This window comes from Salvelinus alpinus, chromosome 23 (genome assembly GCF_045679555.1).
Source record: "Salvelinus alpinus chromosome 23, SLU_Salpinus.1, whole genome shotgun sequence".
In the NCBI taxonomy this organism is placed as follows: domain Eukaryota; kingdom Metazoa; phylum Chordata; class Actinopteri; order Salmoniformes; family Salmonidae; genus Salvelinus; species Salvelinus alpinus.
The window spans coordinates 26,865,050-27,354,994 of NC_092108.1; the positions used below are offsets into that span (position 1 = coordinate 26,865,050).

The 489,945-nt window shown below is 43.4% G+C and overlaps 6 protein-coding genes across 24 annotated transcripts in view; 2 read left to right on the top strand and 4 right to left on the bottom strand.

Annotated features, from left to right (window-relative positions):
- LOC139550686 (5'-AMP-activated protein kinase subunit gamma-2-like) overlaps positions 1-1,160 on the bottom strand; it is a 47,700-nt gene extending 46,540 nt beyond the window's left edge. For 2 of the 3 annotated variants that reach the window (XR_011670110.1, XM_071361744.1), the window contains exon 1: positions 861-1,142. Coding sequence is in view for 2 of the 3 variants with exons in the window: in XM_071361744.1 (XP_071217845.1) it covers positions 861-941 (81 nt within the window). In the remaining variant the exon portion in view is untranslated. Of the gene's footprint in view, positions 1-860 lie in introns of all 3 variants that reach the window. The other variant, XM_071361745.1, reaches the window with a different exon arrangement.
- Positions 1,161-2,063: 903 nt separating this feature from the next.
- Positions 2,064-123,807, bottom strand: LOC139550687 (histone-lysine N-methyltransferase 2C-like). 6 transcript variants are annotated; one of them, XM_071361752.1, is made up of 60 exons: positions 123,074-123,807; positions 116,494-116,685; positions 109,008-109,105; positions 81,140-81,299; positions 77,514-77,753; positions 74,628-74,856; positions 64,795-64,957; positions 64,401-64,572; positions 63,876-63,990; positions 62,777-62,952; positions 62,234-62,646; positions 44,982-45,068; positions 43,956-44,707; positions 42,038-42,172; positions 40,330-40,446; positions 39,747-39,851; positions 39,506-39,610; positions 38,888-39,069; positions 38,426-38,590; positions 37,448-37,554; positions 37,261-37,335; positions 36,642-36,854; positions 35,976-36,098; positions 35,405-35,530; positions 35,053-35,183; positions 33,445-33,658; positions 33,217-33,309; positions 32,893-32,940; positions 31,664-31,810; positions 31,484-31,516; positions 31,227-31,343; positions 30,835-30,985; positions 28,651-28,898; positions 28,420-28,493; positions 27,883-28,017; positions 25,552-27,528; positions 24,995-25,305; positions 23,209-24,821; positions 22,861-23,039; positions 22,684-22,747; positions 22,234-22,466; positions 20,148-21,941; positions 19,402-19,605; positions 16,397-16,561; positions 15,927-16,056; positions 15,493-15,640; positions 13,871-14,046; positions 10,519-10,658; positions 9,882-10,215; positions 8,352-8,491; positions 7,387-7,518; positions 6,631-7,173; positions 5,893-6,496; positions 5,489-5,625; positions 5,152-5,294; positions 4,820-4,994; positions 4,552-4,668; positions 4,344-4,417; positions 3,868-3,976; positions 2,064-3,775 (listed from the first exon to the last, which is right to left on the bottom strand). In XM_071361752.1, exons 2-60 carry the CDS (start codon positions 116,682-116,684, stop codon positions 3,683-3,685), a joined length of 15,375 nt encoding a protein of 5,124 aa, XP_071217853.1. In that variant the 5' UTR covers position 116,685; positions 123,074-123,807; the 3' UTR covers positions 2,064-3,682. The 6 variants fall into 6 exon arrangements, with proteins under 6 accessions (XP_071217853.1, XP_071217851.1, XP_071217850.1 ...); XM_071361750.1 differs by having other exon boundaries at positions 15,927-16,053; positions 27,784-28,017; XM_071361749.1 differs by having other exon boundaries at positions 27,784-28,017.
- Positions 123,808-172,412: 48,605 nt separating this feature from the next.
- LOC139550688 (putative nuclease HARBI1) lies at positions 172,413-176,144 on the top strand. Of its 5 annotated transcripts, XM_071361759.1 has the most exons (9): positions 172,413-172,794; positions 173,088-173,158; positions 173,246-173,422; positions 173,513-173,574; positions 173,657-173,743; positions 174,608-174,882; positions 174,952-175,067; positions 175,164-175,275; positions 175,370-176,144. In XM_071361759.1, exons 4-9 carry the CDS (start codon positions 173,564-173,566, stop codon positions 175,738-175,740), a joined length of 972 nt encoding a protein of 323 aa, XP_071217860.1. In that variant the 5' UTR covers positions 172,413-172,794; positions 173,088-173,158; positions 173,246-173,422; positions 173,513-173,563; the 3' UTR covers positions 175,741-176,144. The 5 variants fall into 5 exon arrangements, with proteins under 5 accessions (XP_071217860.1, XP_071217859.1, XP_071217858.1 ...); XM_071361757.1 differs by lacking the exons at positions 172,413-172,794; positions 173,088-173,158; positions 173,246-173,422; positions 173,513-173,574; positions 173,657-173,743 and adding exons at positions 173,961-174,114; positions 174,194-174,229 and having other exon boundaries at positions 174,328-174,882; XM_071361758.1 differs by lacking the exons at positions 172,413-172,794; positions 173,088-173,158; positions 173,246-173,422; positions 173,513-173,574 and having other exon boundaries at positions 173,588-173,743.
- Positions 176,145-197,043: 20,899 nt separating this feature from the next.
- LOC139550693 (A-type potassium channel modulatory protein DPP6-like) lies at positions 197,044-374,083 on the top strand. 4 transcript variants are annotated; one of them, XM_071361768.1, is made up of 26 exons: positions 197,044-197,226; positions 324,405-324,519; positions 326,132-326,230; positions 331,420-331,514; positions 331,630-331,704; positions 331,808-331,860; positions 334,678-334,759; positions 340,410-340,530; positions 354,725-354,879; positions 355,156-355,253; positions 356,366-356,492; positions 356,728-356,766; positions 356,955-357,062; positions 360,589-360,680; positions 360,864-360,911; positions 362,668-362,780; positions 366,192-366,239; positions 366,433-366,531; positions 368,982-369,051; positions 369,249-369,443; positions 369,679-369,733; positions 371,704-371,803; positions 371,927-371,985; positions 372,083-372,155; positions 372,354-372,427; positions 372,542-374,083. In XM_071361768.1, the coding sequence occupies exons 1-26, from the start codon at positions 197,170-197,172 to the stop codon at positions 372,689-372,691; spliced, it is 2,400 nt and encodes a 799-aa protein (XP_071217869.1). In that variant the 5' UTR covers positions 197,044-197,169; the 3' UTR covers positions 372,692-374,083. The 4 variants fall into 4 exon arrangements, with proteins under 4 accessions (XP_071217869.1, XP_071217868.1, XP_071217867.1 ...); XM_071361767.1 differs by lacking the exon at positions 197,044-197,226 and adding an exon at positions 221,144-221,276; XM_071361766.1 differs by lacking the exon at positions 197,044-197,226 and adding an exon at positions 245,049-245,854.
- A 199-nt stretch (positions 374,084-374,282) lies between these two features.
- Positions 374,283-446,225, bottom strand: LOC139550691 (rho GTPase-activating protein 21-like). Of its 4 annotated transcripts, none has more exons than XM_071361763.1 (24): positions 445,767-446,225; positions 444,704-444,926; positions 432,278-432,472; positions 431,041-431,062; positions 412,991-413,083; positions 412,288-412,366; positions 412,130-412,184; positions 404,504-406,196; positions 394,093-394,236; positions 392,031-392,133; positions 391,883-391,928; positions 391,291-391,416; positions 390,760-391,065; positions 389,685-389,749; positions 389,422-389,546; positions 388,967-389,109; positions 388,601-388,762; positions 385,325-385,403; positions 385,117-385,190; positions 384,891-384,980; positions 384,613-384,780; positions 384,237-384,348; positions 380,411-380,442; positions 374,283-377,404 (listed from the first exon to the last, which is right to left on the bottom strand). In XM_071361763.1, the coding sequence occupies exons 2-24, from the start codon at positions 444,773-444,775 to the stop codon at positions 375,758-375,760; spliced, it is 5,631 nt and encodes a 1,876-aa protein (XP_071217864.1). In that variant the 5' UTR covers positions 444,776-444,926; positions 445,767-446,225; the 3' UTR covers positions 374,283-375,757. The 4 variants fall into 4 exon arrangements, with proteins under 4 accessions (XP_071217864.1, XP_071217863.1, XP_071217866.1 ...); XM_071361762.1 differs by having other exon boundaries at positions 374,283-377,407; XM_071361765.1 differs by lacking the exons at positions 412,130-412,184; positions 412,288-412,366; positions 412,991-413,083; ... (2 more) ...; positions 444,704-444,926; positions 445,767-446,225 and adding an exon at positions 408,784-409,746 and having other exon boundaries at positions 374,283-377,407.
- A 2,418-nt stretch (positions 446,226-448,643) lies between these two features.
- On the bottom strand, positions 448,644-484,389 carry LOC139550690 (hypoxanthine-guanine phosphoribosyltransferase-like). 2 transcript variants are annotated; one of them, XM_071361760.1, is made up of 9 exons: positions 484,135-484,384; positions 483,829-483,935; positions 481,377-481,560; positions 481,022-481,087; positions 456,141-456,158; positions 450,310-450,392; positions 450,085-450,131; positions 449,792-449,868; positions 448,644-449,404 (listed from the first exon to the last, which is right to left on the bottom strand). In XM_071361760.1, the coding sequence occupies exons 1-9, from the start codon at positions 484,183-484,185 to the stop codon at positions 449,357-449,359; spliced, it is 681 nt and encodes a 226-aa protein (XP_071217861.1). In that variant the 5' UTR covers positions 484,186-484,384; the 3' UTR covers positions 448,644-449,356. The 2 variants fall into 2 exon arrangements, with proteins under 2 accessions (XP_071217861.1, XP_071217862.1); XM_071361761.1 differs by lacking the exon at positions 456,141-456,158 and having other exon boundaries at positions 484,135-484,389.
- Positions 484,390-489,945: the final 5,556 nt, after the last annotated feature.

The window sequence follows — 489,945 nt, forward strand, 5'->3', positions numbered from 1 at the left end:
GTTCTAAACAGTGACGATAACAATAACTGAATAACAGTAACGGAATAACAATGCTGGTGCATTTAGGAATGAATAAAGGCCCCATTAGACCTCAGTGGTATTTGGATTGTGTAAATAGACCAGTACAGGGTGAGTTTTAAGTCTGAGTATGGGATGGGCTTCAGGTCTTTGACATGATTTCAATGCATCATATGTTGATTGTGGTAGTGATGATGAAAATGATGGCATATTGCATTGAAATTTAGATGTGCATAGACATGAACATTTCACCCCCAAAATCAAGTGAATAACTGATGTTGAGTCCATGTTTTGAAGACTTGATGCTGGGGCGGCAGGTAGCCTAGTGGTTAGCGCGTTCGGACTAGTAACCGCAAGATCGAATCTCCGAGCTGACAAGTTAAAAATCTGTCGTTCTGCCCCTGTACAAGGCAGTTAACCCACTGTTCCTAGGCCGTCATTGTAAGTAAGAATTTGTTCTTAACTGACTTGTCTAGTTAAATAAAGGTTTAAACAAATGGGGGGGAAACTAGCATCATCTCATGCCTGTGCAAAGAACCTGTCAAAAAAGGCAACAATGTTGTTTTTGATGTAATTACAAAATTAATATATATACACAAAACACATATATAAAAACATGACCTCAACTGTGAGAACTAGACGCTGTGAATTGGAAAAGATGCCCGGGTGATTGATGTAACAATGCGGACACCCGAACATACTAGAAAGTTACATATTTTGCAACATTATATCATTATATCACTGCGATAATCACACACACACACAAGTTCTACTCTTTCCACAATGCCACATCAACAAACACCTGTAGGTGTCAAACAACAGACTATCATTTACGAACTTACTGGCATATTTAGGCGTAGTGTTCTCTTTTTCTTCGAGGTTTTCATATCCTTCTTGTTGGACTCCATCACGGTGCTTCCCATTTTCAGACTAATTAGCCTGTTTTCTTTGTTTTTAACGAGCTTGAGTAAATTGCGTGATATTATACCATACGTCTTTATCTGAAAACGAAGTTGCAAGTCAACGTTCTTTAGAAGAAACTAGTTAATTTACCAGGAAGTATAGCCTACCGCACTACCGACGCATTACAGACAAGGGGTGTGTTCACATCACGAAGACTGAGCGCGCTGCTTTTCACTAACTAACAGATGTCAGTAAAGCATGGCTTCATTATTGGTTCCTATTTCCTTGACTCCTTCCTTAGGTCCTAACTCCTACCCTTTCCATTTCCTCCACAAATATAAACATTGATTGGTAAAGCAGAGCACAGCATCACATTTTATTCAAAGGGATAAGGGATGTTAGGGGTGGGGGGGACTTTCACTGGCTGACCATTTCAGATCTCCAAACTCAGAAAGGAATAGGCATCGGGACAATGATTGAAATGGAGCACATACACACGTTCTTTCTTTCTCACATGCAGTGTGTGGGTTAACGTGAGCAAAACAAGTAGCCTCCAGTTGGATATTTTGCTGCTATCCTTTGAACAGCAAGGCAGATCTCAGCCATTCTTTCTCTATATGTTGCATGTACGTAGAATAGATGATGCATGAGCCATCCGTTCCCATTCCACTCTGCACCGCTCCCCCCCTCATTGATAGAATGCCTTGTTTGCCCTCAATTACGTTTTTGCTCTCTCCAACAGCTCTCGTTTCAGTTCGTTTATACATTTAAACATGGACCTAATTAATGGCAGGCCATACTTTTATAGATTTTATTTTTTATACGAGGTCTTCAGTTGCTAAATAATATATTATGAATGTAATATTAACAAAATGTGTATAGTGATGAAAGTGGTGGAGCTGTAGTTGCCATATTTGGCCAGTGGGTGTCTTACCCCCAAGGGGGTTCTTCCTATGGGTCAGGCAGATGTGTGCGATTTCTGAAGGCACAAACAAAATAATTAAGATGTAAAATAGTTTATTTTGTAAATGCTTCTAAATTCAATTCCAAACTCCAACCCTCATTTTTCTGTACACTTCTAAATGCATTTTAAAAAACATTTTGAGACTACAGGACCAAGAAAAATTTAGCACAAACACTGGTAGGATGATGTCATTTTATACAAGAGAAGAAAAATATCCAAGAAACAATTTTGTTACAACCATTCATTGAGAAAATATATACAATTGAGTCTTCAGAAAGTTAAAAAAATACATGCCATATACATTACAAGTTCTAAGACTGTCTCCAATATTTTACAGTCGAGTTGAAATTGTGCTCGCAAAACATCTTCTAACTACTGTATGTGACTTGTGATGTGTCAATATCACATACATTTCTGATTAAGTAGAATGTCATCTCTTTTCAAAATGTAGCACCACCAAATGTCCAGACCTTTTCCTCTGCAACAAACATTATTTTATTTTTTCAGTACACTTTAATTTCAAACGCCTGAAGCAGTAAGCAATGTCATACGACGTCTGTACACAATTTCTATGTAAAAAAACAAACAGAAAAAACAAGGTTATATTCCTACACATATTTGGGTTAAAAAGAAGTTAAAATTGTGTTTGGGTGGTTTAAAACCTTTTTCACAGCTCTATAAAATCAAACCTGATTAACAGTAAAGATGTCAGAATGATGTCTTTACCATTTTTTATTCTTTAACCAATAACTAATTTCCACACTCAGTCACCAAAAATATTTCTTTTTGAGTGGTCAAAGTACGTGTAAATCACAAAAACACTAAGCTACAATACCATACTTTTAATACAACAAAAATACTTTGTGAATTATTGTGGTTATTTTACAAATTCTGTACAGAATAATCATAATATATACTCTGAAACTGATATTATGACAGCCTTCTTAAATAAACTGCAATGACAAAAAATAAAATAATAATTAAAAAACACCCAAACATCAAGAAGGTTAAGGTAGTATTTGGTCAGTTATTCCTATATTTTTCTTTATATACATTTGTACACAAGTAACAGAATTTCTTCAATCTTCAGAAAACAATATCAGTTTAACCTTCTTTTTACTGTCTCATCATTTTGAGAAAAAAATTCATTCATTCAATAATAAATACAAAACGTCCTCTCGAATTTCACTCAAATCACATGACAGAAACCTATGATAAAACTGACTCATGGAATCAAGTATCTTAAAGTTTGTGTGTACGTGTCTTTTTTTTTTTAGTGCAAGTTAATATTCCCTTCGCGGTAGTCATTGCTGTACATTCCCCATTCAGTGATGTCTACATTTAGTCAAATGGTTTTACATTTAAAGTTTTTAACAAAAGGGCCTGCCCTTAACAACCAATAGGGTCCACGCCCTGCACAGTGCGCTCTCCTCATTCGCTGGTGGATTCTCATCTGTGCCCTACTGTATATCATCTCAATAATACACAGATGCTGCACTCATTGACAGAGTCCTTCCATCAAAACCCATCCTCTCGCGTAATATGGCACGAATCACATGTCTATCTGCTGTTGTTTCTTCCTGCTCTCCTCTTTCCACACCCTTTCCTTCTGTCCATCTTCAGTCTATGCTTCCAAACATGGGAATCCATTCACACGTCACTCTTAGGGTTTACTCAGGCCTTCTGCTCGTTCTAACAAAGTCTGAAGCACCTCACTCTTTCTACACAGAGATCAGGGCATCTGCATAATATGGCAAGGAATGCATTTGTGTTTGTTGTTGTCATTTAATTTTTTTCTCAGTTGATCCATTTCCTGCAGTCTGCTGTTCCACAGTGACAGGCGATCTTGTGTTGGCCGTCCACACAGTCATACTGGTAGTCGAAACAAAGCTGGAAAATAATGAAAAGAAAACAGTGATGACAATGAAAACGCCATTCATAGCATATGTAGAGATTTTCAATTGGAAGGAAAAAGAACCCACCTCCTCTCCTTTCTCGATTCTGCGGTTGGAGGTGATGATGATTTTATAACCTCTTTCGAAGGTTACCACCTCAGCGACACAGTTTGGGGTACAAGAGTGGTTGATGTACCTGTATAAGAAAACAAACACATAGCATTGCACATTATGACGGAATGTTTTATGACATTTTTGAATGCGAGGTTCATTGTGCATACTGTGTATGCAGACGCAAGGCTACATACGGAGCCCTGTAAATGAAGTACTGCACCACCATCCTGACATTGAGCGACAATTAAATCAGTTAAGATTAGAATGTGAATCAGATGGAATGTGACTACGTAAACAATACAACAAGGCCCTATGATAGACTAGCGTCCTGTCCAGGGGGTGTACTTCAAGCTGCCTCCTGCTCCTATTAGCTGTTCCGGCCTGCACAAGCCAAGGTTCACACACACAGTAAGGCTACTTACTTTTACTTATGTAAAGAATATGCTTACCTTGCTAGACCCCCTGTCTGACTGGAATCAACGACATGTTCACTGTCGATGCGGAACATGAACACACCACGATTCTGTAGGGGGAGAAGTAACCACTTAGACCAACTGGAATCCTCACATGAGATAATATAGCAAACATGTATTCAGCCTTCGCTCTCCACAACACAGTAATTAGTACAGCCTTGAGTAAAAAAATAAGTTTTTCTACCTGAGACTTGTAAGTCCTTTGCTTCCTGATGGCCACCTCGTTGCGGAGGACAGTTCCGTTGTACTCGATCACCATGGTGTGTTTCTCTATGTCCCGGGATGCATATAGACCCAGGCCCTGTGGACACAGCAACCAGAAAGTTTGTCCACGTCCAACAGTAAGTCACCTTACTCTCGTGCTGTCATACTTCAGTGTCATATTCACTCTGATACTTTAGAAGGGGAATGCTACAGAGCTGAACATAGAAGATCATGTCCAGTAGACCCACCTGGATCTTGGAGGCAGCGAGGTAGACGTTGGCCCTCCACTCACTTTTCATCCAGCGGTACTGCGACGACCTGTGGTGCACCATGGGTGGCTTGGTATGGGGTACACCACCCTCCCCCTGGGCTGTGTTCTGACACCTGGAGGAGGTATTGGTGGTGCTGGATACCGGCTGGGGCCTAAGAGTGTGTGTGTGTGTGTGTGTGGAGGAGGGTATAGTACAATTAACAAAACAAGTACAAAACAAAGCCTACATATTGTTATAGCAAGATAACTTGTGCTAAACCAAAGTACATTAAATCTACAGATTAAATTGTGGTGGAAATTCCACAATACCTAATGACAACGGCGGTGGATGGGGAGCTGGTTTTGGGCATGGCCCGGGCACTGCCGGAGGGGTTAAAGATCAGGGGCAGCTCCATCAGAGGGTTACGGCCGTAACGGAAGGTATACCTGTCACAGGCCTCTATCCCTGGGAGCTGGAACACAACCAACAGCACATGGAAATGAGACTGGAACACTCCTCACTTCAGTGTCTACAATACAGTATGGTGTGGGTATTTTAAGAGTTGTTTACCTGAATAGGCAGCTAAAGACACCTACAGCGTCATTTGAACATTGATCATTTAATCTAAATCGTTTTAATATAATATAACTAAAAACAGATACAAACCGATTCAGTGATCTTGGTAACTGCAGAGACGGTGAGCCCAAACAGGTCCTCTCCTTTCAGATAGACAGGGAAGAGTTTCAAAGTTCCTATTTCAGTTCTCCTGTCAGCCACCGGACCCAGGACCTTATCCCACACTCCTGATGGACAGACAGGAAACAGCAGGGTCATAGATTATATATACTATAGGGACTCCTACAGAACACATTTATTGTAGTAAAAGAGAATCTGAAAGGCAAAATGAACTAGAAACAAGCCTAGTCTAAGCTAACCCAGATACATAAACGGCAGAGGCTACAGCCCAAACAAGGCTAACTAAGCATGTAATAAAACCAATCTAGCTAGCCCACCTTTACTAGACAAGCGTAATCTAAAGCCTAGCCTAAGACAAATCCATCCCAGCCCACCTTTGGGGGTGGAGTCAGTAAGGACCAGGTCCTTGTATCCCTGCTCGATGACGCGGATGCTGAACTCCGGCTGCTCTTCCCTCTCCTCTACGGAGCACAGGTAGCGGCAGCGACGGTTGCCATGGCGCATGCTCCAGTAGATGCGGCAGGCCTCGTAGCCCACGGGGAAGATGGCTGTGGCCGAGTGGAAGGCGGCCATCTGGGACGGGTTGATCTGACCCACGGCATAGAGCACCAGGCTGCCCACTCTGAAGGTGTAGCCCAGCTCGGGCTGCTGTACGGCGCTGGCCATCTGCCTTACCTCGTCCCTCTGGATGTAGACGCGGCGGAACACAGCGAAGCAGCGCAGCTCGTGCTCCAGGACGTGGCCAGAGCCACCGTGGGCGGAGCCTCTGGGTCGGTGGGCGTGGCACAGCATGGTCTTGTCCTTGAAGAAGATGCAGTGTGCCTGCAGCGCGCAGGTGAAGTGGTAGACGTTGGTGCAGCGCAGGCGGTGGCAGCCGCTGGTGGCGCCCATCTGCTGGCAGAAGGCACAGCGGACCGCCGAACCCCGCCTCAGCGCCAGCTCTACATTGATCAGAGCGCCTGACTGCGTCTCATACACCTATACAACAATACAACATTAATAATAGATATACAACACAACAGAACTTTAATAAAAGAAGGGGCATGATTGTAGTGGATGGTAGTAATGATCTGAAACCAGCAGCCCACCTCTCTATCCTCTGGGCTACCTACCTCGGTGGACCACAGGGCACAGTTGAGGTGCACCCACACGTCCAGGTCCAGGCTGAGGAGTCGGGCAGGGCCGTCGGTGACCCCGTCCCCCAGCTGGTGACAGAAGCAGCAGCGGCGCTGGTCCCTGAGACTGGCCCCGGGGCGGAGAGACGCTCCCAGCTTCCTCAGCAGCTCGTCTATCTGGTCCTCGTCAGGGAGCTGGGAGCTTCCTCTGGGCACCACCACCTGCACTGTCCACTTCCTCCAGTGGAGACCCTTGTGTCTCTTCCCCTGGTGCCAGCCCTCCTGTTGAGCCCTGGGGCCCCGCGCCTTCAGCTTCACCGTCACTTTGATGGTGTCTGACTTGGCCTCTGTCTTAGGGGTCTTAGGGGTGTCACTGGCTGGGGGGAAGGGGATGGGTGAGGTGGAGGGAGGGGACTGCTTGAGCTGGAGCTGGGCCAGACAGTGGACATCCAGAGAGGACATGTTGTTGCTGTATTGGTGTTGTGTTTTCGACAGGCTCTCTTTCTGGTCCGAGTCTGGAGACAGGAGGGCTACCGTGTCCTGCAGAAGACAATAATGTAATGATGACCTACCTGCACATTTCAATTCATTCATTAATTCTAGGCACAGCTTTGAAGAGGCACGAAGAGGATTCAACACAGCTTTGACTTGACATATTATGCAATCTTCAACACCTTTACATGCCTTTGATTCTTGTGCACACCAAAGTGCCTCATGTATTTGAATTGGTAGGACATTCTTAGTAGGACAAACCTTGGAGTCTGTAGTGGTTCTGGCCTGCGAGGAGGAGGAAGAGGAGGACGAGGAGGAAGCAGAGTAGAGGAGGAAGCAGCTGTGGCTGCAGAAGACCAAGTTCCCCTCGGAACGCAACAATCCTTCTTGTTCCTGAAGAAGAGGAGGGAAGCCAGGCATGTTAGGAGATGTAGCGAGGGAGCTCAATGAGATATCAAAGGCCAAATCGATGCCCATACAGAAACCTTCATCAATGCTAAAAGGGTTTATTCAATAATCAAACAGCTCCAATATTCAAATGAATCAGGGTTTAACCATTTGTGAACTTCCCAGACTTCAGTCGGAGGGCATGCTACCGCTTAACCCACTAATTGCACCGATATGGATTTCACTCCAATGGGGGGGATTAGCATAATTAGAGGCTCTATAGTACGTGTGTGTACGGACATGTACGGATGTGTGTGTGTGTCTGTGTGCATGCATGCTCTTGTGTGTGTGTGTGTGTGTGTGTGTGTGTGTGTGTGTGTGTGTGTGTGTGTGTGTGTGTGTGTGTGTGTGTGTGTGTGTGCACCCCCAAAGGCATAATGTGGATTAATCCATCATCTGAAGTGAGGTCTGAGCCTCTGGTCATGACCCGTCTGTACTCTCCTGCCCCCTGGAGAAACAGACTAAAAACAGTAATCCACGGCTGACTGGAGAGAAGGGCTTTTACTGGGTTGGTTGGTTGGCCAAGAAGATAGTAAATCAACCCATTCAGATCATGGCTTGGTTGGGCAACATCACAACAAAGTAATTGATCAATCTGTATTGACAGAACATGTGGACTATTTGATAGATATAGACACGACTATCTAACATGGGCTGCAAGATCAAAATATCAACGTATCGCTAAGTGTTGACCTATAGATAACAATCTTTGTAATGTATGAGTTCAGCCTGATAAACATGTAGTAATTGACTACATGAAAGCTCTGGCGGTACGTTACCTGTTTGTGTACTGGAAGGTCTTTGATGGACTTGCGGACTCCATTTCCCAGCACCACCACCTTACAGTGGCAGCACCACTGGGGCTTGGAGCCTGGGCTGCCGGGGGTCTTCTGATGAGGGCCTCTGAGTGCAGCTGGACCTAAAACACACAGACAGCTCTCTGTGACACAGCTCCTCCAACTATGGTAGATGCATAACAGGCCAGTGCAGTACTGCTGCTAGGTTTATTACTTCAAATAAATGAGTGGAGCTCTGCTGCAGTCTTGTTTTGGACCAAATAACCATTTCAAACGCCTGATTTTTACAACATTTTAAAGGCAGTTCTTGTCCCACTCTGGAACTTCAATATGTCCGTAGAGTATATTATGTTCAACAATATATTGACAAATTAGCTAAATCAAAAATGGTATATTTTCAAAATGAATGTTTATATTTTTCAATATTCATAAATGTATGTAAGAAATGTGCTATTGGCATCAAAATACTACTCATGTCACAGAGAAAGCGGTAAAGCTTCATATGACACCAACTTTTGTTTTGTAGCACGTACAGATTAACTAAACATTGTGTCACAAATATTCTAACTTCAATTCACTATTTCTCAATTATGCTTTAAGATCCAAATGTCAAATATATGTCAACAATCCTTCCTCCTAAGGACCCTTCTATGGTTTAGATTTAGTGAAAATCATAGTCTTTTTTTGGTTCTAGTTTTGCGAGGACCATAGCTGGCCATGATGCAATTGTCTTAGAACAACAGGAAATCGGTTTAAAGATAAAAACCTCCTTGTTATCAGACCCCATGACAATTAACACTAGATGATTGAGAGGAATATCCTATATCTTTACCCCACTGATGAGGTGTTCACTTAATCATTTATCTGGCTGTTTGTGGTATATGGGTCCAGGCTAACTGACCACATTCATTAGGCCTGTGGTCTTACACTTTGACAGCAGCGATAAGCAGGTGTGTGTGTGTGTACGAGTGAGGTCGGGCACAGGAAGGAGGAATACTCAGGTTCATTAGTTGTGTGTATCGCTGTGTGATCAATACGTATCCCCATCATTACCTGGTGGGCCAGACACACACAGCCTTTAGACCCCTGACAGAAGGGGGTCTAACAGACCATTTGTAAACATTGTTAAAAGGGGCTAATTATGAAAATGGACAACGAGGGGGGAAACAATGACGAGGATTGTAAATGTTTCTTGTAGGCCGGATTATATTGTTGTGCATGTTTTAAATCTGATGTCGTATTGATTGCAAAATCAACTGTCTTAATGGGCAATTATATATATTCTGTTGCCATGCACATTTCTAAAAGGTACTGTGGTGTCATGCTTGAAGACAGACATGATTAATTTCAGAAAAGTAAGTTGGAAAACTAACAAACAGGTTTGGATGGACATGAATTTCAGCAGTGTCTCATTTCAAGACAAGCACACAAGAGCAGCAACATATCCCCTGTTATGTCTGTATTTCGACATAAGGGGGCGATAAGGTGCAGGGATGTAGCCCAGTCTCTCACCTGGTCCATCAGGATGGAAGCGGATGTGCTGCTGTGGATGTCCCTGCTGCTGTTGCATCATCATCCTCTGTTGTGGTCCTTCTCCCCCAGGCCTGATGAGCTGGCCTGGGGCTCCGTGAGGGTGAGGGCCCCCCATGTCCCCAGCACCAGCACGGCCCGGATACATCATGGGGGCCCCCGGCCGGTGCACCAGGCCTCCTTGGGGGCCCACCCTCAGGCCGCTGAGCATGGCCAGGGGCCCCCTGTCTGGGCCCGGGGTGCTGCTCACCTCATAGCTGCTGGGGATCTTCACACACAGCAGTTCTGAGATGGCAGCTACCACACCTGTGATGTTCTGAGAACAAAAACACAACATTAAAATGTATGTTGTAGATATTGCCAATCAAGCCACCGGCACATGCACAGTACAGAGAGAGCAAAGAATTGGCTTCAGCTCCTAAAATTAAGCCTGGTGATGTTTTAATCCTCACATATTCGACCAGTAGTGAAATGACTGAGGTGAATTGTTTTTGTGAAAAAGGGTAATAAGCTACCAACAATAACCAACAAACATTAACAAAGGACCTAGACCATTTCCTCCCTGCTGATTTTCTATGAAAGCAGGGGAAAGTGAAGCCAAAAGAACAGAAATACTCACCTCAGCAGCCGCTGGTCTCAGGGTGATGGCTACAGACACCAGGCCTGGTTTAATGTCGTTAGACGGCGGGCCAAAATGCGAGCCAAAGAACATCCCATAGGGCTCAGTCTTGAGCTCAGTCTTCAGCCTAACCTCTGATCCTACAGGAAGAGCAATAGAGACATTAGGAATAATATTTTAAAGGAGGATTCATTAATACTTACTGCTTTCATTGATAGTGTAAAGCAGTTTGTGACAGTGTTGATATAAAAGGGCTTTATAAATATCATTTGATTGATGTTGATGTGCCGATATTAGTGAGAAAGGCACATCTCTGTTTACAGTTGATCATTTATTACCAGTTTAAACATATTACCAAGGCTGTGTATATTCATATTAATTCATGGTAACACCTTATTTTAACGGTCCGTAGTAAACCATTTATTAATCATTACTCCCACATTTATAACCCATTTACAGTTCGCCATACTGGCACGGAGGGGATGGCTGCCGTTTTACGGGCTCTGAATCAACTGTGCTATTTTGTGGGTTTATTGGCTAACGAGCAATCACTGGAGAATAAACTGGACGATCTCCGTTCAAGACTATCCTACCAACTGGACATTTACAAACTGTCATATCTTATGTTTCACCGAGTCGTGGCTGAACGACGACACGGACAATATACAGTTGGCTAGGTATTCCGTGCATCGACAGGACAGAACAGCAACATCTGGTAAGACGAGGGGTGGGTGTGTGTGTGTCTATCTGTCAATAACAGCTGGTGCGCAATGTCTAATATTAAGGAAGTCTTGAGGTATTGCTAGCCTGCGTTAGAGTACCTAATGATAAGCTGTAGACCACACTTTCTACCAAGAGAAAGTTGTGATCTATATTTTTCCGTAGCCGTCTATTTACCATCACAAACCGACGCTGGCACTAAGACCGCACTCAATGAGCTGTATATGTATAAGCAAACAAGAAAACGCAAATTCAGAAGCAGCGCCACTAGTGGCCGGGGACTTTAATGTACGCAAACTTAAATCCGTGTTACCTCATTTCTACCAGCATGTCACATGTGCAACCAGAGGAAAAAAACTCTGGACCACCTTTACTCCACACAGAGTACAAAGCTCTCCCTCACCCTCCATTTGGCAAATCTGACCATAATTCTATCCTCCTGATTCCTGCTTACAAGCAAAAACTAAAGTAGGAAGTATCAGTGACTTGCTCAATACGGAAGTGGTCAGATGACGTGGATGCTGCGCTACAGGACAGTTTTGCTTGCACAGACTGGAATGTGTTCCGGGATTCATCCAATGGCATTGAGGAGTATACCACCTCAGTCACCGGCATCAATCCAAAAGTGCATCGACGACATCATCCCCACAGTGACCATACGTACATATTCCAACCAGAAGCCAAGGATTACAGGCAACATCCGCACCGAGCCAAAGGCTAGAGCTGCCGCTTTCAAGGAGCGGGACACTAATCCGTACACTTATAAGAAATCCCGGTATCAAACAAGCAAAGCGTCAACACCTACTACACCGGCTCTGATGCTCGTCGGATGTGGCAGGGCTTGCAAACTATTATGGACTACAAAGAGAAACACAGCCGTGAGCTGCCCAGTGACACGAGCCTACCGGACGAGCTAAATGCCTTTTATCCTCGCTTCGAGGCAAGCAACAAGCACCAGCTGTTCCGGACGACAGTGTGATCACGCATGCGCGGACCAACTGGCAAGTGTCTTCACTGACATTTTCAACCTCTCCTTGACCGAGTCTGTAATACCTACATGTTTCAAGCAGACCACCATAGTCCCTGTGCCCAAGAAAGCGATGGTAACCTGCCTAAATGACTGCCGCCCCATAGCACTCACGTCGGTAGCCATGAAGTGCTTTGAAAGTCTGGTCATGGCTCACATCAACACCATCACCCCGGAAACCCTAGACCCACTCCAATTCGCATACCACCCCAAAAGATCCACAGATGACATAATCTCAATCGCACTCCACACTGCCGTTTCCAACCTGGACAAAATGAACACCTATGTGAGAATGCTGTTCATTGACTACAGCTCAGCGTTCAACACCATAGTGCCCACAAAGCTCATCACTAAGCTAAGGACCCTGGGACTAAACACCTCCCTCTGCAACTGGATCCTGAACTTCCTGACAGGCCACCCCCAGGTGGTAAGGGTAGGCAACAATACATCTGCCACGCTGATCCTCAACACGGGGGCCCCTCAGGGGTATGTGCTTAGTCCCCTCCTGCTCGCCTAAGACTGCGTGGCCAAGCACGACTCATTAAGTTTGCTGACAACACAATAGTGGTAGGCCTGATCACAGACAACGATGAGACAGCCTATAGGTTGGAGGTCAGAGACCTGTCAGTGTGGTCCCCAGGACAACAACCTCTCCTTCAACGTGAGGAAGACAAAGGAGCTGATCGTGGACTACAGGAAAAGGAGGGCCGAACACGCCCCCATTCACATCGACGGGGTGGTAGTGGAGCGGGTCGAGAGTGTCAAGTTTCTTGGTGTCCACATCACCAACAAACTATCATGGAGAAAAACACACCAAGACAGTCGTGAAGAGGGCACGACAACACCTTTTCCCCCTCAGGAGACTGAAAAGATTCGGCATGGGTCCCCAGATCCTCAAAGGTCTACAGCTGCACCATCGAGAGCATCCTGACCGAAAGGCGCTACAGAAGGTAGTGCTTACGGCCCAGTACATCACTGGGGCCAAGCTTCCTGCCATCAGAGGAAGGCCCAAAAAATTGTCAGAGACTCCAGTCACCCAAGTCATAGACTGTTCTCTCTGCTACCACACGGCAAGCGGTACCGGAGCGCCAAGTCTAGGTCCAAAAGGTTCCTTAACAGCTTCTACCCCCAAAGCATAAGACTGCTGAACAATTAATGAAATGGCCACTCGGACTATGTACATTGACAATCCCCCCCCTTTGTTTTTACACTGCTGCTACTCGCTGTTTATTATCTATGCATAGTCACTTTAGCTCTAAATTACCTCGACTAACCTGTACCCCCACACATTGACTTGGTACCCACTGTATATAGCATCGTTATTGTTATTTTTTACTTTAGATTGTTTAGTATATATTTTCTTAACTCTATTTCTTGAACTTCATTGTTGGTTAAGGGCTTGTAAGTAAGCATTTCACGGTAAGGTCGACACCTGTTGTATTCGTGCATGTGACAAATAAAATGTGATTTGATCATAAAGTAATTTCGCAGTCCCTAATCTAATGAGCAGTATTGAACCCTAATCCTAAATGGTGTGCAATCTTTTTGTAAATGGCTTATAAACGGTTTATTATGTTAAAATAAAGTGTAAACTTATTTATTTACCTTTCCCCCAGGGTGTGGGGAGCATGGGAAGGACGGGGGAAAGGGGCTCCTCCTTCACCAATGACAGGTCTGGGTAACGGCTTATCTCCATGCCAACCACACTTTCTGGGGACGAGGAGGGGACAAAACTATCTGGTGTGTCCCGGTCCTTACAATGCTCCTGTCCAAGCCTGTTACTGTGACAGAGAGGGAGGGGGTTGAGAGAAACATTAGTTAACATTAGTATGTATCAAAACAACAATGTTGGTCAACCTATTTTTCACAAAAAATAACATTGCATATCGCAGGCTTCCCTAAACTGAGTACATTGTGTTGAGATTGTTTTGGAGTCTGTGAAAGACTGTATGGTATATCTACAGCCTAGTCTGAGTACATACAGGAAAATAACTGTTTTTAGACAAATAGGCTATTTTCACACAAATATAATTGCCTTCACAACTGTAAATTGTCTAGATCAGGCTTCCCTAAGCTAAGAACATTGTGTAGAAATTGTTGTTGAGTCTGAAAGCTTGAATCATATACAGTGAGCCCCAAAAGTATTGGGACAGTGGATGCTACCATGATTATGGATAATCCTGAAATAATCGCGAATAATGAGTGATAAATTAGTCTTAAATATCATACCCCCCCAAAAATGTTAACCTCCCATGTTATTGTAATGGTGAGAGGTTAGCATGTCTTGTGGGTATGATATTTGTGCGTCTAACTTTCTCACTCATCATTATTCAAGATTCATTCAGGACTATCTGTAATCATGATAGCATCCACATTCATGTAAGTGTTTAAAAACATATTGAGTGGCGCAGTGGTCCAAGGCACTGCATGTCAGTGCTACAGGCATCACTACAGGCTCTGGTTTGATTCCAGGCTGTATCACAACAGGCCGTGATTGGGAGTCCCATAGGGCGGCACACAATTGGCCCAGCATCGTCCGGGTTAGGGTTTAGCCAGGGTAGGCTGTCATTGTAAATAAGAATTTGTTCTTAACTGACTTGCCTAGTTAAATAAAGGTTAAAAACATAAATAAAATTACAAGGTAATCATTGCGTGCTAGGAATATGGGACTGCTAGGAATATGCACTTTAACCTCATTTCAAATCCAAAGTGCTGGAGTAGAGAGCCAAAACAACAACAAAAATGTCACTGTCCCAATACTTGGAGCTCACTACATGTATCTACAGCCTAGTCCGAATACCCAGATCAAGGAGAATGCATGTTTTTAGACAAATATTAGTATACAAAGTGTCCACTGCACTGTCTATGAAGTGCAATTCAAATGAATCTTTGTCCCAGTAGGGAAAATGATTGTGCGGCCAAGTATTTACAGAATACACTGTAATCACAATGACAGGTTTAGAAAGTAATACGGCATCTTTAAGATGTAAAGCATAACCAAAGACATCACTCCTAATTAGGATTGCAAAATTCTGGTAATTTTGCTGAAATTACCAGATTTGACAGAAACCCTGGTAGGAGGATTCCGGATTTTCTGCTAATTCCCTATTGATTCCGGGAATCTTGAGAGAGTGATTTCTGGAAAACCTGGGAATTTGGGGGAAATTACTTTAATTTGCAACCATACTCCTAATTGCCCTGTTATGGGGAGCAGAGGCCTTACTTACCTGAGTTCCTCCTGGTTGTTGTGAGGGGGCGTGGGGAGGGAGGCTGGCACGTCCACAGTTTTAGGTCCCTGAGCGATGGCTCGGGCCAGCAGGTTCTCCTCTGTCCTGAATGGGACGTGGAGCGGCTTGGAGACCAGATTTTTGGACCCTACATAGAAGAGGAACATATGAATGAGACATTAAGATTGGTCCTAACAGCATGACACTACAGTTGGAAATTGTTGCAAAAACTTTCATGGCCATTTTCTCAATAGGGGTTGGGGAAAGGTTATGAACTTTCAAAACAGCATAACCTTCTCAACACATTTCAGAATGCTGTGTATGATACATTATTTTGAGGTTAAAAAAAACTGCTTCAGATATTCAGCAAGCTGGAACTAATCTACCAATAACCCCTGGTCACCCGTGACCTCTGAACCCTCCCCAGTGCTCACCCATGGCAGCAGCTTTGCTGGCTAGCTCCTCTGTTGTGGCAAAGCCGTTGATCATCTTCTGTCGGTTTACAGGTGGAGGAGTCGGAGGGAGTGAAGCCGGCGGGGTGGGGGGGTTGCTCAGATTGTTCTGCTTTGAAGAAACAAGCCAAGGAATACATGTCACCATACTACAACAGGGGATATATAATATTGTATCATAGTAGTCTCTTGCTACCACAAATCACTGCTTCAAAGGCACCAAAGGCATCATTCAACTTCATCTTAATTAAAGTGTCTTGTGCCTGGGGCTGGTCTAGTGGGTAGTGCCAGCACCTTCTGCGCATACAGTATGCAGTACATGTTTGCGTGGGATCCCTCCATCTCTCCCTAGCTCATTCAAAGTCTGTCTCTTTTTAAATAAAAAATACAAGATGAGTAGGATTTTTTTTTTTTAAGAACAAAATAAACTCCGGTTGGAGGTGAGGCCTCACCTTGTAGGTGAGCTGGGAGTAGTAGTCAGAGACTCCGTCCAGAGAGCCGCTGCCAAATGTCCCAGACAGGAGGTTCTCACCGTTCAGCTGGCCGCTGCCGTAAGGGGCAAAGTGGGAAAAGTTCACCCCTATCAGGGGCTCCATGAGGGGCAGGAGGGACAGCTGCTGTAGAACGAGAGAGAGGAAGGGAGATGGAGAGAAACAGAGAGGAGGTTACGCATATTTATTTATCTATTTAACCCTTTAATATTTGACCAGAGAATGTGACAACATTCTTATTTCCAGTAATGACCTAGGGAAGAGTTACAGCCAGGGGAGAAGAAAGGCCAGAGGTTTAATGCGCTAATGATGATAGAACTATATGTGAAGTGAGAGGAATGTTCTTTGGTGGTGTAAACTGCCTGCCAACTTCCATAATTACCTCAGATATAGAGTGAGCTCCAAAAGTATTGGGACAGTGAATCTTTTTGTTGTAGTTTTGACCCTGTACTCCAGTACTTTGGATTTGAAATGATACAATGATTATGAGGTTAAAGTGCAGACTGTCAACTTAAATTTTAGGGTATTTTAATCCATATCGTGTGAACCATTTCGAAATTAGAGTACTTTTTGTACAAGTCTCCCATTTTGGGGACCAAAAGTGGGACAAATTCACATTAAAGTTCAGTATTTGGTCTCATATTCCTACAGTAGCACGCAATAGATTACATCAAGCTTTTGACTTAACAAACTTGGGTTCATTTGTTGTTTGTTTTGGTTGTGTTTCAGATTATTTTGTGCCCAATAGAAATGAATGGTAAATAATGTATTGTGTCATTTTGGAGTTATATTGTAAATATGAATTGAATATTTTTCTAAACACATCTATATTAATGTGGATGCCACCACGATTATGGATAGTCCTGAATGAATCAATCGTGAATAATGATGAGTAAGAAAGTTAGACGCGCAAATATCACACCCCCAAGGCATGCTAACCTTTTACCATTACGATAACAAATGAGGTTAGCATTTGGGAGGGGGTACGATATTATTGCGTCTGTAACTTTCTCACTCCTCATTATTCACAATTAATTAAGGAATACAGTACCAGTCAATAGTTTGGACTCATTCCAGGGTTTTTCTTGAATTTTCACTATTTTCTACATTGTAGAATAATAGTGAAGATATCAACACTATGAAATAACACATATGGAATCATGTATTAACCAAAAAAAGTGTTCATAAAATCAAAATATATTTTATATTTGAGATTCTTCAAAGTTGCCACCCTTTGCTTTGATACAGTTTTGCACACTCTTGGCATTCTCTTAACCAGCTTCATGAGGTAGTCACCTGGAATTCTTATTTACAATAAAATTGGGCACAAAATAATCTAAAACACAACCAAAACAAATAGCAAATGCATCCAACAAGTGTGTAGAGTCCCAAGATTGATGTAATCATTGTGTGCTAGGAATATGGGACCAAATACTAAACTTTTGACTACTTTAATACACAAGTGAATTTGTCCCAATAATTTTGGTCACCTGAAATGGGGGGACAATGTACAAAAAGTGCTGTAATATCTAAACGGTTCACAAGATATGGATGAAAATACCCTCAACTTATACCTGACAGTTTGCACGTTAACCTCAGTCATTGCATCATTTCAAATCCAATGCTGGAGTACAGAGCCAAAACAACAAAACATTTGTCACTGTCCCAATTTGGAGCTCACTGTATGAACACAAATAGCACCAAGTCAATTAACATGCCTGGGGTATTATTCACATCTTTAACTCCACTGTGGCGGCTATGTGTTTAGTGGAAGTCTGTGGGTAACTTATCCTTGTTTATTGATTACAGCGATTACTGGGTATTTCAAATTGAAGCGTGTTTGGAAAGTCTAGATTTCCCTTCCCAAATAGGAAGGAAACGAAGACAGCAATTACTTATCAAAATTACAGTAATTTAAACTTCAACAAAACAGCACGTAAATTGTAATAAAAGAGCTGGTTGACTGTTTCATAATAACCTTTGGTGAGAAAAACAATATTATTTATGTCTCATTTATCAATGATATGCAGACAGTATGGTGTAGCAGCACCCAGTGGGCTAGGATACCATTTGTTTCAATTTACATCATTTTTATATGGTCCCCCTGCCCTCCAGGAGACCATATCGTGGCTCCATGCCATCAAACTGAATACTGGTATGCAATCAAACTGTGTAGTTTCTATCGCAATTAACTAAAGCCATTTATGAAGTGATGCGGCTGCATACAGATTTAATCAATGAAGAGCACCATGGGGGGGGTTATAATATGTCCCATTCTTCTCCATAATAACCACCAGTAATGGCTGGGTGTATAACTGTCAAACCTAGCAGCTTCATTTGCTAGTCCATTAACACAGCAGTAATGTGGCTATGATGCATGTAATGGTATCAGCATACACACACCCGGGGCACCGTCCTAGGATAATCCTATCTGTAATTAGCTAGCTCTGTGGTCGATGCATCACAGCGCTGTTAAAGACAGAGCTGTGGAAGGAAACATCTCTGAAGGGATCATTTAGCTCCCCTTAATGTGAGATGAGTAAATGTAACATGCTGAATGTGGCCTATTGGTGTAAGAAGAAGTCTAGTCTCTGACGTGTGTGTAGAGTATCAACAGCTTTCAGTTTATTTGTCACGTGCGCCGAATACAACAGGTGTAGACCTTACAGTGAAATTCTTACTTATAGGCCCTAACCAACAGCGTCATTTTTAAGTAAAACAAAGGTATTAAGTGAACAATAGATAAATAAGGAAATAAAAAACAACAGTAAAAAGACAATGAATATTAACAGTAGCGAGGCTATATACAGTAGCGAGGCTATATACAGGCACCGGTTAGTCGGGCTAATCGAGGTAGTATGTATATGTAGGTATGGTTAAAGTGACTATGCCTATATCATTGGCTTCTTGTCTGTGGTGGACTGCACAGTCCCTAGTGTTATGTGATGTTTAAGTCTACTCCCTACCTGTTTGAGCTGGGTCATTAGTGTATCAGTGCTGGAGTGCACCAGTTGCTTCTCCTCCCCTTCTTTCTTCCTCTTCTTGTAACGAGAGGCGGGCCTCTCTCCTCCTTTGGGGTTCCTCTTGTTCCTGCCTTTCCTTTTCTCCTGTCCTGTGAGCAGTGGTCCTGGGAACTCTGGGAGGCCAGAGAGCTGTCCGTCTGAGTACGCCTGGGAGAAGGTAGATGAGTACTTTGTCAATTGTCATAGACACTGGTAAGAAAGCAGTGTCTCGTTTATCGGTAATCACAAAAATAGAAAATTATCTATATAAAAAAAACATGACACCACGCTGTTCATAAATAACTTTTACAATTCACAACTCTTAAGCCTTTTGGGTATTTCTGCCAACACCACCATTATTTTTAGCAGGAGAAGATCTGAGAGACCATTTCATGAATCATGACTCAGCCTAAAATACTGCCTCCTACTATGACTCACAGCAGTTTGTCACAGGCAGCAACCCATTGGACTGATTCACTGAACCAGACTCAGAGCCTACTTGGCTTGGCTGTGACTCACACTGACTGCTCACCTACCTACATAGCAAGCTAGCGGTCGCTGTGACTCAATGGAGGCTGGTGGAGGGAGAAATCGGAGGATAGACTCATTGTAATGAATGGAACTGGATCGTTCCATTTATTCCATCCCAACTGTTACAATGAGCCTTCACCAACCTCCACTGCCATGCCTCATCTACCAGACCGACTCACCCCGTTGCTGTCCATGGAGCTCTGCCTTAGCAGCAGGGCCTTGCAGTCTGCATCCGCCTCCTCTTCCTCAGACCTCAGGCTCTTGTCTGACCGTTGGTGGGGAAGCCCTGGTCCATTAAGAGGCGTCTGCCTGTTCTTCAACAGGTGTTTGAGGAGCTCGTTGTTACCCCCAGATTCCCCTTTTGCTCCCCCGCCGTGGGAGGGGCTCTGTACTGCAGCTCCACCTTCCTCCTTCACCGTGCCCATCCCTGAGCCCATGTGCGAGGAGGTGCCATCTCTGGGTCCATGGCACTCGGTGCTCTCAGTCTGCTCCAGCTTGATGTTGCTGAGGATGCGCTCCTGCTCCAGAGCTTGGGCCCTGGCTAGGGAGATGTCTGATGGGAGGCTACCCATCCCTACAGGCTGCCCAGCACCACCCAGCCTTCCAGAGAGCTGCCTCTCCAGCTCTGAGTAGCTATGGCTGGGGGTAGAGGTGGAGGAGCCAAGTAAGGGGGACCTGGAAAGGTCTTGGTCCCCGAAGAGGTGAGCGTTGTTCCTGGTGGGTGTGGAGGATGTGTCTGACCGGCAGGGCGTCAGAGGGGCAGTCAGGTCAGAGCACGGCGTGGACGGCGTTTTCACAGAATCTGCATCGTCATTGTCTTTCTTCTTCTTCCTGTTTCTTTTCTTCTTGCCATTCTCATCCGGGATGATGTTGGAGTAGAGCTGGATCAGAGACTGACCCGAGCCGGGGAAGTTGGAAGGCAGGGGCGTGGTGGAGTTGCCGACCCCAAATGGAGGGCCTTCTCCGGGCATCTGTGGCATCACGCCTGGGCCGCTGAACCTCCGGGGTCTGGGTGGACCCTGGGTGAAGTTACCCTGTAGTACCATGTTATCAGGCCCAAAACCAGGTCCCGTGTCCTGAGGAATCATCCCGTTACCCATTATGGCCCTCCGGTCTCCGCCTTGTATGAAGGTCCCGGGAGGAGAGCCCATCCCTGGCTGCATGGGCTGCTGCAGGGGGAACATCGGTCCTAACTGCTGCATGAAGTCCTGTGGCAGCTCAACATTGAAGAACGGCATCTGAGAGAGGGGCACCATGTTCCCCCCGTCAGGCCCCAGCATGCCTTGCTGTTCCATCTCCATGCGTTGTTTTATGGCGCGCTGACGTTCTACTTCCTGCATTAGTTGGACCCTCTGCCTCTCCTGCTGCTCTCTCAGCCTCTCCCGACGCTCTCTCTCCTGGAAGCCCTCACTGAACGGGTTGTTGTCGTCAAACTTCAAACCAGAGCCCTGTGGGGGTTTGACCCCGCTAGGTTGAGGCTGAGGCTGGTTTTCCATGGGCATCTGCTGGGGCATTTGGGGAGGCATCTGCTGGGGCATTTGGGGAGGCATCTGCTGGGGCATTTGGGGAGGCATCTGCTGGGGCATCTGTGGGGGCTGCTGAGGCAGGTTGCCCATGGGCAGTTGAGGCTGCTGAGCTGGGTTTCCCATGGGAACCTGAGGGGGCATATTGGGTCCGCCCATGGGCATGGGAGCTCCAGGATGCCAGCCTGCTGGTGCGTTGGGCATGGGCATTCGTCTTGGGGGGGCGTTTGGCTGGCCTGAATGGATTGGCACCTGCTGCACCATGTGGTTCATAGATGGGTGGTTCATTGGAGGCCCACTTGGTACAATGCCGGCAGGGCCGCCTTGTATTGGTGGCATCCCTGGCACTGCTGCTGGCATCACAGTGGGAGGCATGACACTGCCACCCTGCTGCTGCTTCACACCATACTCCTCGATCAGGTCAGCATGCTCTTTCTGCTGCTTCCGGATCTGAAAGGACAAGAACCAAAAATATATATTACATAAGAACTTGGACAAACAGCTGGCAAGACAGACAATAACAATTCAACATTTGTATTAACATAATTCAATACATAATTATGACAATTACAAGGAGCCTTGAAAGGATGTTTGGTCAACTGAAGGAAAAAAAGTCTACATTTTGGTCTGGTCTCAAAACTTAGTTCCAAGCAAGGGCAGTTTGAGGGTTGAATTGAGGGCATAGCCTAGTGTTAGGGTAAGACAGTGGTATAGTACTGATGAAGAAAGTGACATTACGTACCTGCTCCAGCTGTTTCTGCACTACACCCTGCTGCTCCGTCACGTGTTTGAGCTGCTCTGCGTCCTCCTCAGGGAACTCCCTTCCAGCCTTCTTAGCCGTCCTCTGCTTGGCACACAGGGCCTTCTTGGACTTTCTGTGGGCGCCGATCTTCTCCTCCAGAAACTTCTGCTGCATCTGGAGCAGCTGCTGGGTCTCCTGGAGCCATTCCTCGTACTGAGCCCTCTGAGCATTGTCTGAGGGAAGCGACAGAGTGAGTTTTCATAGTACTTATGTACATTAACAATATTTATTACAAAAGCATTTTGGGCTAAGCCTGATAAAGCCAAAAATATCTGAGGGGGAGACAGATTTTTTTGTTGTTGACAGATTTATACCATTATTGAACTATGGCTCATAAATCAAAAGGAGACATTTACTGACCACTGTGAATGTTAACAGAGGTGAACTTACTGACAAAACCTGGTCCAAAATTGGGAGGATTGGGCCTTGTCACTGAGGGTGTCAGCTTGCCATCCTGGTTTTGAAATTGACAAACAATAAATTGATGTTATAATTTGTGTTTTCCTAGTATGCTTTGTGTATGAAAGACGACTTAAGAGAGCTGACTTGGTTAAGTGTTTCAGTTACCTGTCCAGCGGCCTGTGGAGGAACAGGGGTGCTTTCAGGACATGGTGCCGCAGGACCAGCTTGAAACCTGTTTATGACAATTGGTGTCATCCCCATGTTGTTTTGAACCATGACTTTGTTGATGCCTTTCAGAGCGACCATCTTTGCTTTCATTATAGGGTCAGTGATGGCGTCAAAATCTGCAGACAAAAAAGAGTGCGGTCAGCAACTTGCCCATTACAAAAGACACAAATTCCTCTATGCATATCACTGACATTTATACTGTTTACTACTCATATCAATGTGAAAGTGAATAACTCGTTTGAACTGGCATAAAGCATTTAGCCTAAACAAAAAATGTCTAGTTACCGATGTTGGGGAAAAAAGAGTCACTAGAGGAGCGTTGTCTGATCATGGCCTGCATCTGCCTCTGCTGCTGCTGCTCCTGCCTCTCCTGGTCCAGCAGGTCCTGTAGGAGGAGGGGCTGCTCCTCCAGCAGCAGGGGTCTGTGCCCCCCTGGCCCCGCCTGGCCCAATGTCTGGGCCAACAGGGCCTGCTGAGCCGGGGTCAACCCACTCTGGTCCATCTCAAAGGTAGACATGGATGCTTCTCCTTCTTCTTCTCCCCTGTTAGTTGGATCCATGGTTTGAGATCCCATACTAAGTCCAGAGTTGTTCTGAGTGTCTTGGTTTGGCTGTGTCATAGAGTTACCACTGCCTTGATTGTCACAGGTGGAGTCCTCTGGTTGCTGCTTGATTAGTAAGCTAGAGAGTACTGGCGTGGAGGCAGAGAGCACTCCTGATTGTTTGTTAGTGTTTCCGTCTGCTTGTTGATCTGTCCTCTCATTGGACGTCTGAGACAGGTTGTCTTTGTCCTCCATTTTGATCTTATACTCCGAAGGCAGGGAGGAGGCGGAGCTCTGGCGGCAGTTCACTTCCTGTTTCACATCAGCTGTCTTCTCGGCCATTCCCTCTGACTTCCCCATTCCAGACGTCAAATTGGAGAAGGAAGATGCAGCTCCGCCACAGCTAGAACTCCTCTTCTCAGACAAGGCCTTCTGGAAGTCACAGGCGTCGCTGTGGTCTTCCATGGGGTCATTAAGGTCCAGTTCCTCATTGAACAAGTCCTTCTTGACGTCGTCCAGGTCGGGGTCCGTGTACGCAATGATGTCGAACTTCCCCGACGTCAGGAAGTCGTCCAGGTGCAGGTCATTGGTCTCTAGGTCTAGGTCTTTGCCGTCTTCTTCCGGATCCAGATTTAGGTTGTCCAGATCGGCATCGACTAGGTCTTTCACCTCAACATCTTCCAGGTCTTTGACGGCCGATTCGACTGTGTCCAGTTTGTCGTCCACTCCGTCATTGTTGTTAGCCATGGAGACTCCTCCCTGACCATCACTCTTCCCAGCAGAAGGCCCAGGTATCATCATGGAAGGAGCTGACATACCCTGGGTCTTGTTCGAAGCAGGCTGGCTCATGGACCTCATTAGCTGGGCTTGCCTTGGTATGGCTCCCCCTTGCATCTGGGCCTGCTGATGCTGGTGGAGGTTCTCAATGTTGGAGGACAGCTGGCCTTGGCTCATCTGCTGGTCCCCCATTGACTCCATCATCATCCTGGGGCCTTGGTTTGGAGGCAACCGGAATTCAGGCCCTCCCATGAAACCAGGAGGCCTCTGGGGCTGGAGGTCGGGATCCATGTTGTTCCCTTGCATGCCAGAGGACCCGAAAGGGAGACGAAGCCTGCTGTCAGGGGCTCTGTGTCTCAGCTCGATGAAAGGCTGGCCCATAATGTTGTGCTGTTGCATTGGCACACCGCTAGGAGGGAAATTCTGGGGGAGCCCCATAGGGTTGCCCCCCATGGACTTGGCCATATCTACAGACATGGAGCGTCTCATCCCCGGGTGAATGTCCTGCATGGGGTGAGGGCCTCTGGGGAAGAACTCCTGGCTACCATGAGGTCCCGGCCCACCAGGTGGAAATGCAAACCTGAGCAATCGAAAGAAAAAATACATTTCAACACATATTCCAGTGCCGAGTTTCCTCCAACACATTCAATCTAGAATGACTCTGTTTTTTCGTAGACTAAGAAATTCATGAGTCATACAAAAAATAAAGTCTTATTTATTAAATCTGTAAGGACAGTAGTTCCAGTTACAAACCTTGGCCCCTGATGTCTGATATTAGGATCACCCAAGTATTGTCCTATGGGGAACTGGCTCTCATTAGGGAAAGGGCTTCGCTGGTCCCCTGGGAAGGGTCCAGATCCAGGGAACCTCATTGGTCCGCTCATGGGGCCCGGCCCAGGGTAAGGTGGAGGGGGCCGGCTGAACATCTCGCCCTGTTGTCCGTGGCCCTCGTGCGGCCAGGGTCGAGGTGTCCCAGGGCCAGGGGCCATGATACCAGCGTTCTCCTGGCGGATGGCACTCCTCTGCTGCTGCTGCTTCAGGATCAGCTCTCGGATGCGTTGACGCTAAATAAAACAACACGAGCTGTCAGACCTCCAACTAGATAATTCATGTTTCATGCCAGAACACTACTGAATATTTGATTGGAAAAAAAAGTGATAGAAATGTATTAGCTATTAATCACTGTGGCTTCAAGCTTGCCAAGGGATACAAATGTTTATTTAAGTGAATACTGAAACGGGTGAAATTTATCTGGAAGATAATACTTTAAATGAAGATAAGAGCAGTTTAAATAGTGTCAGTCCTCCTACCTGTTTGAGTCTCTCCTCACTGTCGGCCAGAGAAACACTCTGAACCTCAGAAGGGGTTCCAGGCATCTGGGAGGGGTTTTGCAGCTGTCCTCCAGGGTCCTGGCCTTGCTGCTCCTTCATATCTGGTCTGTCTGCTGGCTGTGGACGTGGGGTCATGGGTGCCTGCTCGTAAGGATCATGGATAGGCGTCTGGTTGGGCCGTCTGGACGGCGGCGGAGAAAATCCCTCATCGGCTATCCCACCGTGATGCTTTGGTGTCTGTGACCCAGGGTGTGGAAAGGGAGCATCTTGTAGCCTAACGCTTTGAGGAGGGGAGAAGGGATCCTGGTTCCCCATGGGACCAGGCCTCTGCCCCTGCAGTCTGCTCAGCCTGTCAGAACCCATCCCTGGCTGTGGGGTGCTTGGAGCCTGGGCGTACGGGTCATTCAGCATAGGCCTGGGGGTCTGGGAGAACATGTCACTGCTCAAAGGCCTGGGTGTTCCAGGTTGACTAGCGTAGGGATCCATGGGGGCTAGTCGCTGGCTGCCTGGGGACTTTGAGAACCTGGGGGGCCGAGGGGTTCCAGGTTGCTGTGTGTAAGGATCCATGGAGTGCCCGGGGGACATCCTCTGACCGGGGGGCTGGGGGTGTGGGTGAGGGTGGTGGAAATGGTTCATACCAGGGCGAGGGGTGTTGGGTTGCTGGGAATAAGGGTCAGAGGATTGGCTGTAGTTGTCGTTTGGACGAGGAGTGCCTGGAGGTCGAGCATAGCCGGACTCAAAGAATGGTCTGTTTCCAGGAAGTTGGCTGATAAGGTCATTCATAGGTCTAGGGGTACCTGGCATCTGAGCATAGGGGTCTGATGAGGGTCCTGGGGGTTGGGCAAAGGGGTCATATGTGAAGTGGTCGGGCCTTGGAGTAGAGGGAGCATGGGCGTAAGGGTTTCGGTTGGGTAACTGTGCCATTGGGCCGGGCTGGGGGAAGGGGTGGCCCTGGGTATGGTGCTGGGCCATCCTCGGTGGACTGGTGAAGCTATCATGAGGTCGAGGGGTCAGAGGGGCCTGAGCGTAGGGGTCTCCCTGCTGAGAGAACCGGTCTGGGGGATGAGGCATTGGTCTGTTGAAGGGGTCCTGGGCCTGGGGTGGAGGCATGGGGGTCTTGAACAAAGACTGAGGGACTGAGCCCTGCTCGTTGCTCCCCGGGATGGGAGCTAACAGAGGTCTGGAGTAAGGGTCTGACAGGATCATCCTGTTCTGAGCCATCCGTTGGTAGGCCTCTTGGCGGATCATGGGTCTAGAGTAAGGGTCTCCACGCACTGGAGAGCCTATCAGGGGCCTTCCCTGGGGACCCTGATTGACTCTGGGTGGGCACATAGGCTTTAGGAAGGGGTCAATGTCCCCAGCAACAGGCCTGGGGGTGTCAGGGGGCTTGGCATAGGGATCCATCTCCCTACTCATAGACGTGGGGGAGCCGAAAGCCTCATGAGCCGGAGACGTGAGCCTCCCTCTGTCCTGTTGCTCCATCAAAGAGGTGGGAGACTTGCCAGACTCCATGGACATCCTGCGACACGCGCTGGGCCCCAGAGTTGGAGGTCTGGGGGTCCCTACCATCTTGGCATAGGGGTCCCAGGGAGAGGAGGGTCTGGAGCTGGATGAGCCAGGGGAGAACACCTGGGGGGACTGGGGCTGAGAGGAACCCCCTGAAGGAGGGGGAGGAGGGGGCCGCAGGAACACATCTTCAGGGGGCCCCGAGGTGGGCGTAACTGGGAGTTGACGTTGGATGAAGCCCTCTTTCCCCCCAGTGCTGTGCTGCATGGGGGACATGCTGCCGTTGCTGCCGTGCTGGGAGGAAGGACTCTGGTTGCCGCTGTTGTTACCGTCTCCCTCCGACTGGCTGCCTGACTGCTGTTGCTGCTGCTGCAGCTGCTCATTCTTCACCTGCTCCAGCTTCTGGGTGGCTTCGATCTTGGCTTGCTGCCTGCTTTTCTGTCTCATTTGCTGTTGTAGGAACAGGATGAAAGGGCAAAACATGTTTAGTCTTTCAAATAGTAACCTGAACAAGCAATGCATGTTTGCTTAGCACCCTAAATCCCAAAAGACCAAAAAGGAGACTATTTAACTACTGTGTTTAGTTTTTTTTGGAGGGGGGAGAAGACTTCCTAAACTGCATCTGAACTGGTTGCTTCTCACACACACTAGCATACTAACCTGCCTGCACACACTATTACCTCACCTCTCTGAATACAACCTTACCTGTCTAAACTTCCACTCTTGCTCATGCTCTGACTCTTTGGGTTTCAAAGGGTCCTTAAAGAGCAAGTCTGTGTCTAGCGGTATGTTGGGGTCAAACACCTCGTCGGGAGGCTGCAGTGAGGCCGGGGGCAGCTGGGACAGCGGCAGCTGCTGCGACTGCTGCCTCTTCAGACTCTCGTTGGACATCTGAACCTTGTTGATGCGCAGAGCAGCCCGGTTGTCCCTCGCTTTTTGCTGCAGAGCAAAATCAGTCGCAGACACACACGCGTGCAGACACAAACAGAATAAATAATTTCAGTTGGTGCCATGGAAACCAACTAGTTTGTTTTTTTCAGTAGATTTTTTATCAAGTGCATGTCCTTAAAACATGGCCTCTGCCAGATAAAATTACTTCTCCTGAACGTAATTACAGGTTCTGTGTGAGGTTAACCCTGAGAACTGTGGTTCTTCTGTTAAAAAGGTCATCTGTGAATGGCTGGATTTGAAATAGCACTGGCTATTTCAAAAAATTATTTAACACTTTTAGTCTGACTCATAAAAAAATACCAGATCAGACTCAATTATTTGGGATTCTCACATTTCCAATGGATGTCTACTGGGGACAATGTAATCTAAGCAGAAACAAAGGCATCTTACCACATACGGGGCCCTGTCTTGCGAACTTGCTTTCCTCCACAGCTTTGCAATCTGTTTGACTCTTGTAGACCAGTCTAAAGTGACAATATATTTTTTTTATATTAGACAAACAACATGCTTGAAGCTCAAGAAGGACATCTGATATCATCTTCAATTCTGATACCATCTTCAATTGTAAATGAAGTCATGGTAATGGCTGGATATGCACAAAGATGTGACTGGGACACACACCTGGGAACTCATCCTTTAGGCTGGGGAAGTTGACATTGGTGTAGAGGACAGGGGCCACAGTGGCTAGTTCCCCCAGCGTCTCCTCCTTCTCCCACTTCAGTGTGCTCCTCTGGGCATTGGACATGGCCTCCGCCTCGCCCCCCTCAGCTCCAGGAAGAGGGGTGGGGCCTGGGCCACCGTGGACAGGACCTGGACCCCCCTGCCACGAACCCACTGCCTCTCTGGCCATCTGATTAAACTTCCTGTCCCTGTAGGAAGGACACAAGAACACGGATTTGAGAAATATACAGGACCAGTCAAAAGTTTGGACACACCAAATCATTCAAGGGTTTTTCTTTCTTCTTTACATTGTAGAATAATAGTGAAGACATCAAAACTATTAAATAATACATATGGAATCATGTAGTAACCAAAAAAGTGTAACACTAAATATATTTTATATTTGAGATTCTTCAAAGTAGCCACCCTTTGCCTAGACGACAGCTTTGCACACTCTTGGCATTCTCTCAACCAGCTTCATGAGGTAGTCACCTGGAATGCATTTCAATTAACAGGTGTACCTTGATAAAAGTTAACTTGTGGAATATCTTTCTTCTTAATGTGTTTGAGCCAATCAGTTGTGTTGTGACAAGGTGGGGTGGTATACAGAAGATAGCCCTATTTGGTAAAAGTCCATATTACAGCAAGAACAGCTAAAATAAGCAAAGAGAAAAGACAGTCCATAATAACTTTAAGACATGAAGGTCAGTCAATGCGGAAAATTTCAAGAACTTCGAAAGTTTATTCAAGTGCAGTCGCAAAAACCATCAAGTGCTATGATGAATCTGGCTCTCATGAGGACCGCCACAGGAAAGGAAGACCCAGAGTTACCTCTGCTGCAGAGGATACGTTCATTAGAGTTAACTGCACCTCAGATTGCAGGCCAAATAAATGCATCACAGAGTTCAAGTAACAGACACATCTCAACATCAACTGTTCAGAGGAGATTGAATGAATCAGTCCTTCATGGTCGATTGCTGCAAAGAAACCACTACTAAAGGACACCAATTAGAAGAAGAGACTTTCTTGGGCTAAGAAACACGAGCAATGGACATTAGACCAGTGGAAATCTGTCCTATGGTCTGAAGAGTCCAAATTTGAGATTTTTGATTCCATCCGGCGTGTCTTTGTGAGACGCGGTGTGGGTGGTGAACGGATGATCTCTGCATGTGTATTTCCCACTGTAAAGCATGGAGGAACTGAAACTGTCTGTGATTTATTTAGAATTCAAGGCACACTTAACCAGCATGACTACCACAGCATTCTGCAGCGATACGCCATCCCATCAGGTTGGCTCTTGTTGGGACCATAATTTTTTTTCAACAGGCCAATGACCGAAAACACACCTCCAGGCTGTGTAAGGGCTATTTGACCAATAAGGAGAGTGATGGGGTGCTTCATCAGATGACCTGGCCTCCACAATCACCCGACCTCCACCCAATTGAGATGGTTTGGGATGAATTGGACCGCAGAGTGAAGGAAAAGCAGCCAACAAGTGCTCAGCATATGTGGGAACTCCTTCAAGACTGTTGGAAAAGCATTCCTCATGAAGCTGGTTGAGAGAATGCCAAGAGTGTGCATACAGTAGCTGTCATCAAGGCAAAGGGTGGCTACTTTGAAGAATATAAAATATATTTTGATTTGTTTAACACTTTTTTGTTTACTACATGAGTCCATGTGTGTTATTTCATGGTTATGGTTCATGGTTATTTCATGGTTATTTCATGGTATAGAAAATAGTAGAAATAATGAAAAACCCTTGAATGAGTAGGTGTGTCCAAACTTTTGACTGGTACTGTACAAAAAAACATGTAGTTATCATTTTCATTGTTTGGTAGACCACAAGCTTCCTCCAGTAACTGAGTCACTGGCAATGCTTGCAATGTGATGTGTTTGAATCGTGTAGTTATGCTAATTACTATGACTGAGATATGTGGTTGTCCCACCTAGCTATCTAAAGATGAATGCACTAACTGTAAGTTGCTCTGGATAAGAGCGTCTGCTAAATGACTAAAATGTAAATGTTAGGCAGATACATTCAAATACTATCAGACATGTATGACATAGCATTCATTACAGTTTGTCAGATCATTATGTGGATAGAGAGAGTGCTTTCCAGAGCAAGGTATGTTTTGCAGTTAGTACCTTGGATTATCAGAGAAAGGCATGCGGTGGAGGGGGGAGAAGTTATCTGGGATACATGGATCTGCTCCGGGATGGGACGGATTCAGAGGGAATCGTTGGTTAGGTCCCATCAGCCCGTTTATCATTGGCATCCGTGGAAACATGGCATTCCCTGTATGGAACAACAAATTATTATATCAACGCATTACTTTGGACAAACACATTAGTGACAAGCAACCTCACCTGAGACCTGAATACTTGCATTGGCTCCCAGAGCTAATGCCTAGGCTTTATCTCAGTGGGCTGTCTTGTGGTACACTGAAGACCCAGCTGGTCACATAGGTCTGATAAAATATTCAGATAAGAGCGAAAGACTGCCAGTAACTGCTACAGGATCAATATAGGTATCATACCTGCATGAGGGTGTGTCAGGCTGGCTCCAGGTGGGCAGTGGGGGTGAGGCAGCTGTGGTGGATGGCTGGGGCTCAGAACGGCAGTGAACAGGTCCTCCACGTCCTTCCCCTCCAGCTCTATGGGGGGCACCAACAGAGAACACAGTTAAAACTGATAGAGACAGATAATACTAATGTTCGGTTATGTTTAACCCTGGTTCTCTGAAGGGGGGGAACGGACAGAGTGATTACAAAAATAGTGATTACTAATAACCAACCTGGTATTTTGTAGAGTTTGCTGAGAATCGATTCTAAAACCAGAAGAAAAATAGATTATTTACCTCAGTAAATGGATACTCCGTGATCAGAGCTATACCAAGAAGTGAAGTGTCTATGTAGGTTCTGAAAAACAGATGTCAGCATAAGACCTGGTGTTGACCACCAGGCCCCTTACTGACCGTCAGCCATCTCCAGACCGTCAACCATCTCCAGCTCTGGACTGAGGATCCCGTCCAGATGTTCATCTGGGAGCGTACGGAGTGGCCTCCGGCCGGACTGAGACTGTGCTGGGGAGCTGTCTGTCAGGGGTCCAATGTCCAGACCAGCTGAGGAAACACACACATTTGTACACACACAGACACATGCAAAACACACATTGAATAACACACGTGTTAGCAAAGATACACACTAACAACTATGCAAGGTAGACGGACTTCAAAGCTTAGTGCAATCAATCTGTGATTCGGTGTTTATTCTCTATATAATGTAGATTAAAACATGTATCCTTCAGCAATTTTAATTAGAACTTTATCTAGCTAATAAACTTTTAATCTCATTTGAATAAAATAAGGGGAATATCTGCATTGTGTGGAAATTAAATAAAGATGATAACGGTGCTAGCTTAGCAGGATTACTCATGAAGGCTATCCTTTGAGATGAATCTCTGAATCTCAACACAATCTCTACTATCCTCTCAAAACACATTCCATCCATCCATCTATCAACATCAGGACGACTGCTGCAAACTGAGCTACCAATACTTTTTATTTCATCAAATAAATACTGAGTGAATCTTAAGTATTTACTGAGAAAGAACAAAGGAAGCATATTGGCCTCAGTGGAGTTGCTAAGCCATTCTCCACCAATCACAGAGCAGGGACGAGAGAGACTGAGACCTTCGGTGTCATCACTATATTGAAGGCCACTCACCAAGGCCTCTCATTCTCTCTAAATAGTTTGCCTCTAAATTGTTCATTTTCTGAGTTTGAATAGAGAGCCCGTCCTTGACCGATTGTTTCAGTGAGAATCTGAATCACTCTCACGTTTCTAAAGTCGGTTTGCCTTGAATGTCACAAACTGAACCAAAAAACAAACAAAGGACGGGGACACCTTTTATATGTGAGAGGCTATTGTTGACCACATGAGAGCATGCATGTAAAGATGAGCACATAGAAGCACTCTCACACCCCAATGTGCGGACGCACACACACACACACACACACACACACACACACACACACACACACACACACACACACACACACACACACACACACACACACACACACACACACACACACACACACACACACACACACACACACACGAATGCGAATGTACTATTGTATGTAAATGAATGTAAATGAATGCGAATGTACTATTGCTACTAATGCCATGGAGCCCTTACCAAAAGGAGGAGGTGAGGTGTCAACCTGGAAATGGAAAAAATCAAGACCTACAGAAACAGAACCCAAATCAAGACACAAGATGAGTGAATAAAACAGAGTGGAGACAGAGCAAGGAAACCAAACTGGAAAGAAATTAACAAAAAACACACAAAACACACCTGAAACAACGTCAAATAAAGATCAAACAAAACACAAGATGTCCAAAATAATTATGAAAAGTATGTGACAAGAGAAAGTGACATTTTGAAAAGACAGACAGCAAGACATCCCAGGCTGGCAGTAAACTCCTCACACTATGACAGCCTCAGAGATCAGTGACATACCAGAGTCACCTGTCTGTTTCCCCAGCATTCCCAGGAGATCTGCATCCGTGTTGAGAACCTCAGACAGATCCACTAGAGGTTCTTCAGAGGGCTCTGTGGATGAGAAGACAGACAGTCAGGAACCACAGCATGGATCAATGGACAAGAGTGCGTGTGTGTGTGAGCGTGCGAGCATGTGTGTGTGTGTGTGAGTGTCTGTGTCTCTATGTGTATCTGTGTAATACATACGAGGTCCTGGTGGTCTGGTGGGTCTGGACGTGCCCGAGGTCACACTGAGGAGGGGGTCCGAGGAGGGGTCCAGGAAGCTGGTGGTGGATTGCTTCCTGTCCCTCTGGGGCGCGGCTCCGGCCCTTGCTTGGCCCTCCTCCATTAGGCCAGACTCCACCGCCTGCTGCCTGCTCTGCTTGCTCTTATCCAGCAGGTCCTTACCGAAGAACGCCTCCTAGACAACACAACATGGGTCAATTCTCCATAGACCCACCATACTTCAGGATAACTGTCAACCTTTGATATCTCCCACCTTTTATCAAGAGACACAGAAACATGATCCATCCCTTCTGTTCTCATTTCTTCTTTTTTTAATATGCTATGCAAAACAAAGTTGACAAGGAGACGCATTGAGGCAAACACTTCTGCTGCTTTTGCCACTAGTCGTGTCAGTGGACTCTCTCTCTCTACCAGTGTAGATGGATCCACGTCGCTATCTCCCCATCAGCAATGTCTTATCTCTCCAGCGGATGGACACATGACTGCTGCAGCCAAACCACTGTGCTGGGACATTAAAAGCCTAGCTTACCATTTAAATAATTAATCCAATGTGCTCCTCTGTGTTGGGTGTCGGGACCCTTTAGGTTTTACTTGGTCTCTGGGCCTGGCCCTCCTGCTGTGGAGTACAGACCAGCAGTGACAGATGCCCATGGCTTAATGCACCTCCTCACATCTCATCTGTTTCGGGCCAACACAAGGTGACATAGAGCTCAGGGTTTGAGACGAGAGACGAAGGGAGGGAGAGAGATAAATAGAGAGTGAGGGAGAGAGAGAGGAACTCACGGCGCCCCCAACGCCTTCCCTCCCCAACCACCCCCACTCCCCAACAAATGGCACTTACCTTTCCTACTAGCACTGACTTTGCTGATTAATACTTTGAGGGAAAATGTTCTTGATACGTTTGTGATATGTTGTCTCACCTAGCTATCTTAAAACGAATGCACTTATTGTAAGTCGCTCGGAAGAAGACTGTCTGCTAAATAACAAAACATTTATGTAAACGTAATGCATCGATTCCCAACCCAAACCGAGGTCATTTGGAGAGGAAGAGTAGTAGAGGATGTAAAGCTATCCACTCAGGGCCTGTAGGCATTCTCTCCTACTTTAAGAAAGCACAAAGACGGGGCTGCCGTCTCCAATGGTTCATCTTTAAGTTGTTGCCAGGCAGTATGCCGAGTATTATCTGTATTCTCAGGCCTCCCATTGGGTGAGATAACTACTTTTTATGTAAATGCAACATGACGTTCCAGGCTGTCAGGGTGCTACTGCATCTATGAATGGTTGCCTCGATTTTTAAATACAGAAAATGGTGGACATTTGGATTGGCAGCTTATTCAGACAATTATTTATCTGCATATGGAGGATCCTTAGATGTTTTTTGCAGCAAGACAGCCTCTACTCCAAACACTTTGCCTACCAAATTTCCGTGTTGCCTGATTGTAACGTTATAATTATGCCAGGAAATCATGGATGCACATATTCCCTCAGTTCTAAAAACAACAAGACATCTTCCAAATCACATAAACCCTGAGACAAATGTCGGAGTCATAATGTAGATGTGGGACTGACTTGCAGGTAGGTGGGAAAGGCCTCCTCTAGCTTGGTTTTCTTCTTCCTGTAGCGTTTCTTGATCTTCTCTGGGGCCTCCAGCCCAGGGGGAGTCTGTTCCAAAGGGGTGTCAGGCAGCACCTCTCCCCAGCCTGCAGTAGGGGCAGAACATTTGGATCAGAATCTTGTCCTTAAAAATATAGTATCTGTTTATTAGGTTTATGTATTCTACAAGAAAACAAAAATCACTAGCACCAATGATTAAAACAGGAGTCATTTTTCTCTTTGTACAACAGAGGTAGAAATAGGATGTTCAGGCAAAAGCAATCGAAGATGCATTGGACTTGGGTAGATGAGTTGTGTGAAAACTGACCCTCCTCCTTTCCTGTGGGGGGTTCAGAAACAGAGCCAGAGGAATCCTTCCTGCTCAGGGATTGTTTGGCCTTGCCTGGGCCCTGACCTGGACGGCTCCGCTGGCGCACCATGAAGCCACCGATGCCTGAGAAAGAGATATTCAACAATGAACCAACACAACTAACAATCACTCCATACTCTCCAACTGCTCAGTGAAAATCTTATAAACAAATTGGGGGAGATAAGATTGCTGGTTCCTAGCAAGTAAAATATCCAAATTGTCATAGGGAACTTTTATTAGAATGCTACTGATCTCGGTTTAATTTGGAAATTGGTGTTGGGAGGACAACGAACACGTGGGTCTTCTTCTTGGTGGTTTAATAAAGCACGGCTCAATGCTTTTCACTAGATAGGGAAACATCTTTAATCCAGACTACAGAAAACACCATTTATAACCCCCGGAATGAGCCCTCTTTCTTTCTTTGCTTCCAAGGCCTTGTCTTGTCATCCCTGAGCTTGGCTAGCTGTGCGGCACGTACTGCACCATTTCACGCTCCAGAGGAGCTGTCTCCTCCAATCAGGTGCCCTACCCGGCCGGTACGGCTTCCTCTTCCTCTTCTTGCTGTCGTCGGCCCCCTTGGACTTGTCTTCTGCTGGCTCTCGCTCCGGGCTCGAGTCAGACTTCCCCTCGCAGTCCAGAGAGAGGTCCGTCTCTGCGAGTGAGTGAATGAGTGAGAGGTGATGAGCAGACAGACAAGGGGCAGTACCCAGCAGTCTGCAGACTGGACCAACAGACACCCCCTGCCCCCAAGCAACAGCACCCAGGGTCAATTCAATTTCAACTCCAGTCATCTTCAAGAGATTAACCTAATTGAACTTCTGGATTTTTCCATTTTGGGAATTTACCTCATAATTAAGTGCACCCCCAACTCTACCCCACCACCTATTCGTCTGCTGTCAAGAGTCATGTGAATTTGAGAATGTGAAGGACTATTGCCATTTCAGAGGAAAGGTGCTTCTTAATCCAGGACTAGTGTTAATTTGTGTACAGGAAACTGGTCCATAGTGTTTTCTGACAAGCTTGTTGTATTTAAAGTCAGGCCCCTCTGGTTACATTCTCAAGACAATCAATGACAATGTCTAAACTGCATATGTTTTGTAAAAGTGCCTTATTTATTGTTTTGTTTTTGCTGTATACTGAGCTGGGGGTAAGATCCATTAAACTATTGTGAAAAAAAATCAATAAAGTCAAGCACCTCTGTGGTCCTCCATGTCCTCGTCCCGGGAGTGTTCTGACAGCAGGTCCAGGGGGGCCTGAAGCACTGCTACACTATTCTGGTTGATGATCTTCAGCTTCAGCTTGGGCTTGGGTTTCCTACGCCGCGACGCAGGGGCCGACAGGCTCTGGAGCTGACACCGGCCCGACTCCGTCAGACACACACCGTCCTGAGTGTACGTTCTCGCCAAGTCTGAAAGGCACAAGCACACACATCTCACACGGTTATGGTAATGTATGATGGCCCTAGATGAACTGGAATGAATGAATGTACTGGATTGTCCAAGTTGATTGAAAGTCGTTTTCAAGATATGTAACCTTTGCATCATATGATGCTGTGTTTGCATCATACAGTGATGATTTCTGTATTTTGAAAGTTACATATCTTGAAAACTTGATTGCTGACAAGCAAAATATGTTGGGTCTATGTCAACAATGGACCAATAAAACAAATACCAAAAGATAGTTTTTGGGTGGAGTTTTCCTTTAAGTTGAAGAGTTAAAAGGCCACTCTGAGATGAAGATCTCTCAATCGACAAGAAATGTCTAGAAGAAATATCTAAAAATACAAAAGGCAGACAGACGTATGTTCTTCTTACCCATTTCTTTAGCCTTTGTGACAACTTGCGTCATAACTGCCGGCTCAATGGAGTCTCTGGCCTTGGACACTAGTGCTGTTGATGCAGTGGAGGGACACAAAAGCCAATGATTAATTGGCTGCAGCCTGCAAGGCTCAGATACAGTAGCAAGGTTTCAGAAGGCTATACTCTAGGTAGTAGTCCTTACCCTTGGAGGTCTTGTGGACACGGCACATGGTGCAGTCAAAGCTGCTGTCTGCTGCTTTCTCCACGTCCTCTTCCGCATGGAGACCCTGGCAGGAACCATGGATCCATCTATGGGAGAGGAAGAAGAGGGAGAAGAGGTTGGGGTTACGACAGAGGGACAACGGGGTTGGGGTTAAGGGTACCATAAAGGGGCAGGGGGAGAAGGGAGTTGGGGTTAAGGGTACCATAAAGTGGCATGGGGAGAAGGGAGTTGGGGTTAAGGGTACCATAAAGGGTTGGGGCAGAAGGGAGTTGGGGTTAAGGGTACCATAAAGGGGCAGGAGGAGAAGGGGGTTGGGGTTAAGGGTACCATAAAGGGGCTGGAGTAGAAGGGGTTTGGGGTTAAGGGTACCATAAAGGGGCAAGAGGAGAAGGGGGTTGGGGTTAAGGGTACCATAAAGGGGCAGGAGGAGAAGGGTGTTGGGGTTAAGGGTACCATAAAGGGTTGGGGTAAAAGGGAGTTGGGGTTAAGGGTACCATAAAGGGGCAGGGTAAGAAGGGGGTTGGGGTTAAGGGTACCATAAAGGGGCAAGAGGAGAAGGGGGTTGGGGTTAAGGGTACCATAAAGGGGCAGGGGAGGAAGGGGGTTTGGGTTAAGGGTACCATAAAGTGGCAGGGGAGGAAGGGGGTTTGGGTTAAGGGTACCATAAAGGGGCAGGGGAGGAAGGGGGTTTGGGTTAAGGGTACCATAAAGTGGCAGGGGAGGAAGGGGGTTTGGGTTAAGGGTACCATAAAGGGGCAGGGGAGGAAGGGGGCTGGGGTTAAGGGTACCATAAAGGGGCAGGGCTAGAAGGGTTGGGGTTAAGGGTACCATGAAGGGGCTGTAAGTCTCTGATGTGACAGACTGCACTTCACATGAAATGGTGGTTAACATGTCAATAATAATATAATAATAAGATAATAATAATAAAGACATTTGGCTGGTTGGAGAGGAGCCCACCTGTCGCATTGGCGGCACTGCACCACAATCTCGCCCTCGCTGTAGTCCTGGAGACAGAAGGGGCACGTTGCCAGGCTGGCACAGGGGGCGCACTGGGTGTAATTATTCTGCCACTCACACCTCCGGCCTGGCGAGGTGGCACCACACTGAGTACAGGACACACACCTGCAGGAGGGCACAGGAGAGGGAGTGAGGACAGGTGTCAATGAAGAGCTGAGTAGTACATTCAGGTGGTTGTACACTAAGTACAGGGCATTGAGAAATAACAACTCAATCAGTCATGGAGAAAAAGGAAAGGTTTTTCTGTGTGAGGGGACGGCAAATAATCAAGTTTTGTTACTGGTACTTTGACTTTTCACTTACATCTACAAATATTGATGTTATACTATATAGGCAATAGGGGGCCATTTGGGACACAGCCATGTTATAATAATAGGAAGAGGTTGAAGGCAAGCTACACACCATTTGCACTTCCAGCTGTCCTTGGGAACATTCTGCAGCGGAGGGTCCAGGCAGTAGGTGTGGTAGCTGATGTCACAGTCGTCACACAGCAGCAGACGGCCCGGGTCGGTGGCCTGGCCGCACGCTTCACACACCGTACACTCCAGACAGCGCCAGCCTTTATTCAACAACACCTTGGTAATCTGGGATGAGGAGAGGACAGGATCAGATGGGTTGTGTGAGGATATTGGCAAAAGTCCACATTGCGTGCGCTTGTCTCAGTAAAACAGTCCTATAGTAATGGACATTGATATATCGCTGTCCAGCTGAGCTACACTAAAGAGTTTTGTTTGCAGTAATTGGCAGCATTAAGATAGAAGGATAGAAGCAACTTGAGCCGAGCGTCATCTGATTACAGAGTTAACATGGCCCGTTTAATCCAGCTGACACTCACACACACTGAATCAGTCATATCCAGGTTAAAATCTAGGCTACACAATTCAAAGGATTTGAAATCAGTAGACAATTAACCCTGAGCCCAATCATAACTGGAGTTCCCATGTTTCCTGTTCTTATGTAGTATCAATCTTCAGGAAGACCTCAGAGTGGCTCTGCCACTGTAAGGGATGGGGGCCTTACCTTGATGCCAACACAGAATGGGTGGTAGCACTGCCCACACTGGGCACAGGCCAGGAGACGACCCTCAGCACCCAGACCAAAACTCCCACACACCACACACATGTCCTGAGAGGGAAACAAATGGAGTTTACATACAATAATAGAGATTCAAAGTTCCACTGTACTAGGGTAAGAGGGAATAATTGAATGATTGTTAAAGGTACAGTGAATGTATAAATTGTGTACGAATACACATGCCCACCTGTTTCAATGTGAAACTGTCGTTGCTGGAGAATATGACCACAGTGTTATGCATGGCATTCTCCTCTTCTTCCTTTACCTGGTATGGTGATTCCATGGAGGTCACCTGCATGTTATGAAGCATGATGCACACATTCACAGTCAGTATGGATTGAGGAGGATTGTGTCCCGGTATGAGAAAAATGATCCTCTGATTTCTTACCAATAATACAGGGGTATAGCCTACATCTCCATAGGGCTTAATTATAGGGTATGTCCTAACATTTGATTGTCTCACAGCACGTGAAGACGACAGCATCACAAGACAACGCCAAGATATAACTATTGATTAGCATTAGACTGCGACACTAATGCTCTGTCAATACCCTTTGCTATTGAGTAACATGCCCACTGGGAGGACTGTGTTTTTATGTTGCAGTCTTTACAGCTAGAAAATAATCTGGTCTGTTTACAATACACACCAGGGAACCTAGGACACTAATGGATAAGGGGTAAATAAAACAGTGCTTTGCCTACCAATTCATTGTAATGAATTAGTGTCAACTAAAGTGATCAGGTTGGTTGGTGTTGGTGACATAGCCTACCCCCGGGTTGACTGTGGGACTGGCTCCGTTCTTCCCCCTGGCTCGGCCCCGCCCTCCTCTGCCCGACAGCCCCGCCCCTCTGGGCCGCCTCCTCCCAGGGAAGCCTGACCCTCGACCCTGCAGACAGAGAGAAACACACACACACACCTTAGTACTCCTTCTTAACTAACACACACACAAAGAGAAAACACACACACACATACTCACACACAGCACACGGAGAGAAACGCACACAATTGCACAGATCGCGCTCAGTCTCACACAGAAACACACGCGCGCGTCCTGGCTTGCTAGACCTGAGCGATGAAGTCAGCTTAATTAAAAAGTCTGCCATAGAGAACCTTTCCTACAGCCCACTGTGTAGCTGTGAGGCTGCTGGCATCTAGTGAGATAAGACTGTAAAACAGGAAGAACAGCTCGGTCTACTTCCACAGAGGTAATGACATTTCCCCTCCAGTGTTGTTTGCTTGGATGGTAGGTAGTAGAAGGTTGCTAGTGCAAGCAAAGCCTACGCACAGACAAGAAATTGTTTGTTTGGCAAAAGTCCAAACCTAAAAAAATATTAGAATCGCCTTTCATTCAAGGTACAAATCATAAATTGATGCAGGGGGAAAAGCAGTAATTTCTGATTCAGGAGAGAAGAAAATGTATTCAACTAGGACTACTCTACATTCTAGAACTGTTCAGAGCATAGGCTGTCCAGTGGTGACAACACAAAACCCATTTAATCAAATAAGCCCTGTTGACGTTTTGATCTTTCTCAGGCCTCTCTCTCTCCTGCAACATTCTGTGAGGCAGCCTTTCTAACACAAAAGAGTCCAGGCTCTCTGTCGAGGCTCTCTGTCGAGGCTGTCGACGGAGGGCCTCTAATGTTATTCTGGCCATTTGAGCTCCATTATGCTGTCAACACATTTCCGGTGCTGGTGGCTGGTTGGGCCTAATCACGACTGTCAAACTGGGGTCTACTTTCCATGAATCTCCCCCCACCATCCAAATCTCTCCTCCGATCACCCCATTTAGCTCCAGACCAGTCCCTCCCAGCCCCCCAGCCATCTGACGTCCTGATTGACACACAGTATGGTGCCATTTAACCTGCCCTGGACCCCTGCTAAGACCCAGCAATTACCACCTCACTTAGAGCCAGAGCTTGTGACGCTAATGTCACCATGGCGACAGATTGCAGTATCCACTTGGGCAGGCCCACACAGCCCACTTAATAAAATCCCCATCTCCACCCTGTCCCAAACTTACCCACAAATGTATGAATCAAACAAAACAACAAACAAACTAAGAAACAAACACAGATTAAACCTTCCGCCTTAGGCTTCAAACGTAGGCCAAGCTATAGCACCATGCTTTGGGTTAATGTTACATGTGCAAAGCTTAGCAAGGGATTGTCTCTGGCGGATAAAAGTTAGGTATTTTGCCATTAAGGGGGAGTTGTATTAAGCTACTATAGGTTCACATCCACCATTCCCCTATTAGCCTCTCACTGTGAATTCACCAGTCTCTTCTCCTCTGGTGAAGCATTGATAGGTGAATGATGGATGATTAATGATTAATGACGAAAGTTCATCATTAAGATAGTGACATCAATCATCACTCCGCCAGTGCACTTCACAAAGCCTAAGCGGTAAACAGGGGGCTGCCGTGGCATGGCCCTGTGGTGGTTCTGGTGGTCTCCAGAGAGAGAGCCATGGTTCTTTACCACTCGGATGCTCCACCCGGGGCTACCGCAGCCGGAGGAGAGCTGCCTGGTATTTGAGACGTCCCACCCCTCTGGCTGGTCTGGGGACCAGGAGGGAGAGCTCACACTGCTATGGGGGCTCCCATGCCATGCGCCCTAAGGTAAAGGTAGGGGGGGTCGGGTTGGGGGTGAGAGAGTGGGAGAGGGAAGGAAGGAGGGAAGGAAGAGGGCGACAAAATGCAGCAACTTAAAAACCAAGCCAGCGATGGTGTAAACATAAGAGACAGTGATGTTAAAGATGCAGTGAGTTTAAAAAAAGGCTAGTGGCTGAAGAAGCGTGCTGGGACAATTCAACACACCCCAAGTAAAAGCAGAGTTAATGATTCGGGGTGTAAAACCAGGATGATATGATGCACATGATGCTTTATATATTGAAGCCAATCCTAGAGATCTCATGCATATAAGTTGAGGCATGATTGGAGGGAGACATTCAGACAGCATTTGCATGGGTTAAGCAGAATTGTGTTAGTCGGCACAGCAACCTTGAGTTCACACAGCACAGCAGCATTCGCCAAGGTAACAGCACCGTGTAACAGCAGCAGGAGGAGGAGCAAGAGACCTCAGCATCCTCTCGCCATGGCAACTCCGTGTCACTGCCTCACTCATACCACTGGCTTTTTGACAAAACAACGCCTGGTTACGTCAGGCAGCACGACTGACAGAGCATGCCTCCTCGAGACAGAAGCATGCTAGACTTGAAGACACTAAATCTGACTGTACACAAGATTGTACTGTATTAAAATTTCCACATTAGATATCCTCCAGGCCTGAACTAACAAATTAGTCTAAGTCTACACCCACCGTTTATTTAAGAAATAGGATATATCTGGAGAGAAAAACACAATGTTTCAAAGCTTAACTCTCCTCAGTCTCAGAATCATCCATAATATATCATAGCCATGGGTGTGATTAATATCCCAGTTCTAAACACATAAGATTTGTCCCAACCTGCATACAGTGTCTCTGACTAGTGGCTTGATGAAAGTGGAATGTGCTTAACAGAACCCTAATGAAAGGCATTCAAGGGAGAATGCACAAGACATGTACTAGGATTTCCATGGAGAGGGCACACTAGTCTAGGACAGGTGCAATTGAATTCTTGATGTTATACTGTAGGCTTGTATATAGGCTATATGGATCTATAAAAAGTAGTGTGCTATTACTGTTTATGTATGTTGGCAGTGTGTTCCTATAGGGCTGTGGGGCAGTGCGTGTGTCTGGGTGTGTACGCGCAGTGTGGGTCAGAATGAGCAGACAAAGTGAGAGAAAGTATGGTAGATTATGTAGAGGGGGGGGGGGTAAAGTGTGTGAAGGTTCTTGATGAGGGTGTTTGCATATGGCCTAAGGAATACAACTCTATAAGCATTCTCATTCTGCACAGTGTGACTTTTAGAGTCCAACAGACCAAGTGAAAACTGAGGGGAAAGGGTGAGAACGGCCTTGATCTCTGCTGATGATACAGTTATACGTCAAACGCAACAGACACAATGGTTCTCAACTGCCACCACTGGCAAGTTCTCCGGGTTAAGTGTTCTCTGCAGCTGCAACACTGAGTCAAGTTACCACTCTGGGGCAGAGCATTCAGAATGCTTCTCCACCTCTCATCATCAGATACGTACACTCACCCACACAATGACCAAACAGAGGATCAAAGGCATAAAACAATTACTCTAGGGTTTTCAACCCGGGATTATACATGCTTTTTGACAATATAATAAATACAGACCTATGTAATACATAAATAAGTAATACATAATTAAATAAATAAGCAAATAAGAGATTCTAAAAGAGATGCTGTAGCTCTGGGATACCGCATGATTACCCTTGAAATACTAAGAATAACACACCCACCACCCACCCAGCACCACCAATGTCTTACCTGCTTCACCCTGGGTCTGCCTGGGGAGAACTTCCTCTTGGAGATGGCTGGCTTGCCCATGCCAATCTTAGGGGTGAGTGGTATGAGGGTGGTGGAGGAGAAGCTGCTGCCGTTTTCCCCCAGGGTAGGGTGGGGTTGGTGGGGCTGGGGAGGCTGCCTGGGAGAGGGACCCCTGTTCCTAGGGGAGGAGTGGGTAGGGGAGGCAGCCATCTCTGCCAGTCTTTCCATAGATGTCTTGTAGGGCTTATCATTGATGGGGGGGCTGAGGCGGGAAAGGTTAGGCTTGCTCTCAGTCTCAGGGGTGGTGTCCATCTCTTCCAAGGCACAGGCCACCGTCGAAACCCCATCAGTCAGAATCCCAGACATTTGTTTCTCCCTCCAAGCCTCCTTCGCTGCAGTCTCCAGACCTGAAGGACCTTCAACCTGTTCCACTTCTGAAGGCTCAGAGGCTGAGGCCTCCATGGGTTCTTCCTTGATGGTTACGGATGCAGTACTAGGTTCTTTGGTGGTGGTGGTGGTGGGTGGGGTCAAGGCCTTGATGTTCTCTGTGCTGGGTCTGGGTTTGACCACCCTCTTTTCAGAAGAGGGGTCTGTGTTTGCTGACTTGGTCATTCCTGTTGTCATATCCTGTGGCTGCTCTGGCTCTGCTAGAGTCTGGGTTGGCAGATGTATGGGCTGCTCAGGCTCCTGCTTGTTCAACCTGGGAGACTCAGGTTTTGAAGTGATCAGGGTCTCTGCTGCTGGTTGCATTTCTGAGAAAGTAAACAGAGATCACAACACAGGTCAATATAATGTAATCATGGAAACCAATCAATGATAAACCAGAATGGATGCACAATACAGGCTAATGTAACACTAATATGTCAAGCAACAGAAGTTGCCTAAACTAAGCTGGTGTAGGGCCTATTCAAAAATGACTACCAATTATTGTGAGCAAGTGGAAATAGAAGTACAGGAAGAACTATACATTGAAAGTAAAGCTAATATTTGGCTATAGTAATGGATTACGGTGGTGGTGAGACCTACCTGTATGTAATTGGCCCCGGTCCTTGTTGACAGACACCTCAGTCTCTTGCTCCACCCCCTCAACAGCAGCAGCTTCCACTGACACACCTAGGAGAGAAGAAGGGAATGAGAAAAACCAAGCTGCCATCATCGACTGTTCATATGGCCAGACTCAGCCTGTTACATAACTACAGATTATCTGGGAAAGATTAGAGTCATAATTTTCATCTCAGGATATGGACATAATTAAACATTAATGGAATTAAAATGAAAAAGTGGGTGACAGAGCGAGAAAGAGCAAAGTGAGAGCGAGAGAGAGGCGCGAGTGAGAGGTGAGAGTGAGGTGAGAGTGAAATAAATAAATAAATATTAGAGGGGGCCAATACAGGTGGAAATATTATGATGCCCAGCAGGCTTATTGGCAGTGAAATTAGTCAGTTTATTAAACATTTTGTATTAAACTCTCTTTTCCTGCCAACTTCGTGATATCCAATTTCAATCCAATTACTATCTTGTCTCATTGCTGCAACTCCCCAACGTGTTCGGGAGAGGCGAAGGTTGAGTCATGCGTCCTCCGAAACATTACCCGCCAAACCGCGATTCTTAACACCCACCAGCTTAACCCGGAAGCCAGCAGCACAAATGTGACAGAGGAAAAACTGTTTAATTGACGACTGAAGTCAGCCTGTAGGTGCTCAGCTTGCCACAAAGAGTCGCTAGAGCGCGATGAGCCAAGTGTAGTCCCCCCCGGCCAAACCCGGGCCGCCCTATGGGACTCCCGGTAGCGGCCGGTTGTAACACAGCCTGGGATCGAATCTGGGTCCGAAGTGGCGCCTCAAGCACTGCGATGAAGTGTCTTAGACCGCTGCACCACCCGGGAGGCATGGAATGAGTCAGTTTTAACGGTGCATTATTTCAAATCACACCCTAAGTCCCAACAGCCAAAGTGGCATAGCTTTTGATTTGTAAATCCAAACCTAGCTAGCAGCCTTTGATTACGGTGGCTGTCCCACGCTCACACACTAAACCGAACCACTGAGACTGGCATATTTCCAGCCAAGTGCCCCACAAGCAGTGGAGGCTACTGAGGGGAGGACGGCACATAATGATGGCTGGAATGGAGTCAATGGAATGGTATTAAACACATCAAATGTGGTATCCATGTAGTTGATACCATTCCATTGACTCCATTCCAGCCATTAATATGAGCCGTCCTCCCATCAGCAGCCTCCATCGCCACAAAGTAATCCATTACCAAATAATCCATTACTAAATAATGAATCTGTCACATAAAAATACCAAATTTTCTCATGGCAAAGACATCAATCTAGGCCAACACTGGGTAGGAAGACTTTATTAACTCAATATTAGCGGAGGTTAACGGTCCTGAGCTGCAGGCTATTAAACACTTCAGGTGAGCTACCGCACACTTCAAGTCAACTGTGGAGAACAGACCTTGTGGTGCACACACACAAGGCAAGCAATTTTGGCCCAATCAAGCAACGTAGTATTCTATGGACTGTGTTGCAAAAAAAAAATTTGTCATTGCATTCTTGAACATTCTCCGGTAGCTCCTCACATCTATCTTGAGAATTCATGATGGCAACTTGGCACAATGAACTACAAACACTTTTCCCAACTTCCCATGTTGTTACTATTATCCAAACGTAGGCCATGTGAGCATTTCTGCTGGCTGGGGAAGGGCTAGGAATAACCATGACAAACGGCTACATATCAGGGCTCTGACCTAGAGTTGTCGTCAGGCCAGAAAATTCGAGCCCGGTCTTATCCAACCCCGGTGAGCTTAAGCCTGAGCCCAAGCCTGGTCCGACACAGAAATGTAATGAGCCCGAACCCGAAAAAAATCCTGATTACTAGAAAACAACGTATTGATTTAAACTGGTGTTGAGAACAAGGTTTCAGAGGCTGGCAGCAGAGGCAGGCAGCAGCGTAGACGAGGAAACAGCCCTAGTCTTAGAAAAGCAAGGAGAGAGGAAAACTCACATTAGGCCTAGTTATGATCAACTGAACAAAGAACATATTGGAATAAATTAGGCTAATGCAATTGAAGGCATGTATCAAATTGTTGTTTACTAAAACTCCCAAAGTCATATCCAAGCTTAATAATCAATTTAAAGCAATAGCCATGTGTTGTAAACTTGATCATTTCGGGCACCATTTTGATTGGGACAACGCCATCACGCTGTTCTGAGTATAAGATAAGCATGGGGACTCACTTCATTAATCAATCAATGTCAGATTTTATTTTCACTGAATCTCCATTTGGCAACAATTTTTCTTAGGCTGGGAAAATGTTAGCTAAGTTGAGGTGAGTGCTCATGATCATATTTAGTCTAGTTTGAGCAGTACTGATTAGCACATTTTGATAGCATGTTATGTAGCTTATAGGAAAATGTCAGCCAAAACTATCTTTTGGTATTTGTTAAATTAATCCATTGTTGATATAGTCCCAAAATGTTTTGCATTTTGGCATTAAAAGCCTGTGACTTGTCTGATAATCAATTCATGTGATTTTGTTTCACTGAATCTCCATCTATATTTGGTTAATTGATCTCTGGCTGGGAAAGTGACGGTGGTAGTCCCTCCACATTGTAAAACTGTTGCTCTGCTAGCCGCCACTCACCGCCTGACCCACGAGCACTGCACAATGCAGAGGACAGTAACACAGTGAACAAAATCAAACTCCTGTTGCAAATATTAGTTTAGTTTAATTCACTAATAATAAGGCTTGTGTCGATGAGCCCGGACATGCATGCAATAAGTTAGCTAGCTAGCTAGCCAAGTAGATAGCTATGTGACCTGTTAGCAAAGATTACAATAACTAACCTATTCATCTGTGGTGTTGCTAGCTAACTGTATTAGCTACATCGTGGGGTATTGGCTGTAGATTTGTGAGATTTGTTTTCTTCTTTATTTCATTTTCAATAAATTAGCTAAAATGTAGCTACTTAAGAACCTTCCTGCAAGTTTATGGACCAAGAAAGCTGTAGATCAGTACGTGTTAGTGGTGCGCGGGTCAGCTGTTTGTTCCCCCACACCAGCCACAATTGCTAAATAACCAATCCGCAACCACCCGACAAAGGGAAAATCGTCATCTCTGCTTCTTTTGCAGAGCAAAGACGTTTAGGGACCGGAGAGAAAATGCAATAACAAAAAAATTATAAACTGGAAACATTTTTTGGTGTAAAATTTCCTCCGGTTGAAAGGAAATAGAAAGCTGTGAAAATGAACCAACATGTTTCTGATAAAATGTCATGTCGGGTTGGATGCATATTTTATGTGCTTGAAATCAGTGGCGGTCAGTGTAGGTGCACACAGGTCGAGAGACAAATTTGAGGTGACAGACAGCGACACATGGACGTAGGATGTAATAAATGGACGTTTAATAAATATTTTTCAACAGAATCAGAGGAATGAATACACCTCTGATAACGCGTAAACACACAGCCACGATGTATTCCTTCTCACATCCATGCGCTCTCCTCCGCTCACTTCTTCCCTTCGCTTGTGGACTTCAATGCTATACTAGATACAATCTCTGATCCTTTGATTAGGTGGACAATGTCAGTTAATGCTGCAAAGAAAAAGCCAAATCTCAGACTGGCCAATAAAAAATAAAATATTAAAAAGGGCAAAATAACACAGACACTGGACAGAGGAACACTACCTAGAAGGCCAGCATCCCGAAATTGCCTCTTCACTCTTGATGTTGAGACTGGTGTTTTGCGGGTACTATTTAATGAAGCTGCCAGTTGAGGACTTGTGAGGTGTCTGTTTCTCAAACTAGACACTAATGTACTTGTCCTCTTGCTCAGTTGTGCACCGGGGCCTCCCACTCCTCTTTCTACTCTGGTTAGAGACAGTTTGAGCTGTTCTGTGAAGGGAGTAGTACACAGCGTTTTATGAGATCTTCAGTTTCTTGGCAATTTCTCGCATGGAATAGCCTTCATTTCTCATAACAAGAATAGACTGACAAGTTTCAGAAGAAGGTACTTTGTTTCTGGCCCTTTTGAGCCTGTAATTGAACCCACAAATGCTGATGCTCAAGATACTCAACTAGTCTAAAGGCCCGTTTTATTGCTTCTTTAATCACCACAACAGTTTTCAGCTGTGCTAACATAATTGCAAAAGGGTTTTCTAATAATCAATTAGCCTTTTAAAATGATAAACTTGAATTAGCTAACACAACGTGCCATTGGAACACAGGAGTGATGGTTGCTGATAATGGGCCTCTGTACGCCTATGTAGATATTCAATTTTTTTTAATTTTCCAGCTACAATAGTAATTTACAACATTAACAATGTCTACACCGTATTTCTGATCAATTTGATGTTATTTTAATGGACAAAAAAAATAGCTTTTCTTTCAAAAACAAGAACATTTCTAAGTGACCCCAAACTTTTGAACGGTAGTGTATTTCTCCACTCCTGTTCCCGAGTCAAAATGTACATCTGGTGTAGAATTTTAGTGCAGGAAATTCTTAATACTGTATGAGTTAATATTAAACGGAGAGGTTCACCAGTTTTGAATGTTATATGGCTTTTGTAAATCTCTGAGTGATGTTCTATCGATTCCCTGGATCATTTCATGTGTTCACGTGAAAGTTATTGGCGTTCAAGCAGGCAGAAATCCTTCCGGTGTGACGTATTTGTATTTATTAGGCAGCAGCTACTCTTCCTAGCACTGTGATAAAGTTGCTCTCGCTACATTGAAGTTAATAGGAATACGACTTTTAGATCACGAAAACGTCTATAATATATGTCAGATTTCAATACTAGCCGATGTCATAACTCGGGAGGATGTCTTCTCTCAAATGAGCCATTTATCATATTTTTGCAATTCATCCCAAAGGTGTTCGATGGGGTTGAGGCAAGGGCTCTGTGCAAGCCAGTCGAGTTCCTCCACACCGATGTCGACAAAACCATTTCTGTATGGACCTCGCTTTGCGCACGGGGGCATTCTCAAGCTAAAACAGCAAAGAGCCATCCACCAAACTGTTGCCACAAAGTTGAAAGCACAGAATGGTAATTGTATGTTGTAGAATTAAGATTTCCCTTCAATGGAACGAATGGTTCTAGCCTGAACTATGAAAAACAGCTCCAGACCATTATTCCTCCTCCAGCAAACTTTACAGTTGGCACTATGCATTGGGGCAGGTAGCGTTCTCCTGGCATCCACCAAACACAGATTTGTCCGTCGGACTGCCAGATGGTGAAGCGTGATTCATCACTCCAGAGAATGCATTTACACTACTCCAGAGTCCAATTGCGGTGAGCTTTACACAACTCCAGCCGACGCTTGGCATTGCGCATAGTGATATTAGACTTGTGTGCGGTTGCTCGGCCATAGAAACCCATTTCATGAAGCTCCTGACGAACAATTTTTGAGCTGACGTTGCTTCCAGAGGCAGTTTGGAACCCGTTCTGTGAGCTTGTGTGGCCTACAACTTCGATGCCTGAGTCTTTGTTGCTCCTAGACGTTTCCACATCACAATAACAGCACTTACAGTTGACTGGGGCAGATTTAGCAGGGCAGAAATCTTACGAACTGACTTGTTGGAAAGGTGGAATCCAATGACCGTGCCACGTTGAAAGTCACTGAGCCTCTTTAGTAAGGCCATTCTACTGCCAATGTCTATGGAGATTACATGGCACTGTGCTTGATTTTATACACCTGTCAGCAATGGGTGTGGCTGAAATAGCCAAATTCACTCATTTGAAGGGGTGTCCACATACCTTTGTACATATAGAGTATGTATAGGGGTAAGGTGACTAGGCAACAGGATATAAGATAAACAGAGTAGCAGCAGCTTGTATGTGAGTGGGTTTACGTGTGTAGTCAGTGTGAATGTATGTGCAAATTATGTGTAACTGAGCAGATGATGGAGGGAGTGTGTGTGTGAAGGGCCCTGTGAGAGAAAGCGCAAAACAAAAATAAAAGGTCAATAAAGATACAAGGTAAACTCAGTCCGTGTAGCTATTTTGTTAGCTATTTATCCGTTTTTTATTTAACCTTTATTTAACTAGGCAAGTCAGTTGAGAACAAAGGCTCTCCAGAGGGTAGTGAGGTCTGCACAACGCATCACCGGGGGCAAACTACCTGCTCTCCAGGACACCTACACCACCCGATGTCACAGGAAGGCCATAAAGATCATCAAGGACAACAACCACCCGAGACACTGCCTGTCCACCCCACTATCATACAGAAGGCGAGGTCAGTACAGGTGCATCAAAGCTGGGACCGAGAGACTGAAAAACAGCTTCTATCTCAAGGCCATCAGACTGTTAAACAGCCATCACTAACATTGACTGGCTGCTGCCAACATACTGACTCAAATCTCTAGCCACTTTAATAATAAAAAATGTGATGTAATAAATGTATCACTAGTCACTTTAAACAATGCCACTTTATATAATGTTTACATACCCTACATTACTCATCTCATATGTATATACTGTACTCTATACCATCTACTGCATCTTGCCTATGCCGTTCTTTACCATCACTCATCCATATATTTGTATGTACATATTCTTTATTCCTTTACACTTGTGTGTATAAGGTAGTAGTTGTGAAATTGTCAGGTTAGATTACTTGTTAGATTTTACTGCATAGTCGGAACTAGAAGCACAAGCATTTCGCTACACTCACATTAACATCTGCTAACCATGTGTATGTGACAAATAACATTTGATTTGATTTGAAATTATTATTTACAATGACGGCCTACCAAAAGGCAAAAGGCCTCCTGCGGGGACGAGGGCTGTGATTAAAAATCTTAATAAAAATATAGGACAACACACACATCACGACAAGAGAGACAACACTACATAAAGAGAGACCTATTGCTTGGGGATAGAAGCTGTTCAAGAGGCTGTTGGTGCCAGACTTGATGCACCGGTACCACTTGCTTTTTCGGAAGCAAAGAGAATAGTCTATGGCTTGGGTGGTTGGAGTTTATAACAATTGTACTGTTCTTCCTACCACACCACACCTGATATAGATGTTCTGGATGGTAGGGAGCTCGGCCCCAGTGATGTACTGGGCTGTCCGCACCACCTACTGTAGAGCCTTGCGATCGAGGGAGGTGCTATTGCAATAACAGGCAGTGATGCAGCCAGCCAAACTGCTCTCAACGGTAGAGCTGTAGAACTTTGAGGATTTGAGGGCCGATGCCAAACCTTTTCAACCTCCTGGGGGTGAGGAGGAGCTGTCGCGGCTTCTTCACGTCTGTGCATGTGTGTTTGGACCATTTTAAGTCTTTAGTGATTTGTACACCGAGGAACTTGAAGCTCTCGACCTGCTCCACTGCAGCCCAGTCGATGTGGATGAGGGCGTGTTCGCCCCCCCCGTTTCCTGTAGACCACCATCAGCTGCTTGGTCTTATTGACGTTGAGGGAGAGGTTGTTGTTTTGGCACCACACTACCAGGTCACTGAACTCCTCCCTGAAAGCTGACTCATCGTTGCCAGTGATCAGGCATACCACTTTCGTGTCGTCAGCAAACTTGATGGTGTTGGAGTCGTATGAGCCTACGCAGTCATGGGTGAACAAGGAGTACAGGAGGGGACTAAGCAAACACCCCTGTGGGGCCCCTGTGTTGCGGGTCAGTGTGGCCGAGGTGATTGAGATTGCGTCATCTATGGATCTGTTGGGGTGGTATGCAAATTGGAGTGGGTCTAGGGTGGCTTGGATGGTGGAGTTAATATGTGCCATAACCAGCTTCTCAAAGCGCTTCATGATTACAGAAGTGAGTGCTACTGGGCAGTAGTCATTGTGGCATGAAGCCTTAGAGTTCTTGGGAACAGGAATCATGGTGGTCATCTTAAAACATGTGGGTATTACAGGCTGGGACAAGGAGAGGTTGAACATTACCATATATATGTCTGCCAGCTGTTCTGTGCATGCTATGAGAATGTGCCAAGCTGCTTACCTATTGCAGATTCAGTCTTCCCAGCCTGGTGCAGGTCTACAATTTTGTTTCTGGTGTCCTTTGACAGCTCTTTGGTCTTGGCCATAGTGGAGTTTGGAGTGTGACTGTTTGAGGTTGTGGACAGGTGTCTTTTATATTGATAACAAGTTCAAACAGGTGCCATTAATACAGGTAACGAGTGGAGGACAGAGGAGCCTCTTAAAGAAGAAGTTACAGGTCTGTGAGAGCCAGAAATCTTGCTTGTTTGTAGGTGACCAAATACTTATTTTCCACCATAATTTGCAAATCAATTCATAAAAAATCCTACAATGTGATTTTCTGGATTTTTTTCTTCTCATTTTGTCTGTCATAGTTGAAGTGTACCTATGATGAAAATTACAGGCTTCTCTCATCTTTTTCAGTGGGAGAACTTGCACAATTGGTGGCTGACTAAATACTTTTTTGCCCCACTGTAGGACTTGCAAATTCATATTCTCTCCCTCCGTGTAAAGAAATTAGACTGCAACCACAGCCCACACAACACACACACCGGGTACCAAGAGGCAGAACAGAAAGAAGAATGCCAAACCAGCAGTGTTTCCCTGTCATCGCTCACTTTGTGATTGACAGGCGCCTGTGCTATCAATAGATCTCTAGAAAATGCACATCGTTCATTCTAGTGGGAGAGAGCTCGGCAGACTTTTCTGACTAGCGAATTGAAAAGTAGCCTACTTAATTTAAGTGGGAAAAGTACCCTGCTGAAAATGAGCAATCGGCTATATAGCCGACAGCCGGCGCTTGTGGAAAACTCTGCTGTCTATCATTAGAGTCATGATAAGCCTGCTGTTAGGTCTGGAATTAAAATGGATTTTGGGGGAGTTTGTATCATTTGATTTACACAACATGCCTACCACTTTATTATTGTGAAACAAATAAGTCAATACTTTGTAGAGCCACCTTTTGGAGCAATTACAGCTTCAAGTCTCTTGGGGTATGTCTCTATAAGCTTGGCACATCTAGACACTGGGATTTTTCCCATTCTTCAAGGCAAAACTGCTCCAGCTCCTTCAAGTTGGATGGGTTACGCTGGTGTAAAGAAATCTTTAAGTCATACCACAGATTCTCAATTGGATTGAGGTCTGGGCTTTGACTAGGCCATTCCAAGACATTTAAATGTTTCCCCTTAAATCACTCAAGTGTTGCTTTAGCAGTATGCTTAGGGTCATTGTCCTGCTGGAAGTTGAACCTCCGTCCCAGTCTCAAATCTCTGGAAGACTGAAACAGGTTTCCCTCAAGAATTTCCCTGTATTTAGCTCAATCCATCATTCCTTCAATTCTGACCAGTATCCCAGTCCCTGCCGATGAAAAACATCCCCACAGCAGGATGCTGCCACCACCATGCTTCACTATGGGGATGGTGAGACGTGTTGGGTTTGCGCCAGACATAGCGTTTTCCTTGATGGCCAAAAAGCTCCATTTTAGTCTCATCTGACCAGAGTACCTTCTTCATATATTTGGGGAGTCTCCCACATGCCTTTTGGTGAACACCAAACGTGTTTGCTTATTTTTTTCTTAAGCAATGTCTTTTTTCTGGCCACTCTTCCATAAAGTCCATCTCTGTGGAGTGTATGGCTTAAAGTGGTCCTATGGACTCCAATCTCTGCTGTAAAGCTTTGCTGCTCCTTCAGGGTTATCTTTGGTCTCTTTGTTGCCTCTCTGATTAATGCCCTCCTTGACTGGTCCGTGAGGTTTGGTTGGCGGCCCTCTCTTGGCAGGTTTGTTGTTGTGCCATACTCTTTCAATTTTTTTAAATAATGGATTTAATGGTGCTCCGCGGGATGTTCAAAGTTTCAGATATTTTTTTATAACCCAACCCTGATATGTACCTCACAACTTTGCCCCTGACCTGTTTGGAGAGCTCCTTGGTGTTCATGGTGCCGCTTGCTTGGTGGTACAGACTCTGGGGCCTTTCAGAACAGGTGTATATATACTGAGATCATGTGACACTTAGATTGCACACAGGTGGACTTTATTTAACTAATTATGTGACTTCTGAAGGTAATTGGTTGCACCAGATCTTATTTAGGGGCTTCATTACAAAGGGGGTAAATACATACGAACCACTTTTCTGTTTTTATCATTTAGAATTTTTTGAAACAAGTTCTTTTTTTAATTTCACTTCACCAATTTGGACTATTTTGTGTATGTCCAGTACATGTAATCCAAATAAAAATCTATTTAAATTACAGGTTGTAATGCAACAAAATAGGAAAAGCACCAAGGGGGAGGAACACTTTTGCAAGGCACTGTACACCTACATTCTGAATATATAAGACCTCCCTGAATTCCCTCATCAACTGCCAACAAGAGCCCCAAGGTATCAATAAGACATTTGAATGGATGGTGCATACAGACAGAGTTCAGACTTGATGCAGTTTTATGGAATGAATATCGTGCCAAATGTATTGTGAACTTACAGCATGCATTTTGTATTTGTGTATCATGATCTGTACAAATAAGTACCAATCCACAAATGTAAATCACTTCCCACAAATGTAAATCATTTTCCACAAATGCAATTCACTATCCACAAACAAACACCCTTTGATTTGTATTTGTAAATCGATTTATTGCATTAGAATTTAGATATGAATTTTGGTATCGTCAAATCAGTGCCAAAAGTCAGGTGACCTAAGCACTTCCAAATATGGAGTTGCAGGTTTGCCATATCTGTCATGTTTGCGCATATCTCTCCTATATGAAAATCTAGGAGGCCCTTGGAAATGACCTGCAAATCAAAGGGTGTTTGTTTGTGGATAGTGAATTGCATTTGTGGATAGTGCATAGCTAAATTCTAATGCAATAAATCAGTTTACAAATACAAATCAAAAGGTGTTTCTTTGTGGATAGTGAATTAACTATAAATTAATGTACATACTACCTCAATGGGCCGACCAACCAGTGCTCCCACACATTGGCTAACCGGGCTATCTGCATTGTGTCCCACCCACCACCCGCCAACCCCTCTTTTACGCTACTGCTACTCTCTGTTCATCATATATGCATAGTATATAGTATAGTCACTTTAACCATATCTACATGTACATACTACCTCTATCAGCCTGACTAACCGGTGTCTGTATATAGCCTCGCTACTGTATATAGCCTAGCTACTGCTATTTTTCACTGTCTTTTTACTGTTGTTTTATTTCTTTACCTACCTATTGTTCACCTAATACCTTTTTTGCACTATTGGTTAGAGCCTGTAAGTAAGCCTTTCACTGTAAGGTGATTCTATACCTGTTGTATTCAGCGCACGTGACAAATAAACTTGATTTGATTTGGAATTGCATTTGTGGATTGGTGATTTACATTTGTGGACTGGTGATTTACATTTGTGGACTGGTGATTTACATTTGTGGACTGGTGATTTACATTTGTGGACTGGTGATTTACATTTGTGGACTGGTGATTTACATTTGTGGACTGGCGATTTACATTTGTGGACTGGCGATTTACATTTGTGGACTGGTAATTTACATTTGTGGACTGGCGATTTACATTTGTGGACTGGTAATTTACATTTGTAGACTGGCGATTTACATTTGTGGATTGGCGATTTACATTTGTAGACTGGCGATTTACATTTGTGGATTGGCGATTTACATTTGTAGACTGGCGATTTACATTTGTAGACTGGCGATTTACATTTGTGGATTGGCGATTTACATTTGTGGATTGGCGATTTACATTTGTGGATTGGCGATTTACATTTGTGGATTGGCGATTTACATTTGTGGATTGGCGATTTACATTTGTGGATTGGCGATTTACATTTGTGGATTGGTGATTTACATTTTTGGAAAGTGATTTAAATTTGTGGAAAGTGATTTAAATTTGTGGAGTGGTACTTATTTGTACAGATCATGATACACAAATTCAAAATGCATGTTGTGTTCACAATACATTTGGCATGATATTGATCCCATCCAGTTTCTCTCTGCATGTGTGAAACTGGAAGGGGCAGTGAGTGGAGTAGAGGATGTAGGGGCCAGATCGAGGACGCCTGACTTCAGAGCTAAAGCATCAAGTATAGCTTAGGGATATAACCCTTGGTGTTCAGCCTCAGGCCTCGAGGGAGGCCCCTCCACTCCAATCAATAGAGAGATGAAAGGCTGGTAGACCAAGTGCCCTAGAAGTTCTTTACCATCACACAGGCCTAATCCCCAGCCTCCCATCACACAGGCCTAACCACCAGCCTCCCATCACACAGGCCTAATCACCAGTCTCCCATCACACAGGCCTAATCACCAGTCTCCCATCACACAGGCCTAATCACCAGTCTCCCATCACACAGGCCTAATCACCAGTCTCCCATCACACAGGCCTAATCACCAGCCTCCCATCACACAGGCCTAACCACCAGCCTCCCATCACACAGGCCTAACCACCAGCCTCCCATCACACAGGCCTAATCACCAGCTTCCCATCACACAGGCCTAATCACCAGCCTCCCATCACACAGGCCTAATCACCAGCTTCCCATCACACAGGCCTAATCACCAGTCTCCCATCACACAGGCCTAATCACCAGCCTCCCATCACACAGGCCTAATCACCAGCCTCCCATCACACAGGCCTAATCACCAGCCTCCCATCACCAGCCTCCCATCACACAGGCCTAATCACCAGCCTCCCATCACACAGGCCTAATCACCAGCATCCCATCACACAGGCCTAATCACCAGCCTCCCATCACACAGGCCTAATCACCAGTCTCCCATCACATAGGCCTAATCACCAGCTTCCCATCACACAGGCCTAATCACCAGCCTCCCATCACACAGGCCTAATCACCAGCCTCCCATCACACAGGCCTAATCACCAGCCTCCCATCACACAGGCCTAATCACCAGCCTCCCATCACACAGGCCTAATCACCAGTCTCCCATCACATAGGCCTAATCACCAGCCTCCCATCACACAGGCCTAATCACCAGCCTCCCATCACACAGGCCTAATCACCAGTCTCCCATCACATAGGCCTAATCACCAGCCTCCCATCACAGCCAGCAGCTCACACAGCAGCATCACAAGAAAACAACACCACTGCTGCTTAGGACAGGAGCCCCCACACATACAAATAGGATTTCAAAGTTGTTCGCTCCCTTTCCTGTCTGTGTTTCAGTGTGTCTGTGAACGCGAGAGTGTGTGGTAAAGAAAGTAGCAGGGGTGTTTTAAACAGCCACGAATGTCGAGGCACAGACCCGTCGCTGTATTACTGCCTGGATATCCGTAGGGCTGGGCAATATATACAATTCATTCAATTAATTACAATTTATGTTTTTATGAGCGTTTATGTCCGCTTCTCATTTACATTTACATTTACATTTAAGTCATTTAGCAGACGCTCTTATCCAGAGCGACTTACAAATTGGTGCATTCACCTTATGACATCCATTTGTCTTTTTGGTCTCATGTTGTCTTTTTGGTATCGTTCGCTCCTTCTGTGCTGTGCACCTTCCCATTTACACCAGAGGTCTGTATATAATGACGAGATGCTCCACCCTTACAATGGGAGTTGTCCCAAAGGCAGGCCACAAGCTTAGTTTCAAAATAAGCGCATATGGCTTATTTTGGACAGATTTTGGCGAGCGTGAAACCTCCCGCTTCTCCTCTTTCTCCCAAGCCCCTCCCCTACCAATCACAACAACAAAGATGAGAGATCACTTCTTCCTCTCTGACAAACGGTTTCAACTCGCTATTTGCATTTGAGGTTTGGTCCAACAGAAGTCATATGGACACCACAACACATGGAGACATTCTTTATTGTAATAGAGAAGTTAACCATTCCAACCGTTTCAACTCCTCACATTTCCAGAAGAGCAGATACTACTAAAACGGATGAACCAATGAACATTCATTCTGGAAAATGAATGCTCAGTTTGTCGCACAATACGATACCACGTATGGCTACCAGCATTTTAGACAAATAAAGATTGCTATACTAGCTGTTTAGTGTGTGTTTTATAAACCTGCAAGAACCATATAACAATTATATAAGGAATTGGCAACTCATTCTGAGAAATAAGGTAGACCACTAGATTTCAACATCTGAACAAAGTGGACAGGCTATCATGACGTTGGAGACAGACAGAAGGGTCTATTCATAACAATTCAACTGTTTTGCCATGTTAGCAGAATTCAGAGATAGTGAAATTAAACCTAGATCTAAATTAACTAAACTTTAAATATAAATATTAGCTGGTTACTCACTAGCACGTGGGCTTGTGCTTGAGAGATGGTTTATGAGACCCGTGTTCATTTTCTATAATGCCTGCTACATATGCATTATGCATGGTTCTGGTTAAATCTGTAACAAAAAAGCACATTTTTATAGACGGACCTGAAAGCCAGATCAGTGATTAAAAAAAGCTATTTTGATCATGATTAAAACAATGTAATTATTAGTGGGTCTTATGGTTGTGGATGGAATATATTCAGCATTGGTATAATTACACAAACTCTGAATTCATTCCATTATTGCTGACTGTTTTAAATGCAGTGGATTTGACCTTTAACTGTATAACAAAGCTTATTTAGAGAAAACATATTTTCTTTAAATCAAGATATGTATTGTGAATCGCCCATAAGTTTGAAAAATAATATCAAGATATGAGTTTTAGGCCATATTGCCCAGCCCTAGTTATCTGTCATCATCAGCACTGCTCCCCTCCCTCCACCACATATTCCTGATCTGTCTGTCTGTGTCAGGTCTAGTCTAGACAGAGGGTGGACATCCAGGTTAGGTCCCATAGTAATTCCCTGCAGCTCATTCACCTGCTACAGCACTCTACCTCAGGCAGCCAAGCCACACAGGCCTGAGTGGATATGTACTGCCCCTCCTAGGGTCTGTATAGCAGGGTCACTCCAATCAGGGTCACTCCTTTCATGCTAGAGACGTAGCTTGCATAGCTACTACTATGTATGTGAGCAATAGGTTCTGTTGCCCATGGAAACTATTGAGAAGAGAAGCCTTGCTAAGGTATAATAACAGGGGAGGAATTTAGGAGAGGGGGGTGTTCAATAGAGACATTTTTTAAAAGGGAGTGAAATAGGGAGGTTCTAACTAGAGGTCGACCAATTAATCGGCATGGCCGATTAATTAGGGCCGATTTCAAGTTCATAACAATCGGTAATCGGCCTTTTTGGACGCTGATTATGGCTGATTACATTGCAATCCATGAGGAAACTGCGTGGCAGGCTGACCACCTGTTACGCGAATGCAGCATCAAAAGGACCTGTGGCTGCAAGGAGCCAAGGTAAGTTGCTAGCTAGCATTAAACTTATCTTATAGAAAACAATCAATCTTAACATAATCACTAGTTAACTACACATGGTTGATGATATTACTAGGTTACCTAGCTTGTCCTGCGCTGCAAATAATCAATGCGGTGCCTGTTAATTTATCATTGAATCACAGCCTAATTCAACTTTGCCAAACGGGTGATTATTTAACAAAAGCGCATTCTCGAGAGAAAAAAACACATTCGCTGCACAAAATGTACCTCACCATAAACATCAATGCCTTTCTTAAAATCAATACACAGAAGTATATTTTTTTTAACCTGCATATTTAGTTAAAATAAATACATGTTAGCAGGCAATATTAACTAGGGAAATTGTGTCACTTCTCTTGCGTTCAGTGCACGCAGAGTCAGGGTATATGTAACAGTTTGGGCCGCCTGGCTCGTTGCGAACTGTGTTTCTTCCTAACAAAGACCGTAATGAATTTGCCAGAATTGTACATAATTATGACATAACATTGAAGGTTCTGCAATGTAACAGCAATATTTAGACTTAGGGTTGCCACCCGTTCGACAAAATACGGAATGGTTCCGTATTTCACTCAAAGCATAAACGTTTTGTTTTCGAAATGATAGTTTCCGGATTTGACCATATTAATGACTTAAGGCTCGTATTTCTGTGCGTTTATTATAATTAAGTCTATGATTTGATATTTGACAGAGCAGTCTGACTGAGCGGTGATAGGCAGCAGCAGGCTCGTAAGCATTCATTCAAAAAGCACTTTACTGCGTTAGCGAGCAGCTCTTAGCAATGCTTGACCCAAAGCGCTGTTTATGACTTCAAGACTATCAACTCCCGAGATTAGGCTGGCAATACTAAAGTGTTTATAAGAAAATCCAATAGTCAAAGGTATATGAAATACAAATGGTATAGAGAGAAATAGTTGACGTGTCATAATTCCTATAATAACTACAACCTAAAACTTCTTAACTGGGAATATTGAAGAACTGGGAATATTGAACCACCAGCTTTCATATGTTCTCATGTTCTGAGCAAGGAACTTAAACGTTAGCTTTTTTACATGGCACATATTGCACTGTTACTTTCTTCTCCAACAATGTGTTTTTGCATTATTTAAACCAAATTGAACATGTTTCATTATATATTTGAGACTAAATAGATTTTATTTATGTATTATATTAAGTTAAAATAAAAGGGTTCATTGTTCATTCAGTATTGTTGTAACTGTCATTATTACACAAAATCGTCCGATTAATCGGTATGGGCGTTTTTTGGTCCTCCAATAATAGGTATAGGTATCGGCAGGGAAAAATACTAATCGGTCGACCTCTATTTCTAACCTGTACTTCTAATTAACAGCACAGATTTTTGTTTTCCATTGCAAAACATTTTGCTACAGTGTGGTGTACTGTACCCTACTGAACACGAACCAGTAGGCAGGTGTTCTGTTCACCCAGGTCATGCTATGAAAAAAGGACAGAGAGCAACAAGAAACTCCATCTCCTCAGGAGAACCAACGGAAGAATAGGCTACAAAGTGCTGCTTTTTCACAGCAAAATAATTACAAAGACAATGCTTTCATGGCTTTAATCTTGTGATAATGGAAGCCCATCTGGTTATTGAAGCCTTTAGAAACCAAGCCCCTGATAATGAATGGCTGTCAGTCTGATGTGAGCCATGGCAGAGAATAAGAGAGAGAGCAGACAGAGCAACGCTTCCCTCTGGTCTTCATCCAGACCAAACTGCCTTCATCTACACACAACAAGGCTGCTCGACGTGGATGCTCAAAAAACCACACCTCTCTCCTTTCATACCGCCTCTCAACAATCCTAAAGTAATAATCCAAGCCATGCGACAAACAAATCCCTCACGCTCTAGTGAGTCCACCTGCCAAACCGCTCTTAAGGGGGATACAGGAAAACAAACACATGGCTAACCTTGGCAACCATAATACACAGTTTGCCTCTGTGAGTAGACAAAAATAACCCAGTTAGACAAAAGAGAGACTTACCAGGCTGCTGGTCTGATGTAGCCTGCTGTGGCTGCCTATCCTCAAGGGCGTTCTCACAGGCAGTGTTGGTGGCTTGGATAGGCTCTGGTTCTGCATTTGTGGGCATTGGAACGGGTTGTAATTGCGTTTCTGGGTCGTTGTGCATTGGAGAAGGAGACCTCAGTTGCTTAGCGCCAGGTTCTAGATCCGTGTGCGTTGGAACAACCGGTTCTGATTCTGTGTGCATCTGAATAGCAGCCTGTGGGCTCAGTTCTAGGCCTCCTGTGTCCATCTCCTCTGCCTCCTCCTCTGCCTGCAGTGGGGCCTGTTGTGGTGGTGATCCAGTAGGCCTGCAGCTTGAACACACATAGCCCTGGCTGGGCTGGATGTCTGCTTGGCCTGACGACTGGCGCTCACACTCCAGGTGGAGCCATCTGGAAGCAGGAGCAGAGGACAGATGAAGATGTAGGACTCCATCAATGGAAAAAGACAAGGCTAAAACAACTCCATGAGTGAGGAGATTTACAACAGAATGAACAATGGACATGCTCTCGGTGTGTCTACCTTTTACAGCTGTGGCAGGAGAGCAGGTCTTTTTGGTGCTCAGGGTCCAGGATACAGGCACATAGTGGACAGGTAAGGGCGGGGTCCTGATGTTGGACACAGCTCTCACACAGCAGGCTTGTGTGGTGCCACTGACCGCTCGTCCTTGTACCACACTGGATACACACTCTGCAGTTCTGGAGTAGGGAAGAGATAGAAACACAACGGAAACTGGAGCAATGATACTTAATCACATGGTTTTCATTCATCTCCAAGACGTTCAGATGAGGCTTCAGTCAGAACTAAAGTGCCTGGGCGTGAAGCAGCAGCCTCAAGAGTGGGGGAGAGAGGAGAGATGGAGGGTTGGCTGCTGCTTGTGTTGTGTGGACTGTGTTCCTGCCGTGCTGCTGACTCAGACAGAGAGGGAGAAACTGAGTGAGGGTGAGGATGTTCCACCACCTGGCAGGTGCCTGGTTGCTGCTGCGGTCTGCGCTCTGATCCCCACCCGCCACCACCGCTGAAGCAGATAGGATGTTAACCCACCACAACAGCAGCTGATTGGCAGCCGAGACAGGCACTGTGCGCCACCTACCCCAACAGAGGAAGAGGGTAGAGGCCACAGGCAGGGGATGACGACGCATACGGTTTGATTCTCCCACCGCACCCACCCACCAGGACACACAAACACCCACCAATACACACACAGACACACCCACCAGTACACACACACCCACCAGTACACAAACACCCACCAGTACACACACACACCCACATGGGCTGCCGCATTATCTGAAATGCTACAAGGTCTGAGGCTAAAACGTACCCTTTAAAAGAGCTGCATGTGTGAGTCATTTCCTTACCACAGGAAGCACAGATACAACCACCAAAAAGGTCACATTCTCAACACGGGTAGCCTAGACGACAGCTAAATGTCTCAATAGGAACTGTGAGAGTTTAAACCAACGTTCTTACAATTTGACACAGAAAATGAAGGCAAACCTTTAGTCCACTTCACATACCATAGAAGAAAAAACATGTCTATATAATGTAGTCATACCATAGACCTATAACACAGCACACACAAAACAGCTGCCGTTATATCCCCCACTTGATGTCCTACCTGACACCTCCATCCGTTGGTAGGGATGTCATCTATGGCCGGCTGCAGGCAGAAGGTGTGGTAGCCTTTGTCACACATGTCACACACCAACATCTTATCGTCCTCACCCGGGTTCCTACGCACAGGGAAAAGGAGAGGAAGTATGAATGAGATGTGTTCTTTGACATAACAGATGGACCGCATCAACATGGCATTTCTTGGCTCTGTAGTCTATAGGCTCCTGTTGAGTTAAAAATGCGTGTGTCCTTATCTACAAGACTAATGTATATTGAGAAATGACACGGCAAAAGGGTCTTTGTGTTAGCCTAATCTGTATTTCGGAGCAGATTTCAATTTATCGCAGACTCAGTTGCTACCAGTGACTGGCCTGGTTGAGGTCAAAGGCTAGAGAACAGTGCCACACTCACAAACCAGAGGTAGCACAAACAAAACCAGCAACACACACGACGGCAACACACACGCACACAACTCAATACAGGGTCAGGTATGTGGGTGGACGGTTGGGGCAGTGGAAAGCTGACTCACTTGCACGTCTGGCAGACCTTGCACTCGGGGCACTGCCAGCCGGCCCTCCTCAGCGGAGTCACAGCCATGTCCAGGCAGGCCCCGTGGTAGTGCTGCCCACAGCTGGTACAGAAGAGCTGGTCAGGGAGCTCCCCGGGGCTGTCACACAGTGCACAGATAGAGTCGTCTGGAACTAGAGGGAGGGGGGAGAGCAGGAGAGGGGAAGAAAAAAAGAGAAATTGAGAAAAGCGACACATTTCAGATGGCATGTTATTGGTTAAAGAATGGAGATTGTGAGTAGCTAATGTCTGGGCCCAGAGTTTATCCTGGTCCAGAAAAACTCAGGGTCCTACTTATGACAGTATTACTTTAAATATTTCAAGTGAAGTTTTAGATCTAATGCTGCTGGACTCACATCTGCTGATGGCCAGTTCTATGTGATCTGAACAGAGGAGGGAGAGACTCCTGATATCCTGAAAAGTCCCAGCCGCCCCCGCGCAGGGGTAATGGTACAGTCGAGCACATCCTTCAGCACAGCACTTGATGGAGGCTCCAAGGCGTTTACAGTATGCACAGTGCTAGAGAGAGGGGGGACAGAGAGGAGTCAGACTAACAGTATGCACAGTGCTAGAGAGAGGGGGGACAGAGAGGGGAGTCAGACTAACAGTATGCACAGTGCTAGAGAGAGGGGGGACAGAGAGGAGTCAGATTAACAGTATGCACAGTGCTAGAGAGAGGGGGGACACAGTATGCACAGTGCTAGAGAGAGGGGGGACACAGTATGCACAGTGCTAGAGAGAGGGGGGACACAGTATGCACAGTGCTAGAGAGAGGGGGGACACAGTATGCACAGTGCTAGAGAGAGGGGGGACACAGTATGCACAGTGCTAGAGAGAGGGGGGACACAGTATGCACAGTGCTAGAGAGAGGGGGGACACAGTATGCACAGTGCTAGAGAGAGGGGGGACAGAGAGGGGAGTCAGACTAACAGTATGCACAGTGCTAGAGAGAGGGGGGACAGAGAGGGGAGTCAGACTAACAGTATGCACAGTGCTAGAGAGAGGGGGGACAGAGAGGGGAGTCAGACTAACAGTATGCACAGTGCTAGAGAGAGGGGGGACAGAGAGGAGTCAGATTAACAGTATGCACAGTGCTAGAGAGAGGGGGGACAGAGAGGAGTCAGACTAACAGTATGCACAGTCCTAGAGAGAGGGGGGACAGAGAGGAGTCAGACTAACAGTATGCACAGTCCTAGAGAGAGGGGGGAGAGAGGGGAGTCAGACTAACAGTATGCGGGGGGACAGAGAGGGGAGTCAGACTAACAGTATGCACAGTGCTAGAGAGAGGGGGGACAGAGAGGAGTCAGACTAACAGTATGCACAGTCCTAGAGAGAGGGGGGACAGAGAGGGGAGTCAGACTAACAGTATGCACAGTGCTAGAGAGAGGGGGGACAGAGAGGAGTCAGACTAACAGTATGCACAGTGCTAGAGAGAGGGGGGACAGAGAGGGGAGTCAGACTAACAGTATGCGGGGGGACAGAGAGGAGTCAGATTAACAGTATGCACAGTGCTAGAGAGAGGGGGGACAGAGAGGAGTCAGACTAACAGTATGCACAGTCCTAGAGAGAGGGGGGACAGAGAGGAGTCAGACTAACAGTATGCACAGTCCTAGAGAGAGGGGGGAGAGAGGGGAGTCAGACTAACAGTATGCGGGGGGACAGAGAGGGGAGTCAGACTAACAGTATGCACAGTGCTAGAGAGAGGGGGGACAGAGAGGAGTCAGACTAACAGTATGCACAGTGCTAGAGAGAGGGGGGACAGAGAGGGGAGTCAGACTAACAGTATGCACAGTGCTAGAGAGAGGGGGGACAGAGAGGGGAGTCAGACTAACAGTATGCACAGTGCTAGAGAGAGGGGGGACAGAGAGGGGAGTCAGTCAGCCAGTCAATTAATCAATCAATCACATGCATTTATTTTACATCAGCACAAAGCCCTTTAAGTAACCTGGTCTAAACTGGGAGTCAGATTACAATTGATATAATACAATAATCCAGACCCTTACCATACCTACAGACACAATATAAAAACCCTACAACAATGGGAAACATAAAAGGACAAAGAGTTTTAAAGTAAGACCTCTAAAGTATTTTCTGTAGCAGAAAACATTGCTCATGCAAGTCTATGGTTCCCCTATCTGTACACGTTTCCTTTGAAACGACCCATCCATTTTCTCAGTTCTTCTTGATCAAAAACTCCCATTTAAATTCTGCTCCATTTGTCACACCATGATTAGCCCATTGATGTTCACACTTCTCTCCCAAAGTGTCATATCACATGTATTGGTCTCTTCAGACTTTCCCAGGAGTTCTTCCCCAAACACAGTCCTGCCTCCTCTCCTTCATCTGCACTAACCTGAACCAACTGACCAGGTAAAAGACAGCCTAATGATGAGCTTCCACCATATTGTTATCACTCGTCAAGTCTTTTCTAACCAGAGCAGATGAAGGAAACAAGGAGGGCTGATGTTTTTATTCAGTTGAGGAGGGAGCTGGTGATTTGCTGATGGGGGTGGCAAGGGGGGGTGCCAGACATATGGAATCACAAATGGCACCCTATTCCCCTTTTAATGCACTACTTTTGATCAGTCCTCTGGTCAAAAGTAGTGTACAATATAGGGAAAGGGTGCAATTTGGGATGCACACACCCATTCAGAGGTCTGCAACTACCCATTCAGAGGTCTGCAACCACCCATTCAGGGGTCTGCAACCACCCATTCAGGGGTCTGCAACCACCCATTCAGAGGTCTGCAACCACCCATTCAGGGGTCTGCAACCACCCATTCAGAGGTCTGCAACCACCCATTCAGAGGTCTGCAACCACCCATTCAGAGGTCTGCAACCACCCATTCAGGGGTCTGCAACCACCCATTCAGGGGTCTGCAACCACCCATTCTGAGGTCTGTTACCACCCATTCAGGGGTCTGTAACCACCCATTTAGGGGTCTGCAACCACCCATTCAGGGGTCTGCAACCACCCATTCTGAGGTCTGTTACCACCCATTCAGGGGTCTGTTACCACCCATTCAGGGGTCTGCAACCACCCATTCTGAGGTCTGTTACCACCCATTCAGGGGTCTGTAACCACCCATTCAGGGGTCTGTAACCACCCATTCAGGGGTCTGTAACCACCCATTCAGGGGTCTGTGAGCTGTGTTGGTGCTAATGCTACAGTAGACACTGTGGTAAGCCACCATGAATGTATACAGCCTTCACTGTTGAGTGGCGTGGCCTTTTCCTTTACACAGCTGAGAGAGGAGAGAGCAGCACTGACAGAGACGATCTTTACCAGCCTTCCTGATCATCTCTCTCATCTCGCTCCCCCTCTCGTGTCTCTCTCTCTCCTCGCCCTCGCGTTTTGCCTCTCCTCTCCCTCTCGTGTCTCACCTTTCCCTCACGCGTCTCTCCTCTACCTCTCGTGTTTCTCTAGCCCTCTCCCCCTTCTCCATTCACTCTCCCCTTCCCTCTCACTCCCCTCTCTCTCTGTCCCCTCTTCTCTCCATCTCCCCTCTCTCCCCCTCCACTTACTCTCTCTCGTGCCTCTCTTCTCTCGCCTTCTCTCACTCCCCTCCTCTCTCTCTCTCTCCCGTCCCCTCCCCCCTCTCACTCTGTCCCCTCCCCCCACTCACTCTGTCCCCTCCCCCCACTCACTCTGTCCCCTCCCCCCTCTCACTCTGTCCCCTCCCCCCTCTCACTCTGTCCCCTCCCCCCACTCACTCTGTCCCCTCCCCCCTCTCTCTCTGTCCCCTCCCCCTCTCTCTCTCTGTCCCCTCCCCCCTCTCTCTCTGTCCCCTCCCCCCTCTCTCTCTGTCCCCTCCCCCCTCTCTCTCTGTCCCCTCCCCCCTCTCTCTCTGTCCCCTCCCTCTTCTCTCTCTGTCCCCTCCCTCTTCTCTCTCTGTCCCCTCCCTCTTCTCTCTCTGTCCCCTCCCTCTTCTCTCTCTGTCCCCTCCCTCTTCTCTCTCTGTCCCCTCCCTCTTCTCTCTCTGTCCCCTCCCTCTTCTCTCTCTGTCCCCTCCCTCTTCTCTCTCTCTGGGTCGGGAGAGAGAGAAGAGTGGGTCTCTGTCCTCTCTCTCTCTCACGCCCCTCTTCTCTCTCTCTCTCTCTCTCTCTCTCGCCCCTTCTCTCTCTCTCTCTCTCTCTCTCACGCCCCTTGTCTCTCTCTCTCTCTCACGCCCCTCTTCTCTCTCACGCCCCTCTTCTCTCTCGCTCTCTCACGCCCCTCTTCTCTCTCTCTCTCACGCCCCTCTTCTCTCTCTCACGCCCCTCTTCTCTCTCTCACGCCCCTCTTCTCTCTCTCACGCCCCTCTTCTCTCTCACCCTTCTCCTGCTCTATCTTCTTACTCCTCTCCCCTCCCCCCTCTTCTCTCCCGCCACTCCCTTCTTTCTCCCTCACCCTCTTGCCCCATCTCTCTCCCGCTTCTCTCCCCTTCCCCCTCTCGTGCACCTCCTCTCTCACATGCCCCTCTTCCCTCTCTTTTCACTCTCCCCCTTTGCGCTCTCCCCTTCTCTCGCTCCCTCTTCTTGCTCCTCTTCCCATCCCCGTCCCTCTCGCCCCGTCCCTCTCGCCCCGTCCCTCTCGCCCCGTCCCTCCCGCCCCGTCTCTCTCGCTCCGTCTCTCTCGCTCTCCACCCTTCTCTCTCTCTCGCTCCCTCTCCTCTCCCCCCTCCTTGCTCCTCTCCCCATACCCCTCTCTTCTCCCTTCACTCCCTCTTCCCCTCCTCTACTCTCCCTCCCTCTTCAAGTGTTTTGTCCGAATACTGGTGGAGTCACCGAATAAAATAATGGACGACCTGACCAAAGAGGACCATGACCTGAAGAACAGTTTGCAGTTCTCCCAGGGTCAGCACGATGAATTTAAACAGGATAATGGAAAGATGACAACAATCTGTAAGTCATTGAGAGAGGACATCGGTTCTGTGTGTGAATCCATGATAACAATGACAGAGAAATCCGTTTATATCGAGGGACAATCGAGGTGAACAAGGTTGTGGACAGGATTGCAGAATCTCCATGATACCTGGACTGAGTATGAGGAGAAACTGAGGGAAATGATCTTGGAGAAATTGAAGATACACCACAGGAAGATTGAGGTGGAGTGTGCCTACAGATCTGGAAAACCACCACCAGCCCAGGTGTGGTCAAGTTACTGAGGTTCAAGTACAAGGTCACTGTTCTGGAACGAGCCAAGAATTTGAAACAAATGTATAGTTGAAGTCAGAAGTTAACCTACACTTAGGTTGGAGTCATTAAAACTCGTTTTTCAACCACTCCACAAATTTCTTGTTAACAAACTGTAGTTTTGGCAAGTCAGTTAGGACATCTACTTTGTGCATGACACAAGTAATTTTCCAACAATTGTTTAAAGAAAGATTATTTAACTTATTACTCACTGTATCACAATTCCAGTGGGTCAGAAGTTAGCATACACTAAGTTGACTGTGCCTTTAAACAGCTTGGAAAATTCCAGAAAATGAGGTCATGGCTTTAGAAGCTCCCGATAGGCTAATTGACATCATTTGAGTCCATTGGAGGTGTACCTGTGGATGTATTTCAAGGTCTACCTTCGAACTCAGTGCCCCTTTACTTGACATCATGGGAAAATCAAAAGAAATCTGCCAAAACCTTACAACCTAAATTGTAGACCTACAAAAGTCTGGTTCATCCTTGGGAGCAATTTTCAAACGGCTGAAGGTACTACGTTCATCTGTACAAACAATAGTACACAGTATAAACACCATGGGACCACGCAGCCGTCATACCGCTCAGGAAGGAGACGCGTTCTGTCTCCTAGAGATGAACGTACTTTGGTGCGAAAAATGCAAATCAATCCCAGAACAACAGATGCTGGAGGAAACAGGTACAAAAGCATCTATATCCACAGTAAAACGAGTCCTATATCGACATAACCTGAAAGGCCGCTCAGCAAGGAAGAAGCCACTGCTCCAAAACCGTCATAAAAAGCCAGACTACGGTTTGCAACTGCACATGGGGACAAAGATCGTAATTTTTTGAAAAATGTCCTCTGGTCTGATGAAACAAAATAGAACTGTTTGGCCATAATGACCATTGTTATGTTTGGAGGAAAAAGGGGGAGCCTTGCAAGCCGAAGAACACCATCCCAACCGTGAAGCACGGGGGTGGCAGCATCATGTTGTGGGGGTGCTTTGCTGCAGGAGGGCTCGTGCCATTCACAAAATAGATGGCATCATGAGGCAGGAAATTTATGTGGATATATTTAAGCGACATCTCAAGACATCAGTCAGGAAGTTAAAGCTTGGTCGCAAATTAGTCTTCCAAATGGACAATGACCCTAAGCATACTTCCAAAGTTGCTAGTATCAGATAACATTCATATATTAGCAATTTTTGAGACTCACTTAGATAATTCATTTGATAATACATCAGTAGCAATACAAGGATATAACATCTATGGAAGAGACAGAAATGCTTATGGGGGAGGTGTTGCTGTATATATATATATATATATATATATATATATATATTCAGAGCCATATCCCTGTAATACTGAGAGAAGAGCTTATGTCAAGTGTTATTGAAGTGTTGTTGTTGCAGGTTCACTTGGCACATCTAAAAACCTTTTCTTTTCGGATGTTGATATATATATATACATATATATATACATATATATATATATATATATATATATATACAAGTCAAAAGTTTGGACACACCTACTCATTCAAGGGTTTTTCTTTCTTTTTACTATATTCTACATTGCACAATAATAGTGAAGACATCAAAACTATGAAATAACACATATGGAATAATGTAGTAGCCAAAATAAGTGGTCAACAAATCAAAATAGAATTTATGTAAGATTCTTCAAATAGCCACCCTTTGCCTTGACGACAGCTTTGCACACTGTTGGCATTCTCTCAACGAGCTTCATGAGGTAGTTACCTGGAATGCATTTCAATTAACAAGTGTGCCTTCTTAAAAGTTCATTTGTGGAGTTTATTTATTTCTTAATGTGTTTGAGCCAATCAGTTGTGTTGTGACAAGGTGGGGAGGGGGGGTATACAGAAGATAGCCCTATTGTGGGAACTGCTTCATATGTAGCCATATGTGTTCCATATGTGGGAACTGCTTCAAGACTGTTGGAAAATCATTCCAGGTGAAGCTGGTTGAGAGAATACCAAGAGTGTGCAAAACTGTCATCAAGGCAAAGGGTGGCTATTTGAAGAATCTCAAGTATAAAATATATTTAGATTTGTTGAACACTTTTTTGGTTACTACAAGATTCCATATGTGTTATTTCATAGTTTTGATGTCTTCACTATTATTCTACAAAGTAGAAAATAGTCAAAATAAAGAAATCTGTTCTAAAACTTTTGACCGGTAGTGTAGGCCACCAAGTAATAACAATCAATATCTAAATAATATGTGTGAAATGCTTGACAGTGTATGTGATGTAAACAGAGAGGTCTACTTTCATGGGGACCTGAATCTTGACTGTTTTTCATCGAGCTGTCCGCTCAAGAGAAAGCTTCTTACTGTAACCAGTGCCTGTAATCTGGTCCAGGTTATTAATCAACCTGTCAGGGTGTTTACAAACACTACAGGAACAAGATCATCCATATGAATCGATCACATTTTTACTAATACTGTAGAACTTTGTTCTAAAGCTGTATCTGTACCCATTGGATGCATTGATCACAATATAGTGGCTATATATATCCCGGAAAGCCAACGTTCCAACAGCTGGGCCTAAAATAGTGTATAAGAGATCATACAAAAGATTTTGCTGTGACTCTTATGTGGATGATGTTAAAAATATTTGTTGGTCTGATGTGATTAATGAGGAGCATCCAGATGCTGCACTTGATGAATTTAAGAAATTGCTTCTTCCAATTATTGATAAACATGCACCTGTTAAGAAACTGACAGTTAAGGCGCTATGGATTGATGAGGAATTGAAAAACTGAATGGTTGAAAGAGATGGGGCAAAAGGATTGGCTCCACATCTGACTGGCTGACTTACTGCAAATTGAAAAATGATGTGACTAAACTCAACAAAAAGAAGAAGAAACTGTATTATGAAGCCAAGATCAATGATATAAAGAATGATGGAACAAAAACTTGAATACTTTAAATGAAATTATGGGCAGAAAGATAAATTCCATCGAATCAGATGGCTTATTTATCATAAAACAATATGATGTTGCCAATTATTTTAAGGATTACTTTATTGGCAAAGTGGGCAAACTTCGGCAGGAAATGCCAACAACGAACAGAGAGTAATCGTACTCATGCATAAAAAAACAAATAATGAAAGAAAAGCAGAGTTAGTGTGGGAGAGATGGAAAAATGATTGTTATCGATCAATATTGACAAACCTCCTGGCATTGACAACTTAGATGGAAAGCTACTGAGGATGGTAGCTGACAATAGCCACTCCTATCTGTCATACCTTTAATCTGAGCCTAGAGGAAAGTATTTTTCCTCAGGCCTGGAGAGAAGCCAAAGTCATTCCACTCTCCTGGAGTGGTAAAGCGGCCTTTACTGGTTCTAATAGCAGACCTATAAGCTTGCTGCCAGCTCTTAGCAAACTGTTGGGAAAAATTGTGTTTGACCAAATACAATGCTATTTCTCTGTAAACAAATGAACAACAGACTTTCAGCATGCTAATAGAGAAGGGCACTCAACATGTACAGCACTGACACAAATGACTGATGATTGGTTGAAAGATATCGATAATAAGAAGATTGTGGCAGCTGTACTGTTAGATTTCAGTGCAACGTATGTGTTCCAGCTTTTCAACCTCTGCCATATCGTGGATTCAGAGCTATCTAATAGAACTCAAAGGGTTTTCTCTAATGGAAAACATGTAAAGTGTGGTGTACTGCAGGGCAGATCTCGAGGCCCTCTACTCTTTTCTAGTTTTACCAATGACCTGCCACTGGCATTAGACAAAGCATGTGTGTCCATGTATGCTGATGATTCAACCATATACGCATCAGCAACCACTGTTAATGAAGTCACTGAAACCCTTAAAGACTTGCTTTTTGCAGTGACACCACACTGCAAAAAGCAAGTCCTGCAGGCTATAGTTTTGTCTAATCTTGATTCTTGTCCAGTCGTGTGGTCGAGTGCTGTAAAGAAAGTCTTAGTTAAGCTGCAGCTGGCCCAGAACAGAGCGGCATGTCTTGCTCTTCATTGTAATCAGAGGGCTGATATAAATACTATGCATGCCAGTCTCGCTTGGCTAAGAGTTGAGGAGAGACTGACCGCATCACTTCTTAATTCTATAAGAAACAATGTGTTGACAATCCAAAATTGTTTGCATAGTCAACTTACACACAGCTCTGAGACACACACTTATCCCACCAGACATGCCACCAGGGGTCTTTTCACAGTCTCCAAATCAAGAACATTTTCAAAAAAGCATACAGTATTATATAGAGAAATTATTGCATGGAACTCCGTTCCATCTCATATTGCTCAAATGAACAGCAAACCTGAAAAGCAAACCTAAAAAAACAGATAAAGCAACACCAATCGGCACAACACCTCTCCACTATTTGACCTAGATAGTTTGTGTGTATGTATTGATATGTAGGCACGTATGCCTTGTTTTCAATTGATGTAGTTCTGTCCTTGAGATGTCTATTAATGTTCTGTATTATGTCATGTTTTGTGTGGACCCCAGGAAGAGTCGCTGCTGCTTTTGCAACAGCTAAATGGGATCCTTCAAAAATACCAAATACCAACTGTCCCAGAGTCTGTTTGGAATAGGCCATTTCTTTCTCACATAGAACGACAAGCTGACCAACAGAATAGGTACACTTTTCTACTATGCGGGATAGTAGATTGACATAGACTAGTGATTTTGCTGTTCATTACTCATCTTGTAAATGTGGACAGTTATTCTAGCATCTTCAAATTCACATCGATTTCGGTAAGAAGGACACACACCGTTGCAATCTTGATTTCTGACATTCTGAGCAAGTGGGTGGACGCCCTAACTAGGTTACACAGCCAATGCATTACATATGGGTCTGGTAAATTTCTCAAATGACCGGTAAATTAAAATGCTGATGGTCAAATGTCCGCGGCCACATTTTGCTAACGGAAACCCTTATATATAGACACAGTTAAATCATATTCTCTATAGAGTGTATAATCCCCTTTACTTTGACATTTTATCATGAGAGGACTGTGGGCTGCTCACCTCTGTGCTCCCTGAGTCGATGGCTATGTCCACGTTGAGCAGTGATTGTCCCTCGCCTTCGCACACACCCTGTGACCACAACGCACAAGAGTGATGCGCCAAGCACTGCCCCGACTCCTCAAAGAAAGACTGGACGTCCACATCTCCTGGGAGGCCCACGTGAGCCAGCTCATCCCACAACCTGCTGGCCTTCTCTGGGTCTGGTAACTCCCCATGGCTCTCAGCTCCACTGGAAGAGAGATGAAGAGGGAGAGATGAGTTAAAATAACTGGAGATGAGGCGGAGGTAGAAAGAGTTGAAAAAGCAAAGTGAGGCAAGCTGGGCAGGAAAGAAGAAGGATAGAAAACAAAATATTAAAAGTGATGCAAAGCATAAATGAGAAGAAATAAGGCAGAGAAGAGAGGAGGAGAGATAGGATGAGTGGAAAAATGTTAGAGAGCAGAGAAGGGAGAGAGCAGTAGAGGAGGAGGAGGGGGTGAAAGGTGGTCGTGACACAAGAGGCTGGCTGTTCTGTCTCATAAAATCTGCTGAAAGGGAAACGGTTCACAGAGTCCCTGCTCTAGTGAGTTGCCGAGCATGCGGAAAATATGGCAAGAGGGAATTAGCATTTAAAAGAACTAGTTGGTTTCAGTAAACAGTAAACACACAAACAGCCAAAACTGAGAGACTGAGGGCTAGGATGAGGATGAAGAAGTTATAATGATATTCACTGTATAATGCCTTGTCATTGTTATGGCCCTCCTGACCGGAGCTTACATATTGTGCGAAATAGACTAGTATTCAATTCCATCCTCTATCCTTTTTGTTGAAATTTCCTTCTCCTCCTCTTCACCCTCCGTCCTCTTCCCACCCTCTCGCTCTCTGTGGCACAGTCTAGCCTAGAGACCCAACCAATCACACTGCTCCAACAATAATGCCTGGCTTCCGTTGGATCGCTGCCAGGGGTGTTGCGGTGGGTGGGTGGGTGTGTGTGTATATGTACGCTGTGCTCTCTGTGCACATTACGTCACAGGGACCCCAGGGAGACACACTATTGGCTCCAAAGATCCCAAACAAATTAGACAGCTGTCCAAAACACGTCCAGGGAGGGTCCTTTGTTGGCACAGTGCACAGTACGCGCACACACACTTACGTGTTAGTCTTACTCTACATGGCATAGTAGGACCATTGGGGACCCCAGCAGGCAGAAAAGGCTTGCCAAGAGGGAGCAGAGCGGCGCTAATTTAGCTTTCAAGAGCAGAGTGCTAATATGACCTGCTAAGTCAGAGTATGGTCATCCATTAAGGCCTGTGAGGAGAGTGAATGCGCAGGCCTCTCTGCCCTGCGTGTGGACTGTTGATTTCATTTGCGAGGGAAAGGGTGCTAATTTAGCCCTGGAAAGTTCAGAGTTAATGTCTGGAACCCTCTCAGATAATTGATCACATTAGCACAATGTGAGGCGAGAGGTGAGGTGGGGTTCACGAACATTCATATACGCACTCAGACCCTTCCTCTGACACAGGAGAGAGGATGAAATAGTACACAAAGCACTTACTCCACACATATGCAATACATTAGCAGACACTCAAGACATCAACTCTGAGATTACAGAGTTCAGCTGCCAGCTGAAATCATCCACTATGATGACATGTTGCACACACATCTTTGTTTGCTGCTGTTTTTGTGTCCCTTTGTTTTGATGTTTCTGTGTCATGTTGCTCACTCCCTGTCCAGGCGTCTGTATCGGACAGGAGTCTGTATCGGACAGGAGTCTGTATCGGACAGGAGTCTGTATCGGACAGGAGTCTGTATCGGACAGGAGTCTGTATCGGACAGGAGTCTGTATCGGACAGGCGTCTGTATCGGACAGGAGTCTGTATCGGACAGGAGTCTGTATCGGACAGGCGTCTGTATCGGACAGGCGTCTGTATCGGACAGGCGTCTGTATCGGACAGGAGTCTGTATCGGACAGGAGTCTGTATCGGACAGGAGTCTGTATCGGACAGGAGTCTGTATCGGACAGGAGTCTGTATCGGACAGGAGTCTGTATCGGACAGGCGTCTGTATCGGACAGGAGTCTGTATCGGACAGGAGTCTGTATCGGACAGGAGTCTGTATCGGACAGGCGTCTGTATCGGACAGGCGTCTGTATCGGACAGGCGTCTGTATCGGACAGGCGTCTGTATCGGACAGGCGTCTGTATCGGACAGGAGTCTGTATCGGACAGGCGTCTGTATCGGACAGGAGTCTGTATCGGACAGGCGTCTGTATCGGACAGGCGTCTGTATCGGACAGGAGTCTGTATCGGACAGGAGTCTGTATCGGACAGGCGTCTGTATCGGACAGGCGTCTGTATCGGACAGGCGTCTGTATCGAACAGGCGTCTGTATCGGACAGGCGTCTGTATCGGACAGGCGTCTGTATCGGACAGGAGTCTGTATCGGACAGGTGTCTGTATCGGACAGGCGTCTGTATCGGACAGGAGTCTGTATCGGACAGGCGTCTGTATCGGACAGGCGTCTGTATCGGACAGGCGTCTGTATCGGACAGGAGTCATGTTCGGACAGGCGTCTGTATCGGACAGGCGTCTGTATCGGACAGGCGTCTGTATCGGACAGGCGTCTGTATCGGACAGGCGTCTGTATCGGACAGGCGTCTGTATCGGACAGGCGTCTGTATCGGACAGGAGTCTGTATCGGACAGGAGTCTCTGTATGGACAGGCCAAATAAACAGCCTGTGACATCAAAGCAGCAGAGAGCCCAGCTCTCGTTCCATACTGCTCATTAACCAGTTACAGAGGCCATCACAGATTTCACCGTCCCTGCTCGCCCAGACCGGACCAGGCTAGCTCTACCAGCCAAACCATTTCAGACAGCTGTGTCATCCAGCCAGCCAGGCCTACTTACTTCTGTGTGCCCCTCTGTCCTGAGCTGGCATCTCCGGCTGCATCGCTGGGCTGAGTGGTTCTGTCAACACCGCTGTCATCTCTGCCGTATCCTTTGCTGGCCTTGCTGTGGTCGTTGGCCTGGCCTCCTCCTCCTCCTGTCGCATTGCGCTCGTGTCCAGGCGAGGAGTCGAACACTCGGAGATCCCCCTGACCCAGCAGACTGCGGCCGCCACAGTAACAGAAGGCACAGAGCTGCTCACTGAGAGAGGGAGAGAGGGACTGTCAGTTAATTATATATACCCAGTGGGACATTCAGCCATGCATCATGGTCAGTGGCTGGCCGTGAATTACTTCTCTTCGGTTTGGTATGGCATGGTCATGCGCGAGCAAAGCAAGGGTGCACACACACGTCTATATTTGTGTTGCAATTCCCAACAGTATTCCTTTCTTACAACAAACATCTGTGGGAATTGAAAGTTACACATAGTACGGGCCTTTGATACACATCTACTCAAATCAATAGATTAAGCAACATCCATTCATCCGAGGATCCAAAACAGAGGACCTCGAGCCGCCATAGAGAGAGCGGCAGACAGGCTGGGAGTGAAGGAAAGTAAACCAAGCCAGGCAGATCAGACCAGAGCAGGTTGTACATATTTATCAGGTTGGTTTCTGAGGGAGGAGATGGGTTTGTTAATAAGATCCCTGGAGAGATGCTGCCTGCCTAACTGGTCGGTGCGCCCGCCCCTCTATCCTCCATCACCAGCATCGACAATGCAGTCAGTCTGAAAGATTGATTACAACCTTTAACAGAGTGGCACCTATGACGGGGGGGTAATGTTCCTGTTCCCACTCCCGGCTGATAACTCAATGTTCTGACACACCGGAGATGCCCCCGTACATGTGTGTATTTGTCCATAAATGAGAATATGCATGCAAGCTGTGGTGTCTACATACTGAATGTGTACTGATGAAGACAGATGGATACATACACCATATATACACAAAAGTATGTGGACACCCCTTCGGCTATCTCAGCCACAGCTGTTGATGACAGGTGTATAACATCGAGCACACAGCCATGCAATCTCCAAAGACAAACATTGGCAGTAGAATGGCCTTACTGAAGAGCTCAGTGACTTTCAACGTGGCACCGTCATAGTATGCCACCCTTCCAACCAGTCAGTTGATCAAATTTCTGCCCTGCTAGAGCTTCCCCGGCACACTATAAGTGAAGTGGAAACGTCTAGGGGCAACAACGGCTCAGCCCCAAAGTAGTAGGTCACACAAGCTCACAGAATGAGACTGCCGAGTGCTGAAGTGCGTAAAAATTGTCTGTCCTTGGTTGCAACACTCACTACAGTGATCCAAACTGCCTCTGGAAGCAAGGTCAGCACAAGAACTGATCGTCGGGAGCTTCATGAAATGGGTTTCCATGGCCGAGCAGCCGCACACAAGCCTAAGATCAGGATGTGCAATGTTAAGCTCGCCGCCATTGGACTGGAGCAGTGAAACACGTTCTCTGGGTTGATGAATCACGCTGCACCACCCATCTGGAAGTTCGACGGACTAATCTGGGTTTGGTGGGTGCCAGGAGAACGTTACCAGCCCCAATGCATAGTGACAACTGTAAAGTTTGGTGGAGGAGAAATAATGGTCTGGGGCTGGTGTTCATGGTTAGGCCCCTTAGTTACAGTGAAGGGTATTCTTAACGCTACAGCATACAATGACATTCTAGACAATTCTGTGCTTCCAACTTTATCGCAACAGTTTGGGGAAGGCTCTTTCCTGTTTCACTATGTCAACGCCCCTTGTGCACAAAGCAAGGTCCATACAGAAATGGTTTGTCGAGATCGGTGTGGAAGAACTTGACTGGCCTGAACAGAACCCTGACCTCAACTACCTCAAACCTTTGGACTTAATTGGAACACTGACTGCGAGCCAGGTCTAATTGCCCAACATCACTGCCCGACCTCACTAATGCTCTTGTGGCTGAATGGAAGCAAGTCCCCGCAGCAATGTTCCAACATCTAGTGGAAAGTCTTCCCAAAAGAGTGGTGGCTGTAATAACAGCAAAGGGGGCGACCAACTCCATATACAGTGCATTCGGTAAGTATTCTGACCCCTTGACTTTTTCCACATTTTGTTACGTTACAGTCTTATTCTAAAATTGATTTTTTTTTTTTATATCTACACACAACACCCCATAATTATTTTACTTTTAGATGTGTGTATGGTTGTGAATTGTTAGATACTACTGCACTGTTGGAGCTAGGAACACAAGCATTTCACTACACCAGCAATAATATCTGCTAAATATGTATGTGACCAATACAATTAGATTTGATTTCCTAATGACAACGCAAAAACTGCTTTCTTTACATTTTTGAAAATGTATCAAAAAAGAAAAACTGAAAAATCAAGTTCAGTGCTCTGGAGCAGGTTTTCATCAAGGATCTCTTTGTACTTTGCATTGTTTATCTCTCCCTCGATCCTGACTAGTCTCCCAGTTCCTGCCACTAAAAAATATTCCCACAGCATGATGCTGCCACTACCGTGCTTCACTGTAGGGATGGTGCCAGGTTTCCTCCAGACTTGACGCTTGGCATTCAGGCCAAAGAGTTCAATCTTGGTTTGATCAGACCAGAGAATTTTGTTTCTCATGGTCTTAAAGTCCTTTAGGTGCCTTTTGGCAAACTCCAAGCGGGCTGTCATGTGCCTTTTACTGAGGAGTGTCTTCCGTCTGGCAACTCTACCATAAAGGCCTGATTGGTGGAGTGCTGCAGAGATGGTTGTCCTTCTGGAAGGTTCTCCCATCTCTACATCTCTCTGATGCTCCATTATCGGGTTCTTGGTCCCCTCCCTGACCAAGGCCATTCTCCCCTGATGAATCAGTTTGGCCGGGCGGCAAGCTCTAGGAAGAGTCTTGGTGGTTCCAAACTTCTTTTGTTTGAGAATGATAGAGGCCACTGTGTTCTTGGTTGACCTTCAATGCTGCAGAATTTTTTTGGTACTCTTCCCCAGTTCTGTGCCTCGACACAATCCTCTCGTCCCGGAGCTCTGCGGACAATTCCTTCAACCTCCTGGCTTGGTTTTTGCTCTGACATGCACTGTCAACTGTGGGACCTTATATAGACAGGTGTGTGCCTTTCCAAATCCTGTCCAATCAATTGAATTTACCACAGGTGGACTCCAACCAAGTTGTAGAAACATCTCAAGGATGATTAATGGAAACAGGATGCACTTGAGCTCAATTCCGAGTCTCATAGCAAAGGGTCTGAATACTTATGTAAATACGGTATTTCTGTTTTTTATTTGTAATAAAACTTGCAAAAATGTCTAAAAACCTGTTTTCGCTTTGTCATTAAGGCTTTTTGTGTGTAGATTGATGAGGGGGAAAAAATATTTTATACATTTAAGAACAAGGCTGTAATGTAACAAAATGTGGAAAAAGTGAAGGGGTCTGAATACTTTCCGAATGCACTATTTGCCCATGATTTTGGAATGAGATGGAACAGATGGAACAAGCAGCTGTCCACATACACTACATGACCAAAGGTATCACATGAATCAACATACACAGTACATAAACACAGATCCACCCCCCATAGCCATGACTTGCTGTGATGGAACTATCAGACTGACCTGCTTTTAACTCCTTTGTTGGTGATAGAACCAGAAAGCTCCGCTGCTTCCCCAGTCTGAGGGCTCTGGACCTGGGGAGAAGAGGGCTTCTCTTCCCCCTCCCCTGGTCCTTCAGTGGCCCCCACCTCCACACTCTCCACTGGCTGCTGGGTTGGTGTATCTGATGGTGGATGGAGACACAGGGGACAGGGGACAGGGGCAGAGAAACATGAATATCTACCCTTAGAATCTCACCAGTATGTTTCCATATAATCCTACCAGTCAAGTATATTTGTGTCAATGGTTGACATGACATTTCAAACCATGCCCTGAAGTAATCACCCATCCAACAAAAGTGATTGAGAATAGGGCCATGAACCCTCTGACTGAAAAAGTTGACTGGTCTTGACTTTTCTTCCATGCAGTTTACTCCAGGTCAGAAACATAAACACACCCTTTGTTAGAGAAAGAGATGGATGGTGGGAATTTGGAGACCATATGCTAGAGCACTGATTGCTGTAAACCCAAGGGGAGCCCAGAGGCAGGCTGCCTGTCACATATGACAACAACAACGTCGACAGAACCACCAATGACACACATCAGACAAACAGAGCAGGTTCTTTCTTTGTTTTTACTATTTGACAAACAAAAAAGTGTTAAACAAATCAAAATATGTTTTATATTTGAGATTCTTCAAAATAGCCACCCTTTGGCTTGATGACAGCTTTGCACACTCTTGGCATTCTCTCAACCAGCTTCATGAGGTAGTCACCTGGAATGCATTTGAATTAACAGGTGTGCCTTGTTAAAAGGTAATTTGTTGAATATCTTTCCTTCTTAAAGCATTTGAGCCAATCTGTTGTTGGGACAACGTAGGGGGGTATACAGAAGATAGCCCTTTTTGGTAAAAGACCAAGTCCATATTATGGAAAGAACAGCTCAAAGAAGCAAAGAGAAACAACTGTCGATCCTTACTTTAAGACATGAAGGTCAGTCAGAGGAAGTTTTCAAGAACTTAGAAAGTTTCTTCAAGTGCAGTCGCAAAAACCAACAATCGCTATGATGAATCTGGCTCTCATGAGGACCGCCACAGGAAAGGAAGACCCAGAGTTATCTCTGCTGCAGAGGATAAGTTCATTAGAGTTACCAGCCTCAGAAGTTGCAGCCCAAATAAATGCTTCACAGAGTTCAAGTAATAGACAAATCTCAACATCAACTGTTCAGAAGAGACTGTGTGAATCAGGCCTACATGGTCAAATTGCTGCAAAGAAACCAGTACTAAAGGACACCAATAATAAGAAGAGACTTGCTTGGGCCAAGAAACATGAGCAATGGACATTAGACCAGAGGAAATTTGTCCTTTGGTCTGGAGCAACCGCTCGTGTTTTTGTGAGACGACGGTGTGGGAGAAGGGATGATCTCCACGTGTTGTTCCCACCATAAAGCATGGAGTGGTGATGTTATGATGTGGGGGTGCTTTGCTGGTGACACTGTTGGTGATTTATTTAGAATTCAAGGCACACTTAACCAGCATGGCTACCACAGCATTCTGCAGCGATATGCCATCCCATCTGGTTTGGGCTTAGAGGAACTATCATTTGTTTTTCAACAGGACAATGACCCAACACACCTCCAGACTGTGTAATGGCTATAGATACAGGTGCATCAAAGCAGGGACCGAGAGACTGAAAAACAGCTTCTATCTCAAGGCCATCAGACTGTTAAACAGCCACCACTAACATTTAGCGGCCGCTGCCAACATACTGACTCAACTCCAGCCACTTTAAAAATGGGAATTGATGGAAATTATGTAAAAATGTACCACTAGCCACTTTAAACAATGCCACTTAATATAATGTTTACATACCCTACATTACCCATCTCATATGTATATACTGTACTCTATATCATCTACTGCATCTTGCCATCTTTATGTAATACATGTACCACTAGCCACTTTAAACTATGCCACTTTATGTTTACATACCCTACAGTACTCATCTCATATGTATATACCGTACTCTATACCATCTACTGCATCTTGCCATGCCGTTCTGTACCACCACTCATTCATATATCTTTATGTACATATTCTTCATCCCTTTACACTTGTGTGTGTGTATAAGGTAGTTGTTGTGAAATTGTTAGGTTAGATTACTTGTTGGTTATTACTGCATTGTCGGAACTAGAAGCACAAGCATTTCGCTACACTCGCATTAACATCTGCTAACCATGTGTATGTGACTAATAAAATTTGATTTGATTTGATTTGAGATGACCTGGCCTCCACAATCCCCTGACCTCAACCAAATTGAGATGGTTTGGGATGAGTTGGGCCGCAGAGTGAAGGAAAAGCAGGCTTGAAAGAAATGGTAACGTTACAAGAAAGGAGAGTCAGACAGACACAGGAAGGATAGGTAATAATGTTATGTCATGACCTCGGTGTAGACCCATTTATTCATAGATTGTATGTTCTTGACCTCAGTTGTGCACACCGCACGAAAGGCCAAGACTATTTTAAAGACACATTGTGAGTTAAGTTCCATTTTGATCCAACTAACTGGTGAGAAAGCAGCAAGTATGCTACTGCAGAGTCAGCTTTGCAAGAACAGCCATATTGGAACTTTAGAGGCCAGTCATTAAATGCAATAACAGAATAGAGTGATTGTGTAACTTGTTATTCAGAATTGGGAACTTCGAACAAAAAAAATCCATACCCATTGTTAAAGCAAGGTAAAATAACAACTCTCACCCCCAGCACGAACGCGCACACACAGCTGAGAACAAACGGCCATTGGCAAAAATGAACAGAATCCCTCCAACTATAGAGAGATCGAGGGAGAGGCAGCGAAAGAGAGCAGGAGGGAGGCAGAGAGAGCGGCAGAGAGAGAGGCAGAGTGCGAGAGAGAGAGAAAGAGAGAGCGGCATGACATCACTGACATGGACCCCTCCTCCATTAGTGTCACTGTCAGACCACAGACACCATTGTCAGATCAAAGTGTTTCTGATTTGTTTTTACCAGCAATACTCACTCAAAATAACAGCCCAACAAAATGTACAAATCGTACAGATAGGATTCAAACAGTGCAGAGAAATTAAATGAAACAAACTCAAATGAAATCAACTCTATACAGGTCGTCAATAACTCAACAATAAATAAGATGTCAATTCGGCTCCTAGAAACATCCATTGAATGTTAAAAAAAGAGGATCAAAAGCAAACCTGAGAAACCCAAAGAAATACAACATCAGAAAGAAAACTCAAAACCTTTTTAAAATGTTTTTTTTTGATAACGAATGTAAAACAATTAGAAAACATCTAAGACAAATGTCAAATGAAAAACATAAGCAGCAAAATAACCCAGAGATACGCTATGAATACTTTGAAACTCTGCCTCAGTGTCTTTAGATATTTTTGTCAGATGTTACTATGGAATACTGAAGTATAATTACAAGCATTTCATAAGTGTCAAAGGCTTTTATTGACAATTACATGAAGTTGATGCAAAGAGTCAATATTTGCAGTGTTGACCCTTCTTTTTCAAGACCTCTGCAATCCGCCCTGGCATGCTGTCAATTAACTTCTGGGCCACATCCTGACTGATGGCAGCCCATTCTTGCATAATCAATGCTTGTCAGTTTGTCAGAATTTGTGGGGTTTTGTTTGTCCACCCGCCTTGAGGATTGACCACAAGTTCTCAATGGGATTAAGGTCTGGGGAGTTTCCTGGCATTGGACCCAAAATATAGATATTTTGTTCCTCGAGCCACTTAGTTATCACTTTTGCCTTATGGCAAGGTGCTCCATCATGCTGGAAAAGGCATTGTTCGCCACCAAACTGTTCCTGGATGGTTGGAAGAAGTTGCTCTCGGAGGATGTGTTGGTACCATTCTTTATTCATGTTTGTGTTCTTAGGCAAAATTGTGAGTGAGCCCACTCCCTTGGCTGAGAAGCAACCCCACACATGAATGTTCTCAGGATGCTTTACTGTTGGCATGACACAGAACTGATGGTAGCGCTCACCTTGTCTTCACCGGACAAGCTTTTTTCCGGATACCCCAAACAATCGGTAAGGGGATTCATCAGAGAAAATGACTTTACCCAAGTCCTCAGCAGATTCAAAAAAAAGAATAAAAACACATATAGAGTGGGGAGAACAAGTATTTGATACTTGCAGGTATTCCTACTTACAAAGCATGTAAAGCATGACATAAGTATTTGATCACCTACCAACCAGTAAGAATTCTGGCTCTCACAGACCTGTTAGTTTTTCTTTAAGAACCCCTCCTGTTCTCCACTCATTACCTGTATTAACTGCACCTGTTTGAACTCGTTACCTGTATAAAATACACCTGTCCACACACTCAATCAATAAGACTCAAACCTCTCCACAATGGCCAAGACCAGAGAGCTGTGTAAGGACATCAGGGATAAAAATTGTAGACCTGCACAAGGCTGGGATGGGCTACAGGACAATAGGCAAGCAGCTTGGTGAGAAGGCAACAACTGTTGGCGCAATTATTAGAAAATGGAAGAAGTTGAAGATGACGGTCAATCACCCTCGGTCTGGGGCTCCATGCAAGATCTCACCTCGTGGGGCATCAATGATCATGAGGAAGGTGGGATGAGGGATCATGAGGTGGGATGAGGGATCAGCCCAGAACTACACGGCAGGACCTGGTCAATGACCTAAAGAGAGCAGGACCACAGTCTCAAAGAAAACCATTAGTAACACACTACGCTGTCATGGATTAAAATCCTGCAGCGCACGCAAGGTCCCCCTGCTCAAGCCAGCGCATGTCCAGGCCCATCTGAAGTTTGCCAATGACCATCTGGATGATCCAGGGGAGGAATGGGAGAAGGTCATGTGGTCTGATGAGACAAAAATAGAGCTTTTTGGTCTAAACTCCACTCGCCGTGTTTGGAGGAAGAAGAAGGATGAGTACAACCCCAAGAACACCATCCCAACCGTGAAGCATGGAGGTGGAAACATCATTCTTTGGGGATACTTTTCTGCAAAGGGGACAGGATGACTGCACCGTATTGAGGGGAGGATGGATGGGGCCATGTATCGCGAGATCTTGGCCAACAACCTCCTTCCCTCAGTAAGAGCATTGAAGATGGGTCGTGGCTGGGTCTTCCAGCATGACAACGACCCGAAACACACAGCCAGGGCAACTAAGGAGTGGCTCCATAAGAAGCATCTCAAGGTCCTGGAGTGGCCTAGCCAGTCTCCAGACCCAATAGAAAATCTTTGGAGGGAGCTGAAAGTCTGTATTGCCCAGCGACAGCCCCGAAACCTGAAGGATCTGGAGAAGGTCTGTATGGAGGAGTGGGCCAAAAACCCTGCTGCAGTGTGTGCAAACCTGGTCAAGAAGGAAACGTATGATCTCTGTAATTGCAAACAAAGGTTTCTGTACCAAATATTAAGTTCTGCTTTTCTGATGTATCAAATACTTATGTCATGCAATAAAATGCTAAATAATTACTTAAAAATCATACAATGTGATTTTCTGGACTTTTGTTTTAGATTCCGTCTCTCACAGTTGAAGTGTACCTATGATAAAAATTACAGACCTCTACATGCTTTGTAAGTAGGAAAACCTGCAAAATCGGCAGTGTATCAAATACCTGTTCTCCCCACTGTATATACACCCCCTTTGCAATGAAGCCCATAAATAAGATCTGGTGCAACCAATTACCTTCAGAAGTCACATAATTAGTTAAAAAAGTCCACCTGTGTGCAATCTAAGTGTCACATGGTCTGTCACATGATCTCAGTATATATATATATATACAGTGGGGAGAACAAGTATTTGATACACTGCCGATTTTGCAGGTTTTCCTACTTACAAAGCATGTAGAGGTCTGTAATTTCTATCATGGGTACACTTCAACTATGAGAGACGGAATCTAAAACAAAAATCCAGAAAATCACATTGTATGATTTTTAAGTAATTAATTTGCATTTTATTGCATGACATAAGTATTTGATACATCAGAAAAACAGATCTTAATATTTGGTACAGAAACCTTTGTTTGCAATTACAGAGATCATACGTTTCCTGTAGTTCTTGACCAGGTTTGCACACACTGCAGCAGGGATTTTGGCCCACTCCTCCATACAGATCTTCTCCAGATCCTTCAGGTTTCGGGGCTGTCGCGGGGCTATACGGACTTTCAGCTCCCTCCAAAGATTTTCTATTGGGTTCAGGTCTGGAGACTGGCTAGGCCACTCCAGGACCTTGAGATGCTTCTTACGGCGCCACTCCTTAGTTGCCCTGGCTGTGTGTTTCGGGTCGTTGTCATGCTGGAAGACCCAGCCACGACCCATCTTCAATGCTCTTACTGAGGGAAGGAGGTTGTTGGCCAAGATCTCGCGATACATGGCCCCATCCATCCTCCCCTCAATACGGTGCAGTCATCCTGTACCCTTTGCAGAAAAGCATCCCCAAAGAATGATGTTTCCACCTCCATGCTTCACGGTTGGGATGGTGTTCTTGGGGTTGTACTCATCCTTCTTCTTCCTCCAAACACGGCGAGTGGAGTTTAGACCAAAAAGCTCTATTTTTGTCTCATCAGACCACATGACCTGCTCCCATTCCTCCTCTGGATCATCCAGATGGTCATTGGCAAACTTCAGACGGGCCTGGACATGCGCTGGCTTGAGCAGGTGGACCTTGCGTGCGCTGCAGGATTTTAATCCATGACGGTGTAGTGTGTTACTAATGGTTTTCTTTGAGACTGTGGTCCCAGCTCTCTTCAGGTCATTGACCAGGTCCTGCCGTGTAGTTCTGGGCTGATAACTCACCTTCCTCATGATCATTGATGCCCCACGAGGTGAGATCTTGCATGGAGCCCCAGACCGAGGGTGATTGACCGTCATCTTGAACTTCTTCCATTTTCTAATAATTGCGCCAACAGTTGTTGCCTTCTCACCAAGCTGCTTGCCTATTGTCCTGTAGCCCATCCCAGCCTGTTGCATGTCTACAATTTTATCCCTGATGTCCTTATACAGCTCTCTGGTCTTGGCCATTGTGGAGAGGTTGGAGTCTGTTTGATTGAGTGTGTGGACAGGTGTTTTTTATACAGGTAACGAGTTCAAACAGGTGCAGTTAATACAGGTAATGAGTGGAGAACAGGAGGGCTTCTTAAAGAAAAACTAACAGGTCTGTGAGAGCCGGAATTCTTACTGGTTGGTAGGTGATCAAATACTTATGTCATGCAATAAAATGCAAATTAATTACTTAAAAATCATACAATGTGATTTTCTGGATTTTTGTTATATATACACACACACACACACCTGTTCTGAAAGACCCCAGAGTCTGTACCACCAAGCAAGCTGCACCATGAACACCAAGGAGCTCTCCAAACAGGTCAGGTACAAAGTTGTGGAGAAGAACAGATCAGGGTTGGGTTATAAAAAAATATCTGAAACTTTGAAAATTCCACGGAGCACCATTAAATCCATTATAAAAAAAATAGAAAGAATATGGCACCACAACAAACCTGCCAAGAGAGAGCCGCCCACCAAAACTCACAGACCAGGCAAGGAGGGCATTAATCAGAGAGGCAACAAAGAGACCAAAGATAACCCTGAAGCGGCAATTGGGGTATCTGTCCATAGGACAACTTTAAGCCGGACACTCCACAGAGCTGGGCTTTACGGAAAAGTGGCCAGAAGAAAATAACAAAGGCGTTTGGTGTTCGCAAAAAGGCATGTAGGGGACTCCCGAAACATATGGAAGAGGTACTCTGGTCAGATGAAACTAAAATTGAGATTTTTGGCCATCAATAAAACGCTATGTCTGGCGCAAATACCTCTCATCACCCCGAGAACACCATCCCAACAGTGAAGCATGGTGGCGGCAGCATTATGCTGTGGGGATGTTAATCATCGGCAGGGACTGGAAAACTGGTCAGAATTGAAGGAATGATGAATGGCGCTAAATACAGGGAAATTCTTGAGGGAAACCTGTTTCAGTCTTCCAGAGATTTGAGACTGGGACAGAGGTTCACCTTCCAGCAGGACAATGACCCTAAGCATACTGCTAAAGCAACACTCGAGTGATTTAAGGGGAAACATTTAAATGTCTTGGAATGGCCTAGTCAAAGCCCAGACCTCAACCAAATTGAGAATCTGTGGTATGACTTAACAAGAAGTTTGATGTATAACACATATATTTTCAAAAATGTTAAATATTTTAGTTTAGTATTTTAGAATTTCGCACTCTGCAATCTCACCGGATGTTGGCCAGGTAGGACGCTACCGTCCCACCTGCCCGTAAGAAGTTAAAGATTGCTGTACACCAGCGGAACCCATCCAACTTGAAGGAGCAGGAGCAGTTTTGCCTTGAAGAATGAGCAAAAATCCCAGTGGCTAGATGTGCCAAGCTTAATGATATACCCCAAGAGACTTGCAGCTGTAATTGCTGCAAAAGGTCGCTCTACAAAGTATTGACTTTGGGAGGGTGAATAGTTATGCACGCAAGTTCTGTTTTTTTGTGTCATTTCTTGTTTGTTCACAATAAAAAATATTTTGCATCTTCAAAGTGGTAGGCATATTGTGTATATCAAATGATACAAATCCCCCAAAAATATATTTTTAATTCCAAGTTGTAAGGCAACAAAATAGGGAAAATGCCAAGGGGGTGAATACTTTCGCAAGCCGCTGTAGCTGAAAATGGCAACATCGGTGACACCCCGATGTGCAAAACCGATGTACATACCTATATAACGTAGGTACATGGCGTAATGACGCCACGTAAAATGTTGCATCACAGCATTCCTAAACTAGCCCACAATGTCTGCTGTGTGGATCGAGCAGTCAACAAGTCGAGCAGTCATTTGAAAGAGTAACAAATTTCAGCGAGACAACTCAAAGGCAAAATCCATTAAAGCCAAGATAATGGAATTCATTGCCCTTGACAATCAACCGTTCTCTGTCGTGGGTGATGTTGGCTTTCGCCAACTGGTCGAGCACCGGTACACACTACCAAGTGCGCTATTTTTCAGATGTTGCCCTACCGAGGTAACACAGTATTAGCATCACTGCTATTAGCTTCACGACATACATACTATGGAATGCCGTTTGGGTCTTTGCGTGTCATAAAAGATACAATAGCACTGTCAAAGCTGAACAAAAAAGTCTGCAAACAAGCAAACACCGGCCACGAACGATGTGTTTACAATAATAAAGCATAATTTGTTCGACCGCAACTTCTGGGGTAGCTAGTTTTAGCTTGGCACCTAGCTAGCACCAATACAACTAGCCTGAAAACAATGACCAGTAGAACCTGCAGTCATTTTCATTATTCTTAGCGATGATTTAGGAATTCTTGTGAGTAAGTATTAGCTAGGTTGCCACTTGTTGTTCGCCTATTGAAATTGAACTTCAGTTCATGAAAATAAATAGCTAGCCAGCTACTTAACCCTGTTGCCCAAAGCTAACGTTATAAACAGCCAGCTAGCTTCATCTGGCGAGTGAGGCTCAACCGCATCGAGTTATGTGTTGTGAAGCTAGACACAATAAGGATCAGGCACAATAGCGGAATTTGAGGTTTGCCTTCAAAATAAAAGGTTTGTCATTGACAGTAATGCAAATGAATACAAATAGTAGAATTATGCCATACTTTTATTTTGAAGGCTAACCGCGAAGTCCACTATTGTGGCTAATCCTTATTGTGGCAAGCTTCACATAGATGGTCAGAAACATCAAATTGCATATTCCAAAAAGCAGCATCGAAAGCAAATTTGAGAAAACCAAAGAAATGCAACATCAGAAACAAAAGGTTTCTGAAAAATGGTTTGATAACGAATGTAAAACAATTATAAAACACCTAAGACATATGTCAAATGAAAAGCATAAGCAGCAAAACAACCCAGAACTACGCTATGAATACTTTGAAACTCAAACAGTATAAACAAACACTGAAACACAAGAAATGGAATTATACCAACAAGACACTTGATGAAATTGAAAACGCAATTGACCAAAATCAGTTCTGGGACATGTGGAACAAGCACGACAAAGCCACAAGAATTAGCCATACAATATGTAGGAATTTGGAAAACTTATTTTGATAATCTATATAAAAACATCCCACAAAAAGACTTACAACTAAACCAATTAGAAATTCAAGAAAAAATGAACATCCTAGAACTAAATGAAAAGCTCAAATCTATAAAATCAAAGAAGGCTTGTGGTCTAGATAACATCAGAAATTAAATGCTGAAAAACAGCACACCTGAGTTGCAAAATGCTGTGCTAAAATTGTTCAACATGGTTTAATTTCTGGCTGCTTCCCTGATGTCTGGAACCAGGGGCTCATCTCCAAAATCCACAAAAGTGGAGACAAATCAGACCCCAATAATTACAGGGGAATTTGCGTAAACAGCAACTTGGGAAAGGTTTTCTGTGGCATTTTGAATTAAAGAAATTAAATTCTTCAAGAAAAAAAATGTGATGAGTAAATGTCAAATTGGCTTTCTCCCCAACCATCGCACTACTGACCATATATACACACCTTAGACACACTAATAAACACATCCACCAAAAAAAAGAGGGCAAAATCTTTGCTTGCTTTATTGACTTTTTAAAAAGCATTCGATTCTATTTGGCACGAAGGGCTATTCTACAAAATTCTCCAAAGTGGGCTTGGTGGTAAGGTGTATGACTTAATAAAATGTATGTACACAAAAAACAAGTGTGCAAAAAAAAATTCAACAAAAACCAAAGAACACAATTCCTTTCACAATGTCGAGGTGTGAGACAAGGCTGCAGTTTGAGTCCAAATCTTTTCAACATTTATATCAATGAATTAGCAGACATGTTGGACCATTCTCCAGCCCCAGGACTCACACAGAGGTAAAATACCTGCTATATGCTGATGATTTGGTACTTCTATCACCAACCAAAGAAGGTCTTCAACAGAACCTTAATATTCTAGAGCAATATTGCCATAATTGGGCCCTGGCAGTAAATAAAATTTAAAAAACAAAAATCATGATTTCCCCCCCAAAAAACAGATGTCAGAAACACAAATATAAATTCACCCTGAACACCACCAAAATTGAACACAGAAAAAATTACGCATACCTTGGTCTGACCATATCTGCATAGGGAAACTTTAATATGGCAGTGAATGCACTCAAAGAAAAAGCCTGAAGAGCATTATATGCAATAAAAATGAAATTTTTCAATATCAACATCCCAATTAGAATTTGGACCAAAATATTTGACAGTGTAATCCTACCAATTGCTCTTTACGGAAGTGAGGTTTGGGGGCCACTCAAACTGGACTTTAATATGTGGGACAAACATCCAATTGAAGCCCTACATGCAGAATTCTGTCGGAAAAGTCCAGAGAAATACACCAACTAATGCATGTAGGGCAGAATTGGGCCGTTTTCCAGTGGTAATAAAAATACAGAAAAGATCATTAAAATTTTGCCTACATCTCAATTCATGTCCAAATTCAAGTCTGCAATTTAAAGCACTTCAAACCCAAGAGCTGAGCCCAGAAGCGAGCCCTCTCAGTCAGCTGGTGTTGGACCTAACCAACCAAGCTGACACCAGCACTGCTTCAAAAGAATTCCAATAAACAAAATCATGAACCAATCAAAGGACTCATATTTACAACATTGGAAAAACTAAACAAAATCCCATAGCCGACTAAAATGCTATCTGACCCTAAACAGAGAATATGAACTGGCTGATTATCTCTACTCTGTCAGAGATACGAAGCAGAGACAGATCCTTACCAAGTACAGGCTGAGTGACCACCAATTGGCAATAGAAACTTGCAGACATAAAAAAACATGGCTACCCAAAGAGGAGTGTGTACGTGGTCACTGCACGACAGGGGAGGTAGAAACAGAGATGCACTTTCTCCTTTACTGTGAGAAATATTCCTCACCAAGAGATTCATTATTCACAGAAATGACTACATTTATTCAAAATTTTTACTTACTAAACCCAGAGGAAAAACTAAAAATACTCATGGGCGAAGGAGCAATGGCTCCTCTTGCAGCCAAATATGTATTTGCCTGTCATAGCCTGAGGGATACTGGATAATAACATCTGCATAGTTAATAGTAACTTAACTTGGTGGTGGTAGTAGTAGTAGTAGTAGTAATGATGATGGTAGTTGTAGTACTGATGTAATGGTGAAAACGACAGTTATTTAGTTATAAGTTAGTTATAGTTTCATTTTCCATGTTTAGCTTTCATATCTATTACATTTATTCTATATTGTTGTTATTTTTTGTATTTAATTTTGTATTATTATTTACTACCATTTTATATTATTATTTGTTATTGTTTATAATTTTATTACAATGTATATTGTATACATTGTTGCTTTGGCAATATTGACACAATGTTTTTCATGCCAATAAAGCAGCTTGAATTTGAATTTGAGAGAGTGTGCGAGAGAGAGTGTGCGAGAGAGAGAGAGAGTGTGCGAGAGAGAGAGAGAGAGTGTGCGAGAGAGAGAGAGAGTGTGCGAGAGAGAGAGAGTGTGAGAGAGAGAGAGAGAGTGTGTGCGAGAGAGAGAGTGTGTGCGAGAGAGAGAGAGTGTGTGCGAGAGAGAGAGAGTGTGTGCGAGAGAGAGAGAGAGAGTGTGTGCGAGAGAGAGAGAGAGCGTGAGACAGACAGAGAGAGAGAGAGAGGTCACGATCAGATGAGCTCCTGCATTTTTCAGCATTTTCTTTAAAAAAGATACATTTAGAGTTAGATAAACTTGGATTTTTTGTCAGGAACCCATACAGGATGCTACCCTCTACAACATAACCCTCACTTCAAATCAAAACTCAAAACCTACAACCTGATTTTGGACGGATTTACGGAATCACCTGGAAGGTTCACATCTACCAAGGATTAATTATTCTATACAGCAAATCCTCTGGAAAACAACAGAAACCTGAGAACACCACCCAACCTGGAACTGAGTGAGTAATGTTTAGTCTGAAACTATATTTGATTTCCAAAAGCCAAGAAGAAAAATACATGACACTACTTTATAAGGACTGAATAGTAACATATTTCTGCCAAGCTTGATACAGCTTCAACTAGCACTTAAGTGTCAAGTGAGAGGTGTCAAAGCCCATTAGCCCAACAATGGCAGGAGAGTCGAATAGTCTACCCCAACCAAATGGAGAGGCCTTAGAAGCTGCCTCCCGCTGCTCAGAAGTAATTAAAATACAGTACCCTGTGCATGTAAAAAATGACAAGACAAGAAAAGATCACAAAATGAAGCTCCTTATGGAAAATCAAGAGACACTTTTTGCTGACTATTACAAAAATGGGAACATCAGCAACCTTATCTTCCACACAAACCATCCCCAGGCATGGCACAGTGCTATATTAGCACACTACCCCTCTGTTAAGAGAGGGGGGGTTAACGAGGGGTGGAAACTCAGGATTCTTGACAACGAGGACGAGGAGTCAGCTAATATAAACCTATATAAGTCTGGAACAGTATTGGTACAGGGCAACCACAAACAGTTTCAGCTGGACTTTCACCTAATCAAAGAATTAGCCCAGCAGGAGAAGCTCTCCCTTGATAAAGATACCCCCACCCCAAGTGGGTCAGACCAAACCTCTTCACCATATAACCCCACAGACGAGCAACCCTCAGCAGACAGTCAACCTCCCAGTACAGAGTACTTCTCCCTCATTGAAATGAAGGATAAATTCACCCAGCTGGAGGTAAGGCAGGTGGAGCTGGAACAGCAGGTGATCACACTCCAGTCAGCACAGACCCAGACAACAGTCCAGCACAACAACACCCCCTTAACCAGACCTGGAGAGCTGGAGGTGGAGAAAGACATATCTGCACTATGGACAGTGGTGAGACAACATCAACAGGAGAAAGAGCAGGAGCAGGAGAAGAACAGAGCACTAGAGGAGAGGATCAGACTGCTGGAGGAGAGGTTGAGGGGGATGGCATATGACAGAGAACAACCCACTAGGGAGGTGGCCATCCCCACAGAGACGCCAGCAGAACAGCCCACCTCAGCACCCGACAAAAGTCTCGACACCACAGCAGAACAGTCCACACCAGACCCTGACCATAGAAACGACATCACAACAGAACAGACAAAAGAAAAACCCCAAGCCCAGCAGCTCTCACCCCCTCTGAGCACCCCCCCTGTCAGCCACCCTGATAGCCCTCCTGACAACCCCCCCACACCCACTGAGGACAAACACAAGACACAGATTGTCCTTCTTATGGACTCAAATGGGAAATATATAGAAGAAAAAAAACTTTTTCCCAAACACAGTGTGTCTAAACTCTGGTGTCCAAACACCCAGCGCGCCCTAGACCTTCTGTCTGAGGACAAACTAGGCTCACCTAGCCACATAATAATACACACAGGCACAAACGACCTGAGAGCACAGCAGGAAAGGGTGGCCACAGCACTGAAGGGAGTGATTGAAAAAGCTTCTTCTACTTTCCCCAACGCACAAGTGGTTATCTCCACCCTGCTACCACGAAAAGACTTCCACCCTGCTACAATACAGCGGGTAAACGCAAGCATTTCCCGTGACTGTGCCTCAAAACCAAATGTTTTTCTGGCCCACCACTCCACCCTGGACTTGAACAGCCTCTATGACCAGGTCCACCTCTACAAGGCAGCAGTGCCCACCTTTGCCCGGACTCTAAAGGACATCGCTCTCAAACGAAGCCCCAACACTTCACACAGGAGCAAGAGATCAATAGACACCCCACCCAGACCAGCGAGACACCCTCCAAGACCTCCAGGACCCCCCCCTGGACCTACACACCCCCCCCACATCAACCATGCCCACACCCAATTTAGGCCCCCTCAGATCAGACCCATGCCACTCCTGCCCACCCCATGCACCCCACCCCCGCAAAGAGGGCATCAACATGGAAGTCACACATACGCCCAGGTAGTGAGCGGGCAAACAGGCCCAACCCCCACTCTTACACTCGCCCAAGCCAACGGCATGTACCAGATGCTCAGCAGGCTCTGCTCACACTTACTGGCCTGAGGCCAAACCCCGACCAACAACATTGGACACTTTATGGAACAAAAAGCCTTCACTATATCATCCTGGAATATCCCAGGCCTGAGGTCATCTGCCTTTGGCCTAAAGAGCAGGAACCCGGACTTCACCAAAGAAATCGGTAATGCAGACATTGTCATCCTGCAAGAAACATGGTATAGAGGAGACGGACCCACTGGTTGCCCTCTAGGTTACAGAGAGCTGGTAGTCCCATCCACCAAACTACCAGGTGTGAAACAGGGAAGGGACTCAGGGGGAATGCTAATTTGGTATAGAGCAGACCTAACTCACTCCATTAAATTAATCAAAACAGGAACATTTTACATTTGGCTAGAAATTCAAAAGGAAATTATCTTAACAGAGAAAAATGTCCTCCTGTGTGCTACCTATATCCCCCCACTAGAATCCCCATACTTTAATGAAGACAGCTTCTCCATCCTGGAGGGGGAAATCAATCATTTCCAGGCCCAGGGACATGTATTAGTCTGTGGCGACCTAAATGCCAGAACTGGACAGGAACCTGACACCCTCAGCACACAGGGGGACAAACACCTACCTGGAGGTGACAGCATTCCCTCCCCCATATGCCCACCTAGGCACAACTACGACAACATAACCAACAAAAACGGGTCACAACTCCTGCAGCTCTGTCGCACGCTGGGTATGTACATAGTCAATGGTAGGCTTCGAGGGGACTCCTATGGTAGGTACACCTATAGCTCATCTCTTGGCAGTAGCACTGTAGACTACTTTATCACTGACCTCAACCCAGAGTCTCTCAGAGCGTTCACAGTCAGCCCACTGACACCCCTATCAGACCACAGCAAAATCACAGTCTACTTGAACAGAGCAATACTCAATCATGAGGCATCAAAGCCAAAGGAACTGAGTAACATTAAGAAATGCTATAGATGGAAGGAATGCAGTTTGGAAACCTACCAAAAAACAATTAGGCAACAGCAAATTCAATCCCTTTTAGACAACTTCCTGGGTAAAACGTTCCACTGCAATAGTGAAGGTGTAAACTTGGCAGTAGAAAATCTTAACAGTATATTTGACCTCTCAGCTTCCCTATCAAATCTAAAAATCTCAAATAGAAAACCGAAGAAAATGAACAACAATGACAAATGGTTTGATAAAGAATGCAAAAATCTAAGAAATAAATTGAGGAACCTGTCCAACCAAAAACATAGAGACCCGGAAAACCTGAGTCTACGCCTTCACTATGGTGAATCACTAAAACAATACAGAAATACACTACGGAAAAAGAAGGAACAGCACGTCAGAAATCAGCTCAATGTAATTGAAGAATCCATAGACTCTAACCAATTCTGGGAAAATTGGAAAACACTAAACAAACAACAACACGAAGAATTATCTATCCAAAATGGAGATGTATGGGTAAACCACTTCTCCAATCTTTTTGGCTCTATAACAAAGAATAAAGAGCAAAAACATATACATGATCAAATAGAAATCCTAGAATCAACTATTAAAGACTACCAGAACCCACTGGATTCTCCAATTACCTTGAATGAGTTACAGGACAAAATAAAAACCCTCCAACCCAAAAAGGCCTGTGGTGTTGATGGTATCCTTAATGAAATGATCAAATATACAGACAACTAATTCCAATTGGCTATATTAAAACTCTTTAACATCGTCCTTAGCTCTGGCATCTTCCCCAATATTTGGAACCAAGGACTGATCACCCCAATCCACAAAAGTGGAGACAAATTTGACCCCAATAACTACCGTGGAATATGCGTCAACAGTAACCTTGGGAAAATACTCTGCATTATCATTAACAGCAGACTCGTACATTTCCTCAATGAAAACAATGTACTGAGCAAATGTCAAATTGGCTTTTTACCAAATTACCGTACAACAGACCATGTATTCACCCTACACACCCTAATTGACAACCAAACAAACCAAAACAAAGGCAAAGTCTTCTCATGCTTTGTTGATTTCAAAAAAGCCTTCGACTCAATTTGGCATGAGGGTCTGCTATACAAATTGATGGAAAGTGGTGTTGGGGGTAAAACATACGACATCATAAAATCCATGTACACAAACAACAAGTGTGCGGTTAAAATTGGCAAAAAACACACACATTTCTTCACACAGGGTCGTGGGGTGAGACAGGGATGCAGCTTAAGCCCCACCCTCTTCAACATATATATCAACGAATTGGCGCGGGCACTAGAACAGTCTGCAGCACCCGGTCTCACCCTACTAGAATCCGAAGTCAAATGTCTACTGTTTGCTGATGATCTGGTGCTTCTGTCACCAACCAAGGAGGGCCTACAGCAGCACCTAGATCTTCTGCACAGATTCTGTCAGACCTGGGCCCTGACAGTAAATCTCAGTAAGACCAAAATAATGGTGTTCCAAAAAAGGTCCAGTCGCCAGGACCACAAATTCCATCTAGACACCGTTGCCCTAGAGCACACAAAAAACTATACATACCTCGGCCTAAACATCAGCACCACAGGTAACTTCCACAAAGCTGTGAACGATCTGAGAGACAAGGCAAGAAGGGCCTTCTATGCCATCAAAAGGAACATAAATTTCAACATACCAATTAGGATCTGGCTAAAAATACTTGAATCAGTCATAGAGCCCATTGCCCTTTATGGTTGTGAGGTCTGGGGTCCGCTCACCAACCAAGATTTCACAAAATGGGACAAACACCAAATTGAGACTCTGCATGCAGAATTCTGCAAAAATATCCTCCGTGTACAACGTAGAACACCAAATAATGCATGCAGAGCAGAATTAGGCCGATACCCACTAATTATCAAAATCCAGAAAAGAGCCGTTAAATTCTACAACCACCTAAAAGGAAGCGATTCCCAAACCTTCCATAACAAAGCCATCACCTACAGAGAGATGAACCTGGAGAAGAGTCCCCTAAGCAAGCTGGTCCTAGGGCTCTGTTCACAAACACAAACACACCCCACAGAGCCCCAGGACAACAGCACAATTAGACCCAACCAAATCATGAGAAAACAAAAAGATAATTACTTGACACATTGGAAAGAATTAACAAAAAAACAGAGCAAACTAGAATGCTATTTGGCCCTAAACAGAGAGTATACAGTGGCAGAATACCTGACCACTGTGACTGACCCAAACCTAAGGAAAGCTTTGACTATGTACAGACTCAGTGAGCATAGCCTTGCTATTGAGAAAGGCCGCCGTAGGCAGACATGGCTCTCAAGAGAAGACAGGCTATGTGCTCACTGCCCACAAAATGAGGTGGAAACTGAGCTGCACTTCCTAACCTCCTGCCCAATGTATGACCATATTAGAGAGACATATTTCCCTCAGATTACACAGATCCACAAAGAATTCGAAAACAAATCCAATTTTGATAAACTCCCATATCTACTGGGTGAAATTCCACAGTGTGCCATCACAGCAGCAAGATTTGTGACCTGTTGCCACAAGAAAAGGGCAACCAGTGAAGAACAAACACCATTGTAAATACAACCCATATTTATGTTTATTTATTTTAACTTGTGTGCTTTAACCATTTGTACATTGTTACAACACTGCATATATATAATATGACATTTGTAATGTCTTTATTGTTTTGAAACTTCTGTATGTGTAATGTTTACTGTTCATTTTTATTGTTTATTTGACTTTTGTATATTATCTACCTCACTTGCTTTGGCAATGTTAACACATGTTTCCCATGCCAATAAAGCCCCTTGAATTGAATTGAATTGAATTGAGAGAGAGCGTAAGACAGACAGAGAGAGCGTAAGACAGACAGAGAGAGTGTAAGACAGACAGAGAGAGTGTAAGACAGACAGAGAGAGTGTAAGACAGAGAGAGAGAGAGAGAGAGAGAGAGAGAGTGAGACAGACGGAGAGAGAGAGAGACAGACAGACAGACAGACAGACAGACAGACAGACAGACAGACAGACATGTCTCTGTTTACTGTTAATTTTTATTGTTTATTTAACTTTTGTATATTATCTACCTCACTTGCTTTGGCAATGTTAACACATGTTTCCCATGCCAATAAAGCCCCTTGAATTGAATTGAATTGACAGACAGACAGACAGACAGAGAGAGTAAGACAGAGAGAGAGAGAAAGACAGACAGACACAGAGAGAGAGAGAGAGAGAGAGAGAGAGAGAGAGAGAGACAGACAGAGAGAGAGAGAGTAAGACAGAGAGAGCGTAAGACAGACATAGAGAGCGTAAGACAGACAGAAAGAGCGTAAGACAGACAGAAAGAGTGTAAGACAGAGAGAGAGAGTGAGACAGACAGAGAGAGAGACAGACAGACAGACAGACAGACAGACAGACAGACAGACAGACAGACAGACAGACAGACAGACAGAGAGAGTGAGTGAGACAGAGAGAGAGAGAGTAAGACAGAGAGAGAGAGAGAGAGAGAGAGAGAGAGAGAGAGAGAGAGAGAGAGAGAGAGAGAGACAGAGAGAGAGAGAGTAAGACAGACAGAGAGAGTAAGAGACAGAGAGAGAGAGAGAGTAAGACAGACAGACAGAGAGAGAGAGAGTGAGACAGAGAGTAAGACAGACAGAGAGAGAGAGAGAGAGAGAGTAAGACAGAGAGAGAGTAAGACAGAGAGAGAGAGAGTAAGACAGACAGACAGAGAGAGAGAGAGAGAGAGAGAGAGTGAGACAGAGAGAGAGACAGAGAGAGAGAGAGTAAGACAGACAGACAGAGAGAGAGTGAGACAGAGAGAGAGAGAGTAAGACAGACAGAGAGAGAGAGTTAGACAGAGAGAGTAAGACAGACAGAGAGAGAGAGAGTGAGACAGAGAGAGAGAGAGTAAGACAGACAGAGAGAGAGAGAGAGTGTGTGTGACAAAGCCATCACCTTCTGAGATATTAACCTAGAAGAGTCCCCTTAGCAAGCTGGTCCTAGGGCTCTGTACACAAACAAACCCCACAGAGCCACAGGACAGCAACAAAACTAAACCATGAGACCCAACTAATTCATGAGAAAACAAAAAGATAATTACTTGACACATTGGAAAGAATTAACAAAAAACAGAGCAAACTAGAATGCTATTTGGCCCTAAACAGAGAGTACACAGTGGCAGAATACCTGACCACTGTGACTGACCCAAACTTAAGGAAAGCTTTGACTATGTACAGACTCAGTTATTGAGAAAGGCCGCCGTAGGCAGACCTGGCTCTCAAGAGAAGACAGGCTATGTGCACACTGCCCACAAAATGTGGAAACTTAGCTTGACTTCCTAACCTCCTGCCAAATGTATGACCATATTAGAGACACATATTTCCCTCAGATTACACAGACCCACAAAGAATTTGAAAACAATTCCAATTTTGATAAACTCCAATATCTATTTGGTGAAATACCACAGTGTGCTATCACAGCAGCAAGATGTGTGACCTGTTGACACGAGAAAAGGGCAACCAGTGAAGAACAAACCAGTGAAGAACAAACCAGTGAAGAACAAACCAGGGAAAAGCAAACCAGGGAAAAGCAAACCAGGGAAAAGCAAACCAGGGAAAAGCAAACCAGGGAAAAACAAACCAGGGAAAAACAAACCAGGGAAAAGCAAACCAGGGAAAAGCAAACCAGGGAAAAACAAACCAGGGAAAAACAACCCAGTGAAGAACAACCCAGTGAAGAACAACCCAGTGAAGAACAAACCAGTGAAGAACAAACCAGGGAAAAACAAACCAGGGAAAAACAAACCAGGGAAAAACAAACCAGTGAAGAACAAACCAGTGAAGAACAAATCAGTGAAGAACAAACCAGTGAAGAACAAACCAGGGAAAAACAAACCAGGGAAAAACAAACCAGTGAAGAACAAACCAGTGAAGAACAAACCAGTGAAGAACAAACCAGTGAAGAACAAACCAGTGAAGAACAAACCAGGGAAAAACAAACCAGGGAAAAACAAACCAGTGAAGAACAAACCAGTGAAGAACAAACCAGTGAAGAACAAACCAGGGAAGAACAAACCAGTGAAGAACAAACCAGTGAAGAACAAACCAGGGAAAAACAAACCAGGGAAAAACAAACCAGGGAAAAACAAACCAGTGAAGAACAAACCAGTGAAGAACAAACCAGTGAAGAACAAACCAGTTTAAATATTTATTTTCCCTTTTGTACTTGAACTATTTGCACATCATTACAACACTGTATACAGCCATAATATGACATTTGAAATGTCTCTATTCCTTTGAAACTTTTGCAAGTGTAATGTTTACTGTTCATTTTGTATTGTTTATTTCACTTTTGTTAATTATCTACTTCACTTGCTTTGGCAATGTAAACATATGTTTCCCATGTCAATAACACCCTTTGATTTGAAATTGAGTCAGAAAGAGAGAGAGAGAGAGAGGGACCGACCGACTGACCAACCGAGGAGAGAGACCGACCGAGGAGAGAGACCGACCGAGGAGAGAGACCGACCGTGGAGAGGGAGCACAGAGAGGAAGCAAGAGAGAGAGCAAAGACAGACCGAAAAACAGACCAAGACCGAGAGATCGACAGAGACAGACAGACAGACAAACCGAGACAGAGAGACAGACCGAGACCGACCGAACGACCGAGACCGACTGACAGATAGATAGACAGATAGATAGACAGAGACCAAGAGACAGAGACCGACAGAGAGACCGACAGAGAGAGAGACCGAGAGAGACAGACCGAGAGAGACAGAGTGACAGATAGATAGACAGATAGATAGACAGAGACCAAGAGACAGAGACCGACAGAGAGAGACCGACAGAGAGAGAGACCGAGAGAGACAGACCGAGAGAGACAGAGTGACAGACAGACCGAGACAGACAGACAGACAGAGACAGAGACAGACACAGACCGACAGAGACAGACACAGACCGACAGAGACAGACCGACAGAGACAGACCGACAGAGACAGACCGACAGAGACAGACCGACAGAGACAGACAGACCAAGACAGAGACAGACACAGACTGACAGAGACAGACCGACAGAGACAGACACAGACCGACAGAGACAGACCGACAGAGACAGACCGACAGAGACAGACCGACAGAGACAGACCGACAGAGACAGACCGACAGAGACAGACCGACAGAGACAGACAGACCGAGACAGAGACAGAGACAGACAGAGACAGACACAGACTGACAGAGACAGACCGACAGAGACAGACACAGACCGACAGAGACAGACCGACAGAGACAGACCGACAGAGACAGACCGACAGAGACAGACCGACAGAGACAGACCGACAGAGACAGACCGACAGAGACAGACAGACCGAGACAGACAGACCGAGAGAGACAGAGTGACAGACAGACCGAGACAGACAGACAGACAGAGACAGAGACAGAGACAGACACAGACCGACAGAGACAGACACAGACCGACAGAGACAGACCGACAGAGACAGACCGACAGAGACAGACCGACAGAGACAGACCGACAGAGACAGACCGACAGAGACAGACAGACCGAGACAGAGACAGAGACAGACCGAGACAGAGACAGACACAGACTGACAGAGACAGACCGACAGAGACAGACACAGACCGACAGAGACAGACCGACAGAGACAGACCGACAGAGACAGACCGACAGAGACAGACAGACCGAGACAGACAGACCGAGACAGAGACAGACACAGACTGACAGAGACAGACCGACAGAGACAGACAGACAGAGACAGACCGACAGAGACAGACACAGACCGACAGAGACAGACCGACAGAGACAGACCGACAGAGACAGACCGAGACAGACAGACAGACAGACCGAGACAGAGACAGACACAGACTGACAGAGACAGACCGACAGAGACAGACAGACAGAGACAGACCGACAGAGACAGACACAGACCAACAGAGACAGACAGACAGAGACAGACCGACAGAGACAGACCGAGACAGACAGACAGACAGACTGAGACAGACAGACTGAGACAGACAGACCGAGACAGACAGACAGACAGACAGACAGACAGACAGAGGCTGACAGAGACCAAGAGACAAACAGAAACAAACAGAAACAGACAGAAAGAGAGAGACCGAGAGACAGACAGAGACCGAGAGACAGACAGAGACCGAGAGATAGACAGAGACAGATAGACAGAGACCGAGACAGATAGACAGAGACAGACAGAGACCGAACGACCGAGACAAACAGACAGACCGAGACAGACAGAGACCGACAAAGACAGACCGACAAAGACAGACAGACAGACACAGACAGACAGACACAGACAGAGACCGAGACAGATAGACAGAGACCGAGACAGATAGACAGAGACCGACAGAGACCGAGTGACCGACAGAGTGACAGAGACAGACAGAGAGAGACAGAGAGAGACCGAGAGAGAGACAGAGTGACAGAGAAAGACCGACAGAGGCTGATGAGAGACCAAGAGACAAACAGAAACAGAAAAAAAGAGAGAGACTGAGAGACAGACAGAGACCGAGAGACAGACAGACAAACCGAGACCGAACGACCGAGACAGACCGAGACAGACAGACCGAGACAGACCGAGACAGAGACAGACAGACAGACCGACAGAGGCTGACAGAGACCAAGAGACAAACAGAAACAAACAGAAACAGACAGAAAGAGAGAGACCGAGAGACAGACAGAAACCGAGAGACAGACAGAGACCGAGAGATAGACAGAGACAGATAGACAGAGACCGAGACAGATAGACAGAGACAGACAGAGACCGAGTGACCGACAGAGAGACAGAGAGACCGAGACAGAGAGACCGAGACAGAGAGACCGAGACAGAGAGACCGAGACAGAGAGACCGAGACAGACAGACCGAGACAGACAGACAGAGACAGACAGACAGAGACAGACAGAGACCGAGTGACCGACAGAGAGACCGAGACAGAGAGACCGAGACAGAGAGACCGAGACAGAGAGACCGAGACAGAGACCGAGACAGAGAGACCGAGACAGAGAGACCGAGACAGAGACCGAGACAGAGAGACCGAGACAGACCGACAGAGACAGACCGACAGAGCCCCAGATACAGACCGACAGACAGAGACCAACAGAGACTGAGAGACAGACCGACAGAGATAGACAGAGACCGGGAGACATATAGACAGAGACCGAGAAACAGATAGACAGAGACTGAGTGACCGACAGAGAGAGACAGACCGAGAGAGACAGAGTGACAGAGACAGAGAGAGACCGACAGAGAGACAGACAGACAGACCGAGAGAGACAGACCGAGAGAGACAAACCGAGAGAGACAGACCGAGAGAGACAGACCGAGAGAGACAGACCGAGAGAGACAGACCGAGAGAGACAGACCGAGAGAGACAAACCGAGAGAGACAGAGAGAGACTGACAGAGGCTGACAGAGACCAAGAGACAAACAGAAACAGACAGAGAGAGACAGAGACCGAGAGAGAGACCGAGAGAGAGACCGAGAAACAGACAGAAACAGACAAAAAGAGAGAGACTGAGAGACAGACAGAGACCGAGAGACAGACAGACAAACCGAGACCGAACGACCGAGACAGACAGACCGAGACAGACAGACCGAGACAGACCGACCGAGACAGACAGACCGAGACAGACAGACCGAGACAGACAGACCGAGACAGACAGACCGAGACAGACAGACAGACCGGCAAAGGCTGACAGAGACCAAGAGACAAACAGAAACAGACAGAAAGAGAGAGACCGAGAGACAGACAGAGACCGAGAGACAGACAGAGACCGAGAGATAGACAGAGACAGATAGACAGAGACCGAGACAGATAGACAGAGACAGACAGAGACCGAGTGACAGACAGAGAGACAGAGAGACCGAGACAGAGAGACCGAGACAGAGAGACCGAGACAGAGAGACCGAGACAGAGAGACCGACAGAGACAGAGAGACCGAGACAGACCGACAGACAGACCGACAGAGCCCCAGAGACAGACCGACAGACAGAGACCAACAGAGACTGAGAGACAGACCGACAGAGATAGACAGAGACCGGGAGACATATAGACAGAGACCGGGAGACATATAGACAGAGACCGAGAAACAGATAGACAGAGACCGAGTGACCGACAGAGAGAGACAGACCGAGAGAGACAGAGTGACAGAGACAGAGAGAGACCGACAGAGAGACAGACAGACAGACCGAGAGAGACAGACCGAGAGAGACAAACCGAGAGAGACAAACCGACAGAGAGACTGACAGAGAGACCGACAGAGGCTGACAGAGACCAAGAGACAAACAGAAACAGACAGAGAGAGACAGAGACCGAGAGACAGACAGAGACCGAGAGACAGACAGAGACCGAGAGACAGACAGAGACCGAGAGAGAGACCGAGAGAGAGACCGAGAAACAGACAGAGACCAAAAGACAGACAAACAGACAGAGACAGACTGACTGACAGAGAGAGAGACTGACAGAGAGACCGACAGAGGCCGAGAGACAGACAGAGGCCGACGAGAGAGAAACCGACGAGAGAGAAACCGACGAGAGAGAGAGAGAGGAGAGCGAGCATAGAGGAAAGATAGAAAAAAAGCCAGCTAGCTGCAGCTTCACAGCTGAAGTTAAACCCATTCAATTACAGCTGGATTGCGGGTAACCTCTCCACTGCCTCCTGAGAGCTCCTATAAGACACTCTGGGCGTTTCTCAATATGCATAGTACCGTGCTCCACACTCTCATGCTCCGAGTGCATTCTCCGACCACGTCCTCTTGAGTACATTCTTGTGAGGACGAGAGTGTGGAGAACGCATAAACAATACATTTGAGAAGCAGTCGCACTCCCCCTACTGTATTACCTCACGCTTCACCTTCCCATTCACTGAACCTTCTTCCAGCCAGGACAATGGCAACAATAGACAAAACAAGATAAACACCAAGCAAACGTTTTACTTCATAATTATCAGCTAGATGTGTGAATCGGAATAATCTAGCAAGCCAGCTAGTTAATTGAGAATACAGGGGGTGCTATTTTCGCATTAGCATAATTTGCTCTACAGATTAAACTGCCTCTTATTCAATTATTGCTCTTACTATATGCATATAAATAATACCATTGGAAAGAAAACAATCCCTAGTTTCTAAAACCGTTTCAATTTTGTCTCTGAGTGATACAGAAGTCATTCCACAGCACTTTCCATGACCAAGAACATAAAATCAAGATGTGTTATGCTGGCTTCAAAGCTCTGCCTATATATGGTCGTGCCCCCTATGACCAGAAACACACTTCATTCGCCTTCCTCTGGTTGTCAAGAGGACGTCAGAGGAGAAATTCTTTGTTTATCTGGGACTGACGTGAAATAGGACCCATTTCTTTGGCGTGACCGACAACTTCCGGTTTGCTGAATCGCTCGAATTTGAGCTGCGTTTGTGTACTGTTTTGCTGGCGTTATGTATGCAAACTATCTCCGTGTCGAATTTTGTTTGATACATGTGACCATATCATCGTAATGTATGTTTTTTCAATATAGTTTAATCAGATTATTTGAATTTTTCCGGGAGTTTTGCGGTGTTCCGTTGTCGGATTGTATTTACGTTTGAGAAATCCGTGCCACTCGACCGGTACCTGTGCTAAATGGAGTGGGCAAGGAAGAATTCTGAACGGAACCAACGACTCATCTTGACAAAGGACACTTTGATCAACATTCTGATGAAAGATCAGCCATAGTAAGACCCAATTTACGATGTTATATCATATCTGTTGTGCATGTGAACTGGCCGTGGGCGCCTAGCCGAATCTGCCTGGTAAAAATATCGTGTCCTTCGCTAACGTGGTTAGCTAATAGATTTACATATTGTGTCTTCCCTGTAAAACATTTTAAAAATCTGAAATGGTGGCTTTATTCACAAGACCTGTATCTTTCATCTGGTGTCTTAGACTTGTGATTTAATGATATTTAGATGCTACAAGTTACTTGTGACGCTATGCTAACTATGCTACTCAGTGGGGTGGGTTGGGGGGTGCTACCGGATCAGGGTTGGTGACTCGTGAGAAGTTAAACAGGCAAAAATGACCTAAAACTAATGTTATGCAAGGTAGATCTGTACATGTTTCATGGGTAGCTACAAATTCTTCATGGCTAGCCAGTTAGCCCTACTGCCTTACAGTACTCATTCACTGAACCGTCTTCCAGCCAGGACAACAATGGCAATATAGACAAAACAAGATACACACGAAGCAACTGTTTCACTTCATAACTATCAGCTAGCTGTATGTGAATCCTAATAATGTAGCTAACCAGATTGTTTAACAGGCAAAAATGACCTAAAACTAATATTATGCAAGATTTTTCGTGGGTAGCTAGCTAACAATTCTTCGCGGCTATCTGGCAAGCTAACAGTACTAGTTGTTAGCCCTATTGACTTATTATGGGCTTGCTATCTATGGTACGTAGGCAGGTAAAAATGGCAAGATTAACACAGCATGTATTTACTAACGTATCAAGATAAAATATTGTAGGCAACATTTCATTCCAAAGTCATTGTATTTTCTCTCGCTTCAGCTCAAATAATGTCTGCCATTGATTTCAATAAACGTTTGTCATTTTTTATGTGGTTGCATATTTCTTTGCATACTTACCGTTGAAGCTTGCATCAAAGCATGCTTCAAAATATATATTTGAGAAGCGCCCGCCGTGCTCCATTTCGCATACTTTGATTGGGACTCTCCCCGTGCTCCAATTTGCATGCTCAGAGCACGGTAGTATGCATTTTGAGAAACACTCTGTATATGTGTATACTCTCGTCAGCCAGGATGTGTACGCTCTGAGTTCAGCTGGAGTTCCATACCACTCACCAGTGCAGTCAAGACCAAAATAGACGGGACTTAAGGTGACCACCTAGGTCTCACATGGGGGGGTGACTGACTCACCTGTTGTGTCCTGAGGGGGGCTCTCTGAGGCGGCTGCCTCCGTCCCGTCCATGCTGCTGTCCTCCTCCTCCACAACCACTCTACCTCTGGTACGCCCCCTGAGAGAGAAAGAGAGAAAGAAAGAGAGAAAGAAAGAGAGAAAGACAGAGAGAGAGAGAGAAAGAGAAAGAGAGAGAGAAAGAAAGAAAGAAAGAAAGAGAAAGAGAGAGAAAAAGAGAGAGAGAAAAAGAGAGAGAGAAAAAGAGAGAGAGAAAAAGAAAGAGAAAGAAAGAGAAAGAGAGAGAGAGAGAGAGAGAGAGAGAGAGAATGCTTGAGACCCACCCTCTTCAACATATATATATATATATCAATGAATTAGTGAGGGCACTAGAACAGTCTGCAGCAACCAGCCTCACCCTACTGGACTCAAATGTCTACTGTTTACAGATGATCTGGTGCTAATGTCCCCAACCAAGGAGGGCCGACAGCAGCAGATAGATCTTCTGCACAGATTCTGTCAGACCTGGGCCCTGACAGTGAATCTCAATAAGACAAAAATAACGGTGTTCCAAAAAAGGTCCAGTAACCAAGACAACAAATATAATATTTATCTAGACACTGTTGCCCTAGAACCTACAAAGAATGACACCTACCTCGGCCTAAACATCAACACCATAGGTAACTTCCACAAGGCTGGGAATGATCTGAGATACAAGGCAAGGGTACAAGGGTCTTCTACGCCATCAAAAGGAACATAAAACTCAACATCCCAATTAGGATCTGGCTAGAAATACTTCAATCAGTTATCGAACCCATTGCCCTCTTTGGTTGTGAGGTCTGGGGTCCACTCACCAACCAAGGATTCAGAAAATGGGACAAACACCCAATTGAGACTGCATGCAGAATTCTGCCAAAATATACTTAATGTACAACGCAAAACCCCAAAACAACGCATGCAGAGCAGAACGAGGACTATACCCACTAGTTATCAACATCCAGAAAAGAGCTATTATAATTCTAAAACCACCTAAAAGGAAGTAATGCTCACACATTCCACCACAAAGCCCTCACCTACAGAGAGGTTAATGTAGAGAAGAGTCCCCTCAGACAGCTGGTTCTGAGGCTCTGTTCATAAACACAAACAGACCTCCAGGACAACCAAATTATGAGAACGTGAATCAACAAAAAAAATTAGCAAATTGGAATGCCATTTTTAAAATCTTTTACCCCTTTTTCTCCCCAATTTCGTGGTATCCAATTGGTAGTTACAGTCTTGTCTCATTGCTGCAACTCCCGTACGGACTCGGGAGAGGCAAAGGTCGAGAGCCAAGCTTCCCCCGAAACACAACCCAACCAAGCCGCACGGCTTCTTAACACAATGCCCGCTTAACCCGGAAGCCAGCCACACCAATGTGTTGGAGGAAACACCGTACACCTGGCTGACACAGGAGTCGCTAGAGCGTGATGGGACAAGGACATCCCTGCCGGCCAAATCCTCCCCTAAAACGGACAACGCTGGGCCAATTGTGCGCCGCCCCATGGGTCTTCTGGTCGCGGCCGGCTGCGCCAGAGCCTGGACTCGAACCAGGATCTCCAGCGACACAGATAGCACTGATGCCTTAGACCACTGCACCACTCAGGAGGCCAGTTACACTTCTTAACATCCTGCCAAATGTATGACCACATTAAAGACACATATTTCCCACAGATCACACAGACCACAAAGAATTTGAAAACATATCAAACATTGTTAAACTCCCATATCTGTCAGGCAAAATACCACAGTGTGCAATCACAGCAGAAAGATGTGTGGCCCGTTGCCATGAGAAAAGGGCAACCAGAGGAGCACAAACAACATGGTAAACATTGTAAACGTTGTTTATTTTTCCTTTCATACTTAAACTACTTGCACATTGTTACAACACTGTACATAGCCAATAATATAACATTTGAAATGTCTATATTCTTTTTAAAAACCTTTGTGAGTGTAATGTTTACTAATGTTTCCCTTGTTTCTTTCCCTTTTGTTTATTGTCTATTCCATTTGCTTTGGCAATGTAAACATATGTTTCCCATGGCAATAAAGCACTTTGAATTGAGAAAGAGAAAAAAATGAGCGAGAGAGAAATTATGAGCGAGAGAACGAGAAGGGGAGAGCAAGAAAAAGAGAGAGGGAGAAAAAGGGAGAAAAAGAGAGAAAGAAAAATAGAAAAGTTATTGTGTTTGCTTCCCTTAGGAGGCTGGTGGGAGTTGATCATGAATTAGTTAAATATAGTCACAGCTGTCACTGGTTCTTAATGGAGGCACTCAGGCCGCTGGGCAAGGCAAGGCAGAGTGGTATGTGGTGGTGCAAGCTGCTGGTACCATGGAGGGCATGGGGGTGTGGGGAGGGGGCAAGAGATAATGGGGAGGGGTCAAGCAGGAGGAGCACGATTCTCCCCCCCGACTTTCAATGATCTTCATTATACACTGAACAAAAATGTTAAAAGCACCACTTAAAGTGTTGGTCCCATGTCCCATGAGCTGAAATAAAAAGAGCCCAGAAAATGTTCATATGCACAAAAAAGCTTTAAAAAAGCTTATTTCTCTAAAATGTTGTGCACACATTTGTTTACATCCTGTTAGTGAGCGTTTCTCCTTTGCCAAGATAATCCATCCACCTGACAGGTGTGGCATATCAAGAAGCTGATTAAACAGCATGATAATTAGACAGGTGCAACTTGTGCTGGGGACATTAAAAGGCCACTCTAAAATTCACAGTTTTGTCACACAACACAATACCACAGATGTCTCAAGTTGAGGGAGCGCCCAATTGGCATGCTAACTGCAGGAATGTCCACCAGAGAAGTTAATGTTAATTTCTGTACCATAAGCCGCCTCCAACGTCGTTTTAGAGTATTTGGCAGTACGTCCAACCGGCCTCACACCCACAGACCACGTGTATGGCGTTGTGTGAGCGAGCGGTTTGCTGATGTCAACGAACGTTGTGAACAGAGTGCCCCTGGTGGAGGTGGCGTTATGTTATGGACAAGCATAAGCTACAGACTACGAACACTTTTGTAACTGCTGAACATATGCAAGCCACATTTTAACTCAATGGGAGAACACATCAGGTAAAAACAAGCCAGTGATTTATAACACAACTTAACACAAACATCATATGATCAATCTGGATGATGAGAGGTGTAATATGGACAGAGGTTGTGCTACACACAGCGACAAGCTGTAAATGAGCAGAAATGCCATATGGCTGCAGATGCAGTAGTTCAAACAGAAGGGGGACAATAAACTTTGAACCAGTCAAGTTGTATTATTATTGTCCATAGCAGTATTTGGGGGTCTATGGATGGGCCTACAGATATAGGCTAGAAAGTCACCAAATTATTTGGATCATACACACCCATGTAGTCAGGCTAAAATCATTAGGTTGCCTGGCAGAGGGAAGAAATGTCAGAATTGTATGATCTTCTCGCTATAAATGGAATTTGGCCTGACTCAGATATGACTTGATCTCCTGTTGATCAGCCCTGAAATCCACACGGCTCCCTTTACTACATGTCTCACATCATCTAGCTTTTCCCACTCCTCACCTCTCACTTGTTTTCTAGGCTACGTCACCTTTGATGATAATGATGGCATCCTAGCTGTCAGTGACACTAGGGCAGAGTTGAAGACACACAGACAGTTGCTACACTTGCAACCCAGGTGACGTCACCTTTTCCTCTTTTTATTTAAACCAACTGTCTGCAAAGCAAAGTTAACACATCAATGAAGAGTGCAGAGTGCATAAAGCACACCCCACACACACAGCAGAGGAGAGATCTGTCAGTGTCAGCGTCCTCCAGTAGGAGTTGTTTTAACCCAATCTGAGAGCCACCATGTCGAGTCGATGTGATAATTGTCATGGATTAAATTAAACAGCGCCACGCACAGTGGGCCTGTTAAATTGAAGAGCAAACAGTCCAAATGAGAGCAGCCAGCGTTTCTCTGGGGTAGTGGGGAGGATGCAGTGGGAGGGGGGTAATTTTCGATGCCACTGGAGAGAGAAATCACAATGGGCCAGATGCCAAGTCAACTCCTCCCTCCAGATGACTTCCCACTCCAGATAAGAAGCAACAAGATGGAAGCCTAAAAGACACAGTTCAAGCTTCTGCACGGGCAGGGAAAAAATTTAAGAGAAAAAAAAACAACCACACTAACTGAAAGTACCAAATCAATACATGATTAATGAAGAAGACACTAGAGAGCCCTGATCTTTTTTCCAGAAACGAGGCCTAGTCATGGCCACAAATATTTAAGCAAGGGTCCATTAAGGCCCAATATAGGCCCAGGTCTAATAAAGCACAGTGATGAGAGCTCCATCCATAATGTTCTAATCTACAGTTAAAGGGGAAAACCTCCAAGCCAAGGGGCAGGAGCATCCCTGTGATGACGGCATGGGGTGTAGAGTAGCCAACACCAGGATTAAAAATGCATCACTGTTCCAAGACATCTCAAGCTCCTCTCTGTCTGGGAGGCAGTAAGGGGCTTCTCTGGTACCCAACAACGTCTGCAGCAGAGAGATACATCTGTTTGAGGACAGTCCAGCTGTCTGATATCAGCCATATTCAGATCATAGGTAGTACACACAAACCATAAAGTTACCCTGTATTAAGTGGCTGATACATCTGATCTGACATCACTACACTGGCATGAATACACCTTCTCCACAATTACCAGGGCTACCTAATTATTAACCATGGTATTTTTATATGATGAGCAGCAGATACATAACAGTATCTGACATATAGACTAAGCAGACGCAACTGCATAGCATCATAAGCCTGTCTGTGACCATTCCCAGCGTGGTGTGCCTACAGTGGTGGCCATATGCTCTCATGTAGCCTTTTCTTTTGACTTTTCTTTAAAAAGGTGCAATACACAGAAATCACTCCACCATTTTCTGGTTGTTAAAATGTCTATTTCAGTTTGTGACAAAACAAGCAATGTATAGTGTAGAGAGTCATTGTACCATCTAAATGCTGTGAAATATCTTTTCAATAAACAAAATCTAGTATTTTCAGCTGGTGTACAGAACCAAAAGTAGAAAACGCAAAAAGGAAACGTAAAGCTGCATTATGCAACTTTTTTGCCGACCCAACCAAATTCAAATAGAAATGTGAGTTATACATCTGAAACCAAGTCTAAGAAGCAATAGATAAGTTGTGCGCTATTTCCATGGTTCCCATTGTTTAGTTTAGTTTATGCATCTTTTACTTTCTGTTTTGTACACCAGCTTCAAACAGCTGTAAATACAAAATGTTTGGTTATTTAAAAGATATTTCACAGCGGTTTAGATGGTACAATGATTCCCTACACAACGCGCTGCTTGTTTTGTTGCAAACTGAAATTAGGCAAACAATACAGATTTTTGAAAGCTGCATATTGCACCTTTAAGAACGGGAAGCATAGAAAAGCGCACATAGAACATGTGCACCGCTTTTTAGACTTGCTTTCAATAAGAATGACAGACCTATAACTCACATTTCTATGTGAATTTGGTCAGGTGGACCATAAAGTTACATATTGCAGCGTTAAATGTCAAAACACCCTAAAGGACTATAACATCCAGCTCCCCAACCCCTCTGCAACTTCTCTCCATGATCCCCAACAAGAGAGAGAGAGAAAAAAGAAGAGAGTGAAAATAATGCTGTAAGTAGTTCCAGCTATCAGGGAGCTGACAACAAAACCTGGCACGGATTCCCTGTTCGGGACTGGAATGGTGGATGACAACCAACCCAGTCTCGAAATCAAACAATTTCTAACTTCTAAAGGCCCTCAAACTCAACTCCAATTCCACTGCATTTTTTCATGTTCCCTCTAATCAGGGACTGATTTTTTTACTCAAAAGTACTTGTTAAATTTTTTCTGGAAAATTTTCAAATTCACACACTTGGAGGACTCACTAAACACAAATGCTTCATTTGTAAATTAAAGTCAGAGTGTTGGAGTGTTCCCCTGGCTATCCATAAATAAATAATCCAAGAAAAATTGTGTTGCCTGGAATTGTAAATTATTAATACGTTTACTTTTGCTTTTGATATTTCATTTACTTTTGATACTTAAGTATATTTAAAACCAAATACTTAAGACTTTTACTGAAGTAGTATTTTACTGGGTGATTTTCACTTTTACTTGAGTCATTTTCTATTAAGGTATCTTTACTTTTACTAAAGTAGGGCAATTTAGTACTTCTTCCACCACTGCAAAATAGTGCCCGGTTGATATATGTTGCAAAGACAATACAGTATCAATAGCTCTAGACTAAAAATGTTAATTCTCCTGATATGAACACTTCACATCTTACTCTTCTTGCAAAAACAACATGGTAATAAATAACTTGGGGTATAAACCGAAAGCATCCCCTCCCCCTCGTTTAAGGATGCTGCCCGAGATGCAAAATTTGTTAATAATTAAAAATATTTAGTGTGATTAATTGCATTATCTGATAGCGTTCAAAATACACTGAAAACTTTAAATACATAATCTATGCAGCTAAAAACAATGCAATGTCAAAACAGGTTGACATTGCAATTTAAAAAGTGTGCTTTATCAATTTACTTTTGGATAAAATCAAGACTTAGATTCTTGTAATGGTTTTTGTGTAAAGAATCTTAAATTACAGTTCAATTTGAGCAAATTGAGAATTTGAGATGAATCACAGCAAATCCTGCTATTAACTCGATTACACATTTTATAATAGTTTGACAGCCCTAGTAATAAAACATACTTCCCTCCACCGTCCCAGGGGTCAGCTCATTCTGGGAAATACAACCAAACCATAGATAGCAGGCCTAGGCTATGTATTCCTTGGATCCATTGCATGCTGTAAAACAATGGGACCTATGACATGCTATGCCACTCCCACCAACCAACCTATCAGCTAATGTGACCTAGACCGGAATGGTCTCAGCTGTCCTTATAGCCATACAATAAACATATAATTTTAATTATTGATTGATTGACTAATTTCATCTGGGGTCAACATATTAGGATATTGAGGATATGGAGTGTGTGAGCAGAGAGTTAGGTACCTTGTAGGCATCATAATAGACAGAAGGGCTCCCTGAGCTGCATTATGTGTTGCCATGGAAATGACGAAGGAGGCCGGTTGGTACTGCTGCATACAATAAAACCTGGGAAAGCTTGTGTGCTCAAGTTTCCTGGATTTATACCATTGTTCAGTATGCAGAATAGCTCTAGATAACAGCATCTGCTAAATGAGATCTTTGCCTGATGCTTTGGATAGTATCTGTGTAATGTTTTAAGAGCTTTTGGGGCAGCGGAATAGCCACTAGCTCATAGTTCCAACCAGATAAGCAAAATGCAGGCTAACTGCACACAAGACTGACTATTGTTCGTGATGACTCGGGCAAGTCTATGTCTACTGTACATGAGAGAAAGTCTACTTTCACAGGCGTCTTATGATCAATAGCAATTGTTAAGAAATGGAGGGTAAACAACATACTTCTTCCTGGTCTTGGATGTAGTTGTGGGTGGCGCCTGGGGTACGATGGTGGTGGCAGCATCCTTGCGAGGTCTGCCCCTGGGGCGCTTGTCTGTCTGGGCAGGGCTTCCTGTGGATGTGGCCCCTGCACTAACAGAGGGCAGCGAGGGTCCCTGGTCAGAGGGCTCCACAGTCTTATCCTCTGATGACATTCTTCTCAAAGGAAGGAAGAGATGGGGAGAGTGGCATCAGTAGACAATCATGCCTGGTTAGAAACATAGGTTACTTGATGTACTTTGCAATCAGTGTGTGAATAAGACGTGCTGCTCTTCAGGACAATTTATCACATTGCCTGAAATGTTGAACACAATCAATTCCTAAAGATCCCATTTTTCCAGATATGCTACTCTTGAGGAAATGCCTAAAATGGACCTCTGACCTTTCTAGGTGTCCTTAAAAAAAGGTATTCTCATCTGAGGAAATGTTCAACCTATTCTTGAGTGTTATCGATGTTACTACTATGTCCTTTCCTGAGCTACCTACCACCACGCTGTGATCTGTCTCTGTCTGGATGACCATTCGTCCTTCCATGCCTTGCTTGTGTTCTTGTCTTCCTCTCCTTTCAGCCTCTGAAGTTGCCTCTACTTACCACTGAAATAAGCTTGCTCTATATGTTTACTTCCCTGTGGATTAGTTAGTGTTCTCCACTGTGGTTCTGTTCTGTATTGATAGGACACTGTAAACCAGTAGGCCTATTTGTTTTATTGTGACAAACACTGAGAACAAAAAAAAAGTCATTTGTATTGACTTTTCAGCTCAGCTTTAGTCTTACTGTGTCTGTTAAAGATGTAATTCCTGTCTTTCGAAGGGCACGTCTGACGACCTTTTCCCTCAGACAGTTGAGGAGTCATTCAACCTCAAAAAGCACAGACGATTGACACCCACCATCTGGATTGTTCTGAAATGGTTTCTGTTAGTAACATAAGCATTCCTGCAATATTGTTTTGTTGAGAGAAATGAAGCTAATTGGTTTGACCCAAATTGGCAATTTTTATTTATAGTATTCATATAATACTCAGGAAATGGTTTTGTTGGACACTGTTTCAAATGCTAACTTTTTTGCATTTGTGGCACAAATCCAAAGCAAGTCAATGGTATTAGCATTTTCATGCTTAATGTCCAAATCTAAAGTATCAAAACATATATTGTGTAACTAACTCAATGACGTTACTTATAGATGATTTGGATATTAAGCGCCAAAATGCTAATATAGCTACAATTGCATTGCATTGGATTTGTGCCACAAATTCTAAAAAGGTAGCATTTGAAATAGTGGCCAGTTAAACAAAACCAAAGCATGGGTTGCTGTCATACCTGGTCTATAAACAAACCAATGTCATTTTGTAATTTAGGTGAAGTCTCTCTGGTGGGGGGGGGGGGGGGGGTCTATACAAAAGTATGTGGACACCCCTACAAATTAGTGGATTTGGCCATTTCAGCCACAAATGTTGCTGACAGGACGATAAATCGAACACACAGCCATGCAATGTCCATAGACAAACATTGGCAGTAGAATAGTCTTACTGAAGAGCTCAGTGACTTTCAACATGGCACCGTCATAAGATGCCAACAACCCAACAAGTCAGTTCGTCAAATTTGTGCCCTGCTATAGCTGCCCCGTTCAACTGTAAGTGCTGTTATTGTGAAGTGGAAACTTCTAGGAGCAACAACGGCTCAGCCGCGAAGTGGTAGGCCACACAAGCTCACAGAACGGGACCATGAGTGAGTAAATAGCGCGTACAAATAATCTGTCCTCGGTTGCGACACTCACTACCGAGTTGCAAACTGCCTCTGGAAGCAACATCAGCACAATAACTATTTGTCGGGAGCTTCATTAAATGGGTTTCCATGGCCGAGCAGCTGCACACAAGCCTAAGAACACCATGCGCAATGCCAAGCGTTGGCTGGAGTGGTGTAAAGCTCACCGCCATTGGACTCTGAAGCAGTGGAAATGTGTTCTCTGGAGTGATGAATCACTCTTCACCATCTGGCAGTCCGACAGACGAATCTGGGTTTGGAGGACGCCCGGAGAACGCTACCTGCCCCAATGCATAGTGCCAAATGTAAAGTTTGGTGGAGGAGGAATAATGGTCTGGGGCTGTTTCTTAAGGTTCAGGCTAGGCCCCTTAGTTCCAGCGAAGAGATATCTTAACGCTACAGCATACAATGACATCCTAGACGATTCTGTGCTTCCAACTTTGGGGCAACAGTTTGGGGAAGGCCCTTTCCTGTACAAGCATGACAATGTCCCTGTGCACAAAGCAAGGTCCATACAGAAATGGTTTGTCGATATAGGTGTGGAAGAACTTGACTGGCCTGCACAGAGCCCTGACCTCAACCGCATCGAACACCTTTGGGATGAATTGGAACGCCGACTACGAGACAGGCCTAATTGCCCAACATTAGTGCCTGACCTCACTAATGCTTGTGGCTGAATGGAAGCAAGTCCCCGCAGCAATGTTCCAACATCCAGTGGAAAGCCTTCTCAGATGAGTGGAGGCTGTTATAGCAGCAAAGGGGGGGACCAACTCCATATTAATGCCCATGATTTTGGAATGAGATATTCGACCAGCAGGTGTCCACATAATTTTGTTCATGTAGTGTGTATGAATATACAGTACCAGTCAAAAGTTTGGACACACCTACTCATTCAAGGGTTTTTTATTTTTACTATTTTATACAAACATTATTCATAAAAACTATGAAATAACCCATATGGAATCATGTTGTAACCAAAAAAGTTGTTAACCAAATACAAATATATTTTAGATTTTTCAAAGTAGCCACCCTTTGCCTTGATGACAGCATTGCACACTCTTGGCATTCTCTCAACCAGCTTCACCTGGAATGCTTTTCCAACAGTCTTGAAGGAGTTCCCACATATGCTGAGCACTTGTTGGCTGCTTTTCCGTCACTCTACGGTCCAACACATCCCAAACCATCTCAATTGGGTTGAGGTCGGGTAATTGTGGAGGCCAGGTCATCCGATGCAGCACTCCATCACTCTCCTTCTTGGTCAAATAGCCTGTGGAGGTGTGTTGGGTCATTGTCCTGTTGAAAAACAAATGAAAGTCTCTCGAAGCACAAACTAGATGGGATGGTGTATCGCTGCAGAATGGTGTGGTAGCCATGCTGGATAAGTGTACCTTGAATTCTAATTAAATCACTGACAGTGTCACCAGCAAAGCACCCCCACACCTCCTCCTCCAGATTTCACTTGTCTAATGTCCATTGCTCATGTTTCTTGGCCCAAGCAAGTCTCTTCTTATTATTGGTGTCCTTCACGTGTCTGATACTTGAACTCTGTGAAGCATTTATTTGGGCTGCAATCTGAGGTGCAGTTAACTCCAATGAACTTATCCTCTGCAGCAGAGGTAACTCTGGGTCTTCCTTTCCTGTGGCAGTCCTCATGAGAGCCAGTTTCATCATAGCACTTGGTTTTTGCTGCGACTGCACTTGAAGAAACTTTCAAAGTTCTTGAAATTTTCCTGATTGACTGACCTTCATGTCTTAAAGTAATGATGGACTGTTGTTTCGCTTCACTTATGAGCTGATAACAAGGCACACCTGTTAATTGAAATGCATTACAGGTGACTACCTCATGAAGCTTGCTGAAAATGCCAAGAGTGTACGAAGCTGTCATCAATGCAAAGGGTGGCTACTTTGAAGAATCTCAAATAGAAAATATATTTTGATTTGTTTAACACTTTTTTGGTTTCTACCTGATTCTATATGTGTTATTTCATAGATTGTATGTCTTCACTATTAAATCTATAAATGTAGAAAATAGTCAAAATAAAGAAAAACCCTGGAATGAGTAGGTGTGTCCAAACTTTTGACTGGCACTGTATATACAACAATGTTATCACCAAATACTAATTTCACTGAACATGTGGAAAAAAACATCACCAAATCCACTGAGAATACATGATTAGAGGATGAAAAAACAATACTCTGAACTGCAGCTCTATACTAGTAGTCTGAAATAAACTGATATTATATACTCGTTGTTGGTATGGGATGTGGGGTTTCCATGGGTAGTTTGACAAATTCTTTGGATTCCTCATGTCTTGCTCATGTTAGAAAAAGGTATGGTCAAAATTGGATGTTAGGATTAATATATTAAATAATTAATTTAAACGAAATTGTCCATTTTAATTCATAGGTACTAATTATCCTCATTTTTCAGAGATAAAATTATATTTCAACAAAATATTATTGCTTATCTTATGTTTCTACCTACAGAAACGATTTCAGAACAATCTGAGATGGTGGGTATCATGGCTTGCTGAAATAACATCGAACGACCTGGAAGCAAGCTGCCAATGGGACACGGCCTCTTCCTGGAACTTGCCTACCTTACCGGATCCATCCCTCCACTGCATTGTATCTTGCTCTGCATCATCAGGGGGACCTCACACTGAATTTAAGATTTTGATCAACTACCTGTGCGAGATGAGCCTTTTCCAAGACTGTGAGCCTATATTTGCCCTCTGTTGTTGTCCAACACAGTCTTTATTGTGTGAGAAGTTCACGCTAGGACTAGATGTAGTGTAGCCAATGGGAGAGAGAAAGCATCAGGTGAATATCACAGCAGCAATTCAGTGAGCTTGGAGTTGTCCGAAATCGTTTAGGCTGCTGCACAATGTGAACCCGACTGGATGGTTTTTGGTAAGCTAATTGCCTACCGTCTAGCTACCATTCTTACCCAAAATGTGGTCTTTGTGTTACACAATCAAGTAGGCTGATACATTCTGTGCCCCTGCCTGGCTACAGAGCAATAGGCTTGACAGCCAGCTTGAACATGTAAACATTGAGAACACATCAATGACATATATGAATTCTGGAAATACAAATGTTCACTATAGCCTGGAAACATTCCTCTAAGGTTCTCTACATGCCAGAATGTTGAATAAAAGTACACATTTCTATCACCTGAAGCATCCACACAACCATATAACCACTTGCACAAGCTTGGCCAGTATGCTTGTGTCGCATGCATGTATTTACATTGTGTGCGCATGCTGCATATGACAGATCTGAACACACTACCAGCTTTTGAAATATTGTTTTAATAATACTTTCCTGTGGGTATATTGTCTAAAATGTCAACCCGAAAAAGGACCAACCACACAGACAACCGGCAGTGTAAGTTCAGATGTCATTTTATTCAACATTCTGACTTGTAGAGTCCCTAAGAAGAGAGGACCATCTTCAGACAAACTATAATGTCCCAGAGGTTGGTGGATTTATAAATTCACCCATCTGGTCCCCATGCAAACTATAGCCCTACTTAGCCAACAACCACAATTAGGAGAGGCACAAGTGAATGGCCAAAAGGTGGGTAGTGAAGTGGATCCACGACAGGCTAAAAAGTGGAATCAAAAGTGTGGTGACCAATTATAGTAAACAGACTAAACATATGTAATTGAAAGTTAATCAATGTTTCATTCATTTCAACACAAATACTACATTAGTATTAAAGTACTTTTGTTTCATAAGGCAGCAGGCACAGTTGGGACCCCAAAGACAAGTGGGCTACCTTTGTTACACTAGAGCACAAAGCAACTGCATGCTCAAGTCAGCCAAATCTAGCTAGCAATACTAGCTAGGTGCTTTGTAGTCTTTGTTTGGCTATTACATGACATTGCAAATGAGGAGAAAGATGTGCCTACTAGCAAGACTGGTGATATCCCAATTGGTGGGATACAATGTGACACACGGGGACATTAGATGATAAATGTATTTGATATATGACAAATGGGATGCCACTCACCAGATAGCTAAACGACTAGCGTAGCTAACTAGCTAACTAAACGCACATTTCAATGATCCAGTTAACGTTGGTAAACATCAACATATTGTTTAGTTGACATATAGGCTGGCTGGCTTGGGTTTTTATAATATGCTTAACTTCAAAGTCAAATCACTCACGATTCCACAGCTGCCTACTAAGTTAGCTAGCTAACTACAGTACCAAGATAGCATGTGCATCAAAGGTTTTGGCTAGCAAATCAACTACCCTGCTTGTTAGCTACTCAAAGTTAGCTAGTTAGGTAGCTAAATTTCGATAACTAACGTTCGCAATTTCTTTGGTATGAGACCACTTATAAAATAAATGTATACCGAGATCATAACTGTTTCTAGCCAACGTTAACTAGCTGGACAACTATAGCTAGCTAACGTTAACTTAGCTAGTAGTTCACAGGTACGAGGTTAGCTAACGTTACCTAGTTAGATAACTACATAACATTACACTATGTTCAGAAGCAACAGCATAGGTGGTTCAAAGGACACGTTGGCCTTGTATTTTAGCCACAGCTCAAGTATTCACGTGTTTAATAATTTATTTTCAATCAGAAAATATGGATATTTTGGCTGATTCGCTACTGTAATGTCGAACGTTGTGTTGGACGTTCGGACCAAACAAGGCGGCGACAAAAACCCTCGAGCTCTACACAGACCGCTGCAAAGCCGAAAAAAATAAGGTTGCTAGCTACCGAGTACATGATGAAATACCAAGGTAGATATGACAACTTACCTTTCAACCCTATGAATAGTAGGTTATTTTCTTCATGTCCAAAATTGTAAGCGATATTGCTATAGTTATATCACTTTGTAGTTAGTGTATTTATGACGCTGAATGAATGATATAGCCAGCTAACTAGCTGTCTTCTGTCCAACGATAAGTATAAGTAGCAAGCTAGGTGGCCACACTAGTTACTAAGGCAATACCACCGCAGTTCTCAAATATTGAACGTTAACGTCGCCCATTTGAAGGATGCTAAAATGTAAATCCAGTAGAGATCAGCTTCATTGCACACGCATGACGGATCACTTTTCCTTCTCCAAATGACAGCTGTCGTCGCACAAATAAAATGTTTAGCTAGCTAGCACAGTTAATGTTTAATACAGGGAAAATGTGTAATATCCGTAATCCAAGGCAGACAAACTCAAAACAGTCTTTAGGATAAAACGACACAATCTTCACAAGTAAGCCAACGCTTACGACAAAAATAAACGATGAAATGGCTAGTTTGCTACTGGCTCCGAGCGTTCGCTTCGCTTGCCAACTGGTTCTTTTTTTCTTCAGCCGCCACAGAGTAGAGCGAGCTGACAAGCCGGAAAGACTAACCTAAGAGTTTAGCAAAACATAGAAACATTTTTTTGTTTACACTATAATAAAAATACGGACGGTGGCTAAATGACGACGTCTATCTTTAATGTAAAAAAATATATAAGTTATATCCTGGTGACTCTTTACAGTGGCCACGTTTAAAGCGACACCGAATAACCTCCTATTGGACTCCGAAAAATATAGGTCCAACATATAGCTGCATAAATCGAAGAGATACACTTGGAGATGTAATGGTTACCAATATGATTTTACTATTTTCAGTTGTATTATGAATCTTAAAACGCCCTCAATTAAATGCAATATCCATATTTAAAAAAATGTAAAATCCTAAATACTCCCTGACCCCGCGGAGGAATATGGCATTTTTAATAAATACGGAAAGTGTATCGGATACTTCTAAAAGGTGGCACTCTGATGATTCCCGATGGAACGGACTGCAGTGGGCATTGTTTTTATACCATAGTACCACAGAGTTTCTAAACCGCCTTTGATAGTTCTAGTAGCCTATACCACAGAGTATGCATTAAATTGACAAGCTACTCTAGTCAAGTGTCTGCTCTAACAATGAAAATACATTTCTTTAAAAAATAGAAGGCAGTTGGGAGGAGGCAAAATCAGGTGGGACCATTCTAGCCAATGAGGGAAGATACCAATGACTCCTGAGTGGCGCAGCGGTCTAAGGCACTGCATCTCAGTGCTAGAGGTGTCACTACAGACACCCTGGTTCAAAGCCGGCCATTATTGGGAGTCCCATAGGGCGGCACACAATTGGCCAAGTGTCGGTGTAGGCCGTCATTGTAAATAAGAATTTGTTCTTAACTGACTTGCATAGTTAAATAAGATACTCGGCCTTGTTGGCGGTTGAAGATATCCCTCTAGTGGTGTGGGGGCTGTGCTTTGTCAAAGTGGGTGGGGTTATATCCTTCCTGTTTGGTCCTGTCCGGGGGTATCCTCGGATGGGGCCACAGTGTCTCCTGACCCCTCCTGTCTCAGCCTCCAGTATTTATGCTGCAGTAGTTTGTGTTGGGGGGCTAGGGTCAGTTTGTTATATCTGGAGTACTTCTCTTGTCTTATCCGGTGTCCTGTGTGAATTTAAGTATGCTCTCTCTAATTCTCTCTTTCTCTCTTTCTCTCTCTCGGAGGACCTGAGCCCTAGGACCATGCCTCAGAACTACCTGGCATGATGACTCCTTGCTGTCTCCAGTCCACCTGGCCGTGCTGCTGCTCCAGTTTCAACTGTTCTGCCTGCGGCTATGGAACCCTGACCTGTTCACCGGACGTGCTACCTGTCCCAGACCTGCTGTTTTCAACTCTCTAGAGACCGCAGGAATGGGGAGGGGTTGTATTTTCCCTCTGTGCAGGTGTCTAGGTGCCTTGCACTGGGCGAACACCGAGCAGGAGGAAACATACACCCTCACGTCCTTAGCTAAAGTGGGCCACCAGTACTTCCCACTAAGACAGCGCACTGTCCGACCGATGCCAGGATGACCAGAGGAGGGTGACGTGTGAGCCCAACAGATCAATCGATCACGAACATCAGACGGAACGTACTTACGTCCAACTGGACACTTGGTGAGAGTGGGCTCCGCACATAATGCCCGCTCGATGTCCGCATCAACCTCCCATACCACCGGTGCCACCAGGCAAGAAGCCGGAAGTATGGGAGTGGGATCCGTGGACCGCTCCTCTGTGTCATACATCCGGGACAGTGCGTCTGCCTTAGCGTTCTGGGAACCTGGTCTGTAGGATAGAGTGAACACAAAACGGGTGAAAAACATGGCCCACCTTGCCTGGCGAGGGAGGATTTATTCTCCTCGCCGTCCAGATGTACTCCAGATTGCGGTGGTCAGTCCAAATGAGAAAAGGGTGTTTAGCCCCCTCAAGCCAATGCCTCCACCTTTTCACAGCCAACAGCTCCCGCTCCCCACATCATAGTTTCGCTCCGCCGGGCTGAGCTTCTTCGAAAATAACGCACAGGGGCGGAGCTTTGGTGGCGTACCCGGGCGCTGAGACTGCACAGCTCCTATCCCAGCCTCGGACGCGTCCACCTCTACTATGAACACTAAGGGGGGATCAGGATGAGCCAACACCGGAGCCGAGGTAAACAGAGCCTTCAGGTGAACAAAAGCCCTGTCCGCCCCAGCTGACCACTGCAGTCGCACCGGTCCCCCCTTCAGCAAAGAGGTAATGGGAGCCGCTACCTGACCAAAGCCGCGGATAAACCTCCGGTAGTGGTTAGCAAACCCTAAGAACCGCTGCACCTCCTTTACGGTGTTTGGAGTTAGCCAATTACGCACGGCTGAAATGCGGTCATTCTCCATCTCCACCCCTGACTCGGACAGGCGGTACCCTAGGAAGGAGACGCACTGTTAGAAGAACAGACATTTCTCAGCCTTAACGTACAGGTCATGCTCCAACAGTCGACCAAGCACCTTGCACACCAGAGACACATGCTCGGTGCGTGTAGCGGAGTATTTTAGATTGTCGTCTATATACACCACTACACCCTGCCCGTGCAGATCGCTGAAAATCTCGTCTACAAAGGATTGGAAGACGGATGGAGCATTCATCAACCCGTACGGCATGACGAGATACTCATAGTGCCCAGAGGTGGTACTAAATGCCGTCTTCCACTCATCCCCCTCCCGGATACACACCAGGTTGTAAGCCCTCCTGAGATCCAATTTGGTGAAGAAGCGCGCCCCATGCAATGACTGGGCAGCGGGTAACTATACTTCACCGTGATCTGATTTAGACCTCGATAGTCAATGCACGGGCGTAAACCTCCATCCTTCTTCTTCACAAAAAAGAAACTCGAGGAGGCAGGTGAAGTGGAAGGCCGAATGTATCCCTGTCCCAGAGATTCGGTGACATATGTTTCCATAGCCGCCGTCTCCTCCTGTGACAGAGGATACACGTGACTACTGGGAAGTGCTGCATCTACCAGGAGATCTATCGCACAATCCCCCCGTCGATGGGGTGGTAGTTGAGTCGCCTTCCTTTTACAGAAGGCGAGAGCCAAATCGGCATATTCAGGGGGGATGTGCATGGTGGAGACCTGGTTTGGACTCTCCACCGTAGTTGCACCTATGGAAACACCTATTCACCTCCCTGAACACTGACGTGACCATCCCTTGAGAGCCCTCTGTTGCCACGAAATAGTGGGGTCATGATAGGCCAACCAGGGAAGTCCCAACACCACAGGAAACGCAGGAGAATCGATCAGGAAGAGACGAATTCTCTCCTCATGACCCTCCTGCGTTATCATACATAGTGGAGCTGTGACCTCCCTAATCAGGCCCGACACTAAACGACGACTATCTAAGGAATGTACGGGGAAGGGCACATCAACAGGAACAATAGGTTTCCCTAATCTAAGAGCAAACGAACGGTCAATAAAATTCCCAGCTGCGCCTGAATCTACTAGCACCTTCTGCTAGGAATGTGGGGAAAACTCAGGAAATTCTATAAAAATACACATGTGCGCAACAGGAAGCTCTTGGCGAGTTGGGTGCCTACTCACCTGGGATGATCCACCAGTGCCCTGCCTGCTGCCTCGACTTCCTGGGGAACGTGCTTCTACACCTGCATTACTAGCTGTTTGGGGTTTTAGGCTGGGTGTCTGTACAGCACTTCGAGATATTAGCTGATGTACGAAGGGCTATATAAAATAAAATTGATTGATTGATTGATTGAACCTCTCCAGCACCGACCAGCAGTGTGTCCTTTGCAGCCACAGGTAGTGCAGGAAACGGCCCCCCCTCCGGTCACCCTTAGAGCAGCACCTCCGAGCTCCATAGGTGTAGGATCGGAGGTGCTGGGGGATGGAATGGACAGACCCCGATCCGGACGTCCGCAGGTGGCCAACAGGTTATCCACCCGGATGGATAAATCCACCAGCTGGTGGAGGGTAAGGGTGGTGTCCCTGCAGGCCAGCTCCCGACGAACGTCCTCACGTAGACTACACCGGTAATGGTCGATCAGGGCCATCTCATTCCATCCCGTGCTGGCAGCCAGGGTCCTGAAGTCCAGTGCGAATTCCTGTGTGCTCCTCATCCCCTGTCTGAGATGGAACAAGTGTTCCCCCGCCGCTCTCCCCTCAGGTGGTTGATCAAAGACTGCCCAGAAGCGGTGGGTGAAATCCTCATAGCGGACCAACGCTGCGTCTATACTTCCCCTTTCAGCATTGGCCCACTCAAGCGCTTTCCCCGACACACAGGAGATGAGGGCGGACACGCTCTCGTATCCCGAGGGAGCCGGGTGGACGGTCGCCAGGTAAAGCTCGAGAGCCGAATCCCACTGGGTCCAGGTGACGGAGGGGTGGACAGCGGTGTGGGTTGTGGTGTTGGTTGGGGTGAAGTTGATGGGGTTGTGGGAAAAACCCCTCTCCCAACGTTCCATGGTGAGCAGCACGCGATCCATGGCTGTGCCAAGATGTTGGAGCATCGTCGCGTGCTGCTGGACACGTTCCTCTACTGGTACCGGAGGACTGGGTGCACCTGCTGACTCCATATTTTGGGTGCGTGATTCTGTCAGGTGTCAGTGTGCAGAGGTGAGGAGTCAGGCGCAGGACACAGAACTGAGTAAAATAACATACTTTACTCGAAAAATAAACAACCATAAATTCCACGCAGGGAAAACACACCATAACACAGAAGACTAACACTAAACAAGAAACAATCACGCACAAAACATCATGGGAACCAGAGGGTTAAATAGGGAAAATAATTATAACTTAATGGGAACCAGGTGTGTACAATCAAGACAAAACAAATGGAAAAAGAAACGTAGATCGGTGGCAGCTAGAAAGCCGGTGACGACGACCGCCGAACGCCGCCCGAACAAGGAGAGCCACCAACTTCGGCGGAAGTCGTGACAATATGACTCAAAGATGGATGGCAAATCAAATCAAATCAAATTTTATTAGTCACATACACATGGTTAGCAGATGTTAATGCGAGTGTAGCGAAATGCTTGTGCTTCTAGTTCCGACAATGCAGTAATAACCAACAAGTAATCTAACCTACAATTCCACAACTACTACCTTATACACACACAAGTGTAAAGGGATAAAGAATATGTACATAAAGATATATGAATGAGTGGTGGTACAGAACGGCATAGGCAAGATGCAGTAGATGGTATAGAGTACGGTATATACATATGAGATGAGTACTGTAGGGTATGTAAACATAAAGTGGCATAGTTTAAAGTGGCTAGTGGTACATGTATTACATAAAGATGGCAAGATGCAGTAGATGATATAGAGTACAGTATATACATATGAGATGGGTAATGTAGGGTATGTAAACATTATATTAAGTGGCATTGTTTAAAGTGGCTAGTGGTACATTTTTACATAATTTCCATCAATTCCCATTTTTAAAGTGGCTGGAGTTGAGTCAGTATGTTGGCAGCGGCCGCTAAATGTTAGTGGTGGCTGTTTAACAGTCTGATGGCCTTGAGATAGAAGCTGTTTTTCAGTCTCTCGGTCCCTGCTTTGATGCACCTGTACTGACCTCGCCTTCTGGATGATAGCGGGGTGAACAGGCAGTGGCTTGGGTGGTTGTTGTCCTTGATGATCTTTATGGCCTTCCTGTGACATCGGGTGGTGTAGGTGTCCTGGAGGGCAGGTAGTTTGCCCCCGGTGATGCGTTCTGCAGACCTCACTACCCTCTGGAGAGCCTTACGGTTGTGGGCGGAGCAGTTGCCGTACCAGGCGGTGATACAGCCCGACAGGATGCTCTCGATTGTGCATCTGTAGAAGTTTGTGAGTGCTTTTGGTGACAAGCCGAATTTCTTCAGCCTCCTGAGGTTGAAGAGGCGCTGCTGCGCCTTCTTCACGACGCTGTCTGTGTGGGTGGACCAATTCAGTTTGTCCGTGATGTGTACACCGAGGAACTTAAAACGTTCCACCTTCTCCACTACTGACCCGTCGATGTGGATAGGGGGGTGCTCCCTCTGCTGTTTCCTGAAGTCCACAATCATCTCCTTTGTTTTGTTGACGTTGAGTGTGAGGTTATTTTCCTGACACCACACTCCGAGGGCCCTCACCTCCTCCCTGTAGGCCGTCTCGTCGTTGTTGGTAATCAAGCCTACCACTGTAGTGTCATCCGCAAACTTGATGATTGAGTTGGAGGCGTGCATGGCCACGCAGTCGTGGGTGAACAGGGAGTACAGGAGAGGGCTCAGAACGCACCCTTGTGGGGCCCCAGTGTTGAGGATCAGCGGGGTGGAGATGTTGTTACCTACCCTCACCACCTGGGGGCGGCCCGTCAGGAAGTCCAGGACCCAGTTGCACAGGGCGGGGTCGAGACCCAGGGTCTCGAGCTTGATGACGAGTTTGGAGGGTACTATGGTGTTAAATGCTGAGCTGTAATCGATGAACAGCATTCTCACATGGGTATTCCTCTTGTCCAGATGGGTTAGGGCAGTGTGCAGTGTGGTTGCGATTGCGTCGTCTGTGGACCTATTGGGTCGGTAAGCAAATTGGAGTGGGTCTAGGGTGTCCGGTAGGGTGGAGGTGATATGGTCCTTGACTAGTCTCTCAAAGCACTTCATGATGACGGAAGTGAGTGCTACGGGGCGGTAGTCGTTTAGCTCAGTTACCTTAGCTTTCTTGGGAACAGGAACAATGGTGGCCCTCTTGAAGCATGTGGGAACAGCAGACTGGGATAAGGATTGATTGAATATGTCCGTAAACACACCAGCCAGCTGGTCTGCGCATGCTCTGAGGACGCGGCTGGGAATGCCGTCTGGGCCTGCAGCCTTGCGAGGGTTAACACGTTTAAATGTTTTACTCACCTCGGCTGCAGTGAAGGAGAGCCCGCAGGTTTTGGTAGGGGGCCGTGTCAGTGGCACTGTATTGTCCTCAAAGCGGGCAAAAAAGTTGTTTAGCCTGTCTGGGAGCAAGACATCCTGGTCCGCGACGGGGCTGGTTTTCTTTTTGTAATCCGTGATTGACTGTAGACCCTGCCACATACCTCTTGTGTCTGAGCTGTTGAATTGCGACTCGATTTTGTCTCTGTACTGGGACTTAGCCTGTTTGATTGCCTTGCGGAGAGAATAGCTACACTGTTTGTATTCGGTCATGCTTCCGGTCACCTTGCCCTGGTTAAAAGCAGTGGTTCGCGCTTTCAGTTTCACGCGAATGCTGCCGTCAATCCACGGTTTCTGGTTTGGGAATGTTTTAATCGTTGCTGTGGGTACGACATCGTCAATGCACTTCCTAATGAACTCGCTCACCGAATCAGCATATTCGTCAATATTGTTGTTGGACGCAATGCGGAACATATTCCAATCCGCGTGATCGAAGCAGTCTTGAAGCGTGGAATCAGATTGGTCGGACCAGCGTTGAACAGACCTGAGCGCGGGAGCTTGTTGTTTTAGTTTCTGTTTGTAGGCCGGAATCAACAAAATGGAGTCGTGGTCAGCTTTTCCGAAAGGGGGGCGGGGGAGGGCCTTATATGCGTCGCGGAAATTAGTATAACAATGATCTAGGGTTTTTCCAGCCCTGGTAGCACAATCGATATGCTGATAGAATTTAGGGAGTTTTGTTTTTAGATTAGCCTTGTTAAAATCCCCAGCTACGATGAATGCAGCCTCAGGGTGTGTGGTTTCCAGTTTACAAAGAGTCAGATAAAGTTCGTTCAGGGCCATCGATGTGTCTGCTTGGGGGGGAATATATACGGCTGTGATTATGATTGAAGAGAATTCCCTTGGTAGATAATGCGGTCGACATTTTATTGTGAGGAGTTCTAGATCAGGTGAACAGAATGACTTGAGTTCCTGTGTGTTGTTATGATGATCACACCACGTCTCGTTAATCATAAGGCATACCCCCCCGCCCCTCTTCTTACCAGAAAGATGTTTGTTTCTGTCGGCGCGATGCATGAAGAAACCAGCTGGCTGCACCGACTCCGTTAGCGTCTCGTGAGTTAGCCATGTTTCCGTGAAGCAGAGCACGTTGCAATCCCTGATGTCTCTCTGGAATGCTACCCGTGCTCGGATTTCATCAACCTTATTGTCAAGAGACTGGACATTGGCGAGTAGTATGCTAGGGAGTGGAGCGCGATGTGCCCGTCTCCGAAGCCTGGCCAGGAGACCGCCTCGTTTGCCCCTTTTACGGCGTCGCACAGGGTCATTGGGTGGAAGGCAAAACACTGGATCCGTTTCGGGAAAGTCATATTCCTGGTAGGAACGATGATGAGTTGACGTTAATCGTATATTCAGTAGTTCCTCCCGACTGTATGTAATGAAACCTAAGATTACCTGGGGTACCGATGTAAGAAATAACACGTAAAAAAACAAAATACTGCATATTTTCCAAGGAACGCGAAGCGAGGCGGCCATCTCGTTTCGGCGCCGGATGCAGATGGGGGTTATAACAATTTTGCTTATTATAATCTGATTTGAAATCTAACCTTAACCCTAACCAAATGGCGAACCTTATGCCTAACCCTAAATGAAGACCAAAAAGCACATTTTTGTTTTCATAAATGTTTATGATAGAGCCAATTTTGACTTTGTGACTGTGGTAACCAGTGGAATCCACAGGTGGGAGGAGTCTAAATCAGGTGGGATCATTCTAGCCAATGAAAGGTCAGATATGCGTGTGAACAACAGGCCATAGAGATAGATAGAGGACTCATCTTTGTATCTGTGCATTGTAGCATCTGTGACAGCATGGTTTATTTATTTATTTTCATCCCCATTAGCTTTGGCAGAAGCAGAAGCTACTCTTCCTGGGTCCACCAAAAAACAGAAAACATGACAAGTAACAAAACTCTGATACACTGAGAGACAATGACAGTCACACACATTTAAAATACAACAATATACAAACAATACAACTACAAAATAATACAAACAACACAACAACAACAATAATGTGTGTGCTAGGGTGTTTGTGTGTGTGTCTCACAGTCCGCGCTGTTCCATGAGTTGTTTTTTAAATGTAGTTTTGCTGTTTGCTTGAGTAATTGGAGATGGAAGTTCCATGCGATCATGGCTCTGTATAAACTGTGCGTAGCCGTGAATTCGTTTTGGATTTGGAGACTGTGAAGAGACCCCTGGTGGCATGTATTGTATGTATGGGTGTTTGAGCTTAATGATATTTGATTGTACAGACTATCTGGAATTTTCGTCACAGTAAAATTTCTCATAAAAACTAGAAGAGAAGCAGAACCCTCAACCAGGAAAGAATAGCATGTATGTTTTTGGTGTTAGTTCTGTATGTGCAGTTAAGTGCAAAGCGTGCTGCTCTGCTTTGAGCCAGCTGCAGCTTTGGTAGGTCTTTCTTTGCTGCACTTGACCATATTACCAGACAGTAATCAAGACCAGAGCCTGAAAAACAAATTTTTGTGTCAAAAACGCAGAACATCTTTTTAAAACAGACATACAGTGCCTTCAGAAAGTATTCACGTCCCTTGACTTTTTCCACAATATGTTGTGTTACAGCTTGAATTTAAAATGGATTAAATTGAGATTTTGTGTCACTGATCTACACAAAACACCCCATAGTGTCAAAGTGGAATTATGTTTTTAGAAATGTTTACAAATTAATTAAAAATGAAAAGATGAAATGTCTTGAGTCAATAAGTATTCAAATCTTTTGTTATAGCCAGCCTAAATAAGGTATTTTGTTATGGCCAGCCTAAATAAGTTTAGGAGTGGAAATGTGCTTAAAAAGTAACATAATAAGTTGTAATAATAGTCTTTAACCAACTTGCTCTCACGTTAGAATTAGACATTCATCCGTGTTTCTCAAATGTAAAATTTCAAAGTTCTTGTAAACGTCTAATTTCAAAGTGTTTCAGGTTAAGTTTAAGCATTAACTCTACATTTTTTATGTTAGGATTACGTTTAGGCATTAACTCTGAAATGTTTGGGTTAGGCATTAACTCCAAATGGTTAGGGTAAGGGTTAAGTTTGGGATAGGCTTAAAACAAAGATCACAAAACATCTTACTATCGCTTGATTCAAACTTGCAACTTTTGGAATCAGAGGCAGATGCTTACGCCCATCCACCATCCCTGTCCACAATGACCTAGCAAAACCGAAACCTATTTCAAGGTAACAGCGCTCACTGTTGCCCCTAGTGGCCGGACATCTCTCAATGTCCTCAGAATACTGACTTGTATCACGGATGACCTGGTTGGTTTAACATGATTTTTAAACGACTACCTCATTTCTGTACTCCACACATACATTTGTCTGTAAGGTCCTTAAGTCGAGCTGTACATTACAAGCACAGATTCAACCACAAAGTCCAGTGAGGTCTTCCAATGGTTCACAAAGAATGGCACATATTGGTACAGTTGAAGTCGGAAGTTTACATGCACTTAGGTTGGAGTCATTAAAAGTCATTTTTCAACCACTCCACAAATTTATTGTTAACAAACTATAGTTTTGGCAAGTTGGTTAGGACATCTACTTTTTGCATGACACAAGTATTTTTTCCAACAAATGTTTACAGACAGATTATTTCACTTCACTTCATAATTCACTCCATCACAATTCCAGTGGGTCAGATGTTAACATACACTAAGTTGACTGTGCCTTTAAACAGCTTGGAAAATTCCAGAAAATTATGTCATGGCTTTAGAAGCTTCTCATAGGCTAATTGACATAATTTTAGTGAATTGGAGGTGTACCTGTGGAGGCCTACTTTCAAACTCAGTGCCTCTTTGCTTGACATCAACCAAGACCTCAGAAAAGAAAAATTGGAGACCTCCACAAGTCTAGTTCATCCTTGGGAGCAATTTCCAAACGCCTCAAGGTACCACGTTAATCTGTACAAACAATGGTACGCAAGAATAAACACCATGGGATCACGCAGCCGTCATACCACTCAGGAAGGAGACTCATTCTGTCTCCTAGAGATGAACGTACTTTGGTGCGAAAAGTGCAAATCAATCCCAGAACAACAGCAAAGGACCCTGTGAAGATGCTGGAGGAAACAGGTACAAACGTATCTATATCCACAGTAAAACGAGTCATATATCGACATAACCTGGAAGGCCGCTCAGCAAGGAAGAAGCCACTGCTCCAAAACCGCCATAAAAAAGTCAGACTACGGTTTGCAACTGCACATGGGGACAAAGATTGTACTTTTTTAAGAAATGTCCTCTGGTCTGATGAAACAAAAATAGAACTGTTTGGCCATAATGACCATTGTTATGTTTGGAGGAAAAAGGGGGAGGCTTGCAAGCCGAAGAACACTATCCCAACCGTGAAGCACGGGGGTGGCAGCATCATGTTGTGGGGGTGCTTTGCTGCAGGAGGGACTGCTGCACTTCACAAAATAGATGGCATCATGAGGTAGGAAAATTATGTGGATATATTGAAGCGACATCTCAAGACATCAGTCAGGAAGTTAAAGCTTGGTCGCAAATGGGTCTTCCAAATGGACAATGGCCCCAAGCATACTTCCAAAGTTGTGGCAAAATAGCATAAGGACAACACAGTCAAGGTATTGGAGTGACCATCACAAAGCCCTGACCTCAATCCCATAGAAAATGTGTGGGCAGAACTGACAAGCGTGTGCGAGCAAGGAGGCCTACAAACCTGACTCAGTTACACCAGCTCTGTCAGGAGGAATGGGCCAAAATTCACCCAACTTATTAGTGGAAGCTTGTGGAAGGCTACCGGAAACATTTGACCGAAGTTAAACAATTTAACGGCAATGCTACCAAATACTAATTGAGTGTATGTAAACTTCTGACCCACTGGGAATGTGATGAAAGAAATAAAAGCTGAAATAAATAATTCTCTCTACTATTATTCTGAAATTTCACATTCTTAAAATAAAGTGGTGATCCTAACTGACCTAAGACAGGGAATTCTTACTAGGATTAAATGTCAGGAATTGTGAAAAACTGACTTTAAATGTATTTGGCTAAGGTGTATGTAAACTTCCGACTTCAACTGTTTATAGACATTGAATATCCCTTTGAGCATGGTGCAGTTATTAATGTCACATTGGATGGTCAATACACCCAGTCACTACAAAGATACAGGTGCCCTTCCTAACTCAGATTTCACCATGAGGCCAATGGTGATTTTAAATCAGTTACAGAGTTTACTGGCTGTGATAGGAGATAACTGAGGATGGATCAACAACATTGAAGTTACTCCACAAATAGGAAGTGGGAATTCTGAGGTTGGTTGATTTTCAACACAGCCCCTACAGAACACACAGTGGGATATGGATTAGTTTGCACTTCCTACGGCTTCCACTAGATGTCAACAGTCTGTAGAACCTTGTCTGATGCCTCTACTGTGTAGTGGGGCCGAAGGAGGCAAGAAATAGTCAGGTCTACCATGACCTGGCCATGCTCTGCCCATGCGCGTTCACATGAGAGGGAGCTCTGTTCCATCACACATCTGAAGTCAATGTAATTCTCCGGTTGGAACGTTACTGAAGATTTATGTTAAAAACATTCTAAAGATTGATTCAATACATCGTTTGACATGTTTCTACGGACTGTTATGGAACTTTTTGACATTTCGTCAGCTTTTAGTGAACGCGCTTTCTTACTTTGGATTTGTTTACCAAACACGCTAACAAAAATAGCTATTTGGACATAAATGATGGACATTACCGAACAAAACAAACATTTCTTGTGGGAGTCCTGGGAGTGCATTCCGACGAAGATCAGCAAAGGTAAGTGAAGATTTATAATGCTTTTTATGAGTTTTGTTGACTGCACAATTTGGCGGGTAACTGTATGGCTTCCTTTTGTGGCTGAACGCTGTTCTCAGATTATTGTGCTTTTGCCGTAAAGCTTTTTGAAATCTGACACAGCGGTTGCATTAAGAACAAGTGTATCTTTAATTCTGTGTAAAACATGTATCTTTCATCAAAGTTTATGATGAGTATTTATGTTATTTGACGTGGCTCTCTGCAATTTCTCCTGATATTTTGGAGGCATTTCTGAACATGGTGCCAATGTAAACTGAGGTTTTTGGATATAAATATGAGCTTTATCGAAGAAAACATATATGTATTGTGTAACATGAAGTCCTATGAGTGTCATCTGAAGAAGATCATCAAAGGTTAGTGATTAATTTTATCTCTATTTCTGCTTTTTGTGACTCCTGTCTTTGGCTGGAAAAATGACTGTTTTTCTGTGATTTTTCGGTGACCTAACATAATCGTTTGTGGTGCTTTCGCTGTAAAGCCTATTTGAAATCGGACACTTTGGTGAGATTAACAACAAGATTACCTTTAAAATGGTATAAGATACATGTATGTTTGAGGAATTTTAATTATGAGATTTCTGTTGTTTGAATTTGGCGCCCTGCACTTTCACTGGTTGTTGTCATACCATCCCATTAACGGGATTGCAGCCAGGGGAAGTATAGACGCCTTAACAAACTTGTATGCCATCTGTAAATACAAATACAATTGTTAAATTACAAGCCTAGTTGGTTTAGCCATGGAAAAAGGGAGCAAACTTCCAGCTAGCCTTCCCGCTGGCCATGATTGGCTGAGATAATGAGTGGGCTGGACATGCCGAGTGATGAGTTCGGATTGGTCTGCCATGTAGCTCGCTTCTGTCTATAATATGAGCTGGTCAGTATGTGAAGGTAATCCTTTCTAACACAGCTTGTTTTAAAATATATCACTTAGTAGAACTGCATAAGTGTTGCTCTCCACTTTCTGGAGGACCAAGTTCTGAAATCAGTGGAGAATGATAGCTCAGGAGATGGAGAGAATTCTGGCGTTTGATTGCAAATATGCAGATGGAGTCGAAAAGAGAACACAGAAGGCTGTTGTATAAAACACATCTGGATTACATCTTCAAACTAAGGGCAACCATGGCATCCGTGTCAGAGAGGGAGAAGCGTCCATCCATGTGTACGGGTAAGAGAGTCTAGCTAGCTCCATTTTCAGAAATCACGTTTCTAATTTTGTCAAAGTTTTAATTTCAAGTTAATGTGTACTGTTACTTAGCAAGCTAACGTTAGCTGGCTAGCTAGCTAACGTTATGTGTATGATCTGTGTAATATTATTTGTATTTCAGAGCCATTTGCATTGCTAGTTATTGCCTAATGTTAGCTATCTAACATTGAACCTGGTTGGTTAGCTACCTGCAGATTCATGCAGGGTAGTAACGTTATGAGTTGGGATAATGGTTAATTGTTGAGGTAGCTAGCTACATGTCTAAACAAAAGACTCCACTATGCAAGTAACTATTTCAATAGAATGTTTATGATGTCACTGCGATATAGACGTAGTTGGTAAATTCGCTCTGGTTATCTACTCTCGTCTGAGTGTGCCAGAGCGCAGAATAACTGACACATTGTTCAACACCCGTTGAATATGGCCGGTGTCAGTAAATGTTGGCAAAAAAGCGTAACAAAATGATTGGCAGCAGCACAGTTGCAGTCACCAATGCTCTGGAAAACATAAAAACAGTCTGACCAGCTCTGCTATGGCAAGTAAAATGGTCAGTGAGCTGTTCTCTCATTTGTGTCTGGAAGTAGCTAGCAAGCTAGCCAACGTTATCCAGTTAGCTTGGGTGCTTGACTGCGGTTAGGGTCAGAACACTCAGATCAACCCTACCTCTCCGAGAACGAAACGCTCTGAATTTATGAATGGACAATCTGACAACTCTGAGTTTACAAACGCCAAGAGCACACTCTGGCACTCCAGATAAAATTTATGAACTTACCCATAGTTTTTTTGCTCTGAGTCTCTACTTTTATCCAATGTAAAAAACATAATTTCAAAAATTGCTACATGAGATCGAGCCGGTCGGTCACATTTGTTTATCAAAACCAAAATCTAGCTAGCTAGCTTTCATAATATGCTGGCTAGAGATTCCAAAGCCAGTCAATGTATTTTGCCAGCTGCTATCTGGCGAAGTGATTTGTAACTTTGCAAGCTAACTTTAGTGTCGGTAAGTTATGTTAGCTACAGCTTACTGGAACGTATCTAACCATTAGCCAGCTAACTAACTACTGCAGAGGCTAACATGACTATGTGTTCTATTTAGAGTCTGATCCCATCAACTTCTGCTGTGGCATTGGGCACCAATTTCAGCAATACACTCTTGAGAAAACAAAATCACTAATACAATAAATACAATAAATGGTCTACAAGCCATGTGCTATTCAAACTTGTCACACCCTTGCAATCAATTCTTTGGCATGGGTTAGTATACTCTTCTAGCCTATTCACTCTGTTGGCAGTGCTTGTCTACTCAACATCAAAACTATAGTTCTACTTCATACGTTTTAGACCGTCAGTACAGTTGAAAGTATGGATTACATCCCTTGCACTCCTCGCAGGTCGAGTAATAATAACAACAAAGTCACGACGGTGACGTGACAGCGTGGGAGGACGTGCCCCAGCGGTTCATATAAAACCGTACGTCAGACCACACACTGTCTCTTATTTCTTCGCGCAAAGTTGGCTTAGCCGTATTGCGGAAGTTGACTGCAAATACTGGTATTCCCTCTCCCCTGGTATTACTAGCATGCTACAAGCTAGTTAGCTAGTTTACTAACTCAACCTAGCTACCACTGTGTGTCAGTGTGTTTACCAACTCCACCTAGCTGCCACTGTATGTTGTCAGCTTGGCTTACCAAACAACAGCCATTTGTGTGTGTTTCGCATAAATAAGACTGTTTAAACATGATATCTCTCCTGCTCCAGCCCTGTGGTCATAGCTAGGCTCAACCAAAATTATTTTGCGGTTGCTGTACAGCTCCTGCAAGATTATTGCAGCACTCTACCCTTACTGTGTATTTTGGTAGTATTTTCTTCACATTCTGAGCTGAGAGAACACCGCATCACCATGATGCTGGGCATGCATGGCTGTTCCTCTTGTGGAGCTGAATTACAAATAGAAGATGGTCATGACCTGTGCCCCGCCTGCCTAGGCATTGGCCACCTGCGTGAGGCCCTTTCTGACCCCTGCATTAACTGCGCCATCCTGCCTGTGTAGGTGATGGAAGTGCGGATAGCCACAGTTGGGGACCTGGTTGTCACAGATAATTTACAAGCGTCCAGCGTTGTTCACCAGAACCCACCCAGGGCCACCAAAAGAGGGAAAGCCCAAGAAACCGATTTCCACCCCCCCCCCCCCCCCCCCGGTAAAAAAGTTTAAAAATTAAGAGCATCACTCGGAAGGTCGGTTCCTTTATCCTCTGATTTAGAGCAGCTAAAAACACTTTTGCGTTCCTTCAAGCCCCCTGAGTCGGACCCCTCTAGCACATCCACCAGCATGGGGGACGTAACAGAGGACTCAGATAGCCGGGATGATGACCTGATTTCTACTCAGGCATCCAACCGGAACTTTAGTGACCAGGAGGATGACACGCCCAACATGGTGAAGGAGGTGCCAACCAGTGTTGTGGACCCATTCAGTCTCAATGCTAAAGATGGGTCAGAGGTGTCATTCCGAGGCTCTGATCACACGGAGTCAGAAGAACGCTCTGCCTCGCTATGCGCTGTCCTGCGTGCGGCCATAGCTAGGCTAGAGCTTGATGACCCTCAAGCCACAGCCCCTGCAGCTAACACATTCTTTAAGAACGCCCCGGCAGCTATTCCGCTCAGTGTGCCACCTTCACCAACTTTTCTTACGGAGCATCAGAGATACTGGGTTGACCCGTGAGATCTTTTTTTATTTTTTTAATAAAAAATATAAAAAAATTATCCCCTTTTCTCCCCAATTTTCGTGGTATCCAATCGCTAGTAATTACTATCTTGTCTCATCGCTACAACTCCCGTACGGGCTCGGGAGAGACGAAGGTCGAAAGCCACGCGTCCTCCGAAGCACAACCCAACCAAGCCGCACTGCTTCTTAACACAGCGCGCCTCCAACCCGGAAGCCAGCCGCACCAATGTGTCGGAGGAAACACCGTGCACCTGGCTCCCTTGGCTAGCGCGCACTGCGCCCGGCCCGCCACAGGAGTCGCTGGAGCGCGATGAGACAAGGATATCCCTACCGGCCAAACCCTCCCTAATCGGGACAACGCTAGCCCAATTATGCGTCGCCCCACGGACCTCCCGGTCGCGGCCGGCTGCAACAGAGCCTGGGCGCGAACCCAGAGACTCTGGTGGCGCAGCTAGCACTGCGATGCAGTGCCCTAGACCACTGCGCCACCCGGGAGGCCCGACCCGTGAGATCTTGCCCACCACGGCAAGGACAGTAGGACGCTATCTGCCATGCGCGACGCGAAACAAAATGGTCTGGACCATATGCCTAAGGTGGATGAATGTATAGGAGAGCTAATGCTCTTCCCAGATGAAGCACTGAAGGATGATGCCTGCTGCCCCAGACCTCAGTGTAGGGCCACAGATTAGCTACTGTCACGGGCCTACAACACAGTGGCCCACATGGCCCGCATTGGAAACTCCCTCTCATGCAAGCACAGAACAGGATACTCCAGCCGGAGCACGCAGACCAGTACCTCTGCAACCTGAATGACGCATCTCTTCAGGCGTTTGCATTCACGACCAGAGAGCTAGGCAGACTGATGTCCACCCTTGTTGTGACCTGTGACTCTAATGTCCGATTACTCCAGACGGATACTGAGAAAGCTCCCAGTGGTCTCCTGACTGCACTTCAGCCCTGCGGCTAAGTGGTTCATCAAACATAGGAAACAGCTCAGGCTACACCGCTTTGGAACCCTCAGCCCAAAAACCAGGCATCATAGAGTCGTGGCAGAGGGAGGCCTGACGCGTGAACCTCGCCGCTCTCACTCGGCCCAGCCCTCCACACGCCCTTGGTCCTACCACCAGCCTGACACAGGTGCTTGCCAGCCACAGACGGCGATGCAGCCACCCCTCCAACCCCCAACAGGCCGTGGCAGAAACTGAATGGCGGGATTCTGCCATCGGCCGATTTACCCAGCAGCACCTGACCTACTGGACATCCCACTCTTCAGACCCATGGGTGGTGATGACCTTCTCACAAGGGTACAGGCTGCAGTTCCAAGATTACATCTCTCGATCACAAGAGTAAAAGCATCAGAACAGCAAAATGTCTTTTACTCTACCTATTTCCTGGTTCTGAAGAAAGACGGAGGCTTCCGTCCTGTTCTGGATTTAAAACGGTTCAAAGTTTTCCTAAAAGTTCTCCCCTGTCACATGTTGCGGACGGTCAACGTTCTCCAGACCATAGCCGCAGGGGAATGTTTCACGTCCCTGGACTTGAAAGATGCTTACTTCCCGTTCCTGTGTTACCGGAACACAGGCGTTTTCTGAGGTTCACCTTCCAGGGCCAGGCATACCAGTTTGCGGTATTACCCTTTGGTCTCTCCCTGCCTCCTTGCTCTTCACAAGATGCGTGAGCACAGCCCTGAGCTCCCTTCACCTTCAGGAGATCAAGATCCTTCCTTACTTCAATGACTGGCTCATCTGCTCCCCCTCTCGCGAGTGTGCGGCCGAGGATACAGCGCTGACACTGACCCACGTCACGGCACTGGGACTTACCGTGAACAACGAAAAGAGCAACTTCACACCAAGCCAAAAGGTCACCTTTATTGGCATGGCTCTGAACTCCTGCGCTATGAGGGCATGTATAACACCTCAGTGAGTGGACAGCATTCTTCTTCTTCTGCAACAATTCCTGTTGAATGCATTGGTGAAGGAACAAACGTTTCAACAACTGATGGGCATGCTCACGGCGGCATCCGTGGTGGCACCAATAACCTGCTTTCTTTAAGGCCATTACAAGTGTGGTTCAACAACCTCCTCTTGGACCCCAAAATACAGGTGACAAGTGCGTGCTAATCTACTCTACGACCGTAGAGGAAGAGCAACTACCTGACTACAGGTGTCCCTCTCTAATCAATTCCCGCGAGGCGAGAACTAGTGATGACCGACGCTTCTCTAACAGAGCAGTGTAGCAACACAGGTCTGTACGGGGAGAGTGGTGCCCCCGCTGAGAGGAAAGAGCACATCAACGCGCTAGAACTTCAGACAGTTTAACTAGCCCTGAATCACTTTCTGCCGGACAATACACCAGACAATACATCGACAGTGTTCCACATCAACCATCAAATCGAAACGAGGTCTGTACGGTACCTACACGTGGCCCAACAGCTCTTGATATGGGCCCTACCACATCTGGCCTCTCTACGAGCCATTAATCTCCCAGGCAAGGTGAATGCAACAGATACCACCCCCGGGGGAATGGAGACTTCACCCACAACTAGTGAAGATGATATGGCAGCGGTTCGGAACAGCACACATGAACATGTTCGCGTCAGAGCAAACATCCAACTGCTCCCTCTGGTTCTCTCTGGCAGAGTCCAATAGCCCCCTGGGCATGAACGCCTTGACTCACACATGGCCAGAGGGCCTACTGTATACTTTCCCTCCAACCCCTCTGTACTTAGCAACGCTGCACAGGGTCTCTCAGGCTCAGCACAAGCTACTGCTTGTAGCCCCCAGACGGCCAGCGAGACCCTGGTTTCCAACCCTCTTCTGGAGCCATGGCAACTCCCTCGCAGACAGGACCTGCTCTCACAGTTGGACGGCAGGATATGGCATCCCAGCCCAGACCAACTATAGCTATGGGTGTGGCCTCTGAAGAGCCGACCCTCTACTGATCGGCTGCGATCCTGCTATTATCGAGACGTTACAGAATGCCAGAGCCCCGTCGACCAGGATGATGTATGCTGGTCGCTGGAAGCTGTTTACCGAATGGTGCTTTACCAGGGTGGAGGAACCAGTGTTCTGCTCTGTACCTGTTACACTGAGCTTCCTTCAGAAACTACTGGACTCAGGTCGCTCTGCCTCTACCTTGAAGGTGTATGCCTCAGCCATATAGGCTAACCATTTACGCATCGATGGAAAATCGGCAGGGGCCCACTACCAATTCTTACAAGGTGTCCGCCGGCTGCATCCCCCCAGGACCATCGGCGCAGCATCCTGGGACCTCCTTTCGAGCATACGGAGAAGTCGGACAACGAAATGTGTGAGTGAGCTCCACACGCTCTCTATGTGCCCGGTCTACCTACGATAGAAGGCGGACAACATAGGTGTGACCTTATGGCCCTATCCAGCCTTTTTTCTAAGATTTTATCACCCCTTCACATCATTTTACATTTACATTTAATCAAGCCATCGAGCTGGCGGCCTATTGCCCCCCTCCTTTCCAGAATGAGTAGGAGCGAGCAAATCTCCTGTGTCCAGTCCATTCCCTAAAACACTATATGCAAGCCTCGAAGTACTACAGGAAGTCAGACCAGCTGTTTCTTTGCTTTGGTGGGAAGTCAAAAGGTCTTGCTTTCACACTGGGTTGTGGATGTCTTCACTCAGGCCTACTAGGGTGTAGGGCTCTTTGTCCCAGAAGGTGTGATATGTCACTCAACCAGAAGTGTCGCCACATCCTGGGCTGTGCTGAGAGGCGTCCCCCTGAATGAGATATGTGCAGCTGCTACTTGGTCGTCGCCCTGCACGTTCTCAAGATTTTACAAGGTTAACATCGCATCCTGCCACACCATGGGCTCTTCCATTTTTACAGGGGCACTGGTGCATTTATCAGCGGTTAGTAGTGCTATTCCTTGTGACCTTGTTGGTATGAGTCATCCATACTTTCAACCGTACTGACGGCCTAAAAGGTATCAAGTAGAACGGAAGGTACGAATGTAACTAAGGTTACATTCCCACTCTGTCCGTCACCGGCAAGACTTAGTTGTTATTATTACTCAACCTGCGCGGAGCGCGAGGGATATAATCCATACTTTTAATGTACTGACGGTCTTCCAGGTATTCGTAGAACCATAGTTACATTCGTAACTGCCGGTGCTAATACACGACAAAACTGTATCAAAACACATACCAGTCTACTGTATCCTTTTTTGTTTACAGATTACCATGGTTTCTTGTATGGCTACACATCCTCATGATCAGTCTTCATGTCTTTCCTGAAAACTTGCTGTACAAACAAATCTTCTGCAAGAGGTTGATGCAGTGGGTGGTAAAGAAAGGGTACAAGCCCAGAACCCACCACTTCAGGGAGAGGCTTGTCCGCCTGGCTGTGGAGTGCAGAAAGGACCAGACGGTGTCTACAAGGAACCAGAGTCACAGCTCCCCAAACCTAACATCCCTGCCAACATCGCCACAGTGCCAACATCTTCTAAACCAGCTGCCATTACCCAACACAAGAATAAGTTAACCAGCTAAAGAACATTCGGGAACCTGCCTGGAACATTCACCCAACACAATATACAACATCCATATTCAGTTAGACTGATGTTTTAGTATAATGTAGAATACATAGTTTGCTCACAACTGCATTGTGGTATAGATATTGCTAACTCTTGTACAGTTGAAGTCGGAAGTTTACATACACTTAGGTTGGAGTCATTAAATCTCATTTTTCAACCACTCCACAAATTTCTTGTTAACAAACTATAGTTTTGGCAAGTCGGTTAGGACATCTACTGTGTGCATGACACAAGTAATCTTTCCAACAATTGTCTACAGACAGATAATTTCACTGTATCACAATTCCAGTGGGTCAGAAGTTTACATACAGTCAACTTAGTGTGCCTTTAAACAGCTTGGAAAATTCCTGAAAATTATGTCATGGCTTTAGAAGCTTCTGATAGGCTAATTTATATCATTTGAGTCAATTGGAGGTGTACCTGTGGATGTATTTCAAGGCCTACCTTCAAACTCAGTGCCTCTTTACTTGACATCATGGGAAAATCTAAAGAAATCAGCTAAAAGTGTAAATCAATCCCAGAACAACAGCAAAGGACCTTGTAAAGATGCTGGAGGAAACCGGTACAAAAGTATCTATATCCACAGTAAAACTAGTCATATATCAACATAACCTGAAAGGCCGCTCAGCAAGGAAGAAGCCACTGCTCCAGAACCGCCATAAATAAGCCAGACTACTGTTTGCAACTGCACGTGGGGATAAAGATCGTACTTTTTGGAGAAATGTCCTCTGGTCTGATGAAACAGAAATATAACTTTTTTGCCATAATGACCATCGTTATGTTTGGAGGAAAAAGGGGGAGGCTTGCAAGCCGAAAGAACACCATCCCAACCATGAAGCACGGGGGTGGCAGCATCATGTTGTGGGGGTGCTTTGCTGCAGGAGGGACTGGTGCACTTCACAAAATAGATGGCATCACGAGGGAGGAGAATTATGTGTATTATGTGTAGATGCGGCTTGTATTCAAGACAAAGTTTTTTTGCTCTGGAGACCGACATGAGTTTGCACAGCAGTATGCAGGAGCAGTTATGGCAATATATGACATTTATACTGTACAATAAAAATATACTACTCATGCCTATAATAAATACTACAGTTCCATAAAGGGAATACTTGCATATGGTGTGTTTGGGTGGTGAATTGAGATGTTCGTTGTCACTTTGATACGAGGGGAGATTGTTGTTATGGGACCTTTCACATCTCCTCTTGAGAGTCATCAACTTCTTTGTATTAGACATTAATAGGCAATATTTGTGTACTGTCTCTATTCCTACTGTAGCAGCATGATGTAGAATATGAGAAATCTCACAGACACACATTAGCTAGACAGCTCCAACACACAGGTATAGTTACTGTAAGACTAATGAGTCATAAAGCCAAAGTCAATCCTTTACTCTTTGTCATCATCATCAAAGAATCTATCCAGTTTTGCTCCTAATGAGATGCACTGAAGCTAGATAGGCTAGTTAGCTATCTAGCTATAACGTTGGACTGAAAAACATTTTAGGTATAGCAAACAAAGCTCGCTAGCTAAACTTGGCTATCTTGGCTTGCAGTGGTACTAGCAAGTCTCGTTAAGGCCGAATCAATCACTAAATTGTACTTTACTGAACAACATTGCCTCGTGTAAAAAGAGAGCTTATATTGCTAGCTAGCTACCGACAGCAAAAAAACGTGTTGGTTTGTCTTTTGCCCTCCTATGTCCTAGTCCTCCTGGTCTAGGCTGCCGATGCTAATTACTGGTCTTTTTCTTGCGGTCTCAACACCTCTTCAGTGAATTCCAGCTGAAATAAATAGGGCTGTATGTTCCTATGTACAAGAACATTAAACAAATGTTTAGTCGTCCAGCTTTTCTTGGAAAGACGAATCATCAGAAGCAGCCATTGTAGCTAATTATTTCGCAATCTCGGATAGACAGTGCATGGTAACATAGCTCCCGTGAACCAGTAAACTAGTAATGCCCCCGTTTTGAAAAGCCTGCCTTCGGTGGTGGGAACAAGGAAATAGGGCTCAAGGCAGGCTGTAGTCTCTACAAAACCAGGGAAAATGAGTCAACCTAGATATCCTACAATGTCCTGGCAGATAGGAACATCGTTGAGACAAGTCCAATGGCTCTATTGAATAAAAACAACCATATCTACAACCATATCTACTCGCTCATTTTTAGACAATTTATTTAGATCAGACAATGTTTTGAACTCTTCAGGCTCTAAAGAAAAATCTAAAATACAGCTATAGTGTATAATTATGTGTGAAACACCCCCGCATCAATCAGAAATATGTAGGGAGCTTGGGAAAACACCCAAAATAATGTCTAGCGGTGAAGTTTTCTATTAACATTATGTCTATTAGCTAGCTGGAACAGTAATTAATGGTCAGATTAGGAGATGCACTACGACCATAAAGTATGTGGACACCTGCTTGTCTAACATCTTATTCCAAAATCATGGGCATTAATATGGAGTTGGTCACCCCTTTGCTGCTATAACAGCCTCTGCTTTTCTGGGAAAGATTTCCACTAGATGTTGGAACATTGCTGGGGGGACTTACTTCTATTCAGCCACAAGAGCATTAGTGAGGTCGGGCACTGATGTTGGGCGATTAGGCCTCGCACGCAGTCGGTGTTCAAATTCATCCCAAAGGTGTTCACTGGGGTTGAGTTCAGGGCTCTGTGAAGGCCAGTCAAGTTCTTCCACACCGATCTCGACAAATAATTTCTGTATGGACCTCGCTTTGTGCACGGGGGCATTGTCATGCTGAAAAAGCAAAGGGCCTTCCCCAAACTGTTTCCCCAAAGTTGGAAGCACAGAATCGTCTAGAATGTCATTGTATGCTGTAGCGTTAAGAATACCCTTCACTGGAACGAAGGGGCCTAGCCCGAACCATGAACATCAGCCCCAGACCATGATTCCTCCTCCACCAACCTTTACAGTTGGCACTATGCATTGGGGCAGAACGCGTTCTCCTGGCATCCGCCAAAACCCAGATTCGTACGTTGGACTGCCAGATAGATGGTGAAGCGTGATTCACAAACTGGAAACCGCATTTATTGTAGCTGGGGATTTTAACAAAGCTAATTTGAGGAAAATGCTACCGAAGTTCTATCAACAATTGCCTGTAGTACTTGCGCTACAAAAACTCTTGAACATTGTTACTCTCCCTTATGGATGGCTACAAGGCCCTCCCCTGCCCTCCCCCTCGGCAAATCGGATCACGACTCCATTCTGCTCATCCCTTCATATAGGCAGAAACTCAAACAGGAAGCACCGGTGCTAAGGTTTATTCAACGCTGGTCTGACCAATCAGAATCCATGCTTCAAGATTGTTTTGATCACGCGGACTGGGATATGTTCCGGATTGCCACTGAGAATAACATTGACGTATACACAGACACAGTGACTGAGTTCATCAGGAAGTGTATAGGGGATGTTGTTCCCAATGTGAATATTGAAACCTACCCAAACCAAAAAACGTGGATAGATGGCAGCATTCGTGCAAAACTGAAAGAGCGAACCACCGCATTTAACCATGGCAAGGTGACTGAGAATATGGTTGAATACAAACAGTGTAATTACTCCCTCTGTAAGGCAATCAAACATGCAAAACGTCAGTAAAATCAGAGACAAAGTGGAGTTGCAATTCAACGGCTCAGACACGAGACATATGTGGCAGGGTATACAGACAATCACGGATTACAAAGGGAATACCAGCCACGTCTTGCTCCCAGACAAGCTAAACACTTTCTTTCTGTCATCATGAAGTGCTTTGAGAGGCTAGTTAAGGAATATATAATCTCCACTTTACCTGACACCCTTGACCCACTTCAATCTGTATACCTCCCCAATAGATCGACAGATGATGCAATCGCCATTGCAATGCACAATCCCATCTGGACAAGAGGAATACCTATGTAAGAATGCTGTTCATTGACTATAGCTCAGCCTTCAACACCATAGTGCCCTCCAAGCTCATCATAAAGCTCAGGGCCCAAGGTCTGAACCCCGCCCTGTGCAACTGGGTCCTGTACTTCCTGACGGGCCAGTGAAGGTAGGAAACAACACCTCCACTACACTGATCCTCAACACAAGGGTGCGTGGTCAGCCCCCACCGATGCTCCCTATTCACCAATGACTGCGTGGGCACGCACACCTCCAACTCAATCATCACGTTTGCAGACAACACAACAGTAGTAGGCCTGATTACCAACGTTGACAAGACAGCCTACAGGGAGGAGGTGAGGGCCCTGGCAGAGTGGTGCCAGGAAAATAACCTCTCCCTCAACGTCAACAAAACAAAGGAGCTGATCGGGGACTTCAGGAGACAACAGAGAGAGCACTCCCCTATCCACATCAATGGGACCGCAGTGGAGAAGGTGAAAAGCTTCAAGTTCCTTGGCGTACACTTCAATGACAATCTGAAATGGTCCACCCACACAGATAGTGTGGTGAAGAAGGCGCAAAAACGACTCTTCAACCTCAGGAGGCGTAAGAAATGTGGCTCCTAAGACCCTCACAAACTTTTACAGATGTACAGTTGAGAGCATCCTGTTGGGCTGTATCACTGCCTGGTACGGCAACTGCACCATCCGCAACCGCGGTTTCCTTAGCTGCGTCCTCAGACGGCAGAGGGTGATGCCGTCTGCCCAATGCATCACCGGGGGCACACTGCCTGCCCTCCAGGAAACCTACAACACTGAATGTCACAGGAAGGCCAAAAAGATTATCAAGGACATCTACCACCCGAGCCACGGCCTGTTCACCCCACTATCATCCAGAAGGCGTGGGACAGAGAGACTGAAAAACAGCTATTATCTCAAGGCCATCAGACTGTTAAATAGCCATCACTAGCCGGCTACCACCCGGTTACTCAACTCTGCACCTTAGAGGCTGCTGCTCTATGTACATAGACATGGAATCACTGGTCACTTTAAATGGAATACTAGTCCCTTTAATAATGTTTACATACTGTTTTACTCATTTCATATGTATATACTGTACTCTACTGTATTTTAGTCAATGCCACTCAGACATTGCTCATCCTATTCTCTTACTTTTAGATTTGTGTGCATTGTTGTGAATTGTTAGATACTACTGCACTGTTGGAGATAGGAACACAAGCATTTCACTACACCCACAATAACATCTGCTAAATATGTGTATGTGACCAATACAATTTGATTTGATAAGATTGAGAATCAGTTAAGCCAGGAATCATGTATTGGTTCATTTTGATAATGCTGTTAATCCTTCAATGCCAGAAGTTTGATGGCTAATGGGGAAAAGTTCAAACAGTTTATTGAGGAATTACCAGCCAAACCTGATGTGATACGTCTCCAGGAGACATGGCGTAAACCTACTCTAGATTTTGTACTACAAGGTTATGTTGCAGTCCGTAGAGATTGGGTGGCAGGGGAGGAGGATGGTGTGCTAGTTTTATAAAGCGGGGGATCCCATACAGGTGGGTGGGAGAGGGAGTTGAACAGGAGAATGTAGTGGTAGAGGTGTTGTTGGGAGGGGGAATATGGTATTAGTGATCTTTTACAACCCGTGTAAGAGACTAGAGTTGCTGGCCCTTGGGAATGTAGAAGGTCAAGATAGGAGACAGATAATGATGTGGTGTGGGGATTTTACTGCTCATAGTACGCTCTGGGTAGGGTTACAGACTGATGAAAATGGACAAGTGTTGGAGGAAGTACTTCATGAGAAATGGCTTGTGAGTCTTAATAACGGCCGGGGAACCAGGATTTGACCCAGTAACTGGAAATTAATCTGCTCTGGAGCTTACTCTGATCTCAAGTTCAATGGCAGGCAGATGCAGTTGGGAGGTTTTGGAGGAATCTACAGAGGATAGTCACTATCCTATCATGTATACTGTAGGAACGAGGGTGGAAGATTCAGTAGGAAATGGATTGAGGAGATGGATATTTGTGGAGAGGGGTCAGTTTCAGGAGTTGAGTGAACAGGAGCTGTCTTAGGTTGATCTCAATTCAGATATAGAAACAGTGAATAATGGAGTAAGAAGAGCAATAGAAGGGGCTGCAAGGCAGGAGATTCCTATGGGTACAGGGGGGGAAAGAGTAACACAGTTCCCTGGTGGACTGAAGAGTGTAGAGAAGCTGTGAAGAGTAGCAACAGGGCCTCCAGAATGTTGAAAAGGTTCCATAATTACCAGCACCTGATTCAGTAAACAAGCACAAGGCATAGTAAGGAGGATTGTTAGGACAGCTAAGAGGGAGTGTTGGCGCCGGTTCTGTGGGAGAGGTATGGGGGATGATTAAGAGGATGAGTAGGGTCAGACAAGATTAGGATCTCCCTATGCTGAAAAGTGGGGAGATTGTTGCAGTGAGAGATATGGAGAAGGCAGAGATGTTAGCCCATGCATTTGTGAAGTTGCACAGCTCAAATAATCTGACAGAAGAGGGGCAGCGTGGGAGAGAGAGGGTCAGAGGAGAACATCCAGGGGTCCTGGATCAGAGAGAGAGGGTGGAGGATGCATTGAATGCCACTTTTATGTTGGCTGAGATGAAGAGAGCTTTAGCTAAAGCTGGGGTAACATCTCCTGGGAAGGATGATATGTGTTATATCATGATGGCTCATCTCAGTGACACTGCAATGGGAAAGTATTGGGCCTTTACAATAAAGTGTGGCAGGAAGGGAAAATGCCTGAAAGTTGGAAGCAGGCTGTAGTGGTGCTGATACGGAAACCAAGGAAAGACCCTACTAGTTGACATCTCATGTATGTAAACTTATGGAAAGGATGATAACGGAAAGGCTGACTTACTTTCTGGAGAATATAGGACTAATGTCACCAGATCAAAGTGGATTCAGGAAAGGCAGGGCAATGATGAATCCTGTACTGTGCCTTGAGTCAGTCATACAGAAGGCATAGGCAAATAAGTAGGTGGTGGTAGCTGTTTTCTTCGATGTAGAGAATGCCTATGATATGATGTGGAAGGAAGGCCTGTTTATCAAGCTGGATATCATGGGGGTTGAAGGAAGTGTTATTAATTGGATAAAATATTTTATTTTTGGGTGATCAATAGAAGTGAGGGTGGGGAGCTCTGTCAGAAAGCTATGAGCTAGATAATGGTACTCCCCGGGGAAGTGTCATTAGTCCTTTGTTGTTCTCCATTATGATTGAAGATGTATTCTCCCGGGTGGGAGGTAATTGTTTGCGGATGACATCATCTGTGACATCATGGTTCCATGTTTGTTGCTATATTAAACATTTCACCTGCACCTGTTTCTCGACTCTCAGCATTTCCGTTACAATTGTTATACTTAAGTAAAAGTAAAGATACCTTAATAGAAAATTATTAAAGTAAAAGTGTAAGTCACCCAGTAAAATACTACTTGAGTAAAAGTCTAAAGATATTTGGTTTTATGTATACTTAAGTATCGAAAGTAAAAGTATAAATCATTTCAGAATCCTTATATTATTTATTTATTTACAGATAGCCAGGGGCACACTCCAACACTCATACATAATTTACAAACAAAGCATGTTTGTTTAGAGAGTCTGCCAGATCAGAGGCAGTTGGGCTGACCAGGGATGTTCTCTTGATAAGTGCGTGGATTTTACAATTTTTCTGTCCTGCTAAGCATTCAAAATGTAACGAGTACTTTTGGGTGTCAGGGAAAATGTATGGAGTAAAAAGTACATAATTTTCTTTAGGAATGTAGTAAAGTAAAAGTTGTCAAATATAAATAGTAAAGTAAAGTACAGATACCTCCAAAAACTACTTAAGCAGTACTTTAAAGTATTTTTACTTAAGTACTTTACACCACTGGTAGAGACAGAGGGATACTGTTTTGCTCGCTCGGATGCTTTCTCCTGTGAGATACATTCAGCCTCTTGCGAAATGAAGGAACATTGACAAACAGAGACAAAAGATTTTTTAATTTAAAAAAATCTTGGTCATTTTTTGGGGGAGGCTTCCCTTGGTGTCCATGAATACAACGCAACTGCCCATATTGCCAGGAGAGTTCAAGAAGTGATCAGTGAAGTTGAGCAGTGGTCCCTCAGGTGGGCTTCAAGTTTTCAGTTGAGAAAACACAGACTGTGTTTTTTTCTAGAAGGAAGATTGGGGAAGAAATATACTTGAAGTTGTATGGAAGGAATCTGGGGAGGGTGGGAGTGTTTAAGTTCCTGGGGGTCTGGTTTGACACTCGAATAACATTGGCGGAGCATATTAACAGTATTTGTCAAAGGAAATAAAATATTGAATGTGATGCGCTGCCTGTCAGGAATGGAGTGGGGGGGCAGATAGAATGGCGTTGAAAATGCTATATATAGCGCCGTCAAGGTCATCACTGATTATGGAAGTGTATCACATGGATCAGCAGCTCAGACATCTTTGAGAAAGCTAGATGTAATCCAGGCCCAAGCCCTAAGAATATGTTGTGGAGCACTCAGGACCTCCCCGGTGGCAGCGATGCAGGTAGAGTTGGGAGAGATGCCGTTAAAGTTAAGTAGACAACAGCTAGCCATGTCATATTGGGTAAATCTACAAGGACGTAAGGTTACAAATCCTACAAAAAAGGTACTCCACCTGAGTGCAAAATCTGAATATAGTTTTGGGTGGATAGGCAATGGCAGGGCGAGAGAGATGGGGTTCTTTGGGAGAGAGTTTAGCCCCTCTGTGGTTCTTCCTGCTATACCACCTTGGTTGCTCCCTCTGCCAGTGATAGATCTATGTTGCTTGAGAGGGTAAGAGCTGTTGAGGAAGGAGTAGATTCAGTTATAAGTGAAGATTTAAGAACACAATAGCTAACCATGCTTTCTTGAATATATTCACAGATGGATCTAAGGACCAGGGAGGAGAGGTGCAGCTTTTAATGTTCCTGAGTTGAAGGTGGCAGTGACAAAAAGAGCAATGGATAATTTATCTGTTTACACAATGAAGTTGCTGGCCATACTCTTGGCCCTAGAGTGGGTGGAGGAGGTGAGGCCTGGCAGGGTAGTCATCTGCTCTGACTCCTGTGCAGCACTGAGGAGCTTAAATTATTTTGTGTCTCTGAGCAGACAGGATGTATTGTATGAGGTTTTGCAGTGCTTGTATAGGGTGAGACAGATAGGCATATTTGTGATGTGGGAGTAGAGGGGAATGAGGAGGTGGATGTTATCACCAAGCAGAATCTTAAACATCCTAATGTTGAAATGGAATTGTCAATCGGTAATCAGCAGCCAAGGGGTTGATAAAAACAGGGGATTTAGTATTTAATTATGTATTTTGTTTCCTTAGGGAGATGAGAATATTGGGTAGGATTTAGACCTTCCCTGTCTCTGGTCCACAATCCAGGCCAGTCGGTGGTGGTAATACACCTTAAAGTTGGTTGCCAACCACCATATAAAATCCACAGAAGACGAAGAAGAATATCCCGTGTTCGTCACCGCGGTGCAAACATTACGGGTGAGAAGCGCTTCGACCTGAAGGGATTCAGATGTATTTACTGCTGAACCTCAGGTTGAAACATAATGGCTATACAGAACAGGGCTTGATAAATTGATCCATATTGCCACCATGTGGTTGTACAAGTGTAGCCTACTCTGTTAGTCTCAGTCCTATAGAGCAGTGGTGTTTCCCAACCTTTTTTGGTTACTGTACCACCAACTAAATTTTGCTCTGCCTGGAGATCCCAAGAAGTACTGCCACATTTTACTAGTAGGCCTATGGTCTCATGAGTCTTCTCAAGTACCCCCTATGAATAAACCAAGTACCCCCAGGGGTCCTTACCCTGTTTGGGAACCACTGCTATAGAGTATATACAGAAAGGTTACATCTAAAACTTCTATGATTCATAAATATAACTAGCTATCAGGATGTATCAGTTTGACAAGAGGTCTGCAGTCATGAACAACTGCTGTCTTAGATGTTGTATTTTATTTTTGTGTGCAGTAGATTGCACAAAACAGAGATCATATCTTTAAAACAGATGACGGCTGTGTCTGATTTTGCAACACCTTAGAGGTGTATGGTAGATAATGACATTGTAATAATACTCATTTGAACAGAACGGACAGTTCAGATCAGTGATATATCAGTACTGTGCCCCCTATGTTATTCTCTTCTGTACATACACATTTTTTCCTGCGTGTATGACCTCTGTTTGAGGTAGGGGGCAGTATGACACCATGTACAAAATTGAGTGAGCTCCATCCCTGATTATTTCTATCAGTCTGAAGACCATGCAGGGTAAAACCATTGATAGTGGACTTTATCCCTCTCTGTAGGGAGACCAGGTCACTGGTTTTGTGGTTCAGAACCATGTCCCCCTGTTACTGTATACACACAAGGTCCTGTCTATTGTCAAAACCATCACAGCATTATCACCTGATGCAGCATGTCCTGTAGGATTATCATCCAACAACAGGAGGCATTTCAGGTTACTGATGCCATAAAGCTCTGGCTGTTTTTCAGTGTAAACTTAATGTCCAGTGTAACTATCTAATTTCACAAAGCTGACAATACTATTTAAAGGTTAATCACTTTAACAGGATTACTTGTCCTTTTGCACAAGAGAGGACACTCAGCCCACTTCCGTGTTAATTTGGCAGCAAAGGGCCAGTGTAAAGGATCAGTTAATGCCAGGAATCACTAAACACTGACACAAACATGTTCAAAATCAGTCTTCCTATGGGAATGTTCAATATTCTGCCTTATCTCAGCTCACTGGTCACGATAACAACACCCACCCGTAGCACGCGCTCCAGCAGGTATATCTCACTGGTCATCCCCAAAGCCAACACCTCCTTTGGCCGCCTTTCCTTCCAGTTCTCTGCTGCCAATGACTGGAACAAATTGCAGAAATCGCTGAAGCTGGAGACTTATATTTCCCTCACTAACTTTAAACATCAGCTATCTGAGCAGCTAACTGATCGCTGCAGCTGTACATAGCCCATCTGTAAATAGCCCACCCAATCTACCTAACTCATCCCCATATTGTTTTTATTTACTTTTCTGCTCTTTTGCCCACCAGTATTTCTACTTGCACATCACCATCTGCTCATCATCATCTGCTCATCTATAAATCCAGTGTTAATCTGCTAAATTGTAATTACCTCGCTACTATGGCCTATTTATTGCCTTACCTCCTCACGGCATTTGCAGACACTGTATACAGACTCTTTTTTTCTATTGTGTTATTGACTGTACGCTTGTTTATTCCATGTGTAACTCTGTGTTGTTGTTTGTGTCGCACTGCTTTGCTTTATCTTTGTCAGGTCGCAGTTGTAAATGAGAACTTGTTCTCAACTAGCTTACCTGGTTAAATAAAGGTGAAATAAATTAAAAAAATACAAGTTTCCTGCACTTCACTGCTTTAAACGCCATTGGGATGTACAAACATTGTGTGCCACTCCATAGAAAACAGATACTTAGTAGTATATGATTGTTTATTCAGTGTAAGTATATGTGACAGCTCCTGGGAATGATGCTCACTGCTCACCCTGTGGCAATAGCAAGAGCAGGATGTTTATTCACTGTTCACAGTCTGTTAATAGCTCCAAAATAATCTTCCCTGCGTCTCTCTTTCCATATCACAGTGCTGAATATCCCTCATGACTTCTTATCTGTTTCTGCTTCAGCTTTAGTCATGCAGTGATTAGCAAGGCAGCCCAGAGAGGGCCAGGAGGGAGTGGTGGTGATGGTCCTGCGAGGTGTTGGGAATCAATACCTTGTTATGATGAAATCTGAGGGCTATACTTTTCAAAGGCATTAAAAACCTCAGAAAGGACAGACACACAAAAGGGATTTGAAATCCATCTATTGAGCAGACTTGACCGCTCTGGCAAACACTGACAGGCAGGCAATCTGTCCAATTGTTTGGTGTCCCATTGAGTTTAGTGCCTTTCTGTTGACGTGACTTATTTGCAGGACAGGAAATACAACTACTGGCGAGGCATTGTGAAGCCATATCATCACCATAGGAGGGAGGAGGAGAAATAGAAACAATTCAACATCATGTACAGTAGGCATATGTAGGAATAAGGTAAATATTTCTTACTACAGAAGGTGTGTGTTGATTGATTTATGAATTGATTGTTATTGGTTAATTTGTCAATAAATGGGTTCCTAATCAATCAAGCCTTTTTCATAAAATGTTTTATGGTTAAGGTATTGAAATCCATGTATATTGTGGCATAACTCCATATATATTGTGGCAGAACACCAATGAGAAAGAGAGACATTTAGTTTTTGATGAGGTAATGGTCGCGTTGCCCTGCTCAGACGTTGAATGCATCAACCAATGGTTGCATGCCACGTCATCAACTGTCATCGACTGACAGATTGCTATAACATATGATGTGGTTAGCTGTTACTTAAAATACCTATCCAGGAGTTGTAAGATCTGGCATGCGTCAGCAACGCCTGGGCAGCGGATCGCGCCCAATTACTACTGGAGCTACTGTCTTGCCAGGTAAACAAAGTAGTCATCATGCATAGAGTTGTATGGTTTGTTAAGCTTTGAAATGAATGGTTTTTTTTTGGCATACATTATAAAGTGAAAAATCTGAATCTCAGTATGATTCTGTTACCATGGAATTGGCCAGAGCCTATGGTGGGGGTGAACAGACTGAAAGAGGAAGATGTGTTCATATGTTGGGAATCCAGATGCAGAATCTAAAACATATACAGTTACTTGCCAAAATAAAGGAAACCCCAACATAAAGTGTTGTTCTGGTGGCCACCGAGCCAATGTGCCTTGGCATAGATTCTACAAGTGTCTGGAACTCTATTGAAGGAATGCATCACCATTATTTCATGAGAACTTCCATCATTTGGTGTTTTGTTGATGGTGGTGGAAAACGTTGTCTCAGGCGCCGCTCCACAATTTCCCATAAGTGTTCAATTGGGTTTAGATCTGGTGATTGACACACACACACACACACACACACACACACACACACACACACACACACACACACACACACACACACACACACACACACACACCCTTTGAGACCCCTCTTTCAAAGTCACAGATCTCTTCTTCTAGCCATGGTAGCCAAAATAATGGGCAACTGAGCATTTTTATACATGACCCTAAGCATGATGGGATGTTAATTGCTTAATTAACTCAGGAACCACCCCTGTATGGAAACACCTGCTGTAAGGACTGGGTGTCGGAGTGCGAAGTCAAGCGCAGGAAACAGAGGGTGCAATAACAAATGTTCTTTTAATGAACACTGTGAAAACTTAGGCCACCCTTCTAAACACTGGGTGCTCTCATAAAACTACACCAGACACGGGGGGAACGAAAACAGTCCAGTACCAACGTACACACGTAGTTTGACACAAACACCACGTTTACCAACTAACAATCCCGCACAAAGAAACGGGCGGGCCGGCTGACTGATAAGCCCAACTAATTACAAACAAAAACAAAACAGGTGTAACCAATAAACACATGAGGAGGGGGAGAAAAGGATCAGTGGCAGCTAATAGGCCGGTGACGCCGAGCGCCACCCGAACGGGAAGGAGAGCCTGCCTCGGTCGGAGTCATGACACCTGCATTCAATATACTTGGTATCCCTCATTTACTCTCAAGTATTTTCTTTATTTTGGCAGTTACCTGTATATTCCAAATGCATTAATTTAAGAACAAGGTTTTGACTTGGCCTGTATCATGCAGGCCCTCACCACTCATTGCGATAATTCCATTTTGAAAAGTAAATATCTTTAAAAACTCTTTCAAGCTGTTGATTGAGAGCTCTCCCTGGCAGTGTAGGCGTTTTTATCATTAGAAAATGATAGATGCAACATGTCTTTGAGGAGTGTATGAGGGTGTTTGTTCATGTTTTTGATGTGAGTGAAGTATAAACTGTTTGTCCCTGTTAAGAATCCTCTGTTGCTTCAACTGTAAATCAATGGGATGTTGAGCAAGCAAATATGTTTACAAATAAATGTTGCAATAGTAAAGCCAGTGTGGTATACAAAACCATCTAAATACTGACAAAACATTATTTACCTCCCTCAAATGATAGGATTGTTTTGTAATTAAGAGGCTATGTATTATTAGTTCTGTTGTTGGAGCCCTTGGGCTCTATTATATCCTGTCAGATGTGTGAGAACAGATTGACCTGGCTTGCCATAAAATACACCAATGCCAACCTACAGTATATGCACCTGTACTTACTATACAGTCTCTCGTTGGCATTTAAGCATCACAATGATCTAGAATGAGTCTCTCTCTCTATCTCTCTGTCTGCCTGTCTATCTGTGTCTCCCTCCCCCTTTCACCTCATTCTTTCTCGAATGTGAAATTGAATGAGCATTTACCCGAAGAAATGCTTGGAGACAAGTCTTCCTCTGGGAGAAGGAAGACATTACCAACCGCGTGGCTTTTTGTAGGTCACAGGGAAATCAGACATGAGACGTGCTCATGCATGGTGGACAGATATGAAAGCGCTTCATTAAGCTATTGATAGACCATGTAATTAGGTAGTAGTTCTCTTTTATGTTACTGACCAATAGGTGTTGTGTAAAATGGAGGAACCAATCAATCTGGCCCATGTACAGATAATGAGTGTAGATTGAGGGATCTGATTCAGCCAACCAGAGGAAGGTTATACATTTTATAGCTTTACTATTCAAACGTGTTACGTCCATTTAGAAATGGTTACACCGAGTTGGAAATGTACCGAAAGTAGCTGTTGTTCATAGATTTTATTTACCAACTGTTACCACAGTTATGTAACGGAACTTGAAAAGTGAGGTGAGGATAAATACTGAAGTTATTCTTTTTATAGTTCACAGAATCCACAAAGGAAATTGATTCCACCATAGCAGAATTATTTCAGAACTGATAAAAAATGGGAAAATTAATTCCCTCGTTTAAAAAAGAAAGCAATTTTTAAATTGAGTCCTCCTGACTTCTCCATAAATCTGCAGTGTAAAAAGGGCTTCAGAGCACCATGGTCCCTGTTTGATGAACAACTCTGTTGCCCATGGCTGGAGCTAATTAGAAGCTATTTATAATCATGGGGAAATGTATCTTAAGAGCTGTGTAACCGAGAGGTGTGTGATGAAACCAATCAGACATCCATGATACTGTAGCTAAAATCAAGAATATTGATATATGTATAGTAAATGTCCAAGGAAGCAGGGTAATCAGGATGACATGTGGTGCTGATTGAATGAGGGATAAGGCAAGGGTCTAATGATCAAGTTCATGCAGAAAGAATCAGAAATATGTTTTTTTTTGCTTGGGGTAATGTTAATATGGAGGACAGGTCAGATTGATATGTGAATAGAAATGGTGGTTTGGTGATGAGACATTTAGTGATGCATTGTTTTCTCTTCTCCAGACAACCTGTCAGTACCTTATGATTTGGGAAAACACAGTAGTGCTCTCTGTAAAGTCCCGTCTGCCTTTCTGCATCACCTGTGCTCCACAATGCCATGCCTCTAAGTGGAGATGACTATATTCCTAACACCATTATCACAGCTTGCTTTGATAGAAAACACCAGACTTTGGATCCACTTCCATCCAAACTGCATGAGAAACATTGAAACTTTGCCAGGTTAGTGATTCTATGGGCGTCTTTCATGTAGTGTCTGGGCCAAAAAGGCACTTTGTACGCGACCAGACAGTGACGATTCCAGGTGAATGATTGACTGATTAGCCATCGGCACATGTCTCCGTAATTATGTAACACTGCTAGGCACACTCAAATGAGCTCATCATAGCAGAGCCAGCCACCATTCATTCACAGATAAGCACAACATGGACCTGCTGTCGCAAATCACTAAAACACTTAATCGTATGCACACTCATACAGCAACAGGACATGAACACAACCTTGGGGTCGATACTCAGTAGTTAAATTGTTCCACTAACACAGCCCACGCTCTCCCTACCGCTACGCTAAGTGACATATTCATTTGAGTGTTGTGAAACAACATAATTTTGAAAGCAGCAATAAGATTAAATGGTCAATGATACTGTAGACATAAAAAAAAAAAAAATGTTTTATTCGCAGTCACATAAACAGAGCAGCAGTGGGGGTAGAGTTTTTCGGTAACGAGACAGGGTAAACACAATCTGTTGCCTGAATGTGAAAAACATTATTTTGTCAGTCTAAACAGACATGTTGATGATACGAGGTGAGTGCACTTCTCCAGACCTCTCCATCTCCCCTTTGACATCTCAATTTAATTGGGATGACTCTTGATGTGATTGCTTCTTGGCTCTGTTCAAGCCAAAGCTGCCCTTCTTCTTCTCCCGTCTGCTAGTACTCCCACTCCTCCACCTGGTGTTACTTCACACTCTTCCACAGCCAGAGGATATGAGAGATAAGTCCAGTAGACTCCCCTGGCCCTGATGCCTCACCCTGGAGGACTCAATAAAACCTAGGTTATCTATGTCTCTCTTGCTCACTCACTATGCCAAGAGCTCTCAGATGTCCATGAAGTACTCCTACAGATCAGTTGTACCCCTCCAGGACAACTACAGTGCTGCTGAACAGCTTGAGTCATCTAAAATTAAATCAATTGTGGAGTTCTATCAAGCCAAGACCAGGTGCCTGTGTGGGTTTTGCATATGCCCAAGGGCTGGGTGAATATTAAGACATATCAAACTAGTCCAAGTGGGGTTAGAGGTTATTCTACATGATTATGTTCAATGTTATGTTTTTGTTATACTATCCACTGTAGTGCCTCAAACCACCAGTGTCCTTGCAGTAGCAATGGGCCCTATTATGTTATGTTGGTCCTTTATTGATGGCAGAGAAGGACTCACAAATCCTACATACAGCACAACCTTGTTACAACATTATTGGTTAAAAAAAAATAAAAAAATAAAACATGTTTCAAGTACCCAGTTTTATTTATTGTAAGTAATGTTCTGTTCCATATGAGTGTTCACTGAAATGTGCAGCACCAAATGGTGGTTGGTTCACTGCTGTTTCAATCAGTTTCCTGACTCTTATCATGCGTGCTGGAGGCTCAAGTTCTCATCAACCCTGTAGTGTGGGGCCACTAGGGTGAGAGACAGCACAGAAGGTGATACTCTGTCACTTGCAGGTTTGTGGCTTCAAATGAAGCCGACAGCCGAGGGTGTGACAGCCAGGCAGCTTTGGCGGAGGTCCCTCTTCTGTGTTTGACATGACATGGCTTTCAAGCATTTTAGATGGTATCGGGGTGACATGGGATCCTGTTGGAAGCTACTGTAGCATAGTTAACTGGAGCTTAAATATGGCGCTACAGAATTAGATAGAACATACAGTATGTATCTTCCTCGGTGTGGCTCACCTGATGTCCCAGAACTCATTATCCACAACATGTTTTAACTGTCTCTGGATAATGGGAGTAGTCGATATGAAAGTCAGTGGTAAATAGGCAATTAGATAGCAATAAATAACATGGCACAGGGGTCTTTCATTTCATCCCACTAAGCAGAGCAGGAGGTCCAATAACAACAAAGCAAATTACAAGCCCTTGAAAATTAACATTCAGAGTATATGGATTAGATTTCACATTGTATCTTTGATGCTTTGATCACTTTGTATTTGACGTCAAGATGCATTTGCAGGGATACTGTATATCCACATGGAAGTGTTTGAGTTCACAGCACCAGTTACCAATTATTATGAATACATATTTTTTGTTTTTGTTTACTTGTCTCCTTTCATCAATCATTAATGTTGTCATGTTTTCAAAGATTTGCATATCCCTCAGTCAACTAAAGTTATGTCATAACACAGGTAGGGTAGATGAAAGAATCTTTGACCTTTTGGAAGTCTGTGGGCTAATTATTCAGAAACATTTTGTGTTAGAAAACCAACAATAAGACTCAGATCTTTGCCTGTTTTGTTTCAGAATTTTGTATGCCCCCCAAAATGAACAGCTTGACCTTTTGAGTAATGTAGAGAATGGTTGGAGTATGGCTGAGGGTTATTGTTTCAACTATGGGTAGCTGCAACCGCGGTATCGGCAAGTGGGTGTGTCGAAAGGAGGGGGTGTATAGAAAGCGAATCAGCTAATTGGACAGATGTATTGCAATTTAAGACTGTTTTGCATGGCTGATTGGGCTGCACAACGAGCCGATAAGCCGGCGGCTAGTGCACTGGTCTTGTATGAACATGCATGCTGACCTGAGACCTACAGGGTATCATAGTCGTGTCGCTGGCGATAGCTAACGTGGCAATTTTTTCCCCTCCCATGATTTTATTTCAAGTAGGATAGCAGCCTACACAAGAAATAACTAACATTGATATACCATCTAGATGTCACCTTGATGCATACATACAGTCTACTCAATGGGGATGGCATGAACAGCAACAACACTGGGACACAGTGCCCTTTGCTCCCACTTGACAAGCACTACTGTCCAGCAACAGCGTGGGAAGTAGCTACCTAGTATCAGGATGACGGTCACAGTAAGCACACGCATTCAATGTGTGAAGCAACAGTACTCCCATTGTTACGTACCCCAGGAAGAAACCAGATAATGTTGCTCGAACAGAAGGCGGAACTAACAGAGTCATTGACAACAACCAAAACGAAAGAGGAGGGGTTCTGAAAGACACTCATGGGGGTGTCCACTGAAAGTTGACTAGCAACAACAACTGGAACCTTAAAGACACTCACCATGAGCGCACACAACATTTGCCCAAGAAGAGGCAAATAAAAGATAAACACACGCAAACCAAAAAGGTGAAAAAAAATTTATTCAGGGAAGACTAGATAAAGGACTGGTTGCCTACAAATCAAATAGAGAGCGCCAACTAAAGGGGGTAACCCTCCGTCTCTCAATACAACTGGAGCACAGGTGAAACACCTTGCCACTAACGCGATGGCAACCATCACAGTTGTAACACATAGTGACTAATGAGGTGACACCAATCGGTGCAGCCTACATGCTATATGTCCAAACTCAAAACATAAATGGAAAAACGAAAACATGAAACACCTTCCCCCTTAAGACAGCAAATATATCTTATTTTTTTGTTGGACAGGTTTGCTCACCACCAACAGAAAACAGCTTCCATTGCGCAACATAATCAACATAAATGGGTTGCCCCATTTAAGTTTATATTTGAGATTCTTTGACGTAGCCACCCTTTGCCTTGATGACAGCTTTGCACACTCTTGGCATTCTCTCAACCAGCTTCATGAAGTAATCACCTGGAATGCATTTCAATTAACAGGTGTGCCTTGTTAAAAGTGAATTTGTGGAATTTCTTTCATAATGCGTTTGAGCCAATCAGTTGTGTTGTGACAAGGTAGAAGTGGTATACAGAAGAAAGCCCTATTTGGTGAAAGAACAAGTCCATATTACGGCAAGAACAGCTCAAATAAGTAAAGAGAAATGACAGTCCATCATTACTTTAAGACACGAAGGTCAGTAAATCTGAAAAATGTCAAGAACTTTGAAAGTTTCTTTAATTGCAGTCGTAAAAATCATCAAACGCTATGATGAAACTGGTTCTCATGAGGACCGCCACAGGAAAGCAAGACTCAGAGTTACCTCTGCTGCAGAGGATAAGGTCATTAGAGATACCAGCCTCAGAAATTGCATCCCTAATAAATGCTTCACAGAGTTCAAGTAACAGACGCATCTCAACGTCAACTTTTCAGAAGAGACTGCGTGAATCAGGCCTTCATGGTCAAAGTGGTGTAAAGTAACCACTACTAAAGGACACCAACAAGAATAAGAGACTTGCTTGGGCCAAGAAACACGAGCAATGGACATTAGACCGGTGGAAATCTGTCTTGGTCTGATGAGTTCAAATTTGCGATTTATGGTTCCAACCGCTATGTCTTTGTGAGACGCAGAGTAGGTGAACGGATGATCTCTGCATATGTGGTTCCCACCGTGAAGCATGGAGGAGGAGGTGTGATGGTGTGGGGGTGCTTTGCTGGCAACACTGTCAATCATTTATTTAGAATTCAAGCATATGTGGGAACTCCTTCAACACTGTTGGAAAAGCATTCCAGGTGAAGATGGTTGAGAGAATGCCAAGAGTGTGCAAAAATGTCATCAAGGCGAAGGGTGGCTACTTTGAAGAATCTAAAATATATGATTTGTTTAAGACTTTTTTGGTTTCTACATGGTTCCATATGTGATATTTCATAGTGTTGATGTCTTCACTATTACTCTACAATGTAGAAAATAGTACAAATAAAGCTTTGAATGAGTAGGGGTATCCAGATTTTTGACTGGTACTGTATATATATATACACACACACACACACACACACACACACACACACACACACACACACACACACACACACACACACACACACACACACACACACACACACACACACACACACACACAAAAGTATCCGGACACCCCTTCAAATTAGTGGATTCTGCTATTTCAGCCACACCCGTTGCTGACAGATGTATAAAATTGAGCACACAGCCATGCAATCTCCATAGACAAGCATTGGCAGTGGAATGGCCTTACTGAAGAGCTCAGTGACTTTTAATGTGGAGCCATCAAATTTCTGCTCATCTAGAGCTGCCCCGGTCAACTGTAAGTGCTGTTATTGTGAAGTGGAAATGTCTAGGAGCAACAATGGCTCAGCTGCGAAGTGGTAGGCCACAGAAGCTCACAGAACGGGACTGCCGAGTGCTGAAGCGCGTAAAAATTGTTTATCCTCGGTTGCAACACTCACTACCGATTACCAAACTGCCTCTGGATTTGGCAGATGCCAGGAGAACGCTACCTGCCCCAATGAATAGTGCCAACTGTCACAGTTCCAGCGGTGATGAGGATGGAGACAGGTGATAACCTCCCGCAGGTCTTGGTATACCTCTGGGATGTTGGGCTGAAGGGCAACCACAGGACTCTCAAACAACATGGAACCACAACGGAAGGGAAAGCAGGTCCTCCGGCATTCGGGTGCCTAGTCCGTGATTGTCATCCTCGACCATGAGATGGTGGGGTTATGGCGTTGGAGCCATGGGAGGCCGAGGATGATCTTGTGTATGGGTGCACTGATGATGAGGAAAGGAAGGCTTTCTTGATGGTTGGACTCCACGGTGAGGGTGAGTGGTGCTGTGATGTGTGTGATAGTCCCGGATCCCATTGGTCGATTCGGAAACGAAGAGGAGCGTGGGTATGAGGGAGGAGGCAATGACCTGGTCAATAAAATTTCCAGCATCACCGGAGTCCACTAGAGCTGTAGAAACAAAACATAAGGGACAGCCAGCTAGTTAAATCGATACTAAAAAGGGTTTGGGGGAAAATTATGATGATGGAATACTCACACCTAACCCAGGAGATGGATGATCACAGGGCCGTCCCTCTGCTCTCGTGGACCCCGGGTTGGAGCGTACCAGACACCGTTGAAGCTGGTGCCCCTCCTGACCGCAATAGGGACAGAGCCCCAGCTGTCTCCGACGGCGTCGCTCAACCGCGGGGAGGCGTGCGGCCCTTACCTCCATGAGTTCAGGCTCTGACTCAGAACGGTTAACGAAGAAGGGTGAGAGGCGATGGGGGTGCCAACGCTCCCCAAGAAGGTTTTCCAGACGGATGGCCATCGCGATGAGTGCGTCCAAAGAGAGGGTGTCGTCTCTGCATGCCAACTCCGTCTAGACCTCTTCGTCCTCTTCTGAATAGGGTGCGGAGCGCCGGCGCATTCCATCCGCTGGGTGCTGCTACTGTCCGGAAGGTCAGGGCGTACTCCGCAGGAGGGAATTTCTATGAAATGATTTTCAACATAAATGGACATTCCTCCTCCCACTCTTGATGTTCTACAGTGGTGAATAGCATTATAAGGAGACATGTCATAAAGCATGGTAGTCTCTTCAGTTAACCATGTTTCTGTAAGGGCAGCAATGGAAAAATGAATGATTGAGAGAAGACAGATAATGAACAAGGTGGTTTTTAGGAAGACTGCGAATGTTCAAATGAAAGGTAGAAAATAAGCTTGTCTTGGAATTATAATAATCACAAGTGATTGACTCATCTCTGGTAAATTTCAGGAAATTTGAATCTGGATCAACACAATCCTTATATTTATTGTTTGCTTCATTAATATCTTATGGGTTAAATACCATGTTATCAGGATTGATATGCTGCCATACTAAGGTAGATACACAGTCTCATTCATCCAGATTGTAGAACGGAAACAAGTGTTGCCTCACATGTCCAATACAACCATACATTTGTTTTAGTTTTATCAATGGGGTACACTTCCGATAGAATGCACATTGACACAGTCCACATAACACTGAAGACTTCAGAAGGTTATGACATTTAGAGCAATGTGTGTTTTTGGTCATGAGGTTAGGTGAAACACATGAACAAAGTAGAATACATTTGTGTTTGTATCACATTTTAAGGTATGATCCAGGTGCAGACATTGTTGAAGAAACAAAAGTTTATTCCTTAAACAGGGGCAGGCAAATGACAGGTCTAGGCAGGCAGGGGTCAATAATCCAGAGAGGGTGTAAGGTACAGGACAGCAGGCGGGCGCAGGGTCAGGTCAGGCAGAGGTCGGTAATCCAGAGTAGTTGGGCAAAAGTACAGGACGACAGGCAGGCTCAGGGCAAGCAGAAACGGTCAGAACCGGGAAACTTGAAAATAGGCGCAAGGAACAGGGAAACAAAAGGTTCTACAAACAAAACGAACTGGTAACAGACAAACAGAACACAGGTATAAATACACAGGGGATAATGGGGAAGATGGGCGACACCTGGAGGGGGGTGGAGACAAGCACAAAGACAGGTGAAACCGATCAGGGCGTGACAGTGTGGGTCAACTCAGTTGACTATAGCGGAGTCACTTGCCATAGGCCTACGAGAGAGGGGTGAACGACCAGATGATCACACTTCAGGTATGCGATGTTGCCTTTCTTTCATTCTTCAATTAGTCGTGGCAGCAGTTCCTTTCTTCTGAGGTGTACCTTTTCATGGGAAGTCTTCATTGATGACGATTTTGGTTCCCTTCAGGCACTTGGCTCTCCTGAGAATCTCCCCCTTGTCTTTGAACCTGAGCAGTTTCACCACTATAGATCTGGGCCATCCATCGGGGAAGAAAGTACCATTCCTATGCACTCCTCCTTTCGATGAGTTTAGGGTCCAGTTTGAGTTGATCTGCCAGGAGTTTATTGGCCTTGACTTCTGTGTCATGCCAAGTTTCACATCCTTTACGTCCTCAATTCCATCGATTACAATGTTATTGCGCCTTGATTGGTTTTGAGGTAGTCTCTTTTGAAAGAGCGCCAAATCCTCAGACATGGTCTTGAATGCGGTTTGCCTGGTGACATTCGCGCCCTTTAGCTCCTCCTCCTCTGACTGCGTAAATTCCAAACTGTGCTTAAATTCCATTACATCCTTAAACAGATCATCAACTCTTTTGTTGGTAGAATCCATAAAGAGTTGCAGGAAGGACTTAGTTATTTTCCTGCAGATCTATTAGATCTTTATAGAACTGTTTTTGTTGATTGAGCAGTTCATGGAGTGTAGTGCTTGAAATGTATTCCTCTTCCACATTGAGCTTTGCTGTGTTTTTCTGTCTAGTATTAGCTGTGCTACAAGCTTGTGAGCTAAAATGAGTTCACAAACACAACCCACACCCCTCCTCTCGAAAACAAGCTCTGCCAGTGAAATGGCAAGCACACACAAGCAATACAGGCTTGATCACACGTGCACCAGTACGATAAACAGAGAGGCGGAGAACTTGTCTGCACTTTACTAAAAGGATGGGAGATCACCAACCTCCAAGTTAGAACTGTGGATGCAAGCAGTATGAGGGGCAGTAAGCCAAAACACCGGTCAAAGATGCTTGGGATAGACAGTGGTAGGAGTATTCGTTTACCCACGGAACAGGCAGCGTGAACTGAATGTCCAAATGATCACTGAAGAAAGATCTGCTTAGGAACAAAGTTCCTCGTTAGTTGTCCCATCCAACAGTCTATCCACGAGAGATTATAGTATGGACAAACACTGAGCACCACAATAAACCAGAAACACTGATTTGAAGCCATTTGACATGTGTGAGAATGTGTGACATTGTGTCTAACCCTGCAAACTATGTGGAATGAAAACAAATCGAATCTATGATATATAAATCCACCCAGTTCCCCCTTAGTATTTGTCCATAAATGTTTTATTCAGTCAGCTGACAGAGGGATGTACATCCGATATAGTCAACAGCAGTCATCACTCATTCTAAGGAAAAAAATAGGAAGGCTAATTCAAACTATTGACAAATTAATAAATTAGAATGTCCATTTATAAATGTACAGTATGTCTCCGTACAGTTTGGTGCTGAAAATTATACTCATGAGTTTGTGAGTGTTTTATGAGGGACATTTCATCAAACTTTGTACCGTGCCATTTCTTTCTTTTCATGGCCAAGGCCACTCCAAGGATCATCTCAAGTCCATCAACCATCCCCCTGCTCTATAGCACTCAGACAAAAAGCCCAACACGATATTTCTGAGTCCCCCACTGGTTCCTCAAGCTGACTTCATCAGTAATGAGGATAGGGGTTCCCTGCTGATTGAGACCATTGACCCAGTACCTCAAATTGGATCCATAGTGGATGCCATTTCTGGGTAACAATTAAGTACCTTACTGTGATTGTTGTCTGGGAGTGGCCTGAGTGGAGAGGGGGAAACTGAAAACGATCTGTTATTTGCAGAGAGGTTTGGAACTCTTTATTATTGATCTATTAACTGATGTCACCAGGCAGGTCAAAACTCCATCCCACCAAAACAGGCTGAAATTTCAGGCAGTCTTTTCCAACAGCTCTTACACTAAAAGGTCCTTATCATAATTTGCACAATATTATTCTAACCTCAGTGTAGAAATATTTAAAAAAATAATGGAAAAATCACATTTTTTTTGTTTAAGGCATTGGGCCTTAAACAAAGGTTTGCCATGTATTATCAAAAAATGTATGTCCAAATCAAGAAAACTTACCAGCAGCCTCTTGCCGCACTGGTAGCCTATTCGCAAGTGCGTGAGTGTAATTGGCTCCAATGAGTGTAATTTGCTGTAACGATGTGCGCTGAGAGTCGGTAAGCAAGTTCAGGGAGTGAGTGTTTTAATAAATAAATAAATGCAACACAAAACAAGAACCATTCTGTATACATCTGGCCCTTCTTTGTACGCTGTGTTAACAAACCTCCAAACGAGCTTCAACGCCATACAACACTCCTTCCGTGGCCTCCAACTGCTCTTAAATGCAAGTAAAACTAAATGCATTTTACTGGTCATCCCCATAGCCAACACTTCCTTTGGCTGCCTTTCCTTCCAGTTCTCTGCTGCCAATGACTGGAACGATTTGCAAAAATCACTGAAGTTGGAGACATATCTCCCTTACTAACTTTAAGCGTCAGCTGTCAGAGCAGCTTACCAATCGCTGCAGCTGTACACAGCCCATCCAACCAACTACCTACCTCATCCCCATATTTGTTTTCGTTTTTCTGCTCTTTTGCACACCAGTATTTCTACTTGCATCTCCTCATCTGCACATATATCACTCCAGTGTAAATTGCTAAATTGTAATTACTTCGCCACTATTGTCCTATTTATAACCTTACCTCCTTACTTCATTTGCACACACTGTATACATATTTTTCTATTGTGTTATTGACTGTATGTTTGTTTATCCCATGTGTAACTCTGTGTTGTTTGTGTCACACTGCTTTGCTTTATCTTAGCCAGGTCGCAGTTGTAAATGAGAACTTGTTCTCAACTGGCCTACCTGGTTAAATAAAGGTGAAATACATTTTTTTAAAGAAAAAAGAAACACGAACAACACACAGACTGAACATTGGAACAGAAACAATAACGCCTGGGGAAGGAACCAAAGGGAGTGACATATATAGGGAAGGTAATCAGGAAGGTGATGGAGTCCAGGTGAGTCTGATGACGCGCAGGTGCGCGTAACGATGGTGACAGTTGTGCGCCATAATGAGCAGCCTGGTGACTTAGAGGCCGGAGAGGGAGCACACGTGACATTTGCTCAATATTAGGAGTTAAGAAATAAAGTTGACATCATTAGCAATAAAATATTTTCCTATTTTGTACTGTAGGTATATAATTCCTAAATGTGTTTATTTTGTGTGTTTGCTAGCGATATTAATACAAATAATCAAGGGGCTGCAGACCCCTGGTTGAATACCTCTGTTATTGACCTATTTGTCCTCTAGGTCTATTTCATTACTTTTCACAAAAGTGTCATGGTGAATTGGACTTTATATATGACTTTGTATAGATATCAGTACAGTATGCAATGCACAATACACAGGTTTCTTTTACCTGAAGTTGGAACAAAGTTTTGTAGTGTGTCCCCTAATTCCAATTCAAAGTTACTTGACATATAATGCAAAGGCCAACAAAGTCAAATATAAAGTGTGTTTGTCTAATTTGTTGTGCTGTTATAATTGGTTGAAACTTTGTCTGTTGTCTCTCATGTGTTAATGGCTTAGGATAGCATTTGTCAATAAAGCTTTTGAAGATTAATTGCTAATAGATTTGACATTATCTGGGTTAAAGAGATAATACAATGCTGTCTGAACACTTTCATTATGGATTGATGATAAGAGTCCTCAGTCTCCCAGACAGTTGGCTGCTTGATATGGAGTTCATTATTATTGTTCAGATATTACAACAACACTGTCTAGACATCTTCATTGCCATTCAAAGCCAATGAAGTTCATTTTGCTGCATCAAACCAATGAAAAAAATAATATTTTAAGCCTATAAAGAATTGTAAATTACCTCCATACCCACCAGCCAACCATAGATAGTATTCGAAATGTCCCAATATTTGAGAGAGACTTAGAGACTTGGGCGGCTGAAGTATGGCTGGAGTATTTCCTAACATTGAGCAGTTGTCAGAGAATACCTGGAAATGGACTCCCAAGATACTTGTAACTAAAAGAGTGTCAGCCAAACCAACACCCAGAGCAGGTGAAAACTAGAGCAGAAACATTAAATATTTGTACATTCTCTAAAATAAAAAACACATCAGCATGTCGTTGCAGTGGGATTAGCCTCGACTGATGGTTGTCAACCTGTGAAGACAGTAGCTGTTAGATTAAAAAACACATCAGCATGTCGTTGCAGTGGGATTAGCCTCGACTGATGGTTGTCAACCTGTGAAGACAGTAGCTGTAAGATTAAAAAACACATCAGCATGTCGTTGCAGTGGGATTAGCCTCGACTGATGGTTGTCAACCTGTGAAGACAGTAGCTGTAAGATTAAAAAACACATCAGCGTTGACTGTTTTAAATTTGTCTAAATGTCAACACTTCCTTTAAATTGTCTGCGGGGTTCAGGGGCATTTCATGTCCATATGGAAATGAACTAATCATAGTAATTTTAAGGGTGCGTGCTGGTGGCAGGGAAGTCAGGCACAGGAGATCGAACTTGGTATTAACGGAGCAGTTTAATAAGTGCTCAAAAACTCAGAAAACCAAAATATACAAAATAATACAGGTGGGTACAAAACCCATCACACACCAGAACATATCTTGCACAATGCTTACAAACAAACAATCACCGACAAGGACAATGAGGGGGAACAGAGGATTAAATACACAACATGTAATGAATGGGATTGGAACCAGGGGCCTGTTGCACAAAAGTAGAATTAAGACATCCGGGATAAATGACTCAGCTGAGCTCAATGAAGCCAAAACATGTGCGTCCAGGCTTAATTGGTTGCACAAAGACCAAGCCAGGATGAGCAGACACGGATTCATTAAGCCAGGTGAAACCAATCCTGGATAGGTGCGCGCTCACGGCTCACTCAAATAGACCCCGCCACAGATCACAGATTAACTGATTTACCATGGCAACTAGAGCCGCGTACTTTTCCCCGTCGGAAGCACAAATCCTCATGGAGGCATACGAGGAGGTAAAAGATATAATTAAGAAGAAAGGCAACACCGCCACAGTGATAAAGCAAAGAGAAAAAGCGTGGCAAAGTATTGCAGACCGCCTGAATGCGTAAGTAGTGCACAATTACACACTCACCGCTCCGCTGAAACATCACAATTACAATTCAAATATTTAATTCACATCTCCAAAAATGCAGTTGTACTGTAATTATGAAACGGTTAAATTTTTTATTGAAATGCACTGCAGATATGAGTGAAATTGTGTAAAGTAACTCCATCACACTGTATAAAGCTATGATAAATTTTTTGATATTTTTACTGAAAACAAGACAAAAATACCAAGTAATTTTTTGCAGTGTGACTCCATTAAATGTGTGTGTGTGTGTGTGTGTGTGTGTGTAGATTAAACATGAACGGGCCAAAACGGACATGGCAGCAGGTCAAAATCAAATACAAGAACATTCTGCAGAATGGTATGGTCCCTGACTAATATTTAACAAAGCACAAGCATATATTGTACCCAGAAGGTGCCTGCTCACACATTGTCTGTACTGTTTTAGCAGTGAAAAAGAATACCCACAGACAAGGCACGGGTGGTGGGTCACCAAAGGCTGACCTTACCCCAGCAGAGGACATGGCCTTGGAGCTAAATAAAGGCAGGCCCGTCTTAGAGGGGATCCCTGGGGGGAAAGAGACGAGCATAGGTTCCTCCCAAGATGCCACCCGCTTCATTCAAGGTATGTCCTTCCATCTCTACATGGGATACAACCACATTCATATTGAATCAATTTGGACTGTCTGACTTTGGTTTACCTATTGCCTTGCAGTGTCTGGCAGCACTGTGTTCCTGTTAGAGCCACCAGCACAAGCACCAGACGATGCTGATCCAGTGAGTACTCCATCAAAGGCATACTGTAGGCCTGGCATGTCTTGTCTACTAGCTTCAATATGAATCCGATTAAATGTGATAGGGTGAAGGCCCCAGTGCAGCAGCAACAGCACATGATGGAGACGATGATGAGGAGGAGACCATCTCTCTGGATTCCAGAAGGCATGAGGTATCATGTTAAGACTGTGAAAGTACTATTTACTCTACAATGGTGAGGAGTCCTCATCAAAATCAAAAAATCTAATTTCTTTTACAGGACCCAGATGCTATACAGTGGGAAAACCAGCCTGGCAACATAGTGCGTATTAATAAAAGGACACCACATCCTGCCAAATTCCAGCTGCGCTAATTAGCTTGTGAGCTCTGTGAACACAATACATCAGAAAGTTGTATGGCAACCACCTCCGGCGCCAAATAGAACTGGCAGACATAGACATTCAGTACAAGAAGAAAAAGATGGAAAATCTTGCACTGGAGTCCGAAATAAAAAAGAGGACAATTAGGAAACTGGACCTTGAAATAAAAAAACTTGAGAGGGAGGTGAGATATGCCTTCAATGTACACTGTATGCTAACTGTAACACAAATGTATTAATCATTATTTTTCTTTCCTCCCCCAGCTCCAAGAAGATGACACAGCTCAAAATAAAAATTAGGTATATTCTCGTAAAGTCAAGTGAGCCATGACATATGAGCTCTTATTGTGAGCACACAGGACGGTGGCATCTTTCTAAGGTTTTTTTTATTTTCCCAGCAATCAGTACAACCAAGTCATCGTTATAAGGCATCGCCCTCTTTTGCCCACCCCCCCAGCACCAGGTGTGGCCACTAGCCTATATGAAGGCCCAAAATTGTGTGTTCCTTTCTGCTCTGACAATGGCATGCCCATTCGTGCGAGATGTGGTGGATGAAGAAGCACTTGTGCTGAGGAGAGCCTTCAGGCGAGAAAGGGTCTTCAGGGACCGGTTGGACCCACTGGCCTTCCCTGATGACCATCTATATGAAAGATACAGGTTTTCTGCAGATGGCATCAGGTATCTATGCAGACTACTGGGTCCCAGGATTAAGCACCGCACTGCACGGAGCCATGCACTGAGTGTGGAGCAAATGGTTTGTGTGGCCTTGCGCTTTTTTGCTAGTGGAGCCTTCCTGTACTCAGTGGGGGATGCAGAACAGCTGAACAAGGCCACAATTTGCCGCACAATAAGGAGTGTGTGTCTGGCTATCAAAGCATTAGCAGATGTCTTCATCTCCTTCCCTGGCCACAGAAGACTCTGTGACATCAAAGAGGAGTTCTATAGGATTGCAGGTAAGAGGATCTACAAATTACAGGACAACTGTTAACACATAGTAGGATACTCATTACTTTGTGTGACAGGTTTCCCCAATGTCATTGGTGCAGTGGACTGCACACACATAAGGATAAAAGCCCCCTCAGGTGCCCATGAGGCCGATTTTGTGAATAGGAAATCCTTTCACAGCATTAATGTTCAGGTGAACATAACTTTTTGATATTGTCCATTGACGAACACTCTGCATTGCCAGTGATGTGCATTGATTGGTGTAATATTCCTCATCTTATGATTTCAGATGGTCTGCAATGCTGACTGTGTGATCAGCAATGTTGTGGCAAAATGGCCTGGCTCAGTCCATGACTCCAGAATCTTTCGGGCCTCTGAAATCTATCAGTGCCTATCACAAGGTAAGCCACACAACCCCTATTTATAACCATCATGGCTGTGTCAAGAATATCACTGTGTTTATGAGGTAGTAATGATGAGATTTTGTGTTGACAGGTGAATTCTCTGGTGTGTTGCTGGGAGACAGGGGGTATGGCTGCCAGCCTTTTCTCCTGACACCTTTCACAGACCCCCAGGAAGCACAGCAGGCATACAACCATGCCCATGCCAGGACCAGGGCCAGAGTTGAAATGACCTTTGGCCTCCTGAAGGCACGCTTTCACTGCCTTCACAAATTAAGGGTCAGCCCTGTTAGGGCATGTGATATTACTGTGGCTTGTGCTGTCCTCCACAATGTGGCCTGCCTGAGGAAGGAGAGGGCCCCCAGAGTGCCACCAGCCATGGACTGGGACAATCCGGCAATCTTCCCTGATGACGACAGTGGTCGGCTGCTGAGGGACCAATATGTGTTGAATTATTTTAGTTAGTATGTGTGCTTTCAATTTTGGTTAAATATGTCCTGCGGTGGCAGAGGAATTGGGGTTTTTTTGGGTTCGTTTTTTGACGAATTTGGCCTCTTATGATGTTTGTGCGGTATACTGTGTGTAATACAAGGCTGCAGGGAGGCTACTGCATCCATTCATTTGTCTGTTCAGTTGATGTGTATGGATTTGTCCTGCATTTATTTTAGTGTGCAGACATGCAGGGTGTGTTATATACAGACCTTTGAATGTGTATGTATCATTTTGTATAATATGCTTGGATTCTGTGCTTTCCATCTTGTAGAGTCACTGTGACTTCAGTTTCGAAAGGAGCTGATGGTTTACCTGCTTTGTTTTGTCCTTATTCAATAAAGGAACATAATGTTACACATTGTGTTTTTATATTCATATGGAATGTGTATTTGTTTATATGACAGAGTACTAGGGCCACACTGAAGAAAAAGGATAAAGTCATAAATTTATGAGGCTGGTTCTTTCTGCAGAAAAGCTACATATTGTTTTTACAGTTTTGATACTTATGACAATGTGATACTTAATATTCTGGCACATCAGCATGTCTTTGTTTATGAAACCATACTGAAGTACAATTTCACGAAATGCCCCACATCTGTCATTTTAACAACTGTCCTCCTTTAAAACAACTGGTAACAATATTATGACTTGTGTTTTTTTCCCCTCTGTGGCCCTAATATTCTATCATTTTATATATAGCCTTATAGTCTATGGGAAACTGTAAATTATCTAATGATAGCAACATCATCTAAAAATCATTTTTTATCCAAAATCATTGAAATTAATGATCACAAACGTTTAAATAATAACAGTGGGTCTAGTTATATGTGATAACAATGTATAGTGAGCAGTGAAATAACTATTGGTTTCCATTTGTGGTGACTGCTGACTGACATTAGGGATGAGATTAAATAGATCCTGGAATTTAGCCTGGTCTGGAGCAGGCTAGCTCCACAGAATAAATCTCCATGGTAATTTATACCATAACATATCCTCCTGCCCCCTATCCATCTTTAGTGCAACCGGATTACGGATCATTTGAGCCAGGATCACCAAGATATCCTGGCTTAATCCCTTATCCTAGTTTTGTGCAACAGGCCCCAGGTGTGATACAGGACAAAACCAAAGGAAAATGAAAAGCGATGGCTAGAAGGTCGGTGACTACGACCGTCGAACGCCGCCCGAACAAGGAGAGGGACCAACTTCGGCGGAAGTCGTGACAGTAATACAACCCAGTGCAGAAACATCTATGACAGTTTGTTTATAACTATGATACAGAGGACAGGTCATGGAAAAGGCTCTCATGCTTTATTCATGTTATCATTTCTGTGTGGAATGGAATTGTTTGAATTGTTTTGGATGTGATTATTTGTAAGGCTGTGTGTTACACTCAAGACTTTCCTCTGTTATTGCACAGCTACCATGTCACCAGCCATAGAGAATGTGGTGAATGTTTGTTCATATGGAGGTAAGTTTGGGAAGTACAAATAGCACACATGGCTCTTAGTGGAGAGCTATGAACTAACACAAATTCTCCCATCTACTTCACCAATATACAGTTCATTTGGAAAGTATTCGGACCCCTTGACTTTTTCCACATGTTACTTTACTGCCTTATTCTTTAATGGATTAAATTGTTTCCCCCCCCTCATCAATCTACACACAATACCCCATAATGACAAAGCAAAAACTTTTTTTTTTAAATTGTTGCAAATTTTTACAAATAAAAAAAATTAAATCACATTTACTTAAGTATTCTGACACTTTACTCTGTACTTTGTTGAGGCACCTTAGGCAGCGATTACAGCCTCGAGTCTTCTTGGGTATGACGCTACAAGCTTGGCACACCTGTATTTGGGGAGTTTCTCCCATTCTTCTCTGCAGATCCTCTGAAGCTCTGTCAGCTTGGAAGGGGAGCATCACTACATAGCTATTTTCAGTTCTCTCCGGAGATGTTAGATTGGGTTCAAGTCCGGGGCTCTGGCTGGGCCACTCAAGGACATTCAGAGACTTGTCACGAAGCCACTCCTGCATTGTCTTGCCTGTGTGCTTAGGGTCGTTGTCCTGTTGGAAGGTGAACCTTTGCCCCAGTCTGAGGTCCTGAGCACTCTGGAGCAGGTTTTTTTTAAATCAAGGATCTTTCTGTACTTTGCTCCGTTCATCTTTCCCTCAATCCTGACTAGTCTCCCAGTCCCTGCCGCTGAAAAACATCCCCACAGCATGATGCTGCCACCACCATGCTTCACTGTAGGGATGGTGCCAGGTTTCCTCCACATGTGACACTTTGCATTCAGGTCAAAGAGTTCATTCTTGGTTTCATCAGACCATAGAATCTTGTTTATCATTGTCTGACAGTCCTTTAGGTGCGTTTTGACAAACTACAAGGCTGCTGTCATGTGCCTTTTACTGAGTAATGGCTTCCGTCTGGCCACTACCATAAAGGCCTGATTGGTGGAGTGCTGCAGAGATGGTTGTCCTCCTGGAAGGTTCTTCCATCTCCACAGAGGAACTCTGGAGCTCTGTCAGTGACCATCGGGTTCTTGGTCACCTCCCTGACCAAAGCCCTTCTCCCCCGATTGCTCAGTGTGGCCGGGCGACAAGCTCTAGGAAGAGGTTTGGTGGTTCCAAACTTCTTCAATTTAAGAATAATGGAGGCCACTGTGTTCTTGGGGACCTTCAATGCTGCAGAAATGTTTTGGTACCCTTCCCCAGATCTGTGCTTCAACACAATCCTGTCTCGGAGCTCTACGGACAATTCCTTCGAGCTCATGGCTTGGTATTTGCTCTGACATGCACTGTCAACTATGGGACCTTTATACAGACAGGTGTGTGCCTTTTCCAAATCATGTCCAATCAATTGAATTTAACACCGGTGGACTCCAATGAAGTTGTTGAAACATCTCAAGGATGATCAATGGAAACAGGATGCACCTGAGCTCAATTTCCAGTCTCATAGCAAAGGGCCTGAACACCTACAGTGAGGGAAAAAAGTATTTGATCCCCTGCTGATTTTGTACGTTTGCCCACTGACAAAGAAATGATCAGTCTATAATTTTAATGGTAGGTTTATTTGAACAGTGAGAGACAGAATATCAACAAAAAAATCCAAAAAAACGCATGTCAAAAATGTTATGAATTGATTTGCATTTTAATGAGGGAAATAAGTATTTGACCCCTCTGCAAAACATGACTTAGTACTTGGTGGCAAAACCCTTGTTGGCAATCACAGAGGTCAGACGTTTCTTGTAGTTGGCCACCAGGTTTGCACACATCTCAGGAGGGTTTTTGTCCCACTCCTCTTTGCAGATCTTCTTCAAGTCATTAAGGTTTCGAGGCTGACGTTTGGCAACTCGAACCTTCAGCTCCCTCCACAGATTTTCTATGGGATTAAGGTCTGGAGACTGGCTAGGCCACTCCAGGACCTTAATGTGCTTCTTCTTGAGCCACTCCTTTGTTGCCTTGGCCATGTGTTTTGGGTCATTGTCATGCTGGAATACCCATCCACGACCCATTTTCAATACCCTGGCTGAGGGAAGGAGGTTTTCACCCAAGATTTGACGGTACATGGCCCCGTCCATCGTCCCTTTGATGCGGTGAAGTTGTCCTGTCCCTTTAGCAGAAAAACACCCCCAAAGCATAATGTTTCCACCTCCATGTTTGACGGTGGGGATGGTTTCTTGGGGTCATAGGCAGCATTCCTCCTCCTCCAAACACGGCAAGTTGGGTTGATGCCAAAGAACTCCATTTTGGTCTCATCTGACCACAACACGTTCACCCAGTTGTCCTCTGAATCATTCAGATGTTCATTGGCAAACTTCAGACGGGCATGTATATGTGCTTTCTTGAGCAGGGGGACCTTGCGGGCGCTGCAGGATTTCAGTCCTTCACGGCATAGTGTGTTACCAATTGTTTTCTTGATGACTATGGTCCCAGCTGCCTTGAGATCATTGACAAGATCCTCCTGTGTAGTTCTGGGCTGATTCCTCACCGTTCTCATGATCATTGCAACTCCACGAGGTGAGATCTTGCATGGAGCCCCAGGCTGAGGGAGATTGACAGTTCTTTTGTGTTTCTTCCATTTGCGAATAATCACAGAAACTGTTGTCACCTTCTCACCAAGCTGCTTGGCGATGGTCTTGTAGCCCATTCCAGCCTTGTGTAGGTCTACAATCTTGTCCCTGACATCCTTGGAGAGCTCTTTGGTCTTGGCCATGGTGGAGAGTTTGGAATCTGATTGATTGATTGCTTCTGTGGACAGGTATCTTTTATACAGGTAAGAAACTGAGATTAGGAGCACTCCCTTTAAGAGTGTGCTCCTAATCTCCGTTCGTTACCTGTATAAAAGACACCTGGGAGCCAGAAATCTTTTTTGATTGAGAAGGGGTCAAATACTTATTTCCCTCATTAAAATACAAATCAATTTATAACATTTTTGACATGCATTTTTCTGGATATTTTTGTTGTTATTCTGTCTCTCACTGTTCAAATAAACCTACCATTAAAATTATAGACTGATAATTTCTTTGTCAGTGGGCAAACGTACAAAATCAGCAGGGGATCAAATACTTTTTTCCCTCACTGTATGTAAATAAGGTATTTCTGTTTTTTACTTTTAATACATTTGCAAACATTTCTAAAAACCTGGTTTCGCTTTGTCATTATGGGTTGTGTAGATTGAGATGTTTTATTTATTTAATCCATTTTAGAATAAGGCTATAATTTGGGGGTCTGAATACTTTCAGAATTCACTGTACATTCAGTTTGAATGATACTGTGTAATAATTTGTATTTCTTGTGCTGAACAGAACCGGTGCAGCAGAAGCAGAATGGTTACCACAGTAGCCAACACGGCCACACTTTGAAGCACAGCCAAAAAAGGTTGAGTGTTCAGTCACTTTGCCTATGTAACGGCAGTGCTCTGCTTTCTCCAAATCATGCTCTGTAAAATATGGCCAGGGTTTTGTGGTGGTTGTGGGTTCATAGGACCCCTGATTTTAACTATCAGTCAAACAAGAGGGTCTCAGGGGAGCCCTAATGTAATTAAACACTAAAGTGTTTTATGGTTGGCCAGTCAAGAAACATGCCCTGCAAGGCGTCCTCTGAGAGTTGTAACAGCAGCTTTAAAAAGATTAGGCTTTGCATTTGAGCACTCTAATTGGTCACACAGCATTAGTTTCACTAAGTTATTTTAAGATGTGCAGTCAGGGTAAGTGGTTTTACTTTAAGAGATTGTTACAAGAGAACATTTTATGGTTACATAAAGTCAGACATGCCTGGGCTTTTTGTAGCTCGAAGCCCAGCTTTTTGTGACTTGTGCAACGAAGAGTATGTGGGTATGTCATGTAACATACATAACAAAGGGATTATCCTGAGGTAAAATGAGTGTCCTGGTTTGGTATCACAGAAATTCTGATTTGAACCACCCACATCAGTTATATTCAAAATGCCTGCATATTGTGTATTGAACTCCTTTATCGTGTCCATATCCAGACCCCCAGTTGCAAATAACTTGTCATTCTTCATTATGAACGGGGCATTGGGGCCAATCTGGGATTAGATATGGTTCTAAGGTTACAATCTGTGATGCAGGATCAGAGGGGATGACAACCTCCCACCTCAGGCAATCTGCTGCTACACACACAGATCACAGCATCTTAGGTCCAGATCTCTATCAACTCTCCCCAAGGAGGCCAGATGAAGTGTGTTTGGAGATATCAAAGACTGTACACCGACAGCCACCACAGCACACACACAAACATATGAAATCCTGCACCCTGGGTTCACATGGACATAGAGAATTAGCATGAGTTGTTATCTCAACCGAAACAACACTGTCAGAGCGTATAGGACTGGTCAGACACATCCAGTTGGACTTTGAATGTAGCCAACCTGACCAACCTGAATGTACAGACATATAAGGGAAGTGTTCATGACTGGTGATTTATAGGAGCAAGAACACCTTCTTTTAATGTACTGTAATTACTGTACTGTAAAAGTTTAAAGTTGACAGACCGCCGATGTTGAGAGCATTAGCTAATATATAAATCTCCACCTATTTAACTTTGCCTTTCACTGTTAATCATTAAAAGCTTTTATTTGAAACGACCAAAACCCTTTGGAAATGTAGGCCAGTGTACAGAGCCCAATGCAATGAATCCTTTTCTAAATCTCTATGCTGGGGTAGAGGGAGTGTGAAGAGACGAGCTGTTGAATAATTCATTATGTGAGCAGAGGAAGTGAAACACACCACTAGGGTGACAGTCACAGGGAAGCAGAATGTAGGTTGTCTGTGTGCCAACTTTACTGTAAGTTGGTCCCTTTCAGTAAGATGGAAGTTAGAAAACTCCTTAATATGCATGCAACCATTGAATTACATTTACGATATCTGATTCTGTGTACAGTTGCTCATTTATCTGTTACGGGATAAAAATTGGGTCCTCCAGAGCTGCCTGTCTTCCATTGTAGATGCAATATCCTCCTCCAGTCCGATACCACTCCTGAGCTGGTCCACTTTCGTGATCTCTGATCCCCCCCTTAGGTTCACACATTAGGTAAGGCATAGACCTCACCAGGCAACTACTCATCACAGATGGAGGTGATGATATCACTACTGTTGTTACGGCCGTCGTCTAGGTGGAAATGACCGGACCAAGGTGCAGCGTAGCGAGCGTACATTTTCTTTTATTAGAATGTCGCCAACAAAACAAGAAACAAAGAAACGACCGTGAAGCTTACTAGGGCTATAGTGCCACTAACAAAGTCAACTACCCACAAACACCAAAGGAAAAAAGGCTGCCTAAGTATGATTCCCAATCAGAGACAACGATAGACAGCTGTCCCTGATTGAGAACCATCCGGACTGGGGACCCTCGCCGCGGGCCCCGGACTGGGAGCCCTCGCCGCGGGCCCCGGACTGGGGACCCTCGCCGCGGGCCCCGGACTGGGGACCCTCGTTGCATGCTCCGGACTGGAGACCCTCGCTGGAGGCTCCGGACTGGGGACCGTCTCTGGAGGCTCCGGACTGGAGACCGTCTCTGGAGGCTCCGGACTGGAGGCCGTCGCTGCAGGCTCCGGACTGGAGGCCGTCGCTGGAGGCTCCAGTCTGGAGGCCGTCGTTGGAGGCTCCGAACTGGAGACCGTCGTTTGAGGCTCCAGACTGGAGACCGTCGCTGCAGGCTTCGTGCCATAAATCATCACTGGAGGCTTCGTGCCATGGATCATCACTGGAGGCTTCGTGCCATGGATCACCACTGGAGGCTTCGTGCCATGGATCATCACTGGAGGCTTCGTGTCATAAATCATCACTGGAGGCTTCGTGCCATGGATCATCACTGGAGGCTTCGTGCCATGGATCATCACTGGAGGCTTCGTGCCATGGATCATCACTGGAGGCTTCGTGCCATGGATCATCACTGGAGGCTTCGTGCCATGGATCATCACTGGAGGCTTCGTGCCATGGATCATCACTGGAGGCTCCGGGCTGATGACACGCACCTCAGGGCCAGTGCGGAGAGGAGGCACAGGACGTACTGGACTGTGGAGGTGTACAGGAAGCCTGTTGCGTGGAATCGGAACAGGTGACTGGGGAGATGCACTGGAAGCCTGGTGCGTGGAGCAGGAACCGGATACACTGGGCCGTGGAGGCGCACTGGAGGTCTCAAGCGTAGAGCTGGCACAACCCGTCCTGGCTGGATGGTTACTTTCGCCCGGCAAATGAGGGGCGCTAGCACAGGACGGACCGGGCCGTGCAGGCGCACCGAAGACACAGTGCGCAGAGCCGGCGCAGGATATCCTGGCCCATAGAGACGCACTGTAGGCCAGATGCGCTGTGCTGGCACCATCCGTCCTGGCTGGATGCCCACTCTAGCCCGGCCGATGCGGCGAGCTGGAATGTAGCGCACCGGGCTGTGAACGCGCACTGGAGACACCGTGCGCTCCACCACATAACACGGTGCCTGACCAGTACCACGCTCCCTACGGTAAGCACGAGGAGTTGGCTCATGTCTCCAACCTGACTCAGCCAATCTCCTCGTGTGCCCAAAATGTTTTGGGGAGTCGTCTCCCGGTCTTTAGTGCCAGCCGTGACCCTGTGTAATACTGGGCCCTTTTGCTAGCTGCCTCCGCTTTCCTCGCTGCTTCCACCTGCTCCCAGGGCAGGCGATCCTTTCCCGCCAGGATCTCCTCCCACGTCCAGGATCCTTTCCCATTCAAAATGTCCTCCCACGTCCATTCCTCCTGACCACACTGCTTGGTCTTTTTGTGGTGGGTAGTTCTGTCACGGCCGTCGTCTAGGTGGAAATGACCGGACCAAGGTGCAGCGTCGTGAGCGTACATTTTATTTTATTAGAATGTCACCAACAAAACAAGAAACAAAGAAACGACCGTGATGCTTACTAGGGCTATAGTACCACTAACAAAGTCAACTACCCACAAACACCAAAGGAAAAAAGGATGCCTAAGTATGATTCCCAATCAGAGACAACGATAGACAGCTGTCCCTGATTGAGAACCATACCCAGCCAAAACATAGAAATACAAAACATAGAAATAAAGAAACTAGAATGCCCACCCTAGTCACACCCTGGCCTAACCAAAATAGAGAATAAAAGCCTCTCTATGGCCAGGGCGTGAAAACTGTTGTTCTGCTTACCCATAGTTTGGCCCATGTATAAAACTGATTCCATCCTAGATCTGTCCCTTTTTTATTGAGAGAACTCCTATAATCTCTTCTAAAGGGATTTACTAGAAAGTCAACTTGCTTCACTTGCAGTGTAAACATTCAAATAAATACCTCTGGCAAGCTTACTGAAATAGATTGCCAAGTTGGGGCATCCCTTTCCATCCATCTGAAGTCACCGACCACCTTTAATCACACCCCACTGAGAAAAAACTGGTTGAATTAACATTGCTTCCCCATAATTTCAACAAACAAAAAAATGTATGTGATGATGTTGAATCAATGTGTAAAACTGATTGGATTGTCAGAAAGTCATCAATGTAATGGAATTTCATATTTTCTTCACCCAACTATAACCTAAATCTAATGACATGGTGAAATATTTTGTTGATTTCATGTTGAATTCATGTTAGTTGATAACAACCAAATGTAAATCAAAAGTAGACATTGAAATGATGTCTGTGCCCAGTGGGACCTTTATGCGCTCATTTATTTTTTAAAGGGATCTTTGACAGGAGAGGGTGGAGCCTGTGAACCAACAGTGGTTGGATGAAAACTATCCCCAAACCAGGAGTGTGAACCTGATAAATAAGTCATGCCACCCAGGTCCATTAAAGCCTACATTTCTAATTTCACCTTAAAGATCTTTTCAAAATGTGATGAGGCAGGTGAGGAGATAGACACAATACTGCCGTGCCATAGATGTCTGAAGGTCTTGAGGATTGATAGAGATGTCAAAAGTGAGTGTCAGTTGTCTTGTTTCTTTTGTCCCAAGTCCCAACCCATGTGCAGCTGAAAAGATTAGAGAGAGCGAGAGAGAGAGAGGGAGAGAGAGAGAGAAAAATGGTGGAAACAGTTTTCCTTTTACCTGCAGGGCCTTTTGAAATGGTAAAATTGCTCACCCTCCTTTGTCTCAATGCCGTGATGAATGCCAAATACAACCAACCAATCAAGACACACACACACACACACACACACACACACACACACACACACACACACACACACACACACACACACACACACACACACACACACACACACACACACACACACACACACCTGTTCCCACCCCACTGGACACTTACCTAACCACTGTTAATATAATTGTTTTTTATGTAATTGTACAGAAGGCAATTTCCATAGCTCAGCCACATCAGCTGTCTACCCCAGAATAGAATGGTAAACAAGCAGTAAAGCAGAGCACCTGACAACTACAACAGCCAGGTGAAGTTTTTCTGCTTTCCAGTTCATTTCCAACTGAATTTGAACCATTGATAAAAAATATTTACCAAAATGTACAATACTGTAACATCATGCAGAATTCTGTTCTGCTGACGACTCAAAACAGTCTATACAGAAAATGTGCTACTACCTGAGTACATATATTGCTGTCGCCACATAAATATAAACACTTAAGTGGGATAAATGACTGCACCCAAAATACTGAAGCTTTTGTTTAATAAATCACCGTTGTCCCAAACTGAAAGACTACACAATGGTTACTGTAATTAAATGTAGTATCCAACTGTACAATGAAATACAAGGAGTCTCCCTATTCTTAGTGATAAATGAACTGTCAGACAAAACACAGAGACAAAGGGCTTTGATGAGTAATATTTAAGGGTCCATTTTAAATGTGTATATGTGCGTGCATACTGTAATCCACAAACATCTGTGTACTGTATTTCTGCCAACATGAGCAATGTGAATCGCTTTTCACAATTCAACCCTACCATACAAAAGCACATGACTTACTGTGCTGTCATGGTGATGAATGAAAGTTGAGGTCCAGGGACTGATCTGGTGAGGCTGTCAGTGGAGTATCCTTACAAGAGCTCAGATTTGATCTTAGAGAGTGGCAATGTATCCCATATTCCCAGTAGTTTAGCGAGCAAATCACGGACAGTGCTTTAAGTACTGTAATATATGGTGGCGCTTTAGTATCTGTGCAACACACATCTAACATGAAAACCTCTTCACCAAGCCCTGACATTTATTCCCAACATGTTATGTATTCATTCATACTAGTCATAATTATTTGTTGCTTGTCTAGCTCATCAGAACAAAAAATTGCAATTTGAGACGATTCAAATCTTTCGTGTTCTAATGTCCAAATTAAATCTTCCTCTGGGCTTATTCTTCAATTCATTTTTCATTTTGAGAGAGAAGATTACAATAAAAACATAACAGAGAGGACACAAAGACAGCAGCAGTTATTGAATTGTGGGCTCATTTGAGGCTTAATATGGAGCAACACATTCCTACTGGCATTGTGCAACTGCATTAACTGTCCCCCTCTGATGGCAAAACACATAGGCCTTTTCTCAATTGCATCCTTCTCAAAACCCATTGGAGGAGGTTAGAGGGGGGGGGGGGGGGGGCTCTAGGCTTTCACATCCAATGGGTTTTGAGAAGGAGATGAGGAGAGAGGACGCGAGGAGTATGGAATTGAGAAAAGGCCATATTCCTTGTGGCATTGTGCAATGGCATCAACTGTCCCCCTTAATGGGGTGATTTATCACTCTAATACAGCAATGACAATGGGACTCTGGATGTTACTGACATATTACACAACATGTGTAATAGGGCAACAGACAGTAACTGTACTGAATATCATGATACATGTAAGCAAGTTATGATGTGTCACAAAACAGATGGTCATGCTGGATGCATGCAATTGGGCATCTCTAATATCCCCTAATGGCATTATAACGTGATAGTCAAATCAAATCACATTTTTATTTGTCACATGCGCCGAATACAACAGGTGTAGACCTTACAGTGAAATGCTTACTTACAAGCCCTTAACCAACAATGTAGTTATAAGAAAATAAAAAATAATTAAGGAGCAACAATAAAATAACAGTAGCGAGGCTATATACAGGGGGTTCCGGTAAAGAGTCAATTTGCGGGGGCAGTTGAGTAATTGAGGTAATATGTACATGTAGGTAGAGGTAAAGTAACTATGCAAGGATAATAAACAGAGAGTAGCAGCAGTGTAAAAATGGGGGGTGGGGTGGGGACAATGCAAATTGTGTGTGTGTGTGTGTGTGTGTGTGTGTGTGTGTGTGTGTGTGTGTGTGTGTGTGTGTGTGTGTGTGTGTGTGTGTGTGTGTGTGTGTGTGTGTGTGTGTGTGTGTGTGTGTGTGTGTGTGTGTGTGTGTGTTTGTGTGTGTTCAAGCACAAACAAACTTTTTCTCATGGAGGACAGAATTGATGGTTGATTATACAATCAGATTACACAAACTGTCCCCAAGTTGTCCGTCCCTCAGGAGCAGCAAGCAAGTTATATGCAGAACAGATGTGTATAGTCACTGTTGTAAGTAACATTGATTTACTTTATACAGTATATCAGCGGTACTCAAAAAATATTTCAGAAGGTCCAGTCACACACATTTCCTAGGTGGTCCGGATGGATATTGTAATTTATTGCGTAGTAACAAACCCCCACCCCGCGACCTATGCCACCCCAAACTGTTTAAAAGGTTCACACCACTCTTGTTGGCGGACAGAAAATGTTCCTGTTTTAAAACAAAATTCCTGCAATTCTACACATTTTGCCATGGGGCGGAGAGAACATTTAGCAGTTTTAATGCAAATTTCCTGCAATTCTGCACATTTCTCCATGTCTTATGTGTGTCCATATGAAGCTTGAACGACTCAACGAGGTTTTGATTTTGTCACCAAAGCCCCATATACTACCCACCACTGCGACCTGTATGCTCTCGTTGGCTGGTCCTCGCTACATATTCGTCGCCAAACTCACTGGCTCCAGGTCATCTATAAGTCTTTGCTAGGTAAAGCTCTGCCTTATCTCAGCTCACTGGTCACCATAGCAACACCCACCCGTAGCACGCGCTCCAGCAGGTATAATTCACTGGTCATCCCCAAAGCCAACACCTGCTTTGGCCGCCTTTCCTTCCAGTTCTCTGCTGCTAATGACTGGAACGAATTGCAAAAATCACTGAAGTTGGAGACTTATATCTCCCTCACTAACTTTAAGCATCAGCTGTCAGAGCGGCTTACCGGTCGCTGCAGCTGTACACAGCCCATCTGTAAATATTTGTGTTATTGACTGTACGTTTGTTTATGTGTAACTGTGTGTTGTTGTTTTTGTCGCACTGCTTTGCTTTATCTTGGCCAGGTCGCAGTTGTAAATGAGAACTTGTTCTCAACTGGCCTACCTGGTTAAATAAAGGTGAAATATATATACAGTATATTTTTATTAATCTATGGGGGCTTGATTTTTGGGGTTGCGGCCCCTGGGTACGTAATCTACCATATTTAAATAGCTGGTTAGCCTAACTTACCTACCTACTGATATGGGATAGTTGGTCAACTGGACAATTCTGACAGGTTATAAGTAGCTCTCTCAGGTCTGTCAGTGAAAGACATAACAAGATGAAACTGCCCATACACTACCAAATTTAGAAATTGCACCTTGTGCTTTCTACTATTACAACTCCCAACAGCAGGTCGTTCAAACCCTACTGAGAATTGTTTGTTTTAGTTTTTTTCGGGACCGTATTGATCAGGTTCTGGGTCTGGATCCAAACCGAGGTCCGCTTATCGAGTATGACATTGGCTGGTATATCTTGTAGCTAATGTTCTTTCACAAAATCTACTTATGACAGGGGTGTCTGCAGGTTTTAGTTTTTTCCTTTCAATTAAGACCTAGACAACCAGGTGAGGGGTATTTGACTAATTAGTGCCCTTATTTCATCAATCAAGTACAATGGAGGAGCGAAAACCCGCAGACACTCGGCCCTCCGTGGAATGGGTTTGACACGTGACCTATGACATTCCCAGACCATACAGTGCAGAGGCTTGTCACCCAAAACCCTGACAAACTTTTACAGATACACAATTGAGAGCATCCTGTTGGGCTGTATCACAGCCTGGTACGGCAACTGCACCGCCCTCAACCGCAAGGCTCTCCAGAGGGTGGTGCGGTCTGCACAACGCATCACTGGGTGCAAACTACCTGCCCTACATGACACCTACAGCACCCGATGTCACAGGAAGGCCAAAAAGATCATCATGGACATCAACCACCCGAGCCACTGCCTGTTCACACCGCTACCATCCAGAAGGCGAGGTCAGCACAGGTGCATCAAAGCTGGGACCGAGAGACTGAAAAACAGCTTCTATCTCAAGGCCATCAGACTGCTAAACAGCAATTCCTAACTCAGAGAAGCTGCTGCCTACATTGAGACCCAGTCACTGGCCACTTGAATAAATGGATCACTAGTCACTTTATACAATGCACTCTAAATAATGCCACATCAATGTTTACATATCTTATACATATCTTATATTACTCATATCACATGTACAGTATATACTGTATTTTATACCGTCTATTGCACCTTGCCTATGCCGCTCGTCCATCGCTCATCCATTTACTTACATGTACATATTCTCATTCACTCCTTTCAATTTGTGTGTGTATTAGGTAGTTGTTGGGGAATTGTTAGATTACTTGTTAGATATTTTAATGCGAGTGTAGCATTTCGCTACACATCTGCTACATCTGCTAACCATGTGTATGTGACCAATACAATTTGATTTGAAAAAAAGGAGTTTTAACATTTTGGGTACTGTACTCTGCAGTAAGTAGTAGACAGTGCATTGCCATGTCAATCCCACCTCTCAGCTATCTATGTTGACATGTGGGTTCAATTGTAATTACTGCAAAGACTTCAGAGGAGTGGTTAACATGAGCTGTGTGCCTGGCTGCATAGAAGGAAGATGATATTGCAGGAAGTCACTGTGGCGGTTCTGTACTTAATCAGAGCTGTCGGACACTCACTACGAAACCTGCCCCTGTAAACTGATGCAGGTGTGCGTGTCGTTGATTCTCCACTGAGGAACATGCAGTACTTGAATATAATTACTGTTCTCTCTCTCTGTCTCCGCTTTGTATAAGGATGACCCAACAGGAAATTACACTTCCATCAATTTAATTCTCTTGAGTATCAATATGATAGTATGGGATTATGCATTAATTGTTGAGATAGGCTTTCAGTGAGTCAACATGTTACATTTAATACACTACTTCCTCCTTCCTCTCTACTCTTCACCACGAGGCACACTGAACTGTACATATGCTTGAACCAAAGGAAGGACAGAAAGAGAAACTGAGAGCAGTAGCAATGTTGTTCATTTTTTGCTTTTATATAATATCACTCATTCCTTAGATCACCTCTTCAGGCGCACAGTCGAGGTTAGATAGAGGTATTGGTTAGAGGAAACCATAGCCTTTGAAGTTGATTGTAGAGTTAGATTTCACTGTCATTTGGGTCATTACTACTCATGGGCTTGGAGCTTGGTGTTTGAATTCTTATATCAGTCCCCAAAGCGCACATTTCTTAGAACCAGAAGTCTTTTAGATTAGTTGTGGCCCCCTGAGCGATTCAAATCTGTAGCCCCTGTGCTCAGCTTTATTCATATTCTAATGAAGAAAAGGAGACTCTGAGAGACCTCACTGAGAATGGAATTGGATTTCTCTACCAGACAACAAAAAAGGTAACAAACAACAGGTAACAAAAAAATAAGACTAATTGTATGCACGGTCATGAAAGAAATGTTCTCGTAAATCAAAGTGTTGCAAGACCTGAAAATGTCAACCATCATCAGTTTTATCCAAACTCCATATCCATTTCAATGTCTTTCTATAAACTAAACTACATCTTTTGAAACACACAGTCAGCATTATTATATACAGAATATACTGATCATAGAGGAAACAACATCTGAGAATATGCTTCCGAGCTTGTAGAACTCGTCTGCTTTCTTCCCGACAGGAAAAAACTTTGACAACAGAAACCTTGAAACACTGATACTTTCTAATACTGGTCAATCGATACATATGGAAACTACAAAAACACTGTATACATGATCAGTCAGTAGGCAGGGAGAAGTGCATCAGTAGTGGAGACACATTAATATCACATGAAGTACACCTCTGGGTTAACGCTATAATTGTCACAGTTCCCCCTAATGGAAACAGTGGCGTAATAAGATACTTGACTGTTAAACACAACTAAATTAGAACACTGATCCCACTCTTGTTCTGCCTCGTTCTAGCACAGCTAAACACTATGTGGTGAGGAACAGTCAATCACTGTATCTTTAAAAAACAAAACGGACACTTTGCCATATTCTATTATTTTCAAGAGCTGTTCACAGGTGTAGAAGTTCCATTTGCTCTCCTCAAACCCACTCAAACACTTCACTGTATAAACGGCAAAGCATTTTACTGATGAGTTACTTAAGTAACACAGACATAAAGACAAGTTACTTAAGTAACACAGACATAAAGATAAGTTACTTAAGTAACATATTCACACAGCGGGACAGGGAGCAGTAACACTCACTGTGTGGGTTGCAATGAGATCCAAGAATATTTGTATATACTGCGTACATGACCTCTTTTCCTTTATCTTGCCCATCTAAAATGTAGCCTGGTTTTAAGTCTTAGTTATGGTGTCCCTAAAATTAGTCTTCCAACTGTTACTGAACAGCAGTGTAAGACACCTGAAGTTGAACCTCCTATGGCTTTCAATCTGTTTCCTCTATTATCACCACCACAGTGTACTGTTTCTACTGTAGCTCCCGCCTGGCTGGTTGCTGTCCAAGGTGCTGATCTGTAATTGGTAGCTTGGTGGAGTCACTGGCTGCACAGCCTAGTGTCGTACCTGATTTAACTTATTTCTTATATGAGACAGAGGAAGACAATTGTGTATTTTTTGTAACTACTTAGTAACTATATTGGTACAACAATGGTGTTCAGTTTCCTTTTATTACAAATGTAGTCTACTTTATCTCCTGTAATCCAATAGCATATTAATTTACAAGGGGCGCAGAGTGAGCCGTGCTCCGCCATGTCCTCCTCATTACTTGGTCTATGCACACTGGTCTCTAGCTTTTCCGTGCGACCTCCTTAATATTTTTCCTACCACAGCAGCATTGGGGAATTGTCATGGATAAACTGTGTCTTTGGGTAGGCCAATTGCGTACAATTTTTTTCTACTAAATTAAGCAACAGTAGCCTATGGAAGTTTAGAAGTCTGCTTGTCTCACCACTTAACCCCCTGCTGTGACACTCCTATGTCACACTTTACCTTCTTATAACAGGAAAAGTTATACTTACTGATAACAGGAAAAGTTACACTTTAATCTCCCCTGCTCTCATGCTAATTGCCTTCATCCTGTAAATTGTTTCTCGACGTGAACCCTTTGTAGGCTAGATTTCCAAACTCTAACGTATCCAAAACAGTCAGATATGCAAACAGAGGTGGTACTTACACTGTATAAAAATATAAACGCAACAGTAAAGTGTTGGTCCCATGTTTCATGAGCTGAAATAAAAGATCCCAGAAACGTTTCTCCTCTACCATGATAATCCATCCACCTGACAGGTGTGGCATATCAAGAAGCTGATTAAACAGCATGATCAATACACAGGTGCACTCTGTGCTGGGGACAATAAAAGGCCACTCTAAAATGTGCAGTTTTTTCACACAACACAATGCCACAGATGTCCCAAGTTTTGAGGGAGTGTGTAAATTGGCATGCTGACTGCAGGAATGTCCACCAGAACTGTTGCCAGAGAATGAAATGTTTATTTCTATACCATAAGCCACCTCCAATTTGGCAGTATGTCCAACCGGCCTCACAACCGCAGAACACATGTAAACACGCCAGCCGAGGACCTCCACATCCGGCTTCTTCACCTGCGGGATCGTCTGAGAACAGCCACCCGGACAGCTGATGAAACTGTGGGTTTGCACAACCGAAGAATTTCTGCACAAATTGTCAGAAACTGTCTCAGGGAAGCTCAGCTGCATGCTCGTCGTCCTCACCAGGCTCTTGACCTGACTGCAGTTCGGCGTCGTAACGGACTTCAGTGTGCAAATGCTCACCTTCTATGGCCACTGGCGTTCTGGAGAAGTGTCCTTTTCACAGATGAATCCTGGTTTCAACTGTACTAGGCAGATCTTAGATCTTAGATCTTAGTATGGCATCATGTGGGCGAACGGTTTTCTCATGTCAACGTTGTGAACAGAGTGCCCCATGGTGGCGATGGGGTTATGGTATGGGCAGGCATAAGCTACGGACAACAAGAACAATTGCACAGACACAGTGACGAGATCTTGAGGCCCATTGTCGTGCCGTTCATCCGCCGCCATCACCTCATGTTTCAGCATGATAATGCACTGTCCAATGTCTCAAGGATCTGTACTGTGGAGGAAATTGATATTCATTACATACTATACTGTTTAATTAGTCATACTATGCTGTTTTGTACTTAAAGAATTGTCCATTTGTCACGCCCTGACTTTAGTTATACACTGCTCAAAAAAATAAAGGGAACACTAAAATAACACATCCTAGATCTGAATGAATGAAATATTCTTATTAAATACTTTTTTCTTTACATAGTTGAATGTGCTGACAACAAAATCACACAAAAATTATCAATGGAAATCAAATGTATCAACCCATGGAGGTCTGGATTTGGAGTCACACTCAAAATTAAAGTGGAAAACCACACTACAGGCTGATCCAACTTTGATGTAATGTCCTTAAAACAAGTCAAAATGAGGCTCAGTAGTGTGTGTGGCCTCCACGTGCCTGTATGACCTCCCTACAACGCCTGGGCATGCTCCTGATGAGGTGGCGGATGGTCTCCTGAGGGATCTCCTCCCAGACCTGGACTAAAGCATCCGCCAACTCCTGGACAGTCTGTGGTGCAACGTGGCGTTGGTGGATGGAGCGAGACATGATGTCCCAGATGTGCTCAATTGGATTCAGGTCTGGGGAACGGGCGGGCCAGTCCATAGCATCAATGCCTTCCTCTTGCAGGAACTGCTGACACACTGCAGCCACATGAGGTCTAGCATTGTCTTGCATTAGGAGGAACCCAGGGCCAATCGCACCAGCATATGGTCTCACAAGGGGTCTGAGGATCTCATCTCGGTACCTAATGGCAGTCAGGCTACCTCTGGCGAGCACATGGAGGGCTGTGCTGCCCCCCAAAGAAATGCCACCCCACACCATGACTGACCCACCGCCAAACCGGTCATGCTAGAGGATGTTGCAGGCAGCAGAACGTTCTCCACGGCGTCTCCAGACTCTGTCACGTCTGTCACATGTGCTCATGTGCTCAGTGTGAACGTGCTTTCATCTGTGAAGAGCACAGGGCGCCAGTGGCGAATTTGCCAATCTTGGTGTTCTCTGGCAAATGCCAAACGTCCTGCACGGTGTTGGGCTGTAAGCACAACCCCCCACCTGTGGACGTCGGGCCCTCATACCACCCTCATGGAGTCTGTTTCTGACCGTTTGAGCAGACACATGCACATTTGTGGCCTGCTGGAGGTCATTTTGCAGGGCTCTGGCAGTGCTCCTCCTTGCACAAAGGCGGAGGTAGCGGTCCTGCTGCTGGGTTGTTGCCCTCCTACGGCCTCCTCCACGTCTCCTGATGTACTGGCCTGTCTCCTGGTAGCGCCTCCATGCTCTGGACACTACGCTGACAGACACAGCAAACCTTCTTGCCACAGCTCGCATTGACGTGCCATCCTGGATGAGCTGCACTACCTGAGCCACTTGTGTGGGTTGTAGACTCCGTCTCATGCTACCACTAGAGTGAAAGCACCGCCAGCATTCAAAAGTGATCAAAACATCAGCCAGGAAGCATAGGAACTGAGAAGTGGTCTGTGGTCACCACCTGCAGAACCACTCCTCTATTGGGGGTGTCTTGCTAATTGCCTATAATTTCCACCTGTTGTCTATTCCATTTGCACAACAGCATGTGAAATTTATTGTCAATCAGTGTTGCTTCCTAAGTGGACAGTTTGATTTCACAGAAGTGTGATTGACTTGGAGTTACATTGTGTTGTTTAAGTGTTCCCTTTATTTTTTTGAGCAGTGTATTTGGTTTCTTTATTATTTGGTTAGGTCAGGGTGTGACAGGGGTGGTTTGTTTAGTTTTTGTATTGTCTATGGGTTTTTGTCTTGTGTAGGGTTTTTGTTATCTATGGGGATTTTGTATTGTCTAGGGGTAAATAGGTTGATGGTGGCCTGGATGGGTTCCCAATCAGAGACAGCTGTTTATCGTTGTCTCTGATTGGGGAGCCTATTTAGGTTGCCATTTTCCAAGTTGGTTTTGTGGGTAGTTGTCCTTGTTTAGTTGCCTGTGAGCACTACGTTGGTGTCACGGTTTGTTAAAGTGTTCTTTGTGTAAATAAATAGAGGAATGGATTCCAATCATGCTGCGCCTTGATCCACTCCTTTAAACGGCCGTGACACCATTATTATATGCTAGTATTTTTACTGATACAAACTTGTCGTGTGACTTAGTCATAAATCTGAGCGTACAGATTCATAAGCCACTTGGGTGCGACCGCAGTATGTGAGCTCCTGGGTTCACGATCGGCAAGAATTTAGCTGTGGGAAGTGCAGGGAGGAACAGAGAATGGTGGCGATATCAGCTATCTTGATCTACACAGACGAGCTAAATTACTTTTTACAACTCTGTTCCCAGGGCCTGTTTCTGCACGTCTGCTAACTGTCAAAAAGATAAAAGGATGTACTTTCTATAAAAGGAGAGGGACAGCTCTGTTCGTTGAGCTTTTCAACTATGAACCATTTGAGGGGTTGTTGATTGCTTAATTTTTGCTAATCTTATCATAAAGTTGTTTGAAAGAATCTGCAGTCTCTCATCCTATAGAATTTCCACCATGGTACACAATTCCTGGAAGCTGAAAATGGCCCAGTTCTTCCATGGCCTGCAAACTCAGACATGCATGACAGCGTGTTCCAGGTCCCACCAATATCCAGAAACTTCGCACAGCCATTGAAGAGGAGTGGGACAACATTCAACAATAAACAGCCTGATCAACTCTATGTAAGACGTGTGGTGCTGCATGAGGCAAATGGTGAACACACCAGATACTGACTGGTTTTCTGATCCACACCTCTACCTTTTTTTAAGGTATCTGTGACCAACAGATGCATATCTATATTCCCAGTCATGTGAAATCCATTGATTTGGCCCTAATTTATTTATTTCAATTGACTGATTTCCTTATATGAACTGTAACTCAGTAAAATTGTTGAAATTGTTGCATGTCGTGTTTATAGTTTTGCTCAGTCTAGATAGACATAAGTATTTTGCAGTATGTATTGCCCCAATCCACGAGTGTGCTTGAGGCTACACTAAACAAACTCTTTGACATGTTTACATGTGTAGCTTTCTGAGAGTGCAGTGGCGGAGCAACATTTTATTTTAAAGCTGCAATAACCATTCTGGAAAAACAAACACACTTTGCAAGTGATTCACATGCAGCCTTTGGAGACATGTGCGCTTTGTTTTTCGGAAATCACTGCTTTCCAAGGCTCGAGCGTTTGTGAAACGTGGACTACAAAGTTAAGAATATTTTTTATTTACTCTAACATAATAATTAGGCCTACTACACGTTTGATTAACATCACGAAATGATACCACACTGAAGAGGAAATTCGAGGGAACGATTGATTCTGCTAAGTTTGACGCGACAACTGATTCTGGTTAGTTTGCCTCGTGTGCACTTTTCTACGCGCGCTGTGTGTTTTCATTTTCGAGTGGCCATGTTGAGATGAACGTAGTTTATGAACGAAACAGCTGTATAGCTCTGCATATAGCTCTGTTTTTCAGATAGCCTACCAATCGAGAGAACATGAACTCCTCAGCAGGTGCAGGCAACTACCGAAGGGGCTCCACCAAGGGAGAGAAGGTAGGCAATGCTATAAAACCTTTGCGTAAAATGAGTGCGTGAAATTCATCCACCTCAAAGGTCTTCTCCTTTTCGTATACAAAAGGTACAGAGTAGCCTTACCAGGTGCCACTGTTTTGTATTTGATTAAAACATACCATCTATTTAGACAGCAAGGAGCAGTGTTCATATCAATTATATGTGGCCAATTCTTTTTAGTTGTGCTGAATAGTCTACTTTCCACACTATGTGCGCCCAAGAAAGATTCGCTGTTGCTGCTGTAAATTAAAATCCGGGTTTCGCCCCATTGGGCGCAGTACTAGGCAACACCGTGGCAGTCTGGCAGCTCGCCCACACCGAAAAACATGATTCGAGACAAGGAGACCCGTGTTAGTCTGTTCAGGTGTTGTTTTCATTCACAGTTTTTCAATTCAACAATTTAAGCCCGCGCAGCCGTGCCCATTATGGCTGTTTTGTTTTATCCTATTGTGCCAGAAAGTGGTGACTGCAACCCCGCCCCCTAAAACAGTAGCGAGCCTTGTGTTATATTCCAGCGCTAAAGAGATGCCAACTGGAACAAACCGTGCACAACTAAGTCCATTAGTGGTATTGGCAGTCCTTTGATGTCAAGTGATGCCCATTATGCTACCCAGGGGATGGCATTGTTCTTGTTAGACTTTCCCTGCTGAACTTCAAACACTGTGTTTTCAGCCGGGGTACAACTTAGGTTTTAGAATTGGGGGGAACATAATTATTGTTTTTATACAGTTGGATAAACACTCCAAACAGTCTACCGACAGCTCAGTGGCATCCCCATGGTCATAAAGCACACCATGGCCTCGTTTTGTATCACATTCCAATGATACAGCTGGGGGGGACTTAAAAATGCAGTCCGTGAGGTGGACAATTATTATTTTAGGAAAGTAGCATAAAAAAGATAGGCTATAAAACTTTGCATATGCTACACATCGAAACACAAGGGATAGTGGTTTTGTAATTTTTGGTTTTAAGGACACGTAAATGTGGCTCATTTGGCTAACATCCATTGTTTATTGATGGGACAGGCTGGCCAAGGTCGGATCTGAATGCATATGGATGTGCGTAAAATTTCTCAAATGTCCAGTAAATTAAAATCTTCCCTGTCATGTTGTCCGATGCCAAATTTTCCTAAAGGAAACTCTGAAATGCCATATTCTTTTTATGAAGATTTTAGAAAATTCACATGAAAATCTGTCGTTAATTGGATGGAAACCTAGCTATTCCCTCTAAAGACTCTGTCAAGTGCACTAGTCCAGTGTCACTTTGATTATGCCTGCACATCATGGTTCACCAGCAGCCAAAACATCTAAAGAATAAGATACCAGCCAAACAAGCTTGTAAGAGTTGTACTTAAACTCCCTCCTCATACTCATCTGTAGGTTAAGCATTTTTCTGTCTCTATATCTGTGATGTGTCTATGTAATTGTATTTATGTAGAAAATAGGGGACCAAAATGGAACTAAGTCCCCGACTTTATTGTGTGTATATATATTTTTTTTAACTGACAAATAAAATCAATCAATCCAAACTGTGCAGCGGCCAATTCATGAACGGAAAGAGTAATTGGTTACAAAACACTAAAAAGTTTGACATTCTGAGATTGTCAAGCCAAGCCTTCGATACTGGGTAAGCCAGCCTACAAGGTAGGGAGGGATGTATTTTCTGTTTGTCGAGATTGACAGTCTATTTATTGTGGTGTTGAAAATGCAAACCATGGTAGTGCCCGAGGTCGGTATGCTTTTTTTATTGGTTGTGTGGTGCAGTGACACAAACATTTGGTGGGAAATTAATTGCATATATTTTATACAATTATAAATATGGCATCAAAATGTTGAAGATCTGATTTCCCCTTAGTTGATCATTGTCTGCAGCCGACTGATTGTGGTGTAATGAAACAGGCAGAGAGAGTGAGCTCATCTGTGGTGGTCGGTGAACCCTCAACCTTCTGGACCGTAGCAGCGCGTAGCATCATCTGTGGTGGTCGGTGAACCCTCAACCTTCTGGACCGTAGCAGAGCGTAGCATCATCTGTGGTGGTCGGTGAACCCTCAACCTTCTGGACCGTAGCAGCGCGTTGCATCATCTGTGGTGGTCGGTGAACCCTCAACCTTCTGGACCGTAGCAGCGCGTAGCATCATCTGTGGTGGTCGGTGAACCCTCAACCTTCTGGACCGTAGCAGCGCGTTGCATCATCTGTGGTGGTCGGTGAACCCTCAACCTTCTGGACCGTAGCAGCGCGTAGCATCATCTGTGGTGGTCGGTGAACCCTCAACCTTCTGGACCGTAGCAGCGCGTAGCATCATCTGTGGTGGTCGGTGAACCCTCAACCTTCTGGACCGTAGCAGCGCGTAGCATCATCTGTGGTGGTCGGTGAACCCTCAACCTTCTGGACCGTAGCAGCGCGTTGCATCATCTGTGGTGGTCGGTGAACCCTCAACCTTCTGGGCCGTAGCAGCGCGTAGCATCATCTGTGGTGGTCGGTGAACCCTCAACCTTCTGGGCCGTAGCAGCGCGTAGCATCATCTGTGGTGGTCGGTGAACCCTCAACCTTCTGGGCCGTAGCAGCCCGTAGCATCAACTGTGGTGGTCGGTGAACCCTCAACCTTCTGGACCGTAGCAGCGCGTTGCATCATCTGTGGTGGTCGGTGAACCCTCAACCTTCTGGACCGTAGCAGCGCGTAGCATCATCTGTGGTGGTCGGTGAACCCTCAACCTTCTGGACCGTAGCAGCGCGTTGCATCATCTGTGGTGGTCGGTGAACCCTCAACCTTCTGGGCCGTAGCAGCCCGTAGCATCAACTGTGGTGGTCGGTGAACCCTCAACCTTCTGGACCGTAGCAGCGCGTTGCATCATCTGTGGTGGTCGGTGAACCCTCAACCTTCTGGACCGTAGCAGCGCGTAGCATCATCTGTGGTGGTCGGTGAACCCTCAACCTTCTGGACCGTAGCAGCGCGTAGCATCATCTGTGGTGGTCGGTGAACCCTCAACCTTCTGGACCGTAGCAGCGCGTTGCATCATCTGTGGTGGTCGGTGAACCCTCAACCTTCTGGACCGTAGCAGCGCGTAGCATCATCTGTGGTGGTCGGTGAACCCTCAACTTTCTGGGCCGTAGCAGCGCGTAGCATCATCTGTGGTGGTCGGTGAACCCTCAACCTTCTGGACCGTAGCAACGCGTTGCATCAACTGTGCCACAACAGCATGCTGAAGTCGATATCCATGTTTTATAAACACAGGGTTGCTACAGTTATTTTTGGTTGAAAACATTATTTTGAGTTAATTCGATGAGAGGGGAGGATATTACATTTATTTTACAGTACAAGGAGGAGGAGTACAAGGTCATGTGAAAATATTTGTAATGTTGGTAAGGGGAGTGCATTTTTTTTATGACACCTTGAGTTGGACCAGCCAGTACATTTCGATCTGTCCCTTAGCGAGTGCAGCTTTCCCCTGATTCGGCTCATACCAAGGCTCGAACCCAAACTCTGCCTCACAAACACACGTGACCGCCCTCCTAAAGTGTCTTACCCGCTCGCGCCAACATGGCAGCGCAGGTGGAGACACTTCAGGCTGAGGAGTGAGTTCCACAGATCCCCATCTGCTACATTACTCAAATTTTAGAAACACTAAAGCTAATCTCACTGAACAGCTGACTGGTAGCTGTCCAAGGTGCTGGTGTGTAATTGCTGGATCGTGAGGTGTCTGAACTGCCTAGTGTTGGGATAGTTAACCCAAATTACCACTAAATGACATCTTGCTTTACTTACCCTGTAAGCAATATATGGACAACGTAAGACAGAAATCCATGCTTTGCTTTTGTTTACCTGGCACTGTCTCCAAATGCTAACTTTTTTTTCAATATCCTCAATATTATATCCCCAATATCCAAATCATCATAAAGTATTGAGCTACGCAATACATTTTAGACACTTTAGGATGATTTGAACATTAAGTTTATGGGGGAAAATGTATCTGTATCTATGAGAAACATACAAATATTGCCGTTTAATCCCCACTTAAAACGATTTGAAGGGGTAATATCGGTTTCCATAATACAGGTATCATGTGTTTTGTGGCATGGCATCGCTTGTGCAGATCTGTACTGCACCTGAACTGTAGACTTCTATCTCTGGTTGTTTTGATTTACTATGGTTGCGTCTCAATAATCTGTTCCTCCTCCTTTGTGTGTACTTGTTCACTTCCCTTCATGGATTTGAAAGGAAATTCCCTCTAGCTCATTCCTACACCAATCCAATTCAGTAGTGCACAATATGGATCAATTAAGGTCATTTTCTGAAGATATCCCCAGAGGACCATATCCTCTTGCTGAAAACAGAGGTGAAAGCTTTGCTTTGTTTCCCAAGAGATAATGCTACTGTCCACATTTATTTGGGAAACTGTTGGGCAGTTCATTTCCTGGGAGAAATATCCATAATACACATTAATTGAGATTGGAGTACATCATTTTGATTAATCTCATAGTCTGGACAAACTGTGCAAAATGAAATATTCAACCTACAATATATGTTACTTTGTATGCATTACTTCCGGGATGCATACAAAGGCCTCCCCCGCCCTCCCTTCGGCATATCTGACGACGCCATCTTGCTCCTACCGTCTTCTAGGCAGAAACTCAAACAGGATGTACCAGTGACTAGAACCATTCAACGCTGGTCTGACCAATTGGAATCCACGCTTTAAGATTGTTTTGATCACGTGCACTGAGATATGTTCCGGTCAGCCTCAGAGAACAACATCGATCTATCTACTGACTCGGTGAGTGAGTTTATATGGAAGTGCATTGGAGATGTTGTACCCACTGTGACTATTAAAACCTACCCTAACCAGAAATCGTGGATGGGTGGCGGCATTCACGCAAAACTGAAAGCGCATTCTACCATGCAAAGAGGTCTGGGAATATGGCTGAATATAAACAGTGTAGTTATTCCTTCCGCAAGGCAATTAAACAAGCGAAATGCCGGTACAGGGAAAAAGTGGAGTCGCAATTCAATGGCTCAGACACAAGACGTATGTGGCAGGGTCTACAGGAAATCACGGGACTACAAAAAGAACCAGCCACATCACGGACACCGACGTCACGCTTCCAGACAAACTAAACACAATATTTGCCCGCTTTGAGGATAATACAGTGACACCGTCGCGGTCCGCTAACAAGGACTGCACCCCCCCCCCCCAGACGGCATCCCTAGCCGCATCCTCAGAGCATGCGCAGACCAGCTGGCTGGTGTGTTTATGGACATATTCAATCGCTCCCTATCCCAGTCTGCTCTCCCCACATGCTTCAAGATGGCCACCATTGTTCCTGTACCCAAGAAGGCAACGATAACTGAACTAAATGACTACCGCCTGTAGCACTCACTTCTGTCATCATGAAGTGCTTTGAGAGACTAGTCAAGGATCATATCACCTCCACCTTACCGGCCATCCTAGACCCACTTCAGTGGGTGCACTGAAGTGCCATCACACTGGACAATGCCCTATCCCATCTGGACAAGAGGAATACCTATGTAAGAATGCTGTTCATTGACTACAGCTCAGCATTCAACACCATAGTACCCTTCAAGCTCATCATCAAGCTGGAGGCCCTGGGTCTCAACCCCGCCTTGTGCAATTGGGTACTGGACTTTCTGACGGGCCCCCCCCCCCCCAAAGTAGGAAACATCTCCACTTCGCTAACCCTCAACACTGGGTCCCCACAAGAGTGCGTGCTCAGCCCCCTCCTGTACTCCCTGTTCACCCACAACTGCGTGGCCATGCACTCCTCCAACTCAATCATCAAGTTTGCAGATGGCACAACAGTAGTGGGCTTGATTACCAACAACGACGAGACGGCCTACAGGGAGGAGGTGAGGGCACTCGGCGTGTGGTGTCAGGAAAAACAACCTCTCACTCAACGTCAACAAAACGAAGGAGATGATCGTAGACTTCAGGAAACAGTAGAGGAAGCATCTCCCCATCCACATCAAAGGGACAGCAGTGGAGAAGGTGGAAAGTTAAGTTCTGCGGCGTACACATCACAGGCAAACTGAAATGGTCCATCCACACAGACAGTGTTGTGAAGAAGGCGCAACAGTGCCTCTTCAACCTCAGGAGACTGAAGAAATTTGGCTTGTCACCCAAAACCCTGACAAATTTTTACAGATGCACAATCGAGGGCATCCTGTCGGGCTGTATCACCGCCTGGAACGGCAACTGCACCGCACTCAACAGCAAGGCTCTCCAGAGGCCTGTTTACACCGCTACCATCCAGAAGGCGAGGTCAGTACAGGTGCATCAAAACTGGGACCGGGAGACTGAAAAACAGCTTCTATCTCTATGCCATCAGACTGCTAAACAGCAATCACTAACTCAGAAAGGCTGCTTCCTACATTGAGACCAAAGTCACTGGCCAATTTAATAAATGGATCACTAGTCACTTTAAATAATGACACTTTAAAAATGTTTACATATCTTACATTACTCATATCATATGTGTATATACTGTATTTTAGACCATCTATGCCGCTCATCCATATATTTATATGTACATATTCTCATTCACCCCTTTAGATTTGTGTGTATTAGGTAGTTGTTGGGGAATTGTTAGATATTACTGCACTGCCAGTACTAGAAGCACAAGCATTTCGCTACACTCGCATTAACATCTGCTAACCATGTGTATGTGACCAATAAAATTTGATTTGACTACCTCTAGAGGGCATTACAATCTGGACCCTCTCATTCTAAAATTATCTGCCGCAATTGTTGCAACCCCTATTACTAGCCTGTTCAACCTCTCTTTCGTATTGGCTGATATCCCCAAAGATTGGAAAGCTGCGTGGTATAAGGGATTTGCGTCAATTCAAATCTGGTATCAGGACAAAATGTGATTCAGAGTCACCGAATATACTTTAAGTATTTTTATTAAACTCAAGCGATAAATGGTAAATGCAATTTTCATATATACGGGTTCACTGTACCACCCCGCAGGGTAGAACAGGGAACTGGCAGTAAAGTAAACAGCTGTTCTTATACGGTGACAGACGTAGTTCCAACCCGTCTGTTGGCCTGTCACAGTAGAGGCTGAGCGTGGTTTAAACTTTGCTCAGCCTATCGCCGGCGCTCAGGCTAGTCCCAGCCTCTTGGCGCTTTTTGGTGTCCCGGCGCTGTTGCTGTGTAGATTACGCTCCCTCACCCCAGAGGCTGAGGTCAGACAGCTCTGCAACATTGTCTGAGGTATTTGCACCTGCATACAAAGCACACTGTTCTCGCTCAAGGTTAACCACAGCTTCTCAGCACACTATCTGGGGCACAATGTTACTTTCAGTACACACACACAGACACCCAGGCGCCCAGGCTAACAGTTGCTAATATTATATCACATGTGATATAGCATTGGGTTATAGTGCAATAAACACAAATCCTAACAGTGGTCATCCCCCTCTTCAAAGGAGGAGACACTCTAGACTCAAACTGTTACAGACCTATATCTATCCTACCCTGCCTTTCTAAGGTCTTCGAAAGCCAAGTTAACGAACAGATCACTGACCATTTCGAATCCCACCGTACCTTCTCCGCTATGCAATCTGGTTTCCGAGCTGGTCATGGGTGCACCTCAGCCACGCTCAAGGTCCTAAATGATATCATAACCACCATCGATAAAAGACAATACTGTGCAGCTGTATATCTTATCGGCAGACTCAATAGCCTTGGCTTCTCAAATGACTGCCTCGCCTGGTTCACCAACTACTTCTCAGACAGAGTTCAGTGTGTCAAATCGGAGGGCCTGTTGTCCGGAACTCTGGCAGTCTCTATTGGGATGCAACAGGGTTCAATTCTCAGGCCGACTCTTTTCTCTGTGAACATCAATGATGTCGCTCTTGCTGCTGGGGATTCTCTGATCCACCTCTACGCAGACGACACCATTCTGTATACTTCTGGCCCTTCTTTGGAGACTGTGTTAACTAACCTCCGGACGAGCTTCAATGCCATACAACTCTTCTTCGTGGCCTCCAACTGCTCTTAAATGCAAGTAAAACTAAATGCATGCTCTTCAACCGATCGCTGCCCACACCTGCCCGCCCGTCCAGCATCACTACTCTGGACGGTTCTGACTTTTAGAATATGTGGACAATTACAAATACCTATGTGTCTGGTTAGACTGTAAACTCTCCTTCCAGACTCACGTTAAGCATCTCCAATCCCCAAATAAATCTAGAATTGGCTTCCTATTTCGCATCAAAGCGCCCTGCACTCACGCTGTCAAACATACCCTCGTAAAACTGACTATCCTACCGATCCTTGACTTCAGCGATGTCATTTACAAAATAGCCTCCAACACTCTACTCAGCAAATTGGATGTAATCTATCACAGTGCCATACGGTTTGTCACCAAAGCCCCATATGCTACCCACCACTGTGACCTGTATGCTCTCGTTGGCTGGCCCTCGCTTCATATTAGTTTCCAAACACACTGGCTCCAGGTCATCTATAAGTCTTTGCTAGGTAAAGCCCCGTCTTATCTCAGCTCACTGGTCACCATAGCAGCACCCACCCGTAGCACGCGCTCCAGCAGGTATATCTCACTGGTCATCCCCAACACCTACTTTGGCCGCCTTTCCTTCCAGTTCTCTGCTGCCAATGACTGGAACGAATTGCAAAAATCACTGAAGCTGGAGACTCATATCTCCCTCACTAGCTTTAAGCATCAGCTGTCAGAGCAGCTCACAGATCACTGCACCTGTACATAGCCCATCTGTAAATAGCCCATCCAACTACCTCATCCCCATACTGTTATTTATTTGACTTATTTTGCTCCTTTGCACCCCAGTATCTCTACTTGCACATTCATCTTCTGCACATCTATCACTCCAGTGTTTAATTGCTAAATTGTAATTACTTCGCCACTACGGCCACTATTTATTGCCTTACCTCCCTAATCTTACCTCATTTGCAAACACTGTATATCAAATTTGTTTTCTATTGTGTTATTGACTGTACGTTTGTTTATTCCATGTGTAACTCTGTGTTGTTTGTGTCACACTGCTTTGCTTTATCTTGGCCAGGTCGCAGTTGTAAATGAGAACTTGTTCTCAACTGGCCTACCTGGTTAAGTAAAGGTGAAATTAATATAAAAATAAAAAATAAATAAAAATGACCTCCCAACAAATGTCTTCAGATTATGTTTTGACAGTTTTATGACAGAAACATACCGTACATGCATGCAGCCAGATTAGGAAGATCACTATGCATGCAGCCTTGTCAGTTCAACTAATGAAAGAAGTATTACTGTGAAAAGTACTATTACTTCCACTGATATCTTTACATTGGTCATTACCTTGGTTTGGCACATTTGTGTTGTGATTGATCAACCACTAATGGTGATACACTGGCAATAATGCTAGTATTCTTTCTGTTCTGTGGTGTCTTCATTCATGATTTCAATTAATTCACTAATGCATCAGTATCACAACAAACATAATGAGTCAAAGTGACGTGATGACAATTATCATTCAAATGGTTTATCATTCAAATGGTATAGCAGCAATGGCATGGCATAGGTTCCAATAATGCTAGTGAGATTGCCCTCTGCTGGAGGGATATGGTACTGACCTCATGTTAACTGTCACCTCTAACCCGTTCTGGTTGTTGACAGGTGTTTTCACTACATGCTCATTGTTATCTTTTTCATTTTCAGCCTTTAGACTACTTTCCCACGTTGTATAATTTTTTAATTGAGAAGCACCGGTAGATTACATCTATATAGTAACTTGTTTTTCTGTAGGATGGCAAACATGATACACAGAGTAGCACATTTTTAGTTTAGAGAAACGTAACTCTTTCTTAACTTTATAAAACACCCAGTGTATTATTCTACATAGTCACAGATAGAAGTTAGGATAAATAATTCTAGCATAATCTCAAGACTAATTTGGATAGAAAATAAATTATTAAGTGTGGTTGTGGGTATCCAACACAGTCTGTCTCCTCTGAGAATAGTCTTTATAATTTCGGAGTTATTGCCGATTTTTTTTTTTTTTTTTTTCTTCTTTCTTCAATAAGGTTCATTAAGTCCCTGCTGTTATAAGCCAGCTGTGAGCGCTCACTTTCACCATTTAATGAACATTGCCTGGGATGTATAATGAAAGGATACAGCTTTACTAATGGCAGTCAAAGTAAAATGGAGTTTATACATTGATTTGTAGAGGTGAAAAAAGGTAATTGGATGGCCCTGTATCTAGTGACATAAAGACAAGCTTCTGTTGGTTGGTCCTCTCTCGCGTTCTTCCTCTCTCGCGTTCTTCCTCTCTGTCTCCCCCCCACCTTCCTTTCTCTCTCTCCCTCTTTGATGTGAGTCATTGCAGCCATGACAGTAAATCATATGGATTGTAAAGTGAAGAGGAACTATCTGAAGTAAATCGTTCTCTGTCCTATGAGACTGGTACAAAAAAGCAAGGCCATTTGTCAGTACTGCTATTTTAGTAATTTTACTCATTTCCCTACCCTTCTTCCTCAGCCAATCACCTATTAAAGTTGGATGGATGTATGGATGAATAGGCATTTAGTGTGTGTACTTACTTTATGACCCAAGCAAATTGTTCATGGAAAATTGCTCCTTGTATTTCAGTATGACAGTTGACATTGACTGTTGACATTTTAGAAACGCTTGCAAAATCTGAAGTTGCATCAGGATTTTTGAACTTCCATTAGGATTGTTAATGGAAGGCTCCTGGCATTACTTGTTGGAACTGTAGCTCTTCTCTGACCTTTCTTCAGGGAGCACATTGCTCATGTTACTTGTGGCACTTTTTAAGTGTTTCTTAACTCCCAGAGCACACTCTCAGGTCCGCTTGTTTTTATGTCAGACAAACTGCAGTTTTCTTCTGTACTTTGTCTTTCAATTGGCCCATGCCTCAAACTGGCAGTAACTCTCACACAAAGGACCTGCTGAATCGTCAGCATTTTTTATATTAATGCCTGATGGGCCCCTCCCTTAACAGGCCTACCTCATCAAATGAATCTCGGATACGTCGCTTTTTGAGGAAATTTACATCTGCTGGAAAGGTTAGACGGCATCATTTAAGTCTATTCAGGCACAGGCTGCCTCGATAGAATAACTGAAATTAATTTGCCCCTTTGCCAATGGAGCAGGGAATATTTCATAGCCTCCCTCAGAGTGGATCCCTGTCAGATTTATATTGTAGGTTTAGCTCTTCCTCCAGTGTTGCTTGCTCTGTCTGACACGTTGGAGGCAAGTAGTTGGCTCTGGACTGGGTCTAAACTTTGATTTGCATTGCCAGAGTGCTGCTGTCTGAAAGTAGCAGGGAGCAAGGCAGGAGTTCTAAAACTTTATTGTTGTATTATTCTGGTAGAAAACTGTTGTATAAGTCTTAGCGTAATATTCAGGATTATAGAGATCTGTTAAATTAAATACAATTGTGTAATTGCTCAAGTGTGTAAACAGTATGTAATGTAAGTAATTCAAGCACATTGACTAGGTCATAAATAAATGTACCAAATTATGGCACATCCCTTTCCAAACAGATGATACAGTTAGTTTCACCCGCAAGGCCCTTTTATGCCAAAGTTTTAGTTAACCTTTCTCACAGCTTTTTGACTGTTGTTTGGTGTAAATGAGAGATTCCATTGTGATTTTTATGAGTTCAATTTGGAGCCACACACTCATTCATTTGTATGCAGACAGAATATGTGGTCCTCTGAGAGTTAGCTGGTCAAAAACCTTTGTAATAGGTTTCTGTATTCATCAACTGAACTTGAATGACTTTGAACAGCCAGACTGAAAACATCTTACTGCTTATCCACAGCTATGTAATAGCCCATATAAACTGTGTACAATATACACACACACACACACACACACAGTGTGAACCTGCTTTCATCTGTGAAGAGCACAGGGCGCCAGTGGCGAATTTGCCAATCTTGGTGTTCTCTGGCAAATGCCAAACGTCCTGGACGGTGCTGGGCTGTAAGCACAACCCCCACCTGTGGACGTCGGGCCCTCATACCACCCTCATGGAGTCTGTTTCTGACCGTTTGAGCAGACACATGCACATTTGTGGCCTGCTGGAGGTCATTTTGCAGGGCTCTGGCAGTGCACCTCCTTGCACAAAGGCGGAAGTAGCGGTCCTGCTGCTGGGTTGTTGCCCTCCTACGGCCTCCTCCACGTCTCCTGATGTACTGGCCTGTCTCCTGGTAGCGCCTCCATGCTCTGGACACTACGCTGACAGACACAGCAAACCTTTTTGCCACAGCTCGCATTGATGTGCCATCCTGGATGAACTGCACTACCTGAGCCACTTGTGTGGGTTGTAGACTCCGTCTCATGCTACCACTAGAGTGAGAGCACTGCCAGCATTCAAAAGTGACCAAAACATCAGCCAGGAAGCATAGGAACTGAGAAGTTGTCTGTGGTCACCACCTGCAGAATCACTCCTTTTTTGGGGGTGTCTTGCTAATTGCCTATAATTTCCACCTTTTGTCTATTCCATTTGCACAACAGCATGTGAAATTTATTGTCAATCAGTGTTGCTTCCTAAGTGGACAGTTTGATTTCACAGAAGTGTGATTGACTTGGAGTTACATTGTGTTGTTTAAGTGTTCCCTTTATTTTTTTGAGCAGTGTATATGGATGAGCGATGGCCAAACGGCATAGGCAAGATGCAGTAGATGGTATAGAATACAGTATAGACATATGAGATGAGTAATGTAGGGTATGTGAACATTATATAAAGTGGCATTGTTTAAAGTGACTAGTGAAACATTTTACTACATCCAATATTTAATTATTAAGTGGCTAGAGATTTGAGTCAGTATGTTGGTAGCAGCTACTCAATGTTAGTGATGGCTGTTTAACAGTCTGATGGCCTTGAGATAGAAGCTGTTTTTCAGTCTCTCGGTCCCAGCTTTGATGCACCTGTACTGACCTCGCCTTCTGTATGATAGCGGGGTGAACAGGCAGTGGCTCGGGTGGTTGTTGTCCTTGATGATCTTTTTGGCCTTCCTGTGACATCGGGGGGTGTAGGTGTCCTGCGGGGCAGGTAGTTTGCCCCCGGTGACGCGTTGTGCAGACCTCACTACCCTCTGGAGAGCCTTACGGTTGTGGGCGGAGCAGTTGCCGTACCAGGCGGTGATACAGCCCGACAGGATGCTCTCGATTGTGCATCTGTAAAAGTTTGTGCATGTTTCTGGTGACGAGCCAAATTTCTTCAGCCTCCTGAGGTTGAAAAGGCGCTGTTGCGCCTTCTTCACCACGCTGTCTGTGTGGGTGGACCATTTCAGTTTGTTTGTGATGTGTACGCCGAAGAACTTAAAAAACTCTCCCTTACTGTCCCGTGGATAGGGGGTGCTCCCTCTGCTGTTTCCTGAAGTCCACGATCATCTCCTTTGTTTTGTTGACGTTGAGTGTGAGGTTATTTTCCTGACACCACACTCCGAGGGCCCTCACCTCCTCCATGTAGGCCATCTCGTCGTTGGTGGTAATCAAGCCTACCACTGTAGTGTCGTCTGCAAACTTGATGATTGAGTTGGAGGCGTGCATGGCCACGCAGTCATGGGTGAACAGGGAGTACAGGAGAGGGTTGAGAACGCACCCTTGTGGGGTCCCAGTGTTGAGGATCAGCGGGGTGGAGATGTTGTTTCCTATCCTCACCACCTGGTGAGTCCAGGACCCAGTTGTACAGGGCGGGGTCGAGACCCAGGGTCTCGAGCTTAATGACGAGTTTGTAGGGTATTATGGTGTTAAATGATGAGCTGTAGTTCGATGAACAGCATTCTTTTTTTTTTTTTTTTTTTTTTTTTTTTTAATTTTTATCCCCTTTTCTCCCCAATTTTCCGTGGTATCCAATCGCTAGTAATTACTATCTTGTCTCATCGCTACAACTCCCGTACGGGCTCGGGAGAGACGAAGGTCGAAAGTCATGCGTCCTCCGAAGCACAACCCAACCTAGCCGCACTGCTTCTTAACACAGCGCGCCTCCAACCCGGAAGCCAGCCGCACCAATGTGTCGGAGGAAACACCGTGCACCCGCCCCCTCGGTTAGCGCGCACTGCGCCCGGCCCGCCACAGGAGTCGCTGGAGCGCGATGAGACAAGGATATCCCTACCGGCCAAACCCTCCCTAACCCGGACGACGCTAAGCCAATTGTGCGTCGCCCCACGGACCTCCCGGTCGCGGCCGGCTGCGACAGAGCCTGGGCGCGAACCCAGACTCTGGTGGCGCAGCATAGCACTGCGATGCAGTGCTCTAGACCACTGCGCCACCCGGGAGGCCCTGAACAGCATTCTTACATAGGTATTCCTCTTGTCCAGATGTGTTAGGGCAGTGTGACCTATTGGGGCGGTAAGCAAATCGGAGTGGGTCTAGGGTGTCAGGTAGGGTGTAGGTGATATGATCCTTCACTAGTCTCTCAAAGCACTTCATGGTGTGAGTGCTACGGTGCGATAGTCGTTTAGCTCAGTTATCTTAGCTTTCTTGGGAACAGGAACAATGGTGGCCGTCTTGAAGCATGAGGAAACAGTAAACTGGGATAGGGATTGATTGAATATGTCCGTAAACACACCAGCCAGCTGGTCTGCGCATGCTCTGAGGACGTGGCTAGGGATACCGTCTGGGCCGGCAGCCTTGCGAGGCTTAACACGTTTTTAATGTTTTACTCACGATGGCTGCGGTGAAGGAGAGCCTGCAGGTTTTGGTAGCGTGCCATGTCGGTGGCACTGTATTGTCCTCAAAGCGAGCAAAGAAGTTGCTTAGTTTGTCTGGGAGCAAGACATCGGGGTCCGCGACGGGGCTGGTTCGCGACGGGGCTGGTTTTCTTTTTGTAGTCCGTGATTGACTGTAGACTCTGCCACATACCTCTTGTGTCTGAGCCGTTGAATTGCGACTCTACTTTGTCTTTATACTGACGCTTAGCTTGTTTGATTGCCTTACGGAGGGAATAGCTACACTGTTTGTATTCGGTCATGTTTCGTGTCGCCTTGCCCTGATTTAAAAGCAGTGGTTCGCGTTGTCAGTTTGCGCGAATGCTGCCATCAATCCACGATTTCTGGTTGTGGAAGGTTTTAATAGTCGCAGTGGGTTCAACATCACCGATGCACTTGCTAATAAACTCGCTCACTGAATCAGCGTATACATCAATGTTGTTGTTCGACGCTATCCGGAACATATCCCAGTCCACGTGATCGAAGCAATCTTGAAGCGTGGAATCAGATTGGTCGGACCAGCATTGAACAGAGCTGAGCAAGGGCGTTTCCTGTTTTAGTTTCTGTCTATAGGCTGGGAGCAACAAAATGGAGTCGTGGTCAGATTTGCCGAAAGGAGGGCGAGGGGGGGCTTTGTATGCGTCGCGGAAGTTGGAGTAACAATGATCCAGGATTTTGCCAGCCCGGGTCGCACATTCGATATGCTGATGATATTTAGGGAGCCTTGTTTTCAGATTAGTCTTGTTAAAATCCCCAGCTACAATAAATGCAGCCTCAGGATGTGTGGTTTGCAGTTTACATAGTCCAATGAAGTTCTTTCAGGGCCATCGAGGTGTCTGCTTGGGGGGGATATACACGACTGTGATTATAATCGAAGAGAATTCTCTTGGTAGATAATGCGGACGGCATTTGATTGTAAGGAATTCTAGGTCAGGTGAACAAATGGACTTGAGTTCCTGTATGTTGTTATGATTACACCACGATTCGTTAATCATAAGGCATACACCCCCGCCCTTCTTCTTACCAGAGAGATGTTTGTTTCTATCGGCGCGATGCGTGAAGAAACCAGGTGGCTGTACCAACTCTGATAACGTATCCCGAGTGAGACATATTTCCGTGAAGCAGAGAATGTTGCAACCTCCGGAGAATGTTTTTGGTGACAAGCCAAATTTCTTCACTCACAAATTTTTACAGATGCACAATCGAGAACATCCTGTCGGGCTGTATCACCGCCTGGTACGGCAACTGCGCCGCGCACAACCGTAAGGCTCTCCAGAGGTTAGTGAGGTCTGCACAACGCATCACCGGGGGCAAACTACCTGCCCTCCAGGACACCTACACCACCCGATGTCACAGGAAGGCCAAAAAGATCATCAAGGACAACAACCACCCGAGCCACTGCCTGTTCACCCCGCTATCATCCAGAAGGCGAGGTCAGTCCAGGTGCATCAAAGCTGGGACCGAGAGACTGAAAAACAGCTTCGATCAAGGCCATCAGACTGTTAAACAGCCATCACTAACATTGAGTAGCTGCTGCCAACATACTGACTCAAATCTCTAGCCACTTAATAATTACAAATTGGATGTAGTAAATGTATCACTAGTCACTTTAAACAATGCCACTTTATATAATGTTTACATACCCTTCATTACTCATCTCATATGTCTATACTGTACTCAATACCATCTACTGCATCTTGCCTATGCCGTTCGGCCATTGCTCATCCATATATTTATATGTACATATTCTTATTCATTCCTTTACACTTGTGTGTAAAAGGTAGTTGTTGTGAATTTGTTAGATTACTTGTTAGATATTACTGCATGGTCGGAACTAGAAGCATAAGCATTTCGCTACACTCGCATTAACATCTGCTAACCATGTGTATGTGACCAATAAAACTTTATTTGATTTAATGCAGCTGGTGGCCACACCAGATACTGACTGTTTCTTTTGATTTTGACCGTCCCCTTTTGTTCAGGGACAGATAATTCAATTTCTGTTAGTCACATGTCTGTGGAACTTGTTCAGTTTGTCTCAGTTGTTGAATCTTATGTTCATACAAATATTTACACATGTTAAGTTTGCTGAAAATAAGGCAGTTGACAGTGAGGACGTTTCTTTTTTTGCTGAGTTTAATATGCACGCGGCACTTGCTCCAAATCCCTCCTTTTTCTTCAAATCAAATTACATTTTGTTGGTCACATACACATATTTAGCAGATGTAGTTGCATGTGTCGCGGAAGGCTTGTGTTCCCAGCTCCAACAGTGTGGTAGTATCTAACAATTCACAACAATACACATCTGAAAGTAAAGGAATGGAATAAAGAAATGTATAAATATTAGACGAGCAATGTCATAGTGGCATTGACTAAAATACAGTAGAGTAGAATGCAGTATATACATCTGAGATGAGTAAAGCAGTATGTGAACATTATTAAAGTGGCCAGTGGTTCCATGTCTATGTATATAGGGCAGCAGCCTCTAAGGTGCAGGGTTGAGTAACCGGGTGGTAACCGGCTAGTGATGGCTATTTAACAGTCTGAAGGCCTTGAGATGGAAGCTGTTTTTCAGTCTCTCGGCTCCAGCTTTGATGCACCTGTACTGACCTCTCCTTCTGGTTGATAGCGGGGTGAACAGGCCGTGGCTCGGGTGTCCTTGATGAGCTTTTTGGCCTTCCTGTGACATCGGGTACTGTAGGTGTCATGGAGGGCAGGCAGTGTGCCCCCGGTGATGCGTCGGGCAGACCGTACCACCCTCTGGAGAGCCCTGCGGTTGCGGGCAGTGCAGTTGACGTACCAGGCGGTGATGCATCACGACATGATGCTCTCAATTGTGCATCTGTAAACGTTTGTTAGGGTCTTAGGGGCCAAGCTGAATTTCTTCAGCCTCTTGAGGTTGTCTATTTGGGTGGACCATTTCAGATCGGTGATGTTGAAGGCTGCACTATAGTCAATGAACAGCATTCTGACGTAGGCATTCCTCTTGTCCAGATGGGATAGGGCAGTGCGATGGCGATTGCATCATCTGTGGATCTATTGGGGCGGTCAGCAAATTGAAGTGGGTCTAGGGTGTAAGGTGGAGGTGACATGATCCTTAACTAGCCTCTCAAAGCACTTCATGATGACAGAAGTGAGTACTACGGGGCAATAGTAATTTAGTTCAGTTACCTTTTGCTTTCTTGGGGACAGGAACAATGGTGGACATCTTGAAGCAAGTGGGGAGAGCAGACTGGGATAGGGAGAGCTTGAATATGTCCGTAAATACTCCAGCCAGCTGGTCTGCACATGCTCTGAGGATGCGGCTAGTGATGCCGTCTGGGCCGGCAGCCCTGCGAGGGTTAACACACTTAAATATCTTACTCACGTCGGCCACGGAGAACGAAAGCCCACAGTCCTTGGGAACGGGCCGAGTCGGTGGCACTGTGTTATCCTCTAAACAGGTGAAAAAGGTGTTTAGCTTGTCTGGGAGCACAACATTGGTGTCCACGACGTGGCTGGTTTTTCCTTTGTAATCCATGATTGTCTATAGACCCTGGCACATACGTCTCGTGTCTGAGCCGTTGAATTGTGACTCCACTTTGTCTCTGTACTGATGTTTTGCCTGTTTGATTGCCTTACGGAGGGAATAATTACACTGTATTCAACCATATTCCCTGTCACCTTGCCATGGTTCAATAAGGTGGTTTAAGCTTTCAGTTTTGCGCAAATGCTGCCATCTATTCACAATTTGTCACGGCCGTCGTAGGGAGGAGACCAAGGTGCAGCATGGTATGCGTACATTCTCTTTATTTTAAGAATGAACACTGAACAAAACAACAAAACTAACTGTGAAGCTATATAAAGAGTGCTGCACAGGCAACTACACATAGACAAGAACCCACAAATACCCAAGGGAAAATGGCAACCTAAATATGATCCCCAATCAGAGACAACGATAAACAGCTGCCTCTAATTGGGAACCAATTCAGGCCACCATAGACCTACATATGCCTAGACTTACAAACACCCCTAGACATACAAAAACCCTAGACAATACAAAACACGCATACCCACCCTCGTCACACCCTGACCTAACCAAAATAATAAAGAAAACATAGATAACTAAGGTCAGGGCGTGACACAATTTCTGGTTTGGGTAGGTTTTAATAGACACTGTGGGAACAACATCCCCTATACACTTCCTTATAAACTCACTCACCGTGTCCATGTAAACATCAATGTTATTCTTTGAGGCTACCCAGAACATATCCCAGTCCACGTGATCAAAACAATGTTTAAACATGGGTTCTGATTGGTCAGACCAGCGTTGAATAGACCTTAGCATGGGTACTTCCTGTTTTGAGTTTCTGCCTTTTCAGGAAGGGAGGAGCAAAATGGTGTTGTGATCTGATTTGCCAAAGGGAGGGCGGGGGATGGCCTTGTAGGCGTCTCAAAAAGGCAAGTAGCAGTGATCTAAGTGAGTACTACAGTCAATGTGTTGATAGAACTTCGGTAGTGTTTTCCTCAAATTTGCTGTGTTAAAATCCCCAGTTACAATAAATGCAGCCTCAGGATATGTGGTTTCCAGTGTGCATAAAGTCCAGTGTAGTTCCTTGAGGGCTGTCGTGGTATCGACTAGAGGGGGAATACACACGGCAGTGACTATAACCGAAGAGGATTCTCTCGGGAGGTAATATGGTCAGCATTTGATTGTGAGGTATTCTAGGTCGAGTGAACAAAAGGACTTAAGTTTCTGTATGTTACCACTATCACACCATGAATAGTTAATTATGAAACATACACCCCTGCCTTTCTTGTTGCTGGAGAGTTCTTTATTCCTGTCTGCGCGATGAACTGAGAACCCAGCTGGCTGTATGGACGGGGACAATATGTCCCAAGAGAGTCATGATTCTGTGAAACAAAGTATGTTACAGTCCCTGATTTCTCTCTGGAAGCATATTCTCGCCCTGAGTTCATCTACTTTATTGTCCAGAGACTGAACATTAGCGAGTAATATACTCAGAAGCGGTGGATGTTGTGCCCGCATCCTGAGTCAGACTAGAAGTCCACTCTGAATATCTCTTCTCTGCCGGCGGCGTCTTAAGGCAGCCTCTGGGTTAAGTTAAATTGCCCTGGGGGGTACAAACAAAGGATCCAATTCGGGAAAGTCGTAATGCTGGTGAGTTACCGCCGCTCTGATATCAAAAAGTTTTTTCCGGCTGTATGTAATAACACAAAAAACGTTCTGGCTAATAATGTAAGAAATAACACACAAAATACTGCAAAGTTGCTTAGGAGCTGGAATGAGAGCTGCCGTGTCTGTCGGCGCCATCATCTTCTCTTGATGAGAAACATGGCGCGCTCTTGATCTATTGTTATCACTATTATTATGATCCTCATCATAATATGTAATGTTGTTATCATTAGTAGGCTTTGTATAGTAGCCTTGTATTACCACCATCGTGTTGTAGGCCCAAGAGCGCGTCTTGCTTAGTCTTAATACCGTAACTTACTTTGGTCTAAATTTCAATATATAGGCTACTGTGTCAATCAATCATTCAATCATTCATTCATTTATTTATTCATGCCATCACACAGCATCCAAGACATTCATACTTTGAAATGCAATCAAGCATTTTAGTTTTTAAATTAAATAACAAAGAGAGCTTTGAATAATTAGCCAAAACAATAAATAAACTGCAATACACGAATGCATGCAACTGTTTTTAGTCTGCTGTAATAAAGGCTTTATATATCATATTTATTTCATTAGAACAGACTCTCTGGTACACTTATTTATTTAGTGTTTATTTAGTCTGTTCCAAATGGTCAGAAAAAAGTATAATATTGCAATCTAACTGTTTGGCACACGATACTCACGCAACGCTTGCTCCATAACCATACTTTTTCTTGATCTCCAGTAGTTTCCACAACTAAGTCAAATGTCTTCCACATTTCTGACTTCTCCTTTCCCTCCTGAGCAACCAGTAAACATTCACCCGTTTCGAGTTCCTTTTTCACGTCCATCGCATCCATTTTTCTGTCACGTGTTACAGTTCTCGGAGATTGTTATTAACAATTTATTGATGTGATTATGTTAGACTAATAGGTCAGGCTCTATTGGTCGCTTACATGTTTCACGTAAAGAGAGCAAGGGTTTAGGGAATGTTTTTCCTAAACAAATTAGGGATTTCGGTAACAGAACTTTTCAGTCAGAAACGAGTAACTAAATGGCTGCATTGATGTTGCAGCTTCAGCACGGCCAGCGTAATAAACACTTGCTGTGTTGTGGTGCCTTTTCGCTGCAGTAGAGAGGAGAGCGAGACAACATGCGCCAGTCACACAGGCACTGGCTATAAAAAAATTTAACACAGTGTGACCATCGGGCTCTTTCTTGAGTTATTTGTGTGTCTTAATTATTTAATCAAACAGTGTGCTTAAAGCATCAGACAAGCTCAGTGCATACTGTATGTAGATGATTTTATGTGTCTGTCTATATATGTAAAAATATGTTTAAACATTTCAACCAATCGATTGGTCGAAAGAACAGGACGACTCTCGGTTGAGCAAGTAAAAAAAAATTGGGTCGGGGGGAAAACCCTAGTTCTCAGTTTTTGCTCTACGACCCCCACAAGCGTCACGGGACTTGTCTGAATTTGGTACAGCCTCTTCTGCCAACTTCTTCTGTCTGTAGCATCCGAACAGTTTGGGCTACACACTAATCTAGAAAGGTGAGTCTCACACTAACATGTTCTAGGATGCCCACAACCCTCACAAGACTTGTCTGAAGGTCAGCGGTACCAGTTTAAAAAAATGTATGGAAGTATATATGGAGATAGTTTAATGTCTAAAATAAGGGGTTAAATACATGTCCCCCACCCCCAAAGAATATATAGTTTCCTTTCTTCTAATATCTCAGATATAGGAAAGACACTCCAGAACAAACTTCCTTTTGAATTTCTGTTGTTCCATATAGTGAATCTGTTATTCAATGCGTTTCTATGGGCTAATAGCAGTAATGCCAAATTCAATATTTTGTTTAAAAAAAATGTTTTGTACCTTAAAATTCAAAATCAAATAGCTAAATGATCCTTGGCATGACCATGTTAAAACAATTGCACGTGTTAGCTTAGACTCTAAAGGGTTGAGTGGAGGCGCAGAGAGATTTGCAAGATCAGCAAAAACATGACAGATAGGAAGTGGGAAAAGCGAGGGGAAATTATAGCAGATTGCATTGTTTGTGTCTAAATGACACATTTCAAAGAAACATTTACCATCTGTCAGTGTGAGAATAACACCTCTCCGCTTCATTGCAATAACAGCAGTGACCTTTTTCCCCTAATTGCAATTACAATGACTTACTGTACTGTGTTCGTGATCAGAGGTATTTCACAGCTGTAAATCTGACAAAAGAATCTAGGAGATGACCAATCAGGAGTGAGTTTCAAGGGCCCAGGAGACATGTCAGAATAGGAAATCAGCTTGCTAAGAACAACAGGGGCTATTATGACCTTATATCCCTGTTATGTTAAAGTATATCTTATCTTTTTCTCTTTAGAATAAAATGCTGCTGTAATAGCATTGTTTAGCACTAGTGTGAGAGATTCCACCATTACATGCTCTGTGTTCTGATTCTTCTATCCTTGTCTTGAGTTCTGTGAGAATTGCCTCTCATTATCAGCCTTTGACCACCTCACTGTAAGATCAATAATTGCATTCCCCAGGAGCTTGTTAAAAAATGAGCTTGTCAGTATGTAACTGAAAGACAGGCGGTTTGGGCCGGATTGGCAGCACAGGAGCGATAATCTTTGGCGGAGAACGGCCTATTTAAACACATCAAAATGCAGTGGAAAATAACTTTTTAGCTGATTTTAATGTATCAGTATTTATGAGAGGCAGTGAAACCCCAAACCAGTTACTGCCTCTCCTGGGACAAAATAAAACCCTCATCCATGAAATAAGAACTTGAGCTTCTCTTCCTTTTCATTTGTCGTTTCACTGACTATTTGGCAAGGCAATTTTTTTATGATGGTTTGAATGAATGTTGTGTATTTGGATTAGGACCCAAGCTCCATAAAACGGAAGCTGAAAGACACAGGTGTAACTGGAAAGCTAGCTCTGATGACAACGCAGTATCCATTGTAGACATTTGATTTTCACGTGCCCTGAATGTTCACAACCCAGCAACGTCTGATCTGATATGCAAGCACAGCGCAGCAAATATCAATAACAGTAATTGTCAAGTTCTGACTGCATGGAAGATATTTAGTGTGGATATATGACTACGATTAAGTGGTCTTGGGCATAAACACACACACTTTTTAATGAATTAGTTATTCATGCCATGCTATACATGCTCTCTCTCTCTTGGTCACATTCTACTGAGTAAATTAGATTAGTTTGGGAAGCAGGCAGCAGCACTGTTTGGCTTTCTCTTTCATTGAAGACGTATTTTAATGAATCCTAATCTCCCAAAAGCCATTCCCATTTCATTCACCCTCCATATCTCCTCCCTGCGTAACTCCTATAGCGCAGCATGCAGATTGTCTTTGGGTTTGGAGGGTAAATTGGTTATTCAGTCTCAGCCCCAGGATGGATTCAATACACAAACTACTATGTAAATAAACCAACAACATTGTATCATGCCAGGCTTCTGTCCTTTTAGGTTGGGTGGATTGGAGGAGGGGATGGGTGAAGAATAAGTATGACTTGTGCTTAAATACAACCTAACCGGGGAGCGGACTGAATTAATCAATTTCTTGATAACGTACACACTCACTCAACTGGGTGCATGTGCAGTATGTTCTCACATTGCTAAAGCCACAACTCATGCATCCAAACAAATGCATGCCATGCACTAGCCCGACTGATGGGTAATCGGCGTTATTGCATATCAACTTGTGTTTGTGAGCATGTGTGTGTTCGTTTCCTCATTCCATTGAACCTCTCCCCCACTCTTCTGGGAAAGTCCTTAGAGTAAGGGGGTGGCTAATAGGGGGACAGATTGGAGTGACAGAGAGTCTGTGCAGAGGAATTCCACCCCTCCTTGTAGGAGCGACACTGGTGTGTGTGTGCTTGTGTTTGATTCATTCTCTCCGTGAGGGGAGAGTCATTCTAGCCAGACTGCTGGACCCCCAGGCCACACTCCCATCCTGAAGCGCTTCCCCAACACCCCTGCCTTCACCCTAACTTCAGAGGAGAAGGTGTGTCTGGGAATTTGAAGCCAGACGTCGTGAAACTGCGTGACAGTGAAAGACACAACGCTCCACAGTCACCATGTCTGTTCTCATAGCCACTGGCCAGCTGAAGATAGACACCACCAGCTCCTCCAGAAAGGTAAGCATGGCCTTGTTAGTATACATACTGTGATGCTGCCTGGGACATTGTCTGTCTATCGGGGACTCTTATTGCTGACTGCCATGTTTCTGTAAGAGCAACAGGACCGCAAGGGACAGACATTATTTCAGACGCTCTTGATGGGCATGTGCTGCTGGATCATTTAATTTCTGATTTGCCTTTGAATAAACATGTTCAGTATAAAATAAAAATTCTCAGTGACGTTTTGGTTTCTACTAATGCATAGAGCAAATTGTGAGGAAAGGAAAAGGGGATAACCTAGTCAGTTGCACAATTGAATGCATTCAACCGTAATGTTCATCGGTGCCCAGAGAGGAGTTGTTGTTGGGGGTTAACTGCCTTGCTCAAGGGCAGAATGGCAGATTTTTCCAACTTGCTCGGGATTCCTTTTGTTTACTGGCTCAAAGCTCTAAACTGCTAGGATACCTGCCGCCGAGAGCTATGCATTCCATGTCAGGTATGCACTGAGGAAAATAACATTATCTTGAGACTTATGGGTGAAAAGAATAAGTATTTTAGAGAGAATGTGAGGGATTTTTGGATTTAGATTTTATTTATTCTATGTTTAAAGTAGATCATGTTTCAAATCTGTCTTGGAGTATAGGGTGATACATTTGTTTGTGGTTCAACTTGTTGCAAACAGAAACTCTGGATGAACTGAATGAACTCTTCACACAGATGTACAGAGGATGAGGTTGAACATCACCAACATATCTGATTTCTATGTTCTTCCTTAACCCAATAACACCTGATCTGACTCTTGCCCCATGTGGGGTAAGGATGATGTATAGTACTTTATACCACGAATACTTGTTTCTGATTGGCTTGAAGGGCATTCTAGAGTGTGCATTATTTGCCTTTAAAAGCGCATTCCAGCCAGTGTCTATTCTACAAGTTACCACCGGCTACATCTGATGTTAAAATACCTATTTACTCTGTTCCATCTGACTGCGCAATCCACTGTCTCATCAGCCCAGCCAAGCAATTTATAAACTTGATCTCCACTATAAAAAACATCTAGACATTATTTCACATTTCTTAAAGTCTAACATTTAGTTTTCAACAGCGGAGATTTGTATAAACCTTGCTGTCTGTCTCAGAAATTTTGCAACATTGTTTCAATATTCAACATATCATAGTAATGAACGTGTCGGGAGTCGGGATGAGACAGGCAGGCAGGCAAAGTTTCTCAGCCAGCCGAAATTATGAATCAGCTGCCATCAATTTTATGGATATATACAAAGAAATGTCAATTAAAAAAAGGTAAAACAAAATGAAGTGCAGCAAGTTTGCAGTCTTTCCAGCTTCAGTTTGAGGTGATTAGCTGTGTTGTTGGCTAGCTCCTCTGAACAACAGTGTCCTGACGAGTGAGCAAATTTTCGATGCCAGGTGAAATCGCGCCTCATTATGGATGTATCCAAATAAATGTCACTAGAAAACAGCTTATGCAATTGCAGCGACTTGCTGTTATTCTGGCTGCACTTTTTGACCTGACTGTAAGTTAGCCGTAGTTAGCTAGCTAGCAAGCAAGGGATAAGAACGTTGCCAGCCAGTATGGCAATGGAACTTTTAGAACGAAGCACTGGGTCGTGTCCATAGATACAGAACAAAAAGACTGAGCGACTGGGTCGTGTCTCTAGCAACTGAACCGATAGAACGAACAACCAGGCGGCTTGGGTAGCAACTCTAGATTTGTGTTGGGACTATAACTTGTGGAAAGATGACATACTATGAATAAATTCATCAAAATAACGTTTTTAATGAAAATATGTCAATCATTATTTGAATATGTAGGTAATCCGCTGGATAAAAGTGATAATGTCCTCGAAGCCGGTGTTTGGAGGATATATTGGCATGGATTGCCGGCCCTCGACTTCGTCTCGGGTCTGACAACACCCATGCCAGTATATCCTCCAAACACCCGCTTCTCAGGCATTATCACTTAAATAGAGCACTGTATATTTGCACGGTAGAATTCAATGGCTATAGTTCATTCTTACATGTTCTATGTTTGAGCTGCTTTTGCTAGCGTGTCGTGGAAAACACCTTCCACGTCATTCATTATTTTCCATAGAATGCATAGCTTCTTGTTGATTATACCTTCCGTAACTAAATGCTTTTGACAGTGCATAATCACTCTGAATGATATACTACGGATTATCTATAGGTTGTGTCTTTTGATTCACACCATTGAATTCATTACATAGGAAGTAAGTTATACCCGGTTTTCCCATGGCGAGAAGCATCAAATCTATGTAATTGAATGACTATGACACATTGGCATGCATGGCTCCTTAGCCAACACCAGTATACAACCAACATACACTATGGCAATGTTAAAACCACAGAGTCTGACAACTTTGAGATGATCTGTGCTGTTTCCAAGCCTCTCAGGCTCTCAGTCAGAACACACAGCTGTAGAGCCATGTGGAGGTGTTAATGATAACCGCGGGAAAATAAAATGCTCCCAAAATGAAGCAGTAAAGAAAGGCAACGAACGCCACAGCTGAATTGAGCAGTGTGAGGTGCAGAACGGGTGTGGAAGATGAGGTTTTTACTGTCTCCTGTGATTGACTGTGCCAATCACAGGAGACGAGCTTTGCATATGGGTCGGTGCTCTGTTATTTTCTGTTATAACAGGACTCTTCATTTTGTACCTCAAGCCTCAGAATATCTTTGTTATTCTGTATCATGGGGTATGATGTCTTGGAGTTAGGGTTTGACTATTGTGTACTTACTCTGTTTTGGCAGCAGCAAACTGTCTAACAAGTTTACATGTGGCCTCTTCCTCATCATCTGGTGTCACACTGTAGTCAAGCCCAGTAGCTATAGACCGTTCAGTCAGCTCCACATCATTCTGCATTAAAAGTCAATTTCCTCAGCCTTATCTTCTGCCATTTCAATTTGGACTGTAAGTCAGTGTGTCTTCCATTCTGGAATGTACTGGATGGTTCAGAGCAGTTATTTTGGAAGCACGATTAAAGTTTATATGGCAGATATTTCAGGACTGGTGTCAATCCTTTCAGAGAGCAATAGGCTATGCATTTTCACATTAATATTGATTTGCACATACTGTGTAAACTATGACAGGTTTATGTTTACTGGCAAGTTATCATGGACATGGACTGTAGAAACATCTACAGTTGTGGACAATCTCACTTGCAATATACTACATAGATTGGTCTCTCTTGGTTGTACTGGATGCGTTAGATTTCAGTTGGTTGTAAATACATGAATAAGAAGGGAATTAGCATTGAATTGTAAGTTCAACTAATTTAACCAGCCCCAGTGATCTGTAGAGACAGTTTTTCTTGATAGAACATGTCACAGCAGTTATAAAGTGCTTTGACTTGCAACAGATTGTAATTGCATTCACCAACGTTACAACAGGCTGAAATGAAAAGTGTTGTAATGGAGTGTTGAAGTATAATTGAATGATAACGAACGGATTCCGCTTCCAGAATCCTATTAAGTTTGGCCTTCAGTGAGGTATAATTACAGTTTGATACACAGTGAGGAAGGCATGTGTTGTCAACCTTCAAGCAAGCAAGCGACAGTTCTGGTCTAATAGATTCTATAATTTTTTATGGTTGAAATGCTGATGGAAATCCATTTAAACCCGTTACAACTCGCAAGCCTTTGAAGTCTAAGATTTATCTTTTTTGTTTGTAATTAAAATCGAAAGAAATTTTATATTATTTTAAATCACCATGCGCATACCAGAGTTGCGGATATTCTTTTTTTTGTTTGATACGTGCTTCTGTCCTGCACGTGATGAGTTGGACGTACATATTTTTCATTTTTTTCTGATTATAATTCATGGACAATTTTGTATGGGTTGATAGATTTTTCGTAAGGGAAAATCAAGTCTAACATTTCTAAGTAGATATTACAAACTTCCCAGGCCTTTTTTAACCTCAAATAAAATATAATTTTTTCCTGCAACAGTAATCAAATTAAGATCCTACATCTGTAGAGGAAGTTTAGCTTTATTTTATGAATACACGGCTCACCATATCTAATGTGACAGTGCAGTCCCATCACAACCCTGGCTGTGTGATAAGTCAACTCTTTGACTTCCCTGGCATCAGGGAAATTATTAGGTCCTTACAGATGCCGGCTCTTAATATGACCCATTTTGTCGTAGGAGGAAAATAATCCTGGAGCAGGAGGATTTGAATTAATATTGAATATTTCAAATCAGTTTGTAGGCTATACAATGTAGTACCGTGCCTAGGGGGCTATGGTTTGGGGAAGGCTCTGCAAACCAACAGACCTCATACCATCAAGTATCATCAATTGTCATGGCTTGATAAAGCATTGTAAACTGACATAGCATTGTGGTCTGAGCAACATGCTTCGCTCCAAGCATCATGAGTTCACGCACAGTGCTGGGCAATCTTTATTATTTAACCAATCCAAAGACAGCTGCTTGCTGCCTACCTGCCTCCAAAGGCACCTACATTAGTAGGTAGCACTTTGTCTGTAGGTTACTGGCATTTAGGACAGGATTTGAAGGCAGCATTGCGTGATAACGGATTCACATTCCACCAAACGCTAGACATTTGTAGCCACTTTAAGAAAAAAGGGTTCCAAAAGGGTTCTTCGTCTGCTCCCATATTATTACCTGGAAACAAAGTGTTCTTCTGACATGAATAATAACTAAACAAGTAGCAGAATCGATCTCCTCAGCACCTTTTAATTTATGAAGTTGACACAAACCAGAATAATTAGGTTACGGTATAGGGTCCTTCTCTTGCATATTGATTGGTCTGCTGGTCCATGGTTGTGAACATGACAGGTAAGCTTGCATGCATGATATCATGCAGGTTACATTTTTTTTAAATAGCTAAATAAGCTATTTTACTGACTGTTTTAAGAATGATTAATAGACAGTAGTGTTTCACTGTGAAGCCAATATTGCATTCGAGCTGCTGTTTTTTTCTAATGAGTAGGCCTGCATTATGATTAATTCATACAACTTTCACAACCGTGCATATTATTAAATGACACCGATGTTCAAATTAACATGGTTTTATATTCGTTGATAACTAATATTGAAAGGTGATATGATGCAATCTAACTCGATAGGCTGCTTCATCCAAATGTAAGCTAAATGCATTGGATACAAAACAAATAGTGGCATGTGATAAAGGATAACATGCCCAATATTATTATATAAATTCATATCAAACAGGAATATACAGTGCATTTGGAAGGTATTCAGACCGCTTGTATTTTCCCACATTTTGTTACGTTACAGCCTTATTCTAAAATTGTTAAATAAAAAAAATTCTTCATTAATCTACACACAATACCCCATAATGACAAAGCGAAAACAGGATTATAATTTAAAAAAAATAAAAAATCCAAAACAGAAATACCTAATTTAAATAAGTATTCAGACCTTTTATGAGACTTGAAATTGAGCTCAGGTGTATCCTGTTTCCATTGATCATCCTTGAAATGTTTCTACAACTTGATTGGAGTCCCCCTGTGGTAAATTCAATTGATTGGATATGATTTGGACAGGCACACACCTGTCTGTATAAGGTCCCACAGTTGACAGCGCATGTTAAAGCAAAAACGAAGCCACGAGGTCGAAGGAATTGTCCGTAGCACTCCGAGAGAGGATTCTGTCAAGGAACAGATCTGGGGAAGGATACACCAAAAATTCTGCAGCATTGAAGGTTCCCAAGAACACAGGGCCCTGCATCAATCTTAAATGGAAGAAGTTTGGAACCACAAAGACTCTTCCTAGGTTCTGGCCAAACTGAGTAATCGGAGGAGAAGGGCCTTGGTCAGGGAGGAGACCAAGACCCCGATGGTCACTCTGACAGAGCTCCAGAGTTCCTCTGTGGAGATGGGAGAACCTTCCAGAAGGACAACCATCTCTGCAGCACTCCACCAATCAGGCCTTTATGGTAGAGTGGCAGATGGAAGCCACTCCTTAGTAAAAGGCACATGACAGCCCTCTTGGAGTTTGCCAAAAGGCACCTAAATGACTCTCAGACCATAAGAAACAAGATTCTCTGGTCTGATGAAACCAAGATTGAACTCTTTAGACCTGAATGTCAAGCCCCATGTCTGGAAGAAACCTGGCACCATCCCTACGGTGAAGCATGGTGGTGGCAGCATCATGCTGTGGGGATGTTTTTCAGTGGCAGGGACTGGGAGACTAGTCAGAATCAAGGGAAAGATGAACAGAGCAAAGTACAGAGAGATCCTTAATGCAAACCTGCTCCAGAGCGCTCAGGACCTCCGACTGAGGGCGACGGTTCACCTTCCAACAGGACAACGACCCTAAGCACACAGCCAAGACAATGCAGGAGTGGCTTCGGTAAAAGTCTCTGAATGTCCTTGAGTGGCCCAGCCAGAGACCGGACCCGATCGATTATCTCTGGAGAGATCTGAAGATAGCTGTGCAGCGAAGCTGTTTTTCCTGTACCTGTGGAGGTCACGAAATTTTGTCGGCCAGTGATTGTCAAGCAAATAACTGTCGGTCTCACGGTAATTGACCGTTAATTAACATAAACACATTTTGCATCTCCTGGCTTCCACACAAGCCACTGATGCAGACCTTTGGAGAATCTACATTTTAAAAAGTCTAATAAATCCATGTAATATAGCCTACACATTCACAATAAATCCATTATTTATTTTAGACAGGTCTAAAGAAAAATTATATAAAGAAAATGTAGTCTTTCAGAATAGAATAACATACTCTCAGTTGTCCTTATTGTCACGTCCTGACCTTAGAGATCCATTTTATGTCTCTATTTTGGTTTGGTCAGGGTGTGAGTTGGGGTGGGTATTCTATGTTCTATTATTTGTATTTCTATGTTTTGGCCGGGTAGGGTTCTCAATCTGGGACAGCTGTCTATCGTTGTCTCTGATTGAGAATCATACTTAGGTAGCCCTTTTTCCCACCTGTCTTTGTGGGAAGTTTACTTTGTTTATGGCACTTAGCCTTTAGCTTCACGGTTGGTTTCGTAGTGTTTTTTGTTTTGTTCGGCGTCTTTTCAAAATAAAATTAAATGTACGCTCACAACGCTGCGCCTTGGTCCAGTTCATTCAACAGCCGTGACACTTATGTTAGGTCCTGGGGTGGCTATGCCAAATGGCTGTGGGCTGCACTAGTTTATTTAGCAGACAAGATTTGCTTAGAATTCCTTTGAATTATCTTATAGTATGAAGAATACAATTGAACAAAGCTGAATAAAATATTTATATTTTATTCAGCTTTGTGTGCACATGAGGCTGTTATGTGTTGAGCGGTTAACAAAGAAATAAGTATTCCTATATCCTTAATTTAGAGTTATTAATGCAACTCTCATTCACAATTTGACAAGCACTTGATAATGCCTCGAATTTCCCGGTGGCATCCCCTTCGTGGCCGTAATGCACCCTAAAAAAATCTGTGCTTTTGTTGTACCCTTTTCCCTGAGTGCTCTGCATTTTTATACATGTTTTATTTTACCAGGTAAGTTGACTGAGAACACATTCTCATTTACAGTAATGACTTGGGGAATAGGTAAGAGGAGGGGGATGAATGAGCCAATTGTAAGCTGGGGATGATTATGTGACTGTGATGGTATGAAGGTCAGATTGCAAATTTTGCCAGGACACCGGGGTTAACACCCTACTCTTACCATGGGATCTTTAGTGACCACAGAGAGTCAGGACACCCGTTTTAACGTCCCATCCGAAAGACAGCACCCTACACAGGGCAATGTTCCCAATCACTGCCCTGGGGCATTGGGATAATGTTTTAGACCAGAGGAAAGTGTGCCTCCTACTGGCACTCCAACACCACTTTCAGCAGCATCTGGTCTCCCATCTAGGGAATGACCAGAACCAACCCTGCTTAGCTTCAGAAGCAAGCTAGGAGTGGGATGGAGGGTGGTATCACGTGATCGGTTGATCCAATTTTGAGAGGTGCATATTGAAGATATTGGAAAAACTTTTCACATTTACTTTTCATCAGCCAACAAGATGAGTAGGCCTAACGAACAGCAAAAGCACTAGCCTATGTCAATCTACTATCCCCCATAGTACAAAAGTCAACCTATTCTGTGCAAGAAATAAATATTCCAAACATTATCTGGGACAGTTGTGGGATGCAATAGATACCAAATTAATACTACCACTAGCATCAACATTTTTTTTTTTACACAATGTGGCTGGCACAACAGATCAGAAGTTTTAGCTCATAATGTTGATAAACTATTTGGCTATTTCTTCACATTATAAGCGCAGCAATGCGCACATGACAGAAGGCTATAAGCAGGAATGCTACAATAGCGGGAAAACACCATTATCAGACGTGACCGCAATTGCGATTTATGCATGTAATGCTTTTATTATAAAGGTTAATTTTATGGTGAAAATGATCTTCTCCAAACTTGAAGCTCATGCGCTGTTTATGTATGCCAGTTAGGCACTAAACCCCTTGTAAAGCGGATTAATGTGCTTCATTTTAAGACGTTTTTTGGTAACTTTAGTTGTGATACAAACCTTATCAAAACATATAGGCCTATGGGCTAGGCTACATGAGGTGTGCGACTATGATTAGAAAAAGTTGCAAAAAAATGGCTTTCTTATGCTGGGCATCGTTCACAAGTGATAATATAGAATTCACAAGTGAAAGGCTAATATTGTCACCCATCAGACTATTCTTGATTTAATCTTGTCTTTACGTATACTAAATAGTATATGTGTGAAAATTGTTTTGATTTAGAATGCACCATTATCATGCACCTGTCTCGAAACAGGGGTAGTGGTAAAAAATACAGTCGTGGCCAAAAGTTTTGAGAATGACACAAATATAAATTTTCACAAAGTCTGCTGCCTCAGTTTGTATGATGGCAATTTGCATATACTCCAGAATGTTATGAAGAGTGATCAGATGAATTGCAATTAATTGCAAAGTCCCTCTTTGCCATGAAAATGAACTGAATCCCCCAAAAACATTTCCACTGCATTTCAGCCCTGCCACAAAAGGACCAGCTGACATTATGTCAGTGATTCTCTCGTTAACACAGGTGTGAGTGTTGACGAGGACAAGGCTGGAGATCACTCTGTCATGCTGATTGAGTTTGAATAACAGACTGGAAGCTTCAAAAGGAGAGTGGTGCTTGGAATCATTGTTCTTCCTCTGTCAACCATGGTTACCTGCAAGGAAACATGTGCCATCATCATTGCTTTGCACAAAAAGGGCTTCACAGGCAAGGATATTGCTGCCAGTAAGATTGCACCTAAATCAACCATTTATCGAATCATCAAGAACTTCAAGGAGAGTGGTTCAATTGTTGTGAAGAAGGCTTCAGGGCGCCCAAGAAAGTCCAGCAAGCGCCAGGACCATCTCCAAAAGTTGATTCGGCTGCGGGATCGGGGCACCATCAGTACAGAGCTTGCTCAGGAATGGCAGCAGGCAGATGTGAGTGCATCTGCACAGACAGTCAGGCGAAGACTTTTGGAGGATGGCCTGGTGTCAAGAAGGACAGCAAAGAAGCCCCTTCTCTCCAAGAAAAACATCAGTGACAGACTGATTTTCTGCAAAAGGTACAGGGATTGGACTGCTGAGGACTGGGGTAAAATCATTTTCTCTGATGAATCCCCTTTCCGATTGTTTGGGGCATCTGGAAAAAAACTTGTCCGGAGAAGACAAGGTGAGCGCTACCATCAGTCCTGTGTCATGCCAACAGTAAAGCATCCTGAGAGCATTCATGTGTGGGGTTGCTTCTCGGCCAAGGGAGTGGGCTCACTCACAATTTTGCCTTAGAACACAGCAATGAATAAAGAATGGTACCAACACATCCTCTGAGAGCAACTTCTCCCAACCATCCAGGAACAGTTTGGTGACGAACAATGCATTTTCCAGCATGATGGAGCACTTTGCCATAAGGCAAAAGTGATAACTAAGTGGCTCGGGGACAAAACATCAATATTTTGGGTCCATGGCCAGGAAACTCCCCAGACCTTAATCCCATTGAGAACTTGTGGTCAATGCTCAAGAGGCGGGCGGACAATCAGAAACCCACAAATTCTGACAAACTCCAAGCATTGATTATGCAAGAATGGGCTGCCATCAGTCAGGATGTGGCCCAGAAGTTAATTGACAGCATGCCAGGGCGGATTGCAGAGGTCTTGAAAAAGAAGGGATAAACACTGCAAATATTAACTCTTTGCATCAACTTCATGTAATTGTCAATAAAAGCCTTTGACACTTATGAAATGCTTGACATTATACTTCATTATTCCATAGTAACATCTGACAAAAATATCTAAAGACACTGAAGCAGCAAACTTTGTGGAAATTAATATTTGTGTCATTCTCAAAACTTTTGGCCACGACTGTACATGTAATCTATGCAATTAAATAGCGGATGGAGAACGATCTTTCCCGTGATTCATTTTCATGCCAGCCAGGTAGGCTATACTCCTGTTGTAAATATAAGCAATGTGCTTAGTATTAGGAAAGATGAGAAATAAATATATTAGGCCTAGCCTATAGAAAGCTGAAGGGATCCTCTATTTAGTATAGGCCATCACTCTGGTTTCTCGCGCAATTGCATTGCCTATAGAAATGTTGGGCAACATGAGCTCATGGGCTCTCATTTAAGTGATTGATCCAATTTTTCGATTCAATTTTCATTGATGTCAGAGTGATTAGAGGACCAATAGAGTGCTGAGTACCAGGCAGTTGGCAATATTGGTAGATTAACTTATGACCATGAGCAGCATCAGAGCTTGGAGAAACTACAGTGACTAAACGGTCACATGAAATTTGACTGCCTTCATGACTCGTGACCGCCGGTGTGGAGGTAATACGGTCACGCAAAAACCCTATGCATGAGTCCTTTAAACACAGTCTATTGTACCAAAGAAGTCAAATTGTATTTGTCACACGCGCCGAATACAACAGGTATAGACTTGATCGTGAAATGCTTACTGGAACCCTTTCCCAACAATTTCTTATTTATTTTTTATTTAACCTTTATTTAACCATGTAGGCCAGTTGAGAGCAAGTTCTCATTTACAACTGCGACCTGGCCAAGATAAAGCAAAGCAATGCAACAAAAACAACAACACAGAGTTACACATAAACAAACGTACAGTCAATAACACAATAGAAAAATCTATGTACAGTGTGTACAAATGTAGAAGAGTAGGGAGGTAAGGCAATAAATAGGCCATGGAGGCGAAATAATTACAATTTAGCATTAACATTGGAGTGATAGATGTGGAGATGATAATGTGCAAGTAGAGATACTGGGGTGCAAAAGAGCAAGAGGATAAGTAACAATATGGGGATGAGGTAGTTGGGTGTGCTATTTACAGATTGGCTGTGTACAGGTACAGTGATTGGTACGCTGGTCTGACAGCTGATGCTTAAAGTTAGAGAGGGAGATATAAGGCTTCAGTGATTTTTGCAATTCCTTCCAGTCATTGGCAATAGAGAACTGGAAGGAAAGGCGGCCAAAGAAAGTGTTGGGTTTGGGGATGACCAGTGAAATATACCTCCTGGAGCGTGTGCTACGGGTGGGTGTTGCTATGGGGACCAGTGAGCTGAGATAAGGCGGGGCTTTACCAGTTGGAGGCCACGAAGGAGTGTTGTATGGCATTGAAGCTCGTTTGGAGGTTTGTTAGCACAGTGGCCAAAGAAGGGCCAGATGTATACAGAATAGTGTCGTCTGCGTAGAGGTGGATCAGAGAATCACCAGCAGCAAGAGCGACATCATTGATATATACAGAGAAAAGAGTCGGCCCGAGAATTTAACCCTGTGGCACCCCCATAAAGACTGCCAGAGGTCCGGACAACAGGCCCTCCGATTTGACACACCGAACTCTATCTGAGAAGTAATTGGTGAACCAGGCGAGGCTACTGAGTCTGCCGATAAGAATGTGGTGATTGACAGAGTTGAAAGCCTTGTCCGAGTCAATGAAGCCGGCTGCACAGTATTGTCTTTTATCGATGGCGGTTATGATATCGTTTAGGACGTTGAGCGTGGCTGAGGTGCACCCATGACCAGCTCGGAAACCAGATTGCATAGTGGAGAAGGTACGGTGGGATTCGAAATGGTCGGCGATCTGTTTTGTTAACTTGGCTTTCGAAGATTTTAGAAAGGCAGGGCAGGATGGATATAGGTCTGTAACAGTTTGGGTCTAGAGTACTCCCCCTTTGAAGAGGGGGATGACCGCGGCAGCTTTCCAATCTTTGGGGATCTCTGACGATACGAATGAGAGGTTGAATAGGCTAGTAATAGGGGTTGCAATAATTTCGGTGGATCATTTTAGAAAGAGAGGGTGCAGATTGTCTAGCCCAGCTGATTTTGCAGGGATCCAGATTTCGCAGCTCTTTCAGAACATCAGCTGTCTGGATTTTGGGTGAAGGAGAAGCGGGGGGGGGGGGGCTTGGGAAGTTGCTGCAGGTGGTGCTGAGATGTAGGCCGGGGTAGGGGTAGCCAGGTGGAAAGCATGGCCAGCCATAGAAAAATGCTTATTGAAATGATCTATTATCGTAGATTTATCGGTGGTGATGGTGTTTCCTATCCTCAGTGCAGTGGGCAGCTGGGAGGAGGTGCTCTTATTCTCCATGGACTTTACAGTGTCCCAAAACTTTTTGGAATTAGTGCTACAGGATGCAAATTTCTGTTTGCAAAAGCTAGCCTTAGCTTTCCTAACTGACTGTGTATATTGGTTCCTGACTTCCCTGAAAAGTTTCATATCGCGGGGGCTATTCGATGCTAATGCAGAACGCCACAGGATGTTTTTGTGCTGGTCAAGGGCAGTCAAGTCTGGGGTGAACCAGGGGCTATATCTGTTCTTAGTTCAATTTTTTTTGGAATGGGGCATGCTTATTTAAGATGGTGAGGAAAACACTTTTAAAGAGCAGCCAGGCATCCTCTACTGACGGGATGAGGTCAATATCCTTCCAGGATACCCGGGCCAGGTTGATTAGAAAGGCCTGCTCGCTGAAGTGTTTAAGGGAGCGTTTGACAGTGATGAGGGGTGGTCGTTTGACCGCGGACCCATTACGCACGCAGGCAATAAGGCAGTGATCGCTGAGATCCCGGTTGAAGACAGCAGAGGTGTATTTAGAGGGCAAGTTGGTCAGGATGATATCTAAGAGGTTGCCCATGGTTGTGGATTTAGGGTTGTACCTGGTAGGTTCCTTGATAATTTGTGTGAGATTGAGGGCATCTAGTTAAGATTGTAGGACGGACGGGTGTTAAGCATGTCCCAGTTTAGGTCACCTAACAGTACAAACTCTGAAGATCGATGGGGGGCAATCAATTCACATATGGTGTCCAGGGCACAGCTAGGGGCTGAAGGGGGTCTATAACAAGCGGCAACGGTGAGAGACTTGTTTCTGGAAAGGTGGATTTTTACAAGTGGAAGCTCGAATTGTTTGGGCACAGACCTGGATAGTATGACAGAACTCTGCAGGCTATCTCTGCAGTATATTGCAACTCCACCCTCAATGCAGAGTTAAAAGGAAGAAAAATGTTCTCAATAAAAAAGGAAATTGGTAACACAATAAAATAACAGTAACGAGGCTATATGTACCGGTACTGAGTCAATGTGCAGGGTTACGAGGTAGTTGAGGTAATACTGTATGTACATGTAGGTAGGGGTAAAAGTGACTAAGAAATCAGCATAGATAATAAACAGAGTAGCAGCAGCATATGTGACTCATTTCAGGAAACTAGGCGTATGTCGCACGTCACTACTTCACAGGAGAGCCATTTGAACGTAAACTTTTTTTTTAAATCCAAATGCTTTTTCTGGCAGAAATGCCTTCTGGAACATGTGAACTTTCATGTGCCTTAATAACAAACTTGTATGCAAATCTGTAAATATGAATACAAATTTTAAATAACGAGCCTAGTTGGTTTAGCCACAGAAAAGCGAGCAACCGTCCCACTAGCCATGATTGGCTGAGATAATAAGTGGGCTGGACATGCCGAGAGATGAGTTCAGATTGGTGTGCCATATAGCACGCTTATGTCAGTATATGTAGATAATCCTATCTAACGTGGCTTTAAAAAAATGTATATCACATAGTAGAACTGCATAAGTATTGCTCTCCACTTTCTGGAGGACTGACTTTTGTAACAGTGGTATTAGTGTATGATAGCTAAGGAGGTGGAGAAAACACCCGTCTCCGGATTACATCTTCAAACTAAGGGCAACCATGGCATCCGTGACAGAGAGTGAGAAGCGTCCGTCCATATGTACGGGTAAGAGTCTATCTAGCTACATGTTCATATATTACACATTTCTAATTTTGTCAGAAAGTTGTTTTCATTTCAAGTTAGTGTACTGTTGGCTAGCTAGCTAACGTTAGCTGGCTGGCTCGCTAGCTAACGTTATGTGTATGATCTGTGTAGTAATATTATTCGTATCTCAGAGCCATTTGCTTTGCTAGTTATAGCCTAATATTAGCTAGCTAACATTGAACCTGGTTGGTTAGCTACCTGTAGTAACGTCATGAGTTGGTATTATGGTTCATTGTTTAGCTATCCAGCTAGAGTGCGAATTTACAAACGCTTAACACCCGTTGAATATGGCCGGTGTCAGTAAACGGTGGCAAAAAAGTGAATTGTTACCAGCAGCACAGTTGCCATCACCAACGCTTTGGATAACAGAAAAACAGCTTAACCAGCTCAGCTAGGGTGAGTAAAATGGTCAGTGAGCTGTTCTCTTATTTGTGTCTGGCAGTAGCTAGCCAACGTTTGCCAGTTAGCTTGGGTGCTTGACTGCTGTTGTAAGGACAGAACGCTCGGCTCAACCCTTAAAGAGATGGGTGGGGTTAAAGCTTAAATTGGCTTGAAAATCTATGGCAAAACTTAACAATGTCTGTCTAGCAATGATTAACAAAACTTGACAGAGCTTGAAGATTGTTTTAAATAATAATGTGCAAGTATTGTACATTCCAGGTGTGCAAAGCTCTTAGAGCCTTACCCAGAAAGACTCACAGCTGTAATCGCTGCCAAAAGTTATTATATTGACTCGGGTGTGAATACTTATGTAAGTAGAATATTTCTGTATTTGATTTTCATAAAATTTGCCCAGGAGGCTGGTAAACAGTAGCTATAAAAAGTGATTGAGTAGGCTGCATAGATTTCATGACTAGAACCTCAAAAGACAAAAATGCAGTCTTTCGTAAATTGACATTTCCTGTCGTAAATGTTAGCAACACGTCCATCTTTGCAGGATGCGCAGGGGATATGATCACTAGTGTATCCTGTAGGAGAGGCATCATTTAACACAGTAAATTCATCAGGCTTAAGCCATGTTTCGGTCCGCTCAAGTTTATGATCAGTGATTAGTTCATTGACTATTACTGCTTGGGAAGTGAGGGATCTACCATTTTAGTAGTCTTGATTTTGAGATGTGACAGGAATGGATGAATACTTCATTCCAGTGAGATTTCTAAGGCGAACACCGCCATGTTTCATTTTGCCAGACCTAGATCTAGACACAGACACGTTCTCTATGTGGAAAACTGAGCTGACTACACTGACTGTGATAGGGGCAGAATACACTAATCTGGCAGACTGGCTAACAGCCTGCTGCCTAGCCTGCACCCTATCTCTTTGTGGAGTTAGAGCCCTGTCTATGTTGATAGATAAGATGAGAGCACCCCTCCAGCTAGGATGGAATCCGTCACTCCTCAGCATGCCAGGCTTGGTCCCAAGAAGAGGGCCAATTATCTACAAATTAAATATTTTGGGAGGAGCAGTAAACAGTTTTCAAACAGTGATTGAGTTGAACAAGTCTGCTGTAGAGCTCCTCACTCCCCCTAACTGGGAGCGGGCTAGAGACAATTACTCGATGCCGAAACATCTTTCTAGCTAAGTTTCACGCTGAAGCTATGTTGAGCTTGGTGACCTCTAACTGTTTCATCCGAACATCGCTGGTGCGATGTAGGAAGTTTACATACACTTAGGTTGGAGTCATTAAAACTCGTTTTCAACCACTCCACAAATTTCTTGTTAACAAAATATAGTTTTGGCAAGTTGGTTAGGATATCTACTTTGTATATGACACAAGTAATTTTTCCAACAATTGTTTACAGACAGATTATTTCACTTATAATTCACGGTATCACAATTCCAGTGGGTCAGAAGTTTACATACACTAAGTTGACTGTGCCTTTAAACAGCTTGGAAAATTCCAGAAAATTATGTAATGGAAGCTTCTGATAGGCTAATTGACATAATTTGAGTCGATAGGAAGTGTACCTGTGGATGTATTTCAAGGCCTACCTTCAAACTCAGTGCCTCTTTGCTTGACATCATGGGAAAATCAAAAGAAATCAGCCCAGACCGTAGAAACATTTTTGTAGACTTCCACATGTCCGGTTCATCCTTGGGAGCAATTTCCAAATGCCTGAAGGTACCACGTTCATCTGTACAAACAATAGTACGCAAGTATAAACACCATGGGACCACGCAGCCGTCATACTCTTGCTCTTCTCTGTGTCACGGAGGCGCTCCGCACTGCTAAAGCTAACTCTCTCTCCTCTGCTCTCATCCTTCTAGACCTATCGGCTGCCTTTGATACTGTGAACCATCAGATCCTCCTCTCCACCCTCTCCGAGCTGGGCATCTCCGGCGCGGGCCACGCTTGGATTGCGTCCTACCTGACAGGTCGCTCCTACCAGGTGGCGTGGCGAGAATCTGTCTCCACACCACGTGCTCTCACCACTGGTGTCCCCCAGGGCTCTGTTCTAGGCCCTCTCCTATTCTCGCTATACACCAAGTCACTTGGCTCTGTCATATCCTCACATGGTCTCTCCTATCATTGCTATGCAGACGACACACAATTAATCTTCTCCTTTCCCCCTTCTGATAACCAGGTGGTGAATCGCATCTCTGCATGTCTGGCAGACATATCAGTGTGGATGACGGATCACCACCTCAAGCTGAACCTCGGCAAGACAGAGCTGCTCTTCCTCCCGGGGAAGGACTGCCCGTTCCATGATCTCGCCATCACGGTTGACAACTCCATTGTGTCCTCCTCCCAGAGTGCTAAGAACCTTGGCGTGATCCTGGACAACACCCTGTCGTTCTCAACTAACATCAAGGCGGTGACCCGTTCCTGTAGGTTCATGCTCTACAACATTCGCAGAGTACGACCCTGCCTCACACAGGAAGCGGCGCAGGTCCTAATCCAGGCACTTGTCATCTCCCGTCTGGATTACTGCAACTCGCTGTTGGCTGGGCTCCCTGCCTGTGCCATTAAACCCCTACAACTCATCCAGAACGCCGCAGCCCGTCTGGTGTTCAACCTTCCCAAGTTCTCTCACGTCACCCCGCTCCTCCGCTCTCTCCACTGGCTTCCAGTTGAAGCTCGCATCCGCTACAAGACCATGGTGCTTGCCTACGGAGCTGTGAGGGGAACGGCACCTCCGTACCTTCAGGCTCTGATCAGGCCCTACACCCAAACAAGGGCACTGCGTTCATCCACCTCTGGCCTGCTCGCCTCCCTACCTCTGAGGAAGTACAGTTCCCGCTCAGCCCAGTCAAAACTGTTCGCTGCTCTGGCACCCCAATGGTGGAACAAACTCCCTCACGACGCCAGGTCAGCGGAGTCAATCACCACCTTCCGGAGACACCTGAAACCCCACCTCTTTAAGGAATACCTAGGATAGGATAAAGTAATCCCTCTAACCCCCCCCCCCCCTCCCCCCTTAAAAGAGTTAGATGCACTATTGTAAAGTGGTTGTTCCACTGGATATCATAAGGTGAATGCACCAATTTGTAAGTCGCTCTGGATAAGAGCGTCTGCTAAATGACTTAAATGTAAATGTAATACCGCTCAGGAAGGAGACGTGTTCTGTCTCCTAGAGATTAACGTACTTTGGTGCAAAAAGTGCAATCAATTCCAGAACAACAGCAAAGGACCTTGTGAAGATGCTGGAGGAAACGGGTACAAAAGTATCTATATTCACAGTAAAACGAGTCCTATATTGACATAACCTGAAAGGCCGCTCAGCACGGAAGAAGCCACTGCTCCAAAACCGCCATAAAAAAGCCAGACGGTTTGCAATTGCACATGGGGACAAAGATCGTACTTTTGGGAGAAATGTCCTCTGGTCTGATGAAACAAAAATAGAACTGTTTGGCCATAATGACCATCCTTATGTTTGGAGGAAAAAGGGGGAGGCTTGCAAGCCGAAGAACACCATCCCAACTGTGAAGAACGGGGGTAGCAGCATCATGTTGCAGGGATGCTTTGCTGCAGGAGGGACTGGTGCACTTAACAAAATAGATGTTATCATGAGGCAGGAAAATTATGTGGATATATTGAAGCAACATCTCAAGACATCAGTCAGGAAGTTGGAGCCCTACAAACCTGGAGGCCTACACACCTGACTCAGTTACACGAGCTCTGTCAGGAGGAATGGGCCAAGATTCACCCAACTTATTGTGGGAAACTTGTGGAAGGCTACCCAAAATGTTTGACATAAGTTAAACAATTTAAAGGCAATGCTACCAAATACTAAATGAGTGTATGTAAACTTCTGACCCACTGGGAATGTGATGAAAGAAATAAAAGCTGAAATAAATAATTCTCTCTACTATTATTCTGACGTTTCACATTATTAAAATAAAGTGGTGATCCTAACTGACAGACAGGGAATTGTTACTAGGATTAAATGTCAGGAATTATGAAAAACTGAGTTTAAATGTATTTGGCTAAGGTGTATGGAAACTTCCGACTTCAACTGTATATCTTTGTGCTCTCTACAGTCGTCAGTTTTAGCCTCTGCAGGCACCATCTTCAGATTAGCCTTTATGGCGGTAGCCCTGCCCCCTGGTAAACAATGTATGATCGCTAAATGATTCTAATATTGCGGGTAATGGAGTCGCCAATGACTAGGGTTTTCGTTTTGTCAGAACTAATGGTGGGAGGCTTTGGCGGCTCAGACCCAAAATGGGTGGAAGAGAGACCTGAGAAGGCTCAGGCTATGACACCGACTTGCTGCTTCGTGGGGAAAACCGGGGTAATGTTTATATTGGCTGAATGAGCGATACCGGTTGAGCATGCCGAAAGCATTTCTTTCCAGAAGCCGTGAGAAGATTGTTCGGCTGCGGGATAAACACGACTACCTGTACTTACTGGTGGCACAGACACTGTTTCATCCTTTCATACACTTATTGCCATTGCCTAACAATTGAGCGTGAAGGCCGGGCTTGCAACTCGGCTATCGTCACCGTAAGGCGATACGGCATATTATGAGTACAGCTACTGCAATTAGAAGACATAATGTTACTTAGCTTTTTCGGCTGGTGGAGGTCCCGCATATCCAGATAAAGGGGTGAAAAAGTTTAATGAAAAAGGTTGAGTGAGGACAAAACTAAGACGTTGGTAAATTTGTTAAATATAGAGTTTGATTAAATGGTTATTAAAAGTAAAAAGCTAAATTGATCAGGTAGCCAAGTAGCAACAAATATTACAGCAGCACAGAGACAATGCGGAAGTGTGATGGAAGTGACACCGTTTCAAGTCATAGCGGCTACAGACGACAAAAAGTTTATGAACAACACCTTTCTTCAGATCAAGTTGATAGGATAGTTTCAAACGGAGCTCGTCCAGTTTATTCTCAAGTGATTGCATGTTCGCCAATAGAACGGAGAGTAGAAGCGGTTTACCCACTCGCCAATGTAGTCTCGTCAGGTGTCCCGCATGCCAGCCTCTATAATGCCGCCTCTTCCTTCAGTGATCAATGTTCTGATGTCCAGAAGCTCTTTTCGGTTATGGCGGAAACAATATTTACAAAAAAAAGTTAAGATCAACGCAAAAACAAACACACACAATGTAGCACAATTGGTCAGGAGCCCGTAATACGGCTGCTATTCCCTTCAGCGCCATTCTAGCAATTCCCAAGTGAGGGACAGATCAAGGAGATTAACCTCCAACATTCATAAGCTTGTTCATTACATGAGGGCAAATTTTGATATGACAGCCACAGAGTTTTTTTATACACCGACAGTAGTTTACAGGTTTTTGTTCCAGCCCTTGACTAACACCTAATTCAGGCAAAGGGTGGCTAATTTGAATAATCTAAACTATAAAATATTTTTTGATTTGTTTAACACTTTTTTGGTTACTACCTCATTCCATGTGTTATTTCATAGTGTTGATGTCTTCACTATTGTTCTACAATGTAGAAAATAGTAAAAATAAAGACAAAACATTGAATGAGAAGGTGTGTCCAAACTTTGACTGGTACTGTATTTAGAACCAAATACTTTTAGACCTTTACTCAAGTAATATTTTACTGGGTGACTTTCACTTTTACTTGAGTAATTTTCTATTAAGGTTTAAATACTTTTACTAAAGCAATGACATTTGGAATTGGGTACTTTTTTGACCTTGTCTAACATTGTGATGTTGTACACTCCTGAATAATATCCTGGCGAATGGTGATTATCCTGGTGTAGGGAGTAATTTATATCTGCAGGGTGTCATGGTGGGACGTCTTTCAACATGGAACAAGTGGAGACAAGGGGGGAGAAATTAACCTCACTGCTCAAATTTCAATGCTAGTTCAAGTAACTGAAGACACAACTACCTTTATTATGTGACCAGTTTTGTATATTTTTAGGCTTGATTAAGTTGTTTACAGTAAGAGGTAGAATAACTTGGCCTCTAATTTGAACTAGTATCACCAACCCCAATGGTGCAACACAATAGGTGAAGGTAAAGTGGCAAGAGAAAGTTACCTACAGTAACATTAGCTAGGCTACGGGTTAGGCTTAAGTTTAGGAGTTAAAGCATTAAGGTTAGGGTTAGGTGAAGGGTTAGCTAAAGGGGTTAAGGTTAGAGGAAGGGTTATGCAAAAGTTTTCTGTAATGAGATTTGAAATCGCAACCATTTGGGTTGCTCTACGTTTGCGTTATATGCCTTCCATCCACCCCCCAAAATTAAGGGGCCTAGCCCGAACCATGAAAAACAGCTCCAGACCATTGTTGCTCCTCCACCAACCTTTAAATTTGGCACTATGCATTGGGGCAGGTAGCTTTCTCCTTCCATCCACCAAACCCAGATTTGTCTGTCGGACTGCCAAATGGTGAAGCATGATTCATCAGTGTCAGCGAGATTTACACCACTCCAGCCGATGCTTGGCATTGTTTATGGTGATCTTAGGCTTGTGTGCGGCTGCTCAGCCATGGAAACCCATTTTGTGAAGCTCCCAATAAACAGTTAAACAGTTATTGTGCTTACGTTGCTTCCAGAGGCAGTTTGGAACTCAGTAGTGAGTGTCGCAACCGAGGACAGGCGATTTTTACACGCTATGCACTTCAGCACTCGGCGGTCCCATTCTTGTGTGGCCTACCACTTCACGGCTTAGCTGTTGTTGCTCCTAGACGTTTTCACTTCACAATAACATCACTTAGTTGACTTGAGCAGCTCTAGCAGGAGAGGAATTTTACCAACTGACTTGTGGGAAAGGTGGCATACTATGACGGTGCCACATTTGAAAGTCACTGAGCTCTTCAGTAAGGCCATTCTACTGCCAATGATAGTCTATGTAGATTGCATGGCTGTGTGCTCAATTTAATACACCTGTCAGGAAAAGGTTTGGCTGAAATAGCCGAATCCACCAATTTGAAGGGGTGACCACATACTTTTTTATTTATAGTGAATATCTCAATTCAACCCATTGTTTTAGAGAGTCGTTTTAGAGAGTAAAAACCTGTAAGTAGTACACTGAATATTGTAGCCAAAATTGAATGTTTACCAACCAAAGTACTTTTACCTTTGACATTTATAAACATTTATGGTTGAAAATGACCCTTTCCAACCAATGACACTTATATTCTAGGCCATGGGTATCAAATTCATTCCATGGAGGGCCAAGTGTAAGCTGATATTCATTATTTCCATTCAATTTGTGTCCAATTAAGACCTAGACACCCAGGTGAGGGGAGTTCCTAACTAATCAGTGACCTTATTGATCAATCAAGTACAAGGGAGGAGCGAAATTCCGCAGACACTCTGCCCTTCATGGAATGAGTTTGACACGTGTTCTAGGCCCATGGTTTTGGAATGGAAAAGTTTTTTTGTAGTGAAGAGGGAGGGATGCATTTTTTAATTCAATTCATGAATCAATGAGCCTCCAGCGGCTCTGGGGAATGATATGAAAATGACTCGCAATGGAAAAAGGAAAATTAATTGAAACCCACTCATTGTTAACTTTGGAATCTACAATATTTTCCCAACTGTCATTTATAATTAGGATGGAGCATGTGATTACTCTAGTCTCTCTGTGCAGATGAGACAGTTGTGAAATGAATCAGGGGGATAGTTTTAATCCACTTCAATAGATTTCTGTCCTAGCCTTTTAGTCAAATGACATTAATGCTTGATGGCGTCTACGGCATGGTCTATTTGGTATCATAGTGAGTGGTGCTGCTTTGAAGTTGTACTTATGTGTGCAGTAGATGACCCATTTCTCAGAAATCCACCATAACACCAGTATGGAGGTCTGAGCTGTCACAGGGAGGAGGCCAGCCAGGGTGCTTTGACACTCTGAAACTGACTGAGGAGGCTCTCAGCTCTCCACATTTGCCTGTCCCCACTGACCATGGTCACATACCACAGGAGGTTGGTGGCACCTTAACTGGGGAGAATGGGCTCCTGGTAATGACTGGAGCGGAATCGGTGGAATGGTATCAAATACATCAAACGCAGGTGTTTGATGCCAATTCATTTGCTCCGTTCCTGCCATTATTATAAGCCGTTCTCCCTTCAGTAGCCTCCTGTGTCACATACACCCCAATACATTATACATTTATACATACATTATACATTTAACAGCATGCACAGACATACCTGAGTTTTCTTTAAATTCCTCACAACTCCATCCTCATAGGTTACAATGCTGACTACTAAAAGGCCACTAGGGCAGGCGAGGAAAGGTATATGATGGTGAAGACTAGCTGGTCTCGCTGTGCTTCTGAGTCACAATAATTAGCTACACACGGTCATTTATACGATATAAGCTCACTGAACGGGTTCGCAGTTGATGTCCATAGCGCAGGTTGACATTTTTGGATGAATCTTGTCATGGAGACAGCTCTACAGAGTGGTCATTAAGTAGCCTAGCCACGGTAATAAAATCAGATTTTAAACCTAACCTCAATCGCACTCCTAACCTTATGTCTAACCTTAAAATAATACCAAAAAGCTCATTTTTTATTTCAGACATTTTTTTACTCTAGGAACAAATTAATCTCAACCTGCGTCCAGGGTGCTGTTTATGGCGCTGTCCATGGCACTGAATCGCACTCAACGCATTCCCAGAGAACGTCAGGTTCAAGTGATTAATACATGCTTTTTGTATCTGGATTCAAGAGGAATGTGTTGAATTCGTGTTAGAGATAGCCAAGGCCTTCTAGAGTAAAATGTGGAGAAGAAGCTCAGACAAATTGAATAAAATACAATGTAGACTATAAACTATAACTGTCATAAACATCGTCCTCTGCTGAATGAGTGTCGTTTCTCATTGAGCCACAGAGAGGCACTCGAGCTCCGTCCTGGATTAACAGTTATTGGGACTGGAATGAACAGAATAACGAAAATATTTTTCCAAATTACATGACTGCTTGTAGCCTATTAGCACATTTGAGACTGGACTATTTAATGACTAATGCAATATTGGATTAAAGGAAATCTTCTCTGCCCCACATTAATGTGCATTATATACAGTATGCTATAGTCTGCGGTGTGTTGTTGAGATAACAGGTTGTGCATAGTCCGTTTACTTCACTTCTCATGCAGAACGCGTCCACCGAGGCGCCACTGGTTCTCGGCGTCCTTCACACATACACACACACCGGGTCTTTCTTGCCGCCAAACAGCTGTTGAAAGTCTAGCAGCCTTTTTAGTTATTTTGATTGGGTACAATTTTCTGAGACTGTATTGAATATCAGATTGGATACCCACAGAGACGGTCTGCTATCGCGCTGTGAGAAGGCATCAACGAATTGAAGAGGGGAACCAACGTGCTCTGAATACAGACACAGACTATTAACGTCCTACTGTAGCCTTGCTCACCGCTCCCTTAGGAAAAAAACACATCCAATCGATCAGAGGACTTGCTGGTTAGGCTATGTTTTGTTTTCTAATTCAACCAGGAAAACGTTTTCAGTTTTTAGAAGTTATTTTATCGGGATAATTTACATGTTCTCTTTGGAACCATCTCCGCTTTATTCCAGAGGATAAATTGGCCACCCGCTGTCGGATCTCCAAAGCGCACAGAAAAGAAGCAGTAGCCTACACTCGTCCCCGTAGAAGAGAGGTTTCTCTTGCTTTGACATGCGGTTTTGACTGGATTTATGGCTTCGCTGTATCAGAGATTCGCCGGTAAGATTAATACGAAGAATTCTTTCCCGCACCCACCTGAGGCCAGCCACCTACTCGGCGGACAGGTAGCGGACGAGGAGAACAACACGCGGAAGATCCCGCAGCCCGTGGCGGACGGCAGACCCCATGTTCCCCACCGAAAGAAAAATGCGAGCGAGGAAGAGCGTGTAAGACCTTGCTCTAAACAACTAAACTATTGGTGTAGGCCTATGGATTTGATCATTCAAACCTTCATCTGATAATCGTTGACAACTTTAACAGATCACCTGTATAGCCCCTATCTGCTTTCTATTGTTTGCCCAATCATTTTACTCTAGGCCTAAACTATCATGTTGCTGCAATTATGTTGTTGGTTCACTCTTACCTAAATGGTTTTGCAACTGAAACAGCATGTGCTACCCCGTGATTCTCAGATCAGTAGGCTATGAATTTAGAGCGTCAGATGCTCCACCAGTCAAGGCGTGGTTGCTATTCAAGAAACCTATTGTGTCTGGATGGTTGGCCTTGTGTAGTGTCTGAATAGGCTGTGTCACTTATAGTTGTGATGCTTGCCAACTATAACTGCTTAAAAGTAGCAAAGGGTGGCTACTTTGAAGAATATAAAATCTATTTAGATTTGTTTAACACTTTTTTGATTACTACATGATTCCATATGTGTTATTTCATAGTTCTGATATCTTCATTATTATTCTACAATGTATAAAATAGTAAAGATAAAGAAAACCCCTTGAATGAGTAGGTGTGTCCAAACTTTTGACTGGTACTGTATTTCCACACTGAGGGTGGAATAATATTGTGAACATTATGATTATGCCCTTTTAGCGTAAGAGCTGTTTGAAAAGACTGCCTGAAATGTCAGCCTGTTTTGGTTGGATCCCATAAATTAGTTATTAAACTTAGAGCAATAAGAAAAAGTTCTAAACCTCTTTCTATTTTTATTTCGTTACTATTCAGGCCACTCCCAGACAGTCCTAGCAAAATTCTTGCTTGAGAAATTGCTCTTTGCTAAGAAGCTATTTTTGTTTGTCTTTTACCATTTAAATGTAAAACAAAATCAAAACAATTTTTATTTGTCAAATACACATGGTTAGCAGATGTTAATGCGAGTGTAGCGAAATGCTTGTGCTTCTAGTTTCCGACAGTGGAGTAATATTTAATAATTCCCCAACAACTACCTTATACACACAAATGTAAAGGGATGGAATAAGAATATGTACATATAAAACTATATGGATGAGCGGTGGCCTTGCGGCGTAGTTTGAAATACAGTATATACATATGAGATTAGTAATGTCGGATATGTAAACATTATTAAAGTGGCATTACTTAAAGTGACGAGTGATACCTTTTATTGAATCCATTTATTAAAGTGGCCAGTGATTTGGGTCTGTATGTTGGCAGCACCCTCTCTTAGTGATGGTTGTTTAACAGTCTGATGGCCTTGAGATAGAAGCTGTTTTGCAGTCTCTCGCTCCCAGCTTTGATGCACCTGTACTGACCTCGCCTTCTGGATGATAGCGGGGTGAAAAGGCAGTGGCTTGGGTTGTTGTTGTCCTTGATGATCTTTTTGGCCTTCCTGTGACATCGGGTGGTGTAGGTGTCCTGGAGGGCAGGTAGTTTGCCCCCGGTGATGCGTTGTGCAGACCTCACCACCGTCTGGAGAGCCTTACGGTTGAGGGAGGTGCAGTTGCTGTACCAGGCGGCGATACAGCCCGACAGGATGCTCTCGATTGTGCATCTGTAAAAGTTTGTGAGGGTTTTAGGTGAAAAGAGGTTGAAGAGGCACTGTTGCGGCTTCTTCACCACACTGTCTGTGTGGGTGGGCCATTTCAGTTTGTCCGTAATGTGTACACCGAGGAACTTAACTTTCCACCTTCTACTGTCCCGTTGATGTGGATAGGGGGGTGCTCCCTCTGCTGTTTCCTGAAGTCCCCGATCATCTCCTTTGTTTTGTTGACGTTGAGTGAGAGGTTGTTTTTCCTGACACCACACGCCGAGTGCCCTCACCTCCTCCCTGTAGGCGGTCTCGTCGTTGTTGGTAATCAAGCCCACTACTGTTGTGTCGTCTGCAAACTTGATGATTGAGTTGGAGACGTTTATGGCCACGCAGTCATGAGTGAAAAGGGAGTACAGGAGGGGGCTGCGCATGCACCCTTGTGGGGCCCCAGTGTTGAGGATCAGCGAAGTGGAAATATTGTTTCCTACCTTCACCACCTTGGGGCGGCCCGTAAAAGTCCAGGACCCAATTGCACAGGGCGGGGTTGAGACCCACGGCCTTGAGCTTAATGATGAGCTTTGAGGGTACTATGGTGTTTAATGCTGAGCTGTAGTCAATGAACAGCAGTCTAACATAGGTATTCCTCTTCTCCAGATGGGATAGGGCAGTGTGATGGCAATTGTATTGTCTGTGGACCTGTTGGGGCGGTATGCAAACTGATATGGGTCTAAGGTGGCAGGTAAGGTGGTGATATGATCTTTGACTAGTCTCTCAAAGCACTTCATGATGACAGAAGTGTGTGCTACGGGGCGATAGTCATTTATTTCAGTTATCTTTGCATTCTTTGGTACAGGAACAGTGGTGGCCATCTTGAAGCATGTGGGGACAGCAGACTGGAATAGGGAGCGATTGAATATGTCCGTAAACACACCAGCCAGCTGGTCTGCGCATGATCTGAGGACGCTAGGGATGCCGTCTGGGCCAGCAGGCTTGCGAGGATGAACATGTTTAAGTGTCTCACTCACGTCTGCCACGGAGAAGGGGGGGGGGGGGGCAGTCCTTGGTTGCGAGCCGCGTCGGTGCCACTGTATTATCCTCAACGTGGGCAAAGAAGGTGTTTAGCTTGTCTGGAAGCAAGACATCGGTGTCAACAATGTGGCTGGTTTGCTTTTTGTAGTTCGTAATTGCCTGTAGACCCTGCCACATACGTCTCGTGTCTGGGCTGTTGAATTGCGACTCCATTTTGTCCCTGTACCGACATTTAGCTTGTTTGATTGCCTTGCTGAGGGAAGAACTACACTGTTTATATTCAGCCATAATCCCCGACCTCATTTCATGGTTGAATGCGATGTTTCGCCCCTTTCAGTTTTGTGCGAATACTGTCATCTATCCACAGTTTCTGGTTGGGGTAGGATTTAATAGTCACAGTGGGTACAACTTTTCCAATGCACTTCCTAATAAACTCACTCACAGAGTTAGCATATAAATCAATGTTATTGTCTGAGGCTTCTGGGGAAATGTTCCAGTCCACTTGATCAAAACGATCTTGAAGCGTAAGATTCCGATTGGTCAGACCAGCGTTGAATGGTTCTAGTCACTGGAACATCCTGTTTGAGTTTATGCCTACAGGACGGTACGGGGGGTGTCTGGGGCCCTCTAGCGACCGGGGGTCTTAAGCGACTGCTTATGTCGCTTATGCCTGGAACTGTCCCTGCTTGAAACTAATTACAATTAAACATTCTATTTGTAGTTTAGAGGCAAATGAAAACCCAATGTAATACATTCAGTGATTTGGCCTTCTTTTGCAATGTAATGATCTAATCGAAGTTGGCAAGCTTTCATGGGTTCTCGTTTTGCAAGGACTTACATGTGGAGGTCCAATAGATGATTATGCGCTGTAGCCCATATATTGGCTATGTTGAAGACAATTCTGATGTAGTCTTGCTTTGTGTTTTAGCCATAATGATTCTTCAAGGCCACTTTTGCGACGAGGCTCTCACCTTTTTATTGTCCATGGTGATGAAATTGAACACAGATCACATTCCCTGCTTTTGCTAAGGCATTCTTTAGTAGACCTATGCTCATACAGTTTGTTTTAGTTTGTCCTTTTGAAACCGGTGTTGCTCGAATCCCTAAGCTCGAAATGTGCTGACTTGTAGAATGACAATGAGCAGTATAGCCTATGTCTCAGGCGTAAAAATAAAACTTGGATCCTGTGAAGAATTGGCCACCTAAAGTGACTCTTCCAGCTATGCTGCTGCAAAGTAGGTCTAGCTGTAGCCAGCATAATGAAGGGAATTCAGCATTCGTATCATGCCCAATGACAACTGCTTCATTTAAATGCAAACATTTAGTTCATTTTCACTATAGTTTCTGAACACTTTATGCTCTGTATTATAAAGGCATGTATTTGACATCAGTGTTTACACATTGTTGTTTGAGCTCCACCTGAGTGTCCATCTAATCTCTTTTCTCTCTCCAGAGATAGTGAAGCTGTCAGCATGAGGAGGATGTCTCCTCTGCATTATTGATGTGTATTGTGATGACAAGCAGGGAGGGAGTGAACACACTGCCTCTGTCACTGATACTGTTGACACTGAAAGAAACAACACGAAAGGACACAGCACAGAACTACACAGCACAACACATCACACAAAACGACACAACACGACACCACACATAGGTGTTAATTACTCTGTGTAATGACATTGTTAGACTGTGTCATGTTCCCCAATGTCCTACTGCAACAATGGTCTCTGCATTTAATGAGTTATATGCTATAGGCCATTCAAGTAATAGTAATAGAGTCCGGTTCATATATCTTTCAATTTCAGGATTTTATTGCACTTAACATGGTTAAGGATAGGTGTATTTTTTTTTCTAGGGTTATTTCCAATGTGTAACTAAAAAAACAGAGGAACCATTCTCAGATTCCTATGTTTCCTGTAACATATTTAGGAGTGCACAGCTCACCTTCAGCTCACCTTCAGTCCTCCTGATGTCCCCTGAGGAGTACTGGAGCATGAAATTACCTTTTGCCTCATGAGTTGAGGAGTCTCACGGTTCCTAGGTTGACATTTTGTTTTCTTGACCTCAGTGGGAATTTCAATTTCAATCACGTTTCTTTTCTGAGAGGAAAATCTTCCTTACACGCAGCAAATTCAATTTGGAATGCAAAGTTTTTTACATTGTAATGTAATTATTATTGGCAGGGGCGCAACTTTGGCTTTAGAAGTGGGGGGGACATAAAACAAAAAGATTATTATGTGTTTTTTGTCCAGTTGCATGAACACTCCAAACAGCCTTCCTGACCGCTTGGAGGCGTCCTCATTGTCCCAAAGCACACCTGTGTCTCGTTTTGTATCACATTCCAATAATAAAATTGGGGGGGATAAGTGAAAGTTGCACCCAGTATTATAGATTCCCCTGGGATATCAGCCAGAGTTATTTCTCTCTCATTACCCTCTACTGCTAATGGCAGCCGGGGCTGAAATCCAATAAAGTGACTTTAATTAATCATCGCGGGGCGGCTGTAGTCTAAAATATGGCGACATTTAAAGGATAGTGACCTGTGGTGCAGGTTCCCTTTGTGAGCAGGAGCCATATTGACTTTTCCCGGGTCCCCAGCCAGCCAACAGAGGAACTCAAACACCTCCTACTGTTGAGCTCTTCCTCCCCTGACAATGAAAGGTGACACATGAGTGTGAACTGTGCAGGAGACCTTGGTATCTCATGACAGAGAGTTGTCGATTTGATTCATACATGTTTACTTAATTTTGAGTTGTCGATATGATTCATAGATGTTTACTTAATTTTGAGTTCCTTGTATTTTCTTTTAATCGAATCACCTGATAGGCTAGGACATTGTTAAGCTTGGTGTGGGGCACTGGAGAGTATGGTGTGCTGTGTGAATTCTTGAACACTCATTTTAACTGACAATAAGATAACATTCAATTAGACACATTTTTGCTACTTTTGTGGCAATTATGTTGGTAATTACTATTGTGCACTGACACATTTACTGTAAACCCATGCTCACCTATAATGGGTAATTTATCACAATAGAAGGTCTGACCTGATCCATTTGGCTGTGCCATTCAGCACAGCCTTAGGAAGCTTTTCTCCTTGTATTCCTCACATTTCAATTGAAAGCTAAACATAATGTTGAAATGTGAAACCAGGTTTTTATAGTAGAAGAGCAGTTTTATTTTTAACTAATTATCACATCTGAGTTTACAAAAGAGTATTTTTCCCTCGTTGAGGAAAACACAAGTCACTGCCACTCATGTGTGTCCTGAAAATAGAGGAAAGGCAGAAGTATGAAACAGCATGGATAGTTTGCTACAAAGGCTGTCTTTCCGGGGACTCACATTTGTTAGGTTATTCTCCCTGACTCAATTCTCTCTCACTTGAGATGATATGAGTGATTGGTTTTATGCTTATTTCTCAGTTTAAAAACGTTTTAGATTAATATCGCATGCTATTGCAAGCTTTTGTCAGATGTGCTTTCTTGCTCAAAACATTAAATAAAAATGACTAAAAAAGATTCAGATTAAATGATATCATACAATTTTTTTTTTGTTGTTGATCAAAATAAAAGCCAGTGAAATCTAATCAAAGATGACGCCCCTGTCCTAGTAGCTACATTGTTCTGTTATCGTGTCCTGTACTCAGCTTGTCTGGTACTGAGTTGGCTTCACAGGAGGTTGGTAGCACCTTAATTGGGGAGGATGGGCTCGTGGTAATGGCTGGAGTGGAGTGGAATGGTTTCCATGTGTTTGATGCCATTCCATTAGCATCGGTTCCAGACATTATGAGCCATCCTCCCCTCAGCAGCCTCTACTGGTTGGTGTGGGAGTTCAAAGAGCGTGATAACACCCTGGGTACATGATTGAAGTGTGATATGTGTCATTGAGATGGATACTGGTACTCTGGTTGGTAGACCAGGGCATCCTCATCTAGCTGGGTGATTCTCACGAAATCTTGGTTTCAAAGATTTCAAACATGAAATCTTTAAAAAGACATGCATCAACAAATGTCCTTTTTAGGCATTAATAACAAGGTCTGAAGTGTTTGAGCATTAATTTAAAAATATTTACTGACAATTGAACACCTTTTTGAACATATTTTTTCCAAAACATGTCCTTAAAAATCTCATTACCGCAATGGTCTGAAAACATCAAGACCATTAGGAAAGCTAATACATTTTCAAATTTTTTATATTGATTATTAACAGTCATGCACAGTTACTTGAAAGTCTGAAAAAAATAAAATAATAATAATTACATTTTTTTGTTGATTTTGACTGATTTCTCTCATTACTGCAACACCTTCCGCAATCTACAACCTAATATTTTTGATATTTCATTGAAACCTGACATATTTTCAAACTTGTGGCAAGCCTGCATTTAAAATCAAACTACTATTTTTCCTTTCATTAAATTAACATAAAATGAACACCTGTTGCGGTAATGATACATAGGTTTCAGAAATGAGGCTGATGATTTCGGTAATGATAATAAGTATACTAAGACTGAGGTATGGTTAAAATCATTACATTTAATGTAGAAAATAAATTAGATCATATTGGCACAATCATGATTCATGTTCAATCAATTTAATTTTGCAGTGCTTCAAAAGTACATAACATACATAGGCTAAAAACAGAGAACACATAAAAACAACACATATACAAAAATATTAGAACAGCACATGTCATCGTCACTACACACACTGGCCTGTATAGTGTCCCATGCAGCTTCTTTATCTTCAAGCCAAAGTTTTCATGTGTTTTGCAAGCACATATTTCTCTGTCTGTAACTCTTTGCTGGCCAATCCAAAATGGCTTAAATTTAAGGAATTGAGCCTTGGAAAGGTTGTGCATTCTCAGACAGAAATCTTCTATGAAGATTTGCCATAGTGTCTGTTAATTAAGGCTCTCTCACAGCATATCTGGCCCTTTTACCGAATTTCTCTGGATTTCCCATTTATTACAGTAGAGACTTCATCTTGAAGTAGGAAGCAGCTAACACCGTTGTCTTCTCTGGCTGTTATTGGGTAATGTTCTCTGATGACCTCTCTTTGTAGTTTTCCTCTGGACCTCTCTGCCTTTCATGTTGACAATTACCTGCTTCCTCTTGGCCATCATCTCAAGTCTTTTCAGTAATTTCTTTAGGTTGACCATCTCTTTGGTCCTCTCCAGCAGCTTCTCTTCTTTGAGGTGCAACTTTGACCTCCATTTTGATAATGTTTTCTTTCTTCTGTTCCTCTTTTTGTGTGATTCCTTTGGGGTAGATGTCTTCATTGGTCCTGGTGTCTGTAGAGATGTCTCTTCTTTTAGGAGTTGAGTTGATGGCAGGGACATTTACCTGCTGAGGTGAGAATGGCTGTTCTCTTGGGGAGGCTGTGTCTTCTTGAAGATTTTGAATAACTTCTTCATTTAGCTTTTTGAACATGTTGAAGTGTATCATCTTCCATCAGCTTGATGGTGTTATGTCCAATACAGCTCTTAGCTGTTTCTTTCTTCTGTAATATCTTTTTGAGTTTTCCCGCCACTGTTTTTTCTTCTTTTCATGTTGCTTCTTTGTCAGATCTTGAGTTTTCTTGATTTTTTTCTTGATTTTACAAAAATTCTGATATCTGGAAATGGGAAAGAAGCATGACATGAAATGAGCATGTCTCAAAACATGGGACAAATCTTACTGTTATGGACACGTCATCCTATAGTAGAGACTGAATGGCTTACTGACCGTGTGTGTGTGTGTGCCTGTGTGTGCATCCTACAGTAGGGACTGAATGGCTTACACTTGCTGACTGTGTGTGGACATCCTATAGTATAAACAAAATGGGTTACTGATTGTGTGTGTGTGTGAGAGCGTGTGTGTGGTGGATGTGTGCGCACGCATGTGTAGACTTCCTAACACTGTAGGGTATTGACTTCCTATAGACGCTGTATGGGGGCATAGGCTTCCTATAGACTATATGCTAATTACTCTTGCTGTAACCTCTCCAACCCCTAACCTCTCTCTGTCCTTCCTTCTGTACACTTCCAGCAGTTCTGGGTTGGTGTAAACTTTTTCTCTGAATTTTGTAAGCCTTCGCTAAAGCTTTCTTTTTGTCACTTGCTGACTGTCTGCAATTTAACAGGACATAAAGCAAAATATCAACAGTTAGTAAATAATATTTCAATTAATAGTTCATTATATTTAAAAATATAGTCTGTATGATTAAATTCTCATTACCGAAACAGTTCTCTCTACCGCAACTGGACTTAAATTGCAGGGGTAAGTGAGAATGGTGTTGCGAAGGATGAGGAACCATAGCATGTTTTGCTAACAATAGAGAAGACATCATGTCTTAGCAAAAAAAAATGTCAATGTACATAATTAGACGTTAATGAAGTATATTTTCATTGAAAATGTTAAATCTAACGTTTTTCTAAATGTGGAAAACTACCTGTATCAGTAATGATAATCAATACTGTCGTGTACACAGTATGACAAGCGAATGTTTAACTTTTAACTGGAGAAATATAAAGAGATCTGTTAACCTGGTAGCCATCTTGATGATACTGGCAGATGTGTTGCTTCATTCAAAATCAAACTTTATTTAAAATTCTCTGTGTGTGTGTGTGTGTAAACAGTCCTTCAAAAATGTTACGGAGGATGAGAACATCAGTCATGGACACTTCATATTTTTTCATTATTATTATACATGAATATTCAGTTAATAATTGTTCTGTCATTTGATAACATCTATTAGAAAATCCATAAATTTTTTTCTGAATATCTTCATTTTACTCTGTTTAAATTACAACAACATACATTCAGACAGAGCTGGACGCGTTGCGGTAATGAGAATTTCAGCAGAAAATGCAATAAAATACAAAATACAAAAGACTCTTTGTGCAAGGTAAAGAACATTATTATGATATTTTGTTACATTACTAAATTACATGTTTTATATTTAAAATCATTACTGCCATGGTATTTTAATGGTTTCATGAGAATGCCCCATCTCCATCTGCCTGTTAGTCAGAGAATAGAATACACTCCTGCTGGTCTGTTCTGCTCTGAGGACCCACCCTTGCCTGTCCAGCCAGCTGTACATTTTGGTCTGGATAGAAGTTACTTTAAGGACACACTCTAGATTTGTGCAGTCAGCCCTGAATCAAGCTTGGCCCAGATCCCAGGCATCACTCTAGTGTTAGGAGAGACAACGTTTGGATATCTTCAGGGTCTGCAGGACCAGCTAAACCAAATAGGGGTGAGTTTTTCTTGAACAAATGACATTTGTCAAAGGAAGCACTTTACTATTCTAGGAGTGGCTTGAGTCTGGGTTGTCGAGGGAAATAAAGTAAAGCAAAGCTTTCAGGAAACACGCCTGAATGACAAACAATGCATTTAGGAGTATTTTTGGCATGTATGGATTACTGACAGGCCAGGCATGGTACATGCCCAGATTGGGACCTCCATTGGTTTTGTTGGAATATTTGAGTTTAAGAACACAGAATTAGCCATGGCAAAATGCGTAGATTCTGTAGCAAATTAGCTTTCACACTGAAACATTTCTCTCAGATCCATGGAAATTAGCTGGAAAATGTTGTAATGACTGGAATGGAATAAATGTAACGGTATCAAACACATCAAAGATATGGAAACCACATGTTTGACTCCGTTCCATTAATTCCATTCCAGCCATTACGATGAGCCTATCCTCCCATAGCTCCTCCCACCAGCCTCCACTACTGGAGCCATCTGTATACAGTTGAAATCGGAAGTTTACATACAACTTAGCCAAATACGTTTAAACTCAGTTTTTCACAATTTCTGACATTTAATCCGAGTAAAAATTCCCTGTTTCCGGTCAGTTAGGATCACCACTTTATTTTAAGAATGTGAAATGTCAGAATAATAGTAAAGAGAATTATTTATTTCAGCTTTTATTTCTTTCATCACGTTCCCAGTGGGTCAGAAATGTACATACACTCAATTAGTATTTGGTAGCATTGCCTTTAAATTGTGTCAAACGTGTCGGGCAGCCTTCCACAAGCTTCCCACAATAAGTTTGGTGAATTTTGGCCCATTCCTCCACGCTTTTTCAGTTCTGCCCACAAATTTTCTATAGGATTGAAGTCAGGGCTTTGTGATGGCCACTCCAATACCTTGACTTTGTTGTCCTTAAGCCACTTTGCCACAACTTTGGAAGTATGCTTGGGGTCATTGTCCATTTGGAAGACCCATTTGCGACCAAGCTTTAACTTCCTGACTGGTGTCTTGAGATGTTGCTTCAATATATCCACATAATTTCCCCACCTCATGTTGCCATCTATTTTGTGAATGGCACCAGTCCCTCCTGCAGCAAAGCACCCCCACAACATGATGCTGCCACCCCCGTGCTTCACGGTTGGGATGGTGTTCTTCGGCTTGCATGCCTCCCCTTTTTCCTCCAAACATAATGATGGTCATTATGGCCAAACAGTTCTATTTTTGTTTCATCAGACCAGAGGACATTTCTCCAAAAAGTACGATCTTTGTACCCATGTGCAGTTGCAAAACGTAGTCTGGCTTTTTTATGGCTGTTTTGGAGCAGTGGCTTCTTCCTTGCTGAGCGACCTTTTCAGGTTATGTCGATATAGGACTCGTTTAACTGTGGATATAGATACTTTTGTACCTGTTTCCTCCAGCATCTTCACAAGGTCCTTTGCTGTTGTTCTGGGATTGATTTGCACTTTTCGCACCAAAGTACGTTCATCTCTAGGAGACAGAATGCGTCTCCTTCCTGAGCGGTATGACGGCTGCGTGGTCCCATGGTGTTTATACTTGCGTACTATTGTTTGTACAGATGAACGTGGTACCTTCAGGCATTTGGAAATTGCTCCCAAGGATGAACCAGACTTGTGGAGGTCTAGATTTTTTTTCTGAGGTATTGGCTGGTTTATTTTGATTTTCCCATGATGTCAAGCAAAGAGGCACTGAATTTGAAGGTAGGCCTTGAAATACATCCACAGGTACGCCTCCAATTGACTCAAATTATGTCAATTAGCCTATCAGAAGCTTCTAAAGCCATGACATTATTTTCTGGACTTTTCCAAGCTGTTTAAAGGCACAGTCAATTTAGTGTATGTAAACTTCTGACCCACTGGAATTGTGATACAATGAATTATAAGTTAAATAATCGGTCTGTAAACAATTGTTGGAAAAATTACTTGTGTCATGCACAAAGTAGATGTCCTAACCGACTTTCCAAAACTATAGTTTGTTAATTAACAAGAAATTTGTGGAGTGGTTGAAAAACGAGTTTTAATGACTCCAACCTAAGTGTATGTAAACTTCCGACTTCACGTGTATCCCCCCCTTTTGCCCTCATAGCCACAATTTGTCGGGCCATGGAAAGCGTTCCACAGGGATGCTGGCCAATGTTGACTCTAATGCTCCCCACAGTTGTGTGAAGTTGGCTGGATGTCCTTTGAGTGGTGGATCATTCTTGATACTTACAGGACACTGTTGAGTGTAAAAAACACAGCAGCGTTGCAGTTCTTGACACAAACCTGCTAGGGCTGTTACGGTGTTATGGTGATCGTATTACCACCACACCGGCGGTCACGAGTCTTGAAAGCAGTCAAATGCTAATTAGGCTTCTCCAAGCTTTGAAGCAGCTGATGATCATTAGTAGCCTACCAAACTTGCTAACTACCCGGTACTCAGCACTCTATTGTCCCTCAATCACTCTGACATCAATGCAAATATAATCTAAAATCTAATCAAACACTTCATGAGAGCCCATGAGCTCATGTTCTGTAACATTTCTATAGGCTATGTAACTGAGCGAGAAAACAGAGTGATGGCATCTATTAAAAAGAGGAGGATCCTATCAGCTTTCTATAGGCTAGGCTTACTATATATATTTCTCAACTTTCCTAATATTTAGAACGTTGCTTATCTTTACCATAGGAGTAAAGCCTACCTGGCTGGCATGAAAATGAGTCACAGGAAAAGCGTCCTCCATTCGCTATTTAAGTGCATAGATGACATTGTATATTTTTCCCCAAATACTTGTGGATTCTACTAATAAAAGAATGGACGACCTGACCAGAGAGGTCCAGGACCTGAAGAACAGTTTGCAGTTCCCCCAGGGTCTGCTCGATGAGTTGAAACAGTAGAATGGCAAGATGACAGCAATCTAAGTCATTGAGAGAGGACAGTTCAGTTCTGTGTGTGAATCAATGATAACAATGACAGATACATCAGACTATCTTGAGGGACAATCAAGGGGGAACAACATGGTTGTGGACAGAATTGCAGAATCGCCACATGAGACCTGGACAGAGTCTGAGGACAAAGTGAGGGAAATTATCTCTGAGAAATGAAAGATGGACCACAGGAAGATTGAGGTGGAGCTCGCCCACAGGACTGGAAAACCCACCACCGGCCCAGGTGACAGGCCCAGACCAATAGTGGTCAAGTTCCTGAGGTTCAAGGACAAGGCAGCTGTTCTGGAAAGAGCCAATAACTTGAGAGGAACTTACATCTTCCTCAACGAGGACTATCCTGAAGCTGTGCGCCAGAAGAGGAAAGAACTGATCCCAGCCATGAAAGCTGCCAAAGCACGTGGGGACATTTCTTACATCCGCTATGACAGGCTCATTGTCCACCCTCCCTCCCAGAAGCCTGGAAGGGATGAGAGAGCCAAACCAATGGGTTCGTAGCTTCAACCCCGCAGAGCACACACTCACACACACACGCTCACACACACACACCAATTGATTAATGGAGTGCTGAATGTATATTTTTTTCTCTTGCTTTGTTTGTTCTTTTCAGTATTATGTATAGCTCTGATAAGCTACCCAGGAATGGGCTGAAAATAGCCCATATTAATATATGTAGTCTAAGAAATAAGGTTCATGAAATCAATAGCAACAGATAACATTCATATATTAGCCATTTTTGAGACTCACTTAGATAATTCATTTGACGACACAGCAGTAGCAATACAAGGATATAACATCTTTAGAAGAGAAAGAAATGCTTAAGGGGGAGGTGTTGCTGTATATATTCAGAGCCATATCCCCTGTAATGCTGAGAGAAGAACTTATTTCAAGTGTTATTGAAGTGTTGTGGTTGCAGGTTCACTTGGCACATCTAAAGCCTTTTCTTTTGGGGTGTTGCTATAGGCCACCAAGTGCTAATAGTCAGTATCTAAATAATGTGTGAAATGCTTGATAGTGTTTGTGATGTAAACAGAGAGGTCTACTTTCTTGAGGACCTAAATATTGACTGTTTTTCATCGAGCTGTCCGCTCAAGAGGAAGCTTCTTACTGTAACCAGTGCCTGTAATCTGGTTCAGGTTATTAATCAACCTACCAGGGTGTTTACAAACACTACAGGAACAAGATCAATCCCATTTTTACTAATGCTGTAGAACTTTGTTCTAAAGCTGTATCTGTACCCATTGGATGCATTGATCACAATATAGTGGCTATATATATCCAGGAAAGCCAACGTTCCAACAGCTGGCCCTAAAATAGTGTATAAGAGATCATACAAAGGATTTTGCTGTGACTCTTATGTGGATGATGTTAAAAATATTTGTTGGTCTGATGTGATTAATGAGGAGCATCCAGACGTTGCACTTGATGATTTTAAGAAATTGCTTCTTCCAATTATTGAGAAACATGCACCTGTTAAGAAACTGACTGTTAGAACTGTTAAGGCTCCATGGATTGATGAGGAATTGAAAAACTGTATGGTTGAAAGAGATGGGGCAAAAGGAGTGGCTAATAAGTCTGGCTGTACATCTGACTGGTTTACTTACTGAAAATTTAGAAATTATGTGACTAAACTCAACAAAAATTAAAATAAACTGTATTATGATGCCAAGATCAATGATATAAAGAATGATGGAAAAAAACTTTGGAGTATTTTAAATGAAATTATGGGCAGAAAGACAAATTCAACTCCATCTTTCATCGAATCAGGTGGCTTATTCATCACAAAACCATTTGATGTTGCCAATTATTTTAATGATTATTTCATTGGCGAAGTGGGCAAACTTAGGCAGGAAATGCCAACAACGAACAGTGATCAATTGTATTCATGCATAAAAAAAAGTTATGAAAGAAAAGCATTGCACGTTTGAATATTGTTGAGTTAGTGTGGGAGAGGTGGAAAAATTATTGATAATGACAAACCTCCTGGCATTGACAACTTAGATGGAAAGCTACTGAGGATGGTAGCTGACAATAGCCACTCCTATCTGTCATATTTTTAATTTGATCCTAGAGGAAAGTCTTTGTCCTCAGGCCTGGAGGGATGCCAAAGTAATTCCGCTACCCAAGAGTGGTAAAGTGGACTTTACTGGTTCTAACAGCAGCTTGCTGCCAGCTCTTGGCAAACTGTTGGAAAAAATGGTGTTTGAACAATTACAATGCCATTTCTTGGTAAACAAATTAAGAACAGACTTTCAGCATGCTTATAGAGAAGGGCACTCAACATGTACTGCACTGACACAAATGACTGATGATTGGTTGATAGAAATGGATAATAAGAAGATTGTGGGAGCTGTACTGATATTATTGACCATAACCTGTTGTTGAAAAAACGTATGTGTTATGGCTTTTCAACCTCTGCCATATCGTGGATTCAGAGCTACAGTTGAAGTCGGAAGTTTACATACACTTAGGTTGGAGTCATTAAAACTCGTTTTTCAACCACTCCACAAATTTCTTGTTAACAAACTATAGTTTTGGCAAGTCAGTTAGGACATCTACTTTGTGCATGACACAAGTAATTTTTCCAACAATTGTTTACATACAGATTATTTCACTTATAATTCACTGTATCACAATTCCAGTGGGTCAGAAGTTTACATACACTAAGTTGACTGTGCCTTTAAACAGCTTGGAAAATTCTCGAAAATGATGTCATGGCTTTAGAAGCTTCTGATTGACATCATTTGAGTCAATTGGAGGTGTACCTGTGGATGTATTTCAAGGCCTACCTTCAAACTCAGTGCCTCTTTGCTTGACATCATGGAAAAATCTAAAAGATATCAGCCTAGACCTCAGAAAAGAATTGTAGACCTCCACAAGTTTGGTTCATCCTTGGGAGCAATTTCCAAAGGCCTGAAGGTACCACGTTCATCTGTACAAACAATAGTACGCAAGTATAAACACCATGGGACCACGCAGCCGTCATTCCGCTCAGGAAGGAGACGCGTTCTGTCTCCTAGAGATGAATGTACTTTGGTGCGAAAAGTGCAAATCAATCCCAGAACAACAGCAAAGGATCTTGTGAAGATGCTGGAGGAAACAGATACAAAAGTATCTATATCGACAGTAAAACGAGTCCTATATCGACATAACCTGAAAAGGCCGCTCAGCAAGGAAGCCTCCACTGCTCCAAAACCTCCATTGAAAAAGCCAGACTACGTTTTGCAACTGCACATGGGTACAAAGATCATACTTTTTGGAGAAATGTCCTCTGGTCTGATGAAACAAAAATAGAACTGTTTGGCCATAATGACCATCGTTATGTTTGGAGGAAAAAGGGGGAGGCTTGCAAGCCGAAGAACACCATCCCAACCGTGAAGCACAGGGGTAGCAGCATCATGTTGTTGGGGGTGCTTTGCTGCAGGAGGGACTGCTGCACTTCACAAAATAGATGGCATCATGAGGTGGGGAAATTATGTGGATATATTGAAGCAACATCTCAAGACATCAGTCAGGAAGTTAAAGCTTGGTCACAAATGGGTCTTCCAAATGGACAATGACCCCAAGCATACTTCCAAAGTTGTGGCAATTTGGCTTAAGGACAACAAAGTCAAGGTATTGGAGTGGCCATCACAAAGCCCTGACCTCAATCCTATAGAAAATCTGTGGGCAGAACTGAAAAAGCATGTGCGAGCAAGGAGGCCTTACAAGCCTGACTCAGTTACACCAGCTCTGTCAGGAGGAATGGGCCAAAATTCACCCAACTTATTGTGGGAAGCTTGTGGAACGCTATCCGAAACGTTTAACCCAAGTTAAACAATTTAAATGCAATGCTACCAAATACTAATTGAGTGTATGTAAACTTCTGACCCACTGGGAATGTGATGAAAGAAATAAAAACTGAAATAAATAATTCTCTCTACTATTATTCTTACATTTCACATTCTTAAAATAAAGTGGTGATACTAATTGACCTACGACAGGGACTTTTTGCTGGGTTTAAATGTCAGGAATTGTGAAAAACTGAGTTTAAATGTATTTGGCTAAATTGTATGTAAACTTCCGACTTCAACTGTATCTATCTAATAGAACTCAGAGTTTTCTTTAATGGAAGCTTCTTTAATTTCAAACCTGTAAAGTGTGGTGTACCGCAGGGCAGCCCTTTAGGCCCTCTACTCCTTTCTATTTTTACCAATGACCTGCCACTGGCAATTAACGAAGCATGTGTCTCCATGTTTGCTGATGATTAAACCATATGCGCATCAGCAACCACAGCTAATGAAGTCACTGAAACCCTTAACAAAGAGTTGCAGTCTGTTTTGGAATGGGTGGCCAGTAATAAACTGGTCCTGAACATCTCTAGAACTTAAGTTCTAGACCTCAGCTGAATCTGGTAATGAATGGTGTGGCTGTTGACCAAATTACTTGGCGTTACTTTATATTGTAAACTGTCATGGTCAAAACATATAGATTCAATGGTTGTAAACATGGGAAGAGGTCTGGTCCTAATAAAGAGATGCTCTGCTTTTTTGACACCACACTCCAAAAAGTTCTGCAGGTTCTAGTTTTGTCTAATCTTGATTATTGTCCAATCGTGTGGTCCAGTGCTGCAAGGAAAGATCTAGTTAAGCTGCAACTGGCCCAAAACAGAGCGGCACGTTTTGCTCTTAATTGTAATCAGAGGGCTGAAATAAATACTATGCATGCCAGTCTCTCTTGGCTAAGAGTTGAGGAGAGACTGACTGCGTCGCTTCTTCTTTTTATAAGAAACATTAACGTGTTGAAAATCCAAAATTGTTTCCATAGTCAACTTACACACAGCTCTGACACACACTCTTATCCCACCAGAAATGCCACAATGGTCTTTTCACAGTCCCCAAATCCAAAACTAATTTAAGAAAGTGTATAGTATTATATACAGTGGGGAGAACAAGTATTTGATACACTGCCGATTTTGAAGGTTTTCCTACTTACAAAGCATGTAGAGGTCTGTAATTTTTATCATAGGTACACTTCAACTGTGAGAGACGGAATCTAAAACAAAAATCCAAAAAATCACATTGTATGATTTTTAAGTAATTAATTTGCATTTTATTGCATGACATAAGTATTTGATCACCTACCAACCAGTAAGAATTCCGGCTCTCACAGACCTGTTAGTTTTTCTTTAAGAAGCCCTCCTGTTCTCCACTCATTACCTGTATTAACTGCACCTGTTTGAACTTGTTACCTGTATAAAAGACACCTGTACACACACTCAATCAAACAGACTCCAATCTCTCCACAATGGCCAAGACCAGAGAGCTGTGTAAGGACATCAGGGATAAAATTGTAGACCTGCACAAGGCTGGGATGGGCTACAGGACAATAGGCAAGCAGCTTGGTGAGAAGGCAACAACTGTTGGCGCAATTATTAGAAAATGGAAGAAGTTGAAGATGACGGTCAACCACCCTCGGTCTGGGGCTCCATGCAAGATCTCACCTCGTGGGGCATCAATGATCATGAGAAAGGTGAGGGATCAGCCCATAACTACACGGCAGGACCTGGTCAATGACCTGAAGAGAGCTGGGACCACAGTCTCAAAGAAAACCATTAGTAACACACTACACCGTCATGGATTGAAATCCTGCAGCGCATGCAAGGTCCCCCTGCTCAAGCCAGCGCATTTCCAGGCCCGTCTGAAGTTTGCCAATGACCATCTGGATGATCCAGAGGAGGAATGGGAGAAGGTCATGTGGTCTGATGAGACAAAAATAGAGCTTTTTGGTCTAAACTCCACTCGCCGTGTTTGGAGGAAGAAGAAGGTTGAGTACAACCCCAAGAACACCCTCCCAACCGTGAAGCATGGAGGTGGAAACATCATTCTTTGGGGATGCTTTTCTGCAAAGGGGACAGGACGACTGCACCATATTGAGGGGAGGATGGATGGGGACATGTATCGCGAGATCTTGGCTAAAAACCTCCTTCCCTCAGTAAGAGCATTGAAGATGGGTCGTGGCTGGATCTTCCAGCATGACAACGACCCGAAACACACAGCCAGGGCAACTAAGGAGTGGCTCCGTAAGAAGCATCTCAAGGTCCTGGAGTGGCCTAGCCAGTCTCCAGACCTGAACCCAATAGAAAATCTTTGGAGGGAGCTGAAAGTCCGTATTGCCCAGCGACAGCCCCGAAACCTGAAGGATCTGGAGAAGGTCTGTATGGAGGAGTGGGCCAAAATCCCTGCTGCAGTGTGTGCAAACCTGGTCAATAACTACAGGAAACGTATGATCTTTGTAATTGCAAACAAAGGTTTCTGTACCAAATATTAAGTTCTGCTTTTCTGATGTATCAAATACTTATGTCATGCAATAAAATGCAAATTAATTACTTAAAAATCATACAATGTGATTTTCTGGATTTTTGTTTTAGATTCCGTCTCTCACAGTTGAAGTGTACCTATGATAAAAATTACAGACCTCTACATGCTTTGTAAGTTGGAAAACCTGCAAAATCGGCAGTGTATCAAATACTTGTTCTCCCCACTGTAGAGCCCTAATTGCATGGAACTTCCTTCCGTCTCATTTTGCTCGAATAAACAGCAAACCTGGTTTCAAAAAACAGATAAAGCAACACCTCGTGGAACAACGCCTCTCCCCTATTTGACCTAGATAGTTTGTGTGTATGCATTGATATGTAGGCTACTTGTGCCTTTAATTTTTTTTTAATGTAGATCTGTCTGTGACCTGTTCTTGTCTATTGATGTTCTGTATTATGTCATTCTGTATTATGTTTCATGTTTTGTGTGGACACCAGGAAGAGTAGCTGCTGCTTTTGCAACAGTTAATGGGGATCCTAATAAAATCCCCAAATCCCAAACACCAAATCAGTGTGTGGAAGCCAGAAGATGCTAAATGTGTTTATGTTAATTAACGGTAAATTACTGTGAGAACGGCAGGTATTTTCTTGACAATCACCGGCTGATGAAATTTTGTGACTGCCACAGCCCTACGCCTGGCATCTACCACCATACTCCGCTCAAAGGCACTTAAATCTTTTGTCTTGCCCATTCACCCTCTGAATGGCACACATACACAATCCATGTCACAATTGTCTCAAGGCTTAAAAATCCTTCTTTAACCTGTCTCTTCCCCTTCATCTACACTGATTGAAGTGGATTTGACATCAATAAGGGCTCCTAGCTTTCACCTGGATTCACATGGTCAATTTATGTCACGGAAAGAGCAGGTGTTCATAATGTTTTGTACACTCAGTGTATGTCTCTGGTACACTACAGGTATGTGGACCAGAGACAAAGGTATGTGGACACTTGCTTGTCAAGCATCTCATTCCAAAATCATTAATATGGAGATGGTCCACCCTTTGCTGCTATAACAGCCTCGCCTCTTCTGGGAAGGCTTTCCACTAGATGTTGGAACATTGCTGTCGGGACTTGCTTCCATTCAGCCACGAGCATTAGTGAGGTCGGGCACTGATGTTGGGAGATTAAGCCTGGCTCGCAGTCACATTTACAATTCATCCCAAAGGTGTTCGATGGGGTTGAGGTCAGGGCTCTGTGCAGGCCAGTCAAGTTCTTCCACACCGATCTCGACAAACCATTTCTGTATGGACCTCACTTTGTGTATTGTCATGCTGAAACAGGAAAGGGCCTTCCACAAACTGTTGCCACAAAGATGGAAGCACAGAATCGTCTAGAATGTCATTGTATGCTGTAGCGTTAAGATTTCCCTTCACTGGAACTAAGGGGCCTAGCCTGAACCATGAAAAACAGCTCCAGACCATTATTCCTCCTCCACCAACCTTTACAGTTGGCACTATGCATTGGGGCAGGTAGTGTTCTCCTGGCAGTCCAATGGCGGTGCTCTTTACACGACTCCGGCATTGCGCATGGTGATCTTAGGCTTGTGTGCGGCTGCTCGGCTATTTCATGAAGCTCCCAACGAACAGTTCTTGTGCTGACGTTGCTTCCAGAGACAGTTTGGAACTCTGTAGTGAGTGCTGCAACCGAGAACAAGCGCTTCAGCACTCGGTGGTCCAGTTCTGTGAGCTTGTGTGGCCTACCACTTTCCGGCCGTTGTTGCTCCTAGACGTTTCCACTTCACAATAACAGCACTTACAGTTGACCGGGTCAGCTCTTGCAGGGCAGAAATTTGAGGAACTGACTTGTTGGAAAGATGGCATCTTATGACGGTGCCACATTGAAAGTCACTGAGCTCTTCAGTAAGGCCATTCTACTGCCTATGCTTGTCTATGGAGATTGCATGTGCTCGATTTTACACACCTGTCATCAACATTTGTGGCTGAAATAACCGAATCCACCAATTTGAAAGGGTGTCCACATACTTTTGTGTATATAATGTATATCCATCCAGGCCGTGCTTCTTGTTAGAAAGAACATGCAGTGTATTATAGCAGCCTGCCACCCATAGAAGTAGACTGACTACATGTAGTAAATCTATTCTATGCTAATATAATATATGCGGCCACCAAGGCCATCTCCTCCTCACCACACCATAGCTTCTTCCTCAGCCAGGACCTCCTGCTCTGCGTTGCTATGGTTTCAAAGGTGGAAAGGGTGAAGCATAATCTCTTCTCACACGTTGTTGCTTGCTGCCGTTTGATTGCCATCTGGAGATGACGCAGCATGCACATGCCCCTACCAGCAGCAGGCCACTCACTTAAACCATGATGGCTGATGTCACGTCTGTCATTGTATGCTTCGGCCTACAATGGCAGTTGGCTTTCTTCTCCTTTGACGATCAGGTCTAGATGAAAGCCCAAACTGGGCCTATTCTGTGTTTTCTGGAGGCAGCATAAAAATACAAAGCCTTTTCACCTCCTAGTCCTAAAGGCTCTGTTAATCTGGACACCCTGTATGTCTGTCACTGAGTATCTATCAACCTGTTCCCTGGTCCTGCTGCCCGACCCGTGAGGCCTCTCCTCTCAACAGGCCATCCATCTGCTCTGCCATGCCCACGCCTCTCAAAGGTCTGTCTGTCTGTCTGTCTGTCTGTCTGTCTGTCTGTCTGTCTGTCTGTCTGTCTGTCTGTCTGTCGACACCATGCCATCTATCGACCCGCTCCTCTATGGGCTTGTCTGTCAACAGCACATCAACATGGACCCAGCATAGTGGCGCTGCCTTAGCCTGAGTCCCAGATCTGTCTGTGCTGTCTTGCCAACACCTATGCCATTGTCACGACAATTAAACATATTTCGGACAAAGGATAGCGCTGCCTTCCTGCGTCTGTTCTCACTCTACTGGTAAACAGACTTGTCTTCACCATACTGCTGTTACAGTGTTTGCATTAGGACATGGTCAATAATTGCTTGTTGAGGATAGTATTCTGGCAACTGATAGTCATTGGTGAATGTTGATTCCGTTTGCCTTTTTGGTGAATTGCCTGTTTGCACTGAAATTTGGTCACCTTTCTATTTACTGTAATCTGTTGATCACCTGAGTATGTGCTTTTTCATCTTAGAAGGGAAGCAATATTTTGTTTTGCTTTGTAATGCAGATTTAGTAGGCTTTATTACACAACATGGCCTTAGCATGGCCTTATTATCCTTTCCTGATATTCTCATTGACTCAGAGACGACTGTTAGCTGAAGTTAGACCGTTATCTGATTAAATATTCATAGTGGTTGATAGAATATGTTCTTTTGTCAGCACTGGTCTGGTCTGACTCTTTTCTCTTTTCTGTGGCAGTACAATAACTCCCCCTGAAGCACACATTCACCCCCGGCATCTGCATCTCCCACAGGAGCAGACTCACTCCACCTTGCTGTATACATCACCAGGGATCTTAAACCTCTCTGTCACTTGAGAAACTCTCTCTTGCTCCTTTTCCCTCATTCTTATATCTCTCTCTCTCTCTCTCTCTCTCTCTGTCTCTCTCTCTCTCTGTCTCTGTCTCTGTCTCTGTCTCTCTGTCTCTCTCTCTGTCTCTCTCTCTCTCTCTCTCTCTCTCTCTCTCTCTCTCTCTCTCTCTCTCTCTCTCTGTCTCTCTCTCTGTCTCTCTCTCTGTCTCTCTCTCTGTCTCTCTCTCTCTCTGTCTCTCTCTCTGTCTCTCTCTCTGTCTCTCTCTCTGTCTCTCTCTCTGTCTCTCTCTCTGTCTCTCTCTCTGTCTCTGTCTCTGTCTCTGTCTCTGTCTCTGTCTCTGTGTGTGTGTGTCAGACAGTGCAGGTAAATATTTGGCTAAATATAACTCTCTCTATTTACATCTCCTGCATGTTCCCATTTCCTGTCCTCTTGAACTGAAATCTCAGTTTAGTTTCTGGAAGTTTAGACATGGATGACAGTTCAGTTGTCTGGGAGATGTCTTCTTTTAGAGGAAGTATTATTGGCAAAAGCTTAGCTTGCTGGTGATCAGAATGTCTAACAGAAGAAAGTAACTACAGGGGCCTGAAACTATGCAGGAAGAAACTACAGGAGCCTGTTGTTCTGAACTTAACATGATTTGCTCGGCACCAATGCAATGTCTGATGAAAAGGGGATGGGAGCCAAAATAAACTACTTTTACAAGGGAACATTCACCAATAGGCATCGGCCCCAGTTCAAACCTATTCCAATATAGCATGCATCGGTCAGAAAATCGATTCAAACATTACAAATCGCCGGTTCACATATGTTTTGTTGCTCATATTACTTTTACCTAAATTAAGTAATTTTGCATGCCGAACAACACCAGGCAATATCAGTAAGTAGCCTAGTCAAACTACGCTGGTTCGTGCGCTGACCATCGAGAGGTAAGCCTGTTCCTGATCTTGCGCATCTGGTGTCACCTACAGCATTCAAATATTTGTCAAATGCAATGTACAATATTAAGCTTTATTAGTTGAGTGACAACTCATGTAATTTAATAGGTTATTGTTATCAAATGCGCTGTTGAAAATTGTGTTTTTACCGTAATAAAAGTAGCCTAAGCTACGGCTGGGGAGACAACTCTAATAAAACTGAATCGTTTCAAACTAATTGTATATATTGTATCGGAGCCCATGTATCTTCCTTTGAAAGCAATGATGTATATAAACAGCATTGTTTGAAAGGTGGTAAACTGTGATTTTATGCACATGCTTTGTGTCAAGGGGATAATTTATTTATCTCGGATGACCGAGAGGTACAAAGGCATTGCAGCTAAAGCGGTTGCCTCTCCATTCCATGTAATACATAAACTTGGCAACTAGAGGCTCTCATGTTCCAGCCAATATCATCAACCAACTTGAAGAAAGGTAGCTAGACACACTGGCAAGATGGGTAAGGAGGCATGGAGATAAATAGGCATGGAGCAGGTAAGCTGATAGAAAAGAAAGGAAGAGGTAGTCTTATAGCTAGTAACACATGAAGGAGTAAGGCAAAGACTGACCACATCAATCTATCACCTAAAAAGCATCTCTCCATAAATAACAAGAATGTAAAAGAGACCCAAAATTCCTGCCTCTGTGCTCATTGAGATTTCTACTGCCACTGGGAGAGACAGACCAGCCTGACCTGAAACAAGCCACCTGACAAATACAAAATTGCCAAGTTAAATGTATCGCAGATTAATTAAATGTGGGAGAGCACAGTTTTTATACAGCAGGGACCAGAATGTTAACTGCTTCTCTCTTCCAATATATTTGGGTCTGAGTCCCAAATTGCTGCCTATTCCATTTGGGACAGACCCAGGGAGACAAGACAGGTCCAGCCAGGGGCTTCGTCCTAAATGGCACCCTTTTCCTTATACAGTACACTACTTTTGACCAGATCCCTATGGGTCCTGGTCAAAAGTAATGAGCTAAATAGGGAATAGTGTGCTATTTGGGACGAAGCCTGGGTTTTTCCTGAGATGCGAGCAGGTAGGCAGCAGTAATCCGTTGTGTCACACCGGCAAGTTCTCTTATCGACCCTGCCATGATAGCACCACAGCTCCGGGACTACACACCCACCGAGGGCAGAGAGGGCTGCATCAATACTGGCACAAAGAAGTTCCAGGTCGCCTACTGCATCAATTAAACAATGTGCTCAATGTACATCAAGGAAATACAGTTCCTGATGATATGTTGCGCACTCTATTTATATACAATGGCATATAATACAGCACACATTCTCTGTATGTATTTTTCGGGACATATTTGCTCATTTGACTCCATTTCACTCTCTCTCTCTCATAAGTAACCATGTTTAGACTCGGTGGCACTGCAGGTTACTCACAGTCGGTTGAAAGACTGTGTGTGAGTCTACAAGGCAGAAGGAAGAGCTCTCTCTCCTCTCTCTGCTCCCGTCTTCTCACCACTCGTCTCCTCTGTACCTTGCTGATAAATTAGACACGAGGGAGTTATTCAGGTTGCATCCCCAAGTCTTTTTGTCTGCATTAAAGCCTTACAGGGAAGAGAAACTGGAACTACTCCTAGACCTTGAATCAGATTTGACTCTGTCTCCATCTGTTGGTTAAACTCAGAATGCTTGGATAGACCTTACTGTAGGTTAGCTGCCTAATTATTATGGATGTGACAAATGTACAATTGTTCTCTATGTTTAAACTGCATTTTTAAAATAGTTTAAACGATAAGAGAAAATCATAAAATTACGTGGATGCCCAATTCAGATATGATCCTGCGTATGACCGCTAGGGGGCAGTGCAGTTCAATCTTCCTCAGTCCTGGCTAATTATCAGACAGCGCTCATCTTACTGCTGTCCCCCACCCACTCACCAACGATAGTAGTTAATGCTGTTTTAGGTTCCTTTCCTCCATGTTCTCAGTTGTCAGTACATGGGACGTCATGTCCCACTTCTCATCAGTGTGATGGCTCATTGCAGTTATGTAGGACAGCGTGTTCATAGACATCCAACAATCTGTTGTTATTGCCACGTATGGTATTTTAGAGTTCGCGCTTTGTACATGCAGAGCAATCATTGTACAATTTCTCCATCCAGGCCGTCACGCTTTTTCAACATGGCATCTTGTAGTCTGGTTCTAGATATGCTATCAGAGCAGTGAAGCCAACTGTTAACAACGATGACGTGCAGAGCGATTTATATCAGTGGCAAATAATTTGAAAAGATGCATAGGTCCTCCTACTAACGTTAGTGCTGTTGAATTAGGTATTTGGTTTATTTATATGATCGGGATCTGTTAGTGGTAGTTTTGTGGTCACTGCACTGTGGTTTGAATTTTGTAAAAAATATATATATTGTTTAGTTTTTTTCCTAACTGTTAATGATCCCAATGTCATTTAAATGTTCATACCTCTACTAATTATACTTTAATATTAATGAATGAGTCTTTTTTGCAGAAGGCTTGTAACAGGTGGCTCAATGTTTCTCTCTCATGGTGCTAGAGCGTGAGCTCTTTTTTATGCATATCCATACAGAAACAAGTTTTGTCCGGGCTCTGTGTATCTGGGTCCTTTAGCTGCATGTAGCCTACATGTACATTCTCCTGGCAGTTGCTCTGTTTTCACTTCAGCCCCGGTTCCTCCTCCCAGGCAGCAGCAGAGCTTCAAGCTTCATGGATGCATCGACCACACAACTTTCAGGACAGCAGAGCAGATTGCTTTTCCCTGTTCAGGGAGTCTAGTGGCTGTACCTCTGGTCTCTTGATGTTGTGTCTGAGACTCACATGGAACTAGCCGAGAGAGATATAAAGTAGATCAGGGTTCCCCAACTGGCGGCCCGTGGGTGGTTTTATTTGGCTCCCAAGTTTTCTGAGCAAATCTTTTTTTTTCATTGTTGGACATAGACGGTGAAATCAGCTCCAAATGATTGTAGTTTTGGAAATCTGTTTCCAGGTATTCCCACAAATAATACAGAGACACATGATTGTATAGAAATGTAAGCAAGGTTTGAAATTGTATTTTTTTGTCAAACGTTATATCTGTTTGGGCTTCTTGTACTCTACAAATGATTTGTATGATCCAGCCCCCAACCATCCGCCCAAGAACAAATTGTCCCGTGGCTGAATCTAGTTAATGATCCCTGGAGTAGATAATGATTGCCTCATTTTAGAAGAGGATGGGTGGTGGGGAGAGATGAAACTCAGAATCGTGATTTCCCATTCTGGAAAACCAGCAACCCCTCGGAGTGAGCCCCACAGAGACAGAAAACAGATCTGACATGATTGATGTTCATCCTGCTCCCCAGATTGGTTGTCAAATCATGGGAATATAATAACTCTATTGCTGGATGAGTTCATCGAAATCTCCCCAGTCTGCACTCATACTGAACTATGGTCTATTTCAATACAGGATGAAGTCTGTGTTGATAGCATGAGAACAGATGGCATTTTTCTACCTGTTTGGTTCCGCTGATGTGTCCAACTGGCTTGTGACCAAACTGGCAAGTTAGTGTGTGAGTAATGTAACTGTGCTTGGGCCAAAAGACTGTCTAGACCCCTCAAACTCAACTCTGGTCCTCGAAGCCAGTTCCACTGCTTTTTTAAATTGTTCCCCTCTAATCACAGTATTATTTAGACATGGGACACCAGGTGGGTGCAATTAAGTATCAGGTAGAACAGAAAACCATCAGGCTCCGGACCTCATAGGGTAAGCGTTGAATACCATAGAATTAGGAATTTGAATACTAATGGAAATGAATATTCTTATGATGGAATAAATGTCAGCCATTTTGGTCAGGGGTTTGGCCAACCATGGTTGCCACTGCTGTGATAAGATATTGTGTCAAATAATACATTTTACGAATTAATCTGCACTTTATACAACTGGTGGGTCTAATCCTGAATGCTGATTTTAGTTTTTTTTAAACGCATTCCAGCCAGTGTCTATTCCACAAGTTACCACCAGCTAAATCTATAACGTTGAGATGCCTATTTCCTCTGTTCCATTTCACTGCGCAATCCACTGTCTCATAAATCCTGCCAGGTCATTTATAAACTTGATCTCCACTATAGAAAGCATCTAGACATTATCTCCCATTTCTTTTAGACTAGCATTTGGTTTTCAACAGTGGAGATTTGTATAAACCTTGCAGTCTGTCTCTTCGACGTTTGTAACATTGTTTCAATATTCAAATTCGATCTCCAGCTGTCCCATATAAAGTGAACGTGTCCGAATGAGACAGACAGTACATTGAGCTGGTTGTCATAGCAACATACAACACTTTTTGTTCAGTTGACTGGCTAAATCGATAATTGTTGCGAAAACTAAAATGGATGAGTGGAACATTTCTTTTGATAATTTCGGCGGCATAATTATGGATGAATGGGAGAAAGAGTACCCAGGCATACAGATTTGGGGGATACTGCATTGAATGACCTAAAGAAAAGCCGCAATGAAGAAAACGCAGTTAAGAATACAAACTGGACTGTGTGGTGCTTCGAGGGCTGGCAAGCAGAAAATAAAAAAGTTGTTTACTTCAAAACTGTCACTATGGAAGAGTTTAACATCCTTCTCTGACAGTTTTATGGAAATGTACCAAATGGGAAGGGGGAGCAGTACAGCATAAGTAGCTACCTGGCACTCCGGAGTGGGCTCAACCGGTTTCTAAATGACCCACCCATCGGTCGCAGCTGTTGCCTTATGAAGGACACTGAATTTACCATTTCTGGGCAACATCAAACAGCTAAGATGGCAAGGAAAAGATATCACAAACAGCCACCCTACCATCACCGATAAGGACATGGCCCAGCTCTAAAAGTCCCAGGCTCTGAACCCCGGTACAACAAGGGGTCTGGTCCAGAAAGTGTGGTTCAACCTCCAGTTACATCTGGGTCAAAGATGAAAAGAGAGGAACAGACAACTAAAGCCCACCTCATTCCTTGTTAAAAAAAACAGCCGAGAACGTTCTAAGGTATGTTGTTCATAGCCTGTTTGTGTTATTTCTAAGTTGCACTCGTAATAGGCTACTGGAAAACAATATTATAACAACGCATTCTCTCTCTCAGATACTCCACTCTCACATATAACGAGGCCTCAAGGAATCATCTGGACCCAAGGGAGAGGGGCAGGGAGTCCAAGAGGAGATTCATGTTCGAGCAGCCAGGGAACCCACTATGCCCGGTGGCATCACTGGAGAAATATCTATCGAAATGCCCAGAGAACGCCCTTGCATTTTTATCTCCACCCAAGGAGAGGAGAGTGTATCGGGGACTCAATCTGATACACGTCAGAGCCGATGGGAGTGAACTATCTGGCACTTCTACTCAAGATCTGCAGGGCAGCGGGAACAACTGCATACACAAATCACAGCATCAGGTCCACGACAGTCCAGAAACTGGCCAATACTGGTCTAGAACTAAGGGAGATTACGACGCGAAGGTTCGCTACTGGCGTCCCTCACTGACAGACAGAAAAAGCTGGAGCAACATCCTTGCCGAAAACAAAGAGAACACTGCAGCATCATCAACACCTAAAAGGCTGAAGCAAGGCAGCAGAAGTAGTAGCACAGACTCGACAGATATTTCAACCAATGCACCATCCAGGGGAATGCACAGATAAATGAGACATACAATAAGTAGTTTTAGCTATCTCAGCTGTGGTGGATAACAGTGATTGTATGGTTTCATTTATAAAAATCAGCTCAAACGAATGTCGTGGATTGTCTTTCTTTTGTCTGAACAGTGTCCTGACAAGAGAGTACATTTTCTCTGCCAGGCAAAATCGTGCATTATTAGCTCATTGTTATGGATGTATCCAAATAAATCTATCTAGAAAACAGTTACTTTGCTGTTATTCTGGCTGCACTTTTTGACGTGACTGTAAGTTAGCCGTAATTGGCTAGCTAGCATGCAAGGGATAAGAACGTTGCCAGCCAGTATGGCAATTGAACATTTAGAACGAATGACTGGGTCGCGTTCATAGATACAGAACAAAAAGACTAAACGACAGGGTCGCGTCTCTGGCAACCGCTAGAACGAACATCCAGCCGGCTTGGGTAGCAACGCTAGATTTATGTCGGGACTATATCTTGTGGAAAGATGAAATAGTATGAATAAATTAATCAAAATAATGTTTTTAATGAAAACATGTCAACCATTATTTGAATATGTTGGTTATCCGTTGTATAAAAGTGATAATGACTTTGTCTCGGGCCTATATACACCCGTGCCAATATATACTCCAAACACCTCCAGACACCGGCTTCTCTGCATTATCACTTAAGTATGTTTGTTAGCTAGCCAGCCAGATTCAGAGAAATGATTCCAAGCATTTCTTCAAATGAACTGCCAATATGCCAACATTCCATTCAAACAATGCAGTCAATCCACAGCCATACACTGGCTGAAATCAGTTAAGGACTTACAAAGTTGTATATGCAACAAGTACTGCTATTGTATCATATAATAGCATTCACAGTTTCCAAGAAAACAAAAAATATGACATTTTATGGTCTGTTTACATATATTTTAGATGCTATTTATACAGAAAACTTGTATAACAGCCCTATAAACTGTATATATAATTTGGACAATATTTTAGGTTGACAAAAATTCTATTACACTATTTCTGATATCGCATGCCTTACTTTTATTTTCCAGCATAAGTAAAATCAATATTATGCCACTACTGCCATTCATTCCAATTATTAGACTAGTTTGGATTTTTCCCTGACAAATATGGCTGCCATTTTCACCCCATTCCGGAGCTTGGTGGGTTTATGACATAGCCCCTCTAGTAATTTAATAGGATCTCTATGATCTAGAGTCTAGCCTCAGTGTGAATGAAGCGGAACAGTGTCATTATTGAGCAGAACAATTTCACTCGAAGTAAACAGTTCTAGCATGTGTAGTCCCAGAAACCCAGACCTAGGAGCAACAGCACTAGGTCTGGGGAGAATGTCAGATTCTCTTGGACATTTTTTAAGTGCAAAATAAATTGTACCAACTCTTCCAACAAATCACGAGTTTGGGTATGCATGGCTTAAAATGTGGGCAGGTATTGTACTCATGTTGTGCTCATGTTTAGCTAGGGCAACAAGCAGGTATGACAGTGACGTCACCGGTGACATTGCGTCCCATTTCCGACACGTCCGCTCTGTCCCAATTTACGCCGGAACTTCTACAGACGTGGAAACTGGAGCATTGGTATACTGTGGGAGGCAACCCGTCTGTCTAGAGAGACTATAACGTGTGGATGAATCCTTACTTCACAAAATGCTACACTCATAAAGACTGAAATATACCAGAACATGTTTCAGAGTATAAAATGATAATATTCACACTAATAGAAATCCCAGTGTTGTATTGGTAATCCATCTGGAACTGAACATAAAACACCATGGTGATGGAGAAAGACCAGTGTTCCTGTTATACTGTGCATTTTATAACATGTACTGACAATACAATACCAATGCATTTCTATTAAACACATTCAGACCCAAACAGCCACCACTGAGCTTACCAACACTCTGTTTTGGACCATTATTTAATTGTATTCATAAACGGTGAGTGAGACAGACGACTCTGTCCTATAAGTGTGAAGTGCAAGTGAATTCCCCCTGGGAGCTGAAGGGAGAGGGGCACGTAAGCAGAAAGAATAAACAGCCCAGCCCATGGAGGGTATAGAGCAGCTGTAATGTGGCTGCTGTGTGGTGTGGAGGGTTTTTGCTGATCTGGACTGAATGGGGAGTGGGAGATAATGGCCCTGGTAAGTGGCTTAGTGCTGATTGTTGTGAAGGAGAGGATGCTGAGAGCCTACATGGCTGCTGGGCTGGCTGGCTTGTTCCCATAGACTCCCATAGTGTTGTGTTTTAGCAGCGCTGCGGTGTGTGTGTGTGTGTGTCAGAGAGAGAGAGTGTGTGTGTGCGGCCATCCGTAGCTGTCAGACAGTTAGTTCTATCTGATACTGAAGAGTCACCCTGTGTACTGACCTGGCCTGCTTTAGTTTGATAGGGTGTGTCACATTCTAGCTACTGCCGGCTAGCTCAACATGGGGTCCTTACAATGACGCCTGTCTACACTTGAGAAAGGAGGGCAGTGTTTCTGTGTTTTGCTAGACTGAGTAAGTGTGCACACATACACACTTATGCACACAAACTGAGTTCGTTAATGTGAGGTGTGGGGATATTATGCTGAATCACTGAGTGTATAATGGCTCTCACCATGATGGGGTAAGGTGTGTCTCCACTATGGACAGATCTTGAATCAGCTTCACTCAGCCGGTCCATATCAGTCTGCTCAGTGTCTGGCTCATACTAACAGCCCTTCCTAACACTCGGAATGAAAACTCGCAAGTGATCCAGAGTGAAAAGAGTATGAAAGGTATGTTTGGCCTCTCTACGTATGAATATTTCCTTGGTGTGAATTAATTACTTTGAAAACTGATGTTGCTAGATTTTTATTTGACTGCTGTATAGAGCTTTGTAGATGTATATTTATGGATTTGGGAACGTATTGTTGGACTGATTTTTGTATTATCTTCATGTATTACCAAGATTGTTGGTATATTAGTCGAAGTATGGGTGTTGTGACTTGCTATTCACTATCTCAGATGGTTCAGACATTTATCAGCGTGATCTATCCTTTGTCAAACCTTTTGAGGTGTTTGTTGTTGCATTCCAACTTTGAAGAAATAGGGCTTTACAACAAATGAGTTTTGGTACACTTCTCTATCTTTCATTGCAGATAAAATAAATGATGAAATGTAAACAAATTTTGTTGCACATTCCAGGAACAAGTTGCATAGTAATGAAAAATGATTTTTCTCATTCAAGGTAATAGGAGCTGGGAATTTACTGTTGTAACAAAACAGAAGGCCTAATTGCTGAAATTCCCAGCTAGGTTCTGTATAGAGAAGATAACATAAAAGGAGTCTGACATTGGGCAATATGTGGTCCAAATACCTCTTCTCAGCTTGAAAAGAAAAGCAGTATTCAGAAAACCTTTACCTGATGTTTACCAATAGAACATTTTACTTGAATAATGTTATGCCATATACCGGTAGGCTAGAAAGGACAAAGTTGCTATACCCCAAGTAAAGGACACTTACAGCGAAGCATCCGATGAGTTAGTAGTAATGTAAAGTGTATAATAATGGACAAGTTTGGTTAAAATTAAAAGGGACAAAGTGGTGTATTTTAGACCAATTTGCCTCATGATTTGTCAACCGGTGCACAATTTCTCTGTCCTTCACATCGGAGTGCTGCTGCAGGCTCTCTGCTTGTCTTGACCAATCAGATTCACTGAAATCACAGGTTGTGCGGGCCAGGCACAACACACAAAGCGCGCTATCCAATTTCCTTCGGTATTTATTTAGCAAGCAGGGTAACTTTGTTTTTATAATTGAAAAAAATATATGTTGATGCATTATTTGAGCTTAAAATGTACATTTAGGGAAATGTTATATGGAAAAATATTTTATTTATTTATTTTTAAAGTACTTTAAATATGATTAATTTCCATGTCAGCTCTGTGCCTGGAAATGCCCTTGTCCAGAGCAAAGGATCCCAATTTCAAACTCTCAAACAATGGATATTAACAGAATAAGTATCTTATATCGTTTCTTGCAATAGCCCTCTGTGACTTTAAATAATATCTCAAAACTGTCCTAAAAGATGTGTCCAGAGATTTGGTCAACTTCGTCAGATTTGTCTAAAATTCTAAATGAATCAGGAACGAGCTATACCATAAGGACCCCTTATTCATGTCATCATTACATCTAGTGCAACAAGACCCTTCATGGTCTGCAAAGTTCTCTACTTTTGATAGATTTAAACAAACAATATTGGAATCACCATGGTCACAACCAAAAACTGTCAACTCCATCTGCCTGATTAAGATGGGATATGAATTTTGGTTCAAATATGTTACATTTAATTAGGTTTTAGAGTCTGTCATAAAACTGACGAAAAACAAAATTGCTACTGTGTATACTACTTAAAGAAAACATCAACTCTGTCAGATCTATGTCTAACGTCTCCTCCATCAGAGTGTTGAAAGATCTCATGGAATGGTTATGTTTTTATTGGGGATTTTCAAATTAATAATTTTCCATATTTTACAAATGTTTAAATTGAACTTTTATTTGTAGAGACAAAAATATGTCTGTTTTGAGGTATCTGTTGTCAACTCTGTTGTCAATATTGTTTGGTCAATATTCTGAAAACCTATTTTAATCACTGTTCTGCACCATCGTTGAACAATTGAAGTACACTGAACAAAAATATAAATGCAATATGGAACAATTTCAAAGATTTTACTGAGTTACAGTTCAGATAAGGAAATCAGCCAATTTAAATAAATTCATTAGGCCCTAATCTATGGATTTCACATGACTGGGAGTACAGATATGCATCTGTTGGTCACAGATGCCTTTAAAAAAAGGTTAACCAGTCAGTGTCTAGTGTGACCACCATTTTCCTCATGCAGTGCGACACATCTCCTTTGCATATACAGTGCATTCGGAAAGTATTCAGACACAGAGACTTTTTCCACATTAGTTATTTTACAGCCTTATTCTAAAATTGATTAAATTGTTTTTTCCCCCCCTCATCAATCTACACACAACCCCATAATGACAAGCAAAAAAAGGTTTGTATACATTTTTGCACATTTATTAAAAACAAAAAACAGAAATAACTTATTTACATAAGTATTCAGACCCTTTACTCAGTACTTTGTCAGCAATTACAGCCTCGAGTCTTCTTGGGTATGACACTACAAGCTTGGCACGCCTGTATTTGGGGAGTTTCTCCCATTCTTCTCTGCAAGGTTTCCTCCAGACGTGAAGCTTGGCATTCAGGCCAAATAGTTAAATCTTGGTTTCATCAGATCAAACTATCTTGTTTCTCATGGTCTGAGAGTCTTTGGGTACCTTTTGGCAAACTCCAAGTGGGCTGTCTTGTGCCTTTTACTGAGGAGTGGCTTCCATCTGGCCACTGTACCATAAAGGCTTGATTGCAGAGATGATTGTCCTTCTGGAAGGTTCTCCCTTCTCCACAGAGGAACTCTGGAGCTCTGTCAGAGTGACCATCGGGTTCTTGGTCACCTCCCTGACAAAGGGCCTTCTCCCCCGATTGCTCAGATTGGGTGGGTGGCCAGCGAGTCTTGGTGGTTCCAAACTTCTTCCATTTAAAAATTATGGAGGCCACTGTGTTCTTGGGGACCTTCAATGCAGCAAAAATGTTTTATCTTTTCCCAGATCTTGAACCTCAACACAATCCTGTCTTGGAGCTCTACGGACAATCCTTCGACCTCATGGCTTGGATTTTGGTCTGATATGCACTGTCGACTGTGGGACCTTATATAGACAGGTGTGTGCCTTTCCAAATCATGTCCAATCAATTGAATTTACCACAGGTTGTAGAAACATCTCAAGGATGATCAATGGAAACAGGATGCACCTGAGCTTGAGTCTCATGAATACTTATGTAAATAAGATATTTCTGTTTTTTATTTGTAATAAATTAGCAAAATGTTTAAAAAAAAACATTTTTGCTACGTCGTTATGGGGTTTTGTGTGTAGATTGAGCATTTTTATTTATTTAAGGCATTTTAGAATAAGGTATAACGTAACAAAATGTGGAAAAAATCAAGGGGTCTGAATACTTTCCGAATGCAATGTAGTTCAGGCTGTTGATTGTGACCTGTGGAATATCGTCCCACTCCTCTTTAATGGCTGTGTAACGTTGCTGGATATTGGCGGGAACTGGAACATGCTTTCGTACACGTCGATCCAGAGCATCCCAAGCATGCTCAATGGGTGACATGTCTGGTGAGTATGCAGGCCATGGAAGAACAGGTCATTTTCAGCTTCCAGGAATTGTGTAGAGATTCTTGCGACATGGTGCCATGCATTATCATGCTGAAACATGAGGTGATGGCGGCGGATGACTGTCACGACAATGGGCCTCAGGTTCTCGTCACGGTATCTTATGCATTCAAATTGCCAACGATAAAATGAAATTGTGTCCGTAGGTCCGTAGCTTATGCCTTCCCATACCGTAACCCCACCACCACCATGGTGCACTCACTACACCATACACGATATCTGCCATCTGCCCGGGAACAGTTGAAACCAGGATTCATCCATGAAGAGCACACTTCTCCAGCGTGCCAGTGGCCATCGAAGGTGAGCATTTTCCCGCTGAAGTTGATTACGACGCGGAACTACAGTCAGGTCAAGACCCTGTTGAGCACGATGAGAGCGCAGATGAGCTTCCCTGAGATGGTTTCTGACAGTTTGTGCAGAAATTCTTTGTTTGTGCAAACCCACAGTTTCATCAGCTGTCCGGGTGGCTGGTCTCAGACAGTCCCGCAGGTGAAGAAGCAGGATGTGGAGGTCCTGGGCTGGCGTGGTCTGCGGTTGTGAGGCTGGTTGGATGTACTGCCTAAAATGACTTGAGGCGGCTTAGGGTAGAGAAATGAACATTCAATTGTCTGGCAACCACTCTGGTGGACATTCCTGCAGTTAGCATGCCAATTGCACACTCCCTCAACTTGAGAATGGCATTGTGTTGTGTGACAAATCTGAACATTTTAGAGTGGCCTTTTATTGTCCCCAGCACAAAGTGCACCTCTTTAATGATCATGCTGATTAATCAGCTTCTTGATATGCCGCACCTGTCAGGTGGATGGATTATCCTCGCAAAGGAGAAATGCTCACTAACAGGGATGTAGACAAATTTGTGCACACAATTTGAGAGAAATAAGCTTTTTGTGTGTATGGAACATTTCTGTGATAATTTATTTCAGGGCAGCAGCTACTCTTCCTGGTGTCCAGCAAAATTAAGGCAGTTATACAGTTTTAAAAACATTACAATACTTTCACAACACACTGTGTTCCCTCAGGCCCCTACTCCACCAATACCACATATCTACAGTACAATATCCATGTGTACCTGTGTGTATAGTGCGTATGTTATCGTGTGTGTGTATGCATGTGTCTGTGCCTATGTATGTGTTGCTTCACAGTCCCTGAATTCCATAAGGTGTATTTTAATCCGCTTTTTAAAATCTAATTTTACTGCTTGCGTCAGTTACTTGATGTGGAATAGAGTTCCATGTAGTCATGGCTCTATTTAGTACTGTGCGCCTCCCATAGTCTTTTCTGGACTTGGGGACTGTGAAGAGACCTCTTGTGGCATGTGGGGTGTGTATGGGTGTCTGAGCTGTGCGCCAGTAGTTTAAACAGACATCTCAGTGCATTCAACATGTTAATACCTCTCATAAATACATGTAGTGATGAAGTCAATGTGTCCTCCACTGTCTCCTCCACTCCTCCACAGCCAAGAGAGATTGACATGCATATTATTAATGTTAGCTCTCTGTGTACATCCAAAGGCCAGCCGTGCTGCCCTGTGCTGAGCCAATTGCAATTTTCCTAAGTCCCTTTATGTGGCACCTGACCACACGACTGTACACTAGTCCAGGTGCAACAAAACTAGGGCCTGCCTTGTTGATAGTGCTGTTAAGAAGGTAGAGCAGCGTTTTATTATGGACAGACGTCTCCCCTTCTTAGCTACTGTTGTATCAATATGTTTGACCATGACAGTTGGTCAGGGGTTATTCCAAGCAGTTTAGTCACCTCATCTTGCTCAATTTCCACATTATTTCTTACAATATTTAGTTGAGGTTTAGGGTTTAGTCAATGATTTGTGCCAAATACAATGCTTTTAGTTTTAGAAATATTTTGGACTAACTTATTCCTTGCCACCTACTCTGAAACTAACTGCAGCTCTTTAAGTGTTGCAGTCATTTCAGTCGCTGTTGTACAGTAGCTGATGTGTATATAGTGTTGAGTCATCCGCATACATACACACTGGCTTTACTCAGTGTCATGCCAGTAACATGTCGTTAGTAAAGATTGCTACGTCTAAGGGATAATGTTTATGAATGTTGTTTTATGTTGTAAAGCTAGTAAAACATGGCAACATGTGAATTAAGCCGTGGAGCATTTAATAGTGCTATAAAACAAAACAAAAAGAGGTTTGGAGATTTGTATTACATATTTGAAAAATCTGTTAGAATTAAACAGGCCTTTAAACACTTCTTGGACAATCATTGTAAAAATGAAATGGCTTTCATGGTGTCTGACAGAGTTTACATGAATTAAGAGGTTTTTCCTTTAGATCGTGTCATAGCTCAATCTTTGGTCTATCAAAATATGTATTTCAAATTTTGTTACTATTAAGACCAATATTTGTTGATTATTCCATCTTTCAAGAATCCCTGAGCTCTAAAATAGCAACATTTTCTCTCTGCCTCATGGCAAAATGTGTCAAATAACATGAGATTAGTTATAGTACTACGCCCCTGCCCAACAGTCACAAAAACTCTTATATAAATGTAGCCGCCTACAGTATACACCTCAACATTAGCGATCTGACATGCTGTATTCCATGGAAATTAGACTATTTTCCAGTCTGATCAACTGTAGGCTACTAACAACAGCAGCTGCATAGTCTAGCCAACTTTGCACCCTGTTCCTCTGGGCTGGCCAGGGTAAACAAAGCGGTAAGGTTGTATATTTATAGCCCATTTGTTTGTGAGAAAATGTGAATGGGATCTTTTGGTTTATATTCAAACTTGGGCTGACTAGGTTACCTAGACCTTTTCAATTCAAAATGATTAACTGCAATTAATCAATAAACACAATAGCTGACATAGACTGTGAGTAAATGTTTAATTAGGCCTACAGTTGCATTGGGCAGGACTACATGATGCAATCCTGCATAAAGCAAACTCAGCCCTGTGAGTTTTATTGTCCAATCATGTTGCTTTTTCTGTGTCTGTGTATAGGTAACCTCATGTAGCAGGTGTAAAAGAAACGCCTTAAACTACACTAGATCCCCTACATACTGGTCTTGACGAGAAGGAAAAAAAACAGTCGTAGGTTCTCTTCTGCACTGTTCAACCAAGTGTCACCAGGTTAACGTCCAAAAGCGGAAGTTGCGTGCGTCACAGGTTCTCTTTCCATTTCCCCTGAAAACCGGAACATCTGGTTGTATGGGAGTCTGTACAGGATTATAGGAAGCCCCCCTAGTCCTTCTTTAAAATGTCATTCATATGAACAAGTACCAGGTTGATGCACTTTGACAGGGATTTCATCATCCCCAAGGCCAGGAGTTTTTCCAGGAGTTTTTAAAAACCATGTGACCCCCTACTCCGGGACATGTGTTTTAGTTTGGTCTGTAGAGAAGAGGAACTGTATTACCAATTGAGAGAACTGAGGATGACAGTGAGAGAGGCTTTCAAAACGTAACACACAGTTAGATAATTATTTTTTTAAAGGATTAAATCTGATATAAATATAATTCTTAGTCTACACAGTTGAATTGGCCTACACCGGATTCTCCTTTATTCCATGCATATCCTACATTTGTTTCTGTGGTTATCCTTCTTCCTTCCTCTCCCTGAACAGTAATTACTGAGGACATTTTGTATGGATGTATTCCTCGTCATGCCCTTGACTCTGCCCCAGGATATATTTAGCTTCCTTTCCCCTTTCACACGGCACGAACCAGGCTCTGTTAAATTGTATCTTTAGATTGATCAAGAACTTTCTCCTCCTTGAGTCTTATTATTTCATCTTATTCCTGAAGTTCTGTACATTCTTCTAGCCTGATCCGAGATTTGTTTGTGCAGGCTTGCCAACTCCTATGGTCATTGTCAGATTTGGCGTGCTATGTATTTTTTTCTGCTGTAGATAATGTATTAAGTCCTTGACCTGCTTCTGCAAAGCCCCCTGTTACTATTAATTCATATTTATCGCTGTTCTTGTGCTTACGCCATGCTAGATTACCATGGTAACTACTTGCCAATAAATAGCTTTGATTTTTAAAGGTCCTTTGACTTTTTTGTTTGACTCCTTTGTAAGCAGTTAATGGGGATGAATAAAGTTGATGAGGCTCATAAATCTGTTTTATGTCACCATAACAGCATATTCATGAGTCATGATGAAGAGGGTGTGGATCAGGGGTGGATTTATTCAGGTGAACGCTGCAGATATTTTGCAAACTGTTAACCTGTGGATACAGATTTGCTGCGAAGACTATCGTATCAATGTTGCAGGTAGAAATGTAAGGAATAGAGCTGACACAATGTCTATTCTACCTGAAAGACAAACGTATCTGTTCTACACAGTACATTTCTATCTGATTGTTTTGTAACGTTTCACACTGCTGAACAGGAATTCTTGGTATTTTGCTTCTGAAATACTTGTTCTTGTTATTTGGAGAACCTCTTCATGTCTTTAACACACTCAACATAAAAGTCACAGTGATGTACTGCTGTTTCTTCTGTCATGACTTGTCATGAGTTTTTAATAGTTTTATTGCCTTCGATATGATTTAACTGTTTTGGTTAGTAGTCTTCCTGAAGACAAATTGCAGTAAGTTGCTAAGAGGTCCTTTTGGGTAATTTTTGTTTGTCACTAAACTAGTTGCTTTGATTAAATATTCATGACAGAGATGGAAGAGATGGCACAACATCTGTCTACTCCTGGTTTTCCCCACACTAGATATGAGGATATGAGAGAAGCATGAGACGAAGAAGACATCAGTGGAGTCATAACATAAGTAAACATGATGCAGGCTGGCTCCAAGCCTGTGTTGATTTACCATGGGACTAGAGACCACACATGGGTAAGCAGACACCACTGTTTACAGTGTAAAGCTGCAATCATCAGACAAACACTTTTCACTCCACAACTGAACACACATGCACGCTTTGAAAAGTTCCTTTGTAACTGAAGGGATTCTGACATCAAACTCATATAGGCCTACCGTACAAAAAGCCATGAAATTAGCCAAAAGGTTAATGATAGCAATGAAAGTCTCCTTATTAAGATGACCATTGGATATTAACACTGCCGTGTGTGTGTGTGTGTGTGTGTGCGCGCGTGTGCGCGCGCCTCTCTCTGTGCTCACTGTGTGTGTGTGCACACGTATATGAGTGTGTGTATAAGAGACAGACACTCATGGCAAATTAATGATTTCCCTGTGAAACGCCCCTCATGGTAAAAGGGAGATAATGAGGTTGATGAAGGAGCCCTAGACTTGTTAATTACCCCTCTGTAATGACTGGGCGATGAAAAACGACCTTATTCAGACTCTTTTCAAAACTTCTCTCTCACTATCATTATTACATGACAGATGGAACCACATGTTTTTACAGAACTGAATGGACAACCTTTTAGAATACAGATGAACTGTGACAAACTATGCCGCTACTCCCCCATCTTGCTAGTTTAACCTTCTCTCTGACTTTACAGCCTCTGCCAAGGTGTAGAACAGAAGAGCTGTGGATGGGATGGAGGGTTGCTCAGTGCTATGGTAACTTGGAACAGAGAGGCAATTTAGGCAGGTGTTGTGTGCTGCCAATTGGAAAGTGTAAGTGCATGGTGTGAAAATCCAAACAGTCAGGGAAGGTCGGTCGGGGGCGGTCAGCGACGGCCAACTGGAGGGATGCCAGAGGGCAAAGGGGGCATGACAGACTATGGACTCTGGCTGGATTGGTCGGACAGCTGGCTTGGTCTGGTGGTTACCCTGGGAACACGTTGTTCCTTCCTGTAGCCACAGTATGGGAACCTTGAGACCCCTCACAACTACCTCATTGATCCACAGAGTCTAACATGGGTAGAGCTTGAAGGCACACGGTGTGTTACATGAGTGGACTGAAGATGTGCAGTGAGTTGGCGAGTTCTTTATGCAGCGATTATTTTGGCCATGAGTACGAGTACACACACATGCACCCATGTACACACACCATTAACATACAGGCCAATATGTCTAATCTTTCCTGAGAGATAGCTCTTAACATTGATTTAGCCACAGAAATTGCATAGTGTTTTTGGACATAGTTGGTTCAAAGTGGTTGTTGTCTGCAACCTGGATTGTATAAGACAGACACCCTTTGGACTGTAACACCAGTCTAGACACTATAATCCTGCTATTTATGGGATTTTACTATAGTGTGTCTTTAGTTTCTACATCAATAGCAAAAACTGCCTGGGTAATGACTGAGTGGTAATGTACAGTATCTTCACAATGTAAATGGAGTTGTCATAGGGTTGTTGAAGTAAATGTGTTGACCAACATACAGGGGTATGGCTTCCCTTGGTGATCACTGGAGGGAGCTAGCATACAGGCTGGGGCAGCACTGTGGACTGACGGATCATTGACTGACATGATGGTCAACACAAAAGGAAGGTTCTAGTGCTGTGACCACTGCTGTGTTTGTGTCCTTGGACGGAGAGGAAAAATGAATAGAAATAATCAGCTAAAATGTCGCTTCAGACAGTCAGTATGTATGCATGCTCAAACAGCTACAAAAGACTCCACTGGCCGCCACTGAACCACCATTGTTAGATTTCTCCAAGTAAATGTGAATGTCTGTCCATTTGCTCTCCGTCTCATGTGGTGCTGAAATCTGCCAGTGAAGCTGTCCATCTCATGTGGTGCTGAAATCTGTCAATGGAGCTGTCCACAGTTGGTTCTGAAAACTGCTGCCCATCACTGGTTCCTGTTTATAAGTGGAGGTATCACATACCCACACATAGCCTACAGATATTCCTCTAGTCATCTCCTCTATATGAGACAATGTACCAAAATTGGTTTGTTCCTATTTCAAGCTTCCATCACTGAGCCAGGCGTATGTTCCCAGCTCTACTCTACTCTCTAGAGGGGTGAGTTTACCATTTCCCCACAGATGACTAGGGCAAGAGGGCGGTCACTCTGCTGAGATTGGCTCTGACCTCTACAGTAATAGGGTATAGGCTTTTCATGATCGTGAGAATAGCATCAGTTTAATACAAATAAGCAGACATGCAGGCTGAACTACTACAGATGTATCAACTTAAGGCCAGGCATCACACCCTAATAGGGATGTTTCCCCCCCCTTAATCATATCACAATCAACTTTGACCAGTTGAATGTGGACACTAATATGATACTTTTTTGTATTAAAATGTTTCTGAAATATTGTTAAAATATGCAAATTATGTGAAATTATTAAATATGTGCCTATTTTCATATCACACAAATCCATTTTATCTGGCTGATTTTTAGGATCAGCCTAAATATTTAAATTTGTTAAGACACTCCAGGACCAGATTTATGCATAGCAGATTGTGGATAAATATGCTTCTGAGGCTGAGAAAAAATTGCTGGTGTGTGAAAAGAGTTTGACTTTCTGGAAATGTCAGTTAAAGACAAGTAGACTGAATTTAGACTATCAAACACCTATTTAGACCCAATCACCATCTCTTCAAACTACGTTACTACATATAGTCCCGTTTGTAACATTCTCTATGAAATGGGCCTTTACATGACGTGTGAGCTTTGAAATTATGAATGTTTTTCCATTTTAAGAGGTTACAATTCATGAAATGTTGACTGCCTTTAAGATGCAGACAACACATAAATGGGCTATATATTCCCGATTTAAGGGCGTAAAAGTTAAAAGAAACAAGAAACAAGAAAGATAAAGATAAGTGGGAGGCCATGTAACAATGGAGGGCCGTCAAACTACACAGGTCTAAGCCGAGGGAACTTATCCTCTAGTTCATTGCAAAATGAGAGGTTAAAGGAGAGCTCAGGATGCATTAATATATATTTTCATTAACTTTTTTACTTTTCAAAATACTAATATTAATGGACCAAAATACCAATAAATCCTAAAATTGATAAGTAGATGCAAAGCAATCATTTTTGCCTGAGGTGCCTGGCCTTAATATGATCACCCTTTTAAAGGAGACTTTCCTGCAATGCCAGAGATGTTTAACTTGTGGTGTATTTGAGGTTTAAAAAGTCTTCTGAAGTTTGTAATTTCCACATTGAAATTTCAGACTTGATTTTCCTTGACGAAAAATAGATCAACCCCTACAAAAAATGTCCATTTAATTACAATCCACATAATAATTCACATTTCCTGTTGGTGCAGGACTATTTCCTGCTGTAGCAAACTGTCTCACATTAAGATCCTACCTACATCTGTAAGATCTCCTTTTAAACAAGGTGTATACTGGCATAGAGATAAGGTTTCTCTATGGAGTTTACAGAGTGCGTGAGATGCAGGCAGCCCCAGTAAAAACAGTGTCTGATGGGAAGGAATGGGAACTATTTATACTACATGTGGGAGTAGTATTATGTAACATCACTTCTTAAGGGGCTGCATGGCCACACTTTATTTTCAGAGACTCGACTGTAGATGAATGCACTGTAGGATGGTATTAGTTGTGGGTGTTTATTGTGAGTATTTCATATATAAATTATACTAATTAATTATATTGCCATGTATGCATTATGGGAGGAGATGCCTACACTGCTTACTAATTAGTACAAACATCATTACAATTATTATGTTTGTTCTCTGTGGTCTTGAAGAGTAAACAGGTGTTTATTGATTGATTTGAGAGGTGAAATCCATTCAAGGCTCCTCTATTTTTCGAGACCCATGGTCTTTGTCTGCATAACTCATAAATAACAAGGAGAAAGGATAATGGTCCCCAAAACGAACCCCCATTTGTTAGACCTATCACTGTGAGTCGATTACTCTCTGGCCTTCCTCTGAATGGGGGTTTCAACAAAGGGACGACCAGATCATTGAATCAATATCAAGAATACCTTGGTCAATGGTCAGAATCACAAAAATGTATTTTGGCCAATCAGAATGTAGCAGTAACCCCACTGGAGGCCATATTAACTAGACTAAATGACCTGTATGTTTGCTGTTATCTCTTTGTCGCTAGGCAACAGTGACTAGGGTCTGGTTTCAAGGACATACTCTTTACGCATAGAGAGACTATGTCAATGCTTGTATCACTACCTTATCTGCTTGAAAAATAAAAATAGTAGCTAGCAAGATGGAGATCAGAGGTTATTTTTAATGAGTGCATTTCGCAAGTGGCTAGTTTGCATCAACTACCTTAACTAAAACCACTGCAAAGGTTTTGCCTGCAAACTTTGGTTTCGAGTCGTGACGTTCTGGCATGTCTGCCTCGTTATTTTTTTGGAGAGCTGTTTGTCTGAAGAGGACACACCGGAATATTTTCATTATCAAAGTTTTCTGTTGCCTAGGGTGACGTTTTAGAGACTGTAATTGACGTGTCCGCTGCGCTTACCTTCAGCATCTGTCTCAAGAGGTGAGGATATGTGCTCCCTCAACCTGCAGATAGAGTAGATGGTTATCAATTAAATCAGCACACAATATTATTTACCAGACCACCGGACTACATCATTGTTAGTTTATAAAGTGAGGAAAAGTCAAGAGCTCCAATCTTATAAACTTGCTGCTTACCAAATTATGCAGCACCAGTGGCTCATAATCTATAGTTGTAATGATTGCATGAGGAACTGGAGAAACTTGAAATGAGGATAATAGGCTGAATCTACTGCACAGCCAAAAGCCATTATTGAAGGTGCTGGAGATAAAATGCCAAACTGGAGAAACAGGAAAAAGTCTCCTCACACTTCCAGTAAGATCCTCATTTATTTTAATAGTATCTAAGCTTTCGGTCAGTCAACCTTCATCAAAGCAAGCTGAAAGCTTACAGGAGCTACTATTAAAATAAGTGTGGATCTGACTAGAAGTGTGCAGAGACGTTTTCAAGTTCTTCTAGTAATGAATAGAGGAGAACCTGAAAAGCATAAACACTAATAACTAAGATCATGTAACAACTCACATTCTCATTCTTGAAACTTGAATCACCTTCCCCAGCAATGCAGACCCGTGTTTCTATGTGAGCATGTGTCCATGCGCGCCATTGCTGGCAATAGGGCTGGGGTGCCGGCTGCTCAAAGTGAGCTGAATAGGTAGACACATCAGGTCTCAGAGCGGAAGGCTCCTCAGTCCTCACAGCTCATTGTGCAGTGGGGAGGAGGAGAGGGCTGATTGGCAGACTTCTAAAATTAGGCTCTGTGGTTGAAGGAAGAAACGTGTGCTCCCATGGGTACCGCGGAGGCACAGGGACTCCAGGACAATATAGAGGGCAAAACGTGGTTCAACATGAATTAGCCTTGAGCAAGAGCTGTAAGCGTTAGGAGGGAGAAAAGCAGGAGAGGGGTAGGAACAGTGCCAACATTAATTAACAATGTCAATGTGATCAAAATGTTAGGATTGTCTAATTAGTTGGGCTTAATTGTGTTACAGAAAATAAATTAGAGGTTTTAAGACAGACAAATGTATAACTTTTTTAAAGAAAGTGCATTGATGGTGGTTCCTAGTTTTGTGGGTGTGTAGTATAATGTTTTCTATTTTTATGCATGTTTGTAATTCTGGCTTTCAATTCCAACCCTATTTGCATAGTTGCCTCATTTGGAGAACACCTTGTGTAGATGAATCTTTAGTTCAGTGCAAAATATTTAATTATTCATAAAGTAAAAGAGAAGAAATCTGACTGACAACACTGTTTATTTTGATAGCCTAACTATTTCACTTTTACCTTCACGTTTGATCCACCATATTATTACTGTAGGAGGATATTGGAAATGCATTTTTATTACACTTTTTGGGGTCAAGTTTCAACAGTCATCTGCAGCAACACTGGTGCAGAAGTGGTCAGAGAACTGGTTGAACATCAGATGTGATGATGATGGTGATAATAATAACAATAATAATGGTGAAAGCTGAATTGCTCGACCACCCACCAAATGTCACTTTCTCTGTGCTGAAGCGACTGCCAGTGCCATATGCAGTCAGCTGCAGCGATGATTGCTTTACCAAATTATACTCGTTGTCAAAACAAGAAAAGGCGTCCGTCCGTGTGACATCTCGGGGATTGGTGTGAAGTTGAGCGCTCTCTATCTCTCTCTCTTCTCTCTCTCTTTTCTCTCTCTGTTTTCTTTCTTTCTCTCTCTCTCTCTCTCTCTCTCTCTCTCTCTCTCTCTCTCTCTCTCTCTCTCTCTCTCTCTCTCTCTCTCTCTCTCTCTCTCTTCTCTTTCTTTCTCTCTCTCTCTCTCTCTCTCTCTCTCTCTCTCTCTCTCTCTCTCTCTGCATTGAAATGTAAAGCACGGTACGGTTCGCAGCACTCCGCACCTGTCTGTTCAGGACTTGACAGCTGTGATCTCTACGCTGTGTAGTTAGTTATCATGACTACTCCCAAGGAGCCAAATGCAACTCAAAAGCAAGAAGAGCAGGTATGGAATGTTTTACTAGTGTATGGGTTATTCATAAATCGTAGACAAATATGTTAATAAACTATTTAAAATACATTTTAAGAAACTACACCATTTATTCAAGACATGGTCAGGATAATCTACAGATGTTTGCTGTGACAGTGAGGGCTGAGTCTGATCCTTTTCGCTGCTCACTGACAGACAGTTTATAGCTTAATAGATGTATTTATTTCACCTAACATTAGAGAATATCTTGTCATGCAGACATCGGGAGCTATTCGAGCTTTCTTCTGTCTTTACAGTTTACATTTTAGTCATTTAGCAGATGCTCTTATCCACAGCAATTTACACTAGTGAGTGCATACATGTTTTTCTCTTTTCTCACAGTAGTCTGCATGTTGAGTTGTATACAATGCCATGAGAATAATTTTGAAGCTTTTCTGTGAAAAAGGACAAAAAGGAAACACAATCTTACCCAACCTGATGCTAATATATTGCTGGTCATTGATGTCAATGTTCACTTGTAAGACATGCAACATCCTCATCAGTTAACATTTGCATGGACCATTGTAGACAAATTAAACATTTATTTATAACTTGAGGGTTTTTGTTGGTGGTGGCTGAGTAAGGGTCATGGCTCATGGCGGAGTCATTGTGTATATAGGCAAAACTTTGGAACTTCTGTTTGAATATTTGATGGGTTTTTAATGTAGAAAATATGAGTGAGCATCCTGTATATTGTATACTTGTCAAGGCCAATAAAGAACCATCATTGATTTGTTGCTTATAGACAACAGGATATCAGTGTGAAAATGCTTCAGGACCAATGGCAATCGTTCCGTGTGACCTTAAAGACCATCTTGCAAGTTAAATCTGGTTAAATTGTTCTAATTAAAATGTAATATACAGCCCTTGCAGATGGCAATTCAATATACATTTATTTTTTTCTTCCAATTTCCCACCTGGGCTGCTAGAAAGAAAATGTGTGTGACGCATATGCACTAGTAAGCAACACCCCCTCAAGTGCATGACGAAGCCTGTGATTTTGCCTATTTGTTCAGGTGAAGACCGTGCAGACGGCTCTGGCTAGCTAGCAGTGATTCTGATGTAGGTTTTAAGACAAGACCTCTGGGTAGTTTTGAATGGATATTTCCGTAATGTGTCGGCACTGATGATGTGTTCCTGGATGGGATTAACATGTGTGCTGAGTAGCTTCAGCAGAACATCTCATGAACACAATCACATTTCAGTATGACTGTTTGATTGATGAAGGGATGACATTCTGTCTGTCTGTCTGGAGATTAGTCTACAGTACATACGTCCCCAATTTCCCATCAGATAGTGTTAATTGAACTTCTTTTCAATATTCTTGTGAGTTTCTGTATCATAGACTTAACCAGAGGTGAAATAATATCTGAACTAAATAAGTGTTTGACACAATAAACTCTGTTTCTCTGTAGCTGCCGGTATGCAAATTGGAAGTCAAAGGAACATCTTGCTAATAGTCTTTCGATTTGTACTGGATCCTTCAAAGATCAGCCAGTGTGGGGAGTCTCTAGATGTACTGTATCTATTTCTTCAGAGGTTGTGCCCAACACTCGCTGAACATTCCGGTAATCAAGACTCAAGAGAAAGGTCAAAGTCAGTTGTCAGGGTGATAGTTTTCTCCTGTTCTAATGAATACTCCAGGCTTGCATCGTACTGGCTATTTGCATTCTCAACTGGAATATTCAGCAAGCTTAAAAAGGATTAGACTTTACAAATAAATAATAGGCTATTTAGTATTTATTAGGATCCTCATTAGCTGCTGCCAAGGCAGGATTAAAACAATTACATTAAAACACAACAGCCTACATAATAAATAAAACAATACATCATACAAGACATTATTACTATATTACACTACAACACTACAATACTACAATATTGCTGTGTGTGTGTGTGGAGAGTGCATGTGTTAGTGTGTGTGCGTATGTGTGTGTGTATCCGCGTTCTACCATGAGGTTTTATGTTTTTAAATTTGATTTTACTGCTCACTTGAGTTACTTGATGTGGAAGAGAGTTCCATGTGGTCATGGCTGTATGTAGTATGGCTGTATGCGTTTTCCAGCATCTGTTCTGGATATAGGAACTGTGAAGAGACCGCTTGTGGCATGTCTTGTGGGGTATGTATGGGTGTCTGAGCTGTGTGTTAGCTGTTTGAACAGACAGTTCGGTGCATTCAACACGTCAATACCTCTCACAAAGACAAGTAGTGATGCAGTCAATCTCTCCTACTTTGAGCCAGTATTAAAGGCCAGCGGTGCTGCTCTGTTCTGGGACAACTGTAATGTGCCTATGTCCTTTGTGGCACTTGACCATGTAACTGGGTAGTAGTCCAAGTGTGATAAAACAAGGGCCTGTAGGACTTCAGAGCAGTGCTTTATCACAGACAGACCTCTCCCCATCTTAGCTTCCTTTGCATCAATATGTTTTGACCATGTCAGTTTACAATCTAGGGTTACACCAAGCAGTTTAGTCTACTCTAGCTGCTCAATTGCCACATTATTCATTACAAGATTTACTTGAGGTTTCAGGGTTAGCAAATGATTTGTCCCAAATACAATGCTTATCGTTGTTGATATATTTAGGACTAGCTTATTACTTGCAGCTCTTTGTTATTGAACTCCATAGATGTCTCTTTGTTCAGCTAGATAACTTTGCTGTCTTTTTCTGTTCTCTCTCTCGTAACTTCTTCAAACTCTGTAAGGTCTGAAATCTGGATGGTACTGTACATTTGAATCATTTAAAGGCAGAGGATGGGGTAAGGGTGATAGACTAGAGACACATCTCAATTCTTCACTGGCTAGCCTTATCAGCTCTGTGCTTCACAGCTAACCGCCAATATTCCCATGAATACTAAATAGTAGCTAGCTAGTTAACACTGGTGCATTTTTGTTTCTGAAATCATATCAGAGAATGAGCACACACACACACACACACACACACACACACACACACACACACACACACACACACACACACACACACACACACACACACACACACACACACACATAGATAACTGTGTGTGTGCAGTGTCTCAGGCCTTTCTACAGGCCACACATACAGTTGCTATTCTCATCTTACCTTTGTGGATGCAGAGGCATAGAGCGTATTTATATCTCCCACTCACGCTCCTCTGAAACCATGCTACCTTGTCTTCAAACAACACCCTCTCTTGTTTTTGGATGGAAATATTGGTAATTATTGTGTTGTGTCGCAGAAATCATTCTTACAATTTGGCATTATCCCGGTCTATGCCAGACTTCTATGGTGAAGTTAGCTAACCTTTTGCCAAAATATGATAGCTGCCTGTCTGTGCCTTCTGTCTGTGCCTTCTGTCTGTTGCCCTGTGCAGGTAGCTGAGCAAGGATAACCTTCTCAATACAGTGCATTTGGAAAGTATTCAGACCCATTGACTTTTCCCACATTTTGTTACATTACAGCCTTATCCTAAAATGGATAAAAAATACATAAATCACCATCAATCTAAACACAATATCCCATAATGACAAAGCAAAAACAGGTATTTAGAAACACAGTGGCCTCCATCATTCTTAAATGGAAGAAGTTTGGAACCACCAAGACTCTTCCTAGAGCTGGCCGCCCGGCCAAACTGAGCAATCGGGGGAGGAGGGCCTTGGTCAGGGAGGTGACCAAGAACCTGATGGTCACTCTGACAGAGCTCCAGAGTTCCTCTGTGGAGATGGAAGAGCCTTCCAGAGGGACAAACATCTCTGCAGCACTCCACTAATCAGGCCATTGTGGTAGAGTGGCCAGACGGAAGCCACTCCTCAGTAAAAGGCACATGACAGCCCGCTTGGAGTTTGCCTAAAGGCACCGAAAGGACTCTCAGACCATGAGAAACAAGATTATCTGGTCTGATGAAACCAAGATTGAACTCTTTGGCCTGAATGCCAAGCATCACGTCTGGAGTAAACCTGACACCATCCCTACGGTGAAGCATGGTGGTGGCAGCATCATGCACTGGAGATGTTTTTCAGCGGCAGAGACTAGTCAGGATCGAGGAAAGATGAACGGATTAAAGTACAGAGAGTTCCTTGATGAAAACCTGCTCCAGAGTGCTCAGGACCTCAGACTGGGGCGAAGGTTCACCTTTCAACAGGACAACGACCCTAAGCACACAGCCAAGACAACACAGGAGTGGCTTTGGGACAAGTCTCTGAATGTCATTGAGTGGCCCAGCCAAAGCCTAGACTTGGACCCGATCGAACATCTCTGGAGAGAGCTGAAAATAGCTGTGCAGTGACACTCCCCATCCAACCTGACAGAGCTTGAGAGGATCTGAAGAGAAGAATGGGAGAAACTCCCCAAATACAGGTGTGCCAAACTTGTAGCATCATACCCAAGAAGACTCGTTGCCAAAGGTGCTTCAACAAAGTAAAGTGTCTGAATACTTATATAAATGTGATATTTCAGTTTTTATTTGTAATAAATTAGAGGGGGAAAAAATGACATACCTGTTTTTGTTTGTCATTATGGGGTATTGTGTGTAGATTGATGAGGGGAAAAAACAATTGAATCCATTTTAGAATAAGCCTGTAACCTAACAAAATAATGATTATAGTAAGGTGTCCTTTTTAGAACCTGATTATAATCCACCTTATGTAACCCTAAAGTGGCTCAGAACCACTCCTCAGGTTTACTGTTCATTTATTGTACCCTCAAGTTCTGTCCCATACACTCCTAAGCTTTTGATTATCAACTTCCTGCCATATATCAATCTGTTTTAATGTTGGGAAGAATGCAGTCTTGTCTGACAGTTTTCACAGGGGCTTTCATTTGAAAAATAATAGAATATGAAGTTAGAGAGGTAAAGTTACCCCTGAAGATACCATGTAGCACTGCTGCCTCCCCTTAAAGCTGGAGTCAGTAATGGTGAAACTGCCACGTCCGTTTGTGATATTACAACAAAGAAATTACTTCAAACAATATTATTTGTTCCTTTGAAATCATTGCACATCATTGCATGCGCAATAGAACAGCTGAATATATAAAATTTTTTACACATTGTTGAATGCTCCTCCTGTTTCATAAACAAAACAAAAACAATAACAAATGTACTGGGGCCAACCGTAGCACTGTTTGCCCCTAATGTGGATTCCAGATTTAAGGTTTCCAGTACACTTTGAAGAGTCACTCATCTTTCTCTTCACAAAGGTCATTATTGTCATCTTAGATTTTCAATCACATTAAAATGTGTAGTAGAAGATGTATTCCTGTTTGGTCCAAGACAATTAAAGGTCTGCTCCAAAAAGACCAAACAACAATTGATGCGTACACTGACTATACAAAACATTTAGAACACCTGCTCTTTCCATGACATAGACTGACCAGGTGAATACAGGTGAAAACTATGATCCCTTAATTGATGTCTCTTGTTAAATCCACTTCAATCAGTGTGGCTGAAGGGTAGGAGGACAGGTTAAAGAAAGTTTTTATTCCATGAGACAATTGAGACATGGATTGTGTATGCGTGCCATTCAGAGGGTGAATGGGCAAGACAATATTTAAGTTCCTTTGAACGGGGTATGTTAGTAGGTGTCAGGTGTACTGGTTTGTGTCAAGAACTGCAGCTCTGCTGTTTTTTTTCCATGCTAAACAGTTTCCCGTGTGCATCAAGAATGGTCCACCACCCAAAGGACATCCAGCCAACTTGACACAACTGTGAGAAGCATTGGCGTCAACATGGGCCAGCATCCCTGTGTAATGCTTTCAACACCTTGTAGAGTCCATGCCCTGATGAATTGAGGCTGTTCTTAGTGCAAAAGGGGGTGAAACTCAATATTAGGAAGATGTTCCTAATGTTTGGCGTAGTGTAGCCTAGTGTAGCTCCGAAGAAAAGCCCAAATGTCAGTCTTCTCCTCCTCCTTATTCTTTACAATTCACTGTCTGACTCTTTAGATGATGAAAATACCTTTTCGTCCAGTTGAAGTTCTTGAGATGACATTCTGGTGTTATCAGTGGCACTCAGTGGTGTTGTCAGTGGCACTCAGTGGTGTTACCAGTGGCACTCAGTGGTGTTACCAGTGGCACTCAGTGGTGTTACCAGTGGCACTTAGTGGTGTTGTCAGTGGCACTCAGTGGTGTTGTCAGTGGCACTCAGTGGTGTTGTCAGTGGCACTCAGTGGTGTTATCAGTGGCACTCAGTGGAGTTATCAGTGGAACTCAGTGGTGTTACCAGTGGCACTCAGTGGTGTTACCAGTGGCACTCAGTGGTGTTACCAGTGGCACTCAGTGGTGTTACCAGTGGCCTCACTTTTAAGCAGCAAGATTTCTCCTTCTAAAGCTTTACCTTATATTATCTGATAAGACTATAATGTGTGTGCCCTCCAAAACGTGTTCATTGTTACCTCTTCTCAAGTACATCAAGGTGATGCCTTATAACATCTTTATCCCCCAACGCTCATTGAGAAGTGTGTTGCTTCCTACACATTTGCAAAGATGAATTACCCAGAGGATTTATTTATTGATCTTGATTATTATACATTCCATAGAGAGCATGCTAGATTCCTCTCTGTCTGTTATTCTAGTCCCCCAAACATAGCAATAAGCTTTTAGAAAGTTCATCCAGCAATAGCAATTACATAGTTACCTCTGAGCAAACGTTGCCCCCCCCCCCCCCCCCCTTAACATGCATCTTTAACCTCACCCTAGAATGTAATTAAATCTCTAAGTTGTGGAAATCAGCATTTGTCCTACCTCATTTGAAAGGAGGTGATGCCACTCCACTGAATAACTATTGGCCCATATCTAAATAGTCTGTTCTGGCAAAGGTATTGAAGTCCCTAGTCAATAAGCAGCTTAAGGTCTACCTCCAGGAAAATAATATTGTGAGTGGTATGCAATCAGATTTTAGGTTTAGCCCCAGAACTGTCACATCAACTTTGAAGGTTTTGAATGATATTCACTGTGCTTTGGATAAGAAGCTGCATTTTATATCTGTATTCATAGACTTACCAAAGGCGTTTGACACTGTGGTCGGTACTGTCTTGGTGCAGAGATTGGAGTGTATTCAGATTACTGGTCATGCTCTAGAGTGGTTTGTGAACTACCTGTCATATTGAACCCAGTGTGTTAAGGCAGGTTGTTGTATGTCGGACATTGTAGAGTTGTGCTCGGGTGAGACAGATTATTTTTATGTAGATGACACTGTTCTCTATTCAGGTGGCAGCAGTTTGACTTCAGCTTTTTGAGAAGAATCAAACAGCTTTTAACGTCATTTAAAACTTCTTATGGCTGCAATCCCGGTAACAGGATGATATGACAACAGCCAGTGAAAGTGCAGGGCGCCAAATTCAAAACAACAGAAATCTCATAATTAAAATTCCTCAGACATTCATGTGTCTTATACCATTTTAAAGGTAATCTTGTTGTTAATCCCACCAAAGTGTCCGATTTCAAATATGCTTTTCAGCGAAAGCACCACAAACGATTATGTTAGGTCACCACCAAGCCACAGAATAAGCACATCCATTTTTCCAGCCAAAGATAGCAGTCACAAAAAGCACAAATAGAGATAAAATGAATCACTAACCTTTGATGATCGTCATCAGATGACACTCATAGGACTTCATGTTACACAATACATGTATGTTTTGTTTGATAAAGTTAATATTTATATAAAAAAATCTGAGTTTACATTGGCGTGTTACGTTCACTAGTTCCAAAAACATCCAGTGACAGTGCATAGCCACATCTATTCAACAGAAATACTCATCATAAATGTAGATGATAATACAAGTTATACACATGGAATTATAGATATACCTCTCCTTAATGCAACCGCTGTGTCAGATTTCCCAAAAACTTTACGGAAAAAGCAAACCATGCAATAATCTGAGACGGCACTCAGAACTATAGTCAAATTAGCCGCCACGTTGGAGTCAACAGAAACCAGAAATTACATGATAAATATTCTCTTACCTTTGATGATCTTCATCAGAATGCAGTCCCAGGAATCCCAGGTCCACAATAAATGCTTGATTTGTTCAATAATGTCCGTTATTTATGTCCAATTAGCTACTTTGGTTAGCACGTTTGGTAAACAATTCCAAAGTCACAAAGCGCGTTCACTAAAACATGACGAAATGTCCAAAAGTTCCGTAACAGTCAGTAGAAACATATTGAATCAATCTTTAGAATGTTGTTAACATAAATCTTGAATAACGTTCCAACCAGAGAATTACATTGACTTCAGATGAGCGATGGAACGGAGCTCCCTCTTATGTGAACGCGCATGGTCACCTCATGGCAGTGGTGACTAATTCTCCTCTCACCCGGCCCCCCTTCACAGTAGAGTCATCAGACAAAGTTCTACAGACTGTTGACATCTAGTGGAATCTAGTGAAAACTCATCCATATCTCGCTGGGATTTCAATGGAAGCTTGGTTGAAAATCCACCAGCCTCAGAATTTCCACTTCCTGTTTGGATATTTTCTCAGGTTTTTGCCTGCCATATGAGTTCTGTTATACTCACAGACATAATTCAAACAGTTTTAGAAACTTCAGAGTGGTTTCTATCCAATACTAATAATAGTATGCATATATTAGCAACTATGACTGAGGAGCAGGCCGTTTACTCTGGGCACCTCTGTGCACCTTTCATCCAAGCTACTCAATACTGCCCCTGCAGCCATAAGAAGTTAACAGAATTTGTATGATTTAATCTTGTTCGGAATTCCTCTAAAACAAAATGCATGCTATTTTCCAATACTAAACACTCTGAAAACCATGTAATTACCTTGGAAGGACATTCAATAGAGAACGTCAAAACGTCCAAATATCTGGGAGTTTGTTTCAAATTCTACACTGAAGGCTCTTGACTCTGTATCTTACAGCCCTTCGTTTTGTCACCAATCAGAGATGTCTAACTCTCCATTGTGATCTCTACAGTGCTCTCTGGTGGACATTACTAGCAACACGCAGGGTCAAGCACTGGTACATTCTTATTTATAAGGCCATTTTAGGGAAACTGCCATTTTATCTATCCTCTATTCTTGCTCAAAACACATTCAAGTTCAGATCTCAATCTTGTGTTGTGCTAACAGTCCCAAAAATGTTTACAGAGCATGGATAAAGGTCATTTCATTACTCAGCCCCCTGATTTCCCTCCAAGCCAACCCAAAACTCCAGAACCTGGTGTTCAAAGTTCAAGGGACAAATAGATGAACAGGTTGTTGGAGCATGTAGTTGTTTCTAATTGTCACCCGGTGTCATTGGTTTGCGTTGCCTTATGTAAGAAATCATGTTCAGTGGTGGAAAAAGTACCTTGATAGAAAATGACTCAAGTAAAAATGAAAGTCACCCAGTAAAATTCTACTTGAGTAAAAGTATTTGGTTTTAAATATAATTAAGTATCAAAAGTAAATGTAATTGCTAAAATATACTTAAGTATCAAAGGTAAAAATCTGTAAAAATTCCTTATATTAAGCGAACCAAACGGCACCATTTTCTTGTTATGTTTTATTGACGGATAGCCAGGGGCACACGCCAACACTCAGATATCATTTACTAACAAAGCATGTGTGTGTAGTGAGTCTGCCAGATCAGAAGCAGTAGGGATGAGTAGGGATGTTCTCTTGATACAGTGCCTTGCAAAAGTGTTCATCCCCCTTGGCGTTCAAAACCTATTTTGTTGCATTACAACCTGTAATTTAAATGGATTTTTATTTGGGTTTCATGTAATGGACAAACACAAAATAGTCCAAATTGGTGAAGTGAATTTAAGAAAATTACTTTTCTTTTTAAAGTCACAAAAAAGAAAAGAAAAGTGGTGCGTGCATATGTATTCACCCCCTTTGCAAAGAAGCCCCTAAATAAGATCTGGTGCAACCAATTACCTTCCGAAGTCACATATTTAGATTGCACACAGGTGGACTTTATTTAACTAAGTGTCGCATGATCTCAGTATTTATACACCTGTTCTGAAAGGCCCCAGAGTCTGCAACACCACTAAGCAAGGTGAACCACCGACAAGCGGAACCATGAAGACCAATGAGCTCTCCAAACAGGTCAGGGACAAAGTTGTGGAGAAGTACATATCAGGTTTGGGTTATAAAAAATTATCAGAAACTTTGAACATCCCACGGAGCACCATTAAATCCATTATTAAAAAATGGAAAGAATATGGCACAACAACAAACCTGCCAAGAGAGGGCCACCCACCAAAACTCACGGACCAGGCAAGGAGGGCATTAATCAGAGAGGCAACAAAGAGACCAAAAATAACCCTGAAGGAGCTGCAAAGCTCCACAGCGGAGATTGGAGTATCTGTCCATAGGACCACTTTAAGCCATACACTCCACAGAGCTGGGCTTTATGGAAGAGTGGCCAGAAAAAAGCCATTGCTTAAAGAAGAAAATAAGCAAACACGTTTAGTGTTTGCCAAAAGGCATGTGGGAGACTCCCCAAACATATGGAAGAAGGTACTCTGGTCAGATGAGACTAAAATTAAGCTTTTTGGCCATCAAGGAAAATGCTGTGTCTGTCGCAAACCCAACACCTCCCATCACCCCGAGAACACCATCCTACTGTGGGGATGTTTTTCATCGGCAGAGACCAGAAAACTGGTCAGAATTCAAGGAATGATCGATGGCCCTAAATACGACGAAATTCTTGAGGGAAACCTGTTTCAGTCTTTCTTAGTTTTGAGACTGGTACGGAGGTTCACCTTCCAGCAGGACAATGACCCAAAACATACTGCTAAAGCAACCCTCGAGTGGTAAAATGGGAAATATTTAAATGTCTTGGAATGGTCTAGTCAAAAACCTCAATCCAATTGAGAATCTGTGGTATGACTTAAATATTGCTGTATACCAGTGGAACCCATCCAACTTGAAGGAGCTGGAGCAGTTTTGCCTTGAAGAATGGGCAAAAATCCCAGTGGCTACTTTTGGGTGTCAGGGAAAATGTATGGAGTAAAAAGTACATTTAAAAAATATATATATTTGTTATTTCACCTTTATTTAACCAGGTAGACCAGTTGAGAACAAGGCCCTGAACAACACAGAATTACACATGGGATAAGCAAACGTACAGTCAGTAACAAAATAGAAAAATATATGTACAGTGTGTGCAAATGTAGTAAGATTAGGGAGGTAAGGCAATAAATAGGTCATAGTGGCGAAATAATTACAATTTAGTTTAAACACTGGAGTGATAGATGTACAGATGATGATGATGATGATGATGATGATGCAATGATGATGTGCAATTATACAAACTGGGGTGAAAAAGAGCAAAACAATAAATAACAATATGGGGATGAGGGGCTGTGTACAGGCACAGTGATCGGTAAGCTGCTCTGACAGCTGATGCTTAAAGTTAGTGACGGAGATATGAGTCTCCAGCTTCAGGGATTTTTGCAGTTCGTTCCAGTCATTGGCAGCAGAGAACTGGAAGGAAAGGCGGCTAAAGGAGGTTTTAGCTTTGGGGATGACCAGTGAAATATACCTGCTGGAGCGCGTGCTACGGGTGGGTGTAGCTATGGTGATCAGTGAGTTGAGATGATAAGGCGGGGCTTTACCTAGCAAAGACTTACAGATGACCTGGAACCAGTGGGTTTGGCGACGAATATGAAGCGAGGGCCAGCCAACGAGAGCATACAGGTTGCAGTGGTGGGTAGTATATGGGGCTTTGGTGACAAAACGGATGGCACTGTGATAGACTACATCCAATTTGCTGAGTAGGGTGTTGGAGGCTATTTTGTAAATGACATCGCCAAAGTCAAGGATCAGTAGGATAGTCAGTTTTACGAGGGTATGTTTGGCAGCATGAGTGAGGAAGGTTTTCTTGCAAAATAGGAAGCCGATTCTAGATTTAATTTTGGATTGGAGATGCTTAATGTGAGTCTGGAAGGAGAGTTTACAGTCTAACCAGACACCTAGGTATTTGTAGTTGTCCACATATTCTAAAAGTCAGAACCGTCCAGAGTAGTGATGCTAGGCGGGCGGGCAGGTGCGGGCAGCAAACGGTTGAAGAGCATGCATTTAGTTTTACTAACATTTAAGAGCAGTTGGAGGCCACGGAAGGAGTGTTGTATGGCATTCAAACTTGTTTGGAGATGGCGGTTATGACATTGTTAAGGACCTTGAGTGTTGCTGAGGTGCACCCATGACCAGCTCGGAAACCAGATTGCGGAGAAGGTATGGTGGGATTCAAAATGGTCGGTGATCTGTTTGTTAACTTGGCTTTTGAAGACTTTAGAAAGGCAGGGCAGGATGGATATAGGTCTATAACAGTTTGGATCTAGAGTGTCTCCCCCTTTGAAGAGGGGGATGACTGCGGCAGCTTTCCAATCTTTGGGGATCTCAGACGATACGAAAGAGAGGTTGAACAGGCTAGTAATAGGGGTTGCAACAATTTCGGCAGATAATTTTAGAAAGAGAGGGTACAGATTGTCTAGCCCAGCTGATTTGTAGGGATCCAGATTTTGCCGCTCTTTCAGAACATCAGCTATCTGGATTTGGGTGAAGGAGAACTGGGAGTGCTTGGGCAAGTTGCTGTGGGGGGTGCAGAGCTGTTGGCCGGGGTAGGGGTAGCCAGGTGGAAAGCATGGCCAGCCGTAGAAAAATGCTTATTGAAATTCTCGATTATCGTAGATTTATCGGTGGTGACAGTGTTTCCTAGCCTCAGTGCAGTGGGCAGAGGAGGTGCTCTTATTCTCCATGGACTTTACGGTGTCACAAAACCTTTTGGAATTAGTGCTACAGGATGCAAATTTCTGTTTGAAAAAGCTAGTCTTAGCTTTCCTAACTGACTGTGTATATTGGTTCCTGACTTCCCTGAAAAGTTGCATATCGCGGGGGCAATTCGATGCTAATGCAGTATGCCACAGGATGTTTTTGTGCTGGTCAAGGGCAGTCAAGTCTGGAGTGAACCAAGGGCTATATCTGTTCTTAGTTCTACATTTTGTGAACGGGGCATGCTTATTTAAGATGGCGAGGAAAGCACTTTTTAAGCACAACCAGATATCCTCTACTGATGGGATGAGGTCAATATCCTTCCAGTATACCCGGGCCATATCGAATAGGAAGGCCTGCTCGCTATAGTGTTTTAGGGAGCATTTGACAGTGATGAGGGGTGGTCGTTTGACCGTGGGCCCATTACGGACGCAGGCAATGAGGCAATGATCGCTAAGATCCTGTTTGAAGACAGCAGAGGACGTATTTAGAGGACAGGTTGGTAAGGATGATATCTATGAGGGTGCCCATGTTTATGGATTTAGGGTTGTATCTGGTAGGTTCCTTGATAATTTGTGTGAGATTGAGGGCATCTAGCTTAGATTATAGGACGGCCAGGGTGCTAAGCATATCCCAGTTTAGGTCACCTAACAGTACGAACTCTGAAGATAGATGGGGGGGGCAATCAATTCACATATGGTGTCCAGGGCACAGCTGGGGGCTGAAGGGGGTCTATAACAAGTGGCAGCAGTGAGAGACTTATTTCTGGAAAGGTGGATTTTTTAAAGTAGAAGCTCAAACTGTTTGGGCACAGACCTGGATAGTATGACAGAACTCTGCAGGCTATCTCTGCGGTAGATTGCAACTCCTCCCCCTTTGGCAGTTCTATCTTGTCGGAAAATGTTATAGTTAGGGATGGAAATTTCTGTGGAAGGTGGAAGGCTATAAGAACTGGTAGTCTAGTGCGTTGGGAACAGAAAATAAAATAAGCAGATTTCTGGGCGTGGTAGAATAGATTCAGGGCAAAATGTACAGACAAGGGTATGATAGGATGTGAGTACAGTTGGGGTAAACCTCGGCATTGAGTGACGATGAGAGAGCTTGTATCTCTGTAGACACCAGTTAAGCAAGGTGAGGTCTCCCCGTGTGTGACAAAAGAGCTATCTAAGGCATGTTGAGCTGGACTAGGGTCTCTACAGTGAAATAAAACAATAACTAACCGAAACAGCATAAGACAAGGCATATTGACATTAGAGAGAGGCATGTGTAGCCGAGTGATCATAGTGTCCAATGAGCAGCAATAGGTGAGTCGGGGAGCTGTTCGGTAGTCGCTACTATGCTAGGCGAGCGGGAGGCACGGCATTTAGAAAGCTAGCGGGCCGGGGCTAGCAGATGGGTCTTCGGCGACATCTCAACGGGAAAGCCTGTTGAAACCACATCGGACGATTACGTCGGCAGCCCAGTCGTGATGGATCGGCGGGACTCCGTGTCGGCAATAAAGGGTCCAGGCCAATTGGCAAAAGAGGTATTGTAGCCCACGAATTAGCGGATATACCTATTCGGCTAGCCGGGAGATGGGCCTAGCTCGAGGCTAGCTCAAGGCTAACTGGTGCTTACTTCGGGACAGAGGCGTTAGCCAGCAGTAGCTTCTCGGTTGCAGCTAGCTAGCTGCGATGATCCGGTGTAATGGCCCAGAGCTTGCGGCAGGAATCCGGTGATGTGGTGTAGAAAAGCAGTCCGATATGCTCTGGGTTGATATCGCGCTGTGCAGACTGGCAGGTATTGACCGAGCTAAAGCTGGCTGGTGTCCGAGCTAAAGGTGAGGACCACTAGCCGTGGCTAACAGTGACTACTAGCTAGTAGCTAGTTAGCTGGCTAGCTTCTGATGGAGGTTCCAGTTATAACGTATAAAAATAGCAGATCCGTACCACATTGGGTGAGGCGGGTTGCAGGAAAGTATATTTAGATCGTAGGTGGAAAGTTAGATTAAAAATATATTTTGAAAAAAATATATGTATATATTTTCTTTAGGAATGTAGTGAAGTAAAAGTAGTCAAAAATATAAATATTAAAGTAAAGTACAGATACCCTAAAAAAACTACTCAAGTAGCACTTTAAAGTATTTTTTATTAAGTACTTTACACAACTGAATGTTGTTTTACTTCACATATACCACACACATGCATGCATGCACGCACACAAACAGACATCCACTGTTTGTTTGCTGTTGTATTTGTGCTGTTGCCAGTGTCTTCTGTCTGTGTTGTTTGTCTTGTCTTTCATCGTTTTGGGGGAGGGGGGTTCAGCCCCCGTCTCCACAGGAGGCCTTTTGCCTCTTGCCACGCTGTCATTGTAAATAACAATTTGTTCTTAATTGACTTGCCTGGTTAAATAAAGGTAAAAATATATATAAATTATAATACAGATAATTGTATCAGGGGCTTTCTCTGGGGTGTTGAGTTCTTCAATTGGAAATTCGTTTTGAGCATTTCTGCTTCTTGAACTGCTCTGAAAAGAATGCATTTCCGAAAAGACTCATGATTAAAACTATGTTTCTGTGTGTTGAGGAAGTGTTTTTCAGTTGTTCAGTTGTGACAAGTGACAAATAAGAGGTTGATGTTTGTGTTATAGTTCTTGCAGTCAGTGTATGGTCCTTGGTGGCACAGCTGTGGACAGATAGAGATTAACTTTATTGCATTGAGGTTGGGTTCACTTTTCTGTCAATAACGCATGCTGAAAGACCTCCTGCAGTCAGTCTTATAGACAGTACACACTCTGTCCCTTTGTGCTCAAGGTCAGATATCAATTTACTGATGGTAACTGAAGAGGAAGTACGAACGCACGCATGCAGGCACACACTGACACACACGCACGCATGTACCCATGCGCACAGGCACGCACACACACACACACACAGGCACACACACACAGACACACACACTCACTCAAAAGAAGGATGCGAAGGACTAATTTCCTCATGTCTTTTTGTATTTGTTTTGTTTCTGATTACTTTTCTCTGTGGCATTGTCAGTGATGGATTCTTACAGTCTACACGTATGAATTGTTAGTAATCTCACCAATTGTCCATGGCAAGGTATTTTAGGAGGTTACCACAGTGTTCACTGTAGCAGAACAGAACGTTCTCTAGGTGTAGCTCATGAGAGAACATGGATATTAAATAGAAAAAAAGAAGGGAAGCGCTGCTAGGGTAAACAATACTAAGTCTTTGTAGATAGAAGATGCGCTTTTGTAAAAGGGGTAAATTGGTCATCAAAAAGAATGGAGGACCAAGGCACTCTTCATGTGTCTTTGTACTCACTGACGAATGTCATACAGCCGAAACGTGTCAGAGTTATAACGTCTTGTTCCATTGAACATGCTATAGAAATAAAGTGCCTTGGTCCACCTTTCTTTCTGATAGAGAAAACAATAAATCACAGAAAGGAGTAAAGGCTGAGGTAGAAATAATTTAATCGATTTTGTCTGGATTCTAAAAAAGGACAACACAATGCACTTGTTTAATTCTTGTGTATTTCACCATTGTATTTCAACACAGTGAAAGGACACTAGTATGAGTCATTTCAGTGAACTCCGCTCAATTTCTGAATTTCTGGAGTTTAAGCTATGTGTGCCTTAACTTTTTTGAAGTTATCAATAATGTTTTGCTTTGGCTGAGTACAGTACTCTATATTGTATGGAAAGAGTACACCTTGATTTGTAGGCCTACCCATCTTTCAACATAAATATTATACCCTCCAATCAGAATTGACCTCTTTATCATAATGTCCACAGCAGGTATTTGATTCAAAGAGCAGTTGGTGCCCATTGTCCTCAGACAATAGACTTAATTGGCCCTATTCAGACCTTGATTGACTGCAGGAGGACAGAAGCGTTCAAGTTTTTCCGAATGGAGCAGCGGACGGTGCCGGTGGCACACTGAATAGCCTCAGACAGATGCCCTAGCTTATCTTTCTCTCTGCATTGTTGGAAAAGGACCCGCAAGTAAGCATTTCACTGTTAGTCTACACCTGTGGTATACAAAGCATGTGACAGATAAGATTTGATTTGATATGTAAACTCAATACCCTGCTGGGCTGGCATGCATTCTTAATCTCACTAGTTAACGCCCATGACTTATTGATGATGGCGTTTCAGGGGAGAAGTTTACCCCCACTCACAGGGAAGGGCTTGACCCCTCTCAGGCCATCCCTATGGCTATGTGATAGTTGAGTGATAGATCAGGTGTCAGATGACTACCAGACTAACCTGTCTGGAACTGCATGGTCACCTGTTTAAGTGTTTACTCCTGTGTTTCAGAACCATGACTTCAAGTCTCTCCACTCTCCAATCATTTTCTTCAACCCCATATGTATCTGTTCCCTATCCACCTGTCAGAGATACAGTACCCCCACTCTGCTTCTACCCCTCTGACTTCCAAGACTTACAGCCCACACCTGAAAATAGAATGCAGAAGACAACAAATGGAAAGACAGAATTGGTTATTTTCCCTTGGTGGCTTCCTACTCTTTTTGTTTAGTCAGTTGGGGGAGAGCTAGGAGAGAACTAGAGAGAGAGATGCACGACAGGGGCTTTGTTTTGGTGTGGTGTTTGTCTGATGAGAACAGCGGAGGTGAAAATGGCTCTGGTCCTCATTTATTTATGGAGCCTCTTATTGTTATCAAACTCGGTGCATGCTGGCTTGCTTTTCACACAGGCTAACACACGAGGACAGCTGAATTCATGAGACTTCCCTTGCCATGCCCAAATAAGCGCTCTCAAGAGTTCTGCACTTCGTCTTGTGTTCAGAGAAAGTATTCTTGACTCTGTGGGCTCATGCACCCTTTTGGTGAGGGTGGATGAGTCTACCTTCTGGAAAAAAGCCAAAGTTGGAGTTTGTACAGATGTTTGTGCAGATGTTTGTGCAGATGTGTGTAAAGATGTTTGTGTAATGTAGAGCTGGAGCATACAGATCTTAATTTGATCAGTCTTGTGTTGCTGAGAATGTTCCTCTACAGCAGGAAATGCAAACGTTTTAGTGTATTTGAGTTTTAAAAAGGCTTCTAAAGTTTTTAATTTCCACCTTAATTTCCACATTTGCACTAATGAAAAATGTATCAACCCCTACAAAAATGTCCATTAATTATAATCTACATAATAATTCAAATGTCCTGTTGCTGCAGGATTATATTCCTGTTGTAGCAAACTGGCTCAAATTTAAGATCCTACCGCAGTATGGCTTGTTTGTTGGCAGATAGGACAAAAATAACATCTGAGTTTTGTCTGCCTCTACTATTCCGTGGGGAGGGTTGTTGGTTGGTGCCAATGGAGGTCTTGGTACATCGTTTTTATTAACTTCAGTGGAGTATTTTCAGTCTTTGTTAGCTCAGAGTTCTTCTCTTTGTTGAGATGGTAAACAACAATAGAAGAATATTGTACAAACTAATTTAGTGAATTTATGTTGATTAGAGTGCATGTTTATGAATGGCTAAGTGCTTGTGGTTCTGTGTGGTACTGTGTTGCTCAGTTGGTTGAGCATAGGGCTCGCAACGCCAAGGATTGTGGCTTTGATTAATGCTGGGGCTTCCCATATGAAAAATGTATGCACAATTGACTGTAAGTCACTTTGGATAAAAGTGACTGCTAAATGGCATATATTATTCATTTATGTTTTTCCATCCAATTTGACTCTTTCAGTGCATTAAGGAGTATGAACACAAATCATTTGGTCCTTTATATTCAGTACAGGTACTGTGTGTCTGCAGGCTACAAACACAAACAACCTGGTATGTTTTATGTGGAGGCAATGGGCCTAAATTCACCTATTGTCACAGCAGCGTTTGTTCTATTGTTGCTAGAGGATGAGATATGGAGGGGACTGACAGTAGCTAGCAGTAACCAGGTGGGTGGTTCAGATAACACCAGCAGCTGGCAGGTGTTGGTGAAACGATGAACTGAGGAACTTTTGGCCGACACACAAGTTGCTACAGGAACTGAGAAACACACAAACAAACAAAAGAGATATAAATAGTCTCTGTTCTAAGGTGATGTAGTGTTGGCAACTTGTATAAAGATAACTGTGTATTTTGATTAGGAAGTAAGGTGTAGGGATGTTTCTGAAATACTTGCAATTTTGTTTGCTTCTCAAAGGCTCATACAGGCCCGCCCCAAACCCATGTTGAACAGCCCTACTGTGAGCATGTTGATAACATAAAGGGAAAGAATAGACTGGAAAGGAGGAGAAGACTCCCCAGCTAGCACATAACATTCTGAGAACCAAATAATTCTTAGAGCTTGGTGAGAGTGTGGTTGTCCAATGGTTATTTTGCATACAACCTTCTGGGAATGGTGCAGGATAGTTGCTTGGCTTTGGATAATTCTCAGCACATTTAAGGAACTTGACAAGAAAACATTATTTTGTTGGTACGTATTTCATTGCTTTATCAGAACGTTTCTTAAAAGTTCAAACATGGTTACATTTCATTTCAATTTTGGTATTGTTTCAGGAATGTTCTCCAACTGGTTTAACATTGGGAATGTTCTCAAATATTTCAGAGAATGTTGACAAACAACATTTTTCTGTGGGAAGAACATCAGCATAATGTTTCCTCATGGTTCTATTTAAATTCATGTTTTCAAATTGTCCCAAGAAAATTAAGAAACAACGTTCTTCTGTGGGAATTTCAGTACTTCAGCATAACGTGTTTTCAAATTGTTTATGAGAGCGTTAAGAACTTTTGTAACGTTCAGAGAAGGTTATTTAAAAACATTCATGGCGAACTGAAGATGGCAGTGCTGAATGCCTTGTGAAAAAAACGTAGGATTCAATGTCCCCAAAACCGACTAAATAGTAGCACTTTATGCCGACACTGATCAGCTCACTCCTGGGCAATAATATCCAAGCTGTATAACAACTCAAAACAACAAGGCTAGAGAAGTTTATTGACAAATACTACCAATGCAGTCAACGCCAAAACATGTCGGAGAGTAGCCTAACCACGGAAAACATGGAGATCCAGACACAGGTGACCTATGCTTTTCACCACCCTCTACAGTAAGCGTGGAAACTGATCTGCTAAAATCAGTAACTGACTAATTGAGCGTAGGCCTACTTGAGCTAGTCAATACAGATATACAAGAGATGAAGGCGAGCCTTGAGATGAATAATGAGAAAGCCGCGACACTGGAGAAAGAAGCTAAAAGGTACTGTCAATACTATCGAAACTGACATTAATGAACTAAGAAAAGAGAACACGTTTCTAAGAGAATCCTTACTTCATATACAGACTAGATCTATGCAAGAAAATCTGGTGCTACCATAATTAAAGAGAATGAGGGTGAAAATCCAGAGTGTGGTCAAAGAATTCCTTTATAAAGCGCTACAGATCCCAGGCGATACTGTCGACAAAATCAAATTCCAACGTGTACATCGACTCGGACCGAGAGGACATCGATACGAGCGCCCAATTGTTGCCAAATTTGCGTACCTTAAGGACAAACTAATGGTTAAAGGTTTGGGCAAAAGAGTCGCCATCGTGACAATAGGCATGAACGATCAGTTCCCAAAGGAAATCACAGAACGGCGCAAAGTACTGTTCAAAGGTATAGACTAAAAGGGAAATGTGTAGCTCACATAGTCGATAAGCTGTACATTGATAACCAACTGTTCCGAGACACCAAGACTACTCCATGGCTATTGTAAAAATAGAAAGTTCCCATAGAACAGGCGAATAATGGAACACCCAACACTATCTGTGTTAGTATAAAAAACGAGAAAATAAAATAATCAACAATTGATAAAGACATAAACAACAAATATGCTTTACTGCTCTAGGTCGTGAATGTTGTTGTAAAATTATTTAATTTAATTTATGAATAGATAAGACAGCATCAGAAGAATGTCTAGTCTTCTGGATCACAAAAGTACTCAAAAGCCCAAAATGAGGTGGAAATAGAAAGAAAAACAGAGGACATAGAAGGGGGATACCTAGTCAATTGTACAATTGAATGCATTCAACTAAAATGTGTCTTCTGCATTTAACCCACCCCTCTGAATCCGAGAACTGCAGGGGCTGCCTTAATTGACGTCATCGACGTCCAGAGAACAGTTGTTGTTGGGGGTTAACTGCCTTGCAGTTTACTGTCGCTGGACCAGACAACTGCCTTGCAGTCCACTGTCGCTGGACCAGACAGGACTGGCAAAAAGTGCTCTTCACTGTCAAGTCGCGGTTTTGTCTCACCAGGGGTGTTAGTCGGATTCGTGTTTATCGTCGAAGGAATGAGCGTTACACTGAGGCCTGTACTCTGGAGCGGGATCGATTTGGAGGTGGAGGGTCCGTCATGGTCTGGGGCAGTGTGTCACAGCATCATCGGACTGAGCTTGTTGTCATTGCAGACAATCTCAACGCTGTGCGTTACAGGGAAGACATCCTCCTCCCTCACGTGGTACCCTTCCTGCAGGCTCATCCTGACATGACCCTCCAGCATGACAATGCCACCAGCCATACTGCTCGTTCTGTGCATGATTTCCTGCAAGACAGGAATGTCAGTGTTCTGCCATGGCCAGCGAAGAGCCCAGATCTCAATCTTTTTGAGCACGTCTGGAACCTGTTGGATTGGAGGGTGAGGGCCATTCCCCCCAGAAATGTTCGGGAACTTGCAAGTGCCTTGGTGGAAGAGTGGGGTAACATCTCACAGCAAGAACTGGCAAATCTGGTGCAGTCCATGAGGAGGAGATGCACTACAGTACTTAATGTACTGCAACACCAGATACTGACTGTTAGTTTTGATTTTGACCCCTCGCTTTGTTCAGGGACACATTATTCCATTTCTGTTAGTCACATGTCTGTGGAACTTGTTCAGTTTGTCTCAGTTGTTGAATCTTGTTATGTTCATACACATATTTACACATGTTAAGTTTGCTGAAAATAAACGCAGTTGACATTGAGAGGACGTTTACATATGGAAAAGTGATGTCAGAGCGGAATGGACTAAGATACAGTAGAATAGTATAGAATACAGTATATACACATGAGATGAGTAATGCCAGATATGTAAACATTAAGTGACTAAGATACCGTAGAATAGTATAGAATACAGTATATACATATGAGATGAGTGTTGCCAGATATGTAAACATTATTAAACTGACTAGTGTTCCATTCCTTAAAGTGGCCAGTGATTCCTAGTCTATGCCTATAGGCAGCAACCTCTAATGTGCTAGTGATGGCTGTTTAACAGTCTGATGGCCTTGAGATAGAAGCTGTTTTTCAGTCTCTCGGTCCCAGCTTTGAAGCACCTGTATTGACCTCACCTTCTGGATGATAGCGGGGTGAACAGGAAGTGGCTCAGATGGTTGATGTCCATTAACTTTTTGGCCTTCCTGTGACATCGGGTGCTGTAGCTGTTCTGTAGGGTGGGTAGTTTGGCCCCGGTAATGCGTTGGGCAGACCGCACCATCCTCTGGAGAGCCTTGCTGTTACAGGCGGTGCAGTTGCCATACCAGGCGGTGATACAGCCCGACAGGATGCTTTCAATTGTGCATCAGTAAAATTTTGTGATGGTTTTAGGTGACAAGTCAACTTTGACTGCACAGAGGTGCCTGAGAAGAAGGGTCATTGGGGGACCAGCATATGTGTGTGTGTGTGTGTGTGTGTGTGTGTGTAGGGAAAAGGGGGGTTTCCGAGCTCCATCAGCTTCCCGTTCCTGGTCAATTTGGCATGCCTTCTCAAACACTGACACATCGAGTCTACTCTTGATTTGGGCAAGGGGATGGATCAACTGTTGAACAGCTGAGCGTGTGTGTGTGGAAGGGAGAGAGAGGTAGAGGTGTTTGTGGGGGTAGGGTGTGTGTGTGTATGCATCCCACATCCGTTGCGACGGGGTGCTGATGTTAGGGATAGTATACAGTGGTTTCTCAATTAAAAGTTTTGAGCTCCTGCTGCAGCAGTATGTTGTAGATGGTGGTAAATTGCGCCATTCTTTCGTTGTGCAACACTGTCACAAGTGGGAGTTAGATCGCTGATCTATCGGTAGTCTAAATTGTGGTACAAATTGTGGGATTTTTCACACCTAGCCGAGCTATTAGACTATCCTTTTGTAAATAAATTAAGATGTGAATGTTTCAGTCCGAGAGTCTCTCTCCTCAGGCACTAGAGTCCTGCATCAGGCAACAACAAAAAAATTGCTGGTGGGTGGTCTCATAGTTGAGAGAGAGCTTGGGTAAATAGAATGTGCAATTACACTTGACATGTGGACTGACAATTTTCGAAAAATTGGATACTTGTGCCTTGAAGCCCGTTACATAAACGAAGAGTGGGTGTTATCCACCATGGAGTGGGACAGTGCAGCTCAAAATTGCAGATAACTTACAGTAAGGCTAGTTATTGTGAAAGAATACTTGTGGATCTTGTTGATTTCCTCTATCGGTTCAAGAGGCCTACTATCCACCTGGTAATTGTGTGGCGTCACCTACAGATGGATTTGTGGTTTCAGAGAGAAGCCAGCTGCAACCCTGTTACCAGGCACGGTGGGCTTTTGGTTTCTCTCCCTCTAAAAACAGAAAGAATTCTAAATAACAAACTGGCTTGATAGCCCCTCTATATAAAGTGAATTTCTGAAACACAGAGTCCTTCGTTGCTGATGTGAAGAAGAAACTGAATGAAAGAGAGTCCAGCGAGGATAGGAAGCGGAAAAAGGTTGACCATGTTTTCAAGACCTGAGCTACTTTATTTATTTATTTTATTTATGAAATGTAGTAGTTTATTTAGGCACTTTAATATATTAGTTAGGCTCAGCCTATTTAGTAGGCTATCTTATAGCATAAAACTATATTTGTCAGCATAAAGCTGAGTGATTCACTCATTCATCGCTTTGGATCAAAATAAATAAGTACCAACATTCTTTCTGATTGTCTTTAACAGGTTGAAAATGTCTTTAATAACCTGCTCGTGTGTGTGTGTGTGTGTTCAATTATTTGTGGTTACAATTAACAATGGAAACAAAATAAATAAAATAAATCCTACTCATAATGAATAATCACATGGTTGTTGCAAGCTTTTTTTTGGTAAGATTATTTTGTATTTTTTTGACAATACGAAACATACACATACAAACGGCAACTACATCACACCTACCCAGACCCACATCTCACTCTCCACCACATTACCTTTACATTTTAGTCATTTAGCAGACTCTCTTATCCACAGCGACTTACAGTAGTGACTGCATACATTATCATACTGGTACCCTGTGGGAATCAAACCCATAACCCTGGCGTTCCAAGCGCCATGCTCGACCAACTGAGCTACGCGGGGCACAAGGCCTCAAACTGCACCATTTTGTTTCTCTCCGTACAGCCTTATTCTAAAATTGATTGAATCGTTTTCCCCCCATCAATAGTTCAATCTTGGTTTCATCAGACCAGATCATCTTGTTTCTCATGGTCTGAGTGTCCTTTAGGTGCCTTTTGGCAAACTCCAAGCGGGCTGCTATGTGCCTTTTACTGAAGAGTAGCTTCTGTCACTCTACCATAACGCCCTGATTGGTGGAGAGCTGCAGAGATGGTTGTCCTTCTGGAAGGTTCTCCCATCTACACAGAGGAACTTGGGAGCCCTGTCAGAATGACCATCGTATTCTTGGTCATCTCCCTGACCAAGGCCCTTCTCCCCAGAATGCTCAGTTTGGCAGGGTGGCCAGCTCTAGGAAGAGTCGTGGTGGTTCCAAACTTCTTCCATGATGAAGGCCACTGTGTTCTTGGGGATCTTCAATGCTGCAGAATTTTTTTGGTACCCTTCTCCAGATCTGTGCCTCGACACAATCCTGTCTCAGAGCTCTACGGACAATTCCTTCGACATCATGGCTTGGTTTTTGATCTGACATGCACTGTCAACTGTGGGACATTATATGTGACCGACACGCTCGATTTGGTCATATGTAGCAAAATTTGAAATTGTGTTCTTTACATTGGATTAAAGTAGAGGCTCAACTAGAAAATGGTATATCATTATCAACACTACAGTTGAGGAACAATGGGAAAGTAATTCTGCTTTGAAAGTTGACAAACTTGTAACCTCACTTTTGAGAGAATGGCCTTTGAATGTTTTGGTATACCTATTGGAGAGCTCTTCTTTGTCTACACCCATTCAGCGTTGTTCACACCCTCTTAATTAAAACCTCTTCGGGCTAGGGGGCGGTATTTTCACGTCCGGATGAAAAGCGTGCCCAAAGTAAACTGCCTGCTACTCAGGCCCAGAAGCTAGGATATGCATATAATTTGGGTAGAAAACACTCTAAAGTTTCTAAAACTGTTAAAATTATGTCTGTGAGTATAATATAACTTATTTGGCAGGCGAAACCCTGAGGACAAACCATCCAGGAATTGTTTTGTTGTTGAGGTGACAGTGTTTTCGATGTGGATCTAGATTTCTAAGGCACTTGCTTGCAGTTCCTATCGCTTCCACTGGATGTCAACAGTCTTTAGAAATTGGTTGATGTCTTTCCTTTGAGAAATGAAGAAGTAGCCATTTCCTATCTGGGTGGAAAGCCAAGTGTACTGTTGTGGTTGGGGCGCACGACCTGAAAGCTCGCTCCACTTTGTTTTTATCCGCTATTGAACGCAGTTTATCCTGTCTTAAATTGTATTTATTATTTACGTTAAAAAATACCTAAAGTTGTATTAGGAAAGTTGTTTGAAATGTTTGGACCAAGATTACAGGTAATTTATTAGATATTTTGTAGTCATGTTGCGCGAGTTGGAACCGGTGTTTTTCTGAATCAAACGCGCCAAATAAATTGACATTTTGGAGATATAACGACGGAATTTATCGAACAAAAGGACCATTTATGATGTTTATGGGACATATTGGGGTGCCAACAGAAGAAGATCTTCAAAGGTAAGGCATGAATTATATAGTTATTTCTGAGTTTTGTGTCGCACCTGCCGGGGTTGAATTATAATTGTCATGTGTTTGTTTGATGGGTTGCTGTCCTCAGATAATAGCATGGTTTGCTTTTGCCGTAAAGCCTTTTTGAAATCTGACACAGTGGCTAGATTAACAAGAAGTTAAGCTGTATTTTGGTGTATTGCACTTGTGATTGTATGAAAGTTAAATATTTCTTCTAATTTTGGGGAAATTTCGCACTCTGCAATTTCACCGGATGTTGTCGAAACGTTCCACTAGCGGAACCCCTAGCCGTAAAATTTTTAAGCTTTAGCCCCACCCATCTCTTTAAGGGTTTGCATGTGTGGCCATGTGCTAAACAACCAAAGATTTCAAGACTAAAGAATGGTTTATACTATGGGTGTGTTAGTAAATTTAAGTGTGTGCTCTGGGCATTGTTAGATTGTTAGATTGTCCGTTCCAAAATTCAGAGCGTTTTGCTCTCGGAGCGTTTAGAGCGCACACTGGACACTCTGACCGAGGAGAAGGGTTGATCCGAGCGTTCTGTCCTAACAACAGCAGTCAGGCACCCAAGCTAACTGGCTAACGTTGGCTAGCTTGCTAGCTACTTCCAGACACAAATTTACATTACATTTAAGTCATTTAGCAGACGCTCTTATCCAGAGCGACTTACAAATTGGTGCATTCACCTTATGATATCCAGTGGAACAACCACTTTACAATAGTGCATCTAACTCTTTTAAGGGGGGGGGGGGGGTTAGAAGGATTACTTTATCCTATCCTAGGTATTCCTTAAAGAGGTGGGGTTTCAGGTGTCTCCGGAAGGTGGTGATTGACTCCGCTGACCTGGCGTCGTGAGGGAGTTTGTTCCACCATTGGGGTGCCAGAGCAGCGAACAGTTTTGACTGGGCTGAGCGGGAACTGTACTTCCTCAGAGGTAGGGAGGCGAGCAGGCCAGAGGTGGATGAACGCAGTGCCCTTGTTTGGGTGTAGGGCCTGATCAGAGCCTGAAGGTACGGAGGTGCCGTTCCCCTCACAGCTCCGTAGGCAAGCACCATGGTCTTGTAGCGGATGCGAGCTTCAACTGCCTCCCTCCTGGATCCCCTTTCTCCCACTCTCCATGTATCCATCAGTCCCAGAAAAGTAACATGGCGTCTACAAACACCAGCCCTGCAGACGACCATCCCCAGCCCGCCCTGTTCTCCAACCCACACCTCTTTCCCCTGTCTGGTGTGTCTGGCCCAATCCTGTTGAGGTAGTAGCCTAACACTGATCATCTAAAAGAGAGTTCTTCCATTAACAATTCTGACATCTTGCTCTGGGCAGTGAGTAGAAAACTCCAGTGACGTCACATACCAGCAGCAGGTATTTTCCTGACATCTCTGTGTGAACATCCTGGTCAGAGCTCTACTACGGTGTAATGAGCTGAAATTAGTAATGCATCTCTCTCTCAATTCAAATTCAATTTCAGTTCAATTTAAGGGCTTCATTGGCATGGGAAACATATATTAACATTGCCAAAGCAAGTGAACTATATAATAAACAAAAGTTAAATAAACAAAAACAATTAACAGTAAACATTACACTCACAAAAGTTCAAAAATAAGAAAGACATAACAAATGTAATATTACGTGCAAATAGTTAAATCCCTCTATCAAAATCCTCTATCTCTCAACTCTCTCTTTCTCTGTCGCTTCTCTTTGACAGATGACAGCTCACTCTGACCATTTTACTCGCCATTGCAGAGCTGATTTTTTTTAGGCTGTTTTTATGTAATCCAGAGCATTGGTGACTGCAGCTGGGCTGCTGGCAACAATTTAATTATATTTTTTGGCCAACGTTTACTGACACCGACACCACTCAGACGAGAGTGCTCTGAAATTGGAGAAGATAGCCAGAGCGAATTTACCAGCTACGTCTATCAACAGTTGTCACAGTGGCATCATGAACAGTCTATTGAAATGGTTACTTGGTTAGGTTTTGAGAGTTTTCAAAAAACTAATATACAGTATATACACATTTTGTGGGACAAATTTAACATCCAACTTTTTACCTAAATAGTTCACTCATTTATATGTTAGTATTAAACTATTTTCCAAAACACAAGATTAATCTGTAAAACAAATAATGTGACATTATTTGGTTACAAAACTGAAGATGGTGTTGGTGAAGAACCATTTTTAAGAGTCTACAGGAGGGTGCACCAACTACGCAATGAAAAGTCATTTTTGTTTTTACCGGAAGGCTAGCCAACTAATCAACTATCTAGTAAACACTTCGGATACGAAGTTGGTGTCTCTTTTTTAAACAAAATTCAACGGATAGATCTTGTAATTGAACAAAATAGTAAGGTGGCCAATAACTGGGGAACGTATGCCGATAACATGGGACATATTGTTTTTGCTAAAACGCTTATCAAAAAGCTGATAGTAGTAGTATTTCCACTGAAATGTCAAACATGCTAATTGCTAACCCGTTAGCTAACATTTTTATGACATCAATAATCAAAAAACATTGATGGCTTGATCACAAAAACACTGTTGAAGGTAATATATTTCTTAAACAATGTTGAATATACCGATAATACAGGGTGCTATGCTAGCTATCTAGCTAAACAATGAACCATGATCCCAACTCATGACGTTACTACCCTGCATGAATCTGCAGGTAGCTAACCAACCAGGTGCAATGTTAGCTAGCTAACATTAGGCTATAACTAGCAAAGCAAATGGCTCTGAGATACAAATAACATTACTACACAGATCACACACATAATGTTAGCTAGCTGACCTAACAGCAGTCAAGCACGCAAGCTAACTGGCTAATGTTAGCTAGCTACTTCCAGACATAAATGAGAGAACAGCTCACTCTGACCATTTTACTCGCCCTAGCAGAGCTGGTTAGGCTGTTTTTATGTTATCCAGAGGGTTAGTGACTGCAACTGTGCTGCTTCTTAACACCCGCCCGCTTAACCCGGAAGCCAGCTGCACCAATGTGTGGGAGGAAACACTGCTCAACTGACGACTGCAGTCAGCCTGGAGGCGCCCAGCCCCCCCCCCCACCCAGGCCAAACCCTCCCCTAACCCGGACGACGCTGGGACAATTTTTTATGATATCATAAAAAGGAGTGGTGGAGTTATGTCACCTATGCAGCTAACAAAAATGTATGGAAATGTTTGCTCTAGCCAAAATTACAACCATGTAATTGCAGCATTAACGCAAAAATGGAGGAGGCAAGTGGAAGGGGGAGAAGGTAAGGAGCTGTTCTGTCGGCCCTACATTAAAGACCAAACTTGATTTAAAAAAAAAATAGGAACATTTAAATGAAGTATACCAGTTCCATTTCAGGACCCAAAAATGTACAGCTGCGCCATATAGGTTGCAAAATAGTTGGATGAGATTTTCGATGTGCCGATTCCATGGCACATTGTTTATGAACTAATACACAAAACAATGCTTGATTGAAAACTTAGTTTTAACAATTTCAATTATTATACAAAATTCTTGTATAAGGGGGATACAAACACCCCAGCTCTACAAATTTTTCTGCGAAGAGACAGTCATTAGATCACTTGTTTTGGTACTGTCATATGTAGCTTGTTTTTGGTCACAGGTTCAGGAATGGATAAAAAATCACATTTACCCAAAACAGGTTAATCGATCAATAATATAATAATGCTCTTAGTAAAAATTCTAATCTTTATTTTATAATCTTCAGAAACTATCAGAAAAGAAATTTGAAAAATATATGACAAGTAGAAATACTAACTGGATGGTTTTCAGAGATGGATGGGTAACTGAAGGGTGGACCTAAAAAAAGATAACTAATGTAAAATGTATATAGTATGTATAAGCTGGAAGTTAGAAGTCTAAGTATTGTTGTCCATTAGTTTACTCCAATTAGGGTAGAATGGTTAGGGGAAAATAATAAAGAAGAAAAAAAACATATATTCCGTTCTCAGAACATGAAGAAAAATTTCCATTAACTTTAGTAACATTCAGAGAACGTTCTAAGATTGTTATTTACAAACATATACATTCCGTTCTCAGCATCAACAAAACTCTCTCTGTCCTCTATCTTGTTAAGTGTGTTCAGGTGAGTTGGCCGCGCACACTAATTCGCCTCACCTGATCTTAATGAGTGCTTGTTTTCTAAAAAATTTGGTCTGTTTCAATAGACTCAAATAGTTTATTCCTTGTGGAGGTCAGAGGGCAGCAGACAGTGATTTCCCGATGAACCCACAGTGTTGGGGTTTTTCCATTAGGAGGTGATAACACAGGAAGATTCATTTCCTCTATCTCAGACCCTTATCTCACTATCAGTTTAATATGAGGGAGATGCCTCTGTTGCAATAATATATGCACCTGCTGGTGTTTACACACACACGCATGAGTCACCATGCACCACCACCACCATGCACCACCACGACGTACAACGCACCACCACCACGCACCACGGCCTCAACAGAAAGATGCAGAGCAACACTGATCCATATTAATCCAGAGCTGTTGATTGCCTTGTTGCCAATTAAGCCTGATCTCTATGTGCCCACAGTGACATGCTGTGCTCCAGCCACTGCTCAGAGCTCAGTGAAGGGGAGAGGGACAGGCCCTAATAAGGAGACACCATACAGGGATCTCTGCATTAATCAGTTTAGCCTACTTCCAGACCTCTAAGTGCTTTAGCCAACTTGGATGTCATGCCTCTGGAAGTAGGCTAGACTGGAACCAGGCTAGAATCAGCCTTGGATACCAACGGATAGAGCAAAGTCTTAACCCTGATTCACCTATAGGACACTCATCCCTCTACACTCTGAACTGAGATGGTGTGCAGTGAATTATCTGCCTCAGTTTACATTCGATTGTCAGTCTTATCGGGTAACCAATACAGCCAGTGCACCTCCATAGGGATATAGTTAGGTTTTGTATGCCATGTGGAATTGATTGTATGTGTTTATAGTATTAGGGTTGATAGACCGTCTACCATCTGTTTGTCTCTGAGGAAAGGACAGGAGAGGCTCATCATTTTCTCTCTCGTTCTGCATGGAGCAAGAGCACATAGTACATACGCCACTCCACCCAGGCAAAGAGGCTGCAAAGAGACTCATCCTGAGCACTAGGACCATGGGGTACTGTAATACAATACTAGAGGAGGTAGAATGACTGTAGAAGCTGCAGGATGGTGATCTGTCCTACAGAAAGAGTGGGAAGGGAAGGGAACGGTGTAAAGGTGTGAAAGACTCTGGGGATATGCTCAGGTGTTCTGGATCTCCCAACGCAGCACATTTTAACATAAGGAGCTGTCTTCAGCGTATTCATGGTTTTTCCTATCAATTCCCCCATCAGAGCTTATTCTGTCACTTAGATTCCCTCTAGGTTCTTTCAACAGCTGTGTGGCTGAGAGCCTATCACAGGAGTGTTGCAGTAGTAGCACAAACACAGTCAGTGAGTACATTTACATGCACAGTAATAATTCGACATTAAACTAATTATGGCAGTAGGCAGATTATGCAGTAGTCATGTAAACACCTTACTCTGTTTACCTTAATCGGTGTAAGGTCAACATCGAAGTAAACATACGCAGATTAAAACAACCTGTTTTCTTTGAATTATTAGAACACGTGAACACCTTAATCGTATATGATCTGTGTATGTGCTAGCACCAGCCGAGCGAGCCTCCCTCTTTAGACCGAATGAAGTGAGTTCGGAACGACTGAATGGATGCGTCTTAGAAGTAGTTTTCACAAACAAACTTTATACAAATTAAAAATCAAATATGCTTCCCAAAAATAATATGTTCGCTGTGGTAGAACATTTATTTTGATTGGCAATGTTCTGTATTTAGTGCCATCAGGTAGCCTGATTTCAGATGTGTCCATGTAAACGGGTCTGTATTTAGTGTCATCAGGTAGCCTGATTTCAGATGTGTCCATGTAAACGGGTCTGTATTTAGTGCCATCTGGTAGCCTGATTTCAGATGTGTCCATGTTAACGGGATTATTAGGGAAATCGTTCTTCTTGCAAAGCATGTCAACGTTTTAATAGAACTATATTAATCTGATTATTAACAATAATCACATTATTGTGTGTATGTAACCGTACTCATCGCCTCCCCTTCATTCTCCCCCATTGACCTCTATTCACTTGTGTTTGTGTTGCAGGACCTGGTGGGCAGTGCCCCTCCACAGAGGAACTGGAAGGGGATAGTCATCGCCCTGCTGGTCATCTGCATCATCTTGTCTCTGATCGTCACCTCTGTCATCCTGCTCACCCCAAGTATGTAACACACAATGCTGCATCACACTACATTACACTTATAAACACCTATTACACTCTCTTAGATTACACCACACACTCTCTGATACATAACACTACAAACACAGCATCACTTCCCCAACACACTTTGTCGGCATAGATGTATGACGGATGAGGCAGGAAGCTGCAAACATTGTTAAATCAAGTCATACTCATACTCATGTGAGATCTTGTTTTGATCAACCTGTTGTTGCAGGACATTTCCTGCATAGCAGAAAATGCTAATCTGTGGTGTAGAGAAGGTATAAAAAGGCTTCTAAAGTTTGTAATTTCCACTTTAAAATGCCTGACTTGATTTGCCCTAACTAAAGATGTATCTTTATCAAATATTTCCATTCATTATAATCCACATAATAATTCACATTTCCTGTTGCTGCTGGATTATTTTCCTGCTGTGAGAAACTGGTCAAATTAAGATCCTACAGTACATCTATACCTGAGTCAGGCCACCAACAGAAAACTTGCAATTGGCCTTGCTAGCAGACAGCCCAGTAGGTAATTTAATTTCCTAAACCCATTCATTCAAAGACAGACAGGAGTAGAGATGTTGAGATGTGTCAGCTTGGAAATTGCATATTGGTTTTTCAGAAAGACGAAGTGAGGTCATCCTCTCACTAGGTAATGGGGCTTTAATGTAAAATGTCATTCAGTCTTGTTTAATGAAGATTATTATGCAGTAATAGCTCTAGTCATTTTTACAATTGCCAGTGCATCAGAGGTGCTATTTGCCTCATGTTGGGAATCCCTCTCAATGGTCTTTTACCAACAGATGAAGATAATTTGCAAATTCAGAGACTTGCAAAGGTACTGTATATAGTTACATTTTTAAATGTGTTATTTTTAGTTCTCTCAATTCTCTGCAAAAGCTACTTACTGGCATTGACACATACGATTATCCCTTCTAGAATCTCTTACTAATGGTACTCTGTTGTCTTTTCCTGAATAAACAGGTGGATGGAGAAGATAAATATGTAAAGCTCCCATATGGGGTTGAAGGGGCATAGAGAGAGAGAGAGAGAGACACACACACACACACACACACACACACACACACACACACACACACACACACACACACACACACACACACACACACACACACACACACACACACACACACACATAGTCTCTATGTAACTCAACCCTCTAGCGCTGCTGTCTACCTTGACTGGTCTCAGCTGTTTACCCTGTGCAGCTGGGTTAGAGGGAGTCACGGCTGCCTGGAAAAACTGGCCAGGCTGCTGTGAGTTGATGCTGGCGGATCAATGGACTGTCTCTTTCTTCTTTGTAACTTTTCCTTAATCGCTGTGCCTGTGATATGGGAATTACAGTCCTACTATCTCCAGAGACAGAAACAGCGCATAATAGTCAGACTCTGACAGATGTCTCCTACCCTATTTTTATGACCCCTTAGGCAACTTTTTGCAGGAAAGTGACAGTCACCAGGTAACAAAGGTGGCCAGGTCCCTTTTTTATGTGAAAGAGAATTGAAACATAACAGTATCATATTCTTGTACCTGATTAATTCTATGACTTCTTCCACTTTTGTTTTGTTGATATATTCCACTGGCAGTTGCAGATGATAGCCTTGCCCTCAAGAAGAAAGTCACCATTGAGGATGTCTTCGGAGGAGATCTTCACGTGCACGACCCCGACGCTACATGGCTCAGTGGTGAGTTGCTATAGTTACACCCTGCCCTTTCATCTGCCAATAGAAACTGAAGCTAACACAGCACCCACCAACCAGGAACTTGTTACATGTCAGTTGACATTATTAGAGCACCACATTTACATATTGTCGAAGGTGGTCGCTAAGGCAATGACTCTATCTCCGTATGCATTCCAAGCCGTATTACTTTTCCCATTAGACAGCCATTACTATCAAACAAGAGTACCACACATAGAACATATGGAAACCTAACTATGAATTCAATTGCCTATTGAATTTAAACATAATCATAGAAACCCAAATCCTGATTTAAAGGCATAATGGATCACTCAGCCAATGTGTTTACTGTGAATGCTTATTATCAAGCCCTCAAGGATTACATGGTTATAGTCTCATGGTTAATCCCTTGCAACAGAGACAGACAGCCCACAGAACTAAGTAAGCGTTATACAGAGAGACAGAGCCATGTAATCCAGTGAAACCTTGAAATGTGCCAGTTTATGCTGTTATGCACCATACAGTACTGTAGCTATAATGTATGCCGAGCATGTACAGGACAGGCCCAAATTAAACAGATGTAAGGCTGGTCTGATATGAACTTTTTTAACCTTGACAACGTAAAGTGGAAAGCAAGCTGCAGAACACATGAATGTTGGATCAAGCTACTGCTCGCCCTCTAGTGTTAGAGACTCAAACTACTTAGTTTTTTCATTGACTCTCCATTAAGCACAAAAGCAGTACCAGAATTTATTTTATTTCCACATACTTTTACATACTTATTTATATACAACTTTATCCACTGTATGCAGCAGTAACATAGCTTATCTTCTTTTCCAGAAAGTAACCTTTTCACAATATAATAGAATTACTCACTCAGTCTGGATATCTCGGAAGAGAATTTAAACTGACAGAATTATATTCTTGGCAGAATATTTTGGCCCAGTTGGCCCTACCATGACTTAGGCAACATGCTGATGTCCAGTGTTTTGTGTAAAAGACAGTCAAAGTACAATGCAGGGAAATGGTGTCTGCAGAGAAGTTAAACAGCAGGCTAAAGGGCTTTTCCCTCATCAAATGGACCATGATAATTAACCTCACCAGCAGAAATACACACACACCAACTTCAAAGTGTGTCTTTTTCTAACGCAACATTGGAATGTTCTCTATCATTCTTCTCCGATAAAATCTTAATGATTCATTGTCTGACATTCCTCCGTGTCAAAGTTAAGTTAATGCAATCAGCTCAACATTTGGTTCTGATGAGCAGTGATAATGCGTAGGATCGTGCAACCTTGTACTTCAGTAGTCCTCATCAATATGTGGTGCGTTGGTTTCATTCAGAGTGATACATAATTGATTCAGCGTTGCTCTTTGATCACCGCTTGTCACCGGTCTCTTTGAACCTCTCCTTTGAGCAGGACTTAAGACAAACTTTTTTCATCACCGTCCCAGAATTGTCCCGAAGTGCAATTTCAACCGTTCCAAACTGAAGATGAACCATCCTAAATGCTAAAATACTTAGTTTATTTTTTATGTTTTGATATGCCAACATGGGTTTACTGTAGGACCTACAGTTGAAGTCGTAAGTTTACATACACTTAGGTTGGAGTCATTAAAACTTGTTTTTCAACCACTACACAAATGTCTTGTTAACAAACTATAGTTTTGACAAGTTGGTTAGGACATCTACTTTGTGCATGACACAAGACATTTTCCCAACAATTGTTTACAGACAGATTATTTCACTTATAATTCACTGAATCACAATTCCAGTGTGTCAGAGGTTTACATACAGCTAAGTTGACTGTGCCTTTAAACAGCTTGGAAAATTCCAGAAATGATGTCATGGTTTTAGAAGCTTCTGATAGGCTAATTGACATCATTTGAGGCAATTGGAGATGTACCTGTGGATGTATTTCAAGGCCTACCTTCAAACTCAGTGCCTCTTTGCTTGACATCATGGGAAAATCAAAGGAAATCTGCCAACTCAGAAAAACAATTATAGACCTCCACAAGTCTGGTTCATCCTTGGGAACACTTTCCAAATGCCTGAAGGTACCACATTCATCTGTACAAACAATAGGACGCAAGTATAAACACCATGGGACCACGCAGCCGTCATACCGCTCAGGAAGGAGACGCGTTCTTTGGTGTGAGAAGTGCAAATCAATCCCAGAACAACAGCAAAGGACCTTGTGAAGATGCTGGAGGAAACAGGTACAAAAGTATCTATATCCATAGTAAATCAAGTTCTATATCGACACAACCTGAAGGGCCGCTCAGCAAGGAAGAAGCCACTGCTCCAAAACCGCCATAAAAAAAGCCAGACTACGGTTTGCTACTGCACATGGGGACAAAGATCGTACTTTTTGGAGAAATGTCCTCTGGTCTGAAGAAACAAAAATAGAACTGTTTGGCCATAATGACCATCGTTATGTATGGAGGAAAAAGGGGGAGGCTTGCAAGCCGAAGAAGCACGGGGGTGGCAGCATCATGTTGTGGGGGTGCTTTGCTGCAGGAGAGACTGGTGCACTTCACAAAATAGATGGCATCATGAGGTAGGAAAATGATGTGGATATATTGAAGCAACATCTCAAGACATCAGTCAGGAAGTTAAAGCTTGGTCACAAATGGGTCTTCCAAATGGACAATGACCCCAAGCATACTTCCAAAGTTGTGGCAAAATGGCTTAAGGACAACAAAGTCCAGGTATTGGAGTGGCCATCGCAAAGCCCTGACCTCAATCCGATAGAAAATGTGTGGGCAGAACTGAAAAAGCTTGTGCGAGCAAGGAGGCCTACAAACCTGACTCAATTACACCAGCTATGTCAGGAGCAATGGGCCAAAATTCACCAAACTTAATGTGGGAAGCTTTTGGAAGGCTACCCGAAACATTTGACCCAAGTTAAACAATTTAAAGGCATTGCTACCAAATACTAATTGAGTTCATGTAAACTACTGGGAATGTGATGAAAGAAATGAAAGCTGAAATAAATAATTCCCTCAACTATTATTCTGATATTTCACATTCTTAAAATAAAGTGGTGATCCTAACTGACCTAAGACAGGGAATTTTTACTTGGATTAAATGTCAGGAATTGTGAAAAACTGAGTTTAAATGTATTTGGCTAATGTGTATGTAAACTTCCGACTTCAACTGTAGGTCATTCACAGTGATTTAAAACGCTAATAAAAGTAGGCCTACTACTGAAATGGATAAATGGGTCTGTCAACTGAGCCAGAAATTCACATAAAATAATTTGCCTCTAAAATGGCCAACATTGGAATAATATTCACATTTATTTTACATGAATGTGCAGGTAACTGACAAAATAATAGAAACACTTGAGGTATACAAAGTATATTGAAAGCAGGTGCTTCCACACAGGTGTGTTCCCTGAGTTAATTAAGAAATGTAACATCCCATCATGCTTAGGGTTGTCACGCCCTGACCTTAGAGAGCCTTTTTTATTCTCTATTTGGTTATGTCAGGGTGTGACTTGGGTGGGCAAATCTATGTGTTCTATTTCTTTGTTGGCCGGGGATGGTTCCTAATCAGAGGCAGCTGTCTATCGTTGTCTCTGATTGGGGATCATACTTAGGCAGCCTGTTTTCCACCTGAGTTTGTGGGATCTTGTTTTTGTACAGTTACTGTGTAGCCTGTAGAACGTTACGTTCATTTATCTTTTTTTTTTGGTGTTCATCTAAATAAAGAAAGATGTACGCTTACCACGCTGCACTTGGTCTCATTCCAACGACGGACGTAACAAGGGTCATGTATAAAAATGCCCAGTTGCCCATTATTTTCGGTACCATGGCTAGAAGAAGAGATCTCAGTGACGTTAAAAGAAGGGTTTCAAAAGAGCATAGGGAGTTTAATTTAAAGTGTGTGTGTGTGTGTGTGTGTCTCAGTCACCAGATCTCAACCCAATTTAACAGTTATGGGAGATGCTGGAGCGGCGCCAGAGTCAGCGTTTTCCACCACCATCAACAAAAAAAGAAATTATGCAATTTCTCGTGGAAGAATGGTGTCGTGTCACATTCCTCCAATAGAATGGAGTTACAGACACTTGTAGAATTTATGCCAAGTTCTGTTCTGGCATCTCTGGCAACTGCCTTGTTCAGGGGCAGAACAACAGATTTTTTTTACCTTGTCAGCTCAGGTATTCGATCTAGCAACCTTTCGGTTACTGTCCCAACACTCTAACCACTAGGCTACCTGCCGCCGAGGATACTCATACACTTTCCATTATTCCTAATGCATCCATTCTGATAGTTTTGTGAGCGGAACTGTCATGACTGAGCAAATATTTGGACTAGAGCAGGAAAAGGTTTTCAAAACAGAATACAAAAGCCAACAAACTTGAAGTTAATTTAATAGAAAAACACACTACCACAAAATCCAAATAAATGTCCATTATGTCTAGCAATATGAAGTCCTTCCAGTATCAGTAGCATCAACACTTTATTGCTGTGGCGAATAGTAAGTAAGGGAGATGAGATGGCTATTCAATCAACCTTTATTTGAAGGGTAAAAACATTGGAGAGAGCAGCAAGGACCTTTTCTTTGCACTTCTCTTGGTAGAGGGGTTTATCCGAACAGGACACAGTGAGACTGAGGAATCGGCTCTGGTCTAGAGGACAACACTACCAGTGTCACACTACTGAGCAGAGCTGAGTGGAGCAGAGCTGAGTGGAACCAAGCCAAGCTGTACTGTCCTTGCCTTTTTATGCATCCACCATAGCAACCAAATACCTGAGCCAGCACAATATGGTTTGGGTCGGCACAATAATGTGAAAATGGTCTACCACTTGGACCTTCCCACTCGGCAGACGCTGGTTGAATCAACATTGTTTCCACGTCATATTAATGAAAATACGTTAAACCAATCTGGAATAGACGTTGAATTGATGTCTGTGCTCAGTGGGATCACACTGTATGTACCCACACCTTACAGCTACTGTATATGCTGCAGAGGTAACAGGATGCGAGCAAGGCCTGCTCCAATTGTACCTTGGTGCCCCCCTAAAAGATATCTGCTCCCAGTCTGGTGTGGAAGGCTGGCCCCTCATGGCCCCACTATGGCCGGAGGTTAGAATGCCTGATCCAGCACTGTAAGTACTGTTTGAAACAGCTGGATGCGTATTCCACAATGTAATGCTCTCTCTTCTGTCCTTTTTATTATTTCCAGACAATGTACTGCTGTATCGAACACGAGAAGGGGACGTGGTCAAACTCAACATCGAAACACAGGAGAGGGTAATTTTGGTGGAGAACAGGAAGTTTGTGAGTATTAGCTAATTTTATTCCCGAACATGTATAAGTAGGTGATATGGTATTGAAAAATATATGATGACCTTTTGTAATAAATATGACTCAAACATGCTTCTTTGATATCCAGGAAATGTTCAAAGCCACCAAGTACCACATATCTCCAGACCTGGAACATGTGTTGTTGGCCTACAACGTGGTCCCAGTAAGTAGAAAGGACCACACTTCTTCTTTTGTCTCAGATGCAGAGTTTATGGGTTGTTTCTGCCATGTGAGGCTGGATGCTGAAGTTGTGTTTGTCTCTGCAGGTCTACCAGCACTCCTACATGGCCTTCTACATCATCTGTAGTCTCATCACCCCGTAAGTCTGTCTGTCTGTTTCTCTCCTTTCTTTCTTTCTTTCTTTCTTTCTTTCTTTCTTTCTTTCTTTCTTTCTTTCTTTCTTTCTTTCTTTCTTTCTTTCTTTCTTTCTTTCTTTCTTTCTTTCTTTCACTCTCTTAGACTCTCTCATCTTATTTTTGTTTAAGTATTAGATGAAACAGGAAACTGTTGAATGTTTTCGGGGACAGCTTGACCTGCTACATAAGTGCTTAGTGTCGGTGGTCACATCTGTGCACCTGGTTGGTTGTGCTGCCAACTGGTGGATGAAGTTAAAACCACATCCCTAATATCAGCCAATGTAATGGTCTCTACCCAGCAAACCAAAATTGGGTTCCCAGAACATTTGTTAGGTCACGGCAAATGTTCTCTTAACACAAAAATTGTCCAGTCGTGGTGATGATTATAGAGTGTTTGCATAAAACATCTGCCAGACGTTGCAAGAACATTCCTAAAACACATTTAATCTGTTCCCAAAACACAAAAACTGTCCAGTTGTGCAGATGATTCAACCAATGTTTATTTTAGGGTACCAAAAACACTCACCTGGGGCCTCATTTATAAATGTTGCATACAGACAAAATATGCCCCAAAACGCTACTGGATTTTTCTTGCTCAACAGTTTCTAGTGTGTATCAAGGATGGTCCACCACTGAAAGGACATCCAGCCAACATAGAACCTATCTCTTGTGATGTAACCACACTGTCCCCACGACCTAATTCAATGTTCTGGGAGCCTTTAAAGAACTCTAGAAGCTTCTGATAGGCTAATTGACATCATTTGAGTCAATTGGAGGTGTACCTGTGGATGTATTTCAAGGCCTACCTTCAAACTCAGTACCACTTTGCTTGACATCATGGGAAAATCAAAAGAAATCTGCCAAGACCTCAGAAAGAAATGTGTCCTTGGGAGCAATTTCCAAACGCCCGAAGGTACCACGTTAATCTTTACAAGCAATAGTATGCAAGTATAAACACCATGGGACCACGCAGCCGTCATACCGCTCAGGAAGGAGATGTGTTCTGTCTCCTAGAGATTAACGTACTTTGGTGCGAAAAGTGCAAATCAATTCCAGAACAACAGCAAAGGACTTTGTGAAGATGCTGGAGGAAACGGGTACAAAAGTATCTATATCCACAGTAAAACGAGTCCTATATCGATATAATCTGAAAGGCCGCTCAGCAAGGAAGAAGCCACTGCTCCAAAACCACCATAAAAAAGCCAGACTACGGTTTGCTGCTGCATATGGGGACAAAGATCGTACTTGTTGGAAAAATGCCCTCTGGTCTGATGAAACAAAAATAGAACTGTTTGGTCATAATGACCATTGTTATGTTTGGAGGAAAAAGGGGGAGGCTTGCAAGCCGAAGAAGCACGGGGGTGGCAGCATCATGTTGTGAGGGTGCTTTGCTGCAGGGGGGACTGGTGCACTTCACAAAATAGATGGCATCATGAGGTGGGAAAATTATGTGGATATATTGAAGCAACATCTCAAGACATCAGTCAGGAAGTTAAAGCTTGGTCACAAATGGGTCTTCCAAATGGACAATGACCCCAAGCATACTTCCAAAGTTGTGGCAAAATAGCATAAGGACAACAAAGTCAAGATTTTGGAGTGGCCATCACAAAGGCCTGACTACAATCCTATAGAAAATGTGTGGGCAGAACTGAAAAAGCCTGTACGAGCAAGGAGGCCTACAAACCTGACTCAGTTACACCAGCTCTGTCAGGAGGAATGGGCCATAATTCACCCAACTTATTAGTAGAAGCTTGTTGAAGGCTATCGGAAACATTTGACCCAAGTTAAACAATTTAAAGGCAATGCTACCAAATACTAATTGAGTGTATGTAAACTTCTGACCCACTGGGAATGTGATGAAAGAAATGAAAGCTGAAATAAATAATTCTCTCTACTATTATTCTGACATTTCACATTCTTAAAATAAAGTGGTGATCCTAACTGACCTAAGACAGGGAATTCTTACTAGGACTAAATGTCAGGAATTGTGAAAAACTGAGTTTAAATGTATTTGGCTAAGGTGTATGTAAACTTCCGACTTCAACTGTATATTTTGTCATGTCCTCACAATGTTAACACAACCCAATGAAACATTCTGGGAACCTTGTAAAGAACAGACAAAGTGTGTTCTGGGAACGTTCTTGCAACATCAGGTGAATGTTTTTTGCACCCTAAAAGAAACATTGTAGAATCATCCGCACAACTGGACAGTTTTAATGTTTTGGGAACATATATTTTGTGATGTTCCCACCAGACTGTTTCCACACTGTAATGAAACATTCTGGGAACCTTTATAGAACATCAGTCAATTTTTTCAAACTAACTTTTGGGGAAAGTTTCTGTGGTGGGTGTTACAGATGTTGTGCATAACATCTTAGTGAATGTTAGAGCCTTCCAATGATATTTCATCTGAAACATTTTTGTTAAATAAATATATTTGATCAAAAATGTTCTCCGAATGTTTTTGGGATGTTATCATCCTAATATTAGATAAAAAAGCCTAACTTGAACTTAATTGTTCTGGGAATATTCCTGGTTTGCTGGGTTGTATTGTCACACTGTCTGGCCTGCTTTTTGTTCCATATTTGTACTTAGTATTAAAGTTAAGGAAACTTTTCTAGTGCTAAATTTAGCTTTGGATGATTGATTTTACCATTTCAGAAGCAACCTAGATAGCTCACTGGAAGATTCCATGTATTTTTGTGCACAGTCTGATGCACACACCCTGAAACACATACACACACAGACACCATGACAGAGTCTGTGTTTTATCTCCACAGGGAGACATGGAGTCTGAATCCTCCTGAGGTACGGAACGCCCCGCTGCAGTATGCTGGATGGGGACCTAAGGGCCAACAGCTGGTAAGAGACCCCACACACATGTCTACACTCTCACTGTCTCACTGGAGAAAAAAAACACACGTGCACACAAACGCGCGCACACACACACCTCAATTACCGATATGCCTCAGCCTTGAACTTGAAACAAATGTTGTTCCAGCATTTTGAAGGTCTGCCAAAGGGAGAGAGTTGACAGACACCGTGATAAGCGCCTCTATGCTTTCCTTTTCACCACAGCACCACGTTGGAGAGAATATCAAAACGCTGTTACTATGGTTAAAACAACAACATTGTTGTTTTTATGTGAAAGGAGAGAGGTCTTCTAAAAAGAGCAGTGTCTCTCACAGCTACAATATCTTTGTTGTTTTCCCTAATACACACTTCCTCATTCACCTCATAACACACAGCACTTTAGACAGGAGTAATTACAGAACAACAGTAATGGGCTGTATTCCCTTGTGTTTCTCCACTGACTTACCTTTTATTGCAAATCTGCAGGTTTTTTAATTACTCTTATCATATAATTTGTCTACATTAGGCTACTGACACATTTAGAGGGAGAAAATATTCATATTTGAAGCTACTACAATATGAGATTTCATCGTCTGCCAAGTGAGAAAGCGGCTACATTTGCATATGGTAATATAGTACCTGATTGGTTTATTTTTGTTTTGATGTTTATCTGCGTGTTTGGTTAATGAAGAGCCAGAGCTGTATGGGTGAACTGTCTGAGCCGATGTGTTTACTCTCACCTGATAATACCAGATAGTTATTCTTCTCCCATTTCTGGACGTAATGATTTTGCATATTAAAACCTGTCCCAATTGCCAGATTTGTCCATTATATGACATTACATATATAAAATGTGTTTGGATCCAGCGGTGCTGATTCCTCTGTCATGTAGAGTAATTGCCCATGGCTTAATGATCACAGCAGGATGATTCTCTGTCCCCTGATTCCACAGCACAACACACACACACACACACACACACACACACACACACTAGAGCCTCATGTACAAAGGGTATAGAAAATGAAGAGAGTAAATCAATGTTTGAGAGTTTGTCAAGTACACAGCTCAGATATAACCCTCTCCCACCGACACAGGGTGAAGCTGAAGGACAGGAGGGGCGAGTGGATTGACAGTGGATTGGTGGTGGTGCCACGCACCCCCCCCCCCCTCCCCCAACAGTAGTCTTCTTAATCCCTACTACTCACTATGGTACCATGGGCACAGTGGGCATACACCAGCAGTCCAACACAGCATCAGCAGCTTAACACAGTAATGCCAACCTCCCCACTGACACCCCTGTCTGAACCAGTTCTCAATCACCCAGAATGTGTGTATGTGTGTGCATGGTTGTGTGTTTGTAGGTGGATGTGTGTGCATGGATGTGTGTTTGTAGGTGGATGTGTGTGCATGGATGTGTGTTTGTAGGTGGATGTGTGTGCATGGATGTGTGTTTGTAGGTGGATGTGTGTGCATGGATGTGTGTTTGTAGGTGGATGTGTGTGCATGGATGTGTGTTTGTAGGTGGATGTGTGTGCATGGATGTGTGTTTGTAGGTGGATGTGTGTGCATGGATGTGTGTTTGTAGGTGGATGTGTGTGCATGGATGTGTGTTTCAAATCAAATCAAATCAAATCAAATTTTATTAGTCACATACACATGGTTAGCAGATGTTAATGCGAGTGTAGCGAAATGCTTGTGCTTCTAGTTCCGACAATGCAGTAATAACCAACAAGTAATCTAACCTAACAATTCCACAACTACTACCTTACACACACACACAAGTGTAAAGGGATAAAGAATATGTACATAAAGATATATGAATGAGTGGTGGTACAGAACGGCATGGCAGATGCAGTAGATGGTATAGAGTACGGTATATACATATGAGATGAGTACTGTAGGGTATGTAAACATAAAGTGGCATAGTTTAAAGTGGCTAGTGGTACATGTATTACATAAAGATGGCAAGATGCAGTAGATGATATAGAGTACAGTATATACATATGAGATGGGTAATGTAGGGTATGTAAACATTATATTAAGTGGCATTGTTTAAAGTGGCTAGTGGTACATTTTTACATAATTTCCATCAATTCCCATTTTTAAAGTGGCTGGAGTTGAGTCAGTATGTTGGCAGCGGCCGCTAAATGTTAGTGGTGGCTGTTTAACAGTCTGATGGCCTTGAGATAGAAGCTGTTTTTCAGTCTCTCGGTCCCTGCTTTGATGCACCTGTACTGACCTCGCCTTCTGGATGATAGCAGGGTGAACAGGCAGTGGCTTGGGTGGTTGTTGTCCTTGATGATCTTTATGGCCTTCCTGTGACATCGGGTGGTGTAGGTGTCCTGGAGGGCAGGTAGTTTGCCCCTGGTGATGCGTTCTGCAGACCTCACTACCCTCTGGAGAGCCTTACGGTTGTGGGCGGAGCAGTTGCCGTACCAGGCGGTGATACAGCCCGACAGGATGCTCTCGATTGTGCATCTGTAGAAGTTTGTGAGTGCTTTATGTGACAAGCCGAATTTCTTCAGCCTCCTGAGGTTGAAGAGGCGCTGCTGCGCCTTCTTCACAACGCTGTCTGTGTGGGTGGACCAATTCAGTTTGTCCGTGATGTGTACACCGAGGAACTTAAAACTTTCCACCTTCTCCACTACTGACCCGTCGATGTGGATAGGGGGGTGCTCCCTCTGCTGTTTCCTGAAGTCCACAATCATCTCCTTTGTTTTGTTGACGTTGAGTGTGAGGTTATTTTCCTGACACCACACTCCGAGGGCCCTCACCTCCTCCCTGTAGGCCGTCTCGTCGTTGTTGGTAATCAAGCCTACCACTGTAGTGTCATCCGCAAACTTGATGATTGAGTTGGAGGCGTGCATGGCCACGCAGTCGTGGGTGAACAGGGAGTACAGGAGAGGGCTCAGAACGCACCCTTGTGGGGCCCCAGTGTTGAGGATCAGCGGGGTGGAGATGTTGTTACCTACCCTCACCACCTGGGGGCGGCCCGTCAGGAAGTCCAGGACCCAGTTGCACAGGGCGGGGTCGAGACCCAGGGTCTCGAGCTTGATGACGAGTTTGGAGGGTACTATGGTGTTAAATGCTGAGCTGTAATCGATGAACAGCATTCTCACATGGGTATTCCTCTTGTCCAGATGGGTTAGGGCAGTGTGCAGTGTGGTTGCGATTGCGTCGTCTGTGGACCTATTGGGGCGGGAAGCAAATTGCAGTGGGTCTAGGGTGTCCGGTAGGGTGGAGGTGATATGGTCCTTGACTAGTCTCTCAAAGCACTTCATGATGACGGAAGTGAGTGCTACGGGGCGGTAGTCGTTTAGCTCAGTTACCTTAGCTTTCTTGGGAACAGGAACAATGGTGGCCCTCTTGAAGCATGTGGGAACAGCAGACTGGGATAAGGATTGATTGAATATGTCCGTAAACACACCAGCCAGCTGGTCTGCGCATGCTCTGAGGACGCGGCTGGGAATGCCGTCTGGGCCTGCAGCCTTGCGAGGGTTAACACGTTTAAATGTTTTACTCACCTCGGCTGCAGTGAGGGAGAGCCCGCAGGTTTTGGTAGGGGGCCGTGTCAGTGGCACTGTATTGTCCTCAAAGCGGGCAAAAAAGTTGTTTAGCCTGTCTGGGAGCAAGACATCCTGGTCCGCGACGGGGCTGGTTTTCTTTTTGTAATCCGTGATTGACTGTAGACCCTGCCACATACCTCTTGTGTCTGAGCTGTTGAATTGCGACTCGATTTTGTCTCTGTACTGGGACTTAGCCTGTTTGATTGCCTTGCGGAGAGAATAGCTACACTGTTTGTATTCGTTCATGCTTCCGGTCACCTTGCCCTGGTTAAAAGCAGTGGTTCGCGCTTTCAGTTTCACGCGAATGCTGCCGTCAATCCACGGTTTCTGGTTTGGGAATGTTTTAATCGTTGCTGTGGGTACGACATCGTCAATGCACTTCCTAATGAACTCGCTCACCGAATCAGCATATTCGTCAATATTGTTGTTGGACGCGATGCGGAACATATTCCAATCCGCGTGATCGAAGCAGTCTTGAAGCGTGGATTCAGATTGGTCGGACCAGCGTTGAACAGACCTGAGCGCGGGAGCTTGTTGTTTGAGTTTCTGTTTGTAGGCTGGAATCAACAAAATGGAGTCGTGGTCAGCTTTTCCGAAAGGGGGGCGGGGGAGGGCCTTATATGCGTCGCGGAAATTAGTATAACAATGATCTAGGGTTTTCCCAGCCCTGGTAGCACAATCGATATGCTGATAGAATTTAGGGAGTTTTGTTTTTAGATTAGCCTTGTTAAAATCCCCAGCTACGATGAATGCAGCCTCAGGGTGTGTGGTTTCCAGTTTACAAAGAGTCAGATAAAGTTCGTTCAGGGCCATCGATGTGTCTGCTTGGGGGGGAATATATACGGCTGTGATTATGATTGAAGAGAATTCCCTTGGTAGATAATGCGGTCGACATTTGATTGTGAGGAGTTCTAGATCAGGTGAACAGAATGACTTGAGTTCCTGTGTGTTGTTATGATGATCACACCACTTCTCGTTAATCATAAGGCATACCCCCCCGCCCCTCTTCTTACCGGAAAGATGTTTGTTTCTGTCGGCGCGATGCATGAAGAAACCAGCTGGCTGCACCGACTCCGTTAGCGTCCCTTGAGTTAGCCATGTTTCCGTGAAGCAGAGCACGTTGCAATCCCTGATGTCTCTCTGGAATGCTACCCGTGCTCGGATTTCATCAACCTTATTGTCAAGAGACTGGACATTGGCGAGTAGTATGCTAGGGAGTGGAGCGCGATGTGCCCATCTCCGAAGCCTGACCACGAGACCGCCTCGTTTGCCCCTTTTTCGGCGTCGCACAGGGTCGCCGGCTGGGATCAGATCCATTGTATTGGGTGGAAGGCAAAACACTGGATCCGTTTCGGGAAAGTCATATTCCTGGTAGGAACGATGATGAGTTGACGTTAATCGTATATTCAGTAGTTCCTCCCGACTGTATGTAATGAAACCTAAGATTACCTGGGGTACCGATGTAAGAAATAACACATAAAAAAACAAAATACTGCATATTTTCCAAGGAACGCGAAGCGAGGCGGCCATCTCTTTTCGGCGCCGGAAGTTGGATGTTTGTAGGTGGATGTGTGTGCATGGATGTGTGTGTGCCCCTTCAGTGATTCAGACGGCTACAGTACCTTCATTCGAAGCAGAGGGGTGTTTTGCTTACTACTCTATTTGGAGATGGAGTGAAATATGACCTCTAATGACATCTGCTTCCTTTTATATCTGCTGTATTCAATGCTTTAAGGCATGTTTGTCACTCAGTCCAGATTGGGTTGATGTGTGTATTTGTGTGAGTGGAAATGTCTCCAGGCTGAAGGATGGATGGATGTTTTTAGTACTGAGTGAATGTCACACTGTGATGAAAATTGCCCAGAAGGAGTGTCAGTCTTTTTTCTTTATCTAGTAATTCATTAAGGGTTATACAGTTGTATTATTATAAGGTAGTAATTATGTTTTATCTACTGTAGTAATTATAAGGCAGCCATCGTGTCAAGCTGAAAAGAATGCATTTGAAAGCCTGGCAAGAGGCAAAAGCAAAATCTCTGAAATGTAATGGTACGATGCTGTATTCACTCCAGCGTCATGTCCCTTTTTTACCCAGATCTTTATCTTTGAGAACAACATCTACTACAGAGCAACGGTGGAGAGCAGGACCATTCGCCTGGTGTCCACAGGGAAGGAGGGAGTCATCTTCAACGGCCTGAGTGACTGGCTGTATGAGGGTAGGAGAACTACAAATACAGCATCACTACTGCATACAGAACTACAAATACTAGCTGGATAGAGAACGCCTGTTAGTTACACCCCAGTATTGCAGCGGTATTGAAACACATGGCATGGAAGGACACTGTTGTAACACAATCACGTCAAACTGAAGCTGGAAAGACAGCAAACTAGCTGCACTCCGTTTCATTTGACCTGTTTTCTATTGATAGTTCTTTGTATATATCCATAAAAATGATGCTGATTCATGATTCGACTGGCTGAGAAGCTGCCTGCCTGTTTGTCTCACCCCTACTCATTCATTACTATGGGACAGCTGGAGATCGAATTTAAATATTGAAATAATGTTGCAAATGTCATAGACAGACAGCAAGGTTTATACAAATCTCCGCCATTGAAAACTTAATGTTAGTCTAAAAGACATGTGAGATAATGTCTAGATGCTTTTTATAGTGGAAATCAAGTTTATAAATTGCCTGGCAGGGCTGATGAGACAGTGGATTGCGCAGTCAGATGGAACACAGTAAATAGGCATTTTAACATCATAACTTGGTGGTAACTAATTTGAAGCGGTGTCCACATACCATGTAGTGTACGTTGCTGTCTATTGGCCCTATAAAGAAAACTGATATGTAATATTCCTATTACACAATGAATTATATCATTAGGAGGCTATGGGTTTAAAATATAGAAATTAATAAACTTTTAGAGACGAAATGTTTTATGGGGCCCTGATGAGCTACCTCTAATTAGACAGTTAATGGCTAATTCTGCATGATACACTGTATACCAGTCTAGTGAAAAGTTACCAGTTGCACTCTATCACACACCTACAATAGAGCAACACAGTGGAGGTGTCATAATACCCATAAAACCTAGCGGTCAAACAGGGAAACGATTCCAATTGTTTTTCCACCATTAATTTTTCCCATTTTAGAAACATTTAAAATAAGGGCTGCGTGTCATGTAGGCATACTCTGGCGTGACGTTTTGATAACGATGTAAATCTCTCTCGGACAAGGTGACTTTTATCAATATATTCAGCTCTATTTACTCTCAGATTTTCGAAAATGCTAATTAGCATCAAAGGAGACATCATGCAAAACTACAAATCCCTGCAAGCTCCTGCACGTCATCTCTAGCTGATATCTTTGATAAAAGGTATTGTGTCAATTTAAAATTTGCACAAGACAGTTCATACAATTGTCCATTTAAAGAAATGTAGCCTATGTATTCATTACTAAACTCAGCAAAAAAAGAAATGTCCTCTCACTGTCAAATGCGTTTATTTTCAGCAAACTTAACATGTGTAAATATTTGTATGAACATAACAAGATTCAACAACTGAGACATAAACTGATCAAGTTCCACAGACATATGACTAACAGAAATTGAATAATGTGTCCCTGAACAAAGGGGGGTTCAAAATCAAAAGTAACAGTCAGTATCTGGTGTGGCCACCAGCTGCATTAAGTACTGCAGTGCATCTCCTCCTCATGGACTGCACCTGATTTGCCAGTTCTTGCTGTGAGATGTTACCCCACTCTTCCACCAAGGCACCTGCAAGTTCCCGGACATTTCTGGGGGGGAATGGCCCTAGCCCTCACCCTCCGATCCAACAGGTCCCAGACGTGCTCAATGAGATTGAGATCCGGGCTCTTCGCTGGCCATGGCAGAACAAGCAGTATGGCTCGTGGCATTGTCATGCTGCAGGGTCATGTCAGGATGAGCCTGCAGGAAGGGTACTACATGAGGGAGGAGGATGTCTTCCCTGTAATGCACAGCGTCGAGATTGCAATGACAACAAGCTCAGTCCAATGATGCTGTGACCCAGACCTCGACGGTCCCTCCACCTCCAAATCGATCCCGCTCAGTACAGGCCTCTGTGTAACGCTCATTCCTTTGACGATAAACGCGAATCCGACCATCACCATCAGTGAGACAAAACCGCGACTCGTCAGTGACTGCACTTTTTGGCCAGTCCTGTCTGGTCCAGCGACGGTGGGTTTGTGTCCATAGGCGATTTTGTTGCCGGTGATGTCTGGTGAGGACCTGTCTTACAACAGGGCTACAAGCCCCCAGTCCAGCCTCTCTCAGCCTATTGCGGACAGTCTGAGCACTGATGGAGGGATTGTGCGTTCCTGGTGTAACTGGTGTTTTTCAGCGTCAGTAGAAAGTCCTCTTTAGTGTCCTAAGTTTTCATAACTGTGACCTTAATTGCCTACCGTCTGTAAGCTGTTAGTGTCTTAACGACCGTTCCACAGGTGCATGTTCATTAATTGTTTATGGTTCATTGAACAAGCATGGGAAACAGTGTTAAAACCCTTTACAATGAAGATCTTTGAAGTTATTTAGATTATTTATGAATCATCTTTGAAAGACAGGGTCCTGAAAAAGGGACGTTTCTTTTTTTGAAGATTTTACATTTAGCTAACATTAGATAGTTAATCCAGAGATCCTTATTTTGCCTCGATTCTGTAGTCTCATCCAGATCATCATGGCATTTGTAGTTATTTATGATAGCCACATTAGCAGCTAATTAGCGTTTCATTTTTAGGGGGTAAATACAGGCGAATATAATGATAAAAGTCACCTTGTCCTCGAGATATTTACACGGTGAATGGTGAAAAAATTATTGGAACCATTTCCCTGTTTGACCTTTATGTTTTATGGGTATTATGACTCATAATGTGGTACTCTATGGGCCTACATAGTGATAGAGTGACCTTAGGGTATACAAGTGTGTTATAATGATTTTATAATCCTCTCAAAAACTGATTTGGGATCAAGAATGCCCTGTGGTTGAACTGCAGCGACTAGCAGAGAGAGGAGGTACTACCTTCACCTTAAACCTAAGCCTGCTGTTATGAAACTCAGTCAAAACACTATAAAAAAATACACATCCCATCCAGTAATGAAGTTATATAAGGGGTTACATCGAAAGTTTTAAAACCATCAGCCAGCCAACAAAACAAATCAAAATGGGGGAAAATGTTAAAGAAATGTATGAAAAAATGAATACAGAAGATAGATCTATAGAAAGCTTACATATAATATTGAGCAGGAAATATTTAATACCACATTACAAATGGAGGTACAGTAGTGTAGATGACAACCAGCTGCAGATTGCAGCAATGCAGACATTAATTAATGAATACTGCCTAAACACAGAGACAAGCTAGGGGAGCTCTGGGGACAAAGATAGTGAAATGCAACCAGATGTTTGTCTTTAAAAGGAAATCATTTACAAACACAACCCATAGATAGCCTGCTGTCTTGGAGGAGAGGGAAAAACTGATCTTAAAAACGGCAGGTAGCTTAGCAGTTAAGAGCTTTGGGCCAGAAACCAAAAGGTCACTGGTTTGAATCCCTGAGCTGACTAGGTGAAAATGTGTCGATGCACCCTTGAGCAAGGCACTTAACCCTAATTGCTCCTGTAAATCGCACTGGATTAGAGCGTCTCCTAAATTACTAAAATGGAAACAAAATGGTCTCTAATCTTTGTTATGATTGTATTGTTCCTTATCCTTGTTTGAAACATTGTACAGAACAGATGGAGGGGTTTCTTTGTCCTGACGAGTGAGCAAATGTTCTATGCCAGGCAAATTCATGCATCATTACCTCATTGTTATGGATGAATCCAAATAAATGTCACTAATAAACAACTTAAACAAATGCAAATGCTGCTACTTTGCTGTTATTCTGGCTGCACTTTTTGATGTGACTAAGTTAGCCGTAGTTGGCTAGACAGCAAGCAAGGGATAAGAACGTTGCCAGCCAGTATGGCAATGGAACATTTAGAACGAATGACTGGGTCGCGTTCATAGATACAGAACAAAAAGACTAAACGACTGGGTCGCGTCTCTGGCAACCAAACCAATACAACCAACAACCAGTCGGCTTGGGTAGCGACCCTAGATTTGTGCCGGGACTATATCTTGTGGAAGGATGAAATAGTATGAATAAATTAATCAAAATAACGGTTTTAATGAAAATATGTAAATCATTATTTTAATATGTTGGTTACCCATTGTATAAAAGTGATAATGCCCTCGAAGCCGGTGTTTGGAGGATACAGTTGAAAGCGGAAGTTTACATACATTTAGGTTGGAGTCATTAAAACTCGTTTTTCAACCACTCCATAAATGTCTTGTTAACAAACTATAGTTTTGGCAAGTCGGTTAGGACATCTACTTTGTGCATGACACAAGTAATTTTTCCAACAATTGTTTACAGACAGATTATTTCACTTATAATTCACTGTATCACAATTCCAGTGGGTCAGAAGTTGACATACTGTGCTGCCATCCTGTTAGAAGGTAACAGATTATTTTATTACAATGGTTAAAATAGATTTTCATTGTGTTCCATGGTGTTATTCGCCCCCTAGTGGAGCTTTCTGGTACTTAAGACTGTACGCAAACAGGAAGTAGAGAATTCGTTCTACACGCATAGAAGCAGCTAAAAACAACGCTACACGCAGTGTAGTTATTTCTTGTCACGCTTCAGCCACGGAAAATATTTGTTTGTAAGTTTGATTCAAGCATTTAGCTAGTGATGATAATCTTGTTATTGATAGAGTTGCTTACATGTCAATGTTGGTTGGTTGCATTTACTCACACAATTTGCAATGCCTTTTATGTATGCCGTCAGCTGTATTACTTTGCTCGTGCAAAGTGCGAATTGTAAAATATACAATACTGTAGTTTTGCTACTTTTTCTAGTGTAATATGCTTTGTTATTCTACAGAGATGGTTGTACATTATTAGAGTAATTAAAGGAGTTAGCCAATTAGCTAAATGGTTTGGCATCATGCCAGATGCATGGTACCTTAGCACATGCTTTGTATTCATGCAACTTCAAATGTACAGCTACAGTATGTCGGTGTGAATTGAATACTAAAGTATATTGTTTTCTGTATTTTGCAGTTTCACAACATAAACGTTTTCAATATATTCATTCAAGAAAAGTCACGCCTTGGGAGTTTTATTGAAGACTTAGTTAGCTATCTGTCTAGTTTTGCATGGGAACGCAACTCAAGGGCAGAATACATACACTAAGTTGACTGTGCCTTTAAACAGCCTGGAAAATTACAGAAAATTATGTCATGGCTTTAGAAGCTTCTGATAGGCTAATTGACATAATTTGAGTCAATTGGAGGTGTACCTGTGGATGTATTTCAAGGCCACATTCAAACTCAGTACCTCTTTGCTTGACATCATTGGAAAATCAAAAGAAATCAACCAAGACCTCAGAAATAAAATTGTTCATCCTTGGGAGAAATTTCCAAATGCCTGAAGGCACCACGTTCATCTGTACAAACAATAGTACGCAAGTATAAACACCATAGAACAATGCAGCCGTCAATACCGCTCAGGAAGATGGACGAACTTTGGTGTGAAAAGTGCAAAACCATTCCCAGAACAACAGCAAAGGACCTTGTGAAGATGCTGGAGGAAACAGGTACAAGTATCTATATCCACAGTAAAACGAGTCCTACATCGACATAACCTGAAGGGCCGCTCAGCAAGGAAGAAGCCACTGCTCCAAAACCACCATTAAAAAAGCCAGACTATGGTTTTCAACTGCAAATGGGGACAAAGATTGTACTTTTTGGAGAAATGTCCTCTGGTCTGATGAAACAAAAATAGAACTGTTTGGTCATAATGACCTTCGTTATGTTTGGAGGAGAAAGGGGGAGGCTTGCAAGCCGAAGAACACCATCCCAACCGTGAAACACGGGGTTGGCAGCATCATGTTGTGGGGGTGCTTTGCTGCAGGAGGGACTGGTGCACTTCAAAATAGATGGCATCATGAGGATGGAAAATGATGTGGAAATATTGAAGCAACATCTCAAGACATCAGTCAAGAAGTTAAAGCTTGGTTGCAAATTGGTCTTCCAAATGGACAATGACCCCAAGCATACTTCCAAATGTGTGGAAAAATGGCTTAAGGACAACAAAGTCAAGGTATTGGAGTGGTCTTCACAAAGCCCTGACCTCAATCCCATAGACATTTTATGGGCAGAACTGAAAAGCTTGTGCGAGCAAAGAGGCCTACAAACCTGGAGGCCTACAAACCTGACTCAGTTACACCAGCTTTGTCAGGAGGAATGGGCCAAAATTCACCCAATTTACTGTGGGAAGCTTGTGGAAGGCTACCCAAAATGTTTGACCCAAGTTAAACAATTTAAAGGCAATGCTACCAAATACTAATTGAGCGTATGTAAACTTCTGACCCACTGGGAATGTGATGAAAGAAATGAAAGCTGAAATAAATCATTCTCTCTACTATTATTCTGACATTTCACATTCTTAAAATAAAGTGGTGATCCTAACTGACCTAAAACAGGGAATTTGTACTGGGATTAAATGTTAGGAATTGTGAAAAAAGTTTAAATGTATTTGACTAAGGTGTATGTCAGTCCTTGGTTGTAACTCAATAGTGAGTAGACGTCGACCGATTATGATTTTTCAACGCCGATACCGATTATTGGAGGACAAAAAAAGCAGATACCGATTTAATAATAAAAAAAAAAAAAATGTTTTATATATACAGTGGGGAGAACAAGTATTTGATACACTGCCGATTTAGCAGGTTTTCCTACTTCCAAAGCATGTAGAGGTCTGTAATTTTTATCATTGGTACACTTACACTGTGAGAGACGGAATCTAAAACAAAATTCCAGAAAATCACATTGTATGATTTTTAAGTAATTAATTTGCATTTTATTGCATGACATAAGTATTTGATCACCTACCAACCAGTAAGAATTCCAGCTCTCACAGACCTGTTAGTTTTTCTTTAAGAAGCCCTCCTCTTCTCCACTCATTACCTGTATTAACTGCACCTGTTTGAACTCGTTACCTGTATAAAAGACACCTCTCCACACACTCAATCAAACAGACTCCAACCTCTCCACAATGGCCAAGACCAGATAGCTGTGTAAGGACATCAGGGATAAAATTGTAGACCTGCACAAGGCTGGGATGGGCTGCAGGACAATAGGCAAGCAGCTTGGTGAGAAGGCAACAACTGTTGGCGCAATTATTAGAAAATGGAAGAAGTTCAAGATGACGGTCAATCACCCTCGGTCTGGGGCTCCATTAAAGATCTCACCTCGTGGGGCATCAATGATCATGAGGAAGGTGAGGGATCAGCCCAGAACTACACGGCAGGACCTGGTCAATAACCTGAAGAGAGCTGGGACCACAGTCTCAAAGAAAACACTTAGTAATACACTACGCCATCATGGATTAAAATCCTGCAGCGCACGCAAGGTCTCCTTGCTCAAGCCAGCACATGTCCAGGCCCGTCTGAAGTTTGCCAATGACCATCTGGATGATCCAGAGGAGGAATGGGAGAAGGTCATGTGGTCTGATGAGACAAAAATAGAGCTTTTTGGTCTAAACTCCACTCGCCGTGTTTGGAGGAAGAAGAAGGATGAGTACAACCCCAAGAACACCATCCCAACCGTGAAGCATGGAGGTGGAAACATCATTCTTTGGGGATGCTTTTCTGCAAAGGGGACAGGACGACTGCACCGTATTGAGGGGAGGATGGATAGGGCCATGTATCGCGAGATCTTGGCCAACAACCTCCTTCCCTCAATAAGAGCATTGAAGATGGGTCGTGGCTGGGTCTTCCAGCATGACAACGACCCGAAACACACAGCCAGGGCAACTAAGGAGTGGCTCCATAAGAAGCATCTCAAGGTCCTGGAGTGGCCTAGCCATTCTCCAGACCTGAACCCAATAGAGAATCTTTGGAGGGAGCTGAAAGTCTGTATTGCCCAGCGACAGCCCCGAAACCTGAAGGATCTGGAGAAGGTCTGCATGGAGGAGTGGGCCAAAATCCCTGCTGCAGTGTGTGCAAACCTGGTCAAGAACTACAGGAAACGTATGATCTCTGTAATTGCAAACAAAGGTTTCTGTAGCAAATATTAAGTTCTGCTTTTCTGATGTATCAAATACTTATGTCATGCAATAAAATGAAAATTAATTACTTAAAAATCATACAATGTGATTTTCTGGATTTTTGTTTTAGATTCCGTCTCTCACGGTTGAATTGTACCTATGATAAAAATTACAGACCTCTACATGCTTTGTAAGTAGGAAAACCTTCAAAATCGGCAGTGTATCAAATACTTGTTCTCCCCACTGTATATCATACACACACACACATTTTTGTAATAATGACAATTGCAACAATACTGAATGAACAATGAACACTTATTTTAACTTAATATAATACAGAAATACACACACACACAGCTCTGAAGTGACAATGATACTGAAGAGTCTGCTTAGGAGACAAATACTCTCAACTGTTTGAATAAAAATAGAGTAAGTTACCTGTGATGAATGTTGAAAACAAAAACTGTTATTTCTATATGCAGGAAGTCCTATTTTAATAATGGGCATGGTAAGAATTGACGACCAAAGTGCGAGTCATAATTCCCATGACACCTAGCAAAATCTGACACCTAGCAAAATCTGAAATCTGCGGTTCCTTCATTTATTCCATAGGATATTTTTAGATTAACTTAAAATAAGGTCTGTGTTTCGTGTAGGCTTACACCACCTTGCCAATTGTATAACTGTGTAGATATCCATAGGACAAGGTAACTCTGATCAATATTGGCTAAATATAAGCGAAGATAATGTTTTGACAAACGTTTTTGTTGTTGACAAACGTTACCTTATCCTAGTGAGATTTACACGGGTATCAAAACGTCGAGGCGGTTTAAGCCTGCACGAAACACAGACCTTATTTGAAGTAGATCAAGACATTCTCTATGGAAGACATGAACGGTAAAATAACGAAGGAACCCCTTTCAAGTTCCGCCGCAAGTTATTACAGGAATTGTAACGCGTAGGCTATTTCTCTGAACCATATACCTTTGACTAATCCGGAAACTATCACCTCGAAAACAAAACGTTTATTCCGTTCCGTATTTTATCTAACGGGTGGCATCCATGAGTCTAAATATTCCTGTTACATTGCACAACCTTCAATGTTATGTCATAATTACGTAAAATTCTGGCAAATTAGTTCGCAAAGAGCCAGGCGGCCCAAACTGTTGCATATACCCTGACTCTGCGTGCAATGAACGCAAGAGAAATGACACAATTTCACCTGGTTAATATTGCCTGCTAACCTGGATTTCTTTTAGCTAAATATGCAGGTTTAAAAATATATACTTGTGTATTGATTTTAAGAAAGGCATTGATGTTTATGGTTAAGGACACATTGGAGCAATGACAGTCATTGATTGATTGTTTTTCATAAGATAAGTTTAATGCTAGCTAGCAATTTACCTTAGCTTACTGCATTCGCGTAACAGGCCGGCTCCTCGTGGAGTGCAATGTAATGAGGTGTTAGAGCGTTGGACTAGTTAACTGTAAGGTTGCAAGATTGGGTCCCCCGAGCTGACAAGGTTAAAAATCTGTCGTTCTGCCTCGTTCGTCATTGAAAATAAGAATGTGTTCTTAACTGACTTGCCTAGTTAAATAAAGATTAAATAAAGGTGTAATTTAAAATATAAAAAAATACAAAAAAATACCGATTTCTGATTGTTATGAAAACTTGAAATCGGCCATTCCGATTAATCGGTCGACCTCTAGTAGTGAGTGTTGCAAACTGCCTCTGGAAACAATGTCAGCACAATAACTGTTTGTCGGGAGCTTCATGAAATGGCTTTCCATGGCCTAAGATCACCATGCACAATGCCAAGCGTCGGTTGGAGTGGTTTAAAGCTGGCCGCCAGTGGACTCTGGAGCAGCAGAAACAGTGATGAATCACATTTCACCATCTGGCAGTCTGACGGACTGCCCCAATGCATAGGGCCAACTGTAAAGTTTGGTGCAGGAGGAATAATGGTCTGGTTCATGGTTTGGGCTAGGCCCCTTAGTTCCAGTGAAGGGACATCTTAACACTACAGCATACAATGACATTCTAGACGATTCTGTGCTTCCAGCTTTGTGGCAACAGTTTGGGGAAGGCCCTTTCCTGTTTCAGCATGACAATGCAACCGTGCACAAAGCGAGGTCCATACAGAAATGGTTTGTCGATCGGTGTGGAAGACTTGACTGGCCTGCACAGAGCCAACCTCAACCCCATCGAACACCTTTGGGATGAAATGGAATGCCGACTGCGAGCCAGGCCTAATCGCCCAACAGCAGTGTCGAACTGCCTGACCTCACTAATGTTCTTGTTGCTGAATGGAGGCAAGTCCCTGCAGCAATGTTCCAACATCTAGTGGAAAGCCTTCCCAGAAGAGTGGAAGCTGTTATATCAGCAAAGGGGGGACCAACTCCATATTAATGCCCATGATTTTGGAATGAGATGTACGACGAGCAGGTGTACACATACTTTTTTATGCATGTAGTGTCGTTGCATAATATTTGTATGCCACTAGTGTTATGCAGTGACTCTTGAACTGCAGAACCTGATTTATCTTTGAATGTTGTACATTTTATAAATTGTGTTCATGCAGGGCTACCTTGACAAAGAGGCATTGGCCTCAATGGGACTCCCTGCTAAAATAAAGGTTAAATAAATAAAGTAAAATAAAATCTCAGAGCAACATCATCAGACTGGTGTGAGTGTGTCCCTCTCCCTGTCTTACCAGAGCAGAATGATTGGTGTGAGTGTGGTGTAGTATAGTAATGAGACAGGTTTATCTTCCAACCATGCAGGACAGGAGTGATTGTCATGCAGAGCAGAGAGAGTGTCAGAGCAGAGAGAGAGTGTCAGAGCAGTGAGAGAGTGTCAGAGCAGAGAGAGAGTGTCAGAGCAGAGAGAGAGTGTCAGAGCAGAGAGAGAGTGTCAGAGCAGAGAGAGAGAGAGTGTCAGAGCAGAGAGAGAGAGAGTGTCAGAGCAGAGAGAGAGTGTCAGAGCAGAGAGAGAGTGTCAGAGCAGAGAGAGTGTCACACAAAACTGACAGCGCAGGAGCAACACTTCCTTTGATGGGCATTAGGCTACTGTGCATAGTAAGCATAATACCGTATTTTCACATTCAGTATATACAGTACCTACACACACAATGACAGGTATTCATATAATACTTTAGCTTTTATAATAAACTAATGTCTTTACAGTTTACTTATTCGTTTCTAGGGCACAAAATGTGCTTCAAAAGTAGCTAGAATTCATATAGGCCCAATATAGGCTGTATTTCAATTAAATAAATTGTATTTTTTGGTGCTCCACATTTTCAAAGTGGAAGAAAACATATAGACATTTTTCTAGTAGACCATCTGTCTCTCCCTGAGGGCTGTGGAGATCTGGGTTATGGTCCTCATGCTGTCACCACTGATATAATACAGTAAGTAACCAGACCCACTGAACTCAGAACTCCTTCACCCAAGCTCTGAAATGCCAGGCCAGTTTCAGCAATATTTCCTCCCATTGATTATCAGTGGGTCAGCAGAGAGCACAGCTCTTTCAGATCACCTATACCCTGCTTCCTCATACAGATGGTATTTTGCTATGCATCAATAGATTATGTTGGATGTATGCTGTCATACTGTACTGAATATTGTGTTGAACAATGTCCTTGAGAGCATTCAATCAGTTATTTAATTATCCATATCTCATCCCTAGAGAGGGGAACGACAAGTGAACATGTTTGTCAAATCATCGTACACCGCTCTCCCACACAATCTCTGTATGCTGGTCTTCATCGTCCTTCATAGAACATCCTCATCCTCTGTCAACTGAAGTTGAGTCATATTGTGTTTGTCTCAGGGAAAGGCTGCTGTTTGTACCATTCCGTTGATAGGAAGCTTTCCTGGAAGGCCTATGCTTCCACCTGGTGGGCTTTTGTGGATTATATTTGACTGAGCATATAACTCCATTCATTTAATTACTTATCTTGTCCTTTTCTTTACCTCTGTTTTCAAATGACCTTTTGACATGCACTCTCCACACCTGATGGATGATAAAGAAATAAATTGACCCAGAACATAATCTGATATTCTACCTCCCTCTGTATCTCTGTCCGTAAGCCTGCAACATATTTCATCAATAGCTATGAGTAATGGACCTCTACTCCAGTGACAGTACAGTAAATGGGTGCCATAAATCAGAGACAGGCATCCATCGGCATCTGCTCCATCGGCATCTGTTTACTGTGTTGTGTGGTGGAAATATCCTTTATCAGCACACACAGCTTATGAAGTGACTTTGGGATATGATGACATACAGTTGAAGACGGAAATGTACATACACATTAGCCAAATACATTTAAACTCAGTTTTTCACAATTCCTGATATTTAATCCTAGTAAAAATTCCCTGTCTTAGGTCAGTTAGGATCACCACTTTATTTTAAGAATTTGAAATGTCAGAATAATAGTAGAGAGAATTATTTATTTCAGCTTTTATTTCTTTCATCACATTTCCAGTGGGTCAGAAGTTTACATACACTCAATTAGTATTTGGTAACATTGCCTTTAAATTGTTTAACTTGGGTCAAACGTTTTGGGTAGCCTTCCACAAGCTTCCCACAATAGGTTGGGTGAATTTTGACCCATTCCTCCTGACAGAGCTGGTGTAACTGAGTCAGGTTTGTAGGCCTCCTTGCTCGCACACGCTTTTTCAGTTCTGCCCACAAATGTTCTATAGGATTGAGGTCAGGGCTTTTTGATGGCCACTCCAATACCTTGACTTTGTTGTCCTTAAGCCATTTTGCTACAACTTTGGAAGTATGCTTGGGGTCATTGTCCATTTGGAAGACCCATTTGTTACCAAGCTTTAACTTCCTGACTGATGTCTTGAGATGTTGCTTCAATATTTCCACATACTTTCCTTCCACATGATGTCATCTATTTTATGAAGTGCACCAGTCCCTCCTGCAGCAAAGCACCCCCACAACATGATGCTGCCACCCCTGTGCTTCACGGTTGAAATGGTGTTCTTCAGCTTGCAAGATAATCCGTCTGTAAACAATTGTTGGAAAAATGACTTGTGTCATGCACAAAGTAGATGTCCTAACCGACTTGCCAGAAGTATAGTTTGTTAACAAGAAATTTGTGGAGTGGTTGAAAGATGAGTTTTAATGACTCCAACCTAAGTGTATGTAAACTTCCGACTTCAACTGTATATACTGAACAAAAATATAAATGCAACATGTAAAGTGTTGTTCCCATGTTTCATGAGGTGAAATAAAAGATCCCAGAAATGTTCCATACGCACAAAAAGCATATTTATCTAAAATGTCCTCACCAGGGTCTTGACCTGACTGCAGTTTGACGTCGTAACCGAATTCAGTGGGAAAATGCTCACTTTTGATGGCCACTGGCACGCTGGGGAAGTGTGCTCTTCACCGATGAGTCCCGGTTTCATCTGTACCGGGCAGATGGCGTTGTGTGGGCAAGTGGTTTGCTGATGTGAACAGAGTGCACCGTGGTGGTGTGGTTATGGTATGGGCAGGCATAAGCTACGGACAACAAACACAATTGCATTTTAGGGGGGGGACCAACGATGGCAATCTGAATGCACAGAGATACAGTGATGAGAACCTGAGGCCCAATGCACGGCCCCATGTCGCAAGGATCTGTACACAATTCCTGGAATCAGAAAATGTCCAAGTTCTTCCATGGTCTGCATACTCAACAGACATGTCACCCATTCAGCACGTTTGGGATGCTCTGGGTTGACGTGTACGACAGCGTGTTCCAGTTCCCGCCAATATCCAGCAACTTTGCACAGCCATTGAAGAGGAGTGGGACGACATTCCACAGGCCACAATCAACAGCCTGATCAACTCTATGTTAGGATATGTGTCGCGCTGCATGATGTGAATGGTGGTCACACCAGATACTGACCGGTTTTCTGATCCACACCCATACCTTTTTTAAGGTGTCTGTGACCAACAGATGCAAAATTTTGTATTCCCAGTCATGTGAAATCCATAGATTATGGCCTAATGAATCCATTTCAATTGACTGATTTCCTTATATGAACTGTAACTAAAATCTTTGAAATGGTTGCATGTTGCATTTACATTTTGTTCAGTGTACATCGTATCAGTAAACAACAGACTATTAGCTTTATTATTAATCTTATAACTATCTTGTAACCGTATAGCCTTAAAGCCTGCCTTGAAGATGAATGGACGTTGTTTATCACCATATCTTTTATACAGTGTGATACAGTAGTTCATTGTTTATGGGGTTTGTTGTTTCAGAGGAGATCCTTCAGACCCACATAGCCCATTGGTGGTCTCCAGATGGTCTCAGACTGGCCTACGCCACCATCAACGACACCCTGGTGCCCAAGATGGAGGTCCCTATTTTCACTGGCGCCCCGTATCCAATTGGGCTGGAGTACCATTACCCCAAGGTAAATCCCAGAGACAGCCTCTAGTCTATATTCTCTGTCCTCTTTGCCCTACAATGCCCTGACGTGTTTGGGTGAGTGGTATTGAATGAGTACCAATTGTTGTTGTGCAGATCGTCTCTGGTTCAAACCCAGGTCGGAACAGAAAAGGGATCAACTCTTCTACAGAGTTGTGTGGATCTGACAGTTGACTTCACACAGACAAAAAGGATCCATATAGATACCGTATAACCCACTGAATTATATGATTTCTGGCGTAACCTGTCTCTTCCCCTGCAGGCTGGGGAGGAGAACCCTGTAGTACACCTGTCTGTGGTGAGTTTGAACGGCCCCCTTCACACGGTGGAGATGAAGAAACCAGACGACCCCAGGATAGGGTTAGTGTCTTACTGACTGAATGACAGTTACACGGTTCAAGATAATCTTTATTATCCCATAGGACAGGGATCATCAACTAGATTCAGCCGCGGGACAATTATTGTCTTTATGGTCAGGAGCCGGAACAAAATTACAAATCATTTGTAGACTACAAATTGACCGCAAGAAGCACAGAAATAACATTTGACTAAAACATAATCATTTCAAACCTTGCTTACATTTGTATACGATCACATATACAGTATCTCTCTATTGTGCGTGGGAATACTTTGGAACAGATTTCCAAAATTAAAATCACTTGGAGATGATTTCCTGGTGTTTTTACAGTCTTTTATGTCCAACTATATATACACAGTACCAGTCAAAAGTTTGGACACACCTACTCATTCAAGGGTTTTTCTATATTTTTTACTATTTTCGACATCGTAGAATAATAGTGACGACATCAAAACTATGAAATAACACATATGGAATCATGTAGTAACCCAAAAAGTGTTAAACTAATCAAAATATATTTTATATTTGAGATTCTTAAAAGTAGCCAGCCTTTGCACACTCTTGGCATTCTCTCATCCAGCTTCATGAGGTAGTCACCTGGAATGCATTTCAATTAACAGGTGTACCTTGTTAAAAGATCATTTGTGAAATTTCTTCCCTTCTTAATGCGTTTGAGTAAATTAGTTGTGTTGTGACAAGGTAGAAGTGGTATACAGAAGATAGCCCTATTTGGTAAAAGACCAAGTCCGTATTATGGCAAGAACAGCTCAAATAAGCAAAGAGAAACAACAGTCCATTATTACTGTAAGACATGAAGGTCAGTCAATCAGGAAAATGTCAAGAACTTTGAAAGTTTCTTCAAGTGCAGTTGCAAAAACCATCAAGCGCAATGATGAAACTTGCTCTCATGAGGACCGCCACAGGAAAGGATGACCCAGAGTTACTGCAGAGGCATATAAAATCATCTGCTGGCCAAATTTGGACTACGGGCCATATTCATCATGGAATAACCTTGCATCATAATGTATACTGCATTAACCATGGCAATTTTGAAACAATAGGAAATGAATTTACCTAAACTTGTAACTCATTCCATTGTGTTATTTTTGTGTAGAATGGAATATTACATCACAATGGTTATGTGGGCCACCACCACCAAGCTGGCAGTCAACTGGCTGAACAGAGCCCAGAACAACTCCATATTGACACTGTGTGAGGCCACCACAGGAATCTGCACTAAGGTGAAACTCACACACATACACGAAAACACACACACACACACACACACACACACACACACACACACACACACACACACACACACACACACACACACACACACACACACACACACACACACACACACACACACACACACACACACACACACACAAGAACACACACAAACATGCATGCACACATTGCCACCCTCTTACACTGGCCCTAGCCCTTACTTGTTATCTCATACTTTTCCAGAAACATGAGGATGAAAGTGATAGCTGGCTACACAAACAGGTAAGTGATATGAACAGTAAAAGCATTTTATAACATTTATCACTCACAACACACATAAAAAAACAACCCATACATTACAGTCAACACTTACAGAGGAAGGGGAGGCGGTTGGAGGGAAAGAAGTGCATTTTACCGATTTAGTTGTCTCATGTACTCAGACTCACTCCTCCTTTCTCTCCCTACTGTAGAACGAAGCACCACTCTTCTCCCATGATGGATACAAGTTCTTCTTTACCAGAGCTATACCTCAGGGTGGGAGGGGCAAGTTCTTCCATATCTCCATGTCAACCTCCCAGGTAGAACAACACTGTCCTCCTTCCTGGAGTTATGTACACTACCGTTCAAAGGTTTGGGGTCACTTAGAAATGTCCTTGTTTTTGAAAGAATAGCACATTTTTTGTCCATTAAAATAACATAAAATTGATCAGAAATACAGTGTAAACATTGTTAATGTTGTAAATTACTATTGTAGCTGGAAACGGCAGATTTTTTATGGAATATCTACATAGGTGTACAGAGGCCCATTATCAGCAACCATCACTCCTGTGTTCCAATGGCACGTTGTGTTAGCTAATCCAAGTTTATCATTTTAAAAGGCTAATTGATCATTAGAAAACCCTTTCGCAATTATCTTAGCACAGCTGAAAACTGTTGTTCTGATTAAAGAAGCAATAAAACTGGCCTTCTTAAAACTTGTTGAGTATCTGGAGCATAAGCATTTGTGGGTTCGATTACAGGCTCAAAATGGCTAGAAACAAAGACCTTTCTTCTGAAACTCGTCAGTCTATTCTTGTTCTGAGAAATGAAGGCTATTCCATGTGAGACATTGCCAAGAAACTGAAGATCTTGTACAATGCTGGGTACTACTCCCTTCAGAGAACAGCGCAAACCAGAATAGAAACTGAGCAAGAGGACAAGTACATTAGAGTGTCTAGTTTGAGAAACAGACACCTCACAAGTCCTCAACTGACAGCTTCATTAAATAGTACCCTCAAAACACCCATCTCAACATCAACAGTGAAGTTGCGACTCCATGATGCTGGTCTTCTCGGCAGAGTTGCAAAGAAAAAGCTGTATCTCAGACTGGCAAATAAAATAAAAAATGTTAAGATGGGCAAAAGAACACAGACGCCTCTAGAAGGCCAAAGACTCCTCAGAAACACCAATACTCCTTACCTGGCCCACAAGAATGGAATGGTCTACCGTATCAAAAGCTTTGGCCAAGTCTATAAAATTCAAGGGCATTGAGGACCTTTAAGGTTGCAGTGATACATCCATTACCTGAGCGGAAACCAGATTGCATACCAGAGAGAATCCTATAGACATCAAGAAAGCCACTTTTGATAAACAGGGCAAAATAGAAATAGGCCTATAACTGTTAGCATCAGCTTGATCTCCCCCTTTAAATAAAGGACGGACCGCGGCTGCCTTCCAAGCAATGGGAACTTTCCCAGAGAGAAGAGACAGGTTAAAAAGGTCAGAGATTGGCTTGGTGATGATAGGGGCAACAACCTTAAAGAAGAAAGGGTCTAAACCATCTGACCCAGATGGTTTTTTGGGGTCAAGTTTAAGGGGCTCGGACTCAGTGACCGCCTGCAGGGAGAAACGCTGTAGCGGGAAGGGGGAAAAGAGGGAGGAGCATCGGGGCTAGTCGCATTGGAAGGGGTGGAGATGAGGAAATGTTGTACGGGCAAGGAGGCATGGCTGAGTCAAATAGGAATCTTGACTTAATGAAATGGTGATTAAAGTGCCCAGCCATGTGCTTCTTGTCAGTAACAACCACATCAACTTTAAGGGACATGGGCAGCTGTGAGGAGGAGGGTTTATTCTTCAGGTCTTTAACCATTTTCCAGAACTTCTTGGGGTTAGACCCACAGAGAGAGAACTGCTCCTTAAATGAACTCACTTGGGCCTTCCGGATAGCCTGAGTACACTTATTTCTCATTTGCCTGAACGAGAGCCAGTCAGCCTGAGTATGCATGTGCCGAGCCTTTCGCCAAATGCAATTCTGGAGGTGGAGTAACTGCAAGATCACGGTTGAACCCGGGGCTGAACCTGTTTTTAATTCTCGTTTTCTTTATGAGCCCGTGTTTGTTAACAATACCACTGACAATATAAAAAAGAAGGTCCAAGCGTTTTCGACAGAGGGGATCAAGATGATTCTGTACCAATTTACAGAGGCCAAGTCATGAAGGAAGGCTTGCTCATTAAGTTTTTTGCCAAGCGTGTATGACAAATCAGGATAGGTCATTTCACTGAGCAGCCATTGCGAACACAGGCTGTAAAACAGTGATCACTAAGGTCATTACAGAAAACACCAGACTGATACCTATGAGGATTATTTGTGAGGATAACATCGAGGAGAGTAGCCTTTTCTGGGTGTTTGGAGTCATACCTTGTGGGATTGGTAATAATCTGAAAAAGATTTAGGGAGTCCCATTGCTTTAGGACTTGGTCAGGTGGTTTAAGCATGTCCCAGTTTAGGTCACCTAGCAGGAAAAATTCTGATTTAGTGTAAGGTGTCAGGAGAGAGTTTAGGGCAGGTAGAGTACAGGCCGGTGCTGATGGAGAACGATAACACCCAGCAACAGTCAACAAAGAGCTATTTGAAAGTTAATTGCTTTAAACCAGCAAATCAAATTGTTTAACGACAGACTTGGTGGAGACAACCGAGCACTGAAGGTGATCCTTGGTAAAGATTGCCACTCCCCCACCTTTGGAAGATCTGTCTTGCCGAAAAAGGTTATAACCAGAAGGGTTAACGTCAGTATTCAAAACAGTCTTCCTTAACCACGTCTCAGTAATGACCAACACATCTGGATTGGAGCTGTGAATCCACACTTTCAATTTATCCATTTTAGGTAATAAGCTTCTAGTGTTAACGTGCTGAAAACCCAGGCTTTTACGAGAGCAGAAATCAGTGAAGCAGATATCAGAGCACAAGTCAGAATTGGAGCTAGCAACAGTAGATGGGCCAGGGTGTACATCCACATTTCCCGATATCATCAACAGTAATAGAATCAAGGCACGGCAGAGGACAGGGAGAGCTCAGTAGTGTTGATTTATAACATTTTAATGTGCATTAGATGGCAACAAGATCATATTGTACAGCAATTTCATCAGGTAACATGAATACAAAGCCAGCGAGAGGTGGTTATAATGAGGCCAAAAGTCTGTGTAACCAATAGACTGTCAGAGTTCTGAGTGTGGGAACAAACATAGTATGTTGCACGGTTGGTTAAACAAGAAAGCTCATAGTCAACAAAGCATACAGGAGTTATGAGGCAAATAGCAAAATGCACAATAAAAAATATATAACGACTTGGGGCTAGCCATTGTAAGTTCAGAGTCACTCGCCCCAACAGTGTGTGTGTGTTGGAGGTGAACGAAAGCTCGGGAGAGAGTGGTGAGTGTGGTGGGGGTACCTGTACCAGACAGGGGGAGACAAGACAGGGCAGACGGTGAACAGATCGCCAGGTGGAATCCCAGCAGCAGTGCAGCAGGCAACAGGAGTAGGTGTCACACCCACTTGGGAGAAGCTTTTATTTCCCTGAGTGAGATTTCTTGTGGAAAATGCCAGTGGATGGTCTCTGAACAGTGGGAGAGTGCTTCAAAGGCCTCTGGATTTGGGTGGGGTAGCCTGTGAGATTCCTGCCATTTGTTGGGCTCAAAGGCTTCGACACCTCAGTGATAATTGAAGTTGTATCTGGTCTGTTTCAGTTCCAGGTTGGATGGTGTCCTCAGGTCTCTGCTGTTTGTTTGCCAGAGCCAACTGTTCTTTAACCTGTAGTTGTCATGTTAACATGTATTGTTCCATTCCAGCCCAACACCAGCACAGACACTCTGCAGTCCCTGACATCAGGAGACTGGGACGTTACTCAGATACTAGCCTACAGCCAAGACAAGCAGCTCATGTAAGTCTCTCCACCCATACATTACAGTAACGTGACCAAATAGTACCATTATGATTCCTACATACATATAATTTCTTATCACTTATAGTTGATCAAATGTTACCATGGAAACTTGACTTACCTTCTCTTGTTCAGGTAATAGTCATTGAACTCCAAACTGATCTTCATCACAATGTTTTACAGATACTTTTTGAGCACAGAGGATGATCCAAAACGACGACACCTCTACAGGTATAGTTAGAGGGTTTATTCTGTGAGAGTTCACTATGTCATTGTTTTTATCTAATAGGGTATAATCAATCAATCAATCAAATGTATTTATAAAGCCCTTTTTACATCAGCCGATGTCACAAAGTGCTATACAGAAACCCAACATAAAACCCCAAACAGCAAGCAATGCAGATGTAGAAGCACAGTTGCTAAACTCCCTAGGAACCTAGGAAGAAACCTAGAGAGGAACCAGGCTCTGAGGGGTGTCCAGTCCTCTTCTGGCTGTGCCGGTGGAGATTATAACAGTACATGGCCAAGATGTTCATAGATGACCAGCAGGGTCAAATAATAATAATCAGTGGTTGTAGAGGGTGCAACAGGTCAGCACAGGAGTAAATGTCAGTCGGCTTTTCATAGCCAATCATTCAGAGTTAGAGACAGCAGGTGCGGTAGAGAGAGAGAGTCGAAAACAGCAGATCCGGGACAAGGTAGCACGTCTGGTGAACAGGTCAGGGTTCCATAGCCGCAGGCAGAACAGTTGAAACTGGAGCAGCAGCAGGTGGACTGGGGACAGCAAGGAGTCATCAGCCCAGGTAGTCCTGAGGCATGGTCCTAGGGCTTAGGGAGAGAGGGGGAGAGGGAGGGAGAGATATACTATTTGACCATGGTTACTGATCAAAACCTTAGAAAAACCTTGACAAAGTACAGGCTCAGTGAGCACAACCTTGCCATTGAGAAGGGTAGACACAGGAAAACCTGGCTCCCTGTAGAGGAAAGGCTGTGCAACCACTGCACAACAGCAGAACCTGGGACGGAGCTGCATTTCCTGACAAAATATAAAACAATTAGAGAGTGTCATTTCCCCAAATTTGAAACCCTTATTAAAGGTTTCAAAGACCTCTCTGATGAGAGTAGGCTACCCGTCCTGTTGGGGGAGGATGCAGAGAGCTGTGGGTTGGCAGCGCACTACATTGCTGCCTGCCATCAGTTGAGGGACAGTGTCTGACAGACCAATCAACCTGCACATGTACTCTACTGTATGCTTATTGTTATTGTTCAATGTATGGTTATTTTGACACTTGGTTATTGTTGTTACTGTTGTCCCGTTGACAATTTTTCTTTTTTAAATTTTACCCCCTTTTCTCCCCAATTTTCATGGTATCCAATCGCTAGTAATTACTATCTTGTCTCATCGCTACAACTCCCGTACGGGCTCGGGAGAGACGAAGGTCGAAAGCCATGCGTCCTCCGAAGCACAACCCAACCAAGCCGCACTGCTTCTTAACACAGCGCGCCTCCAACCCGGAAGCCAGCCGCACCAATGTGTCGGAGGAAACACCGTGCACCTGGCCCCCTCGGTTAGCGCGCACTGCGCCCGGCCCGCCACAGGAGTCGCTGGAGCGAGATGAGACAAGGATATCCCTACCGGCCAAACCCTCCCTAACCCGGACGACGCTAGCCCAATTGTGCGTCGCCCCACGGACCTCCCGGTCGCGGCCGGCTGCGACAGAGCCTGGGCGCGAACCCAGAGACTCTGGTGGCGCAGCTAGCGCTGCGATGCAGTGCACTAGACCACTGCGCCACCCGGGAGGCCCCGCGTTGACAATTTGATTATCATCTTTTTTCTCTCCATATTGCATATATCCAAAGGCAATATGTACATTGTTACGTCATGCCAATAAAGCAAATTGAGAGAGAGAGATTAAATTCACACAGGACACCAGAAATACTCCAGATAATGCTAATAGCGTGGTTTACTGTATTTATCCTATATCAGTGCGGACACTACAGGCCCGTTCAACCGCCGCTGTCTGTCATGTGAGTTCAAGTGTGGCTATGTGGACGGCTCCTTCAGCCACAACATGCAGTACTTCCTGCTCAACTGTAAAGGTGAGTGCTACTGACCTTAAATTTTGAACACTAAGCAGTATATGTTGCACTTTCCGGAATCAGTAGATTTTTGTGATAAATAAATAAATTGAAGTCTTTGGCTATGCTGCTGAGGTTTTAGTGGGGTGTTTAGTGTCAAATATATCAAATTAAAAGTCAAAATATTAAATTGAATTAGTGTTCAATGCTGTGACAAAAGGTTGTATTGAATCTGACTGCAGTACACCACTAACCACTCTTCCTACTTGCCAATCAGATGTAGCTCAATGTGAACTGCCAGCCTGCATCCTACAGTGTTCCTGCTGTATCAAACTACAGTAGTTGGCATAGAGCCGTATGTCGTGCCCTGCTTCCTGTGTGTCAGACAGGTTCTGTCTGAAATGAGAGCAGGGCCCAGGGAGGGACAGATGAGGATGGGCTCAGCGCTGCATGGCCTTTTTTATGTCTGTGTTCTCATTCTCTCTGAGAACGTTAATCATCGTTCTCTCCTACCGGTGCAGTTGCCATGGCAGCTGATTCAAATCAAATTGTATTTGTCACATACACATGGTTAGCAGATGTTAATGCGAGTGTAGCGAAATGCTTGTGCTTCTAGTTCCGACAATGCAGTAATAACCAACGAGTAATCTAACCTAACAATTTCCCAACAACTACCTTATACACACAAGTGTAAATGGATGAAGAATATGTATATAAAAATATATGAATGAGTGATGGTACAGAACGGCATAGGCAAGATGCAGTAGATGGTATAGAGTACAGTATATACATATGAGATGAGTAATGTAGGGTATGTAAACATATAAAGTGGCATTGTTTAAAGTGTCTAGTGGTACATGTATTACATAAAGATGGAAAGATGCAGTAGATGGTATAGAGTACAGTATATACATATGAGATGAGTAATGTAGGGTATGTAAACATTATATTAAGTAGCATATTAAGTAGCATTGTTTAAAGTGGCTAGTGATACATTTTTTACATACATTTTTCCATTATTAAAGTGGCTGGAGTTGAGTCAGTATGTTGGCAGCAGCCACTCAATGTTAGTGGTGGCTGTTTAACAGTCTGATGGCCTTGAGATAGAAGCTGTTTTTCAGTCTCTCGGTCCCTGCTTTGATGCACCTGTACTGACCTCGCCTTCTGGATGATAGCGGGGTGAACAGGCAGTGGCTCGGGTGGTTGTTGTCCTTGATGATCTTCCTGTGACATCGGGTAGTGTAGATGTCCTGGAGGGCAGGTAGTTTGCCCCCGGTGATGCGTTGTGCAGACCTCACTACCCTCTGGAGAGCCTTACGGTTGTGGGCGGAGCAGTTGCCGTACCAGGCGGTGATACAGCCCGACAGGATGCTCTTGTGCATCTGTAGAAGTTTGTGAGGGTTTTAGGTGACAAGCCGAATTTCTTCAGCCTCCTGAGGTTGAAGAGGCGCCGCTGTGCCTTCTTCACCACGCTGTCTGTGTGGGTGGACCAATTCAGTTTGTCCGTGATGTGTACGCCGAGGAACTTAAAACTTACTACCCTCTCCACTACTGTCCCGTCGATGTGGATAGGGGGGTGCTCCCTCTGCTGTTTCCTGAAGTCCACGATCATCTCCTTTGTTTTGTTGACGTTGAGTGTGAGGTTATTTTCCTGACACCACATTCCGAGGGCCCTCACCTCCTCCCTGTAGGCCGTCTCGTCGTTGTTGGTAATCAAGCCTACCACTGTAGTGTCGTCTGCAAACTTGATGATTGAGTTGGAGGCGTGCATGGCCACGCAGTCGTGGGTGAACAGGGAGTACAGGAGAGGGCTCAGAATGCACCCTTGTGGGGCCCCAGTGTTAAGGATCAGCGGGGTGGAGATGTTGTTACCTACCCTCACCACCTGTGGGCGGCCCGTCAGGAAGTCCAGTACCCAGTTGCACAGGGCGGGATCAAGACCCAGGGTCTCGAGCTTGATGACGAGTTTGGAGGGTTCTATGGTGTTAAATGCTGAGCTGTAGTCGATGAACAGCATTCTCACATAGGTATTCCTCTTGTCCAGATGGGTTAGGGCAGTGTGCAGTGTGGTTGCGATTGCGTCGTCTGTGGACCTATTGGGGCGGGAAGCAAATTGGAGTGGGTCTAGGGTGTCAGGTAGGGTGCAGGTGATATGGTCCTTGACTAGTCTCTCAAAGCACTTCATGATGACAGAAGTGAGTGCTACGGGGCGGTAGTCGTTTAGCTCAGTTACCTTAGCTTTCTTGGGAACAGGAACAATGGTGGCCCTCTTGAAGCATGTGGGAACAGCAGACTGGGATAAGGATTGATTGAATATGTCCGTAAACACACCAGCCAGCTGGTCTGCGCATGCTCTGAGGACGCGGCTGGGGATGCCGTCTGGGCCTGCAGCCATGCGAGGGTTAACACGTTTAAATGTTTTACTGACGTCGGCTGCAGTGAAGGAGAGTCCACAGGTTTTGGTAGCGGGCCGTGTCAGCGGCACTGTATTCTCCTCAAAGCGAGCAAAGAAGTTGTTTAGTCTGTCTGGGAGCAAGACATCCTGGTCCGCGACGGGGCTGGTTTTCTTTTTGTAATCCGTGATTGACTGTAGACCCTGCCACATACCTCTCGTGTCTGAGCCGTTGAATTGCGACTCCACTTTGTCTCTATACTGACTCTTAGCTTGTTTGATTGCCTTGCGGAGGGAATAGCTACACTGTTTGTATTCGGTCATGTTTCCGGTCACCTTGCCTTGGTTAAAAGCAGTGGTTCGCACTTTCAGTTTCGTGCGAATGCTGCCATCAATCCACGGTTTCTGGTTTGGGAATGTTTTAATAGTTGCTGTGGGTATGACATCGCCGATGCACTTGCTAATAAACTCACTCACCGAATCAGCGTATTCGTCAATGTTGTTGTTTGACGCAGTGCGGAACATATCCCAATGCACGTGATCGAAGCAATCTTGAAGCGTGGAATCAGATTGGTCGGACCAGCGTTGAACAGACCTGAGCGCAGGAGCTTCCTGTTTTAGTCTCTGTCTATAGGCTGGGAGCAACAAAATGGAGTCGGCGCCGGAAGTTTAACATGACACTTGACATTTGTTTAGAGGGTCCACTCTGGAGAGGAGAAAGGGCAACGGCCTTTTCATTAATTCGATCTTGTGAGTGGAGAGCAGCCCTGGTCTGTTCTGAGTAATAATAACAGCCAGCTATTCATTCAGCTGCTCCCCAAGGTGCTACAGACAGACAGTGGCTTCTCAGTAATGACACATGGCTGGCTGAGAAGGGTTATTTCTAGACTTGCATTAAAGATGGAAAGAGTGAGAGGCATTTTTATTTTGCTTTTCCATTAGAGGCCATTTATATGAACCTTCAAGTGTTTCTTCCTATAATAACCTCCAACCTCCAACTCTCTCTCTCTTTCGCTGCCCCCCCATGTATCCCCATCCAGGCCCCGATGTACCCAGTGTTGCCATCTACAGCACAAAAGACAGACAGAGTGAGTGCTATGAAGCCTGACCCTGGCCTGTACCATAAAGGGCACTGAAGCTGAGGGGCATTTTATTCAGTATAGTGTCTTTAATATCACATCACAAAAAATTCAATGGGAAATGTGTTCGATGCTTCATGAAGCTGCCACTCAGACTATACTGTAAGTGAACAATGAGACTATTTCTTCCATGTCACTGCAGAGGTCCTGGACCTGGAGACTAACGAGGGAGTGAATAACACGTACCAGAGCATGCAGATGCCCAAAGTGGAGTACGAGACCATCACCATAGACGATTACAGTAGGTATCCCTCCATGGTGCACCTATCCATAGGAAGCTAGACAATGCCCTTTTCATCTGCATTCTTTATGATGACATTATATATGTCATCATATGGCCTCCCGAGTGGCTCAGTGGTCTAAGGCACTGCAGTGCTAGCTGTGTCGCTAGAGATTTTGGGTTCGTGACCGGGAGACCCATGGGGCGGCGCACAATTGGCCCAGCGTCGTCTGGGTTAGGGGAGGGTTTGGCCGGCAGGGATGTCCTTGTCCCATTGTGCTCTAGTGACTCTTGTGGCGGGCCGGGCGCAGTGCACGCTGACATGGTCGCCAGGTGTACGGTGTTTCCTCCGACACATTGGTGCGTCTGGCTTCCGGGTTAAGTGGGCATTGTGTCAAGAAGCAGTGTGGCTTGGTTGGTGTTTTGGAGAACGCACGGCTCTCAACCTTCGTCTCTCCCGAGTTCGTATGGGAGTTGCAGCGATGAGACAAGACTGTAACTACCAATTGGATACCACGAAATTGGGGAGAAAAAGTATGTGAACCCTTTGGAATTACCTGGATTTCTGCATAAATTGGTCATCAAATTTGATCTGATCATCATCTAAGTCACAGCAATAGACACACAGTGTGCTTCAACTAATAACACACAAATTATTGTATTTTTCTTGTCTATTTAAACATTCACAGTGTAGGTAGGAAAAAGTATGTGAACCCCTAGGCTAATGACTTCTCCAAAAGCTAATTGGAGTCAGGAGTTACCTAACCTGGTGTCCAATCAATGAGACAAGATTTGAGATGTTGGTTAGAGCTGCCCTGCCTTATAAAAAACACTCACAAAATTTGCATTTTCTATTCACAAGAAGCATTGCCTGATGTGAATCATACCTCGAACAAAAGAGATCTCAGAAGAAATGTTGACTTGCATAAAGCTGGAAAGGGTTACACAAGTATCTCTAAAAGCCTTGATGTTCATCAGTCCACGGTAAGACAAATTGTCTATAAAATGGAGAACGTTCAGCACTGTTGCTACTCTCCCTAGGAGTGGCCGTTCTACAATGATGACTGCAAGAGCACAGCGCAGAATGCTCAATGAGGTTAAGAAGAATCCTACTGTCAGCTAAAGACTTACAGAAATCTCTGGAACATGCTAACATCTCTGTTGACGAGTCTACGATACGTAAAACACTAAACAAGAATGATGTTCATGGGAGGTAACCACGGAAGAAGCCACTGCTGTCCAAAAAACCCCATTGCTGCACGTCTGAAGTTCGCGAAAGAGCACCTGGATGTTCCACAGAGCTACTGGCAAAATATTCTGTGGACAGATTAAACTAAAGTTGAGTTGTTTGGAAGGAACACACAACACCTTGTGTGGAGAAAAAAGGCACAGCACAGCACACCAACATCAAAACCTCATCCCAACTGTAAAGTATGGTGGAGGAGGCATCCTGGTTTGGGGCTGCTTTGCTGCCTCAGTGCCTGGAAAGCTTGCTATCATCGACCGAAAAATGAATTCCCAAATTTATCAAGACATTTTGCAGGAGAATGTAAGACTGTCTCTCCGCCAATTGAAGCTCAACAGAAGTTGGGTGATGCAACAGGACAACAACCCAAAACACAGAAGTAAATCAACAAAAGAATGGAAGAAAATACGCCTTCTGGAGTGGCCCAGTTAGAGTCCTGAACTAAACCCGATTTGAGATGCTGTGGCATGACCTTGAGAGCGGTTCACACCAGACACCCCAAGAATATTGCTGAACTGAAACAGTTTTGTAAAGAGGAATTGTCCAAAATTCCTCCTGACCAATGTGCAGCTCTGATCGGCAACTACAGAAAAACATTTTTTTTTAGGTTATTGCTGCCAAAGGAGGGTCAACCAGTTATAAATCCATGGGTTCACATACTTTTCCCACCCTGCGCTGTGAATGTTTACACAGTGTGTTCAATAAAGACATGAAAACGTCTAATTGTTTGTGTGTTATTAGTTTAAGCAGACTGTGTTTGTCTATTGTTGTGACTTAGATGAAGATCAGATCAAATTTTATGACCAATGTATGCAGAAATCCAGGTAATTCCAGAGTCCACATACATTTTCTTGCTACTGTACTCTCACAGTAATCACAGAAACCTTCCATTCGCTCCTGAAACTGCCTCTTTGAAGATAGGCTAGCCAGCCGTGTCGATGGTTCCCATTGGGGGATGAGAGTAGCATACAACAGTGATTTGAGAAGAGTAGTAGAATGGTCCCACTTAAATTCACTTTTCTAGATACTAGAAGCTGATCTGACCTATTTGAATCCTCACAGGACAGTCATGACACAGCATTCAGGATTAGACTCACCCTTTGTATAATGTCTTCATAAATGCTGATATGCACTACTGGGCTGCACTCTAACAATGGCATTAGTTATGAGATTTGATATGATAATTTAAGAAGAACCACATTTAATTTAGTCTTGTTTCTTGCAGCTCTGACGATGCAGATTCTGAAGCCAGCTGGTTTCATAGACACAGCTCACTACCCCCTCCTGCTACTAGTGTAAGTATGGCAACAACTACCCCCGCACACACACAATACAGTTACTATGTTATTCTAGATAAAAATATCATACAAACCCCAGTAGAGATTATATTAGAATTATAGCATATTCTGTTTTGACATTGGACTCATGACTTTGGACCATCACAGAGAGCTATAATGGATCATTGGTTCTGCCTGTCCTCTGTTTCCCCCAGGGACGGAACACCTGGTGGACAGATGGTGACAGAGCAGTTCCGTGTGGACTGGGCCACGGTGCTGGTGAGCAGTTATAGCACCATTGTGATCCGCTTTGACGGCCACGGGTCCGGGTTCCAGGGCACCAACCTCCTCCACCGCATCAGGAGGAAACTGGGCGTGATCGAGGAGAGGGACCAGATGGAGGCCCTCAGGTGAGAAGGAGGGAGAGACACACCTGGACACAGTATAATCTTCTTTGGGAATTCAAATAATTGCTCCCTCTTTATATGCTAACACCATGTTACCACATCTTACAGTTGCTATTTGCAGGTACAGTTTAATTACAGTGGGAAAAACTATGATACAATTTTTCATTATAGCACGCTACTGGGTTGTTGGAAATCTAATACCAACAAAGCATTGATTGTTTATTCTTCTTTATTCTAGACTGATATCGAAAGAAATGTACATCGACAAAAGTCGAATTGGAGTATATGGAAAGGTAGGGAGAATCAATGCTTGAAGAAAAGAAGCTAGCTACTTATTCAAGCCATGTAAAAAAAAGTTATTCAGTTCCCTTTCTTCCTCTTCTTGTCAATTCAAGTACTGTATCTGAGCTGAAGAAAGAGTGGGCGAGGGTTTTACTCTGTCTGGAACATAGAGCAGAAGCTCACTCCCACATATCTAAACTCAGCAAAAAAAGAAACGTCCCTTTTTCAGGACCCTGTCGTTCAAAGATAATTCGTAAAAATCCAAATAACTTCACAGATCTTCATTGTAAAGGGTTTAAACACTGTTTTCCATGCTTGTTCAATGAACCATAAACAATTAATGAACATGCACCTGTGGAACGGTCGTTAAGACACAAACCGCTTACAGACGGTAGGCAATTAAGGTCGCATTTATGAAAACTTAGGACACTAAAGAGGCCTTTCTTCTGACTCTGAAAAACACTAAAAGAAAGATGCCCAGGGTCCCTGCTCATCTGCGTGATCGTGCCTTAGACATGCTGCAAGGAGGCATGAGGACTGCAGATGTGGCCAGGGCAATAAATTGCAATGTCCGTACTGTGAGACGCCTAAGACAGCGCTACAGGGAGACAGACAGACAGCTGATCATCCTCGCAGTGGCAGACCCCGTGTAACAACACCTGCACAGGATCGGTACATCCGAACATCACACCTGCGGGACAGGTACAGGATGGCAACAACAACTGCCCGAGTTACACCAGGAACGCATAATCCCTCCATCAGTACTGACTGTCTGCAATAGGCTGAGAGAGGCTGGACTGAGGGCTTGTAGGCCTGTTGTAAGGCAGGTCCTCACCAGACATCACCGGCAACAACGTCGCCTATGGGCACAAACCCACCGTCGCTGGACCAGACAGGACTGGCAAAAAGTGCTCTTCACTGACGAGTCGCGGTTTTGTCTCAACAGGGGTGATGGTCAGATTCGCGTTTATCGTCGATGGAATGAGCGTTACACAGAGGCCTGTACTCTGGAGCGGGATCGATTTGGAGGTGTAGGGTCCGTCATGGTCTGGGGCGGTGTGTCACAGCATCATTGGACTGAGCTTGTTGTCATTGCAGGCAATCTCAACACTGTGCGTTACAGGGAAGACATCCTCCTCCCTCATGTGGTACACTTCCTGCAGGCTCATCCTGACATGACCCTCCAGCATGACAATGCCACCAGCCAAACTGCTCGTTCTGTGCGTGATTTCCTGCAAGACAGGAATGTCAGTGTTCTGCTATGGCCAGCGAAGAGCCTGGATCTCAATCCCATTGAGCACGTCTGGGACGTGTTGGATCGGAGGGTGAGGGCTAGGGCCATTCCCCCCAGAAATGTCTGGGAACTTGGTGGAAGAGTGGGGTAACATCTTACAGCAAGAACTGGCAAATCTGGTGCAGTCCATGAGGAGGAGATGCACTGCGGTACTTAATGCAGCTGGTGGCCACACCAGATACTGACTGTTACTTTGATTTTGACCCCCCTTTGTTCAGGGACACATTATTCCATTTCTGTTAGTCACATGTCTGTGGATCTTGTTCAATGTATGTCTCATTTGTTGAATCGTGTTATGTTCATACAAATATTTACACATGTTAAGTTTGCTGAAAATAAACGCAGTTGACAGTGAGAGGACGTTTCTTTTTTTGCTAAGTTTAGATATGATGTGAGCTTCTGCTCTATGTTGCACTATAAAATGAATAGGGTCCCATTTGGGATTCATAACTACGAGAGCAACTACACACGATGGCCCAGCAACAACATAAATATTTCAATCAGGTTTCAGTTTGGAAGTCCTCATTTGTCTATAGAAAGTTAGAATTTGTATGCAGTTTGTCTTTGGAGTGGTGTATGTGAAGGCTCTAGCCTTGATATGGCAACAATGTATTTCTATACTGTTTGTTCAAGAAACACGATACTATTAAGTGTCCCTCACTAACTGTACCTTATCTGTCTATATAGGTTTATGGAGGATATTTAGCCACCCTGCTTTTAAGTTCTGAAGAATCCCTGCTTAAATGTGGAGCAGCCGTCTCGCCCATCACAGATTTCAAGTTGTATGGTAATGATTTGCTTTTGCAACATCATTTCTTGCCGCATGAATAATTTCTCACTACAAACAATGTATTTTAGTTTGAACAGTGCCTTATAACATGCTATTATGTGTTCCTTCTTTATACACCAGCTTCAGCATTTTCAGAGAGATACCTTGGATCACCAAAGACAGACTCTCGAGTATACTCGGTAAAGATTCATCACTTCGTACACTTTATCCGCTAGTCAGACAAGATGTCAAATAATTTGTATTTCATGCTGCTGTTCGCTGTCCTCTTTCCTTCAGGTGGCAAGTTTAGCACACCGGGCAGCTCACCTAATGGACAGGAAGTACATGATCATCCATCCAACTGCTGATGGTACAGTCATTACTATCGATCAGTTAGCCTTTCCTAGATCTATGGGTTTGTGCTGTCTTGCCAACTCCTATTTGGGCATTGGCTAAGTTACTGTCAAAGCAGTCTTATTAACTGATTAACTTTGAGGCTGAATGTTGAAGTACTGTGACTGAATATACGCATCTTACATGTCATGTTACCCTCTCTCCTTCCCTAAAGAGAAAGTCCATTTCCAGCACTCTGCAAAATTCATCAACCATTTAATCAATGAGAAGGCAAATTACTCTCTACAGGTAAGCTTGACAACATGTTTAGGACATTGTTATGAAGGCATTATGAGCAGTGTGTCAAATATTGTTACCTACCTACCTACATGCCTTTTATTTTGTAATGTCTCTGTACTGTAGATCTACCCAGATGAGGGACACTTCCTGCATAGCGATGGCACACGGCAACACCTGAGCCAATCACTAGTTAACTTCTTTGAGGAGTGTTTCCGACTGCCGGACTTACCAAGCGAGGACAAGAAGGACAAGAAGGATGAGGGAGATGTTTAAACCAGCTGACACGTGGTTAACACTCCAGCTACCACAGCACAATATGCAACAAATCCTTCTCAACTCATTTCCCTCACCCCTAGCCTGGCCCAGATCTGTTTGTGCTGTCTTGCCAACTCTGATGGTCAGCTGTGACAATGCTCATTTAGAGTTGGCATTGGCAAGCCAGATCTAGGAGCAGGCCAACCTACTCCACCCTCTGTATAATTTGGGCTCCTCTTTAGAGCACAGTACCTGCATGTACCAAGGACCTCACACCTCGCTCTTCATCTTTATTCTTCATCACTTTTGGTTGGCTGACAACTGGACTGGCCAGCAAGACATCTCCATCATGGATGTTGACTTTGGTAAATAAAATAAAAATGTCTTAGCAGTGAACAAGTTATTTTTTGGGGACCAATAATCTGGTCACTGAAGAACCCTCTAGAATCCCCCCTTGTGGACAGCTAAAGTAGTGAACCACCACTCCAACCGGCATCTATTGAGGGATGCATTTCCTCTCCCACCACACACACAAGTAAATATATAGTGGGCAACGAACATCAAGGGTTATTTTCATTGCAGTAAACATGGAAGAGCTACCTGTTGTTGACTCCACCAGAGTTTGTGTCCATGATTCTGATGTTAAAACAGCAGCACACAGAACAACTTATTTCTCTTAATTGCTGTAGCTAATGTTCAATATGTCATGTGGCTTTGAGTTAATGTATGGTGGTCACATCGGCCCATGATTTCCTTTCCAAATGAGTGAGGGTACAAAGTTAAAGTAATACATTTTTTCACTCCTGTCATTTGGAGAGGCGCTCTAGTGTTATGGAAGGGCACAATTCAATCCGTAGCGCTGAAGATCTGTGCTAAAGTGCAACTTCTGAATGTGGGAACATTGCTTTAAAATGACTATCGCGCTGTAGTGCAGGTTCTTCAGTGCTACTGATTGAGTCGAGTGCTTAGTCACTGTGCCTTACTACTGGGGGTAGACATATTCATGTCAAGGACTAACATTTCATTTTTCATCTAAGAAAGATTTGGACATTGGACATAATTTACTTGAGTTGAATCATTGCTCAGACCAGTCCATATGGTTGAAAATGTAATGCGATTTTATAACTCCCATTATAAAAGTGTACTATTATTCTTGTATAATAGACACAAACCTGACAGTTCTGGCTGTTGTAACTACATCAAAAGGATCATGAGGCATATTCAGTGTAGGTTTTAGAGAGTTAATGTTTGGTTCTCTGTCAGCTCATTTAAATGAAGTGTTCAGTGGCTTGACCGTCTGTCCCCATGACCTCACTTCTGTTAGTTGTCAGCTGTTTTACAAAATGTTGAAAAAAGTCTAACTAGAACTGTGTGTGTGTTTGACTTGTACATAAAGCATTTTCAAATTTACTTGGGTACATTTTGTTCTTGGTGGCTTTGTTTTCATTGGACACTGCCCAACTAAAGAAGGAAGCTTACCATGACTGATGTTGCTTGTGTGTGGTAGGAGTTGAGGTAGACATTAGGGCATGATAGTATTATTCTATAACTATTTAGCAGGAACTAACCAGGGAAGGTAGTGCAGTAGATTGTAAAAACACCAGCCATATGCTTTTAGCCATTGATAAGATTTATTTCCAGTGTTTAGGAGCCCATGCCCCTCCACTCAGAGAGAGAACATGCCATAATGATACAAACAGTCCAGCAGCTCAATGAAGCCTTTTCACATGCAGGGAGGAATCTCTCATCGCTCCCCAGAGAACCACTGGACTATCACAAGTCTGTAATCTAACACCCACCCTATCATCAGCAACATCTCAATACTGTACTTTTTACTTAGAAAAAAACATCTGGAAATGAAACAAAGGCAGCTAAAACATGGCATTTATATACACATGGTACTTATTTTATACAGAAATATTTTAAATTCAAGTTCTGTTAATCCAAAATGCAAAAAAAGGAAATGAAAAAACAAAAGTATAAAAAAGGTGAAGAGCAGAGTGGAATGCCTAGGGAATGGAAGCTCGGCCTCCCTCTGTTTAAGATAGAACCTGTAGAATGACAGTGTGAGTCCACGATAATATCATTCACAGTCAAATCTTTATGCATCTCAACAAAGACGATTTGGCACCCTTTACATTTCATTATGAGGCACTTCCTATTGCGAAAGAAACATGATTTCTGATTTGATTATTCATATTCTTCTCCCTCTTGACCCCCCCCATCTGATGCCCTTAATTGACCAAAGCATGAAACCACAAGCACACAGCATATTGAATTAGAGGGAAGTAGTTCACTGCTTTTTTCTTAAAAGGGTGGAATAAAAACAGTTATTTTGTATTTTCATGACGTCGTTAGTCCAGTGTCTTGTCACAATGCACCTTGAAAGAGGTCACTCGACGGCAGTCCAAAACACAGGCTATCCCGAAAATAAAAACACTTCAAGTAGAGAGGAAGGGGAATCTGTACAATTTAAAATATGAACAAGCAACTAAAGCTTTAGTTAGTATTACAGCAAGCACGTCGTACATTCTTAAAATTTGGTTACTGAAGGACTCACTTTTAACCACACGAGACCCTCATACAACAAAAATAGTTCCTCTGCAATACTTTAAAACAAATCTGCCTCCTACAAGTCAGTTACTGTATTTTCACAATCTTTAACTTGAAACACCAGCCATGTTTACACTTCCTTACACCAATCAACTTTCGGACTCATCAATTCATCCATGAGCAAGAGGCCCTCGAGTCGCAATCTTCAGCATAACAGGGATTTCTGTTAGGAGTGAGGATTTCTCTACCCCAACGCCCATCCCAAAGTCTGTCATTTGTCATAAAAAAGGAGAAAATGTATCAACATGAATTGAATGTTTTGTTCCATGCCTTGTTGTGTCAGTCAGATAAACCACCCCTGTGCAGTAACCCTTATTATTTTAAGCATAAACACACACCACCAAACAGACTGAGTAAACACACTTCACTTCACAGTACCTGTACATGCTCACTGGTCATTAACAAACATCACTCACAGACTCTCAAACACATACACATCTCACAGACAGAAAGACAGACAGACATCACCTCTCACAGGTACTGGTAGAAGCGAGACTGGACCACCTGAGCACCAGAGAGTTTGTGTGGGTGTGCGGTGGCCGACAGATTCAGGCTTTTACTCTGGGGACCTGTGTCTCCGTTCAGCAGCTCAGCTGGAGCTGGGCGTAGTGAGAGGGGGTCTGAGAGTGACGACGACGGGGCCTCCTGGGCCTGGTGGTTGGAGTTCTGGGGGTCGGGGTTGCGTAGGAGGAGCAGTGCCCCCTGGTGTTCAGAGAAGTCCAGGCTTACCTCGGGATTGGAGGTGCGGTGGCGCTCGCGGGCAATCCACTCCCGGATGGAGAAGTCTTGGGAAGAACACTTGGGCTTCAGCCGGTCCACGGCCGACAGCTCTGCCCGCGAGCCCCCGCCCATCCCCCCCTGCCAGTCCCCCATCACAGACAACTCAGCAAAGTCCCTCTGGCCTCCCATGGTGTGTCTGCGTCTGATGTTCTTCTTCTTGTCCCTGCGTCCCTCTGGAGAGCGGCTCTGCTGGGTGCCCACCCCGAACATGTCGTCTACGGACGTCCGCAGACGGAACTTCAGCCGGTCTGTGATCTTGAGACGCCATGCAGGCTCAATTCCCTTCTCTGACTCGCTGCGGGAGGAGGAGCTAAGGCTGCTGGTGGAACGCCCCTTAAACACCCCCAGAACGCGAGACAGCCTATTGGAATCCTTGTCGCTCTGCCCTCCGTCCAACGAGGAATCGCTGTCAGTCTTCTGACGCGCAGCAGATTTCTTCCTGGAGAGAGTATCACACTCGATGAGTCTGTGGGAGGGGAGGGGCCTGGGCGCATCCGGCACGTCTGATTGGCAGAAATCTTTCCCCGGCCGGGTCTCCTTCACGCTCCCAATAAACACCGATAGGTCGCTCTCGCTGTCCGTCTCCATGGGCCGGCCCTCACTAATCAGCTCACTACGCTCATCATCAGCGTCATCTCCTCCCCTGCTCTCGGCCACCGAGTGTACCTCTGGACAGAGCGTGCTCAGCTCGGCCCCGGTGAGGAAGGTCATGGAGGAGGTGGTGGAATAATCTGAGGTGATGGAGCTGACCTCGGCCCCCAAGCCACTGGCCCCAGTTTCTGGTCCCAGGGCCCCTGTCCTACCATGCCTCACCCTGTGTCCCGTCACAGACACCTGAGAGCTGGTGCTGTTCATGGTGCCCAGGTCTGAGACCTCATCGTAGTTGGAGGGTGGGTCAGACAGAGATGACTGGTGGGCCACCTGCCTGCGGTGGCCGAGGTGGGGGGACTGGGAGGTGTAGGGGGAGCGCGTGGAGGAGGTACGGAGGCAGGGGGAGGGGGTGTGTTTGGGAGAGGGGGATGGAGAGGGCTGAGACATGAGGCCGTCTGAACGGGACTCTTCCCCGTTGGTTTGGACCCTGTCCCCTGGCTGTTCCCCTCTCTCGTTGGCCTCCCTCTCCACATCCGTCTGGCTGTCTGGGGACCAGGCTGGGTGGAGGTCCTGGTGGCACAGGCTCTGCTGTTCTGGCTGCTCCTTCTTAGCAAACACGGCGTCCAGGTCGTCGTCAGAGCTGCTGGGCTGAGCCTTGTCCTTGGGCTTCTTACGCTTGCGGCTGACAAAGAAGGAGGAGCGAAGCATCTCCCTGCTACACTGGTCCTTCCCAGAGCCCCACAAGCCCTGCTGGGACAAAACACCAGGACGTCAGTCACACACACCAATCACTAACGTCTACTTTTAAAAAATCCACCTTTCCAGAAACAAGTCTCTCACCGTTGCCGCTTGTTATAGACCCCCTTCAGCCCCCAGCTGTGCTCTGGGCACCATATGTGAATTGATTGCTTCCCATCTATCTTCAGAGCTCGTACTGTTAGGTGACCTAAACTGGGATATGCTTAACACCCCGGCCACCCAACAATCTAAGCTAGATACCCTCAATCTCACACAAATTATTAAGGAACCTACCAGGTACAACCCTAAATCCGTAACCATGGGCTCCCTCTTAGATATCATCATGACCAACTTGCCCTCTAAATACACCCCTGCTGTCTTCAACCAGGATCTCAGTGATCACTGCCTCATTGCCTGCGTGCGCGATGGGACCGTGGTCAAACGACCACCCCTCATCACTGTCAAACGCTCCCTTAAACACTTCAGCTAGCAGGCCTTTCTAATCGACCTGGTCCGGGTATTCTGGAAGGATAGTGACCTCATCCCGTCAGTTGAGGGTGCCTGGTTGCTCTTTAAAAAGTGCTTTCCTCGCATCTTAAATAAGCATTCGCCATTCAAAAAATGTTGAACTAAGAACAGATATAGTCCTTGGTTCACCCCAGACTTGACCAGCACAAAAACATCCTGTGGAGTTCTGCATTAGCATTGAATAGCCCCCGCAATATGCAACTTTTCAGGAAAGTCAGGAACCAATATACACAGTCAGTTTGGAAAAGCTAGCCTTAGCTTTCCTAACAGAAATTTGCATCCTGCAGGACTAATTCCCAAAAGGTTTTGGGACACTAAAGTCCATGGAGAATAAGACCACCTCCTCCCAGGTGACCATGGAACTGAGGCTAGGAAACACTGTCACCACCGATAAATCTACGATAATTTCAAGAAGCATTTTCCTACGGCTGGCCATGCTTTCCACCTGGCTACTCCTACCCCAGCCAACAGCTCAGCCCCGCTGCAGCAATTTGCCCAAGACCCCCCCCCCCCCACCCCCACCCCGCTTCTCCTCCACCCAAATCCAGACAGCTGATGTTCTGAAAGAGCTGCAAAATCTGGATCCCTACAAATCAGCTGACCAAGACAATCTGGACTTTCTCTTTCTAAAAGTATCAGCCTAAACTGTTGCAACCTCCATTACTAGCCTGTTCAACCTCTCTTTCATATCATCTGAGATCCCCAAAGATTGGAAAGCTGCCGTGGTCATCCCCCTCTTCAAAGGGGGAGACACTCTAGACCAAACAGTTATAGACCTATATCCATCCTGCCCTGCCTTTCTAAAATCTTCGAAAGCCAAGTTAACAGATCACTGATAATTTCAAATCCCACCCTACCTTCTCCATGATGCAATCTGGTTTCCGAGCTGGTCATGGGTGCACCTCAGCCACGCTCAACGTCCTAAACGATATAGTAACCGCCATCGATAAAAGACAGTACTGTGCAGTCGTCTTCATCGACCTGGCCAAGGCTTTTGACTCTGTCAATCACCGTATTCTTATCGACAGACTCAATAGCCTTGGGTCCTCAAATGACTGCCTCGCCTGGTTCACCAACTACTTCTGAGATAGAGTTCAGTGTGTCACATCGGAGGGCCTGTTGTCCGGGCCTCTGGCAGTCTCCATGGGGGTGTCACAGGGTTCAATTCTCGGGCCGACTCTCTTCTCTGTATATATCAATGATGTCGCTGCTGGTGATTCTCTGAGCCACCTCTACGCAGACGACACCATTCTGTATACATCTGGCCCTTCTTTGGACACTGTGTTATCAAACCTCCAAACGAGCTTCAATGCCATAACACTCCTTCAGTGGCCTCCAACTGCTTATAAACGCTAGTAAAACTAAATGCATGCTCTTCAACCGATTGTTGCCCGCCCGACTGGCATCACTACTCTGGACGGTTCTGACTTAGAATATGTGGACAACTACAAATACCTAGGTGTCTGGTTAGACTGTAAACTCTCCTTCCAGACTCACATTAAGCATCTCCAATACAAAATGAAATCTAGAATCGGCTTCCTATTTCGCAACAACGCCTCCTTCACTCATGCTGCCAAACATACCCTCGTAAAACTGACTATCCTACCGATACTTGACTTTACAAAATAGCCTCCAACACTCCACTCAGCAAACTGGATGTAGTTTATCACAGTGCCATCCATTTTGTCACCAAAGCCCCATATACTACTCACCACTGCGACGTGTATGCTCTCGTTTGCTGGCCCTCACTACATATTCGTCGCCAAACCCACTGGCTCCAGGTCATCTATAAGTCTTTGCTAGGTAAAGCCCCGCCTTATCTCAGCTCACTGGTCACCATAGTAACACCCACCCGTAGCACGCGCTCCAGCAGGTATATTTCACTGGTCATCCCCAAAGCCAACACTTCCTTTGGCCGCCTATCCTTCCAGTTCTCTGCTGCCAATGACTGGAACGAATTGCAAAAATCACTGAAGCTGTAGTCTTATATCTCCCTCTAACTTTAAGCATCAGCTGTCAGAGCAGCTTACCAATCACTGTACCTGTACACAGCCAATCTGTAAATAGCACATCCAACTACCTCATCTCCATATTGTCATTTATCCTCTTGCTCTTTTGCACCCCAGTATCTCGACTTGCACATCTATCACTCCAGTGTTAATGCTAAATTGTAATTATTTCACCTCTTTGGCCTAAGTATTGCCTTACCTCCCTACTCTTCTACATTGTATTGTGTTATTGACTGTACGTTTGTTTATGTGTAACTGTGTTGTTGTTTTTGTCGCACTGCTTTGCTTTATCTTGGCCAGGTCGCAGTTGTAAATGAGAACTTGTTCTCAACTGGCCTACCTGGTTAAATAAATTCAAATTCTGCTCTGAAACAGAATGGTCAATTGCTAATCAATCTGGATAAGAACATCTGTTAAATGGCAACAAAAAAAAGAAAATAGGAGCTAAAAGATGGACAGAAAACTTGGTGCCACTTACCTTTGATTTGGAGGAGTCACTGCATGCTGAATCTGGGAGAGGAGAAGGCATGAGAAAATCTTTAAACATTTACAATCTGCTGAACAACACAATTATCAAGTCAGGGAGAGAGGACAGACTGTAGGCAGATCACAGGGTACAGTGAAGAGACCGACAGAAACCTGCACTGTGAGGGGGCAGGAGATTCAACAGAGGGGATTTGTAGCTCACAGAGATGAAGGAAGGAAACAGAAGAAAGACACTGTCCATGAGAGTGGAGGAAGAGAGGTGGCGGCCAGGAATGGAGGGATGACAGGAACAAGATGAAACCCGGCAGTGTGCACTAGGACAGGAAGCAGCTCATGCTCATAACAGGACGTACCCAAAGGGACTACATCAACACATCACGGACCACAGGTTACATCAGTCACAAACGATTACAATACACAGTCAGCCACCAGCAACAGGGCATTTGTTCTCATCTCAGAGACAATCACATAGGAAGGGATGACAACACGTCTCTGTTAAGGGGACACAGTTGTGTGTTGTAGTCTGTTGTTCCACCCATGCAGGCTAGCCACGATAAAATGGGCAGGTTGTGCAATATGTCTAGAACTCTATTCTATAATCCCTGTAGCACTCTTGAACATTCTGGGTTAGGTCAATTGAATATGATTGACGACCACAAACACTACAAAACAAGGTCCGTACAAAAACCTTATCAAAGAAACCATTCCCTACATAAATATTACCACTATCAAGTCAGAATAGTGTGTGTTAGGTGGGGGGTACGGCTTAAATGAAAACTCCACGCAAAAAACATCTTCTGGTATTTGATTCTTTAGTCCATTGCTGCTGCATCATACAGATATACAGCCGGTATGATACATTTTTCATATGATGGAAAACGCAGAATCATACAGTGCATGTTAAGTTAAAGCCGTATTCTCAAATTGATTAAATAAATAAAAAAATCCTCAAATCGACACAATACCCCAGAATGACAAAGCAAAAAGTGTTTTTTACATTTTTGCAAATGTTATAAAAAACAAAAACGCCTGATTCAAATAAGTATTCAGATCCCTTGCTATGAGACTCGAAGGTGCATCCCGTTTCCATTGATCATCCATGAGATGTTTCTACAACTTGATTGGAGTCCACCTGTGGTAAATTCAATCGATTGGACATGATTTGGAAAGGCACACCAGTTTATATATGGTCCCACAGCTGACAGTGGATGTCAGAGCAAAAACCAAGCCATTAGTTTTTTTTTGCAGCATTGAAGGTCCCCAAGAACACAGTGGCCTCCATCATTCTTAAATGGATGTAATTTGGAACCACCAAGACGCTTCCTAGAGCTGGCCACCCGGTCAAACTGAGCAATCGGGGGAGAAGGGCCTTAGTCAGGGAGGTCACTCAGACTCCAGAGTTCCTCTTTGAAGATGGGAGAAACCTCCAGAAAGACGACCATCTTTGCAGCACTCCACCAAATCAGGGTGTTATGGTAGAGTGGCCAGACGGAAGCCACTCCTCAGTAAAAGGCACATGAAAGCCCGCTTGGAGTTTGCCAAAAGGCACTTAAAGACTCTCAGACCATGAGAAACAAGATTCTCTGGTCTGATGAAACCAAGATGGAACTTTTTGGCCTGAATGCCAAGCTGAGTAAAGTACTGAGTAAAGGGTCTGAATACTTATGTAAATGTAATATTTCCATATTTTTTGGATAAAAACCTGTTTTTGCTTTTGTCATTGTGTAGATTGTTGTTGAGGGAAAAAACAACAATGTAATACATTTTAGAACACGGTTTTAACGTAACAAAATGTGTAAAAATTCAAAGGGTCTGAATACTTTCCCAACGCACTGTATGATGAAAAATGCATCATAACGGCTGCATTTCTACATTTAGAAACTCCTATATCTTCAAAACTTGATCGCTGACATGCAAAACAGTTTGTGACTATATCAACAATGGACTAATGAAACAATGGAATTTTCCTTTAAGTGTGTTTGCTTGATTTACGAGTTTTGTGTGTCCGAGTTGGGGTCAATTCCATTTAAATTCTTGTCAGCTGTATTGGACATGGAATATCTCCATATAGGAAATGCTATTTACCTTAATCATTTGGAATATAGGTGGAACTGACCCAAAATCTGGTGTGTATATCAGTGTGCTACACAAGGTTTTTGATGGGGAAGGTGGGTGTTTGATAGATGTGGATGGTTGGTGTGTTGCGGTAGAAGTATGTAGCAGTGAGGGAGGAGCTAGGTGGCAGTGTTTGACTGTAGTTGGTGTTTCTGATGCTGAAAAAAAACAGTGGTTCATTGATAAGACATGGGGTGAATCTCAGAAGTATTTTCCTGATTCCGTGAATCATCTCCTCACCTCTTTCACATATCAGAGGGAAGCAAGGAGAGATCTCCTCAGACCTTCTCCCCCAATGCTGTCCTTGCTTCCATCTAACGTTTTCAGTAGACTGCACGCAATAAATAGAATACCTTCGAGATTCACCCTATGATGTCCATCTCAAATGTATGACTGAGAGTCAAATGTGACAGGAGGGCAGAAAGGGACAAAAGCAATCAGAGCTACTTTACTTACTATCTCACCGGCATCCATCTAACCTCCCTAGTCAATGTGTGTGTGTAACTATGTTCTGATCTCTCCTAGATGTCTTTTGAGTGTGTTAGACAACAGCCAGCTCAGCCCCCCACCACTACAACCCCCCCCCCCCCCCCCCCCCTCAGACACCATGACAGTAATGCCACATGAGCAGGCGGTAGTGAAACCGTGGTTTGACCGTACCATGCTACTTGTCCTCGCGATCAGCTTTAGAGACAAGAGACAGCAGAAAGGCTTTCAGAAGAAACTACTGCAGGCACTGCTCTGTATGTATCCGTTAGGTTATAAGGTATTTTCATTTTAGAGAAATGTGAAAAACGTGCACACCAACAGGAAATGACAAAACATCGACGTCTCTTTCTTTCTGTTTTTCTTTTTTTCCCGCTCCTTCATGTTTCACCCCAAGTTAACAGAGCTGAGGGTTTCTGCAGACTAGGCAGCTACACTGGGGACAACACTCATCGTCCTTCTTCCTACAGTCCCAGCTGTCCACCACTGACATTACAGAGTCCACCAGTGACATCAGCGAGTGATTGACGCCACCCACTTGGCCTGTGTCAGATTGGGTCAATGTGTGAGTGCTGGACAGGGACAGGGGAGAAAAAAACACACTACACACAAACCAAGGGTAGAGGTCAGAAGGGTTAATACTTCCACTCTGTTGTTTTGTTTGTTTGTTGTTTGAGGGGAAAGAACATGCCGGGTTTATATGGGAGGGGAAGAAAATAAGTCTTCATCTCAACATAAAGAGGAAAGCACAGGGAGAGATGACATGAGCAAAGGAAAAAACAAACATAAAAAAGCAAAAAGAGAGAACTGGGGAAATAATCTAACGCAAAAGACAATTCATCGTCTTGGGCAAATGAAAAAAGAATGACAACAAAACAGACCTTAACAAAAGGCTTAACAACATTTGCAAATTATTTTCAGCAATTTCCAATTGGATAACCGAAAATCCTTCCATTGAAGAATTGCTAAAATAGCTTGCCTTTACAAAAGCACGAGACTTTTCAGTAGACTTGCTTAGCTTTAGATCATCTGATGGAAAGCAAACAAGAAGCCTCTTACTTTAGGACTAACGAATACCTACAGGTACATTCTGAACATACACACGCATGTCCTGGGTCCCTATTTCTGAGGCTCATTAGTATACTGGTAAAACTGTCACAGGACTGTTGCATTAGCACCACGCCAGGTGTGGTAACAGTGAGAAAAAGGTGAGTTACCTGAGACTTCCGCAGCTGAGGTGGTTGTTGTGGTCCGGCCGATGTTGGACAGCAGGTGGTCGATGTTCGGCACAGGCTGAGACTGCACTGTACTCTCCTGTTCCACTGAGGTCTGCAGGAGAGAGATCCAATGAGGGAGAGGAAAGTAGAGGAGGAAAGAAGTCAACGAGGGATGCAGAGAGAAAAATGTTCACCTCATACAACACTTTAGCCAACCAGCAAGATGAACAAACATCCACTACATCACACACTGAACATTCTGTGTTATTACCAGCTGAGAGTAGCATGACCGAGTGTGTTTAGATAGGTGTGTGCATGTGTGTGTGTGTGTGGGGTGAGAGAGCAGTAGCGAGATGGCGAGAGAGATGCTACGTACAACAGGGTCATCGTCCCCCTCCTCAGTGAAGAACCAGTCAAACTGCTGAATGAGGTTCTCCACTATCTTGCACTGGTCTGGCATGTGGTTGACCATATTGGTCATGTTGTCCTCTGAGGTCCTGACCAGAGTCGGTCCAAACACGATGGCCAGGTTACGAGGCTCCATCTGGGGGGAGAGAGGAGACATGAGTGGCATTCAGTCAAGTCCATACACAAGGCCTCTATTAAAAGGCTCCATTCTTAAAAAATTACATTTTATACCTCACACTGATATACCTTATTTTTCTCACAGTTTTCAGAGACCAACTTGAGGTGTCCAGAGAGAAATTTGAGGGTTTCATAGTGATGCTCAGGCAATTCAAGGATCTGCGAAGAAAAGAGAACCAACCTTCAATGCTTGAATGCAACAATTAAAACATACCGCTAAACTACATGAAGCTCTTATTCCTATTCCTTATTCCTATAGATCTATCATAAAACCCTCACCTAAGCTGTAACTTACCAGCCTCTTGAGCTCTTTCAACCTCTCCACTGCGTCTTCTGTTCGATTGGCTTCAATAAAATCTGCATATTTTTCTGTAAATAGAATACAAGGACCACTTAGTTCCTTTAACAGCCACGACTAAATAATTAGGATTGATTAACAATGCTTTCTTAACCAATTGTCTTTTCTTTATAGGCATGCATTTACTGTGTGTTCAGTATCTCACCATTTGTAAAAAGGGGTTCTGGAAGTTTCCGGAAGAAGGATTTCAGTAAACTACTGATCACATTTAGGTCCCTCCATTTCTGTCAGGGAAAGCAAGTGAGAAAACCATTAAAGGCGTTATTGTGAGGTATGGTATGTTTCAAGTTTTAATGTCACATGCACAAGTACAGACAAGTGCCTTTCTTGCAAACTCAAAACCCAACAACGCAATAAATCAATAAGAATGTAATACTTAACTTCTTTGATATAGGGGGCAGCATTTTCACTTTTGGATAAATTGCGTGCCCATAGTGAACTGCCTCCTACTCTGTTCCAGATACTAATATATGCATATTATTATTACTATTGGATATAAAACACTCTGAAGTTTCTAAAACTGTTTGAATGATGTCTGTGAGTATAACATAACTCATATGGCTGGCAAAAACCTGAGACAAAATCCAAACAGGAAGAGAGAATTGAGACTGGTCATTGTTAAACTCATCGCCTATTCAATTCCCTGTAATATATGGATCTGTTTGCACTTCCTACGCCTTCCACTAGATGCCAACAGTATGTAGAACTCTGAATGAAGCTTATGCTGTGTTGTGGGACCGGATGGGAGGTGTTTGAGTCAGTGGTCTGGCAGATTGCAGCTTCTTGGTCACGCACGTTCCTCATGATATCGCCATGCGTTCCATAGAGACTGAAAAGAATTCTCCGGTTGGAACCTTATTGGATATAAATGATAACAACATCCTGAAGATTGATTCTCTACTAAGTTTGACCAGTTTATTCGACTTGTAATATAACTTTTTGAAGTTTTCGTCCGACGTTTGCCTACATCTGCGCGAGCGTTTGGACACGTGTACTAAACATGCTAGCAAAAGTAGCTAATTGGACATAAGTAATGGACATTATCGAACAAAATAACGATTTATTGTGGAACTAGGATTCCTGGCAGTGCATTCTGATGAACATAATCAAAGGTAAGGGAATATTTATGATGTAATTTCATATTTCTGTTGACTCCAACATGGCGGAAAAATGTTGTTAAATCTGAGCGCCGTCTCAGATTATTGCATGGTGTGCTTTTTACGTAATTTTTTTTTTAAATCTGACACAGCGGTTGCATTAAGAACAAGTGTATCTTTAATTCTGTGTAAAACATGTATCTTTCATCAAAGTTTATGATGAGTATTTCTGTTATTTGACGTGGCTCTCTGCAATTACTCCGGATATTTTGGAGGCATTTCTGAACATGGCGCCAATGTAAACCGAGATTTGTGGATATAAATATGCACATTGTCGAACAAAACATAAATGTATTGTGTAACATGATGTCCTATGAGTGTCATCTGATGAAGATCAAAGGTTAGTGATTAATTTTATCTCTATTTCTGCTTTTTGTGACTACTATCTTTTGCTGGGAAAATGGCTGTGTTTTTCTGTGGCTATGTACTGAGCTAACATAATTTTTTGGTGTGCTTTCCCCGTAAATCCTTTTTGAAATCAGACATGTTGGCTGGATTCACAACATGTGTAGCTTTAATTTGGTGTCTTTCATGTGTGATTTCATGAAAGATTGATTTTTATTGTAATATATTTGAATTTGGCGCGCTACATTTTTTCTGGATTTTGGCCAAGTGGGACGCTACCATCCCACCTATCCCAGAGAAGTTAAAGAAAACAGTAACACAGAGCAAGAAATAAGAAATATGAAGAACACAATAAGTACAGGGTCAGTTCCAATAGCATATTTACAATGTGCAGGGATATTGGAGTGATGGAGGTATGTATAGGGGTAAGGTGACTTGGCAACAGGATATAAGAAACAGAGTAGCAGCAGCTTGTATGTGAGTGGGTGTGTTTGTATGTGTAGAGTCAGTATAAATGTACGTGCATATTACGTGTCAGTGAGCAGATTGAATTGTGTGTGTGTGTGTGTGTGTGTGTGTGTGTGTGTGTGTGTGTGTGTGTGTGTGTGTGTGTGTGTAGGTAGGGCCCTGTGAGTGTGCATAGAGACAGTGCAAAAATAAAGGTCAATAAAGATACAAGGTAGACTCAGATAGTCCATGTAGCTATTCTGTTAGCTATTTATCAGTCTTATTGCTTGGGGATAGAAATTATTAAAGAGCCTGTTGGTACCAGACTTGATGCACCGGTACCGCTTGCCATGCGGAAGCAGGGAGAATAGTCTATGGCTTCGGTGGTTGGAGTCAATATTCCAGGCCTTCCTTTCACACCGCCTGATATAGATGTCCTGGATGGCAGGGAGCGCGGCCCCAGTGATGTACTGGGCTGTCCGCACCACCCTCTGTAGAGCCATGCGATCGAGGGCGGTGCTATTGCAAGACCAGGCAGTGATGCAGCCAGTCAAAATGCTCTCAATGGTAGAGCTGTAGAACTTTGAGGATTTGAGAGCCCATGCCAAACTCTGCGTGTGTGTTTGGACCATTTTAAGTCTTTAGTGATTTGGACACCAAGGAACTTGAAGCTCTCGACCTGCTCCACTGCAGCCCCGTCAATGTGGGCATGATCCTTCCCCCCCTTTCCTGTAGACCACCATCAGCTCCTTGGTCTTACGTTGAGGGAGAGGTTGTTGTTCTGGGAGCACACTGCCAGGGCACTGACCTCCTCCCTGTAGTCTGCCTCATCGTCGTCGGTGATCAGGCCTACCACCGTTGCGTCGTCAGCAAACTTGGTGTTGAAGTCGTACGTGGCCACTCAGTCGTGGGTAAATGGAGAGTACAGGAGGGGACTAAGCACACATCCCTGTGGGGCCCCTGTGTTGAGGGTCAGCGCGGTGGAGGTGACGTTGCCTACCCTCACCACCTGGGGTCGGCCCGTCAGGAGGTCCAGGATCCAGTTGCAGAGGGAGGTGTTCAGACCCAGAGTCCAAAGCTTGGTGACGAACTTGGGAGGGGACAATGGTGTTGAACGTTGAGCTGTAGTCAATGAACAGCATTCTCACATAGGTATTCCTCTTATCTATTTGGGTGAGGGCAGTGTGGAGAGCAATTGAGATTGCGTCATCTATGGATCTGTTGGGGTGGTATGCAAATTGGAGTGGGTCTAGGGTATCTTGGATGGTGGAGTTAATATGTGCCATAACCAGCTTCTCAAAGCGCTTCATGATTACAGAAGTGAGTGCTACTGGGCAGTAGTCATTGTGGGATGAAGCCTTAGAGTTCTTGGGAACAGGAATGATGGTGGTTAGCTTAAAACATGTGGGGATTACAGACTAGGACAAGGAGAGTTTGGTGTGTGTCTGTCTGTATGTGTGTGTGTCACTCACATCTTCTTGGATGTCGATGTCACTCATCAGTCCTTTATTGTCCAGCTCCTCCTGCATGCTGGAGATGGCAGCGTTGTTCCCTGGTACTCTGTAGATCCCAGTGTACTCCAGCCCCCTCTCCTCTACCAGCTTACAGCACACCTCCACGATGAGGGGAACAAACTACACGGCATAAAGCCTTTAGCATTATACATATTGGATGAATCAAGAAACAAATAAATAGATACCCCTTTTATAAACATGAAGTAGAACTTAAACCTCGCAAATGTAAGACCATCAAAGGGGAACAAAACACATGCTCAATTCATTCAACATCATTCACACCATGTCTTTCTCACATGTGAACACACGCACTCTCTCACTTACCCTGTTGGTCTGTGCAGATGGGCAGTCATCGAGGCGCACCCCAAAGGTGACCCCAGCTGTGGCCTTCTTCTCAAAGGGCTTCCTCATGATGCCGGGGATGCCCCTCCTCCAGGCAGCCTTATCCCGTGGAGGACTGGAGTCATCTGACAGAACACACACAAAGCAGCCGTGTCAGAGCTAATCCACACTAAAGATACACACTCAAACCACACTAGCTACTGGAGGGTCAACCGCTGCTTCTACAGACAGCCAAAGATAAACATTTTCAATAACATTTCTACATGAAGGCCTACCATATGTACTGTCTACCGTTGTCGTGTAATGTGCACCTTTACTGTGTAGAATAGCTACAACGTCGGCACTATGCACTCCTCTTCAGCTGTTTGTAAAGGACACAGCATGTCTACTGGTGGTAAATGTAATCCCTTGCTTTAAGCCCTTTGTTGTAATCTTACCCCTCTCTCCTGTTTTGGGTGAGTGTGGGCTCTTGCCTTCTCCCTTCCCCCCCAGGAGGGTGTGTCTGATACTGAGGGACTGCCGGGAGGTTTTAGGGGAAGGCTCAGTCTTGGTGCTGGGGGCACTGGATCCAACACAGAGACAGATATTCTAGTACATTCAATAATACTATGTGTGACTTTAATGGCTTGTGCATAGGAGTGGGTCTAAAAGGACATTGCATTGTGGGTCAAATAAAGAGGGCATGTGTCAGGCTGCATACCTCATCATGGTGTTGTACTCTCTGATCTTTCTGCTGATCAGGTCCTGGCTAGTTATACCAGCATTCTGAAACACATCATAGACAACAAAGTCAGTCCATGTAAAGAATCAAACCTAAAGGGTTAATCACTGATCTACCGTTTGTGTAGAGAGTTTAAAGTGAATACGATTTAGTAGTTTACCACACTGAATCCTGTTTGTGCTATTTAGAAGTCATGGGCTGGTCCCCAGTAGTGAGACTCTGTGGGAGACTGAGACCACAGACAAAGACACAAGGCTAACTGAAAAGGGGCAAACAGCTGAACAAGCAAGTGCACTGTTAGCTCATTTCACAGGCCAACAGACAAGTTACCATACAACCAAGATGAGGTGATAGAACAGCAACAGTAAAACATTCTTGTTAGAGTCCAGCAGGGGATGTTTTTATATTTTCTGTAGCCTAATGATATCATACATACAGTAAGCATGAGTAGTCAAGGGGTAGTTTCCCCAGACAGTTTAAGCATAATTCTGGAGTAAAATACATGTTCAATGCTTTTTCAGGAATAGGCTTAATCTATGTTAGGGAAACTGTCCCTAGTGTTAAAATGGTTTGACATTGTTACTTTAAGGCAGTAGTAGTCAGTCTACCCACAGAACAGGAACACCAAGGCAACCGGACAAACTCTTCATAGCAGTTAACCCAAGGGGAGGAGCGGTGAACAAAGATGGTTTAGTCTCTCTGTCCAAAATCTATTGTTTCTTCTAGTGACCAAGGACAGTGACAATGACTGGTGTAAATGAGATCCAAGAAGTGCAAATGCAGGCTACTCACAAGTGACTGCTTCAAAAAAAGGACACAGGCATTTCAAACAACTGCCGTGAGGTAAGGTTATGACCTGGGCACCTGAATCTTGGTATAAATGCTAGCTACTGTATGTGAGTCACTTTGGATAAAAACATGTGCTCAGCAAAGAATGATTCAATCTAAGATTGGACACCAAGGAATTGAAATACATTACAATGACATCGTGTGATTATGATGAGATTAGTAATGCAGTAGATTAAAGCGTAGCATCTTTCCCAGAAGAACCCACCTCATCATCCAGATTACTATTCTCCTGGATGACTCTGATCCAGGACAGCATGTCATCCCTGCCCTCCGCCTGGAACAGGTACTCGCAGTGCGACGTGGTCAGCCGCAGCACGTTCTTGCGTTTTGTGTCGCTGTAGGAGATGTCAATCAGGCAGGCCTTGATGCTGATTGGCTGTGGGTTGTCGTCGGACTGGGAGTGGGAGGAGGCATGAGAGACGCCGTCCTTCTTGTCCTTGTAGAGCGTGAGGGCGTGGCCTCGCAGCACAGCATACATCTGCTTCCACGACCTCGAACCCCCGCCCACACGCTACAGAGAGTTGGGGAGAGAAAGAGCGAGCGAGAGAGAAACGTTGAGATAAGGCTCTGCGTGAAGATCAACATTTTTGCAGTGTGGGGGTGGGCGTGCATGTTTTCTTTTTCACACTATTGTGGATATTTTTGTTTCACATTGTCCTTTCCAGCATCTATGGTGGATTGTAACCAGACTAGCACAGTAGACCTCCACATGATTTGACAATATACAAACATATACCTTGCTCTTCTCAGTGTTGAGCTGCCTGAAGTTGAGCCAGCCTTCTTTAGAAGAGTCACTGAAGATATCTGAAGAGGAGTCCCTTCTGGAACCAGAGTCATCAGACGACTTGTGTCCATCCAGAGCCTACACACACACACACACACACACACACACACACACCAATAGGAGTATCAGCAGAAACAGCGAGCCTGTACTCTTAAAGAGCGTCAATCCCCAGGAGTCTCAGGAGCATCAAAGCCTGACTACCGCAAAAAAATCACAGACAGGTGAGTTCATTATGGCTGAGGAAATCAAGATAAGCCAAAAACCACACAACACATCCTGTCAATGTGATTAGAAAACATTTCAAAGGCACAGGGAGAGTACAAAGACTGAATTAAAAACAAATGTAATAAAAGTAGCAGCTTGTCACACCGTTAGGCACTCAATGTGGGGAAAAGCAGAATACCTTAATCATAATAGTCCCTAGCAATTTAACAGACATTATAAACACAGCCAACATGTCATGGATAAACCAACCCTTTACAGTTGTTATAAACACAGCCAACATGTTGTGGTTAATTAACCCTGGATTGATCCGTGTCCTCACCTTTCTTAGGCCTCTCAGTCCAGGCATGTGTTTACTGTTGGACCGGCTGGAGACCGAGAGAAGGAGGGGGACAAAACGGCAGATATTAGGAGGATGAACAGAGAACCATTGGAAAAAGAGTATCATGAGAAATAAGACCAGGACTTACCCTCTGCCTTCCTCTCTGTAGTTATCCAGACCCTCGTCACAGGATTTGGACCGCTCTTGTTTGGTCGAAGCATCAGACTCCAGGATAGCATTTCTGAGGGACTCTTGAGAACGGAAGATGTATACAACGACAGTGTGAGGGGCTGTGTCATGGCAACAGGGGTACATAAGTGTTTTAAGGAGTCAGGGCAGAGTGATGTTCCAGCTGAGTGTTATTGGTGAGGGTCAGTGGTGGTATTAGAGCTCAATATCACAGGACTAGAGATTCAAATTCGTCCCATTTTTCTGCCGACTAACTGACCCTCATTAACCAGTCAACAAAGAGTAAAAAAAATTCTCCAACGGTAAAATTACTTGACCAACAGAAAATGCTATCAGATATCTGTATATAATGATGAGATGCGTATGTTTCCGCCCTAACAATGGGAGGTGTCGGCGGGAAGGCAGTCGACAAGCTTAGGCCCAAAATAAGTCCATTGAAACGCATTGGGCTTATTTTGAACAGATTTTGTCGAGAGTGAAACCTTTCGCGTCGCCTCTTCCTCTCTGATACTATGCATGCATACAAGGACCGGACATTTTTTATTATCAGCTTAATGAAAACATGCAACAATAGCAAGCCTATTGTCTTACAGTCAAAATGCTGTAGCCTGTTATTGAACATGCAACTCCTGTAATGAAGCAGATAAAACGTATTTTTCAAACATTTACCCAAATACAATTAGCGGAAAACACAGTTGTAAACAGCAGACCTAATGTGAGCAGTTCCATACGTGACAGGGATGAACATCGCTGTTAGAAACTTAGAAAGAGCAACTACCATGATGGGTTGCTATATGACTAGGATTGTGCCTTTGGCTTCTGGACAATGAAAGAAAGTTGATATGAAAACCAATAGAACAGGAGAGAAATGCTGGTTAATGGCTAGAGGAAGACTTTATTAAATAATTGCCTCCACGTCTCTATGGATGGATTTTCACGAGGCTACTTCGAACAAGGTAGGATATGCCTCATTACTTGAAGTAAATGATCAGGTTTCAAACAGGTCTACTGCCTTTGCAAAGCTCACATTGCAAAGTGGTGGTGACCACTGACAGTAGGCAGGCTATAGTTATGCCTCCTAATGGCGAATGGGAGACACGCTTTACAAGTTGAGATTGAGAAATAAAAATAGCTCCTTTTTAATTGTGGCCACCAAATTTAACACGCGATCGCATATAGAGTTGTTACATGTTGTGCAGTGACTGAGCTTCCAAAAGCAGGCTTCACTCCAGTAGCCTTGAGGAGCTACTCTGGTGCTATCTGACAGGTGGTAGGCTATTCCGCTCCTCAAACTAGACTCTGTAAGCTGTCTGACAGGTGGTATGCTATTCCGCTCCTCAAACTAGGCTCTGTAAGCTGTCTGACAGGTGGTAGGCTATTCCGCTCCTCAAACTAGGCTCTGTAAGCTGTCTGACAGGTGGTAGGCTATTCCGCTCCTCAAACTAGGCTCTGTAAGCTGTCTGACAGGTGGTAGGCTATTCCGCTCCTCAAACTAGGCTCTGTAAGCTGTGCGTGTGATAAATAAAATGCACAAAGACTAACAAAAATACACAGGGCAATTTAATTCCACAAGAATTATGCAAATTAACCTACAGACCGATAAACATGACCGGTCAAATGTATTTTCAGGACAGAATTGTGTTGAAATGCACAGCCCAAAGTGAATGGGATATCTAAGCAATGACACTGCAAATTTTACTTCAAAGTGATTCGGCACTGATGGAGGAGACATCCTCACTGCTTTCAAGCCTGTTCAAAGAACTGGGTCAATGTCATGCATTCTCAGAAAACAACACAATGGAGGTGGCTGAAACAGAACGGTAGTATTTCCTATATAGTGCAGTACTTTTGCCCATGGGGATGTGGTTAACATTAGTGCACTACATACGGAATAGGGTACCATGTTTCAGATGTCACCAGTGACTGAAACAGACAACAGCATTAACAACACAGCAACAGACAGAACTGTATCTGCACCATAACCATGACAACCAGGAGCCCACCCCCAGAGTACCTCTTACCTTGGTCATGTGACAGCTGTCGGCGAATGAAAGGGCACGGGGAGGTGCTTGGGTTCAGGGAGAGTATGGCTGGAACGCCAGATATCACGGCGGAAGCAGGAATGGACGTGGCCTCATGGTCAACACTAGGGCTAGCCGGCTCGTCTGCAATCACACAACACACACTTCGGTATTACATGATGGACAAACATCATCATCATCATCATGATCAACCCCATGAACTTCCTCATCATAATGGATAAAAAAAAAAAAAACAGCTTCCTGAGATATTTCAGTTTTGCATCTTCAGCAAGTAGACCACCGCAGCATTAAGAAGAGTCCCAATGTAACCCTTGCATGGCACTACACCAACAACACGGCTGCTAGAACTGAGGATCTCTCCTGCTCTCTTTCCCTCTCTGACATGTCCCCCTTTTTAAAAGAAAAGTGTGAAACTTAACTGCTGAGTAGTGCAGCATCTCCGACTCCGCCCACCCCTGGCGCTCCAAGCCCAAAACAGCTCAGAGTACAAAGCTGCCCTCTACCTGCACCCGTGGGGGCTTGGGGAACTAAATTTAAAAGCCACTGCCCTAGTTCCTTCTTTCCAGCCTCCCAGGCTACACCCATCTCTCACCTCAACCAGGGCCAAAGAGAAGGGTTGTGAAGGAGCATCGGCAATGTAACCCCATAGGCATTTGTAACTAATATAGGCCTAACCTATAGGCATCTGTTACTAATATAGGCATCTGTCACCAATATAGGCCTACACCATAGGCATCTGTCACTATTATAGGCCTACCCCATAGGCAGTTTCACCCTCTCTGTAGAGACAAACACCCCCTGATGTCTTTAGATCTAGTGTTAAATTAAATACAGCTAGACAACATGGGCCAAATGTACAACAACCCCATTGATGGTGTCTACATCAAAGAGCATACAAAGGAGTTATGTACCACCACCCACTCAACCTTTTGAGATGGAAAATAACAGCATACAAGAAACTGGACTTCTTCTAGGTTACACACGGCCCCCTTCCCCCGTCTGTGGAACTCAACACACCGTCTGGTTCCTCCAGCGTCAGATAGCGAAGCTCACACTCCTGGCAGGCCCTGCACCAGGCCCACTGGTCCAGCCAAGCCCAGGGCCCCAGCCCCATGCCCAGCCTGTCCACCAGCAGCATGCTGCACAGGGAGGGATTACCAGTCCTGGGAGAGGACCGTCACCGCACGTGGCCTGGTCAGAATCAGACTGGCCCAGTACCAGAGCTCCTCACTCTGGGATGGAAAAAACATCCCAGCTTCTCTGGTAGTGGTTGCACTCCCATACAAGTCCTGGAGTTCCATGCAAAGCTCAAAGGTAAAACATTGCAAGATAAATCCTCAACGAGGGATCGCATTTGAAGACCCTCATAACAATATTAGTTGAGACAGTCAAAGTTAAATCCACATTTGAACTCTTTAAACTAAAATTCAGTGGAAGATGGATGACCTTATTCTAATAACACCCCACATTTTTTAAATCCCAATAAAACCCAGACTGAGACTGTCAGCTGTTAGATCCAAGAGGGTAAAGAATGTAACCTTGACCAGAGCATTGGCTAAAGAAGACTAGTGAGCGACCGGCTTTGCCACTCTGGGCCACTGGAATGGAATCTGACCTCACATGGCAAGGAAGGCTCCAACCGTACAGACAGCGGCCTGCTGGTCTTTCAAATGGGTCATTGATGGGAGCCTGAGAGCGGGTCAATCAGACCTCTGTTCTCTGGATCACATCATGGGCACCAGGCCCAGAGTTGTGGTGCTGTGGCTGCCCCATCACCATCCTTCCTCACTGTCACTGCCTGCTTTGTCTGCACCTGGCTTGGCCCTACCTGTTCCACTACCAGCAGTAGCGGTATGGAAGTACCATGACAGGTAGACATGTAACTGCTACATGCTGGATGACACAAAAATACATTTCTAACTGGTTAAATTAAGGTCATCATCACCAGTAAGGCAGGCTGGTATAACTTCTTATGGCTGCAGGGGCAGTATTGAGTAGCTTGGATGAAAAGGTGCCCAGAGGTGCCCAGAGTAAACTGCCTGCTTTTCAGTCCCAGTTGCTAATATATGCATATTATTATTAGTATTGGATAGAAAACACTCTGAAGTTTCTAAAACTGTTTGAATGATGTCTGTGAGTATAACAGAACTCATATGGCAGGCAAAAACCTGAGAAAAAATCCAAGCAGGAAGTGGGAAATCTGAGGTTTGTAGGTTTTCAACTCATCGCCTATCGAATACACAGTGGGATATGGGTCATTTTGCACTTCCTAAGGCTTCCACTAGATGTCTTTAGAACCTTGTCTGATGCTTCTACTGTGAAGGGGGGGGCGAATGAGAGGGGATTGAGTAAGGTCTACCATGACCTGAACATGCGCTGACCATGCACGTTCATGTGAGAGCGAGCTCTGTTCCATCGCACTTCTGAAGACAAAGGAATTCTCCTGTTGGAACATTATTGAAGATTTATGTTAAAAACATCCTAAAGATTGATTCTATACATCGTTTGACATGTTTCTACTGACTGTTACGGAACTTTTTGACATTTCGTCTGCTTTTAGTGAACGCACTTCGTGACTTTGGATTTGTTTACCAAACGCGCTAACAAAAGTAGCTATTTGGACATAAATGATGGACATTACCGAACAAATTTGCATTCTGATGATCATCAAAGGTAAGTGAATATTTATGATGTTATTTCTGACTTCTGTTGACTGCACAATATGGCGGATATATTTTTGTCTTGATTGGGCTCTGAGTGCCGACCTCAGATTATTGCATGGTTTGCTTTTTCCGTAAAGCTTTTTTGAAATCTGACACAGCGGTTGAATTAAAGAGAAGTGGATCTAAAATTCCATGTATAACACTTGATCTTTGATCAACAGTATTTCTGGAAATTGATGTGGCTCTCTGCAAAATCACCGGATGTTTTTGGAACTACTGAACATAACGCGCCAATGTATACTGAGATTTTTTGATATAAATATGAACTTTACCGAACAAAACATACATGTATTGTGTAACATGAAGTCCTGTCATCTGATGAAGATCATCAAAGGTTAGTGATTCATTTTATCTCTATTTCGGCTTTTTGTGACTCCTGTCTTTGGCTGGAAAAATGGCTGTGTTTTTCTGTGATTTGGCGGTGACCTAACATAATCGTTTGTGGTGCTTGCGCTGTAAAGCCTTTTTGAAATCGGACACTGTGGTGGGATTAACAACAAGATTACCTTTAAAATGGTATAAAATAGTTGTATGTTTGAGGAATTTTATTTATGAGATTTCTGTTGTTTGAATTTGGCGCCCTGCACTTTCACTGGCTGTTGTCATATCGATCCCGTTAACGGGATTGCAGCCCTAAAAAGATAACAGAGATGATGGGGACATAAGTGCTGTGGGGAGGGGCGTTCACAAGAAATGTGAGTGATAAAATTACATCGTCTCTAATAGGCAAATCGTCTATTGAAAGGCAAATTCAAGAACAGACTTTAATCATTTTAACAATGCCTTCAGTAAGTTTGGTAACACAAAGTGCTTTCCGGGACATAGACATGTCTTTTATGGGCAGAAAGCTTAAATTCTTGTTAATCTAACTGCAGTGTCCAATTAACAGTAGCTATTACAGTGAAAAAAAGACAATGCTATTGTTTGAGGAGAGCGCACAACAACAAAAAACTTGTATCATGGCAACTAGTTTGATACATTCACCTCTGAAGGTAAATATAGTACTTACATTCAGTAATCTTGCTCTGTGTTTGTCATCCTGAGGGTCCCAGAGATAAAATGTAGCATAGTTTTGTTTGATAAAATATATTTTTATGTTCAAATGTAGGAACTGGGGTCTACATTTTGACCCCATTGCTGTCTCTGGCTCCACACCCACCCCGCCCAGCTATCTAGGTTTGAAAGTTAGTGTATAAGCTAATTATTCATCATGTATGACATTCATGGGAGTGAGTAAACTTAAATGTTTTATTACCATATCATTTTTGTATGTTCTCTATAGTTATGTACTTGAAAATGTATCAATTGACAAATTCGGCACATTTGGGTAAACTCAATATAAAATATTGTGCAGTAATGTAATTCTTCACTGGAACAGTCAAACTTTGCACATACACTGCTGCCATCTGGTGGCTAAAATTACATCTAGACTCCTATCTGAAAGTATGCCTTTTCTCTTCCATTTCAAAGATGGAACAAATTATCTTATCTTTTACCATATCTAATGTGTTATATTCTCCCACATTAATTTCACATTTACACAAATTTCTAAGTGTTTCCTTAATGGTATCAAGAATATGCATATCCTTGCTTCAGGTCCTGAGCTACAGGCAGTTAGATTTGGGTAGCTCATTTTAGAAAAAAAAGAAAGAAAAAAAGGGTACAATCCTTATTAAGATCGTCGCTTGAAAAAGCGCAATAGTACTGTTTGTCCATTTTGAGAAGCTGTAGCCAGTATACACTTAATCAAAATAGTCAGAATTAATCTAAGATAAATCAAGAATTCTGTTATTAATTTTGAAGTTTTTGCAGGAGATTTTACATCTAATTCAGTACCCCTGTATATAGCCTCATTATTGTTATTTTATTGTTGCTATTTTAATTTTTACTTTAGTTTATTTAGTAAATATTTACTCTTGTTTTTCATAAACTACATTGATGGTTAAGGGCTTGTAAGTAAGCATTTCACGGTAAGGTCTACTCAAATTGTATTCGGTTGTATTCGGCGCATATAACAAATAAAATGTGATTTGAAGCTCAAATTAGATCTGAATGTCTGATGATGAATTGTTTAGTGGAAGTTGCTGTCGCGTATCCCTCTGCGGCAGTGGTTGTATTCCCTCTGCGGCAATACAACAGGCCTGGCTGGCTCTACGACCAAACTCTAGCTAACTTCTGTCCCATGGGCCATACTAAAAATCACTATGCCTCATCTCTGCTGCCTCACTATGACCCAGTTCCAGAAAACACACACCTGTAGAATGCACAATGTTCTTCAGCGTCCTTCCAGAACACTAAGTGGATCAGCAAACAGGCGTGGCCTACCTTACTGATCGCACTTACTGTGTGGCCCAGTAAAATATGATGTATTTTAGCTAGAGTACACCCTGACCCAACTTTTCAAATCAGTAATAATACATCCATGTCTTAGCTGTCCACAAGATTGAAGAAAAACACGTATGACTGACTCTTGAAACAAAATAACTTGCATATTGCAGGTTGTGAGCTCAGTGTAATGACAGGATAGTCAGAACAGTCTACATTTTCATCCCACTGTCCCTTTAAGGAAAAGTTGTCTAATTCAGCTGTTTATGAAATGCTAGAAATGCTGAGAGAAAAGCTTTATCAGCAAAATGAAGAGGAGATAAAAGGAAAATGCACAACATAACACATTTTACACACAGGCTTTAGCGGGAGTGACATTTAGAGCACTTCTTATGAGGACAAGTGTTCAAATCACCATCAACATCATAGATTAGGTTGTGGGCGTGGCAGAGGGCGCAGTCCCCTAATTTTCAGAGAAAAATGTTTAGAGGCTCCCCATCTTGGAGGTGTAGACCGCATGTTGCAGTTTTAAAGCTAATTCCTGCAATTCTATGCATTTTGCCATGGCTGTGTTCTCTTGCTCATACATAATAACAAAATCTATACCGCTAAATTCAATGTTTTAATTTTTCTTTCCATTGACCATTCGGTAAGGTTACTATTGCAACCGTGGACAACATTTTCCCGGGAAGCCCAATTCCCCATTCAACCACTGGCGAGATCCCTTCACAATGATCTCAAACTGTGTTTCTAATACACAATGACATTAAAACAGACTACCCCTTGCTAATCAGGAAACTATTGGGTATATTGTGGTGGACTGCCACAACAATTGCTTCACAGGAACCTGGTAAAATGTTGTTTGTAGTGTAGCTAGTCCCTGAATAGCTCTGAATTAACTATCAGCATGCAGACGAACATATCAAGACTGTTTCAAGGACAGCTTTTTTCCATCTACGTAACATTGCAAAAATCAGAAACTTTCTGTCCAAAAAAGATGCAGAAAAATGTATCCATGCTTTTGTTACTTCTAGGTTAGACTAGGTTAGACTACTGCAAGACTACTGCAATGTTCTATTTTCCAGCAGTCGTATTTAGCACTGACTAGAACCCAAAAATGTGATCATATTACTCCAGTGCTAGCCTCCCTACACTGGCTTCCTGTTAAGGCAAGGGCTGATTTCAAGGTTTTACTGCTAACCTACAAAGCATTACATGGGCTTGGTCCTACCTATCTTTACGATTTGGTCCTGCCGTACATACCTACACGTACGCTATGGTCACAAGACGCAGGCCTCCTAATTGTCCCTAGAATTTCTAAGCAAACAGCTAGAGGCAGGGCTTTCTCCTATAGAGCTCCATTTTTATGGAATGGTCTGCCTACCCATGTGAGAGACAAAGACTCGGTCTCAACCTTTAAGTCTTTACTGAAGACTCATCTCTTCCGTGGGTCATATGATTGAGTGTAGTCTGGCCCAGGAGTGTGATGGTGAACGGAAACGCTCTGGAGCAACGAACCGCCCTTGCTGTCTCTGCCTGGCCGGTTCCCCTCTCTCCACTGGGATTCTCTGCCTCTAACCCTGTTACAGGGGCTGAGTCACTGGCTTACTGGTGCTCTTTCATGCCGTCCCTAGGAGGGGTGCGTCACTTGAGTGGGTTGAGTCACTGACGTGATCTTCCTGTCTGGGTTGGCGCCCCCCCCCTTGGGTTGTGCCGTGGCGGAGATCTTTGTGGGCTATACTCGGCCTTGTCACAGGATGGTAAGTTGGTGGTTCAAGATATCCCTCTAATGGTGTGGGGGCTGTGCTTTGGCAAAGTGGGTGGGGTTATATCCTTCCTGTTTGGCCCTGTCCGGGGGTATCATCGGATGGGGCCACAGTGTCTCCTGATCCCTCCCGTCTCAGTCTCCAGGATTTATGCTGCAGTAGTTTGTGTCGGGGGGCTAGGGTCAGTTTGTTATATCTGGAGTACTTCTCCTGTCTTATGTGAATTTAAGTATGCTCTCTCTAATTCTCTCTTTCTTTCTCTCTCTCGGAGGACCTGAGCCCTAGGACCATGCCTCAGGACTACCTGGCATGATGACTCCTTGCTGTCCTCAGTCCACCTGGCCGTGCTGCTGCTCCAGTTTCAACTGTTCTGCCTGCGGCTATGGAACCCTGACCTGTTCACCGGACGTGCTACCTGTCCCAGACCTGCTGTTTTCAACTCTCTAAAGACAGCAGGAGCGGTAGAGATACTCTCAATGATCGGCTATGAAAAGCCAACTGACATTTACTCCTGAGGTGCTGACTTGTTGCACCCTCGACAACTACTGTGATTATTATTATTTGACCATGCTGGTCATTTTTGAACATTTGAACATCTTGGCCATGTTCTGTTATAATCTCCACCCGGCACAGCCAGAAGAGGACTGGCCACCCCTCATAGCCTGGTTCCTCTCTAGGTTTCTTCCTAGGTTTTGGCCTTTCTAGGGAGTTTTTCCTAGCCACTGTGCTTCTACACCTGCATTGCTTGCTGTTTGGGGTTTTAGGCTGGGTTTCTGTACAGCACTTTGAGATATCAGCTGATGTAAGAAGGGCTATATGAATACATTTGATTTGATAACCACTTTTGGAGCTAAGTTGTGCTCTCATGTTGACAGCAGATGAGAGAAAACAAGTTATATTAAGTGGTTAACTAGCATTAGCAACGTTTGGTGGTCAATGAGACAGAGCTAGCTAAACAACTGCGCTAGCAAACAATGTAACAAAAGTAACATTTTGGGTTAAAAACAATACTCCATCAACAGACTCTGCATTTCAGCAATAACAGTAGCAAGTACCCCTGGTGCACTTTTAAAGTATTTCGCCATTTAAACAAAATTCTGTTTTTCCCACTGCCCTCACTGCTTTCATTTGTTTCAAATGTGAGCTTCTCCGAGGTGTCGGACTCGATGACAGTTGCCATCCATTGGAGCGCTGCGATTGGTTGCACGAAAATCTGGAGAGGGAAATAGTGAAGGGTAAACTCTCCCTGACTGCCTAGGTTATATTTTGGGGATTGTTAGTTCTCAAAGATTAGATATATTTTTTTAAATACATAGGTCTGTTATCTTGTGTACATACTTTATATCTGGTAACAGCATGGAGAAAGCAGTGTGATGGTGTGGGGGTGCTTTGCTGGTGACACTGTCAGTGATTTATTTAGAATTCAAGGCACACTTAACCAGCACAGCCATTCCATTTGGTTTGTGCTTAGTGGGACTATCATTTGTTTTTCAACAGGACAATGATCCAACACACCTCCAGGCTGTGTAGGGGCTATTTAAACAAGGAGAGTGATGGAGTGCTGCATCAGATGACCAGGCCTCCACAATCACCCAACCTCAACCCAATTGAGATGGTTTGGGATAGGTTGGACCGCAGAGTGAAGGAAAAGCAACCAATAAGTGCTCAGCATATGTGGAAACTCCTTCAAGACTGTTGGAAAGCATTCCAAGTGAAGCTGGTTGAGAGAATGCCAAGAGTGTGCAAAGCTGTCATCAAGGCAAAGGGTGGCTACTTTGAAGAATCTAAAATATATTTTGATTCGTTTAACACTTTTTTGATTCCATATGTGTTATTTCATAGTTTTGATGTATTCACTATTGTTCTACAATGTAGAAAATAGTAAAAAGAAAGAAAAACCCTTGAATGAGTAGGTGTCTAAACTTTTGACTGGTACTGTATAAAAAAATCAGCAAAAAAAGCAACGTCTCTTTTTCAGGACCCTGTCTTTCAAAGATAATTCGTAAGAACCATTGTAAAGGGTTTAAAAACTGTTTCCCATGCTTGTTCAATTAACCATAAACAATTAATGAACATGCACCTGTGGAACGGTCGTTAAGACACGAACAGCGTACAGACGGTAGGCAATTAAGGTCCCAGTTAAGAAAACTTAAGACACTAAAGAGGCCTTTCTACGGACCCTGAAAAACACCAAAAGAAAGATACCCAGGGTCCCTGCTCATCTGCGTGAACATGCCTTAGGCATGCTGCAAGGAGGCATGAGGACTGCAGATGTGGCCAGGGCAAAAAAATGGCAATGTCCGTACTGTGAGACGCCTAAGACAGCGCTACAGGGAGACAGGACGGACAGCTGATCGTCCTCACAGTGTCAGACCACGTGTAACAACACCTGCACAGGACCGGTACAACTGAACATCACATTTCTGCGGGACAGGTACAGGATGGAAACAACAACTGCCCGAGTTACACCAGGAACACACAATCCCTCCATCAGTACTCAGACTGTCCGCAATAGGCTGAGAGAGGCTGGACTGAGGACTTGTAGGCCTGTTGTCTGGTGAGGACCTGCCTTACATCACCGGCAACAAAATCGCCTATGGGCACAAACCCACCGTCGCTGGACCAGACAGGACTAGCAAAAAGTGCTCTTTACTGACGAGTCGCGGTTTTGTCTCACCGGGGGTGATGGTCGGATTCGCGTTTATCGTTAAAGGAATGAGCGTTACACAGAGGCCTGTACTCTGGAGCGGGAGCGATTCGGAGGTGGAGGGTCCATCGTGGCAGTGTGTCACAGCATCATCGGACTGAGCTTGTTGTCATTACAGGCAATCTCAACACTGTGCGTTACAGGGAAGACATCCTCCACCCTCATGTGGTACCCTTCCTGTTAGTCACATGTCTGTGGAACTTGTTCATTTTAGGTCTCATTTGTTGAATCTTATGTTCATACAAATATTTACACATGTTAAGTTTGCTGAAAATAAACGCAGTTGACAGACTTTTTTTGCTAAGTTTACATATAGATTTTTTTTTATTACACAGTTTGGACAAAGGCGAACTGAGATTATTATTATTTTTTTTTTAACTCTTAGGTGGCCCGCCAAAGGATTTCAATGGTAAAAAAAAAAAACTCTACACTCCCTGCCTGCAACCAAAGCTCCTTAACAACATACTGTACATCTAGCCAAGGAGATTGATCAGGTGGTAAACATGGGCCAGGTATAAAATAAAAAATATATACTATAAAACCATGTTTCTAAATCTAATGATTTGTCATTTCTCCCCAGCAATTTCCCCTCCCATTCTTATCTGTACTGACGAACTGCTGCTGCTACTGGCCCCCTAGTCTACTATTTTCTCTGCCTTCATGCCTGGTGCTTCTGGTGCCATGGAGACTGCACAGTGCCATGGTGTTAGAGCTCTCTTACCGATGAAATGGATAGAGTCATCGCATGTGTCCCAAATGGTACCCTATTCCCTATAAAAATGTACTACTTTTGAAGTATAGTGGTGTACCAAATAGAGAATAGGAAGCAAATTTGGACGCAACTGTTAAGTTAGTGTTCGGCCTCTTACCGATAAAGGGGATTGAGTCGAGGGACTCCTCCAGGTTGCTGGAGGAGCATGAGGTCTGGTCCTTCTCCTGCTTCTTGCTCAGCCGCCGCATGTGCATCTCCCGCCGTGCATCGTTGGGCAGCCAGCACACTGCGTCCGCTGCTGACTCCGAACCGTCCTCCTCGTTCACCGCCAGGATGTAGGAAGGGTGGCGCAGGGGGCTGGGGTTCTTCAACGACCCAGGAGGCTTTTCCCTGAGGACCACGCCCAATTCTGAGGCCGAGGGGCCGCGACCGTTCACCTGGGCCTGGGGCTCTGGGCGAGGTGGGTGGTGGTGGGAAGTTTTGAGGATCCCAAGCCTCTGTGGTCTCTGATGGGAGGCGGATAAGGACGAGGACCTATGGCCCACCACCGCTGCCACCTCTCTCCCTGGCACCTCCCCTGCCGGCTGCATGGTCTCCGCCCGCCCCCTGCTCTGGCTCACATGGTTCACACCTTTGACTCCAGCTCTTTGGTCGGTTGGGGAGGGCTCCAAGGTAATAATCTTCCCCAGGTGAGAGGGTCTGTCTTGGGTCATATTAGGAGCGCTGTGAGGCTGGTGCTGGAGCTGCTCTGGTCCTTTAGCATAGAGGGTAGGGTTGGGCATTGGCGTTCCCCGAAGGCTGTCCCTACCGTACCCTGCAGGGGGTCGGTGATGGACAGCCTGTTTGGAGAGGCTCTGCCTGCTGGGGCGTGTACCCTGGTCCAGCCTGCTAGCGTAGCCCCGTCTATCCACCATGGGCCGGCCCAGCTCCACAGAGTCCACATAGTCACAGTCAGAGGAGCGAGCCCGGGCCTTGTGTGTTAACCCATCCTGGGACACACTACGAGGAGGCCAGTTCCTGGGGTGAACCCCCCGCTCTGCCATACTCATACGGTCCTGGGAAGAGCTGCGGGGGGGCATGTGGTGGAAGGGGGGTGGAGGTCCATGGTAGGCGCGGTCGTGGGAGGTGCTCCTGCGCCGGAGACCCTTAGGGTTGGGGCCCCAGCCACCCCGGGGGATATGGTGGGAGGAGTTGAAGGTGTTCTGGCTGGCGGCTCGCAGGCTTTCTAATCTCTCCTGGATGGTCCGGCTGCCATAGGCGTGGATACTCTTGTTATCGATGTACTCCCTGTAGGTCTGGTATGTCCGCCAGTCTATGTTTTGGTGAGAGACGGGGTTGGGGGAGTTAGAGTTGGGTGGGTAGTGGGGTAGCGGGGCACTGTAATTGAGTAGGCTCGCCCCAGAGGGGTAGATGTCTGTTTTCCGTGGCAGGGGGTAGTGGGACACAGACCCAGGACGCACTCTGATGAGGCCAGGGTCAGGGGGCCCTACCATGCTATAGTCTATTCTGTGTGCTGGTCCTATACGGCCCAGCTCTGGAGGAACTACCACAGTCCTCACGCTGTCATTGCGCATGCACACCGCAGTCTGGGATTTGGGGTACGGGTGTGCAGGAGGAGGAGGGGAGGGGGGCACAGGAATCTCCATGCGGTACCCCATGTCTGGTGGTGTTGCCCCCTGGCATGCTCCCTGTACCCCCACTCCAACTGGGGAGGGGGTATCTGTAGCCTGGGCCATCCCCGGGGGCTTACAGTCTACACGAGGGTAACATATGGGGGGCGGCTCGGGGATGTGACGGGCGTTTCCACTGTAGGCACAGCGGCTTCGGAGGTACGCATCCTGGGAATAGGCCTGGCGAGAGAAAGATGAGAGGGTAAGATACAATAACATTGTCCACTGGTCCCAATTCACTCCCTACCCCTTCTTCCCCTTGGCCCTAACCCTTCCCCTTGGCCCTAACCCTTCAAAGTTTGCAGATTTGTAGAGTGGAAGCAATATGGTGGAAGTTTTACGCTACACTGCCTCGATCTATCTAGACTAGACCCTTCAAATCTGAAAATATAGAAGAGCAAGGGCAAACAGGAAGGGGTAGTAGGCAAAATGGAATCAGCAATGTGTGTAATATTCAACATTGCATTTCTAATACGTCTGGTAAAGAACTGGAGCAGTGAACGTTTACTAATGATAGCTGCTGTGTGTGTGGGTAGGCAGGCAGGGAGCAGAATGTTGTAGTGTGAGTGCGGAGGCGGTTAGCAGGTCAGGAGAGTCACTGGTGTTCATCAGCTCCCTCCATATTTAGATAGCTAGTTCTCTGGGTACTGTTCATCAGCTCCCTCCATATTTAGATAGCTAGTTCTCTGGATACTGTTCATCAGCTCCCTCCATATTTAGATAGCTAGTTCTCTGGGTACTGTTCATCAGCTCCCTCCATATTTAGATAGCTAGTTCTCTGGGTACTGTTCATCAGCTCCCTCCATATTTAGATAGCTAGTTCTCTGGGTACTGTTCATCAGCTCCCTCCATATTTAGATAGCTAGTTCTCTGGGTACTGTTCATCAGCTCCCTCCATATTTAGATAGCTAGTTCTCTGGGTACTGTTCATCAGCTCCCTCCATATTTAGATAGCTAGTTCTCTGGGTACTGTTCATCAGCTCCCTCCATATTTAGATAGCTAGTTCTCTGGGTACTGTTCATCAGCTCCCTCCATATTTAGATAGCTAGTTCTCTGGGTACTGTTCATCAGCTCCCTCCATATTTAGATAGCTAGTTCTCTGGGTACTGTTCATCTGCTCTCTCCATATTTAGATAGCTAGTTCTCTGGGTACTGTTCATCAGCTCCCTCCATATTTAGATAGCTAGTTCTCTGGGTACTGTTCATCAGCTCCCTCCATATTTAGATAGCTAGTTCTCTGGGTACTGTTCATCAGCTCTCTCCATATTTAGATAGCTAGTTCTCTGGGTACTGTTCATCAGCTCCCTCCATATTTAGATAGCTAGTTCTCTGGGTACTGTTCATCAGCTCCCTCCATATTTAGATAGCTAGTTCTCTGGGTACTGTTCATCAGCTCCCTCCATATTTAGATAGCTAGTTCTCTGGGTACTGTTCATCAGCTCCCTCCATATTTAGATAGCTAGTTCTCTGGGTACTGTTCATCTGCTCTCTCCATATTTAGATAGCTAGTTCTCTGGGTACTGTTCATCTGCTCTCTCCATATTTAGATAGCTAGTTCTCTGGGTACTGTTCATCAGCTCCCTCCATATTTAGATAGCTAGTTCCCTGGGTACTGTTCATCTGCTCTCTCCATATTTAGATAACAGTACCCAGAGAACTAGCTAACTGTTCACTGTGCAACGAGAGCATGCTGTGCTGCCGCAACATGAGCAAATTACCCAATGATGGAAATGTTTTTCAGGAACTTTATTTCCACTGATTTCTGTCATACAAGATATGTAAGCGCAAACAGAAACAGTCCTATTCTGTCCAACACTACTGAGCCAGCCAGCGGGCATAGCTAGTCAGGTGATCTGTGATTGAATAGAGTGGACAAGAAGCAACAGATGTGTTGGAAGAAAGAAGGAAAGAGACAAGACTGGCATGCAAGACCGGCATGCAAGACCAAACAGTGATATACAGGAAGGTAGCCTATCTGTTTGGTTTACCCACCTTCTGGCTGACAGCACTGGCACTGTTAGAGCGAGACCTGAGACTCACAGAGATAGAGGGGGGTGGAAGACGCCCAGAACCCACAACTGTCCTCACAGCGCTAAACTTAACCTCTGTTATCATACTCCCAGGCAGCTTTTCAACACTCCAACAATGATACCTCAACACTCCTTCCAGCGAAACGCCAGCAGACAATGATCATCACATACAGATTCCATCAATGGTAGATTCCGTATAGCTGGCTGTGCAGCCTTCGTCCATTTGTCAAATGCCTTTCCATATTATTTTTCTCTGTTTGTCTTGCAACTAGCAAGCACAAAAAGTGACACGTCAGAATCAGGTGGACTTTAAACCCCAGCGCCTGGCATTGTATTACGATTGTTACGTAAGTCTCAACTGTATCCACAATCAGTGTTCTACAGGCAATCACTAGACCCTCCCTTCACCAATAGGGCACCAGTGGAGAGTTCACGGGTCAAGGGCCTTTATCAATGTCTGTGTCCGAAATGGCACCCTATTCCCTATATGGTGACCAAACCTAGTGAATAGCTTTCCATTTCAGAAGTAGCCTGGAATTAGCCTACTACCATGGCAATCGAATGAATGACACTACTAACTAGCAAAGCAGCTATGTGAGAACAGTACATTACCTCAACCCATCCTCAAACAAAAACATGACAACATGCGATACAAAGAGAAAATTAGACAGGGGGGAGCACAACATCAACATGTGTGGTGAAGTGGTTGTCATCATCCCTGCTGCAGCTTGCTTACCAGATCAGTGGTCTCCCGTGAAAAAGGCTACCGTTACAGCAGGAGAGAAAACGAGAGCAGTGAGAGAAGAAGAAGAATAGGGAAAAGGCTAGCAGCAGAGCAAATCACACAGACACACTATAAAAAAAAAAGGAGAACAGAAAAGTGGTAGTCTTGATCACTGATGCCAGGGCTCTGGAGTCAAAGCACTAAAAATCCATCAGAACTGCAGCCACATCGAGGGAAAGCGAAAACGGGGAACGGACGTTGGCCGTGGCAGGACTGTCATATTAGCGATGCCAGCTGTGTGTGCCAGTCTGACCTGGGTGAGGTGTAGGTGGCAGGAGCAGAAGTAGCCTGCTGCCTCCGACAACACCGAGCTCTCCATCTCGCTGTTGCTCCCTCCAGCCGACTGCAGCAGCCAGGTTACAGCACTTACTGGATGAGCTGCTGCCTCCACTCTCTATCTGGTATCGCTCACACTCTCTATCCCTGCCTCCACTCTATCTGGTATCGCTCACACTCTCTATCCCTGCCTCGCTCCCTCTATCTGGTATCACTCACATGACGGAAGCAGCTGCTTGATTCTACATTCAGCTCAGATGATACTGCTTCCCATCCTCTTCTGCTCTCCTTCCCAGCAGCATCAACCTGTTCACAACTAAGGGGCTGTCAGCTGACTACAGCTGGTTTGATGATCTTCCCTCCCTCTCCCTCACTCAGCGTCTCTCTTGCTAAGCCACTGATTTTACTGCTGTTGACGTGTTCCACTGTAGCTGGTTTTCTGTGTGTGTACGGGAGTCTCTCTCCTCCTCCTCTAGTTAATAATGTCAGCCACCCAGCGAGCTGCGATGTTAATCCTCCAGCCCAGGCACAGCTGCATCAGTAGTGCGATACTCTGCCTCAGCAGTGGCTAGCCTTTTCATACACCCCACTATCCTAGCACTGTGGACCAGCGGCCGCTAGCTAACGCAACAGATGTGCAACACAGCCCAGGGAAGGGGAGAGGGAGAGAGTAGAGAAGTGGGGGATGGGAAAATAGAAGGGAGAGAAGGAAAGAGGAGGGTAGGGAGAGGAAGCAGAGGGAATAGGTGGATGTTTACAGGCTCTGCTCTTCTATGATGATGTATGCCAGCTTGAGGGGCTCAGGTACTGAAGCTTGCTGTTTTAATTCAGGCTTTCTGTGAAATATCTTAACAGGACAGTTACCCAGTGTATGATCCAACCCCCCCTCATTCCTAGATGGTGTCAGCTGTGGCAAGCCAACAGTGAGACTTGAGGAGTAAGGGAGACAATGAAGGCTCTTAAGATGATTCCACAGTGTTAATTTAAATGACAATACTACTATGCGAGTACTCCTCTTTCTGTTACTTATACACGTATACTCATTACGCACAGATATGTAGCAGCTCAGACAACTGAGTTTACCTTCCTACTGAACCTAGAGCAGAATTCTTATCAGGCACCTCTGGTTGCCAGTAGCTATTGTGCATGAAAAGTTAATGAGAGAGAGTGGAGGCACACACACGTTACTTTGAGGAGCTAACGTCATGTGGGCTTCCTTCAACTGCACTCAATTCACTGCTACAGTACAGAGACATGCAAGACTAGTCTGTGGGAGGAGAGAGAGACAGAGAGATGGAGGGAGGGAGGTGAAGAGAATGAACTGGCTGCCAAGAGCACTAAACTCCCACAATCTCAGTAGATGTTGTTTATCTCAGTTTCAGATGTGCAAATTTGAGAATGTATCCTACAACCTAAATTTCCCTGCTATTCCGGCATCAATTGAGCTCCATTTGACACCCATCTCTGCCTGCCCCCTGTGCTAATCTAAAATGAAATGTCAGCAGAAGACAAGCTGAACCTCTTAGGCTCTCTGCTCAACTATTTATACCGGACACCGATTTTACGCAGCAATGCCTCCATGGCCAATTCCTTTGTAACCTCTCTCTAGCTATTCTGTGCGACAGGGAGCATGTGTCAATGAGTGGCCACAGAGCCTTTGGTAAGGTAAACATTCCAACACGGTGTTAATAGGCTCAGCTGTTAGACAATAGGGAGTTGGAGTCATTAAGCTGATGGGGACAGTTTGTGCTACAGTTGACAACAGCCTAGGTGTGACGGGTCAGCTAGTGTGGTGCAAAAGGGTGGAACCTGTGTTGACACAGCCAACCTCTCTGAATAGAACTGTACTAAGAGAGATGGTATGCATTAAGATGAACAACTTTTATTAGTGCATGTGGAGTTCACAATTAGTAAGGAACGGCATTCTTTCCTTTCTCTAAAACGTTCTATATTTGACTTATTATTTTGATCTCACCAATGCGAGAGAGATAACAAAAGTTTAGAGAGTCAATGCTTTATGAGTGCCAGTGTTTCCCCTATATGCATTTAGCAGCGGCGCACCGGCTCTACTAAATCATGGCCACTGCAATAAAAACAATTATTGTTATTCTTTTTTTTTATTATTACAGGAAATTAAACTGCTAATTTTCTCTCAGCCCCATGGCAAAATGTGTTGATCAGCCAGAAGACGAATGTCTGAAAACGCTTTCATACAATGTGATTATTTGAAAGAGGAAAAACATTTGTGCACAACATTTTTACAAAAGGTAACGATCAACTCTTGGCTGTGGGTGATTGGCTGTGAAGGCGCAAACCTGGAGTACTGCCTGTCACATGCTCTGGAGAGCATGTCTGATGCTGATCCCTGTTGCGTAAGGACATAGTGGGCGAGAAACAGACACCGGCAGGGAGTCTGTAGCATGCTTTAATTTACATATGCATTTATGCCAGTACCCAGCTGCTTAGATTCTAAATCATTTCTCCCCCGAGTAGAAACAATCATCTTGCCTCAGACCTACTAACATGCAACTCTTCTCCATGTCAAAAGTCGAGACTTAAGAGTTTGTGTGTGTTTGTGTGGTGTGTTTTTTTTGTTTTTATTAAGTGTGTGTGAGTTTATTAAGTGTGTGAGAGTGTTGATTTCTCAAAGTGACCCTTCAAGCTTCTAGAATGAGGTCAGCCCTGCAGCAGAGAAGCATTAGCAGCACTTGGAGCTCCAGCAGCAGTCAGTGGAGAGGACAGGCTGTGGTGGCCTGGTTATGAGGCCCAGATAGAGCACTCTGAAGGGAGGGGGTTTCATCAGGGTACTGCCCGTCCCCTCTGGAGCAGGACTAGTCTCCCCACATACACCCTTCACAGAGAAACTAGAACTGCTTCACTGATCTAATGCTTGATCACAATAATAGAGACTAAGTTGATGACTTAGAAGTGGAAAGAGACGCAGACAGAAGTACTTCTGTTTTACAGTGGCTAAATATAGGAAGAGACTAAATCACTGCAGTAATGATCTTTACAAACTTACCAGCTGCAGTATGTCTTCATCTTTTGGCATAACACAGAGTTCAAGAAAGGCATCACTGTAATAGAAACACAAAGCCAAAAAAAGGTAAACAATAACAAAAGACAAGCAGGAAATCAGTCACTGACAACAATAAAGGTATTTTTATTTTGAGCCCTCACCTGTTTTGGATCAAGGCTATGACCTGAGAGTAGGTTTTCCCAATGATACTCGCTCTGTTCACCTTTACTATCCTGTCTCCTGTTGACAATTAGAAGGAGAGAGAGGATTAGAAGTTAGACTGGTAATATGTGAGTGACACAGCACTAATGGCAGGTCTGTGTGTCTTTGAAGAGAGGAACCTGTGCTGGTTATAGGGTAGTAGGCCCTTAGCTCAGTAAGAGGCAGCTTCCCTACTAGGCTGACAGTCAAAGGGGAAGGAGGAAAGGAAACTGATCAGTCATCTGATGTGTGTTTACTATAATTCAGTGCCTGAGGAAGCTGAGCTCTCTGCCTCTACTAACACAACTCCTCAGACAGAAAAATAAAGAAAACATCTGAGAACACTACTGAGAATCTCTGATCAAACTACTGAGAATCTCGGAGGAAACTGCCCAGCATAGGGTGGACTGAAATCATAATTTACAGATCTCTGGGATTGGACCAACATTAAGTCCAACAGTGCACCATAACTATAGTAGTCCTGCTGTATCGTAGGGGAATACAGTCATGATGATATTCTTTTTCCAAAACTCACAAAATTGCTTTAATATATTGATTCTATAATACAATTACTTCTATGACGTCACCTAGCTATGATAAAGACAAAAACCACAGAGAACATAGGAAGGTACAATTTCAGTGCGTTGCCGTTAAATCAGTTACCTGTGCAGAGTCCAGCTTCGTTGGCAGGACCTCCCTCCTTCACTTGCTTCACAAAGATAGTGTCCATTGGCTCCAGCCTATTCCGTGGTCTCCCTGACAACAAAGACAAAGTGTCATCATCAGCAACCATTAAACACATTCCTCTGGAGGTCACATGGTGGTGACATACCAGATCCGCTCACAACGGTAACACAGTAGTCATTAAATGAATAATCCCAGTCATACTACATATCTGCCCAGATTAGGTACAATAGGATGTTATCATGAAGTGTCTAGAAGGGTAGTAGTCAGATTAATTTCCCTTTAGAAAGGCACATTGTTGACCTCAGCATACCTACAATACACTACACTAAGAGCAGAGGACACAAACTAGAATGCACCACCCACCCACAACTCTCAGTTAAACACAACCCAGACTGAGACGCACTCAATGTGAAGCAGCCAGTCCAACAACACACCCCATTAACGGCTACCAGACACAACCCTAAATTGTAGACATTTACTAAGGGGAGAAAGAGTGAGTGTGAGTGAGAGAGTGAGTGAGAGCAAGAGCAACAGGATGACAGAGACAGAGAAAGTGATATATAGTACAATAGATAAGGAGGAACTGTCACAACATTCAGAGGCATGTGAATTAAAGCAGTGACAGCAGAATAACAGAGTGGTTTGGTTTCTCTGTGTGTCACATTGCCTGTTCCTAATACAACAAAACTAAATGAGAATGATAATGAAGGAATTCAACTGAGTCGGAAAAAGCCTCCTAATATGGTGGGTGAGCTGGTGGGGATTTGGGGAAGGGAAATGAATGCATCTGAGTTTAGTTGGAGAACCTGTTTGCTCATTCTTCCCCTGTCTCCTAGCAGCTGAATAGGAGAGGAAAGCAAAGGAGAGCGAGGGAGTAAGAGGGGGGGGAGAGCAGAGAGAGAGTTCAGCTGCACAACTCCCACTCCTTCCCAATAAACAAACACAGCTCCAGGCTCACTAGACACAAAGCTCTGTCCAACTACTTATCACTGTGTAAGTTGGTGAATTAGAATGAATAGGAATGTTGTATCTTATGTGGAAGTCTCAGTGAGTACATTTGATATTAAACCGATTATGGCAGTAGGCAGAGTATGGCATTAGTCATGTAAACACGCTACTCTCCTTATCTTAAATCGACGTATAGTCATACTCGAAGTAAACATACACCGATTAAAACACCTGGTTTTCTGAGTATTTTTTATTTATTATTAGGACATGTAAACGTCTTAATCAGAGTTATAGATGGGTATCTGATCTGGGCATGTGCTAGCATGAGCAGTGCAAGCTTCCTTCTTTTGCACGAGTGAAGTGAGTTTGGAAAAACGGACTATATTTTGCATACAAACTTTATGTCCGAACTCAGAATCAAATATGCTCCATAAAAATAACATGGTCACTGTGATAAAAACATTTATTTTGATAGCCGATTTTCTGCATTTATCAAAGTCCCATCATGTAGCCTGATTTCATTTGTGGTCAAGTAGGGCTGACCCCATTTAGTACAACTGCCAGGTCGCAGTTGTAAATGAGAACTTGTTCTCAACTAGCCTACCTTGTTAAATAAAGGTGAAATAAATAGTCGACTGGTCGATTGTTTGGTCGATCGGCTGTTGGTCGACCGAGATTTCTTTAGCTGACCAGTTGCAAAAAAAATAAAGAAAAAAAGAAGAAAAATACATTTTTTCATGGTGTAGCCTACAAGACACCAGCCTGATTCGCGCCTTTCTGAGTGGACTAATCCATTGTGGAGGCCGTAGGGGTGGCACAGTCCATGACTAAGACGTGCTAAAACAAAACAAAAGTATGTTTGAATGACACTGAGGTGCAGTGTTGTCACAGCTAATACCGGTTTGCCTGAGGCTGATACAGCGCACAGGTGTTTGTACACATGCATATACACACATACACTCATTCAAATGCACACACGTGTACATACACGGACACACACATGTAAATAGTGCCATACATGCACTCAAACATATTCAGTTGGCCTTGCTGTTATGATTTTTGTTGTCCTTGATGTCTTTTTTTTTTTTTTTTTGCATGGATGTTTTCGGTTTTCTTTTCTTTCTCTTTTATCTCTTTTCATTTTGTTGGTGCATTTGGGGGGGGGGGTCAGATGGTTGAGGGGCAGCTCTTGGGGAATTGTGGGGGGGATCTTGGAGGGCTGGTGGCCTGGCGGTTGGAGCTTAGTCGGGGGGTGATAGTTCTCTGGTTCAGGTCCCCGTTTTTGACCTTGTGGGGAGGGGGGGGGTCTGTCGACATGCCCTTGAGCAGGACGTTGACCCTGGTGGCTTCTGTGGGTCGCTCTGGATGGGAGTCTGTTAGATGACTAATGTGATGTAAATGTTGAGCGGCTTCACTGCAAGTAGATTGTATGTTATAATATTCAATAAAAACACAAACGAAAAAGACATGCACTACTGAAAATGTAAATGGTTATATTACATAGGAACAGATGCAACCATAATAAAAATAGTGGTCGCTGTCCGCGGTTATGAAACATCAGTGCGCTGCTGAATTGGCGCCTTTTCCTAGACCATGTTGCTATATGCATAATAGCAAAGTTAACCAGCATATTGGTGTTGAGAACAATATGGCAGCGGTGGAGTTAGGAGACGAGAAAACAGCCCTTGCCTTAATTGTCTAAGAGAGGAAACTAACTTTATTAGGTCTATAATCAATAGCCTAACTGCTTAATGTGCCTGGTTTTATGAATAATCCATATACTGTATATCTACAGAAATAAGACATGTTCTGCTTCTGTTGCCGGTTTGTTTAACAGCCTACTGATTCCGTGAGCACCAAGCCACATGCAACTACATGTCGGATAAACAACTTCACAAATTTGGCTGTTTTCAATCTTTGCTATGCTGTAATAAAAGGCTTCACACTTTTTTTTTACTTTGTTAGAACACCCTCTCTGGTATTATTTATCATTTATTTAGAGTTGTTTACACTGTTCCAGATTGTCTGAAAAATCATATTTATAATAATAACCTTCCTTTTTCGTGATCTCCTTATTACAATCATCATTATAATAAGTCATGTCATTAGTCATCTTAGTATAGCTGCCTTCGAGCTGTAAACCTAAGAGCGTATCCTGTTTAGTCTTACTACCTTAACTTAAGCCTAGATTTCAATACTTATATTTAGTGTATTCGGAAAGTATATAGACCCCTTCCCTTTTCCCACATTTTGTTATGTTACAGCCTTATTCTAAAATGTTTTTTGAAATGTTTTATTCCCCTCATCAATCTACACACAATACCCCATAAAGGACAAAGTGAAAATAGGTTTTTAGAAATGTTTGCAAATTAAATTGAGCTCAGGTGCATCTTGCTTCCATTGATCATCCTTAAGCTGTTTCTACAACCTGATTGGAGTCCACCTGTGGTAAATTCAATTGATTGGACATTATTTGGAAAGGCACACTTGTCTACAGCACATTCGGAAAGTATTCAGACCCTTTGAACCTGATGGTCATTCTGACAGCGCTCCAGAGTTCATCTGTGGAGATGAGAGAACTTTCCAGAAGGACAACCATCTTTGCAGGACTCCACCAAATCAGGACTTTATGGTAGAGTGGCCAGATGGAAGCAACTTTCTTGATCTCCAGTATTTTTCACAACTAGTCAAACTGATTTCACACATCTGATTTTCTCTTTACCTCCTGAGCAACCAGTAAATATTCCCCAGTTTTGGGTTTTGTCACACCCTCTGCATCCATTTTCCTGTTATGGAGTTCAGAGTTTGTTATAACCAATTGATTGATGTGATTATGATATTCTGTAGGTCAGGGAACAGGGAATGTTATTCCTAAACAAATGAGGTACTTCGGTAACAACTTCTCAGTCAGAAATGCCTGTAATTATGATGCAGCTTCAGCAACACGGACAGCGCGATAAACACTGTTGATGTTCTGTGGTGGTCACGGCAGCAGGGAGGAGAGAGAGACAACAGGTGCTAGTCACACAGCCACTCGCTGCCATTTTCTTTTTTAAACACAGCGCAGGAAGTCTGAGCCCTGCCAGGTACAATCAAATCAATTATGGTTGGACTCCCTCTAGTCATGTGTGTCTTAATTATTTCATCAAACAGTGAGCTTAAAGCATCAGACAAGCTAAGTGCATAAAGTTGATTTTATTAAAACACATAGGATGTGTCTGTATATCCTTGTGTTTCGACCAATCGACTGGTCTAAAGAACAGATGACTCTTGGTCGACCAATATTTTGTTTTTGTCGGGGACAGCCCTAAGGCCATGTAAACAGAATTATTAGGGAAATCGTTATTCTTGCAAAGCATGGAAAAGCTTTAAAGGAACTATATTAATATGACTATTCACAATAATCGTATAATTGTGTGCATGTAACCATACTCAAATGGTAAGCATGAAATATCATTGGTAAGCACTGACGGTGGCAGCAAGATCATTTGCCAAACAGGTTTTTCAATACAAAATAAACACATTAGTGAGATGTGTTTGATAGCGATTGAGAGAAGCAAATGAAGCAAGACATTGATAGAGAGAACAAGAGAGAGAAAACTGAGTGATTGAAAGAGATGGGAGTGGGTGTTTGATACGCCACGGAGCACCCACTCACTGCTCTCTCCTTCTCCCTGTGGGTGTTTGACAGATTGAGAGGGACACTGACACACCTGTAAACAGTTATAACACGTTCACAGATCTGATTTTCCTCACCTTAGAGCTGAGCCACTGAACCTTTCTTAGAAGAGCTATGCAAGACAAGGCTATGCATGCTATATATGCACCACCATCACCTGGCCAGCGTGTTAAAACAAACACAACCTATTGTTGCTCACAATCACATATGAATGTGTTACGTATGACGGAACAGGAGCCTCACCTCCCAACGACATCAGTGTTACCAGGTTCCCTCTTGTGGCAAGTGGCAGAACCACAGCATACCATAACAACACTACTGCTTGATAATAAAGTATCCAGTGATTTGATACTAGCAGTGACTCAGTGACTGCTGATGAGACCATTTCCAACACTAACATGAGCTCAGTCAGTCCCAGACAGTGTAAATCATTTGACGTGAGGAGTCAGTTTAAATCTGGACCCCAGTCCTTTTCTTTTCATTTCCTCTCCATACTGTTTTTTATTAGAACAATCTCAAGTTGTTCCCAGCAGGGAATCATGGAATGCATTAAGTCAAATTAAATGGAATAGTCAGTAGAGGGTGCACCAGAGACATGTGTTATCCACCAGTCAGTCAGGAGCGGGAGACTCCAATGATGCAACACTGGGTTCACAGCAGTAGGCATGTTCATTAAGCCTTTGGTTGTGTTTGAGAGCATCAACACCGCAATGTATCATGGGTAAATTGTGAGTGACTGATCTACAAATAATATAGAGTAGTTATGTATGATGCAAGGTTAGTCAGTCTCGACTCGCCTTTAAATTCGGCTACAATGTCGAACGGGCCCTTTGTTTCAGCCTCCACGTGGTAAACAAAGAGATTCCCTCTCATTCACAATGGCAGTCCTGGGATAACCCAGAGTCAGCAAACTAGTCTCCATAGACACAGTCACACCCCACATTCACGTATCTGGGAATATCATATGCCACCTATACATTATACTGTAATATGAAGACGTAACCTACGTGACATCAGAAACAAACTGAAACAAGCACACAGACGAATGCAAACTGAAACAAGCACACAGACGAATGCAAACTGAAACAAGCACACAGACGAATGCAAACTGAAACAAGCACACAGACGAATGCAAAATGAAAGTAGTGATTTAAGATCTGCCCTTCTCCCTCTCTGAGCTACATGATAATTAATTATTATTTATTTTTTATCCAGTCAGATATACACTCCAAACAGCCTACCCGACCGCTCGGAGGTGTACGCATGGTCCCAAAGCTCACAGTTGCCTCGTTTTGTATCACATTCCAATTATACAACTGGGGGGGGGGCAGAAATGCAATTTCAGATTGTGAAATTGCACCCCCTAAGTGCCAAGCCAAGACAGTTTGTGAGCATCTCAGGTTGTTTTCACTACCAGGGTATAAAATTTACTTTTAAAGTCCACCAGCCACAGATTTAAAAACTACCAACAGTGTTTCCTCTGCGTTCATTTACGTGTGGCGCTGCACCACGGCAGAATCATTGGCGCTACACAAAAAGAAACATCCCATTTCTACCAAACATAGTTTCAAAAAAGTTCTGTAAAGCACATGTGCTTTTATTGGTAAATAGATGATCTGTCTGGGTTCAACACTGTTCTGAAGGTTATTTAGCTCTGTGAGCTGTGGCAGGCAGCCTGCAACTCAAGAAACACAGTGAGCAAGTGACCAGTGCTCGATACAGACAGACACTCTGCGGCGTGAAACACAATTCACTTCAATCACTTCAGAGTGCACCTGCATGAGAAACTGCAAGAAAGGTACATCAGCTTGTTTGCTTGACTAACGTTAGCTAGCCAACTAGTTAACTACATTAGCTAGCTATAACCTAAAAACCCTACTAACGTCATTTAGATCTATAATATTGCTGCCACAATTGTAACGGCAATTAGCTATCCAATATCCACAACTATGTTGATGATAGAAACATGATTAAATAACGTTACTAGTCTAGCAAGTTAGCGAGCTAGTTTGTTTGGAACTGTATCAAGTGCAAGCAATATGGCTATATTTATCCGTCTTCGACTTTGATTTATTTTTATCCGATGAGTTTATTGAAACATTTCCAGCCACAGCAGCGAAAGGGGGAGCAGGGACAAGAGTGTCAGGTAATGTTAACTTAGACTGCCAACGTCAAATCAGCCCGAACTAAATTAAACGTATTTTAGTTAGATAACTCTTTAAAAGCTTCAGCTATCGTTTTTATAACAAGCTTTACTGGACAGAGAAGAGGCAGAATCCCGGGGGTGAGGTAGGGATGCCTGAGGGACAGAGGGGAGCAGAGAGGAGAAAAAAATAGGAGTAGATAAAAGGAAAGGAGGAGAGAGGAGCAAGGCCAAGGGCCCACCACCAGCAATCCAGATGGGACCAGGTGGCTTAAAATTGACAGACTGAAGCCGTGGCTATATAATATGCCACATGGTTAGTCAAATTTCCGTTAATTAGGCTAAGGGCTAGAAATGTTTGTGCATATTTAGTCTGTACTAGTCTACAGCATTATGTGTAGTGTTGTAATGCTTGCTATCTGTAATAGGTATTGCCCCAGCCACCAGTAATTCCACTAATCTACACTTTACATCCCATTAAAGAATGTTCTGCCGCCTGTGCTGTTAACATAGGCAGGCTGCTAAGAGGGGTCTGTCAAAGCGCTCTTTTATTGAAATAGGGGACCGAGAGTCATCGGCTGGACTACATTAACCGGCACCCAGGGACAGAGCACCACCTGGAAAGTATGAGGGCTCATGCATTGCTGGCAAAAGGTGAAGATTATTCTATTGGATTCTTCCATTTCTCAAAAAGTCTTCTAATGTAAAAGATGTCTCAGACTGTGCACTAACCGAGGCTCAATAATAACGCATTATGCCTGTTGCTATTCGCAGGCTCCTCAGTCATGGTTGCGTTCAAGCCAACCACAGCGCTTGAGCACGAGGCCGGGTTTGAAATGTCTGTACCATCTAACAAAGTGGGAGCAGGCCCATCACACAAACTTCCCACAACTGCTGAATTGCTGGGTTGTGACCATTTCACAAAGCTCAAGATGAATCAGTGCTCAATAATTCTGTGTTTTTGTTCATATTTTCTTCACTTGATATTTAAATGTCACCAGACTTATTTCACATGGGCAAGAACACAAACTGTAGGTCACACATAATAGTGGAGGTAATGTTGAAGATTCTGACTCAAGTTAAGGAGGAGCCTATCCTCCATGCCATCCAGACATCTGTAGTCATTGGCCTGGAGGCTGATGAAACTACAGACGTGGCAACTAATAAGCAGCTGGATTTACATGTCAGATATAAATGTATTTTTAATATTGATATTCTACAGTCACACTGCATCCATGAGTAGTAATGAAATTGTGTATGGATGTATGTATGTTTTCCAGATACATGGAGCAAGAGACACACCTTTACAACCAGTTCCTGGACCTGGTGTCAGTCCCTGATGGCAAGGCAGACACCATCTTTGCATCCACCAAGGAGGTGCTGCACTTCAAAAAAGATATCAACAGAGATTGTACGGCCTGGGCACTGATGGGGCTGCAGTGATGACTGGTATGGACACAACATAAAGTCTTAGAATTAACCATTTCTGGGTGTTTTGTCTTGCGATACAAAATATTTTCCTCATCTTCAAACAGGACATAGTAGTGCGGCAAAAACAGCTCAAGGATGCCTTCCCGTGGATGGTGTCTGAGGTCCCCTATATGGACACTTTCAAGGAGCACCTGCAGCAGCTCCATAGTAACTTAGCCAAAAGCAGTAACAAGACAGAAGTCTTGAAAGCTGCTTCAGCAACCCTGGGCCTTCAGTAATTAAAAATAAAGGTGAGATTATGCATCACATTACTTCACTTGGCTAATCTGCTCATCTTTCTTACCTAGGGCCGCTACACTTCCTGTGCCACGTAAAGGTAGGCCTACATGTATTATAGATTATTGTGGACTCCAAAATAAACTGCTTTCAGTGTCTCAAAACTATTTGAGTGGTCCGCAATGGGGCTTTTAAAACCTGTTTTGTATTGTCAATTGATGTATCATTGTGGAGTGAAACACTTTTCTAACTCTCTACAGATTTGTGGCAGCAATTTACCTGCAGGCGGACGTGCTGCCCCACCTGAAGCGGCTTTCAAAAGTATTCCAAAAGGAGGATGTAAACTTCCAGGCCATAAAAGAGCAGGTACATTATTTTCTATCTTCATGTTCAAAGATGTGCAAATGTCTCAGTTTAACAGAGTCACAGGACAGCACTACTCAATGAAATATTTAAGAACTACTGACACTTCATAACTTCAAACAAAACAACTATTGTGTTGTAGGTCCCTGTGACAAATCACTCCCTGCCATTAAAAAAAATTCTGGTGATTCACAGCCCCTGGGGTCATTTCTGAGCCAACTCCACCAGGACCTCGATGACCCAATGGGTCTGGGGGCATTCAACATCAAGGAGGAGAAGACCAAGACCAGGGAGCAGTTCTGGGCTCGGTTCAGATGTAAAAACATTTGTTTTCAAATGCTAATGAAAACAATGTTACATCATGTGCTGGATAAACTAAAACAAACAGCTATTAATAACTTTTTTTCTGTTTTGCGCTGTAATTAGGTCATGGATCCATATCACGTTGGCCTCCAGGACAGCCTAGACCGGAGGGTCCAACACCTGGAGATTCTGGGGGCCTTCTGTGTGTTGGGACCTCAGGATGTGTTCTCTAGTGAGAGGATAAACACCTTTAACCTGACCCCCCTCTCCAGGCAGTTCTTGCAAGCACCAGAGGCTGCAGAGCTGCAAGTGGCCCTCTTTCAAGCAACATGTGCTAGTAGGAGCAATCAAGGCATGGCATGAGTGTGAAACTTTTGACCAGAACATTTCAGGCCAGTGTTGCCCAAACCCTTTTTCCTGTTGAACTACCACTCTTGTGGCTCTTTTAAATGTTGTACATCTTTTTGTTTTTCATGTATTTCAGGGGTTGGACCAGCTGACAACAATGACAAAGCTGGCCTCGCAGTTTGATGAGTGGGGGCAGCTCTACCCCTGCCGCTGGCAGCAATAGCACTGACTATACCAGTGTCTTCTGTTAAATTGTGAAAGGGACTTCTCTGCAATGAAACTAGTAAAATAATTTAAACGTGAAAGTAGATCCTTTGTACCTCTCCCTTCTCTTATTAGTCCTTCTGTTATTGCAGGTCAGAACAGACTTGAGGAACAGACTGCAGGGAGAGCATCTAGCCGACTGCATGTGACTCTCCATCAACAGCCCTCCCCGTTAAGGAGCTCAATTACAGGAGGGCGTTGAAAATCTTTTTCCAAAAGCCCAGAAGAATAAATTGCTCTGACAAAGGCTGTCAGAACTAGGTTTTTGTCAGAACATGGAAAGAGATTTCCATGCCTTGTTTTGTGATGAATATGAATTAGTAGGCTCCAATTCATGTTCAGTCAAATGTTCCTGTTCATTTTGGCAAGATACATTTTGGGACCAGTCGATGTTGTGTTTCTTTAGATCGTTGCAGCACTCAACCTTAAATTGCATCCTGCATACTATAATAATTTTACCAATACGTTATTGAGCTCATTTCTGGGGGTGGAAATTATATTTTAGATGGTTTGAGTTTTTTCCTTTTAAAAAGTCACCAGAACCAAGCTTAATAGTACTTTAACATATTTTGTTTTGGGGGGAGGACTCTAGAACCCCCCCCCCAGAAAAATGTGTTAGCTGTGTGGGAAAAGTTTCCCGAGGAAAACACTGCTAGCCAAAATCGATTTTTTTAAATTACACCATGAAAACACAAAACAAAAAAAACAGCTGAGTATGCTTTGTAATGTTTCTAAAAGAAATGTATTACTAGTAAGAAGTAATGTGGTATATTGTACTAGTAAGAAGTAATGTGGTATATTGTGTACAAAACATTAAGAACACCTAGCTAATATTGAGTTTCACCCCCTTTGTCCTCAAAACAGCCTCAATGTGTTGGAGCATGGACTATACAAGCAGTCGAGGCCCATTTTAACGCCAATCCTTCCCACAGTTTTGTCTGGATGTTCTTTGGGTGGTGGACCATTCTTGATATATATGAGGGAAACTTGAGTGTGAAAAACCCAGCAGCGCTGCAGTCCTTGACACAAACCGGTGCGCCTGACAATTACTACCATACCCGGTTCAAAGGGACTTAAATCTTTTGTCTTGCCCATTCACTCTCTGAATGACACACATAGTAAATCCATGTCTCAATTGCTTAAAGTCCTTCTTTAACCTGTCTCCTCCCTTCCTCTGCAGGTAACACTTTACACCCAGCATCATAACATGTCAACCATGTCATAACACCGTCATAACACCTGTTGTGACCTATAATTAGGCTGGATATGAAAACTGATCATGAAACCTACATAAGACTATCAACATTTACAAACCTACCACACAAGGCAAAACATTCCACATTCCTACTTGTCAACAGTATGTTTACGTTTAGTACAATTTTCAAAAATTGACCATATTAAATCATTGTAATTAAGCACAAATTGACGTCAGATATGCACCTACCAAAATGCTTGGTTGCTGATGATTGGGATGAACGCAGGAGCAGATTTCAGGAGCAAAACAACCTCTTTATGACTGATGACTGACATAAGGGCATGTACAGTGCCTTCGAGGAGGATTCAGACCTAGACTTTTTCCACATTTTGTTATGTTACCAACTTACTCTAAAATGTATTTAAAAAATCTGCAATCTATACACAATACCCCAGAATGACAAGGATTTTAGATATTTTTTGCTAATTTAAAAAACACAGAAAGACCTTATGTTACATAAGTATTCAGACCCTTTGCTATGAGACTCGAAATCAGGTGCATCCTGTTTCCATTGATCATCATAGAGATGTTTCTACAACTTGGAGTCCACCTGTGGTAAATTCAATTGATTGGACATGATTTGGAAAGGCAAACACCTGTCTATATAAAGGTCCCACAGTTGACAGTGCATGTCAGAGCAAAAAACAATCCATGAGGTTGAAGGAATTGTCCGTAGAGCTCAGAGACAGGATTGTGTCAAGGCATAGATCTGGGGAAAGGTACCAAAAAATGCCTGCAGCATTGAAGGTCCCCAAGAACACCGTGGCTGCCATCATTCTTAAATGAAAGAAGTTTGGAACCACTCTTCCGAGAGCTGGCCTCCCAGCCAAAACCGAGCAATTGGGGGAGAAGGGCCTTGGTCGGGGAGGTGACCAAGAACCTGATGGTCACTGACAGGGCTCCAGAGTTCCTCAGTGGAGATGGGAGAACATTCCAGAAGGACAACCATCTCTGCAGCACTGCAACAAATCAGGCCTTTATGGTAGAGTGGCCAGACGGAAGCCACTCCTCAGTAAAAGGCACATGACAGCCCGCTTGGAGTTGGCCAAAAGGCACCTACAGCCTCTCAGACCTTGAGAAACAAGATTATCTGGTCTGATGAAACCAAGATTACGCTTGGCATTCAGGCCAAGGAGTTTAAAGTCTGGAGGAAACCCGGCACCATCCCTACAGTGGTGCCAGGTCAGGGGAGCATCATGCTGTGGGGATGTTTTTCAGGGGCAGGGACTGGGAGACTAGTCAGGATCGAGGCAAAGACTAACAGAGCAAAGCCCGGACTTGAACCTGATGGAACATCTCTGGAGAGACCTGAAAATAGCTGTGCACCGACGCTCCACATCCAACCTGACAGAGCTTGAGAGGATCTGCAGAGAAGAATGGGAGAAACTCCACAAATACAGGTGTGCCAAGCTTGTAGCGTCAAAACCAAGACTCAAGGCTGTAATCGTTGCCTAAGGTGCTTCAACAAAGTAGTACTATACATTACATGACCAAAAGTAGGTGGGCACCTACTTGTCGAACATCTCATTCCAAAATCATGGGCATCAATATGGAGTTGCTGCTATAACAGCCTCAACTCTTCTGGGAAGGCTTTCGTCTAGATGTTGGAATATTGCTGCGGGGACTTGCTTCCATTCAGCCACAAAGCATTTCGCTACACCCGCAATAACATCTGCTAATCATGTGTACTAAACCAATAAAATGTGATTTGACAAGAGCATCTAGCAAGGCAGAAATTTGACACACTGACTTGTTGGAAAGGTGGCATCCTATGACGGTGCCACTTTGAAAGTCACTGAGCTCTTCAGTAAGGCCATTCTACTGACAATGTTTGTCTACGGAGATTGAATGGCTGTGTGCTCGATTTCATACACCTGTCAGCAACGGGTGTGGCTAAAATAGCCGATTCCACTAATTTGAAGTGGTGTCCACATACTTTTGTATATATAGTGCATGTACCAACAGGTGTAAATACATGGGTCATGACCAATGTTCCCTCAAAAAAAATTGGCACTGAGAACATTTCAGATCTGCAGAGCAGAAACTTGAACGTTGTGAAAATTCGGTGCAACTTCCAGCGGGCGTTTACAGCGAACACTGAGGCTGTGGCCGCTTTAAATTTACAGTGTTAACAGTGGCCAAGTAGGCTACTGTGGCCATCTGATCATAATGGAGGCCTACCAGAGTGGCATACCATCAAAAACTATGGAGAAAATGCCTCCCATAACATTTTAACATGAAAATAGCTGTTATATCATTCAGCCCACAGTAGCATCCATTTTTTTTTTTAGAGACTGACATGCAGAGCTTGACATTAACCTGGTTGTCCACTTGTCCTTCAGACAAGGAGGTGACTGAAAAAGTTGTTTGATGCAAGAAACCACTTCACAAAATAGAAAATGCATTATTATTCCCATACCATTATTACAGAGAATGGGACAAATGCCTATTGGCTATTTAGCTTATTCAAGCATGCCTTAAAACTACAACAATACCCCTTTAAGACAAAAAAAAGCTCTTTACCTGACTCGCTTTTCAAGGATGTATATGTTGTGCTCTTGAAGGAAGCAATCACTCCCCTATTGCGGACTACAAATGATCTATAACTGGGCTAATAACTCACCAAGTAGCAAAAGATATGAACAAAATGTGCACACGTGGCTACATGCAGCTCTAGCTTTGATCTCAAAACAAACGCATCTCCTGCTGTAAACACAGTCCAGGTCAAAGTAAAATGGCACATATCCATATATGGCAATAGTCTATTTACATATAGGCCTACTGAAGCTCTGTTTATGCCGCACCGGTCTGTGTAGAGTACAGGCTGAGTAGTGCGTGTCAATGGAATAGAATCCTTCTCCGATGCGTTCTGCCTATAACAAAATCTGTTGCATAGTTTGTTTTTGTAAAAAATAAAATAATAATTGAGGTTGGCTATATGATCACACCCGGTAATAGATCCGTTGTTGTATTAATTGTGAGGCATAGATGAGTGAGCTTACATTTAAATCATAAGCTTTATATTTTACTGGGCTGACGGTGCCTGCATCTGATGGTCAGTCTCAGTGGAGGGAAAGAGCAGGAGACTGAGGGTACGCTGACACTGCCAAAAAAGGTTTTGCAAGGTTTTCCAACTGATGGCGAAACTCAAGTCGCACCGTATTATTTCTGCCTATTTGTTACTCCTATGAACAGAGAAAGTGAAATATTCCTCAATATTAAAAAAGACCCAAGCCGCTAACAATAACGCAAGCCTATAGATATACTTTCCTACTCATTCAGTGCTTGTTGTAGCGCTGGGTGGAAAAAGTGTAGAATAAACATGAACTCACTCATAAAAACAGCATCTCTGCCATATTCATTGACAGTCTCTCTCAATCTCACAGTATCAATTTTGCTGTAGCTTTCTATTATGCCTGCTATGTTACTGCAGACACTGTCACCTGAGCCATTCGATTGGCCAGCGGTAGGCCTATTGTGCACTTGATTTGCTCTCTGGGTATGCTGGAAAGACAGTTTGTGCCTTCAAACTAGTGATGCACCGATATGACATGTGGCCGATACCAATATCCGATATTTCCCTTGCCAAAAAAACCCTGATACCGATACTGCATTTTTTTGCGGCCTTTTAAGCATTGAAGTACAGTTAAATAGTTAACACACACACACACTCACAGCGTTCTAAGGCACCTCATCTCAGTGCAAGAGGTGTAACTACAGTCCCTGGTTCGAATCCAGGCTGTATCACATCCGTCCGTGATTGGGAGTCTCATAGGGCGGCACACAATTGGCCCAGCATCGACCGGGTTTGGCCTGGGTAGGCCGTCATTGTAAACAATAATTTGTTCTTAACTGACTTAGTTAGCCTAGTTAAAAAGGTTATACACACAAACCAAAAAGTTATTTTGTTCGCATTTACGTATGTCCCCATTACCAGTAAAACATAATCAAAACCTATTTTCTTTCACTTACTTGCTGAATTATGCCATTTGTTTAGTCGTTTCATTCTCAACCAGGATTTCTATGGAACGCCGTTTGCGTCTTTGCGTGTCAAAAAAGATATGTCAAATAACACTATTTGACGTGCCAAATAAGCTTGTTGACCAATCAGGACCTGAATATGACTGCACGTCACATAATAATTTAACGCGTTCATAAATGTTTTATGTAGTTATGAATGTAGTTATTACACATTAGTGTAATCAATCACTTGTATTTCATGTCACTCTGTGAAGCTAACCACAATAAGAATTAGCCACAATAGTGGACTTTGCGGTTAGCCTTCAAAATAAAAGTATGACAGTGACGCAAACAAATACAAATGGTAGAAAGAATTATGCCATAATTGAATAGATCATGCTAAACGAGGTTGGAATGTTATATAAAATCAACAAAAGGCAATTTGTTAATTTGACAAAAACCTGTTGAAATCACACAATGTATTAAACTTTAGAATTGCATTGGGGGCATACTTATTTCACTGTACAGCCTTACCTACGGATTGTAGATCAATGACATGGGGTATCAGTCTACTCAGTGACACCCAGAAAACATTAGCATCGTAGCTCTTATTGCGGGACTCTGAAACAACTGAATTGAGCCAGATTTATTGTCAACCTATGTGTATTGAACAATATTCTTGAGGAAAAACAATACTGCGTGGATGTTTTGGAGTATGATAACTCTTGAGGATGTTTTGAAAAAATATATTGGGTATTGAGTAGACTGATACCCCATTTCATTGATCCCCAATCCTTAGGTAAAGCTGTACAGTGCAATATGAATGTCAATACACACAATAGGCTGACTGGGGAGATGATTTCACACAGTCACAGTCCCGCAATGAGAGCTACAACGCTAATATTTGCGTAAACTCTTCACAGTTGTGTTCTGTGTGTGTCACCGAGTAGACTGATATCCCATTTCGTTGCTTCACATTCCAACCTTGTTTAACATTATCGAGTTTAAATATGGCATGATTCCACCAATTGTAACCTTCTGCATCACTTTCAAAGAGGTACTTTTATTTTGAAGGCAAACCGCAAATTCCACTATTGTGCCTAATCCTTATTGTGGCTAGCTTCACATCACATAACCCAGTGCGGTCGAGCCTCACTAGCCAGATGAAGCTAGCTGGCTGCTTATAACGTTAGCTTTGGGCAACAGAGTTAAGTAGCTGGCTAGCTGTTTATTCTCATGAATAGTTCAATTTCAATAGGCACACAACAAATGGCTACCTAGCTAATACTTACAAGGATTCCTAAATCATTGCTAAGAGTAATGAAAATTATTGCAGTTTCTTCTGATCATTGTTTTCAGGCTGATTGTATTGATGCTAGCTAGCTACCCCAGAAGTTGCGGTTGAACAAATAATGCTTTATTACCAATGCGGCATTGTAAACACATCGTTCGTGGCGTTCTCAGACTTTTTTGAACAGGTTTGACAGTGCTACTGATAGTAGTGGTGGCGCTTGGCTTGCACGTTAAAATTCAGAACACACAACATTCTATAAGAGAACTGTTATTTGACGTGTCAAATTAAAAGCTTATTTAACACATCAAATAGTGTTATTGTCAAATAGTGTTATTTGACGTGCATCTTTTTTTGACACGCAAAGAGCATAACGGCGTTCCATAGTATGTCTTGAAGTTAATACCGGTAGGGCAATATCTGAAAAATAGCACACTTGGTAGTGTGTACCGGTGCTCGACCAGTCGCGAAAGCCAACATCGCCCACGACAGAGAACGGTTGATTATCAAGGGCAATAAATTCCATTATCTTGGCGTTAATGGATTTCGCCTTGGAGTTGTCTAGCTGAAATCTTCTTAGTCTTTCAAATGACTGCTTGACTTGTTGACTGCTCGATCCACACAGCAGACATTGTGGGCTAGATTAGGAATGCTGTGTTGCACGTGTAGCGCAACATTTTACGTGGCGTCATTACGTCATGTACCTACATTATATAGGTATGCACGTCAGCTTTGACATCGGTTTTGTACATCGGTGTTAAACTAGACATTGGGCCGATACCGATGTTGGCATTTTTAGCTAATATCGGCCGATTCCGATATGTTCACCGATATAGCGTGCATCCCTACTTCAGATACATGAAACGGTTCAAAGAACCACTGCTCTAGAAAGTTGAGTGAAGTTCAATCTCGTCCTTCGCTCCGTGGGCTGATATTTCTGCATGGCAGTCCTGGGGGAGCTGAGAGGGTCTACTGCGCGCCCACAGCTTAGAGGGAACATTGGTTATGACCATATCATGACAAGTTATGTCAGCTGTTAAGACATTACATGATTAAGACCGTGTCACAACGTGTTACGACACTGGGTGTCAAGTAAAGTGTTACCAAACACACAAACAATCCACAGGGAGATCTAAAACACACTCCTACTACCACAGCAGTGTTTAGAGGAGGAGACACACTGGAACAGCAAACCACAGGCCAAACTTATTCCTCAGTGTGGACATGATTGGATAAAAACATGCAAAACATTTGAGCATTTGAGATGGCGAGCTTTATTTAACAGAAGTAGTGTGCTATAAAAACAAACACCTGCATGCTCCCACACACACGAAAAACCCTTGGGTAACTGATGTGTGGTGAAATGGGTCAGGGGTTACAACATTTTTTTCAACAGGTCTATTTTCCTAAAAGTAACAAAACACCAATGCACAAGTGCACACACCTACAAACACACAGGACAAATGCAAAAACCTAAAAACAAGGGCTTTGGGCAACTTTTTGTTGTGCGGTGACGACAAAGTGCAGTTGGATAAAAGGTCAGTTAAGGACAGTAACAGGTGGTGATGCTGGCCAAACCGTTTCAGTCAGGTCTCTACAAAGGTCACCTTAACACAACAGCTACCCTGTTCCATGTGCATAACAAGGAAGTAAAAGAGCTACGTCACCAGATGGAAAAATCCTACAAAGTGGGAGGCAGATTGACGATGCAGTACTGAAGGACAGACAGAGGAGGAAGGAACAGTGTGCGAGTCATTCAGCTTACCTCTGCGGCCATGCTCTTCCTCCTGTAAAAAGACAAGATAAATGTTATTTGCCACCAGCAATGATGATTTCTGAGTTAAGAGGGGTCATAAAGTTGCTTAGAGGGATCAATTAATTTTACTCAATGGAAATTCTGGTTGGGGAATTACTCTCTTTTGTTGCAACTTCTTCCACATTAACCATGTTTCCATCCAACCTTTTTATGTGAGTAAAATACATGTTGGTTATAAAATGTCACGACAGGCCTGATGGAAACAGCTAATTTGTCAGTAAACTTGACAAATGTTGACTAAACAAGATATGCTAGACAAGGTGTGATCTTTTGTCTGTAAAATATATTATGCAAGAAATGGCAATGGAAATGCACAAATATTGATATAATAACCTTCATATCGAAGTAACTTTGGAGTAACGTGATATGGTATGTGGTCCTCCCACTACGACTCGGGAAAGCATGCTGTTTATTAGGCTACAGATTAAATAAATTATGATGAACTTCACAGGGTGGTGAAAGTGCACGGTGACGAGCTTGATACTCCTTTCCTATAAATATTGAGGGTCTTATTCTGGAGACATGATGATCGATGCCTGGCTGCTTTTTGACAAATCTAAATAATCTTGCTATTTTGTCCATAATAATCTCATGTGGAGTAAGGGGTATTCAACTCTTACCCTAACGAGGTCCGGAGCCTGCTTGTTATCTACCTGATAGTTAACTGCACACACACCTGGTGTTCGAGGTCTAAATCAGTCCCTGATTAGATGGAAACAATGAAAAAAATGCAGTGGAACTAGCTTCGAGGTCCCGAGTTGAGTTTGAGGGATGAATGATATCCTACCCCCACTGTATCTGCCAGCTGTTGGCTAGAGAGCATGTGCCAAGACCAGAGTGAGCACATTCTCAATATAACGCACATTTGAAAATGTGATGGAAACACATTTAAACTTTATTTTAATTTTTTATTCGGTACATGGGAATTTAACAGCAAAAGTTTGTCATGTGCACTATGTCATCAAGCACAGCCTTTGAGCCGCAACAGGTCAATTTGATAGAAACACTTATGGTGGGAAAATGCACGTATTGTTTTTATGCAGATTTTTAAATATGCGCATGAAAATCTGGTTGCCAAGTGGATGGAAACCTAGCTAATGACATCATACAAAATGCTACAGCAAAATTCAATAAAGTAAATGGAAGAGCTTTGGGATATTCATGCAATCCTGAATGTGGTGCTTACCGGGAAGGGGTACGGGTGCACAGCTGACTCGGGTGGGTAGACAATGAAGTGGCGCAGAGTGAAGCCGAAGCCTTGAGAGGTGCGTCGAAGACGGAGTGTCTTGGGCCCTGGCCACGAGAAGGGTTCCTCCTCTCCCTGCAGGTTGAACAGGCCTGCAGGGGAATCCCCCTGCTCACCCCACTCTGGCACTTTATTCTGGTGGGAGAAGGAGAAAGAGAGAGAGGGGGGAGCAAGGAAAGGCAGGTGGGAGACGGGGAGAGAGATGGTATTATTATTATTATACTGAACACAACTGTATAACAGACTGAAATAAGATCTACTGCAGGTGGTTCAGCGTTAAGCTACTCATATTTCACTGAGAAAGGCAAGGATTGCATGAAAGTAGTACAAAGTTAATGCAGAGACTAAAATCGACACATGCTGTATAAATACATTTATTCCTTTTGGAAAATAAATCACGAGTCTGGCAACGACTCAGTGTCTTGTCTATGTTCTGTATCCTGCTGAATAATGGTTCATAAACAACAGTAATAATAACAAAGTTAAATTGACATCATGTGTCTAGGCTAGCTAGGTCAACAAAAACATGGGATCTAGAGGAAATTCACAGAAACGCCTCCAGTACTTCGACCAAGGAGTTAGAGCTACCTCATCTGCACTAGCTCATCTAAGTGAGTAATTGTAACAGAGTCATCGTGCCATAGTGCTGGTGTCACATTTCCAGTGTTACTGTAGAGTAGGGCAGAGCCTGGGGCCTCAAACACCCACTGCTGTGTTTAGTGGGCATTTATAGCCTCACACCTTTGTGGTGCAGCTCCCATCCTCTCCCTCCCCACCCTCCTACTCCCCAAGCTCAAATTTCCAGTCAAAAAACTACTTTCAGGAAATTCACTGTTCAAACAGTCAATCCCTGCCTGCTTTGCTTGCTCTCCTACTCAACCTCAAACCTCCCCCTCTCCCTGGCCTCATGCAGCACCAGGGTTGCAAAATTATGGGGACTTTTAATAAATTCCCTGGGTTTTCCCGAAATACCAGTTGAAGGATTCCCGGAATCAGAAGGTAAGCAGGAAATCTAGAAAACTCCAACCAGGATTTTTGGGAAACAAGGGAATGTATTGAAATTTCCCAGAATTTTGCAACCCTATCCAACACAGCACTCACCAAAAACTCCACCACAGCCCCCACCCCCTTAACATCCCTCCTCCTGGCACTGCGCTTCACCCACAATAAGAAGAATGTGATGAGCTTGCATTCACACTAACCCTGCTGCTGCCTGGGGAAATGTGATAAGTAGTAGATGTCAGAAAATGGATTCAGCTACATGCTAACCGAAGCCAACCCGGGCCAACCAATTCAACGGCTAAATTGAGATATTTCAGCAAACTGCCTCCGCTCTGACATGACAACATCCTATCCACAGCCAAAAAACAAACCACACGTAATTTTGATTAGGACATTCATTTCATGGTTGTTTTGTGGATCAAAGCAATTACATTTGATGGATTCAAACACATTGCAGAAGCAAAGCAGAAGCCAGTTTACTTTTCACAAACATTCAAACCCTCTGATTTCTAACACACTCAGTCAGCAAAACATTATACAGGAAGAACGTTCAATACATTTAACAACTTTTAGTTTAACAGCTTATACGTTATGCAAATCAACAGCCTCAAGGGTTCTACCATGTTGAGACTGGTATTTTGCTACATCTTTGTTCATAAAATCAGTTGAATGTTTATTAGATCTACTGGGGCTAAACATGTAGGCTACGTCAATGGAGCAACAGAACCTTTTGGGATCTTTTTGAGCTTTGTGGTCAACAAAACACATGCTGAACAGAACAGAGGTACAAAAGACATCAGGGGCTCAACCTTATCATGGGAGAACGAGCCAATGGCAGAATGGCTGCTGTGAAACCGAGCTGCAGGTACAGCTGTGTGACACCCGAGTCAGTTTGGTTGGTTGGGAAGTAACTGGCCAAACAGGTTTCTGACTGCGTGTCTTCCCCAGCTGTAACTGTTGTTCCCTGGCTCCAGCACTACTTCCCCGTTTGTGTGTAAGTGTTTGTCCTACATTCATTCCACTCAAATCCATGGAAGTTTTGAGAATAATTAGGCTATGTAGTATGCGAGTCCTTCTGTAAGTTAGGCCTAACTATGCTGATCCGCCCCTACCTGTAAAAATATGTATGCTATTCAGTAAAAGCCATCTTTGAATCAGACAGCTCTTTTTTTATTACAATTGAAGAGTTTATGAATGACAATAGTACGTAAAGACTTCCATCTATATTATATTTTACTTTTACTGTTGAAAAGCGATATCCGGAGTATAAACACAGTAAAATACACACACTAAAACTATACAGTTTGAGCAAAATTGTGTTTGAGACAACAGCCAACTTCAAGGAATGGGGTATTATAGGAGTGTTGCATGGTATACTGAAAATCAGCAGTGGAAAAAGTACTCAATTGTCATACTTGAGTTAAGGCAAAGATACCTTAATAGAAAATGACTCAAGTACAAGTCAACCAGTAAAATTCTACTTGAGTAAAAGTCTAAAAGTATTTGGAATTGCTAAAATGTACTTAAGGACCAAAAGTAAAAAAGTATAAAACATTTCAAAGTCCTTATATTAATCAAACGGCACAAAAGTTTTTTTTATTGACTGATATTGACGGATAGCCAGAGGCATACTCCAACACTGAGTCATAACCAATTTGTAAGTCGCTCTGGATAAGAGCGTCTGCTAAATGACTTAAATGTAAATAACTTACAAAGCATTTGTGTTTAGTGAGTCCGCCAGATCAGAGGCAGTAGGGCAGACCAGGGATGTCTCTTGATAAGTGTGTGAATTGGACCATTTTCCTGTCAACATGTAACGAGTACTTTTGGGTGTCAGGGAAAATGTATGGAGTAAAAAGCACATTCTTTTCTTTAAGGAACGTAGTGTAGTAAAAGTTAAAAACATAAATAGTAAAGTACAGATACCCCCAAAAACAACTTTTTAGTACTGTGAAGTATTTTTACACTACTGCCGAAAATACTAGAACATGAAAAACAGTTTGGTACTGGAATTTGTTACTTTCGGTACTTCTGTCAAATGTGTCTCACGGCTCGACTGTATCAGCACAGCGAATGCACCCCTTATAGCACAAAAGCACTTAGCCTGCACTGGAAGTCTGGGCTAAATCATGTTGTTAGCTCCCCATTCATGATGCACAGAAGTTTAACACACTTGAAGAATGCCACACGGCATGTAGAAATGTTTAAACTTATTACTGTTCGCAAAACAATTCCCATACAGGCTAGAACACTTTACGATGCAAGATGATACCGGTAGCTTCCAGCTTTGTAGGCTAATTTTTCTTGCTAGCTTACAGCTGAAGCTATCATCAAATCACTACCCTAGTACTTTGTGCTAATGCAAAATATGCGGTTTTCAAAGCAGGTTGCCACCAAAATGGTATTAGTTCACTTTAAAAAAAATAATTGGTCTCTCACATCTCTACCAAAGATGATCTATTGCCTCAGGGAACTGACTCTGGGCCGCAACCATCTTGCCTCGTGAATGACGTCATTACTGGTTAGAGAGCACGCACTTAAATAAAAAAAATAAGCTACTTCTATGCAAATGTTGTTAATCAGTACAATAAAAGAAGTCCCAAATGGAAGGGAAACAGATTGTCATCTGTATTCCCATTAAAATCAGCCACTTAAGTGAATTTGTCTCAATACTTTTGGTCCCCTAAAATGGGGAGACTATGTACAAAAAGTGCTGTCATGTCTAAACGATTCACCTGATATGGATGAAAATACCCTCAAATTAAAGCTGACAGTCAGCACTTCAACCCCAGTCATCGATTTCAAATCCAAACTTTTGGCATTTAGAGCCAAAAGAAGAAGAAAAAATACTTCACTGTCCCAACAATTACAGATGGCATTGTATGTTATTATTTTATGTAACACCAGATAAGCACAATAGGTAGCCAGTATTATGGAGGGCCCTGTATGTTGTGCTGTTATGTAACACCAGATAAGCACAATAGGTAGCCAGTATTATGGAGGGCCCTGTATGTTGTGCTGTTATGTAACACCAGATAAGCACAATAGGTAGCCAGTATTATGGAGGGCCCTGTATGTTGTGCTGTTATGTAACACCAGATAAGCACAATAGGTAGCCAGTATTATGGAGGGCCCTGTATGTTGTGCTGTTATGTAACATCGGATAAGCATCATAGGTAGCCAGTAATTATGGAGGGCCCTGTAAAAATCAGGTGATAAATGAGGTGAAAGTCACTGGAGAAGGACTTTAAGTGCAGGCCTCAAATGCCTCCCGATCCCTCGGGCATGCCAACCCTAGTTCACCGGATCTAATTTAGCCATGGATCTCATTCCAGACATCTCCAGTCCTCAGTTGTGGAGAGAGGATGGCTGGGGGTTGTTGGCTGTCCGCTATTCAGTCCTGAGAAACAGATGCATGCCTAGCAGGGCTGTCATTGCCCCTCACATAGTTAACGCTGTGGTGACCGAACCCAGCCAAAAAATGACCGGCTCTCGCCTTCCTCCCTCTCAGCTGAGTCAATGTGCCAGTTGCATGCTGAAAGCAGCAGGACTAGACAACCAAACAGAGGCACTGCCTCTCCAGTTAAACACGGATTATGACTGGGGAAAGTTTGATGGTTCCAATGGAAACCTAAATGGGGAGGATGAATAAAAAGTGACGCATCTATTGCCTCTGGTTATTGAGACAAAATGAGAACATGGGTTACTACCAGTTCAGTGCAAACACTAACTTCATGCATCACACATCAACTAAAAAATACAAGCACATTACAGAGAAACACACAAATAACCACACATGCCTTTCAGTGTATGAATCACTACCAGAATAGCAGAGTCTAGTGTTTGCATTGGGTGTGGCAGTGGGAACAGGGAGTGTGTGAAGCACTGACTGAACTTAATAAAGATCTGGTTCAATTCATATCAAATCAAATTTTATTTGTCACATATACATGGCTAGCAGATGTTAATGCGAGTGTAGCGAAATGCTTGTGCTTCCAGTTCCGACAATGCAGTAATAACCAACAAGTAATCTAACCTAACAATTCCACAACTACTACCTTAGACACACACAAGTGTAAAGGGATAAAGAATATGTACATAAAGATATATGAATGAGTGATGGTACAGAACGGCAAAGGCAAGACGCAGTAGATGGTATCGAGTACAGTATATACATATGAGATGAGTAATGTAGGGTATGTAAATATAAAAGTGGCATAGTTTAAAGTGGGTAGTGATACAGGTATTACATAAAGATGACAAGATGCAGTAGATGATAGAGTACAGTATATACATATGAGATGAGTAATGTAAGGCATGTAAACATTATATTAAGTGGCATTGTTTAAAGTGGCTAGTGATACATTTTTGATCAATTTCTATCAATTTCCATCATTAAAGTGAGCTGGAGTTGAGTCAGTATGTTGGCAGCAGCCACTCAATGTTAGTGGTGCCTGTTTAACAGTCTGATGGCCTTGAGATAGAAGCTGTTTTTCAGTCTCTCGGTCCCTGCTTTGATGCACCTGTACTGACCTCGCCTTCTGGATGATAGCGGGGTGAACAGGCAGTGGCTCGGTTGGTTGTTGTCCTTGATGATCTTTATGGCCTTACTGTGACATCGGGTGGTGTAGGTGTCCTGGAGGGCAGGTAGTTTGCCCCTAGTGATGCGTTGTGCAGACCTCACTACCCTCTGGAGAGCCTTACGGTTGTGGGCGGAGCAGTTGCCGTACCAGGCGGTGATACAGCCCGACAGGATGCTCTCGATTGTGCATCTGTAGAAGTTTGTGAGTGCTTTTGGTGACAAGCCAAATTTCTTCAGCCTCCTGAGGTTGAAGAGGCGCTGCTGCGCCTTCTTCACAACACTGTCTGTGTGGGTGGACCAATTCAGTTTGTCCGTGATGTGTACGCCGAGGAACTTAAAACTTACTACCCTCTCCACTACTGTCCCGTCGATGTGGATAGGGGGGTGCTCCCTCTGCTGTTTCCTGAAGTACACAATCATCTCCTTTGTTTTGTTGACGTTGAGTGTGAGGTTATTTTCCTGACACCACATTCCGAGGGCCCTCACCTCCTCCCTGTAGGCCGTCTCGTCGTTGTTGGTAATCAAGCCTACCACTGTAGTGTCGTCCGCAAATTTGACGATTGAGTTGGAGGCGTGCATGGCCACGCAGTCGTGGGTGAACAGGGAGTACAGGAGAGGGCTCAGAACGCACCCTTGTGGGGTCCCAGTGTTGAGGATCAGTGGGGTGGAGATGTTGTTACCTACCATCACCACCTGGGGGCGGCCCGTCAGAAAGTCCAGTACCCAGTTGCGCAGGGCGGGGTCGAGACCCAGGGTCTCGCCGGCTGCGACAGAGCCTGGGCGCGAACCCAGAGTCTCTGGTGGCACAGCTAGCGCTGCGATGCAGTGCCCTAGACCACTGCGCCACCCGGGAGGCCTATGATATTTTATTTTTAAGTCGGGGGCAGCCCTAATGTGGTTTAAAACATTATCTGGCATCATTATCCAACAATGCCTCTGGCATACTTGTACTGGTATATTAGGTAACATGCTTTAGAGACAGAGTGGTTATGGTCATTTGTAAGGTTGAGGCTGTGGCCCATCCCTCCAAGCCACAAAAAGTACAACACACACACACTTCGGTACTAAGCTAAGCCTGGACAACAACTGTTCTCCTTGCATTTCAAACAGCTAGTATTTTCTTCAAACAAAGAAGGGATGAAGGCAATTATCTCTTGTTAGTCTTTCACAAGTACGCGAAAACACTGACGCATGGCCCCTATGTTTAGAGACTCCGATGACATCACACCATGACACACTGCACAGACCACAAGACATCAGGCCTAAATACATCAGACCTCAGTGTGAAAAAGGAAATCTCTCTGTGGGCTGCCAAATTCTACACCACATCCAGTCTAAACCAAGCACATCACTGTGAAAAGCCTGAGATGATGCTGCAGAGGGCCTCTGGTGTGACTTTGCCTGGGATGTTTCAGTCTAGTAATGCTGGCGGTAACTAGCTTGAGTATCATTAGTTACCCACATACCTTGTACATGTTATGTAGCCTAATATGTAATACAATTTTACAGTACCTGTAATCTTGGTGCAGAAGGGAGTTGCCCCATCCTGTGATTTCTGGCCTTTTAAGATGATTAGGACCTACCACATCACGTGCCGAAAGATCGTTTGAAAGGAACATGAGATATTTGACAGCCTAGAGGATGGAAAATTTCTGGGACAATTGGGGTTGAGCTTGGCATGACTTCTCAGCCAAGCACCTCTTGCCTTAACTATGAGTGAGTGGTTGTTCCTGGCATGGGAACCGCAGCCCCTTCAGATCTTCTGTGAGCCACAGTCATGCTTCCACTTCCTGGCTGAAGGTCGTGGTGTATAATGTTTTATGCCCTATTGCTTCAAAATTCCCTAAACTTCAGGGAAAGGGGAATGGGAACAATAAACAAATCAAAATGGTATTTGTTCACCCTGCAGGTCTGCTCCTGAAAAACATCTCTCCACACAGGTGTCACATCTCCTCTTAATGAGGGCTGGGCGTGCCCACTGCACAGTGCTCTCCACTATCATAGTGCTGAAATAGATTGATCAAAGGTTGGCTGGCACAAATAGACAATGTCAAGACAATTGTTTTCCACCATGCAGAAGTATTAAGCCTTCAAAAAAAACATACACAACCAGCAGTAGAGTAAACATGCACACCCAAATGCCTCACCCCTGAGACATTACACTGGCCATCTGGCTTTGTAATGTGATGGGAGTCTAATAGAAACATATTAGGTTTTACAGCCGCCATCAACGAACTCATTCAGTTCATTGAAATAGTAGTCTGACTGACTTGCTGATTAGGAGTGCCATCTAAAATGCGGTGTTAATTATGCAAGAGAGACTTTACACAGTGTTAAAGTTGACACATATCTCAGTGTCCGGCCTTGAAGTGGAATGGAGAAGAAAAAAAGGACAATAGCCTAAGCTAAACCCATCTCTATATTTACCAGAGACTGAACGTAACAGACAACCCAAAGGCTACAGGAAGTAAGAGCCACCCTCTATCCAATTGAAGATCAATTTTCCCTTCCGTTATCCATCAGACAGCCATATGATGCTCTGTAAATGGCTGCTAAACTAGTTAAGCCATGGGCTTTAATGAGGTACAGATCACAGGAGAGGAGGATATGCCTAGTAGAGCCTTTAATGGTCAGGGCTCCTCAGAGAAAAACATCCCATTCACTAATGACACTACTTCCCATGGAGAATAGCTAGACTGGATGCATCACTATACTATGTCTCTTTTGTTCTAGCTACACAACGGTTTACTCTCAAATATCTGTAAGGGGCAACTTGATAAAAATAGGTTTCTATATAATCGATTAAGCAGACCTCACAGGCACAAACATGACTTGAGTGTTTTCCTCTGGGTCTCATCTGTGATATTTTAAAAGACTCAGGTCACAAAAAAATGAAATACCACATTACTTATTACTAGTGATACATTTAATGTTTTAGAAACATTAAAAAGAACGCTCATCAGTTTTTGTGTGTATTGTTGGTGAAAGTTTAGCCGGGGAAAAATATTGGACTGGTGGATCAAAACGTTAATAGTATGCCCTGGAAGAAGTGCTTGAAGAGCAGAACCTGCTTTGACTGACTGGGGAACCGGCTTGTTTCCCCCCCACTTGCTTCTTTTTGACAATGTCAAGCAAAGTCACATTTTTCTAGGCCTATAAGAAAAAAGGGCTACGTATGATAGGCTTATCCCTACCAGTGCTGCCAATCATGAAAAATATGTTTCTTTCAATTGAAAGTCAGGGATGTGTCATCAAGCTGTAGTAAGACACGGGCGTCCTCTTGGAGATAAAGTGAGCCTGACCTGAGGTTAAAGGACTGTACCCCCACAGAGGAAAAAATAAAAACAGTTCCTTCAGAAAATATTCATACCCCCTCGACTTATTCCACATTTTGTTGTGTTACCGCCTGAATTCAAAATGGATTCAATTAAATCTACACAACACCCCATAATGAGAAAGTGAAAACATATTTTCAAATTCTTAGAAAAAGTATTAAATGAAATACAGAAATCTCATTTACATAAGTATTCACACCCCTGAGTCGATACATGTTAGAATCACCTTTGGCTGCGATTACCTTTCTGGGTAAGTCTCTAAAGAGCTTTGCACACCTGGATTGGATCTTTAAACTCTCAAGTTGATTGTTGATCAGTCTTGCCATAGATTTAAGCCAATTTAAGTCAAAACTGTAACTAGACCACTCAGGAACATTCAATGTCATATTGGTACGCATCTCCAGTGCATATTTGGCCTTGTATTTTAGGTTATTGTCCTGCTGAAAAGTAAATGTCTCCCAGTGTCTGTTAGAAAGAAGACTGAACCAAGTGTTCCTCTAGGACTTTGCCTGTGCTTAGCTCTATTCCATTTCTTTGTGTACTAAAAGAAACCCCCTAGTCCTTGCCAATGACAAGCATACCCATAACATGATGCACCCCTCCACCATGCTTGAAAATATGAAGAGTGGTCCTCAGTGATGTGTTGTATTTGCCCCAAACATAAAGCTTTGTATTCAGTACATAAAGTTAATTTCTTTGCCACAATTTTCGGCAGTTTTACTTCGTGCGTTATTGCAAAAAGAATGCAAGTTTTGGAATACTATTTATTCTGTACAGGCATATTTAATTTATGTTGTTGATCCATCCGCAGTTATCCCCTATTACAGCCATTAACCTCTAATTATTTTAAAGTCACCATTGGCCTTATGGTCAAATCCCTGAGCGGCTTCCTTCCTCTCCAGCAACAGAGTTAGGAAGGACGCCTGTATCTTTGTAGTGACTGGGTGTATTGAGACACCATCCAAAGTGTAATTAATAACTTTACCATGCTTAAAAGGGATAGTCAATGTCTTCTTTATTATTTTACCCATCTACCAAAAGGTGTCCTCCTTTGTGAGGCATTGGAAAACCTCCCTGGTCTTTGTGGTTGAAATGCACTGCTCAACTGAGGGACCTTACAGATAATTGTAAATAATTAATGAATTAGTAAACATTTTTGAAAACAAGTTCACTTTGACATTATGAGGTATTATATGTAGGACAGTGACAAAATCTCAATTGAACCCATTTTAAATTTAGGCTGTAACACAACAAACGTGGAAAAGGTAAAGGGGTAAGAATCATTTCTGAAGGCGCTGTAACACACACACTCAGGAGTTTGTTCTTAAATCAATTAATCAAAGCCTGTCAACTTCCTGTCATCATTTCCAGTAAGTCCTGTAGACACCCTCCAGGGGGTTTCCAGCTCCAAAAAAGCACATTAATTGGTAACCTAGTGTGGGACTGTGGGGTAGTCTGATTACAGGGATACAAATCTTTAAAAAGGGGATGCCCAATGATAACATTTCTAAAACAGTTTGCGTAATATTGAAAGCCAAAGGTTTTAGCTGTGGATTTTCTACCTAAAAACTGAAATTATTAAGGCATTCATGTGTAATTATAATGTGGGAATAGTTTATGTATGATTAACTAACCTATAGCTTTTCACTGTTCTATTGGTTTTACCCATTTTAACCCCACTCTTCCTCAGATTCTACCCAACAGAGAGAGGAAAAGGCTGAAATGGAGGGCTGAATATTAGATTAAAGGGGAAGGGGCCATGCCAATGATGTGTCCCGAATTCTGCAGATCCTATAAATAGGTGACCTTCCACTCGAAAGGAGTGGGGGCTCAAGACTTTTAGACAAAGGTCTTCATTCAGATGACAGACAACCTACAGTGTAAAAGGAGACCTCAAACTAAATGGAGAACAGTCAGAAACTATTGAGGATGAAACTTGAGGTGTCTGAGCCTACTTCAGAAGTAACAGCCCATGAAACAACATGTTGACCTTTCCAGTTACAACAATTAAGGCAGGCACAATTACCGTATAACCGATGGTTATGATGCAGACTATCATGACAATAAAATAACTGTCATACCTGTAAAAAAATATATATAGATATATATCTATCGTTTGGAACGAACAGCTAACTGAAGACAGTACGGCTGTGCATTCGTTGAGTGAGTTTCTGTGATAACATGGACTCTTAACAATGTGATGAAACGTTGTTGCTCCTTGCTGAAACAAGCAAGGTGTTGTAGCAAACGAGCACACATAGAAAGGTGAAAGCAAGGTGCAGCAGCAGCACACAGAAATATAATTATTTCATTATATTTCTATGGCAGCACATGCAGTCAGGAGGGGAGGAGAAAATGTGGGCAAACATTTTTACAAACAACTTTGGCTCGCCAATTACCGTCATCCAAAATTCCATGACCGTCACACCCCTATCTACAGTAAGGAACAGAGGATGGATGGACAGGCTCACTTTTAGCTTGAACTATCTTTGTGTTTTGATGATCATTTGTTCTGAGTGAAAGGTCTCAGAAAAACAGCCTTGGCATCACCAGCAATGAGTGCTCTCTACATTTATTACCAAGCACCAATGGAGTGCCTTCTCACTTCCCAGTGCCAAACAATGCAGAGGGGGGCAATAACAACAACTAGAAGCAGCTGTGCTGAAGTGTCAAACCTTTCAGGAAAGTCTCCCACACCAAACACGAAGGAGTGAGTGTAAAGGTTGTTGCCTAATCACACACAACAATACAGGTATGCTATAATACTGCTCTCCTGCTAGTGAATGGGGCCAATTCAAGCCAAAATAATGAAAATCTGAAGAAAGAGTTGTGAATGGGAGAGAATAAGAACCAGAGGGAGACTAGATGACAGCGAGAGTAGGACATGATGCAGAGAATTGGAGAATATAGGATTGTAGAGAACTAGAGGGGGGGAACGGGGGGTTGGCGAAAGGAAAAACATTGAAGAGGAACAGACTAGAGAGATAATAAAAGAGCGGATGCGACATGAACATCTGGAGATTAATGTTAAAATATGAGGCCCACTGTATGGGCGGATGAGGTAGGCATATTCTCAGACAGTTTAGAAAAGCCTTCGCAACAATGTGTCCAACATGGACAGAAAACCTGCCAGAAACAATTCTCCCAGCGTTTTCTATTGATTACCCCATCGATGGTCAATACAAACTCCAAATAGAAATGGCATGCAATTCACAACACATATTATGGATTTGTGTATTGTTCTCAAAGAGACAACACCAAGAAACAGATTTGCAAATGGTTTGTGTTTTAGAGGGCACAGAGCTTACATCTAATGAATAATCTCCAGGACCCCAATTTCCATGACAAGAGTTTAGGGTCACCCAAAAAACAACCTTTAATGTGTGTGTGTGGGGAGGGGGTACGCTGTTGGAATTTAGGGCATGAATGTGAGTGGGGCTTATGTACCTCGCACAAAGAGGATCTGGTCAGTCTCTCGTCCTCTTCATCGCATGGACCTTTCCAATGTGACGCCATCATTTCACTTCACACAAGAGGTGACAATCATTTAGTGTCCACATCGAAAGCTATAGATCCCGCCAAATAGACAGCAGTAGAGTCCTCCAAGTAGGGTTCGTCTCTCCAGTTCACACAGCCATCCTTTATCTAGTCTTTGGTCCAAATGGTTGAGCTGAATGTGAAACAAGATTATTTGAACGAATTGCGTTAGCTAGTTACTGCTGTATGAAAACACAAAATACACTTGTTTTGTTTAGCACCAATTTTTTTCATCAATTGCTTTTTATTATATGATCACAACATTGATAAACATGTGAACATGATAGCAAGCTAATGTTTAAAGTATCAACTTTCAGCAAAACTACCGTATGAATGATTAACGTTACTACCAGAAGCAACAAGTGGGCAGGAGAAGGCGATCGATGAGACTCGCTAGCGGACAAATGAGGCAAAACACGCCACCCTGTTGATCTCTAGCTTCGATGCAACCAAGTTCTTACAGAATGAATACAAAAGTAGTAGGTTGTTCTCCTATTCGGTTAACAATAGGACGAGAAAGAAAATATATGAACTAGCTGGCTAACGTATTTCACTGGTCACCATGCTAACTGTGAACTTATTTTCTAATCAGATCAAGTATAAAATAGTGGCAAACAAAAGACAGGCATGTCGTTGGTCGCCGATGTTCCTTCTGCCATCACACAGCTAACTTGAAGCAGCTAACCTGCTAACTTTAGCTGGCTCTGATCAATACTAAATCAAACAAAGTTTTCTTCAACAAACAACTTCGTTGTGGGGTGAGTGAACGTTAAAATTACATAACACGATACACCAAGGTTCTCGTAAGTGTAACTTTGTAATGTAACTAAGAAACTTTCCAACCTTATGTGGAACCAGTTTAGCTAACTATTCTTCAGTAGTTTGTCGTTGGCGATAATAATAATAAAAAACTGCCTATCGGTGCAATGTGAGGATAACTACTAGCTAGCATGCTAATAATGGGGCAACCTACCTGTTGTGAAAAGCGACGTTACATACTGTGTTGGAACGTATTTATTTCCCATTTAAAAAAATACAAAAATCTTTTGGTCCTGTAGAAGTTTCGATCATATTTCAATATCCTCACGAAATACACAGTTGTTTGCAAAGTATCCCAGCCCAACTCCAGGGAGACACACGCGGCTGCTGGAAATTGGAATTTTGCTTCCACCGTTCCCGAATCCCAAAGATCATCCTCCTTTCGCCAGCGCCAATCACAATCAATGTAGTAACTTCCGCTTTTAAACTTGACCAATCGTATAACTCATTACAAAGTCGCAAGAGAACCTCATCCACAAAGGTTGTGTTTTTGTTATTCCAATGAGGCAGAAACTTTTGGGATTTTCAAAAAAATAAATAAACGGGGATAAAATAGTTCTGAAATCTGCCTGTTGCAACATGATCACTTTGAAAAGTTTGATTTGAAAAGTTTTTATAAAACCTCAAGATAACTTCCCAGTTTGTGCTGCTTGTATCTGACATCAATGCTGGTCAAACTACTCAACTGTGAGACACCCTGTGTCTGAAGGCATCTCTCTATCACACACAAACACTCATACAACAGCAACTGCTTGGCTAGATTACAAGAGTCACATGATGGCTAGTTCAAAGTGGGGTGAGAAGGATTTGGCATGTGTATAGCAGTGGCGGTGGAATGTGTATTCCCACTGTATGAGAGAAAAAGAGAATGAGAGAGAGGCATGCACAGTTCCCCCTACCCACCATAATCATCAACACAATCATCATTACCCTCTGGTTTTTCTCCACAGTAAAATCTGGCATACGCTGGCTGGGCTCGCCGACTGAATTATACTGGAATTACAGCATTTTAGGTTAATGTTTTGCTGTTCTGCTTTTCTTTGGTACTTTGACATTGGCGCTAGTTTAACATTTAATACTTCGATCTGTTTGGTTAGATCAGTGCGGAATTCAAATTACATGGTCTGTGTTGTGGTTTGTTACATTTTACGCATACTCACACACTTGCACACACGTACACACATAAACCAGAAAGGAGGGACTAAAAACTGCTGTGTTTTCAGGGCCAAGACAAATGTCCCATTCATTCCTCCCAACAGAAGGGGCCACCTGTTCCTGGGTTTGGTGACCTTTGTCAAGGAGGTCATCCTGGCCAGGGGACTTTCACAATGTTGCCCTGGCCAGTTCTACTTCCAACGGCTATGAGTTCTACTTCCAACTGTTCTGCCACGGGCAGTGGTGGTTAGAAAGCATTCTTATATAGCTAAATAGTGAATACACAGGGCATGTCGGCTGTATTTTAGAGGTGTAAGAAACATGATGTAACCAAAATAATAAACATCTGGAGGAGGTATGGCCTAGAGTAATCTCAGATGGCTCAGTTTTATATGGAGAGGCCATCACTTATCGAATACAATAAGAGTTAGTTCACTAACAGGTAAACAGACCAAAACTGTTTGTTTTTATAACGATGCTTGTCTTGCTTCTCAAACACAGTGGAATCATGTGTCAGGTGTATACAAAGGGCCCTGCAGTTCACACACAACTTGCTCACTTTTGGTCCTTTGAGTATCTAGTCTTTCTGTCACTAACCTAGTTTTTCAGTGCATTTACCTGGTCAAATTATACTGAGGTGAGTTCAAAGTTCAAACCTTGTAAAGATGTCTCTTTGACCCACTTCACCACTACAAGGTGAGAAACCAGAACTCTAAAAGGCTTCCAGTAGGACCAGGTACTTATGACCAAAGCACTGGGAAAATACACTGAGTATACAAAACATTAAGAACACTTGCTCTGGGCCACCCGAGTGGCGCAGCTGCATCGCAGTGCTTGAGGTGTCACTACAGACCTGGGTTTGTGATCCCAGGCTGTCACAACCGACCGTGACCGGGAGTCCCATAGGGCGGCTCACAATTGGCCCAGCGTCGTCCAGGTTAGTTGAGGGTTTGTGCGGGAGGTCTTTACTTGGCTCAATGCGCTCTAGTGACTCCTTGTGGCGGGCCGGGCGCCTGCAGGCTGACTCTGGTCGTCAGTTAAAAGGTATTTCCTCCGACACATTGGTGCTGCTGGCTTCCAGGTTAAGTGGATGGGTGTTAAGAAACGTGATTTGGCGGGTCATGTTTCGGAGGACGCATGACTCGTCCTTTGCCTCTCCCAAGCCCGTTGGGGAGTTGCAGCGATGAGACAAGATCATAATTGAAATTGGGAGAAAAAATAAAGAACCCCTGCTCTTTCCATGACATAGACTGAGGTGAAAGCTATGATCCCTTATTGATGTCACTTGTTAAATCCATTTCAATCAGTGAAGATGAAGTGGAGGAAACATATTTTTAAGCCTTGAGACATGGATTGTGTGTGTGTGTGTGACATCAGATGGTGAATGGTCAAAACAAGAGAAGGGCCTTTGAATGGGGTATGGTAGGTGCCAGGCACACTGGTTTGTAATGCATTGAAGTCAACATGGGCCAGCATCCCTGTAGAACACTTTCGACACATTGTAGTCCATGCAACTCATGGTGTTCCTAATGTTTGCTATACTCAGTGTAGAATGACTCCTTGTTTGTCTAGGGACAGAAAATGAGGAAAACAATTTTAGAGTTGTGTTGTCCTGTAATAGTATCTCAGGGATATTAAATATGCCATGACTATGGTAATACTACATTAATGCTCATCACAAGATCATTTTGGTTGAATAAAGTAAGACTTCAGAACTTTATGTAAAAAAAAAACTAGGCCTCAGGGAGACGTGTACAGTGGATTTCTATCTTGTGAGAACCTCTACAGTAAAGTATCAAAAGCATACAAAAAGACACTATTTACTATACAGAAAGATCAAACCTCATTGCAATGTCTCATACCCTGTTAAACAGCATAGGTTAATTTAAGTTTATTAAATAATTAATGAGATGACCAATGGCGGTGAAATACATTCTCCTCACAATACAGTGCAATTCCCTTTTATCAGAAAAGCAGCTGAATTTGAATGAAATGGACAGTAGGAATTCATATGAACAAATGGCATCGGTCAATGTGCCCTTCAGCAAGGAACTTAACCCTAATTGCCTCCAGGGGCGCAGTACTATGGCTGACCCTGTAAAACAACACATTTCACTGCCCCTATCCGATGTATGTGACGATAAAACATTATTATTATTATTATTGTATTTTTAAAATTCAATCTACCGGACGGTGCCCACTTTTACATGGGCCAAATGTGTCCCACAAAATACAGTAGCAGTAAGTTGAGATAAACAAATGTCACTAAACTGAAACATTGATGGCTACAAATTCTACATAAAAATGTCTGTTCATTATATATTTTTCATCAACACAGACAGGTTTCATGAACATTGTAACAGTACATCACAGGTTCACAGCTTTGTTATAAAAATAACTATGGAGGTTCTAATTATTATGCAACGAGTCCAATGGTCTATGGGTAGGCCCTGAGGTGTGGCAACCAGCAAAGAGCGAGAGTGAGGGTCTTTGGGTTTGATAACCGTTGTTACTGCATGGCCTCTCATGGGAAGTGTCCAAGCTTCTTGTGGAAACACTTCCTCTGCAGAATCCTATAAACATCACTTCTTAGACCTTGTATTTCAGCTTCCCGCTTTCACTGATCACACAGATATGCTGAGGGAAAAGGAAGTCATATGACAAATATCACTGCGCTTTAAAGGAGCAGTGCAGTTAAAAATAGATTCCTGTTTTTTTATTATGATATTCCCACACTTTGAGGTCGAAATAACACTCTGAAATTGTGAAAATTATGATAATGCCCTTTTTCTGTAAGAGCTGTTTAAAAGAAAATTCTGGAATTTCAGCCTGTTGAGATGGGATGGAACTTTTGGCCCACATGATGAAGTTAGAATGCAATCAGATTATAATAGACCAATGACTGTTCATCTGGGTAAGAGGGTTGTGCTCTAGACATCCCATCAGCCAATCAGGGCGGTGAATGTGGACCCAGTGAAGTACATCACTGACATTAAAATCAGTTTTGAATAAAGAAGAACTTACATTGAGGTCTCTGAAATACTCATTGTAGTCCAAGGCATATCCAACTACAAAACGATTGGGTATCTCAAAACCAACATCTGAAATAGAAGAGATGTGGCAGAAGGATTAGCACTGCAGCAATGTTCCCAAAACACAACAAACAAACCTGTTTGTGAACAGACCATTTAAAACTGAGCTATTACCTGTAATTGGTCATGTTACAGGTAATATAAGATGAGTAAATAATTCTTACATGGACATATAACATATAATAATGAAAACATAAAAGCAAAATGGATAGAACTGCTACATACAATCTGGGAGACATCCTGAACTGTTTGGCACTCTCTTCACCAGCAAACTGAAACAGAACACAGGAGGCACACGCAACACAAGCATGTAACATCCCCAATATCCCTACCTGTAGCACACTGAAACTCTGCTCATTTCTTCTGTCTAGACTGGAAATATGGAATTGAGTGACTAAGCGTAGGTCACCTGGTCTGTTGTGGTGTTAGTGGTTTTATGCCAGGACTCACCCTGCTACTTTGATCATCTTGGGCCTGAAGGCCTCCACGTGTTTTAGGAGAGTCTTCATTGTCTTGCCTGTGTCTACAATAGCCTGCGGAGGACAACAAACACAAAACAACTGTAGCAGCAGGACTATGTGACTAGCTGTCAACACTCAAAATCAAAGATACACCAAGCTGAGAGCTCACTGGTATTTCAAACTAACAAAACAAATAAGAGTGCTTTAAAAAATACATGTGTGTGTGTGCATGCGTGCAAGAGTGTGTGTGTACAGAGTGTGTAGCCCCGTTCCCACTGAGCAGTCTGAGCCCACAGTGAAAGAGAGGACAACCAAAGTGTGACCCAAGGTTAGACTGAAACCCATCTCATCATGAACACCTCTAGTGAAACTGGTGGTTTCAGTCATCGGTTTGGGGTGGAGGGGTAGGCTGTTATGGTTCCCAGAGTTCTGGCACGGATCCAAGCTGGTGTCTTGTTGTCTGACTTTGTTTATGTCAGCTGATCACTGCTCTATTGTGTGGCCCCTCTATTCATAATCTGACACATAGCCACCCTTCTTCATTGTTCTGTGTGTGTGTGTGTGTGTGTGTGTGTGTGTGTGTGTGTGTGTGTGTGTGTGTGTGTGTGTGTGTGTGTGTGTGTGTGTGTGTGTGCATGTCAGATCTAGGTTCAAATACACAACCCAAAACACTTACTTTTATTTCAGAATGTCAATGTTTTTTTCTAAAAACCAAATTGTATTTTCAAATAGTTATTTTGAATACTATTTTCAAATACACTCCCCTGTATTTGAGTCAATGTATTTGTGTATTTCCAAATACATTCCAATATTTTTTAGGGGTAGATCAGCTTTAATACTGCAGATAGATTGTGGCTTTTATCAAAATAATTGTCTGCATCATTTTCAACCCCCCATATATTTTTTGTTAAATATATGCACTACCATCAAAAGTTTTAGAACACCTACTCATTCAAGGGTTTTTATTTATTACTATTTTCTACATTGTAGAATAATAGTTAAGACATCAAAACTATGAAATAACACATGGAATCATGTAGTAAACAAATCAAAATATATTTTAGATTTGAGATTCATACAGCCACCCTTGGAAATTTGTCCTTTGGTTTGGAGTCCAAATTTTAGATTTTTGGTTCCAATCACAGTGTCTTTGTAAGACGCGGTGTGGGTGAACGGATGATCTCTGCATGTGTATTTACCACCGTAAAGCATGGAGGAGGTGGTGTTATGGTGTGGGGGTGCTTTGCTGGTGACACTGTCTGTGATTTATTTAGAATTAAGGCACACTTAACCAGCATTGCTACCACAGCATTCTGCAGCGATACGGCCTCCCATCTGGTTTGCGCTTAGTAGGACTACCATTTGTTTTCCAACAGGACAATGACCCAACACACCTCCAGACTGTGTAAGGGCTATTTTACCAAGAAGGAAAGTTATGGAGTGCTGCATCAGATGACCTGGCCTCCACAATCACCCGGCTTCAACCAAATTGAGATGGTTTGGGATGAGTTGGAACGCAGAGTGAAGGAAAAGCAGGCAACAACTGCTCAGCATATGTGGGAACTCCTTTAACACTGTTGGAAAAGCATTCCAGGTGAAGATGGTTGAGAGAATGCCAAGAGTGTGCAAAGCTGTCATCAAGGCAAAGAGTGGCTATTTGAAGAAACTAAAATATAAAATATATTTTGATTTGTTTAACACGTTTTTGGTTACTACATGATTCCATATGTGTTATTTCATAGTTTTGATATCTTCACTATTATTGTACAATGTAGATAATATTACAAATAAAGAAAAACCCTTGAATGAGTAGGTGTCCTAAAACTTTTGACCGGTAGTGTATTTTTTATATATTTTCCTTCTTTATTATTACACCCTACATCTCCCTTCAGCCCCTCCCTCATCTCTGAACACCATCCAGTTTCTTCTTCTATTAGCTATATATTTTTCAAGTGTGCTGTGATGTTTCACAAAGGTTCTGAACCTTTGTATTCTAAAAGTTTCTACAGATTGTAAATTAAAGATAAAATGTTTTCCTAAGAGTATTATTATACTATTGATCGATTAACTATGACTTTTTAAAGACTTTTCAAATCACTCAGCAGTGATATTTGCAGCAAGCTCAAAGTAAATGTTGTAATTCTTCAGCCATTCCTAAACCTGCGACCAAAAACAAGCTACCGTGCGCATTCGGAAAGTATTCAGACCCGTTCCCCTTTTCCACATGTTGTTCTGTTACAGCCTTATGCTAAAATGGATTAAATAATGTTTCCCCTCATCAATCTACACACAATACCCCATATTGACAAATGAAAACTGGTTTATAGAATTTTTTGCAAAATGTATATAAAATAGAAAACAGATACCTTATTTACATAAGTATTCAGACCCTTTGCTATGAGACTCGAAATTGAGCTCAGGTGCATCCTGTTTCCATTGATCATCCTTGAGATGTTTCTACAACTTGGAGTCCACCTGTGGTAAATTCAATTGATTGGACATTATTTGAAAAAGGCAGACACCTGTCTATATAAGGTCCAACAGTTGACAGTGCATGTCAGAGCAAAAACCAAGCCATGAGGTCGAAGGAATTGTCCGGACAGCTCCGAGACACGATTGTGTCACGGCACAGATCTGGGGAAATGTAACCAAAACATTTCTGTAGCATTGAAGGTCCCCAAGAACACAGTGGACTCCATCATTCTTAACTGGATGACGTTTGGAGCTGTCCGCCCGGCCAAACTGAGCAATCCAGGTAGAAGGGCCTTGGTCAGGGAGGTGACCAAAAACATGACGGTTACTCTGACAGAGCTCTAGAGCTCCTCTGTGGAGATGGGAGAACCCTCCAGAAGGACAACCATCTCTGCAACACTCCACCAGTCAAGCCTTTATGGTAGAGTGGCCATACGAAAGCCACTCCTCAGTAAAAGGCACGACAGCCCGCTTGGAGTTTGCCAGAAGGCACATAAAGGACTCTCAGATCATGATAAACAGGATTCTGGTCTGATGAAACCAAGATTGAACTCTTTGGCCTGAATGTCAAGTGTCACGTCTGAAGGAACATGACACCATCCCTACAGTGAAGCATGGTGGTGGCAGCTACATGCTGTGGAAATATTTTTCAGCGGCAGGGACTGGGAGACTCTGCCAGGATCGAGGGTAAGATGAACAGAGCAAACACCTTCCAACAGGACATTGACCCTAAACACACAGCAAAGACAACGCATGAGTGGTTTCAGGACAAGTCTCTGAAAGTCCTTGAGCGGCCAAGCCAGATCCCGGACTTGAATCTGATCAAACATCTCTGGAGAGACCTGAAAATAGCTGTGCAGCGACGCTCCCCATCCAACCTGACAGAGCTTGAGAGGATCTGCAGAGAAGAATGGGAGAAACTACCCAAATACAGGTGTGCCAAGCTTGTGGCAACATACCCAAGAAGACACGAGGCTGTAATCCCTGGCAAAAGTGATTCAACACTTTTGGCTGAGTAAAGGGTCAGAATACTTACGTAAATGTGAAAGTTTTTTATATATATATATACATTTGCAAAAATGTCTAAAAACCTGTGTGTATAGATTGATGAGGGGGGAAAAATCTATTTAAATCAATTTAGAATAAGGCTGTAATGTTACAGAATGTGGAAAAAGTAATGGGGTCTGAATACTTTCCAAACGCACTGTACATATGGGCAGTACCAATACAAGTGATCTAATGATTGTCACTTCGCAGCAAAATCTGCAGAGCTGGGATGGTTGTATCCTCCATTTAACATTTTATTTTTTGCAAGAATTGTATTTAGTAATTTAAAATTTAAAAACAGTTTTGTATCCGGCGTCGTTTTGTGTATCAGTTCATAAACCATGTGCCATGGAATCGGTACATCAAAAATATCTTCCCAACTACAGTAACTCCACCAGTCCTATTTATGATATAATTTACAATTTGTTGTAATATTTGTTCAGTCTTTTCCAAGTCGATTAAACTGAAATATCAAGCAACTTTCTATGGCTTGTTTAAAAATGGCAATAATAAAGGGAAAAAGGCCATTGTAAACTACACGGTAATGTAAAAGTTGTATTTTTTTATGATCCAATACGTAATATAGTACACTTATCATAATTTGATTGTAATCCAGAGGTAAGAAAAATTATCTAGATCCTCTGAGGCTGTGGAGGGATCCAAATTGTGGATTTAAAAGAAAACATTAATCTTCAGCGTACAATGACACCTTTGTGTTTAAGCCCTGGATTTCTAGCCACTTGATATTATTGTTAACTGATTATCTGATTTTAATAGCTAATATTTAGATGGCCATAATAAATAGATATAGCGATAGCAGACAACCTTGTTTTACTCCTCGACAGTTTAATACTTTGTAACGGCTGTCATCCTCTTCTTCCTCTGAAGAGGTGTCGCAAGGATCGGACCAAAGCGCAGCGTGGTACGTTTCCATATTTATTGGAATACTTCTTCAATACGAACAAAAACAATAAACAGACGAAAACCAACGAAGCTACAGTCCTGAACTAGTGAACATAGAACACATGAACGCACGAACAGGAACAATCACCCACAAACCAATAGTGAAAACTAGGCAACCTAAATATGGTTCCCAATCAGAGACAACGTAACACACCTGCCTCTGATTGAGAACCATATCAGGCCAATAAGACAAACCTAACCTAGAAACATAAAACATAGACTATACCCACCCAGCTCACGTCCTGACCAACTAAATAAAGACAAAACAAAGGAAATAAGGTCAGGAACGTGACATACTTTCTGAGAAGTAGCCATTCTTTACTATTTTACACCTAAATGTAGGTATAGTATTTAACACATTGTCTAAGAAATTCTCCAAAATTAAAATATTAAACTACTTGTTTTTTCAAATAAAGCTTATTTTAATATTTGTTTTGAAATATATTGAAAAGTAATTGAAATAACTGAAATAGTAGCTTAACCCAGGTCTGGTGTGTGTAGGTGGGAGATTGTGAGGGGGATGACATAGAACACATTTCCCTATAATAATGAGGATGAAACTAGAAATGAGAGACTATGTCCTTTTAATATGAAGACCTATTCTGTAATACAAAGAACAGGGCTGCACAAACTATAAAGAGGGTCATTGAAAATGGAAGGGATATGGACTTGATGAGGGCTTATTTTGATAGACCGCATACCCAACTTCCAATTACTGCCCCTCCCCCATTATACGTGCAATTTACTTTGATTCTGTACATTTTATCCATGTTTGTGTTTAGACTACTAATGAACACAGCTGTATTCATATGGTTGTTCTAAAGATCTCTGCTTAAAGTAAGCACTCATTGTATGACAGTAATGCTTTCAGTCATTTCAAAGAGAATCCTTCCCAATGTAGAGGTCCCTATAATAGGCTCCCAATTACTGTGCTGCTGAGAGGAAAGTTTCTTGACTCAATTCTGAGAAGGGACAATCAAACTTCCCTAATGGACAGAGACAGTCAATTAAAAAAGTTTTTACCATGTCCAATTCAGGGTTGTATTCATTAGAGCACAACATAACGTTTTTCAACTGATAACGAAAACAAGCGTTTCTTATTGGATAAGTTTGTATAGTCCTTCCCTGTTTGTCTGTTTTCTTCTGTTTGGTGCCCAATGAATATAACCCTGGTCTGGTAGAACCTAGACCTACATACAGAGAATTGAGAGCCATGAGGCAATGTCCTCTGCTCCCCCATGGCCTGGATAAACATATGGAGAAAGTGATGGAGTATTTGATGGATGCACTCAGACTTAAATAGAGAAGAGGAAGGGGGGGGAAAGCATGTTGACTCACCTCTACGATTAGGACGTTCTTTTGTGAGCATGTCATAGAAAAAAGAGAAAGGAAGCAGTTATGCATGGGTAGGAATACATAACGACTTATCTACCAATCTTTTAGTTTGCAAGAAAGGCATTTCACTGTACTTGTGGATGTGACATTAAAACTTGAAACTACCACAGTGCTCCACATGCATCCCAAGACAACATTTGTATTTGTATTTATTATGGATCTCCATTAGCTGCTGCCAAAGCAGCTACTCTTCCTGGGGTCCAGCTAAATTTTAAAAACATTACAATACATTCACAGATTTCACAACACACTGTGTGCCCTCAGGCCCCTACTCCACCACTACCACATATCTACAGTACTAAATCCATGTGTACGTATAGTGCGTATGTTATTGTGTGTGTGTGTGTATGCATGTCTCTGTGCCATTGTTAATATTGTTTCAAAGTCCCTGCTGTTCCATAAGCTGTTTTTTAAATCTGTTTTTAAATCTAATTTTACTGCTGGCATGAGTTACTTGATGTGGAAAAGAATTCCATGTAGTCTATGTAGTACTGTGTGCCTCCCATAGTCTGTTCTGGACTTGGGGACTGTGAAGAGACCTCTTGTGGCATGTCTTGTGGGGTATGCATGGGTGTCCGAGCTGTGTGCCAGTAGTTTAGACAGCTTGGTGTATTCAACATGTCAATACCTCTCATAAATAAAAGGAGCGATGAAGTCACTCTCTCCTCCACTTTCAGCCAGGAGAGATTAACATGCATATTTTTAATATTAGTTCTGTGTACATCCAAGGGCCAGTCGTGCTGCCCTGTTCTGAACTAATTGCAATTTTCTTAAGTTATTTTTTTGTGGCACCTGACCACACAACTGAACTGTAGTCAAGGTGCGACAAAACTAGGGCCTGTAGGACCTGCCTTGTTGATAGTGTTGTTAAGAATGCAGAGCAGCGCTTTACTATGGACAGACTTCTCCCCATTTTAGCTACTACTGCATCAATATGTTTTGACCATGACAGTTTACAATCTAGGGTTACTCCAAGCAGTTTAGTCATCTCAACTTGCTCAATTTCCCAGATTATTTATTCCCAGATTTAGTTTAGGTTTAGGGTTTAGTGAGTGTTTTGTTCCACATACAATGCTTTTAGTTTTAGAAATATTTATGGGTAACTTATTCCTTGCCACCCACTCTGAAACTAACTGCAGCTCTTTGTTGAGTGTTGCAGTCATTTCAGTCGCTGTAGTAGCTGATGTGTATGTATAGTGTTGAATCATCAGCATACATAGACACTCTGGCTTTACTCAAAGTTAGTGCCATGTCATTAGTAGAAAAGGAAAAAAGCGAACAGCTACCCTGGGGAATTCCTGATTCTAACTGGACTATATTTGAGAGGCTTCCATTAAAGAACACCTTCTGTGTTCTGTTAGACAAGGAACTCTTTATCCACATTATAGCAGGGTATGTAAAGCCATAACACATATGTTTTTCCAGCAGCAGACTTTGATCGATAATGTCAAAAGCTGCACTGAAGTCTAACAAGACAGCTCCCACAATCATTTTATCATTCATTTCTCTCAGCCAATCATCAGTCATTTGTGTAAGTGCTGTGCTTGCTGAGTGTCCTTTCCTATAATAATGCTGAAATTCTGTTGTCAATTTGTTTACTGTGAAATAGCATTGTATCTGGTCAAACACCATTTTTTCATAAGTTTACTAAGGGTTGGTAACAGGCTCATTGGTCGGATATTTGAGCCAGTAAAGGGGGCTTTACTATTCTTGGGTAGTGGAATGACTTTAGCTTCCCTCCAGGCCTGAGGGCACACACTCTCTAGTAGGCTTAAATTGAAGATGTGGCAAATAGGAGTGGAAATATCATATGCTATTATCCTCAGTAATTTTCCATCCAGATTGTCAGACCGGTGGCTTGTCATTGTTGATAGACAACAATACTTTTTTCACCTCTTCCACACTGACTTTATGGAATTCAAAAGGAAATTTGTGTCTTTCATAATTTGGTCCGATATACTTTGATGTGTAGTGTCAGCGTTTGTTGCTGGCATGTCATCCCTAAGTTTGCTTATCTTGCCAATGAAAAAGTAATGAAAGTAGTTATAAATATCAGTGGGCTTTGTGATGAATGAGCCATCTGATTCAATGAATGAAGGAGCTGAGTTGGCTTTTTCCCCATTCAAAATTTTATTGAATCATTTAAGGTGCCCCAAAGCTTTTTCCTATCAATCTTTATATAATTTCTTTGTTTCATAGTGTAGTTTCTTTTTCTTTAGTTTAGTCACATGATTTCTTAATTTGCAGTACGTTTGCCAATCAGTTTGGCTGACAGACATACGTAATTGCCATAACTTTTGCCTCATCCCTCTCAACCATACAATTTTTCAATTCCTCATCAATCCAAGGGGATTTAACAGTTTTTACAGTCATTTTTTAATGGGTGTGTGCTTATTAGTAACTGGAATAAGTAGTTTCATAAATGTGTCAAGTGCAGCATCTGGTTGCTCCTCATTACATACCACAGACCAGCAAATATTATTTACATCATCAACATATGAATCACTACAAAACTTATTGTATGACCTCTTACACACTATATTAGGTTCAGCCTTTGGAACTTTGCTTTTTATAGATATGGCTATTATATTGTGATCACTACATCCTATGGATTTGGATACTGCTTTAGTAAAGATGTGATCAATACATGTTGATTTAATTCCTGTTCTGTTTGTAACTACCCTGGTAGGTTGACTGACAACCTGATCCAGGTTGCAGGCACTGGTTACATTTTGAAGTTTTTTCCTGAGTGGGCAGCTTGATGATAGCCAGTCAATATTTAAATCACTCAGAAAATATACTTCTCTGTTGATATCACATACAGTACATTATCAAGCATTTCACACATATTATCCAGATACTGACTGTTAGCACTTGGTGGTCTATAGCAGCTTCCCACAAGAATGAACTTTAGGTGAGGCAGATGAACCTGTAGTCATATTACTTCAACAGTATTTAACATTAGATTGTCTCAAAGCTTTACAGGAATGTGGTTCTGAATATAGACCGCAACACCGCCTCCGTTAGCATTTCTGTCGTTTCGGTACATGTTATAACCATGTATTGCTACCACTGTTTCAGAGATAGTCAGAATATGAATATCATCTGTTACAAGAAAGTTGACTTCATGGAACTTGTTTCTTAGGCTACATGTTAATATGGGCTATTTTTAGCACGTTTCAGGGTTGCTTGATTGTTTTTAACGCTTTACTGGGAAGCTTATCATAGGTAGACTTACTCATGTAATTTACATTGGAGCTGACAGTGCAGTGTGAGCTGCATGAAGTGGTTTTCCTACTACTGCACACCGCCTCAGTGCTAACAGTGTAACTCTGGTTTATAGGCTCATGATTACGGCTTACAATAGCTGTAGAATAAACAGATGTATTTGGGGTACATCAATTAAATTACTTACATTGTGATTGCCAATGCCCCTAAGATCATGTACATTTGATGCAGCATTATGATGACTCATTGTCACAATGGTAGGGATTAACTGAGCTGGTTTTGGATCATTTACCAGTCATTGTTTCAACGCAGCCTTGAAATGCGTGGACAGAGTCCAGGAGCCAAGATGATTTGGATGGACTCCGTCATTCCTGTAGAGTATCGTCTGTTTCCAGAAGGTGTCAAAGTTATCAATAAAAGTGACTCCAGCAGAGCTACAGTAGTCTTTTAGCCAGATGTGTAATGCCAGCAGTCTGCTGAATCTTTCACACCCGCAGCCCACGATGGTACTGGACCTGAAAATATTGGCCATTTTTTGGAGTCTTTTAATGCTAAAATGTGTTCTTTAAATTAATTTTCAAATGTTCTGAGCTAGCCCTCCTGATGTTGTTTGACCACACATGGACTACGACAGTGTCAGCTCCCAGCATCTGTGGTAGAACAGTCGGAAACAGCCTTGTTATGTCCTGTACTCGTGCTCCGGTGTAGAACAGGGTTTTTGCCTTGGGGACCGAGATGTTTCTCACCATAGAGCTGCCTATGATGACAGCTGGTGATGTTGAATGGGCCGGTCTCTCAGACAGCCTCACGGTCTGGTGAGGCTGGGAGCGCCGAGGATCTGAACCCGAGGTAGAAGCCACCGGAGAGGGAGACAGAACCGAGGATGAAGACGCACCTGCGTCCGGATCCGATCTTGATTGGGATGCCACCAAGGACAATGCGCCGGAACCTCTGGATCCAGGGCGGCAAAGCTGTTTCTAGTCTGTGTCAGTTCCGGGATCAACATCTCCATGGAGACCCCCGTTGCCAGAGGACACCTTCTTCGACTTCCACGGCGAGTGGAACCACTCGGTTGAGATGGATTTGCAAAATGTAAATAAAGCAGAGACTCCATAACCACATGAAATAGCTATGCATGTGTTATACCAAGTGATTTAAACATGTAAATGTAATAACCATAGAATTATATTATAGAATCTAAAAAAAACATTACAGTGTAAACATGCATACCAAAAAAAGTCAATGTCTATGGGCATTTCCATCTAAAAAGGACCCATGAGCACCAACATGTGAAGTTCATAGGAGCATGTCAAATTGGGTGTCAAATGAAAGCAATTTTGGGGGGGGGAGATTAAGGCATATACATTTTTCAACCATTTTCAATCCTAAAAATTAGGAATAAGCAAAAGCTTTGATTTCAGGTCAAACAGATTGAAAGGGGGTCTTAGGACAACATAATAGTCTTAAAGATGCACTATGCAGAAATCAACTCCACCATTTCTTGGTTACTAAAATTCTAATAGTTCACCTAATTTCAGTTTGTGACAAAATAAGCAAATATAGTGTAGAGAATCATTGTACCATCTAAACCCGCTGTGAAATATATTTTCCATAACCAAAAATATTGTATTTTCAGCTGTTTGAAACTGGTGTACAAAACCGAAAGTAAAAGATGCAAAAACTAAACTTAATAATGGGAAGCATAGAAATAGCGGACATGGAACAGATATTCCACTTCTTAGACTTCCTTTCAATCAGAATGACAGATGTATAACAAACAGTACCAGTCAAAAGTTTGTACACACCTACTCATTCAAGGGTTTTTCTTAATTTTTACTATTTTCTACATTGTAGAATAATAGTGAAGACATCAAAACTATGAAATACACACATGGAATCATGTAGTAACCAAAAAAGTGTTAAACAAATCAAAATATATTTTAGATTCTTCAAAGTAGCCACCCTTTGCCTTGATGACAAGTTTGCACACTCTTGGCATTCTCTCAACGAGCTTCACCTGGAATGCTTTTCCAACAGTCTTGAAGGAGTTCCCACATATACGGAGCTTTTGTTGGCTGCTTTTCATTCACTCTGCCGTCCAACTCATCCCAAACCATCTCAATTGGATTGAGATCTGGTGATTGTGGAAGCCAGGTCATCTGTTAGAGTACTCCATAACTCTCCTTCTTGGTCAAATAGCCATTAGATAGCCTGGAGGTGTGTTGGGTCATTGGCCTGTTGAAAACAAAATGATAGTGGGACTAAGAGCAAACCAGATGGGATGGCGTATCGCTGCAGAATGCTGTGGTAGCCACACTGGTTAAGTGTGCCTTGAATTCTAAATAAATCACTAACAGTGTCACCAACAAAGCACCCCCACACCTCCTCCAAGCTTCACAGAGGGAACCACACATGCAGAGATCATCGTTCACCGACATCCGTTCACAAACCAAAGGACAGATTTCCATCGATCTAATGTCCATTGCTCATGTTTCTTAGCCCAAGCAAGTCTCTTCTTCTTATTGGTTTCCTTTAGTTGTGGTTTCTTTGGAGCAATTTGACCATGAAGGCCTGATTCACAGTCTCGTCTGAACAGTTGATGTTGAGATGCGTCTGATATGTCAACTCTGTGAAGCATTTATTTGGGCTGCAATCTGAAGTGCAGTTAACTCTAATAAAGTTTTGGATCACTACTGGCTGTAAGCGAACAAGCAATGCGTGTTTGGAGCAATGCTGGCTGTATCCAAGGCTCAGACAATCGTTCAACTAACAACATAATGCAGCATGCGACTGAAGAGAGAAGAGACAACCAATTTGCATCATCGAAGGCTCTGAAAAGACTGTAGAGAGTGGAAAGGCAGTTTGCCAGTTACAGCAGCACGTCCCCTGAACGATAACGAAGAGGTAGGTGAGAAGCCTGACCACGGAGACGGGGGAGAGAAGGTGATGAAGCGTACTTCATGAGCTGTAACTGAAAAACAACTGGCATTTGGAGGTGAGGGAAAAAGTGTGGTGGAACAAGTATTGTTAGCATTGTTAAGTATCTTGCTAGCTGGATTGAATTCTCTGTTAGCTAGCCAGAGAAATGTTGTGCAACATCAGCCAACTTAACTGATCAAATAATTTAGTTTACGGTGTGAAAATTAGCTGGCAAATCAATTCAGACAGCTAACGTTAGCTCATCTGATGTTGTAACGTTAGCTAGCTAACATTAGTAACCTAACCAATTCGCTATAATATTAACTGGTATACGACTCCTTGCCGTTCCTCAAGTTATAAAGCGTTAGTTGCTTGCTGGACCCTGGCACGCTGTGTGAAATGTTAACCAGATAACGAACTAACTACTATCTATGAACTAATGTTTTTCCTCTACAGTCAGTATGTGGTTAATTTTCAGTGAGAGAATTAGGTGAAAGAGGTGTTGCTTGTTAAACAAGTGGATTCAGGGATTAAGTGTAGCTGAAGCTGGATGCCACTACAGAGGTGAAAGGAACACCAAACACTTGCCCTCTTTCTCACTTTTTTAAGCCAGGTGTACTCTCTGCCTGAAAGAAAGAAATTACGCCAACAAAGGGTATCATGCTCTGCTGGCACATTGTAGAACAGATGTCCACAGGCAGAAAGTATACAATGTAATAATGTGCAGTGTAGCCCAAAGATATTGCTTTTGCTGTGTTGAACTTGACAGTAACACTTGTGTGTGAGTGAGGGGAGATTATTAAATGTTTTACTTGGTGAACGTTATTTTTGCACACATGTAGCCTTGTGCACTTGATTGATGTCTACTATAGTGGCCACTATAATAGAGCAAAAAAAGAATGCCTGTTTGTTTCATTCTATTTCTACTTTAAGATGTTTTTTTCCCAAGTGCAAAAAGCGTTCTATTCAAGGCAGTCGTAGCTAACTGCAATATTAGTGTATTGTTTTTTCTCAAGAAAGTGTCACCTTTTTGGGACTTCACTAGTTTGCATCCCTGGAGGTAACTCTTCCTTTCCTGTTGCAGTACTCATGAGAGCCAGTTTCATCATAGCGCTTTTTGCGACTGCACTTGAAGTAACTCTCAAAGTTCTTGAAATTTTCCAGATTGACTGACCTTCATGGCTTAAAGTAATGATGGACAGTCATTTCTGTTTGCTTATTACAGCTGTTCTTGACATAATACGGACTTGGTCTTTTACCAAATAGGGCTATCTTATGTATACCACCCCTACCTTGTCACAACACAACTGATTGGCTCAAACGCATTAAGGAAAGAAATTCAACAAATTAACTTTTAACAAGGCAGACCTGTTAATTGAAATGCATTCCAGGTGACTACCTCAAAGCTGGTTGAGAGAATGCCAAGAGTGTGCAAAGCTGTCATCAAGGCAAAGGGTATTTTCTATGAAGAATCTCAAATATAAAATATATTTAGATTTGTTAAACACTTTTCTGGTTACTACATGATTCCATATGTGCTATTTCATAGTTTTGAGGTCTTCACTATTATTTTACAATGTAGAAAATAGTAAAAATAAAGAAACTCTTGAATGAGTAGGCGTGTCCAATGTGAATTCATTAGGGTCGCCCACAATGTTACATATTGCAGCGTTAAAAGGTATTAGAAATACATCAAAACACAATGTTGAAGTAAAGACACCTGCCAACTAATATCAACACATTTAGTTTTGGAGCAATATTTTATATTATTTGCTTTCTGTAAATGTAAGAAGCATTGTCTTGTGCCTTGTTAATCCATTAACAAAAACACACATCTTTAAGATATTTTCTAATTTCTCTCCCTCACGAGGATAATGCAAGTTAACAGAAGTAACAAGTAAAGGTAGACGTATCAATTAGTTAGTGTTTATACTGAGTTTTGGATTATTAGGTGATTGACACATGTAATTCTGTTACCAAAAAAAATATATATACAGTATATATATATCAGTAAAATAATTACTGCAATTGAATTGGCTACAATGGGAAATCATAGTAGTCACAAACCACAGTTGAGTCCCTTCCACTGGTATAATGTTATGTTTTGTCTTGAATAGCTTTTCTTACTTTGAGAAAAAATAAGTAATCTTTTGTCGTTGGGAATATTAATCTCCATGTGTCCTGTAAAATATTGAATCCTTGAATTTGCCTTTTTTTATTGCTACGTCTGTCTAACTTGCTGAATCCTTGATTTAGGTCACCTGCTAAATACAATAGTTCCTGTCTGGGTCTGATCTAATATAGCTTGAATTATATCTACAGTTGAAGTCGGAAGTTTACATACACTTAGGTTGGAGTCATTAAAACTAAATTTTCAACCACTCCACAAATTTCTTGTTAATAAACTATAGTTTTGGCAAGTCGGTTAGGACATCTACTTTGTGTATGACACAAGTCATTTTTCCAACAATTGTTTACAGACAGACTATTTCACTTATAATTCACTGTATCACAATTCCAGTGGGTCAGAAGTTTACATACACTAAGTTGACTGTGCCTTTATACAGCTTGGAAAATTCCAGAAAATTATGACATGGCTTTAGAAGCTTCTGATAGGCTAATTGACATCATTTGAGTCAATTGGAGGTGTACCTATGGATGTATTTCAAGGCCTACCTTCAAACTCAGTGCCTCTTTGCTTGACATCATGGGAAAATCAAAAGAAATCAGCCAAGACCTCAGATTTAAAAAAATCTGGTTCATCCTTGGGAGCAATTTCCAAACGCCTGAAGGTGACACGTTCATCTGTACAAACAATAGTACGCAATTAGTACGCAATTATAAACGCCATGGGACCACGCAGCCGTCATACCACTCAGGAAGAAGACACGCTCTGTCTCCTAGAGATGAACGTACTTTGGTGCAAAAAGTGAAAATCAATCCCAGAATAACAGCAAAGCACCTTGTGAAGATGCTGGAGGAAACAGGTACAAAAGTATCTATATCCACAGTAAAACGAGTCCTATATCGACATAACCTGAAAGGCCGCTCAGCAAGGAAGAAGCCACTGCTCCAAAACCGCCATAAAAAAGCCAGACTACGGTTTGCAACTGCACATGGGGACAAAGATCGTACTTTTTGGAGAAATGTCCTCTGGTCTGATGAAACAAAAATAGAACTGTTTGGCCATAATGACCATTGTTATGTTTGGAGGAAAAAGGGGGATGCATGCAAGCCGAAGAACACCATCCAAACCGTGAAGCACGGGGGTGGCAGCATCATGTTGTGGGGGTGCTTTGCTGCAAGAGGGACTGGTGCACTTCACAAAATAGATGGCATCATGAGATAGGAAAATTATGTGGATATATTGAAGCAACATCTCAACATCTCTTTGTGAGCAAGGAGGCCACTAAACCTGACTCAGTTACACCAGCTCTGTCAGGAGGAATGGGCCAAAATTCACCCAACTTATTGTGGGAAGCTTGTGGTAGGCTATCCAAAACGTTTGACCCAAGTTAAACAATTTAAAGGCAATGCTACCAAATACTAATTGAGTGTATGTAAACTTCTGACCCACTGGGAATGTGATGAAAGAAATAAAACTGAAATAAATCATTCTCTCTACTATTATTCTGACATTTCACATCCTTAAAAATAAAGTGGTGATCCTAACTGACCTAAGACAGGGAATTGTTACTAGGATTACATTTCAGGAATTTAAATGTATTTGGCTAAGGTGTATGTAAACTTATGACTTAAACTGTAAAAACACCACTTTTGCCCCTGGGTGGATATACAATGAAATCAATGTGTATTTTTCCCCATGTAAAATACAATTCAAAATGAGAAAAACTTCCTTCTTGGTCCGTGTGCTGGGATATAAGGGAAAAGGGTGTATTCTTATTTATCAGGATACCTACACCTCTTCTGTTACTACATTAAGTAGCAGCATAGACCGCTCCAACCCAGCTCCTCTTCAAATATTACATTTAAAGAAAAAATCCCACCCAAGCCAAGATGGTCAACCTCCCATCTTTTCCCACCCTCCCTTCTTCAGCACATTTACACCCATCCTTACATCGACTTCATTCACATACAACTATTCGACACCCATTCTCTACCGCCCTCCTACACACATATTCACTCTCCCTCACAGTCCCATTCATATGCAGTCACACACACCTCCCTCCATAGAACAGTTGACATACATGCTATATTTCCCCCTTTGTATTGTCTTTTCAGTGTTTATGTAGCCCATTAGCATTGCCTACTTCTACGGTTACTTCATAGAGAATAGTTACTTGGGGAAAGTAGAGTATAGGTTGTATTGGGGGTAAGGGGAAAGAATATTGTCTCAATTTACGATAAGCTGGTCTTAGGCATCATTGTATGTAGCCTAGTGTGCTTATCGATTTTCTTCCTCTCCTCAGTGCAGGGGGCTCTACTCCTTCAATTGGAAAGGTTTCTTGCAGCTTGTTTAGGGCTTCATCGGCGCTTGTGAATTCCATCCTTTGAGTTCTCTTCCATATCCATAGCACTGTCGGTGTCACGACTTCCGCCGAAGTTGGTGCCTCTCCTTGTTCGGGAGGCGTTCGGCGGTCGACTTCACCGGCTTTCTAGCCGCCACCGATCTACGTTTCTTTTTCCATTTGTTTTGTCTCAATTGTACACACCATTACATTATAATTTATTCCCTATTTAACCCTCTGGTTCCCACATGGTGTTGTGCGTGTTTGTTCTTTGTTAAGTGGTCGCTCTTTTGTGTCGAGCTGGAATATTTTCCCTGTATGGAATTCGTTTGTGATTTATTCGAGTAAAGTACGTTTTTACTCAGTTCTGTGTCCTGCGCCTGACTCCGTCCTACCCGCAACACACTGACACTTAACAGAAACACGCACCAAGATATGGAGTCAGCAGGTACACCCAGTCCTCCGTTACCAGTGGAGGAGCGCGTCCAGCAGCACGCAACGATGCTCCAAAATCTTGGTACAGCCATGGATCGCGTGCTGCACACCATGGAGCGATGGGAGAGAGGGGGTTTTCCCACACCCCCATCCACTTCACCCCACCCCACCCCGCTGTCCACTCCTCTGTCACCTGAACCCAGTGGGATTCGGCTCTCGCTCCCGAGGGCATATGATGGGACGGCTGCCGGGTGCCAGGGGTTCCTGCTCCAGTTGGAGCTCTACCTGGCGACCGTCCACCCGGCTCCCTCGGGACACGAGAGTGTGTCCGCCCTCATCTCCTGTTTGTCGGGGAGAGCACTTGAGTGGGCCAACGCCGTATGGGGCAGCGTTGGTTCCACGATGAGGATTTCACCCGCCGTTTCCGGGCGGTATTCGATCATCCACCTGAGGGGAGAGCGGCGGGGGAACGGTTGTTCCATCTTCGACAAGGCATGAGGAGCGCACAGGACTTTGCACTGGACTTCAGGACCCTGGCAGCCAGCGCGGGATGGAATGAAAGGGCCCTGATCGACCATTACCGTTGCAGTCTACGGGAGGACGTTCATCGGGAGCTGGCATGTAGGGACACCACCCTTAACCTCGACCAGCTGGTGGATTTATCCATCTGGCTGGATAACCTGTTGGCCACCCGCGGACGTCCGGATCGGGGCCCGTCCATTCCATCCCTCAGCACCTCCGACCCTACACCTATGGAGCTCGGAGGTGCTGCTCTGAGGGTGACCGGAGGGGGGGTTGTTTCCTGCACCACATGTGGCCGCAGAGGGTACACTGCTGGTCGGCGCTGGGGAGGTTCCCCAGGGAGTCGAGGCAGCAGGCAGGGCACTGGTGGATCATCCCAGGTGAGTAGGCACCAGACTCACCCAGAGCTTCCGTTTGCGCACATGTGTGTATGTATAGAATTTCCTGAGTTTTCCCCGCATTCCCAGTATAAGGCGCTAATAGATTCAGGCGCAGCTGGGAACTTTATTGACCGTTCATTTTCACTTAGATTAGGGATCCCTATTGATGTGCCCTTCCCTGTACATGCCTTAGATAGTCGTCCTTTAGGGTCGGGGCTGATTAGGGAGGTCACAGCTCCACTATGTATGATAACGCAGGAGGGTCATGAGGAGAGAATTCGTCTCTTTCTGATCGATTCTCCTGCGTTTCCTGTGGTGTTGGGGCTTCCCTGGTAGCCTATCATGACCCCACTATTTTGTGGCAACAGAGGGCTCTCAAGGGATGGTCACATCAGTGCTCAGGGAGGTGTGTAGGTGTTTCCATAGGTGCAACTACGGTGGAGAGTCCAAACCAGGTCTCCACCATGCACATCCCCCCTGAATATGCCGATTTGGCTCTCGCCTTCTGTAAGAAGAAGGCGACTCAACTACCACCCCATCGGCAGGGGGATTGTGCGATAAATCTCCTGGTAAATGCAGCACTTCCCAGGAGTCACGTGTATCCTCTGTCACAGGAGGAGACGGCGGCTATGGAAACATATGTCTCAGAATCTCTGGGACAGGGATACATTCAGCCTTCCACTTCACCTGCCTCCTCGAGTTTCTTTTTTGTGAAGAAGAAAGATGGAGGTTTACGCCCGTGTATTGCCTATCGAGGTATAAATCAGATCACGGTGAAGTACAGTTACCCGTTGCCTCTCATAGCCAGTGTGACAGAGTCATTGCACGGGGCGCGCTTCTTCACAAAATTGGATCTCAGGAACGCTTACAGCCTGGTGTGTATCCGGGAGGGGGATGAGTGGAAGACGGCATTTAGTACCACCTCTGGGCACTATGAGTACCTCGTCATGCCGTACGGGTTGATGAATCATCCATCAGTCTTCTAATCCTTTGTAGACAAGATTTTCAGGGACCTGCACGGGCAGGGTGTAGTGGTGTATATAGATGACATTCTAATATACTCCGCTACACGCGCCGAGCATGTTTCCCTGGTGTGCAAGGTGCTTGGTCGACTGTTGGAGCATGACCTGTACGTCAAGGCTGAGAAATGTCTGTTCTTCCAACGGTCCGTCTCCTTCCTAGGGTACCGCCTGTCCGTGTCAGGGGTGGAGATGGAGAATGACTGCATTTCAGCAGTGCGTAATTGGCCGAATCCAACCACGGTAAAGGAGGTGCAGCGGTTCTTAGGGTTTTCCAACTACTACCGGAGGTTTATCCGGGGCTTTGGTCAGGTAGGGGCTCCCATTACCTCCTTAATGAAGGGGGGACCGGTGCGACTGCAGTGGTCAGCTGGGGCGGACAGGGATTTTGGTCACCTGAAGGCTCTGTTTACCTCGGCTCCCGTGCTGGCTCATCCTGATCCCTCCTTGGCATTTATAGTAGAGGTGGACACGTCCGAGGCTGGGATAGGAGCTGTGCTGTCTCAGCGCTCGGGTACAGCACCAAAGCTCCGCCCCTGTGCTTTCTTTTCGAAGAAGCTCAGCCCGGCGGAGTGTAACTATGATGTGGGGGACTGGGAGCTGTTGACTGTTGTCAAGGCTCTGAAGGTGTGGAGGCATTGGCTTGAGGGGGCTAAACACCCTTTCCTCATTTGGACTGACCACCGCAATCTGAAGTACATCCGGGCGGCGAGGAGACTGAACACTCGCCAGGCAAGGTGGGCCATGTTTTTCACCCGTTTTGTTTTCATCCTATCCTACAGACCAGGTTCCCAGAACGCTAAGGCAGACACACTGTCCCGGATGTAAGACACAGAGGAGCGGTCCACGGATCCCACTCCCATACTTCCGGCTTCTTGCCTGGTGGCACCGGTGGTATGGGAGGTGGACGCGGACATCGAGCTGGCGTTACGTACAGAGCCCACTCCCACCCAGTGTCCAGTTGGGCGTCTGTACGTTCCGTCTGATGTCTGCGATCGTTTGATCTGTTGGGCCCAAACGTCACCTTCCTCTGGCCATCCTGGCATCGATTGGACAGTGCGCTGTCTTAGTGGGAAGTACTGGTGGCCCACTTTAGCTAAGGACGTGAGGAAGGTAGCACCTAGACACCTGCCCAGAGGGAAATTACAACCCCTACCTGTTCCACAACGGCTGTGGTCACACCTATCGGTGGATTTCGTGACAGATCTTCCTCCGTCACAGGGAATCACCACGGTCCTGGTCGTTGTGGATCGGTTTTCTAAGTCCTGCTGTCTCCTTCCTTTGCCCTGTCTCCCTACGGCTCTACAGACGGCGGAGGCCCTGTTCACCCACGTCTTCCGGCACTACGGGGTGCCTGAGGATATAGTTTCTGATCGGGGTCCCCAGTTCACGTCTAGGGTCTGGAGGGCGTTTATGGAACGCCTGGGGGTCTCGGTCAGCCTCACCTCAGGTTTTCACCCCGAGAGTGACGGGCAGGTGGAGAGAGTTAACCAGGATGTGGGTAGGTTTCTGCGGTCCTATTGCCAGGACCGGCCGGGGGAGTGTGCAGCTTTCATCCCCTGGGCGGAGATGGCCCAAAACTCCCTCCGCCACTAACCTATCTCCTTTTCAGTGTGTACTAGGTTATCAGCCGGTTCTGGCACCGTGGCATCAGAGCTAGATCGAGGCAACTGCGGTGAACGAAGGCGAGAGCCGACCGCCACCGCAGTGAGGCTGGGTCTGGCTCTCGACCCGAAACCTTCACCTGCCCCGCCGGAAGCTGGGTTCGCAGTTTGTGGGGCCATTTAAAGTCCTGAAGAGACGGAACGAGGTTTGTTATAGATTACAGCTCCCCCATGATTACCGTATTAACCCCTCGTTCCATGTGTCTCTCCTCAGGCCGGTGGTGGCTGAGGTGCGGGACGTTCCTCCGCCCCCTCTGGACATCGAGGGGGCGGAGGAATTAAGTGGTCGCTCTTTTGTGTCGAGCTGGAATATTTTCCCTGTGTGGAATTAGTTTGTGATTTATTCGAGTAAAGTACGTTTTTACTCAGTTCTGTGTCCTGCGCCTGACTCCGTCCTACCCGCTGCACACTGACACTTGACAGTCGTGAAGCGGAGCTGAGATTTGATCCCTTTTCTTCGAGTGACTGTCTGATCAGAATGTATTCCTTTTGTTTTTTTCTCAGCCTAGCAGACAGGTCCTGGATGAATTGAATGGACTGGCAGTGGATTTTGATCTCCTTCCCCCTTATGCCTTCAGAATGTTGATTTTGGTCTGAAAGTTGCACAGCTTGAAGATTACCATGCAAGGGTATTTAGCGTTCTTCTGTTTCATGCCGATCCTATGGCATTTCCCAGATCTTCTGGTGATATACCCACGTCAAGTTCTTCTGATATCAGTTTGACCATGTAGCTGGAAAGGTCTCCTTTTTCCTCATCTTCCAGTAAGGACGATATTCTCATGTTTCATCTCATTCTATTTTCTTGCCGGTCCAATTTATCTTCTAAAGTTTGAAACTGTGTTTCCAAAAAATAACGTTTTGTTGTCTTGTTCGTTCATGCGCACACCTTGTTTGTGCGCGTCTGACACAATAGCCTCTACTTTCTTTTCAAGTGAATCTACTTTAACAGATTGTAGCAGTTCATTTGTTTTGGTGGGCATTGAGAGCAATTTAGCTATGTTTTCCTGGATATCCTTTAGCTGTTCATTACTCTCGTTTGTTGCTCCTTGTCTTTTCCTCTGGGGGAAGCCATGGCTTGTTGGGTTTGTGTCGCTGCGTTACGTTACTAACTGATTGGTTCGCTGTTGTACACAACTGACCACTCACTCTCTCACAGTTGCTTGGGGATATACTTATCTATCAATTTTAGAGGCTTAATTATTTAATTTTTAACCACTTTTTTCTCCCAATTTCGTGGTATCCAATTGATAGTTAGTCTTGTCTCATCACTGCAACTCCCCTACGGACTCAGTAGAGGCAAAGGTCGAGAGCTCTGCGTCCTCCAAAATACGACCCTGCCAAACCGCACTGCTTCTTGACACACTGTTCGCTTAACCCGGAAGCCAGCCGCACCAATGTGTTGGTGGAAACATCGTCCAACTGACTACCGTTGTCAGCTTGTAGGAGCCCGGCTCGCCACAAGGAGTCGCAAGAACGATGAGACAAGGAAAGCAAGGGAATCCTGGCCGGCCAAACCCTCCCCTAACCCGGACGACACTAGGCCAATTGTGCGCCGCTTCATGGGACTCCCGGTCACGACGGGCTGTGACACAGCCTGGGATCGAACATGAGGCTGTAGTGTAGTCCTTAGACCGCTGAGCCACTTGTGAGGCCCCATTAGAGGATTAATTTAAACTCTGTCTGGTTTCTACATATAATCAGTTCTGTCGGTACAGAACGGAGCTACTCACACCCTATACGTCCCTTCGGTACGCGCATGCGCCTCAAAAATCTGAACCAATCATAGACGTCTATGTTTCACAAGTTTGGATAGTACAGAATAGTTGAGTACAATTCAGTATAATGTACTTTATTGTACTGTACATATCTACCTTCCTGTACTCTACCAAACTTTACTGTGATGTCCAAATTTGTGAAACATAGACGTCTACGTCTATGAAACGATTGTTTCAGATTTGGTCTGGTCTAGACCAACCAAATTAGGTCTTGTTTGGGGGTGGAGCTTATTACAATTATAGCCAGTGTGTGGAATAATACCCAAATATGCAAAAGACGGATATTACATATTTCTACCTTTGAGTACCTATTCAGGATACATCACCATGAAGAGAATGATATTCATATCCATAATTATGCATTTCTGTATAGTACAGATCAGGGACCCATGATGAAAACTTAATTATGTTATCGGATGTAAATCCACTTCACCTACTCTAGTTCAATAACCAAAATATTTGTTTTTAAACTCAAGGAGTCATGTTAAAGCTGACACCCCATTCTTTCTGCAGACATCTTTGAATCTTAATGTGGAGCAGATATTTAACAGTTCGGGGAAAATGTGGTCGTATAAGTAACTGTGGGAGATTTTACCATAAATCTGGACTTGCCCCTATGCTTACAGAAAGATATTGTGAAGTCAGTAACATACAAGTGACTAATGGCTTCATAATACTAGCTACTCAATCGGTGTTTTCCCTGTAGACAAAGTGATCCATTATGATTAAAAGTCTTGTTTTCCAGTTACAGAAGAACAGAACATTCCTGATATTGCAAAATTAAAATCAGAGGCATGCTTCACTGGGTCACTGTTGACCCACTCAGGAAGGGACAGCCAGCCAATACCAGACACCACATGTTGGGAACGAAATATTGGCATCTGGGCAAAACAACAGCTTCCTACCCCGTCATCCAGGGGCATGATCATACTCCTGATTATTAATGCTAGCAGTGTGACTTTCTACATGATATTAGTGATTACACAAGGCATGTCTAAAGGATGCCTTGCTTATCTGTTTAATATGAACCAAGGCATTCTCAAGAGAAGACATCCCAAACATGATGTGTGAAAACAAACTTAGCTACATACAGTAGTAGTGCTGTCATTTCACGTGAAACCAAAGGATGCAGTCAAGCAGAAATGAAGCCATGCTGAGTTGATGCTTTGTCTGTCTGGGGCTCAGTAGTGTCATTAATTCCTTCCAGACAGTAAAGAATTATTACCCTTAATCCTCAATCCAGACAGTGTAAACTACATGGATACAAACTGTAAGGTGTGACATAATAATACTAATGATCAATTAGCATAATCTCTAGCTAGTATCTACAGTACATCATTAATAAAAAGTGGCAACTTTCCCTAGGCCGCAATGACTTAATCTAAAATTCACACACAGTCCAAATATTCTCTATGTAGAAAAGCAATAGAGAAATGAGTTAAACTCACCACCCCATAACTCAATGGTTCAGCATGTTCCTACACACTGACATCCGAGCCACGCCTCACTACAGGGTGTACCAGTGTGTGTACAGCTTGTGTGTGTTTGATTTATATGCCAGCAGCATCTCCCTCGCTGACCTTTGATCCCATTAATGGCTGTATGCACACAAACAGATTAGACTAAGCCATTGTGTTGTTCTTCAGGGACAATGAGCATTAGTGACATTTCTGTTATGACATCTGCAGTTCTTTAAACAAAATGTACATTATCCTCCTAATATAATCTATATAAGTAGAAGGACTATTGGTCGCAGCAGTGACAGAAATAGTGATAAATTCTAGTCCTGGCAGAAAAGGAAAAATGTGGTAATAGCTCTGATCAGGGCCATTACTAACCACAGCCATTGATTTGTGCTCCAAAACTTCTGTGACACTTCTTCTGAGAAGAGACATGGGGAAGACTGCCCCATTGTGGTTGCTGAGAGACACTGCCCAAATCTCACTCAGTTCGGATTAACAACAACTACTACTGAGAAACACATGATCATGATCATATCCACTGCTTTCAAGACACATTTTAGTTTTTTTTTAAATCAGTACCGGTATTGGCTCATAACTATATCTACTAATAGAGGTTCTATTTCAGTGGACTCAGTATCGACATCTCACTATGGGACACTTCTTCTTTTGCAGGTCATTGGTTGAAGCCTTATTCAATCACGCCTAACAGGCCAATCAGAGCTTTGTGGGTGTACGCCCTGTGTCTATATAACACCCTGCACTGCTCTGGTTTCCTCATTCTTCGCCTCTTCACAAGTCTATTTGGTTACTAACTCGTTAAGCAGCTTTCTTCAGAAAACTAGCTCTGAACTTAACTGTTCCTTTCGGCGTGGGTTACCACACCACCACGGAGCGTTGAGTGGCTTATTTTCTATTTTCAGGAATTCTGCTTTACCAAGTGAAGTTACCTCAGTTAGCAGCGCTTTTTGTTGTTGGCTAGCTAAGGTACACCTGTTGCCTACACACAACTGCCGTTGTTAGCTAGCTAGCTCCACTGCTTTAGCATCCCGCTAATAGCAGGTTCCCACACATTTGACCTACTTCTACCCAGGGTCTCTAGCTCTCAGTCAGTTCCCACTGTTCGGAGTTAGCTAGCTGAACTTTTGAATGTCTTGGCTAGTTAGTGGGCTAACGGCACCACTGGTGTTTTAGCTAGCAACCTCTGGGCTAAAACCCCATTTGGGTTGTTTGGTTAGGATGCGCGGTGCTACTTATTCAGTGTGTTACCCCACCATTGAAGCACCATACTTTTTACATTCCCCTGTGAAAGATAACCCAGCCGTTTGTTCTACCTTGAGTTACTTGGTTTACACACCGAGTTGGCACTTGGTATCGCACGCAACGGCTCAGCTAGCTGGCTATCATCACTCAGGTGAAGATAGCCAGCTAATTAGCAAGCATCACTGTTGGCACTACTTTCAATACACCAAAAGTATAAAGACAGGATTTATTTCCCACCACCCTGGTAAATAAAGATTTCTGTTTCTACTTACCTGGCTCAAGCTCAAGTTACCCCGTGTTTCTCCCAACTTCACGTTGTAGTGGTAGCGCGTGGCTAGTTAACCCCCCGGTAATTCCATTTGCTTTGTCCGTCCGGTCGAAAAGAGATATCGACAGGCTTACCGGCCAAGTTGTCAGGGATGGGGGAGAAAAAGCAGCGCAAGCCTAGCAAAGCTTGCCATGGCAATTGTGGTCATTGCATATCCGGAACGGATTCCCATCCGCATCCCTCATCGACCCCGCTAGTTGTGTGCATTGCGCTCAGCTGGGCTCCGGTATCCTTAGACGTAGAGCGAAGTACATGGAAAGTATTGCCCAGGCCTCGTACTTGCTCGAGGACGACTCTGTTGACAACAAATTCTCAGAGGAAGGAAAAGCTATTCAGGCATCTCCTGCTTCAGGATGATTCGGAGAACCCCCACCTTTCCCAGGGCATGGACCTTAATTCCGACGAAATCCAGAAGTGAGGACGAGGGCATGTCTCTAGCCGCATCAGGCAGCGCCCTCTCTGACCAGGAGATGGATTTATGGCACCTCAACAAGCATCTGAGAGTCTACAGATTTCGAATGCTAATGCATGGTATGCTGTTTGATTCAACTCTGATGAGTGGTTCACCACAGTAGAACTTCTTATGGCTGCAATCCCGGTAACGGGATCGATATGACAACAGCCAGTGAAAGTGCCAAATTCAAAAAACAGAAATCTCATAATTAAAATTCCTCAGACATACATGTGTCGTGTACCATTTTAAAGGTAATCTTGTTGTTAATCCCACCAAAGTGTCCGATTTCAAATATGCTTTTCAGCGAAAGCACTACAACCGATTATGTTAGGTGACACCAAACCACAATAAGCACAGCCATTTTTCCAGCGAAAGATAGCAGTCACAAAAAGCAGAAATATAGCAAAAATTAATCACTAACCTTTGATGATCTTCATCAGATGACACTCATAGGACTTCATGTTACACAATACATGCATGTTTTGTTTGATAAAGTTAAAATGTATATAAAAAAATCTGAGTTTACATTGGCGCGTTACATTCACTAGTTCCAAAAACATCCAGTGATAGTGCATAGCCACATCGTTTCAACAGAAATACTCATCATAAATGTAGATGATAATACAAGTTATACACATGGAATTATAGATATACCTCTCCTTAATGCAACCGCTGTGTCAGATTAAAAAAAAACTCTACGAAAAAAGCAAACCATGCAATAATCTGAGACGGAGCTCAGAACAAGAGTCAAATTAGCCGCCATGTTGGAGTCAACAGAAACCAGAAATTACATGATAAATATTCCCTTACCTTTGATGATCTTCATCACAATGCACTCCCAGGAATCCCAGGTCCACAATAAATGCTTGATTTGTTCGATAATGTCCGTTATTTATGTCCAATTAGCTACTTTGGTTAGCGCGTTTGGTAAACAATTCCAAAGTCACAAAGCGCGTTCACTAAAACGTGACGAAATGTCCAAAAGTTCCGTAACAGTCAGTAGAAACATGTCAAACGATGTATTGAATCAATCTTAGAATGTTGTTAACATACATCTTGAATAACGTTCCAACCGGAGAATTGCATTGACTTCAGTTGAGCGATGGAACGGAGCTGCCTCTCACGTGAACGCGCGTGGTCACCTCATGGCAGTGGTTACTCATTCCTGTCTCATCCGGCCCCCCTTCACAGTAGAGTCATCAGACAAATTTCTATTGACTGTTGACATCTAGTGGAAGCCGTAGGAAGTGAAAACTCATCCATATCTCGCTGTAATTTCAATGGAAGCTTGGTTGAAAATCTACCAGCCTCAGAAAAAATCCAAACAGGAAGTGGAACTTCTCAGGTTTTTGCCTGCCATATGAGTTCTGTTATACTCACAGACATAATTCAAACAGTTTTAGAAACTTCAGAGTGTTTTCTATCCAATACTAATAATAAAGCAACTATGACTGAGGAGCAGGCCGTTTACTCTGGGCACCTCTGTGCACCTTTCATCCAAGCTACTCAATACTGCCCCTGCAGCCATAAGAAGTTAAGGATGCTTATTTCCACATTTGAGTTTATCCTGCATAGAGGAGATATCTAAGGTTCGTCTTCGAGGGCATAGCCTACGAATATCTCACCTTATCAGACGGTCTGTTCCCTTGCCCCACGGACATTCACAAAGTGTGCCGAAGCCGCCCTAGCACTCCTACGGGAGAGAGACGAAGGGCGTACAGTGAACGGCGTATGGTCAGAATCTATAAGTACAGCCCATATCAACGTTCTCGAGCTCTACACTGTGTTACTAGCCCTCAGGCACTTCCGTCCATTCCTACAGGGCCAACATGTCCTGGTCAGGTCAGACAATAAGTCTATGGTGGCTTATATCAACAGCCGAGGACGAATGCGCTCTAATCAACAACACTCTCTGGCGAGAGAGATCTTGCTATGGAGCAGATAAGATCTGTTTGTCTCAGAGCAACGCATGTGCCAGGCAGACTAAACTCAGGTGAGGATTTACTGTCGCGGTGGAACCCCCAACCAGGGGAGTGGCAAATTTATCCCGGAGATGTCGAGGTGGTGTAGTGGCATTATGGCAGGGCTTCCGTTGATCTTAACGCATCGCAGGACAACGCGCACTGTCGCTTGTTCTTCGCGATGAGAGATCACAACGCTCCTCTAAGTGTGGACGCGCTGGCCCACAAGTGGCTATACGTGCTTCTGTACACTTTCCCTCCAGTGGGCCTGATCCCCCCCCCCTACTCTGGAGAGAGAGAGAGCAAATGGTCTACCCCTAATCCTGATAGCACCGCATTGGCCCGGGAAGCCATGGCAGAGAATGTCCACTCCTGTATGCGCCAAACACAGGCCGAAATAAACTCAGCAAAAAAAGAAACGTCCCTTTTTCAGGACCATGTCTTTCAAAGATAATTCGTAAAAATCCAAATAACTTCACAGATCTTCATTGTAAAGGGTTTAAACACTGTTTCCCATGCTTGTTCAATGAACCATAAACAATTAATGAACATGCAGCTGTGGAACGGTCGTAAAGACACTAACAGCTTACAGACGGTAGGCAATTAAGGTCACAGTTATGAAAACTTAGGACACAAAGAGGTCTTTCTACTGACACCAAAAGAAAGATGCTCAGGGTCCCTGCTCATCTGCATGAATGTGCCTTAGGCATGCTCATGCTGCAAGGAGGCACGAGGACTGCAGATGTGGCCAGGGCAATAAATTGCAATGTCCGTACTGCGAGATGCTGAAGACAGCACTACAGGGAGACAGAACGGACAGCCGATCGTCCTCGTAGTGGCAGACCACGTGTAACAACACCTGCACAGGATCGGTACATCTGAACATCACACCTACGGGACAGGTACAGGATGGCACCAACTGCCCGAGTTACACTAGGAACGCACAATCCCTCCATCAATGCTCAGACTGTCCGCAATAGGCTGAGAGAGAACTTGGAGGTGCCTTGGTGGAAGAGTGGGGTAACATCTCACAGCAAAAACTGGCAAATCGGGTGCAGTCCATGAGGAGGAGATGCATTACAGTACTTAATGCAGCTGGTGGCCACACCAGATATTGACTGTTACTTTTGGTTTTGATCCCCCCTTTGTTCAGGGACACATTATTCCATTTCTGTTAGTCACATGTCTGTGGAACTTGTTCAGTTTATGTCTTAGTTGTTGAATATTGTTATGTTCATACAAATATTTACACATGTTAAATTTGTTGAAAATACACGCAGTTGACAGTGCGAGAACGTTTCTTTTTTTGCTGAGTTTATATACACACACTACCGTTGAAAAGTTTGGGGTCACTTAGAAATGTTCTTGTTTTTCATGAAAACATACATTAAATAAGTTGCAAGATGAATAGGAAATATAGTCAAAACGTTGACAAGGTTATAAACATTATTTTTAATTGAAATAATAATTGTGTCCTTCAAACTTTGCTTTCAACAAAGATACCTCCATTTGCAGCCTTTCAGACCTTTGGCATTCTAGTTGTTAATTTGTTGAGGTAATCTGAAGAGATTTCACCCCATGCTTCCTAAAGCACCTCCCAGAAGTTGGATTGGCTTGATGGGCACTTCTTACGTACCATACGGTCAAGCTGCTCCCACAACAGATCAATAGGTTTGAGATCCGGGGACTGTGCTGACCACTCCATTATAGACAGAATAGCAGCTGACTGCTTCTTACCTAAATAGTTATTTCATAGTTTGGAGCTGTGCTCTGGGTCATTGTCCTGTTGTAGGAGGAAATTGGCTCCAATTAAGCGCTGTCCACAGGATATGGCATGGTGTTGCAAAATGGAGTGATGGCCTGACTTCTTCAAGATCCCTTTTACCCTGTACAAATCTCCCACTTTACCACCACCAAAGCACCCCAGACCATCACATTGCCTCCACCATGCTTGACAGATGGCGTCAAGCACTCCTCCAGCATCTTTTCATTTTTTCTGCATCTCACGAATGTTCTTCTTTGTGATCCGAAACACCGCAAACTTCGATTCGTCTGTCCATAACACTTTTTTTCAATCATCCTCTGTCCAGTGTCTGTGTTCTTTTTCCCATCTTAACCTTTTCTTTTTATTGGCCAGTCTGATATGGCTTTTTCTTTGCAACTCTGCCTAGAAGGCCAACATCCCAGAGTCACCTCTTCACTGTTGACGTTGAGACTGGTGTTTTGCGGGTACTATTTAATGAAGCTGCCAGTTGAGGACTCTGTTTCTCAAACTAGACACTCTAATGTACTTGTCCTCTTGCTCAGTTGTGCACCGGGGCCTCCCACTCCTCTTTCTATTCTGGTTAGAGCCAGTTTGCGCTGTTCTGTGAAGGGAGTAGTACACAGCGTTGTACCAGATCTTCAGTTTCTTGGCAATTTCTTGCATTGAATAGCCTTCATTTCTTAGGACAAGAATAGACTGACGAGTTTCAGAAGAAAGTTATTTGTTTCTGGCCATTTTGAGCCTGTAATCGAACTCACAAATGCTGATGCTCCAGATACTCAACTAGTCTAAAGGCCAGTTTTATTGCTTTTTTAATCAGAACAACAGTTTTCAGCTGTACTAACATAATTGCAAAAGGGTTTTCTAATGATTAAGTAGCCTTTAAAAATGATCAACTTGGATTAGCTAACACAACGTGCCATTGGAACATAGGAATGATGGTTGCTGATAATGGGCCTGTGTACGCCTATGTAGATATTCCATTAAAATCAGCCGTTTCCAGCTACAATTGTAATTTACAACATTAACCATGTCTACACTGTATTTCTGGTTTGATGTTATTTTAATGGACCAAAAAAAATGCTTTTCTTTCAAAAACAAGGAAATTTCGAAGTGACCCCAAACTTTTGAACAGTAGTATGTATATATGTTATACTTCTTGTGTACAGCAGGGCTACTTACCTTTCCAGTCAGGAAAGAGAGGTCTTCAGCTCCAACGATGTGTAGATCCTCTGTGGACTGATCATTCTACAAGAAAGGGAAAGATTTGGTCAAGTTTGGTGTACAGTAATATAGAACATTAATAATACTGTCATAACATAAAAAGTATATTAATGCCAGCTGTAAATGACAACAGCCATGACTGAAGCCCATACCAGGCATACAAGGACCGGAGAAAGAAACACTACAATTCAAGTTGTGACAATTTTACCGCAAGAAAAATATATCTGATTTCACAGGGTCTTGGATTGGATTGCATCATGGAGGAATTTTCCACTTGTCCAGCATAAAAAAAAAGTGTTATTTAGGTCCTTACCACATAACTTTTGAGGCGGATGAAGTTGACACTCATGGGCAGAGTGTGGTCTGAGTTACGACTCAGTGCTTTGATCCTCTCCACCAAGTCAGCACAGAACTGGTACCCGGCTTTCAGAACACATAGCACCACAATGTCATGGTCGCCCAGGTCACCCATTATGTTACGTGCAAGCCGCTCTGTCCTGTAACACAAGTATGAGAAGGAAAGGAGTAAAGCCTGTCGCATGCTTTCCAGTCAAAACAGTTTTATGACAATTCTGTGCCGTTTTTGTTCATTTTGATGGCCGGCAGGTTTTTATCCGGCTCTTCGAGCACATTTTTTTTTTCCTTTCTTGGAGCAAGTCGGTAGTTCGGTAGCCGAAGTCTACAAACCTTCATCTGTGATTGGTCAACAGTACTACTCCTAGTAGGAGTGGGAAATACGGTTAGGATTCTTCAATAAAGTGTTTGTTGTCATTCAACGAGACATGCACATTTTTTCACTTAAGAAATACTTTACGAAACATCTTAGTTAGATGTAAAATTGTGTGACTCACATGCTGACCAAACAGCCTTGGCGAGTGCGTCCGCATTTTGACTTTGTCTATCCCCACCAGGCGCGTTCATGACATGCAGGTTAAAATACCAAAACCAACTGTGAACCAACTATATTCATTTGGGGTCAGGTCGAAACACACATGAAACCTTTCATTGACATTTAGCTTGCTTGCTGCTGTTGCTTGCTAATTTGGGAGATAAAAATTGGATTGTTATTTTACCTGAGATGCATATGGTCCTTTTTTTTGCTGGATCTTTGTAGAATTTTGACCCATTTTGAGTCACAAAATCATGTGTGCTCTACTTATAGAACCAAGTTCTATTTTAGCATAGTTTATTTTAGTGACTGGCTACGCATACGCCCGTTGAGACGCGCAACAGTTTGTATGAAATTATTGAATAACATGTATGTGTACATTTATTTTGCAATGCAGGCGGTTTGGTCAGCATGTAAGGGTGTTTTTAGATATAGTTCTCTTTAAAGTGAACTCCGGGGTAAAAAAAAGCAAAATAACTAAGTTCTCTATGTCTTCACACTGCCCTTGCCTTTGAATGAGGACTCAACTCTTTTGCCAGTTCAGTTCACCTATTTTGTGATCCGAGTCCTCTTTCCATTCACATTGCTAGGTTTATAAAGTAATCAAGATCTTTTTCCAACATTCACTCAATGCACTCTGGGTTTTTACAAAGTGCCGGTCAAGCCATTCCATCAGTACGAGTTATCAGAAAGCTATATATACACAACTACTTACATTTTGGAAGCGAATAGATTGCATTTAGTTAAAAGATGAGAGATAATAATTGTAATCAGAAGATACTAATAATATTTACATGTCAATAGTAACAGAATAAATAGCATAAGAATAACTATAGATTAAATAATTCTGTAATTGAAAACTGTACACCCAATCTAGGCTACTGCCCCTTTAAGAGCTAGAATCGATTTTGTACCCTGTTGTAATTCTCACCAAATATGTTGTCTTCTCACACGTCTTCAAACCCCACAAGTGAATAAACAGCTTATAAAGCTGTCTTAGCTTATAGTTCACATATTGCAAACAAATAATTTGAACTAAAAACTGAATCTCTGGCCTCCCGAGTGTCGCAGCGGTTTAAGGCACTGCATCGCAGTGCTTGAGGCGGCACTACAGACCCGGGTTCGATCCCAGGCGGTGTCACAGCCGGCCGTGACCGGGAGACGCGCGAGGCGGCGCACAATTGGCCCATTTGGCTTTTTTCTTTTTCCGAGCGAAGGTCTTTTAACCTTTTACTGCAGTGGGCTAAATCAGGGACAGAGTGTTTCTTGGTAGTCTTAAACAAATGTACTTTGAAACAGAAATATACATATGGTTATAGACTTTTAAAAAAGAAGACACCTGTACCATGTCAGATAGAGTTTAAAATTATTCAATTTTGAGTTTGTATCCCAATATTACACTTTATATACATCTCAGAAGACTGAAATATAACAAAACCGTATGACATAGAAACACCTTTTTCTGCGGGTAATATGAATAACCTTCCACCCATGAGACCACTAGAGGGCGATTTGGTCATTTGACTGCAGGAAAGGATTTTAAGTGATTATGCGAGTCACAGACATTCAAGTCACAGACATTCAAGTCGACTAGCCGACTTCTGCTAGGAGCAAACCGAACCTAGTATGCAGGCGCCTTTACTCAATCCAATCTCTTACCAAGCTGCCCTCCATCTCTATATGCTGTAGGTAGGCAATTGGCTTTGCATTCTCACACTCTGATAACATCCCGATAATGGATTTTAATTACTTCCCTTTGAGGAGTGGGTGACTGTTAGTCTTGTAGATTCCCAATGTCAGTGATCACACAGAAATAAATATGCAAGTGAATTGGTATATAGGCCTAACGTTACTGCATTCATGCTATATAGTTTACCTGTCCATGATGACACCATGTGGGATGTAAACACACTCTAGATCTCCAGAATAGTGTTTTGGATAGTTAAAAAGCTCTAAACTGTAACCTGGCCAGTCATCGTTGATCTAGGATGGAAAATATAGTATTCATTACAAATATTATTTACATACCGTTTAAGTTCCATGCATGCAAGAACACAGTAGACTACAACTTTAGCTACTTTGTTGCACATGAGGTTTACACATCATGCACTCATTTTATGTCGACCTCTATCACATCAGTTCGGTAGGCTATCACTTTCCCAACCAATTTCATTGTAATTACCACAATTCCTCCGTCTTTTCCGCAAGTTTGAATGGTCAAATCGTCTGCCATGTTGTTTTCTGGAACCCGAACTCGTTTTCAGAGCCGCAGTAGTCACAAGTCAGTCGCAGATCTTGGCGGAGTGTCGAATCACGAGGGAGGAGGAGCGCCACTTTGAAAGAATGTTCTCTTCTCGCCTAAACAAGCAATGCGTGAAATTGCCTGGAAACACAAAGTTGGATTTTGGCTGTAGGAATGTGAGACTATATCCCCATAAAAATATAATTGTCAACTTTACAAGATGCTGGTAGTGCTCCCCTGAAGCATGCTACTAAGATTTAAAAAAAAAAAAAAAAAAAAAATACATGCAAGAGATGCTCGCGCACGTGTGATATACAGTTGAAGTCGGAAGTTTACATACACCTTAGCCAAATACAAATACTAAGTTTTTCACAATTCCCGACAAAGACAATACAAAGGGGGAAATATAGCATGTATGTCAACTGTTCTATGGAGGGAGGTGTGTGTGTGTGACTGCATATGAATGGGACTGTGAGGGAGAGTGAATATGTGTAGGAGGGCGGTAGAGAATATGTTGTATGTGAATGAAGTCGATGTAAGGATGGGTGTAAATGAGTCGAAAAAGGGAGGGCAGAAAAAGACGGGAGGTTTTGACACGTTTGGCTTGGGTGGGCAAGGATGGGAGGTTGACCAGCTTGGCTTGGGTGGGCAAAAAAAATGAAATTGAATATTTAAAGAGGAGCTGGGTTGGAGAGGTCTATGCTGCCACTTAATGTAGTAACCGCAGAGGTGTAGGCATCCTGATAAATAAGAATACACTCTTTTCCCTTACATCCCAGCACACTGACCAAGAAGGACGTTTTTCTAATTTTGAATTGTATCTTACATGGGGAAAAATACACAATGATTTCATTCTATATCCCCCCAGGGGCAAAAGTGGTGTTTTTACAGTTGAAGTCGGGAAGTTTACATACACCGTAGCCAAATACATTTAAATTCAGTTTTTCACAATTCCTGAAATTTAATCTTAGTAAAAATTCCTTGTTTTAGGTCAGTTAGGATCACCACTTTATTTTAAGAATGTGAAATTTCAGAATAATAGTAGAGAGAATGATTTATTTCAGCTTTTATTTCTTTCATCACATCCCCAGTGGGTCAGAAGTTTACATACACTCAATTAGTATTTGGTAGCATTGCCTTTAAATTGTTTAACTTGGGTCAAACGTTTAGGGTAGCCTTCCACAAGCTTCCCACAATAAGTTGGGTGAATTTTGGCCCATTCCTCCTGACGGAGCTGGTGTAACTGAGTCAGATTTTTAGGCCTCCTTGCTCACACACGCTTTTTCAGTTCGGCCCACAAATTTTCTATAGGATTGAGGTCAGGGCTTTGTGATGGCCACTCCAATACCTTGACTTTGTTGTCCTTAAGCCATTTTGCCACAACGTTGGAAGTATGCTTGGGGTCGTTGTCCATTTAGAAGACCATTTGCGACCAAGCTTTAACTTCCTGACTGGTGTCTTGAGATGTTGCTTCAATATATCCACATAATTTCCCCTCCTCATGATGCCATTTATTTTGTGAAGTGCACCAGTCCCTCCTGCAGCAAAGCACCCCCACCACATGATGCTGCCACCCCCATGCTTCACAGTTGAGATGGTGTTCTTTGGCTTGTAAACCTCTGTAATGACCACCACATAATGGTGGTCATTATGGGCAAACAGTTCTATTTTTGTTTCATCAGACCAGAGGACGTTTCTCCAAAAAGTATGATCTTTGTCCCCATGTGCAGTTGCAAATCGTAGTCTGGCTTTTTTATGGCGGTTTTGGAGCGGTTGCTTCTTCCTTGCTGAGCGGCAGTTCAGGTTATGGCGATATAGGACTCGTTTTACTGTGGATATAGATACTTTAGTATCGGTTTCCTTCAGCATCTTCACTTGATCCTTTTCTGTTGTTCTGGGATTGATTTGCACTTTTCGCACCAAAGTTCATTCATCTCTAGGAGACAGAACGCGTCTCCTTCCTGAACGGTATGACGGCTGCGTGGTCCCATGGTGTTTATACTTGCGTACTATTGTTTGTACAGATGAACGTTGTACCTTCAGGCGTTTGGAAATTGCTCCCAAGGATGAACCAGACTTGTGGAGGTCTACAATGTTTTTTCTGAGGTCTTGGCTGATTTCTTTTGATTTTCCCATGATGTCAATCAAAGAGGCACTGAGTTTGAAGGTCGGCCTTGAAATACATCAACAGGTACACCTCCAATTGACTCAAATTATGTCAATTAGCCTATCAGAAGCTTCTAAAGCCATGACTTAATTTTCTGGAATTTTCCAAGCTGTTTAAAGGCACAGTACACTTAGTGTATGTAAACTTCTGACCCACTGGAATTGTAATACAGTGAATTGTAAGTGAAATAGTCTGTCTGTAAACAATTGTTGTAAAAAATTACTTGTGTCATACACAAAGTAGATGTCCTAAACGACTTGCCAAAACTATAGTTGTTAACAAGAAATTTGTGGAGTGGTTGAAAAACGAGTTTTAATGACTAAGTGTATGTAAACTTCCGACTTCAACTGTATTTCTGAATGCACTACCAGTGCTTTGAAAAGCTGATGTAATTATACTCTCCTTTGGATATATTGTCTCACATTCCTACTGCCAAAATGAACAGCTGCATGGTAAAGTACGTTAAAATTTAATCGTATGGAACATTCTGGCTTGTAGAGGTCATGAGAGGAAACTTTCCTGATTCAAGCTGCCCAATGTGAAATTCTATGCAATTCAATGCCGGGTTTCCAGGCAATGCATGAAACACCTTGTAATGGATGAAACCCCTATCCAAGCGTTAGAGAAAGTCATAGGTAAATACGTGCATGGATACACTTTTAAAAGATCACAAAAGTAAAACATTTCTTTAAATCATGTATAAATAGTCCATCTAATTGCTCGTATTTCAACCTTCAAAATCAGTCTAAACTCCCATGTGAATTTTTCTCATTATACTGAGGGAAGTGGATTAACGTTGCCATCTTGTGGTATGAATTTGTTTTTGCATAGAGCTACTGATGTGGTGGTGAGTACATCCATGTAGTATATCCATTCACCACAAGAGGGACTTCTGTTAAAGGATTAAGGGCCACTCCCCACACACACAGACGCACACCACACTGCGGTGCAGGCCTCTGCTTAGAGGTCCACTGGCCCCACACATGTACCAAACACTATTGTTCCACTGAAACATTTAACCATATAAGTTCATGTAATAAGGTGGATGCTTATATTTGTCCTATTTCACACACATACAAGTGCACACTATATGCATGTGTGAATTGGAAATTCGTTTTTTGTATATCCCAACTTCCTCTGAGAGGTCATGGCCAAGAATCCAAGACCCCTCTCCTCTCCCATTTTATAAAACCACACAGGATCCTTTTTGTTTATTTTGTTTTACACCAGGAGGTCTGTTGTGGAATAGCTCTGTCGCTCCACATTAGTGGCGGCTGCTGGGGGTTGTTTAAGATGGTTGGAGAAGGTGTCTGGGCCACCCTCCTGTGCCGTGCAGCACAGTGCGGGCCCATCCACATCCACAGCAGCTGTAGTTATTAAACAGGGGTGTAATAACAGCTGGAGAGCCAGATGTCAACAGAGAGAAATATTTGATCAGCCAGTTTGATGTGTCACCTCTAAGGAATGGTAGTTTAACACGAACCCAGGGTTTCTAAAAAGAATTCAAAGATCTGTAGTTGAGAGCTTCAAGTTCCTCAGGGTCCACATTACTAAGGATTTAACATGGTACATACACATCCACACAGCTGTGAAGATGGCACGACAGCGTCTCTTCCACCTCAGAAGGCTGAAAAGATTTGAGAGCATCTTGATTGGCTGCATCACTGTTTGGTACGGCAACTGCAAGGCACCCAACTGGAAGTCACCACAGAGCGTGGTGAGTAGGGCCCAGTACATCACTGGGGCTGAGCTCCCTGCCATCCCAACCTGGTCTCAGAGCATTTCGTATTATTCTGTAGGATAATCTGAGAGACTCTATTTAGCCTATGTTATGTTTTTATGGTATGTATTAATTTGTGGATATCCATCACCCATTTTGTATGATATTTTACAAATTGCAATTAGTATTATATGTTACGAATTTGAAAAATTTACAATATGTTACGAATTTGCCAAACGTACAATATGTTATAAATGTGTACAAAAACGTATGATATGTTACGAATTCTAGCTAGGTGGCTAATGTTAGCTAGCATGCAAATGTTAGCTAGGCTAGGGTTTAGGGTTAAGTTTATGAGTTAGGTTAAAGGGTTAAGGCTAGGGTTAGGGTTAGTTAAAAGGGTTAAGGTTAGGGAAAGGGTTAGCTGAACATGCTAAGTAGTTGCAAAGTAGCTAAAAGTAGTAATAAGTAGTTAGCTAACATGTTAGGGTTAGCTAACATACTAAGTAGGCGGTGTCAGAGGAAGGCCCAAAAAATCGTCAAAGTCTCCAGCCACCCAAGCCATAGGCTGTTCTCTCTGCTACTTCATTTTAAGCAGTACCAGTGCACCAAGTCTGGAACCAACAGGACCCTGAACAGCTTCTACCTCCAAGCCATAAGACTGTTAAACAAGTCTGCTAAATAGTTAATCAAATGGCTAACCGGACTACCGGCATTCACCCACACACAACATGAGCACACACACATACTGATGTCACACACACACTCACACACGTACGCTGCTGCTACTGCTCCACATACACCGCTGCTACAGCTCAGTCTATTATCTATCCTGTTGCCTAGTCACTTTACCCCTACCTACAGTATATGTACATAGCTACCTCAATTACCTCATACCCCTGTACATCAACTCGGTACTGGTACTCCCTGTATTAAGTATATACATGTTCTTTTTACTCTTTATTGTTATTCGTTATTCACTGTGTATTTATTCCTCGTGTCACTATTTCTATTTTTATTTGTATTATTATTGTCTTTGTCTTTAACTCTTTCTGATGCATGTGACAAATAACATTTGATTTGATTCGTCCATGTGAGTTCAGTTCTTAAATATGGAAATAATGAGTTTTGACATTCATTGCAGGCCATTGTCATTGAATGTCCTGAATTAAAGGATAAGGTTGTTGTGGTACATTAAACATTTGGAAGTGTCAGCAAGCTGTCAAGTATGGTTCTGTGGAATGGACATCAGACTTTGATCATGTCACAAACCGTATACCATAGTATGAACATCAAGTGATGGGCAATGCTCTCCTTTAGTTTTCAGCATTCTAATTTAGCCTGAGCTGTGAGGGATCAAGGTTTGGACACTGATCAAGTATGTGTGGTCAAATCGTTTTGATGCTGTCTCTGCTCTGAGAGAAAGGGTTTTGTTTCCTCACAGCCCTGGGGCCGGTGGGCAGTCCAGTGCTGGCATTTCACCATCGCTCAGCAGTCAAGCCTAGTGTCCATCTATTCTACAGCCCTCTCTGCCCAATATCCCTTTCTCCTCCACCATCATACACTATATTTAGGTAATTTTGAATATGTAGCAGTTGTGAAAGTAATTCTGCCAGACATGCCACTGTCCAGCCAAATAATGTCAATGTCGTTGTTGGTAGTATAGGGGTGAAACCCAACAACGACGTGGCCAATCCGGCTCCGCTGCCTGTTTCATTCAGATCTCATTTCAAGGTACGAGACAATAAGAGGAGGTGATTGGGTTCTTGGAGGACCTACATACAGTATTAGAAATAATACCCTGCACATGTTAGTAAGCACACACACACACACACACACACACACACACACACACACACACACA

What these genes read in the sequence shown, in the direction of transcription:
- LOC139550687 (XM_071361749.1), bottom strand. Translation starts at nt 116,684, where the DNA reads ATGTCATCAGAGGATAAGACTGTGGAGCCCTCTGACCAGGGACCCTCG. An exon ending in AACAAAGGAGTTAAAAGCAG is followed by an intron (nt 77,754 to 81,139) that starts GTCAGTCTGATA and finishes TCCCTCTCTCAG; the next exon opens with TGAGCAGCTCTGTGCCTTCT. An exon ending in GCTCCATGGACAGCAACGGG is followed by an intron (nt 19,606 to 20,147) that starts GTGAGTCGGTCT and finishes ACCTTCTCCCAG; the next exon opens with GCGTACTCAGACGGACAGCT.
- LOC139550693 (XM_071361766.1), top strand. Translation starts at nt 245,660, where the DNA reads ATGGCTTCGCTGTATCAGAGATTCGCCGGTAAGATTAATACGAAGAAT. An exon ending in CTTCCTGCTCAACTGTAAAG is followed by an intron (nt 362,781 to 366,191) that starts GTGAGTGCTACT and finishes ATCCCCATCCAG; the next exon opens with GCCCCGATGTACCCAGTGTT. An exon ending in TACCCCCTCCTGCTACTAGT is followed by an intron (nt 369,052 to 369,248) that starts GTAAGTATGGCA and finishes TGTTTCCCCCAG; the next exon opens with GGACGGAACACCTGGTGGAC.
- LOC139550691 (XM_071361762.1), bottom strand. Translation starts at nt 444,775, where the DNA reads ATGATGGCGTCACATTGGAAAGGTCCATGCGATGAAGAGGACGAGAGA. An exon ending in TGCACCCGTACCCCTTCCCG is followed by an intron (nt 431,063 to 432,277) that starts GTAAGCACCACA and finishes GTCTTTTTACAG; the next exon opens with GAGGAAGAGCATGGCCGCAG. An exon ending in AGGGGGACGATGACCCTGTT is followed by an intron (nt 384,349 to 384,612) that starts GTACGTAGCATC and finishes TCTCTCCTGCAG; the next exon opens with ACCTCAGTGGAACAGGAGAG.
- LOC139550688 (XM_071361755.1), top strand. Translation starts at nt 174,411, where the DNA reads ATGAAGGCCCAAAATTGTGTGTTCCTTTCTGCTCTGACAATGGCATGC. An exon ending in GGAGTTCTATAGGATTGCAG is followed by an intron (nt 174,883 to 174,951) that starts GTAAGAGGATCT and finishes TTTGTGTGACAG; the next exon opens with GTTTCCCCAATGTCATTGGT. An exon ending in CTATCAGTGCCTATCACAAG is followed by an intron (nt 175,276 to 175,369) that starts GTAAGCCACACA and finishes TTGTGTTGACAG; the next exon opens with GTGAATTCTCTGGTGTGTTG.
- LOC139550690 (XM_071361760.1), bottom strand. Translation starts at nt 484,185, where the DNA reads ATGGCAGACGATTTGACCATTCAAACTTGCGGAAAAGACGGAGGAATT. An exon ending in TCCGCCTCAAAAGTTATGTG is followed by an intron (nt 481,088 to 481,376) that starts GTAAGGACCTAA and finishes CCTTTCTTGTAG; the next exon opens with AATGATCAGTCCACAGAGGA. An exon ending in TTCAGGATGTCTCCCAGATT is followed by an intron (nt 449,869 to 450,084) that starts GTATGTAGCAGT and finishes CTTCTATTTCAG; the next exon opens with ATGTTGGTTTTGAGATACCC.